Genomic DNA, 466,795 nt, shown 5'->3' with positions numbered 1-466,795 from the left:
TCTGCTAATCATTTGTGCAACAAATATAAAATTTAAAAAAATATTGTAAGCATTGTGTGACAAACATAAATAAGGAATTGATATTATAATCATTTATTCGGCAAGTATGGCATGCATGACATTATATGGTTAATGTATATTTATGTGCATGTTATTATTAACAAATACATTGCAATTGGGAAATATCTCCGTGGCAATGGTCTCTTACAGTTGTGTGATAATAAGACAAATTTAAAACACAATTGAACTATGAATATCATCAGATATGTTCCTCACTATATGAAATTACGTATATACGTTTATAGCGAAGGACTTTCTCCAAAATACAACTGGATTTGTTTTGTTTAAGAGACACAGTAGTTGAAGCCGTAAACTAACTGCTATTATTATCATTATTATATTATTATATATCAATGCTCCCTATTGAAAGTCAAGTGGAACTCTACTGTATTTATCTTGAATGTAAGTTAACAAAACGAACTGTATATTTTTTATTGTAAATAAAGACATCATGGAAATTAAGAGCATTCATTCATATTCTTAAGGCAAGGCCTTGTCAATGCAACCACATTTGTCTCTCCTCTGCTGAACGTTTCAGGTCAACATATTTTTTTTTAAATTTAGCCTGTCCATCACGGAGTCCAGATACTTCTTCTTCGGCCTCTTCCCTTCTTACCCAGAACTTTTCCTTCCAGCAGAGTCGTAAGGAATGTGTTATGTCGAAGTGTGTGGCCAAGGAATTTGGTTTTCCTCTTTGCTATAGTGTTGATCAATTCCCTTGTTTCATCTATTTCCTTAAAGACCGTATTGTTTGACTTTTTCTCTGTCCAACTAATTTTCAGCATCCTCCTCCACATCCACATTTCCATTGTTTCCAGGCGTTTTATATACTGTTTTGCTAAGACCCATTTTTCGCAACCATACAAAAAACATTCCACACAAACATTTTGGAAAATTCTTCCCTAACTTTAATGTTAATGTTCCTGCTTGTCAGAAGCTGTTTCTTGTTACTGAAGGCTTGTTTAGCTAAAGCAACCCTCCTCCTGATTTCTGCGGTGCTCCTGTTGTCTTGAGTGATAATGCTTCCCAAGAAGCAAAATTGACTATCTTGTTGTACATTTTCATCACCTACCTTAATGTTTATTGGTATTTCCTCAGTTGATTTCTTGACAACTAATACTTTTGTTTTCGAGGTGTTCAGTTTCAATTTTGATTCTTGAAGTGTTGATGTTAAAACTCGTAGAATTTTACTTATTTCCCTCTCTGAATCTGCAATTAATGCAATGAAATTAAGAGCACTGACATTTATTTATGAAATTTGAAATCGTGTTCAGCATGTAATGGTCCATATGAAGTGTTTTAAATATATTTCCTTCATTACAATTATTTCAGTATTACCAGTATTTCAGTGTATTCTACAGTAAGTCGTAACTGGGAATTCGTAATTCAGATGTCTCTTAGACAACAGCTATTTCTGGAAAATGTGTTCATTTCTTACGATTAGTAATAGACAATAAAGTGTAGTACTGCCAATATTTCAAACTGTATTCCTGAAAGCGGGCACATTGCTATTTCTGTCCTCCTTACGATAAATCCTTCAATTTGAGGGTAGGATTCATAAGGAGACTTAAGGCAGGTACTGCACAATTCCGACACAATACCGTAGCACACATTACGACACTTATATTTTGATCTTGACTATTTTGGATGAAGATCACATCGTACATTAAACACCAACGCTTTCTGTATATTATTTCAAACCTTAATGCATCGTGTATTCATATTCTTGACTTCATCTTGTTTAACTATGTGGCTTATTCTTTTATTTTACTAGTGATTTAACGTCGCACTAATACATCGAAGGTTTTCGACGCAGCAAGGATGGCAAAGGGGAAGGTAAAGGCCGTGACCTTAATTATGGTAAAATCCCATCATTTGTCTGGTGTGAAAATAGGAAACCACGGAAAATCATCTTCAGGGGTGCCGACGGTGGGATTTGAACCCACCATCTCCCGAATGCAAGCTCACAGCTGCGCGACCCTAACCGCATGGCCAACTCGCTCGATGCGGCTTATTTTGAATTAGGTGTAATTTCACTATGATTTCCTTCCTGATGTATTGGTAGATTCCGATTCTGAAGATCGATGGATAGGGAGGTATCATGAAGAGGGTAGGTAATGGGCTTGATGCTGATTTGAGAACGGAATAAAAGTGTAAAGAAATAATTAGTGCCGTACGTTATGAGACAGGATCATCAACTTGTAAATATGTGCAGTGATATACACATGATCCGGAGGCCCCGGTTCGATTCCCGCCAGTCCAAGAATTTTAATTATGAACGAAGGCTAAAACGGGGTTCATTCAGCCCCATAGGGGCCGATGACCTGAGATGTTAGGCCCCTTAAAACAACAAGCATCATCATCATCATCATCATCATCATCATCATCATCATCATCATCATCATTCAGCCTCGTGAGACCGACTGAGGAACTGTTTGACACGAGAAGCAGAGGACCAGGCCACGAAAGCCAAACAATGCGGCTGAGGAGTTAGTCATTCTGATCACATGACACTTCAGTGTCTACAGGCCCAGGTCTCAGTGGGCTGTTGCGCCATGGGTTCACTTTTATAAATATATGCGAGTCATTTTATATCGAAAGTTTCTCTGTTTACTGGTCTAACACTGCGTAAGCGTGTAGTGGCAGATTTGATCCCGGATATGTTCAGGGATATTTGAAGGTGATCAAATACACAACCCTAGAATCAGTAGATTTACCTGCATGTAAAGAAATGAAGCAAAATATTTCTGACACCTCGACATTTTCGAAAACCGTATAATTACGTAGTGAGACGTCAAACCAATAACATTATTATTATTATTATTATTATTATTATTATTATTATTATTATTATTATTATTATTATTATTATTATTATTATTATTATTATTATTATTATTATTATTATCTCATTCTGAGTACCGAGAACACAATCCTAGAAAAGTTTATTATTATTATTATTATTATTATTAGCTCATTCTGAGTACCGAGAACACAATCCTAGAAAAGTTTCACTGTGATTTGCTCCTGTAGTTGCAGGTGGCTGAAAGTATTTCGCTGTCTTACTAATACTAACGAATGGTAGCTAATAGTTCACAGGATGCGAATATGTCTATAATTTTATTTTATGTTGAGAGCAAGTACTTGACAGTTCCAGGGCGTAAACTATATACCATTCTACTCATCTGTTTTCTCGAATTGCCGATGAGTCTGAAAATCTCCATCACATACACTGGCGGGGGGAGAAACGATCTGTCATTGAGAGAATAGTTAATCCCCATGTCAGGAAAGAAACCCTCTCTTCTCTAAAACTGTTAATACACTATTTGTTTGGAATTTTGAGAAGAAGAAGAGTCTGAGGGAGGTGTTAAGGAAGGGGGTTTCGCTTCTTAAAAACAGACTTTCCACGGGGATTTAATTTAGATTTTTAGTGACTTGGTGTTTTAATTTGGAATATGCCGCGAAATGGGCAGGCAACCAGTTAAAACAGGTCGTAAGTTAGGCAAGGGCTGCAATGTTTGTAACGGGTGATCAGTTTCTTGGTTCTTATGACCCGCTTTAAGAGTAGAATGCCTGGGTCGGTAGATAGGAGTACTCTAGACTTGGTCATCTTGACCATTTTATTTACCTGAGATCTTCTTCTTCTTCGTCTTAATCTGTTCACCATCTAGGATTAGTTTTTCCCTCGGACTCGGCGAGGGATCTCACCTCTACCGCCTCAAGGGCAGTGTCTTGGAGCTTCAGACTTTGGGTCGGGGAATACAACTGGGGAAGAGGACCACTACCTCTCCCAGGTGGCCTCACCTGCTATGCTGAACAGGGGCCTTGTGGGGGATGAGAAGATTGGAAGGGATAGACAAGGAAGAGGGCCTTCGGGGATGACATCTAATCACGCTAACCACTACACCACGGAGGCGGACTACCTGAGATCTAATACGCGGAATATGAAGTTCGGTTCGTATCTTTTTATAATTGAATCAGTCATTGTTAAAGGGATCGAGGGGGGTATCTGTCACTTTATAAAAATGGAGGTGTTTATGGATTCTTAGTCTACAATTAATATGCACATATTTCAGTGAGAAGGTGATGTAATTATTTATCGTATAAATACATTTAGCAGGTCTTGAAAGTATGATTCATTGTTATAAAAGGGATATGCGGTGCACATGCCTCCTTCTAACGCTGAACGCTCCGACAGGTTCGCTGTGCTGAGCGCTGCTGTCCTCTATCGTTCACTGCAACTAACTGACTCAACCCGCATTTACGGATACTGTTAAAGACTTCGTGAATGATCTAATGTAACATACATTCAGTTTAGCAGCTATCAACAGAGTATTTGTCCCTTTACCAACAATGAAAGCTTACCCTCAGGACGAGCTCCAATCAATTGAAAGAAATTTACGATCTAGTAATCATTTATCACCGAGCTTGATAGTTGCAGTCGCTTATGTGCGGCCAGTATCCAGTATGTGAAAGATAGTGGGTTCGAACCCAAGGACACCAAGATTTATATGACGAAAAGGAAACAACTATACATATCCTCTTTGTTGAACAATGTGCGTATATGTATTAAATATATAAACTCGTGCTGTTATACACCCTATGGAAACAGAGACCAGTTAATAAAAACCTCAGAAAAAGGCCACATCCCCCTCCTCCATCTCCGTCATATTTCACACCCACTTACCTCCTTCAACACAACTCTCGCCCAGAGCGAGGGCGCAACCCTCTTGGTGGCCCGCCTCACCACCTTAGGGTAGAGAATGAAAACGAAAAGACGACGACGACAACGATTCCAACCCACACGTCGGTAGATGCAGAGTGGGTCTCGATCCACAAGTGGCCACGGCTGGTCCGTGGTTCAACAGCTCTGCACTCTGACCGGCCAGCCGAGCAGAGGAGAGGTGGCCACGAATTCCCCTTACGTTGTTGGTTACGACTACTACTCCAAGTTGCAACGTTGGGTGAGACCAGATACGAAAGAAGTCTAGGTACAAAGCGAAGACAGTGATTATAAATCTGTTAAAGATCTGGTAAAGAATAAAATGAAAGACACTAACAACGTCCGATGTCATAGAACATATTTTCGAAATGTAGTTTTATTCATGTGGGGGAAAGGTATGCTAATGAAACTGGTAATCAACTGCATTCGTTTCAGTTGTTCTGTATTAAACAATATCATTTGAAGCTATCAACCACGTGTTCTCATACTTTCACATTCCTAGTAATGGTTTACATTAAGCAAGTAATAGTAGAAAAAGCAAATTTTTGTGCAAGTTGTTGTTAAAAGGGGATATGTGCTATTTCTTAAATGGCTGCTATATAAAAATAGAATACTCCCATTCCCATTTCCGGATTGTCAGGAACTGAGGAGAGATTATTCAGTTTATTGGCAATTAGGCATATGCTTATTACAGCCAAAACAAAAACAAACAAAAACATAATTTGAAAGAAATACGCTAGGGAGTATGGCTGCCAAATTAATATTATATCACATACAGTACAGTGGACTGTATGCTTTTGGTGAAGTTACGGATACCGGTATTTCCGAAATGACTTAAGATAATAAAATGAAGAGCTTAAAACAAATGATATAGTTCTTTGTCTTTCCCTCAAAATATTGGTTTTGTAAAATACTGCCTTTTATCAGGACTGAATGCCAGGGATGAGAGAAAATGTGAATAATGCTTTGTCTCGACACCCCGGTACACACCATGTTATCCAGTCACTTGCAAACCCTGACTGGTTATCATCACCGCGAAGTCCGTTCCCATTATCATTAACATCTAATATTGTTACGATCCCACCAAGAATTATCAAGTGACGCTAACAATAACAAGGTACATCTATAGCCTACAAGAAATGCTACTGTTTACATGGAGCATAAAGAGTTAATAATAATAATAATTAATTAAAGTAGCAATTAATTCTGATACACACAACTTGCGAGATGTGTTTACTACATTTTATAGGTGGATGATTAACAACTGCACAAGTTGTTTCACATCAATTTATTTTTGAAGGACTTCCATAAAAGAATTCTGAGATATTGTTCTCATATTTAAAAAATCACATTCAAGTAGAAATGCAAGGATTCCTTCTGAAAGATTTCTGAAATCTCTCATAAAACATCGTTCAAAATTAATCAACAATCCTAATCTTCTGCTTCTTTGTAGGAGGAATATTCTTAGCTAATTCATATCCTTCCTAGAGACTTAATAATCTGTTTAAACAAACTAACTCATTTAGTTATTTGATCTAGTTTAAATGTATTACTTATGTGATCATTATTGTAAGAATTACTTTAGCACGTCATTTTGTTCTCATTTAAACTTGAATGTTAATCGCTAAAGAATTTTATGCTACAAAATTGCATAGGTACTAGTCAAATTAACCACATAACTTATTATTTTTTGTGTCACAAATAGGCTATTACTTTAGTTCATTATTGTTTAATATTGTTTTTCTCCAGTTCTTCAAAGAGTCCTTTGTTGGCATTTAGAGACAGGGTTTCGGCTGCATATAGAACTACTGGCTTCAGAACTGTTTCGTAGTGACGTATCTTGGTGTTTTGGGAAACGCACTTTTTGTTGTAGATTGTGCGGGATGTTTGGTAGGCAGTTTGCAGTTTGCGTACTCGCTCCTGAAGTGCTTCTTTGTCCAGTCCATTTTTCATGATGATCTCACCCAGGTATTTGAATTTGTCTACTCGGGTGATGTCCCCGTATTTTGTATGGAGTTTCGGTGCGGCCTCTTTGATGTTAGTCATTACTTCTGTTTTCTCAAACGATATCTGCAGACCAGTTTGTTCGGTAATTTCCTTTAACATTTCAACTTGGGCTCTAGCGGTTTCTACGTTGTTTGAGAGAACAGCAATATCATCGGCAAATGCTAAACAGTCTGTTGTGATCCCCTTGGATTTGGTTCCTATGATTATTATTATTATTATTATTATTATTATTATTATTATTATTATTATTATTATTATTATTATACGACTCTCCTGTTTTTTTGACATCTCATAGTGAAACTGATGGTATCCAATCAGCTTTAGGGCTAATGCATCAATCAACTAAGAGACAAATGAACAAAGAAGAGACCCTTTTACGTGATGTTCATGCCTGAGGAGCGACTACCTACAGACTCAGTGAACTCAGCTGAGGAAAGTAGTAAATTAATGGGAAGGCTTGGTAATTAACCATCTCAAGATAAGTGGTGTTGACTCAGCTGGGGCAAGTAAGAACCTTCACTCAATCATGCAGCTGGAGGTTTATATTTCCTTGTGGGGGATTTACAGAAGCTTTTTGAGCTCAAAGGCCGCTCCCAGGATCTCCCATGATATATATTTTTGATTTAAAATAAGTATTATTAAAGTGGTTTTATTGGCGGTCACGTTGTAAGTTACACTCTTTCTGCAGCCACAAGAGCTAGGGTGTATCAATTTCTTAGCGTCGATAGATCAGTAGTTAAACATATAACTCATTCTACGTTTGTTGGTTCGATCACGGAGGAGAAAGTAGATTTTTGAAGAGCGTTCATAAATCTTGACATTCCGTGTCGTTGGTGCGTTAAAGATCTCTGATGGTGCACTCAGTTACTCAACAACATTGAATTTACTCATCCAGTAGAATTTGTTTTCTTGATTGAAGGTAGCACAATCGAAATGTCGAAATTGGTAGGCAGACCGCCTAAACTTCATCGCCTCGGAAGGTCTGAATCTCAGAAGTTAAGGTCGTTATTATTATTATTATTATTATTATTATTATTATTATTATTATTATTATTATTATTATTATTATTATTATTGCACAATGTTGGTAGTTACGATCGGCAGTATTCTTTAAGGAGGAAGTCAGCTCCTGTACGAAACTATCCTGCGTTGTAGGCTGTACGAGGGAGATTCACTAGAGTCGCTTCTGTTTTGTAACTTTTTTTGCTAGTAGTTTAACATCGCACGAACACATAGCAGGTTTTAGAAGACGGAGGGATGGAAGAGGGCTAGGCTTTAGTGATGGGATTTTCGATTAATTTTACTGAATCGATTCATTTGATTCCGTTCGCGTTACTGAATCGATACAATGAAACGATTCACGGCACATTAGAGTCACCGTTGCTATTGCATCTGTGTAGTGTGTTTTGTTAAGACAGCAGCAACAACATTCAGTGCCTGCTGCTGCCATCTAGTCTTCATTCTATGAACTTTTCCGTGCGTCATCTACCTTTCAGATTCAGGTTCCTTCTGCAGCCTCCTCTTCACATCCAAGTTTGGATGTTACAAAGCCTTTCGCCCACAGTGACAACTCCATTAAATAAATATATAAAATTAGATGAAAAGCTATATGTACACACAATCATCAATGATCTGCATTTAGAGCTGTGGCCCAGGTGGGAGATTCCCTATCAATTGTTTGCCTAGTCGTCTTTAAATTATTTCAAAGAACATAGCAATGTTATTGCATACAAAACAATTAAGTTCAAAAACTGAAATGCAAGAAAAAATAGGTACTTATGCACTACTGCAGATGCTTAATCGCATACTACAGTACAAAACTTACGTAGTTAATAATAATAATTGTACGAGAGGTACACCTCAACCCCGTGTATTTAAATAAAGCGCCTTCAAGAACGCTATCTAGCACATAAAAATTGAAACAACTAGTGCAAGAACTTGGGACGTTGACCAAAAGATGTCACCTCTAAGGTGATAGAGTAATGTGTTATTTTATAGTTTCCTAAAGTGACCGGATTTCTTTTTTTTCTTTTTTTTTATTGTTTCAAAGTTTACAACAGCGATTTCAAGAAGCTTGGACTTTTCTCCATAGATGTCTCTATTAAAGAACTTATGTCGTGCACGTTGGTGCAAAGTGGAATAACTAGAAATTTAAAGGAATTTTGTGTTTATAGGTTTTCTGAACTGAACTGACTTTCCGTATTTTTGACACTTCAAGGTTTGCAACTCTTCTTACTGATCCCGCCAACTTTGGATTCGGCCCAATCACATATTTTGTGTATTTAATTTTCAGCCAATCATAGGCTTCTTGTAACTTTTCAACTGTCCAATAAAAATGAGAGAGTGTGTCTGGTTTTAGTCCAGAGCCTTCTAGAACCTTCCTCTTGGGTATAAAGCTGATGTCTTTTTGAGCTAACTTGTCTTAATGATCGTCGTGCTATTGAGTTTGTGTGTTAAGAAAGGAGGCGGGGGCCTCAGTCTTCGGCAGGCAGAACATCAGATAAGGTAATAGCCAACAGTTTCTAACTCAGTAGTTATATCCGCAAGCCGACTCGAGAGGAAGGTTCCCATCTTTAACTATGTAACAGTCAATTTCCTAACATGTAAACTTCTCTTTCTTCTCATGTAAAAGTTCAAGGAAATCTATTTTTTTTTTGCTAGGGACTTTACGTCGCACCGACACAGATAGGTCTTATGGCGACGATGGGATAGGAAAGGCCTAGGAGTTGGAAGGAAGCGGCCGTGGCCTTAATTAAGGTACAGCCCCAGCATTTGCCTGGTGTGAAAATGGGAAACCACGGAAAACCATTTTCAGGGCTGCCGATAGTGGGATTCGAACCTACTATCTCCCGGATGCAAGCTCACAGCCGCGCGCCTCTACGCGCACGGCCAACTCGCCCGGTAGGAAATCATAAGTACTCAAACTGAAAACCGGGGATAGAGAGTGCGTTACCCTCTCGAGTTCCCCTTCAATTTATCTTGAGGTGACTATGATTTTGTAACAGTTTCGTTTTAAATTGTAACTTAACTTGTCAATCTAGTCGCCTCAGTAGTGTGGAAATAGCTTCTGCATCGTCGGGCCACTACCCAAAGTAGGGTTTTTATTCCTTGATTTCAAGGAGCACAAGTTTCAGCCTCCATACATTTTTTTGGGGGGGGGCAGTAACTTTAACCTGTACTCTTCCACAAAGGCCCGGTAGAATGGGTTATCAATACCCCTGTAATATTTCCTTCATGTAAACTGAAAAGACTACCAATATGGTTTTGTAAATTGTAGGTTGTGCGTAGAAAGGCCTGAAAGTGTAATTTTATTCAGCAAAGACGCTCTAATCTCTAGTGTAAAAGGTAAAAGTTGCCTTGAGTAGGCGGTTAGGGTTTGGGAGCGCAGTCTCCTTGGTTGAATTATAGAGCACGGAGGCTCTTTTGTAATGCAATAGACATTTGTGTAATATTGAGTGGTGCCTTTGGAAGGCCGTATCTTGTAACCGCTGGAGCAAAGTGCTCTTCAGAATTGTAATTTAGAATTTCGTGTGAAACAAATTAGGAGATTCGTCTCCTTGCCTACCTTCCTAAACGCAACATTAGTGATGTTGGGACCTTTGTAAATTATGAGCTTGAAGCTCAAATAGAAACTTACCTATTTTTGGTTTTTCTGCTTTTCTATTTTGTACAAAACTACCTCCGTACCTGAAATCTTGTTATTTGTTAAAATTTAATACCTGAAAAGAAATATAACCTTTATTTTAAAGTTTTAATTAATCTTTGACTATCGTAGATAGACCCATTCCCACCAGCACCTTCCTTTACCTCTGCGTTTCACAGAACACCCCGGACCAATAATAATAATAATAATAATAATAATAATAATAATAATAATAATAATAATAATAATAATAATAATAATAATAATAATTGCATCGTGGTACACCTCCGTCCCGTTGAACTGCGCGTTTTAAAGAAGGCCATCTGTGCGATGAATCTTGATCTAATGTAATACAAGATACTTCGATCTTCAACCATTAGATGTCTCTACCATCGGTCTATGTGCCCCCTCTGGCGGGATTAAGGACAATTAATTCATAAGGAAATTTCAATTTTTGAACGTGGCAAACCCTAAGTTTGTGAAGATTGTTTTGTTCATGTGTCAAAGTTGTCAACACTCCTACGGCTTCCTTCTTCCTTATTTATTAGACAATCAGGAATTGTGTGTATATGTCTCTAGCCAATTAAAATTGGGGGTGTGTACAGGCTTCCTGCCTATCTGTAAAGAGTTCTGGAAACTTCCCCTCGGAAATGCTATAAAAGCTGGGCGCTATGGGACCGTATCGTCATCTTAATCGCTCCGGTCTAGTGAGTGCGGCGTGTTATTTGGAGGCAGGGGCTGTCTATTGTCGTTCGGAAGGCCCAACTACTCAAGGTAATGGCAGACATTTCTTAATATGTGATAGCTCCAGCAGAGAACTTGAGGGGAAGGTTTCAAACTCCTTTTCATAATGTAAAGTCTAAAGACACAGTTTAAATGTAAATTTTCGGCAAGTTTGAGGACTTCGTTCAAATCCCTGTTGGGAAAATGTAAATTAAGTGAACAAAGAGAGATCTCCCTCTGTTGATTCCCAATCAACTTGGTATGGGGTGACTAAAATTTTCTAAACCTCTCAATTCTTAACACTCCTTCAGCATTTAATATTTCTAGTTTATTCACCCCTCTGTATAAGCCCATTTAGGGTTTTAAGAGTTTTTCTAAAAGGAGTGCAAGTATTCCGCCTCGTAGCCTTTGTTCATGGCCAATCGTGTTAGACCTTTTATTTTTACATGAAGGCCATTTAGTATGGGCACTCATTGCCCACGTTTAAATTGTAGTTATTGATAGACGAATGTGTAAAATACTGTTGAGTAGAAGTGACTGTAAACTCAGTATTTGAAGTCCATCAGGCGTAAATTTGTAAGAAGCTTGTGCCTCTGATAGGCTGGACGGTGGTAACTTCTGGAGCTCAGTCTCCTAGAATGTGAATGAGTGGAGCAATCATGCTCTTGTAAGCGTGAACGTCATCCCTTGTAAATTATTGTGCCGATAATTTTCTCTACTGTACCTGATTATTGGACTTATAGTCCGCTATTGCTATCGGAGCTGACGAGCACGTTCGTTATTCTATTTATGAAACTATTAGGGCTTGACTGTTATTTATTCCAAATCACATTTAAAAATCAAAAAGAAAAGAAGGAAAGAAACAAAAATTTCCAAATGTAGTGCTTTAACTTATGCTCTGGTCATTCCCTTGTCCGCCCATTCACCCCGGCACCTTCTTACACCTCTGTGATCCACGACATTCCCGTAATAATAATAATAATAATAATAATAATAATAATAATAATAATAATAATAATAATAATAATAATAATAAACAGAAATGCAATTGTATACATTCATTGTGGTTTTCCACGGTTCTCAGTATTAGATGTATGTATTCCCAGTAACTATTCTACATATTAATATGAGACAAATAAGTTAAAATAATGAAAAATTACCTATGTGGTTTATCAAAATTATGGTTTCACACAAGTTCTCTCAAAGTCACAACTCTATCATAAATACAGAATTAGATGTAAAAATACCTGTGTTAAATATATATCAAATAAGTTTCTTTACGTCGCACCGTCACAGATAGGTCTTAAGACAACGATGGGCTAGGAAAGGGAAGGAAGTGGCCGTGGCCTTAATTAAGGTACAGCACCTGCATTTGCTCGGTGCGGAAATGGGAAACCACGGAAAACTACCTTAACGGCTGCTATTTCGAGTGGTCATGAACATGACCCGTAGTTATATGGTAGGCTAGAGAGTTGATTTGAATGAATATTGCCGAATGTCATCTAAGTTATAATAGATTCATTAAACTAATAAGTATAATAACCTAGTAGCCGACCCGTAGTTATATGATAGGCTAGAGAGTTGATTTGAATGAATATTGCCGAATGTCATCTAAGTTATAATAGATTCATTAAACTAATAAGTATAATAACCTAGTAGCCTACCCATTTATTAGCTAGGTACTTTGCAATTATGTTTTGACTACCTTTGCAAACAGCTCCATTTATTTAAACCTCCCTGTAAGACGAGGAGAGTAAATGCAAGTGGGTATTATTTTCAAATGAGCTGAGAGTTATAGCGTACGATTTTTTCAGTGTGCCATGGTTCTGTATATCTCGCTGCAGCTGAAGTTCGGCTCCACGCCAATGTCCAGTGTACCGATAATGAACTGTGTGAGTGTTGCGTTTCACTGCATTGTGATTGCGCCACTCAGCACTGTCTGCTGCGAGTCAGCTGAATCGTGTGCCGTGAGCTCACCGTTCCTGTGAATCGATTCACTCGGACACTTGGATGAATCGATACACTACTTCGAATCATACACTCAAAAGCCTACACTACTAGGATTGGGAAGGTAGTGGCTGTAGTCTTAATTAAGGTACAGCCCCAGCATGTGCCTGGTGTGAAAATGGGAATCCACGAAAAATCTGCTTCAGGGCTGCCGACTGTGGGACTCACACCCACCATCTCCCGAATGCAAGCTCACAGCTACGCGACCCTAACCGCATGGCCAACTCGCTCCGGAGTTTTGGAATTAGAAATGATGAAGAAGTTGAAGTTGTTACATTCCTTTATTTGTTCATCGTTCGTTCGTAATCTGTTTACCCTCCAGGGTCGGTTTCTCCCTCGGACTCAGAGAGGGATCCCACCTCTACCGCCTCAAGGGCAGTGTCCTGGAGCTTCAGACTCTGGGTCCGGGGATACAACTGGGGAGGATGACCAGTACCTCGCCCAGGCTGCCTCACCTGCTATGCTGAACAAGGGCCTTGTGGAGGGACGGGAAGTGTGGAAGGGATAGACAAGGAAGAGGGAAGGAAGCGGCCGTGGCCTTAAGTTATCAACATTCTTTAACAATGGTGGATGACATGTGAAGTAAGAGATGTAAGATTTATAATATCGTTTGGTTTGTAATTTATTTTTACAAGAGGCTTGTACTTCAGGATCAAGTTCGCGGAGCTTTCGTAGCCGTCTCATAGGTTCCGCAGGTTACTTTTGGTCTTAGTCGATCTCTTATTGAGTATATAGTTTCCTCACGCATTCATTCTATATAGGTTATTATCCACTTCTTATTTTCTTCTTCTCCTTCTCCTCCTATTCCGTAGCGTTTATCCCGCGTAATTGCAGGGTCCACTTTTCTGCACTTCGCTTTCCGTCGCTCCAGATCCTTGGCGTTAACTGGAGTAACGCCCACCAGCACATGTCTTCCCGTAATGCGTCAAGCTATCTTTTCCTTGGCCGTCCCCGTGGTCGACGGCCCTCGGGGTTCAGATCTAGTGCTACTTGTTACTACTGCTTATTACCACTTTATACGAGTCTTCTGTATCTTACCAGTAATTGCAGCCACTCCAAATGCCCCTCTGAAATTCTGGTTCCTTACGTTGTCCAATTTACGGAATCTCAGAGGCCATCGAAGCATCCTCATTTCCATGACATGGAGATGCTTCTCATATCTTTTTGTGACTGGCCAGCACTCCGCCCCGTATAGAGTAGTGCTACAGGACGAACGACGTTCTATAAATATTTGATTTTAAGTTTTAGGGGATATTCCAGTCGGAAAGGACTCCCGTAACCTGGTGCCACTTCATCCAGGCTGCGTTTATTCTATTCCTTGTATCTGGCAAGGTATCACAATCCAAACAATGAATGATCCCTAATATTTAAACCGATTTGCTTTAGGAAGATCAACACCATCGATGTTGATGGACCCATTTTGTTGCTCTCCACACTCCAATTATTCCGTTTTTCTGACGTTAAGTCGTATTTATCAAGTTACTTCGCCGGTGTTGGACTAGCTGTCGTAGTTCTGGCCGAGATTAGCAGGAGACCATCATAAACCAAAGTCCAAGGATGTGGTGTCTGCAACTCAGCGGTGATGGTGTCGAGGAATAGGCTGAATAAAGCGGAGATAAAGTAGATACTTGGTGTATGCCGTCTTGGATTAAATGGTGCGGACATTCCTGCAACACATCGGAAGTAGTTGGTGACATTCCGATATAGGAGCTGGATCCATCGAACTTAAACTTCTGATAAATTGTGCAATCTGAGTGCGTACCAGATGAAATGATATGGCTCTTTGTCAAATGCCTTTTCAAGATTCAGGAATGCCATGTGGAGTGGTTTCCGTTTCTCTTGGTTGCATTACATTAGAAGGCGTGCAGCACGTATGAAGCCGACCGTTCCTCTACCTAGCACAAAACCACAAAATCAACAATATCGTGTCTGCCTCTGTGGATCAGTGGTACAGTGTCGGCCTCCATATCCCAAGATAGCGGTTTCAAACCCGGCAGCGGTAGTCGGATTTTTGAAGGGCGGAAAAAGTCCATTCGACACTCCATGTCGTACGATGCCGGTATGTAAAAGATCTCTGGTAACACATTTGGTGTTCACCCGACAAAATTAATTAAATCTCAGCCATAGACGCCCAAGAGAGTTTTTGTTTACTCGGTCTGCCATCTAGTGGGCCTAGAGTAAAACGGAACGTCGAAATTGACGAGCAGACAGCCAGATGGCGTCAAATTGAAATGTCTGCACACGGCAGCTGAGACCATACGATTGTTATTTGTTGTTTAACGCGTGCCCAGGACACGTTCGAAAATATTCACTGTGTGGCAAAGCAGGCGGATAGGTCTATAAGGAGCAGTCGCTGACATCACCATTATCTTTCTTAGTTTTATATTAGAATATTTTTGTGAAGTATGCCAATTTACATCAATTTTCAAACACAAAAACTTCAATAGTTTCTTCGTTTATAGTCACATTTTGATTTTTCTACTGTTGTCTGATTGATGTCGTCGAGTTAAATAAAACAATTACAATTCACTTGCCTTTGCACAACATCTACACGTCAAACAACAACTCGCTGTAAGTGACTTTTGACTACGGTGGGGGTGATTATTTTTTAAGAGGAAGTACATCTGCGCAACCATCCTCTATCATCACTAATCAGAGGAAAAAGTGGAAGGGATCCGACACCTCGAAAATGAAGGTATCGGCCAAAGAAAGACAAGGGCCACGAAGAGCGTGAAAATGAAAGAATCCTCAGGCTTCGAATTCTCTAATACCGTCAGGGTTGGAAAAAACAAGTGTCGACCCAGGGAGGTCCGATAGGATAGATGAACTGAGGAGCCTCGCACAAGTAAGCGGAAGCAAGGGACCCGTGGTCGCCAATCCACGCTCCCAAGTTGAGACCCCCTGGGACTCCTTTTAGTCGCCTCATAGCAAAGGTAGGAGATACCGTGGGTGTTAATCTACTGCCCCCACCCACAGGGGGTACTTGCGATTGCGAAAAGCATACTTAAGTTGCACTCATGTTTATAAAAGCCAGAACACCTTGAAAGACTTGAAATAGGTGGTTCACATTCACATTGGTATGTTCTGAAGTCGACCCGCAGGTGCACCACCACCGACTGGTAAAATGTGCCTGCGGTTCTCGTTCTCCCTAAAACCGAAGGTAATGGATCAGTGTATAATAATTTGGTGCGGCTATTTCTAGCCGGGTGCAGCCCTTGTAAGGCAGACCCTCCGATGAGGGTGGGCGACATCTGCCATGTGTAAGTAACTGCGTGTTATTGTGGAGGAGGATAGTGTTATGTGTGGTGTGTGAGTTGCAGGAATGTTGGGGACAGCACAAACACCCAGCCTCGAGCCATTGGAATTAACCAATGAAGGTTAAAATCCCCGACCCGGCCGAGAATCGAACCCGGGACCCTCTGAACCGAAAGTCAGTACGCTGACCATTCAGCCAACGAGTCAGACATGGATCAGTGTGACTTGAGCAGACGTGCAAGATGCCTCACAGACGTATGGGAGAACCGTACCGTCAAATGAGTCAGTTTGATTGAGGGAGCGTTATTGGCTTGAGAGAAAGTGATTAATCCATCCAGAAAATTGCTGTTTGTGTGGGACGAAGTGTGTCGGCAATGCAACGGGTGTGTACAGAATGGTCCACAGAAGACCATAGATCACGACGAGATGGGTCTGGTCGCACCAACCAGACCACCACCCCCCACCCCGAGAAGGTCGCCACCTCATCCGAACGGCATTGCAGGACATATCTGTGTCCTTCTCGGCTCTGGCACAACAGTGGAACAGTGTAACACATCGTACACTATAGAAGTGACAGTCCGCCGCCGTTTATTACGGTCTGGGTTACCGGCGCGTCGTCCACTTCTCCGCCTACCTTTCACTGAAATTGCGGATGGCTTTTAGTGCCGGGATTGTCCGAGGACAAGTTCGGCTCTCCAGATGGAGGTCTAAAACGCTAAAAAGTTACTAAATTTAAGATGGTGGTGATTATTATTTTAAGAGGAAGTATAACTAGGGAACAATTCTCCATATAACACTAATCAGAGAGAAAAAATTGATGGGATCCGACACTTCGAAAAATGAAGGTATCTACCAAAGAAAGAGAAGGGCCACGAATGGCGTGAAAATGAAATATTGTCTAGGCCTCGCAACCTAATACCAACGGGGTCGAAAAAGAACAAGTGTTGACCAAGGGAGGTCGTATAGGATAGATGAAAGTGAGAAGCCTGGCACAAGTAAGTGCCTTGTGATGGTGAATATTGTTTTAAGAGGTAGTACAACTAGGCAACCACCCTCTATTAACACTAATAAGAGAGGAAAAGATGGAAGGAGTCCAACACTTCGAGAAATGAAGGTATCGGCCAAAGGGACAAGGCCACGAAGGATGTGAAAATGAAAGAGCCCCTAGGCGTTGAGAACCTAATACCGTCGGAGTAGGGAAAAACAAGAGTTCACCAAGAAAGGTCGGATAGGATAGATGAAAGTGAGGAAAGTGGAAACAATGCCACGACACAAAAGGGCCCCCTGATCACCAATCTACGCCCCTAAGTGAAGAGCCCCTGGGGATTTCATGTTCTTGTATAACAATAAAATTCATAGGTTCTTCTCGAAGGGAACTGATTAATTTACACCTACTGAATGAGTATCCAAATTAAACATAATAGGCGAGAACTCAAGCCCCTACATATTATGTTAAAATTATGTTAAATTTAACATGTTGTTTATGATTGCTTCTGATATTATTAAGTGAGAGGGAATATTTCATGTACGTGAACTCTCGGGTCGATGAAAGCCTCGATGTCACGAAGGAAGCGCTCTGAATAACAGAAGCTGAGTTTTTGGAAGCTCGATATGTTGGACGTGTATCTAAGGAAACGCACAAACTTATTATTGCCACAAAAATGTATTAATGTATGAGGAAATCGCAGCTTGTAATACATGCGATGTATAGAAATCACTGTTCATTGAGCGTGATGCATCATCTACAGGACTGAAGTAGCAACTCTGCTACAGTATTTGATATCCTTAAATGATCGTGTGTCCAAAATAGAACGCGAGAACAGGACTCACACAGCCAAATAGTAAACAATATAACATACGAGATAAACTCAGTTCTTTATTGTTACGGCCTTATTCCTTAGTTTAACATATTTTCTAAGATCTGGGACGAAATAATGGAACTGGGAGAAATCTTCATCCTGCTCTGTAGCCATATCACATTCGGCGCAGAGTCAACAGCAAGACACGACAGAAACGTACCATTGTTGAACAGGTCGCTTACTGTGCAGTCCGCATGCAGTTAATATAAGAAGGAAGAGAGAGATTTTCGCTATTCCCCGTTCACCCAGCACGCGTCCGCAAGGATTCCGGGGGCAATCAAGCGTGCTGACTCTCTGGATGGTTGCCACGGGTGATGGCGGGGAGGGGCCATCACTACGGGGAAGCCTGCTGCGATCGCAGCTGGTACTACCCCACTGTACTTGTTAATGTCGACGGGGTGACAGCCGAACTCGACACGAGGTCACTGCTCCTCAGAACAGGGTTTTTATCTGTTTGGGGATTCAGTCCCGAGTGTCGGGAACGACTGACACTTCAGGGGTATTAGCAAGTACGCGGGATGAGGTGCGCGTCCGAAAGGATTCCGGAGGCGACAAAGCGCATCGACTTACTGGATGGTCGCCACGGGTGATGGCGGGGAGGGGCCATCACCACTACGAAAGCTTCCTGCTTTAGGTGAAGGAAGCAAGACACCCTCATCGTATTTGGTGATGTCCTCGGGGTGACAGCCGAACTCCAGACGAGGTCAAGGACTGTTGATCTGTTTTGAGGATCAGTTTGCGACCGAGTCGAGGGGACGACTGAAGCCTCGGAGGCATCAGCAAATACGTGCTGGGTACGGTGCGCGTCCGAAAGGAGACAAAGCGCACCCACTCTCTGAATGGGCGTCACCATTGCAACTTTCTTCATTAGTAAATTTAGGACAAGACTGGCAGAAATCTCCTCGGTTGATTTCTTGTGTAAGCCATGTTAAGCGGAGTGGTTCCTTTGGCTGCGAGACCGCTAGTGTCTTCCAGCTCCCTCCTAACTTTCAAACTGGCGTCCAAAAACATTCTGGGGACAAAAAAGATAAAAACTCTGAATCTCTAGATCCACGGGTAAGGGCGTTTTGTAGCCCTCGGTACCTTTACAATGAAGACAGAAATCAGAGTACCTTTTCTTTAACAGCTTCCGGGTAGATCTGCTGGAACGCGTTGTGTGAAATGTTTCTTCACTGATTTTCTCTGCTCTAGGTATTGCTGCTGCTGCTCTTCGTGATTCATCAGATACTACAGATGCCACAGATCGACCGAGGAGAAGTTCTACCCTCTATCTAACAACAGAGAAGAAACGTGCGGTGAATCGACAGGATGAAGCATGTTCAGTTCTTGTGGAGTGCCGAGAGTGTCCGAGGACATGTTCGGTTCGCCAGGTGCAGGCTTTTTGAACTGACGCCCGGCGGCCTGCGCGTCTCGATGAGGATGAGAAGATGATGATGACGACACATACATCCAGTCCCCGTGCCAGCGGAATTAACCAATTATGGTTAAAATTCCTGACCCAACAGGGAATCGAGCCCGGAGTCCTTGGACTCAAGTTGCTTTGAAGAGCATCAATTTTAAATTTTGATATCAATGAATGGTCATAAAATCTGTGTATGGATAATTTTGTCTATGATATTTACTAAATAAAACTCAACGTCACTGTTCTTTAACTGCAGTAATATTCACTCAACTATACTAGGCTAAATGTATATTTGTACTACCCCTAGCCGATGGGTGAGAGAAACTCACAACCATAGATTTATCAGGAGATTTAAGATAAGATCTCTCATAATATCGGAAACCATAGATCCGGGAGAGGGTATTGTTTATTTTAGTCTTAATTTTCGATACATGCAGTTTACAAAACACAATATTCTATAGCATAATTGAAAAACATGCAGTAAAAACACAAATAAAGAATAAGGTGTCCGAAAAACATCATGAGTCAATACTCAACATTTGTAAGTTATTTAGAAATTTGAACAGAGAAAGAATGGCCTGAAAAGTGTGTTAGAGACATTATTGTAAGAAATGAAACTTCTCGGACATGCTTGGAGGTTCCTTAGGTACCCCGGAAATATGACCCCTCACCGAACAGGTCACCACAGAAGTCATCCTCAAGCCCTCCATATCATGTCCAACTCCTGAAATGAATATTGATATTGAGCATCGAAAGAAAAACCAAAAACATGCAGACTAAAAGAACTACGACGATAAATTAATGTTATGCTATAACTATAATCTACGTACCTAACCGATATAGACTTCAACAGGGTTATATTGTCTAGGTTGCCTTAAGCACAATTATGTTACTAACGAGAATGCATCACTTTTTTCCTTTCCCAATTTACTACTCCACATGCCCCTAATAATGATGAATAATTTTGCAGTTTTTCCCGGGTGCGTCCACTCTCTGTTCAATAACTTTACTATCGTATACAGCAGATTTTCACTATCAATTTTTCTCATACCCCCCTCATCTATAAATTACCGAGCTCGATAGCTGCAGTCGCTTAAGTGCGGCCAGTATCCAGTAATCGGGAGATAGTGGGTTCGAACCCAATTGTCGGCAGCCCTGAAAATGGTTTTCCGTGGTTTCCCATTTCCACCCCAGGCAAATGCTGGGGATGTACCTTAATTAAGCTCAAGGCCACGGCCGCTTCCTTCCCATGCCTAGGCCTTTCCTATCCCATCGTCGTCATAAGACATAACTGTGTCGGTGCGACGTAAAGCAAAATGGCAAAAAAAAAAGGCATCTGTAAATTTATCTTTATTTCCCTTGTCTCTAAACAATCTCTTATAAGGTGTGGCCATCCCATTTCTTCGGACCATAGTAAACATTTATTTTCATCTCTATTTTCTCGGTATGCTTTATTTTTGTGTACCCTCATTAATCAGCATATTATGTCCCCATTTCTTTATTTGTTATATTATCTATATTTATCCTCATTCTCCGAATTACATTACAAAATTCTTCTAGTAGCTCTTATTTTTACACTGTGAAGCAATTTGGTGCTTTTCAATATCAGTAACTCTTAGAACTTATTTTTGTTACATATTCCCATTCCTATAGTTTCCAAAATATACCGTACCCCAACCCCCAGTCTCCTTGGTTCTGATAATTCATTTGGTGTAGGTAGGCAATCTGTAACACTTCACCACTTGATCCCAAATTCAGTCTCAGCCAATTGGTTATCTTTTTTAACAATATCTGTCTGCAGACTAACATCATTGCACATCATTCTCACTACACAGTTAGCTGTATAACTGGGTAGTCTCAAAATTATTTTAGGAAATCTACTCGTAATTGCGTCAAGATAAGATAACTCCCCATATCTCTGCTCCATACAACACCCTAGATTTTACTAATGCATTGAAAAAATGAAATGGCGTATGGCTTTTAGTGCCGGGAGTGTCCGAGGACAAGTTTGGCTCGCCAGATGCAGATCTTTTGATTTGACTCCAGTAGGCGACCTGCGCGTCGTGATGAGGAGGAAATGATGATGAAGACGGCACATACACCCAGCCCCCGTGTCAGCGAAATTAACCAATTAAGGTTAAAGTTCCCTCCCTGCCGGGAATCGAACCCGGGACCCCTGTGACCAAAGGCCAGCACGCTAACCGTTTAGCCATGGAGCCGGACTACTAATGCATTATAAACATTTTTATATACTCTGTAATCAGTGCTGGACATCTTTTTATCCAAAATGCTAATTGATGACAGTGCACTCATACCCTTCAGTTAGCTCTTTTTATTTGTTCCCAACATTTTCCATTTCCTCTTAATACCATACCAAAGTCCGGCTCCATGGCTAAATGGTTAGCGTGCTGGCCTTTGATCACAGGGGCCCCGGGTTCGATTCCCGGCATGTGTCGTCTTCATCATCATTTCATCATCATCATCATCATCATCACGACGCGCAGGTCGCCCACGCGGGTCAATTCAAAAGACCTGCATCTGGCGAGCCGAACTTGTCCTCGGACACTCCCGGCACTGAAAGCCATACGCTATTTCATTTCATTATGCCAAAATACTTTTCTCAACAACTTCTAATCTCGTCTCACCCATCCACTACTTTTCACATTTTTGACAATTTATGTCCTTCCTTGCATAACATTACATTGGATTTCTGTACATTAATTTTTAAATTCCACTCTTTACAGTCATTTACCACTTCATTTATACGTTCTTGCATGCTAGGGGGAGTCAATGTGAGCAGGAGCATGTGTCATCCGCAAAAATGAGACCTGGAATATCCTGATCCTCACGACTCGGGTAAACCCCTGAATCGAAGCCTTTCGATTGAAAACTCTCATTCTTCTGTCTGTAATTTCGTTTACTTCGCCAATTTTTTATGTTTAGCATTTCTCTCCATACGAGGAAAAAAAAGGAAAATTAAGCAGTTTCCTCAATTGTGCGCCAACGGCCGTAGCCGTGTTGAAACATCGGATCCCGTGAAATTTCCGAAGCTAAGCAACATTGGGCGTGGTCAAGATTTGGATGGGTTGCCACGCGCTGTTGGTGGGGGTAAGGGAATAGAGGAGCGGAAAGGAACTGGCCACCTTACCGTGCGTAAACTCCGGCTCAGGCACACCTCTGCGGAGGTTCACACCTGCCTTTGGGCAGAATACATCCTTACCTTATCAATAGTGCCGAACTTTGAAGAACTAAAGGGTCCGGAAAAGTTTCAGATAGCTCTACCAAACTGTAAAAAACAAATTTGGAAGATCACTTCCGGCCTAAGTGCAGTTTTGGAAAAACAGCCTACAATCGCTTGTTTCTTTACTCGTTTTCTTTTTTCTTTGCATCCTAGCTAAAGTAACTTATTTTCATAATTATTTCCGTATTGTGTACCACAGTTCAATGCCCTCATGCATCTTTTAAGTCTTGAAAAGTTCACCACCGAATGTAGTTATAAGGGCAACCCTGCATTACAGTGCTCGTAGTGCTAGGAAAGGGCAAACTGCTAATCTGATCGACTGGATAACGATGATTAAGAAATGGATTGTAATTTTAGGAATAAATAAATAATATATTCTCATATTTTATTATATTTTCGCACCGGAGGTACACCCACCCCGCGCATTTAAATTAAGGCCTTGCATAAGGCCATCTGTGATGTAAACCTTGAAACTACTAGTACAAGAAGTTTGGACATTTTCTGACAGATGTCTCTACTATTAACTTATGTTTTACCAACTGGGGTGAAGATGAACCATTAATTTTCAAAGTAATTTTGTATGTGAAGGTTTCCTAAACTGAATTGTTTATTGATTGTTTTTAATGTTCCCGTCATCCTTATTTTTCCACCAATAAGGAATTTTGTACATTTATTTATTCACCAATGAATTTTTTATACTTTTTTGATTGTCCAATGAAAATTGGGGGGTGTCAGGGCCTTGACCCAGAGTTTTCCGGAACCTTCCTTTACGATATAAAAGCTGGCACATTTCAAGCCATGTTGTCTAGAGTGTGTTTGTAACGGAGGCAGGGGCAGCCGCGTCCATCTTCGGAAGCTCCACCAGTTCAAGGTAATGGCAAATTCTATTAACAATGTGGTAGTCTTTGAAAGCTAACTCGAGGGGAAGGTTTCAAATTTTTAGTAATGTTAATTTTTATTTTCTCAAATGTAATTTTCAAACTTTAAATGTACGTGAATTTCAAAGAAGTCGAAAGAACTTAACCGAAATCAGGGAATAAGGAGTGAGGTGCCCTCTTGTATTCCCTCTCAACTTGATCTTGAGGCGACTATGATTTTGTAACCTTTAAAATCTATCTGGAAATTTCTGTAACATAAACCTTTCTCTCCATCTAGTCACCTCCGTGGTATAGGCTTTGCCTCTGTAACGTCGGGCCATAAGCCCAAATAGGGTTTTAAGTATTTCATGTAAATTTCAAGGAGTGCAATGGTTTGCCTTCTTACCATTTTGATTTTGGGCCATTAACTTTAACCTTTTGCTTTTTTCTAAGGCCCTGTAGAATAGGTACTTGTTACCCCTGTTAAACTCTATTTCATTCATGTCATGTTGAAGATATCAGACTGTTCAGCAATTAAGACAGTGAATACTGTTTAATTTTGTTAAATGTAGGTTGTGCCTATGATAGGCCTGGAAAGTGTAAATTGACAGAGCGAAGAAGCTCTTCCACTGATGTAACAATTGGGAGATCGTCTCCTTGACTGCTGATTGAAAGGAGCAGTAGTGCTCAGGTAAAAATTGTTATCAGGGAGCTTCAAGCTCAGGTTGTTAATGTTAATAATGTTATTTGCTTTACGTCCCACGAACTACTTTTACGGTCTTCGGAGACGCCGAGGTGCCGGAATTTAGTCCCGCAGGAGTTATTTTACGTGCCAGTAAATCTACCGACACGAGGCTGTCGTATTTGAGCATCTTCAAATACCATCGGACTGAGCCAGGATCGAACCTGCCAACTTGGGATTAGAAGGCCAGCGCCTTAACCGTCTGAGCCACTCAGCCCGGCAGGTTGTTAATTGGTGATTTGTTGATTATTCTGATTTTTCCAATACTGTACCCAAGCTAATGAGCTAGTTCTGTACCGTACCTGAATTGTTATTTGCTTAGGAAAAGTGTAAAATTTAAAAATTTGTCAAGAAAAAAGGAAGAGAAAGAAATATAGCTCCAATTCTAAAGTTTTAAAATAATCTTCTGACTTGTTTATATCCACCCATTCATGCCCGCACCTTCTTTCACTTCTTCATTCCACAGAGTTCCCGGAACAATTTTATTTACCTAAAATTCGTAGCTCTTATCCCTAGGGTGTTTTCAACGTTGAGATGCTTGCTAAAAGAAATGGCGTACGGCTTTTACTGCCGGGAGTGTCCGAGGACATGTTTGGCTCGCCAGGTGGAGGTCTTTCGATTTGACGTCCGTAGGCGACCTGCGCGTCGTGATGGGGATGAAATGATGATGAAGACGTCATATACACCCAGCCCCCGTGCCAGTGAAATTAACCACTCATGGTTAAAATTCCCGACCCTGCCTGGAATCGAGCCAGGGACCCCTGTGACCAAAGGCCGGCACGCTAACCATTTAGCCATGGAGCCGGACTACCTTTGACTAATGTTCATAAACATGCTAGACTGCAGTGGTACATGGAACGACGTCATTGGGGACAGGAATGGCAGCAGATAGTGTTTACAGACGAATCCAGGTTCTGTTTGTTTGAAAATGGTGGCCGCATTTTGATTCGCCACAGACATGGTGAGAGACATCACATTGACTGCATTCTAACCAGACATACAGCACCAACTCAAGGTCTTACAGTGTGGGATGCTATTGGGTACAACCACAAATCACAGTTAGTGCGTGTCCAGGGCAGGCGTGTCCTACGTCAATGACATCCATCGACCCGTAGCCATACCTTTTCTGCACGACACCCTGGACGTCATATTTCAGCTGGATAATGCGCGACCACATGTTGCTGCACGAACACCTGCCTTCTTCTTGTCACAGGATTTCAGACTGTTCCCTTGGGCCACCCGATCACCGAACTTGTCGCCAAACGAAAATGTGTGGGATATGGTGAAACGACGGGTGCGCCGGGCGCTGTGACCCGTTGCCAACCACCAAAGATGAACTGTGGAATCAGGTGAATGCAGAATGGATGGCTATACCCCAGGACGCCATTCGCGCCTTACTGTATACGCGTCGATTCTATCACGCATGGAACAAGTTATCAGTGCCAGTTTGGAACACGTTTCACGCCACAAACTACAAGCTTTCTTACCTGTTCAGGAGTGGAAATCTTGTTTCCAAACATTCTTGGACCGGGCAAGTTAGACATGCGGATAGAGGCGCGCAGCTGTGAGCTCGCAACCGGGAGACAGTGGGTTCGAACCCCACTGTCGGCAGCCCTGAAGATGGTTTTCCGTGGTCTCCCACTTTCACACCAGGCAAATGCTGGGAGTGTAGCTTATTTATGGCTACAGCCGCTTCCTTTCCACTCCTAGGCCTTTCTTACGCCATCGTCTCCATAAGAGCTATCTGTGTCGGTGCGACGTAAAAAAATAGCAAAAAACTATTCTTGGTTTCCTGACGGGAACATGATCTACAAGGCAACTAAAACCGTTAGTATTACTCTTAAAGAAATAAATAGCAGTATCCTGGCCCGAAGGTCGTAATAACTAACGTAAGGTTTACATGTGCAAATAGTGCTTTTTGCCGTGTTACATTATAACAGAAGGTCAAACTAGCTCCGTGCTTTTAGTATAGAAGACTGGTTTGAACCTCCAAATGTCCTCGAGTGGAGAGTCCATGAACAGCTGAGCTCTTTGAGTGAAACCAGAAGTTCCGAGATTATGATGTCATGTATAAAGACTGTGAGAATATATTATTTGAAATGCAGTGTACGCCTCGTTCTCTGGAGGGTTATTGACTGTGTAGACCATGTGTGCAAAACCTGGTGCACTTTAAATGACATTTAGTGTCCTCATCATACGATTAAAAAAGTGTTCGCGAGCACGAAGGCTCAAGTCTCTTTTCTTATCCGAGCTTCGTTGTACAAACCGTAATAACAGTGTTGCTGTTTATTCATTGTAATATTTTCGTTAACAGTCCTATTCATTGGCTGAATGATCAGCGTTGAAGCCTTCGGTTCAGAGGATCCCGGGTTCGATTCTCGGCTGGGTATCAGTCCTATTCATTGGCTGAATGATCAGCGTTGAAGCCTTCGCTTCAGGGGGTCCCGGGTTCGATTCTCGGCCGGGTCGGGGGTTATATGGCGCATACCTATCTACGAAATGTCATTGTAACATTTGTCCCTAATGGAACATAATAATTCCTTTTACACAAATGAAGTGAAAAAACTGCGGTAAATTAAGAAATACCGTCGTTACTAGAGAAATATGTATACGTACTTACGGACCGTAGACAGGACTCCCCTGTGGTGTATTCCGTTACTCGTGCCGTCCTTTGTTTCTTTCTTGAGGTCCAGCGCTAGCATCAACGAATGGCAGTGCTATGTCTGTGAATTCTCATTATCTTTGTCCACATGACTAGCGCGGGCAGTTCAAACAGCAAAATAGCATGATCCCTGGACCAATAAATATATCTATTCTTGAGGTATATTTTGGGCTTATGCCGTGTAATTTACTGTAAACACACTCAACGCTTCGAAAGGAACCTTGCCTTTCTTCATCAGGAGACAACAGAGAAAAGAAACTACGTATTAATGGTTGCTAGGAGAAAACAACAAGGAACTTGAAATGGTGCCCAAAGATGTAAAAGGGACGCCATTTTAGCCCCATGTTAGAGACAATGAATGGCAACAGCACAGCAGTACTCTCTAATGGTTCTGGCAAATGTGATCCTGGCCCTTTCTTAATAGCCGAAAGCCCTTCCTGACGCCAACCCTGTTTGAAGGAATGTACTCACTATTGCATGTTTCTATAGTGGTTGGTGTGCTATGTTGTGTGCAAGCCAGACAGGACCTGCAAACTGTCCGGAATCCAGCCGGGAATCGAACGTGACCATTCAGCCAAGAAGCCAAAACTCCATTGTAGTATAAAATATCAAGAGGAAATCAAACTCTTGCAAGTTGGAAATTCTACTGAAAGCTAATGTTCTTCCGTGTCCTAATTATATTCATGGGTTAAGTAGGACTGAATAATAATCCTAGTGAACGCATTATGTGTTCATGAGGCAAATATTCTTAACACAAGTATAGGCAAAGAGGTCCGCTAAGGATACCATGATGGCAGCCATATTTGGCAGTCATGCAAATTTTAGTGAAAAATGGAAGGTAGTTTACGCTAGAAACAAGTTACAAGAAGGCCATTCCAGGAATCATTGATGAACAAGGGGAGTGTGTATATGTAGATCTTCAAAAGGCAGAAGAATTCAGTAGGCAGTATGTAAAGATTGTTGGTTAAAAGAATAATGTGCAGATAGAGGAGGTGACTAATGCTAAAGAAGTACTAAAATTTACATATGATAACAGTGCCATTTACAATAAGGTACGGTACAAAATTGAAAACTAGAAAAGCGGCTGGAATTGATAATGTTTCTGGGGATATACTAAAGACAATGGGTTGGGATATAGTACCATATCTGAAGTAATTATCTGATTATTGTTTGGTTGAAGGAGCTATACCAAATGAATGTAGAGTTGCTATAGTAGCCCCCGTGTATAAACGAAAGGGTGATAGACATAAAGCTTAAAATTACAGGCCAATCAGTTTGACATGCATTGCATGTAAGTTTTGGGGAAGTATTATTTCTGATTATATTAGACATGTTTGTGAAATTAATATCTGGTTCGATAGAAGGCAGTTCGGGTTTAGGAAAGGGTATTCCACTGAAGCTCAACTTGTAGGATTCAAGCAAGATATAGCAATTATCTTGGATTCAGGAGGTCAAATGGACTGCACCGCGATTGGCCTGTCTAAGGTATCTGATAGGAAGGATCATGAGAGACTACTGGCAAAAATTAGTGATATTGGACTAGATAAAAGAGTGACTGAATGGGTTGCTATATTTCTAGAAAATGGATCTCAGAGAAATAGAGTAGGCGAAGCTTTATCTGACCCTGTAATAATTAAGAGGGGAAATCCTCAAGGCAGTATTATTGGACCTCTATGCCTTGTTATATATATCAATGATATGTGTAAAGAAGTGGAATCAGATATAAGGCGTTCACGGATGATGTTATTCTGTATATGGTAATAAATAAGTTACAAATATGAGAAACTGAAAAAGGACCTCGATAATGTTGTGAAATGGACAGTAGGCAATGGTACGATGATAAACGGGGATAAAAGTCGGGCTGTGAGTTTCACAAATAGGAAAAATCCTCTCAGTTTTAATTACTGCGTTGATGGTGTGAAAGTTCTTTATGGGGATCACTGCAAGTACCTAGGTGTTAATGTAAGGAAAGATCTTCATTGGGGTAATCACATAAATGGGATTGTGAATAAAGGGTACAGATCTCTGCACATGGTTATGAGGGTCTTTATGGGTTGTAGTAAAGATGTAAAGAAGAGGGCATTAAGTCTCTGGTAAGAACCCGACTAGAGTATGGTTCCAGTGTATGGGACCCACACTAGGATTACTTGATTCAAGAACTGGAAAAATCCGAAGAAAAGCAGATCGATTTGTTCGTGTGACTTAGGCAAAAGAGTAGCGTTACAAAAATGTTGCAAAGTTTGGACTGGTAAGACTTGGGAGAAAGAATACAAACTGCTCGACTAAGTGGTATGTTCCGAGCTGTCAGTGGAGAGATGGCGTGGAATGACAATAGTATACGAATACGTTTGAGTTTAGTCTTTAAAAGTAGGAAAAATCACAACAGGAAGTTAAAGTTGGAATTCAAAAGAAAAAAATTGGGGAAAATATTCGTTTATAGGAAGGGGAGTTAGAGATTGGAATAACTTAGCTAGGGTGATGTTCAATAAATTTCCAATTTCTTTGCAATTTTTTAAGAAAAGGCCAGGAAAACAACCGATAGGGAATCTGCCACCTGGGCGACTGCCCTAAACGCAGATCAGTAGTGATTGATTGATTGTTACAATTCATGTAGCGTAATTAAGAGGTGGAGAGGCGATATGTGTCTAATTGAGGGTGCGATAAACTCATTGCTACGATTTTTGGTCAATGGCATTTATATTTTTTAAAGATTAACTCTGTTGCTAAATGGTCAGTGTCTTGGCCTTCGGGTGTCAGGGCTCCGGGGTAGACTCCTGGCAGGTTCGTAAGATTTTAGTCGTGAACTGTTAATTATTTTGTGATCTCCGAAAACCGTATAAGTAATTAGTGGGTCGTAGAGCAAATTATAATGTTATTTATTTCTGTCAATTCTTTTTCCTCGGTCCTCGGGTAATTGTGCTCTCTCGAAGATTCCTAAAACTTACACACCACACACAACGCAATTATTCATCATACTAACTGCCTAAACACGACAGACGCCACCCACCCTCATTGGATGATTTTTTCTTAGAAGTGCTACATCAGGCCTGAAATAATAATAATAATAATAATAATAATAATAATAATAATAATAATAATAATAAATAATAATAATAATACTTTTTCCCGTTAAGAGACAGGCACACCACAGGGCTTGCTAATAAAGCAAGCATACATGCATGCATACATACATACATACATACATACATACATACATACATACATACATACATACATACATACATACATACATACATTCATACATATTATTATTATTATTATTATTATTATTATTATTATTATTATTATTATTATTATTATTATTATTATTATTATTATTATTATTATTATTATTGTCTCATAGCTTTGTTAGAAATTGTAAATTTCTTCAGTATTTCATGATATGCACGTGTTCCAACTCCCTGTCGACAGCCCTGAAGGTGGCTTGCGTTTCTTGACCGGGTATGCTGCCTGTGGTATCAACAGCTCCTCGCGATGCTGAGTAATCGGCGTTCCAGCCCCCAGTGCAAAGTTATAAACCCCTGGACTGTCCGGGAATCGAAACCGGGGTTTCCCGTTAAGAGACAGGCACACCACAGGGTTTGCTAATAAAGCATGCATGCATTAATACACTGACTGACAGAGCAAATGCAACACCAAGAAGGAGTGGTTCGAAAGGGATGAAAGTTGGGTAAAAAACAGAGACGGCACGGACGAATAATTTGATGTTTATTTCAAACCGATATGCAGGTTACACAATGCGCACGGCATCGACTCAGTAGGATGTAGGACCACCGCGAGCGGCGATGCACGCAGAAACACGTCGAGGTACAGAGTCAATAAGAGTGCGGATGGTGTCCTGAGGGATGGTTCTCCATTCTCTGTCAACCATTTGCCACAGTTGGCCGTCCGTACGAGACTGCGGCAGAGTTTGCAAACGGCGTCTAATAAGATCCCACACGTGTTCGATTGGTGAGAGATCCGGAGAGTACGCTGGCCACGGAAGCATCTGTACACCTCGTAGAGCCTGTTGGGAGATGCGAGCAGTGTGTGGGCGGGCATTATCCTGCTGAAACAGAGCATTGGGCAGCCCCTGAAGGTACGGGAGTGCCACCGGCCGCAGCACATGCAGCACATGCTGCACGTAGCGGTGGGCATTTAACGTGCCTTGAATACGCACTAGAGGTGACGTGGAATCATACGCAATAGCGCCCCAAACCATGATGCCGCGTTGTCTAGCGGTAGGGCGCTCCACAGTTACTGCCGGATTTGACCTGTCTCCACGCCGACGCCACACTCGTCTGCGGTGACTATCACTGACAGAACAGAAGCATGACTCATCGGAGAACACGACGTTCCGCCATTCCCTCATCCAAGTCGCTCTAGCCCGGCACCATGCCAGGCGTGCACGTCTATGCTGTGGAGTCAATGGTAGTCTTCTGAGCGGACGCCGGGAGTGCAGGCCTCCTTCAACCAATCGACGGGAAATTGTTCTGGTCGATATTGGAACAGCCAGGGTGTCTTGCACATGCTGAAGAATAGCAGTTGACGTGGCGTGCGGGGCTGCCACCGCTTGGCGGCGGATGCGCCGATCCTCGCGTGCTGACGTCACTCGGGCTGCGCCTGGACCCCTCGCACGTGCCACATGTCCCTGCGCCAACCATCTTCGCCACAGGCGCTGCACCGTGGACACATCCCTATGGGTATCGGCTGCGATTTGACGAAGCGACCAACCTGCCCTTCTCAGCCCGATCACCATACCCCTCGTAAAGTCGTCTGTCTGCTGGAAATGCCTCCGTTGACGGCGGCCTGGCATTCTTAGCTATACACGTGTCCTGTGGCACACGACAACACGTTCTACAATGACTGTCGGCTGAGAAATCACGGTACGAAGTGGGCCATTCGCCAACGCCGTGTCCCATTTATCGTTCGCTACGTGCGCAGCACAGCGGCGCATTTCACATCATGAGCATACCTCAGTGACGTCAGTCTACCCTGCAATTGGCATAAAGATCTGACCACTCCTTCTTGGTGTTGCATTTGCTCTGTCAGTCAGTGTACATACATACATACATACATACATACATACATACATACATACATACATACATACATACATACATACATACATACATACATACATACATACATACATACATACATACATACATACATACATACATACATACATACATACATACATACATCCCAAATGCACCTTTCACAGGTTTGACAGAGTGCTGAATATAACATTTAATTTCACAAATATACAGTACGTTGGATGGAAATATTCTGGATGATGAACTTCGGGGAGTCAAAGCCGGGCATTGAAGTCCCATCCTCCCTACTTTCAAGATGGCACAACGGCTGCGCTCAAGTGCATACGGGTCAATGGTTCTGTTCGTTAAATAAAGTGAAGACTTATTATAAATATATTAAAAGTAGGGTGCTATAGTAAGAGGTTCATTTATGACTTACTATCAGGAGACAAATTGTGAGATATTGTAACACTAGCACCAATAGGGGTGGGATGGGAAGGGGTGAGATGTAAAAATAATCGAAACTAGTGTCGAATCTATAGTTTTTGTGGTCGCCGAGTTGAATAGCGACACTCCGGACGTCGTTCCCCATCGGCATGGAGATGAGAAGGGGTGGAAAAAATTGTCCAAAATGACCTAATTACGGATGTATGTGTGTTTTTTCCAACATAGCACTCAGACAAAACTGGTATACATATGACTATCTGAAAAAAAAAAGATTGTTGGGCAAAAGTACCCCTAGCACTCCTAGTGGAGGTGGTGAACTATTAAAATAATAATAATGATGTTATTTGCTTTACGTCCTACTAACTACTCTTTTACGGTGTTCGGAGTCGCCGAGGTGCCGGAAATTAGTCCCACAGGAGTTCTTTTACGTGCCAGTAAATCTACCGACACGAGGATGACGTATTTGAGCACCTTCAAATACCACCGGACTGAACCAGGATCGAACCTGCCAAGTTGGGGCCAGAAGGCCAGCGCCTTAACCGTCTGAGCCACTCAGCCCGGCGAAATATTAAAATGAACGAAAATGACTGATATTAATGTCAAATACATCGTTTATGAGGTAGCTGAGTTGAACTGAACTTTATCATATGGGTGATGCCCTTAAGTGTCTTATCAGTCTTGGTCACTTCTTAATTTCATTCCGGCATTCCCAAATCAACTCATTAACACACTGCATGCACACTTCAATTATTAATCACTAGGGATCTGTCCTTCTACCTTAATACTGATACCCGTGGCTCTCCACTATATTATTACATAACAACACAAATTTTATATGAAAAGGATAGCATTCTCTTGAGGAAACAATAAAGTTTTACAATGTAGTCGTTGTATTTTGACGTAACGATATAAGATCATTCCCACATATTTATCGCATCATGAAAATCACGTCGTCGCTTGTCCATAATAAAGTCTGCATTATCAAACTAATTACTCATCACACTATCGAATATACAGATTTCTCCAGGATAATGACTTATTCTAATATATACGTACAAAGCGGACATACGACGTTGGTTAACCTGTAACGCATATTGTGTCACCTACACGTTAAACAAACATCAAAATGCATGCTGATAGATTCTATTTACAAAGTTAAGTTTTATATATTTATACGACACAATTTATTTTCATGGTAAGAAATATCATGGAATGTGCATATCATTGGCTGCGTGTAACCTGTTGCCATCTGAGGATACCCATGTGGACTAAGTTATCCGTAGTTGGCGTCTCGTTAGCAGGAAAACCTGAGTTCATCTCCTTCGGCGGGGTTGAATCCATGGTGTCTTTATCTGCAATCTCCTACTGTTGGAAGTTCTGCGTTGTCTTCAAACAGGAATTTTGCAAGCACACAGGCGCGTTCTTGTATTGTTGAATCCAGGGTTCGACAAGCACTCACATACCTGCGAGCAAATTAACACTTTCAGCCCCACGTGAATCAATTTGATACATGGTAAGTTATGAGCTCAACCCCATGTGTATCAAATTGATACACCGTTAAACCCAGCCAGAAAGTTGGTAAATTCACCCACAGCCCAAGGCTTACTATTGCATGAACTCGTTATTCTGGTGGCCTACGGGTGTTTTAAAACAAATAAAAACATTTTCCCATCTTCAACTCTCCTAAATAAGGCGTGAGTCAATAAGATGCACATGGGCTATGAGTAAGTTATGTATACACTTTTCGTGTGCGTCATTTGGATACATACACAAAAATACGTTTCAAAATATTATTTGCTAATTTCTTGTTATTTCAAACACTTCCATACAGATTTGGGCATTGTTTTATGTTACAAGGGTTAGGTTAATTTATGATGGAATCGGCTTGGTTAGATTAGATGACATGAATTTGAAATTTAGAAAATGGACACATGAATCAGCATTAGGCGTAAATACATACAATACTCAGTAGATTCCTTCAAGTGATTTCTTTTACACTTTATTAAAAGCAACATTTTACTTTGTGCTACTTCATTACATATCTATGTTTCTTGAAAACACAGTCCATAAACATGTACTTGAATTCTTGGCAACCAAAGCACATTGTTCTTACTTGACAGCATTTCTTAGCAGCTAGTTTCCTCCCCTCACGTGCTGATAAAAGTTGGTAGCAAGAAGTGCATCTACCTCTGGGCCTATCTTCAATGGTTTTGAGTTTGTGGTTCTTCAGTAGGTCGTCTTTCTCACTGTTGTGAAGACGTTACAAAAGCAGTTAAGTTACAAGTTCTTCTCAGAATGATACAATGTCCTTTGGTGCAAAAACAGTAGACTAACTTGTAAACTGCATGTGCATTAACAACAGCTGTATTAGTCAAGAGCTCAAACATAATTTTTCTGTACTATTTTACACCTCGACGTACAGATGTACCATAAGATGCTAGCTGATCTGAAACATCAATGAATGATTTTCCTCCATTGTATTGCTAAATTGTGTATGGTTTCTTTGTACACCTTGTTTGGTAGTAGTTTCAGCCAGTTCAGGAACATGTTTTGCTGTTAAGAACATCACATCCCTTTTGTCTTTCCGTTTTCCCATTATTACTCCTATGTTGCTTTCCTTGACAATCATCGGACCTCTGTGAAGTGTACTTTTCTCGTCTACTTTAGAGTTCATTTTTCAGCTTTTACGAAGTGTTCCAACTAGATGTGTCTGTTTATCACGTAACTGATGGGCCAGTGGGACACTCGTATAAAAATTGTCAGTGTACAAAGTACGTCGTTCTTCTAACAGTGGACGCACTAATTCCATAGATGTATTAGCAGAAGCTAACTGACCGCGTGGAATGTTTTCTTTTCCAGCATATACTTTCAAGTGTCAGGTGTATCCACCTTTCAAACATAACTTGTATAACTTCATCCCATACCGATGCCTTTTGTTTGGGATGTATTGGTGAAATTTGACGTTACCACAAAACGGAATCATTGACTTATCAATACATATTTCGTCCTGTGGGTTCATAGCATTTTGAAATTTAACATTTAGTGCACTGACCAGCGGTCTTATTTTTGCCAATTGGTCATTTGGTAGGGCGATCTCGTTGTTGGAAATGTGTAAGTAACTAAGAATCATTTCAAATCTATTACAACTAATAGCTTTGGTTAATGCACTCTTGTAAATTGCATTTTTTGACCAATAGTTCCTTAGTTTTAGTTTTTTATCTAGACCCATCCATAACACTAAACCTAAAAAAAATTAGCATGCCATCCCTTGTAACATCATACCATTTTTCTAAAACAGAACCTTTTTTTATATGGCATCAACAATACTTTGCTCAGCATACCTATTGATCAACAGATCTAAAATGTCATTATCACTATCACTACTGTCGAAATCAAGGTCTGACAAGTGCACTGTCGGATCTTCTGAGTCACTCATATTTCTAAAAATACTAAGTTCACTACCACTACTGTCTGAATACATTTCTATTTCGTCTCTTATCTCATCAGAATCCATATTCATGCAATAAAACACCAGCACTGGAAGTAAACAATATTATTTGGAGGCAAGACTGGCAGACAAGGAAAGGCTATGCAATGCTGCCAACCCTTGACCAATATACGATCCAGCTCTGTCCTGTGGTCCCACAGCCCCAGGGAGATGAAGACGCTATGATATTTCAATGTACGTGTGAATCTGAAAGCCTCACACTTTGAAGAACAAGGCCCTGTCACGTGTATCAATATGATGCACATGGGGCTGAACACGTGTTAATTAAAACATCGTGGGCTCGGAGGGAATGTGCTTTCCATACCCATGGGGCTGAAAGTGTTAAGAATCAGTTACTTAAAGCATTGTTTAGATGTCTTCGAAAAACATGATTTTGGTAGATCCACTCATAGACTCGAATGGACTACCCAAGTAGCGGTTACTGTCCCTGAAGATCGCTACTCGATTCCTGTTCGTTATAGATAAAAATTGTTATTGGTTTTATTTGTTCCTACATGAACGTCACTGTTCGTTTATGGGGCACTTCCAGGCTAATATGACAACGTTTACTGGTTAGGCTGATTGTCTCCTACAACTGCACATAACTTAATCACAGTAAAATAACTACTGGTTCTCTATAGTCAATAATTCACTACGTCGTGACAACTTTGGAAGGTTACCCGTTCTTTCTAAACATATTTGTTTTAGCCTGCACTAACATTGCTTGTCTGTATTCCCTTAATGTATACTGGGATTATAATTTCATATATCCACACACCACAACTATCACTTCACACAAGGAAAATATAACTGCACTATGAATGAGTATCAGACTGACGTCGAGTGTACCTCTGTCTAACATGATATCGAAAATACTGAGTAACTAAGGGTTGTCCTGGTGTCCTTATATAGAAGATACGGGTCGTCAGCTATGGAGAGGGTAAACTCCACCCCCCTGGGAAAGATCGTTCCGCTAATAATAGTCTCATAGAGTCGTATAAATATTCATTTTGTAGATCCTGACGTCCTCTATTTACTGATCTACCTTCGTTTTAATCGCATCGCAGATTTTCTGGTAATCTCTCAACCTTTCTCTTGCATTTTAGAGCGCGAAGATGTGGGATATGGGAACTCCCCTATCCCTGTCAATATTAATGCTAGAAACAGATGGTTTCTATCGCGCACATTTGCCTAATGTGCGTCATTAATATTGCGCTCGTTAGGTAATTCATCTTCTTACATTATCAAATAATGCTGAGTTCATTGAGTTGTTATTTGTAAATTTCTTAGGTTTGTGAGGAATTTTCATCATTATTATTACTTGACGCGCGAAATTTGTGGTTGGCATCCAAGAATATGCAGGGAAGTCACCTCCTGACATAGGCAGTTTTTAAGCGTGGCCTCCTGCTTCTTTCTCGCTTGCACGATAGAGAACGTAGTTCCAAGGCCTCGCTGTACTGAGAGCTCTCCCTCTCGGTATGCGCAACTAGAGCTTCAACCTTCGAGCTCGCGCAGCGCCGCTCGTATCCCGGACCGGGCTTAAAATGCTTGTTACAACCAAATATTTCGCAGAATGTTGTGGAAAACGGCATGTATATCTTTCTGGGCATCAGGATATGTCTATTAGCATGGTATTGAACGGTTACAATACATACACCGTTATTATAACTGTTATGCCTTTCAGCATTAACGAGGCGCTTCAACAATCATCTGTTTGCAACTACTGTAGCCTGTGGACTTGCTTAGTTCCACATATTTTATCACTTACTAGCTATAATAGCCTACCCTGCGCCGCCCGGATCGTTTTAAAAAGGTTTACCTTTAAGGTTTGTATTACCAGTTAGTTACGTGTGAAGTGAAATTTATAGAATTCTTTTCTGAGATGTTGATTTTGGATCTATTACATCTTTTTAGAGTTATTTAGATGTATTTAATTTCAAGTTTTTTATTATTTTATTTTGGAGTAAAACTTTGTTCTTGTGGAAACTCAGATTGACTGGGAAGTATCTGATCTTTTAAAAAAAGTGATAACTATGTATTTATTCATAGCGCTATAGCAATGATGTACACGATTTCAACTGCCATTGAGACTGTCACCAATCAACCTTGCGATTCCAAAGGCAGCGGATTCAACACTAATCTCGGTAATTTGAGACTATTTACTTTTAAGATCCTCTCTACCTCCTCAACCCCTGTCACAATGGAGGCTAAACTTGGTGTTATGCGGTATCCAGAGCGCCACAATTCGTCTCCGCGACACTAAAATAATGGATTTAACATTAATATAGGCTATTTTACATTATTTTTACATTTCATCCTCCCCCATTCCCCACCCCCAGCGGGGGCTGGGATGTTTCATCTCATAATATTATATTTCTGGATAGTAAGTCGTATGTTTCCTTGAGAGATACTCTGGAACATACCCACATACATCCATATTCTCGGTTTCCATTCATTTTACCCCTTGTCTTCTTCTTCTTAAGACGCCGTCTCCGAACGGAGGTTGGAGATCCACGTAACTAGCTCCGATCTTGACAACGCAGAATGGAATGCCACTTCTGAAGTACAGCAGTGCCATCTTCGAAGGTCTTTCAGCCACGAATTCCTTCTTCTCCCAACAGATCTCTTCCTCTCTATCTTTCCTTCGATAATAAGTTGTAATAACTGATACCTCTCATGGTATGTCCTAGGTATTGTGTTTTCCTCTGTTTTATGGTGAGCAGTAGTTCTTTTTGCTTTTTCATCCGACGAAGGACCTCGGCATTGGGGATTTTCAATAACCAGGATATCCGCAGGAGACGGTGATACAGGAACATTTCGAAGGCATCAATACGTTTATATATATAATCGCTAAACACTGTCCGGCTCCACGGCTAAATGTTTAGCGTGCTGGCCTTTGGTCACAGGGGTCCCGGGTTCGATTCCCGGCAGGGTCGGGAATTTTAACCATTATAGGTTATTTTTCCTGGCACGGGGGCTGGGTGTATGTGTTGTCTTCATTACCATTTCATCCTCATCACGACGCGCAGGTCGCCGACGGGAGTCGAATCAAAAGACCTGCACCTGGCGAAGCGAATCCGTCCTGGGATCTTCCGGCACTAAACGCCATACGCCATTTCATTTCATCGTTAAAAACTCTATCTACCCATCGTCTTGGTACATGTGGAATCCGAACCACATAGATGTGACTGTTCATTTGAAAAAGTTCCACATTCTTTGGCCAGGATGGGAACAGCGCTTCTGTTGGCGAGAAACGCGTGATGGTCTCTCAGTTAACACGCTCTGGATAGGCGAGCAGTTACTGCAGTACTAAACTCTTTACGCATCATGAGACGTCATTAAGTAATTTTAGTGAAGTTTAGTAAAGAAAGACAAAGGTGACATTTAGTAGTTCAATGAAACTTGAATGGAATGAGATCTCTTCAAACGACTGATATGTGAAGCAAGGACTTTCTCCTTATCAATGTCTTCTTTAATTCGAACCCTACAAGGAAAACCGCACCTTGTTTCCTTTCTATTCCATATTTATAGCACACTTCTCTGCACAAGTGACCAAACTTTTTCCTGCTTGTCTCCGAGATAGCCATTTGAGAGCGAAATGCTTCCTCAAGAGGAATGAAGTTCGTGTGTGTTTGACGACCATTCTACTGAATGTAGCGAAGTCGGAAATATTAGAATATTCGAAATTATGCAGTGGACATGATCTTTCACACAAACTTGAGGCCAGAGAAAGGAAGGATGTCTGCAATTAGCCTATGTTATTGTAATTCAGATGTTCTATGCCTGGGACGACATCGGTCTTTGTTCGACGAGGCTTCGCTGCTATAAGAAGAAATTAAAACTAATAATAAAGAGTAACACAGCATGCGTAGTGCTCTAAAGTTTCTACGTGACTATATATTTTTAAAGATTAAAAAACTAAAACAACAAAAGTGAACATGCACACCAAAATTTCACCTTCAGTATCTTATCCGAGGAATTTAGTACTGTTATGTAATACTAAACCTTAAAAAGTGAAGAATTGCATAAGCTAATAATGTTCAGTGAATCCTACAACACTGGGCCGGCGAAGTTCCAACATATTATTTAAAAAATAATCATAGAATTAAACCAAACTTCACAATTTCCACTAAATTACACTACGTTTCATAATTAATTTGAATCACGAACGCGTTTCGCCGTTTTTAATTCGTTTTTAGGGCTTTTCTTGCATAAGTTGGATTAAAAGTAAGGACTAGTATTTGTTTGCATCTGCCTTTATTGGCAGATCAAACCCAAACCCAAACCCCATGGCGCAAGAGCCCCGTAGGGTCTTGCCCTACTAAGTGACCACTGCTCAGCCGGAAGACCTGCAGATTACGAGGTGTCGTGTGGTCAGCAACTCCAACTCACCGTCAGGTAGCTCCTCTGATAGGGCTGCCAAGGAGGCAGCCACTTTGTTCCCGGTGCTTTACAAGGATCCAGCCAGTGATATTCGTTCTCGGCTGTGACATTTGGTGATGCACCATTGACAGATGGAGTGGCAGGCTACCTGCAACCTCCAGGTCATTACAGCCCTCTGAAATGTTTTATGGTGTGAAACGCAGAGGTGAAAGAATCTGCGGGCACGAGTGGGTCGAAAGATTAATTTAAAACTTTGAAATTGACAGTTTTATTCCTTTTCTTAACCTGTTTTTGCTGAGCAAGTAGCAATACATTAGGGACAATTCTAGCTCGAGAGGTTGAGTAACAGAATTAGAGAAAACAACAATTCAGAACATTAGCCGGAAGCTTACAAATTTTACATGAACACAACTGCTCCTTTGAATAAACAGTCAAGGAGACAGGTCTTCCAATTTCTTTTACATCAACGGGAAGAGCATTATTGCTCTATCAATTTACACTTAGGAATCTATTTTCAAAAATGTCCAGGCCTATCAATGGCACAACCTACTTTTTACGAAATCAATCAGTGTTCACTGCCTTAAATGCTGAACAATCTGATGTCTTTCACGTGAAAAGAATGAAATAGAGTTTAACAGGGGTAGCGAGCACCCATTCTACAAGGCCTTTGGTAAAAACAAAAGGTTAGTTACTGGCCCGAAAATCAAAATGGCGAGGAGGTGGACATTCGCGCTCCTTGAACATGTAAATGAAGTGCTTAAAACCCTATTTGGGCTTATGACCCAACGTTACAGACGCTAAGCCTAAACTACGGAGGTGACTAGATTGAGAAAAATAGTTAAGTTACAGAAATTACAAGATAGAAAAGGTTATAAAATCATAGTCACCTCAAATAAAATTTGAGGGAGAATACGAGAGGGTACCTCACTCTATATTCCCTGATTTCGGTTAAGTTCTTTCGGCTTGTTTGAAATTTACATTTGGAGTTTGAAATTTACATTTTAGAAAAATAAGGTTATATTACTAAAGATTTGAAACTTTCCCCTCAAGCTAGCTTTGAAATACTATTACATTTTAAACAGGAAATGCCATTACCTTGAGCTGGTGCACCTCCCGAAGATGGATGAGGCGGTCCACCGCCTCCGTTACGAACACACACACTTAGACTGGAGCGATCAAAAACACAACCTAGTCCGAAAATGGGGAAAGTTCCAGAAAACTCTGGGCTAAGGCCCTGACACATCCCCAATTTTCACTGGATAATCAAATAAATACCAGAAGATTTTGATTGGCCGAAAAATAGATATACAATAATTTTCATTGGCCAATATCTTAAGTTGACGGGAAGAGTAGAAGTGTTCTAAACTTTAGCACACCAAAAACAAAGTATAAGCAATTCGGTTTAGGAAACCTTAACATACAAAATTTATCTTGAATTTTAATAGTTCATTTTCACCCCAGAGGGCACGACATAAGTTCATAGTAGCGACATCTGTTGAAAAATGTTCACACTATTTCTGAAATGAGTTTCGGGTATCCTGATCTAGGGGGCCTTCTACAAGGCGCTATTTTTAAATGTACGGACGGGTGTACCTCCGGTACAGATATCATTAATATCATGTTATAGGTGTATATATCTACATATATAGATATATTTATATGCAAGAAGCGGGAAAGCTCTACCTATTAAGAAGAAACTACTAGAATGGATTTGATTGAGGGATTGATTGATGTAGGAGAGAGAGAGTAAACTTCAATATGATTGGAACATGGAATATATCAACGGAGGAGTCCAGTAAGTTGATAAATACGAGAGATTTAGGCCTCTCGGTCTCAGTCGGGTCTCAGTTGGCATTAGTATTTCGAGAGTCTCTCCATGGCTAAATGGTTAGCGTGCTGGCCTTTGGTCACAGGGGTCCCGGGTTCGTTTCTCGGCAGGGTTGGGAATTTTAACCATAATTGGTTAATTTCGCTGGCACGGGGGCTGGGTGTATGTGCCGTCTTCATCATCATTTCATCCTCATCACGACGCGTAGGTCGCCTACGAGCGTCAGATCAAAAGACCTGCATCTGGCGAGCCGAACTTGTCCTCGGACACTCCCGGCACTAAAAGCCATACGCCATTTCACTTGATATTGTAACTTAGGTAGAGCCACATGATATTAGATCAGTGGAGAGACTTACTTCTGAATTGCGGTAGTAATGTCTTATCGCAGTACAGCGGCACTACTTTGATTTCTTGTACTTTGTACATTAACTCAGAGCGAGTTACTTCATTTGACTACTTGTAGTCATACTTTCCAGTCCAGAACGGACAAGAGACCTACTGCTTCTCAGCGAAGCATAGCTATATTTTATATCTAGATGAATTTGGAAAAAATTCGATCTTAAAATTTTCTGCACTGTAAAATACCCATGGTGGTCTGTTTCAGCAGGACTGATATCTGCTTTATAGATATTGGTGCAATAGGGAGTGGTAATGTTAGAGAAGACGTCTTTCATCTCTTGACTGACGCACGCAACAGGCAGACTAATATTAAGTCAACGAGATGAGCAGCCCACATAAAGGAAGGCAACAACCACGTAACCAGCCCAAATCAGAAGGATGCCCAAATGTTTGAGTCTGCAATCGGTGAGCGTTTGATTAAATTGCAGCAAGCATTCGTGGAGTAAATTAAAGTTAATGAGCCACTTTTCAATCAGTAATCTTTCAATTCTTGTTACATTGCCAGCATTTCATTTTCACTCAAATAAATTCTTTGCTTTTTAATTAATTCACATTGCATTCTTTGGAACGGAGATCATTAATGTGCGCGAACTAGCTGAATTTTCATCCGGGAGTAACGTGTAGTTTATTAGATACTCTGAATTTGTTTAATTAAGATCGTAATATATATTTGAAATCACAAAGTTAGACTATAATGAGCGAAGATAGCCAATTTCAGAGTTGTCCAAAATATAGAGTGATGGTAGTGATGACTGATTTATTTTTGAGGGGTACACAAAGCTTCATGGAAATGTCATGATGACATCGTAATTGGTTTACATTGTACAGCGAGTTACTTATGCAGAATTGTTGTGACCTACCTGTCCTGGGAGACGTTCACGTAGGTTGGTCACCAGGCCGTTGGATGTTGAAGTATTACCTGACCTGCCGAGCGGAATGTAGGGAGGTAATTTGTAGGTATGACTCGTCCCGCAACTCACGAAATAAAAGATGATGTTATTTCCCTGTCCTTTATTACTGAGGACAACTAAAACTACTATGTACAGTATATTTACAAGTCTGAAAGTGATGATCTATAGAGAAAGCGAGCTTGTTCCACGCGCCTACTGCTCTACTACACGTCTATCTGAATCTTGCCCTACGGCACTTGGGCTATGCTCGAACTGAATCCCGTTCTGACAAGTACGAACTACTAGCTGGAAGAAGCCCCCGCGCCATCTTGGCCAGGGGTTATATCTCCGCTTCTGAACTCAAAGTTCTATCCCTACCTCCTACCAAGGGGTTGGGTCTTACAGGCATTGCCAAACTGATCATCTTGTCAGTGGCTCCCTCAAGTGGCTATTCTCAATAGTTGTCACAGTAAGTGCTGCTACCTAGGCACTACTGTCTTCTCTCTTACTTTGTCCTCATTTTTCCTTGTTTCCTAAAGTGCATCTGTACTGACCCTGAATGGCTGTGTACTCGGCTTTGTTCCTTTGTCGGTTATCGAGCGGGCCGCCTGGCTCGCTGGCATACTAGCTCTGTTTGTCGATACACAGTAAATAACTTGTTGTGATCAACAAGTCCCCGCTCTTAGTCAACACTTGTGTAAGCGCACTTCGCAAGCTCTCTCCACTTCATGTAACTTCTTGAAATATTTCCCTCTTCTTACAGTAACTAAATCTGTCTATAATTATTATTCAATTTACCTTAATGCTACAAGGTGTCCCCTGTCCTTGATCATCATTCTAACACTAATTAATCTCCTCTGACACCTTGAGCTCAAGACTCGGCTGCGAACCTCGGCTGCCTTCTACCTGGCAGTCCGCCGGTTCGAGTCCGTGGGAGGTCGGTACACGACATCTCCCCCCTTAGGGAAGAAATGGATGCAACCATACGTTACGTCCATTTCTGTCCTACACTATTTATACTCTGATGTTGCCGGTACGTAAGGATCGGCGACCCTGTGGTGAAGGGGAAGGTTGTTCTCTACTCTTGTATCTATTTCTATTGCTTCTATAGATCTCACAGGCGTACTAGGGCGTCCCCTAGCAGGCCTGGAGTGTAATTCCATGATCTCCTCAGACATCTCCGGGCGTCCCCGGATCCGCCTGGGACGTTGGAATATGGTTAAATCCTCATCTGAAGTCTTAACCTTATCTCCCTTCGTGATTACCGTTTGTTTTATACATATATTAGGGCAATGAGCCCGTGCGTCTTCAAACTATCTTTTTGTTGGAAACCCTAGTTTCGGACAACAACAATTACAACAGTAACAAATTAAAATTAAACTTATGATACCAACAACTATCCACACAATATATCTGTACACATTAATATGCTGATAGACCATTTGTCTTTGCAGTTCTTCTTCATTTTGTCTCACCATATCTTCCACTTCTTGTGTCTTATGGGTAGCCCATTGTAAATCGTTAATGTGATTTAGCAAATTATTTAATGACAACTTATTCATTTCGGGTATCTGTTCTAACTTGAGTTCACTGCTTATCTGTTCACAACAGTCATAATCAAGTGTGACTTCTGGTACAAAGTCTTTACTTTGTGTAGTGTTCACTTCACCTACACCTTGTATTTTACTATGTGGCCCATATACTGTGCAACCTGCACTTAAAAGAAGAATACCAGTGCCTGTTAACCTGATATCACTGGTGGTATCCTTACACATACATGTTACTTTAACTTCTTCTGGGGATACGTATATATATCTGTTAGCTCTGATAGGTATCCACATGAGCTGTTGAACGGGAAGCACTCTTTTATCACAATTATCTGGAATTTGACTAACTCCAATAATTAACTGGATCGCGCAACTCTTTTTAGTGTACACTGTATTAATAGGGAATTTAACATGACATAGTCTCCAACTGGGTGTTACTACCTTACATTGATTTACCTGATCTTTGTCTAATTGAACATAAGTTTGTTTCTCTTTGTCCATAAGGATATAGTCCTTGGTCTCTTGAATATAAACAAAATGGTGTGGATTACTCTTCATATATGTGGGGAATGGAATCATGTGATACAATGTATAAGTTACCCTATCTGTAAGGGGTGTCTTGATGACGTACACTAGATAATTTTTGTTAGCGAACACTTCCACTGTGGCTACCTTGTAAATCAAGTAGCCGTAAGCTGATTTTAAATCAAATGGCAAGGACAATCCTTTAGGGAAATCTCCCTGAGCTTTCTTATAACCTTTAATAATATCATCTGGTGAAATTATTTGCACCTGAATGACTCCTACCTGAGCATTCATTATACCTGATAATACAACACTGTAATGCTCATACAGTTGTATGAGAAGGCCTTCAATCTCAATTAAATGCCTATTCACTGAGTTTTCTAATTCTACTTGCTTAATTGCTTCTGTAATCTGAAGCGTGCTATTGGTAAGATAGGATCTAATTTCGGCAATATTTTGAGTTAATCTCTGCTCATTGGCTGTGACATCGTAAATGGTGCTGTTCATAGATTGCAATGTTGATTTTACTACTATCATCTGGTCTTTTGCAATTTTCATAGTTGAAAGCTGTTCCTGCTCTAACTCACTAATTCTTGACTCATATTTATCGGCATCATCTTGACTTAATGTTCCAAATAACGCCTTTGCGATGGAACCTATTGCGTTAATTAGGCCTCGTTTTCGCCTAGTGTTATCCGTTTCCCCTATTGGTTTAGTGATCCTCGTAATTAATTCCTTCGATTCCTTAATTCTATCTAATTGTGCACTTAGCATTTTAACATCCTGTTGACATGTTAGGTTAGTACTTCTTTCTAACTGTGTACATATTAATTGAGTCCAGTGTATGTGTCTCTTGACATTTGAAAATACATCACTTAATTTATTCAGGTTTACATAGGTAACTAGTGTCCATTCCGTATGGTATAACTGTATCTCACCCTGATTGTCGAAGTATGCCCCTGGAGTACCCTCATATGGTGTCACCTTGACATCCAGTACTTCTCCGGCTATTCTGTAGCGGTGTGACGTCACGACTATCACTGCTACTACGATGGACAACAATCCTAGCATTCGCGCCATATCTGCTGTCTACCTGCAAGGTAAAGACAGGATATGTGTTACCCTTTTATCTGTGAATACATTCGCTTCCCAGTTCTCATTTCACTTATCTACAAGTACAATTTCAAACGGTTCTTATGTACTTTAACTCGTTTTCCTTTCTTGTTCATCTGTAGGGTGCAATTCACCCCTGAAACATCTACTATTTCGTACGGACATTCGAATGGTGGGCTTAGCTTTCTGGATTTTCCTCTTCGCAATGCGTCATTGCGCAAGAGAACCTTATCACCTACCTGAAAGGTGACCTCATTTTGCTTTTTGTCGTAGTGTTCTTTCTCTAATTCCTTTCGCTCTATTAAGGTCTTTCTGGCGGGCTCCTGATTTCGCCTAAGCTGTGCCGTCAGTTCTTCCACCACGTTCTGGTGTTCGTTGTAACTCATCTCAGGTGGCTTTTGCAGCACACCTGGGATATTTGCCTTCCTTCCAAAAATTAATTCGTAGGGTGTGAACCCTGTACTTGTGCTCTTCGTGGTGTTATACACAAAGCTAGCTGTAGGCCAATACTTGCCCCAGTCATTCTGCTCCCCTGAGGAGACATAATGCCTTAGGTACTCCGTGAGCACCTTATGGGATCTTTCTATGCTACCGTTCGATTGTGGCCTGAAGGCCGTAGTGTGTGTTTTCCGAATGCGCAGCGTTTTACACAGCGTCTTAAACACATCACTCATGAAATTACTACCCTGGTCAGTGAGAATCTGCTCTGGTAACCCGTAGATACTTATTACGTTATTGATTATCGTCCGTGCCACGGTTTCTGCCTCCTGATTAGGCATGGCACTCGCTACTAGGTACTTTGACAGCTGATCTTGGCATGTCAGTATGTACCTGTTTCCTGCCTCTGTCAACGTAAGAGGTCCAACTACGTCTAGGGATATCTTCTCAAAGACTGTGTTCGGGGTATCCGTGATTCTCATGGGAGCCCTGACGTCTGGTCTGGTCCCTTTATTCTTTTGGCAGGAGGGACATGTGCATACATAGCGCTCAATGTCCCCTTTCATGCCCTTCCACTGAATTCGTTCACGTACCCGGGCGTACGTGCGCGCTATTCCTTTGTGGCCTCCCACCAAAGAATCATGACATTCTTTCAAAATGGCTAGCTTTTCAGCTTCGCCTAATTCGTCCTCTTCCTCAGATAAGCTACCTTCGGGCGAAATCTCCTCTGCGTTAGCGTCCTCGGAAACCTCGCTACCGTCCGCTTCAATTCCCTCTGCCGTAGCGTCCTCGGGTTTTGAAGACAGTACCTCCTCTCTATTCTCGTCTGAGGCCTGAGTTTCTACTGTTGTCTCTGCGTGAGACCTGTGCTGAGCCGAGTTAACCACTCGCGCTTGGCACTTGGGTTCAGTGGGATTCCTACTCAGGGCATCTGCATTGCAGTTCTGTTTGCCCTGCTTATATACGACGTCGAAGTCGTATTCCGCCAGCTTCAGTCTGAACTTTAGCAGGCGTGAAGACGGATCTTGCACGTTGAAGACCCACTTCAACGGCTTATGGTCTGTCACAACAGTGAATTTTCTACCAAACAAATATGGTCTGAAATACTTTACTGCCCACACTATTGCCAACAATTCTTTCTCAGTTACGCTGCAATTCATTTCTGCTTTGTTAAGCGTTCTACTTGCATAGGCTATTGGAAGGTCTTTCCCGATAGGTCCTTGTGACAATACTGCCCCAACCGCTTCGTTGCTCGCATCAGTGGTAACAACGAATGGTTTTTCAAAATCCGGATACTGCAATATAGGTTCCTCAATTAGCTTTTGCTTTAGTGTCTGGAACGCTTGTTCCTGATCGTCTCCCCATACAAAGGGAACGTCCTTCTTCACTAACTGATACAGCGGTTTCGCGATTTTGCTGTAGTTAGGTATGAACTTCCTATAGTACCCACTCAGTCCGCAGAACTGCTTGATCTGGCGGCTAGTGGTCGGCCTCGGAAAGTCCTTAATGGCCTGTACTTTACGTGGGTCTGGTAAGACACCTTCGTCAGTGATTACATGCCCTAGGAACGCTACTTCGGTTCTTAGGAATTCACACTTATCTGGCTGGAGTTTCAGCGTGTTCTCTCTCAGCCTTTGAAATACGTCCCTTAGCTTCGCGTTGTGCTCCTGGATTGAACTCCCGTACACAATGACGTCATCCAGGTAACACAGACATTTTATACCCGTCAGCCCTGTGAGGACGTTGTTCATCAGCCTCGTAAACGTGGCTGGCGCGTCCATCAAACCCATGGGCATTTTCCTGAATTCGTACTTGCGTCCTAGCGCAGAGAATGCTGTCTTTGGCCTGTCTTCAGGCTTCAACAACACCTGGTGATAGCCACTCGCGAGATCTAAAGTTGAAAAGTATCTCGCCTTTCCAAGGACGTCTAACAGTTCTGAAATTAATGGCAAGGGATAACTGGTTCCTATCGTTATCTCGTTCAATTTCCTAAAGTCGATCATGACCCTCCATTTTTGTTTCCCTGAGGCGTCTAATTTCTTCGGAATTAAAAGTAATGGCGCATTCCAGGCTGATGTGCTAGGTGTGATAATTTCATCATTCAGCATCTTATCTATCTGAGCTTGTATCTCCCCCTTCTGTGCTTCGGGAAGTCTATATGGTCGTACATTAATTGGAGGTTGATCTTGGGGTGTAGGGATCTCATGCTGTAGTACATCACTGTGAGTTAGTTTGTCTCCCTCAAGATGGAAGATATCATTGTACTCAGCACAGATGGCGTATATCCCTTCCTTATCTACCTGCGTGAGGTGATCAACTCGCAAACAGTCTATCACCCGCTGTGATTGGGGCTTCTGGGTGGCCGGTTCTCCGTTTGCCACTCTACTGTTCTGCTCTACCTTTCGCACTTGTGCTAGGCAGGTTTTATCTACCTCCTGTATGTGCACTCGTGGACTGTGTAAAGTCACCGCCTTTTCAGTGGTATTCATCATGCTAACCACTGCTTCGTGGCGCTCTGATTTGGTTAGGCACCCTGCGAGGTACACCCCTGGTATCACCTCTTCCTTCTCAATAATTCCTAAAGGTAGATTTCGATCTACTTCTATAACAACGACCTTCTGGGTCCTTGGTTCGAGACGGATCACCTTCGTCTCTCGTGCCCCCATAGGGTATTGTCGCCCTCTTATGGTGACATGACCTTCCTTGTAGTCGATCACGCTATCTGTCAGGATGTCTCGCCCAACTATACCATCCTGTGTTAATTGGAAATCACTCCCTACCACATGAAATGTGTGACTTGTGTTTCCTATGGCAAAACGTACAGTACCCTGGGTGTAAATTATTCCTTTACTTACACCCGCTAATTCAATTGATTTGCTCCCGTCAATCAGGCATTCCTTGGGTACCGATTGCCTCTTAACTAGGCTGACATCGGACCCAGTATCTATCAAAAATCTCAACGGTCTTCCTTGGTTCGCAACCTGGATCAGCACCGTGCCTTCTACGTCAGAATTCTTTGGACCTTCTGGTCTGCGGGCCTCCGTAACTGTCCCCTTGCTACGGGCCCGTTCTAGTTTGCCGCCTGAGCCACGGAGGCTTTTGTGGCGTGCGTACTACCGTTCTTCTTTTTGAACCAACAGTCTTGGGTTCGGTGTGACCATCTATCACAATGTTCGCATTGGGCTCGGTGTCTTACGGTCTTGCCCCCTATGTGCTCACCCTGAGTTTGGCCTTTCACGGCCCTGTTGCCCGTGGACTTGCCTTGGGCTTTTCGACAATTTCTCTGAATGTGGCCCTGTTGGCCACACGAATAGCACCTACGGTTATCCGTACGCATCACCGGAGTGTGTGCACCTTGAGTGCGTGCCTCTTGTGTGCGTGCACCTTGAGTGCGTTCACCTTGTGTGCGTGCACCTTGAGTGTGTGTACCTTGAGTGTGTGCACTTTGTCGACAATTCACCTGTATGTGACCTTTTCGGCCGCAACGATAACAAGTTCTGTTTTCACCTGTCACTTTGTTTGGTTGTGTGCGTACTATGCACACTGTTTCTCGTACCTCTGTTTCCTTGTCCCTCTGTTTCTTTCTACAGTCACGTTCAATGTGCCCTGTCTTCCCACAATAGCGGCATTTTAATTTACTGAAGGTGCCCCCTGTAGCTGTATTGGAACTAGCGGTCTGTGTGGTGTGAGCCCCCTGCGTTCCTGTGTTCTTACAGTTCCTTGCTATGTGGCCTCCCTTGCTACAATTGTAGCAGACCACCCTAACACTAGCATGTGTTGGCTTAGTATGCCACTGTGGTGCTGCACTGCGCTCCTGTTCTGGTTTGCGCTTGCTAAACCCTGAACTATGTTTGTGTTGTAGGCCCTCTCGTGCCTTCTTTGACAATATTACGGTTTCTTCCTGCTGTGCAAGTGCAACGGCCCTCTCAAAAGTGATGCCTTTTTCTGACTGTACCCTAGCTTGTATTCTAGGGTTGGCTAACCCTTGTATGAAACTAGCAACACATATTTTTCTCGTTATTTTCAACTTCGCGTCACGATCCTCCTCTAATTCATCCTCAAGTTTTGCCTCTCTAAAAGAAGCTGACAATGTTTCTATTTTGTGTGCCCAAAGTGCGACTGATTCTCGCGGGTCCTGCGCTGTTTGGAACATTTGACAAATGTACAAATCTAATGTGCCTTGCTGGCCATAATATTCTGTTAATGCCCGCTTGGCTTTCTCCCAATTATGTATATCACGTCTATACAACAACTTATCTCGGGCTCTGCCCGTAACCTTAGTTAAAATGTACTTGAAAAACAACTCTTGATCCTCATCCTTAATCATACGAACAGCAGCATCTACGTTAGCTATGAACTCATGCAATCTATCTGGTTGACTGCCATCAAACTCTCGTCCAATGAGACGATGTCCTTCTACTACTGTAACAAAAGGCCCACTCATACTTACTGATTCCACCTCGTCAAGCATCTCAGTGCCTTGGTCTGCTGGTAGTGAACTATTCTGTCGTGCCATTTGAAATAAATATTCAGCTTACCTTAATCTGCAATGCTGCTTCACTGCTGGGCTGGATGAGTAGTCGGCGGTAGTGATGCTCCTCTTCTGCGATGAGCGGCACACGAACGAAACTACGCGGTAGCGCGGTTCGGACAATCTTCTGCGAAGTCGCGATTTCTCACACGGAAATCTTCTGCGAAGTCGCGATTTCTCTTACGGACAATCTTCTACGAAGTCGCGGTTCTCTCTCGTTATTTCGGTGAGTTGACACTGTTCGAGGATCGAACTCGGAACCCTACACTACCTGACACCAAATTTTTATACGTGCCTGTCGTGAACTACCTGTCCTGAGAGACGTTCACGTAGGTTGGTCACCAGGCCGTTGGATGTTGAAGTATTACCTGACCTGCCGAGCGGAATGTAGGGAGGTAATTTGTAGGTATGACTCGTCCCGCAACTCACGAAATAAAAGATAATGTTATTTCCCTGTCCTTTATTACTGAGGACAACTAAAACTACTATGTACAGTATATTTACAAGTCTGAAAGTGATGATCTATAGAGAGAGCGAGCTTGTTCCACGCGCCTACTGTTCTACTACGCGTCTATCTGAATCTTGCCCTACGGCACTTGGGCTATGCTCGAACTGAATCCCGTTCTGACAAGTACGAACTACTAGCTGGAAGAAGGCCCCGCGCCATCTTGGCCAGGGGTTATATCTCCGCTTCTGAACTCAAAGTTCTATCCCTACCTCCTACCAAGGGGTTGGGTCTTACAGGCATTGCCAAACTGATCATCTTGTCAGTGGCTCCCTCAAGTGGCTATTCTCAATAGTTGTCACAGTAAGTGCTGCTACCTAGGCACTACTGTCTTCTGTCTTACTTTGTCCTCATCTTTCCTTATTTCCTAAAGTGCATCTGTACTGACCCTGAATGGCTGTGTACTCGGCTTTGTTCCTTTGTCGGTTATCGAGCGGGCCGCCTGGCTCGCTGGCATACTAGCTCTGTTTGTCGATACACAGTAAATAACTTGTTGTGATCAACAAGTCCCCGCTCTTAGTCAACACTTGTGTAAGCGCACTTCGCAAGCTCTCTCCACTTCATGTAACTTCTTGAAATATTTCCCTTTTCTTACAGTAACTAAATCTGACTATAATTATTATTCAATTTACCTTAATGCTACAAGGTGTCCCCTGTCCTTGATCATCATTCTAACACTAATTAATCTCCTCTGACACCTTGAGCTCAAGACTCGGCTGCGAACCTCGGCTGCCTTCTACCTGGCAGTCCGCCGGTTCGAGTCCGTGGGAGGTCGGTACACGACAGAATTTGTTTCGTACTTAATTATTAGGGTTATCCAAGTATTAATAATGGCTAATATTAGATTCGATTTAAAGTGTGATGTCATGAAACAGATATAATACTGGAAATAAATTATGTAAATTTTCTTCCAGCTGCACGATTCTAACAACGATAAACAGGATCGAAGTCAGAATTCGAGTAAGGACGTGTGAAAGAAACCATTCGTCCGCGGAGATAGAATTTGCTGCTAATTAAGATTCATTAAATCATTTGAATTTATTAAATTATTAAATTCAGTGGAAACTGTATTTGTGAAATAACTTTAAACCACGTGAATAACTTGAAGATGCATTCTGGAAATCTTAGTTTATTTTTCTGGGAAAGTTCAAATATTAACGTAACGCTTAAGTGGACATATCCGAAGGTAATGGATTTTACTGCCACAAAGTATTGTGAGCGTTGTCGTTGTTGTTGTTGTATTATTTGACTTTGATTGAGCATTGAATATGCTGGGATTAGTAAAGTGGAAATTTGAGTCATCAACCGATGTTACTTAATTGTGTTTAGCCTTCAGCTTAGAAAGTTGGATGGTCATGGGGTCATCAACCTCAGTGACTTAGATTAGGGCCATATGCCACTGTAGCATCATTTTCCTTGCGGTCATCATCCACAATGACTTTAAAGTAACTTAGAAGTTTAGATGTCGGTCCATGACATAGTCGCAGGTCACATCGATTCAATTAAGGGTCCATGTCGTACAACCACTGTGTGGCACACACCGATTGGACTGCCTTAATTATACCCAGAGTCCAGAGTTCGTGTTACGAGGGCTGGACCATCAAGAATGACTATGATGGTACATGAAGTCTTAAATGGAAGCCGAATTTAAGGATTTCCAGACTTTCTTTTTTTCATTTAATATTTGAGACAATGGTTTCTAGTAAGCCATCAGGCAGTTAAGTCAAAGGCTCAAACCAGCGTTCTGCTCCTCGGTGTAAAAATGATTGTGGTGTCAAGTGGACAAGATTGAGTCCAAATAATATTGATTTTAAATATCTCTTTCGTGATTTCATAAATAAAATACAAATACATTTTGAATAGAACTTTCATTTGAGTAGATAGATTAGGATTACTGACCCTACCTTTTACCTCAGCAAGTGACGAAGAACCCATAACGATCCAACAGACAGATCTCATGAAAATTGCTGATAGGTAAGGAAGGTAGGTATCCTTCATAGTTGCCCAAGGGTTCAGTATCGTCATAAAAAATAACTCAACTCTTTTACACTTCCTTTCACCCTCGTTAAGTGTCTTTTCTGGAAACAAAAAGTAAATGTTCCTGCATTTTTAAATGACTTGCCAAATACACAGTTCCCTGTCTGTAACATGTTAAGATTTTGAATAACGGTACTCATTTTAAATTTTCACCCGCCTTTTCAATTCTTTTCAGCCTTTTAAGTGGATTTTTCGAAAACAAAAAATACGTGTTTCTTTATTTTTCAAGGAGATCGCAAATACCAATGTTCATGTCTGTAACATCTTCAGATTTTGAGATATAAGTGTCGTCGTAAAAAGAATTCAAAGATAAACTATCTTAAACATATAACCCCCCCCCCCCACCTTTTCATCCCCTTAGTGACGGAATATCCAAAAATCGTCCTTTAATGAGCACCTACACTCTATTATAAATGTATCTCCAAAATTTAATTTCTTTATGTCCAGTAGTTGGGCTTGGCGATGATGAATCGCTCAGTCAGTCAGGACATGTTATTTTGTATATAGAGATTATTATTACATTCCTTGTAAGCAGTTGCTGTCTCCTTCTCTTGAGTGACGGGTGAACGTGATGTCCCAAAAAAGAAAATGACAGTAAGAGCTTACATCGACTGTCTACATATAAGGTACAGTATGTCCCTCCCTATGGATGGCATAAGCTACTCGTGCAATGAACTCCACCTTCATAGCACTACCATCTTATACTGGGAGCATTTTCCTTGGCCCAGGTTATCCACTGTGCCTCTATTCATTAGATTTCCGTGCGATTATGATCATCTTATTCTACCGCTTTTCCCACACGTACGGGGTCGCAAGCGCGAACTGCGTCGCACATGTAAATTTGGCCCTGTTTTACGGCCGGATGCCCATCTTGACACCAACCCTATCAAGAAAAGGCTAGGAAAACAACAGATAGGGAATCTACCACCTGGGCGACTGCCCTAAAGGCAGATCAGTATTGATTGATGTGGAGTGATGTGCTCACTACTGTGTATTTTCGTGATGTGGTGTGTTGTGTGTGTATGCCGGCCCCGCGGTGTAGGGCACGGTAGGCGATATAGCCGGCGAGGTACCGAAATGCCTCTTTAGGAAATGAATGATACACGATATCTCTTCCTTTCGTCTTTCTGCTGTATGACAGACAGCCAGCTACTGTATATTCAGGCACTGTTGTCAGTTATTTCGACCGGTTATCATCTGCTATAAAACATTTAAGAAACTTTTTTCACACTCAAAGTATCGCAAAAGAAACACGCAAATATATAAACTATAATGATACTGTGAACGCACAGACATTTCGCTTCAGCTATAATATTCATGCAACTAATGAAAAGAAAATAAGTTCACCTCGCTGCTCGAAACACAGAAACGAACTACGATACATACGCTACGCAAAATAGGGTAGGCGACTATTCAAACCAACTGCAATATTCGAAAAGAAATTACATACAGATATTACTTGGAAATCGTTTTGTTATAAGACAGAGAGCGGTAAACAACACGCGTGGTTGTGTGCTGGACAGTCACGGTGCTCCTATGATGACGTCACGAGCAGAACGAGGGAATACTAACATCTACTGCGCAACCAGTCTGGGCCACCTGTGGTATTTCAGAGTCGGAAGAAAACTAAATGTGAAGGCCTAAAATATCGAAAGCGTATAACATTGATCAACAATAATATTACATTGACCATTGTTTGTTGTGATGTTCTTTGTCTTCTATGCTGCCACTTGACTCCAATAGAGGGGATTACTGTTGCGTACCGAGTATAACTGCCTGACTGAATATTGGCGGGAAATAGCTGGGGAGTTAGAAAACTTTCTTCTTTAGCATGTCGTTCCTCTGGTTCATACATTTTCTGACACTGCTGGTACGTAACACACTGGTTCATCATAGTATTCCAGCTATTCGATCTGACACGCTGTTTTGAATGAGCAGTGTGCACACTTAAGGCAGAGGCTCACTTAGTAGTAGAAGTATGACCTGGTCTAGAAGTACAATTTAGGCCTATTTCAAATTATAGCACCACAATTCACTAAATAACTTAAAATTCAACCCTGAAAAGAGCCGTTTCTTAAGAAAAGCTTCTTCCTCTTTACTTTTATTAAATTCTACATTCATTTTATTCCAAATTAGCATTGAAGAGAGAGTTTCTCCTCTGGGTTGGAGGAAAAATTTGCCTCCAAGTCGGATAGCCGCCAGTGTAGTGAATTGAGATTTTCCGACTCATCGGGTACTCCTAGCAAACAGATTAGTAAATCGGCATAGTTTATGCTCTGGGACACTCCACTATTTAACCCCCTCCCCCGCCGAAAAAAGACAAAGAGTGTTAGAGTGTTCACGGATCGCGTCTGTCTGTGGCTTGGCCATTCCAGCTCTGGAACTTTGGACTGTTAGATCGGCACAGTAGTGCTGTTCGCTGAAAGTGAGAAAGTGTGTGGTTTTTCATTTGATCAAGTATTTCATATGAAATCATTGCTGTTATTCGCGACGTTCCTACTGACGTCATTGTAATGACCTGTGTTCACTTCAGTTGGGGAAACTACTAAGTCAGTCTTTCTGAGGATATAAAAAGGCAGGTTGGAGAGTTGGAGAGTGAGTGTCCGCCTTTATAATGAAAACTCCCCCAAACTGATTGTGATTGATGGTAGGTAAGCGGGCCTACCATTTACAATGAAAATTTCCTAACCCAATCTTCGTATGAGAAAGTACGTTTGGTGACTTCCCCGTCGCGTTTCTAGGGCAACGTTAAGAGCTATGCAATTTAATACAATCTTGCTCACAGCATGTACACTACCTGACCTAGAATTCTGTATATAATGTAGAATTCTGTAGCGAAGTACGGGTACATCAGCTATTTTTGCTTAAAATTGAGACTCTTGAAACCAAATCTATATAAGTATTGATCATTCCTCATCGTGCCTTGTGCACCACATTATGGAACCGTCATACGATCTTGTGGTTTCCCTGCAATCACGTGTCCTATGGAAATACTGTTTGAGAATCCAGCTAGCATCCGGGCAGAAGAGTTAACTGACAAGTACATAGGTGACGCAAGTGTGCTTCGAAGTGGCCTTCGGTCCAATAGGCCCCGGGATCAATTCCCGGCTGGGCCGCGGATTTTAACTGCTCGGGGACTAGGATTTTTTGTGTTTGTCTTAATTCACATTTCATCATCTACATACAATTCAACACAATATCAAGCATCCTAAAAAACACAATAGTAAATATGTCCTTCCACATAGCATTGGCGTCAGGAAAGGCATCCGGTGGTAAAACTGAGCAAAACTGAACACGATGTGCCAACCTCAGGAAAAGGCCAAAAAGGCCAAGAAGAAAAAGAGGAAAAATAAGATTCTGCCTGAAGGGAACTTTCGTCTGGTTGCTTCGGATTTTTATGTAAGTTACAAGTTGCTTTACGTCGCAACCGACACAGATAGGAGTTGCGGCGGCGATGGAATAGGAGAAGCCTAGAAGTGGGGAGGAATCGGCTGTAGCCTTAATTAAGGTATAGCCCCAGCATTTGCCTGTTGTGAAAATGGGAAACCACGGAAAACCATGTTCAAGGCTGCCGACAGTCGGGCTCGAACCCACTATCTCCCGGATGCAAGCTCACAGCTGCGCGCTGTAACCGCACGGCCAATTCGCCCGGTGTAGCATTACTTTATGCTGTAAGTGTAGGGAACCGAGCAAATTGGTTATGTGGTTCGCTTCTCGTAGCTGTGAGCTTGCATTCGGAATATAGTGGGTTCGATTCCCACTGCTGCCAGCCATGAAGATTGTTTTCCGTAGTTTCTTATTTTCACAGCAGGCAAATGCTGGTGTACCTTATCAAAGCTACGTCCACTAACTTCCAAAATTCAGTACATTCCCAATCTTACGTCATCGCAAACCTTGGGTATCTTAGTGCGTCATTAAACCACTAGAAAGAAGAAAAGGATAAGATCTTGACAAATAGCTACTACAACTAAAATGTTTTCATTCCTCCCCTGAAGGGGGAGGCGGGCCTCTTAGACGGTGACGCCGTCTCTCAGGGCGGGAGATTTGTTACGGTGAAGGAGATGCTCGGAGAAGGTGAGGTGGTTGACTAGGAACTGTCCCGGCATTCGCCTTTGTACAGGAGAATGAAAAACCACGGAAAACCATTCTCAGGACAGCCGACGGTTGGGGCCAGCCGTGAGGTCCAGCCCTGTCCCGTCTCCAAAATGCAGAGGCGTAGAGCACCAGTAGAGCCGTGGCCACCCCTCCTCTGCTCGATTGGCCGGTCGGAGTGCAGAGCTGTTGGACCACGGACCAGCCGTAGCCACTTGTGGGCCGAGACCCACTCTGCATCTACCGAACCTATTCAGCTCACGGTAATAATGACCAATCCAGTATGCAGAGGCGTAACGTTAGGGCCTGTAGTGCAATCGGGCCCGGGCCATCAAGGGGCTCCCGAGACGCCTCACAAATAATAATTATAATATGTTTGTTTCTTTACAAGTAGAGGAACTGCCCAGCAGCAGTTTCTTGTACTGAGTGCAACACATCACAGCTGTAAACAATGCCTGCCTGTGCCGTCTCTCGCAGCATCGCGACACGTTCCTCACAAAAGACCTGCACCAAATTATTGAAAAATAATTACAACAATGAAAATATTTATACCAACATATATTGTAGTTACAAAATGTTATTTTGTTGATGTATAGTGCACCCGAGATCGTATTGTGCACACATTTTGCTGAACATTTAACTTTTGACACACATTTATTCGACAACAATGTCTAATTGAATGGCTGCTCGCAAAAACGGGCTAACCAACATTTTGTCAGAACAGAGATAAATCAACTTTTGCAAATGTCAAGAAACAAAAATAAAATAATATTTGTTTCATTATTTTATCTTGATGTAGTACCTTTAAATTATCAATACCATATATTGAAACTGTATTAAAAATGAAAAGTGCTTGGAAAAATAGGAATATAAAAATGGAAGAAACTTGACTTCTGCGTTGACCTAGCTATAGTTAATAGTTTACCTTAGATTCGTAACCAAACTTTATTTTATGATCATACAATACAAAAAAAGGTATTTTACACAGCAAACTAGACGTAAAGATGCCGGCCCCAGTGGTGTAAGGATAGCGTGCCTGCCTCTCGTCCGAAGGCCCCGGGTTCGATTTCCGACCAGGTCAGGGATTTTTCTCTCGACCTGAGAGCTGATTCGAGGTCCAATCAGCATACGTGATTAGAATTTAGGAGCTATCTGACGGTGAGATGGGGGCCCCGGTCTCAAAAACCCAGAATAACGGCCGAGAGGATGCGTCGTGCTGACCACACGACCCCTCGTAATCTGCAGGCCTTCGGGCTGAGTAGCGGTCGCTGGGCAGGCCAGAGCCCTTCCAAGGGCATAAGTGCCATGGGTTTTTTTAGACATAAAGATGCTTCAGAGTTAGTTTGAAATATGACGTAACTTTCCCTCATGGGACAATCATCAGTCATATGGATCATATTCTAATGTATTGGGAAATGATTCCTCAGTTACCTCTTGGCCATCGCCAGCTGTCAATTCTCTGTAATACTGGTGATATATTGCAGGGACATATTCAAGTAGCTCAAGCAAGTCCTTAGGTTTGATGGCTTTATTGGACTTGTAACACTGTACTTTGGTGACAGCTGAACACTAGCAATTGATGGCCGACCACCATTACGGTTCCTTTTGTGAAGGTCAACAGAATCATATTCCTCAACAATACTATATAAATATTTTTAAAATACTTAAATGGTACATCTTTCATAAAAAGTATGCCTGAAATTTTACTAACTAGTACTCTTTGCTTATTTACAGATACCATTCTTGGTTAATTTTTCTAGCAAAGGTTGAGTGCTCACAAACTTATCACTTATCATTTTTACTACTTGAAATGGCTTTCTTACTCTAGCTCTTTTTACTAAATCCTTCCATTCATCTAGCACAAAAACACAAACACCCACAGCCTCTAGTAAACATGGGGATAAGGTTTGCTAACCTACATATACAGCAATGCCATCTTTACGGCCTCATTCGTAAACGCCTGTTAACCCGATTTTGCAATAACAAAATTGGCCTAAATAAAATGGCATAAAATTCAAAGCATTGTATCTCATCACACAGGATTGCCTGATGATAGCCCACCTCACAGAAGATACTTTGAACCGTCCGCAATTGATGGCAGCACATAACTCATTTTTTCCAAATTTGTTGGTTAGCCCGTTTTTGCGAGCACCCGTTCAATTCCAATAAGAAGTTGGTGCAGTAACAATCCGTCAACTCTGTTTCGACTGAGCTCTCTCTACGGGAAGTTAATAGTCGACTAGGTTTATTACTTGTGCGGTTTTATGTTTATCAAACTTTATTTGAACCGTTCTTTTTTGTTTGTTTTTAAACGAATAAATTATTGTAACCGATACGTAAGTATCGATTACAGAGTATAGCTCCTGAAATATGAAACCAGCTCATCAACTTAGGAACTTAGCCGTTAAACCACGGAGGCAGTCAAATAAAAATTACACATTGTTTTGTTAATAAGTTGACGATAACGAGTAATCTCTCTGTTTACATAACTTGACAATGTATTACATTACTTCTTTCTTTCTTTATCTGTTTAATCTCCAGGGTCGGTTTTTCCCTCGGACTCAGCGAGGGATCCCACCTTTACCACCTCAAGGGTAGTGTTCTGGAGCTTCAGACTCTGGGTCTGGGGATACAACTGGGAAGGATGACCAGTACCTCGTCCAGGCGGCCTCACCTGCTATGCTGAACAGGGCCTTGGTGGGGGATGGGAAGATTGGAAAGGCCAGGCAAGGAAGAGGGAAGGAAGCGGCATGGCCTTAAGTTAGGTACCATTCCGGTATTTGCCTGCAGGAGAAGTGGGAAACCACGGAAAACCACTTCCAGGATGGCTGAGGAGGGAATCGAACACCCCTCTACTCAGTTCACCTCCCGAGACTGAGTGCACCCCGTTCCAGCCCTCGTACCACTTTTCAAATTTCGTGGCAGAGCCGGGAATCGAACCCGGGCCTCCAGGGGTGGCAGCTAATCACACTAACCACTACACCACAGAGGCGGACTATTACATTAATTCTACCTGTTGTAATTCAATTTATATTAGTCATTCTTAGGTTTTTGCGTTTTATTTTTAGTTTGGTACACGGGCCCGTAGCGCATTTATCACAGTATCAGGAACATCACCCAATCAGCAGCTGTCTGTGGTCACAATTGACTTTCATTTTATACTATGTACGTGCACTTTTCTATTCATCAGAATAGCGTTCTGAAGGTAGGTTTTGGTACAGCTCTCACAATCAACAGGTCGTAACTGCGCTATGCTGTGTTATGCTGAAAAGTTATGGATACCTGTTGTTTGAGTTATCAGTCTATACACATGTTTAATGCAGCCCTCCAATCCACCCTATCCTGTGCTAATCTTTTCATTTCTACGTAACTACTATACCTATTATTTCATATATTCTCTATTTATCCACTCTTATTATCATTATTTATTTAATTTTGTAGTCATTCGCTAAATAGTCAAAGCAAGTACAACTCCGTGTCCAGCTCCGCGGTGTAGAGAGCAGCGTGTTCGCATGTCACCCGACTGCCCCGGGTTCGATTCCTGGCCGAGTCAGAGGTTTTTAATTGTAAAATATTAATATCCCTGAGGTATGGGTGTTTGTGTCGTCCTTAATGTTTCTTTCCTCACATTCAACACACTACACTTCCCGCAATTACAATTACACGCAGGTTCATATCAAATGGTTCATGTAGTGGCAAAAGATCAAGAGAGGTCGACGCGACGAACAGCTAGCATTTTATATAAATACTACTCGAATTCCAGAATTCGGTCTAGACAAATTCTGGAGCTCCAGTTATATCAATAGATTACTGCGGCAGCAAGTTAGGAAGAACGGTTTATCAGAATACTGCAAGGAAAGCAGTCTTGTCACAGCTTCTACTGCAGGATATTATCTCTTATAAAACTATCGATGTCAGTATCTCAGCTTCAGTAACAATTCTCCATGGTTGGCGACTCTGCGCGAAACATGTGCGTATCCATTTCGCTTGCTCGAGGAAGGTTATTGGTTTTTTTTCTTCGGAGGCAAGGCTGGAACAAAAAATACTGGAGCCATATGTCGTTATGACATAAAGTTGTCTCAGCTCAGTGCCAGCTTCCTACTTGAGGATATGTCATAATTTAGACAACGGACTCGTTTACCGCGTGCTGGCACATCCTACGGGTAGTCTTGATAGATGGGAACTGAACATGATAGAGTATTTCTCCTGTATGATGAAGATACAAGATATCTAGCAAGTTCAACACGCTTTTATTACCTACTAGCTGTTGAACCCGCCGTTGACGGGTTAGTTTCTATGCAGTTATGGCGGTAATTCCATCTAGCGCTTACGTTTATTTTGTGGTTTGATGTTGTTGTTGTTGTTGAAAGCGAGTACATGAGAGTCCCTGTACCCGAAAAATGCCGATGAGCTTGAAAATCACCATCACGTACACAGGCGGGGGAAAAGCTATCTGTCATGGAAGGGATTAAACCTCCTCTTCGCTGAACTGTTAAAATTCTAATTTTTAGGATCGGAGTAAAAGAAGAAGAGTTTGGAGAGGGCTAAAGCTTCGCTTCTTAACAAACGGACCTTTTCAGGGGGGATTTTATTTAGATTTTTAGTGATTAAGTGATTTAATTTGGTATAGGCCGAAAAATGGGGAGGTAACCAGTTAAAACAGGTCGTAAGTTAGCCAAGCGATGCGATGTTTGTAACGAGTGTTCGGCTTCTTGGTTCCTACAACCCCATTTAAGAGTAGGATGCCTGGGTCGGTAGATAGAGGATTCTAGACTTGGCCATCTTGACTATTTTATTTACCTCAGATCTAATAAGCGGAATACGAAGTTTGGTTCGTATCTATGTATTAGATCTCAGGACTGGGGCTTTTGTCATTCTCCAGAGAATTTCATTTGGAAAGCCTGTAATTTTGATAGAAGGTTTGTCGGAATCCATCTAGCTGTGATGAGTTACAGCTTAAGACACACACACAGAGAGAGAGTGTCCAGTTTCGATCATTTTATTAATTATCTAGCTGACCATTACGGGCTGATGACACACCTTACAATACAATCAAATAAACAATCATCATCGCCATTTAACTCGTTACCATGGCAATTGAACAACATTTCCATATGACATTCTTTCTTTCTTCTTTCTTAATCTGTTTACCCTCCAGAGTTGGTTTTTCCCTTGGACTCAGCGAGGGATCCCACCTCTACCGCCTCAAGGGAAGTGTCCTGGAGCGTGAGACGTTGGGTCGGGGATACAACTGGGGAGAATGACCAGTACCTCGGGTGGCCTCACCTGCTATGCTGAACAGGGGCCTTGGTGGGGGATGGGAAGATTGGAGGACAGGCAAGGAAGAGGGAAGGAATCTGCAGTGGCCTTAAGTTAGGCACCATCCCGGCATTTGCCTGGAGGAGAAGTGGGAAACCATGCAAAACCACTTCAAGGATGGCTGAGGTGGGAATCGAACCCACCTCTACTCAGTTGACCTCCCGAGCCTGAGTGGACCGCGTTCCAGCCCTCGTACCACTTTTCAAAATTTCGTAGTAGAGCCGGGAATCGAACCCAGACCTCCGGGGGTGGCGGCTAATCACACTAACACTACACCACAGAGGCGGACTCCACATGAGCATTAAAAATCTAAATTCGTGAATATCTGTTATCACAGACCGTGAAGTCAAAATATGTGACATTCGGGAGATGTTGGGTTCAAACCTCACTGTCGCCAGCCCTGAAAATGGTTTTCCGTCGTTTCCCATCTTCACAGTAGGCAAATGCTGGGGCTGTACCGTAATTTAGGCCACGGTTGCTTCCTTCCTTATCTCCGTCGGTGCGACGTAAAGCGAATTATAAAAGTTAAAAAAGTATATAAATGATCGAAAATTGTAATTTGTTTATTTTTGGTAAAGCACAGGTTTTAGACAAAACAAAATATTTCCGTAGATACTTGGACATTTGTGAAAAATGTAATAATTGTGAACATATCCATTATTATTAATATTATTATTATTAACAGTGTCCGACTCGTTGGCTGAATGGTCAGCGTACTTCGCTTCAGAGGGCCCCGGGTTCGATTCCCGGCTGGGTCGGGGATTTTAACCTTCATTGCTTAATTCCAGTGGCCCGGAGGCTGGGTGTTTGTGCCGTCTCCAACATCCCTGCAACTCACACACCACACATAACACTATCCTCCACCACAATAACACGCAGTTACCTTCACATGGCAGATGCCGCCCACCTTCATCGGAAGGTCTGCCTTACAAGGACTGCACTCGGCTAGAAACAGTCACACGAAATTATTATTGTCATTATTATTATTATTATTATTATTATTATTATTTAATAATTTTAATGTTATTTGCTTTACGTCCCACTAACTACTTTTTAAGGTCTTCGGAGACGCCGAGGTGCCGGAATTTAGTACCGCAGGAATTCTTTTACGTGCCAGTAAACCTACCGACACGGGGCTGTCGTATTTGAGCACCTTCAAATACCACCGGACTGAGCCAGGATATTATTATTATTATTATTATTATTATTATTATTATTATTATTATTATTATTATTATTATTATTATTATTATTATTATTATTATTTGTTATTCGCTGGGATCATTGAGGTCCTGTTACATTTGGTAGTGAACTTTGCTTTCGTTTGAGCCCAGAATTCCCTCATTCTTTGTGAGTGGGCCTCCTTGCGTTCTTCTGTCCAAGGAGCTCCGTGTGCTCTATGCAGTAGTGTTGGCTACTGAATGAATGATTCGAAACAGTGTATCGATTCATTCAAGTGTCCGAGTGAATCGATTCACAGGAACGGCGAGCTCACGGCACACGATTCAGCTTACTCCCAGCGGACAGTGCTGAGTGGCGCACTCACTGGGCGTTGACGGGGAGCCGAGCTTCCGCAGCAGCGAGACAGTGAATCATGGCACATCGAAAGAATCGTGAACGAGCGCGGCTCAGTGAGACACATGATACACACGGCTCCTTATCGGCTCACTGGACACTGGCGGGTGGCGGGGAGCCGAGCTTCCGCTGCAGCGAGACATGCAGTGAGCCATGGCACACCGAAAAGGCCCCCATACACGCGCAGACTTAGTCGGAGGTAAGTCTGCGCAAACCAGTCTCTTCTTACATGTCTCTGTGTGTATGGCCGGTAAGTCTGCCGACAAAAAGTCTGCAGGCAAGTCTCTGACATTGTGGCGCTGCTTGAATTCAGCCGGAGACTTTGCGACGAAAGCGCTATATCAGAGTTGCGGCAGAAGATGTAAATGTGGTAACCTACAAATATGGAAACTGAATTTTCTTTTTTTTTTTTTTTTTTTTTTTTTTGCACGTCTTCTTCGTGCAGAGCGCTATACTGTGTCCAAATAACAACTCATCTTCCATACCGACTATCTAATTAATTTCAATCCGTATACATTTTTCAACCATGCGAATCTTAAACAGAAAACAGCTGAGCGCGTCGTATTCAACTTCCTCGGTAAATAATAATTTAGTCTGAGCGTGTGTGGGCAACTGTATACTTCCGACTTACCTCCCGGAGGCAAGTCTGTGCAGGTAAGTATTCCAGAAGTCTGCGCGTGTATGGGGCCCTAAAGAATCGTGAACCGGCACGGCTCAGTGAGACACAAGATACACACGGCTCCTTATCGGTACACTGGACAGTGGACACTGGTGTAGAGCCGGGCTTCCTCTGAAGCAATACATACAGAGTCATGGTACACTGAAAGAATCGTACGCTAAATGGACTCCCGAGCTCAGTTCATTTGAAAATAATACCCACTTGCATTCACTGTCCTTTTCTTACAGGGAGGTTTAAATAAAGGATGGATTTATTTTCAGTGTTAAAAAGGTAGTCAAAACATAATTCTAAAGTAGCCAGTAAGTAGGTAGGCTATTAGGTTATACTATTTATTAGTTTAAGGATCTTAGTATTATAACTTAGTTGACATTTGACAATTAATTAAACTCGACTCTAGCCTGCCCTATGACTATGAGTCATGCTCATGACCACTCAAAGATACCTGTTTTATATTGGGAAGAACGGCTCAGCATTGTCTCAGTTCGTATGTCACATCTTTGCACAAGACTTCAATAATATCCTGACAGTAAGTGAGCCGACTGACGCAGTAACTTAACCAACAGTATGTTGAATCGGAAAACCAGTGGGCTACTGTACATCTCGGGTAGCCTATACAAAATATGACGATTTAAAAAATCCTCTGCTGATAGAAAAATACAGTACATATTTTCAAAAATGAGCGAGCGAAAAGCGAAAACAAGTTATTTCATTCCCTCTCCTCAAACGAGGAGGGGCGGGCCATCAGCTCACCTAAGGAGTTCTTCGGCCGTGTAAAGGAATGAAGTTACCGAAAAAGAGAAAAAGGAGGGGGTGTGTGTCGTACACACCAGAGGGGAAAAAGAGTTAGAGAATCTGGCGTAAAGGCACCGTCACAAGAAGCCGGGACCCAGGGAAGACCCACAAAGCACCCCGCACTGGCAAACCCCCGCAAACACCGGAGGAAGAGGAGACAAGTGATTTATTTAATACCGATGTATCTCGGGCGCGCGTTACAGAAAGTGACAGTAGTTTCAGAGAATTACAAAAATTACATATATTGTGCAGGGAGAAAGTAAGGAGGAGGGTAGAATTGGGACAGAAAGTGGGAAAGGGTGGTGGTTATGTTGGTAAGGGAAGTGGCTAGTAGGCGAAGGAGGTCTAGAGTCTGGAAGGGCGAAATGAGGAAATTCGGTTGTGGAGCGGCCAAGGGGACAGCTTGCGGGGAAGGGGTGGGTGGTGGGCTACGACAAGGGGTGAGAGGAGGGGATCGGTCGGGGCGGGGTGGGGAGCGAGAGGGCTCCACTCGATATGTCCGCCCGCGAAATCGGACGCCGGTGGTGAGTAGATGGTCTACGTCGGCTGGAAAGGAGAGCTGGATGCGGACCATGAAGGTCGGGCCGTTGGCGTTGAAGATACGAAACGCCCGACGAGCGGAGAAGCCTGCCAATTGTAGTTCCTCCAGGATGTCCCGTTCGGCGATGGGGGGTCAAGGCCACGGATGACACAGCTCGGAGAAGAAGACTGCTGGTGAGTGGGCGTTGCTGTAATGGCTTCGGCGCGAGAGAATTGCTGAGCTGGAAGGGCGGCATCCGTGTAGGTGACAGGAGGTGTGTGTGGACTGGAGAGAGTGGTAGAGAGGGAGGTGGTGGGAGTGGACATGATAGGAGTGAGGTGGCTAGTCGTGGTAAGAAGAAGAGAAGTAGACGGGGCAGTAAGGGCAGAGGTGGTGATGGTAGTTGTAGGGGTAGTGGTAGTGATGAGGGTGGTCGGAATGACGGAGGGGGACTCGGGAGACGGTAAGATTGTGTGAGGCTTACGGACATGAACAGTGGAAATGGGATGAGGATGGTGGCGCCGCGCCTCGATGAGTTCCTCCGGAGTAGAGACTACTTCATGGTGCCTGCCGTTGATGGTTGCGCCGTTGGAGATCAGGGCTGTAGGGGCGTCCGAATGGAGGAAGAAGGCCAGAACCTCCGTCGAAAGTTGACCAGTGAAGTCATCCCGGAGCCGCTGGACATCGTAGATGGGGTAACCAGCCTGGCCGATTTCACAGCGAATATACAGGTCGGGGAGAGTGGTGTCCACATCCTGAATAAGACAGGTGTAAAACATGGTGGAGTGGGGAAGGCGACAGCCAACTAGGCGTCTGCCCGTTTAATTATTCTTGGGCCGACTGAGTATGCGCAGAGAAGAGGGCCACCCAGCCGAAAAAAGTGTGGACACGCGAGTGAAATGAGTGAGTTGGACGTGCGGTTAGTATCGCGTAGCTATGCGCTTGCATTCGGGGGATGGTGGGTTCGAATCCCACCGTCGGCAGCCGTTAAGATGGTTTTCCGTAGTTTCCCCATTTTTACATCAGGAAATCCTGGGACTGTACCTTAATTAAGGCCATGGCTGCTACCTTCCTAATTCAGGACCTTTCCCATCGTGCGTCGCCGGAAACCTTCGATGTATTAGAGTGACTAGCATTTTTTTCTAAGAAAGGAGTTCATAGTATGAAGACCAGATGGCAGCAGCAAACAATGAATGCTGTTACTGCTGTCTTACCATTACATAGGCTACTACACAGATGCAGTAAGAGCGGTGACTCTAATGCGCCGAGAATCGGATTACTGTATCGATTCAGTAACGTGAACGGAATCAAATGAATCGATTCAGTAAAATGAATCGAATGTCCCATCACTACTATGCGGATGTTCGTTTTGGTTTAGGCCGTTCGTCACTATTGTTTGTTGGAAGAGATCTCTCTCGAAGGGCTCTTCGGGTTTGATTTGTAGCATTTGGAGGTCTTCCGTGGTCTTTTTAGACCAAGGTTTTGGATTTTCAATTTTTAAGAATATGAAAGATCGTTTTGGCCAACCGTTTCCGTCCATTCGTTTGAGGTGTCCGTAAAATCATGCCCATCTTTTGCGGATTGTCCGCAACTCTCTGTATTTTGCTATAGACTTCTTTTGGTGGCTGTCATTCTTGTAATTGGGTCCCAAGTTTCCACCAAATGATTCTGAGCTCATTTTTCTCCATTTCTTCGGGGAGTCCTGTATTGGCATTTAGGGTTAGTCTGAGGTTTCAGCTGTATACATAACTACTGGCTCCAGAACCGTTCGTTTCATAGTGACGTATCTTACTGTTTTGGGTGCGTAACGTTTGTTAGGCTATTTCAGGTTTGGGTATATGGTACTCTCACCAACGTACTTAAATTTTTCTACTCGGCTGATGTCCCCGTATTTCTTCTGCAGTTTTGGGGTGGCGTCTTCGATGTTAGTTATTACTTCTGTTTCTTCAAACGATATCTGCAAGCCAGATTGTCCGGCGATTTTCCGTAATAGTTCGATTTGAGTCCTAGCGGTTTCTACACCGTTTGACAGATTTGGTTCCCGTTTTCAGTGGGCTATAGTCGGCTCCCATTAATATCGTTAGCCAGGTACTGATGATCTTCTCAAGAACGCAGAGCGGAGAGCCCATCGTATTATTATTATAATTATTCGTAAAATAAGCGTATACAAATCATCACAGATCGGAAATGATATTTTGTACATTTTTTACTATGTACAGTTTTTCGATACAGCTAATATGTAGAAATTTGATCTTTCCTGTTTCGGTTCCCTTACAAAATTGAGGTAATTCGAACAAGGTTTCCTGCTGTTGACCTTGGTACTTCGCTCCAGCTTGAAAGTCTATAAGGTGTAATGATAAAATAATATTTCAGTCATGTATATTGCGCCGTTCCCGCGTCCAGGTAAGGACGCACAAGATCCAGTGGAGCGTTATCAGGAAACGTGCCCATAACGCTGGGAGCATTCCCTCTCTGGATAGAAATTCCTATCCTCTTCCTGAGGAATTTCGTTGAAGAAGAGTCTCCAGTAATTGCAGATAATTGGGTGCTAATATCTCAGACAATACAGTATTTGTAACCTCTTGACGCCACGTCCCCTTCGTTTAGACTGCGAATATTACGAAGATGTAGTTGTCCGTTGCTGCTCTGCATTTCGTCCTTTCATTGCGCACGGCCAATTCCGCAGCAGACCCAGAAGCCTTGCAGATGAGATGGTTGTAAAGTACGGACACACGTGGCATCCCACATGAGATTTCTGCCTTTGTTCCATGGCGTCTGTGCGACTAATGCCACAAGGTTCTAGGACAGAAGGGACATCGATAGATGTAAAAGCTCTTCTGATAATGCCATTAATTGAACAGTGTCTTGAAAATCGACTAGTACTCTTAAGGCCAATTAAAGCATGACGGCCTTTAACGTCGACTTGCGCTTCACATATGAGCTTATGTGACTGGCATATTTTGCAACCAAGACGTAAGCCATTGGGATTTTTAACGACGTGTTATCCATAAGTGCGCCCACATTGGGCAATGGAAAAGCCTTAAGCTACGCCACTGTATGGTAATCAAATAATATATAGCCTAGTACACTCTCTGGATTTCTATGAATATAATGACCGATTTTCAAGAAATCCTGTCAATAAGTTTTACCTTGATGTTCACACAAACAAGTAAATAGACACACATCCAGAGAAACAGGCATACAAATATCGAACTGAACCCACTTTCGACTTTTGTATTCCTAATCCGAGATCAGAACGAAGTGTGAGCGAAAGTTGGAAGTTAACAGATTAGATCGTAATTTGATTTATATAGATACATGTTTAGAAGTTCTAGGGTTGGTTCCGAAGCCAAACTTCTGCAACTCGAGATGGCTCCCATTTATTTTCGATCTTGAATTTAACCTTACTCGAACTGGTTCTCATAATATTTTTGCCTTTAATGATAGTTACATCGAGAACAGGTAACAATTATCATATTTTGTTCTAGTGATATTTCTTCATATTTGTACAGATTTCCCAAGTTCGTGACATTTTCAACAGACATCCCCAAGGAAATTCAGGGGGGCACTTACATCAAAAGGAGTAACGATAATTTTAAAAAACTACAAGAAATTCAAACGGGACTATGTCATGGTAACGGCCACAAGTTCTGATGCAGAATTTGTACCATGTAATAGGTATTGTCGAAATCAAATATCTAGTCACGACGGGTCTTAAATTCTAATGACATTTTATTTCTTAATTTTGAACAAATTTACCAATTAAAAGTATATTTCAGTCATGTATATTGCGCCGTTCCCGCGTCCAGGTAAGGACGCACAAGATCCAGGCTAGCTTAAACTACAATAATACTTGTCGCTATTTTGTTGTTTACGGGCTATGGGTTCCGGTTGAAAAGAAAGAATACCGACTTATGCTTGAGGAAACCTCTAACTCACGTAGAAGGACGTCTCCTACTCGCTCACCAGCTAGAATTCCCTATGGTTTACCAGATTGCCATGAATATAGGTGCTTATGACTAAGTCACTACTCTACAAAGTTATTAAAAGGAAGGTTGATGTTTTAACATACTACATTTTATTACAAGCTCAGTTCATTCCATAGAAAGGATATCATGATTTCATCTTTGGGAATAATAGTAAAGACTAGTGGGCTATACCTTTATTCAAAAGTTCATTTTTGATAAAATTAAATTAATGTTCTCGAAATAAATAAAGTGTCCAGTTAAGATGCTTGAAAAATTACCTAATTACAAGCTTAAAAGATCTCAATCACAAACAACTTGTCTGGAATGTATCCTTTTGGAAAAGAAAGAAACTAAAATGAATGACGGTATCGGACAAAGAAATATTGAGTAATGATAACCTCACGTAATTAACATGCCCGATATTTGAAGTACTAAATGATAAAAATGTTGAACAAGTAAAACATTAGATAATTAAAATATTCGCTGATTGAAATATTGATTAAGTAGAATATTAGATAATGAAAACATTCGATGATTAAAATATTGACTAGGTAAGATATTAGATGCATCTAATGAAGAAAAATAATATTTACAGTACAACATAATATATACAGTGTCGTAGATTGAGGGTGGTTTTAAAATATACAGGACGCTGGTTTGTATCTGGCATTAAACCCTTTTACGAAATTGGAATCACATATTTTCTACATGAAATCTCACAACATTGAAATTAACTATTCTGTTTTTCTGATCTTATTTACGCTGATCTTCAGAAATGAAATAATTTTCCTTCCTTCTAATTCTTTGTGTCTAAATACACAATCATATTAACCTGGAAAATATTCTCGTAGTATTTATAACATTTGATAGGTGTTGTATTGCACGTAATGTTCATATTTCTTGACACATTCTGTTGCATAAACATCGATAAGTCCCTTTTAAATTAATGTATACTCACAAAAAAAAAAAGATCAAACATCACATTTAGAATATTAGGTAAATTACTCTCTTAACTTGAGCTTATCCGTAAATTCAAGTGCGTATCCATGCTATTATGCTATATTACCAAGTGTATATTATCATAGTTCCATCAAAATATACGTTGCTTACATGGTCTACCTTGTGCGAAGACTCTACCTCAAAAATAGTAACTCATATTCCTGCAGTCAGTCATCAGTGATACTAAATAATGCCTTAGAAATAACTTCAAAGTTCACCTAACACATGAGAAGAATCTTATAATTAGAAGATATATATGAGGGTGTCGGCTAGTTCAAATTCATCCTCCTTGTTAGAAATCATTTGGTGATTTTACGCATAAATGTCAACATACGGATGTCATTTCGATCGCACTCTAACCTACTCTGCGCTTACTCATGGGTAAATAATCAAATGAAAATAGAATAAGTCCACTAATCACTTCATAATACTCAACCTGGAATATTATGTCCACAACAACATGACCATTATTATATTCGCGAAGAATAACAACTACTACCAACGTTAATTACCAATCTCACATCATCACTTTCATTAAATACTCATTATTTCACATTTTAAATAAATACCACACTTCAAATTACCATATATATATATCCCCTCATATTCTAAGTCGACGTATCTCTTACCTTTATCAAGGTTCGTGAACTTACTTATTCAATTATAGCTTTGATTCCTTCATAATTCCAAAAATAATACTACCACATTTATTTATATACCAAGCACTTTATATATACGATCTCTATCTTACAATTCTTCAGTCATATAACTTCTCACACATGCCTAACTTCCATTCTGACGTCGTATAAAACTCACCAATACATTAAAAAAGAACTAACCTTCTCTCACACTATATATTGACAGCGTTACGAACGAAGGCTTTCTTATCACTGAATGACTGTTTCCTACATATGGATTTGACGTTTCAGGTCTGAAGATTACCTAACATCCTTTAACCTAACTTGTAATCCACTGATCATATTTGGTCATCGCACTCATGTTAGTTAGTTCAACACTTTAATAAAAGGAAAAATGAATAATTTCTTACTTGTACATTGAATTTAAAACAGACTTATCTTTATTCAGCAACTCCTGTAGTCAACTCATGTCCGGGTGACTGGACATGCAGACATATCTCCTTTCGTTTCCCTTGGTATTTGGGAATGCTCGGGAAAGTCTCATCTGGTTTCTGGTCATCCTGGGGCTGGCAACGTCATCCTACCATGCATTTATCTGGGTAGTCTCGCCTTCCGTCGTCTTAGAACATCTTGATCATGACTTGAGCAATTGGAACAGAATAATATGTGATTTTAGTCAACATCGTCATCATAGGGCTATGTTCTGTCACTGCCTGCTTTTGTAGAATGAACGTCTTTCTTGGGAGAGTTGATGCTAGAGACAATTAACAATCTGGGATAGGTGAAATTGATTATTATACTCAAAATGAGTAAATTGTGTTTTATATATCCCTTCTCAATATTCTTGTCGAAATTCCAATCCTTTAGTTATCTAAAATTAGAAGTATCGGCTAATACGTCGTCTAAGGAATGTCGTGACGTATCACCGTTGCAACTTCTGTATTTATTTTTGGAGTTCTTTAATTTCGCGGAGCGAAATAATATTTCTTGCTAAAATTGTGAAGTGTAGCCGCCAATGAAGCTTTCCTCTTGTCTTTAGTATGAAATACTGATACGCTGATATCTTCCTTTGGCGATCAACTATGTTGCTTCTCTTGTACGCAAGTTAAGTGAATGTAGTTTTTCAAATTTTTTTCTCAATAATAGCTCGTAACAATCTCCTTACTTCGTTTCTTTTTCCACTGCCTTCTATGTTTCGATCCTTTTCCGAGCGCTTGACGAAAATATTACCATCTTGGCTTGTGGTAGTGTCTGACGTTTAAATATTCGTCGTTCTTGACAGTTCAGACTCCATTTTTGTTCCGGTCGTATCTTTAGGTAACAGTGAAATGGCACAATATCTTTGTAACGCTTTCATTACGAGAAGTTCTATCGTCGCTTTACCACTCACATTTTACTTTAAGTTTTATTTTATAGATTAAATCGTTGATTACTAGAAATCCTAATAACATTTATTTAAACGCATAAAATAACCGTATTTACGTAGATAGTAATATTATTAGGCCTCCATGGCTCAGGCGGCAGCGCGTCGGCCTCTCACCGCTGGGTTCCGTGGTTCAAATCCCGGTCGCTCCCTGTGAGATTTAGTGCTGGACAACGCGGAGGCGGGACAGGTTTCTCTCTGGGTACTCCGGTTTTCCCTGTCATATTTCATTCCAGCAACACTCTCCAATATCGTTTCACTTCATCAGTCACTCATAAATCATTGCCCTAGAGGAGGCGCGACAGGCTTCGGCAGCCGGCACAATTCCTATCCTCGCCGCTGGATGGGGGCTTCATTCATTCCATTCCTGACCCGATCGAATGACTGGAAACAGGCTGTGGATTTTCAGTAATGTTATTGGTTTTACGTCCTACCAAAAACTTTTACAGTTTTCGGAGACGGCTATTTACGAATACTGTCGGCCTTATATAGCCTCGTTATTTTATACAAACCTCAAGCGCGAATCTATAACTTCCATGGGAATTGTCGTCTAAATCACTCAGTCCGGCAATTAAATAAGTACCCCTCCTCCATGGTGCAACAGTCCCGAATGGCCATGATATACCAAGTGACTGCTGTTCAGCACAAGGGTCTGCAGATTTACGAGGTGACGCTGGGAATCGAACCCGGGACCACCGACTACCTCAACTAAATAAGTAGATAATTAAATAAGTTAAAAAGTACCGTTATTAAATAACTAAGCGTGTAAATAATGGATAGATTACTAAACTGAAAAGGCTAGAAAGTTAGTGGGTAAGTAAAATAGTAGCTAGATAGTACGTGTGTGAATACTAAGTAAGAAATTCAATAACTAAGAATGAGCGGAAACGTGAGCATATGAGTCAGTATGTCGACTTAGTTACTAAACTACTTATATGACTGATTTATAAAAGTAGACATACAAAACACTGCTATTAATTTATTCTAAAACATATTTTGAATTTTGACAACTTTCATGTCTGTTGTGTCTAACATTATTTTGGACTAAGTAACATTGTTAGAAAACGTGTTACGTACCCACTTGAGCATCCTTGGGAAAACCAAATTCCACGCTTTTTTTTTAAATTTGTCTCTCGGTCCTATCGACCAGGTACAATTTTGTATCTTATTATTAATTATGAATTGACTTGATGAACGCAAACACCCAGCCCCCGACCGGAGAAATTAACCAGACGAAGTTAGAATCCCCGAAACCGGGGCACCTGTGACCAAAGACCAGCACGCCAAGGAGTCGGACCACTGTATAATTTGATATTCATGATAGTACGAACCCATAATGCTCACAAATGTGTAACTGCCAGAGAAAAACCGATTGAAATAACTTGACGTTCCTCGCGAGTATACGATTAGAAAGGCTGTGACAGGTGCCTGCAGCCAGAGTGGATCCCCTCATTAAAGCTGTATCTTTTGTTACATCACGGCGATAATATCGGTCATTTCACGTTAGTGAATGGACGTGCCCATCTCTTACTCACTTTCCTTTTCAGAGCCTTGTTAGTGTCTCATCATGACACAGATTTATAATGATTAGCAATGTAGACGACATCTGACACGGAAAAATACCCTGTTACTCTCTAGATCAAATAGGTAATTAGTTCTGAAGCAATCATTCTTTCAGGGAACCATCATGGTCGACAACATACTTCCACGTGGTTCTCGTAGAGATCTTTAACAAGAAGAAAATACAACCAGTTTTCCAGAACATGCGCGAAGATTTCCAGCACTAAATATGATGGAAGGAGGGAAAATAAAATATATATAATTTTTTTTTCAAGATTCAAGATTCAAGATACCCGTCTCCCTTAATCTCGAAAATCATAGATTAGGGAGAGGGTATTATTTATTGTAATCGTTTCATAATTTCATAATTTGTGATACATGCCGTATACAAAATTAGAAGGAGTAACTATTGTAACTATTGTGAATTGTGTTAATAATTGGTACATACGATGAATGTTCATATAAAGCAGGTGCTTAGAGATTGAACAGAGAAAGAATAATATAAACTGAATGTTGGAGTTCGATTCATATATAGCATTATGGCAGAAAAAACCAAAACATCTATTTATAGTGATATCTTTTCAGATTATCAAAGATAATATTGCCTTTGCAGGCTGTTAAGAGAAGAGAGAAAACGGAAATTATTACTTGACAATACATGAAACTAGTAGAACTACTGTAACGAGGTAGTCCCATGCTATCCCTTAAGCCTATGTACCTAATGGCTCTAGACTTCAACGGAGTTATATTGTCTAGGTTACCTTAGGCACAATTCGGTTCCTGGCTGACATGTATCACATCCTTTCCTTCCTTCAGTTTCCTGCTCCACCTTCCCCTAATAATGTTAAATAATTTTGCAATTCTATCCGGATGCATCCATTCTCTGTTCAATAACTTTACAATTGTAAACAACTGATTTTCGTTCTCAATTTTCTTTACATCCTCATCGTCTATGAATTTTTCTCGTATTTCCTTTGTCATAGGGCAATCTTTTATAAGGTGTGCCCATCCCATCTCTTCAGAGCATATTAAACATTTATTTTCATCCCTGTTCCTTCTATATGCTTTATTTTTATGTATCCCCATTAACCACCATATTATACCCCTCATTCTCTTTTTTGTTATAAACTCTACATTTATTCTCATTCTTCCATTTATATTACAAAATTCTTCTAATGTCCTCTTACTTCTACATTGTGCATCAATGCCTTGTTTTTCAATATCCTTAATTCTTAGAACTATTTTTTTACATATTTTCCACTTCTCTATACATTCTTTTTTCCAGTAACATCCCATTCCAATCGTTTCTAAAATATTCCGTACCCCATCCACCCAGTATCCTTGGTTCTGATGTTTCATTTGGCGTTGATATCTATCTGTAAAATTTCGCCCCCTTCTCGCAACTTCATTCTCAACCAATACTATATTATCCTTTTAATAATGTCCACTCGCAGACATATCTTTGCACATCATTCTCACTCCACAATTAGCTGTACAGCTGGGTAGACCCATAATTATTTTCCCAAATCTACTCGTAATTGTATCAAGTGAAACAACCCTTTCTTCAGCTCCCCAAATTTCCGCTCCGTACAACACTCTAGATTTAACTACTGCATTAAAAACATTTTTATACACTCTGTAGTCTGTGTTGGGCATCTTCTTCTCCAGTATGCTAATGGCTGACAGTGCACTCATGCCTTTTAGCTTTGATCTTTTTATTTGCTCTGACCATTTTCCATTTCCACTTAAAATCATACCCAAGTATTCTACTTTCTTGACAACTTCTAACCTCGTCTCGCCCATCCACCATTTTTCATTCTTTGATAATTTATGTCCTTTTTTGCACACCATTACCTTGGTTTTCTGTACATTGATTTTTAAATTCCATTCTTGATAGTAATTTACCACCACATTTATACTACCTTGCATACTATTGGGTGTCAAAGTGAGCAGAAGGATGTCGTCAGCAAAAATGAGGCCCGGAATATCCTGGTTCTCAAGACTTGGGTAAACCCCTGCCTCGAAGCTTTTCGATTGAAAGATATCACTTATAAAGAGTAGAAACAGTACTGGTGACAATTTACAACCCTGTTTTAATCCTACATTAGAGAATATTTCTCCAAATACTACACCCTCCTTAGTTTTTATTGCGCACCTTACTTCTGAATATATATTTTCAACCGCTGTTATCATCTTCTGGGACACCCCTATTCCTCTCATCTTGGCCACGACCGCCCCTCTGCACACAGAATCAAATGCTTTCTCCAATTCAATAGTAGTAATGTATACTTTTCCTCCTTTCTTTTTTACATACTTATCTATTATTGTTTTCACTACAAAAATATTATCTGTTGTCCTCATCCTTTCTCTAAAACCTGCTTGCAGCCTCTCCAGAATCGATTCCCCCTCTGCCCACTTCATTATCCTTTTTGCTAACACACCTGTATATATTTTACTTAATGTATCTAGCAACGTTATACCCCTGTAGTTGTTAGGGTTATTTTTATCTCCCTTCTTCTTATAGATTGGGCAGATCACTCCCTCTTGCCAAGATTTTGGGAACTCGCCTCCTTCAAATATTTTGTTAAATAATTTCGCCGTACTTTCTAGGATATCCTTATTCTGCGCCAGCTGCTTAGAAAATTCGTTAGTGATACCCGAAATCGCTCCTGATTTGCCTTTCCTGGCTTTCCCTGGTACCTCCCTTATTTCTTCTTTCGATATTTCCTTGCCTAATGCCGGCACAGTACCCCCTAGCCCTACCGATATACCGGTATCGTTTAATCTCGGTCTCCACATATCTTCAGCCTCTAATAATTTATTATAGTGCTCCACCCATATAGCCTGACTTATTACCGTCTGCCGCGGCAGCTTCCGCATTCCACAAATCCCCTTAATTGTACTCCATACTTTTCTACTATCATTCTGTTTTGCATTGCTATTTAATTCGACAACTCTCTGCTCTTGCCATTCGGACTTAGTTACATACAGTAATTCCCTATATTCTCTTCTCAAGTTACAGAATCCCATCCTATGGTTTTCTCGCCCATGCTTTCGAAACTCCTTCAATGCCTTCATAACTTCATACTTTTTATGCCTGCATTCGTCATTGTACCAGCCTTTTCCTATTATATTCTGCCCCTCCTTTATCCTCATCTTCTCCCCTGCCATCTTTACTGAATGTTCAATTATTTTAACTGCTGTACTCGTTTGGTTAATCTCGATCATTGAATCTATTCCAGCTTTCACTATCTGTCCTATTTCTCCATCATAATAATTCATAAACTCGTTTTTTAGCTCCTCTATCCACCTATATTTAGTGACTATCGTTTCTTTGTATTTTATCATATTGCTTGTTGGTGTCTTACCCTCTCTAACTTTTATTGTGACAACAATTTGGAGATGATGTGACTCACCCCATTCCTTAACCTCCATACTTTTTACCACAGGCAACGCATTCCTGAAGCATAACGCCAAGTCTATGCTACTGCCGCCTGTTTCCATTATGTATGTCAGGTTCCCTAATTCGTCGCCATGCCACCATCCATTCAAAATATATAGCTCTATCATACCACATAGCTCTAGCAACTTTTCTCCATTTTTATTACAACCCTTATCCTGGCTCACTCTCTTTTTTTACATAAACAGCTTCTGTCTCCTTGTCGTACACCGGCTTCTGGTCTGCAACCCTCGCATTGAAATCTCCCATTATTAGAATGCCTGTATCCTCAAAAATATTTTGTACTCTATTGATTTCTAATGCCAACTCATCAAAGAAAACCCTTTTCGCAAATGGCGAGGTTTCAGGAGGGTTGTAGACAAAACCAAGTCAGTGGTGAATACGTCCCTTCACTTAGGAATGTCGTCAGGAAGGTCATCTAGCCGCATTAGTGCCGGCCCCAGCTACTTAAGGAACTACCAGGGGAACAAGACAAGAAGGAGTTTTCAGTAACGTGTAGGCTTCATTTCCATCCTTTTGGCCAGTATCATGAATAATTCGATCCGATTTTTGCTTTCTTCAAATGTGAATGTAAATATGCCAGTGAACATCTTAAGCTGCTTCGAATGTATTCTGAGTATTCGTTAAAAGGTTTTCGTGAAATGTCTTCATTAAATGCACATATTGATGTCTGTTGTTCATTATTTAAGTAGTACTATTCCACTTCACCAAACACGGTTGAGCAACTTCGCATCCTTAACCATTCAACTTACGACCTTATGAACAAGAAGGTTAATTTATAATTATTTTTGTGTTACGTACATTTCATAGTATAAATTACGATCTAAAGGTAAAGACGAAAATGACAAGTTTATTGGCAGTTTATTTTATCGTAATTTGATCACACAGAATAGATAAGAATAAAAAACTACACTTAAAGGTGCACATTCTGCAGCCATCTGATAGTATCAGAGCTGAGAATGAATAGTTCGTCAGGGCTTCCAGGAAACAGCACTGGATGAGGCGTTGATTGCCTGCTCCTCCAGACCACAGTCGCTCGCTGCTGAGATACAACCCCACTTGTGCCGGAAGAAGATGCAGCAGCCGTGTTCGTTTGCAGGCCTGGTGAGGAGGTACCAAAGGTTTTATTTTTTTTTCGGGGAGGTCAAAACCCTGTCTTCTTCATAGGATCCAAGGAGTAGTCACGTGATCCCAATGCTTTTGTAGCCCACTCACTCTTCCAGCTTCCATTTAAATCAAACCGATCCACAATGGTGCTGTTGGAAGCGAGACCGGGTATTTGTAGGCACTGTATCTTCTGGTATGGGCTAGAACAAATCTTTTACTTTCATTGACCTGTCTCAGGTATCCAAAATCACTGACTGCCTTGAAATCCTTGAAGCACCCTGTGAGTAAAATTTGAGCTCCTCAATCAATTGCTATTAGATCCATAGATCATAGAACCCTGAGGTACAAAGAGCATCGTTATTGTGATGGATGGAATAATTCTTGGTGAAGTAGCAAGGGAGGTGACGTTCAGATCTTCTTAGCTTCCCTCAACAGCGTTTGAGGAACGCGGCTCAGCACAAGTAGCCAGTCGCATGGAGCCGATGTCACAGTACCAGTGATGCAACGCATTTAACTGTGCATCTACTCTCTGCACGTGAGCGCTTTCCAGTCATATGGTTGCACAGTATATCGCAGTCGAGTACGGTCGGCGGTTGCAGAGAGGGTCTCGGCCCACAAGTGGCCACCGCTGGTCCGTGCTCCAACAGCTCTGCACTCCGACCGACCAACCGAGCAGAGGAGGGGTGGCCGCTCTCGGAAAGGGGCAAGTCCCTACCGCCGCCTGTCGTGAGAATGGTTTTCCGTGGTTTTCCGTTCTCCTGCACTAAGGTGAATGCCGGGGCAGTTCTTAGTATAGGCCACGACCGCCAACCCTCTCACCTTCCCCGAATATCTTCTTCACCGAATCACATCTCCCTGGCCTGAAAGATGGCGTTACCGTCTACTGCTACTAAAACTGTTTTCATTCCTCCCCTGAAGTGGGAAGCGGTCCTCTTAGACGGTAACGCAGTCTTTCAGGAGATTTGTTACGGTGAAGGAGGTGTTCGGAGAAGGTTGGCGGCCGTGGCCTATAGTAGTAACTGTCCCGGCATTCGCCTTTGTGCAAGAGAACGGAAAACCACGGAAAACCAATCTCAGGACAGCCGACGGTTGGAGCCGGCCGTGAGGTCCAGCCCTGTCCCTTCTCCAGAATGCAGTGGCGTAGAGCCACGTAGAGCCGTGGCCACCCCTCCTCTGCTCCGTTGGCCGGTCAGAGTGCAGAGCTGTCGGATCACGGACCAGCCGTGGCCACTTGAGGGCCGAGACCCACTCTGCATCCACCGACAGTTACCCCCAGAAGCTCACCGTACCCTTAATAAACGGAACGAAAACCATTTAGTAGTAGCAACCGATTAGACAAGACTGATACCAGTCAGACGCAGGAGAGGCTTCCTAGGAAGTATCACTAAACGTATGCAGTATGCTGTTTCTTACAACAGCTTAATGAGAGAGCTGGATGAGGTGTTCTTTTTAGTTCAGGGTTCGAAGATCTGTCTGTGGCTGTAATAGCAATTGATCGACGGGTTCAAATCCTACTTACAGGATGCGTAAAGGATTTCAAGGTAGTCAGTGATTTTGGATGTCTGGGTTCAGTCATCAGCGACACGCTCTATAAGATCCTGTTGTATGCTCCAGCCAGTCGTCGGACTTATCTTTACTACTGTACTGGGGAAGTGAGACACATGTTTTGAACACTGACTCTCTAATTGATGATGTGCAGACTCCATAATAACGTGCGAATGTCTCCTGTAACAGTGTTTGGACTCAGGCTGGAATATTCGAAAGATCTATGGTGCAATGTGTATGTCTTGCAGTGAAGCCTATACAGTGCATTTCGATTTTCCTGGCATATATACATCATTCTGTTCTATTACGTTATAGGCTACCATATCACGATTTTTTGCTTGTTCATCGCTCACTTTCTGACATATAGGCCTACCGGGTGTTTCATTTAAGTGTAGTCAGGTGCCTTTTCTCTAGTGTTTCGGAAGATATTTTCAATTTAATTTTTGTAATGTGCAGAGAGAGTTAGCTCAGGCCCCCTTGGATGGGGGAGGTAGAATAACACCCAAGATATCCTCTGCCTGTCGTAAGAGGCGACTAAAAGGGGCCACAGGGGCTTTGAACTTTGGAGTGTGGATTGGCGACCATGGGTCCCTTAGCTGAGTCCTGGCATTACTTCCACTTACTTGTGCCAGGCTCCTCACTTTCACCTATCCTATCCGACCTCCCTTGGTGAACTCTTGTTCTTTCCCGACCCCGACCGTATTACATATGGAGGCCTAGGGAGTCTTTCATTTTCATGCCCTTCGTGGCCCTTGTCTTCCTTTGGGCGATGTCTTCATTTTACGAAGTGTCGGATCCCTTCCAATTTTTTCCTCTGATTAGTGTTATATAGAGGATGGTTGCCCAGTTGTACTTCCTCTTAAAAGAATAATCACCACCACCACCAGTCAGCTCAGGCAAAGGCTGCTCATCAGATACGTCATGCGATATTCAGTGTCAACGCAAAACGTCGAATCTCCAATTCGACTACTGCGATATTCGGTTCAAGGATATTCATTGTCGGTGACAGTACAACAAGAGGAATTGTTAGTATTTCCAGTAACGGCCGAGTGAGACTACTGTGTGAGAGTAGCGTAGGGACAGCACGGCGCACTGAAAGACTAGGGAAGCTGTACTATCACCATCAATAACTATTCTTATACGGAATATCGTACTAGATATAAATCGACTGGGAACATAAAATTACACTTTAAACACCATTTTGTTGGCAGTGAAACCATAAACGACATTTTCCGATGACACTGGATATCCCATGACATACCGGTACCTGATGATCAGTCTTTCTCTAAGCTGACGCTGCATAGACATTACATTAGACGAATTGAAACTGTCTTCCAAAACACAAGAGAAAAAGCACCTGACAGCTCTTAAGTGAAACGCCCGGTATATGCCAGAAAATGAACGTGAAATGAAATGGCGTATGGCTTTTAGTGCCGGGAGTGTCCCAGGACGGGTTCGGCTGGCCAGGTGCAGGTCTTTTGATTTGACTGCCGTAGGCGACCTGCGCGTCGTGATGAGGATGAAATGATGATGAAGATGACACATACATCCAGCCCCCGTGCCAGCGAAATTAACCAATGATGGTTAAAATTCCCGACCCTGCTGGGAAACGAACCCGGGACCCCTGTGACCAAAGGCCAGCACGCTAACCATTTAGCCATAGAGCCGGACGTGATATGGTGTAACATAACAGAACAGAATGATACATAAATACCAGGGATATCGAAATGCACTGGATAGGCTTCACTGCAAGACACCGCACCATAGATAGACCTTTGGAATATTACAACCTGAGCTCAAAGATCGTTACAAGAGGCATTCGCACGTTATTCTGGAGTTTTAACAACATCGATTATAGAGTCAGTGTTCAATACATGTTTCTCACTTCTCCACTACAGTAGTAAAAATAAGTCCCACGACTGAGTGGGGTATACAACAGGATCTTCTAGAGCAGAGGTTTCCAACGGCGGTCCGCGGGCCGCATGCAGCCTACAAAGCCATATTTTACTGCCCGCGAGAACATTTTAAGTACATTTCATAGCTAGTTCAAAAATATATTAACTTTCATACCCCTTACACAACCAAGTCCGAACTAATTCGTTCATTATTATTATTTCCTATTTTTAAGTATTCATTTGATCTAAATAGGCTATTTAAACTATTAAAATACGAATTTTACCCTCTTGCGCAATTGTAAAATAGTGTTTTGAGCAATTAAAATTATCAAACCTTCATTTAAATTGAACTAAGCACACATATTATGCCATACTGGTACCTCTGTGCTATTTGCAGAATTTTTGGAAAATTCTCCTGTTTTTAAAGTGCGACCCGCGACCGTGAATAAGATTTCCAATGTGAACCTCCAGCCCTCACAGATTGGAACTCCTGTTCTAGAGCGAACTCTCTGTCGAGGAACATACTATTCTGGTACTGGCGAACACACATATGTATACGACTATTCTGAAAATACACAACACGCGGAAGAGTCACAATTTTACTGAAATGAAATGGCGGATGGCTCCGGGAAATCGCAGGACGGGTTCGGCTCGCCATGTGCAGGTCTGTTGATATGACTCCCGTAGGCGACCTGCGCGTCCTGTTGAGGATGGAATGATGAAGACAACACATACACCCAGCCCCCGTGCCAGGGAAATTAACCAATGATGGTTAAAATTCCCGGCTCTGCCGAATCCGGGACCCCTGTGACCAAAGGCCAGCGCGCTAACAATTTAGCCAACAATTTTACTGATGTGATTGCTCAGTGATCAGTGCTACAAACCATCTTGTAATAAATGCATTCCCGGATGTCTCCACAACACCAGTTTTTGTTCTTGTCCTAGCAGGATTCACCGGTTGAAGTTTGTCCCCATATTTTCGATTCACTCTGTATATACAGCAGCGCAACTATACTCCAGACTCCAACCTTGCTGGCTGTTCTTTCTGTTAAAACAAGCGAAAGTATTTTTACATATTTACGTGACTTGATATCATCAAAGACTCGAAGTCTCCAGTTTCACGGGCAATTCGAACCGTATGAACGTACCTTCTGATTTCAAAAAGTCTTAGATGAGTTGACCTGGTTTCCAGCAGTGGTCAGCTTGCAGACATTTCGATGACAATGACAGTCACTATTTGTTTCTCTTAACACGACCACCATCGTGCACTACTGTATGCCCTAAAAGATAAATGAAATACCTCAAAAGTGAGTGTTCATTAAACTAAATGTAATAGTTGATAAAGCGTATAGTTTTCTTGTGCCCTGTGTTTTTTAAACCTTACAATCAAAATTATTTACATACTGTACGAATATCATGGTCTATTATACAATACATAGCTACATTTCAACATGCAAGCTTACACAAGCAATTAAGATAGGTATCTTTACAAAACCTGAGGGTTATTCGTATATTGACATTCTCGTAAGCAAAGACTGCTATCTAGCAAGTTTACTCCAATCTTCAACCTCTATTTATATTCAGACTAAAGTGAAACTCGTATTGTCCGAATTAAACTCCAAGCAATTATCTGATAATATTTGAATTAATATTTTGTGCATCGATGATCTGTCCTGATTTATTGTTGTATGCTCTGTTTATCGACAGGATAACCCTAGATCTGCAGTGACAACGTAATGTTAGCTACCACTTGCAGAGGTCTCCAGGGTCAAGTGGACAAACGCTATAATCGACTTCACCAATTTGCTACACGTCCATCCACATTAATGCAGACTTCCTAAGGGAAGTAGACACCTTCCGCTATCTGGCATCACCAAATGAAGAAATTGATCTATTTGGTTACGCGATACGTTGGAGGCTTGCACGTGGGAGAGTGAATTTGTCTAGTAGAATGTTTTCTTTTTTTAGTTTCCCATTTTTACATGAGAAAATGCCGAGGTTGAACCTTATTTAAGACCACGGTTTCTACCTTCCCAGTCCAAGTACTTTTAAAGTCAAGAGTCGCTGAAGACTTATATTGATTGATTTTTTAAAGGATTTATTTAACCTGGCAGGATTAGCAACTTCTGCCTCATTTAGGAAAGCCTCGGGTGGTATCCAACCAGCCTTTTGGGAAAAACCTCAATATATCATACATACATACATACATACATACATACATACATACATACATACATACATACATACATACATGCCTAATAGATAATTAAGATGATACTAACTAAATACTGTATTAGCGAATTGTCTTAACATAAAACAACAATATGTAATACAACCTGTGACAATAAAGTTCGGTGAATGAAGTCAGAACGGTCGATCCGGCAACACTGGCGACAGGCAACGCTGCGCCTGCGTAGCAGCAGGGTTTGACCACCTGCTCCCAACGTTGTTCAGTTGAGCACTGTGTGTGTGCGCCCTGTAAGACCTGTTTGACACACTGCGTGTTTAGTGCGTTGGTTCTGAACTGCTAACAGGAACATGAACGACCAAAAGATCAATGTGCAGTTTTGTTTTAAGCCTGGCAAGACACCGAAAGAAACGCATGCGATGCTGGTACGTGTTTATGGAGATCAAGCACTGTCTTTGAAGTGTGTGTACGAGTAGTTCGCCCGTTTTCGAGGAAGCGGGCAAAGTGTTTCTGACAACCCCTGTCAAACAGTTCATGGCAAAAAGGGGGTGGTGCAACTTGAACATCCCCCATATTCGCCAAATCTCAATCCTACAGACTTCTTCCTATTCCCACGACTCAAACTCGCTTTGGAAGGAAAGAGATTTGACTATATTCCTGACATCCAACGAAACGTGACGAGGCTTTTGAACACCATCCCAAAGGAAGCCTTATCGCCGATCTCAGCAGTGCATAGTTATGAGATGGGACTATTTCGAAGGACAGTAAGGTCACTGTCGTGCATTGTTCATCTATGTTGATAGTACAGGACTACTCACCGAATTTTATTGTCACAGGTTGTATGTATTGGTAATATGTGTAATAGAATGTACAGTATCAAACTGAGTAATTGATCAATGTATATTTATAACTACCTAAGCTAAAAGTATAACACAAAACCTAAGTTTTTGATGTAAAGTAACAAAATAATATTACTTCAGTTTTCCATTTGTTAGTAGGGGATGTATCCACTATTTTCTCTGATGTAAACTTCTATGTCTAATGACCAACAGTACATAGGAAATAACAGTTAAAAGAAACGGGCAGCCCTGTCATTTTTGCTATAGGCCTACGGCATAAACCAATAATAAAATATTGATAATATAACGTTTTTATCGGCTTGCAGTACACTCGACTCCACCCCGCCTGTTTTATTGTTTATTTTACATATTTGTTTATTTATTTATATTATTATATTTGGTACACTACTCGTACACACAAAAAACCTCCACGCAACTGCACAGAACTGCTAGAGCAGGATTAGAGCAGAGAGGAGCAGTAAACTACTGATTTAATTCGCTATAATTTTAGAGCAAATGGAGCCATCCTTCTGCAATACAAATCGAGACAGTAACATACAGCTCAAAACAGCAAAAACAAATACGACAGCCCCGTGTCGGTAGATTTACTGGCACGTAAAAGAACTCCTGCGGGACTAAATTCCGGCACCTCGGCGTCTCCGAAGACCTTAAAAAAGTAGTTAGTGGGACGTAAAGCAAATAACATTATTATTATTATTATTAAAACAGCAAACGCCTACAGCTAGTGGAGCCCTAGCCTTACCGCACTTGGTTACTAGCGCGTGACGGAAATGACTGGAAAGCTGACATAGATGAGAAAAATTATCTAGATACTCTTTCCGGTGAGGATCAAGTAGATAAGATTATGTCGTCTCGAGATCTAACGTAATTTCCTTGGTAAAATGAGAAAATGCATTCTTGTGTCGCGGAAAAGATACAGTAGAGATATCCAAATAATGCAGATATGTATAACGCTGACCACGCTATGTTGTACTCTAACTCTAATATCTGCAGACCACCTGGCTGGACAGCAATTGTGACAAGCTCTTTATGGGTTTCACGACATTTTTTGTTCGGTCAGGGAAAGAATTCCTTGTAAGCACGCGTTAAGATTTGTCTACGAGAGAAAATTCCTGAACTTTAATTTTGTATAAGTACTTCTGTGTCAACCAGGTAGATTTTTCATTTCAATTTTTTATGTTTGATATTCCCACAATAAAAATATCGGACTGAGAGGTATTCTCCTTATTCCGGAGTTTGAATAGCTAACTTCAAGACGAATTTTCCACAAATGTTTCGAGAAAATTATTTCTTTCCACCCCGACGTCTTTTCCCCTTTCTGTACCTGAGTGAGTGAACCACCAATTAACGACATACTAATGTTGCACTTCAGACATCGAGCTCGATAGCTGCAGTCGCTTAAGTGCGCCCAATATCCAGTATTCGGGAGATAGTGGTTCGAACCCCACTGCCGGCAGACCTGAACATGTTTTACAGTGGTTTCCCATTTTCACACCAGGTAAATCCTGGGGCTGTACCTTAATTAATGCCATGGTCGCTTCCTTCCCACTCCAAGCCCTTTCTTCTCTCCTCATCACCATAAGACCTCTCTGTGTCGGTGCGACATAAAGCAACTTGTATTTGAGACAGAACCACAATGACATCTGTAACAAAATTATTTATAGACATTATAAACATTGAAGCATCAGCCAAATCTCCAGTCAGATAAATTTCACATTCTATTAGAATTTTCAAAGATTTTTCATTAATCCATTAAGGGAATCCTGGTAGATCCAAAAGCGCATATCCGGGAGAGGAATTTTGTGAAGAGGAGGCCTGAGATTAGATCAGGTACTCTTAATACTGAAAAGGTGAATGGGAAGAGCAAAGATATTGTGAACGCGATGCAGAGAAGAAAGATGAAAATTCTATGTGTACAAGGGACACAGTGGAATGGTAATAAGGCAAAGCAGTTAGTGGAAGGATTCAAGCTGTTTTGATAAGCCGTATCCTACCGGCCCATAATAATAATTGGAATATTATTTGACCAAACATGTGAAATTTATTCAGAAAAGTTACAGTCTAATATGTGAAAGCATCGTACCCTAAGATAGTTGATACCGGATGTTGTGCAAGACAGTGGTTCGCTGGATGTTGCTTCATATTTCCGTATGACCGTGAGAAAGGATAGCGTACCCAAGCGTTGGCAAGGATCGACACGTGTATTAGATGCTGACCAAGCAAGATATTTCAGCCAATGGGAACTTAAGGATTTGGCAAACCTGGAGGCTACACCGCGCCAAATATTAATTCCAGGATGACCAACGTGCTTTGTGCATAAAGTCAGTTTCTGTAAGAGATCGGTTTTTCCACAGTTTCTGAAATCAGATATATTTGGAAATGTATTATAGAAATTGGTGGAAGAGATTTGCTAGTGTTTGAGCTGTGCTTTGTAAATATATCACAATAAGTATTATGTCATCATACATGACGAACTCTCTGATTGGTGGTTGGTTCAGACACCCGGGAACCCCAACATTATTAGCGTCACCGAAGCCTCCTCAGTAACCCTTAGCTCTGGAGAGCGTCACTCTGTAGTAAAAGTTTGAACAGTGCGGATGCACCAAGTCCGTAGCAAAGATTTGAGCAGTACGGTTGTACTAACTCTGTATTCCGTAGTTGAAGTTTGAACAGTGCGGATGCACTAATTCTGTGATTTCAGTAATAGTAATTGGTTATCATTGATACTGTAAATTGTGCAGTCGCAATAATTTACTGTGCTTGAGTAAATGAAATAGTACAATTTTGGCAGAGTTTACTTTCAAGTGATAAAGACGGTGTTCAGTAACCGCTGAGTAACAAGTGTAGTGGAAACGTGCTATTGTTTCACTATTTCGCGACGGGCGCGTATTCGCGTGGAACTTTCGTACCGAACCGTGGGCTGCTTTAAAAACTGTGTTTTTACCCTTTAAGTGAAGTGTGTTATATATATGTGAATCAGTGTGTTAGCTGATCTGGTAAAAGAAAGGGTATCTCGGCTCGCAGCATTAAGCAGTGAAGAGGTTATCAATAATAGTCTTCTGTGTTCCAGTGAATTGTTTTCCAGCAAGATGATGGATTCACCTGTAGAGGAAGGAAGTGCATTCCCACATGTTAATGCTGTGATTAACATGGAGTAAACACATAAGTAGTGGGGATGTAAGCTGCTATCCTGGTTTCCTGAGAGTCATGTAGAATGTAAAGTAAGACGCATGTATTATTTACAGCATGATATGTAAGTTATGTTAAGGTACTAGGGCAGTGTAGATAGAATTTTTATTTTCATTTAAAGTAAGCCTGACGGCATGTATTTGTTTAATTTTGTTACTATGATAGATTCGGATACGAGAATAATGCATGTTTATTTTATTTTCATTTTGCTTTATGAGTAGATGTTTGGGAAAATGAGGGATTGATAGGATCAGTTATTGTTGTAAATATAGTATTTAGCGTAGGATATTCCGAGTTTTCCTTATATATAGGCTAGAAGGGCTAGATCGACAGGTTCATTTTATATTACGTCAAACACGTATCAATTCATTTTATTTCGGTTATTCAGAGAGACAGGTATAGCTATTTTGCATGATGCATGGTTTTACAGAAGCTGCCAGAAGGAGCTGCAGAACATCGTTTTTAAATTAAGATCTTCGAAGTTAAGTTGGATTCTGTTTGCCTGATGGTCTGCCAAGGACTCGAACTGCGTCTCGTTATGTGGAAAGGCCAGTGGGATTCATGAGGAATAATGAGATAATAATTGCATGCTGAATTATAATGTATTGGTGCAGGCTGATGGTATGCCTGACAAGATAAAGAGTATCGTGCAGATGTGTGTATGCCTGCCTAGTGTCTTCTGAGTATATTGTGATCAGAATGGACAGTGTTAATTCCAGACTATTGAGTCTGATGTTGTTAAATGGCCCAAGCATGTTAAGAAGCAATAAATATACGGGAGTTTCCGTGTAGTTGATGATGGGCGTTATCTTATGGCAAGCTGATTCCTGGCCTGTGTTATCGGAATGTGTGAAAGAGACAGTATTTCCTTGTGGCGGCCTCAGGAGACAAAATCCAAGCTTTAGCGTAGTGGAGTTCTATATTTCTTTACAGCTAGTAATCTACCCGGAAGTATATGACGGATGACCGCGCTGTTGAGCGCTCAAACGCAGCAGAAGGAGGCAATGTTGCCCATTGCTTTCTTCATGATATTAAGGGTTATTTATATGTTTTCTCTTACAGGATGGTTTTTTACATTATTATTTTATGATTGTATACCTTGTCTCCTTGTTTTTTTAAAGGGAACAGCCCGAGTGCTGAAGTATTGTTGGTTTATCTAGTTCTTTCTAGATCTTTTGTAGTGAACCGGGATTCACATTAGAAGCAGTGTAGCATGTAAAACTTTACTCGATATCCGATGTATATATATGTTTAGTCTGATTATTTGAATTGTTGTAATTATAGTGTAGGATTTGTCCCTAGTATTTTGCATACCTTACATAGCGTCCGGTGCGTCTTAATTATTTTTCTTTCCGTCGTAATTTTTCTTATTATGTAACTTTTATTTTACGGAAATAGTTTGACGACTCTCGGGAGTAACTTAGCTTTGAAACCGTATCGTTGGGATGCGATAGTGTGAAACTCCATACGGAAATACTACATGGCAGTGTTTGCGTACACTTGTTGCCATATAACATAAACATTGGACTATCAGAAGAAACTCAATTTTGATTTATATTAATGTTCTTTGTTGAACTTGTTTTCTTTTTAATGTCAAATTTGTACAATTATTCAATTAACGTTTCTGATTTCAAATTATTTTTATACTTTGAGTTCATTTTCCTTTTCAAATTTTTTTATTTTTCTTGATTCAATTTATTTTCGTGTGATTTGATCGGGGATATTTGTTAATAAATCCATCTTACCCCCTATGATTGTTTCTCATTCGTGTTACACCTCCATTTCCTGTCATTGATTGCTATTTTAGAGTAGAACTTCGACTTTTATCCTGACCCAATCGACAACCAACCCACACTCTGCCCAACCCTGAGTTAGTCGGATGTTCATACAGGAATGGAGGCATCGTCCTAGAGGGTATTTACCCCTGGGTACGGTACATTATAGCAGTGCTGATGGACGAGATGTATAAAGTTCTACAGGATGAGATTTTTGAAGTCAATTACCGGATTGTGAGTATCAAGGTGAATACTGGTGGGCATGAGAGTAAAATTTTTAATGTGTATGCATACCAAATTGGATGTTCGCTGGAGGAAGACCATAAATTCTAGAAGGACTTGGATAATCTACATAGGAATACCGGCTATTGAACGGTTACTGATAGGAGGAGATATAAATGGACACTTTCGGCAGAAGAGCAGTGAAACTGGAAGTGTTAATGGAGGCTGGAGTTATGGTGAAAGAAAAGAGTAAAGGAGAAAAATTATTGAACCTACTGTGGTCAATACCTTTTTTTTTCAGAAGAAAGAAGAGCATTATGTGAAATATATGAATGGGGTGAGGAAAGGTCAGATTAACTACATAACATGTAGAAGATAGCATCTGAAGGACAAAAAACGTCAAAGTTATTAATAGCAAAAGTGTGGCAGCTCAGCACAACCTGGCTGTCGCTGATTACACCTGAAAGGAAGAGAAAATATTTTAAAAGGTGAACTAATGTGTCGAATGTGTCTTTTGCTAAGCCTTCGATGTCTCTCTTAGGACATATTGTACCGTACCCAAGGGTAAATACCCTCTAGGACGATGCCTCCATTCCTGTATGAACATCCGACTAACTCAGGGTTGGGCAGAGAGTGGGTTGGTTGTCGGTTGGGTCAGGATAAAAAGTCGAAGTTCTACACTAAAATATCAGTCAATGACAGGAAATGGAGGTATAACACAAATGAGAAACAAACATAGGGGGTAAGATGGATTTATTGATAAATATCCCCGATCATATTGCGAGAAAACAATTAAAATCAAGGAATAATAAAATGTCAAAATTAACTCAAAAATATAGATAATAAATGGAAGTTAAAACGTTACTTGAATGATAAGACAAAATTTTGAAATAAAAAATCAAGTTCAACAACGAACACTTATATACATCAAAACTGAGCTTCTTCTAATAGTCCATTGTTTATATTGTATGGCAACAAGTGTACGCAAACACTGACATGTGGTATTTCCGTATGGAGTTACACACTATCGCATCACCACGATACGGTTTCCAAAATTAAGTTAAAACGAGAGTCCCCGAAATGCTACCGTTAAATAAAAGTTACATTATAAAGAAAAATTACGACGAAAAAGAAAATAATTAAGACGCAATTGGACGCTATGTAAGTTATGCAAAATGCTAGGGACATATCCTATACTATATTTACAACAATTCAAATAATCAAACTAAACACCTCTATATACATCGGATATCGAGTAAAGTCTTAAATGCTACACAGATTCTAATGTGAATCACGGTTCACTGCAAAAGATCTAGACAGAACTAGATAAACCACCAATAATTCAGCACTCGGGCTGTTCCCTTTAAAAACAACGAGACAAGGTATACAACCAGAAATAACAATGTAAAACATCATCCTGTAAGGGAAAAGCATATAAATAACCCTTGATATCATGAAGAAAGCAATGGGCAACATTGCCTCCTTCTGCTGCATTTGAGCGCTCAACAGCGCGGTCATCCGTCATGTACTTCCGGGTAGATTACGAGCTGAAAAGAAATGTTGAACTCAACACTATGCTAAAGTTTGGATTCTGTCTCCCGAGGCTGTCACAAGGAAATGTCGTCTCATTCGCGCCTACTAATAAACACAAGGCCAGTAATCAGCTTGCCATGAGATAACGTCTTTCGCCGGCTACACGGAAACTCACGTATATTCATTCCTTCTTAGCATGCTTGTGCCATTTATCAACATCAGACTCAAAAGTCTGGAATTAATACTGTCCATTTTGATCACAATATACACTCAGAAGACACTTGATAGGCACACACATCTGCACAATATTCTTTCTCTTGTCAGGCATACCATCAGCCTGCACCAATACATTATAATTCAGCATGCAATCTTTATCTCATATTTCTCATAAATCCCACTGGCCTTTCACATTATGAGACTCAGTTCGTGTCCTTTGCAGACCATCAGGGAAAACAGAGTCCAACTTAACTTCAAAGATCTTATTATAACAACGACGTTCTGCAGCTCCTTCAGTCAGCTTCCGTAAAATCATGCATCATGCAGAATAGCTATACCTGTCTCTCTGAATAACCGAAATAAAATGAAATAATACGTATTTAACGTTGTATTAAGATGAACATGTAAATCGAGCCCTTCTAGCATATATATAAGGAAAACTCGGAATACCCTATACTAGGTAACATGCATAAATGAACAACAACTAATCCTATCAATCCCTCACTTTCCCAATCATCTAATCATAAAGCAAAATGAAAACAAAATAAACATCCATTATTCTCGTATCCTAATCTATCATAATAACAAAATTAAACAAACACATGCCGTCAGGCTTACTTTACATGAAATTAAAAATCCTATCTACACTGTCCTAGTACCTTAACATAATTTACATATCATGCCATAAATAACACATGCGTCGTAACTGAATTTCACATGACGACTCTCGGGATACCAGGATAGCAGCTTACATCCCCGCTGATTGAGGGATTTACACCATGTTAATCACAGCATTAACATGTGGGAATGCACTTCCTTCTTCTGCATGCATATCCATCATCTTGCTGGAAAATGATTCACTGGAACACAGAAGACTTTGGTTGACAATATCTTCACTGCTCATTGCTACGAGCCGGAATACCCTTTCTCTTTACAAGATCAGCTAAGCACACTGATACATTTATAATAAACACTTCACTTAAAGGGTGAGAATACAGTTTTATGAGCAGCACACGGTTCGCTACGAAAGTTCCTCTCGAAACGCGCCCGTCGCGGAGTAGTGAAACAATAGCACGTCTCCTCTACACTTGCTACACAGCGGTCACTAAACACCGTCTTTATATATTGAAAGTAAACTCTGCCAAAATATACTCTTCCATTTACTCAGGAACAGTAAAATCTTCCAACTGCACAATTTAAAATATTATTTAGAACCAGTTACTGTTACTGGAATAACACTACGTTAATCACGATCACCAATCAGAGTTTGCGCTTCCGCACTATCCAAGCATTTAACACAGAGTGACGCTCTCCAGAGCTTGGGTTACTGAGGAGGCTTCGGTGACGCCATTTCAATACTGGAGTTCCCGTGTGTCTGAACCAACCACCAATCAGAAAATTCGTCGTATATGATAACACAATACTAATTGTGATATATTTACAAAACACAGCTCAAACACTAGCAAATATTTTCCTCTAATTTTTATATTACATTTCCAAATATATCTGACTTCTGAAACGGTGGAAAAACGATGAACGACAGAAACTGACTTTAGCAACTGAGCACGTTGGTCATTCTGGAATTAAGATTTGGCGCGGTTTAGCCTCCATGTTTGCCAAATCCTGAATTTCCCATTGGCTGAAATATCTTGCTTGGTCAGCATCTAATACACGTGTCGATCCTTGCCAAAGCTTGGTTACGCCACCCTTTCTCACGGTCACACGGAAATATGAAGCAATGTCCAGCGACTTACTGTCTTGCTCAACATCCGGTATCAACTATCTTAGGATACGATACTTTAACATATTAGACTGTAACTTGTATGAATAAAATTTACATATTGGGTCAAATAATATTCTATTATTATGGGCCGGCAGGATACGGCTCAATATCAAGTCGCCCGATGGAATTTCTATCGATCATTCTAGAACACTAGCAATTCGTGACTTCAAACCTCCTAACGACGTTAAAGGAATCTCTAGGTTCATTGGCATGGTGAATTTCTGCAGGAAATTTATTCCTAACTTTGCCAATAACCGATGCCTCTTAATCTGCCGTCCTTCTTCAAGAAAGCGAACTCGGAAGGCGGCCTATTGTCTATGAGCCCAGGACCTTATCGGCTCAAGAAGCCAAGTACTCCATCTATGAATTAGAAGGACTTGCACTCCTGTTTTTCTTCGAGAAATTCCACCTGTATCTGGAGCATGTTAAATTTGAGTTAGAAACTGACAAACAGGCTTTAAGTCGGGTTTTATCTAGGCCTCGTCGTAGAAGACGTACCGCCCGTTGGGCTATCCGTATTTGAGCTTTTCCATTCCGACGTGTGACACATTAGAGGATCGGAAAATGAGTTCGCAGATTATTAAGACGCATGTTTTCTGGTGACGTTGAGTCCATTGAACAGGAGGACAGTTCTTCTCCTTCCAGTTTTGAAACTTCTTGTGTTAGTGCTATTTTGACTGATGCCCCTGTGTTATTTCGTGATATCGAAAAAAATCAACGGGAAGATCCAGTACTAGCTCTGTGTTATTTCGTGATATCGAAAAATATCAACGGGAAGTTCCAGTACTGGCTCCTATCATGGAAACCCTTTCTTCTGGGAAACATGTTGTCCCTTATGTGCTGAGGAATGGGGTTGTATGCTGCACTTCGAGCCACAATCAGAAGATGGAAGTAGCTGTTCCAGCTGTTCTTATGCCCATGATCTTCAAATATTATCATGAGACCCCATTAGGGGGACATTTAGGCATCTTCAAAACCACAGAAAAAATCAGAGAAATGTTCATCTAGAAGAGTATGGGTGGCGAAAAGAGGGAAATGTTTAAAGCTTGCAAATCTTGCTTGCTTAGTAAGCCCACCTTGTCTAATAAGCTAGGGCTATTGTCATCACATCAAGCATCTCGCCCTATGGAGCGTTTGTATATAGATTACGTCGGGCCCTTCCCTCAATCTAAGGGGAGCGGGAATAAATTCATCCTTGTGTGTGTAGATGGTTTCACCAGATTTTCATGGTTATTTCCGACTAAGCTTAATACCAGTTTTGCTTCTTTTGGTCCTTGTCAATATATAGTCTCCGATAATGGTAAGGATTTCACATCTAATTTATTCCGAAAATTCTGTTTTGACTTATCCATTTCCCATGTCTCTACTTCTGCTTATTACCCTCAACATTCTCTGGCTGAGTGCGTTATCAGCTTTGATCGCCTTTCATCATGAAGATCATTTTAGGTGGGATACTTCCTGCATTGGTTATCTTTTGCTGTAAATTCGGCTGCTCATGGGTCACACAAGTTTACCCCTGCCTCTCTCATTTTTAAGTTTATTCCCAACACGCCGTTGTCTAATCTATGGTCCATCAATGAGATATTGCCAGAGACAATAGATTCCGATAATATCAGGGACCTGAGGAAGAAGACTAAAAGTACCCTTAAGCCTCCTCATGATAAGGTTAAAGATAGATATAATCGTGGACGGAGACCCACCAATTTAAAGTTTGGGGATCAGGTCATGGTTAAGAATTTTGTAGCGGCAGGAAAGCCTGTCCCCAGATTTCATGGACAGTGTATTATTTTGGATTTATTAACACCGGTCACTCTTTTGCTGAGCTACCCAGCCACTGAAAGAATATTTAGGTTTCAGTTTTCACAAGTAAAACCCGTTTATCAGTGTAGGCTGTTGAGTAATGGCAGTGATAAAATAGTTATATCTCTTTCTTTAACACCATAGAATTTTTAAATTCACTAGTTAGTTTGTAAGTTAAGAATAGGAGGCCTTCTGTCCCATGAAAATACACCTAGGGTATTACCTTTTATGTTCCACCTGTGTACAAACCTTCACCTCTAGTAAGATTTGCTTTCCTTCTGTTGACCGTCTGCCATTACCTTTCTCCCGCCGCCAAAACCGAACCTGCATTTCACATACTCATCCATGATGCCCCCCTCCAACATAAATTTAAACAATCTCTCTCCATAAAAACAGTCACTGTCATCCAGAAAATTATTGTTTTAGTGCCCTAATTGTCATCTGCGGTCGGGTCATTAAACTGGCGAGTGATGCTGGCGCGGGGTAAGGGCCCACCTCGCTCTGGCCCAGTCTCCTTCATGACGGCGAACTTGAGCACCATCTTTACCGGCAAGGGATGAGGTGCGGTACCACAACCGCCTACTTCATCATGGGACAGTGCTTCAATATCTGGTCCGTGGCGACCATCACCATGGCTACCCCTCTCAAGGTAGCGGGAAAGATGTATCTGAGGGTACTTAGGGAGTGCGGGGGACCCCACCCGGGTAGCGGCAGCGGCGGCCGCTCTTGCCGTCAAACTTGGACTGTACCTTCCGGACTTCTACAGCTTCATAAATACTTCAAGACTTATTTACAGCATAATAACTTGCAAATGAACTCTCCATCTAGACTTTTTTTACTACAAACTTCAACTTGATTTTTTTCTAAAATGTAAAATTTCTAAACTGTTTCACCTGTGTAAGAACTTTAGGGGGCAGAGGTCTCTATCGGAGGTACATCTGCCGCGTGCATTTAAATCGAGTGCCTTTTATAAGGCCATTTGGAACTGGGTCGTCGAACTGTTTGATACAAGAAGCTTGGACATTCCTCGACAGATGTCGTTACTATCAACTTATGTTCCGCCATCTGGGGTGAAGAAGATCTATTAATTTTTAAAGTAATTTTATATGTCAAGGTTTCCTAAACTGAATTGTTTATTGATTGTTTTTGGTGTTCTAATGTTTTCAACACTTCTATCTCTTCCCGCCGACTGAAAACGCTACCCAATTAGAAATTGTGTAGATTTATTTAAGTAACCAATCACAGTTTTTGATATATATTTGATTGTCCAATGAAAATTGTGGGTGTGTCAGGGCTTCGATCCAGAGAAATCTGGAGCCCTCCTCTCCGCTATAAAAGCTGGCATATTTCTTTGTGATCGCTCCAGTCTAGTGTGTGTGTTAGTAACGGAGGCAGGGGGAAAGGGCTCCCTCGTCCTTCTTCGGGAGGTCCACCAGCTCAAGGTAATGGCAGATTCTGCTTAACAACGTCATATTCTTTGAAAGCTAGCTCGAGGAGAAGGTTTCGATTTTCTTTGGCAATGTAACTTTTATTTCTTAGTGTAAATTTCAAACAAGTCTAAAGAACTTACTCGAATTTAGAGAATAAAGAGTGAGGAACCCTCTTGTGTCCCCCTCTCAACTTGATACTGAGGTGAATGTGATTTTGTAACCTTTAAAATCTATCTAGTAATTTCTGTAACTTAAATATTCTTCTCCATCTAGTCACCTCCGTAGTATAGGCTTAGCCTCTGTAACGTCGGACCATAAGCCCAAGTAGGGTTTTAAGTATTCAGTAAATGTCCAGGAGTGTAAGTGTTCGCGTCCTAACATTTTGATGTTCGGCTAGTAACATTAACCTTTTGTTTTTAAATAACGCCAGGTAGAATGCGTACTTGTTAACCCTGTTACAGTTAACCTTATTCGCTTCATTTTAAGGCAAATCAGACAGTTGAACTCTTAAGACAGTGAATATTGTTTTTGTTAAATGTAGGTTGTGCATTTGATAGGACTGGGAAGTGAGAATTTTCGAAAATAGACTCCTAAAGTGTAAATTTGTAGAGCAAAGAAGCTCTTCCACTGAAGTAAACATTGGGAGACCCGTCTCCTTGATTGTTGGTTGAAAGGAGCAGTAGGGCGCATGTAAAATAAATTTGTAATTAGGGAGCTTCAAGCTCAGTTTGTTAATTTGTTATTTGTTTACTTTTCTGATTTTTCTAAGATTGTTACCCCAGCCCACGAGCGAGATTTGGTTCCTGATTTGTTATTACCTTAGCAAAGTGTAAAGTTTAAGATAGAAAAGAAAAAAGAGAAAGAAATATAGGTCCAATTTTAAAACTTTAAAATAATCTTCTGACCTTTCTATATCCACCCATTGATGCCCGCACCTTCTTTCACCTTTGTAAACCACGGTATCTCCGTAATAATAATAATAATAATAATAATAATAATAATAATAATAATAATAATAATAATAATAATACCGAGCGGAGTGGCGACGCGTGTCAACGCGCTACGACTACAGAGCCAAGATCTGCATTCGGGAAACGAGTGGATTCGAACTCCAGAGTCGACTGTCCTGAGAATGGTTTTCTCTGGTTTACCCTTTTCTCTTCCAGGCAAATGCCGGGACAGTTGCTATCCATAGGCTACAGCCGATTACTTTCATCTCCTTAGGCAATTTAATTCATCATCAATCATTTCATCTTCATTGGCTTCTCAACTGAAGTTGTCGACAGCAAGGGCATCCAGCCGTAAACATACGCCTTATAATTTCATCCCACCTCATTCCCGACATCGTACCAAGCAACTGAACTAAGGGGTAGACACACCTACAATAATAATAATAATAATAATAATAATAATAATAATAATAATAATAATAATAATAATAATAATAATAATAATAATAAAATTGCCAACTAACGTGCCCCTTAAAATATATGAAATGACATTTCTTCAGGGTAAATTGAATCACCATGTGAGAAAATGTGATGTTTTCGTGACAAACTTGATTTGTTGACCTCTGCAAGAAAATCACCTTTCACATTAGTTACCATGCTGTTTGCTTTGAGCCTATGTGGATATATCTGAATCTAAAAGGGCTCAATTCAAACGTTATTATTATTATTATTATTATTATTATTATTATTACCGAGCGAGTTGGACGTGCGGTTACGGTAGCGTAGCTGTGAGCTTGCATTCGGGAGACGGTATGTTCGAATCCCAACGTCGGAGGCCCTGAGGATGGTTTACCGCGATTTCTCGTTCTCACACCAGGGGCTGTACGTTAATTAAGGCCACAGATGCTACCTTCCCAATCCTAGCCCTTTACCATTCTTGCATCGCCGAAAACCTTCGATGTGTTAGTGCAACGTTAAATCACTAGGAAAAAAACCTCTATCATTAACAAATACATTACAGATTTGAGGTGTCTAGGTGTCAATGTCTGCTTACAGCAAATAATACGTAAAGAGCAACAGAAAAATGCGAAGAATTACGCAAACTCGGAAAAAAGAAAGTTACATAAAAACAGAACAAAACATGATTTACAAAAATACCTAAAACTATAAAATACCAAGATGATAAGAAAAAATATGGAAGTGATATAAATAATTATATACTATCTCACAGGAATTCATGAGGAATTAACATAATACAAAAATACCTGTCACGAGTAGGATAATACTTGTAATTATCATAAGAAATTTATAATTTAAAACAGTGATTATTTATTCATATTCAAGCAAGTTATAAATGAGGGGATTAGGCTATTTGGTTCAAAAGCATGAACAATAAATTTCAACAACCAAACAATAAGCTGAAGGAGAGATAAGCCCAGACCATTAAGTCAAGTTTACTTGAGTGAAGAGAAACATGTGGAGTGGATAACCGCTGGTCCCCTCTGTCGGATTAGTACACAAGTGGGGGGACCTGTGTTCCTCTTCAACTCTAATGGAATCAAATTGAAAGGTACTTCTGTCGAGGGGCTGGTGGGGGATATCCTTATAAATGATTGTGTGTAATAGCCTTGACTCACGAAGACCACAGGAAGTGGTCATGACTGTGACGCACAATGAAACTCTTTTCCAAAAGATATCAGCCGCTCTACAGTACTGAAGATAATCCACCTCGTTTTGACACTGGAGAGAGGAATGATATGAACGGATAAAAAATTCATAACATTTTTCAATGGTTTCATTTGATACGGAAAGATCGAAAAAATTAAATTTATATAATGCTACAATAAAAACTGGGCGTTTTGTGTTTCAAAAGTAGTCATTTTATCTATTTTAGTGTCGCAAAGTCCAACATCACGACACGACACTCAAAAGAGTGTTGTAATGTCTTACGTTATAGCACCGTCACTTTACGAAACCATGATACCGTAGCTATGGAATGGTGATGGTTTTAGTGCCGGGAGTGGCCGAGGATATGTTCGTCTCGTAGGCGACCTGCGCATCGTGATGAGGATGAGCCGACCCTTCCGGGAATTGAACACGGGACCCCTGTGACCAAAGGCCGGCACGCTAACCATTTAGCCATGGAGTAACTATGAAAAATAACGATTCGAAACAAATACAGCAGTGAATGAATACAAAGCAGCCAATGGCGCAGCCGACACTCAAATCAAATAAAACGTAAATGTTTTAATTTACATTCATTTCCCTTCAAATTACATAATAGTACATTATTCAACAAGCCTATAATGGCTATAATTAAGACACGAGTATGTTTACAAAACGAGCGAAGCGAGTTTCATAATTTCCATACGAGTGTCTTAATCACCATTGTAGGCGAGTTGCATACGACTGTTTATGCTCGACGATATACAGTAACTTTCGTTACAAGATGCCGAACGAAGTTTGGAAAAATGAATTATTTCCTTCTTCATGTCACTAGCATGGTTAATGTTTTATGTGGGAGATCATCAATGACACACAAACCTTTCAGAACCTACATCGAAGAGCTTGGTGCCATGCACACAGATCTTTCGCTCCACAAAAATGTTCGCTGGATCAGCAAAGGAAACGCTCCTTCCAGATTCTTTGAACCAAGAAACGAAATCATAACTTTTCTCAATGGGTGTGAATTTAAAGACTGTAACTAGAAACGTGCATTCATCAACTTCCTCGACGGCGAAGAAACAATGCAGTAGGTTGCTTTCATGAGTGACATACTTTACCACTTAAACGATCTTACTAATATTTTACAGGGACCAGTAAACTTGATACATGAACTGCATGATGCCGTACGACTCTTTCGAACTAACTTAGGTCACGTTATTCCAGACATGAAGAAGGAAAGGATTCATTTTGCCAAACTTCGTTCGGCATCTTGTAACGAACGTTTGTTGCGGAAATATTCATACATTTTGTGCCAAATAATAGAGGATTTGATGAATGATTCATTCAGTTCAACAAATTGAAAGACATTTTTCAGGCTGTAATGAAAACTTTTTCCCAGCGATCCTTGAGGAGAATGGTATAAGAAATCAACTGAAATGTGAAACTTCGACACAGGATAATTACAGGTTGACTTGCTACAGCTCCAGATGACGGGAGAAAGAGCAGAAAAAATTATGAGTAGTTTGGGTCTCTTGCGCAAGTTTTCAAAATACGTACTGACAGTATGATGGTCGACATACATGAATTTTTTTAAAAGAGTGTTTCCGATCCAGAATAACCAACGGACACTTTAGAGGGACTGCCTAACCATTGCTAGAACTTCGTAAAGTCCATACTTTGACAATATTTCACAAAACAACACATGCCACTTCTCTCACTGAAGACGCTGGATGGATGAATTGTGTAATTGTGTATTTCACACGTGCATATTGTCACAGAACTTAAAATATCATTGATTTAAAATTCTGTTTCTATGCGCATGTACTGTATGTAAAAAGTCCACTGGTTGAAATTTTAAAAATGCCTGGAAATACAGTCCTAATTATAGTCCTAATTGATAATAATTTACACTATATTGACATTTTCGGTACTTATTATACGGAGTAACCAATCACTGTAAGCAAGACCGGCACCGGTTTTATTCAGACAAATATTTGGACCCCAGATCTCCCAACAGTCCGGACCCCAGGATAAAATAATTGAAGATCCCTGCTGTAGAGAACTGATTATTTTTTCGTTGTAGTTTCATAGGCGCTGAGTCAGTCTCTTCCTTACGATGCACTGAATCCTACACTTGTCGACTCCAAATTCCATTACAGCTAGCCTATATCTCGAGAACAATTCATTAGGTGCAAATAAATTAATAGTTTTCAATTTTAGTTTACCGGGCGAGTTGGCCGCGCGGTTAGAGTCGCACAGCTGTGAGCTCGCATCCGGGAGATGGGTTCGAATCCCACTGTCGGCAGCCCTGAAGATGGTTTTCCGTGGTTTCCCATTTTCACACCAGACAAATGCTGGGACTGTACCTTAAGTAAGGCCACGGCTGCTTCCTTCCCATTCCTAGGCCGTTCCAGTCCAAGACCTATCGGTTTTGGTGCGACGTAAAGCAAATAACAATTTTAGTTTCATTTATTGAAAAACATATTTATGTTCATTTGATTTTCCCAAAGCGAAATGTGACAGCATTTTTACACTTAACTTCTCCATGACGTGCTACTAACGCCGGAGTAGAGAACTATAGCGACTCCAAGGCAAAATGATCCCTCGGGGCAAAACAATCATCGTCTCGTATCTGCCCAATTGGTCGTACCATCTTGTGGAGAATTCGAAGGCTAAGTTTTCAGTTGAGGTCACATCTATGTTGTGTTAGATTTTCTGTGCTTTATTTTTGAAAACTTTATGCTTGAAAATTTTGTTTCAAGTCATCTTGATCTAAAGAAAGTGATTGTTTTCTTTCTCCAGTGTCAGAACTGAATTAATTCACTACTATGTAAGTGCCTTGAGCATTAGTTGCAGTTGCTCGCTGATGCTTCATTTTGGCCACACTAGATGGCATTTAGACGGTGCGTTGTGTTTACTGTGATAGGAGAAAACGGGGCAAAACGATCGATAAAAGGGGTCATTATACCCCAAGGGTATCATAATGCCTCATTATTATTATTATTATTCTGTCTGTGTCTGTTAGGTCATCAGCCCAGAGGCTGGTTGGATCCTCAAATAGCACCACCAAAGGTTATAAGGAAACCCCAAAACCAATGGCAGCACCAAAATGAGGCGTACTAGGCAAGATGAGGAGTGAGGTAGTTTGCCATTGCTTTCTTCACTGGGTCAGAAAGTACTATTGCAGCACGACTGACCCTATGAGCAGCACCTTTCATAACACTCAGATGCACTAGTCATGCTCTGAATGCCATTACTCAGCACTACCCATACCCCAGCAACTTCCATATTGTCACAGCCATGGATGTTGACTGGGACTTCGGTGGAAGCTACACTTTACTCTGGCCTGTGCCAAGAGATGGATGCAAAAGTACTGTATCCATCAAGAAATGACAGCAGGCAGTTATTATTATTATTATTATTATTATTATTATTATTATTATTATTATTATTATTATTATTATTATTATTATTATTATTATTATTGTTGTTGTTCCTGGGATTAGGTGGAACGCAGAGGTGTAAGAAGGTGTGGGTATGAATGGGTAGATAGAGAAAAGATCAAATTTTAATTTAAAATTCTAAAATTTGAAATGTTATTTCTTTCCTAGGTTCTTTTTATCTTTTCAGATTTAAAACTTTGTTAAACAATAACAAATAACAATAGGACAAAGGTCAGCTCGTAAGCTCGAGAAACAATACTAGAGCAGCCTAGAAGAACCAGACAACAACGAATTAACAAAATGAGCTTGAAGCTCCCAACTTACAAGAGCACCCTTGCTCCCTTCCTCAAGGAGACTGAGCTCCAAAATATACTACATTCAAAAAGGAGCGTCTTTGTTTCACATACAAATTTCTCTCTAGGAGACTACTCTCCAATATTTACAACCTTTCAAGGGCACACTTCAACTATTACATAAGATAAGCAGCAAATAGTTTTCACTGTCTTACTCGCTCGGCAGTCTACATTGCATTACATGGGAAATGGAATAAGAATATTTAACAGGGTCAATAAGCGCCCATTCTATCTGGCCTTAGTGAAAAGAAAAGTTTAAAGTTATTGGCCGGAAATCAAATGTTAGGACGCGAACGCTTGCACTCCTTTGCAATACACTTGAAAAATACCTAAAACCCTATTTGGGCTGATGGCCCTAAGTTACAGATGACTAGATGGAGAGAAAGTTTAAATTACAAAGAAAGAAAAATGTTAAAGTTTACGAAATCATAGTCACCTCGAGACCAAGTTAAAGGGGAATACAAGAGTGCTCTAAGTTAGGTTATGGTCTTAAACTGGATTGAAAATTTACATTGCAAGATTACACTAAGAATCCTTCCCCTCGAGTTAGCTTTCAGAGATAATTACTTGATTACAAGATGTCTGCCATTATCTTGAGCTGGTGGACCTTCCGGCGATGGACGATGCAAGCGCTCCCCTGCCTCCTCTATGAACACACTCTACTGCTGAACTGGAGCGATCGAAAGACAACATGACCCGAAAGGTTCCAGCTTTTATAGCGGAGAGGAAGGTTCCAGAATTTTCTGGGCCGAAGCCCCGGACACACCCCCAATTCCTATTGGATAAAATAAGTATCAAAAATTCCTGATTGGTCGAACATTTAGAAGAAGAAGGAAGGGATAACAGTGCTAATAATCTAAGAACACGAAGAAGAATTCACAATGCTTCAGTGATGAAAACCTCAAAATTACAAATTTCTTAGAAAATTAATTGTTCATCCTCTCACCAGAGGGAACACATAAATCGACAGCAGAGACATCTGACGATAAACGTTCAAACTCCTTCCACTAGAGGTTTCACAGTTCGTATTAGAGATGGCCTTCTAAAAGGCGCTCGGTTTAAATGTGCGGAGTTGGTGAACCTCCGGTACAATTATCATCATTATTATTATTATTATTATTATTATTATTATTATTATTATTATTATTATTATTATTATTATTATTATTATTATTATTGTACCGGGCGGTACACCTCCGCGCCGCTAATTCAAACTTTGCGCCAGTTGAAACTCCTCTACTGGAGGAAGCCTGAACTTTAACTATCGTGTTAATTCTCAAGTTTCTCAGAAGATGTCGCTACTTGTAAATTTTGAAGGGTTCTGAACTATGTCAATTTCGATTCATTGTTGTTTTCTCTGTAGCAAGAAGTGTGAACATTCTCTTCTAGATGACACTACTTACGAACTACTATTGTGCACCCTAGTGCGAAGTGAGGGAACCCTTTTTTGAAGAAATTTAGTATTTATAAGTTTGTTCCTTATTAAATTTCTTTCAGCTTGTGTTTAAGTTGGCAACGTTAACCCTTTCATTCTGCCAGTTTTGAAACTGGCCAATCATAAATTTCTGTAATTAATTTTCCACCAATCCTGGTTTTCTTCTTCAATTCTGACATGTAATCTTTTGGTCGTCCAATAAAAGGCTTGTGGGCGGGTGTTCTCATTCATAAAAGGTCTCGAATGTTCCGCGAGGGTATATAAACTGCTGATTTTCGGGTCTCCGGGCCACTTCAGTAATATCTATCATTGTGTAAATTATGTAGCAGGGGGCGGGAAGCGCCTCTTTCTTCGGGCAGCAGTTCAACCACCAGGTAATGGCCGTCTTATAACTTATTTTCTTGCCAGCTCAGCAGTTTAACCCTCGGGGCGGGTTCGAAACCTTCTACCATGTAACTTTCCTCTAAAATGTAAAAGACTCTTGATTTAAATTCTGCCTCTGTAACTACAAATTGGGATAGATAGTGTCTAACCCTCACGAGCTCCCTTTCATATTGTTTTTGAGGTGACTACGTTTTCTCAACCATTTTTCTTCGTTTCGTTATGTAATAGTTTTCCTATCGTGTCACCTCTTTAGTATGGGATTAGCCCTTGCATATGCGGCCTAATGCCCAGTAGGTTTTAATAAGGCGTATTTGGAGTGCAGTTTCGCCTCCTCTCAAGTTGGTATTTTGAAGGCCATGTAATTGTCCTGTTTCTTTACTTAATAGGCCTCAGTAGGTTGGGTATTTTTACCCCTGTTTTCATGTGTTTGGAGATCAACTTGAAAGTTGAGTTTGGTGTGGCCCTTGATAGGCTGGAACTTTGAGAGCGGGTTGCTCTTTCAAAAAAGGTTTCTGTGTGCCTCGAGGAGGCTTTACTGTGTAATTGGGAGTAAATGCCCCCGGGCATGATAGGGGTTTTCTCCCCCCTTTGTTGAATCTTGTATATTCGAGTAAAGTTGGGCTAATTGCTCAAGAATTGTGTGTCTGGGTCTCAGAGCCCAAATCCTGTAACTACCGTAATTGTACATTCTTGATTGGTTGCTAGGCCACTGTGTACCTGTTATATTTGTTATTTATTGATCTTGAAAAGAAAATATAACCTTGTTAAATTTTAAATTAACTTTAATTTCGTAGATTGAGACCTATTCATCCCAGCACCTTCTTTCACCTCTAACTACCACGGATAACTCCGTAACAATTATTATTATTATTATTATTATTATTATTATTATTATTATTATTATTATTATTATTATTATTATGACAGTACTGTCACGGAACAGGATGATAGCACAGAGCTCAAGCTGCTTCTCATCTCACCAAGACGGACCGGGTTCGATTCCTGATTAATGCATTTGAGATTTTCGAAGTGAAATGTCACGTCTGATGGTTCGGATTGCACGTAAGTAATAGGTCCGGTGGCATATAATGGCCAGATTAACATTCACGTAAAACTAAAAGTTTCCTTCCTTCCTTCCTTCCTTCCTTCCTTCCTTCCTTCCTTCCTTCCTTCCTTCCTTCCTTCCTTCCTTCCTTCCTTCCTTCCTTCCACATAGAGTACTGATACTTGACCTAATGAAGTGACGGCTGTTGAGTTACGAAAAAAACGAGTGTTACGGACTCGGCTTCATTTCATTTCCATGGTCACACTATTTTGTTTCTACGATAAGTTTAACTCAAAGAAATTCGTGCAGGTACTGCATGGTATTCAATTTGTCATTCTGCCCTCGATGGAAAGTCCATGCCATACAGTGTTATGACTGGGTGCAATAGACAGATAGGCAATGCGTGATGCGTAGTTGATGTCAACTGTGCTAGTTTCAAAATATATCCTTCGGCACAAGTAGAAATTTCCCCATACACTTCTTGCGATCTGCGAATGGCGAAGGTTGGATTATGTGTAAAATGTGCAAATAACGGACTCATAAACAATGTGCTGGAGTGGATGATGACAATGATGAGTTCGTTTGTGATAGGCCTAACAGAAGAGGACTTCATCTAAGCCGTAGGAAGTTAAAATGTGTAAAGTGTTTTTTCTGTTTTTATTATTTCATGTGTTCTCGAAAACAGCATTTTTAACATTTTATTTTTTGACTTTGTGGTGAATGAATAAATGGATAAACCAATTTCTGAATTATTTATTTCGTATATTCTGCTATTCCCAGTTACTTAATAAATTGTTCCAAACATATCAAAGAGTACAAATCGTTGTAGTAAATCTTAAGGCAGTACAAAGATACTACACTATCTAAGAAAATTTAAGGCTCATATTGCCCTAGACCTCGGGGCAAAATGATCGTCTGAACTAATTTTGCATGCAGGTATATTTTGTGTTGTATTTACGTTACAACATTCTAAACAAACACCTCAGTAACAGCTAATATGTGCACTTAATTATATATGTAATTTTCTTTAACGTACTGTGAGGTTCAGAGGGATAATTTGGTCTGGTCTCTTCTACTAATAGTGCTAGCTGCGCGGCACAGAGATTTTAGTACCACAGGATGGCGACGCAAAAACATCAATATCACCGAGGTGAGACGCTTGTTGCTAAAGACATTGGTAATATTGAACACTGCCGTCGCGCCTGTTGTCTACCTATTAGTTACTTTCATATTTCTCTAACGCACACTGGCACAAGTACAGTTCCTAAAGTATGGACATGTTCTACGACAAAACAAATCTAGAAGTATTAAGAGAAGTAAATGAGAACAGAGGGGTGTTTAAAGAAACGGAAAGAAGATATCACTGGACACAACGTCTTCATGACTAATATTTTTGAAGGTGGAGTGTTAGAGAAGATAAATATCTCGAAGTCTTTAGAATGAGAATACGATGTGAAAGTTACACGAAGATAAAACGAGCTCCAAAGATAGAGAAGAAAAGCAGTTGTTGTTGCTGTGTATCAACAAGGTGTAGTGTTTGGAATGGTGTTTACGTCCCACTAACTACTTTTACAGTTTTCGAAGACACAGGAGCTCTTTTACGTGCCTCTAAATCTACCGACATGAGGCTGAAGTATTTGAGCACCTTCAAATACCACCGGACTGAGCCAGGATCGAAGCTGCCAACTTGGGGTCAGAAGGCCAGTGCCTCAACCATCTGAGCCACCCAGCCCGGCAGAATGAAATTCTACTCAAGCCTTAAATGAAGGAGCGCCACAGTGAAGAATGTAGGGTCATAAAATGTTATCGACGTTAAGGTCCACAGTCTCAGGTTCCGGTTGTAATAGGTGGGAGTTTAATGAGTTTTGATAAGTACCAATAAGGAATTCAGCATTGATTGCCTTGCCTTCATTTAAGAGTTGAATTGGCTTTAATTTTCGTTCATGGATATTTCGGACTTTTCTCAGTCGTAATTTTTGTTGCTAAGTCCATATGAATGCCTAGCCACGAGAAAATGGGTATACAGAATTTAATTAAAATCGGTATGTAGAGTCTAGAGTCGGGAAATAAGGTGCTACAATATACGCTATAAATAATTTTATTCACCTTGGATGAAATGGTAGTTTAGGGGAAGGTATCTAAAATTTAATTTTTAAATACTTATGTTATTTGTCCTATCAAAAAGAACTACTTAACAAAATAGTTATAGAGAATACAATTTCTGATCATTTATTCAGTTTAATCGTACCGAATATGATAAAAGTACTTTATTTATTTCCTCGGAACTTACAGTAATTAAACCAATCGATCCTTCCAAGGAACACGTTAAAACTCCAACCCAAGTTAAATATTGCATAAACTAACAAGAAGTTAAATTAAATTAAATAAGTCAAATAAAATAAAATAAGCAATCAAACAAACAAAATAAGATAAATTAGAATAAATAATCGTTACCACGGCAAAATGGCCCCCGGCCAACTCCTGCTGGAGATCTGATCGCCATGGCAGTACGTCAAAAAACTAACATAATAAAAACAGTTTTTAAATACTTGTAAACACAAGGTTACATAACAACACAAATTAAGGCAACAGTTAAGCAACGGCAAAACCGAACAGAAATTAAGCTCCTATTCGGAGAACAGTGGCTGGCAACACGGCCTAAAGATATGAATTACCTTTCGGCAAAACAAAACAAACAAAAAATAAGTAGCATAATATTAGCACCTTCCATCTTTTCCAAGTGGATCCAGGCACTAATCTAGTTGGCCAATAAGAAACAAAATATAATAAACATATTAAAACAATATGATTGGCGAAACGGCAAAACGGCAATACGGCACAGGAAGGATAATAACATTCCTTCTCACCTGACTGGACTCGCAAGCCTTTGTACATTCCATACTTCATACCATGCACACTCTCGACCTACCAAAGCTTGCTGATACAGTCACAACATTGCATCACCTGCTGAGTTGTGTACCACATACTTCTCCCGTTTCACCTTTATACTCGTTTTACTTCCATGTCACCTCTCGTCAATACGTAACTGCCGCATCTTATCATTCACTATTATCAGGCTATAGTAACTTACAATTCCCCCATACCCCCTATTTAAATTGCACCACCACATCTTTCTCAGATAATTATCAGCCATAAAGCTTATCGCCTTTCATTAACCTCCATACTTTACATACCTACGAATCAATCTCTTAGTCACTCTTAGGGGCCGATGACCTTCGATGTTAGGCCCCTTAAAACAACAAGCATCATCATCATCTTAGTCACTCTTAGCAACCACCACTCCAATTTCATTTAAACTTAAAACTCTCATACCACCATGTCTTCCCATTCAATTATTTCCAAGCCGAACTCCACACTACAACCACGTCTTACCGTTCCAGTGCTAGCAGTCATACTAGCCATAATCACTCTTAGCATCCACTAATCCACTCTCATTTAAACCTCTCTCTTAGCAACTACCACTCCAATCTCATTACTCCACTATCTCTCTTTCAATCTCCAATTCATTTACAATTCAAATATATTTAACTATTTACCAATCATTCTACTTATTTTCACCCCAATTTCATTCAAAATTACTTGAACACCATTACCAACTTACTTACTAACATTACTTACAAGCAACTATAAACACAAGCAACCATTCATAAACCGAAGCACCTTTCATTATTTCCACTCCCTTATTAACTTAATCACACTCCACATTTAACTTCATCACTCTTCACCGTAACTTTTTATACAAATATACTTAACCTTCATCGCACTACACCTCCCAATCTAATTATTTACAAACCGAACCACCTTTCATTATTTCCATTCTCTTGTTAACTTAATCACACTCCACATTTAACATCACTCTTCACCATAAATTACTATTCAAATATACTTAACTTTAATCACACTATACCTCCCAATCTAATTATACTTGCGCCCATCCTGCGTCCAGGTACGACACACGTAAAATTATCCCGGTAGCTGGTTGTCTTCTCAGGGTAAATCTTCGTAAAATAGTTTAGCTTAACGTGAATTCAGAGAAAAGACTCGGATCACACGCGACATATTTCATGTCTGGATGAACGTCTTCATCCTATCGCATTTTAAAATCACCGCAGGTATCATAGTAAATCGCATGAAATCAACTTAAACTAAGTCAACATACACCTGATATCTACGAATCACTTACTCACATATTTTAAAAAATAATAATAAGAAATTTATTGAGCTAACTGAATTATTAAGAGAAAGTAGCATATTCTGATATTCTTCCAAACATCTCATAAAATCAATTGCTATTTGCATGCTTTTCATTTAAGTTAGCACTGGCTTTCAAAAATTAAATTGGATTTCATTCCTGGCATGAGCTAACTTGTTACATTTAATATGGTATGAAAAATATTCAATCAGTCAATTACATTATTAAAGTGATCATTGAAGTGAAAGAAAATAATCATTCAATGTCTTTGACTATCACAACATTCAATTCGTTTCCAAATGTTTCCTTTAAAATCTTGCAATCTGCACTATTTTATTAATGTCGCTTTTATATCGATGTTTTTGTTGAATGACATGCTAAGGTTGCTACTCCCTATTTCCTTCCAAAATCTCGGCACCTATCTTCCTAGTCTATCATATTTACGTATTAAAAATAATCATGAATCTTCTTTCAAAATGTAAAGTAATCTATATTACATTTCTAACTAAAGTAATTCTTAACTAACCATGTTAATTTCTTCTCGAAATGCCTTTGATCTTTTACGAGGCTTATATTATCATGACAAGTTTATCTAAGTGACTCCTCCAAATTTCAATTATGATATCTCGATATTATCTATCAACGTTATTCATTACGGCCACACACTCATTTCATCTTTCATTACGTGCATTACCACAATATATCATTTGCTATAAGTATTTCCCTACAAAAACAGCTGTATTTAACATAGCAGAAACCATTTATTCTCATCTACACATATGGGTTTGTCATCCCTACCTTGTTTTATGTTATTCCCTCGACGTATCTCTTTCAATGTATTTGCTTCACATATTTGATCCATATCTGAATATATAAACATTTAGCTTCCCTTATTACGTCTTATTGAGACATATCTTACTATTGCTTTACTCCAATCGCTTCATATAAATCCATTCTCAACTATATATATCGCTCAATCAATTCCATTATATTACCAACATAACCACTTTTCATATATCATAACCTCTTCATAAATAAACACATCTATTAAGACGTATAAAACTCCGTTGCAACTATGTTCACTTATTTGTATCATATTTCTTCTCATAGAATAATGTTTAACCTCTGGCACTTCGTAATTCCATCCTATGACGTAATATGACAAGGAATAACTCGTATAAATCATAATTTCTCTCTATATCATCCCATAATGATGCTAACTTAGCATGAATGGCTTCACAAAACCCATTAATGAAATCCAATGCACGCAAATACTCATATCTTGATGATGTATTATCTACATTTCTTTTCACAAATAATAATATTGTCATTTGCTATCACGATCTACTCAACATATGTATGGCCACTTTTTCGAGATATTGATCTTGTTATAACTTAGTAAGGTATAATTCAAATGTATCACTTCACTGAGTCACTTAACTTCTTAAAGATTTCATACCTATTGTAAATTATACTAGATAATTATGTCTAGCTTAATTAAGAACCAATATCTAGCAAACTTAGCTCGTCATTCAGCAAGTACGGCGACTTTTGTAGCTCTCCGCGTCATATCTCTGGTCCTTGGCTGGCTGCGGTCTATGGAACGGCTGGAGTATTTCCCCTCATCAGGTCTGGTCTGCTGGCCGGTTCATATTCATCTCCAGGTCGGTCCACCTCGAAATTAGCACGACATTTGCTTCTTCATTCTTGAGCTAGTGATATAATTCAAGAATTCCAACGAGTAATTGATCATTTTTAAAGCTTCTTAAAATAATAATCTCTTGTCAATGTCCTTATGTCTTTCTTATCAATACGGTAAAACAAATATTTAACATTTGGTTCAGTTTCTTCGATCTTATTTTTTTAAACAATCTATAATTTTTATGTTATAATTCTATTCTCGAAGACTTAATTATTGCTTAATTTGTCTTCTCAGAAAATGATTTCAGAATATTTTCTTCTTCTCTAAGCTCTGTTTTTTATGAGCTTCGACGTGTCTTATTGCTTCTTATCGTTCCAATTGGTGAACGTATTTGAATCCAATTTTCTTATTTCACGCCGTGATTCCACTCTTCAGTGTTGAATGACAAGTATTACGCCGTATTTTATCGTTTATCAAGAGCAATAATTGTGTGATTTCGTTTGTCCCCGCAGTTGATCTTCTTTTCCATCGCAGCTGAATTGCAATACGTCTGTTCTCTTTCTCGTCAATTTGGTAAGTGTGATAATAATATCGTATATTTTACTTGTTTTTCGAAACAATTCATTTCATACTGTTCTGTTCGCCCCTCACAGCCTTTTAAAATTGTATGTTCCCACTTGGTCATGGCCTCCTATGAACTTCTATTTTATGATTCTTTTTCATACAATTCCGGCCTGTGTGGTCCATACCTCCACTTGACGCCATTTTGAAACATGTCAGAAAATCAACGGGCACATTCCTGAACATCATTACCTAACTTACTTACTAATATTACTTGACTGTTTACTTTTCGTTACTATGCCCTCATCACTTTTACCTTTCTTTCCCCACAGTTCCTTTAAACTCAAACTTCTCTCTTAATTACACTATACCTTCCAATAATCCCACTCTCTCCATAACTTCGTCACTTAGGCTATAACAAACCAAACCACCTTTCCTTATTTCTTTATTTACAATCACAATTCCATTATATCACCTTCTCTTCCACTTCATCACTCTTAACTCTTAACCACCTTTCATTCTCCACGTACAAACAACTATACTCCACTACCTCACACTTTTACACTATATCTTCAAGTCTAATTATATTTGCACACTATTCCCTAACTTACTTACTTACTAACATTACTTAACATTTTACTTCTCGTTACTATACCCTCATCACTTTTAGCTTTCTTTCCCCACAAATCCTTTAGACTCCTGCTTCTCCCTTTGTTCAACGCTTCTCTTTTATGAAATTCCTCCCTCAGACCTTCGTATTCACTCTGCATGTGTCTTATACAGTCCTCCAAACCAGTCTCTTTCCTTACTTCCCTGGCTATTTTCCTGGCTGCTTCCCTCCACATTTATATTCTCTCCCTGCTGTCCACTGTCCTTTCCTTTTCACTATGCACGTTCACTCCGGCACTGTATTCTCTTATCTGCCTTTCCTCCGATCTCAACGCCATCAATTCTTCCTGCTCAAGACTATCTTCCAAAGCTTGGAGTTTCTTCACTGTCCAGACACGTGTCCATCTGCCATTGGTTACCAGCAATTGCTGGCCCCTAATGTACCCCCTCAGACATTGCAGTTTAGCCCTCACTACATGTATTTTTTAATTTAGAAATTGTTATTCCCTTCTCTTCCCATATCCCTCTTGATCCAAATTTTTTCACTCTGAAAATTTCCGGCACTTCTTGTCACTTTGTCCGCCATCAATGTGAATAATAGCTTTCCTTTTACAGGCCTGTGCCCTCTCTCCTTACCTACTATTTCAGCATCATCTACATCGACTTCGCTGAAAATAATTTTCAACTCATTCTGGATGACATCCACCACTTTGTAAATTATGTCCACTTTAGCTTCTCCCTTTTCTTCCTTCACCCCATATATAAATATGCATTTCCTCCTACGTTCTTGACTGTTGGCTTCTATTTCTTTCTTCAGATTCGACACCTCCTCTCCCATATGTTTTATTTTCTCTCTTACACAATTTCTCTTTCACTGCTTTCCACTTTATCCTCGGTTTCATTCATGTTTTCCTGAACCCATTGCCTCATATTTTCGTACTCCTTAACTTTTTCCTGTATCATCTATTTTATCTGTTCAAACGGGCAGACTTCTTCCACTATCTCCTTTACCACCTTCCTCCCAGCTCATGTTGTCACTATTGTTCGTGCCTGGATTTACTTCCACGCCCCCGATAGCCAGCAGGACAGTGCCGCTGCCACCAACAGCAGCTCACTCTTTACCTTCCTTTTCTTTTGTTGTTTCCCTTTTTCATTCTTCCCTGCTATCTTCCGATAACGTTCCGATATTCTTCTATACCAACCATCTTCCTCGTCACTCTCAACTTGACCCGTCCACTCCCCACTCTTGCTCACCTCCCCACTACCGACACACTCAACTCAGCACGTCCGTTCCCGTTGCTTGCTTAGGCTAGACTGTGACTATGATAAGAGTGGTATTTCAGAATCGGAAAAAAATCTAAATGTGGAGGCATGCAATATCGAAAGCTCATAAAATTCATCATCAATAACATTACATTGATCATTGTTTGTTGCGATGTTCATTGTCTCTCCTACTGCCACTCATCACCAATAGATGAGATTACTTCTGTGTACCCAGTATAACAGCCTGCCTGAATATTGTCTGGAAATAGCAGGGAAGTTAGATAACTTTCTTCTTTAGCATGCCATTGCTGTGGTTCATATATTTTCTGATACTGCTGCTACGTAATACACTGGTTCATAACAGTACCCCAGCTATTTGATTTCTACTCTGAGACGCTGATTGGAATGAGCAGTGTGCACACTTACCGGAATAATGACAGAGTAGTATTGACGGTTGTCTGCGGCCTGGTCATTCCAGCTCTGGAATTTTAGACTGTTACATCAGCAGCATAGTATTCTTTGTTAAAAGTGAGAAAATGTGTGGTTCTTCATTTGATCGAGTATTTCATATGATAAAATTGCTTTTAATCGCGACATTCCTACTGACGCCATTGTAATGACCTATGTTGATTTCAGTTCGGAAAACAACTAACACAGTCTTTCTGAGGATGTAAAAAGGCAGGTGGAGAGTGAGTGTCTGCCATTATAATGAAAAGTCCCCAGCTTGATTGCGACCAATGGTAAGCAAGAAAGGCCCACCATTATTATGAATATTCCCTAACTCAATCTTCACATGAGAAAGTACGTATGGTGACTTCCCCGTCGCGTTTCTGGGATAACGGCAAGAGCTATGCAATTTAATACAATCTTACTCACAACGTGTACACTATCTAACGTAGAATTCTGTATACAAATTAGAATTCCCTAGCAAAGCACGGGTACATCAGCTAGTCAGTTACATATCTCACATTAATAGTGTGAATTATGCCGCTCTGAGTCACTCAGAGGGTAGAGGGTCTTCTGAACTCACGTTAGCAGGTTAGATTCAATGTTTGAAGGTGTTCAAGTACGCCAGCTTTGTGGTCGATAGATTTACTGGCACGTAAAATAATTTAAAGTTGTGGCACCTAGATGTTCCCAAAGCCCGTAAAACAATTAGTGAAACTTAAAAACTAATAAGATTATTGTTACATTTATGATTGCTTAGCTTCGCATGCACTACAGTATTTGGAGATAAATTCCAAATGGACTGCAATAACTATTTACGTCATGAAACAATGACTCAACCGGTATGAGAATATCAGGAATTTCAACCAATCACATCTGCATATTGTCACAATTTTATTGTATTTATAGCTTCTTTGGCCTAAACATCAGTTGTTTTCAATAATACGTGACCACCCCGCGCAAAATCAACGGGACGTAACTCTATTATTTTGATGTAGCCGACAGTAGGCATACTGGCAGCTGTGGTCCAACGAATTTAAATGGAAAAATAAAACAGTAGGCCTACTTCCTGTTCTCTGAACAAATTACAGCCAGGCTATTGTACTGTTTAACTAAACGAAATACCTGTGATTCACATTATTATATATAACTACTATTTACAACTATTTTATTATCATTAGTTATTTAATTTTGTAGTTATCGAAATGAACAAAGTTGGACCTCTAGATTCTCTCAACATAAATTCTGGAACTCTCCTTATATGACTACAGAAAATGAAATGTCGTATGGCTTTTAGTGCCGGGATATCCCAGGAGGGGTTCGGTTCGCCAGGTGCAGGTCTTTCTATGTGACGCCGGTAGGCGACCTGCGCGTCGTGATGAGAATGAAATGATGATGAAGACAACACATACACCCAGCCCCCGTGCCATTGGAATTAACCAATTAAGGTTAAAATCCCCGACCCGGCCGGGAATCGAACCCGGGACCCTCTGAACCGACGGCCAGTATGCTGACCGTTCAGCCAACGAGTATTACTACAGATAATAACATAATTCAGGAGAAGATGTAAGTGAAATCCTGGAAGGATTAAGGTAAACCTTAGAGGTTAATTTGAAATTTTGTCTTGTGTTCTCCAAGAAAATTACAGTGTAAATAGCCAGGTCGGCTGTTCACAAGCAACTTGATGTGACCCAGAAGTGACGTCAGTGACCGGTAACATTTGAATGTAGTGGATCGACTGTCCAGATTTCCCTTGACAAATTTTCCTCAGTATTTAATTCTCCAAATGGAAAATTTTGGCAATTCATTCACTCATCTCTCCTAAGATAGGATTTATGAAGTTCATAATAAAACTAAAAAATGGCCGAGCGAGTTGGCTCCGAGGTTCGGGCCGCGTAGGATTTAGTTTCTATTCGAGAGATGGTTAGTTCGAACCTAAATACCGGCAGTCCTGAAGGTGGTTTACCGTGGTTTTCCAATTTTTACATCGTGCAAATCCTTCGACTGTACGTCTACCTTAATGAAGGGCATGGTCACTTCCTTGGCAGGCCTTTCTTTTCCCATTATCACCAAACCTGTGGGTGGGGGCGGTAGAATAACACCCACGGTATCCCCTGCCTGTCGTAAGAGGCGACTAAAAGGGGCCCTAGGGGCTCTGAACTTTGGAGCGTGGGTTGGCGACCACAGGGCCCTTAGCTGAGTCCTGGCATTGCTTCCACTTACTTGTGCCAGGCTCCTTACTTTCATCTATCCTATCCGACCTCCCTTGGTCAACTCTTGTTCTTTTCCGACCCCGACGCTATTAGGTTTGCGAGGGCTAGGGAGTCTTATTTTCATGCCCTTCGTGGCCCTTGTCTTCCTTTGGCCGATACCTTCATTTTTCGAAGTGTCGGACCCCTTCCATATTTTCCCTCTGATTAGTGTTATATAGAGGATGGTTGCCTAGTTGTACTTCCTCTTAAAACAATAATCACCACCACCACCACCACCTGAGTTGGTCCGATGTTAACAACACGAGTAAAGAAATGATGCATTGAATACTAAAAAATGTTATTTTCTTTCTGTACAGTATAGTATGAATGTTTCTCCGGCAAAACCCTCACCACAGTGTCCAAAGCGTCTCCTATGTTAGTGATGGTTTATTCTTCTTACAGTTATTCTGGAAGTATTACTCGGTGTATTCTCCTTTTTAAAAAATCAAATTCTCATCAATTATGAATAGTACCTTATTCCTGCTAAACGACCATCTTATTCTGCAAATTTTCTTTCTTGGTTTACTTTTCAATAATCGGAAATTACAGAAAGGAGGCTGAGGTGTCCGACTTCTTGACCGAATGATCAGCGTACTGGTCAGTGGTTCAGAGGACACATAGTTCGATTCCCGGTTGGGTCGGAATTTTAACTGCGTAATATTAATTTCTCTGCTCGCCGACTGGGTATTTGTGTTGATTATAAGACAAATTTTCATCTACACACAACACACCACGCTGCAATATTGAATACATCCCCCATATAGGGATGTCGTCAGAAAGGGCATCCGGCCGTAAATATGGACCTTCACCTCAAGTTATGACCCCATAAAATATCAGGAAGAAAAAATAAGAAGAAAGGAGTAGGCTATTTGATGGACGTTTTGAAAGGTTTTTTTTTTTTTTTTTTTTTTTTTTTTTTTTTTTTTTTTTTTATTGCTGATCTTATTTGGTTTCTTCCTTCTAGTATTAAAACCAATACTCACGTTAATAATCATCATCATCATCATCATCTGTTTACCCTCCAGGTTCGGTTTTTCCCTCGGACTGAGCGAGGGATCCCACCTCTACCGCCTCAAGGGCAGTGTCCTGGAGCTTCAGACTCTTGGTCGGGGGATACAACTGGGGAGTATGACCAGTACCTCGCCCAGGCGGCCTCACCTGCTATGCTGAACAGGGGCCTTGTGGAGGGATGGGAAGATTGGAAGGGATAGGCAAGGAAGAGGGAAGGAAGCGGCCGTGGCCTTAAGTTAGGTACCATCCCGGCATTCGCCTGGAGAAGAAGTGGGAAACCGCGGAAAACCACTTCGAGGATGGCTGAGGTGGGAATCGAACCCACCTCTACTCAGTTGACCTCCCGAGGCTGAGTGAACCCCGTTCCAGCCCTCGTACCACTTTTCAAATTTCGTGGCAGAGCCGGGAATCGAACCCGGGCCTCCGGGGGTGGCAGCTAATCACGCTAACCACTACACCACAGAGGCGGACACGTTAATAATCAAAAAGTACAGAAATATGTACAAAGCCTTAACATTGCCGAGATGATCTCCATAGCAACTGTCCTATAGTTAGTTACCGGTATCACCGGGCGAGTTGGCCGTGCGCGTAGAGGCGCGCGGCTGTGAGCTTGCATCCGGGAGATAGTAGGTTCGAATCCCACTATCGGCAGCCCTGAAGATGGTTTTCCGTGGTTTCCCATTTTCACACCAGGCAAATGCTGGGGCTGTACCTTAATTAAGGCCACGGCCGCTTCCTTCCAACTCCTAGGCCTTTCCTATCCCATTGTCGCCATAAGACCTATCTGTGTCGGTGCGACGTAAAGCCGCTAGCAAAAAAAAAAGTTACCGGTATCGGCTTTTCTACTTTTTTTTGGCAAGTTGCTTTACGTAGTGACGATGGGATAAGAAAGGACTAGGAGTGGCAAAGAATCGACCGTGGCCTTAATGAAGTTACAGACAGCCCGGCATTTGCCTGTCTGAAAATGGGAAACGACGGAAAACCGTCTTCAGGGCTGCCGACAGTGGGATACGAACCCACTATCTCCCGAATGCAAAGCTGATAGCTACGTGACACAAACCCCGCAACAACTTGACCGGTAGTTTTATGATTTAGCCCCCCTCTAAAGCCCCCTCCTGCTGAATTGTTTTGAATGATTTATAGCTAAGATTCTACTCGCCCTTATCGTAAATCTAAAGACCAGAATCATGAAAATGCACCAATCCATTTGTTCATGATGCTGTAATCCTACAAGAAGATAAAATTTAAAACTGAATTCGATATAGGCCATTATTTATCTCATCCGGTATAAAAAACAATTATCAGGTTAATATTAAAAAATTACAGAAATATGACTTACGTACAGGGTTATTCAGATATGATGTCCACTTCAAAATACCTGTAACTCTTGAATTGTTAAAGCTATCGACACTCTGCTTTCATTTTCCGTATCGTTACCAAGGTACTCATAATCGAACTTGCAGCAGTTCATTTCCCAGCGTAAGTCTCCCTGTTCGATTGAATCAAACGGGGCGACTAAAAAGACGCGCTGTTTATGGAACATGAGCTATTGACATTACACAGTTCTTCCTACTAATTCTGAGAGCTACAATTCGCTCTGCTGTGGTCACACATGCTCTACGAAAAATTGTATTATTTAATATTTAATATCGTCAAGGTAAAAGGTAAAGAAAACAGGGCTTTTCTACCGTATCCGACTTCGCTTGGTTAACTCTGGTTCTTTTCCGACCCCGACGGTGTTAGGTTTGCGAGGCCTGGGGAAACTCTCATTTGCACGTCTTCGAGGTCGTTCTCTTTCTTTGTTGCTTTTTCGAAGGGTCGAAAGTCTTCTTTTCCTTTTTGATTAGTGCTGAGAGGGTGCTTGTACTTTGACTTAAATCAGTAATTACTTGCAACACTATCATTACTTTCAAACATCTATATATATAAAATAAGAGTTTTGTCTGTACATTGCTCAGAATTTGAAAAAAAAATGGTGTTTCTGCATCGTTCATGTCTACAGTAACAAGGAAATGCACTTTTTTCTTTTCCGTAATTTCTGTCTGTCTGTCTGTCTGTCTGTCTGTCTGTCTGTCTGTCTGTCTGTCTGTCTGTCTGTCTGTCTGTCTGTCTGTCTGTCTGTCTGTCTGTCTGTCTGCCTGTCTGTACACGCATCACTTGAAAACGGCTGAAGAGAATTTGATGAAAATCGGTATGTAAAGTCGGGGGATGAGCCACTACAATCTAGGCCATAAATCATTTTATTCACGCTGAGTGAAATGGTAGTTTAGGGGAAGGCCAAAAATTCAATCTATATATATATAAAATAACTTGTCCTGACTGACTGATTCATCATCGCCGAGCCAAAACTACTGGACATAAAGAGATGAAATTTTGGGGATATATTCATATTAAGACGTAGGTGCTCGCTAAGAGAGGATTTTGGGATATTCCTTCGCTAAGGGGGTGAAAACGGGGGTGAAATTTTAAAATGAGTTGCTCTATATCTCAAAACTTTAAAAGTTTACAGATGAAAAAATTGGTATTTAGAATCGTCTTTAAAAATAAGGAAACACGTATTTTTTTGTTTTCAGAAAATCCCAATAGGAGGGGTGAAAAAGGGTGAAAATGGGGAAAATGGGTTGAATGCCTTTAATCAGGATACCGGTACCTATATCTCAGAAACTGAAGATATTACAGACCTGAAAATTGGTACGTTTGATCTCTTTTAAAAATAAAGAAACACGTATTTTTTTGTTTTTGGAAAATCCAATTAATGGGAGGGTGAAAAGGGGGTGAATTTTTAAAATGAGTGAATCTATATCTCCAAACTTTTAAAGTTTGCAGCTGTAAAAATTGGTATTTAGAACCTTCCTTAAAAATAAAGGAACACGTATTTTTTTGTTTTCAGAAAATCGCAATAGGAGGGATGAAAAAGGGTGAAAATGTGGGGAAATGGGTTGAATGCCTTTAATCAGGATACCGGTACTTATATCTCAGAAACTGAAGATGTTACAGACCTGAAACTTGGTACTTTTGATCTCTATTAAAAATAAAGAAACACGTATTTTTTTGTTTTTGGAAAATCCAATTAATGGGAGGGTGAAAAGGGGGCGAATTTTTAAAATGAGTGAATTTATATCTCCAAACTTTTAAAGTTTGCAGATGTAAAAATTGATATTTAGAATCTTCATTAAGAATAAAGAAACACGTATTTTTTGGTTTTTTGAAAATCGCAATAGGAATCGTAAAAATGGGTGAAAAAGGGGTTGAATGCCTTTAATGAGGCTACTTATATCTCAGAACCTGAAGATATTACAGACCTGAAAATTGATGTTTGGGATCTCTTTAAAAAATAAAGAATCACGTATTTTTTTGTTTTTCGAAAATCCAATTAATGGGGGAGGGGGGTGAAAAGGGGGTGATTTTTTAAAATGAGTGTATCTATATCTCAAAACTTTTAAAGTGTATGGATGTAAAAATTGGTATTTAGAATCTCCTTTAAAAATAAAGAAACGCGTAATCTTTTGTTCTCGGAAAATCCCAATAGGAAGGGTGTAAAAGGGTGAATAATGGGTTGAATGCCTTTAATGAGGCTTCTTATATTTCAGAACCTGAAGATATTACAGACCTGAAAATTGGTATGTGGTATCTACTTTAAAAGTAAAGAAACACGTATTTTTTCGTTTTTTGAAGATATAAATATTGGGGGTTGAAAGTGGGGGGTGAATTTTTAGAAATGAGTGTGTTTACATCTTAAAACTTAAAAATTTACAGATGTAAAAATTGGTAGTTAGAATCTCCTCTAAAAATAAAGGAACACGTATTTTTTTGTTTCCTGTAAATCCCAATAGGAGGGGTGTAAAAGGGTGAAAAATGGGTTGAATGCCTTTAATGAGGATACTTATATTTCAGAACCTGAAGATATTACAGAACCGAAAATTTGTATATGGGACCTCCTTTAAAAATAAAGAAACACGTATTTTTTAGTTTTTGGAAATCCAATTAATGGCGGTTAAACAGGAGTGACAAATTGGGTGAATTTTTTGAAAGACTATATCTACAGAATATCTTGGAAACGTAAAATGTTACGGACGTAAAAAGTGGGTGTTTGGAATCTCCTGTAAATGTAAAGAAACATAGGTGATTTGTTTTTGGAAATCCACCTAAGGGGAACTCAAAAGTGGTGAAATTTTAAAATGAGAATTTTTACAGTATATCTAAAAAAACTTAACATGTTACAGAAGTGAAAAATGGTATTTTTTATCTCTATTAAACATAACGAATCGTGTATTTTTATTTTTCGGAAATACCACTTGGGTGGTGGGGGGTGGGTAAGAGTGACTGAAAATGGTGTTGAATTCTTTTAATTAGGCTACTGATATCTCAAAAATGAAGATGTTACAGACGTGAAATTCGATATTTGCAATCTGCTTTAAAAGTAAAGAAACACGTATTCTCGGAAAATCCAATGAGGGGGGGGGGGTGAAAGTATTGAAAATTTAATTGACTTAATTGTATGAGAATGCAAACATCTAATAAAAACTAAAGTTGTTACAGACGTGAAAATTCGTATTTAGATCTCCTTTAAAAACAAAGAAAAACGCGTTTCGGTGGGGAAACCATCTTGGAGGGTGGGAGTGTAAAGGAGTTGAATTCCTTTCATGACGACACATAAATCAAAAGCTGAAGAAGTTAGAGTCGTGATAATTGGTATTTAGAAGATCTTTTACTATTAAAGAAGCAAGTATTTTTTGCGGGAAAATTCACTTACGGGTGGGGGGGATTAGTGTGAGATGAAGTGAAAAAAATAAATTATTTTTATGGGGATACTTATATCTCAAAACTGACGGCAATAGACGTGAACATTGGTGTTTGGAATCTCCTTTAAACATAAAGAAACAAGCCTTCTTTTAATTTTTTTTTTGGGGGGGGGGGTTTGCCGGTAAATAAACTTAACGGCGGTGGGGTGTAGAAGGAGGTGAACCCATTGATTTTACTGTTCTTAATGTACTTATAAGTATCCTCCTTTGCTAAGGCGGCAGCGCGCGGGCCTCTCTCACAGCTGGGTTCCGTGGTTCAAATCCCGGTCACTCCATGTGACATTCGTGCTGGAAAAAACGGAGGTGGGACAGGTTTTTCTCCGGATACTCCGGTTTTCCCTGTCATCAGCCTTTCCAGCAACACATAATAGTAATAATAATAATAATAATAATAATAATAATAATAATAATAATAATAATAATAATAATAATGTTCCGGACCGTCGTCAAATGTGCGGATCGCGCTGGAAACGGCTCCTGGACGGGTAATGACTAAGAATGCAGTCCGGCCGCGGGTTCAGTGCCGCCAAAGCACCCAATATGACACCACGCCGGATCTCCTGAAGGATTTTATACATATTAAAATGATTATAGGAAAAGATGGCAAAGATTTACGGAGCCAACTGACCGGGAGGAATACCTGAGCCTAGCCCGGGAAGTACGAAATCGATTGCTGGAAAGGAAGATTGAAAAATGGGAGGAAACGTGCCGTAATCTAATAGAAAACGAGTCAGATCGGGAATTTTGGTGGATTCTCACAGAAAACGAGTCAGATCGCGAATTTCGGCGGATTATATATCTAAAACAATAAGCATTCAATTATAAATTTCAGTACAATACCGTAGCGAAGCACGGGTATCTTGCTAGTTCTCATATATTTATATTTTAAGTGGTCCTGTCGATAAATACTACATAACTAAAGTTATGTAGAATTAAATTTACGATCATTTTTGTCGTATACAATTTTACCGTACCGGCTACGATAACACTGATATTCATAAATTTCGACTGTTGTTGCGAAGTCCACATCAACGCCGAACCACGAGAAAATGGGTGAATAGAATTTAATGAAAATCGGTATATAGAGTCGGGGAAGAAAAAACTGTAGTCTGAGCTATAAACAATTTTACTGAACCTGGGTGAAATGGTAGTTTAGGGGTAGGCGCCTAAAATTTAATTTTTAAATACCTTCGTTATTGCTCCTATAGAAAAGTACTACACAACAAAAGTTATAGAGAATACAATTTCCTATCATTTATGTTTTATTCAGTTTTACCGTACCGACTGTGATAAGAGTAGTATTTCAGAGGCGGAAGAAAACTAAATGCGAAGGCCTACAATATCGAAAGCGCATAACATTGATCAACAATAACATTACATTGACCATTGTTTGTTGTGATGTTCTTTGCCTCTTATCGTGGCCTCAACTCCGATAGATGGGATTACTGTTGCGTACGAAGTACACTGACTGACAGAGCAAATGCAACACCAAGAAGGAGTGGTCAGAACTTTATGCCAATTGCAGGGTACACTGACGTCACTGAGGTATGCTCATGATGTGAAATGCGCCGCTGTGCTGCGCACGTAGCGAACGATAAATGGGACACGGCGTTGGCGAATGGCCCACTTCGTACCGTGATTTCTCAGCCGACAGTCATTGTAGAACGTGTTGTCGTGTGCCACAGGACACGTGTATAGCTAAGAATGCCAGGCCGCCGTCAACGGAGGCATTTCCAGCAGACAGACGACTTTACGAGGGGTATGGTGATCGGGCTGAGAAGGGCAGGTTGGTCGCTTCGTCAAATCGCAGCCGATACCCATAGGGATGTGTCCACGGTGCAGCGCCTGTGGCGAAGATGGTTGGCGCAGGGACATGTGGCACGTGCGAGGGGTCCAGGCGCAGCCCGAGTGACGTCAGCACGCGAGGATCGGCGCATCCGCCGCCAAGCGGTGGCAGCCCCGCACGCCACGTCAACCGCCATTCTTCAGCATGTGCAAGACACCCTGGCTGTTCCAATATCGACCAGAACAATTTCCCGTCGATTGGTTGAAGGAGGCCTGCACTCCCGGCGTCCGCTCAGAAGACTACCATTGACTCCACAGCATAGACGTGCACGCCTGGCATGGTGCCGGGCTAGAGCGACTTGGATGAGGGAATGGCGGAACGTCGTGTTCTCCGATGAGTCACGCTTCTGTTCTGTCAGTGATAGTCACCGCAGACGAGTGTGGCGTCGGCGTGGAGAATGGTCAAATCCGGCAGTAACTGTGGAGCGCCCTACCGCTAGACAACGCGGCATCATGGTTTGGGGCGCTATTGCGTATGATTCCACGTCACCTCTAGTGCGTATTCAAGGCACGTTAAATGCCCACCGCTACGTGCAGCATGTGCTGCGGCCGGTTGCACTCCCGTACCTTCAGGGGCTGCCCAATGCTCTGTTTCAGCAGGATAATGCCCGCCCACACACTGCTCGCATCTCCCAACAGGCTCTACGAGGTGTACAGATGCTTCCGTGGCCAGCGTACTCTCCGGATCTCTCACCAATCGAACACGTGTGGGATCTCATTGGACGCCGTTTGCAAAGTCTGCCCCAGCCTCGTACGGACGACCAACTGTGGCAAATGGTTGACAGAGAATGGAGAACCATCCCTCAGGACACCATCCGCACTCTTATTGACTCTGTACCTCGACGTGTTTCTGCGTGCATCGCCGCTCGCGGTGGTCCTACATCCTACTGAGTCGATGCCGTGCGCATTGTGTAACCTGCATATCGGTTTGAAATAAACATCAATTATTCATCCGTGCCGTCTCTGTTTTTTCCCCAACTTTCATCCCTTTCGAACCACTCCTCCTTGGTGTTGCATTGTCACTGTCAGTCAGTGTATAACAGCCTGACTCAATATTGGCGGGAAAGAGCTGGGGAGTTAGAAAACGTTTTTCTTTAGCATGTCATTCCTCTGGTTCATACATTGTCTGATACTGCTGGTACGTAACACACTGGTTCATCAGTATTCCAGCTATTCGTTCCCTACTCTGATGCGCTGTTTTGAATGTGCAGTGTGCACATTTGGCAGAGGCTTACTTAGTAATAGTAGTATGACCTGGTCTAGAATTACAATTTAGGCCTATTCCAAATTATAGCACTACAATTCACTAAATAATTCAAAATTCAACCCTGAAAAGAGAAGTTACTTAAGAAACGCGTCTTCCTCTTCACTTTTATTAAATTCTACATTCATTTTGTTCCAAATTAGCAGTGAAGAGGGGGGTTTTCTCCTCTGGTTTGGAGGAAAAATTTGCCTCCAAGTCAGTTAGATTTTTCTGCCACCAGTGTAGTGAAATGAGATTTTTCGACTCATCAGGTACTCTTAGGAAAGAGATTGGTGAAAGGGCATAGATTTGTCCTCCTGGGACTCCCCGCTATTCGACACCCCCCCCCCCCCCCCCGACGAAAAAAGACGAGGAGTGTTCACGGAACAAGGCTGTGCGGCTTGGCCATCCCAGCTCTGGAACTTTGGACTGTTAGATCGGCAGCGGAGTACTGTTCGTTAAAAGTGAGAAAATGCGTGTTTTTTCATTTGAGAGAGTATTTCATATTGCTTTTAATTGCGCCATTCCTACTGAAGGCATTGTAATGACCTATTTTCATTTGACTTGGGAAAACCACTAAGGCAGTCTTTCTGAGAATGTAAAAAAGCAGGAGGATAGTGAGTGTCTGCCATTATAATGAAAACTCCCCATCCTGATTGTGACTGATAGTAGGCAAGCAACCGAGCTCGATAGCTGCAGTCGCTGAAGTGCAGCCAGTATCCAGTAATCAGGAGATAGTGGGTTCGAGCCCCACTGTCGGCAGCCCTGAAGATGGTTTTCCGTGGTTTCCCATTTTCACACCAGGCAAATGCCGGGGCTGTACCTTAATTAAGGCCACGGCCGCTTCCTTCCACTTCCTAGGCTTTCCTATCCCATCGTCGCCGTAAGACCTATCTGTGTCGGTGCGACGTAAAACAAATAGCAAAAAGGTAGGCAAGCAGACCTACCATCACAATGAAAATTCCCTAATCCAGTCTTCATATGAGAAAAGACGTTTGGTGACTTCTCCGTCGCGTTCCTAGGGTAACGTTGTTGTACAATATAGTACAATCTTGCTCATAAGGTGTACACTACTTAATATAGAATTCTGTATACAATGTAGAATTCCGTAGCGAAGCACGGGTACATCAGCTAGTTCAGTATAATGTTAACTACTATTCGCCCAATACTAGGTGCATTTTTTCCCCTTTCATTCATGCTTCTTCTTCTTTCTCTGTCAATTTTACCATACCCTGCTGGGAACACGGCTGCAATCTGTGACACACATATGTGCATTTGGCTCGGGTTTGCGGCAGAATGTCGGTCCTAACGCCAACTCTGCGGTTTTTTAAATAGCGTTTAAACATTGCACTAAGTCAGATAGGAAGGAAGTGACTGCAGCAATCAATCAATCAATACTGATCTGCATTTAGAGCAGTCGCCCAGGTGGCAGATTCCCTATTTGTTGTTTTCCTAGCCTTTTCCTAAATGATTTCAAAGAAATTGGAAATTTATTGAACATCGCTCTTGGTAAGTTATTCCAATCCCTATCTCCCCTTCCTATAAATGAATATTTGCCCCAGTTTGTCCTCTTGAATTCCAACTTTATCTTCATATTGTGATCTTTCCTACTTTTATAAACATCGTTCAAACTTATTCGTCTACTAATGTCATTCCACGCCATCTCTCCGCTGACAGCCCGGAACATACCACTTAGTCGAACAGCTCTTCTTCTTTCTCTCAATTCTTCCCAACCCAAACATTGCAACACTTTTGTAACGCTACTCTTTTGTCGGAAATCGCCCAGAACAAATCGAGCTGCTTTTCTTTGGATTTTTTCCAGTTTTTGAATCAGGTAATCCTGGTGAGGGTCCCATACACTGGAACCATACTCTAGTTGGGGTCTTACCAGAGACTTATATGCACTCTCCTTTACATCCTTACTACAACCCCTAAACACCCTCATAACCATGTGTAGAGATCGGTACCCTTTATTTACAATCCCATTTATGTGATTACCCCAATGAAGATCTTTCCTTATATTAACAACTAGATACTTACAATGATCCCCAAAAGGAACTTTCACCCCATCAACGCAGTAATTAAAACTGAGAAGACTTTTCCTACTTGTAAAACTCACAACCTGACTTTTAACCCCGTTTATCAACATACCATTGCCTGCTGTCCATCTCACAATATTTTCGAGGTCACGTTGCAGTTGCTCACAATCTTGTAACTTATTTATCACTCTATAGAGAATAACATCATCCGCAAAAAGCCTTACCTCCGATTCCACTCCTTTACTCATATCATTTATATATATAAGAAAACATAAAGGTCCGATAATACTGCCTTGAGGAATTCCCCTCTTAATTATTACAGGGTCAGATAAAGCTTCACCTACTCTAACTCTCTGAGATCTATTTTCTAGAAATATAGCAACCCATTCAGTCACTCTTTTGTCTAGTCCAATTGCACTCATTTTTGCCAGTAGTCTCCCATGATCCACCCTATCAAATGCTTTAGACAGGTCAATCGCGATACAGTCCATTTGACCTCCTGAATCCAAGATATCTGCTATATCTGCAGCTTTAAGGTAGTCTCAGAATTTTCCAGAAAACAATATGGGAAACCACAGAAAACCCTCTTCCAGTCTGCCGATGATAGGGTTTGAACCCACGATCTCCTGAATGGAAGCTAACAGCTCTGAGGCCCATATAGCGCAGCCATCCCGCTTGGTCCTGTGTGATGTAATGTTACGTCGCATATCGGTTTTTCCTTTGTCCGTTACCTACGAAAAGATGAGAGTGTTAAATCGTGCAAATGACTGATGGGACCAATAGAGCGAAAACCTAGCTTCAGAAGAATGTGCAGGAACTCTGTATGTCCCGCTCAAGTTTCAAACGTAGCGCTCTTCTGGCCGCCTGTTTTCTGATTCAATCGAACAGGGCGGCTCACAGCTGACAAATGAAGCACGTTTGAATTCATTCCGTTTTTGTTGAGAAGTACTTGTCCTATTTTCAAAGTAATCACAACGCTCAATTTGTAAGGTCCGTAAGTTTAAGGCTGCTTATAGAAAACAAAATTACCTAGCTCGATAGCTGCAGTCGCTTAAGTGCGGCCAGTAGGCCTATCCAGTAATCGGGAGATAGTGGGTTCGAGCCCCACTGTCGGCTGCCCTAAAGATGGTCTTCCGTGGTTTCCCATTTTCACACCAGGCAAATGCCGGGGCTATACCTTAATTAAGGCCACGGCCGCTTCCTTCCAATTCCTAGGACTTTCCTGTCCCATCGTCGCCATAAGACCTATCTGTGTCGGCGCGACCTAAAGCAACTAGCAAGAAAACAAAATTAGTACCGTTATCTCGGTAGATACTGATACCCTGGAAATATACTGCAAGTTTATGAGCCCCATTATAATACTGCTGAAAGTAAAAGCAGATTGGTATTTTCTTTAACGGTTCACGAGTAATTTGAGGTGGACATCTTTGCTGAATAGTCCGGTGCATAGAAATTACAGCGGTACTGTCATAGAATAGGTGAAGCATAATTTGATCCTGTAATTATTAAGAAGGGAGTTCCAAGGCAGTAGGGCCTACTTATTGAACCTTCTTTTCTTCTTATATCATCATCATCATCATCTGTTTACCCTCCAGGGTCGGCTTTTCCCTCGGACACAGCGAGGGATCCCACCTCTACCGCCTCAAGGGCAGTGTCCTGGAGCTTCAGACTCTTGGTCGGGGATACAACTGGGGAGAATGACCAGTACCTCGCCCAGGCGGCCTTACCTGCTATGCTGAACAGGGGCCTGGTGGAGGGATGGGAAGATTGGAAGGGATAGGCAAGGAAGAGGGAAGGAAGCAGCCGTGGCCTTATGTTAGGTACCATCCCGGCATTCGCCTGGAGGAGAAGTGGGAAACCACGGAAAACCACTTCCATGATGGCTGAGGTGGGAATCGAACCCACCTCTACTCAGTTGACCTGCCGAGGCTGAGTGGACCCCGTTCCAGCCCTCATACCACTTTTCAAATTTCGTGGCAGAGCCGGGAATCGAACCCGGGCCTCCGGATCGTGGCAGCTAATCACGCTAACCACCACACCACAGAGGCGGACTTCTTCTTATATACTGTATATAAATGATTTGAGCAAAGAACTGTAATCAGAGAAAAGTCTTTAGCGGATGATGATGTACTGTATAGTCCGGCTCCATGGCTAAATGGTTAGTGTTCTGACTTTTGGTCACAGGGGTCCCGGGTTCGATTCCCGGCAGGGTCGGGAATTTTAACCATAATTGGTTAATTCCGCTGGCACGGGGGCTGGGTGTATTTGTGTCGTCTTCATCATCATGTCATCCTCATCACGACGCGCAGGCAGCCTAAAGACGTCAAATCGAAAGACCTGCATTTGGCGAGCCGAACTTGTCCTCCGACACTCCCGGCATTAAAAGCCATACGCCATTCCCATTTTTATGTACTGAATAGGATTGTGATCGAGTACCCATCGACAATATGGTGAGATGAACAGCAGACGACGGGATGGTGATAAACGGGATAAAAAGTCAGGGTTTTTTTTGTGTGTTTTTTGCTAGTGTATTTACGTAGCACCGACCCAGATAGGTCTTATGGCAATGATTGGATAGAAAGGACCTAGGAGTTGGAAGGAAGCGGCCGTGGCCTTAATTAACGTACAGCCCCACCATTTGCCTGGTGTAAAATGGGAAGGCACGGAAAATCATCTTCAGGACTGCCGATAGTGGGATTCGAAGCCACTATCTCCCGGATGCAAGCTCACAGCCGCTTGCTTCTAACCGCACGACTAACTCCCCCGGTGGTTTTGTGTTTCACCATGGGGAATAGTCCCATCATTTTTAATTACAGTATTGATGGGGATCACTGTAAGTACCTAGGTGTTAAAATAAGGAAACATCTTAATTGGGATGATTACATAAACGGGATTGTCAACAGAGGTTACAGAGCACTTTTTTCTTTTTTTCTTTACGTCGCACAGATGCAGATAGGTCTTATGGCGACGATAGGAAAGGGTAAGAAGGGGAAGGAAGTGGTCGTGGCCTTAATTAAGTTACAGCCCCAGCATTTGACCGATGTGAAAATGGGAAACCACGAAAAACCATCTTCAGGGCAGCCGACAGTTGGGTTCGAACCCAGTATCTTCCAAATACAAGTTCACAGCTGCACGACCAGGTCCCTTCATATGGTTATGAGAGTATATAAGGAGAGGGCATAAGTTACTGGTAAGACCAACACTAGGACATGGTTCCAGCATACGAAATAGGATCCGATGACCTAGATGTTAGGCCTCTTCGAACAACAAGCACCATCATCATCATCATCAACATACGCGACCTTCACTAGGATTACTTGATTCGAGAACTGGAAAATTTCGGAAAAGGTAGCACGATTTGTTGTGAGTGATCCGAGACAAAAGAGTAGTGCTTCAAACGTGGGGCTGGGAAGATTTGGGAGTAAGGAGACGTGCTGCTCGACTAAGTGGTATGTTCCAAGTTGTTCGCGGAGTGATGGCGTGGAATAACATTTTATTAGACAAATAAGGCTGAGTGGTGATTTTAATAGTAGTAAATATATGAACACACAGTTGGAATTCACGAGGACAAACTGAGGCAAATATTACTTTTATAGGAAGAGGATTTAGAAATTGAAATCATTTACCAAGGGTGATATTCGATAAATATCCAGTTTAAAAAAAATTAGGAACTGATAGGCAATCTGCCACTTGGGCGACTGCCCTAAATGCAGATCAGCGGATACTGATGAACATAGAGTAAAATTATTGCTGTTAACTGAGGGATATTTTCCTAGCAGTTGGCTGGGCTCAGAGGCCCAGTTCGAGCTCAAGTTAGTGGATTCCATCCAGACTCAGACCGGTGGAATTTGAAGGTGCTCAAATATGGCAGGCTCTTGTCTGCACATTTATAATAGAACTAGCAAGATACCCGTGCTTCGCTACGGTATTATACTGAAACTTATAATTGAATGCTAATTGTTTTAGATATATAATCCGCCTAAATTCGCGATCTGACTGGTTTTCTGCGAGAGTCCACCAACATTCCCGATCTGACTGGTTTTCTATTATTTTACGGCACGTTTCCTCCCATTTTTAAATCTTCCTTTCCAGCAATCGATTTCGTACTTCACGGGCTAGGCTCAGGTATCCCTCCCGCTCAGTTGGGTCGGTAAATCTTTGCCATCTTTTCCTATAATATTTTTAATATGGGTAAAATCCTTCAGGAGATCCGGCGTGCTGTCATATTGGGTGCCTTGGCGGCACTGAACCCGCGGCCGGACTGCATTCTTAGTCATTACCCGTCCAGGAGCCCTTTCCAGCGCGGTCCGCATATTTGACGACGGTCCGGAATATTATTATTATTATTATTATTATTATTATTATTACTATTATGTGTTACTGGAATGGCTGATGACGGGGAAAACCGGAGTATCCGGAGAAAAACCTGTCCTGCCTACGTTTTGTCCAGCAAGAATGCCACATGGAGTGACCGGGATTTGAACCACGGAACCCAGCTGTGAGAGGCCGGCGCGCTGCCGCCTGAGGAACGGAGGATCCTTACAAATACATTAATAACAGTAAAATCAATTGGTCTCACCTCCTTCTACACCCCACCGCCGTTAAGTTTATTTACCGCCACCCCCACAAAAAAAATAAAAGAATGCTTGTTTCTTTATGTTTAACGGAGATTCCAAACACCAATGTTCACGTCTATTAACTTCAGTTTTGAGATATAAGTATCCCCATAAAAATAATTTACTTTTTTTCACTTCATTTCACAATAATCCCCCCCCCCCAAGTGAATTTTCCCGCAAAAAATACTTGTTTCTTTAATAGTAAAGGATCTTCTATATACCAATTATCACGACTCTAACTTCTTCAGTTTTTGATTTATGTGTCAACTCCTTTACACTCCCGCCCTCAAAGATGGTTTCCCCACCAAAACGCTTTTTTCTTTGTTTTTAAAGGAGATCCAAATACGCATTTTCACGACTGTAACAAATTTAGCTTTTATTAGATGTATGTATTCTCATACAATTAAGTCAATTAATTTTTCAATTCCTTCACCCCCCCCCCCTTCATTGGATTTTCCGAGAATACGTGTTTCTTTACTTTTAAAGCAGATTGCAAATATCAAATTTCACGTCTGTAACATCTTCATTTTTGAGATATCAGTAGCCTAATTAAAAGAATTCATCACAATTTTCAGTTACGTTTACCCCCCCCCCCCAAGTGGTATTTCCGAAAACTAAAAGTACACTTTTCTTTATGTTTAATAGAGATAAAAAATACCTTTTTTCACTTCTGTAACATTTTAAGTTTTTTAGATATACTGTAAAAATTCTCATTTTGAAATTTCACCCCTTTTGAGTTCCCCTTAAGTGGAGTTTCCAAAATAATCACCTATATTTCTTTACATTTACAGGAGATTTACACCCACTTTTTACGTCTGTAACATTTTTCGTTTCCAAGATATTCTGTAGATTGAATGCAGCCAATGGCCAAGAAATAAATACAATACCTCATTCACTACAAAATGAGGTGTACGACGTTGTTCTCTCCGTACACCCTCGCAGACGGTACCAATCGCATTGTTTCTTGTACAATTTGCAAATGTCTTGTCGCATATTTTGTGATGGAATCCATGCACAGCGAATCGCGTCATGATATGTCGCAGGTCGTAATTGGACGTTGCAAATCTTGAGTCATCATAGCGTCCGTGGTGTAAAACGTGCTCCATATTTCTTTCTTCTTGTCCTGTAGTTCTTTTAACGCACTGTGATACACAGGTGTAGAATGTACTAGCATCCATTCTCGAAAATCCTCTATAAAGAACCTTTCTCTCACCAACTCATAGGCTATACCAAACGTGAGGGGGTTAATTTAGATACGCTGAGTACTCATTTTAGATAAATTGCCTTGATCTTTTCCAATTTATTGGCACGTAAAAGAGCTACTACGGAACAACATTTCTAACACTTAGCGTCTCTGAAAAGCCATAAACTTATGAAAACGTCGAACCTGTTTCTGGGAGACGAAGCTGGAGGTAGTTTATGAGGCGATGCGTCTGCGGACATGAGCGTGTGTTATCTATGAGTAAAACTGACTGACTAACTGCTCTGTACCATGGTACAAACAGCAATTGGAACTATAGGCACTCACTCCCCTGGCTCTGCAATGCACAGGAGTTCGAAAAGCATAATAGTAGCCTATAAACCCGATAACATTGTTCAGCATACCGCAATTGGCACGGAGAGATCTAATGATTATGAATACCTTTCTCTCAGAGCTCACTGCCCGAAGCATACAGAAGCTTTTGTATTCTCCAGGGAGCTGTAGGGAACAACGACACGAATATCGCGACATACCGACCTTTGGGCTTCACACTAGAAAGTAAGCAATGTGATGTTTATTACTTGTCATTAAAGTCAGTGATAAAAGTTCTGACAAAGATAGGGTAAAGAAAAATATGTTTTAATGTGTTGATTGATTTTAAGTACTGTAATGTAGGACGATGATTGGATTCTATATTCACCAGGGATGTTTCAATGTTACGTTGATGTTATTGCATAGCCTATAATGTGGATCTAAATAATGTTAAATAAACAACTTCATCAATGTAATAAGAACAATCTGATTTGTAGTCTGTTATCACAGATAGGCCACCAGATTATTATTATTATTATTATTATTATTATTATTATTATTATTATTATTATTATTATTCAAGAGTTGTTTTACAATTTTCTGAGTGTCGTAACCTCTTTTAATTACGCTTCTCTATCCCAGATGATTTTCAGCTCTTCTTAAGATCCGCTAAAGAGGTAATCCACCGAGCTTCTTAATTTGGTCTACCATGTCCACGCTGTCCTTCCCCGTGGTGATGTACATTACATCTTCGCTTGCATGATGCATTTTTTTTTCAGATTTTCTCCCTCTCTTCTTATGATGTGCCAGAAGAACTGGAGGATTTTCTGATTAACACGGGGAGAACACACTTCGATGGTGGACACATTCGTTCCTTTATTATTTTCAGTCCACTGTATGCACAGCATTCTGCGCCAACACCATATCTCGAACTCATCGATATCCTGTTTGTCTCTGACACTTTAGAGACCATGTTTTATAACTATATAAAAATACGGAGAAAATAAGGTGGACTTTGTATTGTTTCTCATCGCACTGTTCTTCTAGTTCCTTGTAAGTTTCTTTACGGTAACTTGTCCTAATTTGCTCCGTCGTCTTACTTCTTCTCACAGTTTCCCGTGTTGCTCGATAGTTGACCGAATAGACAAAATAGTGTACCACCACCAGTCCCCTAAATCTGCCTGTGAGCAAGATCTGTGCTCCTCGGTGAATTATCATTACTTTGAACTTACCGGTACTAAGGTTGATGTTTAGTCCCACTCGTTGCTCGTGTTTTTACACTTTCTAGTAAGTCATCAAGTTCGTCTTGGCTGCTGGCTGTGAGAGTGATATCGTCTGCAGATCGATTTAAATGCCTCCTGACCATCCATCAAGAGTTTTGTTGGTGAAAATAGTTAAGAATGTAGGATATATCCCTGTCTAACATTATTATTATTATTATTATTATTATTATTAGTATTATTATTATTATTATTATTATTATTGCTAGTTGTTTTACGTCGCACCGACACAGATAGGTCTTACGGCGACAATGGGACAGGAAAGGGCTAGGAGTGTGAAGGAAGCGGCCGTGGCCTTAATTAAGGTACAGCCCCAGCATTTGCTTGGTGTGAAAATGGGAAACCACAGAAAACCATTTTCAGGGCTGCCGACAGTGGGGTTCGAACCTACTATCTCCCGAATACTGGATACTGGCCGCACTTAAGCGATTGCAGCTATCGAGCTCGGTATTATTATTATTATTATTATTATTATTATTATTATTATTATTATTATTATTATTATTGTTGTTGTTGTTGTTGTTGTTGTTGTTGTTGTTGTTGTTGTTGTTGTTGTTGTTGTTGTTGTTGTAGAATGAAGATACCTTACTCCATGTTCACCTCCACAGTGCACTTGTTAGTGCTATTAGCTGCTGTTCTCCATTGCGGATATGCCCGAAAAGGGTTGCGCTACCTCGGGATGAGAACACGAAATTACATCGTAGGCCATTGATTTGTCATACAGTACTTTCGTGTATATGAACTGTTTTATTATCTGTACTGCTTTAGTATAACAGTCAGTGTGTGTTACTGGAATTATTTAGATGTAGGACTGGGCTCGTATATGCTTCAGTATTAGGAATAAGGCAGTACTGCAGTATTTTCGAGGAATTAATTCATTTTTACTGATGGTTTCACATCACCTAACTTCCTAGTTTCCGGCGAGGGTAGGATGAGAAAGGGTTAAGGCTGTGGAGGTAGCCTGATTTAAGGTATCCTAGGAATGCAGTTGATCTAAAAATGGTTAGAATAGAAAATCACCTTTGGGGTCACCGGCTCTAGGGTTCGAACCCACCGTGTCCAGAACGTAAACTAACAGCTACAAAAAACCGATTGGCATAGCCAACTCGTTTTATGAGTAAAGAAGAACCTGAAGCTCACACTAACTATCCTGTTGTCAGCGTGGAATATGGATCTGGGATTTGAGAAGGTATAGCTTCCACGTTCTAGGAATGAGCGTGAGTAAACGGCTTGACTACAGAGGAGGGAGCTATGGAAGTAAATTAATAGAGATAGTGGTATTGTGTTTCTGCTTCCAACTGGTAGAATGTGAACCCCTATGCATCCATTTGTTGTTTCTTTCCTTTTTTTTTTTTTTTTGTCGTATTCGTTTGTTGATTATTCATCAGCTTAAATGTGAAAATCCTCCGTCGTTTAAAATGATGTACTATGCTGACATAAATATTGTGTTTCTCATGAAATATTGATGGGTTCATTAGCGAACTGAACTGGATAAACCACTTTGAATACAAAATTTATAACGGAATCCGGGTATTTAAAATAACAAAAAGCTCAAATACATCAAAGGAAGTGTAGGTTTTCGGCGACTTGGGATGAGTTGGCTTCGAAAGTAGGTTTCTGTGAGGCGAATGGAGGTGGACTGGTTGCCTGGTAAGATAATGGAGTCAACCATAATAATAATAATAATAATAATAATAATAATAAGCGTGCGGCCTAGTGCAGGTCTTTCGAGTTGACGCTGTGTAGGCCTGCACGTCTGTGAGGATAGGGTCGTACTTAAGATGAAGTCTAATGCTGAGTACGGCACAAACATCCAGCCCCCAGCCAGAGTAATTAACTAATGAAAGTAAAAAAGTAGGAATCGAACCCGTAACCCCTTGGACCGAAGGCCAGCATGGAGCCGGATGACTCAACCATCAAGGGCAAGAAAAGTGGAAGGTCAATGGTTAAGGAACAAAGCTAGTTGCAAACAGACAATTGAGGAGCTGTCTACTGTAGTTCGTTCACAGAGATTAGCAGACTGAAGGCAGAAATGCACAACAGTCTGGTGATCCAGAGTCGAATTGCCATAAACTCACAACTGAGAGAGAGCCGATCCATTCTAGACGCATTACGGTGGCATATTCAGGTGAAAGTCACAGTCTTGTTCTTTGGCTGAATAGTCAGCTTAGTGGTCTGCAGTTCAGAGGCCTGCGGGTCCGATTGCTGATCAGGTCAGCGATTGTAACTGAGTATTGTTAATTCCCTAGCTCCGGGTCTGGGTACTTGAGTTCGCCTAAATACACATCTCTTCATCTGTACCAAACTATCAACCACTCCTATCCTGTCTCTCCACTTAAATCGGCGTCAAGAAGGGTATCTGTCCGTAAAACATTGCCTAATTTACACGACACAGCAACCCCAATAAATTGAGAAAGCAGACAGGAAGAAGAAGATTCATCTGAAAGTTGTAGGTTTATTTAGAAACTAAGGATACCGGTATCAGAAAAGCAAGGAGAGCTTGTTCTTTATGTGGTATTGATATCGCTTCGGGACTTCCAATTTTACGTAGAACCAGAATTTTTCATATCTTTCATTTGCTGGTGATTTAATATCGCACTAACTCAGATACGTTTTTGTAGACAATGGAATAGGACCGGAAAGAAAGTGGCCGTGGCCCTAACAAGGTACAGCTTCAGTATTTGTCAGGTATGAAAATGGGAAACCATGGAAAACCGTCTTCAGTGCTTTCGATTGTAGGGTTTGAATCCACCATCTTACAAATAATGCAAGCTTCGCGACGCGTACCACACAGCCAAATCGTTCGGTACTTTTCAGTAGCAAAACCCCACATGCATTGGCTGGGATTCTAAGCGCGGTACGTTGGTGAGAACCCAGTGATGATATCATTTGGTTATCATGTCGCTCTAAACTGAAGAGCCACTCCTTCATAAACACTGAGTACCGAGCTCGATAGCTGCAGTCGCTTAAGTGCGGCCAGTGTCCAGTATTCGGGAGATAGTGGGTTCGAACCCCACTGGCGGCAGCCCTGAAGATGGTTTTCCGTGGTTTCCCATTTTCACACCAGACAAATGCTGCGGCTGTACCTGAATTAAGGCCACGGCCGCTTCCTTCCCACTCCTAGCCCTTTCCTGTCCCATCGTCGCAATAAGACCTATATGTGTCGGTGCGACGTAAAGCAACTTGCAAAATAATAATAATAATAATAATAATAATAATAATAATAATAATAAACACTGAGTGGGGTGAACGCTGATGTCAAACCCAGGGAGCTCTTAGAACGGCCCTCAGTTCGAGACTGGTACTGAATCGCTTCGCCTGTCTGGAAGTGGAATCTGACGATGTTAAGTAGGTGGTAAAGTGACTGCGATGAAGTCCGCTGGAGATTGACATCTTGTGTCTCAAGTGGGAGGACTAGCGAAGCGTCACATTGCTGGCGAGCAGGGAGGCTCTACTGGGACCCTGCACCAAGAGTCAGTCAGTGTTGATGTGTGCGCGCTAAGTGTGAACTGTGTAGTGTATAGTGGTGTGTGTGCTGAGGATACCGGAACTGGATATAGCGAGAGTGCTAGGATACAACAGCCAGGTATGCTGCACAAGCTTCTAATATACATAATCCTACCAGTGCAAAAACTGAAAATAACTTGAGCCTATCAATCTTCAAAACTGTTCGATTTCGTTGAGCTGTTAAGGAAAATTAATGAATATGAATACGCCTTCCTTTTCCTGTTTTTAATTTATGGATATTTAATATCGCACTAACTCGGATACATTTTTGAAGACAATGGCGTAGGACCGGAAAGGAAGTGGTCGTGGCCCTAGCAAGGTACAGACAGCTTCAGTATTTGTCTGGTATGAAAATGGGAAACCATGGAAAACCAACTTCAGTGCTTTCGATTGTAGGGTTTGAATTCACCATCTTAAACATGCAAGCTTCGCGACGCGTACCGCACAGCCAAATTTTTGGATTAAGGTCATTTTCTACGGTCGCATGACTTTCATGACCCCAACCCTACAGTGTGTGGAGGGATGCATATTTATTTTGGCTATTTGTTTTACTAACGTCGCTCCGACTCAGACAGGTCTTATGGTGACGTCGGAATATGACAGCGCTAGGACAAAGAAGGAAGCGACCATGGCGTTAAGGAACTGCCCCAACATGCACCTGATATGAAAAATCATCTTCAGAACTACGTAAAGTGGGGATCGAACCCACCATCTCCCGAATGCAAGCTCACAATGACGTGGTCCGAAACGCGTAGCCCAGTCGCTCGATGGAGTGATTATTTCTCTGGTGGTTGTAGTGTGATGTGTTGTACAGTATGTAAATGAAGATGTGTATTAAGACGAACACAGACCCGTCAAGTACCCGAACTAAAGGAATTTCATAGGATGCTAAAATCATAGGCCTGGCTAGGAATCGAACCAGGGTCCCTCTGAACTGAAGGCCAGTACGCTGACCACTCAGTTAAATGAATATCTACACACAGGGGTGATACAAATCTTGAATAAAGATCATAGTTAAGCAACGGAGATCAATGCACAAGTCATGAATAAAGACAGGCACAATATAAAGAAAATTGTGCAAAAATATGAAATTTATTTAGGATAAATATTAAACTTTCTTTTCTTAATCAGTTTACCCTCCAGGGTTGGTTTTTGTCCTCGGGCTCAGCGAGGAATCCCACCGCTACCACTTCAGTGTCCTGAGCGTGAGACTTTGGGTTGGGGGGAAAAACTGGAAAGGAAGACCAGTACCTCGCCCAGGCGCCCTCACCTGCTATGCTAAAAAGGGGCCTTGTGGGGGGGATGGAAAGATTGGAAGGGTTAGACAGGGAAGATGGAAGGAAGCAGTCGTGGCCTTAAGTTAGGAGGAGAAGCGGGAAACCATGGAAAACTACTTGGAGGATGGCTAAGGAGGGAATCGAACTCCCTTCTACTCAGTTGACCTTCCGAGGATGAGTAGACCTCGTTCCAGCCCTTGTACCACTTTTCAAATTGCGTGGCAGAGCCGGGAATCGAACCCGGGCCTCCAAGTATGGCAGCAAATCGCACCAACCACTGCACCACAGAGGTGGACAAATATGAAACTATGAAAATATATTTAATAGTATTATGAAATACAATAAATCACAACAATAGTTTTATCATTTTAATGTTTTTATTGGAATTAAATCAACACGTAAAGGGATAATTATTCTACTCTACCTTCCTACTGTATTCAGCTGTTAGAATATGATACAAGCAGCTTTACAATATTTTCTAGCAAACGGCTACAACTTCTCTTGGTAAATATTATTTTGTACAATGAAAAAGATCGCTCCACATCCCATGAAGTAATGGGAACTTACTTGCAACGCTCTATATTTGGTAACTTAATATTTGCTGATATTTCACTGCTCTTATCTTCAAGCGCCTTACTGATTTGAAGGATAATGCTGTATGTTGAATTATTTCCCAGCAGTAAAGGAAGTTTTGGAGTAACTGCTTTACCAGATTCCTCTGGACCTTAAGCCTATTCTTCTGTCAGGCCTCCTACGTATTGGACTTTATGTCAGCAGTGGCAACTTCTCTGTTTTCTACTTCTCCATCACAGAAAGTACTCTGGCCTGTATGGACGCTAGATCTCCTTTCATGTTTTTACTGCGAAATTCCTCCTGTGCAAGTTGCACTCAACTACTTGACTGAGAGCGAAAACAATCAGTCACCTGCACAAAGAATAGCATAAATCACAAAAAAGTAACAAAATATTCATAAAATGTTCCAAGTCTCCATCATTTACTTCTCTATCAATGTAGAAAAAGTGCCAATACAGAAAATTTTCATTGTTAGTGGAAATATTAACGGAGGGAAAAGTTGTAAACCTTACAACATATGAAGCAATATGGAGATTTTCACGAAATTACATTTTTTATAAAACATTATGATCGTCGCCATAAGACCTTTCTGTGTCGGTGCGACGAAAAGCCCCTAGCAAAACAAAAAAAAAAAAACATTATGAAATACGGAAATTCTTGGCGTTTATTGCAATCCAAACTTTATCATTCGTAAATATCCTACTCTCCAGAGCTCTAGCAACCATGGTTTAGAATATGAGATTTCATATTGTACCTCTCCGTAGTCAAAAATATCTAAGACGGTGCACAAGGCATGTTTTACATTGCATCGAGGCTACTCGGCAGTACTGCAGCTCTCGCCTTGTTCCATAACGCAGGTGATAAGACGCTCATTTTATATACTGAAGGGTTCCGATCCAGCATAGTCGGTTGGAATTTAAAATGGCTCGTGTCTAAGGTCAGTAGTACAGACATGTTGAAAAAGCAACTTCCTTTTTTTACTATTTTGCTTTACGTCGCACCGACACAGATAGGTGTTATGGCGACGATGAGAGAGAAAAAACCTGGGAGTGGGATGGAAGCGGCCGTGGCTTAATTAAGGTACAGCCCCAGCATTTACCTGGTGTGAAAATGAGAAACCACGGAAAACCAACTTCAGGGCTCCTGACAGTGGGGTTCGAGCCCACTATCTCCCGAATGCAAGCTCATAGCTGCGCGCCCCTAACCGCACGGCCATCATGCCTAGTAAACCAACTTTGAGGACAAAAATATTGGCTCTCTAGGGGTTCTTAAAGATGATATTGGTTGAAGAACTGTTAAAACACATGGCATTATTATTATTATTATTATTATTATTATTATTATTATTATTATTATTATTATTTCTGGCCTTTTCCCAATTATGTACGGTCGGCACTAATGTGGATTAAGCGTAGTTTTACGCTAGGCCTTTGTGGAGGTATGTATTCACTGTTGCGTGTTTCTTCGCTGGTTAGTAAAGTGATGTGTTGTATGTAAATGAAGATTTATACGGAGACGAATACAAACACCCAACCTCTGTTCTGACGCGGCTAAAATTCCCGGCCCAACGGAGAATCGAACACAGGGTCATCTGAAACGATGTCCAGTACGTTGACCATTCAGACAAGGGGCCGGACTTCTTCCTCTTCTACTACTACTACTACTACTACTACTTATTATTATTATTATTATTATTATTATTATTATTATTATTATTATTATTATTACTATTTCATCATACCTGCCCCTTACCTGTTGGGCCCGGATTGGATTCCCGATGGTATCGAAAATTTTCACCTGCATCTCAGTGCTGGTTCAATGTCTTCTCATTCTACGCGATTACAATTGAGGAGCTATCTGATGGTGAGATGGTGACCCCAGTCTAGAAAATCAAGAATAACGGCCGAGAGAATTCGTCGCACTGACCATGTGTCAGCTCGTAAACTGCAGGTCTTCAGGCTGAGCAGCGGTCGCTTGGTAGGCCAAGGCGCATTAGGGCTGCAGCACCATGTGGTTTCCTTGTTGTGGATAAAAATATTGTACTGTACGTTGCAATGGCGAAAGCGTTTCACGTATTTGTATTGCAATTCTATATTCGAATAACTATTATATGGTTGCATAAATATTAGGAATGCAGAATTTACTGGTACGCTTCTCTCTCTGGATGGCTTAACTTCGATGAAGCGTCAGTTTCATTCAAAAGGCTTTTGAGAGGGAGTGGGTTTCTCGTTGTCTTTCTTTGTTCTGTCTGTTTCCGCACTCTGGAATCTTATGAATGTGCTTCTGAGTGCAGCTTTCAATTTAGTTGCTAAATGTGTTGACAGGAAATATTTATTCCAAATGCTTATGTACTGGAACGTAATGCATATGATATTACCCAAAAGTTGTTTAAAGCTTCAGTACTGCCATTAACGTCCACTAGAGATTGTGATATCGGAACATATCCGATATACGAACATAAACGTTCAATAGCCGGGGTGAGTAGCTCAGTCGGTAGATTAAGCTGAGATTAAGCTGGCGGATTCGATCCCGGCACAGTCCTGTGGTATTTCAAAGTGCTCTAATACGTCAGAACTCCTGCACGACAAAATTGCCGCACATGGGCGTATCAAAACGCTGTAAAATAATAATAACAATCATTATATTACTAGTAGTAGTATTAGTACCGATTAGTATTATTATGAAGGTTCCTGCCGGGCTGAGTGGCTCAGACGATTGAGGCGCTGGCCTTCTGACCCCAACTTAACAGGTTCGATCCTGGTTCAGTCCGGATACGTCAGACTCGTATCGGTAGATTTACTGGCACGTAAAAGAACTCCTGTGTGGCTACATTCCGGCACCCGGCGTCTCCAAAAACCGTAAAAGTAGTTAGTGGGACAAAAACCAATAACATTATTATTATTATTATTATTATTATTATTATTATTATTATTATTATTATTATTATTATTATTATAAAGATTCAATGTGGAACAGAGTGTGTCCGTACTGATCAACATAATCTCTCCAAGTTGAGACGATTGGATTCATTATCTGAATTCTAGGACACCTGGATTTGGCTCTTAAATATCCTTGACACACTAATCTCCCCTCAGTTATCATGGACATTCAATATTGCACGCCCCATCCGATTCTGGAATGATCCAACGTGACAGTTTCCCTCTACTCGTCGTACTTTCCTTTCGTATTTTATATAAACCCACGTCTGCATTCATGAAATGAAAAGGTCATACTTTTGTGGATATACTAAACATTTTAAAAATGATATAAACTTAGTAACATCAATATGCTATGTAGGGAATTTCATTGCGGGGCATGGACATTAGTATTAATATTCCTTATTAACGCCTGTTCTTAGTCTATGAGCATACGTCCCCACACCTTAACGGAAAACATGACCTCTTTATGCAAATTTTTAAAAATATATAAATGAGTGAAATAATAAAATAAAGTAAATAATTGTTCCTAGTGGGGTTCGCTTGGTGTCCTTAATCGGTAAGGCGTCAGGTCTCTATGGTCTGACACGGTGGTTAGACGCATCGAGTCCCATTGGTGGAAAAACATTCTCCATCATAATATTGACCAGCAGGGTAGGGGAAATGGTATACAATGTCTAATCACTAGATTTCGTGCCAGAAGTCTAGGATCCATTCCAAACCTCTTCGCAGTGTGAGTAAGGATTGATGGCATGAAATGACGCTGTTGATGATGATTCGTCCGTTGATGGGGACGTGAATCTTTTAGCAAACCCCTTGGTGTTATTATACAGGAGTAGGTTATGTCCCTGCACCGGTTCAAACTCTCCCTACCTCATCATCTCCTCACACCCAGACGCGCAAGTCACCCATAAGCGTCAAATAGAAATACCTACACCAGATGAGCCGAACATCTCCTCGAACACTCCTGGCACCAAAAGTCATACGTTGAATAACAAAATCGTAGTGGAAAACAGTACAAATTTTACTAACAAAATGTTGAAAATCTTCACAAAAATGGATTGGCTCATAGTCATCATTAATTACGGAATACAACAGGAGAGGAAAGTACTACTACTGCTATAAATAATAATAATAATAATAATAATAATAATAATAATAATAATAATAATAATAACCTCTTCATCCCTTCAGTCGAGTACAGCTCTTGCTCATCCTGTGGATCATATTTCCATTCAGCTCTGTTCTGGTCCGCTTCTTTCAGTTCAGCGATCATCGTGCCAGTTTTCCGAGCATCACATTTATTCCCAGAGAAGTACTTCTCATTATATGCCCAAAGAAAGATAGCCTTTGCCTCACTGTACTTCCTTCCAGTGAATTTTTTGGCTTTACCTGGTCCAGTATTTTTTCATTACCAATTCTGCCTGTCCTCGATATTCTCAGTAGATGACGCCGACATCACAGCTCAATTGCATCCATCCTTCTCCCGTCAGCCTTCTTCATGGTCCACATTTCACAGCCATAAGTAGCTGTAGGGAAAGCGATGGCACTGACTAGACTGCATTTGACTTTATCACTGATGTACCTGCTTTTCGAGATCTTTTTCAAGCTTACCATTACGTTCCATCCAAATTCCAGCAGACGCATGACTGCAGGGGCGCAGTCACCTTTGCGATACGTCGTAAAACCTGGGAATATGATACTCTTAACCACCTCTATTTTTAAATTGTTAATATTCATACCAACTACTCTGCTTCCTGGCGTCATCTTGATCTTGATCTTGTTGGTATTCAAGTATAGCCCAACCTTTTCACCTTTCTGATCAAATATTTAAGGTCCTCCTTGCTTAGTGATAATAATAATCGTTACAACAACCTTGGCTTATTCTCAGTTTTGGCCAGAGATTTGCGGACGGATACCCTCTTGGCATCAGGTGAAACTTGCAGACTAGAAACCATCAAAATCGGAAGCTCGGTCATCCGAGTGAAGTGCCACACTTACTCGCCATTCTCCGGTCTTGTGAGTCTCGAATTTTAAGTTGAAAATAAGGAATAGAAAAGGAAACAACGGACATGGAAATGACATACATACATACATACATACATACATATTCATTATATACTCTTATGCCTTTCAGCGTTCAGTCTGCAAGCCTCTGTGAATTTACTAAACGCGTGTACAAACCTCTATTTGAACTAGCTCTGTGACCACGTTTAGCTCCATACATATTATCTTTAAATCATAAAAACTGAGTCCAACCTTCGTCATATTGGTGTCCCTCTGCTTCTATTCTTTTAGGCAACCTATCCTCTTCCATTCGCCTCACATGAACCTATCACCGGAGCCGATTTATGCGTACATCTTCATTAATTAATCTAGTTCATTCTTAGCCTTTATCTCTTCAGTCCCAGCAATCTCCTTTAACTGTTCGCACCTGTTTGTACCAGCGATCATTCTCGCTACTTTCATGGTCTGTTACTTGTAACGTGCGAATGAGATATCCTGAGTCCACCCAGCTTCACTGCCGAAAAGCAAAGTTGGTCTGAAAACAGACCTGTGTAAAGATAGTAGTTTCGTCCGGATACTGAATTCTTTCTTACAGAATACCGTTGATCGTAACTGCAGCTCACTCCATTGGCTTTGCTGCACCTTCCTGGGGGAATACACATCCTAGATATTTCAAATGATCTACCTGTTCCAGATTTGTATACCCAACCTGACATTCAGTTATCTTAGATTTCTTCCTTACTGACATCAATTTAGTCGTGGAAAGGCTTATTTTCATATCATACTCATTGCACCTATTTTCAAGTTCCAAGATATTAGACTGCAGGCTTTCAGCACAGTCTGCCATTAAGACCAAGTCGTTAGCATAGGTCAAACTATTTACTACATTTCCGCCTAACCTAATCCCTCCCTGCCAATTTATACTTTTCAGTAGATGATCCGTATAAACTGTGAACAACAAAGGTGAAAGATTATAGCCTTGTCTAATATATGTAAGTACCTTGAACCAAGAACTCATTCCACCATCAATTTATTATCACTGCAGTCCAATTGTCAACACAAATGCCTCTGATTGGTTTTAATAATCTACCCTTAATCCAACAGTCCCCCAGTGCGGCTAACATCTTTTCCCTCGGTACTCCGTTTTATGCTTTATCTAGACCCACGAAACATAACTCTCTATTCCTTTCGTAGCATTTTTCAGTTACCTGGCTCATACTGAACATCTGATCCTGACAGCCTCTCTATAGTCTGAAACCACACTCGATTTCATATTTCAACCCTTCCAAAATGCCAGATAGGTACAATTACTTCTTTAGTCCAATCAGGCGGTACCTTAATAACTTTCCATGCTAATCTTATTACTCTGTGAAGACTGTCTTCCCACTATATTTCACTATTTCATGTCTAATTTAATCTTCCTACTGCTTTATGCCAGTAGAGTTTATTTTATCATAATTTCCACTTACTCGAGCTGACATCACTGTCCTCCTCTGTTGAACTCGGTTGTTCGCGACATCAGCAGAATGACTTCCTTTTACGTTGAGAACATTTTCAAAATATTCCTCCAACCTGTCCAGTCGCTTCCATGGGATCTTCTATGAGTTCACCTGATTTACCCAGAACACTATTCATTTCCTTTTCCCTTCACTTTCTAAGGTTCTTTATTACAGTCCGGAAAGGTTTGCCTGACACTTGACCTAGCCTTTCCGGGTTATTACCGACATGTTGCCATGACTTCTTGAACTCTACAATTTGTTTCGCTCTACTTATTTAATCAATTTTGTACAAAGTCCTTGCTCTGAATAATAATTTATGGATCATCTCCTAAATCTGGATCACCCATTTCCATTGTCAACAGAGGTAATCATTTAGTAGGCCAAGTTGTGTTTTGAGAACAGTCAATTTCCTAAATATTGCCTGACGTCTCCATCACATGAAATATGTATCAAATGTTGCTTCCTCCAAAGGGAAGAGTTTCCTTCCTGTGGAGAAAGGAAAACACCACTTTATCAGGCATTATCAGCAGATGCCACTATCCAAACTGCCTGTTTACCACTTCTGTCGCTGACGTCCACTTCATATCTCCGTTCAGTTTATAGAGATGACTTTATCAGTTCGCTGCAGCCGATGCGTACATTGTTATCATCAGATGGTAAGGTTCCTTGTATATCCTGCTAATCAGAACTCGAAGTGATTTATGTGCTTAACTATCCATACAATAATGACGAGACACTACTGTACTCTAAATTTGAGAACATAGCGTTTAAATCTTAATCGGATGCCTGCCTTGTGCTGCTTTTAAGGGCTGGTGCCGAAGTGTTCAGAGAATGGCTAACATACTAATTTGTACTACTGTATGTATATATTTCAATACCTAATTGATAATTGATAATGTGAAAATATGAGTTACATATTTCGAAACCATGCACTCATCTTGAAACCTAGATAAATACATTCCAATACTGGTCGTTAAATTCATCAAATTATTTACGACTATTTGCAGAGTATTTAGGCTATATCGTGCAGATATAAGCACCCTAATTTTCCCATCTAACTTCAAGCCAATTTTCATAAATAAATAAACGAGCATTCTGAATTATACAGCCCCGGCATTTGCCTGGTATGAAAAGAGGAAACCACAGAAAGCCACCTTCAGGAGTGGCGACTGTGGGTTTCAACCCACTATCTCCCGACTGCAGGCTGACAGCTACGTTACCCAAACCGCGTAGCCACTTGCTCAGTTAGTTTCACTTACTACTGCCATCCTGAGAGAATACACACCTTAAATACTTGAAATGGTCCAACTGTTACAGCTATGTATTTCCGACCTGACATTCGATCCCCTTAGTTTTCTTCCCTACTGACATCAATTTAGTGTTGGGAAGTTCAATTTTCGTATCATACCCTCTTTTCATGTTTCAAGATATTGGAATACCGGCTTTCAGGACAGGCTGCCATTAAGACCTACTCGTCGGCATAGGCCAAACTGCTTACCATATTTCCACCTAACTCAATCCTTCCCTGCCATTTTATTCCTTTCAGTAGACGAGCCATGTAAACCACGAGCAGCAAAGGTGAAATATTACAGCCTTGTCTAACGTCTTTAACTTCCATGAACCAAGAAACATCCGCCATCAATTCTCACTGCAACCTAAGTATCAGCATACATGTCTTTTAATTGCCTCCAGTAACGCCCCCCTAATTACGGCGAACATCTTTTCCCTTGCTACCCTGTCGTATACCTTCTTTAGATGCATGAAACATAGACGTCATCCTTATTCGTTGAGGTCATTACTGAGCGTTGTAAACCCATTGATACAGCGACGTCATCCTGTACATCCTCAGCTCTCCTCAAGCCACATTGGAGAAGCAAGCCAAACGCTGGGAGATGGACGGCAGATACTAGTAGGCCTGTGATGGTAAACTGAATGAAATGTCAGGCTGTATAAAGTTCGATAAATCTCCAAGTTCTTTGTAATCATTTAGGAAAGGACTGGATAAACAGCTGATACGCAATCTGCCACCTGGCGACAGTCCTAAGTGTAGAGTGATTTATTTATTTATTTATTTATTTATTTATTTATTTATTTATTTATTTATTTATTTATTTATTTATTTATTTACGTCAGTTGTCCTATCTGTCTGTTGGTAGGCTTTCCCCATGTCCCCCTGTGCGTGGGGGCGGTAGAATAACAACCACGGTATCCCCTGTCTCTCGTATGAGGCGACTAAAAGGGGAGCGTGGGTTGGCCACCACGGGGCTCTTAGCTGAGTCCTTCCATTGCTTCCAATTACCTGTGCCAGGTTCCTCACTTTCATCTATCCTGTCCGACCTCCCTTGGTCAACTCTTGTTCTTTTCCAACACCGACGGTATTACAGCACTCGACGCCTTGGGAGTCTTTCACTTTCACGTCCTTCGAAGCCCTCGTCTTCCTTTGGCCGATACCTTTTTTCTTCGAAGTGTCGGATCCGTTCCAGTTTTTCACTCTGATTAGTGTTATATAGAGGATGGTTGCCTAGCTGTACTTCCTCTTAAAACAGCAATAAACACCACCACTACCGCTTTCCCCATGGTCTTCTGTCTTCTACGTTCCGTTCCATGATGATTTTCTTCTCTTTCCCGCCTCAGAATATGGCCCAAAAACTGGAGAATTCTTAGGTCGACGCGGAAATATAACATTAAACTGATATTGCAGACATAAACGATTAAAGACACAACACAAAATGAGATCCTGGAAGGAAAAGGCTTAGGTCTGTATGAGATAACGTACGGTAAGAAGGATCATGACCGCAGTGTTAATTTTATATATTTCTTCAATCCATCATGTTCTTTTACATTTTACAAAATTTGAAAATGTATTATGTGTTGACCGATCACGGAAGTTGTATTCAAGTACGTTTGATGAATAACGACGTTACTTAACATCTTGTTTTACGTAACACCGACTCAAACAGGTCGTATGGCAAGGATGGGAGACGAAAAAGCTACGCCTGAAAAAGAAGTGACGAAATGGGAAACCACTGAAACCCATCTTCAGGGCTATCAAAAGTGGGGCTCGAACCTCCGGTCTTCAGAATGCTGGAACCCAGCAACACTGAGCTGTCGCATTTAAAGAGCCTCAAATGCCACTGATCTCAGCCGCGATCGAACCTACTCTCTTGCGATCAAGAGCCTAGGTTTTAGTCCCTACTTCTTTATCTGGAGTTCAAAGTCTCGGCGGGAAAGCACAAGAATTCGTTATTGTTGACAATTACAAATAGATTAGATAACCTCGGGTCTTTACTTGACAAATCGCTTTGTTAAAAGTCCCTGTCTGTATCGTGGTCTAGACATTTAAGTTACAAAGGACAGTTACGGAAATGTCTACGAGAATCTCGACAAAAAGTTCAGTTAAGAACGATAGTGATTCCAGGACAGTACGTGTAAGGTATTAAGTTTCACAACTGTGTGTAGTTCCTAATGCAGAGATCGGAGGCTGGGCTGCGGGCGATTATAATGTAAACAACCGACTATGAAATAGGCTATTCAGTCCTTCTTCCGGGTTGAAACGTTTTGTTGTTTTATGTGCCTCTCGCACAATTTGGCGACGTTTCGAATACTGATTCACATCTAAGATACTGAATAGATCCTTTGCAATACCGATTGGGATTGCTTCCACTCACTTTTCCAAGGCTCCTCATTTTATATCTCCCATCCGACCTACCTGGGTCAACTCTTGCTCTTTTCCGACCCCGACGGTATTAGAGCATTCGAGGCCTAAAGAGTCTTTCATTTTCACGCCTTAGTGGCCCTTGTGTTTCTTTGGCCGATACCTTCATTTTTCGAAGTGTCGGATCTATTCCACTTTTTCTGTTTGATTAGTATGATTGTTTATATAGAGGATGATTACCTAGTTGTACTTCCTCTTAAAACAATAATCACCACCACCACTAATACAACTGAAATGGCATATGGCTTTCAGTGCCGGGAGTGTCCGAGGACAGGTTAGGCTCACCGAGTGCAGGTTTGATTTGACTCCCGAAGGCGACCTGCGCGTCATGGTGAGTATGGAATGATGATGACGACACATACACCCAGCCCCCGTGCCAGCGAAATTAGCCTATGATGGTTAAAATTCCAGTCCCCACCAGGAATCGAACCCGGGACCCCTGTGACAAAAGGCCACCACGCTACCCATTTAGCCATGGAGCCGGACACTAATACAACTGAAGCATACCGTTTAATTCTCATACATAATATCAGGTTATTATTATTGTCATAGTGAAAGTGTACATAATATTTAACTCCCATGTACACTGACTTAGCAAATGTCATGGGATAGTCACCTAATAGCGTGTGGGGCCTCCTCTGGCCCTGCGAACTGCAGTGAGATGCCGTGGAAGTGAGTCGACAAGTCCATGGTAGTCCCCTGGACGCAGCTGACACCAAATCGTTCGCAGAGCGGCCGCCAATGCCAGTCTGTTCGTGGGTGCAGGATCCATGGCACGGAGCCTGCGTTCCAGGACATCCCAGATATGCTCGATAGGGTTCATATCGGGGCTTCTGGGTGGCCATGGCAGTCGTTGGACCTCCGCTGCATGTTCCTGGAACCATTCCCGGGCGACGTGGGAGTGATGTGGCGGCGCGTTATCACCTTGAAACACCGCAGAGCCGTCTGGGCGCTGGACGGCCAAAAATGGGTGGAGATGTTCTCCGAGCAGCTCAACATACCGCGTACCATTCAAAGTCTCTTCCAGAACAACTATGGGGCCCAATCCACACCAGGAAAATGCACCCCAGACCATAACAGAGACACCAGCGCCCTGGACCACACCTTCGAGGCAGGCGGGATCCATCGCTTCATGTGGTCTGCGCCATACACGGTGCCTCCCATCGGCATGGTGCAGTTGAAATCGTGATTCGTCCGACCATATCACGTTACGCCATTGTTCCAGTGTCCATCCCTGGTGACTGGCGACAAATGCGCGTTGACGTTGGGTTTTAACAGTGGCACCCGTGCGCGGCGCCGGCTCCCATACGCCACAGAACCCATGTTCCTACGGATTGTCCACTGTGAGACGTGTCTAGCACGGCCTGTGTTGAATTGAGCCGTGATTTGTTGTATGGTTGCCCGTCTGTCACTATTGACAATCCGTCTCAGATGTCGCCGGTCACGGTCATCGAGGGTGACTCTACGGCCGATCGTTCGTCTGTTGTGGACGGTGACACCCGCATTCAACCATTCACGATACACCCTGGACACGGTTGATCGTGTGAAGCCGAATTCCCGCACCACTTCCGAAATCGCACTTCCCTTCCGTCGGGCACCGACCACCATACCCCGTTCGAACGGTGTCAGCTCACGACGACGTTCCATGTTACACCTGTCACATGCACAGCCACTGCTCACAAGGTCTCCTATACAACTGCCGCTGGCACAGGGGGCATGTGGTGCGCAGACAACACACCTGCACATCAGTGCTCCGCTATCCCATGACATTTGCTCAGTCAGTGTACATACAGTTTAAGTAATATCACTGTTGTTATTGACATTATTACTTTCCGTTTACGTTAATATAATAATATTGTATTCTGGTTGTGCATTGGCTTATGTTTTCAGTTTGTATCTTACTTGTTTTTCTTTCGTTTTTACTTTTAGGTTTCAGGTTTTTTGTTCAGCTTTGCTTTCTTTCTTTATATGATCTCGAAATATTTTATTTACCTTACTTTTATTTGATTTTATAATACAACAGTATATTTCTCTTATTATTCCGTAATTTACGGGTTATAAGACAGGGCTACGAGCCCTAACTTCACTACTGTTAAAGAGGCAATAAATAAATAAATAAATAAATAAATAAATAAATAAATAAATAAATAAATAAATAAATAAATAAATAAATAAATAAATAAATAAATAAATAAATAAATAAATAAATAAATAAATAAAATTTTCACGATATTCATTCTGGCGAAAACAATTTGGGTTTCTCAATCGATCAATACGAGATAAATTTTCAAAGTAGGCCTAATAGTGGTTGTGATCAATATCAGTAATGTAAAGGCACATGTTAGGCAGCAACGCATAAAATTAATCACATCAAGTGCTTGATTTTTAGTCTCGAACTGAAATTAAAGTTTGCTATTTGCTTTACGTCGCACCGACACAGATAGGCCTATGTCTTATGGCGACGGCAGGATAGGAAAGAGCTAGGAGTGGGAATTAAGCGGCCGTGGCCTTACAGCCCCAGCATTTTGCCGGGTGTGAAAATGGGAAACCACTGAAAACCGTCTTCAGGGCTGCCGACAGTGGGGTTCGAACCCACTATCTCCCTGAAATTAAAGTCATAGAAAGATGTAAGAAATAAATAATACATAAAATGACAAATGTCTGGAAGAGAAAGACATGCATTAGGTTATATGGGCTACAGTGTAATAATTATTTAGGGAAAGAATGGGATTACGTGATTCGATTCTGATACAATCACCTTCAGAAATTGGGAAATTAATTGTAATGTTATAAAATAACTCATCGAATAACTATTTACAATTATTTATAGTAATAGGAATGGAGATAATATTGTGTAGATTTTAAGTACTCTTTATTTCCGAAATGACTAGGAACGACGGAAAACCACATGAATAACAGTTGATACCGCAGTTATTAATAGTCAGTCTAGAGAACAAACAAGGCTATGGACCTACGACGAGGAGTTACTTCAAGAACGTGCAAAACCTCAAACATAGTGCCATGATAAGGCTTCTGGTAAAATGCAGGGAAATACTTTCGAGATACTTCTGTGACTTTTGCGGGGGCAAGTAGTTTAGCATTTAGGTATACTGATACCTGACGGGCTCCGTTCAAATCCTGAGAAATCACTTGTACAATTTACTCCCATTGGTAGAGTAGGTACAGTCTGTATGTTAAGTCCTCAGGCCTGAGACTGGTTAGATCCTCATACTGCACCATCAAATGCTATATGGTTACGGGAAGCCGCAAAAACCAATGGTGGCTCCAAAATGAGGCGTACTAGGCAGGCTGAGGAGTGAGATAGTTCGCCATTGCTTTCCTCACTGCGCCAGAGAGTTACAGCGCGACTGGCCCTATGAGTAGCGTCTTTCATAACAGCCAGATGCACTGTGGTATTCCGAATGTCATTATTGAATACTACCCATATCTCAGTAGTTTCCATACTGTCACGGCCATGCATGAGACTGAGACTTCCGTGGAAGCTACATTTTACTCTGGCCTGTGTCAGGAGACAGATGCAAAAATTTTGTAACCGTCACGAAATAGCATCAGGCTGTTAAGACTACAGTATGTAAATCATATCGTGAATATTTGTAACTTTAATCCGAAGAAATACTCGTGACACAGTCCATGGTAAGTCATTGGCACGTGGTTAGTGCGACAACGTCCTCACCCGTACTGCTTTCTTTCGTAACCAATGTGATCGTAATTATATTGTTTAATTAAGTGCTTTGATTCTCTCAATCGACCTCTTCTTAATGACAGCTTGGGAAGAAAAAGGAGAGCCCTTCTAATCCGACAGTTTTTAGATTTATTAGAACACACCCAATTGGAGTCAGAAGTGTCGTAGTTTAAGTATTTATTTTGGTTAGTATTAGGTGTCTATGGGTGAGACAGGTGTGTTCAACCGCAGCTTGCTCGTATCGCTAAGTAACAAATAGTGTAGCAGTCTCTTAAGTGGCAGTGGTGGTGATTATTTTTTTAAGAGGGAGTACAACTAGGTAATCATCCTCTATTCAGCACTAATCAGAGGGGAAAATGGAAGGGATCCAACACTTCGAAAAATGAAGGTATCGGCCAAAGGAAGGCAAGGGCCACGAAGGGCGTGAAAATGAAAGACTCCCTAGGCCTTGGAAATCTAATACCGTCGGAAAAAAATTTTTATTGGCTTCAAAGTGTTATTTGTAAAATAAATCTACAGCTTCAAAATAGAAAAACAGAACCTTCTGATACCTGCTGCTTGTTGCTTGTTGCTTGTTGATGCTTGTTGTTTAAAGGGGCCTAACATCTAAGGTCATCGGCTCGATACCTACTGATACATCAAGATATGACATATTCAAATAAAATAGCTAGGGAATTTATGTAGGGGATTATGTAAGATCGGTTAGCAGTCAAAGGGCTAATCCAATCAGTTCGCAACCCGGTAAGTACGTTATAGGGTAAAAATGAAATGGCGTATGGCTGTTAGTGCCGGGAGTGACCGAGGACAGGTTCGGCTCGCCAGGTGCAGGTCTTTTGATTTGACTCCCGTAGGCAACCTGCGCGTTCTGATGAGGACACAATGATTAGGAAGACGACACGTGCACCAAGCCACTGTGCTAGCGAAATTAACCATTGATGGTTAAAATCCCGACCTTGTCGGGAATCGAATAGTGTATTGTGCGATCAGTAGGAAGTCTGAATATTATGTACGTTTCTATGCAGAGTTCTGCTTTTCGAAAGAGTAGATGAACGGGAAAGGCTGTGTAAAGGCGGCTACACACGTTACTGTATAACTGTGCGATTTAACTGAACCAACCGAAATGCGGAGATTTATCTCACGTGTGGATGGTAAATCGTTGCAGTTATTTCTGCTTGCACAGTTTATCGGAGCAAGTTCATTTTTCTAACCAATAAAACTGTGTCGATTGCGTTTGCACAGTTTTATCGCAACGTGTGGACCGAGGCGACTGCCGATCGCTCAGATCAAGTGAGTCACTCGTTAAGATAGGGCGCGCTACAAGTTATCACAAAATGTCTCAGGAAGACCAAAGCGGATATAATGAGCATTTATAAGCTTTTATTGAATGCTATAGAAATGAATCTTGTCTCTGGAAGACGAAGTCTAAAGATTATCACAATCGGAACAGAAAAGACGCCACCTACAGTAAGTTGATTGAAAAATATAAATTAATTGACTGCAAAGCTAACAGAGACGTAGTCGTCAAAAAGGTTTTTTTTTTTTTTTTTTTTTTTTTTGCTATTTGCTTTACGTCGCCCGTATTATAGCGACGATGGGACAGGGAAGAGCTAGGATTGGGAAGGAAGCGGCCGTGACCTTAATTAAGGTACAGCCCCAGCATTTGCCTGGTGTGAAAAAAGTTTAGAATCATACGCTTCTACTTCAAGGACGTTCCGCAAGAAACATATATAGCTACGCAGCTTTGTAAAAACACAGTTGGATCAATTATGCACGGTTCAGAAAATCTTTGTGTTAGATAGTACAAATACAAGTAATGTGAAAGTAGGAACCATAGGACTGCAGAGATTAGATACGGCGCTACGCACGCTAAAATATCTCACTTCGGCTGCCAACCTTCCAGGTGACACACTGTTTGCTTTTGGTTTACATTTTAGCTGCAACAATGAAACTGGACAAACTTACAGTACCTCAGAGAAGATGTACCTACGAAAAGTCACCCTCCAACTTGGCGGCACAATACTGATCGACGCAACAATGATTTGCGTATTCTTTTGAAAATTGCCGACGCTTCTCAGACACGATGTGCGAGAGTGGCGACGGACAGACGGAAGGACACAAGGAAGGTCACGCGGACAGTGCGTCAACAAACACAGTGCGGTTCGGTAACGCTCGTGTGTCTGGGAGGTAGGCAACCTATGGTCCTTATGCTCCCAATACTTGTATTTGTACAATCTAACACTACTTTAACTTACGACACAAAGTTTTTCTGCACACTGTAGAGAAAATGGATTCCAAGAATAAGTTGTAACTGATTAACGAACATACGAATAAGGAAAATGAAGCTCAAGTGTTATTCGCTTCCTCAATCAACATCCCGTTGTATGTGCAAGAAATATTATGTCGGGCCGTATGTTGTTTCAGGTTTCTAAGTGTCCAGTTCACCTTTGGAACACAGGGTCCTGGAGTCGATTCCAGTATGGTTGGGTGTTATGACCGCATCTGGTTAATTTCTCTAACTGGGGGACGAGTATTTGCGAACGTCTTAACACACATCTTCATCTACATTTAACATATCACATTACCAACCACTACAGAAACACGTATTAGTGAATACATCCCTCCACATAAGGTTGACGTCAGGAAGGGCATCCGGCTGTAAAACTCTTGCTAGCGGTTTTACGTCGCACCGACACAGATAGGTCTTATGGCGACGATGGGATAGGAAAGGTCTAGGAGTTGGAAAGAAGCAGCCGTGGTCTTAATTAAGGTACAGCCCCAGCATTTGCCTGGTGTGAAAATGGGAAACCACGGAAAACCATCTTCAGGGCTGCTGACAGTGGGATTCGAACCTACTATCTCCCGTATGCAAGCTCACAGCCGCGCGCCCCTAACCGCACGGCCAACTCGCCCGGTGCTATCAAACTCAGTTTAATTCACACTAGTATAGGGTAAAAGTCCAGGGAAAAGAATATTATGCAATTCTAAATAATGAAAGGCACTAGAACCTAAGTCCGGTTTAACCTTAATACTGTATTGCCAAATAAAGTTCTTAGTAAAATTATACTTCCAAATATCTCCCTTAACTGACTGATAAGTTTCATGAGCAGACGTAATACCCGTTAATACCCGTCATCGTATTCTGTCCTCCCATCATTTCGCACTGTATTTGCCTGCTGTCATCCACTGCCAGTACGACATCATTGGTATCGATGTAAACTTGTAAAGAGATAGCCTGACTCCTGTTAATTGCTTTCGGCCCGACATGAACCTCCCTAAAGAAAATGAACTGTTAAAGCAACGCTGTCAAGTAAAGTGTTGGTTAACATCTTCCGCGTGATGGCGCGCATGTGACGAACATCTGGGCTATGTCTGGAAGAATCCGAGCTCGTATTAATTTACAAGTTACACACGCTGTCTTTCCGTTCATGTTCTCTTGTTCTGATAGCGACTATTGAAGTGGAGAAGCCTCATTCAACTTCAGACTTTAGCTGTACCACACCATGAAATTAAAGAACAGTTGCCACCCCTATTACCACCATCGCTACAGCTGCTGCAGCACTCTGAGAACGTGGAGGGAAGGAAACTGTACTAATAAAATGAAACTTAACTGCCTTTTAACTTCGTGACTGGTTCTATTGTACATTTCTCTAACGGCTTTTGTTCACATTCCATTGTGTTCTTACAAAGAGCATAATCATCGGGGAATGTTCATTCGCTAGTATACATCCACCTCCGAGTCTTCTTATCGTTTATTATTATTACAAAAAATGAAGTTCCCGGAAGGAAACCATAATTTATCTCATCGACTGGGAATATTCAAGTTCTTCAGGCTGTTTCGCCCTAGTCCGGAAGTGGGCTCATAAGTTCGATAACTACGCCTTTCCAATACGCTGACGTCTAGTGCGTCGTAGAGACACCACTACAAGTCTCCTTTGTGGGCAATGACGAAACACTTGCGGAATTTCTGAGAAATAAGTGTCTGACATAAAAGCCAAAGGCAGGAATTTATACAAGTGGAGGTACATACCTCCCCTAGTGCTCTGTCACTGCATTGTCCTACAGAAGAAGCTTGCAATGGCGTCTCAACAGTGCTCTAGCCGCTAGCGTCTTGGAGAGGTGTGGGAATACAACTAACGAGCCCACTGCCACACTAGGACGAAACGCTGGTAATTACACGATTGAAAAATCTCAATTATCTTGAACGATATAGGTGTATCTGCTGGCACTGATGGCTACCGTGTCTTACTTTATCTGCAGTACCACCATCACCACCCCTACCAGCTCCCTCTATGGATATACAGTAGAGTTTTGGCCTCTGGATCCCAAGTTTATGAGTTCAGCTTCAGAAGAGGTAGTCGGATTTTTGAAAGATGGAACTAAATCATTTGGGCGTACCGTGTCGTAGGATGTCGGCATATAAATGATCTTTGATGTCACATTTGGTGCTTACCCGACAAAATTAAAACTCAGCAATAGGTCGCCCTAAACAGTTTTGGTTTCTCTGTTATCTGGTAATGGAAAACGGAACATCAAAATTGGTACGTGGGGATGGCTCTATGGCTAAACGGTTAGCGTGCTCGCCATCGGTCACAGGGGACCCGGGTTCGATTACCGGCAGGGTCAGGAATTGTAATTATCATTGGTTAATTTCTCTGGCACGGGGGCGAGGTGCATGTGTCGTCTTCATCATTTCATCCTCATCACGACACGCAGGTCGCGTACGGGCGTCAAATCAAAAGACCTGCACCTGGCGAGTCGAACCTGTATTCGGACACTCCCGGCAATAAAAGCCATACGCCATTTCATCATCATCATCATCATTATTATTATTATTATTATTATTATTATTATTATTATTATTATTATTATTATTATTATTATTATTATTATTATTATTAAGCCAGTGACTGATAAACTACCCTGTAATATCACAAGTGAAATTTGTGGTTGATAAAGAAGGTTTATCGTTCTGAATAGCAAGCAGACACGTATCACGGGCATGTGTCACAGAAATCCTGGCGCCAGATGTTTGCAATGTGATGACTATGACGAAACCAATCTATTATGACTTCATTATTTGATACCATCACCACAAGTGACTCATTCTGCTCGCGATGACACGCGATTGAACCTCACTTGTCAATACGTACAATGACAATTACTGTGACGTGACGGTGGATTGGGAAGAGATACCGACAAACGTAAGTTACTCATCTTGTGCAGTGATTTCTTTACAAGAAATAATAATAATATGCCTTTGTTGGTGGGATGTAGTGTTTACAGTGCACTATGTCTTCTGGTATGGGCTAAAATAAATTTGTTACTTTCATTGACCTGTCTCAGTCTCGTCCTTGGCTTTGACAATATGAAAGTGACCGAGGTATGAGCGATTCTAGTAATACCGTTCCTTTTGCAGCCAGTCCCTGTTATGAATGGTGTGAAAATATCGCTCGTTGGGTCGGTTGGTGCATGCATTTCAGTGGGATTGGCAGACTGATATGTAACAGCAACTTCTGGCTCAGTGAGCAAAGCAACGGGGAAACTACCTCACTCCTCATTTCCCTAGTATGCCTCTTCAGTGACACCTAGGCTATCTATGACAGCTGTTGGTAGGGCTGTAGAGGATCCAACCAGCCTTTGGGCTGAATACCCAATAATAATAATAATAATAATAATAATAATAATAATAATAATAATAATAATAATAAGTTCGCACCGACGCAGAGACGGAGTAGCGTCAGACGTCGTCCACCTCATTACAAAATTGTGGGACCGAGTCCCCGCGCAGTCAGTAAGAATTTAAATCCTCAGATGAACACAGTGCTCCCATACATTACGGTTTCTTCAGCTACTTTTGATTCATCTGATTTACGAGCTGTTTTGGGAAGAGAGGCATATTCAGTAATCACATCTTCCAAGTAGTTAGATAAAATTATGCAACTTGCTTTACGTCCCACCCAACACAGACAGGTCTTGTGGCGACGATGGGACAGGAAGGAGCTAGGAGTGGGAAGGAAGCGGCCGTGGCCTTAATTAGGTACAGCCCCAGCATTTGCCTGGTGTGAAAATGGGAAACCACGGAAAACCATCTTCAGGGCTGCCGACAGTGGGGTTCGAACCCACTATCTCCCGCTCAAAATTATGAAAGATTACGATGTTCGAAGATAATAATAATAATAATAATAATAATAATAATAATAATAATAATAATAATAATAATAATAATAATAATAATAATAATAATAATAATAATAATGTATGTCTACTCCTTGGTCCCGTTTTTTGATACGGAATCAGGGATGAAGTGAAATGAATTTGTATGCCATGTTATACGGGCGGGTGCCCTTCCAGTCACCAACCTCGGTTGAGGAGCTAATTAAGATGAAATGAATGATAGTGATGAAAGTAGGTAGGGAGGTGGAAATAATCGCCTGTGCCTACGGATAGGAACTGTCCCGGCATTCGTCTGGAAGTGAAAAGGGAAACTAGAGAAAACCATTCTCAGGACAGCCGATGGTGAGACTCGATCCCACGCGTATCCCAAATGCAGAGCTTGGCTCCATAGCCGTAGCGCGTTAATATCGTGACCACTCCGCTCAGTAATGTAATAATAATAATAATAATAATAATAATAATAATAATAATAATAATAATAATAATAATAATAATAATAATAATGTCCGGCTCCATGGCTAAATGGTTAGCGTGCTGGCCTTTGGTCACAGGGGTCGAGGGTTCGATTCCCGGCAGAGTCAGGAATTTTAACCTTAATTGGTTAATTTCGCTGGCACGGAGGCTGGATGTATATGTCCTCTTCATCATCATTTCATCCTCATCACGACGCGCAGCTTGCCTACGGGCGTCAAATCAAAAGACCTGCACCTGGCGAGCCGAACTTGTCCTCGGACACTCCCGGCACTAAAAGCCATACGTCACTCCATTTTTTCAATAATAATAATAATAATAATAATAATAATAATAATAATAATAATAATAATAATAATAATAATCTTTTTCCCGACATCTTCCCAATTTCTTGGGATCAACACTTCGTGTAGATTTAGCCCAGTTTTGCGGTAGGATGCCCTTCCTGGTGCCAACCCTATGTGGAGGAATATGTTCGCTAGTGTGTGCTTCGGTGGTGGTTAGTAGTGTGATGTTCTGTGTATAGATATAAAGATGTGTATTGAGACGAACAAAATCACCCAGTCACCAAGCCAGAAGATGATGATGATGCTTGTTGTTTTAACGGGCCTAACATCGAAGGTCATCGGCCCCTAAGCCAGAAGAAATAACTATATGCAGTTTAATAATAATAGTCTAATAATAATAATAATAATAATAATAATAAATTTGCCCTCTGTTCCATAGATTTTAACAGACACCAATGTGTCGGAAATTTCTCCCCTGGAGCGAAGTTCATTGGCCAAGACAATAGAAGCGCTAACTTTCTGAGCCCAAGTTGGCGGTTTAGATCCCAGCTCAGTCTGGTGGTATTTGAAGGTGCTCAGATAAGCTAGCCTCATGTCGGTAGATTTACCAGCAAATGAAATTACTCCTCCAGGACATAATTCTGACACCTCGGTGTCTCTGAAAACTGTAAAAGCAGTTAGTGGGTCGTAAAACTAATACATTATTATTATTATTATTATTATTATTATTATTATTAGGTTGAAGGGATCGTTCAAAGTGAAAGATTCGTTTGGAGGCCGTCATTGAGTACAGTTCATAAGAAAAATTGCGTGAGCATATTTTATTCGCTGACACGTTGAAACACGTGTAGGCCTACTTTATGTAATACAGACGTATTTGTCACGCTATGCCGTTAAAGTATCGTTACACAACAACAGAATGAACGAACACGGTCCCATTAATATTATATTACATTCACTAGCAGCAATTCCTTCCTTTCTTCTTCGTCACTGGCACTAGCATGAGAGCTGTTCGCAAGTCCTGGCCTTGTTTCTCCTGTCTGATGTGGTGGTCCTCCCGTTCTGAATTCTAAGAGTCCTTGCGAGTAGTTCCCGTGTACATCATCGATCATAGTTTAGTTACAGCCATAATCTTGTTTTTATGTACAAGCCGCATCATCCAATCATCTAATGGAAAGAAACTGAAGCAAAACGCGTTTATTCCGCGCTTATTTTGTTTGAAGTTCGTGATTCTGACAGTGAAGACACGTTGGAGGAAGATGTCGTTTTAGTTGTGTAATTAGAACTGGTAATAATTTCGTGTGGCTATTTCTAGCCGAGTGCAGTCCTTGTAAGACAGGCCCTCCGATGAGGGTGGGCGGCATCTGCCATGTATAGGTAACTGCGTGTTATGTGTGGTGGGGGAGTTGCACGGATGTTGGGAATGGCACAATCACCCAGCCCCCGGGCCATTGGAATTAACCAATGAAGGTTAAAATCTCCAACCCGGCCGGGAATCGAACCCAGGACCCTCTGAACCGAAGGCCAGTACGCTGACCATTCAGCCAACGAGTCGGACATTGGAACTGGTGAAAATGATAGATTGTCCACAAGACAGTTGGGCAGCTTGTAGGAAGTAGTGATATGACTGTCTAAACAAATAATAACAATGTTATTTGCTTTACGTCCCACTAACTACTTTTTAAGGTCTTCGGAGACGGCGAGGTGCCGGAATTTAGTCCCGCAGGAGTTATTTTACGTGCCAGTAAATCTATCGACACGGGGCTGTCGTATTTGAGCACCTTCAAATACCACCAGACTGAGCCAGGATCGAACCTGCCAAGTTGGGGTTAGAAGGCCAGCGCCTTAACCGTCTGAGCCACTCAGCCCGGCTCTAAATAAATGTTAATTCATATCATTATTATTGTTTTCTTATAAGCTTCCGTGGCTCAGGCGGCAGCGCGTCGGCCTCTCACCGCTGGGTCCCGTGGTTCAAATCCCGGTCACTCTATATGAGATTTATGCTGGACAATGCGGAGGCGGGACAGGATTTTCTCCGGGTACTCCGGTTTTCCCTGGCATCCTTCATTCCAGCAACACATTCCATTATCATTTCATCTGTCAGTCATTAATCACTGCCCCCAGAGAAGTGCGGCCGGCACAATTCCTATCCTTGCCGCAAGATGGGGGCTTCATTCATTCCATCCCTGACCCGGTCAATGACTGGGAAACAGGCTGTAGGTTTTCATTTTCATTATTGTTGTCTATCTCTTTCTTTGTTTAGGGCCGATGACCTTCGATGTTAGGCCCCTTTAAACAACAAGCATCATCATCATTTCTTTGTTTACATTATGGTTTACTGTTTCTTATGTGTCATACTTCAACATCAAATCTTCTTCTTCTTCATCCTCGACTTTTCCCATTTACCAAGGGTCGGCACTTCGTATGGATTTAGTCCAGTTTTATGACCGGATGCCCTTCCTGATGACAACCGTATGTGGAGGGATGTATTCACTGTTACGTGTTCTGTGGTTATTTGCAGTGTGAGGTGTTGTATGTAAATGAATATGTGTGTTATTATGAACAAAAATACCCAGCCCTCGAACTGGAGGAATTAACCAGACAAAGTTTCTTTCCAGACCCGGTCGGGAATCGAAGACTAGGCCTACTACGCTAGTCATTCAGCCAAAGAACAAGACGTACACTTCAACTTTAAATATCACTCTCTCTATCGTATTTTTAAAATTTTATTACAATGCGCTTTACGTAGCACCGACACAGATAGGTCTTATGAAGACGATGGGAGAGGAAAAGGCTAGGAGTGGGAAAGAAGCGGCTTTGCCCTTAATTAACGTACAGCCCCAGCATTTTCCTGGTTTGAAAATGGGAAACCACGTAAAACCATCTTCAGGGCTGCCGACACTGGGGTTCGAAACCATTTTCCTAAATGAACAATCAAGTTCGAGTTTAAATTTTAAAATTTACCTTAATATAATTATGCCATATAGACCCTACAAAACATGCAAGGCAGCCGCGAGGGCGTGGTGAGTGGGGCGGTCGACCCGGGCGCCACAACATTTCGGGGGCGTTCCGTAGCGCCTCTCCAATGTATCACTTTGAAAACAAAATTAATTCTTCTGATTACAAGGCCTCCTAACGGATATTTTCAAGGAAACAAGTCTAATCGTGTCCACAAACTTCAGGTGACATTGGTGTAACTAATTATTAAATGCCATTAGCAAATTATGACACGTCATCAATATCGAGGGTAATTTATAATGCATTATACAGGGTTATTCACCTAACATGTTACATGGAAATAACTTCTAAACCATTAAAGATATCGGCATTCTGTTGTTTTCATATTCGTAAATGGTACCCAGGGCCTTGTAAAATAACGTGCTACTTAGTCTCGTGGGGTGATTAATAACCGAGATATTGATACTAACTCCATATTTTTAAAGGGAACGGCACAAATTCATACAACTGGCCTAAAATATCAACTGCGTACAAGTTCAAATATGTACGTATTTTCAAAATCGGACAATTACTTTATGAGATATAAGTAAGATCAGCATGCGCGGTTTTGCTGCCGCATCAGACGGCGTGAAGTCGAGCAAGGACATATCGAGGCGCAAGCTGCTTCCTGGCCTTGATTCCAGCCACAGAACGGATACCAGGCATGTACTTTAAACATAAACCCTGGGTGTGCAACGTTATTGTATGACTGGCGAACACACAACGGGGAAGGGAGATTAAACTTGTATTGTTTTGTTTTGATATGTAATAAGTTGCGCTCAGTTTAGCGTTTTGTCTCACGGATGGGAATAGGAAGGATTTGGAAAGGAAGTCGGGCGTGGCCTATCACAAATGCTCGGTTGTTACACCCCATGAGACTAAATAGCGCGTTATTTCATAAGACCTTGCGTACCATTTACGAATATGAAAACAGAATGCTGATATCATTAATAGTTTAGAAGTTATTTCCGTGTAACATGTTAGGTGAATAACCCTGTATATGTGTTATACTCTAGTGTTGTTTATGTAAAGCCAAAGATAAAGTATGTGACAATTTAAAAATTTACGTAATTTACGTATTTGCCTGGTGTTAAACATGGGACACCATGAAAATCACTTTCAGGTTGGGCGAGGCAGGACTCGAACCTACACTCTCCCGAATGCACGCTACTACAGTCGCACTGGAGCTCTGCGGAGATTAATGCGTGTAAAATAAAACATAAATAATAGTGTTGCTGCCATCTCACCACGATCAGCTCTGACCATTTGCTTTTCTAGAAGGAGGTCTTCCGGTGTTTTGTGTTATGTTTATTTCTCAACTCATAGAGTAGTATGAACTGAACACTAAAACCAGTGACAATTATAGCTTTCGTTATGTTCCTTTCAAGGCAAGGTACTTATTTTATTCGTTTTAAACACATCAACCCTTTCTGTCCTGTCATATGTTCGTCTGTCATACACACTTTGCAAACCCATCACATGTGTATGAGGTCCTTACATGCCTGGTACCCATTCTGTGCTGAACTCACTCCCAGGAAACTGCTTGCGCCTCAGTATGTCCTTGCCCGACTTCACGCCGTCTAATGCGGCATGCAAAACAGCACATGCTGTTCTTACTTATATCTCAAAAAGTAATTGTCCGATTTTGAAAATACGTACATATTTGAACTTGTACGCAGATGAACTTTTAAATCAGCTGTATGAATTTATGCCGTTCCATTTAAAAATATGGAGTTAGTATCAATATCTCGGTTGTTACACCCCATGAGACTAAATAGCGCGTTATTTCATAAGACCTTGCGTACCATTTACGAATATGAAAACAGAATGCTGATATAGTTTAGAAGTTATTTCCGTGTAACATGTTAGGTGAATAACCCTGTATATGTGTTATACTCTAGTTTTGTTTATGTAAAGCCAAAGATAAAGTATGTGACAATTTAAAAATTTACGTAATGACTATCACTTGCATTTGGTAAAAAAAATACAAACCTAATTCAAATTTTAGGCCTCCCGCACAGGCCATTCGGTAAGCGATAAGACATGTAATACATATGCAGTTTTCCTATGTACTGTACTACTTATTTTTTTAGATCTTACCGCTTACCTAATTTTGTACGTGAAGATCTTTTAATAATACGATGTCCTCGTTATAAGTTAATGCAAATATACTCTAAGATGATGATGATTATTATTATTATTATTATTATTATTATTATTATTATTATTATTATTATTATTATTCCGGAGTCAATGTAATTGAAAAATAAACACTTGTTCTTTGTCGAATTATTTTCATAGATATTGTGCAGTAAATAATTATGTTAGAATATATTCAGTATCAATGTGGGCTCGAGAAGTCCGCCTGGCGGTCATGATCGTTAAGGCTTGAAGTCTATGTGGTCTGATACCGGGGTTAGCAGGTTCCAGTCCTGTTGGTCGAAAAAATGTTCTCCATCAGGATGTTGACTGGCAGTGCAGGAGAAGTGGTGGTATACAGTTTCTAGACACTAGATTATTGTACGTGCCAACCTCCCAGGAGTGATAGTATGGAGTGAGGGCTCGCAAAACTGTCGATGTTGATGGAGACGTTAAGTAATGAGCAGACCCCTTGGTGTTATTCGACAGGAGTAGGCTATGTGCCGGCAACGGATTTCACCCTCTCCCTTTCTACTATCATATATCAAGGCATTCATTTCATCTCGTTAATTCCTCTGATTAGGTTGACGTCAGAAAGGACATTTGGTCGTAGAAACTCCAAGATTCATCTCACATCATATCCGATCCCGTAAAGAAGCGGGGCAAGCGTTAGATAAACAATGTGAAGCAATGTAACTTAATTCAGTTAAAACCTCATTTGTAACATAATATCAACCCCATTGACTAGCTTCATCTTAGATGCAATGTGCGTTGAACGAATTGAGAGATTTATTTTATGTTCCCGATAAAACAAATGTTCAAACAGTTCAATATCCATGATCTTTAAATGTTGTTCATTTAACATATACAGGATATCTCAAACCCTTTAAGTTAAATTGATGAAGATGGTTTTCCGTGGTTTCCCATTTTCACACCAGGCAAATGCTGAGGCTGTACCTTAATTAAGGCCACGGCCGCTTCCTTCCAACTCCTAGGCCTTTCCTATCCCATCGTCGCCATAAGACCTATCTGTGTCGGTGCGACGTAAAGCCCCTAGCAAAAAAGTTAAATTGAAACAGGTGATCCACAACCGATTATATTGAGATAGAGAACCAATGGTCGGAATGCATATTTATTGTGTTATGGACATACACAGCGTATACCACATAACAACAACGTAGCTCATAGTAATTGGTCAAAGTGGCGACAGTCTCAATGCATGCATGGCAACGGCGCATGAAGTTCTGCTGCACTCTCTCAAAGATCCCTGGGAGACCGGGAGACAGGCAGCTTGGACCCTAGTTTCTACGGGGGTTTCATACATCAATGACTTGATGTAACCCCAGAAGGAAAAGTCCAGGGTTGTCAGAATCGGTTATCGCGCTGGCTATGGGACAGAATTTCCTGTTCCAATCCAATGATGAGGGTGCATGTTGTTCAGATGCTCGCGGACATTAACGTCGAAATGGGCCGGTGCACCGTCTTGTTGAAACCACATCCTTTCGCGGGCAACAAGGGGTACAGTCTCCAGGAATTGTGACAGCACATCTCGCAGGAACACCAGGTAACGTGGACCAGTCAAACGGGCAGGCAACAAATAAGGTCCTATTAGGAGATCTTGGACAGTGTTCACCCATTCGTTAACAGAGAATCGTTGCAGGTGGCCATCTATGTGGGTGGCGTGAAGATTGTCCTCGCTCCAGACATGGCTGTTGTGGCTGTTGAAAACACCATCACGGGTGAATGAGGCCTCATCCGTGCACAATACAAACTATACAAAGTTCGACACTAGAGCACTGCAATGGATAATCCTTTGACAGAATTGACTCGGGGCTCAAACTCCGTTGGTCCCAGTGCTTGCACACGTTTTTCATGATAGGGGTGTAATACCTGGTCCGCCAGTATTCTCCACACTGTGTCCTTCGAAGTGTGCTTTCACGGGCAAGTTGACAGGTGCTTATTGATGGGTGGTCGACCACACGACCTAACACCATCTCCTCAAGGTCTGGTGTTCGAACATGTCTTTGGCGGGAAGCTTGGCCGGCTATCTGTGGCGTGAACGTCTCTCGCAAGTTGGTATCCACAAGATAAACTTCTTCCAGTTAGGATGAAGCGGTTGAGAAAGCGTTCTCTGTAAATTCGTGCTGCTTCAGGGGCACTACATCATGCCGCACCATACATTAAATGCATGTCTGCCAACTCTCGTGACGAGTAATATTCCATCATTGACTACGCGTCATGCACTGTACACAGTAACACACCTCACCATGGACACATCACAAGCTGTCTGAGTACCGGGCGAGTTGGTCGTGCGCGTAGAGGCGCGCACTGTGAGCTTGCATCCGGGAGATAGTAGGTTCGAATCCCACTATCGGCAGCCCTGAAGATGGTTTTCCGTGGTTTCCGATTTTCACACCAGGCAAATGCTGGGGCTGTGCCTTAATTAAGGCCACGGCCGCTTCCTTCCAACTCCTAGGCCTTTCCTATCCCATCGTCGCCATAAGACCTATCTGTGTCGGTGCGACGTAAAGCCCCTAGCAAAAAAAAAAAAAAGAACTGTCTGATGCATTGGACAACTGACAAGTGGTGTGCGTACTGCACAGATTAATGCGTCGGTGTGATGCATACGGTCGGCACATGAGCTAAGTTGTGTACAGTACGTGTGTTTGGTGGTCAGGGGTGTACGCCGCCTGTTCCAGTGTACAACAGACACCCCAGATCTTTGCAACAGTGCGGCAGAATCAGTAAATGCCCATGGATGCCTTACGTTATGTACCATCCAACTTTCTCTCCTCAGAAGACGTCTCCTCAGCTTCATCGGCATCTGTGTCACTGTATTGAATAGCTTGCCATACAAGTAGGCTACCAGTAGAAGATTTAGCAACTGCCGAGTTGGGACGCTAAAGGCGTGCTCGGTTCACCCGGAGGGAACACTACAAATTTAGGAACGAGATTTCTACTTCTTGAGAGACACACTCCCTGAATATCACTCACCCGAAACCGAAAATGAGTACCAGGTTAATTCCTGGAAGCAAAGGTGGTCAGACACAGAGCTTACCACTCTATCACATGTAGTGTCCAGGTTGCAGATAGCAAAAGCCTTTTACCTTCCACTACTCCAAGGATCTTCATGGCCTGTACGGAGATGGCTGCCTTTACCTTACTCCCTTAAGGGGATGCATGGCCTGTATGGAGATGTCTTTGCATTTAACTGAAACATAAGACTGCTAAGATCAATAGCACTTCATTTTAACACACTGTGGATAAACTGAAAAACGTAACTATCATGAACTATAATGAAATAATAATAATAATAATAATAATAATAATAATAATAATAATAATAATAATAATAATAATAATAATAATAATACATATAAAATGTAATAGTAATAAATTATCATTTTACATTCCATTAACTACTTCTCCGATTTTCGCTGAGATGCTGAGGTGCCGAAATTTTGTCCCGCTGAATTTCTTTAACGTGCCAATAAATCTACCGATACGAGGCTCACGTATTTGAGCACCTTCAAATACCATCCGACTGAGCCAGGATCGAACCTGCCAAGTTTGGCTCAGCAGACCAGCGCCCTACCGTCCAGTTATTCAGACCGATCGTCTAAACCGAGCACATTTGTCTATGCTACTGGTTCAAACGGATGTAGAACATATACTGCAACACGAAGTCTATGAAAATACTTGAAATATTTCTATTCATGTGTTAATTGGTGAAAGATGTTCGTCCTTGTGCGAGCTGGAAGCTGTTCTCACGCAACGCGCAGCCTGGCGGCAGCCGGAGTACGAGGGCACACAAAGCCACCCGCGATCTAACTGGATGATTACACGGCCCTAATTGAGCATAGGGACCACACGTGATCGAGATACAAGATGGCTGGATGATGGACGTACATCCAGAATATAAACAGCAATAAAGAGGTCGATTAGTACATTATATTCTCCTGTCCGTCACTGACAGGTCACAGCCACAGAGTTAGCAAGCAGCAGAAGTCACCACTCTGTTATCGTGAAAGCCTTTGCCATTTGTCCAGATGTTATATTTCTAGTCAAGCAATAATGTCAGATGTTTTCTAAAAACTCCAGAAGTATGCTTAAATGTTGGTACACAAATACTGGTCCACCTCTGTGGTGTAGTGGTTAGTGTGATTAGCTGTTATCCTCCGGAGGCCCGGGTTCGACTCCCGGCTCTTCCACGAAATTTGAAAAGTGGTACGAGGACTAGAACGGGGTCCACTCAGCCTCGGGAGGTCAACTGAATTAAGGGGGGTTCGATTCCCTCCTCAGCCATCCTCGAAGTGGTTTTCCGTGGTTTCCCACTTCTCCAGGCAAATGGCGGGATGGTACCTAACTTAAGGCCACGGCCGCTTCCTTCCCTCTTCCTTGTCTATCCCTTCCAATCTTCCCATCCCCCGACCAGGTCCCTGTTCAACATAGGAGGTGAAGCTGCCTGGGCGAGGTACTGGTCATTCTCCCCAAAGTCTCATGCTTCAGGACACTGTCCTTGAGATGGTAGACGTGGGATCCCGAGGGAAAAACCAAGCCTGGAGGGTAAACAGATTAAGAAGAAGAAGGCACAAATACTGTAGGAGCAAGTTTGTGAAAACGTAATAAACTCAGATATCTCCATTGCCTTTCCTCCTAGGATAAAAACGTACCTAACGTTGCAGACCCATTGTTTATGCGGTAGATCTTCAGTGTAAGCTCTAGCCTAGTACCGTGATAACGCGCTGCAGGGGCACGAAGGACGTGCCCAAACAATGCTACCAACTGTTGACGAAAATGCTGGGCGAGGACAGGCGCGTGTCCTGTTTAGTAATAACCCATTGGTAAAACACGTCAGGGGTGGTTAGCATAGAGTCTCTCGAAGAAAGTGTGTCCCCGCGGAGTGGAGGGGGGCGAGGGGGTGGCTGTTTCGTGGCAGGCCATTGGTCAACCAACACAGAAGACATCGGTTAGGAGATTTTTTTGTTGGTAATTAAATTTATCTCTATCGAATTCCGGGAGTGACGCAATAATGATAAATTTTAGCCTATAGCTAAGGTCGTTCAACGGGCTATTTTGGAAAATGTCGTTCGAAGTAAATACTTCTCATGGCAAACGGTTGGCCTTCTCGAAAAACGAAATGCAAAGTGTGGCCTTGAAATGTTCTGGAAGAAACGTTATTTTCATTTCCTTCGTAACTCTAACGGTTTTTTTTAGAACTTCAGCTTTCTTGTGTGTTTGGCTGTGGTCGCCGTCTTCACTTCGCGGCTAAGTCGTTGTTCGTTTGTTAACAGGCCAGCTGAAGAATGAGCGCGCCATTCTGCGGAAAGCATTTGGATTCTACAGTGTGTTAAGTGACCCATATTTCAGAACTTCTGTGGGCTAAAGATTATTTATTCAGCCATTTTCATTATCATCATCGTATTATATGTGTATTCCGTTTTCTATCTTGTTACTATTGTGTAGTTTAGGATTTATATATAATAGGTTTATAGCTCAGAAGTACCATATAACCTTGTCTGGTATAAGAAAGTACCAAGAAATTGTAAATCAATTTGCTTTACGTCGCACCGACACAGATAGGTCTTATGGCAACGATGGGATGGGAAAGGGCTAGGAATAGGAAGGAAGCGGCCGTGGCCTTAATCAAGATACAGCCTCAGCATTCTCCTGGTGTGAAAATGGGAAACCACGGAAAATCATCTTCAAGGCTGCCGACAGTGGGGTTCGAACCCACTGCCTCCCGAATACTGGATAATGGCCGCACTTAAGCGACTGCAACTACCGAGCCGGTGAAAGTGTAAAGAGATAACGTACAAAATGTATTTTGCACCGATATTGACTTATGCGGCTGAGACCTGGAGAATGACAAGTAGGAGGGACAGAAGAATTCAAGCCAGCGAAATGAAAGACCTAGGAAACACAGATTGAGAAACGAAGATGTGAGAAAGGAGGTCGGAACGGAAAACCTAACTGAGAGAATTGATAGGAGTTGATTTAGGTATGTAAAGAGGATGGGGGAGGAAAGAATAGCGAAACAGATGATGGAAAAGAAGTTAGAAAGAAAGAGAGCGAGAGGGACACCTAGAACCAGGTGGATCGACTCAATAAAGAGGGGTGCAAGAAGAAAAAACCTGGACTGTAACAAAATGGTGGAAGAGGAATGGCGGAAGGAGAGTGGAAGGTGGAGAAGTCCCATAAATGCCTCGACCCGGCAGGAGCTGCATAAGGGGAAAGGATGATGATGATGATGATGATGATGATGATGATGATGATGATGATGATGATAATTTAAAGGGTTTATAATTCACCATTCATTTTGCGTTATTATCTAGAGAACCAGTGCTCCAGTCATGGCCAGCTTTGGGTGACGTGTTCTCCGCTGTCGAGGGGTATAACCTATATTTATGTACCCGATGAAAAGATAGTAAATATTGTCTACAAGAGCGTGTTGTAACACCTATATATACTGTACTTGTGGGCCACCTTAATTTGACCACTTTAATCATTTTTCATAAATCCATGCGAAGAACGGGTACTTTAGTTAGGGATCTGATATGTGATTAAAACGTCTGTGGAACACGAAGTGGACATTGCGAACGTGTTAAAACTCCCACATGAGCTGATCTATACCCATTGCCCCGCGTACGTGTGATAGATTCCGAGTCTTGCGCATGGATGCTATAGTTTTACCGTCTCTCAATTTACGTGAAATATCCTCTTTTAGGAATTTCAGGAAATGTAAGTGCATGCGGTCCTAACGAGGGCCGGGATGTTATCAGGGTCGGACGAAGAATGGTTACGTAGTAGGGAAAACCAAACTGCACTAGCAATGGTTAGTTACGTTAGCAAGTGCTCGAAGTGATAACCTGCTCGGTTAATGCACATCTGGGCACGCCGCTGAATGGATTTTCTACCGCGCTGTGGGATAGCCGGTGTTATAGATCTGCAGGTTTCGGCGATGAGTTGTCGAAAGCGCTCGGAGATTTCGGCTGAAGCAACTTTTAGAGCAGAACTGTTTGTTTCAAATGCCTCCACAGGAAGAAGTCTAATGGCATTGAATGTGGTGACCTGGCAGGCCAAGAAACAGATCCTTCCCTTTTTCCCATTTTCTTGGATGTGTCTCAGTCATATGGTTAAGACGGCTATCGCCCAATATGGTGGAGCTACATCCTGTTGAAAACACAACACTAAACTCTCTCCAAGTGGCATATCCTCCAGCAGAAATGCGAGTTCATAGATTAGAACGTGCAGACGATGCGCCTGTTAAATGCTCCTCAAACAAATACGATCCAGGAGGGTAATCACCCAAGTTTTCACATCATATTTTCACTTCCCATGGCACTTGATAGGCTGCCTGTCTCATCTAGTGGGGCTTGCAGCACTCCAATAATGCATGTTGTGGCGGTTGACTGAACCATTATTGTGGAATCGCAATTCGTCCGAGAACTGCATTTTCGACAGGATTACTGCATCATTTTCCAGATTTCCTAACAGCAACTGACATAATTCATTCGAGCTCCGAAATCCCACCCGTAGAGCTCCTTGTTTATCTGTAAATGGTAGGGGTGATATTTATGCGCATACAGTATTCATAGTACGGAAGCTTGGCTGATGTTCGCATGCTGAGCAATTGTCTGTGTACTCGTGTGTGGGTTATTGCGATCTGTGTCCAGAACAGCCTCCTCATTCTCACCAGACGTTAGGGTTTCCTCTCAAGACAGGTGGTATCGTCTGAAGTACTGATGTTCGTAAAAGTCTTTCAGCATTCCGGAAAGTCTTTGCAGTTGTATGTCTCCTGTCCGAATACTTTTTTCTGATGCAGACGTAATGTTGACAACGAATTTTATCTTTCCACTCCGTAAATAGGGAGCATGTCAATGTATTCTTCCGTGCAATATATGGCGAATGACTGAAGCAACTCCATTCTGATCGTAGTGGTGTAGCACACAGAAACAATAAGAGCGGCGTTTTTCTGTTGGCGTGTGACACACACTGGCCTGTGTTTAATCATTGGAGCATCTTATCAATGTAAAAGTGAAAAGAAGTTGTACGGAGTGGGACTCGAACTATCAATACTACGTTCCGTTCATTGATAGGGTAGCCTTTGACCGCATGCTCTGTGCCACAGCTGTGAATACGACTTCTTTTAATAATGCCTTATTAGAGTACGTTACTCCTACAGTTCGCTGTATCGTACATTCTACCCGTCACTGGTCCGGCTCCACGGCTAAATGGTTAGCGTGCTGGCCTTTGGTCACAGGGGTCCCGGGTTCAATTCCCGGCAGGGAATTTCGCTGGCACGGGGGCTGGGTGTATGTGTTGTCTTCATGATCATTTCATCCTCATCACGACGCGCAGGTCGCCTACGGGAATCAAATCGAAAGACCTGCACCCGGCGAGCCGAACATGTCCTTGGACACTCCCGGCACTAAAAGCCATACCCCTATCTTCATTTTTTTTCCCGTCACTGTTTCAAACGATAATTTCGATTTTCGCTCTATTCGGTCACTAGGCACGACATCTTACTATCGTTACATGGTAAACAATAATAATCTTATGGCCTCAGCTACCGTGTGCAGACATTTCAATCTGACGCCATATGGCTATCTGCTCGTCAATTTCGACGTTCCGTTTTACTCTAGGCCTACTAGATGGCAGACCGAGTAAACCGGATCTCTCTTGGTCGTCTATGGCTGAGTTTTTAATTAATTTTGTCGGGTAAACACCAAATGTGCCATTAGAGATCTTTTATATGCCGACATCGTACGACATGGAGTGTCGACTGGACTTTTTTTCGCCCTTTAAAAATCCGACTACCTCTGCCGGGTTTGAACCCGCTATCTTGGGATCCGGAGGCCGACACTCTACCACTGATCCACAGAGTCAGCTGTTATTTGGTAGAATGACGTACAATAAACGATTGGAAAGATGCTATATATTTTTCAAGCGGCCTATAGACACATGTCAGGAAGGGCAATAGATATATTAACTGGGGTGGAGGACCAGTACCTAGTCCAGGCGGCCTCACCTGCTATGCTGAACAGGGGCCTTGTGGGGGGATGGGAAGATTGGAAGGGATAGAGAAGGAAGAGGTAAGGAAGCGACCATGGCCTTAAGTTAGGTACCATACCGGCATTTGCCTGGAACCGAAGTGGGAAACCATGGAAAACCACTTCGAGGATGGCTGAGGAGGAAATCAAACCCCCCTCTACTCAGTTGACCTCCCGAGACTGAGTGGACACCGTTCCAGCCGTCGTACTACTTTACAAATTTCGTGGGAGAGACGGGAATCGAATCCGGGATTCCAGTCGTGGCAGCTAATCACACTAACCACTACACTACAGAGGCGGACAGATTGCAGATTCGTTTGCAGAATGTGCTTACAGTGCAGGGATGCCAGCAGAGAAATATCGGCCTTACGAACATCTCACACGTCCCTTGGACTGCAGAACAAAATATCGATAGGTGCAGCTGGTTCAACTGTTATAACCCCGTGCACAACCCAACTATCATCAATTTCTGGTGATGTCACAACCAAGAAACAAAGAATCAGACAGACATAAATTGAACTGAACCTTCTTTCGACTTTTGTTTACTTAATCCGATATTTAATAAAAAGTATGAGGCAAACATTTAAAATGCACAGACACAAAACAATTATAATTGTATTTACATAGATACTATCTAGCGGCTGCCTAGGAGCGCTCAGTTCCTTCGGAAGGAAGTGGGTTGTTCTCGAGTTAGAATGTCAAAAATTAGAAACAAGAATTAAACTTCCGGAGATGCACGTGGCTGTACTTTCCACTCCTTCATGGTCTCTACGCAGTTCACTTTTCTTTCTTTATATCTTATGGATGTTCTTTGGTTACACGGAAACCACATTGTAAAAAGCAAATTGTATATTGAATGGATTTTTTTTGCTAGGGGCTTTACGTCGCACCGACACAGATAGGTCTTATGGGGACGATGGTTTAGGGAAGGGCTATGAGTGGGAAGGAAGCGGCCGTGGCCTTAATTAAGGTACAGCCCCAGCATTTGCCTGGTGTGAAAATGGGAAACCACGGAAAACCATCTTCAGGGCTGCCGATAGTGGGATTCGAACCTACTATCTCCCGGATGCAAGCTCACAGCCGCGCGCCTCTACGCGTACGGCCAACTCGCCCGGTGTGTATTGAATGAAGACAGGGTTTGATTAGAAGCAGCAATTTTCAGCATTGCCTGGCTGGGTGTTTTTAGATTTTTCAAAATAGATTAAACAAAGAGACAAGCAATCAAACAAGCAAACGAACTCGCGGTGCAACAGACGACTGAGGGCCCTGGTGCACCAAGACGACTGTTGTCTAGCCAGATGGCATGCAGATACTTTAGTGTGACGTGGTCAGCGTAATAACATCATCAGCCATATTGCTTGACTTTGTTGTTGTGTTCGTTGCTTAAAGGGGCCTAACATCTAGGTCATGGGCCTTGCTTGGCTTTGATGACCAGATCCATTGCCTCTGATATCACAGCTTTTCAATTAGCCTCACGTGGCTGTGTGAACGCAGTTACAGCCCTCAATCCAGAATTAAAATCTTTAGTCTGGAAAGGAATCGAACCCGAGGCCTCTGGATAAGAGGTAGGCACTTTATCCCCATAGCGCAGGATAGTCATTTGAACTGGTTCTTTCTTTCTTAACCCTTTTATCTTTGAGGGTTGGCTTTTCCGTCGGACTCAAGGGCAGTGTCCTGGAGCGTGAGAATACAACTGGGAAGGAGGAGCAGTACCTCGCCTAGGTGGCCTCATCTGCTATGCTGAACAGGGGCCTTGTGGGGGGTTGGATGGGATGATTGGAAGTGATAGCCAAGGAAGAGGGAAGGAAGCGGTCGTAGCCTTACGTTAGGTACTATCACAGCATTTGTCTGGAGGAGAAGTGGGAAACCACGGAAAACCACTTCCAGTATCGGTGAGGATGGAATCGAACCCCCTTCTACTCAGCTGACCTCCCGAGACTGAGTGGACCCCGTTCCAGCCCTCGTACCAGTTTTCAAATTTCGTGGCAGCGCCGGGAATCGAACCCGGGCCTCCGGGGTTGTCAGCTAATCACACTAACCACTACATCACGGAGGTGGACCTTGAATTGGCTACTGTCCAAAATTTATTCGGACATTTTGTTATTGTAAATGAAGTTATAGAACCTGAGAGACATAGCCTATACCATGCGAAATTATGAGCCCCTAGGGCAGAAAATGACTCCACGGCAACTAGCAGCATAGCCCTATATTATATCTTATCAAATATCTTATTGAATATTTTCACTGTGCTTTCGAGGATAAAGTTATTCTTTTACTTCCCAGAGACACAGACAGGATTTATGGTGGCGATGTGAGACGACAGGTCTAGTACTAGGTAGAAAGTGATTGTGGCCTTAGAGTACAGCCGGGTGTGAACATTGGAAAGCACGGAAAAATATCTTCAGGGCTGCTGAAAGTGGGTTTCAAACCCGTCATCTCTCGAATATAAGCTAACAGCTACACGGCGCGAATCGAGTAGCCAACTCGCTCGGTCCTCTATTATTTAAGAAGGTTCATTCGTTAATCTATGTCCCCCAATTCAGCACCTGTTTCATTTAAGATACAGAAAATATCACTCTCCTGTATCAGTCGCAGAGAGAAATTCTCACCTGCTCGACGTGTTCCTTACTAACGAAGTTGGTATGATTTCCAGATTGCAAACAATCGGAGAAAGACGTCACTACAGCTTTTCTTTAATCACAGATTCCAAACATATCACGTAAGTCACCCCAGAACATCCTTGGCTGATATCAGGCAGAAGTCGAATGAAACGACGGGCAACAGGTGGAACTGCACTTACTATTTTCTCCATCACCTTCAGTGTGTGGAAGCTTTCATTGAAGGAAGATTGTCCCTGAAATTTGTTTTACCAATCTATCTGAAGAAAGACTCTCGCGGAAAACTGTATCAACAGGTAATTTTTCACCAGGTTTGTTTTACATTGTCATAAGAAGTTCTCATCTTAGAACATACGAATTATGTAGGCATTACGAAGTATTGAGGTTTTTCCTTGACATGAAAGTACAGTATACACATGAAACTGGAACACACGTTTAAGTTTTTAATGTAGAATAATGATAAATATATTCTGGTACGTCAGTCATACTGATTTATTGGGCAGTTGTATCTGAAATTCAAAATCTGTGTATGTTTTGGCTATCTCGGAGAATGTTTCCAACTTATGCGCATTATTAATATTTTACACAATTTTTAAATTTCAACTTAGTTATAATTCCTTAGAATATATGTGTTAAAGTACTCCGAGGAGTACAGAAACTTAAAATAAACCAACCGTAATTATGCGGCTATAAACTGGAGAGGAGTCTTAAAGGAAGTGTAAGCCATGATATTCAGAACTGCTCAGTTATAATCCATTATGTCTTTATGTAGTTTTTGTTCATGCGTATTCTTTTAGATGCTTTATGTTTCAATTTTATTTCGTTACTATACTTTGGTTAGCAGGAATTTCCATTGAGATATCTCCTAATTGTACTGTATTCGTTACTACTACTACTACTACTACTACTAATAATAATAATAATAATAATAATAATAATCATCATAATCATAATCATAACAAAACCGGGTTGAGTAAACTCAGATAGCAGAGCGATGGTCTGATAGTTTCATCATCGCTCAGACTGGTGGTATTTGAAGGTGCTCAAATACGCCAGCCCCTCGTGGCGGTAGATTTACTGACACGTAAAAGAACTCCTGCGAGACAAAATTGCTCCACCTCGGCGTCACAGAAAACCGTAATAATGTAGTTAGTGGGACGTTAAAAAATAATAGCACCTATTATAAGAATCAGTGCTTAGCCTATTACATGCAATCAAAGGTATCTATGTTGAAATTCAGGAATTGATGGTAGAATGAATCCTTGGTTCACAGCTTATCATCACTTTATTCTCCTCCAAACCAATGTCGCTGCTAGGTATGGCAAATAGTATCACACAAAAAATCACTCTAAATAAATAGTCAGTAAGCAGATTCTAAATATAGATAGAGAATGAGTGGCATACAGGGATGCTATAATAGAAACAGCATGGGAATGCCTAGGAAAAAACTGTGTGTAAAGATAGGAAGATAAAGTGAGGACACTTTATACACGTAAAAGGAAAGCGTATCAGAAGTGGCTCAAAACAAGGACTGATGCAGACAAGGAACTGTACGCGGATAAAAGAAACAGAGTAAAACAAATAATTGTTGAATCCAAGAAGAAGTCAGGGGAAGATTTCGGTAATAACCTGGAAAGTAGCTGGGAAACCTTTCTGGACAGTAAAAAAAAATCTTAGAAAGGTAGCGAAGAAGGAAATGAATAGTGTATTGGGTGAATCAGGTGAACTCATGCAGGAATAACTTGGATAGGTGGAAGGAATATTTTGAAAAAAATTTCAACGTAAAAGGAAATATTTCTGGTGACGTTGCGAACAACTGAGCTTAAGAAGAGGAGGTTAAAGATGCCACTGAAATTACACTTGCGGAAGTGGAAAGGATGCCAAAAAAATTCCATTGTCATAAAGCAACAGGAATAGATTAAATTAGACCTAAAATGGTGAAATATTGTGGGAAGGCAAGGATGAAATCGCTTCATAAAGTAATAAGATTAGCATGGAATATTAGTAAGATACCTTCTGATTGGACGAAAGCAGTAATTGCACTTATCTTTAAACAAGGGAACAGGAAGGATTGCAACAATTATCGAGGCATTTTATTGATCACTATACCAGTTGTGTTCAGTGGCATCTTGGAAGGGAGAGTGCGATCAGTGGCTGAGAGTAAGTTGGATGAAAGCAGTGTGCTTTCAGACCACAGCAGGGCTGTCAGGATCAAATTTTCAGTATGCGCCAGGTACCTGAAAAATGCTACGAGAGGAATAGAAAGTTATGTTTATGTTTCGTAGATTTAGAGGAAGGCATATGACAGAGTACCGAGGGAAAATATCTTCGCTGTAATGGGGGACTGTGGGATTAAGTGGATATTTTTAAAATCAATAAAATATATTTATGTTGATAATTGGGATGCGGTGAGAATTGATGGTAGAATGAGTTCTTAGATCAAGGTACTTACAGGTGTTAGACAAGGCAGTGCTCCTGCACCTTCGTTGTTCATAGTTTGTATGGATCATCTACTGAAAGGTATAAGTGACAGGGTGGAAATGTAGTAAGCAGTTTGGCCTGTGCCGACGACTTGGTCTTAAAGGCAGACTGTACCAAATTTGCTGAACGGGAGTGAAATCTGGGTGGTCTCAGGATATCTTATCAATATGTTAGGAGGTACAGACATGAAAGTAGCAAGAGTGATCGTTGGTAGAAACGGGTGGGAATAATGGAAGGAGGGTTCTCGGAATGAAGAGGTAAAGAAGGATAAGCTGTAGGCATAAAGTAGCTCCGGCGGTTGGAAAATGTGAGGCTAATGGAGGAAGGCAGTTTACCTAGAAGAATAATGGACTCGGTTGGAGAGTAAGAGAAGTAGAGGGAGACAAAGACGACGACAGTTAAACTCATTTTCTAATGATTTAACGATAAGAGGTATGGAAGTGAACGAGACCACGTAGCTAGTAACAAATAGAAGATTGTGGAGGCTTTTAGTAAATTCACAGAGGTTTCCAGACTGAACGCTGGAAGAACAAGAGTCTATAATGAAGATGTATGTTTTTTATTATTATTATTATTATTATTATTATTATTATTATTATTATTATTATTATTATTATTATTATTATTATTATTATTATTATTATCATCCAAGTACAAGCCTTATTTTACACATGGTATATTAGGGCTATTGATAACAAAACTAGAGTAATACATAAAATAAGAGTTAAAACTGGAACGACTTGTAAATGAAAGTGAGAAATTTAGCAAACGCATCACAACAACAACTGTTTGAAATAAAGCATTAAGAGGTGAGACACATACAGTACTCGTATGATTGCAGGTTGCGGTGGAGCTCGCGCCACTGAAAATAAAGTTATTTTTATAAGAATAGTGCAAGAACGTGCACGTACTGGGATATTAGCCATAATGTTCATGAATTCGTCTACACTATGGTACAAAAATGCAGTCAGGAATGTTCGGATACATTTCTATAAGTCAGTGTAAAAGTTGTAAAGTTAGATGTTGATGCACTGTTCACATTACATAATACAAATCTTTGGCGTGCAATGCTAATGAAAATAGTAATTTTTCCATTAACTTAATATGAACTTTCATACCTATAGTTTTGTATTTCTATACTTCAGATATTCACTATCGTCCACCAATACATTTCACTGCTAAAACACAACCAGCAGTAAGTCAGACAGCCTCTTCCAGGAAGGGGAGATAAGAAGACTTGTATTTCTAGCCATATCAGTCCACATGTCGTCACTAGGGTTGAAACTCATTAGCCCTGGTTATCTGTCTACAATTTGAGAAGAAAGAAATGGAGACAAGAATTTTTTTGTTATTTTAAATTTTGGTCCGCTACATTACGACGGTAGGGTTTGGACCACCATCTCCCGAATGCAATCTCACAGCTACGCAACCCGAACCGCAAAAAAAGGGAATAAAGGCTAAGTTAAGAATGAACTCGATGAACGTATCTGTCCGTATAAACCGGCTTTGGTGCAATCGTCACGTGAGGCGAATGGAATAGGATAGGTCACTTAAGAGAATAATGGACTTGGTCGTGGTGATTATTGTTTTAAGAAGTAGTACGACTGAAACTGAAGAAGTACAGCTGAAACTAATCAGAGAGAAAAAATGGAAGGGACCCGACACGTGGATTATGAAGATCTCGGCCAAGGAAAGACAAGGGTCACGAAGGGCGTGAAAATGAACGTCTCCCTAGGCCTCGAATGCTCTAATTCTGTAGGGATCGGAAAATAACAAGAGTTGACAAGGAAGATCAGATAGGATAGATGCAAGTGAGGAGTCTGGCGCAAGTAAGAGGAAGCAGTGCTAGGACCTAGCTAAGGGCCCCGTGGTAAGAGAAAGAGAGAGATCAAGGCGACAATGGTTAGACTTAAATGATTTAAAGGTATAAAGTGTTGAACTAAACAAGACCACGGGACTAGCTGTATGGAGGCGCACGGGGACTCGCTGACTGAATGCTGAAAGGCTAACAGTCTATAATGATGATATACTGCCAGTACTTAAACGTCGCACCAACCAAGTTACGACTTTTCGGGACGATGGGATAGGAAAGGGCTTGAATAAGAAAAAAAAACGTTCGTGGCCTTAATTAAGGTGCAGCCTTGTTGTGAAAAAAGGAAACCACTGAAAATCATTTTCACGTCTGCTGATGGTGCGGATCGAACCCAGCTGACAACAAAGTGACCCAAACCGCCTCGCCACTCGCCCAATTTGAATAATTTAAAGAGAAGAGGTGTGGAATTAAATGAGGCCACAGAGTCAGTCGTGGTGCATAGTTAATTCACAAAGACTCACGGAACAGTCACTGACTTAATCACTGAAATTACTTCCAATGTGAAGACTTCGGTATATTGTGGAGCTACAGGTAAGAAATTTCATAATAATTTAATAGAAAAATAACTATTCTCATCACCATTGCACGCCAAAGGTTTGTATTATGTAATGTGAATAGTGCTTGAACATATAACTTTACAACTTTTACGCAGACTTATAAAAATGTATCCGAACATTCCTGACTGCATTTTTGTACCATAGTGTAGACGAATTCATGAATATTTTGGCTAATATCCCAGTACGTATGAAGACTTAGATCTTAGCAACGATACAGAAATTAATTGCAGTAATCTGTCACCACTGGGGGCTGAAGTAACCATATGGAAGTAACCAGCCGTACGACGCGCTGTCAAACACCAATGAAGTCTGATAAGGCTGAGGAGAGACAGCCACACTTTTTACCAGTCTCTGTCAGTTAATGAACTCTGGCTTGTACACTGCATAGTACAAGAAACACCAGACAACACTCTTTCCAGGGGTGACGCACGTTACATCGTCAGGGATGCCAAACAATTTCTCGACAAAATGAGTTTGTTATTTTTTATTTGTTTAAAATGTTTACAGATGCTTTAACTCGTTGGTCATATCGCGACTTACCTTAAATGTAAAAATATCAACAATTTACAATTCTACAAAAAAAATACATTGAACATACAACCTGTGAAAAAATAATTTTTATATTTGGTTTCGTATAAACAAGAATCTTTACAAAAATATTTGGAGGCATAGTGAAGCAGAGTTTAGTGCCTTCTGGAGGTCATTAGGAATGCTGTGGTCCTTTCGCCGTTGATTGTATAATTGACATTCAGTCATTATATGCTCGATTGTCAATGGTGAGTTACGTACATGTCAGGTGCGATGTTACTTTTTTCTTAGAAAATAGCTGTGGGTAAAGCCTGATCAGCAGACTCATTACCTTGGATTCCACTGACAATGAGTTGACCACGAGGTAACGGTGATGTAGTTGCATTTAGGAGATGGTCGATTGCTAGCTCTGAAGACAGTTTTGCGTGGTTTCTCATTTCACATCAGGTGGAAGCGGCTTGCTAATAAAAAATCGACTGGATCAAATGGAATAGTAGTAGAAATGATAAAAGCAGCAGGGGAACCCAGGATTGATATATTGTTACAGATCTACGAGTACAACAAAATATGAATCACTTACAACAGGCAAAATGAGTGGAAGGAATCAGTATACATCCCATTACACAAAAAGGGATCAAAACATTTTGCGAGTCACAGAACCATCTCGCTAATAAGTCACGCCATCAAGTTTATGTTAAATATTATACAAGAGCGCTTGAATTATTATGTATGTCCATAAATACCGCCAGAGCAAGCAAGCTTCGTACAAGGACGAAGAAGAAGAGAAGACGTAATAAACGTGCGGTGATGAATTATAGTTCAATGTGCCTGCAATATTCTGTTTCCTAATTACTCTAAAGCACTCGATAACGTTAACTGGAGCCTTCGTTGAGGAAATGTCAGTACCAGGTCATCTAATACAACTGATATAATCATTGTATTCCAACAACTGATAGAAGGTATACGTTAGAATTGATGGGAACTTATCAGAGCCGTTTTAAGGTCGAAATAGGCGTCATCAGCTTTTACATGATATAGATCTCAAAGAAGAAGTCTACGTAGGATTTCGCATTTTCAGTAAGGGAAATTGTGAAGGTGAAAATTTTTAAGTATAGGTATGGCTAAAAAAAAAAGCACTGTCTGTTCTAACAAAAATATGGAAATCATCATATTACCAAGGAACAAAGAAACGACTGGTGCAAGCTTTGGTATTTCCTATCGCCACGTATGAGTCCTGGACTATAAATGTTGCATGCCGTAGAAGAAACAAAGTCCGAGATGACGTGTCATCGAGGAATGTTAAGCATATCATATCGTAAGAAGAACGAACTACTTTATCTGAAATAGTTAACGACTGCCTCTAACGCGCGCCTACTTCCAAATACTTAAAGGCAAATATTAAACATTTTCGGCCATGTCATTTGGTGATATGACGTTGAGAAGCGTATCATCCAAGGGAAAAGGTGATGGAGAACGGCTAAGGGAACGTGCCCCGAACAGGTATATAGACCAAACAAAGCTTTGACGAATCCGCCACACAGGAGAAGACCGCGGTGTTTAGCGGAGTGAATTACGTGAAGTGTCACGATGTTCGAAACCACTACGACCAAGGAGTGGAAGACATTATCTTTTACCTCGAGTCAATGCAGACAGAAAGAAGTGGGGCAATTATACCCCCCGTTGAGTTTTTGTCGGGACAATGGGACGGAAACTAAAATAAGGAACAACTACGTTAAAAACGGGACGTCTGGTCGCCGTAATAAAGTAATAAGTTAATATATCATGTTCATTACCAAATTTTCAGGTATACGTAAAATTATAGCCCTAAACCATGGGCGCCCACAGGATCTTTTCCAGGGGGGGGGGGGGGCACATTAACAATTTTCTTGAATATAAAAACCAATATAACGTCAGCAACATTAAATTGTTTACAGAAATTTCCGGTTATAACAGATGCTAGGTGACTGTCAGTAATTGCAGTTTATGAAATAATCTGGTATGATATTAAACAATTGAACATCAACATTTTAGAATTCCAGGGGGGCAAGTGCCCCCCCCCCTGCCGCCCCTTGCGGGCGCCCATGCCCTAAACAACTTACTGCAAATGGTTTATCAATCTGGTTGTAAGAGAAGGCCCCTGGCGTTAATTTCACGAGTATAAATACATCTTTCATCAATCAATCAAACGCAAAGGTAATTTTTTGACCCCTCGCTGAATGGTCAGCGTAGTGGCCTTCAGTTCAGAGGGCCCCGCATTCGATTTCTGACCGAATGGGGGATTTTAACGGCGTCTAGTTCATTCCTCTAGCTCGGGAGCTGAGGTTTCGTGTTCGTCCTAATACACATCTTCAACTGCATACAGCACGTTTCGCTACAACCATCACAGAAACACTCATACTAGTGAATACAACCCTTCAAATGTCAGGAAAGCCATCTGCCGTAAAACTGGCCTTCATTCTCATGTAGTGCCGAACCCAAGTAGTTTGGAAAAAGCGGGAAAGGAGAAGAAGTGTGTGTATCCCTCTTGTTATTGTGACAGTGTAAGAAAAAATTTGTCTGCTTCATATTTATGGCTGCAGACTATTTCAAGACCAATGGCAGAGCCCAATAGACAACTCTTATCTCTCTAACTCGTCCGCGAACTTTGTTATTTACGCACAGGACACTGAACTCTGTAAGACATACTGAAACCGTGTAACTTCAGAAATCTTCATTGCTACCATTATAGGTATGATTTGAACGAGTTAAATATTGTGTTACTAATCAATCAATCACTACTAATATGCTTCTAGGCCTTCCACTAACGTGGAAGATTTTCTACGACTTGTTTACCTACTTTTTCCTTAAATGATTTCAAGGACGTTGAGAATTTAAAGAACCTCCCCCTTGGTAAATTATTCCAATCCCTAATTCCACTTCCTATAAACGAATATTTGTCCCAGTTTTTCTTCTCGAATTGCAACTTGGAATCATCAAATTCCAACTTGGAATTCAAGAGAATATAATAGTACTAGCAAGATACCCGTGCTTCGCTATGGTGTTATAGTGAAATTTATAATTTAATGCTTAACGTTTTATATATAATCCGCCGAACTACGCGATCTGACTCGTTTTCTGAGAGATTATGACAAAGTTCCTCCCAATTTATAATCTTCTTTCCAGCAATCGATTTCGTACTTCCCGGGCTAGCTCGAGGTATTCCGCCCGGTCAGTTGGGAACGTAAATCTTTGCCATCTTTTTTTTTTAAGCATGTTTAATATGGATGAAATCTTTGAGGAGATCCGGCGTGGTGTCGTCTTGGGTGCCTTGGCGGTACTGAACACGCGGCCGGACTGCATTCGTAATCATCACCCGGCCAGGGCCCGTTTCCAGTGCGATCCGCATATTATTATTATTATTATTATTATTGATGCTCTGGACACTGCAGCAAGATGCAAGACCCTACTTAGCGGTAAATTACATTTGCTGCCATTGTCATTGCTGACAATGTGACCAGCACCATTGTTGCGCGTAGGCAAGTGCGCGGGATTTCTGGCGATAGGAATGATATACTTCCGTGCATTATTGACCATATTATAGAGGTGAACAATTGCTCGGTCAATCTCATTCTTATCGTTTATTTCAAATGTGTTTATATTTTTATTTATATGCCAGGAAAATCTACTGTAATCTAACTCTAAGTTCTCCAAACGAAAAGATGGCTTTTGAAACCGAACCCAGGAAAGATTAAAAATGATCGGTTTATGATCAGAATCAAATACATTATGGACAGTAAAATCAATTGGTCTCAACTCCTTTTTCACTCCGCCACCGTTAAGTCGATTTACCCCCCACCCCCGAAAAAGAAGGCATGTTTTAATTTTTAAAGGAGATTCCAAATACCAATGTTCACGTCTGTTACCTTCAGTTTTGAGATATAAGCATCCCCATAAAGAGAATTCACTTTTATTCACTTCCTTTCACACTCCCCCTCTTACGTGAACTTTCCGGGAAGAATACTTGTTTCTTTATAAGTAAAGGATCTTCTAAATACCAATTATCACGACTGTAACATCTTCAGTCTTTGAGATATGTGTCCTCATAAAAGAAAATCAACTCCTTTTCACCCCCCCCCCCAAAGATGATATTTCCCCAAAAATGCGTTTTCCTTTGTTTTTAAAGGAGATCCAAATACCAATTTTCAGTTTGGTTTTTATTAGGTGTAGTATCCTCATACAATTAATTCGATTAATTTTTCAATTTTTTCACCCCCCCCCCCCCCTTTATTGGATTTTCCGATATCAAAGGAATACGCGTTTCTTTACTTTTAAAGCAGATTCCAAATACCAATTTTCACGTCTGCAAAATCTTTTGGTTTTGAGATAATAGTATCTTCATACAAATAATTCAACTAATTATTCAATTCTCCACTCCCCCCCCCCCATTTAAGTGGATTTCCGAAAACAAAAAATACGTATTTCCTTTTAAAGAGATTCCAAATACCAATTTTCACGTCTGTAACATCTTCAGTTTTTGAGATATCAGTATCCCAATAAAAAGAATTCAACCCCATTTTCAGTCATTTTTACTCCCACCCAAGTGGTTTTTCCGAAAACAAAAAATACATGTTTATTTATAATAGAGATAAAAAATACCATTTTTAACGTCTGTAACATGTTCAGTTTTTGAGATATACTGTAGATATGCTCATTTTAAAATTTCACCCCCTTTAGTTCCCTTTGAGTTGAGTTCCCGAAAACAAATCACCTATGTTTCTTTACCTTTACAGGAGATTCCAAATACCAATTTTTACGTTTGTAACATTTTACGTGTCTGAGATATACTGCAGATATAGTCTTTCTAAAAATTCACCCCATTTGTCACTCCTGTTTTACCCCCATTAAATGGATTTTCCAAAACTAAAAAATACGTGTTTATTTATTTTTAAAGGAAATTCCAAATGCCAATTTTCAGGTCTGTAATATCTTCATTTTCTGAGATACAAGTATCCTCATTAAAGACATTCAACCCCCTTTTTAACCCTTTTTCACCCTTTTTCACCCCTCCTACTGGTATTTTCCGAAAACAAAACAATAAGCGTCTCTTTATTTTTAAAGGATATTCTAAATACCAATTTTACATCTGTACAATTTTAAAGTTTTGTTATACATATACACTCATTTTAAAAATTCACCCCCCTTTTCACCCCCTTAGCGACGAAATATCCAAAAATCCTCCCTTAGCGAGCACCTACATTGTAATACAAATGTATACTCAAAATTTCATTTCTTTATGTCCAGTAGTTTCGGCTCGGCGATGACGAATGAGTCAGTCAGTCAGTCAGTCAGTCAGTCAGTCAGTCAGTCAGTCAGTCAGTCAGTCAGTCAGTCAGTCAGTCAGGACATGTTCTTTTACGTATATAGATTATGATCTTTCCTTGTCTGATGTTTAAATATCCACGGCATCCCCATTCAAGCCAACAATTGACTCACACATCTGAAGTTAATATACGCCCGAAGTTACAAATCCGTGTTACTAGGATCCAGCATTATTTATAGAAGTACAGTGGGGTAAAGTCCTGTTACTACACCACCTCTTACTCTTTCAAACAGTTAGAACAATTAGACTGTCACGTGGTCAGCGTAACGACAGTTTCAGCCGTATTTATGGGCTCCTGCAACCGAGAATGCTGCCAGTCGTATCAAAAGCTCCTCACAGAAACATGCAAAAGTGTACACATCCCTCCACATAGCGTTATGTCAGAAAGGGCATCTCGCCGTAAAACTGGATCAAATCCATCTTAAGTACCGATCCAAATATAAAGGGGAAAGAACTAAGAAGTGTAAGAAGAATTCGTGAATAAAAGGCGAAGGCTTTGAACATATTCAGAGAAACATTAGGGAGTATGATTTCTACACAAACCCTTGATGATTTAGTCCATGTTCTTGCAAACTGAACACAGTTTCTCTTGGCATTGTCATTACATTTTTGTTTATATAAATATCCAGTAGAATGCGACCCGCAATACGAAACCTTTGAAAGGAACCGTGTCTCCTTTGAACGCGCGGGACCGCCACACAAGTGACGTAACTCATGTTACGTTATGGTTGAAGGTACCGCGACAACAATAATCCTGTAACTAACTGTCACTGAGAGGGAAATGGGGGCACTACGCCGCGGGGTTTATCGCGTTGTTCTCCGTCGGACGAAAAAATCAATTACTCTACCGCTTTCTACTTCTTAGCAGGTGTTACATTTAGCATCACTCCTTCTTCACGTCGATCCGATACGAAGTCACTCTACACCAGATAAATGGACGATAAGGTATCGGTGGTTGAAGATAAATTACTTCAGTTATTTATGCAGTCGCTAGAGCCACTACTTTTTGACTAGAAGTCAGATGCCTTTCCTCACTTCTCATGGTTTTTCTAGGTGAAAATTTTGCCCAAACATCCATCGGGATTGGCGCCTCAGCCATTTCGGTGGAAAGCCAGCGGATGTATTCATCGTATTGCAAATTTAGATGAATATGTAAATAGTGAACTTAATACCTAAATTAATCACCTTCGGTACCTAGTTATAGTCACGAAGCTGCATCACGCCAATATGTCAGAGGCGCTTGCAATTTTTTTCATGTTCCATCCCTAAAACATAGTCTGTAACACATTTCGATAAATAAATAAATGAATTAAATTCATATTCTTATCGTTTCCTCAATCCTCAGGATTGTGAGAATGTATCCGTTTTCATAATTCATCGCGGTCTTCTGCCAGACAGGTTCCTTGTATGAAGGATATCTTAGTTACATGTTTTATATTGTCCAGAGTGTAGGAGCTCGCCCACGCTCTCTATTCCCGAGCACATTTCCTAAAACTATCTGCTTTTTAAGACTTCCTTCTCTGCCTCGCATGATAAGACCAAATAATTGGAGAATTCTTTGCTGGCACACTGATATCAATGCTCAGTTAATTCAGGATGGACTTGTTGATGCGAAATTCTGCTCAAGGAATGCAAAGCATTCTTCTCCACCACCACATCTCAAATGAGTTGATCTTTTCATAACTGCAGCTCGCAAGGTTCACGATTCAGTGCCGTAGGCTGTAGAGGAAGACAGAGAAAACCAGAGCTTGAACTAGTCTCATCTTTAGCTTGACTGAAATGGAGTGATCCTTCCAAATACGAGACCGTTGAGTCACGACGTTCTTGGCCTTGGCGATCCTTCTCCTGATCTCTGCTTCGTAGCTGTCATTACTAGTTTCTATGCCACCAACAGTTTTCAGTTTCACGGAGGCGTTACTATTGAGACAGGCTAGTTCACAAGGAGGGTTGGACAAGGTCGTGGACACATGACAGCCCCACAAGATGACCAATATCTGACCATCTGTGCGTTGCGGCGTCGTTCAGCATTTGCCAGAGAACTGCAACAAGACCTCAGGAGGGTCACTCAGTAACGGTGTCTGACCAGACAGTAATGAACAGGTTTAGAGAAGTGTCCTTACGACCCAGACGTTCTGTTCGAGTGCCCCATTTAACGCAGCAACATCGCGCAGCTCGCCTTCTGTTTGCCCGTACCCACGTCAAGTGGCAACTCCGTCAATGGGGTGTTGTTCACAGACGAGTCCAGATTTCCCCTGACACAGCGTGATGTACGGAGACGCCGTGGTGAGCAGTACAGGACTAATGTTGTCCAGGAAGGCGACCGATTCGGACAAGGTTCTATGATGGTGTGGGGTGGCATCAGTATTGATGGCCGTGCGGATCTTGTCATCATCCGTGGTAATCTTACCGCTGCGGGGTACATCGAGCAGATACTGCTACAGCTTGTGTTGGTTGCTGCGTACGGTGTTGGCCCTGCATTCGTACTCATGCACGACAATGCCAGGGCTCATGTAGCGCGCATCAGCAGAGCTGTCTTGCGAGAACTGGAGATTCAGGAGATGGAATGGCCAGCAGTGAGTTCCGACCTTAACCCTATCGAGCATGTGTGGGATAGGCTTGACAGAAGTGTTCGTGGGCATCCTGTTCCACAGAGGACATACATCATACTGAAGATAAAAATCCACCCTGGAGGACTGTTATCACTTTGTTTTCACCCCTAATTGGACATTTCCGTTTGTGTTCTGAAAATGAACGCGAATCCATCGATATTCTTTTGTATACTTCAACGGTAAAGAATAAAGGTTTAGTTGCAAATATATCTGGGTGTGAGGTATTGTTTTGTGGAGTATGGCATACGTCCAAAAACATGTTCCCCTAATTTTTTGAACTGTGTACTTATAACGTCAGGCGGAAACAACTGTAGCCAATGAGATGTTGGTCGCCTAAGCCATCATGTAGTGATCAAACGCCACACAAAGTCGAAACAAAAGAAACAATACTATTTCAGTACATTAAAATGAGAACAGTATTGAATTTCAGCGACTATGAGGGTTATTGGACAAGACAAAAGAGTGGTCGAGTGGGTGGCTGAATAGAACTCAGAGAATTGGAGTAAGTGAATTGTTATCTGATCAATGTAATGATTAAGATGGGGGTCCCACAGGGCAGTATTATTGGACCGTTAAGTTTAGAAGTAAAGAACTCGAATCACAGATAAGGCTATTTTCGGATGATGTGTTCTACAGTGTAATAAATATGTTACTGGATTGTGAACGATTACAAAAAGACCTCGATATTGTTATACGATGGTAAACTGGATGAAGAATTAGGTTGTAAGTTTCACCAAGATGAAAATTCCAGTCAGTTTTAATTGCTGTGTTGATGAGGAGATAGTATTTCATGGAAATTACTGTAAGTACCTAGAAGTTAATACATATAAGGGTTGATCTTCATTGGGGTGATCGCATAAGCAGGATTTTAAAGAAAGGATACATATCTCTTCATATGCTTGTGCGAATATTTAATGGTTGTAGTAAAGATGTAAAGGTGAGGGCGTTTAAGTCTCTGGCAAGACCCCAATTAGAGTATGGGACGTACACCAAGATTACTTGATGCGACAACTGGAAAAGATCCAAAGGAAAGCACGATTTTTTTTTGGGTGATTTTCGACAAAAGAGTAGTGTTATCAAATTGTTGCAAACTTAGGGCTTGGAAGATTTGGGAGTAAGGATACGAGCTGTTCGACTAAGCGGTATGTTCCGAGCTGTCAGCGGAGAGATGGTGTGGAATGACATTAGTAGATGAATACGGTTAAATGGACCTTTTAAATGTAGCAATGATTGTAATATGAAGATAAAGTTGGAATTCAAAGGACAAATTGGGGAAATATTCATTTAACAGACAGGGTTTAGGAGAATGGAATATTTTACCAAGGGAAATGTTCGATAATTTTCCAAGTTCTTTGAAAACATTTCAGGAAGGCAAAGTAAACAACTGATAGTAAACAACTGCCACCCGGGCGACAGTCCTAAATGCAGATTGATTGATTGATTGATTGATTGATTGATTGATTGATTGATTGATTGATTGATTGATTGATTGATTGATTGATTGATTGATTGATTGAAATAGTGATGTTTGAGTCCTTGTTTTTGTCAAAAAAGGTTTGTGTATACGTACATGTAGCATGTATGCATTTATTAGTTTATTTTCGAATTATACGAAATTTCGTTAATTCGGATTCCTCCAGTCCCACCTCCAAATGATAAAGGAGATTTTATATACATGCTGTCCTTGAAAAAGGTTCCAATATTTACAGAGGAGGCAGGACGCAACAAAGGGAAAAAGATCCTATAAATATCGGTCGTAAACGCAATATCTTTGGAGTTATGTTCTGGCACCACCATCATCAATGGTCACCATGTCATTGATCTCTTCACAACATGCTCGACTGTAACGGAACCATCCACCCAAAGTCGCATGGAATCACGCATTCTTTAGGACACTCCTAGCTGTAGCTGGATTGCATCACAGGTATTGAACACGCGATATCGTAGTGTATCCACATCATTTATGGGGACCGCATACATGTCCCCAAAGCCGAAAATCTAAAGGGTTAAGGTCAGGCGAATGGGCGAATAGCTCTCCACGACCAATCCATCGCTCGTGGAAAATCCGTGTCAGGTGTTTGTAGCAGTAGCATGTTAGCCAACTGTTAAGATGGTACAGTGAATTTACTACGAATTGTATCACAATCTTACAGAGTTACCTTCGCTATATAAACAATATACAAATCAATATACTGGTAGGGGCTGCCTGGCCGAGGCGGTAAAGGCATGCTCGGTTCGCCCGGAAGGACGTGGGTTCGAATCCCCGTCAGGAAGTCGTAAAATTTAAGAAACGAGATTTCCACTTCCCGAGGTGCATGTGGCCCTGAGGTTCACTCAGCCTACACCAAAAATGAGTACCAGGGGGGCAAAGGCGGCCGGGCGTAGAGCTAACCACACTACCCCATCAAGTGCCGAGGTTAACAATGGTGGAAGTCTTTACCTTCCACTCCTTCAAGGGCCTTCATGGCCTGTACGGAGGTGACTTTGCAATATACTGGTGTGTCTGCTAAGTGAAAACCTCGCTGACGACCTCTCTCCTCCAAATATGACTTTATTTCTTCAGTAGTCGTTGTATAAGTCCGCCTCTGTGGTGTAGTGGTTAGCGTGATTAGCTGCCACCGCCGGAGGCCCGGGTTCGATTCCCGGCACTGCCACGAAATTTGAAAGTGGTACGAGGGCTAGAACGGGGTCCACTTAGCCTCGGAGGTCAACTGAGTATAGGGGGTTCGATTCCCACTTCAACCACCATCGAAGTGGTTTTCCGTGGTTTCCCACTTCTCCTCCAGGCAAATGCCGGGATGGTACCTAACTTAAGGCCACGGCCGCTTCCTTCCCCGTTCCTTGCCCATTCCTCCTAATCTTCCCATCCCCCACAAGGCCCTTGTTCAGCATAGCAGGTGAGGCCGCCTGGGCGAGGTACTGGTCCTCCTCCCCAACGGTATCCCCCCCAACCCAAAGTCTCCAGCTCCAAGACATTGCCCTTGAGCCGGTAGAGGTGGGATCCCTCGCTGAGTCCGAGGATAAAACCAACCCTGGAGGGTAAACAGACTAAGAAGAAAAAGTCGTTGTATAAGCCAATAATAATAACTAACGCATATACACGAACAACTCAAATCAATTTCTGGTGAGCTATTCTGTTTACAGCGCACTGTGTGCCTTGTGGTATTGGCTAGAAGTGAACTAGTTCGTTACCTTCATATACAGTGATTTTTTTCTCATCGGTTGGCCGACAGGCGCGCTGGGCTTATTTGCCTCCCGTTGACTCATCTCTCCCCGCTCCGCGGCGTAGCAACAAGGGCAGCACTTCGCTCACTTTATCTGTGCATGATATGAGATAACACTTAAAATTAAGAACTAAGAAAATTAGTAATTAAGACAATAAACTCGTACCTTGTATGGTTTCAATTTTAACATTTTCGTAGCTCACCATGCTGAGCTCTTCGAAATCCCGGCCTCTTGTTCAAGTCGTCTTAGAGATTTTGTAGGCGTATGTTCTAATCCTTCTGTGATTTCTTTTACTTTCTCCTCGTTAAGTACATGTTTTTAAACACTTCGCTTCTTATCGAGTAAAGAACCGGTTCCTCTCAATTTGTTTACGATTTTCCGCACGATCTCTGTGTGTGGAAGGCGTACACCTGGAAATTGTGTTATAAATCGCCGAACGACTTCCCTGCAATGCTCTATTTTCACATAATTATCGCCATAAATACCCTTTCCTCTACTGTGTGCACGTGTAATTATGAGAATTATACTCCGAAGTAACACTTCACAAGTCGAGAACGAGAGATCAAAACTTCATACACGTTCTAAGCACGGACCTGAACTGTGAAGTGCGGTCATTCCCGTTCTGTCACTGCGCTGTGTAACGGGAAGTGACGAGTAAACGGCAGGCAGACAAGCTGGGCGCGCCTGCCGGCCAACCAATGAGTGAAACTCACTGTACATATCTCAGTCTGACTTTCGGCTTTGATAATATGAAAGCGACTGAGAAATTGGGGACTCTCATAACATCAGAAGCCAGTATAGAAGAGTAGACAAAAACTCATACATGAATTTATTGGTAGTACCGTAGAATGTGGTCGTGAAGTATGGTTCAAACTCGTCCAGCATAATTCCGCTTATAATATATGGGCAGACATCTGAAGTGAATATAATATAATTTATTATTATTATTGTGGACTATTTAGCTAGGTCTATGTCTAGTAGATATCTCCGATATTTTCTTCTACATGTAAGATTATTTAATAAGCCTGTACGCATTTCTTTACAACATGCTCATACACAACACTGATGTAATAGTCTCTCAATCAGTTCCAAAGAAATGTAATGTTGCCATGGCTCGTTAGCTGATGGCCGCAGTCACGCGTAAAGTGGGCAGTCGCCAACTGGTCTGATGCGGGTGGGAATTAATGAGGTCGTTGAATGTAAAGAGAGCACACTTAAGTAGAGGTCACAACACGATCCTCAGCTCGATGATCGACTTACCAGGCCGTGGGTAGTGACCTGCCAAGTCTATGCTGGGTGGTCGCAACTCTGATAAACTACCTCGCTTCATGTCTTAAACATATCTTCCGTGAATTACATTAATGATGGTGATTAAACGTGGTTAACAGGCGCAACACAAAGGTGTGAAGTGTATCATATTCAGCGTCCAATTTCATTATTTTCGTAGAGTACCTTACTTTATGATGAGACATATTGGCCGTATATGTAACAGAGTTTCAAAGCGGACTGAAAAGCACACGTTAACGTGTTCAGAACTTTAGGACCGTTAGAACTTAGACTCAATTCTACCGAGCAAGTGACTAAGCGGTTTGCGTCATGTGCTGTCAGCTTGCATTCAGGAGATAGTGGCTTTGAACCCCATTGTCGGCAGCCCTGAAGATGATTGTCCGTGGGTTCTCATTTTCACACCAGGCAAATGATGGAGCTGTACACTGATTAAGGCTACAGTCGCTTCCTTCCCACTCTTAGCCCTTTCTTATCCCATCGTCGCCGTAAGACCTATCCGTGTCGGTAAAAGAAGTTGTAAAAAAAGACTGAATTATTTAGTCGTTCAAAATCAATAACAATGTCTCTCCTTCACCAATTGAATTCCTAGATCTTAGAATGCGAATGTCAGAATCAGTTTTCCATACAGTAAGTATGTAAGTGTCCGCCTCTATGGTGTAATGGTTATTGTGTTTAACTGCCAACCCCGAGGCCCGGGTTCTATTCCCGGCTCTACCACGAAATTTGAAAAGTGGTACGAGGGCAGAAACGGGGTCCACTCAGGCTGGAACGGGGTCCACTCAGCCTCGGGAGGTCAACTGAGTAGAGGTGGGTTCGATTTCCATCTCAGCCATCCCGGAAGTGGTTTTCCGTGGATTCACAATTCTCCTCCAGGCAAATGCCGGGATGGTACCTAACTTAAGGCCACGGCCGCTTCCTTCCCTCTTCCTTGCCTATCTATTTCAATCTTCCCATCCCCCCGCAAGGCCCCTGTTCAGCGTAGCAGGTGAGGCCGCCTGGAAGAGGTACTGGTCATTCTCCGCAGTTGTATCCCCCGTCCCAGTGTCTGAAGCCCCAGGACACTGCCCTTGAGGCGGTAGAGGTGGGATCCCCCGCTGAGTCAGAGGGAAAAACCGACCCTGGAGGGTAAACATAAAGTGGAAGAAGAAGAAGCTTGTAAGTTGAACCCTACAGCTTCGGACCACCCATCTTTCTTGACGCAACACAGAGTGCGTTTCCAATACGTATTTTTACCTCTAAACTCGGTACGTAGATTCCGGAAGATTCTTGTTCTCGTGTGTTGAAAGTGCGGCTTGTCTGTACGGTAGTCTTACCTCATTTTGACCATTGTGATGTAGTTTACAATAACCTGAATGCCACTCTTTTATGCCTTACACTTTTCAACACTTTGTAATGACTGATTATCATAATCCATCACTTCATTACTATCATAATCTGTATTGATATTCCATTAAGTATACAGTTAATACAGTTACCGAGCGAGTTGGCCATGCGGTAAGGGTCTCGTAGCTGTGAACGTGCATTCGAGAGATAGTGGGTTCGAATCCCGCTGTCGGCAGCCCTGAAAGTCGTGTTCCGTGGTTTTCCATTTTCATACCAGGAAAATGCTTTGGATGTACGTTAATTAAGGCCACGACTGCCACCTTCCCAATCCTACCCCTTTCCCATCCTTCCGTCGCCGAAACATTTCAATGTGTTAGTCCGACTTTAAACAAGAATAAAACCGTATCTAGTTGTAAGTAGGGCCCGGATGGTTATAACCTAAACATGTTAGAGATATACAGGCATTTATGACCTAAAAATGTATTAAAATATGACAATAAATTTGATGTAAAAGTTTTTGATCACATTCTCGAAATCTTCAAAATCTTACCGCTGTTTGAATTAACATTATATTGAAAATATACTTTTAAAATCTGGAACATTCGATGATAATAAAAAATAAGTAATAATATTAATTGTATTCTTCTTCTTCTCCTTCTTCACCTGTTTACCCTCCAGGGTCGGTTTTTCCCTCGGACTCAGCGAGGGATCACACCTCTACCGCCTCAAGGGCAGTGTCCTGGAGCTTCAGACTCTGGGTCTGGGATACAACTGGGGAGGATGACCAGTACCTCGCCCAGGCGGCCTCACCTGCTATACTGAACAGGGGCCTTGCGGGGGATGGGAAGATTTGAAGGGATAGGCAAGGAAGAGCGAAGGAAGCGGCCGTGGCCTTAAGTTAGGTACCATCCCGGCATTTGCCTGGAGGAGAAGTGGGAAACCACGGAAAACCACTTCCAGGATGGCTGAGGTGGGAATCGAACCCACCTCTACTCAGTTGACCTCCCGAGGCTGAGTGGACCCCGTCCCAGCCCTCGTACCACTTTTCAAATTCCGTGGCAGAGCCGGGAATCGAACCCCGGCTTCCGGGGGTGGCAGCTAATCACACTAACCACTACACCACAGAGGCGGACTCAGAAAGAATTACAGTAGAAAATTATATATTTTTAAAAATTTTCAAATAGGAATAATCTATTTTCATGCAACAATGACTTATAACGGGGAAATGACCGCTCAACATCGCGGGATGTTATTGGGACATATTTGAAATATGTCGAATCATTAGCGTTCCATTGAGGCTCACTATACTGTCGCTTTCTACGCATCTGTTTTTTTATATACAGCTTACTCTCCTAATTCATATAAAGATATATTTCTAAGAAGGTCAATTGTAAGAAATTATAGACAACAATTAGTAGATGTGAAAAATTCGTCTTTGAGACGACTGAAAGCAGATATGAGAAAATGGAATACAAAGATAAAAGTATGACCAAAACACGAAAATTCATGGGCAAAAATAACAATAATATGAAACATTACCGAAAAATGACAAGAAAAACGTTCAAAATATGACTGTATATGATCCGTAATAGCATATTTTTAGTCATCATACATAAAATCAAGTTTCACTTGTATTTTCCGTGGCTCAGACGGCAGCGCGTCGGCCTCTCACCGCTGGATACCGTTGTTCAAATCCCGGTCACTCCATGTGAGAATCGTGGTGGACAAAGCGGTGGCGGGACAGGTTTTTCTCAGGCTGCTCCGGTTTTCCCTGTCATCGTTTATTCCAGCAACACTCTCCGTTCTCATTTCATAGCATCCTTCAGTCATTAATAAATCACTTTGGGAGTGGCGACCCCATCGTACTAATAGCATATATATGATTCATTCATTACATCCCTGACCCGGTTGTAGGTTTTCATTCCAAATATGACGTGTGAAGAACATCCGGGCCCTAGTTGTAAGTAATGTCTATTTCTGATTTTATCGTATATATATTGTGTCTCATAATTTGGTTGTGTGGAAGAGAGAGTCTAATGGCCCTAATCTTGCCAGAAAAAATCCAATCCTAATTTCTCGATGGCACGCCGAATGCAACGGCCTGAGTTGATACATGCACTCTGCGTCGTCGGACGCTGCCGGCTTTTTCTTAGTGCCCCATACGTTCTTTATTTGTTGGTGGTGATTATTGTTAAGAGGAAGTACGTCTGGGCAACCATCCTCTTCAACAATAATCAGAGGGAAAACGTAAAAGGGGTTCGACACCTCGAAAAATGAAGGTATCGGTCAAAGGAAGACAAGGGCCACATAGGGCGTGGATTCGCAACCCACAGTAATACCATCGGGGTCGAAAAGAACAAGAGTTGACCAAGGGACGTCGGATAGGATAGACGAAAGAAAGAAACCTGGCACAAGTAAGTGAAAACAGTGGCAGGAATCAGCTAAGGGCCCCATGGTTTCCAACCCATGATTTCAAGTGAAGAGCCCTTCTGGTCAATTTTAATCGCCTCTTACGACATTCAGGGGACACCATGGGTTTATTATACCGACCCTACCCACAGGGTGACGTCCTTTATTTGTTGCTGCTTTTGGTGGTATTGATTATTGTATCTTTTTGGTATGGGAGGCATAATTTCCATGCTTCAGACAATTTTTATGGAATTTTTCCAAAAATTATGAAATGTTTAAGTTTCGACTTTTCCCTAACGCAAGAGAACTTTAATGTAAGCCCTAAATCGTTTCTGCATGTTTCCAACTTTAAAAGTTCTTCAAAGATTCGGAGCAACGATTTTCGTAGTCTAACTTGGCGATGACGTCGCATCTAAATTATTAATTCGGACGAGAAGCATTTATTTCATAAAATTGCTACCTTACTGATGTGTAGAACGCCGGTCGTTCTGTTGGGATGGAATGTATACGAATGGAGTTATAAGCATTTGAACTTACCCCCTGTTTTCATAACACTGCTAGAATCAGTGTATGGGGCCAATGGGTTCATGTTTTAAATGACGTTAACACGTCAATATGACGAAAATATGTTTTTCTGTCTACCTAGATTCTCCCAGTCATGGATGCCAAACAATACCTCTGAGGAATTTCAAACATAAAACATGTGGCACTCCAATATCTGCAGACGATCTGATTGGGCAGCAAAAGTCTTGATATACCAATGCTCCTATTGAGTTATGTGTGCCACGGGTTTATTTTTTGTTCCTGGAGTCTTCTATGTCTGTTACTTACAGTGACTCACATAATTATTCGGACACGTTAGTAATTATACACACTGGCCCCGTATTTCAGAGAAAATATCGTACACGCAAACTAGTTTCTGACAGAACCCAGTTTGACAGATTCAACGCGACGTTCAAGTGAGTACTTTTAGAAAACAGGAGAGAACCAGTGACCACGGAACCTCAGAACGCAGTTAACGTGCTTCAACAAAATTATTCGGACAAAAGTCAGTTGCCGTGCAGAGGTCATATGTAAAAGAGTCACGGGCAGTGTGAACGTAAACATTCAGTGTGTTAGAGTGCTGTGTACAACGTAGGTGAAATGGGCCGCAGAGGAAGAGAGAGCACAATTGAACAGCGGTAGCTAGTAACTTTTCACCACGGTAAAGGTAAAAGTTGTCGTAAAATTGCTGAAATGTTACAAATGAAGAAAAGTACAGTCTCTGATATTATCACAAGATTCCGGGAGGAAGATAGGATTGACATCTACCGCATACGGGACGTCCAAAAACTTTTTTCTGTGAGGGAAGAGTGTTATATCATCAGAAAAATTAAAAAGGTACCCAAGTTAAGTGCTCCAAAACTCGCTACGGAGATTGCTGCAGACACCGGAAAGAAAGTGCATCCGTAAACAATACGGAGAGTGCTCAGAAGAGGTAACTTTCACGGCCATATTGCAAGAAGGAAGCCCTTCATAAATCAAGTAAATCAAAGAAAGAGAATGTTGTTTGCAAAGAGCATGTTAAAGAAGACAATTAATGGTGGAAATACGTTATATTTGCTGATGAGAGTAAATTTAACATATTTCAATCTGATGGGAGGATAACAGTTTGGCGACGTCCTAATACCGAGCTTCACGAGAAAAATCTGAAAGCAACTGTGAAGCATGGTGGTGGACAGGTAATGGTGTGGGGGTGCATGTCGGCGAATGGAGTTGATGAATTGGTTTTTATTGAGGGTAAAATGGACCACTTTCAATGCCTTAAAATACTGAGGGATAATATGAAAAAGAGTGCCGAAAAGATGGGGATTGGTGAACATTTTAAGTTTTATCAAGATAACGACCCAAAGCATATGGCCTGGAATGTAAGGATGTGGTTATTGTTTAATTGCGCAAAGGTGCTTCATCCTCCCCCTCAATCACCAGACTTGAATAGGATTGAGAATCTTTGGGACAAACTGGATAAAGAAATAAGGAAAACAACAATCACATCTAGAGAATAACTGAAAAATGGACTTCAAGAAGAGTGGCAGAAGATATCTCCTCTTAACATCTGGAAATTAGTAGAGAGCATGCCAAGTCGACTCAGGGAAGTAATTAAAATGAAAGGAAAGACCACCAGATACTGAACCTTTAGGACCATAAGTAAAACGGCAAGTGTCCGAATAATTTTATGCAATATACGTTTTGATTTTGATTTTGTTTTTAATGATTATATTTTCATTGAACGTGTTCATTAGAAGAATGATGGATGTTTAGCTTTTATGTTCCATACAGAAACTTGTATCTAATTTATATGAGTGCTTTATTATTACTGAAACCACTAATACAAAGGAAACTATAATAAATCATGTCTGTTCGAATAATTGTGCGAGTCACTGTATATCTTTACAGAGAAAAGGCTATGCTGAGTCGCTCAGATGGTGGAGTGCTGGTTTTCTGAGCCCAAGATGAGAATTTGGAGCCCGGAAGGTGTCCAAATATGCCAGCTCTGTATCGGTTGATTGACAGATATGCAGATGAAGTCCTTTGGGACAAAAATTTCAGTCATTTCGACATCTCCTAAAACCGTTAATGTAGTAGTGGGACGTAAATCCAATATTATTATTATTATTATTATTATTATTACTATTACTATTACTATTACTATTACTATTACTATTACTATTACTATTATTATTAGAAATTACATCTGTGATGGGACAGCTATGCCAACTTCTCATTGTACGCACGGTAATCAGACGTCAGGATTTGGCCCGGGTAGTTCACGTTTTAATAGCTCTATCCGGATGCTTGGAATGGACCTTTTCTGGACGCTTCCTCCACAGGAGTCCAAAGAAGTTGTACTTCGTGGGTAACACCAACGTCAACATGACGAGAGTATGTTTTGCTGTCTCCCTAGATCCTCCCAATCATGAAAGCCAAACAATACCTCGGAGGAATTTCGAACATAAAACATGTGGCACTCCAATATCTGCAGACCACTTGATTGGGCAGCAAACGTCTTGATATACCAATGCTCCAACAGCACACATTTTTTTTGTTGTTGTTGCAAAAGTTAAACACTGACTTGAAAATCGCTTCTCCTTTTGGAAGTGTGTTGCCAACAGTCACAATTTTTCCTACAAGTTACTGGTATTTCTATCACAATATTTTAGGGTGCTTAAAACGTGTTAAGTTGGATAACCTGTGTTTTAGTTTACAGTGTTGCCGAATTTTGTTGGAGCGTCTAGCTACTAAATAAATGAAAATCTGGCAACTTCTTAAGATTACATCATGAAGTACTGTTGGTAAATCACAATGCTGTGACATAGCCATGGCATGATCAAAGCTATTGAGTTGCACCGACTGTCAGAAGAAGCCTTTTACAGGCATTTTCAGGGCTGTATGAACTGTACCGATGACCATAGCCTTAGTCGCCCTGTTGTTCTATCCTCAGTTAACTCTAATGATATAACTACAGTATGCATTTTCAATGTTAAGTAATATAAACAACAATGGCCCTTTCCAAAGCCTCATAGCTACTGAACCACTCTTTCTCTATTGAACTACGCATATCCTGACTAGTGACAAAACCCATTGGTCAAACACGGCAGGGCTGCATAGCACAGAGCTTCTCGAAGGGAGCGTGCACCCGCGTGGCGTCGACGCTGCATCGTGTCAGACCAATAATATAAGTATTGTAAATACAGAGTATCCTTGAAAAAGGCTCCAATATTAACAGAGGAGGCAGAACTACAACAAACGAAAGAGAAAAGTAAACAATGGTCGCAAAACCAAATCTTCGGAGTTATGGTCCGCTACCACAACTATCAGTGAAGTGAACACCATATCGATGTAACCGCCATCCATTGTAATGGAGCCTTCCACCGTACAGCACTACAAAACATACGCCATTTGAGCACTAGCGTACACCTGGCGAAACTAACCTACCTGACTGCGAGAGTAATACGGTCTGTAGTACGCAGTAAAATGAAATGGCGTATGGCTTTTAGTGCCGGGAGGTCCGAGGACATGTTCGGCTCCCCGGGTGCAGGTCTTTTGATTTGACCCCCGTAGGCGACCTGCGCGTCGTGATGAGGATGAAATGATGATGATGAAGACGACTCACACATGCCCAGTCCACGTGCCACAGAAATTAACCAATTAAGGCTAAAATTCCCGACCCTGCCGGGAATCGAACCCGGGACCTCTGTGACCAAAGGCCAGCACGCTAACCATTTAGCCATGGAGCCGGACTGTAGTACGCAGTGGAATACTGTGTTTCGTTCTTGCTTCATACGGTACAAATGCACACACACAATGTACATGCAAGCACAGAAATGGTGTCGCGACGTAAACAATCAACACTGCCCCACTCCAGTACTGAAAGGAGGTGAGGGAGTGAAGGGGTAGTGTCGAAGGCCACTCCAGTACCGAAAAAGAGGGGAGGGAGTGAACGGGTAGTGCTGAAGGCACAGTGTGTGTATTGCTATACATCCACCACTGTGCCTATTTCAGTCTCAGCAGTCTTGTAGCGGGCTCTCTACCTGCAGCAATGCGTTAAGCGTGGAGGTGGGGGTATACCATGCTTTGTTTATACCGGGACACCATTTCTGTGCTCGCATGTACTGCATCAATTGTCTGCGTACAATGGTTTCGCATTTGTTTCGTGAGAAAGTGCTCGGAGTGCAAGATATGCCCTTCCTATACTGTATAATAAGACCACAACAAAACACGCTGGTAGGTTTACGACCAGTGTTCAGGAAGGAAGGTATTTCCGTCTTTTATTGAATACGACCCTCCGTGTCCGCCTCTGTGGTGTAGTTAGCGTGATTAGCTGCCACCCCCGGAGGTCCGGGTTCGATTCCCGGCTCTGCCACGAAATTTGAAAAGTGGTACGAGGGCTGGAACGGGGTCAACTCAGCCTCGGGAGGTCAACTGAGTAGAGGTGGGTTCGATTCCCACCTCAGCTATCCTGGAAGTGGTTTTCCGTGGTTTCCCACTTCTCCTTCAGGTAAATGCCGGGATGGTACCTAACTAAGGCCACGGCCGCTTCCTTCCCTCTTCCTTGCCTGTCCCATCCAATCTTCCCATCCCTCCACAAGGCCCCTGTTCAGCATAGCAGGTGAGGCCACCTGGGCGAGGTATTGGTCATTCTCCCCAGTTGTATCCACGACGGTAGAGGTGGGATCCCTCGCTGAGTCCCAGGGAAAAACCGACCCTGGAGGGTAAACAGATTACGAACGAACGAACGACCCTCCGTAAATTATTGGAACATGGTGATCATTGATAGTGGTGATAGTGGACATAACTCCGAAGATATTGAATTTGCAACCAATATATATATAGGACCTTTTCTCCTTCGTTTGTTGTGTTCTGCCTCCTCTGTAATTATTGGAACGTTTTTCAAGGACACACTGTATATCTTGAATAAAATCTATTCTTCAGATATATTCATTTATATGTACATTGCCTTATTATTACCACGAAAATGATCAGCGGTGAGATTCAGTCACTTTTGTAGTGGAGAGATAATGGACCTTTCTAATTCCTCCGAGCCGGACTGAGTGGCTAAGACGGTGGCCGTCTGACCCCAACTTGTCAGGTTCAATCCTGGCTCAGTCCGGTGGTATTTGAAGGTGCCCAAGTACGTCAGCCTCGTGTCGGTAGATTTACTGGCATATAAAGTAACTCCTTCGGGGCTAAATTCCGGTACCTCGGCGTCTCCGAAAACTGTAGAAGTAGTTAGTGGGACGAAAAGTCAATAACATTATTATTATTATTATTATTATTATATTATTATTATTATTAATAATAATTCCTCGGACGATCGGTGCAACCCAATAGCGGCTTGAGTGTCTACAGATCAGTCCACATCCACTGTGCCAGATGAGTCCTTCCTCTCAGCAATGAGACTAAAAATTTATGAAAATGGAGGTAATTTTCGCGTCGGTTGCTCTACCAATTGAGCTATGCTGGAAGGGAGATAATTTTATTATTGTGGCAACGCAGTATTAGTTTATTAATCATTTAAAGATTACACTTGCATTTCACCAATAACAAGAAAAAAAGTGGGGCTTGCTTATGTGAAATAGGTTGGGCTGTAATGGGTTATATGTAATATTTAACCTGCCAAGGTGGAGGAAATTTTATCCCGCGGAGTTCCTTTCTATCGTGCCGGTAAAATTATCGATACAAAGCTGGCATATTTGAGTATCGTCAAATAAAACCACACTAAGCCTGAATCAGGTCCGGATTTTGGGCACAAAAAGCCAGTGCCCTATTATCTGAGCTATTTAGCCTGGTGTTATTATTCTTTTACTTTTAAACCACTTTTTTTTAAGTCGCACCGACACAGATACGTCTTACGGCAACGATGGGATAGTAAAGACCTAGGAGTCGGAATGGAAGTGGCCGTGGCCTTAATTCAGGTACAGCCCCAGCCGGCGTGGAAACGGGAAACCACGGGAAACCATCTTCAGGACTGCCGACAGTGGGGTTCGTACCCACTATCTCCCGGATGCAAGCTCACAGCTGCGCGCCCCTAACCACACGGCCAACTCGTTCGGTGTTATTATTATTATTATTATTATTATTATTATTATTATTATTATTATTATTATTATTATTATTCCATCCGATATCCGAAGTATTCTTGCCTCTCTAACCCAAACACGTCCTCGGCTAGCAGTAAGGACAGTAACTAGTTTTGTTTATACTGCATTTTAGGAGGCCATCTGAATTGCTGTCTGCCTGGCTGGTACTAACATTAGACAGGAGAAGCGTCAACAAAAAACGACCAGTTTCAGACGAGCATATGGCATCATTTGCTAGTATATACTTGCCGTGATGTAATTTCCAAGAAATTTGGCGGTGTTTTGTTATCCTTTACTAGAACGTTCTAGCACATCCATACACCTACACTTCTACTAGGGTGTGCAGGGGAATGTTGCAACAATAATTTGAATTTGTTTTTTATTAAGGTAATTTATTTATATTTTTATCTAGCTAAAACGCCAGTTTAAAAAGAATTCAATAATGTGTCTCAAAATGATAATTGAAAAATGAGTGTCACCTGTTGCCATGTACCCCACTGGAGGGGTAAGTTGCAACAGTGCATGTAAGATGGTGCAACACTCAATATGAGTCCTCGTCATTGTTAGAACAGTCTATAAAGATATAGTATGGATTGTTTTAGTCAGATGCAGAGTGGGTATCGGCCCACAAGTGGCCACGGTTGGTCCGTGGTCCGACAGCTCTGCACTCCGACCTGCCAGCCGAGCAGAGGAGAGGTGGCCACGGCTCTACCGTGGTTCTACGCCTCTGTATTCGGGACACGGAGAGGAGCTAGGCCCCACCGTCGGCTGTCCTGATAGTGGTTTTTTCGTGTTTTTCTATTCCCCTGCGCTAAGGCGAATGCCGGGACAGTTGCCACGGCCGCCAACGCCGTCACTTTATCCGCACATCTCCTTCATCATAACAAATCTCCCGGCCTGAGAGACGACGTCAACGTCTAGGAAGCTCACCTCCTCATTCAGGAGAGGAATGAAAACATTTTATTAGTAGTAGTTTGTTTAGCACATACCCAATGCGGCCACTGTTTACACCTCACACACTCGAATCATTCCATCTTTTTCTATACATATCTCCGCATTCACACAATAAGTGGTTTTCCCCTGAAGAGGAATCCATAAATTTGATCTTCCTTTTACCGGTACACACCAAACCAAACCAAACCAAACCCCATGGCACTACAGCCCTCGAAGGGCCTTGGCCTACCAAGCGACCGCTGCTCAGCCCGATGGCCTGCAGATTACGAGGTGTCGCGTGGTCAGCACGACGAATCCTCTCGGTCATTATTCTTGCCTTTCTAGACCGGGGCCGCCATCTCACCGTCAGATAGCTCCTCAATTCTAATCACGTAGGCTGAGTGGACCTCGAACCAGCTCTCAGGTCCAGGTAAAAATCCCTGACCTGGCCGGGAATCGAACCCGAGGCCTCTCGGTAAGAGGCAGCCGCGCTACCCCTACACCACGGGGTCGGCACCGTTATACACAGTTTGTCTTTTTCATTGAGCCAGAGTTTGTCACATTATTATTACTTTTCCCCTTGGCATTCCTTTTTCTTTTTCTTTCCTCCTCAAGATACTGTTTTTCTGGAGTGCCCGTAAGTATAACACAATATCTTGGTCTTCGTCCACTGGTGTGGAATAGTGGACAATGAACTTTTGAAAGCTTCCTTATTCTCCTTTATCATTTCCATCACGTTCAACAGCGTCAAACCTTTATTTTTGTTTTCCACTTATATTTTCTCATCTTGCTTGCCTAAAAGTGAACGCATAACTGTAAAAGGAGCTATTGAATTAAGTTAAATATTACCTAGCTAACAAGAAATAAGATTAAGATAAATCTGTCTATTTTTACGCGACTGTCCTTATCGTGATGATAGCCAACAGACCTCCAGTTTTACGTGGAATACGAACCACTGGGACAAGAATTTTCATTTCAAAAATCTCACATACAGTGGCTGAGATTCGAACCGTGCCCACCTTGGTGAGAAGCCAGCAGCTACGCCACTCGCCTATCATGCCCACAAATGCGATTGTAAGAGAGCTATTATTAGAACTATTATTATTTCTGTTAAGCACAATGTAATAGTATAAAGCCGGGGTTAGTTGCTACACCTGTTGCGAAGTGCCCCGTTATGAATTCCTTGACAGAAGTGGCGATCATTCGCAATTAACACAGTGGAGGCTAAACACTTATTGCAGTATCGAACTAAAACAATTTTTCTTTGTCTTCAAATTAAACTAGGATTATAACTCAAAACGTCCGCCTCTTTGGTGTAGTAGTTAGAGTGATTTGGTGCCAACCCCGGAGGTCCGGATTCGATTACCGGCTCAGCTACAACATTTGAAAAATGGTACGAGCACTGGAACGTGGTTCAGTCAGCCTCGGGAGGTCAACTGAGTAGATGGGATTCGATTCGGCCGAAAAGATGATACAAAGGAACTACAGGGTCATACGTTCGGGATGTCAGAAAGTAAAACGCTATACACAAGAAACTATGCACATGTATTGCTTGTTGATGGTACATACATGTTAAGGAGAGTCTGGAGTTTGTGTCACAGCACATTGGCACTTAACATGTCCACCATCGCGCGTGCGGCACAAACAATACCTCGAATCCATGTTGCGCCACGTGGCACGCAGCATATCTGGAGTGATTTGCTGAAAGGCCGCTGTAATCTCCCTCCGTAGGTCAGCCAGATTCTGTGGTCTTCGTGCGTACACTGTCGACTTGACGTAGCCCCATACAAAAAAATCTGGAGAGGTTAGGTCAGGGCTATTAGGAGGCTTTGGGATAGGTCCACCACGGCGTGTTGACTTGGCCACTCACATGGAATGTGGCTTCGTCCGTAAACATCCATCGTTTTAACCATTGATCGTCACCTTCCTGCCGCTCACACATCATCGTAACAAAATTGAGTCGAGCTCCGTAATTCAGCTGTGTCAATGTTTGCACGCGCTGCATACGGTATGGATGCATGTGAAGATAACGCCCAACAATCCTGTGATATGTTGTGTATGGTGTATTCTGCTCTGCTGATAAGCGACTGAGTGACTTTCGTGAACTCTGCGCCGTGTCTTGTGGAATATCTTCCTCCTTGTTGCTATCACGCCGCCTTCCACCTGTGTGAGGCATCTGCAATCCATTTTCCAAAAACATGTTGTACCATTTAACAATGTCCCGATGTGATGAGACATGCCTAACGTTGTCCTGACGTCTGAAAGCTCGCTGGGTCTCCACTACATTCGAAAATTTGGCATCCATACGACACACTGAGCGCGTTGTTGTGGTGTAACGACCATCTTACCTCAACTCTGTACCAACACTCAGCACTGAACGCGCGCGCTAACTTGTACCTCCTCTGTACCTGACATCTGGTGATTGCACTATGAACTACACTGCTGCGTTGACTCACGGAAGTCACCCCCTGTGGGTGGGTTCGGTAGAATAACACCCACGGTATCCCCTGCCTGTCGTAAGAGGCGACTAAAAGGGGTCTCAGGGGCTCTGAACTTTGGAGCGTGGATTGGCGACCACGGGGCCCTCAGCTGAGTCCTGGCATTGCTTCCACTTACTTGTGCCAAGCTCCTCACTTTCATCTATCCTATCCGACCTCCCTTGGTCAACTCTTGTTCTTTTCCGACCCCGACGCTATTAGGTTTGCGAGGGCTAGGGAGTCTTTCATTTTCATGCCCTTCGCGGCCCTTGTCTTCCTTTGGCCGATACCTTCATTTTTCGAAGTGTCGGACCCCTTCCATTTTTCACTCTGATTAGTGTTATATAGAGGATGGTTGCCTAGTTGTACTTCCTCTTAAAACAATAATCACCACCACCACCATAACGGAAGTCATTGTTGCAAAGAGAGTCACTGTTAACTCCCAACATTGTCATGTACATTGCAGAAAATTGCATAGATATATATGCATTAACATAATAGCTATGACGTTATACTTTCTGACATCCCAAACGGATGACCCTGTAGTTTGTTTTGAGTAATGTTTGATATTTTGTGAAACGAACTCTCTTCTTTCTGCATTTGGCATGGAACAAACATTTGAATGATTAGTCTCGAAATGTCACTTTACATTAAATGTGAAGGATACAATTGGGAACATGCATCATTTTCAAAAATATTTTTTTTGAAAAGTACATCAATGAAATAGTACGTAAACGTATTACATTGTGGTATGCTGCCTTGTTTTCTACCATTAAAAAAATATTTAATAGTGCCTTTCCGCAAGGCGAGTGAAACGGCCTCTGACGTAAGCGGCGCGCTGTGACGTCACGATCCAGTACCGCATGGAGCTCTACCAGCCGTTGTGCATCAGCCGTTGCTAAAAGCCGATTGTTTATTATTTATGATCGCGAATAACTTCAAAATGACAAAAGAAAGGTTCAAAACAGCACAATCAGACAATCTGTCATGTGTAAATGTCATCATTCTTGAAAAATAGTGACTTTTGTGGCCGCAGAAATTCGCGGATAACAAGCACGTTTGTAAGTGGCGTCTTTTATATACGTGCAATGTACTGTAACCCATAGTATTAGGATAACAACGAACCTGGATAGAAATCACACCACTTTCAACATTTCCTTCTAGACTGATTCCCCTATTAAAGAATAACATTACATTTTCGGGCTTTCAGCATTAGTAAATTAAGAAATCGGATTTCAGCACTAACATAAACATATAGGTAGAATTATAGTACTAGTCCGCTTCTGTGGTGTAGTGGTTAATGTGTGCCACTCCCGGAGGCCCGGTTTCGATTCCCGGCTCTGCCATGAAAGTTGAAAACAAATAGTACGAGGGCTGGAATGGGGTCTACTCAGCCTCGGGAGGTCAACTGAGTAGAAGGGTTTCGAATCCCACCTCAGCCATCCTCGAAGTGGCTTTTCGTATTTTCCTACTTCTCCTCCAGGCACCTAAGCCCACGGCCGTTTCCTTCCCTCTTCCTTGTCTATCCCTTCCGATCCTCCCATCCTCCAACAAGGCCCCTGTTGAGCATAACAGGTGAGGCCGCCTGGGCGAGGTAATGGCCCTCCTCACCAGTTTCATCACCATACTCAAAGTCTCACGTTCCAGGGCACTGCCCTTGAAGTGGTAGAGGTGAAATCCCTCGCTGAGTCCGAGAGAAAACCAACCCTGAAGGATAAACTGATTAAGAAAGAAAGAAGGAAGGAAAGAAAGAAAGATCATAGTACTATAGGGCTATAATCTATCATCTCAAAAAAAATATATATCTATGGTTGGGACAACTGGCCTACCCACTTCCGGGGCCCATGAAAGAGAATTAAATATCTTTGTGGAGGGAAAAAGTTAAACATGATAAAGATAAATATGACTTCATCTAGTTTTCACAAGTCGGGCTGAGTGGTTCAGACTGTTGAGGTGCTGACCTTCTGACCCCAACTTGGCAGGTTCGATCCTGGTTCAGTCCGGTGGTAGTTGAAGGTGCTCAAATACGTCAGCCTCGTGTCGGTAGATTTACTGGCACGTAAAATAACTCCTGCAGGACTACATTCCTGCACATCGGCGTCTCCGAAAATCGTAGAAGTAGTTGGCGGGGCGTGAAGCCAATAACATTAATTACATTTGGCTTTTAACAAGCTGAGCATATCAGAAAAGAAAAGTGTCCTGGTGACATTTTAGTCGCTCAATACAGGAATGTCTTTGGGTGCTGTGACTTTTACTTTTTTGCTTTACGTCACACCGTCACATATAGGTCTTATGGCGACGATGGGACAGGAAAGGCCTAGGAATTGGAACAAAGCGGCCGTGGCCTTAGGTACAGCCTCAGCATTTGCCTGGTGTGAAAATGGGAAACCACGGAAAACCATCTTCAGGGCTGCCGGCAGTGGGGTTCAAAACGCACTCTCCCGGATGCGAGCTCACAGCTGCGCGCTCCTAACCGCACGGCCAACTCGCGCGGTATTTTTACCCTTCGGTTTATTGACTTGGCTTGTATAACCTAAAACTTAGGCTAAGTTGGATAATATTTTAAACACCTACATCACTATTTTCACCTGTGTGCAATTATGTTATTTATTTCATTAATATTATGATAATTATTATAATTGAGCATTGTTAACTTATAAGACCCCAACAAACAAGCATTGGTTTTGTGTAGAGTTATACATTTGTTAAATTCACGTTGTTTCCTTTCATGATGTACACGCCTATTCTTTGTTATATTATAGAGTATTTAGACATAGCCTAAATTTCTTTACCAATTAAGCTCTTCAATAAAGACATACATAACTGTCCCATGCCAAGATATATTGGTAGAATTAGAGCTGTCAAAATGGTTCATAACCCCTTTGATTTATTATCTTGACATGGATCACCCAAAACATAGGTTAGGTTTGGAGAATACTTTAATAAGCAGCATTATTTAATGCACTGTTTATTACTTTCATATTCCAAGATGTAATTGAAGCATTTAAATAAACCATCATACATTAAAATTTAAAGTTTTACCACTAGAACAGCTGACATGGAAAAGTGATTTGAAAATTCAAACAAATTCATCTTACGTTAAAATCTTCAAAAAAATAAACTGTAGACTTTTCCGATATATCACCAGCATTTCTCCAGCTCGCCAAAATCCATTTCTCCCTAGTTTTAGCGTCTTTGGAACGTATATAAACAATTTGTTTGGTATGGTATGCGATGTGCTATTGCACATCGGAACTCTACACCATTTATAAGTTTTCTGCCTCACTGTCTGCGCAGGATTCATTTTAAGTCTAAAATACACCACTGAGATTATTATCCAATGTATAGACCTCGAAATTAACCATACTAGACACTAACGTAAAGTAGAAATACGCGAAGTGTATCCTGCTTCTCACAGCACACTATGTGTTATTTCGTCTGCTAATTCAGTCAACCTGTACGATGACGTCAGGCCAATGAGATCGCGTACTTGCGTGACGTGACATTTTCGTAGATTTTTATCATGTTTGGAGTTATTATTTGTACATTCTGATCACATTTTTGAATTCTGCATGCAATTTTGAATGAGATTAGCATATTTTTAATTAAAACCCCGGATCATGCATGTTCCCTATTGTGTTCAAACACAGGCAACACATCTGTCTATCAGTCCAAATTCCCTTGCCCACTGTTCTTGAAAAATCCGGTCACTACCTTTGTTAAGTTTCTGTTCTTTCCGGCACCGAAAACATGTTTGCGAGGTCCGTATACAAAACCACCAGAATACGATACTGTTATCTAACTTGACTTTCGGACCTACCAGTGTAGCAGTGTTGGCATATTGTACGTCCAGATGGAACTAGTATTTATATTTTCGATATTTATTTCTTATACGTGTAACACTGTTATCTGTAGTAGTATCATTATGTAGGAGCTGCCTGGCCGAGGCGGTAAAGGCGTGCTCGGTTCGCCCGGAAGGACATAGGTTCGAATCCCCGTCAGGAAGTCGTAACATTTAAGAAACGAGATTTCCACTTCCGGAGGTGCATGTGGCCCTGAGGTTCACTCAGCCTACACCAAAATGAGTACCAGGTTAATTCCTGGAAGCAAAGGCGGCCGGGCATAGAGCTAACCACTCTACCCCATTACGTGCCGAGGTTAACAATGGTGGAAGCCTTTACCTTCCACTCCTCCAAGTGCCTTCATGGCCTGTACGGAGGTGACATTGCTTTGCTAGTATTATGTTCATGTGGCGTGCCACAGAAATAGGTTCGCCATCCCTGGTCTAGCCAATCAGTAGTGGCGATTTTTTTTGGGGGGGGGGGCATAAAAATATATAGACAACAAAAAGTACCCGGATCTGGGGGATATAGTGGGTGGGGGGCGGGGTGAGGAGTGGGTAGACATCAGAACTGAACAAAAATAGCCATAAAATGGGAACTTTCTGATGCTGTCTAAGCAAATTTCGATAGAGACCTAAAGGGTGACGGTCTACCAAATTATGTGCGGGAATAATAGTATACTATACAATAAAACTTTCACCAAAGGAACAACAATTACGCATGTTAATACAATGTACTCAATTAAACAGAAGTACGGCGTGTTATACAGTCTAAAAGTAACTTCGTGTTTGGCTACATACTAACAAAGTAACAGACACTAGATAGAACTGAACAGACACATTGACTGATCGTGAGTGAGCAGTGGCGGCTGTTGCAGAAAATTAGCTGTGTGCTGTAACTCCGCCACCCCCCAACCCCACCCCTCCAAAAAATATTTAGAAACTTATGCGGTGTTCAAGAGGTTCTCCACTGAGTTTTCAATACTGATCAAACACACAAACAACCCCAACACATATACACATTCCTCATACAAAACTAATTAAACACACAATAACACCTGCAATCCTGCAATGACCGAGCTCGATAGCTGCAGTCGCTTAAGTGCGGCCAGTATCCAGTATTCGGGATATAGTAGGTTCGAACCCCACTGTCGGCAGCCCTGAAAATGGTTTTCCGTGGTTTCCCATTTTCACACCAGGCAGATGCTGGGGCTGTACCTTAATTAAGGCCACGGACGTTTCCTTCCCACTCCTAGCCCTTCCCTGTCCCATTGTCGCCATAAGACCTATCTGTGTCGGTGCGACGTAAAGCAACTAGCAAAAAAAAAATCCTGCAATGACAAAACATTCACGAACCACGAACTCAGAAACACTTGGTGTGAGCGCTCAAAACAGAACGTATCAATGTTACCAAAATCATTGAAATAAAACGTCGTAATGCAAAATTACATGCTTAAGTTGTTACCGTATAGTGAAATGTATACACTAGACATTTTGATTAAAGAAATTCACAATATTATGTCCTTATTTTGACAACATAAAAATTCAATTTTTATAGTTCGTCGATTTACAAATGTGGCTATGGAATAGGCAAGTTGGGAGTATTTAAAGACCTGGCGCGAACAGCTGATGGCTTCCTCCACAGCATTTTGTTCTTAAACACTGCCGGCTGAGTCAAGAGGGTGCCACGTGGCACGTTCTCATTTCGGTCGAAGTGCAAATGTGACCAACGCAGCCTCTCTGTGGTCGAACGAAGACTCGCTGTGAAGTGATGTCGTGGATGTTGTTTCCACAGCTCATCGGAAAAGTTGGGCACGCATGCGCAAAAGGCAGAGTTCTTGCTTTCTGGCAAATAGTCCAGAAATTCTCGCTGAGCTGTGCTCTGCGCAGCACCCGGCGTGGAGCGCAAGACTAGTTGTGAAGGGAGTTGAATGATTTGCTATTCTTTGGCTGACGTCTTTCTCAATTCACTGTATTTCATTGTAGATAATATTATGAAAGTAGTTTATTTTTCAAATAGACAATGTGCTGCAGCACTTCAGCACATACGGTACAGCCGTTCCTGTGAGTGAGACAGCCAGACTGACGAATGCGCGCGGCAAGTGGGTGACTTTGGCAAAAATATACCCGAGCCACTCTTCGTTGCAGGACATGTTACACATTGCTCCGCGGATTTCCACTAACTTTTTTTTTTTTTTTTTTTTTTTTTTGCAAGGGGCTTTACGTCGCATCGACACAGATAGGTCTTATGGCGACGAAGGGACAGGAACGGCCTAGGAGTTGGAAGGAAGCGGCCGTGGCCTTAATTAAGGTACAGCCCCAGCATTTGCCTGGTGTGAAAATGGGAAACCACGGAAAACCATTTTCAGGGCTGCCGATAGTGGGATTCGAACCTACTATCTCCCGGATGCAAGCTCACAGCCGCGCGCCTCTACGCGCACGGCCAACTCGCCCGGTTATTTCCACTACTTGCTGTACAATTTAGTTAGCCGCGATGAATGACGTTTTGTGCGTATTTCAGCTAAGTATTTTTCTTAATAATTAAAGAAATTAAAGGAAATAATTAGCTGAAAAGACAACAGGGTCTGCACATTTTTTTAAATAATTCCTGGTTTCAGGCGGCTAAAATGGAATAGGTCTCACTCTCACTCTCCATTTTCTCCACAAAGTGGGGGGCAACTTCCACCCTCCCTCCCTCTCTAATCGCCTCTACTGTATACCGCTTTTCACGAGAGTTTAATCCTGATGTAAACAAATAGGCGGAGCACCTTGCCTTTCCACGTGGACATGGACGTAGTTGATTGGAGAAGCAACCGTCGCACTCACTCGACTGTATGCGAGCTCGAAGAAAAGTAGTACGTCGTATTTATTTCATTTTATTTTAGTTTCTTACATTTAGAGAGTTTTTTTTGCTAGTTGTTTTACGTCGCACCGACACAGATAGGTCTTATGGCGACGATGGGACAGGAAAGGGCTAGGAGTGGGAAGGAAGCGGCCGTGGCCTTAATTAAGGTACAGCCCCAGCATTTGCCTGGTGTGAAAATGGGAAACCACGGAAAACCATTTTCAGGGCTGTCGTTTAGAGAGTTTGGAAGAGTATGTAATCAAATTAAGATATGGTTGTCATACATACCGGTGTATATATATGTGTGTTTTTTAATATAAAATAGTGATTAAATAACGAGAAATTAAGGCACAAGGCGTAGTGTAATACAGGAAGTCTTCTCGTAGGGGGAAAGTCCCAGGCTGTACAGTGTGGAGATAAGGTGTTGCATCTTCCAGCAGTCAGTGAGTGGGTATTCTTAGTGAGAGGAATGGAGCAAGAGGTAGGACCATCGCATGTAGTGAAGCACAAAAGAGGAAAACCGCTCAGAAGCGACCATTGGCAGTGCATGGTGAATGTGTTCAATAAACTAAATGAACAGAATCCAGGTTTAGTCGTTTATTCAGAAGTTCAGATCTTCGCACTGTTGTCGTATGTGATGCGCAGCCCTGTACGTCCGAACACGAGACGTTGACGGGTGGAGGTCGGTACTACACGTTCAGCAAATCACAACTCTTTCTTTGGTGGAGGCGTGGACATACCATGTTTACATCAGGATTTAACTGTCGTGAAAAGACATATAGCCAATTGACCTTGTCGGTGAATGTGCTCTGGTTAGTTTCCAGATATTCAGTCTTCTTAACATTTACAGGATACACCACGTATTGGCTTAGCCTTAGACGGTCAGCCCATCTTTCAACACAGCCCTGGAGTTGTTCTTTAGTGGTGACTGGATGTAGGAGGACATCGACGTAACACTATATACTGTATTTGAGAATAAAACCATATAATGGTCACCTTGCTCAGCAGTCTTGTATGCACATCCTGACTTAAAACTGAAAGGGCGCCTGTATGAAAGAATCTGCTCAGTCTTCCATTTATTAATACAGATATGCTTTATCAAAATCTAACATCACCATAAAAATATAATTTTCTAAAAAATTAAACTTTTACTATTCATTAAAACATACCCTTTCACAGCAAGCGCACTGCTTTGTTCTCACTCTCCATTATTGTTCCCTCAATGCTGGGGATCGTAATTGCCGAGGAATCTTTTGTGTAAATCTCCTATTTCTTACACATTGTTTATGAACTGTTTCTGAGATTCAGTTCTTTAAAATGATAGAGTCTTTGGTGCGAAATGCTGTCCAAAGTCATAATATTTTTCACCAGCGCCACATTTCAAAAGAACCGAACTTCTTCAGGTCTGAAGCACGAAGAGCCCACGTCTCGACTCCATACAGGAAAACTGTAAATGCAAGACTGTAACTTATACTAGACTCCCCATCACTTAAAATGTGATAGAGCCATTCTTCCACACGTGGGAAAAGTATATCATAACACTTGAGAAGCGTACAGGCAAAACCAAACATGTTCGTCAAATGCAGACTCTCAGGAGGAAAAAAACACTTAAATTAGCAACTGAATAGGAGCTATTGAATATGCAAATTTTCAGACATTTTTTGAATTAACACAGAAAAATTCTCTGTAAAAATGTCATATATCAAAAATCAATAGCAACTAAATAACCTCGTGTGCAAAAATAGGCATGCTTTGTTTTGCTCATATCGCACATGATTTGCTTGTTTTTGTCAGACTCTGACTGGATTTGTTCGTTTTGGCCCAGACGCTAGCAGGACTTGTTCATTTCTTCTCATACTATTTAGGAGAATAAAATCGGGGAGGCGGAAAGTTACGTGATAAATACTCGGCCTGTGAATAGTATTTTAGGACATGTTCTCAATTGATCGGGCCCATCTGCTATAGCTCACATCTAGATATTTTTATCTTCAATAATGGCAGGATCAGTTTAGTATTGGTCAGATTTGATTGAGAAACAGATAAATGACACGACTGTATCAAATCCACTGCTTTCTTAAATATTTGATTTCTGAACATGTTCTGTTTTTCCTGGACACTCCTCATTTCCTTGGCCAGAGCAGTACTTCTCTTGTTCTCAGGAGCACAGTTACCTACGCTGAAAATGACTCTCTGGGTAGGGGTGGCAGAATACATCCACGGTATCCCCTACCTGTCGTAAGGAGCAATAAAAAAGCGTAAACTTCAAGGCCTCATATCTTGCTTGTGTGCGTTATCGCCACTAGCTGAGTCTGGCACTGTTTCCACTTACTTACGCCAGGATCTTATCCAACCACACTTGGCCAAGTCTTGTTTTCTTCCAGCCCAACAGTACTAGGTTTGGGAGGCCTAATAAGTCTTTCGTTTTCACGCCCTTCGTAACCCTTTCCCCTCTTTTGACGATGCCTTCATTCTTCAAAGAGTCGGACCCAAATGCACTTCTGAACTGGAAATGAGTGAACCAACGGCTTTTCTCACCGATAAAATAATACGTAGCTTTGTTCATACCCGTGTTGTGCCTTTCCTCTTTAACAATGACGTGCATTGTTTTCAAGACAGTACTCATTGTTTGACGTTTACAGGTTGTGACTTGCCATGGACTACCACTGACATCACTAGTGCTGTAGGACCATGGTGTGGCTCAGTGTCCTGCTGCTAGTCTCCCAGGCCACATGCTGGGTTGGAGCTGTCATGGGGCCCAACACTTGCTCCAGACAAGAAACGTAAGTGCTATTCCCCTGCTAGACTTCTTAAAACGGTATCCACAGCATGATTCCTTAAAAGCGTGCAAGAATTAAAGACTAGGGGATGCTCAACTGAACAGTTTGAGATAGGCAACATACGGTCTGAGAAGCCAGATTAAAAAGATATGTGCTTAAACACGTCTACCTCATTAATATTTTACGGATTATTTACTGCCTATTTTTACATGTATTTATTTATTAGTACGTAAACCTATCTTAAAAGCGGAAATTAATATGTTGGAAATTAATTGGAAATTTGCAATGAACATGTTAATAATGCATCTTATGAATAAAAGTTACAAATGGTCGACAGTCATAATTATTATAGTAGATGATGTTCATGTTGCTACTTGCACCAAAATGGCAATCTCATCTCGCTGAATGACATACATTTTATTGAGATTTGGGAAGTAATTGAGTAAAAGTAATCGAGTTACTGGTAACGATTACATTCTTAGTAATTTTACTTGTAATCGTTACTTTTTACAAAATGTAACTTTTACTTTTAATCGTTACTTTTTACAAAATGTAATTTTTACTTGTAATCGTTACTTTCAACAATAATTTTATACTTGTAATCATTAATGTTTACAAAATGTAATTTTTACTTGCAATCGTTACTTTTAACAAAAAGTCATTTTTACTTGTAATCGTTACTTTTAACAAAAAGTAATTTTTGCTGGTAATCGTTACTTTTAACAAAAAGTAATTTTTACTCGTAATCGTTACACTTTACAAAATGTAAGTTTTACTTGTAATCGTTACTTTTAACAATAAGTAATTTATAGTTGTATTCGTTACACTTTACAAAAGGTAATTTTTACTTGTAATCGTTACACATTACAAAAGGTAATTTTTACTTGTAATCGTTACTTTTAACAAAAAGTAATTTTTACTTGTAATCGTTACACTTTACAAAAGGTAATTTTTACTTGTAATCGTTACTTTTAACAATAATTTTATACTTGTAATCATTACTTTTTACAAAATGTAATTTTTACTTGCAATCGTTACTTTTAACAAGAAGTATTTTTTACTTGTAATCGTTACTTTTGACAAAAGTAATTTTTGCTTGTAATCGTTACTTTTAACAAAACGTATCGTTACTTTTAACAAAAATAATTTTTGCTTGTAATCGTTACTTTTAACAAAAATAATTTTTGCTTGTAATCGTTACTTTTAACAAAAAGTATTTTTTACTTGTTATCGTTACTTTTAACAAAAGTAAATTTTGCTTGTAATCGTTTCTTTTAACAAAATAATTTTTGCTTGTAATCGTTACTTTTAGCAAAAAGTAATTTTTACTTGTGATATACTTCTTGAAATAAAATTATAATCGTCACATTCTATTAAATGACATGTATAGCATGGAAGCAGAAGTGTGAAAAAATACATTATGATGAGTTTTTCAGTCTTGCTACAGCAGTACCAGTAGCTTCAATAGTTCTGAATGAGGTGCTTTCTTACCTCTCCAGTACTTCCAAAGATGTTCTAAACACCGGTATTTCTATAAGTACGGCGGCTATTCAGTAAATGCAAAGGTATACTTCCCCCTGAAGACGTCGAAGATTAGCAATTAGAATTTTAAGAACCAATTAATTTATTTTCAAAGTACTGTAAGTAGAAAATCATTTCAAACACTAAGTCATTAATTCCAAGGTATCATGTTTAGTCTCACCTAGTGATGTCTCTATGCTAACAAAAAAAAAAAGGACTCACAAAATGTAATATACAGTATTACTTTTCCTTGCAAACTTTTGTATTTTTCCAGCACCAAGCGAAAAAGAAAGTCTGTGATTTCCTTGAAACTAACATTCTGTAAAGGAATTGTAATTGTAATTTTACTGATTACTTTTTGAAAAAAGTAAATTTTAACTGTAACTGTAATCGAGCCCAATTACTTTTTTCTTGTACGCTTCCCATCACTGATTTTGTTGAGAGAGAACCAAGCATGCAGAATTCCACTTGCCCCAGTCATATTTCTACCATGAAATACGTGCAACGTAGAATCCAGTATTACAATTTGTAATTGTCACTCTCCAAACTTGCAAATGAAGATAATGCCGATGCATTCTCCGGAATGGTAAAGACGATTAATTCACTTTAGTGATAGGAGGTAATTTTCACTAAACAGTTCAAACATGATGGTCATCATTGAATTGTTCTGGTTAAGGAGCTTTACAGTCGTGTTAAATATTCATTTCCTTGGTGTGTTTTAAAGACTCAGGCCTTTTGGCGACGATGGGATAGGAAAGGACTAGGACTGAGAAGGCCATGGCCTTTCCATCCCGGTATGAAAATGGGAAGCTACGAAAAACCATATTCAAAGCTACCGACGGTGGGGTTAGAATCTAGCATCTCCCGAATGCAAGCATACAGCTACGTGACACGAACCACGCAGCCAACACACTCTGTTTTACATATTCAGTTTTTACGTTCTTATTGTGCAGTACCGTATTACCGACTAACCTGAGTTAACATACCATTTTGTACCTCACAGCAGTTGCTAAGTGACTGCCACCAATTCAAGAACATGACACGGATGTACGAAATTCTGCCGCACTCTTCCTAATATTCCCGACATGTTCAGTAAAGCACCGCACATTTCCCATTACATATTTGCACACTTTTACTGAAACACCCTGTTTAATTACTGGAAATGTGCACTATTCAGAGATCCTAGGTTCATAATCCAATTGTAAAACTACCTATGTCCATTGTTGTTGATCCCTGGATTTTATTACATTCATCATCATCATCATCTGTTTACCCTCCAGGTTCGGTTTTTCCCTCGGACTTAGCGAGGGATCCCACCTCTACCGCCTCAAGGGCAGTGTCCTGGAGCTTCAGACTCTTGGTCGGGGGATACAACTGGGGAGTATGACCAGTACCTCGCCCAGGCGGCCTCACCTGCTATGCTGAACAGGGGCCTTGGGGAGGGATGGGAAGACTGGATGGGATAGGCAAGGAAGAGGGAAGGAAGTGGCCGTGGCCTTAAGTTAGGTACCATCCCGGCATTCGCCTGGAGGAGAAGTGGGAAACCACGGAAAACCACTTCCAGGATGGCTGAAGTGGGAATCGAACCCACCTCTACTCAGTTGACCTCCCGAGGCTGAGTGGACCCCGTTCCAGCCCTCGTACCACTTTTCAAATTTCGTGGCAGAGCCGGGAATCGAACCCGGACCTCCGGGGGTGGCAGCTAATCACGCTAACCACTACACCACAGAGGCGGCTTTATTACATTCAACCTTGCAAAATTCTGCTAATAGACCTACGTTTGTTTTAAATTTTTGAGCATTTACATCTTCTAGAACCAAATCAATACACACCCACACGGCCACTAATGCTTCAATAATAGATTATTTCTCACTTCTGAAGTTATGAGATGACACTAGTCCCTACAACAAACAAGAACAACAGCAACAGTTCTGACGTCCATAAACGAAGACCATAACGAGGCTTGTATTCCTACCACCTGAAACCTCAGGAAATAATCATGCACTTGTGTTCAAAAGAATACCATAATACGACATAAAGTTTTAAAATAGGACACAAAAGAAATGAAATATTATCCAAAAATTGCTTAAGACTTTTTATACAACATTTTACACATTATTTTTGGTGAATATTAATTCCTTGTTAGTGCCCCCAGTGCCCCCGCGCTACGGCTATAGTGCCAAGCTCTGCGTTTGGGAGACGAGTGGGTTCGAACCCCACCGTCGGCTGTCCTGTAAATGTTTTCTGCGCTTTTCGATTTTGACTTCAGGGCAAATACGGCGACACTTTACATTCATAGGCCACAGCCGATTTCTTCCTATTCATTTGGTCTTCATTAGCTCCTCAACTCAGGTGGACGTCAGGAAGGGCATCCAAACACTTAACAAATAAAAATCAACATTGAACGTTATAGCCGATACTTGTATCCGAAAAGTGATAAAAATTCGTTGTTTTATACGATATGTCGTAATTTGCGACGTCGTACCAAGTGATTTTTAAAAATACAATGCTTATATAGGGTTTAGATGGGACCGCTAGATTTAGCCGTTGTATCTAATACGTCGTTAAAAGCGATGTCGCAATAAACGGTTTCCACTGCAGTTTCATACTTCAAAGATAATAAGTATCGATGACATTCAATTTTTAGTATCAATATATTGTTCAGAAGTTACTTGTAAGAAATAATTATTGTGCTGCAGCAAGTGCAGATATAAGGCAAGGTGCTTAAAATTAAAACACGCCTCACGCAAGCTAAACTGACTAATACGTTCTTGGGTATAATGACCGTGGGAGAAGTACAGTAGTGTGTTGGGATTATATAAACATATTTAAACAGTAACCTCGTTAACACGTTTTTAAGCCAATTAAGTGATTTTTAACTTTCTAGTACATGTGTGGAAGAGTGAAAGTGTCACGCGAAATTAGGGGAGTGATTGAAAAGCACAGAATTAACACACCAAGTATTGTTTCATTTAGAAGTTCTGGACATCGTTTTTAACAGTACTATGTACTTCCTGATCGTTTAAATACTAATATTAATGTTACAGTACTCCCCCTATGAGGGACGTATTTGTGTTCGAACACTCCAAATGGCATGAAGATTGATTGGAAAGCTCAAATATTGTCAGTGAAAACGGCTGCAGGATTCTTTTTCCCTGTAAAATTACGTATTTGATCAAACGAGTAACTTCAAGTAGAAGCGGTTAGTATCATTACGTCGCAACTTTGAAGATGATTAAGTGCACTGATGTAGAGTACCCGGCACGTAAGGCTGTACACTAAAAAGCCAATATCGCGCCGGCCTATTCCCATTTTAATGGCTCATCACTGCTGCCAACTTGACTATCATAGTTAGATATTGAAATTACCAGACATACAGTCCGCGAAACTTTTAGTGATACTTGCTTTTACGGGGTGAGGAGTAAGGAAGGAGCAACCCCCGGTTCCGGTAATACTGCTAACTGGATGGAAATGAAATCTGAATTGAATCGATAGTATGATCGATCGATATGAATTTTCTAAACCGTCGTTTGCGTTTAGGAGTTGTAGGTTGTTGCTGTGATGTACCTTGATTTCCCTTACTCATGCTCAAGCTTAACCTATATTTTGACTTTGCTGTGTAAATAACAACAGTATTTAAAATGCTGCAATTATACCGCCAGATGTCCACGGCAATGCATAATGTTTTCATACTTTTCGTGTCAGAGGTTGCCAATACGAATCTCGAAGATAACCGAGGTCTACCGATTCAGCACTAGGGAGCCGAAGAATCACTAAAAGTTTCGCGCACTATGCTTGATAATGATGATGATGATGATGATGATGATGATGCTTGTTGTTTAAAGGGGCCTAACATCGAGGTCATTGGCCCCACACGCACTATAAACATAACAAACTATAGCCTCAGTGTAAGCGCCAATAATGGAGGTTCCCTTACCCAAACAAATGAGAAATAAAGATATTCATAATTAAGTCGGTTTCCAAGCTCAGTGAGGAATTAAGGAAATACACTCACTCTCTCACCCTTACTCCGTTTAATGTCCGACTCGTTGGCTGAACGGTCAGCGTACTGGCCTTTGGTACAGAGGATCCCGGGTTCGATTCCCGGCGGGGTCGGGGATTTTAACCTTAATTGGTTAATTCCATGGCACGGGGGCTGGGTGTATGTGTTGTCTTCATCATCATTTCATCCTCATCACGATGCGCAGGTCGCCTACGGGAGTCAAATAGAAAGACCTGCACCTGGCGAGCGGAACCCGTCCTGGGATATCCCGGCACTAAAAGCCATACGACATTTCATTTCACTCCGTTTAATGTTATATATTTCTGCCTTTATTTTGATATAGTATTACTAGAACCTTATTCTTCCGGTGTTTGCCTGCTGTAAACAATTCAGTTCCCTTCTTGAAATTTGCTATAACTTGTCGGATTGAAGTGAAACCACGCTGTAATAATACACACAAGCAAATATATATTACATGCCAGATATGCCGTAACTCAATAACAATAGGCCTACACAAAGGCTGCGTCTGCAAACCGTACCAAAGTCGAGACAAGACAAGACAAGGTTAGGTTAGGTTAATTTGATAAAGAAATGTCCTTCCATTTCAACTGATTCTTATTATGACAGAAATTTATCATAGAATAGATAACGTTCCTTTCCATTTCGGAGGATTTGTTGCAAAGTTTTCTTGCTTCTTAGTCATCCTAATTGAATTCTATGCATAAGAATTGGAGGAAATAAGACCATATTGATAAAACGCTGTCCGCCTCTGTGGTGTAGTGGTTAGCGTGATTAGCTGCCACCCCCCGGAGGCCCGGGTTCGATTCCCGGCTCTTCCACGATATTTGAGAAGTGGTACGAGGGCTGGAACGGGGTCCACTCAGCCTCGGGAGGTCAACTGAGTAGAGATGGGTTCGATTCCTACCTCAGCCATCCTGGAAGTGGTTTTCCGTGGTTTCCCACTTCTCCTCCAGGCGAATGCCGGGATGGTTCCTAACTTAAGGCCACGGCCGCTTCCTTCCCTCTTCCTTGCCTATCCCTTCCAATCTTCCCATCCATCCACAAGGCCCCTGTTCAGCATAGCAGGTGAGGCCGCCTGGGCGAGGTACTGGCCATACTCCCCAGTTGTATCCCCCGACCAAGAGTCTGAAGCTCCAGGACACTGCCCTTGAGGCGGTAGAGGTGGGATCCCTCGCTAAGTCCGAGGGAAAAACCGAACCTGGAGGGTAAACAGATGATGATGATGATGATAAAACGCTGCGGTCATTTCACACTAACTACGTTTATAAATCCATTATTTGAACATGCCACATTTTTACTTAGTGTACCTGGTACAATCCAAATAGATTTACAGAAAATGAAAATATATTTTACTTACTTTCGCAAATAATGTAACAGTAGAGATTTTCAAAACACGGCAGTGGCAGTGCGTATAATCTCGCAAGTCACGAAACAAATATAGCGCAAACATACGAGATTATTTTCTTACAAGCTGCCTTACATCGTACCGACACAGATAGGTCTTACGGCGACGATGAGACAAGAAAGGCCAGAAGTGGGAAGGAAGCGGCAGTGGCCTTAATTAAGGTACAGCCCCAGCATTTGCATGGTGCGAAAATGGGAAACCACGGAAAACCATCTTCAGAGCTGCCGACAGTGGGTTTCGAACCCACTATCTCCCGGATGCAAGCTCACAACTGCGCGCCCCTAACCGCACGGCCGACTCGCCCGGTAAACATACGAGATTAACGGTAATTGTGAGATGTTGTATCGTCAAGCAGGGTCCTTGAACTGTATGGTTGGCGACACTGAATTGAACCCAACAATGAGAAAATAACTATAAATCACAACCTTCAGTGTCCGGCTCCATGGCTAAACGGTTAGCGTGCTGACCTTTGGTCACAGGGGTCCCGGGTTCGATTCCCGGCAGGGTCTGGAATTTTAACCTTGATTAATTTCGCCGGCACGGGGGCTGGGTTGTGTCGTCTTCATCATCATTTCATCCTCATCACGACACGCAGGTCGCCTCAGGGAGTCAAATCAAAAGACCTGCATCTGGCGAGCCAGACACTCCCGGCACTAAAAGCCATACGCCATTTCATTTCATTTTTTCTACCTTCAGTATTAATAGGGGAGAAAGAGTAAGGTTGTCCCCTTAGTATATTCCCTTACATGCCGAACAGTATAGCTATTCTCAAATGCTGTATTATGCGTCACTAAAAAAAGCCATCTTCATTTTGATATCGGCTGAGGATGTACGGAGACACGTCTCGTCCACATCAACACTTGAGTGTACACTAAGTAAGTAACCGTATTTTATGAATTACTCTTGAGTTGACATTATAATTTATTTCTACAGGATGTTTTCCGGTCATTTTCAATGCTGCGATCAACATCATACCATAATCACTTGAAGTAACTCGTTTGATCAAATGCGTAATTTCTTCACGAAAAACAAAAACAAAAACTTTCCTACCACTTTTCATGCAGTCCGAACTGTTCAGACACAAACACTTGACCACGTTAGCCGGGCCTCTTGACTGACAGGTTAGCATTTTGGCTCTTGGTCTTCAGTGCCCAGGGTTCGATTCCTGACCGGGTCGAGGAATTTCAATCTTAAACGATTAATTTCCCTCGCTTTGGTGTTTCAACACTTTACTTCACCATACTAACATACCGTTTCTCGTACACGGTAGAAGCCGCCCACCCTCGCCATAGGATGTCTTAGAAGTGATGTAGCAGACTAGCAATAGCCAAATGAAATTTTTGTTAATAGTAGTGAGCCCTTCCCGCGTCCAGGTACGTCACAGCTATCACTTCCCGACAGTCAGATGTAATCTCAGGGTATCTCATCAAATAAGAAAAATATTTAATTTTTCTGTAGGTTAGGCTTTGCGTGAATTCCGAGAAAGACGTAGCGACCGTACGCGATAATCACCGATGAACGTCTCCATCTTACCGCATAAAATTGTAAATTCATCACCGATCGCAATTTCTTAACGCAAATTACATGAAAATCACCTTACAAACTAAGTCAATCTACTAACTACTACTATAAATTATCACTCACTGAATTATAAAATAATGAAGATACATATTTATTAACTATGAAAAACTCAAAGAAATGAGAACTAGTATCATTATGAATTTCCACAATTGAAAATCCACAGCCTCTTTCCAGTCATCCGACCGGGTCAGGAATGGAATGAATGAAGCCCCAATCTAGCAGCGAGGATGGGAATTGTGCCGGCTGCCGAAGCCTGTCGCACTCCTCTGGGGCAATGATTAATGAATTATTAATGAAATGAAATATTGGAGAGTGTTGCTGGAATGAAAGATGACAGGGAAAACCGGAGTACCCGGAGGAAAACCTGTCCCGCCTCCGCTTTGTCCAGCACAAATCTCACATGGACTGACCGGGATTCGAACCACGGAAGGCCGGCGCGCTGCCGCCTGAGCCACGGAGGCTCAATTTCCACAATTGTTGTTCAAATTGATAAATCGTGAAATTCAATATTTAAGTCAGCGCTGGCGTATTAATAAAATAACATGATATTATAAATTCAATATTTTTGAAATGAAATCAAATTATCCATAATCATCCTTGAAAAATTAAATTAGTCATTCACATGCATCAATGTGACACAATTACATTAGCATCAGGAAAATTTGGAATTCCTCCTCAAAATTTATACACCTTTAAGTCGTGAAATCTGAATTCGTTAATGTAGAATACCATTATGAAGAACTGTATTATGTCGACTGACGTGCTAAGGTTTCCATCCCTACTGCCTCTTAAAATCACGGCTGCTAATCTACTATATTCTCATTTAAAATTCTAGCATGAATTATAAATCAATACTCAAAATATAATCTATCTCCCTATTCTATCTACATAATTCTTAATTCATTGCAATTTGGCTCGATATGCATTCATTCGTTAAGTTTAACTCAAATATATCGTGTGTGCAAGTAATTCAACAAGTATCTGCGGTATGATATTTCGGTACTATGTTTATACGTCGGCTATATATATCGTCTTGCCTATCTCATATTTCATATGTTTTGAGAATACGTCACAAAGCTCATATATCTATATATTAACAGCTATATTTGTTACTACATCACCTCTCAAATGTCCAACTCGTTGGCTGAACGGTCAGCGTACTGGCCTTCGGTTCAGAGGGTCCCGGGTTCGATTCCCGGCCGGGTCGGGGATTTTAACCTTAATTGGTTAATTTCAATGACACGGGGGCTGGGTGTATGTGTTGTCTTCATCATCATTTCATCCTCATCACGACGCGCAGGTCACCTACGGGTGTCAAATAGAAATACCTGCACCTGGCGAGCCGAACCGTTCCTGGGATATCCCGGCATTAAAAGCCATACGACATTTCATTTTTACCTCTCAAATTTCAACTATATACGAATATTCACCATCTATACCTTATTTCAAGTCACTCCCGCGGTATATTTCTTTTCCAGTACTTGCATCGTTTAACTGATTCAATATCATTCATATTTAACGTCTATCATCCATTTATATGTCTCATAATTACCACGACCCACATTATCATACTCAAATCAACTCATATAACTTCTTACAACCTTATACAACCTTCAATTAATTCCATTTCAACTTTCTCAATATCTATTCTCATCACTCATAACCTTCTTCATATTATTTGCAACTACTGAGACATAACATTCTTCTGTACGTAAATACTCCTTTACATTGATCAATTCTCTTCCAAAATTACGATGCATAACCTTAAATACCGTATTTGTGCATTTAACAATATTACTTTACAAGGAATAACTTGACTCTATCTAATCACTTCTCACACGCGATCCACCTGTGACGTAATCTTTGACTGAATGGTCTCGCGAGATTTCTTCCTACTCGTATTCTCAACTACCTCGTTGAATCACCTGTTCATACATAATCATACTTCACGAGATATCTATCTAATTCTACACTGACTTAATATAGCATTAGCAGCTTAAATGTAACGCACTTCACTTCACTGTTCCACTTGCACACTTAAATATTTCATACTTAGAATATTCTATTCTAACGCATATGCCAAACTAAACTAAGAATTATGTTACTTATTATAAACACTTAGCTCGTCTTTCATCATATCAGCCGTCATTTGCTCTCCTTCTGCTCGTCACATCGCTGGTTCATTGGCCATGGTTCTAGATTCGGCTGGACTCTTCATCTCATCTTAGGTTGGTTCGGCTGGGCGAATTCCTCCTCTCATCTCGGGTAGGTTCAGCTGTTCGGATGATATCTCCCTCCAGGTTGGTCCATATGGATGATTAGCACATCATCTTCTTCTTGGGATAACTGCCAATAAAATCAAATATTTCCGAGAAGTAAATATTCATTTTAGATCCTTGTTAGAATAATATTTCTTTTAAACTATTCTTTTAGTTTTCTTTTGTGTTATAATCGACCCATTTTCTAAGTCCGCATAATATATTTGATCTTGCCTTGCGAAAATCTTCTTATTTAGATTATTTATTTTCTGAAATATTACTCCTTCCTCGACTTTTCTTTTAATGGAGTTTGTGGCTACTCCAACCACTACTCTTATACCTTCATATCTTCCACATAATATAAATAACATTTGTTTGAGCGCCAGTTGCTTTTTTAAGAAAAACAACAAAATTCGGTAGAGCATACCTCTTATATCAATTATCTCAAGGCGTGAGGTGATAAACTCACATATCTGGCAATATACAGGGATATGGATCAGGACAATATTAAATTACTGTTGCATTTCCACAATTGAGGATTGTACATGGAACTGGAATCACTTATTATAATTAAAATAAAACTGAGTTTATGACTATAATTTACGTCACAATGAACAATCATTGACGTCTTTTAATTTAACAAAAGAAATATATCGTGAGATTTGCGGTACTAAGAAAAGGACAATTTAATCTAAACAAAAAAAGCTATTGGCATGAACTTGAAGTGCGATGTGATATCGCCGCTGATTACACTCTTCTTCATGTTATGAATGCATAACATGTCTGATGCTTTAATTACCTGTTGTCTGCATACACCGCTGTTGAACTTGAAATTCTTGGGAAAACCTGTGAGCTGAAGTCGGGAGCCGTCTGTTGTAATCTTCTTATATAACAAGGAGTTGGCCTACATACCATGTACGCGTGTAGGGAGCTCCAATGTAATTACGTCCACTCAATATATTTTAAATAATTGGAATATTATTGAAACATCTTGTGAAGTTCATCCTCACAAGAAGATGATGTTTCTTTATCAGCATAGTACCCGTCTCTGCTCGGATACAAGCACCACTTGTAGACTTCCTCGATGATTACCTCTTCAAACACAACTCTTAGCTCTGACCATCACACTAAGACCACTTCTTCCATTTGATACATCTGACTGTTACATATGATCTGCACGATATCAACTGCTTATGATACTATGAACTGAGTACCTCTCCCTACCGTAGCATCACCTTATATTACCTCGCGATGACGACTCATCTCCCCACTCACTGTTCATCCCTTCCACTTCCACATACAGTAGCTGGCGAATACTGACACTTGGTCGCAATCACGTGTCCACGCACTGATGTCATCAGTCACGCGCTGTCTAAGCGTACCCAAGCGGACCAAGAATGACTATGCCGAATGCGTCACCGGGAAAACTCCTTGTACACAACATTCCCAGTTAAACATAGCCTCGATTGCAAAATACTATGCCAGCTCATCTAGCCAAAGTTACAAGCCACAGCATGACAATATGAAACCAACAAATCTCACTTACTACAATACAGAATAATTACAAACATATTCACTTAACCTATGATTAAATACAATAATATACGCGATACCTAATTATTACAGTCTAAATGATGAGAAACAGAATATATAAAATCTAATTAATCGGGTTAATAATAATAATAATAATAATAATAATAATAATAATAATGATAATAATAATAATAAATACAGAATGGATTCTGTAACCCAGAACGCCTCCCTCATGAAATAATCGATTAAATGAATCGATTGATTCATGAAATATATACATAACATGTCTGAAATCGAGTACACCATAGATACATGTATAAAAAATGCCCTTTACAAATTTGGTACATAGTATCATCCATCTGGATGTTCGTTGTTACACATATAAAACATTTATCAATTATCATTTTCACTTTGATTATACAGTATTATTTACATACAGATTACATTTCTTTCTCACTTCTGTCGTTTCAAACGTTCATTGAGTGTTCAATAGTAATTCTCGAAGACATTTCATTATATACACTGTCTCCAAGCACTGGAGTTTATTGCACTGCCGTGCCTCACTTATTATCACAACACACGCTAATTTCACTGAAGTCCTGTTCGCAATGCCAGCTTCATAAAATATGGTGAATTAACATAATAATGAAAATTAATCAACAAACTCACATGATATATTTCTTAAGATTTCTTATATTGTATGTGCCTACGATATTTCCTTCCTTGTCTTCTAATGAATAAGCACATTTCCCAATCCGTTTCACTACGGTGAAGTATCCCTGATATAACAAGAAAAACTTAGAAAATTGACCAGCTTCTGCTGATGACGGGAGTGGCACTCTGAGTAAAACCTTGTCACCAAGTTCAAATTCATCCAATGTAGTCTTTTTCTGCTGGCGAATCCGTTTATCTCCTGCTTTCTTTAAATTCTCCCTAGCCAGCTGGATATAAAAATCCTTAGTTTTCTCCTCTCCCAAGTCCAAACCTAACATACTCGCAATTTCATCAGTAGGCTTCCTGCCGTGATGAATTTCATAGGGCGTAAATCCAGTGGACTCGTGCAACGTGATGTTACACCAACGTTCGACATTACCCAACTGTGAAAACCACGAGTTGTGTTTGTCATGCACATATGCCCTAAATATACGTCCTATTTCACGCATCGTTCTTTCAACCATATTGCTCTGCGGGCAACGTACCGATGAAAATATAGTTTTGATCCCCAGTTCATTTAGTTTGGTATTCCAGATCTTCGAAATAAACTGGCTGCCATGATCAGATAATATTCTGAGGGGACATCCGAACTCAGGAATATATCTGTCCACGACCTGTTTGAGACAACCCCTCCCAGTAGCTTTCCTCAATGGGTACATCTTGACATATTTGCTGAAGGCATCAATCAAGACAAAAACAAATTGGTAACCATATCTGGATTTAACTAACGGTCCAAACAGATCAACACTAATAAGCTTCCCGGGTCTGTCAACAATAACAGCCTGCCTGGGCCCCTCTAGAAGTCTAGTCGGGTGCTTAGAGCGTTGGCAGAGATCACACGTAGCGAGTATTTTCCTCACGTGCCTTCCCATATTCCTCCACACAAAGTTACCCTGAATAGCATATAAGACCTTATTTGCTCCAAAATGACCCAGCTCCTTATGATAAAACCAAATTATATCCTCTTGCAGGGCTTTAGGTACACATACATTGAACTTCCCAGAATAACATTTCCGAGTGAGAAAACCATTACATAACTTATACGTAAATTTACCGTTCACTAGAACAGTACCTGGTTCCTTATCTCTAAGCGAGGTCAACAGTCCCGCCAACTCTTCTTCTCTTTCCTGCTCGGACAACAGATAACGAAGTCTATCTCTTTCTGCCGTATTATCAGTCATCGAGCCAACACAAATCAAAATACCTTCTTTCACCTCTAAAGAGACAGTATTTTCCTCCTTAGGGAGATACCTGCTGAGAAAGTCAGCCATAACATTATCTTTCCCTTTAATATGACGTATCTTAAAATCATATTCACTTATGGCTAAAATCCAACGAGTCATACGATTACTAGTTAGTTTATAAGTATTTAAGAATACCAAGGCCTGATGGTCAGTCCATATCTCGAATTTATTACCTAAAACATACATTCTAAACTTACTTAATGAATACATGATTGCAAGAAATTCAATCTCAGTGATCGTATATCTCTTTTCTGCCATACTGAGCCCACGACTTGCCAAGGAAACTATGCCTAAATTGCCGTTATCATCTCTCTGACATAAACATCCAGCAACTCCCTTCTCTGAACCATCAGTCATGAGAATAAATTCACGATCTGACATAGGATATCTCAACATAACTGCTTCATTAAAACCATCCTTCAACTTCTGGAAAGCCTCATCATGTTCTTTCCTCCACTTCCACTTCGCACCTCCTTTCAATAGCTCACGAAACGGCTCTAACAGCGCAGAATATTTACCCACAAAACGTCGAAAGTAATTACACATTCCCAGAAAAGATTTCAATTGCTTAACATTACGTGGAGTAGGAGTGTTGTTTATCTTGTCTAATCTCGTCTGTTCCGGTTTAACCCCCTGTTCAGATACAGTGTGTCCCAAAAATGTGATCTGTTGTGAACACAATGTCGATTTACTCAGTTTTAATGTAAATCCCCCTTCCCTGATTTTATGTAGAACAATCTGTAAGTGTTTCATGTGTTCGTCAAACGTGTGGGATGCTATAACAATGTCATCGATGTACATGGTCACAAAACTATCCGTATCTCTCCCTAATACTTTATTCATGGCTCTAACTAATGCTGCAGAAGAAGTACGGGTCCCGAAGGGCACCCTGGCGAACTGATACAAGCAATTCTTGTATGCAAAGGCCGTAAGTGGACGGTCACTTTCTCTAAGTGGAATCTGCCAGAAAGATGACGACAAATCAAAAGTAGAAAACCATTTTCTACCTTCAAAACGTTGAATAAGTTCCTCTACCGTCTCCGCCCTTTGCTGATCGGCTTCTATCCTCATATTCATTAATCTGCCATCAATGCACAGTCTTACCGTGTTATCCTTCTTAGGTATAATAACAAGTGGATTTAAATTAGGACTACATGATGGTTCAATTATATTATAATCTAGCATAATGTCAATCTGCTCTTCAACCGCGCTAGCGTATTTTAACGGAATGGGATATTTCGGTCCTACAAAAGTTGAGTTATCAATAACATTAAATTTGTGTTCGTAAAGATGTGTTCTACCAGGCCGATCGCTAAAAACATCACTATGTGATATCAATAATTCACACAATTCGTCCTTCTGACTTTCCGCTAAATTACATTTCTCCACTGTCTCATACAATTCATCTCTAGAATCTCTCTGTATGGACACATGGCAGACATCAATATTTTTCCTAATATTAGGAATTTCACACGATCCTTCCGTACTAGAACACACTTTATTCGCACTAATTTCTGACAAAACATCATATGGTAAACTGACTTCCCTGCTACTCTTTCCCCAAATAAGATTGACATTACACAGATCAAAATTTAATTTAGCCTTGTGACACGTTAACCAGTCGGTACCTAAAATAACGGCATAAACTAAATTAGGCACAACTAAGCATGGTTGGAAAATACATTCTCCACTTATGTTAATGGGGACAGCTATTTGTTTATTCACTCTTTGAGACTTGTTTCCAACAGCTGTTACGATGAACGTATTCCTCACTGGAATTTCCGCTACCTCATACTTCTCTCTTAAAACTTCCTCATACAGCTTGGAATTTACACATGACTTCTCACTACCAGAGTCCAACAAAATCTTAACTTTTCTGCCCCATATCAGCAGTTCAATCGTCGGTGTAACAGTAACACTACTTAAATTATCCTCATTACATAATATAAGATCACTTAACAAATCTTGCCTTATATCTAAATTTAAATTACACTTATAAAATTTATTGTCTACGATTAAGTCGTCACTTAAAACATTTGAATTATTGCTACTTAGGTCACAATCATGTTCACTTACAACTATAGGCTGTGTAACCGTACAACAGGGTTACAGACTCCATTCTGTATTTATTATTATTATTATTATTATTATTATTATTATTATTATTATTATTATTATTATTATTATTATTATTATTATTATTATTATTATTATTATTATTATTATTATTATTATTAACCTGATTCATTAGATTTTATATATTCTGTTTCTCATTATTTAGACTGTAATAATTAGGTATCGCGTATATTATTGTATTTAATCATAGGTTAAGTGAATATGTTTGTAATTATTCTGTATTGTAGTAAGTGAGATTTGTTGGTTTCATATTGTCATGCTGTGGCTTGTAACTTTGGCTAGATGAGCTGGCATAGTATTTTGCAATCGAGGCTATGTTTAACTGGGAATGTTGTGTACAAGGAGATTTCCCGGTGACGCATTCGGTATAGTCATTCTTGGTCCGCTTGGGTGCGCTTAGACAGCGCGTGACTGATGACATCAGTGCGTGGACACGTGATTGCGACCAAGTGTCAGTATTCGCCAGCTACTGTATGTGGAAGTGGAAGGGATGAACAGGAGTAGGGAGAGGAGTCGTCATCGCGAGGTTATATAAAGTCAAGGCGACGGTGGGGAGAGGGATTCTGTTCTTACTCAGTTCATAAGCAGTTGATATCGTGCAGATCATATGTAACAGTCAGATGTATCAAATGGAAGAAGTGGTCTTAGTGTGATGGTCAGAGCTAAGAGTTGTGTTTGAAGAAGTAATAATCGAGGAGGTCTACAAGTGGTGGTTGTATCCGAGCAGAGACGGGTACTATGCTGATAAAGAAACATCATCTTCTTGTGAGGATGGACTTCACAAGGTGCTTCAAGAATATTTTACAATTTCTTATAATATATTGAGTGGACGTAATTACATTGGAGCTCCCTACACGCGTACATGGTATGTAGGCCAACTCCTTGTGACATAAGAAGATTACAGCAGACGGCTCCCGACTTCAGCTCACAGGTTTTCCCAAGAATTTCAAGTTCAACAGCGGTGTATGCAGACAACAGGTAATTAAAGCATCAGACATGTTATGCATTCATAACATGAAGAAGAGTGTAATCAGCGGCGATATCACATCTCACTTCAAGTTCATGCCAATAGCTTTTTTTGTTTAGATTAAATTTTTCTTTTCTTTGTACCGCAAATCTCACGATATATTTCTTTTGTTAAATTAAAAGACGTAAATGATTGTTCATTGTGACGTAAATTTAGTCATAAACTCAGTTTTATTTTTAATTATAATAAGTGATTCCAGTTCCATGTACAATCCTCAATTGTGGAAATGCAACAGTAATTTAATATTGTCCTGATCCATATCCCTGTATATTGCCAAATATGTGAGTTTATCACCTCACGCCTTGAGATAATTGATATAAGAGGTATGCTCTACCGAATTTTGTTGTTTTTCTTAAAAAAGCAACTGGCGCTCAAACAAATGTTATTTATATTATGTGGAAGATATGAAGGTATAAGAGTAGTGGTTGGAGTAGCCACAACGTGTCGCCAGCAACGTGGGACTCGAAAGGTTCAGAAAAAGTGTTTCTGAATGGCAATATACATGGATCAGTTCTTTTAATGAGTACGCACATGTTAAATTCACCGAGTAATGTTAGGAAGGTAATTTTGTTGAAGTTTGTATTTAAGGGGTAATGTCAGAGGAATTGCAAGGGGAAATAGCTTTGAGATCGCGAAAAATTAGTAGGAAACCGAAGATGGACAAGGATAGCAATATGCAGTCAGGTGATGAGGCTGAGGTTATTGTGTCCAAGGAAATCCAAGGTGGTAACATAAATAGGAAGTTGGTGACTAAGGTGGGACCTGCTGAAAGTCAGAAAATAGTAGAAACTGAGGAAAACGCTGTCACGCAAGATCAAAGTAAAGGGGTGATTGACCTGGGTTTATTTAATTTGCTGATGTCCAAAATGACTGAGCAGAATAATGCTATGAGTGAGAAAATTGAATCTCAGAATAATATTATGAGTGAGAAAATTGAATCTCAGAATAATATTATGAGTGAGAAAATTGAAGCGGTCATTAGTGAAAAAATTGAAGCTCAGAGTAATGCCATAAATAGTATTAATAAGAAGATTGATGATGTTAGTAATAAGATAGATCATAAGGTGTTAGAAATAAGTAAGCAAATTAATAATTTAGAAAGTAAGGTAAATAGGGAGTGTAGTGACATCAGAGCTGAGATGGAATTGGGTCGGAGCAATCTCCATGCGGAAATAGAACAAATTAGTGAGACATGCATCAAACAAATTGATGAATTAGGCGCCAAGATCGAGTCTAATAAAGGAGAAATCAATGAGTTAGTAGAAGAAAGGTTTGAAAAGATAACCAATACAGTGGGGCAAGAAACTAGGAAATGTATTAGTAGGGTAGAACTGGTGGAAAGAAAACTTGGAGAAGTAGGTGATCTAGGGAGTGAGCAGAAATCATTATCACAGAAGGTGAGAGAATCGGAAAAAAAGTTGGAGGAATTAAGAAAAATTCAAGAAAAGACTGAGGAAACAGTGGAAGAAAAATTTCTGAGTTGCCAGAGAGTACTCCAGCAAGAAGTGCGTGATAGTAAGAATGTACGTGAGATAATTGTAAATAATGGTTTAATCACTAGAGATCATGATTTACCTAAGTTTTCTGGGAAAGAATTTAACCCGATGGAATTTATGAGAGTAGTAGAGAAGAAATTTGCTGTTCAATTAAGAGACAATATTATTAGCTGGGAAACTGTATTGGAGATCTTATCTAATGCTTTCGTAGGAGAGACTAAGTCTTGGTTTCAGGTATATAGAAGCTCGATGTCTAGTCTAACTGAATTTAAAGAAAAATTCATAGCTAAATTTTGGAGTGAAGGTGTTCAGAGTAGAGAGAGAGAGAGAGTAATGTTTGGCAGGTATAATTCTAACGAGGGTGTAAGAATGACAGAATATTTTTTAGCTCATATTTTGGTGTGGAGAAATTTAGAATGTATTGGACCTGAGGCTGATATAGTTAGACTTATGGCTAAGCACTATCCCGATAGAATAAGAGAAGCTGTTTGTATGCAAAGAGTGGAGACTATTAAGGAAATGGAGATTTTGTTGGAAAGTTTTGATGCTTTAGGTAGTAGCTTGAATAATAGTAGAACACTAAATAGGAATGTAGAAGGAAGGAGTAACCAATCTAATAATCAGGACAGGACTATGAATAGTCGTAACTACAGAAGAGAATATCAGGAGAGACCTAATAATAATTTCCACAGGGAGAGAAATTATCAAAATAGTTCGGAAAATTTCAGGACTGGGAGGCGTGATTATGGTAATCAACCAGAAGCTGGGAGGCGGGAGAATACAGGCCATAATAATAATAATAATGAAGCTAGAGGAAATAGGCAACAGGGGAGGCCGACTGAGGTGTGTAACCAACAAGTCGTAACCGAACCTAGTACTTTAAACGCGCAACGGACTGTATAAACAGGTCACTGAGACAGTCCGTAAATGGTGAGTTCACGTATAAGGTAGATAAGTATGTTAATGTCGATCAGCCTATAGTTGTATGTGAACATGATTGTGACCTAAGTAGCAATAATTCAAATGTTTTAAGTGACGACTTAATCGTAGACAATAAATTTTATAAGTGTAATTTAAATTTAGATATAAGGCAAGATTTGTTAAGTGATCTTATATTATGTAATGAGGATAATTTAAGTAGTGTTACTGTTACACCGACGATTGAACTGCTGATATGGGGCAGAAAAGTTAAGATTTTGTTGGACTCTGGTAGTGAGAAGTCATGTGTAAATTCCAAGCTGTATGAGGAAGTTTTAAGAGAGAAGTATGAGGTAGCGGAAATTCCAGTGAGGAATACGTTCATCGTAACAGCTGTTGGAAACAAGTCTCAAAGAGTGAATAAACAAATAGCTGTCCCCATTAACATAAGTGGAGAATGTATTTTCCAACCATGCTTAGTTGTGCCTAATTTAGTTTATGCCGTTATTTTAGGTACCGACTGTCACAAGGCTAAATTAAATTTTGATCTGTGTAATGTCAATCTTATTTGGGGAAAGAGTAGCAGGGAAGTCAGTTTACCATATGATGTTTTGTCAGAAATTAGTGCGAATAAAGTGTGTTCTAGTACGGAAGGATCTTGTGAAATTCCTAATATGAGGAAAAATATTGATGTCTGCCATGTGTCTATACAGAGAGATTCTAGAGATGAATTGTATGAGACAGTGGAGAAATGTAATTTAGCGGAAAGTCAGAAGGACGAATTGTGTGAATTATTGATATCACATAGTGATGTTTTTAGCGATCGGCCTGGTAGAACACATCTTTACGAACACAAATTTAATGTTATTGATAACTCAACTTTTGTAGGACCGAAATATCCCATTCCGTTAAAATACGCTAGCGCGGTTGAAGAGCAGATTGACATTATGCTAGATTATAATATAATTGAACCATCATGTAGTCCTAATTTAAATCCACTTGTTATTATACCTAAGAAGGATAACACGGTAAGACTGTGCATTGATGGCAGATTAATGAATATGAGGATAGAAGCCGATCAGCAAAGGGCGGAGACGGTAGAGGAACTTATTCAACGTTTTGAAGGTAGAAAATGGTTTTCTACTTTTGATTTGTCGTCATCGTTCTGGCAGATTCCACTTAGAGAAAGTGACCGTCCACTTACGGCCTTTGCATACAAGAATTGCTTGTATCAGTTCGCCAGGGTGCCCTTCGGGACCCGTACTTCTTCTGCAGCATTAGTTAGAGCCATGAATAAAGTATTAGGGAGAGATACGGATAGTTGTGTGACCATGTACACCGACGACATTGTTATAGCATCCCACACGTTTGACGAACACATGAAACACTTACAGATTGTTCTACAGAAAATCAGGGAAGGGGGATTTACATTAAAACTGAGTAAATCGACATTGTGTTCACAACAGATCACATTTTTGGGACACACTGTATCTGAACAGGGGGTTAAACCGGAACAGACGAGATTAGACAAGATAAACAACACTCCTACTCCACGTAATGTTAAGCAATTGAAATCTTTTCTGGGAATGTGTAATTACTTTCGACGTTTTGTGGGTAAATATTCTGCGCTGTTAGAGCCGTTTCGTGAGCTATTGAAAGGAGGTGCGAAGTGGAAGTGGAGGAAAGAACATGATGAGGCTTTCCAGAAGTTGAAGGATGGATTTAATGAAGCTGTTATGTTGAGATATCCTATGTCAGATCGTGAATTTATTCTCATGACTGATGGTTCAGAGAAGGGAGTTGCTGGATGTTTATGTCAGAGAGATGATAACGGCAATTTAGGCATAGTTTCCTTGGCAAGTCGTGGGCTCAGTATGGCAGAAAAGAGATATACGATCACTGAGATTGAATTTCTTGCAATCATGTATTCATTAAGTAAGTTTAGAATGTATGTTTTAGGTAATAAATTCGAGATATGGACTGACCATCAGGCTTTGGTATTCTTAAATACTTATAAATTAACTAGTAATCGTATGACTCGTTGGATTTTAGCCATAAGTGAATATGATTTTAAGATACGTCATATTAAAGGGAAAGATAATGTTATGGCTGACTTTCTCAGCAGGTATCTCCCTAAGGAGGAAAATACTGTCTCTTTAGAGGTGAAAGAAGGTATTTTGATTTGTGTTGGCTCGATGACTGATAATACTGCAGAAAGAGATAGACTTCGTTATCTGTTGTCCGAGCAGGAAAGAGAAGAAGAGTTGGCGGGACTGTTGACCTCGCTTAGAGATAAGGAACCAGGTACTGTTCTAGTGAACGGTAAATTTACGTATAAGTTATGTAATGGTTTTCTCACTCGGAAATGTTATTCTGGGAAGTTCAATGTATGTGTACCTAAAGCCCTGCAAGAGGATATGATTTGGTTTTATCATAAGGAGCTGGGTCATTTTGGAGCAAATAAGGTCTTATATGCTATTCAAGGTAACTTTGTGTGGAGGAATATGGGAAGGCACGTGAGGAAAATACTCGCTACGTGTGATCTCTGCCAACGCTCTAAGCACCCAACTAGACTTCTAGAGGGGCCCAGGCAGGCTGTTATTGTTGACAGACCCGGGAAGCTTATTAGTGTTGATCTGTTTGGACCGTTAGTTAAATCCAGATATGGTTACCAATTTGTTTTTGTCTTGATTGATGCCTTCAGCAAATATGTCAAGATGTACCCATTGAGGAAAGCTACAGGGAGGGGTTGTCTCAAACAGGTCGTGGACAGATATATTCCTGAGTTCGGATGTCCCCTCAGAATATTATCTGATCATGGCAGCCAGTTTATTTCGAAGATCTGGTATACCAAACTAAATGAACTGGGGATTAAAACTATATTTTCATCGGTACGTTGCCCGCAAAGCAATATGGTTGAAAGAACGATGCGTGAAATAGGACGTATATTTAGGGCATATGTGCATGACAAACACAACTCGTGGTTTTCACAGTTGGGTAATGTCGAACGTTGGTGTAACATCACGTTGCACGAGTCCACTGGATTTACGCCCTATGAAATTCATCACGGCAGCAAGCCTACTGATGAAATTGCGAGTATGTTAGGTTTGGACTTGGGAGAGGAGAAAACTAAGGATTTTTATATCCAGCTGGCTAGGGAGAATTTAAAGAAAGCAGGAGATAAACGTATTCGCCAGCAGAAAAAGACTACATTGGATGAATTTGAACTTGGTGACAAGGTTTTACTCAGAGTGCCACTCCCGTCATCAGCAGAAGCTGGTCAATTTTCTAAGTTTTTCTTGTTATATCAGGGATACTTCACCGTAGTGAAACGGATTGGGAAATGTGCTTATTCATTAGAAGACAAGGAAGGAAATATCGTAGGCACATACAATATAAGAAATCTTAAGAAATATATCATGTGAGTTTGTTGATTAATTTTCATTATTATGTTAATTCACCATATTTTATGAAGCTGGCATTGCGAACAGGACTTCAGTGAAATTAGCGTGTGTTATGATAATAAGTGAGGCACGGCAGTGCAATAAACTCCAGTGCTTGGAGAGAGTGTATATAATGAAATGTCTTCGAGAATTACTTTTGAACACTCAATGAACGTTTGAAACGACAGAAGTGAGAAAGAAATGTAATCTGTATGTAAATAATACTGTATAATCAAAGTGAAAATGATAATTGATAAATGTTTTATATGTGTAACAACGAACATCCAGATGGATGATACTATGTACCAAATTTGTAAAGGGCATTTTTATACATGTATCTATGGTGTACTCGATTTCAGGTGATTGTGTAGATATTTCATGAATCAATCGATTCATTTAATCGATTATTTCATGAGGGAGGCGTTCTGTAACCGTACAACAGGGTTACAGACTCCATTCTGTATTTATTATTATTATTATTATTATTATTATTATTATTATTATTATTATTATTATTATTAACCTGATTCATTAGATTTTATATATTCTGTTTCTCATTATTTAGACTGTAATAATTAGGTATCGCGTATATTATTGTATTTAATCATAGGTTAAGTGAATATGTTTGTAATTATTCTGTATTGTAGTAAGTGAGATTTGTTGGTTTCATATTGTCATGCTGTGGCTTGTAACTTTGGCTAGATGAGCTGGCATAGTATTTTGCAATCGAGGCTATGTTTAACTGGGAATGTTGTGTACAAGGAGATTTCCCGGTGACGCATTCGGTATAGTCATTCTTGGTCCGCTTGGGTACGCTTAGACAGCGCGTGACTGATGACATCAGTGCGTGGACACGTGATTGCGACCAAGTGTCAGTATTCGCCAGCTACTGTATGTGGAAGTGGAAGGGATGAACAGGAGTAGGGAGAGGAGTCGTCATCGCGAGGTTATATAAAGTCAAGGCGACGGTGGGGAGAGGGATTCTGTTCTTACTCAGTTCATAAGCAGTTGATATCGTGCAGATCATATGTAACAGTCAGATGTATCAAATGGAAGAAGTGGTCTTAGTGTGATGGTCAGAGCTAAGAGTTGTGTTTGAAGAAGTAATAATCGAGGAGGTCTACAAGTGGTGGTTGTATCCGAGCAGAGACGGGTACTATGCTGATAAAGAAACATCATCTTCTTGTGAGGATGGACTTCACAAGGTGCTTCAAGAATATTTTACAATTTCTTATAATATATTGAGTGGACGTAATTACATTGGAGCTCCCTACACGCGTACATGGTATGTAGGCCAACTCCTTGTGACATAAGAAGATTACAGCAGACGGCTCCCGACTTCAGCTCACAGGTTTTCCCAAGAATTTCAAGTTCAACAGCGGTGTATGCAGACAACAGGTAATTAAAGCATCAGACATGTTATGCATTCATAACATGAAGAAGAGTGTAATCAGCGGCGATATCACATCTCACTTCAAGTTCATGCCAATAGCTTTTTTTGTTTAGATTAAATTTTTCTTTTCTTTGTACCGCAAATCTCACGATATATTTCTTTTGTTAAATTAAAAGACGTAAATGATTGTTCATTGTGACGTAAATTTAGTCATAAACTCAGTTTTATGTTTAATTATAATAAGTGATTCCAGTTCCATGTACAATCCTCAATTGTGGAAATGCAACAGTAATTTAATATTGTCCTGATCCATATCCCTGTATATTGCCAAATATGTGAGTTTATCACCTCACGCCTTGAGATAATTGATATAAGAGGTATGCTCTACCGAATTTTGTTGTTTTTCTTAAAAAAGCAACTGGCGCTCAAACAAATGTTATTTATATTATGTGGAAGATATGAAGGTATAAGAGTAGTGGTTGGAGTAGCCTCAGCTGGTCGACATTAACATGCTTATCTACCTTATACGTGAACTCACCATTTACGGACTGTCTCAGTGACCTGTTTATACAGTCCGTTGCGCGTTTAAAGTACTTGGTTCGGTTACGACTTGTTGGTTACACACCTCAGTCGGCCTCCCCTGTTGCCTATTTTCTCTAGCGTCATTATTATTATTATTATGGCCTGTATTCTCTCGCCTCCCAGCTTCTGGTTGATTATCATAATCACGCCTCCCAGTCCTGAAATTTTCCGTACTATTTTGATAATTTCTCTCCCTGTGGAAATTATTATTAGGTCTCTCCTGATATTCTCTTCTGTAGTTACGATTATTCATAGGCCTGTCCTGATTATAAGATTGGTTACCCCTTCCTTCTACATTCCTATTTAGTGTCCTACTATTATTCAAGCTACTACCTAAAGCATCAAAACTTTCCAACAAAATCTCCATTTCCTTAATAGTCTCCACTCTTTGCATACAAACAGCTTCTCTTATTCTATTGGGATAGTGCTTAGCCATAAGTCTAACTATATCAGCCTCAGGTCCAATACATTCTAAATTTCTCCACACCAAAACATGAGCCAAAAAGTATTCAGTCATTCTAACACCCTCGTTAGAATTATACCTGCCAAACATTACTCTCTCTCTCTCTCTCTCTCTCTACTCTGAACACCTTCACTCCAAAATTTAGCCATGAATTTCTCCTTAAATTCAGTTAGACTAGACATCGAGCTTTTATATACTTGAAACCAAGACTTAGTCTCTCCTACGAAAGCATTAGATAAGATCTCCAATACAGTTTCCCAGCTAATAATATTGTCTCTTAATTGAACAGCAAATTTCTTCTCTACTACTCTCATAAATTCCGTCGGGTTAAATTCTTTCCCAGAAAACTTAGGTAAGTCATGATCTCTAGTGATTAAACCATTATTTACAATTATCTCACGTACATTTCTACTATCACGCACTTCTTTCTGGAGTACTCTCTGGCAACTCAGAAATTTTTCTTCCAATGTTTCCTCAGCTTTTTCTTCAATTTTTCTTAACTTCTCCTGTAATTTTTCTTCCGATTCTCTCACCTTCTGTGATAATGATTTTTGTTCACTCTCTAGATCACCTACTTCTCCAAGTTTTCTTTCCACCTGTTCTACCCTACTAATACATTTCCTAGTTTCTTGCCCCACTGTATTGGTTATCTTTTCAAACCTTTCTTCTACTAACTCATTGATTTCTCCTTTATTGGACTCGATCTTGGCGCCTAATTCATCAATCTGTTTGATGCATGTCTCACTAATTTGCTCTATTTCCGTATGGAGATTGCTCCGACCCAATTCCATCTCCGCTCTGATGTCACTACACTCCCTATTTACCTTACTTTCTAAATTATTAATTTGCTTACTTATTTCTAACACCTTATGATCTATCTTATTACTAACATCATCAATCTTCTTATTAATACTATTTATGACCTTACTCTGAGCTTCAATTTTACCACTCATAATATTATTCTGAGATTCAATTTTCTCACTAATGACCGCCTCAATTTTCTCACTCATAATATTATTCTGAGATTCAATTTTCTCACTAATGACCGTTTCAATTTTCTCACTCATAATATTATTCTGAGATTCAATTTTCTCACTAATAACCGTTTCAATTTTCTCACTCATAGCATTATTCTGCTCAGTCATTTTGGACATCAGCAAATTAAATAAACCCAGGTCAATCACCCCTTTACTTTGATCTTGCGTGACAGCGTTTTCCTCAGTTTCTACTATTTTCTGACTTTCAGCAGGTCCCACCTTAGTCACCAACTTCCTATTTATGTTACCACCTTGGATTTCCTTGGACACAATAACCTCAGCCTCATCACCTGACTGCATATTGCTATCCTTGTCCATCTTCGGTTTCCTACTTATTTTTCGCGATCTCAAAGCTATTTCCCCTTGCAATTCCTCTGACATTACCCCTTAAATACAAACTTCAACAAAATGACCTTCCTAACATTACTCGGTGAATTTAACATGTGCGTACTCATTAAAAGAACTGATCCATGTATACTGCCATTCAGAAACACTTTTTCTGAACCTTTCGAGTCCCACGTTGCTGGCGACACGTTGTGGCTACTCCAACCACTACTCTTATACCTTCATATCTTCCACATAATATAAATAACATTTGTTTGAGCGCCAGTTGCTTTTTTAAGAAAAACAACAAAATTCGGTAGAGCATACCTCTTATATCAATTATCTCAAGGCGTGAGGTGATAAACTCACATATCTGGCAATATACAGGGATATGGATCAGGACAATATTAAATTACTGTTGCATTTCCACAATTGAGGATTGTACATGGAACTGGAATCACTTATTATAATTAAAATAAAACTGAGTTTATGACTATAATTTACGTCACAATGAACAATCATTGACGTCTTTTAATTTAACAAAAGAAATATCTCGTGAGATTTGCGGTACTAAGAAAAGGACAATTTAATCTAAACAAAAAAAGCTATTGGCATGAACTTGAAGTGCGATGTGATATCGCCGCTGATTACACTCTTCTTCATGTTATGAATGCATAACATGTCTGATGCTTTAATTACCTGTTGTCTGCATACACCGCTGTTGAACTTGAAATTCTTGGGAAAACCTGTGAGCTGAAGTCGGGAGCCGTCTGTTGTAATCTTCTTATATAACAAGGAGTTGGCCTACATACCATGTACGCGTGTAGGGAGCTCCAATGTAATTACGTCCACTCAATATATTTTAAATAATTGGAAAATATTATTGAAACATCTTGTGAAGTTCATCCTCACAAGAAGATGATGTTTCTTTATCAGCATAGTACCCGTCTCTGCTCGGATACAAGCACCACTTGTAGACTTCCTCGATGATTACCTCTTCAAACACAACTCTTAGCTCTGACCATCACACTAAGACCACTTCTTCCATTTGATACATCTGACTGTTACATATGATCTGCACGATATCAACTGCTTATGATACTATGAACTGAGTACCTCTCCCTACCGTAGCATCACCTTATATTACCTCGCGATGACGACTCATCTCCCCACTCACTGTTCATCCCTTCCACTTCCACATACAGTAGCTGGCGAATACTGACACTTGGTCGCAATCACGTGTCCACGCACTGATGTCATCAGTCACGCGCTGTCTAAGCGTACCCAAGCGGACCAAGAATGACTATGCCGAATGCGTCACCGGGAAAACTCCTTGTACACAACATTCCCAGTTAAACATAGCCTCGATTGCAAAATACTATGCCAGCTCATCTAGCCAAAGTTACAAGCCACAGCATGACAATATGAAACCAACAAATCTCACTTACTACAATACAGAATAATTACAAACATATTCACTTAACCTATGATTAAATACAATAATATACGCGATACCTAATTATTACAGTCTAAATGATGAGAAACAGAATATATAAAATCTAATTAATCGGGTTAATAATAATAATAATAATAATGATAATAATAATAATAATAATAATGATAATAATAATAATAATAATAATAATAATAATAAATGCAGAATGGATTCTGTAACCCAGTTGTACGGTTACAAGTTATTCTCTCCTATCCTTTCCTCTTCTTGCGGCTTCCAATTTGTTTTCCGAAGTATCGCTGATCTTGCACCTCGGGTCTATCAGTATACGTATTTAAATAAATTCTCGTATATTTCGCTGTATTTATATCCTCCACGGTATTTCTGCAGGTTGGTTTGCCGTCTTCCTCTAAATTATGATAGTTTTCCTTCAGGATTACTGCCACAATCTTGACAATTTCCTTATTTCTACAGAGCAACAGCAATTCACTTCTTGTCCTCTCGAATTCAGTTTTTCAAGTAAGTTTTCTCAATAATCTATTCTATTTTACTTGTTTTTTTTAAACAATTCGCTTGACCTTGCTCTGTCCTGCACCGCCTTTGAAATGTAGTCGTTCCAAGTAAGTCATAGCCTCCTATTGAATCTAAATGTTAAGACTTCGTTGTATACTCTCCTTAGTTTGAGTGGTCTATACCTTTCCTCTAATTTTAATTTAGCTTCTCAATTTCATACCAGTATCATACCTTAATTAAGACCTCGGCCACTTTCTTTCCAGCCTTAGCCCTTTCGTATCCCTGCAACGCTGAAAATCTATCAGTGTTAGTGCGACGTTAAACAAAATCTTTACCGGGCGAGTTGGCCGTGCTGTTAGGGAGCGCAGCTGTGAGCTTGCATCCGGAAGATAGTGTGTTCGAACTCCACTATCGGCAGCCCTGAAGATGGTTTCCCATGGTTTCCCATTTTCACCCGAGGCTGCACCTTAATTAAGGCCACGGCCGCGTATTTCCATTTCCTAGACCTTTTCTATCCCATCGTCGCCATAAGACCTACGTATCTGTATCGGTGCGACGTAAAGCAAATAGTAAAAAAAAAAATCCCCACGATAAAGGAATTCTCCCAATAAGTTTAATTTGTGGTGGCCAGGTGGGAGAGTGATACACCTAGGTAATGCGGGCGCTTGTCTCTAAGAGTGTACAGGACCAAGTTACTTACTTGGATAAACAGGATACATCAGGCGAGTTGGAAAGAACGTAAAAACGAAGTGGTGGACACACCTGATGATCTCTGTTAGTGGCGATAGGAGAGGACACGTTGATCACTTGATCGGTTACTCCAAGTAGCTCCAGGTCAGGATGCTGGTAGGTCTAATTGTAATTATAAATCCGTACACATGACAGAATAGGAAATGTTAGTCATTATTTGATTACGAGTTCCTCCTCAGTTCTATATTTACTGCCATGATACATGGAAGTTACGAGAAGTGATAAAAGGCTACATCCGTCCGCCGAACAATCCAGTCAGATTGCTCAACGGATGTTGTAGCCGGCAGAAATTGATGTGCAGGAGTACCCAGTAAATAGAAGACATGGGCTTGCAAGTTCATTTCGATTAGCACACTTCATTCAGTTGATTCAAACAGACGATATATGACAGATCTCCATAAATTAGTCAACTCGGACAGAGTCGGTACAAAACCTGATCAAAAACAGAACATGTAGGCTAATGCAGTTCCCTTTGGATCACGGAGAATGAACACATACCTGAAAGAAGTTAAAAAAAATGGTAGTTAATATGGTCAGAGTGCAAAGATTACCTTGTGCATTCAGCAGCGCTTCGATGGTTAAGTTTGCATTGTTAATTGCAGTATATGACTACTCTTTGGACGTATAATTCTGAAACATATTATAAATTATTTTGCAATAGAGTTTACGACGCACCGCCTCACACAGATCTTAGGAGATGATAGAATAAGGCAGGGCTAGGATTGGGAAGGAATCAAATTTAGTCTTAATTAAGGTGTGAAAGGAGGAAATCACGGGAAACCATCTTAGGACTACCGACAGTATCGAACCCATTATCTTCCGAATGCAAGCTCATTTCTTCGTGACCCGAACCGCGTTAACTATATCTTCCGTTGAGAATGTAGTTGTTATAAAAAACGTAAATATAATTCTGACGACTTTATTTCCTCTCCTATTGAGGAGCATTCGGCTAAAACAAAGAGTCGTCATCTTGGCCTTTTCTGCGCCAGGTCTTTATTTTTACTCCAGCTCTTTTCCTTAAGCTTCCACTGTCGGCCTATCGCGTCTCTTCTTCCTTTGAGCTTCCCAGTCGAGTGCCACATCCGGAATGTGTTCATCCGGCTGCCCCAGGGTGTGTCCCAATCATCGCTATTTTCTCTGCATTGCTTTCAATACAAGAGGCTTTTCGTTGTTCACTTCCCAGAGCGTAGTGTTGAATAATTACTCTCGACGACCATCCCATGATGTTCATCAGACATGGTTAATGAATCTCTGTAGCTTTTGGGTCAGATGTTTGGTAGGTTTCCAGGTCTCACGTCCGTAGAATAGGTTCGACTATCCGCAGCCTGGTATTCGTGCTCAGGTTTAGATCTCCAGACTAAGTATAGCGTTGCGAAGTCTCCTTCGGCTTTGTTGACACGATTGTTGATGTCCTCTGCCGTTCTTCCCTATGTGATGATAACGCTGCAGAAGTAACAGAACTTGTCCTCCTTCTCGATGGCATGGCCAGTGTTCGAGTTATTGAACCAATCTACTTCGTTTTCAGGGTGCTGATCTTAGCACATCTTCAGCTTCGCCTGTATGTTCTTGAATCTGTGTGCTAGTAAGCAAAGGTCGTTCGCAAAATTCTGACCCTCCAGACTTTTGTTACTCCACTGAATCCCTCTATGTTCATTCGTCGCTTGAATTATCACCGAGTCCAGTACCATTAGAAAGAGGATTGATAAGAGCAGGCACCCTTATTTCACCCCAGTTGGCACGTCAATCGGACGCGTAATATTCTATCTGGCACGTGTAGTTGTGGCACATGTCCTTGATTAGATTAAGGATCTTCTTTCGGGTGCCAAAAATGTCAAGATCTTTCCACGTTCTGTTTCTAGTTATATTGTGAAGGCTCTTTTCAGAGTCAGCGAATAGTATGTAGAGTGTAGATTGGTATTAATTTTATTGTTCGGCTATTAACTTAGGGCATTTATCTGGTTTTTACCCTATCTTCCTTTCCGAAATCTTGCCTGTTCGTGCCGTAGCTTCACGTCCCCTCGTGCTTAAATCATGTTCAGGATTATTCGCCATAACTCTTACTTTGAACTGACAGTAGCGTACTGCCCTTCTAACTGTTGCAAATCATTAATCATTATCATCAACCAATTATCAATGATTTGTATTTAGGGCAATCGCCCAGGTGGAAGCTTCCCTATGAATTGTTTACCAGCACTTGTCTTAAATGTTTTCAAAGACTTGGAAATTTATCAGACATCTTCGTTGATAAATTATTCCAATCCCTTACTCCTCGTCCTATAAATGAATATTTACTCCAATTTATCCTCCTCAATTCCAATTTTATCTTCATATGATGATCTTTCCTACTTTTAAAAGCTCCACTCAAGCTTATTCGTTTACTAATGTCATTCCACGCTGTCTCTCCACTGACAGCTTAAAACATACCACTTAGTCAAGCATTTCGTCTCCTTACTCCCAAGTCTTCCCACGCAAAAGTTTGCACTATATTCGTAACATTACTCCTTTGTCGGAATTCACCCAGAACAAATGCTGGTTTCCTATGGATATTTTCCGGTTCTCGTATCAAGTAGTCCTGGTGTGGGTCCCATATACTGGGATCTCACTCTAATTGGGATATTAACAGAAACTTATTCATCCTCTCCATCACATCCTTACCACAATCCATAAATACTCTCATAACCATATGAAGAGATCTGTAACCTTTCTTTACGATCTCGTTAATCTGATTACCCCAATGAAGTCCATTCCACGAGTGGTCGCTCGTGAGACTTTCTCTCACATTAAACTTCATTTAAAATAAATGTACCTTCTATAATTTTGCGGGGCGTAAGAGTGAAACGAATTACGGAAATGAGACGTAAAGACTGCATTATGCAGTTTAGATTTTTTTAAACCGATTACCCGTATATTACAGAAACAATGGAAATTTTTCTTTTTTGCTATTGGCTTTACATCGCATCGACACAGATAGGTCTTATGGCGACGATGGGAGAGGAAAGAGCTAGGACTGGGAAGGAAGCGGCCGTGGCCTTAATTTGCCTGGTGTGAAAATGGGAAACCACGGAAAACCATCTTCAGGGCTGCCGACAGTGGGGTTCGAACCCACTATCTCCCGATTACTGGATACTGGCCGCACTTAAGCGAGCTCGGTTTAATAGATTTTTTTTTTTTTTTTTTTTTGCTATTTGCTTTACGTCGCACCGACACAGATAGGTCTTATGGCGACGATGGGATAAGAAAGGCCTGGGAAGTGGAAGGAAGCGGCCGTGGCCTTAATTAAGGTACAGCTCCGGCATTTGCCTGGTGTGAAAATGGGAAACCACGGAAAACTATCTTCAGGGCTGCCGACAGTGGGGCTCGAACCCACTATCTCCCGATTACTGGATACTGGCCGCACTTAAGCGACTACAGCTATCGAGCTCGGTTTAATAGAAATTAGTCATTAGTTCAGTCACATGTCAGTATGTAATACTCACAAGAGTACCGGGCTGAATGGCTCAGACGGTTAAGGCGCTGGCTCTCTGAGGCCAAGTTGGTAAGTTCGATCCTGGCTCAGTCCGGTGGTATTCGAATGTGCTCAGATACGTCAGTCGTAGCTTTACGGGCATATAAAAGAACTCTTGTGTGACAAAATGTCGGCACCTCGGCATCTGCAGAAACCGTAAAAAGTAGTTATTGGTACGTAAAACCAGTAACATTGTTATTAATATTGAACTTTCTGACAGTCGCAGTACAAAAGTAAGAATAAAGCACAATAGGTCTTCTCTCTCTAGCATTTGAGTCAGCTGGAGTTGGTAACAGCGTTTATTTCCCTACATTCTTCCTCGACTCAATAATTTTTGAAGACACTTTTATCAGCAATTGCAAATGGAGAACGTTACGTGCACGACTTAACTCATATACTAACGCCTACAAGAGAAAGTTTCCATCTCGACTTTAACATAACACCAACGTCACTGGTCGCGTGATGAGAAAACTTCTCATATAAAAGAACTCTTGTGTGACAAAATGTCGGCACCTCGGCATCTGCAGAAACGGTCATTGTTCCAACTAGAGCAGGGGATGCTTACCCTTAAAATGTGAATCGCCTTACGACAGTTATAAACTCAGCTAGAAGAGCAAACAGTCACCTACATTGCATCGCTGAGAAGTAAACTCACAATACAAAATAATGTGAGAGAAAATCTCATATAGCGACCACTCGCGGGTTAAAACCCAGGTACTTACAGTGTTCCCAGTTAGGTACTATCCACCCCCCCCCCCCCCCATCAACACAGTAATTAAAACTTAGAGGACTTTTCTTCTCGGTGAAACTTTAAACCTGATTTTTCAACCCGTTTTCCATAATTAGATCGCCTTTCTCCGGGAGTTTAATGAATAGGCCTAATGCTTTGTTCCATTCATTCCTCCAAATGGTGTTAAGAGTGGGTGAAGAATTTTTACTGATCTATAAGTGTCAGCTTTTAGAAACTCTGGGACAACGTTATCTAATCCAAGTGCTTATCCGTCCAGTTGTTTGACTGACTGAACGGTTTTCTGCTTGCTGGGTGATTCTATATTGATTCCGATGTATTCCAGAACTTCAATATTTGCGTCTGCTAAACATGGTCAATCGGTTAGGACATTCTCAAAATTATGACTAGACCTACACTAAAAAGAAAGAGAAAGTCCAAAAATTGGAAGAGAGTCCAAAAATTGGAAGAAATCATATCAAAAATCTGTTTTATAATGGCAGCTTTTAAGGGAGAGGTTATTCCAAACAGTTTCATCGCTGGCCTAAGGCCGACCCCCACGGATCTTGCTAGGATTGTTCCATGCGCTATCAGAAGAGAGCTTTCAGCTAGCATCGAAATGCGGGTTACAGTGACCTCACAACCAGCTCTGAATATCAACCAACTGAACGAAGATTACAATCCGAGAAGAACTCCTTAACGACTGGTCAGCTCGAATCAGCATGTGGAAGGAAACAACCCAACATTAGATTGAACCAAAAGAATCTCTACTTTCTAATTACAGGGAAAAATTGATGATCTCGAAGATCCTGAACGCATTATGGGTTGAAGTTACAAAGTCCATGGAGAACTTCCATAAATGACACTTCCTAGTGACACAGTGTTACGTGATTGTGGTGAATTACAGACAACACAATATCTCTTCAGTAGCGCTTTGTTTCCATCCAGCTGCAAGATGAAGGATTTGATGATGGCTACACCTAATGCCCTTGAAGTGAAAGTTTGGGTAGGAACAATACATCATCGGCAACTGTACATACAATACATCCTACACCACAACTCTCTCCCTTTAAATAAATAGTAAGTTATATTAAGGACCAGTTTCTAATACACAGTGCGTGTCAATGAGAGCGTTTGAGCTAAGAACCACCCGCACAGTGTTTTTGCTATTGGTGAGTGCGACAGTCTTTTCCGTGTGACAGTGGAGCAAAGCGGTGGTAATGCAACCAAACGACAGTGCCCATGAATTATTTGAAGAAACGTGATACTTACCGACGTCATAAAAGGTGATGCTGAAGCTGTCCGCCTTCATTGTCCGCATATTTTTGACACAGGCTGGGTAACTCAGACAGTAGTTCGATTCTGGCTCAGTTCGGTGATATTTGAAGGTACTGAAGTAAGTCAATCTTGTTTCGGTAAATGTACTGGTACGTGAGGGAACTATTGTGGGAAAACATTCCAATAACTACTTTTACGGTTTTTGGGAAAGGCCGATGTGCGGAAATTTCGTCCTGCGGGATTTCTTTACGTCCTGAAAACCGGTTATGAATTAAATCATTTTAATGTGTGCTGATATAGACTGTTTTCAATTTTAGTAAGCAACATCTGTGCCTAATTTCAGCTCTTTAGCTTCATGTGGTGTGAGAATTACTGATGAGTGAGCTTTCGCTTTTATATATTTTATGCCACACAATAAAGAAAAAACATTTAACCTGTCGGTAACACTATTGTTATTAGTTTTACATTCCACTAAGTACTTTTACGGTTTTTCGGAGACACCGATGTGCCCGAATTATGTCTTGTGGATTTCTTTTACGTTACAGCAAATCCACTGATACGAAGCTGACGTATTTGAGCACCTTCAAATACCACCGGTCTGATCCAGGATCGAACCTGCAATTTGGGCTCAGAAAGCCAGTGCCTTAACAGTCTGAGCCACCCAGCCCGGCTAACGTATTAGTCTGAAGACATTATTACACACACCCAACATTTAATGAAGCACTGAGTGGTATTACTTATGCTTGCATTCTGCATCCTAATGTAGTTTTTAAATACCGCTTGGAAGCTAACTGTGGAAATGTCATATAAGCACAATTTATTTTGTACCTGTCTTCCGTAATATTTAATTTGCAACGAACCTTTCATACCAGTGCTAAGTAAATTATTATTATTATTATTATTATTATTATTATTATTATTATTATTATTATTATTATTATTGTTATTATTATTATTATTATTATTATTATTAACTGTCATATTTATTACTGTTGTTGTCATCACTGTTTGACAGTAGGTAAGGTTAGCCTGCCGGCCCCGTGGTGTAGGGATAGCGTACCTGCCTCTTACCCAGAGGCCCTGGGTTCGATTTCCGGTCGGGTCAGGGATTTTTACCTGGACCTGAGGGCTGGTTAGAGGTACACTTAGCCTACGTGATTATAATTGAGGAGCTATCTGACGGTGAGATAGAAGCCCCAATCTAGAAAGCCAAGAATAACGGCCGAGAGGATTCGTCGTGCTGACCACACGATACCTCGTAATCTGCAGGCCTTCGGGCTGAGCAGCGGTCTCTTGGTAGAACAAGGCCCTTCAAGGGCTGTTTGGTTTTCAGGTTAGCCCGCCTGGTGGCCATGATCGTTAAGGCGTGAAGTATTCGATGATGTGACACTGTGATTAGCCTGTTCGAGTCGCCTTCGTGACTGATAACCAGGGAACGGATTTATATGTACTAATAATTATTGAAATATGTACATATATATTTAGTAATTTTTATTGAAATATGGAATTATATATGGACTTAAAATTACACATATAACATTAATTTCTATTTAATATCAAAGTTCGAAGAAGCTAAACAAAGTAGATCTACATGCAACATAATGTTGCATTTCTCATTTTAATATATTTTAAGATCACACAATCCTTTATTCTCAATTACCAAAACAATGGCTTACAAAATGTTATTTTAAGTGCTGGAAAGTGAATCTTCTCCTATTATCTCTAAGGACAGATTTATATTGAGTGAAACTGCGTTCAACATTGGAAGAGGTAATGGGGGCATAATTCACTTTCACAATATCCGCTGGGGTTAAATCCAATGTTAATTTTACATTTAAATCTCCACACAGCATTGCAGAAACCTTTGTCATTTCTTCATATCCAGGGTTGTTTGAAAGTACAGTGGCCATCTTCATGTTTGCTACATCTGCAACTTTACCTGTACCACGATTTAGTTGTTCCACAGTTTTATTCACAATTTCACAACTTTCAGAAAGTGAGAGATGCGAGTTTTGGAGCCTTTTCAGTGTTTTTGAAAAATTATGCTGAATGTAACATAAGTCATTTCTCACACTTGTATCGCAGACAACTGTTTTCGCGGCTTCAAGTGAGGCTACATCATCAGAGTCCATGGCATGCAGAACGTTCTTAATACAGTCTATATATTCAACATAATATTCAACCGCTTGCAACCACGTACCCCACCTAGTTAGAATCGGCTTAGGCGGCAATGAAATCTCTGGATACATTTCTTTCAAAAGATGAACTCTTCTGTGGGCTTTGAGAAAAACATTTTTCACTGAGTAAATCAATAAATCTACTTTGGGGTAACTGCCTCTTATCATTTCTGCCACACGATGAAAGGCATGTGCTACACATGTTAAATGAGTCATCTTAGGATATACAACACATAAAGCTTATCCTGCTTTTATCATATAAGGTGCGGCATCACTAATAAAAAGTAACACTTTATTATACTTAACACCCTCTAGCCAGAGGATACCCATAGCCTCATTGAACAGTTTTGCTATAGTTTTGTTATCGCACTTTTCTAGAACATCACAGTGTAAGAGAATCCGTTTACAATAATCTTCGCTTAACAAACCAATGATTACGTTGCCAATTAGCCTGCCTTCTTTGTCTGTTGTCTCATCAATGGAAACCCAAATTGGACCGTCTTTAATCTCTTGCCTTATCTTCCGAACAGTTTCATCGTATATGGCTGAACAGTACGTTTTTCTGAACGTTGACTCATCCGGGATGGATCGTTTAGTACATTTCTCGAGGAATTCCCTGAAGCACTGATTATTCAGTTTGCGAAGAGGTATGTCAGCAGAGATGAGAGCACGGCAGAGATCGGTGCTGAACTCGGACGTTACACTGGACGTTGCTGGTTGTGTCAGAAACAACTGTCTCTGCTTGGAATCTCGTTGTTTGTTAGCCTGGTGTTTACTGGTTGAAACGTGCTGTTGCACAAGGAACCTCTGAGTAGATGTCACTGTACAATGACACAAATTACAAAATAATATCTTACTGTCAGTTGATAAACCATCTTCTTTAAATTCTGATACGTAACTTTTCAATTTTAAACTGGTTGACTGAGCTACTTTAGGCATATTGTAACAACGTTCATGTCTTCAATGAATATCAATATACAACTGCACACCCTTAACGTACAAGAACACTATGATCCGTCTCACTGCTAATTCAAACTGTGAATGACTGGCAGTGAACTAGATGGAGTTACGAAGCAATCAAAGGGAATGCCAGAATTACAAACTAATCAGGAAACCACTAGCACATCGTCGATGAATGAGATTTCCCTAGTTACGAAATTACGTCACAGACACAGTCGATGTTATGTAACGCAGCTTATCAGGGCTGTAAGTGTGATTCAGGTAGTCACAGTACTGCCCGGCTGATCTCCACCACTTCCGGGCTCAACCCCTCTCTTTCTTCGCACCGCTTATCAGCTTATTTTATCAGCCCAGACGTGGACAGGCGTAATAATGACCTGCACGCCAGTTAAAATATTAATTTTTCGAATATATATTTTTAATTTATTTCTCCATTATTGAGAGCACTACTTTTTAGTCGAAATATGGACTATATTGATTTTAATGACAAAGAATATGGAACATATGTGCTAAACTCCAAAATATGGAAAAATATGGAAAATGAATACTCCATTTTTCAACTCCACACGTTATGCTTCGTAAAGATAATGCAAAATATAATTAATTTTAGCTTCCTAAAGAGATATGTATTTACATATAAATCCGTTCCCTGTTGATAACATTGGTTGGCAAGGTACGAGAGGTAGCGGTATGCTGCTATAGATTGGATGACAAAACCCTCGATTCAATTCCAGACCCCTCCGCAGTGTTCGTATGGAGCGAGAGAATATGGCGCCGTTGATGGAGGATTGTGGCTTAAGCCTTGAGCAGACCACTTGGTATCAATCGACAGAACTAGGTTATATGTAGACACCGGTCTCACCTCTCCCTACCACATTATCATCATCATCGTCATCTCACACCCAGACGCGGAGGTCACCCATGTGAGCCAAGTAGAAAGACCTGCTCTGGACAAACCGAACATGCCCTCGGACTCTCCCGGCACTGAAAGCCACACGCTAACTGAATTACAGATGCAAATTGCTTTACGTCGCACCGACACAGGCAGGTCTTATGGCGACGATGGGAGAGGAAAGGCCTAGGAGTGGGAAGGACGCAGCCGTGGCCTTAATTAAGGTACAGCCCCAGCATTTGCCTGGTATGAAAATGGGAAACCACGGAAAACCATCTTCAGGGCTGCCGACAGTGGGGTTCGAACCCACTATCTCCCGGATGCAAGCTCACAGCTGTGCGCCCCTAACTGCACGGCCAACTCACCCGGTGAATTGCAGGTAAGGTTGTCTCAAAAACGGTAAACCGCAATGAGTAATAACAGTCACGTTTTTTGTTTTACGTCCCAATAACGTAAAACAAAAAAAAACATGACAGTTTTCGCATTTTTCTAACCCTTCGATTTTTCATTTTTAATAGAGGAGCAAGTAGAAAAAGTTCGTCATAGGATACCATTCTCTCTCTCTCTCTACTGACTATTCCCCCGATGTGAAATGAGCAATTATTCACAAGTTGCGCCACTGATCGCCCGCTACCTACTACTCTGGCAACTGGTGGAGCAACTTAGGGCCGCTTCACACTAGGCGACAGGAATCGGCGACCAGAATCGGCTACAGAGTAGCTCAGGTGAATTCCGTGTCGCCGTGCGGTAGCCGGCCGCGCTACTCAGCCGCCTTCCTCGGCCTAATGACTTATAACGAGTTTTCAGGCAGAGGAGTGTCTCTTGCTGCTCTTATTATTGTCGAAAAGAAAGAATGAAAGCTTCGTAGGTTTCATTCACAATCTATGGTGAAAGATCGTTTGGAAAAAGGACTTTTCTATAAACTATCCTATGATTTATGTGATAATGGTACCAAGTGTTTTAATAGTTACCGGTACTTCTCTGTAGACTACTGAGAAGACGGTACTATAGTTGTTCGTACTGCCTCATTTTGAAAATTGTTGATTGATTCCCTTCATTTTAAAAGTAAAATCCAGAACGCTCCCAACAAGGTGCCTTAAATATTGTTCTCTCCACAACTTAATTAATAATAAATTTCCTGTCTGCCATTGTATTGGCCAAATATTCTCCATTATCTTTCTATTCTGCCTAACTTTTTCCCAATCAATTGAGATCGGCATCTGACCCAATTTTACGGAGCAATGTATTTACTATTGCGTGTGGTGTGTATAGACGAAGAAAAGTACCCAGTCCCCGAGGCAGTGGCATTAATCATACGAGATTAAAACGGCGGTTTGTGCCACGGAGCTATTATCTTGCGTTCCACTATAGGCAGTCCTGAAGAAGGTTATCCGTGGTTTCACATTTTCACACCAGGCAAGTGCTAGGGTTGTACTTTAATTCAGGACACAGTCACTTCCTTCCCACTCGTATCCCTTTCCTGTACCCTCGTCGCCATTAGACATACGTGTCGGTGCTACCTAAAGAAAATTGTGAAAAAATCCCCGTCTCTTTCGAGAATTGAACCCAGTACCCTCTGGACCGAAGGTGCTGAGCATACAACCAAACAAGTCGGACAGCAAAATCTCAATTATATTGAACATTTAATAAAAGTGTTGTTGCTTATATTTGTAATATTTAGTTACAAAGCTCGTTCATTTCCTGGGATGTTCTTTCTTTAAAGTCGCTGAAAAACTGTAGCATTACTTCACACCATGTATTTCTCTTCTTAACTTCATTACTATAGCCTATTCGTCACAGTTTAAGTTCCAGATGGACGCTGCTCAGTTTATATAATTAAATCATTCACACTGAATGTAATATATTTACTTAGTACAGTTTGTAATATTCTGAAACGGAATACGCAACAGGAAGGGACTTGAAATTCACAATGACACTGAAGGGTGTTTTCAATGGAACGCAAAGAGGACGAGTAGCTTGGCTACACAGTCGCCTAGTGTGAAGACTCCAATACAAAACAATGGTTCACCAGCTGTCGCCAGCCCGGGTTGCGAAATCTGCCTCAGCGACCGGTAGCGGGAGTGAGCTACTGCAAGTTCGGTCGCCGAGCTTCTTTCTGTAGCTCGGCTACTGAGTAGCCCAGTGTGAAGAGCTCCATTTAAAACAATGTTTCACAAGCACGGGCGGCTGGTCGCCGATTCCAGTCGCCTAGTGTGAAGCGGCCCTAAAGTTGCACCACTAGTCACCCTCGCCTAATAGCGGCCTATGACTTGGGGCGCGCGTGACAGTCTCCTTCCATTATCCTTCGTCGCTCACATCGCTGTTCCGTGTGTCCACACGCAGCGTTCCACCGACACTGTAGCACACTGATCCTATATTCGGCGGTACACATATTGTAACGGTACAAATCCCGTTACAAGGTAATATCTGTATTTTATTATTATTATTATTATTATTATTATTATTATTATTATTGTTGTTGTTGTACCAGGCGGTACACCTCCGCGCCGCTAATTCAAACTTTGCGCCAGTTGAAACTCCTCTACTGGAGGAAGCCTGAACTCTAACAACCATGTTAATTCTAAAGGTTATCAGAAGATGTCATTACTATAAATTTTGAAGTGTTCTGAACTGTGTCTTTTTCGATTTATATTTGTTTTCTCTGTAGCAAGAAGTGTGAACATTCTCTTCTAGATGGCACCACTTAAGAACTACAATTGTGCACCCTAGTGCAAAGTGAAGGAACTTTTCTTTGAAGAAATTTTGTAGTCATAAGTTTGCTCTTTGTTAAATTTCTTTCTGTCATTGTTTGAGTTGGCAATGTTAACCCGTTCGTTCCGCCAGTTTTGAAATTAGCCAATCCCGAATTTCTTAAATTAATTTTCAATCAATTGGGGCTTTCTTCCCCAACCTACTCTGTAACTGTGTTCGGTAACCAATAAATGCTCGTGGGCGAGTGTTATCATTCATGAAAGGTCTCGAATGTTCCACGAGGGTATATAAACTGCTGATTTTCGGGTCTCCGGGCCACTTCAGTAACATCTATCATTGTGTAAATTATGTAGCAGGGGGCGGGAAGCGCCTCTTTCGTCGGGCAGCGGTTCATCAATAAGGTAATGGCCTTTTAATAACTTCTTTTCTTGCTAGCTCAGCAGTTTAAACTCTCGGGGCAGGTTCGATACCTTTTATCATGTAACTTTCCTCTAAAATGTAATAGACTCTTGGTATAAATTCTCTCTTTAAACTACAATTGGGATAGAGAGTGCCTAACCCTCTCGAGCTCCCTTTCATATTGTTTTTGAGGGTGACTACGTTTTCTCTACCATTTTTCTTCGTTTCGTAATGTAATAAGTTTTCCTATCGTGTCACCTCTTTAGTATGGGGATCAGCCCTTGCATAAGCGGCCTAGTGCCAAATAGGTTTTTAAAGAAATGTATTAGAAGTGCAGTTTCGCCTCCTCTCAAGTTGGTATTTTGGAGGCCATGTAATTGACCTGTTTCTTTTCTTAATAGGCCTCAGTAGGTTGGGTATTTGTACCCCTGTTTTCAGGTACTTGGAGGACAGCTTGAAAGTAGAGTTTGGTGTGGCCTTTGATAGGCTTGAACTTTGAGAGCGGGTTGCTCTTTCTTAAATTTGGTTTCTGTGTGCCTCGAGCAGGCTTTACTGAGTAATCGGGAGCGAGTGCTCCTGGGCATGATTGGGGGTTTTTCTGCCCCTTTGTTAAACCTTGGGTATAAGTAAAGTTGGGCTCATTGCTCAGGGATTGTGTTTCTGGAACTCGAAGCCCAATATACATTAATAAACTGTAATTGTACATTCTTATTTTGTTGCTATATAACCAAGTTCCTGTTGTACTTGTTATTTATTGATCTCGAAAGGAAAATATAACCTTCTTAAATTTTAAATTAACTTTAATTTCGTAAGTTGAGACCTGTTCATCCCAGCACCTTCTTTCACCTCTAACTACCACGGAGAACTCTGTAACAATTATTATTATTATGTCCGTATTATTATTATTATTATTATTATTATTTTATCTGTGAGGTTACTATTATTTTGTTATAATTATTATTAAATTCCATTATGCAATGCTTGTCGCTTGCGTATTTGTAATTGAGTGTGTGCATATATACGTATATGTAGATTAACATTAAATACCTGTACAATTAGAGTTTCGATGTATCAGATGTGGATATGGCATCGTTATATTGTGCAATACTGTTGACATTTCTGCCAAGTCATCGCTACGTCATGGCTACGTCATCGTATTTAGTTAGCACTGAGCTCACTTTCTTTGAAAAGCCCAGCGAGCCGGCGGCGGTTTCACAGCTGCATCTAATATTTGCCGCGTTGTGGGAGTATGTCATTGTTATTTCTGGAGATTACGTACCTGTGTCAACCAACGTCTATAAAAGGTGGTTGCATATTGTAGCGTCAGTCATTAGTTAAACGGAAGCTGAAGTGAAGAAGTCTACGAGATGAAGAGGCCTCAGTCGGTCAGTCAACGAGTGTGAACGAGAGATGGAGAAGACTCAGTGGGCCATTAATCATTGGTCATTGAGAGAGTGAGGCCAAAGTTAGTTGGTCACTTAGTTGAAGACACGGACGCAAGGGCTTACCATGTAGTCAGAGAGGGATACCACCTGCCATGAGGTAATACCATATTGACTTACAAAGAAGTCAGATGATTTGGAGAAGAAGCAGTCACAAGGATGTATCAACAAGTTAGGCGTGACACATCTGCAGTAAACACCAGATCAAAGGAATACGTCGTAATTATACTAAAAGTGTTGAAGGTACAGTCAAGTGAATCAGTGAGGGAAATATTTCGTATAAATTGTTAAATGTCCGGTCAAGAAGAATTTAAATTCGTGCCGAGTTTCTTTCAGTTGCTATGTCATAATTTCATATTCTCGTCTGTTTTATCGCAACAAGACTCACTATTTTTATTATTTAAAGAATATATTTTGTTCTATCAAACGAATTCATAGTTTTATTTCAATGACAGTAAAATATCTTAACCTCAAAATTAATGGGGAAACCGAACGCCAATCTCCTTTTTCCAGAACTTATATGGTATGTTGTCAAAAGTAAGCTTATTACCCCACACCCTAGAGATAGTCAAGATTCTCATTCTATTATTGCTGCACTGAGTGGTAGCTGGCGCCCTTCAAATAACGTATGTGTAAGTAAGCAGGTAAGAAGTAAGTGTGAGTCCAGGGTTCGACGATCGTGTATTTTATTTAATGAATATTAATTTTCATAATTTCCATTTTAAATGCAGACATTACATATTTTCAAGTTAAATTCAGATTTATATGTTTCAAAAGTTGGTCAGCGACTTAGAATAGTTACTATTTGGCTTATTACCCCACACCCTGTTAGTTTAGTATTAAATATGTTTACAACATCTCACAGCACTGCACTCGCTTACTGCTCTCCTTGCACTCAATCGCTGTCTAAGACCACCTGGCTTTTTTTCTTTTCTTTCTTTTTTTTTTTACTTCGGCACCCCCCCCCCCCCACAATCTACATTGCCTCCGACATGCTATTAATTTCTAAGAGGAAAAGATATAGCAGGGAAGAGTGTGAAAGGTACTACAGGAGTACCTGCCTGTTTGCACTTTAGACGCGTTACCAGGAAAGGTTTGTGTTGGTAATGTGGTGTTAAGGCGTGGTATTAAGGGTCAGGGAAAACCACAAGGGCATCTGACATCTTTTGTAGCGCATGAAAGGATGTGGGCAGGAAAGTCCAGAGATTGTTAGTTAGGAATTTGCCATGCAGTCATAAACATTTTCCTTGTTTTTGTCAGTTCTAATGGGGATCAGTCCTTTTTGTCACTGCCTGGTGCAGCTCGGGTCTGCTAGCGTCTGGGCTTTGGCCCACTGGCGCTCGTCCATTCGTCTTTTATAGAGAGGCTAACCCTTCGAGCTCCTTCGGACAAGGAAAAACCGCTGGAAGTCTCAGGAGACGGAAAGTTCTGGGTTCAGTTTCTCGTCGTTTCTACACCACTATGCTGGCGGGTGAGGGAGGACGACGACACGGGTTTGTGGCAATGAGGCAGCAGCGGGCTAGCCACTGCGCGCCCGTCTTGAGAGGGTGGAAAACGTAACTCGGCAATTCGCCCGCAGTTCGGGCTACACTGACTGGCCCCACCCAAGTCTCATCACAAAATGGTGTCGCGGAGGCCTTCCGTGCCACAGTATGATTTAATCCCCGTACGAGTTTTGACACTTTCGACGATACGTAAAATGTGCTAGTCGCAACGCTCAATGTACAGAATGAATTGCGGTCTTATTAGAGCATGTAGCTCCAGGATGCTCCTGCATGCAGGCATGGGATGGGTTGAAAAAAAAAAAAAGCACATTACATGTGTTTACTCACCGGCATCATAGATAACGCTACGAATTTCTCAGCATCAGTTCCGGAACCGGTTACTCGATTCCCTAGGCATATCGAATCGATTGCCATTCCGGTCGAAACCCATCACTGTCTGCAGGTATTAGAGCAGTTCTAGAGGCACGCGTGCTCCGTTCGTTCTGCCTTGGCGTTGAGCTTATGGATGAGGGAAAGATTAGCAGTCTAGTCGCGCGGCAGCAGCGCAGTCGCCTTGCCAACCTGGCAGCCGACCGGTTTTCGATGAGATTTCGTGACTTCGAACGGCTCGAGGAGTGTTACCAACTTCAGAGATAGCGCTAAATTTGGGGAATTTGAGAACCTTGTAAGCAACAAAATTCCATTTTTTCGATTAGCGACTTTTCCGTGGATTATTGAAACACCCTAGGGGAAAAATTGGTGAATTATGTAGTTTAATAAAAGTATTAGCCCATCCCTGTGATGTAGTGGTTAGTGTGATTCGCTGCAATCCCTGGATGTCCGCGTTCCACTCCTGACTCTGCCATGAAATTTTAAAAATGGTACGAGGACTTGAACATGCGATTCGAATCGAACTCCCCTCTATTTAGTTGACCTCCCGAGGCTGAGTTGACCCCGTTTCAGCCCTCAAACCACTTTTTGAACTTCGTGGCAGAGCCGGGAATCGAATCCGGACCTACAGGGGTGGCAGCGAATCATGCTAACCAGTACACCATAATGATAATAATAATAATAATAATAATAATAATAATAATAATAATAATAATAATAGGTTCGAATCCCACTATCGGCAGCCCTGAAGATGGTTTTCCGTGGTTTCCCATTTTCACACCAGGCAAATGCTGGGGCTGTACCTTAATTAAGGCCACGGCCGCTTCCTTCCAACTCCTAGGCCTTTCCTATCCCATCGTCGCCATAAGACCTATCTGTGTCGGTGCGACGTAAAGCCCCTAGCAAAAAAAAAATTATTCTTCTCCTTTTCTTAACCTGTTTATCCTCCAGAGTTGGTTTTTCCCCAAGGACTCAGCCAGGGATCCCACCTCTACCACCTCAAGGGCAGTGTCCTGGAGCGTGAGACATTGGGTCGGGGGATACAAATGGGAAAGATGACCAGTACCTCGCCCAGGCGGCCTCACCTGCTATGCTGAACAGGTGCCTTGTAGGGATGGGAAGATTGGATGAGATAGGCAAGGAAGGGGGAAGGAAGCGGCCGTGGCCTTGAGTTAGTTACCATCCTACCATCCCGGCATTTCCCTGGAGGATAAGTGGGAAACCACGGAAAACCACCTCAAGGATGGCTGAGGAACGAATCGAAACCCCTCTACTCAGTTGACCTTCCGAGGCTGAGTGGAGCCCGTTCCAGCCCTTGAACCACTTTTCAAATTTTGTGGCGGTGCTGGGGATCGACCTCGGGCCTCCGGGGTTGACAATAATCACACAAACCACTACACCACAGAGGTGGAAATAATAATAATAATAATAATAATAATAATAATAATAATAATAATAATAATAATAATAATAATAATAATAATAATAATAATTTTATGTCTGCCTGTGTGTTGTAGTGGTTAGTGTGATTAGCTGCCACCCCCAGAGGTCCGGGTTCGATTCCCAACTCTGCCACGAAATTTGAAAAGTGGTCCAAGGGCTGGAACCGGGTCCACTCAGCCTCGGGGGGTCAACTGAGTAGAGGTGGGTTCGATTCCCACCTAAGCCATCCTCGAATTGGTTTTCCGTGGTTTCCCATTTCTCCTTCAGGCAAATGCCGGGATGGTACCTAACTTAAGGCCACGGCCGCTTCTTTCCTCTTCCTTGTCTATCCCTTCCTATCTTCCCATCCTCCCACAAGGTCCCTGTTCAGCATAGCAGGTGAGGCCGCCTGGGCGACGTACTGGTCATCCTCCCCGGTTTCATCCCCCGACCCACAGTCTGAAGCTCCAGGACACTGCCCTTGAGGCGGTAGAGGTGGGATCCCTCGCTGAGTCCGAGGGAAAAACCGACCCTGGAGGATAAACAGATAAAGAAGATTATTATTATTATTATTATTATTATTATTATTATTATTATTATTATTATTATTATTATTATTATTATTATTATTATTATTATTATTACCATTAGTTTAAAACAATAAACTGCAGTTCAGCTCGTGAATATTTATGACTGTTTTTTTTAATTTGGAGGTCGTCGTGTCATTTCATATAATGCTATAACGATCACAATGTGACATCACTCGGTAAATTCCCTTCTTGCCTGCTTGATGACGTTATGCACAATATGAATATAGTGTCAACACAGCACGTTAGTCATTCATGTTTTAGCCTCTCAGCAGGGTTGCCACCGTTAGTACTTTAGTACTAGATCTAGTACTTCGTCGACATTTTTAGTGCGTTAGTTCTTTTTATGGAAATCTAGTACTTTTTACGGAGGTAGAGTATACCTGCAAAACAACACACTAGTAAACAATAGGCTCTATTTATATTGAACTTGTGAGTTCGACAGACTGAACGGCTTTTAAGTTACATTTAACCGAGTCGACACTGGAAGGTGTTGTTTCCTTCTTAACAAACAAGCCCACAAAATCGCTGAAAGAGTACTAAGAGTTTATGGAATTTTGGAACTCTTTTTAATCGAACTGAAAAATCCTGTAGGCGACTACATCTTTTCAAATTTGAAAAACAATTCTGAAGGCATTGCTCTGTTTACCACATTCTCCTGCTGAAACAGAACAGTTTCTTTTTCTGTTAATAAGACCAGACTGAGTAACAAACTACTATTCCGTAGCGTATGCGCTCCTTCTAAAGTACTAGTCTGCCCAAAATGTTCACATTTCAAAAAAGTTTATTGCTTTGGCAATATTTTCCAAGGAATACGAGAAGAGCAAAATGTGAAATGCATGTTAATACACTCTAAAAGACAGCCAAATTTTGGGTAGTGTATGAAGTCAAAATGAATGTGTGTGTGTGTGTGTGTGTGTGTGTGTGTGTGTGTGCGTGTGTGTGTGTGTGTGTGCTATTCATTGTGTTCATATTCTAAACATAAATAAATGACTCTCATCTGGTAGTCAGCTTGGAACTGGAAGTGTTAGGATAGTGGGTATTGAAACTGCAACATTGCTGCTTCCCATCACAGATATGAAAACCGATAACTTCTGATAATTACGATTTTCTTATTTAATAAAGGTGTATTTTTTATAAGTATACTTTTTTCTGTACTGTCTATATGAATAATCCTACTCCATTGTAAAAAAATGATTCAGTACTTTTTTCCATAATCTAGTACCTTTTCACGGGAAAATTTAGTACGTACATTTTTTGCCCGGTGGCAACCCTGCCTCTCAGTGACACGGAACATAGCCAGCGAACGGAGGTGATTCATGTGCTCGCACTAGGAAAATGCAGCGATCTCTTTAAAAATTCACTGATACAACAGTTTCTCTGATTATTTTCAAGCATTTACAGTAGAGACTCAACAGAATGTAGATTACATTTATTGACTTTACATTATTTTTCCCTATGCCAATAAAGAGGTGCGCCTCTGTGGTGTAGTGGTTAGCGTGATTAGCTGCCATCCATAAAAGCCCGGGTTCGATTCTCGGCTCTGCCACGAAATTTGAAAGTGGTACGAGGGCTGAAGCGGAGTCCACTCAGTACGGGAGATCGACTGAGTAGAGGAGAGTTCGATTCCCACCTCAGCCATCCTCGAAGTGGTTTTCCGTGTTTTCCCACTTTTCCTCCAGGAAAATGCCGGTATGGTACTTAACTCAAGGCCACTTCCTTCCTAGCTTCCTATCCCCCACAAAGCCCGTGTTCAGCATAGCAGGTGAGTCCGCCTCGGCGAGGTACTGGTCCTACTTCCCTGTTGTATCCCCCAACCCAAAGTCTCACGCTCCAGGACTGCCCTTGAGCAGGCCCCGATTTACAAATGGGCGGACTGGTCATTTGCTCAGGGCGCCAGTTTTTTTTTTTGAGGGGGGCGGCCGGTGGATCAAGTAATTATGGCGCCAGGCTGAGTGGCTCAGCCGGTTAAGGCGCTGGCCTTCTGACTCCAACTTGGCAGGTTCGATCCTGGCTCAGTCCGGTGTATTTGAAGGTGCTCAAATACGTCTGCCTCGTGTCGGTAGATTTACTGGCACGTAAAAGAACTCCGGCATCTCGGCGTCTCCGAAAACCGTAAAAGAGTAGTTAGTGGGACGTAAAACAAATAACATTATTATTAGTAATTATGGCCTGCGTGAATAACGTCTTACTGTAAATTCATTAAACTCAAATTACTTTTAATTTCCACAAATTATTCCAATTATTTTGTTAGCCTATATAAAACACTTTAAACTGTTCTAACTTTAAAACCTGAATTTAATCTATATATTTAAATTTTATGAAGAAAATTAAATTATTGCAAACAATATAATAATAATTTTGTGTGGCTATTTCTAGCCGAGTGCAGCCCTTGTAATGCAGACCCTCCGATGAGGGTGGGCGGCATCTGCCATGTGTAGGTAACTGCGTGTTAGTGTAGTGGAGGATAGTATTATGTATTGCAAACAATAAGAAAGGTATTATTTAGCTCGTGCGGGTGCTGGGTAGGCAATTGTGTTTGGTGGCTTGTCAACCCTGTTAGTCTAGACAACTACTGCCTTGTCTGTCATTGGCTCGTTACGGTTCGTGTGCGTCCGCTTACCATCAACCTGATAACCTCACCAGCCAACTCATTGTCTCGTGCAATTCTTACATGTTTTTCAGTATTTATAAGAAGTCAAGTGATGAAGTTCTTTACTTTGACTCGTTCAACTCCAACCTCGGAATCGGAATGCCAAGATGACTTAACAAAACCTTCGACTTCGTCATCGGTCCCATTTAACTTTACACAAGAAAACTTACAAGGCCTAGATATACAGACTGATCAGCCCTGAGTTAGTATTAAATTGAACGATGAGCCTGAAGTTGTCCAGCAGCCGTTTTGGAACTACAGTACATCACAATCACAACCTGAGGTAACCTTACCTAATTCATTTTCTATAGTTGATTCTGCAACTTGGAATGTCAAGTTAAATTCAGTAGTTGAGAATGTTATTAAACACTGTCCAAACAAACCATAATGGTAAATTTTTCGAAATCTCTGCAAACTTACAATGATGGTAAAAGAACATTGAAAACATGTTTAAGAGTACTCTTCCTAATGGAGAAGTTGTTTTAAGAGATTGGTTATTGTATTCACAGTCATCTAGGAAAGTATTCTGTATTCAGTGCTGTTTATTTCAACCAGACAATGCAAAAACACATTTTCTACCGGTTTTAATGACTGCAAGCACAGCTACGAACTACTGAAACATCATGGATATTCTCATGACCACAGGCGTAATGTTCTTACGTACAACACCAGACAAAAACAGTTAATGCAGGTTGATAAAATTCTGTTTACACAGTACCGGTATGAAGAAGAGGTAAACTGCTGGCGAAGTATAATCTCAAGAATAGTTTATGTTGTACGACTTTTGGGAGTTAGAGGTTTACCTTTCCAAGGTGACAATGAGGATTTTGGATCAACCTGAAATGGTTTATATTTTGGTTGCCTCGAGTTAATCCGTGAATATGACCCTTTCCTTGCCCAGCACATCGGGAAATATGGTAACAAAGGTCAAGGGCACACCTCATACCTGTCTTCCCAAATATGTAATGAATTGATCGAAGTTATGGGGAATTGTGTGCTTAAAACTGTAGTTGACGAAGTAAAAGAGGCTAGATATTACTCTCTCATTGTAGATTCGACGCCTGATTGCTCTCACACTGTCCAGTTGGCTATTGTTTTACGATATGTACCTCAAACAGAGCCAAAGCCTGTAGAACGACTCATTAGTCTTCTGCTTGGAATATCACATACATCTGCTGGACTATAAAAAGCTGTAGTTGACTGTCTTGATAGTTTCGAAATCGACATCAAGAATTGTAGGGGCCAATATGCTTCCAATATGTCAGGAGCTTACTCAGGTCTTCAGGCCCGAATAAAGCAGCAAAGTCCCCTTGCAGAATACATACCGTGTGCAGCACATTCATTAAACCTTGTTCGTTCAGCTGCCGCAGAATGCTGCACTGTAGAGATGGGCACTATCGACTGATAACTATCGAACTAGTCGATAGTTTAAACTATCGTAACAGTCGACTACTTTAAAAAACAAGTCGACTGAATTCAGTTGCATTCCCGCCACGCATCTCTCCACGTTTCACTGTCCAGTCAGCACAAAACAAGTCGACTGAATTCAGTCGCACTTAAGTCACAGCGACATGGAAGCGAATGGAACTATCGGTTTATGGTCACTTCGGATATGTAATATGTAATTATGTTAACTTCATATGCACCCACGATATATGGTCGATTTTCTCTTGTCGTTTATATGCTCTTTATTTCGTTGCATATTTGTTTATGTTAATTATGTTAAGCCCTATTCATACATAAGGTATAACCATAGCTACGCTATGGTATAACTATAATAATAATAATAATAATAATAATAATAATCTGAATAACTATAATAATAATCTAGAAAATACGGTAGTATTGTGTTTGGCTGTTCTCATCTACAGTATATCTTGATTGTGTACGACAGCCACGCGTTTTACATATTATTATTGTTAACATTGTTCGGGAATAGAGCCTCATTGTCGTCTTTCTACGTTTTACTGTCCTTTTTTTTTTTTTTTTTTTTTTTGCTAGTTGTTTTACGTCGCACCGACACAGATAGGTCTTACGGCGACGATGGGACAGGAAATGGCTAGGAGTGGGAAGGAAGCGGCCGTGGCCTTAATTAAGGTACAGCCCCAGCATTTGCCTGGTGTGAAAATGGAAAACCACGGAAAACCATTTTCAGGGCTGCCGACAGTGGGGTTCGAACCTACTATCTCCCGAATACTGGATACTGGCCGCACTTAAGCGACTGCAGCTATCGAGCTCGGTACTGTCCATTTAGCACCAAGAAAGACCATTCGTATGATGTTGGTTCGTATTAAGGGCATCTCTCTATCTATTAGCCCCATGTACGAATGAGTGCGTAAATCGGATTTTAATGCGTGTCTATACAAGTGATTTCTAATTATTGGTAAATTGCGTTAAAATGAGCCGTATTCGTAAAAGTACGACTCTCCACTTTTGATACGGAGAGTTTCGACTGGAAATGTTTTTCATGGACTGACTACTTGCGTTATATGAATACTTCCATTCGACTTAAATCATTCGACTGTTCAGTCTTCTCGACAGGAAGTAATGAATACTTTTGTTCGACTGAAAACATTCGACTATTTAGTCGATAGTTCGAAGGGACTAGTCGATAGCGGTTTTCAGTCGATAGTGCCCATCTCTACTGCACTGCCACAGTAGTTTCCTTTGTCTTCGTCCAAGAGTTGTATACTTACTTTTCTGTGTCTACGTACAGGTGGAATATTTTGAAACAATTCTTATCAAGAAACGGTACGCCAGGGGTAAAATCTTTATCAGAAACCAGATAGTCTGCAAGAGCAGACTCTGTCAGAGCTTTGGTAAAAGGTTATAAAGAAATACGACAATCGTTGAGGCAGGTAGTTGAAAACTCCAGTGTAAAACCTACTTGTAGGCTTGAGGCACAAAACCTTGAAACTAAATTTCAGAATTTCCAGACCACATTTCTGTTAGTTGTGTGGAATGATATTTTGGAAAGAGTTGACAAGTGTACTAAAAACTTGCAGTATGAACATCTTAATCTTGAGGGAGGAGTAAAACAATTGAAAACCCTGGAAGGATTCATCAAAGCGAAACGGGATGAGTTTGACATATATGAGCAATCTACTTTGAAAATAGGTGGATGTGATGTTCCAAGCTATTCAAGAGTAAGAAAACGGAAAATATTTGTAAATGAAACACGTGGGATTGAACAAGACCTAGATGCAAGAATAAATTTCAAAAATAATGTGTTCCTTAAAATAATGGACACACTTATAGGAAACTTACAAGAAGGAAAGAAGCATATGAAGGCGTAGCTTCCAGATTTCAAGTGTTACCTCTTCTGCTGACTTGATCATCCGAATCATCAGAAGTGAAGAACGCTGCTTTGTAACTTAGTTCGCTGTACCCTGAAGACATCAGTCAAGATTTTGTAAATGAGTGTGTACAGTTTCAAATGTATGTTGAACTCGAGGATTCCAAAACTTGCCTAAAGTGTATTCTTACACTGAGCAAAACAATGCTTGCTATTTGCTTTACGTCGCACCGACACAAGCAAGTCTTATGGCGAGGAAGGGACAGGAAAGGCCTAGGAATGGGAAGGAAGCGGCCGTGGCCTTAATTAATGTACAGCCCCAGCATTTGCCTGGTGTGAAAATGGGAAACCGCGGAAAACCATCTTCAGGGCTGCCGACAGTGGGTTTCGAACCCACTATCTCCCGGATGCAAGCTCACAGCTGCACGGCCAACTCGCTCGGTGCAAAACAATTTGTCAAGTACTTTTCCCAATCTTGACATTTTAATTAGGATGTTTTTGACCTTACCAATAACCAACTGTACTGCAGAAAGGGATTTTTCAGTTTTAAGCAGAGTAAGAAATGCTAAGAGGGCAACTCTTCTTAATGAAAAGTTAAGGTAATTAGTCTTTATGTGCACTGAGAAAGATTTAACTTTGAAAACCAACTCTGATGAAATTGTTTGCTAGGAAAAATCAAGGAAAAACTATTTCATGTAAAGTAGTATAATATACAAGTAGCCTATAAACAAAACTTATTTATAAATGTGATCGAAATAAATTGCAATAAATTAATGATAATTTATGAAAATCCACAGGTTGTTTCCAGTCATTCGACCGGGTCAAGGATAGAATGAATGAAACCCCCATCTAGCTCGGAGGATAGGAATTGTTCCGGCAGCCGAACCCTGTCGCCCTCCTCTGGTACAATGATCAATGAATGATAGATGAAATGAAATGAAATTGGAGAGTGTTGCTGGAATGAAATATGACAGGGGGAAAACCGGAGTACCCGGAGAAAAACCTGTCCCGCCTTCGCTTTGTCCAGCATAAATCTCAAGCAGTGTGACCGGGTTTTGAACCACGGAACCCAGCGGCGAGAGGCCGGCGCGCTGCCGTCTGACCCACGGAGGCTCTATGTGCCTTGTTTATAAAATTATTTACTTACACACAAACTATCAAACTGAACCAACGGCTTTTTAAATAAAAATAAATACAGCCTGATTCTTATTTGGCTGTTACCTTTATTTGGCTTGATAAATTTAATTATGAGAATTAACTTTATTTGGTCCGCCTCTGTAGTGTAGTGGTTAGTGTGATTAGCTTCCACCCCCGGAGGCCCGGGTTCGATTCCCGGCTCTGCCACGAAATTTGAAAAGTGGTACGAGGGCTGGAACGGGGTCCACTCAGCCTCGGGAGGACAACTGAGTAGAGGTGGGTTCGATTCCCACCTCAGCCATCCTGGAAGTGGTTTTCCGTGGTTTCCCACTTCTTCTCCAGGCAAATGCCGGGATGGTACCTAACTTAAGGTCACGGCCGCTTCCTTCCCTCTTCCTTGTCTATCCCTTCCAATCTTCCAATCCCCCTCAAGGCCCCTATTCAGCATAGCAGGTGGGGCCGCCTGGGCGAGGTACTGGTCATCCTCCCCAGTTGTATCCCCGACCCACAGTCTGAAGCTCCAGGACACTGCCATTGAGGCGGTAGAGTTGGGATCCCTTGCTGAGTCCGAGGGAAAAACCGACCCTGGAGGGTAAGCAGATTAAGAAGAAGAAGAACTTTATTTGCATAATGTGCTGTTTCGAAACTCATATTGAAATCTGTAATCTTTAATTTTAAACATTTATTATTTTAGTGTAATAGAAAAACGAGCGGGTGGGGGGGTGGGGGGGGGGAGCGGTTAAATATTTTTTGCCCAGGGCTCTCACTACTTGAAATCGGGGCCTACCCTTGAGGCGGTAGAGGTGCGATTCCTCGCTGAGTCTGAGGGAAAAGCCAACCCTGAAGGGCAAACAGATTAAAACAGAAAGACTAATGAAGAGTCCTGTCATATTTTGGACGGAATGCCAAGTGACGTTCTTGTGTTTGCATTAAATATATGAATACGATTGTGTATTGAAAAGGTTACTTTCTGGAAATGTCCTGGTAGGCATCGGTGGTTCAGTGGTAGAATGCTCGCCTGCCACGCGGGCGGCCCGGGTTCGATTCCCGGCCGATGCAATTTTTTTAATCCTTTCAGGCATATGGTAAGATTCTTTATTTGTTTTGATGTGTTTTTATGAGATATTTCGATGAAAGCTGGTTCTTACTGCTTTAAGTAATTATGTGTTTTCAGAGCTGTATGAATTAAAATAGCGTTTTATTACTCTTTGCGCGTCTTTCATACTACTCCATTCACATTTGGGGGTTACTTGCAGATCTCGTTCGTCCACACTCCCATGATTCGCAGTTTTCACAGTAATAATACGTTCAGTTGTGATCTGTGGTTAGTTTTGTGTGTTTATGCAAATTTATGAGTGTGGTTGCAAATATTCATCATCGTATTTTCATGTTTGTGAATTGTGTTTTTGTAATTTTATTCGCCGCCATAGGTAATGGATAAGCCAAACTATCAAGAAAACTACCATAAAGACTGGGAATATCAGTTTAGTCCGCCTCTGTGGTGTAGTGGTTAGTGTGATTAGTTGCCACCCCCGGAGGCCCGGGTTCGATTCCCGGCTCTGCCACGATATTTGAGAAGTGGTACGAGGGCTGGAACGGGGTCCACTCAGCCTCCGGAGGTCAACTGAGTAGAGGTGGGTTCGATTCCTACCTCAGCCATCCTGGAAGTGGTTTTCCGTGGTTTCCCACTTCTCCTCCAGGCAAATGCCGGGATGGTACCTAACTTAAGGCCACGGTCGCTTCCTTCCCTCTTCCTTGGCTATCCCTTCCAATCTTCCCATCCCTCCACAAGGCCCCCGTTCAGCATAGCAGGTGAGGCGGCCTGGGCGAGGTACTGATCATTCTCCACAGTTGTATCCCCCGATCCGATGTCTGAAGCTCCAGGACACTGCCCTTGAGGCAGCAGAGGTGGGATCCCTCGCTAAGTCCGAGGAAAAAGCCAACCCTGGACAATAAACAGATTAAGAAAGAAAGAAAGAAAGAATATCAGTTTAAGTGGTTTACACCCGTAGATTCCTACTGCGGCTATTGTAAAACAAAAACAAATACCTACAACCTGTTTTCCAGTCATTGACCGGTTCAGGGATGTAACGAACGAATCATATATAGGCTATTAGTACGATGGGGTCGCCACTCCCAAAGTGATTTATGAATGACTGATGGATGCTATGAAATGAGATGGAGAGTGTTGCTGGAATGAAAGATGACAGGAAAAACCGGAGTATCCGGAGGAAAACCTGTCCCGCCTCCGTTTGTCCAGCACAAATCTCACACGGAGTGACGGAATTTGAACCACGATATCCAGCGGTGAGAGGCCGACGCGCTGCCGTCTGAGCCACGGAGGCTACTGTCAAACAAAATTGTATACTAAATAATATAATGAGTTATGATTTAATGAAAAATTGAGAAACGCAATACAGTGTATGAAACACGATCAGGTCCGTTCACCTTTACCGTTTAAAGAAGTAAACCTAAGTACTGCTAGGACTGAAGGAAGTTTGGCATTGTTTATTGCAGAGCATTGATTATTGTTAGCTGTGGATAATTTGTCAGAATTGTGTATAAATAGAATGTCGTTAGTTCTAATTCAGCAGATCTCCATTTATCTTTCTTTCTTCATCTGTTTACCCTCCAGGGTTGGTTTTTTCCCTCGGACTCAGCTATGGATCCCACCTCTACCGCCTCAAGGGCAGTGTCCTGGACCTTGAGACTCTGGGTCGGGGTATACAACTGGGGAGGATGACCAGTACCTCGCCCAGGCGGCCTCACCTGCTAAGCTGAACAGAGGCCTTGGTGGGGGATGGGAAGATTGGAAGGGATAGACAAGGAAGAGGGAAGGAAACGGCCGTGGCCTTAAGTTTGGTACCATGCCGGCATTTGCCTGGAGGAGAACTAGGAAACCACGGAAAACCACTTCCAGGATGGCTGAGGTGGGAATCGAACCCACCTCTATTCAGTTGACCTCCCGAGGCTGAGTGGACCCCGTTGCAGCCCTCGTACAACTTTTCCAATTTCGTGGCAGAGCCGCCGGGGGTGGCAGCTAATCACACTAACCACTACACCACAGAGGCGGCAGATCTCCACGTATACAGAGCAAAATGTACAGACTTAATGTACTAGCACCACATTTTGTTGGGGACACGATCAAGGTTACAGTTTAATAATAGATGAATTGACAGATATATCCTTTACTAAGTTGTTGGGTGTCATAATTCGTTACTTCAGCGACAGTATGAAAGGATAGTATCACGTTTGTTAGGTTTGGTAGAATAACCAAATGGCACAGCACCAACTATTGTTAACCCAATAGAAGTGCTCTTACAGCAATGGAAAAAGAAACCTGCAAATATATGAGGTATTGGTGTTGACACAACGCTTCCGTAATTTTAATGTTATTTGTTTTACGTCCCACTAACTACTCTTTTACGGTTTTCGGAGACGCCGAGGTGCCGGAATTTAGTCCCGCAGGAGTTCTTTTACGTGCCAGTATATCTACCAACGTATTTGAGCACCTTCAAATACCACCGGACTGAGCCAGGATCGAACCTGCCAAGTTGGACTCACAAGGCCAGCGCCTCAACCGTCTGAGCCACTCAGCCCGGCCAAACGCTTCAGTGAACACAGGGCTGAACAATCGTATATATGAACTTACGAAACAAGAGTTTATTATTCCTCATTTGAAAATGATAGCGTGTGTGTGTGTCATTCCATACAGCTGTTTCTCATGTTACGGAAGACACTTTGCCACTTAGAGTATTTGTATTTACCTGTGGCTTGCTCATTCTAACAAAAGACAGGCCATTTACAAGCAAATGCATCGTGGAATAAATAGTTAAGGACCTCTCAAATTCTAAAAGTTTGTAAAACAAACGTGCTGATCGGAAAATTGTTGAACACTGGCATGAGCTCAAACTACACTTCAGTACAGTAGAATCGCAAGAAAAGTGTTCTTATACTCCAGATATCTTATTCCATATCGTCGCTGGAAAGGTAAAAGGTTGTATTCCACAAAGCTCTTCCTATCAATTATTCTCCGTAAGACTGGTCACGCCTCCCAGCCACGTATGGATATGCAGTCCATCAGAACAAATTTTGTTGTGTTCATTTTCCTATGCCCATGTGTAAAGGAAAATGAACCTTACAGTACCGTACTGTAGGAATGTACGTTTGCATTACGTATTTACGCACTCCTCATGTACAATGCATGTAAGGTTCATTTTCGTTTAATCGTCGACATAGGAAAACGAACACAACGGACATTGTTCTGATGGACTGCGTATCCATATGTGGCTGGGAGGCGTGACCAGTCTTAAGGAGAATAATTGATAGGAAGAGCTTTGTGGAATACAACCTTTTACCTTTCCAGCGACGATATGTATTCTGATTCATCAAACAGGTTGTTTAATACTCATCTAAAATGAGACCCTAAAGGCAATTAAAATATCTGAATCTGAAAATGCAGATACCCATTCGTTTACTTGCTGATCTCATGTTTCTTAAGCCTATTACTCACGGTAAAATGTTTCGTAAAATTTGTTGTACAATTACTTTTATAAACATTTGGTGAAAACAAGTTGTGTTGCTCACGGTAAAATTATTTTATAAAATCCGTTGAAGCATCAGGATGGCCATCTATGAACTCACTCCTGAACTAGGATGTGCATGTGCTGCCATCTATCGATAAACTTTTAAACCAAGAATCAGCTGTTTGCTCCAACAAACAAAGCAAAACTTGCTGCTTTAGCTACACTTATATGTTGTTCAGTGGTAAAAAGGAAGAAAAGAAATGCCAGGAAATGCTGGACTCGGGAGTGGATCAAAAGAAGAGAAGAAGGTGGAGGATTGCTGTTCTTGGTCGAAAATTAGTTGAGGTTAGAAGACCTGCATTCATATAAGAATTCGGTGATTGTGTTTTCTGCCCCTCTTCTTGCATTTCTGCTGTGGTAAAGTGGCGTTTTAACTTCGTACAAACAAGGATATTTCTGGTATTCGTCAGTAAAACACTAACAGCTTCCTCAGTCCACCTGGATCCTGTCATTTTAGAAAGAAGTGTTTTTTTACCACCGCCGTCTCGATCCTCCTATACTGCCTGCTCTATTCGAGCCTTTTTGCGACTACGCTGCGACAAAATTTCTCCGCTAGATGGCAGACATGGACGCACAATGGTCTAAACTTATTCTAATGACGACAGCCTACAAAACACTGTGCAGTATGGTCAGATGTTCACTGAAGCTTGTAAATTACATCAGTAATATTAAATATCGGCAATATTACCTGCACGATGTCGCAGTTGGCCTCTTCATGCACAATTTGAAGATTTTCCTGGACGAAGGTTTGAGTGGTACCGTACTTTTTGTGTTCTTGCCAACGCAATATGAAATAATAGAGGTCTTACGAACTTGGCTAGGATAATATCACTAACATTTTGCTGATGTTCTTTGACCTCACACTGTAACAAATCACATTCTGAAATTATTTTTTTTTACGTCGCACCGATACAAATGGGTCTAATGGCGATGATGGGATAGGAAAGGGCTAGGAATAGGAAGGAAGCGGCCGTGGCCTTAATTAAGGTACAGCCCAGAATTTGCCTGGTGTGAAAATGGGAAACCACGGAAAACCAACTTCGGGCTTGCCGACCGTGGGGTTCGAAACCACTATCTCCAGGATGCAAGCTCATAGCTGCGCGCTCCTAACCGCACGGCCAACTCGCCCGGTATTCTGAAAGGGAAGACGTCGCAAGTCTTCGTATTACGCTCATACGCTTGAAGGACTTCGACAATAGGGCACATCAGTTTAAACGAACTCCTGGAGATGCTTCACCAGAGCAACAAAACTAGGTTTTGGGTATCAAACTCCTCCTCTGTCCTGATGCATACCGGTAATCAGTTCTATTTAGAGGTGTCGAAGCTCTAGGCAGTGAGATGTTGCTGACACAAATGTCACACTCCATCCTCTCTTCAACAACACGAACCTAGTACCCGCAAGTTAGGATTTGATTTCCTGTTTCTAGTTTGATTGGAATATTATCGTCTGGATATCTGAGGTTGTCCAAAATGTCTAAACATGAAGGCGTTTTGTGATTGTCCGTCACAATTTTTATCACAAGGAATCCACTATCCTCCACGGCTTTAATCACCTTCTGGAAAAAAATCCGCAGCCTTTTTCCAGTCATTCGACCGGGCCAGGAATGGAATGAATGAAGCCCCCATCTAGCAGGGAGGATAGGAATTGTGCCGGCTGGCGAAGCCTGTCGCACCCCTCCGGGGCAATGATTAATGAATGACAGATGAAATGAAATGATATTCGAGTGTTTTTCTGGAATTAAATATGACAGGGAAAATCGGAGTATCCGGAGAAAAATTTGTCCCGCTTCCGCTTTGTCCAGCACAAATCTCACATGGAGTGACCGGGATTTGAACCACAGAACCCAGCGGTGAGAGGCCGGCGTCTTCCGCCTGAGCCGCGGAGGCTCCATCAAATTCTGAAATAAGGTGTAAAGGCACAGATGCGAGAGTAATCTGAGGATATCCAATTACTTCCTTCATTAGGTCCTTACCTAGATAAAGCCGACAGCCGCTTTTCTCTCAATTCTCTTCTAGACGGTATTTCATGGAGTCGTATATTTTCAGGCTGCGAACAACCTTGCCGAGATTGGCAAAATGGTATACAACAGTTGAATATTTCGGGGAAAGAATCTGAAGTTTCAGTTCTACGAAAAATATACCTTGCACGAACGGAAAGTATCAAGTACCAACACCTTAAAATCACGTTTGAAATATTTATAAACATAACATAATTAATTCATTTCACAGTTCTATTCAAAATACATCTTGTACGAACGAAAGTGACCAGACACGTTTACTCATTGTACAAAATAACTCAGGTTTTCACACACATTCATGCACCAATAATACAGTGCTACACCCACACTGACAGCGAAGATTGTGCGTCTACTGCTGCACTCTTACGGCGATTTGGAGAACTATTGGTAGTCGCGCCTTCCTGTGTTAAACTAGTGGCATAGAGCAGGCAGTATAAGAGGATCGAGACGGCGGTGTTTTTTACAATCGAGCTTCGCAATCTTCTCACGTCGTAGCGCCAGTATCATCGTGATGTCCGCTTCGCTGATTGGTTCGTTTCGTAAAATTAATTTTACGGAATAGAACATGTCCTACTTCACGAAAAGTTGTATAAAAGGTTTTATAAAACTTGAATTTGACCGCGAGCAACAGAAATTTTATAAAATTAAATTATTGTACAATAAATTTGACAGAAAATTTTACCGTGAGCAACAGGCATTATACAGTTCTTACAATGGAAGTATCAGGTAAGACAGGTCGAAACCTAACCGGAATTTTTTGACGCAATCGTTATACTATAAGGGGACACCGTGCGGAAAACCAGCCTCCAGATGTAACTACAAGTCTGCTAAATCATGTGACAAATCTCTCATATACGCAGATCAATGGGTGGTAGCGCGAGTATTATACATGTACATGTTGGTTGGAGTGGACAGCCCAGACGTCCCAGGTACTCAAGGCCAGTGATGAGCGGAGCAACACGCGCTAGTCAACTGTGGGGTGCTTCACTGCAAACAGCAATAACGTAACAGTCTTGATGGTTGTTTTAAAGAAAAGGAAGACAGTGAGAATGAGTTTCTCGAAGGACGACGTTTTAATTCCTGTTAACGTAGTGGAGTCTGCAATGAGTTATTTCCTCGAAAAGGGGCTTTTGCTTTCCGCAGGAATTAGCTCGAAATAAAAGGAATAATCGTAGAGGAGTGCAACGTATTAAGGACGTTTCTATTGATGTACACTGGAGACGGTGAAAGCGACTCAAGTAATTCTGTTTGTAAAAATCTGCCGATCGCAAGTGAAGTTCCACGTCCGAGTTCGAAACTAGAATATGACTCCCCGGAATCTAGTGATGCTACGAGTCCGTCGCCATGCGATTCATCCGGTTCTAGTTATGTTCTTAATCCCGTAAAAAGTATGCGAGAAAATGTCAGAATGGAGTACAAGAGGAGGCCTGTAAACTTCTGGCTTAAAGAAGGTGGTTAAAAACCGATTGTCACTTTCACACGTCCGCAAATACAGTATGTACCTATTCTATTCGTACGGGCTGTTTGCTTTAGTACTTAGTAAACTGAAAAGGATTTTATTCACCCAACATACATTCAACAAAGCCTTCAGAAAACTTATATCTACTGTATCTGTCTGCAATCATGTTTACCAAACATACAGCTTCTAATAAAGAAAAGCGCGCCCATAATCTTGTATCTTTCCTATTCGTACAAGCAAATTGAACACTTGAAATAAACAAAAAATACAGGGTTCCTGGTACATGTTAGTATCTAGTGGAATGTCCCCTAGCCTTTATAACTGCCTGACATCGTCGCCACATAGAATACACTAATTTATTGCAGATGTCCGGGCTGTTTTTCTGCCATTCCTGAAGAATCACACTTTTAAGTTCCTCCTTCGTACGCACACGTTGTCTACGGAGATTCCTCTTCAACGTAGCCCAAAGGTGTTCGACGGGATTTAAATCCGGAGACTGGGGAGGTGTTCTAAATTGCTTAGGAATGTTCCAGATCAACCATGTCTTTTTAATATCAGCAGTGTGTTTTGGTTCATTATTATGCTGGAATATATAAACAGGTGGCATCCCCACATTTTCGGCACTCTGCTTCACGTTTGCCCACGGGATTTTATTATAGCCCTCCTTGTTCATTATTCCGTCGATGAAATGTATGTTACGCGCACCTCTGCCTGACATACAGCCCCGAAGCATTACAGACCCACTACCGTATTTTACAGTTGGGAGTGTATTCGCCACATAATGGTCTGTACCAATTTTTCTCCATATTCTATGTATGCTACCTGACCCAAGAAAGGTTTATTTTTGTCTCATCAGACCAGATAACATCATTCCAGAATTCTTTCTCCTTATTTATACGCTCCTTAGCGAATGTCAGTATAAGCCGTCTGTTTTTTATACTTACATATGGCCTTTTCCGAGTGATTCTTCCATAGTACAGGATCCGAAGGATGGTGGAGTTGCTGACCTTCTTTCCAGTTCGTTCCTCCACCAGTTGCCTCAATACTGCTGCACTTAATTTGGAATCTGACTTTATAAGCCGAACAACAAGCCGTTCTTTCCTTTCAGTTAAACACTTTCTCTTGGATTTCCTTGGCGTGTTCTTAATAGTGCCTTTGTGTTTAAATGTATCAACCACATATTGCACCGCAGAATGTGTTCTATTGACCAGCTGTTCAGTCTTTTGTAAAGAAAGTCCTTTAAGTGCCAGTTTAAGTATGGTGTTGTTGAGCTCCGTACTTAAATCTGAACTCCTACCGATGTCCACCACAGATACACTAGGAAGGAGACTATTGCACTTGATCAGTCGTATGCAGCCACTGAGACTTTTCCGTGCATCGCAACCAAACGGTGGGCATCATCCTGTCCATTTGTACGAATACAACTGATACACCCGTTTGTCGATGCCGGCACATTAATATCAAATCTTCTTGCCTGTATGTAAATTAGTATGGTTTTCACTAACGAATTGTCATTTACAAACCATGATTTTACCCGTAATATAAGTTTTATTTCACTTTTTCAATCGTTGATGTGAATATACGAGACTTTATAAGAAACTGAAGCCTGTACGAATAACAGAGACACAAACTGTACTTTAGTGAAGTCGGAACGATATCTTTACTTGCGGAAGAAGCAGTTGGAAAATACGGGTATGTCGGCAAGTCCGATTGATCATAAAATGTTTGTATAAAAAACTGTATTCCCGTTTCCAGGAGGCAAGAAGGGGAAAGTGAAATGTAAGTAATGAAGATTTACGACTGTGGGCTTTAGAAATTGCACGTTAACTATCTATCGAAAAAGGTAGTTTCTGTGCCTCTCATAGCTTGATCAGCCGTTTCAAGAAACAACACAGAATTGGGAGTAGAAAAATCACAAAATTTGTAGCCCGTTCGCATATTCAGGACGAAAAACAATAGAATGAGGCTGCAGAAGAATTTTTGGAGAGGGCTCGAGGGCGATTTCTCCATTACACCCCGTCCTCTATGTACAACACTGATCAAAATGGTACGAGCACGAAATGCGATCGAAAAGGACTTTTTGTAGATGAGAAACACACACACACGATAGCCCAATCGTTTAGTTCACTAATACACCCTACTGCCAACAATCAGTATGGATGGTTCTTTGTTCCCTAAGTAGCAGACCGAAATCTTCGGTCCTTAGGTTAAAAAAACATGTTTTTACTAGATAACATAGTTGTCACCGCCACAAAATCAGGAAATATGGAGAAAACAGAACTGAAAATATGGTTTAGAGAAGCCTTTTTCCCGTTCTCTGAAGACAACTGTGCCCTGCTTTTTGATTCGTGGACCACATGCAGTGATACAACTTGTTTTGAAGATATCCCTCCACGAAAAACAATAGAACTGCTTCATATTTCTTTAGGTACCACGGGCATAATTCAACCGTTAGACAAATTCTTCTTCCAGCAGTGGAAAGATTTCTACCACCGAGTAACAGCAATTCTTACTTCTCGTAATGATATTAAAGTTGAGGTTCACCAAAGACACAATCCTGAAACTGCAGTCTTTCATACATTTTCAGTTTTCATTTCCACGATTTCGGGATATGATAAAATAATAATGATTTGCAACGAATTACGCAAGAGAGCGTCCTCCCAAGTTCGTAGTGCTCAGTTAATACTGTTTGGATAAGGAGGGAAAAAAAACGTGTAAAGAACAGTGCGACAATGAAGTTCTAATTCATTGTGCTTAGTGTACAAAAAACTTGTGTTATCATCGTGCAATTTATACCAGTCATTTCTGCTATACTTTTGTGAGTGACTGACAAGTGCGTGAAACAATACCGCTTCTGAGCAGTTCGAGAGACTGCGTGCATACGCACCCCACCACACCAAAACTCCGAGCTGGCTCAGGGATGTCTAGCTGTGCCACCCATCATGCTTGCGTACCAGGATTCCAGGTACGATTTCGGAGCTTTACGATTAAATCTGGAGGCGGATTGTCCGCACGCTATCCTCTTACAATACTATGATTGTGCGAAAAAATTCAGGATAGGTTTCGATCTGTCTTACATGTTACTTCCCTTGTTAGGAAGGAAAATCCTAAACCCAACTGCTCGATTTCAGCTGTTTTCGCCATCAACTGAAATTGATAGTTATCTGGATAGGTATCTGGGTTACGGGTTGGAAAATCTGGTGGAAACTGCAGCATCAATAGAAACGGTAGAAGTGGTTAAGGGCTGTTGTATTAACCGCACTAAAAAAAGCTGGGTACAGAACTAAAAATTAGGCTACTGACCAATATTCAAATCCTAAGGAAATGGCTCTCCTTTCTATTAACAACTGTCTGAAAGTTGTCAAAATCCAATATTTGAGTTATCGGAAGGTATAGGCTGTAGTCTCTCGGATATAGGCCACACTGAGAATCAGTGGCGTAATTTGAAGGCAATAAAATTGAGTCAATTTTGAAATACTGCAGTTTTGTGGTAGAGCTGTCACAGTATGGTGATGCGTCAGGACAAAATCCCTTCAAGAAACTGGCTATTCGTACTATTAAAATGTCGGCCTTCCGCGTTCAAACGCCGAAGTAGAAAGGCTCTTTAGTCAACTTGGTATTGTGATGTCTGAACCGAGAAAATGAAAGCCGAAACAGTGGCATCCATCATATATATTGGAACCTTTCCCACCGTCCCCCATGACTCATGGGACCATGTGACAACAAACCAACCCTTTCGGGTCACGAACACATGGGACCATGCTCCACGGAAGTCGATAGTCAAGGGATCTTTTAGGCCTGTGCCGATTTCTCCTCATTGGGATTGTATATTTAATCCACTCACATGAGAGGTTATCGGCCATACGGCTCAGCTAGATCAAAGCTACTCTCCCGTTCCTGAGGTCTGAACACGGACTCCTCAGGGCCGAAGACCGTTCGCGGCATATAGAGGCTATCAAACATAAACTATCTTAAAGGCCTACAATGAACGGAAGAGGATTCTGGATGCATGTTTTTCGGTATAGATAGGCACGAAATCGTTTAGAACAATTTACTATTCACTCGGTGAAATATACAAAATTTACATACACTCTTGATACTTATTACACAATTGATATAAGCAATCACTTATTTCAGCAGCGGAAAAATCCGTGCTGCCACTGACATCAGCTGTTACCTCCACATTCCACAGACAAAATCTATGTGGACGGCAACGTTAGCTGGTACTTTCTCTAATCCAATAAATTTTCCTTTTTGACACAGACGTTAATATCCATATCCCTCTCTACCAGAACAGAGAATAACCGAGAGGTTGTTAATATGATCTCACTTTTTCACATACTATCACTTTGAATTGCCTGTGTCCTACATTGCTTACATAACTACTACATTGGTTTGGATGTATGCTACACAGATTGTTTTGTGTATTATCGAGATTGTTTTGTGCGTGCTATCATCCGGTTTACCATAAACCACTGAGTACGACATACACAATAAAATGACCCTACCATATTCACAAAAACAAACAAGCCATGTTTCCCCCAATGCGAGTATTCCATGGGACTGAATCCCGTATTACACGTTAAAATCTATTTACACAAAAGAAAAATGTCCGCTTTTTGAATGGTCGGCTAACTTAAAGTATCAATAAAGTGAATATTAAACAGGATTAATCCGAACATATCAGAAATCCATCACTAAATCACAGAAAAGAAAAATAAATGGTCTCAAGTCTTCCATAAAATTAAACACAGACTTGAACAACGAACTATCATTTGCAATCACTACCAGTGGATTTTCACGAAGTCTACATTCAAAACGACATCGATTACAAGTAAACAAAAAAAACACATCCTGGAAAAGAAATATCAAACACATGTATCAATAAATACAATGGCTGTAGTTAATCCGTTGTAACCCGCTATCTTAGCGAGCTGTTGATCCCTGCTGTGCTCACACGAGGTTTGAACCTGAGACTCTGGTCGTCTCCATCCAGGGCGCTGGAATGAAAAACCCTAACTAAGCTAATCATGTCTCGTACAGTAGTTACTCTCTACATTGTTTTCCGGATCAAGGCTAATGGACAGTGTGTAGTAGTTACATAAATTTTGTGTCTTATTCCACACAGTAGAACGCAACATTCTACCAGAAACGTTTTCTTAACAAGGCGAGCTCTCTTTCAGCTCTGGCTATAAATCCTGACCCCAGTCCATCCCCCTCTCGCACCACGGCGAGACTAATTCACCACATTCACAGGCGGCCTTCACGGAGTCAATAGCATCATTCAATATAGCTAATGCAGGGTCACCTGCTCAAATTAGCTCAATACGATAATGATTTATCTATTTTTATTACTCAGCCAGATTATATCAAAAACTCCCTCATTATACTAGCAGTTGGGATTTAACCCTTACACTTCCAATCGTATCCTCATTCATACTTCCAATCGCCTTTCCTCGAAAGACAACGTCTCCTAATTCCACCCGTGTGGGTATAGATTGTGTACCTGGCATAATATTAACTTGCCATTTAAAATAGATCGGCATGAAATCATCGATCAAAATATGAAAGGGAAATAATAATAATAATAATAATAATAATAATAATAATAATAATAATAATAATAATAATAATAATAATAATAATAATAATAATAATAATAAAAATCAAAATTAATTTAAATTATTAAATCCTGCCAAACCACTAACAGACCTACTACGTGTAACCTCACTAGTGTAGTGGAGGACAGGGGTTCAAACCTCGGCACTTCATTCCTTGAACCTCATCAGTTACAGCCAAAACTTATATTACCATGCAACAAACTCTATCTTTACGAACATAGTGCTGATTCTAGCCCAAGCCTTTCCTTTTATACGGGCACTTGTTGATGACTCTGTCACCTCGCTACCCCTGCGTAACTTAGGCAATCGCTCAGATGAGATCTACATCATTACTCTACATAGCATTCTACTCCTTTTCCCCCCATTTCCTTCTCAGCACTAAATAAACAAAATATGATAACATGCAAATATAGCCACTAAAAGAGGTCCCATATTCTATACACTAACATAGGATCACTCCCTTCCCATATCTAATTAATTAAAACCAAAATGAATAAAAGGATTCCCGACCATTCTTAGGCGGATTTAGCCTATTTAATCATGTTACTTATAACCCTATACTTCATGACTGTTATTTACAAAGGGAAATACTAGCATTGGAATAGAAACATAACTTTGTACTCAACGGTTGATGTCTTCCGCCCCATCCGGAGGTTCCGGAGGCCTACCCATGTTGGATTACTCCATGGCGCCGGATCCTGGAGTCCTGGAGTTCAGAAGTTCCATATCTTGTCTCGCGTAATCCATTTTAGTAGCACACGGATCACTGAAATTAGATTGTAATTTACACAATTTATCGATTTCTTGCTCACGTGTCACCATTCACTCCTACTACTTCTTCGTCTACCCACTGACAGTTACATGGAGATGGTTATACCGGCTACTTTCAGCTAGTCTACCCCAATTGCACTGTTACGCCGGGCATTCCCAGCATCCGCATGATGCAGAATTTTCTATCCCTATCTTCTGTATGTTTTAATAGTTCAGGAACACTTCTCACTGCCTGTTAATCAGTTAATAATCTGACCTGCGCTTTGTTCAGAAAACCGCGTAGATTTATACAGTTCTTTGCCTCTACCCTACCTATCTCGAAAAGGTCTTCGAATACTGTGATTCTGTCCCTCTCACTAGTTCATTCTTACGGCTAGAGCGTTCTCCTACAGAAGTTCTGCGTACAATCATGTACTCGTTGCTATACAAAATCCTACTTCATATTTCACGAAGTCTTAGTCTACTTTGCAACCGATATCTTAAGTACGTCTCATTACCATAATCTTCTGTTGCCTATCACAAATTATAAGCGAAAGAACTGAAAAATTTCACTCCCGCTTTGTTCACATAGTATAGAAAGGAGCGGTAATTCGATAGCGAACCGGCCGTCGCTTCCCGTCGAAAGCTCCTCACCGAATGCTCCAGCTCCTTAGGAAGTGCAAAAACTTATACTGGACCCGGCAGTAGGGGCGGCTAACGAGATCATCCCTCTCTCTTATTTCGACTGCTCCTGGATAAACCAGCCTGTCGAAATTAGCAATACGCTAGACTGTGTGACTTGGTTATGCACAAGTGCGCTATGTCATGCGGAGTTGAATATGTTCGGCGGATCCGCAGTAATTAATTAATCAGCTTGGAGGGGAAGTAGGGAATCCCCGAAGGCATCTGGCTTTTCACTAGGCGTACGTACGCTAACGCAGTTATATAAGTTGTTTACCAACGCCTTTCGCTTGGAGAGTATTTTCTATCCGAACTCCTGACTTTATAATTCCACCAAAATTCAGCACACTGCTCTGACGGGTGCAGTTTTGTTAATCAAGCCTTATTTACGCCGAAAATACATTAAATTTGGCCCGATCGCTTTGGCATCGCTGTACGCTGGCATTTGTTTTCCAATATGGAGTCGCTAAATAGTGTTCTTCTGCTGCTTCTTCTATGACGTGTTCCTAGTTCGGGGATTCTTTAAGCCACCCGGTGGGCGAGTGAAGGCGTCTCTCTGGCGGGCGTCCTGTTGCACAACCTGAAGCCACTCCCAACATCCACACAAAGAGAGCTTGCTGCCTGCTTCCTCACCAAGCATATCACTTGAAATAAATATTAATTGTGCCGATACGGTCACAATATATATGAAGAATGTCCTTAAGTGTCTATGGAAAACCTACCATTGAAGGTGGTCAGGAATATCGGTAAAAGATGCTTACTCAACAACGGCTGAACTATTACCTGATTCGTCAACAGCTCAGCAACCTTCCACTTCAGAGTCTACATCGTTTGCTGAGGAGGAAATGGAAGACGAAGAGGAAATTTTTTCTGCATAGGTATACTTATTTTAGTTATGTTTACTGGTAATTTTATGTGGAAGAATCCTCATAGTGACTTATATTTAAATTTAACTATGTTTAGAAATTTTCATTAAGGAATTTAGCGATATTTTAGGATGTAGAGTTGGGAACAGTGCAAGACTGACCCATCGGACCATTCTCAGTTTTGACTTGAGAGTGTTTAGAAAAGAATCTAATTCCCTCCATGGGAACTTAGAATTTCCATTGAGAGTGTTTCCCGTTACTTCGAACTTGAGCTGAAAAATCAACAGTGCGTCACAACTCAAGGACACATTTCTGAAATTTAAAGGCAAGCTGCCAAAGTTATTTCAGTTTTAAGTTCAATCCATGTATATGAGCTTATAAATATTTACTTACTCCTGTTACTAAATTGACCAAGTCCAGGTAACGGCGGATTTAGCGGACTTTAACCTGGGCAACTTCGCGCTATTGACAAAATCTCGAATCCTTGTTCCAAATATACAGAACGTTGTCCAATCCAAACGCAAATAAACTAAAACACGTCCCATGTCACGTTAGAGGATTTGCCGAAAAGAGAGAATAAATGTACTATCATTGTAAAACACAATTATTTTTGTCATCATATAATGTTTGATTACGAAGGCTGTGAATGCTAATTCTCCTTCATAAGTCGGATTTCACCACAAGCGCACCTACCATTTTGCTCCGTGTGCCGCGTGGCCGTAACCTGTCAGCATACATACATCTGTCTTTTTCATACACTTTTACTGAATATCGCAGTGGTGGGGAAACAACCGGAGCTCGTACTGGAGTGTCGAATGATCGGCATGACGACATCCTCAGCCGTATAGCCTAGACCAACGCCACTCGAACGCCCAAAATCTCACGCGTGTAAACTGAGGCGCAGAGTTCCTGTGCACAGTGCATCGGTCCCATTCGGCTCGCCTCGGACCAGCGCTACGTCCCTGGGCTACTCCGCTAAGCTCGGCTCAACTCGGCTCGGATTTGGAGCGCTACGGAGCAACTGAAGAAGAGGAAGACATGTGGAGCAAGCGAGACAGGAGTGGGGAAAGAGAGAGGCAGCGCTATTGCTCCAAATCGAGCAGTAGGGTTCTGCACTCTGGTCAACCAAGCGACGTCGTCTTTTGCACCGTGCACAGTTCATGCACCCTGAGAGGCCCTGACCTATACTGATTCCGTTTCCCATTGTACCAGACAGATAGAAACCTCCGTGGCCATTTCATTTCATTGATTGATTGATTGATTGATTGATTGATTGATTGATTGATTGATTGATTGATTGATTGATTGATTGATTGATTGATTGATTGATTGATTGATTGTGTTTCTCTCGGTGGCTGTATTGTTCAGGTACACGGTGACAATGCGGATACTGGAGAAGAAGCCCATCACGATAAAGACATACACATGGTGCTTCAAGATGCCTCCACGGTGTACAAAGTACAAGCAGCAAGTGGTGGATCATTACAGAATACAGGTGAGTGATTTCATTTTATATGTATACTAGAGTGTAATCTAAGTTGGGCGAATTCTTTAATTTGTGGTGATCATTATTGTTTCATGGGAAAGAACAAGTAGACAATCATCCTCTCTTAACCCTTAACAATGGACAGAGATAATGGTAACATAAACATGGATGCAAGGTCTCAGTGACCGCTTAGTTGATGATGAAATATTAGCAAAAGAAGTTAGTCAATTTTTATTTATAAAACCTCACTTTAAAGTATCAAAAACTGCATTAATATTTTTCATTTGACAGTAAATAATAGAGATATATTACGCTTGTAAATTCTAACTTCTGCAAACAAATGTGTTCAAATTGCAAACTCTGAAACATTTTTTTTTTGCTAGGGGCTTTACGTCGCACCGACACAGATAGGTCTTATGGCGACGATGGGATAGGAAAGGCCTAGGAGTTGGAAGGAAGCGGCCGTGGCCTTAATTAAGGTACAGCCCCAGCATTTGCCTGGTGTGAAAATGGGAAACCACGGAAAACCATTTTCAGGGCTGCAGATAGTGGGATTCGAACCTACTATCTCCCGGATGCAAGCTCACAGCCGCGCGCCTCTACGCGCACGGTCAACTCGCCCGGTAACTCTGAAACAAACAGCTGTATTTATCATTCTAATTTGAATATTAAAGTCATTCACCTGTTGTTGCATTTGTACCTATAGAAAAACATTGCGAACTCTCAATCAACATATCAAAACTGTTTGATATAGGTACTATAGAATCAGTCATTATCCTCTATATCCTGTTTTTAGCTGGTACCAGCATAAAACAAAATTACTTATTATCTCACCAACATTGATACTAATGGCAGCTAGTTAATAATAATAGGTAATAATAATAATAATAATAATAATAATAATAATAATAATAATAATAATAATAATGTGATAGTGTCCTCTATCTTAATGCAACGAGCAAGTTAGCTTGGCCACGGCCGCAAGTGACGTCACCGAGTTAGGGCCCCGCCCGCTCGCCGCGCACCAACCAGTCAGGATTGTGCTGGATGCGCAAAGCAAACCCCTCTGCCACCACTCTGTCCTCTGTCATCGCCCTGTCCTCTCACTGGAGGACTCCCGGCGGCGTGAAAAGAACTACACCTTGAACCTAGATCATTTGGAATCGAGGGACTCTAGAGAATTCTCCTTTCGCCAATTATCTGGAAAGGTTCCCTATTTAAGTCGGACCCGACGAGCTCAAGTGGTTCAGTTTGAGTAGTGGAGTCCTTTTGCGAAGTTTATGTTGAAGAGTGCTGCTGTGAGGCAATGTGTTAGTCAGTAGGCAGAGACTGCTGAGTGCTGTCAGTGGTGTGTGTGTATACTGACGACGAGTACAATATGAGTTGAGAGGGTCAGTCTGTCTTTGTCGTTCAGTGCTGTTGTGGAGTTGCGTAACGCAGTGCAACGAGTGCTGTTCTCTCTGTGAAATGAGTGTTCAATCTGTTCTGCCTGTCACCGAAGAGTTGAGTCTTCGTGCCCAGCTGCTGTGAATGAACGTATGTCTCAGGTGCAGCGTAATAGAGGTCGACAAGGCAGTGAACGAAGTGAACGGACAGTATACGACACACAGCATTGTGAGACTACGTTGTTCGCGAGCTGTGAACTAAGTAGCTGTGATAAAGACAGCCAGAATAATTGTGGAACTGACTTACAGTATAAGGGACAGTAGCGGGACAGCGTTAATGTGTTCTGTGTAGCTGGTGTGATTGTGGTAGATTATAAGCGAAATAGTGAACAACCAGTGTGACTGAGTTAGTGAGAGCAGAGAGAGGAGAAACTTATGTAATTATGTGTACTGTGGAGTACCAACAGAACAGTGAGGGCACCCTAGGGTGGCCTTAATTAATTACCAGTACCAGTGCGCTTTATTGCGCTTCTCACCTGCTCTATTTGGGAAATAAGTATAAGAATAATAAATTTATGTGCAATAATAATATATTAATAACAATAATAATAATAATAATAATAATAATAATAATAATAATCGTATGTTATCAACAACAGTGGTGCAGGCCTGAAGTGGTGCTATCTAGGCGTCCTGCCTACTAATTTAGACCTTCCTGTTGTGCTACTATCTAGCAACGAAAGCGGAGTTCTACTAGAATGAATATTATTGCTGAGTAGATAATTTTTTCTAGTGACACTAAGTGCACCACCGGAGATGTTTAACATGCCAACGACTATGACATGGAATGCTAAGATTTTGACCTCCTTCAAAAATCGACCACCTCATGCACTTGGGTAACAGAACTGAATAACCCAGGAAGGTATCATAAAAGAGCAAACCCGGAGCGTTAACTTAGCAAAAGGACTAGTTTATGTTCCTGCCGCGGCCACACACACCACACGTCCGTAGGTGAGGGTTAACACTAATCAGATGTAAAAATTGAAGAGCTCTGACCCTTCGCTATAACAGCATGTCGTTTAGACAAGGAGAAGGACCACGAAGAATGTTTATAAGAGAAGTGGTGAATTCTCTGGAGTTGTTTACAAAAAATGAAAATCCACAGCCTGTTTCCAGTCATTCGACCGAGTCAGGAATGGAATGAATGAACCCCCATCTAGCGGCGAGGATAGGAATTGTGCCGGCTGCCGAAGCCTGTCGCACCCCTCTAGGGCAACGATTAATGAATGAAAGATGAAATGAAATGATATTGGAGAGTGTTGCTGGAATGAATTACGACAGGGAAAACCGGAGAACCCGGAGAAAAACCTGTCCCGCCTCCGCTTTGTCCAGCACAAATCTCAGATGGATTGACTGGGATTTGAACCACGGAACCCAGCGGTGAGAGCCGGCCCGCTGCCGCCTGAGCCACGGAGGCTCTCGAGTTGTTTACAAAAAGAGTGGGGAAAATATTATTTAGAATGGAAAAATTCTCCAAGTTTGTTTTCAAGAAGTGTGGTAAATTCTCTAAGGTCGTGCACACCAAGAATGGGAAACAGTGCAGAGTTCTTTAGAACAAGAGTGAGAAATGCTCCGAGGTCACATGAAGAATAAGAAGGAATTGTTTACTTAAAGGTAGGAAATGGTTCAGAGGTTTATGAAACAATGCTATTTACAACAATATTCTGAAATGCTCCAAAATCATTTACAACAAAAGTAAGAAATGATCCAGAGGTGCATTGAACAAGGTTGTTTTAAACGAAAGTGGAAAATCGTTGAAGGTCGTTTATTAAAAAAGGAACGGTAAATACAGTACTTCAGAATTGTTTATAAATTATCCAGAATAGATACCGTGTTCTTCTACTTGTTTAACGTCCCACTATACTCCGTTCTACATTAATTTACAGCCCCGACATTTGACTGGCGTGAAAGTATGACACTACGGAAAAATCATCGTGAGGCCCGCCGACAGTGAGTTTGAAAGTTCAGTACGGGCGACTCAAGAACCGAAGAAATAAACCAGGGATTGCACAACTTCTAACCATTACAATTCTCCAATAAATAGAGTTCATTCCAATTCCCTAGGTGGCACCCCAAACCAGAGTAGTGGCCTCTGTTAATAGGCTACAGAATTATGTAGTGTCCTTAAAGTTCAGCTTGTCTCTACTTCACCATATTCACATGTTCGAAGTGTTGCCTAACACTGGGAAGAGGCAGTACTGATGTCACAGTATTATTATAATATTCTATTAGCACAAGCAGGGACACTACCGATTTCTGTTCAGACTCAATCACTTTGTCATGCTCTAGACAGCTTATGTAACAACGACAAGCGTGCAGCGATGTTCTGATGTCCTAACTGTTCATCCTCCTAAAGTTTCATTACAATCGATGTCTCCGATACACCACGTTTCATTTAAAATTGCAGCAACAAGTTCGTACCTTTTAAGAATGTCAGAATGACAGAATGGCTGTTACCATTTTGATTATGTATGACTTGATCATCCAATCAAGTTGCATTGCAATAATTGCTTGGCTGACCAGAGTGCAGACCCCCACTCCTCGATTTGGAGCAATAGCGCTGTCTCTCTTTTTCGCCACGCCTGTCTCGCTCGCTCCGCCTGTCTCCCTCTTCCTCTCTTGTTCCGTAGCGCTCCAAATCCGAGCCGAGTTGAGCCGAGTTGAGCCGAGTTGAGCCGAGCTTAGCCGAGTAACCCAGAGACGAAGCATTGGTCCGAGCCGAGCCGAGTGAGACCGATGCACTGTGCACAGGATCTCTGCGCCTCAGTTTGCATGCGTGAGATTTTGGACGTTTGAGGGGCCCTGCTCCAACCCAAAGGCGGGCACAATTCGGCAGGTAAAGGAGCAGAGTATGCGCTCTGACGGAAGGTACAACCTATCAGCTACTTGCACGGCTCTTAGTTAAAACTAGTGAAGGGGCACGCACCTAAACAGTTTTAAACATTTTTTTCTAGTGGCTTTACGTCGCACCGACACAGATAGGTCTTATGGCGACGATGGAAGGAAGCAGCCGTGGCCCCGCATTTGCCTAGTGTGAAAATGGGAAACCACGGAAAACCATCTTCAGGGCTGCCGACAGTGGGATTCGAACCCATTATCTCCCGGATGCATGCGCACAGCCGCGCGCCCCGACCGCACGGCCAACTCGCCCGGTGTTTTTAACAGCTTTATTGTGCCTAATGTTTCGGCGCATATTCTTTTCATTATATTATCCGTAGGAAGCAGAATTAATTATTTTGACGTGTGATAACTATATACTCGTTTGACTACTACCTGTACCGCATAGAAATACTGTAGGCTACCATAATAGCTTGTTTAGAAATACAGCGTAACAATGAACGGCAAACGAACTGCGCGAGTGTATGGCGTAAACATGATATGCACAGCCAGGTACATTGCTGTGGCTTTGCTTGCTCCTTGACTCCACATATCGCCATCTAGTGATTACAGCACGAACTATTAGAGGTCAGCTACTCTCGGCTCTTCCCGCGTTCCTATCCTTAGCTCAAGGAGCGGGGCTCTCTCTGTCTTTGCCTGTCTATGCTCTAACCGATGGATCTCCATATGGCTTTAGTTGTTCTTTTTATTGCTAGTGGTTTAACGTCGCACTAACACATCGAAGGTTTCCGGCGACGAAAGGATGGAAAAGGCTAGAATTCGGAAGGTAGCGGCCGTGGTGTCAACCCTGGTGTGAATATGAGAAACCATGGAAAATCATCTTCAGGACTGCGACGGTGGAATTTCAACCCACCATCTCCCGAATGCAAGCTCACACCTACGCGCCCCTAACCTCGCGCCAACTCATTCGGTGGTTTCGGTTCATGAATATGAAAGTAAGGCATTGGATAACAAAGAAGTGGCATAGAGCCAAGCTCATGTCCACTCCTTCGATCATTTAAAAATTAACATACTTAGAATTCATATGACAAACTGAAACTGAAAGTTTAATTTTCTTCACTTCAGAACCAAAAAAGTAATCTGGCGTAGGCTATAACCCTTTCCAGCTTCCCTCAGAACAATAATTATTGTAATATATATACTATTGTTAATGATCTCTACGTTTTAGACTGAACCCCGCACGCGGTTGGTGACCGAGTGCTGTCCCGGTTACCTGCCCGACGCAGAGGACCTGTACTGCGAGCCTCAATGTCCTCTCGGTTGTGAACACGGGAATTGTACCGCACCACACGAGTGTTCTTGCCATTCAGGATACTTTGGAGTGAGCTGTAACAAGGGTGAGTATCGTTTACGAATAACTCCTACTCTTATAACGTTATGCTCATCTTTGAACACCGTGACGTAAGCACATCACTTTCTACCATATGTCATCGAGTCCAGAATGCATGTGGTAGATTTCTTCACGATGTACCATTCTCTAAGCATATCTCCTCAATGTTCTCCGAACTCGAATGGTTGCATTTAAATGTGAGACGGAATCTTCATTCTATCACCATATTCCATCACATACAGGCCCTCAATACCCCAGCATGCTTTGTCTTTCAGTTTCATTAATATTATCAAAATAAATACTTACCTGGCTCTGTGCTAAGTATAACTATTCATGGATCAGCTCCTACAGTAAGTCATTCGTTGTCTCTGGAGGCCTCACCTGGAATTCCCTACCTGCTGAAATCAGGAGCATATAAAATATGCAGTGCATAAAATGGATCTTCAAAAATACAAAGGCTGTAGTGGAATATATATGTAATAATTACGCAGTAAATTAATATAGAATAGTCTTTAAACCACATAACATATTTAGTTATAAGATCACTATACGTTATAAAAACCTAGTCCGCAAGTTTTCATTGTAAGTAAAATAAGTTAGCATATTTCAAATGCAGGTGAATGTATAATGAGGTAGAACAGCAGACTTCATAGATTAGTACCACCATGTAAAATAAGGTAAGGTAAGGGTGTATTCTGCCCGAAGGCAGGTCCGAACCTCCGCAGAGGTGTGCCTGAACCGGAGTTTACGTACGGTACGGTGGCCAGTTCCTTTCCGCTCCTCCATTCCCTTACACTCCCCCCTCCACCAACAACGCGTGGCACCCCATCCAAATATTGACCACGCTCAATGTTGCTTAACTGCGGAGATCTCACGAGATCCGGTGTTTCAACACAGCTACGGCCGTTGGCATGTAAAATAAGACGTACAGTAAATAAATAAATAAATAAATAAATAAATAAATAAATAAATAAATAAATAAATAAATCATAAACCCGGAAGTACATCCTGCTTAGCAGTGCTTTCATTATTTGTTAAGTGCTCATTTTAACGTGTTATGTGGTAATGCTGTGATTTTTGTTTGTAATGTTTATGGGCTTATGGTGCACGCTATCTGAAAGTGTTGGATTTTATATACAGTGGTTCACAGTTAAGTTTTAAATTTATCTCCCCTGTTATAAATTTAATTGACCTGAACTAGTCCATGACTGAGATGTCATAAAACCCAAGACTTAAAGACACTCAAATATAAGTGGGAACGCACGGATTTACTTGCGCTGTAGCACTGCCTTCGTGATGTACGGGGCGTACTGTACCTCCGATGAAATGGCGTATGGCTTTTAGTGCCGCGAGGTCCCAGGACGGGTTCGGCTCGCCAGGTGCAGGTCTTTTGATTTGGCACCCTTAGGCGACCTGCGCGTCGTGATGAGGATGAAATGATGATGAAGACAACACATACGCCCAGCCCCCGTGCCAGGGAAATTAACCAATGATGGTTAAGATTCCCGACCCTCCCGGGAATCGAACTCGGGGCCCGTGTGACCAAAGGCCAGCACGCTAACCATTTAGCCATAGAGCTGGACTACCTCCGATGACGTCACACAAAGAGGCGAACTGTGTCCTACGTCCGACCCGCGTAATGCAAAAACATGATGCGTCTGTACCTTTTGTAATTCTGAAATATTTACAAATGTTGTATTAATATAACAGGTGAGATCACCAAAACCTGTAATCGCATCATAACTCGTAAGTGAGGTCTATGTAATTTTAGGAGAAGTAGGTTTGAAGCGCGATCTACGGGGTCTAAGCTTCAGTGTTTTAGTCGTCAATGTACCCAACAAATAATTATTATGCATTAATACAAATATGGAGACAACAAACGTGCAATAATAAACTTTATTTCCATACCTGTATATGACCATAAATACAGTAGCTTTCTTGTTTTGTTTTCTTTTTTTTATTGTTTTTTTTTATTGACACTTCTGGCACTATCCTTCGAAGACTTTCTTGAGACCCTTTCTTCAACCCAAACATTTGTATCACTTTTTGTTTAGGAATAGCCCGTGCTTTCCCAAATATTAATGCACTGATCAGCCATATCTATTTCTTACTTCCCACATTCACGGAAACTGCCGAGGGATGGGTTTTACTCGCATTAAGTTTGGGGAGAAAAGGCAGCGCGTACTCAACATTACGAACCCAAGAAATAACCATTTGTAGGTTCCATTGGTTACTGTCCGCTTTTATACTTGTTCTGTATCAACTGCGTAACAAGAAAGTCAAAAGCAGAACTCATCATCAGCTCTGGAAAATGAGTGAAACATGCACCTTTATTCTTCGTAACAGGTATTTTTTCGGTTGGAATTTTCGTTTTTCACAAAGGTAACTGTCCCCATACGAAGAAAATGAAGATATTAATGTCTATTTACTTGTATAGTTGTAGTTTCGCTGTGGTACGCACAAGATCTTAGCATTATGGCAACTACGAACTTTCACACACTGTATTTAAATTTGTAGCACATTATATTTCCACAACAAAGCGGAGGCGGGACAGGTTTTTCTCCGGGTACGCCGGTTTTCCCTGTCATCTTTCATTCCAGCAACACTCTCCATTCTAATTTCATAGCATCTATCCCTTATTAATAAATCACTTTGAGAGTGGCGACCCCATCGTACTAACAGCCTATATCTGCTTCATTCATTTCCATCCCTGACCCGGTCAATGACTGGAAAACAGGTTGTAGTTTTTCATTTTCATATATTTCCACAAGAACGTGTTATACGATAACAATCAAATGAATAAATTACACGAGAAGTATTACGTCCTTAGAATTTACATTAATCACCACGTTAAGATACCAAGCCTAACCTAAACTATGAAGTCTCATTATCTTAATAACAGCTGTTTACGTAAATTCTGATGTGATAAATTTAAAGAAAAACATGTAATATACTTAAATATACATTTTTGTCTCTCAACGGTCACAATTATCCTAAAAATGCCCCCAATCCTTATGGATTACATTCACAAGTACAATTTGTAACATTCGCTTAGCCCGCCTCAATTGATCAGCTGATTGGCTTGGCGCGCTTTCCACAGTACGGCCTGTATGTTACGAAGGCAGTGGCTGTAGCATTAGTGCACGCAAATTGAAACCACACAAATCTGTCTAACACTATCCGACTATAAACATGAAATACAAGACAGTCAAAACCTTCTATGGCCTGCAATCATAATAAAATAAAAAAACAACGATGACTTGAATAAGTAGAGATGAGCACTTAGGACCACTGGCTATTAGATGGGGTTCAATGTGATGGAGCTCTTTACATCTTGTCATGGTCATGGTTACGCAACACTGATAGGAATGCGAATCTCTCTTAGACCCGACAACACATCGACACTGACTTATGACTGACCCTACTAACATCCTAGCTTCACGTAAATCAAATCAAGAAATAGAACTGGCTGAGACAGCAAAGAGGATGCATGTGGATGTGCTAGGAGTAAATGATATTCGGGTAAGTGGAAGATGACGAAGAAGAGATAGATTATAAAGTGTAGTTGACGGGTGGTAAAAAGGGAAGGGCAGAGTGTGGGGTAGGCCTGTTCATTAGGAACAATATTGCACGCTTCATAGTTTCTGTTAGGCACGTAAATGAGCAAATGTTGTGGGTAGATTTGGCAGTTGGAGGAATTAGGACAAGAATTGTCTCAGTGTACTCACCATGTGAGGTTGCAGATGATGGTGAAGTTTTATGAAGCATTGAGTGTCATCGTAGTCAGGGGGAACAGCAAGGATAGAATAGTGCTAATGGGATATTTCAATGCGAGAGTTGGAAATAGAATTGCAGGATACGAAAGGGTGATTGGTAAATGTGGGGAAGATATGAAAGCTAATAAGAAGGGGAAGCGTTTGCTGGAACTCTGTGCTAGTATGGGTTTAGCAGTTACAAATACATTCTTCAAGCACAAAACTATTCGCCGCTACACATGGGAGGGTAGGGGTACCAGATCCATAATAGACTATATCTTAACTGACTTCGAATTCAGCAAATCTGTTAAGAATGTATGGGCTTTTCTGGAATTCTTCGACGATACAGATCACTATATGATCTGTAGTGAACTAAGTATCTCTAGGCCTAGGATAGAGAAAGTGAAATCTGTCTCTATACGAATAAGGGCAGAAAATTTCCAGAACGAGGAAATTGGACAGAAGTACATGGATATGATTAATGAGAAGTTTCGAACAGTGGACAGTAAGCATGTTTAGAATATAGAAAGAGAATGGGTGACATACAATGACGCTGTAGTAGAAACAGCAAGGGAATGGCAAGGAACAACTGTGTATAAAGACGGGGAAAAAGCGAACATCTTGGTGGAATGATGAAGTGAGAGCAGCTTGTAAACATAAAAAGAAGGCTTATCGGAAATGGCTCCCAACAAGGGCAGATGCAGACAGATAATTGTACGTAAATGAAAAAAAAAAACAGAGCGAAAGGAATAGTTGTTGAATCCAAAAAGAATACATGGGAAGATTTGTTAATAACCTGAAAAGGCTAGGTCAAGCATCAGGGAAACTTTTCTGGTCAGTAAAAGAGAATCTTAGGAAGGGAGGCAAAAAGGAAATGAATAGTGTTTTGGGTAAATCAGGTGAACTCATAAGAGATCCCAGGCAATCACTGGACAGGTAGAGAGAATATTTTGAAAATCTTCTCAACGCAAAACGGAAATTTTCCTGGTGGTGTCGCGAACAACCGAGCTCATAGGGAGGAGGAAAATGGTGAAATTACGCTTGAGGAAGTGGAAAGGATGGTAAATATACTCCATTGTCATAAAGCAGCAGGAATAGATGAAATTAGACCTGAAATGGTGAAGTATATTGGGAAGACAGGGATGAAATAGCTTCATAGAGTAATCAGATTAGCATGGAGTGTTGGTACGGTACCTTCAGATTGGACAAAAGCAGTAATTGCACCTATCTATAAGCAAGGGAACAGGAAGGATTGCAACATCTATCGAGGTATCTCATTTATTAGTATTTCAGGCAAAGTATGCACTGGCTTCTTGGAAGTGAGGGTGCGATCGGTGTTTGAGAGGAAGTTGGATGAAAACCAGTGTGTTTTCAGACCACAGACGGGCTGTCAGGATCAGATTTCGGTACCGGTATGCGCCAGGTAACTGAAAAATGCTATGAGAGGAATAGACAGTTCGCATAACGGTCTATAATGATGATGTATGCATGGTATGATACACTTTTCAGATAATAAATGTATTTATCTAATATTCTCTAGTCTAGGAATGCAATACTAACCGTCAGTAATGGTGATTTTGAGAGATCAGCAGATCAGAAATCTCTAATCCTTGTAAATTCAAAGATATGTCCGGAATTTCCAATTCTATCTGAGCCTCTTAATGAACTGGTAAATACTGCATAGTGGCTGACGCTTTCTTTTTCCAAAATTGTATTTTCCTTTCTGAGTCTCTATTCTAAAAAAGTCTGTCTGTCATGGACTATTTTAGGGCCTAATTTTCTGTAAACACGAATTGCCAGTAAATGCCGAGTAGAAATGTACGCAATAAACCGAACATTGAAAAGCAAACTCCATGGTTATGTTAGGGAGTTGAGTGCCGATGTGTTTTAATTTCTTTGCAATTTGTGTTACGTCGCACCGGCACAGGTAGGTCTTACGGCGACGATGGGATAGGGAAGGCCTAGGAGTGAGAAGGAAGTGGCCGTGGCCTTAATTAAGGTACAGCCCCAGCATTTGGCTGCTGTGAAATTGGTTGTTGATGCTTGTTGTTTAAAGGGGCCTAACATCGAAGGTCATCGGCCCTGTGAAATTGGGAAACCACGGAAAACCATCTTCAGGGCTCCGACAGTAGGGTGCGAACCTACTATATCCGGAATGCGATGTAATTTAAATAGAAGGGGCAGTGTTTACTGTGTAAAGTTTGCGAAAAATGAAACAATGAAACACGAAAATAGGGTACTTTTTAACACAACGTAAATGTGTACAGTGTTATATTCTTTAAGTACTGTATATATTGTATTGATATTGTGTTTAGTCTTCTTTTTGTAAATCCGAAGTGCTAATTTGACACATTTTCCCTGCCTATTTTGACAACTTTGAATACCTGAACACCCGTTCTGTAGTGACTTATACAGTATTGGACTTTGAGTACATCACTCGTTTATGTCTTTTTACTTCAACAGAGTGTCCAGATGGTCAATGGGGACCCACCTGTCAGCAGATGTGTTCCTGTCTTAATTCAGCAACGTGTAATTCCGAGACGGGACATTGTTCTTGTAGCCCTGGGTACTGGGGTACGAGGTATGTATTTTCTGCCATTTTTATTTTTGTGTATCTCCGTTAAGATGAAAATTCACAAACTATATATCTCAGAATATGTTCCTTCAAAGATTTATGGCTCAGATATTTGGATACTAGTCTAAAGAAATGCAATTAGTCTCGAAATTTGATTCCAAATGCCATCTTTATTCTCTTAAGTTTTTCCACGCTTACTTCAAGCAAAGTTCGTGGTGATGGTTATTAACTTAATGATATAAATAACCAGATTATTACCCTTCATAACAATTTCAGAAGGAGGGAAAAGAACAGTGCATACCCTCCCAAAAATTAAGATATCGGCTAAAGATAAGAGAAGTTGAAATGAGGAAAAATTAGGGACTCTTTAACCCATTCATTTAGTATCACACAGGGTGTACAAATTCCTTAAAATCCAAAAATTCCTTAAAATCCAATCACCACTAAGAGTTGACAAGTTAGATGGCTCTTACATTGAATACATCTGTTAAAATATAATTCTACATCCCAATGGTGGAAAATAAGCTATTAATGCATAAGTCAAACTTATGAAATGTGAAACTTTCATAACCTTTAGCTAGTAACAATGACAAGTCTATTATTGTAATGGTCTGGCTCCTTGGCTGAATGGTCAGTCTAGTTGCTTTCGGCTCGGGGGTCCCCAGGTTCGATTGCCGGCCGGGTCGGGGACTGAGTATTTGCGTCTCAAATTTATACGTTCAATTCATAACTAAAAATACGAAAAACACAAAATTGTAGGCGGCTGCATGGTTGATGAGAACGAAAGCTAAAATTGTTTAAAAACAAAACATGATTGTAAAGTTATATCTGAAAGCCTCATTTTTGGTAAAACGCAATGAGTCACCAAAGTGTTATCAGATCATTATGGAATCGTCTAGTACTTATTAAATACGCTAGACAAAGTAAACAAGCTCATAGATTTATTGACTATGGATATAGCGGTCATCGTCACAACATATCCACAAGCACCTGACGTTCAAAAATCTCACTTCATAGTGAGAAATCACCGACGACGTCAGTCGGCTATCAAGTGTCCCTCTTATAAAATAACGTTAGCAACATTTCTGTAATCATGTCGCACACCTTTACTGATTTAGTGTAATAGTATACCAATTTCTGAATTACGTCACTGAAATGTTCGTTGATTTACAGTCGAGGGACAAAAATTTCTGTATAGCCTATTCCATTGATAAAAATTAAAGTATAAAAATAATACATTTACATATTTTAGAACATAATTTATGATATTACATATAAAAGTTTGTTTTAACCGATTCATCGGTCTCAAGTTAACCTGTCTGTTTAGTCATCAGCCCAGAGGCTGGTTGAATCCTCAAATAGCACCACCACGGGCTATGCAGTTATAGGTAAAGCACAAAAACCAGTGTCAGAACCAAACTGAGTAGTAGGCCTACTAGGCAAGATGAGAAGTGAGGTAGTTTGCCCTTGTTCTTCTCACTGGGCCAGACAGTGCTATTGCAGCACAACTAACACTCAGACGCACTGGTTGTGCTTCGAATGCTATCTCTCAACACAACCCATACCCCAGCAGCTTCCACATTGTCAAAGCCATGGATGAGACTGGGACTTCGGTGAAAACTGCATTTTGCTCTGGCATATGCCAAGAGATGGATGCAAAAGTACTGCATCCACAAAGACATGCGAGCAGGATATATATTCACGCATGCATACAAGACATTAGGGCAGCTGAAAGATGATAATAAGAACACTAAATTTACTTATTCACTGCCATTAACGTCAGACGTACATTAATTATAAAAACTGAAGTCACCCAAATGTCTTCATTTCTGCAGACATTATCTGGAGTCGAAGGCCAGCAATATCATTTTTTCATCACGTCCCTTCTCTTATAATAATAATAATAATAATAATAATAATAATAATAATAATAATAATAATAATAATAATAATAATAATAATAATAATAATAATAATAATAATAATAATAATAATAATAATAATATGTATTTAACATTCTTTCCATTAATGTTCGTATTTGGAGACACTAGTCGGCTTGGAAAGAGGTTTCATCCACGCCAGTAAATTTACTTTTAAGACTGTTCCTAGATTCTACCCGACAGACGTGAGGATTGATGATGACTGCTTAAAAATTATTACTCACCGGGCGAGTTGGCCGTGCGGTTAGGGGCGCGCAGCTGTGCGCTTGCATCCGGAAGAGAGTGGGTTCGAGCCCCACTGCCGACAGCCCTGACGATGGTTTTCTGTGGTTTCCCATGTTAACACCAGGAAAATGCTGGGGATGTACCTTAATTAAGGCTACGGCCGCTTCTTTCCCACTCTTATCCCATAGTAGCTATAAGACCTATCTGTCTCGGTGCGACGTTACAGAAATAGCAGGAAAGAAAAGATAAACTATTAGTAGAAGTGAGTCCTAGTAATAATATTAGTAATAATATAGGAGGACCATCAACAAAATTACGGGATTCCGAGATCAAACGATCAACCAAGATCACACGAATAGGAAACGACCGCAAGAACGTAAAGAAACCCATTCAGAAATGAAGAAATACCGCGCTGATCGAAAGAAGATGAACCAGAATTGAATGATCCTTGGCGTGGTCCACAGTAGAACCTACCGGAAACAAAATAATAATAATAATCTGTAATAATTACTCTCAGGTGATCAATAAAGTATATTTAGAACAAGCTAAGTGTCGGAAACCGTAATTTAATATGCGTCGAAAGTGAGACTGAATAACATTGTCTTTATTAATAACATTAAATATGCATACATCTTCATTATAAACTTTTATGCCTTTCAGAGTTCAGTCTGCAAGCCTCTGTGAATGTACCAACCGCCACTACAATCCCCTATTTGTAAATAGTTCTGTGGCCTCGTTTAGTTCTATACCCCTTATCTCTAAATCGTTACAAACTGAGTCTAACCGTCGTCGTCTTCGTCTTGCTGAACTTCTCTTACCCTCTATAACTGAGGCCATTGTTCTCCTAGGTAATCTATACTCCTCCATTCGCCTCACATGACCCCACCACCGATGCCGGTTTACGCGTACAGCCTCATCCAACGAATTAATTCCTAACTTATACTTTATCTCCTGAGTCCGAGTATCCTCCTGCTATTGTTCCCACCTGTTTGTACCAGCAATCATTCTCGCTACTTTCATGTCTGTTACTTTTAACGTATGAATAAGAAATCCATAGTACACCCAGCTTTCACTCCCGTAAAACTAAGTTGGTCCAAAAACAGACCGATGAAAAGGTAGTTTCGTCCGAGATCTGACTTCCTTCTTATAGAATACTGTTGATCGCAACTGCGAGCTCACTGCATTACCTTTACTGCATCTTACCTCACTTACTATGCTATCATCCTGGGAGAACACACACCCTAAATACTTGAAGTTATCTACCTGTTTCAGCTTTGTATCCCCAATCAGACATTCATTTCACTTGGATTTCTTACCTACTGACATCAGTTTAGTCTTTGAAAGGCTAATATTCATACCATACTCATTTCACCTGTTACCGAGTACTAAGATATTAGACTGCAGGCTTTCGGCACAATCTGCCAGTAGGACCAAGTCGTCAGCATAGGTCGAACTGCTTATTACATTTCCACCTAACTGATTTACTCCCTGCCACTTAACACCTTTCAGTAGATGATCCATGTAAACTATGAACAACAAAGATGAAAGATTACAACCTTGTCGAACCCCAGTAAATACTTTGAACCAAGAACTCATTCTACCACCAAATCTCACTGCAGCCCAATTATCCACATAAATGCCTTTGATTGTTTTTAATAATCTAACCTTCATCCTATAAATCTCCAGTACGGCGAACATCTTTTCCCTCGGTACTCTGTAATATACCTTTTCTAGATCTACGAAACATAAACATAATTGTCTATTCCTCTCCTAGCATTTTTCTATTATATTGCGCATACTGACAATCTGATTCTGGAAGCCCCTAAGTGGTCTGAAACTCACTGGTTTACATCCAACATCCTCTCAATCACTGATCGCAACCTCCCTTCCTAGATGCCAGTGAACACCTTGTCTGGTATACCGATCAGTGAGCTACCTCGACAGTTGTTGCAGTCCTTCTTGTTGCCTTGCTTATATATAGGTGTAATAACTGCCTTTGTCCAATCAGATGGTACCTTACTAATATTCAATGCTAATCTTATTACTTATGATGCAGTTTCATCCCTGCCTTCCCGCTGTATTTCATCATTTCAGATCTGATTTTATCTGTCGCTGCCGTTTTATAACAATGGAGTTTATTTACCATCCTTTCTACTTCCATAAGCGTAATTTCACCAACATCATTGTCCTCCTCCCCATGACCTCGGTTGTTCGCGATGTTACCAGGATTTTCAAAATATTCCTTCCACCTCTCCAGTGATTCTCTGGGATCTATTACGAGTTCATCTGATTTGCGCAAAACACTATTCATTTCCTTTTTCCCTCTCTTCCTTTCTTTATTACTGTCCAGAAAGGTATCGCTGCTGCTTGACCTAGCCTTTTCAGGTTATTACCAAAATCTTCCCATGACTTGTTCTTGGATTCAATAACTGTGTTTCGCTCTGTTTCATCTACGTACAATTCTCTGTCTGAGTCAGTCTTTGTTGGGAGCCATTCTAATACGCCTTCCTTTTTACGTTTGCAAGCTCTCTCACATTATCATTCCACTAAGAAGTATGCTTTTTCCCATCATTACAAACAGTTGTTCGCAGGCATTCCCTTGCTATTTCTACTACAGCATCCATGTACGCCACCCATTCTCGTTCTATACTGAACCTGCTCACTGTCTATTGTTTGGAACTTTTCACTCACATCCAGGTACTTCGTCCTGGAGATTTTTTACCCCTATTCGTCTGCAGACAGATTTCACTTTCTGTTTCCTTCGCCTATAAATATTTAGTTCACTATAGACCAGTTAGTGGTCTATATAATCGAAAAATACCCGGAAAACCCACAAATTCCTAACATATTTCCTGAATTCAAAGTAATAACATTAACAATAAAATAAAAATTATACTGAGTGAGCACAAAACCGAACCATTTACAATAGTCAGATATAAGTAAAGTTTATGTTAGGCTTGTGATAAACTATCAAAATGTATTCCAATATCTCTCTCCTTGATTTCCCTAGAAGCAGTAACTGGCGTTATACTATGTACTCTTATAGTGATTTGTATTTCTTACAGATGCGAATCAATTTGCCCAAGCGGGACTTACGGTGAACGGTGTGAGATGCGCTGTGTGTGCGCAGGTGCTGTGAACACATGTCATCACATAACTGGAACGTGTGACACTCCTTCAAGTTGCAATGAGTCTTCGCCATGCCAGACAGAGTGGACACCGTCACAACCAGAAGTCATCCAACAACTTCTGAACAATGGTAGACCTGTCCCTGAACCGTTAGTCACTACCAGTGAGGATATTAGGACATCCGACATAGTGTCCAACGAGAGCGTCACAGTTCATCGTGCCCAATCATCGAACACGTCGGCACTAGAAAATTTCACCGACCGTAGTGAGAGTGAGTTAATAAATACAGCAACAGGAAATAAGAACGACGAAACAACAACATCTATTACTAGTACTACTAATAGTACTATTACTACTCCTACTACTACCACTTCTAATACTACTCCTATTGCTACTAATATTACTACTACTACTACGACTACTACTACTACTACGACTATCACCACCACTCCTATTTCTTCTCCTACTACTACTCCTACTACCATTTCTACAATAACAACAACAACACCACTAACAACAAGAGCAACAGAAACATTATCAAGTGCTCTAGACCTTCATCGTAACACTGACATCCCCACAACTTCAACAACTACGTCTAGAGATGATGGTAGAGTAGTGAAAGAAACCAACTCCAGATTCGTAGAGGAAGAATCTCACGAAGATCAACTAGAACATAGGAGACCTAGCTACGAAACGGAACACACTTCTGACGATACTAAAACCACTCAAGACGTTGACGAAGTTTCTGAATCATTTTCTGAGCCACCCGGAAACCAAGGGTCTTCAAGGACAAAAGCATTGCAGGAAGGCGCTACAAACGACACGAATCAAGAAGTGCTGGGACAAGAATCTGATATATTAGAATTAAGTACTGAGGGGCCTTACCAGCAGGTAGAAAAGGTAGAAGAACACACTGACTCCGACTTGATGAATTTAACTAAGAATGATGAACAACGGAAGAAGTTCACAGACCAGAAGAAATATCGAATGAAAGTGCGCCTCAAAGATATTCCAAATCAGAAACCAGGCACATTTAATCAAAAGCCAATTGATACGGACCACGACTGGGTTATTCCTGAACAAGAGCATGAAGAATCGCCAAAGCACTATGAACATGTACAAGAGGGTCCTCACCGAGATCACATGGAGAAGGTAGTTGATACTGGGAAACCAAAGAAAGTCTTAGACCAGAAGCGGGTGAAGGATGTAGCAGATATTGGTCAACTGAAAATAGCTGCCAATCAAGAGCGTCAGCTGGCGGACAACAAGAAAGGTTATAATGATTTCTTATCGAGTTTCAGCATCGCCGCTGGTGTCTCAACGGGTATCATTATGGTAGTGGGACTTATTACACTCATGGCTAGATGTCGCAGAGCCAAGTCCAAGCAGGAGGCTGTGACATCGGTGGAGATGGAGACAGTGAACAATCAACAGGAGAACGCTCGTGTCTCAGTGGCTCCCGAAGAGACCATCGTACCAGGTAATATATTTACTATTTTTCATTATCTCCAAGTGGTCGGCATCACCAACACTTATTGCAATGCTCAATATGATTTCTCCTATTCATTTCCACCCCTTCTATGTTTCGAACCTTCACTGTTGATGCACTTGGACCTGATGAACATAGGCATAGACTTAATTCTAGCAATGGGTTTGATTCTCTGCTCCGTTAACAGTAGACCTTAATCATCCTCTTCACAGCCAAATAATGTTTTGCAATGAGGTACGAAGGGGAGCGGTAAGTAATTCAACTGTTGACCACGGAGAATTTCGGTGAAACTTCTGAGTATGATTTTCGCCAATGTTTTTACACAATCCTCTCGGCAAATGCAGAGATATTAACGATGCACATAACAATGCTGAATCCAGACAATTTTAGTTATATATGAATGCAGAGAATCCAAATTAAATAATCGGTTCACACTATTAAATACATTCAACAAACGACCAAAAATGCCCATATCACACAAAACACATATTTTAACATCGTACCGATCATCGTAAATTAGTTCACAAAAATATCAAAATTAGGGTGTTCATAACACCTACCTGGCCTTTTATTTGTAAAATTAGGCTACAAAAAGAATTCCAAAAAATCCTCTTAAGATGTTTCTGAACTTTTCCTTCCTCAAAATTCAGAAATTTGAGGACAAAATAGTCTACAAAAATAGAAGTTACTAGTACATTTCTGGATTCATTTTTGCTCAGCTAGGCAAGTAAGATACCCGAAAATTACGAATAATCTCGTCTGCAGTAAGTAAGGGATGAAATATCAGAATGTGCGTTTGCTTACATTTTCAAAATACGTTTGCATTTGAACCAGGTGGCGCTAGTGTTTGTTTATCGCAGTTGGTTAAGGAAAGCAGGGCGAGCAACAGGCACGTCAGTGGACCGAGTACAGTCTTAACACGAGTCTCGCATTATCAACACGACATGATGAATTTTAGAGGATAATGTGTGAGTTCTACAAGTGCAAAATCAACGGGGAGAGTTGACAATGAAATGTGTGTTCGTCGTTCAGGGGCTAGCGAAATTAAAGCGAAAGGAACCACTGCCTAACGAAGCAGTCGCAGATTTAGCGCGCTGCTTTACCTGAAAATAGAGCCGGATGACGAAGCATCGGACTAAACAAGCAGTAGTTCCTGGTATGGCAGAATGCAATCGTATTTTGAACACGTAAAACCTACATAGATTTAGTGTCTACGTGCGCTTTTATGGAATAAGATTTATTTGTATATCTGCAAATTTGATAGAATTCGTTTCAAATAAGTCTCCATTTCACCGTCTACTATAGCATGGAACATGATCTTTGGTAAATAATAATTTGTCATTTTCTGTCTCATCTAGTGATGGCCAGAAGATGTTTGTCTACCTCAATGAAATATTCTCAGCCTATTGGTTCATCTTTTCGCCAATATAATTGTTTATGAGCCATGAATTAAACGGACCTTCTTCATCAAAAACACGTACGGCGGAGAGTAACAGACAACGGATATCACATTACCTTGATCATATGTGTTGTTGTTAGAGATATTAGTCGTGGAGATGACTAGGTGGTAAACTAAATTATAACATGCCAAGACTACAATTAAACTTAAGATCTCTTCATACATTTCCTTCAACTGTTCCCGAAGACGTTGGTAGCACTAAGTGGAATACTTTAGAAAGTTTATTCTCATTTTGTGTTCCATGTTTTTGGAAAGCGTGTAACTTTGGACTGAAATAAATAAAACCATTTGATGAATTCTGACAATAATTTTGTGACGTTCCTTCTACCCAATTAGCTGAATAATTATAGGAATAGATTAATAATAATAAAAATAATAATAATAATAATAATAATAATAATAATAATAATAATAATAATCTGGTTTAGTTTTTCAAAATGAAAACGAAGCAACTTCAGCAGTTATGCGTATGTAGTCATTTGGCGGAGAAATGTCCATAATCCTATGTGAAACTGAACAATACTGTACAAATATTTAAAAGAAAAATCTTCTGGTTTAGAAGTTACATTTGTACTCCATTTACATACATACATACATACAACAATATCAGAAGCATTAGCTTACAGACTATCAGGCCGAAGTTGGGAAGAAATTTAGTATATGTAATGGAATTACTTGTAACGATTATACAGTATTTTTTGCCACTTTTACTTGTAACGATTATACAGTATTCTTAGTCACTGTTACTTGTAAATGTTACTTTTCACAAAATATGATTTTGACTTGTAATTTACTCCTTGAAATAAAATTTTAATCCTTACATTCTAGCAATTGATATGCATCGCATGAAAGGTGAAACGACGAAAACTAAATGATGACGAAGAAAACTACTTCAGTTCTACTCTAGCTTTATCAGTTCTGGATGAGATACTTTCTTACATCTCCAGTACTTCCAAAGATAACATAGGCTACTTATCCCAACGACCTTCTTAAAATGAAACACAGGCATTCCTTCAAGCGCTCCTCTAGGGGATCTGTTCAGCGAATGTAAAGATCTACGTCGAGGCTTAGTGATGATAATTTTTAGAACGTATTACTTTGTTTGTAAAGTAAACGGCAAATTATCTGAAATGCGAAAAGTCATGAACTAAAATAAAAATTATGGGAAAAGATCTTTTCGAGAATTCCAAGGTATCATGTTCAAGTCTCACAGTTAGTGATGATAGCCACTTAATGTCTCTATGCTGAAATATCACGCAAAATGAAGTAATATATTTTCCTTGCAAACTTTTGTATTATTCCAGCCCCATGCGAATTCAGTGATTTCCTTAAACTGGCTTTCTGTGAAGTAATTGTACTGATTACTTGTTGAAAAAATAATGGAAAGTCTAAGTTCGGTGGGGGCCAGATCGATTGAACATCCCATTGTCGAAGTTGTGCGGTCATTTAACACACCTCGATCGACGGCGCCACATGTGTATCGGTATAATAATAATTTCGTGTGGCTATTTCTAGCCGAGTGCAGCCCTTGTAACGCAGACCCTCCGATGAGTGTGGACGGCATCTGCCATGTGTAGGTAACTGCGTGTTATTGTGGTGGAGGATAGTGTTATGTGTGGTGTGTGAGTAGCAGGGATGTTGGGGACAGCACAAACACCCAGCCCCCGAGCCACTGGAATTAACCAATGAAGGTTAAAATCCCCGACCCGGCCGGGAATCGAACCCAGGACCCTCTGAACCGAAGGCCAGTACGCTGACCATTCAGCCAACGAGTCGGACTGTGTATCGGTAATACCCCATGGATGGCATCATCACCCACGGCGAAGTAACCGACCACAGATGCTTAATGAACGCGATTAGCGGCATCTGGCTAGAATTGTCCGTGGCAACACTGGCTCAAATCACATCCACATGCAATGCAAGAGGTACCAGTAGATCAGTGCAGCGTTCTTTAATGTCAATAGGACATGGAGGGCAGAAGACCTACAATAGTGTCCTTGTTAACCCTGCGACACCGGGCACAGCGTCTCACCCGGGCACGTGACGTTACTAATTGGATCCTGGAGGACTGACGACTTGTAGCCACCTCGTTCGCCTGATATGACCCTGTCGAGCTTTTATGAGACCTACAAATAGCAGGAATCTGTGGGTAGCTATCCAAACGGCATGGGCCAGAATATCTCCACAGGTGTTTCTTCCACTTGTTGAATGGATGCCACGACGAGATGCTGTCCTTTGCCGAGCAAGAGGAGACCTTACACAATACTAGACCATGACTTTTTTAGCATATCAGTGTATGTACAATAATTACTTCGAGATTTATCTTTTAAAGAAATGAAAAATAAGGTTTCCTATATCTAAATAACGACTTCAAGATGAACACAGTATCTTAATTCTACCCTTTGTCGCCCGATGTGATTATGTGAAATTGCTACAAATAGAACTGACCTCTTTATGCTTCTAACATGAAAAAAAAAGCATCTGCAGAAATCGTACTTCATCCTTTCTATTACTCCATGAATGTTTGCAGTGCATCGGTCTTTAGCATCTACTTCGTTCTACACCTCTCCTGGCCATTGTATTATACGAATGTGTAAATAAGCGCAGCATGAAATAAATTCTTGAACATAACAGTAAGCTCTAAGCGGCTGCGAAAATACCGCAGCGTTAAGTACATTCTTGTATAGAAGGGTAAGCCCTAAACGGTAATTACCACCTATGAACAAACTAAGAAATGTGTTACTTCTCCCCCATCCTTTTATATCTTTCATTTCAATATCATATCAGCAATTAATGCAATTATGTCTATGCTTTACTTCTAACTAACACGTACTTTTATATTTTTTTAAAATGAATTACCCACCCAATTAATTTGAAATGTTATCATATGCTGAAAGACTGGAAATTCCCAGTTATTACATCAACAAACCAAAAAAATATGAATGATATTCGAATCCTCTACCAACAAAACACTACCAAGTAGACTTCCAAATGCATTTCTTCTGTGGTTTATTCAGAGACAAAGGCGATAAAAAGGAAATTATCCGAGATAATATGTATTCTGTGTGCTGTAATGCCTGCCTGTATAGTTATCATCGTGGCTTTCGGTTCAGGAAGGGGTTCCGGGTTTGATTCTCGGTTGGAAATTTTAGCCTCATCTGGTTAATTCCTCCGGGTCGAGGAATGGGTGTCTGCATTTGTCTCAATACTCTCCTATTCACATACGCAAAATACACCACGCAAGAAGCACGCAATAGTGAGTACACCCCTCCGCAAGAAGGCTATCAAGCTGTAAAACAGGGTTAAGTCCTCGTTTCGTACTCATGACCTCACCTGGGTACTGAAAAAAGTGGCAGAGGAAGAATAAAAAGAAGAAGAAATATATACGCTATAATCTATCCCATTCAAAGAGGAATGGCTTTCTTTCTACGACAGGAATTCTGTTAATATAATTAATTTATGACTTTTGAAGTCTAAAAGGCAATGGTTTTGAAAATTATGGTAACTTCAATTGCCTTCGCAACAAGTAAAACTATGAAATAATTGACTCAAATTCAATTTAAGGGTTGAACATAAAGTTGATGGGAAAAATGTTTAAGCACTCCAATAAGTGGACATGAATTTAAAACGTTGTACCGGTAGTAATAAGCCCTAAAAACAACTATTTTATATGTAATCGGAACCATAGGTAGACCCTACACAAGTATACATTCATTAAATCTTTCGTGCTCTGATAGGTACTTAAACTATTGTCGCTTTCATGATAAACTAAAACCAGTGGCGGCTCGTGACAATATTTTTAGGGGGTTCACAACAACACTTTTGTTCGTGTCTCAAATTAGCAAAAAATTAACGTAAGTACATAAATCATTTTACTAAAAGTTCCTTGTACGGTTCCTTTTTCACAAATGATATGGTAGAAACCCTGTAACCGAGGATGCATTTTATACTAGACTAATCTTTTAGTGTAGAACAAAAGTAAAATTCATTATAACTTTACTATACTGCGAACATTGAAGGATGCGAGCACTATTCTTGGTTTTTAAATAGCACGAAGCTCACCTGGGTATAACGAGAAGCATAGAAATTTACCGGTCGATGTTTTTTAAATCATTGTTTCCGGATTGACCTCAATAGTCTCCACATTATCTCGGTTAATCAGGGTTCTACTGTATCACATGTTAATTATTCTCGTATTGGAAATTATAGACAACACTAGCATAGGGAATTCAATACTCGCGTTTGTGTGTGCATGAGAATGTTCATGTTTATTTATTTTTGCACTCAAATGAGCAAGGTCTGTGCACCCAACTGAATTCCATATACTTCTTTCTTTGCTGAACAATGAACAGGGCAAACAAAAAAGCGCATTCCTAGATCTACATCTACAGATCCACTTCCCTCTAAAATCTTACGGCTATACTCGCGTTTGTCAGTTTTTGTAACTTTTTCGATAATCAAATGTGATCTGTCCGGTTCAAGCCTTTTAATTTCTAACTTATACTGATAGGTTAATACTTCGCTGGTTAAAATTACCTGAACTGAATTCATTTCCTCTTACACAAAGAATTGAGCAACTGCAACGTGACCTCGAAAATGTTGTGAGATGGACAGCAGGCAATGGTATGTTAATAAACGGGGTTAAAGGCAGGTTGTGAGTTTCACAAATAGGAAAAGACCTCTCAGTTTTAATTACTGCGTTGATGGGGTGAAAGTTCCTTTTGGGGATCATTGTAGGTATCTAGGTGTTAATATAAGGAAAGATCTTCCTTGGGGTAATCACATAAATGGGATTGTAAATAAAGGGTACAGATATCTGCACATGGTTATGAGGGTGTTTAGGGGTAAAGGATTTAAAGGAGAGGGCATATAAGTCTCTGGTAAGACCCCAACTAGAGTATGGTTCCAGTGTATGGGACCCTCACCAGGATTACCTGATTCAAGAAGTGGAAACAAATCCAAAGAATAGCAGCTCGATTTGTTCTGGGTGATTTCCGACAAAAGAGTAGCATTACAAAAATGTTGCAAAGTTTGGGCTGGGAAGAACTGAGAGAAAGAAGGAGAGCTGCTCGACTAAGTGGTATGTTCCGAGCTGTCAGCGGAGAGATGGCGTGGAATGACATTAGTAGACGAATAAGTTTGAGTGGCGTTTATAAAAGTAGGAAAGATCACAATATGAAGATAAAGTTGGAATTCAAGAGGACAAACTGGGGCAAATATTCATTTATAGGAAGGGGAGTTAGGGATTGGAATAATTTACCAAGGGAGATGTTCAATAAATTTCCAATTTCTTTGAAATAATTTAGGAAAAAGGCTAGGAAAACAACAGATAGGGAATCTGTCACCTGGGCGACTGCCCTAAATGCACATCAGTATTAACTGATTGACCATGGTTACAAACTATACAAACAGAGAAGCAAAACACAACACTCAAATAAAGTTCACTTGAAAAGATTTTCCATTCACAAGGTAAAGCAAACTTCTTCCCGCGATTACGAACAACTGTTCACAACGAACTAGAAAATGCCTATTCAGAATTGCTAGCGAAATCTGCCGGTAATGTAATGCAATAGTAGCTCCTGGGAGGCTGTGGCTAACCGTAATAGGGGAGGTGGCGGACTCTTGTGGTCAACTGTAATACTGCCACTGGGTTGAGGGTGGTCTTACACGGCAAGGCACGTACCTTACCGTGCTCCTCGCTAATGGGAATATCAGTGCATAAACCGTGACGTCATCTGCTTTACGCATGCGTATCGTCTTCAGAACAATAGCACATTATCCAGTGTTCTCGCTGCACTGTCAGTCAAAACGAACAACTGTCGGTGTAACGGAGCTTCGATATAAGTCGAATGCTTTCGATCGATTATCGAAATCAGGTCGAAAGAAAGCTAAGTTTTAAATTATCCATGAATGCATGAAGATGTATTAAATCTGGGTGTTCACCGGGCGAGTTGGCCGTGCGCGTAGAGGCGCGCAGCTGTGAGCTTGCATCCGGGAGATAGTAGGTTCGAATCCCACAATCGGCAGCCCTGAAGATGGTTTTCCGTGGTTTCCCATTTTCACACCAGGCAAATGCTGGGCCTGTACCTTAATTAAGGCCACGTCCGCTTCCTTCCAACTCCTAGGCCATTCCTATCCCATCGTCGCCATAAGACGTAAAGCCCATAGCAAAAAAACAAAAACAAAAATTGGGAGTTCACGTGCTCATGTGCTCCTGAGAGCCCACCGCCACTGACTATAACGATATTCCTTAACTATCTCAACTGCGTACTAATTACACATACTTTCAATCCATTTAATTTATTTGCAAGTAAGCAGTCTGCAGATTCGACGCCATTACACTACACAAAGTTCATAGCGAACTATTCCAGTCCTCTATCCGATCTCAGTGATGCAGTCAAGTAGATGTCATTCTATTCACAAAATAATGGGTTCTTGAATTGTGAAACCTCCGTGTTGTTCCGAGTTGTTGACTTCCTGCAGTAAATTATTTCTGTGGGAGAAAACTTTAGACATCCTAGAGTCTTTAAAAATACTCAAATATCCAGTGATTCTGGAAGCAACAAAACGCCAAGAATGACGACTTGCATAACAGGAACTGATCGAATATTAAGCCCAGAACTTATTCGGTCAATTTCTTGGAGCGGTCTATGGAATTGATATCTACGAAATGCTGCTGCCACATCTTTTAGAGGCGGTGGTAGACACTTTCGTGAAATTATAGTTGTCTTATAATCTTAGTTGGCCGGCCGCACGGTGTAGGGCTAGCGTGTCTGCCTCTTACCCGAAGATCTCAGGTTCGATTCGCAGCCATATCAGGGAATTTTTCCCTCGATCTGAGGGCTGGTTCGAGGTCCACTCAACCTACATGATTACGAATGAGGAGCTGTCTGACGGTGAGATAGCGTCCCGGGTCTAGAAAGCCAAGAATAAAGGCCGAGAGAATTTGTCGTAATCTGCAGGCCTTCGGGCTGAGCAGCTGTCGCTTGGTAGGCCATGGCCCCTTGGAGCTCTTGCGCCATGATTTTTTGTTTGTTTTGTTTTTATGATCTTGATTACAGTGATATATATTCTGATGATAGTATCTGTGACTAAGTGAGACTAGAATTGAGAAGAAAGGTCATGGTCATGGAAGAAATACTATTCCAGAATATTTTATGGAATTGAAACCTCCGGAATATTATTCTAAGTATGGCCAACGGTTAATTCAAATCGAACTAACGTTTCAAGTCAGCGTTAACGAGTTTGTTGCTAGCCATTGCACTGGAATGATTTCATGGAATTAAAGTCTGAAAATAGTCTGAACTAAGTGAAGAAAGGAAACTTAACATATTCGAGCACATTCGTGAAATGGTTGAGGCGCTGGCCTTCTGGCCCCAACTTGGCAGATTCGATCCTGCCTCAGTCCGGTGTGGTCTTTGAAGATGCTCAAATACATCAGCCTCGTGCCGGTAGATTTACTCGCACGTAAAAGAACTCCTGCGGGACACCTTGGCGTCTCTGAAAAACCGAAAAAGTAGTTAATGGGACGTACAGAAAATAACATTATTATTCCTGAAATGTTACCATGTGTGAAATTCATCCTTCGTCCTCATGTTCTACGAACCGCCACCGCCACAGTCGACGACTATCTATCGGGTAATTGAATTGTTCCTACAATATACGCCAAGACCAATAGAGAGCAGAGTTACATCGGTAGGATTATAACAACAATCGAATCCGTTCGAATCGTTCGGGTTCTATCTCAATATGCCAGTTGGTTCTGGCAAACATTGCATCTGAAAATGTCATAATGTCCAGGAACCAAATGACTTGGATGTAGATGGTCGTTCCCACTGCAATACAGATAAAATCTGTTTCTTGAATTCTATTCAAAGCCTCCCATGGTCAATTAGTCAAATCACCTAATCAGCAGTACTCGATATTATAGATGAAGGCATGACGGTCCCACTTTCAACGGATTGGGCAAGAACTTTTTTTTTTTTTTGCTAGGGGCTTTACGTCGCACCGACACAGATAGGTCTTATGGCGACGATGGGATGGGAAAGGCCTAGGAGTTGGAAGGAAGCGGCCGTGGCCTTAATTAAGGTACAGCCCCAGCATTTGCCTGGTGTGAAAATGGGAAACCACGGAAAACCATTTTCAGGGCTGCCGATAGTGGGATTCGAACCTACTATCTCCCGGATGCAAGCTCACAGCCGCGCGCCTCTACGCGCACGGCCAACTCGCCCGGTGGGCAAGAACTTAGCCTAACTGAAAACAGATCGTAATTAGTGGGCGGAACTAGTAATTTTCACTCGTGATATCATGCGGAACTGTCAAGGGGGTCCGGCTCCATGGCTAAATGGTTAGCGTGCTGGCCGTTGGTCACAGGGGTCCTGGATTCGATTCCCGGGAGGGTCGGAAATTTTAACCATCACTGGTTAATTTCGCTGGCACGGGGGCAGGGTGTATATGTCATCTTCATCATCATTTCATCCTCATCACGACGCGCAGGTCGCCTACGGGAGTCAATCTAAAGACCTGCACCTGGCGAGCCGAACATGTCCTCGGACACTATCGGCACTAAAAGCCATACGCCATTTCATTTACTGTCAATGGGTGGATGATTACTATAGAAAAGCTTTGAGTGTTACAGCAAACAAGGACCCCAACTTGTGGTCAAGTTCAAAACCTCTTCCTTTTTTGAAACATGAGTCATCAGATAAAAGTAAATTTGAGGAAATATTTCCTCTGATGGACAAAATAAATTTCCCATTCGAAAGTAGACCAGTGTACTTAATGTAAGTTATTTGTTTGCATTTATTCAAACACTGATAGAATTGACTCAGACCTTTTCCTAACCTTAAATGATAAGTCATACCATAGATCGAATGCAATGACTGTCACAGAGCGAGTTAGTTGCATGGTACGACCCACGTAGCTGTAAAGCTTGCATTTGGGAGATGGCGGGTTCAAATTTCACCATCGGCAGCTATGAAGATGCGTTTTCGTGTTTTCCTATTTTCACAGCAGGCTGTGCCTTAATTAGGACCACGGCTGCTTCCTTCCCAGACCTTATCCTTTCCTAACCCGTCATCACTGACATTCCATCTGAGTTAATGCGACATTAAACACCGATAGAGTAAACAACTAATTATTATTGCATCTAACAATGAAGACAGGTCAACAGTACATAAAGGAATTGGGTCAAAACAAACGACCAAGGGAAATAAATGGTTCTGCATACTGTCCTGATCGCACCGTACTCCTGACCAGGGTTGACAACTCACTTTCCACTGATCTCCCTAAGAAGCGTCTGAACACTTACTATTTCAGATCAAAGTAAGGTAGGTTTCCGAGTACGCAGATGAACATCAATAGTTCGTAAATATTTCCGTATTCATCTCTCGTTTACTCTATACAGTAATAATAATAATAATAATAATAATAATAATAATAATAAATAACTGTTATGGTGGTCCACAGTGGGTGGAGGAAAAGCGGCAGGACCATAGGTTTGGATAAATGAAATAAAGACCCACAAAAGAAAAACTCTAATATATTTAGCATCGTTTTTCCTTGGTTTTCAACAAAGTAAGAATAGCGAGTGGTCAAAACTCTCAATAACAATTGTTGATAGTGTATAATATTTACAAGGTATCAAAATCTTACAACAGGTAGAGTGCTCTCAGAGTCTAATTAATATTAATAATGGACAATTTGAGTTCCCATTTTCCAAAGCTCACATGCCTTAAAGTACTGAAGTAAGCATAGCCAAAAGACTCGCTGTCCTTGTATGAGTAAATGAAGACAACGGAAGGAGAAATATCCCGAAGTCAAACAGCAGCAAAGCTCATGCTACAGATAGGCCAAGACATATCTAAATTACAAACGGAAAGCAGAATGAAATTTTAGGAAATCGACCAGAACAAATTCGAAAAGGGGTGCTGCAACCTACACCGCGATCCCATGACATTATATTAAAACCTAGTTGGGCACGAGGCCCAGTGAAACAAAGGAAAAGGGGAATCTACAACCGATAATAGAAAAGAAAATGTTAAATGTAGAAGTACCAGTTACAAGGGAAAGTATGAAAAAGGGAAGCGACGGTCCACACTCAAGCTTCCTTTTAAAATATTACAGCCATTAGGGCTGCTACATTCATTCTAGAAGAAACCAGGAAAGCTTACATAATTCTGAAATATCCATCGGCCACTCGATGTTTCTAGAGTTTACATGTTGTTTACGATGTAGTAGCCTGCCTTATGGCTGCCCAGCGCGTCCAGCCACCTTAAGCGAGGTCTAAACCTCAGCTGATAATCAGAAGAAGACGGTCTTCGCAGACAACTGCGAACTCCTTTTATTACAGCTGCCTGACCGCTGATTGGACGCAAAGAAAACAGTGGCAACTTTAAGCAGAGAAAGTTAAAGGGTGCCAACTCATAGTCATTAATTTCTTTTCTAAAAATAGTTTCCAACATGAGGTCCTAGGTGGCAACCCCAAACAGCAAAGCGATACCTGTAGGTAGGCTAAGGAACTGATATCTTGAGGGAGTCCAGCGTCTCGCCACTAGATCATACTAATGCCACATGATGCCCTCTTTATGTTACACCTCTCCCCCCAAAACTTGACAACATTTTTCAGACAATTTTCAACAAAAGTCTTGAAGTTCAGTCTATTTATATCGTAAATCCATCGGTGGAAATTCAGTAGATGCAGAAGGCCGTATCCGGAATGTCTGGGCATACTTGTGCACAGCTGACTGCGAATGAGGCTAACGTCGCCGAGGACCAAGCCTACTATGCTTTTTTTTTTTTTTTTTTTTTTTTTTGCTTTACGTCGCACCGACACAGATAGGTCTTATGGCGACGGTGGGACAGGAAAGGGCTGGGAGTGGGAAGGAAGCGGCCGTGGCCTTAATTAAGGTACAGCCCCAGCATTTGCCTGGTGTGAAAATGGGAAACCACGGAAAACCATCTTCAGGGCTGCCGATAGTGGGATTCGAACCTACTATCTCCCGGATGCAAGCTCACAGCCGCGCGCCTCTACGCGCACGGCCAACTCGCCCGGTAGCCTACTATGAGAGATATGGTAGATCCGGGGTGAACTCCAAACCAGTGGTGTAGTATCCACATAGGTGTTTATATAAGTTGACGTACAGTCCTGGAACATCAACTGCGGTACGTGGGAAGTCACAGACTGTCCCCTTATCCATCATCACCAGTACACCTTACGATGTCGGGTACGCGTATACCAACTCCTGCAGAAGATTTTTTTTAAAAAGGGGCTGAAACACAACATTACTCGGCAACAGAAAGTGTTTATGGATACAGACGATTATAAGTTGAGACACAGTTAAAATATTAAGTAGAGTTCGGATAGGGCTTATCTTTACGGTGCTACCCCTTTCAGGTTTACATTAGACGATTCACTGAGTGGCTAGGGTAAGTAGGCATTTAAAACAAACTGAGTGGCTTCAGGAGATTTAAAAATATATTAAAACTATATCATAAAAAGGGAGGAGAAACAAAATAATTACGTTAAAATGGGTGCACCCTTATTTACAGGAAGATATTTTCTGAAAATAACTTCAAATAGAATGCAATTTGATACTCAAAACACCAAAAGATTTACCTCGAAAGATATCAACGATTAGTAAATAGGCACAAGACGCCTCTAGCAATGTAACATATTTTACAATTAGTGCATAATTATACCATGTCATATGACAACAGGCAACAACACTCACATTTCAGTATGTCATGCTAGGCTTGACAAAGGAAACCTTGGATAAATTAACAGTAAGACCAGTCTTCCTAAGGCGCTGGAAAACATCGATATGAAATAGATGTTCTTCGAAAGACTCACTATAAACTACAAGGTACCGGGCGAGTTGGCTGTGTTGTTAGGGGCACGCAGCTGTGAGCTTGCATCCGGGAGATAGTGGGTTCGAATCCCACTGTCGGTAGCCCCGAAGATGGTTTTCCGTGGTTTTCCATTTTCACACCAGGCTAATGCTGGGGTTGTACCTTAATTAAAGCCACGGGCACTTTCCACTCTTAGACCTTTCCTATCCCATCGTCGCCATAAGACCTGTCTGTGACGGTGCGAGGTAAAGTAAATTGAAAAACGACAAGGTCATCAATTTAATTATAGAATAAAATTGTACACATCATTTGATGAAGCAACCTAGTAAGAACAGCAGTGCCGATAGATATAAATGGCACTCGATTGAACTCATGTATGTTCCAATTAGTGGTGAAGGCGGTAAGAGGCTTCAATTCCTCAGCCAACGGGATCCGAAAGTAGGCTTTTTTTTGCTAGGGGCTTTACGTCGCACCGACACAGATAGGTCTTATGGCGACGATGGGATAGGAAAGGCCTAGGAGTTGGAAGGAAGCGGCCGTGGCCTTGATTAAGGTACAGCCCCAGCATTTGCCTGGTGTGAAAATGGGAAACCACGGAAAACCATCTTCAGGGCTGCCGATAGTGGGATTCGAACCTACTATCTCCCGGATGCAAGCTCACAGCCGCGCGCCTCTACGCGCACGGCCAACTCGCCCGGTGAAAGTAAGCTTGGTTGAGTTCCAAACTGGTGAGATATTTAGCCTCACGAAACCATGAAAAGCAGGAGTGTAAATCGGGTAGGGGTACGGATTGCACGATTTTTTATTTCAAGCACAATAGTCAACAACAAGGTGAAAAACACTTTGTGGTTTTGACACAAGAAAAATAGGCGACGAATGGTTTGAAGTTAAAAGTTGAATAATCCCATCATTGAGAATCTGATTGAAAATTTTCATTCTCGGAAAAGAGAGACGGTAAGGAAGAAAAATTACTGGCATAGAACCCGTCACTTCAATTCTGTATTTTATGACATCGGTCACCCCTAACTGTTCCTAATTACATCCGGATAGGCTTTACAGAGGCTGCGAATTCTGTCAGCCTGATCATTAGGTAACTCTGTAAGTCCTAACGACACCTTATCCTGAGCAGGTGACACAACATAAGAAGAAACACAATTTTCTAACAAGAAAAGGGGTAGTTCGATCACTAGAAAATTTGAATGAAAACACACGGTTTAATAGGTCTAAAATTAGACCGGCATGACATATGAAATTAGCACCCAGAATCACATCACAAGATAACTTTCTAGTACGGAAAAGCCTAAATTTATAGGTGAACTTCAAAATCCTGACCTAACACAGGATAGAACCCAATACTTCAAGAGTAGATGACTTAGCTGAAATACATGTTTGAAATGAGGGAGAATAATCAGAAAATTTACAAACGATTTCATACCTAAATTCCAGTCTTCACTAATAAATAAAAGCACATTGCCAGAATCGAGAAGTAAACTACAGGCTCGTTATTAATTTCAACGGGAATGAAGGGGGCAGATACACATATATTTGCTGAAATTTTGAGATATTCCCCTGGACAGTGGAAAGAAATGGAATGACTGACATTCTTAACAGGGGAAAGGTTAGTACCTTTATCCGAGGCTGAGTCCAAAACGACTGATTCAGCCGAAAAATCTAGTCAAATGTACTCAGATCCAAAATACTCATGCTTCACCACGTGAAGACAGACTTTTACAGAACGTGAAATCAAGTATGATAAATCCATAAAAGGCTTTAGTAAATATTATTATGATCGTTTAAACAAGTGGTGCGCCTCTGTGCTGTAGTGGTTAGTGTGATTAGCTGCCAACCCTGGAGGCCCGGATTCGATTCCCGGCTCTGCCACGAAATTTGAAAAGTGGTAGGGGGCTGGAACGGGGTTCACTCAGCCTCGGGAGGTCAAATGAGTAGAGGTGGGTTCGATTCCCACCTCAGCCATCCTGGAAGTGGTTTTCCGTGGTTTCCCACTTCTCTTCCAGGCAAATGCCGGGATGGTACTTAACTTAAGGCCACGGCCGCTTCCTTCCCTCTTCTTTGTCTATCCCTTCCAATCTTCCCATCCCCCTGCAAGACCCATGTTCAGCATAGCAGGTGAGGCCGCCTAGAGGATGGTTGCCTAGTTGTACTTCCTCTTAAAACAACAATCACCACCACCACCACTGAGGCCGCCTAGGTTAGGTACTGGTCATCCTCCCCAGTTGTATCCCCCGACTCAGAGTCTGAAACCCCAAGACACTGCTTTTGAGGCGGTAGAGGTGGCATCCCCCGCTAAGTCCGAGGAAAAGCCGACCCTGGAGGGTAACCATATAAAGAAGAAGAAGAAAAAAGTGACCTTTCTCCTAGATCAGATCTCCTTGGCTTTAGAATCAAAAAGCTACCCTCGTGTAAAATCAACTGTAAGATGCATCGAGTTTTATGTTTTATGCTTTAGACCCCTTTGGAAAGACCCCGTCCGATAGAAAGTTTTCGGACAACTTATAGCTAAGATCCTACTCGGCCTTATTCTAAAGTGAAATTCCAAGTTTCATTATAATCCACCCATCTTCCCGTGATTAAAATCCACTTTCCATTTTCCCGTGATGCTGTAACAGACACAGACAAATTAGCTGAATTAGATATAGGCCATTACAATGACTTCTCTATTTTTGTCAGAACACAATATTAATCGACTCGAATGTCGCGATTGAAAGCAATGCTACCACATGAAACACTCGATCAAATTAAAAGTTAAAATTATCGAAGACGAATGGCAGCAGAGGAGACAAGGCACACCACAATACACTTGATTCACGAACTGGAAAAAATCCTAAGAAAAGCAGCTCAATTTGTTCTGGGTGATTTCCGGCAAAAGAGTAGCGTTACAAAAATGTTGTAAAGTTTGGGCTGGGAAGACTTGGGAGAAAGGAAGACGAGCTGCTCAACTAAGTGGTATGTTCCGAGCTGTCAGTGGAGAGATGGCGTGGAATGACATTAGCAGACGAATAAGTTTGAGTGGTGTCTTTATAAGTAGAAAAGATCACAATATGAAGATAAAGTTGGAATTCAAGAGGACAAATTGGGGCAAATATTCGTTTATAGGAAGGGGAGTTAGTGACTGAAATAACTTACCAAGGGAGATGTTCAATAAATTTCCAATTTCTTTGCAATCATTTAAGGCTTGGAAAACAACAGATAGGGAATCTACCACCTGGGCGACTGCCCTAAATGCAAATCAGTAGTGATTGATTGATTGATTGATTGATTGATTGATTGATTGATTGATTGATTGAACAAACAATATAATCAATGTAATGTTACTGTTAACTTGTTAACCATGTTATGGGCTTTCGATATTGTAGGTCTTCACATTTAGTTTTCTTCCGACTCTGTGATATTACGGCTTTCAATGTAAAGGGAAACCTTTCTTCTTTCGTGGCTCTCCCTCGTCTTATTCTTCAAGCCATCGTTCTTTCACGACGTTTTTCTCATTTGATAGTCGTCTTCACAATTTTCCTTGTCGATATGAGCTGATGACCATGAGGTTCTTCATCCTTAAAACAATCACGATAAAAGCCGCCTTCATCGAAAGTTACACGATTGAACAACCTTTCCATGTTAGCGATGATCGGCTTTCCTATTGACTAAGCAACAAAAGCCTAAATTCACAAATATCTCCGTTATTATGCCCGGTACGGTAAAACTCTATAAGACATAAATAGTCGGAAATTGTAATCTCACGAACTTTTATTACGTAATAATATTTACCGATATGACCAGTAATAATAATAATAATAATAATAATAATAATAATAATAATAATAATAATAATAATAATAATAATAATAATTTCGTGTGGCTATTCTAGCCGGGTACAGCCCTTTGTAAGGCAGGCCCTCCGATGAGGGTGGGCGGCATCTGCCATGTGTAGGTAACTGCGTGTTATTGTGGTGGAGGATAGTGTTATGTGTGGTGTGCGAGTTGCAGGGATGTTGGGGACAGCACAAACACCCAGCCTCCGAGCTACTGGAATTAACCAATGAAGGTTAAAATCCCCGACCAGGCTATGAATCAAACTTGGGATCCTCTGAAACGAAGGCCAGCACGCTGACCATTCAGCCAACGAGGATAGGACCAATAATAACACAGATGTTTGAAAATTAAATTTTAGGCCTTCCCCTAAACTACCATTTCACCCAACGGCAAACCTTTACCGACTAGCATGTCAGTTAAGGTCTTGTTTATTACTTTTTACTCTCCAGTGTGCGAACCATTGTTTTCCTTTAAAATCATCATGAAATCCTCCATTTGACTTCATTTAGGTATTTGATTGCATTTCGACTGAATGTTTCATGATTTTATTTTGCAAACATCACTGAATACATTTTTAATAGCAGGTACATTTTAAGAATAATGTATATTTTCGCTATAACCTAATAAAATTTGCAAAAAATATATGGCCATAGAATTATTAAAACGTAATGTTAAAATATGCTGTGTTGCTAGTTTTTCGACCTATTTATTACATGTTAAAAGCATTAAAATATGTTAGTATGTTGTTTGACGTGCCACAGAAGTCGTGTTCGCGTGTTTCGTATAAATGTGTCCTCTTGAAATCCAACTTTATCTTCCTTATTATGATCTTTCCTACTTTTAAAGACACCATTCAAACTTATTCGTCTACAAATTCCAAGCCATCTCTTCAATGACACATCGAAACACTCCTTCTTGTCGAACAGCTCGTCTCCTCACTCCCAACTAATCCCAGCAAACATTTCGTTACTTGTCGGAAAATCAGTCATCATTTAGGGCTGTCGGCCATCAGCTGATTACCTAGACTTTTCATAAATGTCTTCAAGGAACTTGGAAATTTCTCGAACATTTCTCTTCATAAATTATTCCAATCCGTTACTCCTCTCCCAACACAGTAAATGAATATTTTCCCCGGTTTGAACGAATCGTACTGCTTTCTTTTGGATCCCTTCCAGTTTTCTTCTTTCTTTCTTGCTTAATCTGTTTATCCTCCAGGGTTGGGTTTTTCTCTCGGAGTCACCGAGGGATCCCACCTCTACCGCCTCAAGGACGGAGTATGAGACATTGGGTCGGGGGAGAAAACTGGGTGGGACGACCAGCAGTAGCGGTGATAAAGGGGGGCGAGGGGGTGGCAGTCGCCCCTCACCCCACTTCGTATAGAAAAAATGACATTTTAATTCTATTTTAGCCACCTATAGCAAAGAATGACAAAAGTCAATGGTATGCAAACCCCGTTGTCTCTTACATAATTCATTTTTAATTTCTTTAAATATCAAACAATATTTCTTTCTTTCTTTCTTTCTTTCTTTCTTTCTTTCTTTCTTTCTTTCTTTATCCGTTAAACCTCTAGGGTTGGTTTTTTCCCCTCGGACTCAGCGAGGGATCCCACCTCTACCGCCTCAAGGGCAGTGTCCTGGAGTGTGAGACTTTGGGTTGGGGTATACAAGTGGGCGGCCTCACCTGCTATACTGAACAGGGACCTTATGAGGGGATGAGAAGATTGGAAGGGATAGAAGGGGAAGAGGGAAGATAGCGGCCTTGGCCTTAAATTAAGTATCCTCCCGGCATTTGCCTGGAGGAGAAGTGGGAAACCACGGAAAACCACTTCGAGGATAGTTGAAGTTGGAATCGAATCCAAATTTATAAAATTAGTAGGAATACGCAGATCTTAGACACCTTCGTATCGTTTCCTTCCTTCTGTCCTGATATTTCTCATATACTCGTAACTTAACTTTCCTACTTGTTCTTGTCTGTTTCTGTTCTTGTACTTAAATTTATAGGATTGTACAGCTTTTATTGTGTATATTCGTGTACTTTGTAAATTTTTATATGTATTTCATTTTAGATTAATATCTATTGTACATTCTCGGTTCTTTACAATTCAGCGTTGTGCTGTTGCTGATCCTGAATAAATAAATACATTAAAAATGGCATTCGACGTAGTTTCAATTTTATTTTAGAGGGAATATATTGAAGAATTCGTTTAAAAAATTACATGTAATCCTTAGCATTTTGACATTATATCTAATGCTGGATATAGACATAGCCTATTGTGCTTTTGGAGTTATTTTAATTGAAAAGTCGATCGCTGCTTTATTAAAGGCGTATAGCGGCTTCACCCAGGTAATGGGGTGAAACCGATCAATTTTTAAATTAAAATAGCTCCAAAGGTATGGTAGGCTATGCTTATATTCATTTTTAAAATACTAGAGGGTGTTCCTCAGGGACCTAACATGTATGTAAATGAACAAATATAATATTTTATAGTTAGAACATTGTGTTTTCATTTAAAAAATAGCCACTATGCATAAAAATGATCTTACATCATAAAGAATATTAACTCAATTTTTAAAATGTCAATATCTGGAAAAATATAGCGTCCACGACTGATGCCCTTAGGCTTCACTTTTGTTACAATTTGCGTGAGGACAGTCTTGTCTACACCAGGAACATCTGAAAATACAAAATGAACCTGCTTGGATCCTCTTTTCCTTAAATAGCTGACTTCAGCGTCACTCTCACCCATCTGAATTATTTGACCTATAAAATATCTGTTCCTGCTACCAGTCGGAAATGATACCAATACAAATACACCACTCTTGTAAGAACTACAGTTTTCACCTTCTTCGGTAGTTCCACCATAATCTATGACACTGACATGACCGGTATCATCCTCGACAAATAGCTCTGAATCAGAATGCAATTGGTTGTCGTTTGATGATCCTGATTGCATATCATCACCCGACTCTACGAGATCAAGAACTACTATTCCCTCGCCAGCTGCAACATTGAGACGTTTTTGCCTTGAACGTTTCTCGATACTTCCAATAGTTTCCTTCCTTAGTTCCTTTAGGTGGTCCACCAATGTGTCTCTCCACCGTCTTTCCAATCCTTCATTTTCCCTCGGAGATTTTGGAAGTTTCTTAAGGACAGCTTCTCGATTTAGAGGAACAATGCCACATGCCGCGAATCCTGCCACAACGTAGGATGTTAGGTGAACACTAACTTCCTCGAAGGTCTTCTTTAGCATCTTAGCAAACTCACACTTAGGCAAGATTCCTCTGATTTTCATTTTACATTCTTCTAAGCACTTTCTCCAAGCTCCTTTTAGTGGGTGAAAGAAGGCTACATCAAGTGGTTAGCAAATGTGGATGGTTTTTGGTGGAAATAAAATTAAGTCAGTTTCGTTCTCTTCACACAACTGAATAACATGGAGAGAAAGATGACTTGAGAGGTTGTCTCCAATAAGTACTTTTCTATCGTTCAGCTTACGAACAAACGGGAACAGAATTTTCACAAACGAGTCTTCAAATATCTCAAGGTCAAACCCACCTCTTGTGTTCCTGTTATACCCACTGCCAGGAATGCCATTTTCAATCCATGTTGGGTAGAGATACTTCGCTTTATATACCACATATGGTGGCAAAACAACACCTTCTGCTGTAGCTGCACTCATGACACTAACACTTGTCTTGGTCGAATCCATGATATTCTCTGCATGCTTTACTCCTCTTTTAACCAGTGCTTTACTTTGGTCTGGGTCATCTTTAAAGTTGGTCTCATCAAGGTTTATTATGTTATAGGAGGCATATCTGCAACGTATACATCCAGATTATCAAAATAATCATGAATAACTTCCTCACTAGTTCCAGCACGACTCCTCTTAATATTTTGCACTAATCCTTCGGTAAGCTCCTTGTTTCTTTTTATAAAGCCTAAGAACCAGTTTCTTCCTGGTTTACTGTTCTTAAAACGTTTCTGAACTCGCCCAGAGCGATTCAAATACTATGTACAACATTTCTCACATCATGTCGTTTCATAGGAAAACCCCACTCTCCACACTTGATCAATCCATGTGCTAAACATTCTTCATCTTTTGAATTTAGAACAGGCTGCTCACCATAACTGTTTTAACGTTTGCCCTTCACCCGCTCATTTAGCGTTGTATAAGGCACACCGTAACACTCGGATGCTTTACGAATACTCAACTTTCCTTTCTTCATTTCCCGAACGGCATTTTCCAGATATACTGCACTGTAGTTCCTTTTTATCCCTCCCTGCCCATCTTCTTTACGTACGTTCGCGGCATGATCGACTTCACCCAGCAAAATAAAATAATTCAATTGCTAGATCAGTACTCGTCCTTTGCAATTCGGCGTTATGCTGTTGCTGATCCTGAATAAAGAAATACATTTGAAATAGCATACGACGCTGATGGCACAGAACCTGATGCGCACATTTGTAATCGTTCTTTCGGTGAAAGTTTTACTGCATAGAATTGAATCAAAATGTCACAAAACTATTATTACCGCAGTTAAGATGGTAAATTGTCAGCCTTTATTTCTCTGGGCCGATTCTACCATTTGCTGGTAAAGTGGCTGGCAGCTGTCCGGGAGGTAACTACCTGGGGGTATAAATCAGCTGGTACTTTGCCTTGTGTGCAACCACCTCCGTGCAAGCGCTGGGTAGCTACCCGGAGCTAGATACCGATATACGGAGTTGGCTACACTGATTTATAGCGACTTCCTGCTTTCGAGTGTGGTGCTATCTATCGTCAGATGTATGAAGCTCATTTCGATTGTTCTATTTTCCTGTGCTTGCATCTGCTGATTATCACCCAAAAGCCTAATAAGGGAAGTCTTAAGAATTATGGACAACGATTAATGTCAAGGTTTCGTGATTATAATCTATGAGCTTCAAAATCAATACCTAATTGGGATTAAAATCTCGAGATTACATTTTCTTACGCCAGTTATAACCTGTCATGTGAGGCAGCGTTTTAGGAAAGTATTCTCGTACTAGACTGATCAAGTCGCTCGCTCCGTAATAGGTATGCAGGTTTTCATCGTCTTTCTAATTTACATTTAATAATTTATTTTCGTTCCCTGCCGTTGTTCTTAACTATTTTTTATTTTTTACGTGCTTCCAAATACGTATATACACTCACATCTTCCTTACGGACTTATTGCCTTTGAGCATTCTATCTGCAGGCTTCTGCGAATTGAGTATATCCACAATACTCTATTTGCAACTAGCTCTTTGAACTCGTTTAGTTCCACATACTTCCATTTATTGATAATGCATTTCATTCTAATGTTTAACTTCATGAAGATAAAGTTGGAAGGTACTGTTAAAGAGCTAATCGGCGTAAGTATCCATTCATAGGAAGAGGAATTCTGGAATGTAATAGTTTCCAATTTCTTCGAAATCATTTACAAGAAGACTATGTAAACAAGTGATAGGGAATTGCTACCTGGGCGACAGTCCTATATGCTATAGGACTATATGCTAAGAATGAAAATTAAAAAAGATCCGTCATAACGAAGACTCGAACCTGTATAGATCGTATTTTAAAGTGAGCGCGTTAGCCTTACCGGTACGAGAGAGGTAAGGATAAATGGGATACGTACAGTAACTTAAACTTGGTGTCTGAAAACTGAAAAAGTAGAAAATTAAAGCCAATTTGAAATGATTTCCAAATAGGTTTTGATTTTATATCCTTTTAGAGTTTCTTTGCAAAAGCTTGACGTATAAAATGCGTTCCCTATGCTACCAATGCCAGGGGCTGTTGTGACCGTTGCAACTCAAGGGAAGCATTAATGTTCAAAATCCTGCAATACAATATCGATCACTGTTACAGTATCACGCTTTTTCAGTATACTAAGCTAATTTAAATTGTATGTCACCAGAAATACAGCTAATAATGTTCAGCTCTCAAAACTTGCCCGGCAGCTAAAGTCTTATCGGGCCTTCGAAGTGGCTGATAAATTACGCGCCGGGTAACTACGGTTAATGCTGCCGGTAGAGCTACCTAGGAGTGGTCGAACGGAAACATCCTTTTACGCGGAGGGCAAGTTACGCGCTACTTTACCAGCAGGTGGTAGAACCGGCCCTCTGTCGAAATCCGCTCGGAGAGCACCAAAAACTTGTAGCTATTTTCTTTCAATTTTGATGTCTACCGCGCACTGTATTGCCCAGACCACCGGTACATTTTGCTGTCTATAATATTTTTTGCTCCCCCACCCCCCAGGGTTCTAATTCCCAATCGCCGCTACTGACGACCAGTACCTCGCCCAGGCAGCCTCACCTGCTATGCTGAACACGGGCCTTGCGGGGGGCGGGGGGATGGGAAGATTGGAAGAGATAGGCAAGGAAGACCTAGGTATATACTTGACGGTGGTCCCGTACCATGAGTTAATTTCACCCCATCAACACGGTTATTAAAACTGAGCGAGCAGAAAAGTACAAAAGGAGGAACACCTTCGTTATCGTTTATAAATTTAATTATTGATTTCTTATTCTATTCTAGTCTAGATTACTAAAAATGGTACCGGTATCGTACTGTACTTGGCTCTGTTTCCCTTCTTTTTGTGCCATATCCGGTTAGCGAACGTTGGCGATCATTTCTTTATCGGCTACTGCTCGAAACAGTTGAAAGGTAGAGTTAATGTGATTTTCTCCATTAATCCTTGAGATTCTTTAGTTACAAAGTTATTTTACAACGACCTCGCTTGACATGAATCTCAACTTTTTATACTGAAAACAACTCTTTCCTCATAGCTATGGTGTTCTAAGGAATTAGATTAAGTACAGCTAACAAAGACTCCGTGGCGCAACGGTAGCGCGTCTGACTCCAGATCAGAAGGTTGCGTGTTCAAATCACGTCGGGGTCAAATATTTTTTTCTTTTCTGAGCAATAAATTTTCCTTTTTCTTGTCATTACCTATAGTAATTTCTTGTGAAATTCTTTCCCACAAGCCTCAAGGCACTTGATTTACATCACATTCCATTTTAGGCCTACTTGTACAATTTAAAATAAAATAATACTTATTTGTACTGTCTGTTTCAGTTGTTCGTCCTCTATTCTTCAGCCCTGTATATCTGCCAGGAGACGTTTCTCCTACGGAAGGAAATGGCGGATTAATCCTCACCGCAGTTTTCAGCAGGCCGGGCTCCAACATACATGACCTCTATCGACAACAGGAGCTACTACGAGGTAATACGCTCTACTGGCAGTTAAAGGTACTACGAGATAAGTTAGCTGACCTCTGTTAGTTATTGAATGAATGAGATTGATTCAGCGGCCTCTACTGAGAAATTGAATGCCTAACAAGACAGATGAGATTATTTTAATCCTGTGAAAGTCCGCTAGAGGACAGTGAACTTTTATCTCATCTTCAGTAACAGTTCTCTTGAAAAGAACAGTTGCTAGCGGTACGTTTGATGTGGTTGATAGCCACAGACATATTAGTAAAGAGACTGGCAACGTCAGATAGTTGTGAAGCCGGAAGCGCTGCAGCAGTCCCCATCTTAGCTCACACCACTACACTGTTGCAGTGCGTTAATATAAAATCATAGCAGAAATACGACGGGCTCGATTCCCGGCTCTGCCACGAAATTCAAAAAGATTTACGAAGCTGAAACGGGGTCCACTGAGCCTCGGAATGTCAACTGAGTAGAGGTGGGTTAGAGTCCGATTCCCACCTCAGCCATCCTCGAAGTGGTTTTCCGTGGTTTCAATGCTTCTCCTCCAGGCAAACACCGAGATGGTACCTAACTTAAGGCCAATCTTCCCATCCCCCACCACAAGGCCCCTGTTCAACATAGCGGGTGAGACCCCCTGGACGAGATACTGGTCCTCCTCCCCAGTTTAATTCCCCAACCCTCAGTCTCACGCTCCAGGACACTGCCTTTGAGGCGTTAGAGGGGGGATCCCTTGCTGAGTCCGAGAGAAAAACCAACCCTGGAGGGTAAACGGATTAAAAAAGAAAAAAGTGATGATCCCTTATATGGAACTGATATTAAAGATGCTTTCAATAACTCATGCTAACGATAAATATAAGAAAACATTAATAAAAACCTATTAACTTAGTACTGTAAATTCAGAATTGAATTAAACCACCGTATTTCCATAATAGTCCGCTTCTGTGGTGTAGTGGTGAGTGTGATTAGCTGCCACCACGGAGACCCGGGTTCGATTCCCGGCTCTGTCACGAAGTTTGAAAAGAGGTACGAGGGCTGGAACGGGGTCCACTTAATCTCGGGAGGTCAACTGAGTAGAGGTGGGTTCGATTCCCACCTCAGCCATCCTCGAAGTGGTTTTCCGTGGTTTCCCACTTCTTCTCCAGGCAAATGCCGGGATGGTATCTAACTTAAGGCCACGGCCGCTTCCTTCCCTCCTTCTTGTCTATCCCTTCCAATCTTCCCATCCCCTCACAAGGGCCCTGTTCAACCTAGCAGGTGAGGTCGCCTGGGCGACGCACTGTTCATCCTCCCCACTTGTATCCCCCGACCCAATGATGCACGCTCCACGTCACTGCCCTTGAGGCAGGTGGGATATTATTATTATTATTATTATTATTATTATTATTATTATTATTATTATTATTATTATTATTATTATTATTATTATTATTATTATTATTATTATTATTATTATTAGTTGTATCCCCGACCCAATGTATCATGCAACTTAATTTAACAGTCTATTTTCCAAGAAATAGCCTAATAATATGCACTGAATCATAGTTTTGTAATAATAAAGTAGAAAGTCCCCTTGTGAGATGTATTTTATAGAGAATACTTGGCTTAAGCACAGGCATGAAACACATACCTATTGTTACTAACTATACACTATCTACTAATAAAATTGCACCTCAACTGTATGAAATAGATACCAGTATGCTTTTAAGTTTATGCACTCATGCTTTAGATAGTATCATCAATCAGGTGGCAGATTTCCTGTCAGTTGTTTACCTAGCTTTATCTTAAACATTTTCAAAGAACTTGGAAATTTATTGAACATTTCCCTTGATAATTTATTTCAATCCCTTACTCCACATCCTATAAATGAATGTTTGCCCCAATTTGTTCTCTTGAATTCCTACTTTATCTTCATACCAGCTGATGTACCCGTGCTTCGCTAAGGAATTCTACATTGTATACAGTATTCTAGGTTAGGTAGTGTACACATTTTGAGCAAGATTTTATTAAATTGCGTAGCACTTAACATTACCCTAGAAACACGACGGGGAAGTCACCAAACGTTTTTTCTCATTTGAAGACTGGGTTAGGGAATTTTCATTGTAAGGATAGGCACCCTTGCCTACCATCAGTCACAATCAGGTTGGGGAGTTTGTGACTTCCCCTCTCGGAGAACAATCATCAAACGAGAAATGCAACCAAGCAAGCAAAGGGCGCCAATCTTTAAGTTGAGGACTTAAAGATAAAAATTTATAATCAAGCTTGGACAGACTCTTATCACAGGGGTGGGGTGATAGTACACTAATCATTAAGCAGGAGAATTAAAAATCAAAAGGCTAATTAAGGCAGATTGATTAAAGTGAACTGGAAAAATACTATTTATTATATTTAATATAAATGACGACGGTTTAACGAGAACTGAATTTAAAATATAAAATGAATTTAACAAAAAATTGAATGACTCTACTTCGCGAAAACTTGCAATATCTTTAACTCGTTTGCTCACCATGTAGTCTTGTTCTGCTGGTCCTTGGAAAGCTTCCATCCTTGTAGCTGGAACTTCACCGATCGTCTTTGAGATCTCTTCATCTGCATCTAAGTACCATTCCTGCCTTGCAAATTGCACCCACCACTAATTGGAAGATGACTTCAAAACTAACACTCCCTATTATGCTCTATCCCATATATTGGAGATAAGCCCTAAGTCATAGTTAGAAGAACCACCTTGGGTTATATGGAGAGGATACTCAATTAAGAATCCTTCCAACTTTACTGAAAATATTCTCTGAAGTTTCATTTCTATCTAGATTAAAACTATCTATTGACTTCGACTGGTTCAAACCGGTCTTGTAGCCGTGCTGTACGTAATTCCTGATGAGGGTGGCTATACACCCCTCATTCAGAATTTCTAAGTATCGAGACGAAGAATCAAGTAGATTATCACGTAGAAGATCAATAATAATGCAGAGAGAGTCGTAGAAGATCAGAAGAAGATCATAAGATCATAAGAAGATGAAGCCACGAGCTCCAACACGCCCTTTTATAACCTTCTCTCGCGCTAATTACAGGTCGCTACACGTGGTCCAATCAGATGACACGTCTCTCCCCACTCCAGATATTAGAGTTGACGGGCCATAACCAAGATATCAACTGTTCTTGAACCTTCCTGTCGTCTTTTCACTCAGTATCCATGGCAACATGACGCTCCTTTGAAAATATAGGCGTTGATCAGTTCGAATAATTCTGGTCGAAATACGGTAGCTTACGTTACCACGCTTGAACACGTGCTAGCTTTTCTCAGAACTTGATGTCTAAATTTGTCCTTCCAACTTCCTCGGTGATGTGGCAAGATAGAGGAAATCTACTGCAAGTTAATTTTAACCGACTGTCGCAAGAATCTAAGTGAATATGAGGATATTCAGCCCTCGTTTACAAGTCGTAGTTACAAAGTAATGAAATGATAGTGAGCAAATGATTAAACATGAATTATAATACAATTACATACCAAGATAAATATCATGACGTTAAATTCCTGAATTAATTACACATAATAAAATTAATATAATTACACTGTAACGTCTGGAACGTTACATTCGCCCCCATGAGTTCTTAACAAATATCACATGAGTTGAGAACTCACACACTTACTCCCACATTGACTTGAAATACCTCTATTACCTGCCCATAACGAGCGACATTATTTTCATACAATTAATTATATCTCACTCTTTCCATATCTCTCTTAGACTGCTTACCATTGCGAATGTCTGTTATTTCAGTTCATCTTGAGGTTTAGACACTAAATTATGCCCAACATAAGCAACTTTCCATTTTTGTAAAAAACAAGATTACCCTAGAGAATATAACATAATATATACAATTCAGATTACAAACTCTGTCGAGTGTCTATTTGTCTTTTTTACTTCCCATCTCTCCGACATTCTTCGTTCTCTTCCAATCTTTTACATTAAAACCATGAAAAACAAATGATACACACAATTTACACTTTTATCACTCTTTCGAATGTTTCAACCTTATTTTGAAGCAGGATGCAATACACTTCACACAAATACACACGTGATTTAAGCTCACGGTAAAATTATTGCAAGTTAGAAATGCACATACGGGAAAATTAATGATTTGCCGTCGTCAGCTTTAATTAGCCTTCTGTAACATCTCAGAAAACAAATATATTAAATTTCATGGCCTCACATACAGAAAACAGATGATCTATTGTCAATGAACGAGCGTAAATCTACCGCCACACAAACACCTCCCTATTTTACAAACACAACTAGGAAATACCACCACAATTGAGACGTAAACACATACCGCTCGTAGTCTGACATAACAAGTAGCAACTTCCCCGAGTTACTGACCTATATCTCACAATCCGGTTCAGCCACCTCACACGACAGGTATCTCCGTAAACTACTAATGTTATATGAGCCATTCATTACGCTCTCGCCATCCGCTAACTTGTAAGCACAGGGTCCTAGTTTTCTATGTACTTTATAAGGGCCTTGATATAACAGAAAAAATTTCTTTGTTACCTTATCCTCACTATTTGACAACATGGGAACTCTCACCAAAACCATATCACCTACCTCAAAGTTATCAAGTACCTTACGTTTCTGTTGCCTTTTACGTTTATCTCCAGATTTAATCAGGTTCTCCCGTGCCAGTCGGACGTAAAATTCAGCATTACGAGGTGGTTCCTCAGGCAAACCTAACACTCTCACTACGCTCTCGCATTCAATACACAGACGTATTGATCTATCAGACTTAGGCACGACAATTAAGGGATTAACATATTGACTGTTTGATAATTCAATCACATCGTCTGCTAACATAGCTTGAATTTGATCCTCTACGGCTTTTGCATATTTGTGTGGTATCGGATACCGCGGTCCGCTGAATGGAGTCTTATCCAGCACAGAAAAAGAATGTTCATACAGATGGCTAACACCAGGTTTCTCGGAGAAAATCTCCACGTGTTCACATAACACTTCAAATAACTTGTCCTTCTGGATTTCATTTAACTCATTTCTACTTACGGCTTCTTTCAAGCCACATCTTTTATCCTCATTAATCCACAACTGACACAACTTCAGGCCCTCACTAGCCTCTTCATTAACTTTAGAAACCTCTCTCATTCTCCACACTGTACTAACTTCCGTTTTCCTCTGAATTTCCTCCTCAAACTTGACCTTGATATCCTCATTATTCCACCTCAAATTTAGCACTAGATCATTGTAATTTAACTGAGCCAATTTTAACGTTAACCAGTCAGATCCCAAGATAAGATCAAATATCAAATGCGGAATTACCAAACATATCTGAACGCTAATAGAATTATTAATACAGATCGGGACAGCTACTTGTTTACAAATTTGCTTAGACTTCTTTCCAACAGCCGTAATGATGAAAGTAGACTTAACAGGCATTTCCTCCAACTGAATACCCTGTTTCACTAATGACTCATACCACTGAGAACTAATACATGATATTTGGCTACCAGAATCAATCAAAACTTTAACCCACGCCCCCCAGACTTTCAATTTAACAACGGGATTGACTACTTTATTACTTGAATCTCCATTATTCTGCTCGGGTTCATACAACAAATCGTCTCTAACATTTAGGTCATATGGTAACACTTTCATGGCAAGACACTTCGCTACCTTCGTACTAGGCTGGAATTCTGACCTAACATTACAGCCTCTAGTTAGTTTAAAGGTTCCCTTTGTGTATTGACGTTGGACTCATTAGTACATTGCTCTGGCCTCCGTTGGGGATTTCCTGTCCTATATTCCGGTGCTCCGCTCCTGCTGTTCTGCTGAGGTCTGAACTGATTGCGAGCTTCGTGATTCTGTGTTCTACCGTTATGTCTCATTCCGTTGTGATGACTAAAGTTCTGAATATTCTCCGTTCTACTCCTAAGGTTACCTAACGCATCAAAACTGCCTAGTAGGTTCTCCATCTCCTGAATAGTTCCAACTTTTTGCATGCAGGCCGCTTCTCTCACCCTGTCCGGAAAATGTCTTAAAAGTAGTCTTACTACATCAGACATCTCGGTTATACCATCTAAGTTCTGACAAATCATGACATGTGCCAGGAAGTACTCGGTCATAGTAACTCCTTCATGCTGTTTGTACCTCCCAAATACCACCCTTTCTCTCTCCCGAGCTTGTATCGCTTCATTCCAGAATTTCTCTCTAAACTTATTTCTGAATTCTTTCAGGTTCGTCATCGTTTGCCTATATACCATGAACCAAGACCGAGTTTCTCCTACAAAAGCATGGTCAATATTTTCCATAACGTCTTCCCAGTCCATAGACCCTTCCTCTAGACGCTTTTCAAATCGTTTTTCAATCATCTTAAGGAAATCTAGCGGGTTCATTTGTTTCCCATTAAATTTAGGTAGTTCAATTTCCCTAATGTAGCTATTTCCTAGACATTGCCTTCCCGTGAAAACCTGTTTATCCTTTGCCACCTGTTTTAACTTATTTTCTGCTTTCTCCATCCGGCATTCTACATCTCTGTCTCTCCTATCAATTTCTCTCTCCAAATTAACCTGCTTCTCTTTCAATGTCCTAATTTCAATCTTATTCTCTTCAGCTATCGCAAACCTTTCTTCACTTGTCCGAGTCTCATCTTCTATTCTAAGCTTTACCGTGTCAATCTCTTGTTGGACGTGGTCTTTAAATACCCGTATTTCCCCTCTTTGAGTCTCAACTCTCTTATCAATACTAGTGACCTGCCTCATTACTTCCTCCCTAGTAGAGTTGTTTTCCTTCCCCATTAATTCCAGGAATTCACTTCTCTGCTCTGCCAACTTTTCTTCTACCTTTTTTCCTTGCCGTACATATTCGCTTTTCTGGTCCTCTAATCGCTTATTAAAATGTTCATTTTTTACCACCAGATCGCGTAACTGCCTACTGTGTTCGTCCATTCTCCGATTCGCTTCCTCCTTATTTTCCCTCATCTCCCTACTTAATTCAGCTTTAGTTTGCTCTAACTGTTCTTTAAGTTCATATTCAATACTCTCAATTTTAGTGTTATTTTGTTCTACATCTGTTTTAATTTGTTCCAATTCACTTTTAAGCTCAGATTTAGTTTGTTCTGCATCTGTTTTAATTTGTTCCAATTCATTTTTTATTTCAGATTTACTGTCCTCTATCTTACTTAACATTAACTGCATCATTCCCATTAACTGATCATTATTATTACTTTCATTGTTAGTGTTTACTTCCGCTTCGCCCCCCATCCTACTATCATCTGACTCCATACTGACTTCTTTCTGCTTGCCTTCACTCTCCATACTACTTACACTTCTATCTTCAATTTCCTCTCCTAGACTACACAACTCTTTCTCTGAACTCAATACATTATTGCCTTTTATCGCCCGTCCACTGCGCAACATCCTCTCCTCTTTCGTTTGATCAGCCATGACCCTTCCCACCAGTGGCGAATATAGAATATATTTTTGGGGGGGGCCAAGATTGATGTAAGGTTAGATTAAGTAATTTTTAAGAGGTCAGACGATTTCAAACACTTTAGAAAGGAAAAAGGAAACATTGATTTGGGCTGATACATACATACATACATACATACATACATACATACATACATACATACATACATACATACATACATACATACATACATACATACATACATACATACATACATACATACATGCATGCATACATACATACATACATACATACATACATACATACATACATACATACATACAGTACACCAATGGTTACAAAACGAAGTCCAGGTTTCTTGGTACACTTGCAAACTTATCAAGAACTTCTTCATCACTAACTATAATGTCTCTGTGGATAGAGAGTAAAGCAAGCCTGTTAAGCCTACTTTCAGATGTGCTGTTCCTTAAGTAAGTCTTCAGTCTCCTTAGGCTAGAGAAAGTTCTTCCCACGGTTGCGATAGAAACAGGAAGAACGGCGAGTAATTTGAGAAGGGTATAAATGTTGGGGAAGAAAGTCTTGTCACATTTTTCTAGAGAACTTACAGCCATTTTGGGAAGATTTGAAGGATTTTCCTGACTCCACTTTTCTTTCCACAACATAAACTCACTTTGCACAATCTCTTTATGTGACAGATTTCCTTCGTAGAAACTAAAAGCAGCCTCCAATGAACCGAAATCTGTTACGATACACAATTGTGGAACGATGTTTTGTAAGGATGCAACTATTTCCTTGTGAGATTCAAAGCATTATTTTAGTGAGTTACAAAAATCGTCCAGGTATGGCACATAAACTGCTAACTGTTGGCTCGGAATCTCAACAACGATCGAAAATTCCCATCATTTTGGTCCGGTTCTTCAAGGCTTATACATTTTTTCGGGGGGGGGCCCAGGCCCCCTGGGCCCCCCCCCTTATATACGCCCCTGCTTCCCACAATCAAACACTCTTAATGAAACGTGGATATCCAAATTTTGCCCATAATACGAATTCTGATATCGTTACTGTCATTAACTGCTCCGTACTTAATGATTTTCTCGCCACACGTTGGAGCGGCATTTTTGTGACTTCCCCTCTCGGAGAACAATCATCGAACGAGAAATGCAACCAAGCAAGCAAAGGGCGCCAATCTTTAAGTTGAGGACTTAAAGATAAAAATTTATAATCAAGCTTGGACAGACTCTTATCACAGGGGTGGGGTGATAGTACACTAATCATTAAGCAGGAGAATTAAAAATCAAAAGGCTAATTAAGGCAGATTGATTAAAGTGAACTGGAAAAATACTATTTATTATATTTAATATAAATGACGACGGTTTAACGAGAACTGAATTTAAAATATAAAATGAATTTAACAAAAAATTGAATGACTCTACTTCGCGAAAACTTGCAATATCTTTAACTCGTTTGCTCACCATGTAGTCTTGTTCTGCTGGTCCTTGGAAAGCTTCCATCCTTGTAGCTGGAACTTCACCGATCGTCTTTGAGATCTCTTCATCTGCATCTAAGTACCATTCCTGCCTTGCAAATTGCACCCACCACTAATTGGAAGATGACTTCAAAACTAACACTCCCTATTATGCTCTATCCCATATATTGGAGATAAGCCCTAAGTCATAGTTAGAAGAACCACCTTGGGTTATATGGAGAGGATACTCAATTAAGAATCCTTCCAACTTTACTGAAAATGTTCTCTGAAGTTTCATTTCTATCTAGATTAAAACTATCTATTGACTTCGACTGGTTCAAACCGGTCTTGTAGCCGTGCTGTACGTAATTCCTGATGAGGGTGGCTATACACCCCTCATTCAGAATTTCTAAGTATCGAGACGAAGAATCAAGTAGATTATCACGTAGAAGATCAATAATAATGCAGAGAGAGTCGTAGAAGATCAGAAGAAGATCATAAGATCATAAGAAGATGAAGCCACGAGCTCCAACACGCCCTTTTATAACCTTCTCTCGCGCTAATTACAGGTCGCTACACGTGGTCCAATCAGATGACACGTCTCTCCCCACTCCAGATATTAGAGTTGACGGGCCATAACCAAGATATCAACTGTTCTTGAACCTTCCTGTCGTCTTTTCACTCAGTATCCATGGCAACATGACGCTCCTTTGAAAATATAGGCGTTGATCAGTTCGAATAATTCTGGTCGAAATACGGTAGCTTACGTTACCACGCTTGAACACGTGCTAGCTTTTCTCAGAACTTGATGTCTAAATTTGTCCTTCCAACTTCCTCGGTGATGTGGCAAGATAGAGGAAATCTACTGCAAGTTAATTTTAACCGACTGTCGCAAGAATCTAAGTGAATATGAGGATATTCAGCCCTCGTTTACAAGTCGTAGTTACAAAGTAATGAAATGATAGTGAGCAAATGATTAAACATGAATTATAATACAATTACATACCAAGATAAATATCATGACGTTAAATTCCTGAATTAATTACACATAATAAAATTAATATAATTACACTGTAACGTCTGGAACGTTACAAGTTTTCATTTTAATGACAGACACTCACGCTCCACCTGCCTTTTTACATCCTCAGAAAGACTGTCTTAGTAGTTTCCCGAACTGAAATCAAACATAGGTCATTACAATGACGTCAGTATGAATGGCGTGATTAAAAATACTCTATCAAATGAAAAACCACACATTTTCTATGCTGATCTAACAGCCCAAAGTTCCAGAGCTGGAATGACCAAGCCGCAGAGAGCGGTGATCCGTGAACACACTTCGTCTTATCTTCGGCCGAGTGGGGGTGTCGAATAGTGGAGACTCCCAGGGCAAAAACTATGCCCTCTTACTAATCTGTTTAATAGAAGTACCCGTTGAGTCAGAAAATCTCAGTTCACTACGCAGGCGGCGGAAAAATCTATCTGACTTGGAGACAAATTTTCCCTTCAAGCCAGAGAAGAAACCCCACCTCACTGCTAATTTGGAATAAAATGCATGTAGAATTTAATACAAGTGAAGAAGAAGAAGCTTTCCTTAAGAAATGGCTCTTTTCAGGGTTGAATGTTGAGTTATTTCATGAATTGTGGTGCTATAATTTGGATTAGTTCTAAATTGTAATCCTAGACCAGGTCATACTAATACTAATATTACTAAGTGAGCGTTTGCCTTAAGTGTGCACACTGCTCATTCAAAACAGTGCGTCAGAGTAGGGATTGAATAGCTGGAATACTCTGATGAACCAGTCTGTAATGTACTGGCAGTATCAGAAAATATATGAACCAGAGGAATGGCATGCTAGAGAAGAAAGTTTTCCAACTCCCTAGCTATTTTCCGCCAATATTCAGTCAGGCTGTTATACTCGGAACGCAGCAGTAATCCCATCTATTTGAGTTGAGCAGCAGCATAAGAGACAAAGAACATCACAACAAACAATGGTCAATGTAATGTTATTGTTGATCATTGTTATGCACTTTCAATATTGTAGACCTCCACATTTAGTTTTCCTCCGACTCTGAAATACCACTATCATAGTCGGTACGGTAAAACTGAATAAATCATAAATGATCGGAAATTGTATTCTCTATAACTTATGTTATGTAGTACTTTTCGGTAGGACCAATAACATGGTATTTAAAAATTAAATTTTAAGCGCCTTCCCCTAAACTACAATTTCATCCAGGGTGAATAAAATTGTTTACAACTTAGACTGTAGTTTCTTATTCCCTGACTCCATATACCGATTTTCATTAAATTCTGTTTACCCATTTTCTCGTGGCTCGGCGTTGATGTGGACTTGGCAACAAAAATACAAATTGATGAATATCTGTATTATCGAAGCCGGTGCGGTAACAATGTATGACATAAATGATCGGAAATTTAATTATATATAACTTTTGTTATGTAATATTTATCGATAGGACCACTAATGAAATAAATATTTGAGAATTAAATTTTAGGCCTTCCCCTAAACTACCATTTCACTCAGCGTGAGTAAAATGATTTACAGCCTAGATTGTAGCGGCTGATCCCCAGACTTTACATACCAATTTTCATTAAATTCTCTTCAGCTGTTTTCTAGTGATGCGTGTACAGACAGACAGACAGACAGACAGACAGACAGACAGACAGACAGACAGACAGACAGACAGACAGACAGACAGACAGACAGACAGAAATTACGGAAAAGTAAAAAGTGCATTTTCTTGTTACTACGGACATGACCGATGCAGAAATACCATTCTTTTCAAATTCTGAGCAATGTACACACAAAACTCTTATTTTCCCGTGCTTCGCTACGGGATTCTCAGAAAGACTGGCTTAGTCGTTTTGCTAACTGAATTCAACATAGGTAATTACAAAAACGTCAGTAGGAATGTAGCGATTGAAAGCAATGTTATCATATAAAATACTCGATCAAATGAAAAACCGCACACTTTCTCATTTTCAACAAACAGTACTACGGTGCCGACCTAACAGTCCAAAGTTCCAGAGATGGAATGACCAGGTCGCAGATAGCCGTGAACACTCCTCTGCCATTATTTCGTTAAATTTCCACACTGCTCATTCCAATCAGTGCCTCAGAGAAGGGATTGAATAGCTCGAATGCTATGATGAACCAGTGTGTTACGTACCAGCAGTATCAGAAAATTTATGAACCAGAGGAATGGCATGCTAAAGAAGAAAGTTATCAAACTCCCCAGCTACTTCCCGGCAATATTCAGGCATGTCATAGAAAGAAAGAGATCCACCTTATCAATACTAAATTTAATGTTGTTATTTAAAACAGGACCGGTTTCGACTTATTACAAGTCATCTTCAGCTGTCATTTACATACACATTAGAATACATAATCAAACAGTTGTATCTTACAAATAAACATGTCGTGTTTGATAGACATTTGGTAATATGTCTAGAAGTGAAATTCTGCTTCTTACATCTAGGTTTAAAGGATCAAGAATATTAAAAAGATATCTATCTTTAACACATTAAAAATTTTTAAAAAGTTACAACACATGATAAAATTTGTTGTTTACACCTGACCTTGAATATAGCATTGTCGTTCAAGTTTTACTAATAATAGTTCTTTAAAAGGACTTTTTATATTGCATTGTTTTTAGTCGACTAAATATGCTTAAATGTAGCCGCATGTGCTTATACAGATACTTCTTATTAGGCTTAGACTTTGTCAAAATGAGTAATGTGAATTCAAAGAAGAAATTACAATAACAAAGTGAAGTGCGTTTGATTTAATAGTGATCTAGGTAATTGTAACCTCTGTTGAATAAATCCTAATTATAATATTAATGAAATTACAGAAAAAACCAATATTTTATTTAGTAAAATCATCCCTTATATAAAAAACTATTATTTGAGAACAGTCAATAAACAACACCACGCGCAATCTACAGCGCAGGAGAAAGACACAACTAACTCCACCTCTACACAGTTAGCAACTCCCCTTCCCCACCCCTCCATTCCCCTCACGACAACAGACACTAATACCACAAGTTCACGATATAGTACACGCCAAGCCGCCAAGCGATACACTTCCCAATCATCTCACGACAGTAAGTAATCTCTACAATACACACACACACACAAGTTTAACACTTTAACATTCTAATGCGCCTCTAACTGATTTCATTTACTTTTTACAGATAGTTAACAAGTATCATAGACCGAAAAAGAACCACCTACAACAACAGCTTTCATAACCCCAGCAGCACATTCATCTTCAATCTGTATATTCAACAAGACAATCTAAATTTATAGTGATTGGACTTTAAGCAAATAGTGGCCAATAGTGCCCCATTTGAACTTGGCATGTACACGTGAAGAACAGTACTTCATATGAAGTTTTACAAATTTGCAGGACTGCCTCTTACCTTTTAACTTATATTGAAATGTACCATTGTTTTATGTTGAATTTAATGTATTTACACAGTATATATTTGAAGAGGTCATTCAATACAGGTTTTAATTACCTGGCATTTCATTTCTCAACGCAATCTCAAAATTCATTCTCACATTACTTAATTTGACAAAGTTTATATAAAGTACATTACTCCATTTGAAATTGACACATACGCATGAGGAAAGAACATTACTTCATATGAATTTCAAAAAACGTATATGATTGTTTTATACCTTTCAACTTTTATATATTGAAGTGTGCTAATGTCTTCTTTGCATGAAATGTATTTTAAATAGTATATAATTGCAGGATTTATTCAACAGAGGTTACAATTACCTAGATCACTATTAATTCAAACGCACTTCACTTTGTTATTGTAATTTCTTCTTTGAATTCACATTACTCATTTTGACAAAGTCTAAGCCTAATAAGAAGTATCTGTATAAGCACATGCGGCTACATTTAAGCATATTTAGTCGACTAAAAACAATGCAATATAAAAAGTCCTTTTAAAGAACTATTATTAGTAAAACTTGAACGACAATGCTATATTCAAGGTCAGGTGTAAACAACAAATTTTATCATGTGTTGTAACTTTTTAAAAATTTTTAATGTGTTAAAGATAGATATCTTTTTAATATTCTTGATCCTTTAAACCTAGATGTAAGAAGCAGAATTTCACTTCTAGACATATTACCAAATGTCTATCAAACACGACATGTTTATTTGTAAGATACAACTGTTTGATTATGTATTCTAATGTGTATGTAAATGACAGCTGAAGATGACTTGTAATAAGTCGAAACCGGTCCTGTTTTAAATAACAACATTAAATTTAGTATTGATAAGGTGGATCTCTTTCTTTCTATGACATACTATAGATATCAATACGGAACATCATGAAATTTATTAATCAAAATATTCAGGCAGGCTGTTAAACTCAGTACGACCGGGCGAGTTGGCCGTGTGGTTAGAGGCGCTCAACTGTGAGCTTGCATCCGGGAGATAGTGGATTCGAACCCCTCTGCCGGCAACCCTGAAGATGGTATTCCATCATTTTCCATTTTCCATACTCGGTACGCAGCAGTAATCCTATCTGTCGGAGATGAGTGGAAATAGAAGACACAAATCACATCACAACAAACAATGGTCAATGTAATGTTATTGTTGATTAATTTTATGAGCTTTCTATATTGTAGGCCTTCACATTAGGTCTGTTTTGGCTTTGAGATATTAGGGCGTCTTATACAATTATTTATATCGTAGACAGTAGTTCCTTATTCTCAGACTTTACATGCCAATTTTCATTAAATTCTGTTTACCCATTTTCTTGTGACTCAGCGCTGATATGGACTTAGGAACAAAAATCCAAATTCATGAATATCTCTGTGATTATAGGTGGTACGGTAACAATGTATAAGACATAAGTGATCGGAAATCCAATAACTTACTACGTAACTACTACTAACTTACTACATAACTAAAGTTATGTTTGTTATGTAGTATTTATCGATACGACCACTAATAACATAAATATTTGAGAATTACATTTTAGGCCTTCCCCTAAACTTCCATTTCACTCAGCGTGAATAAAATTATTGATGGCCTAGATTATAGCGACCTATTCCCCGACTTTGCATGCCAATGTTCATTAAGATACGACCAATAATAACGTAAATATTTGAGAATTAAATTTCAGGCCTTCCCCTAAACTACCATTTCACTCAGCGTGAATATAATTTATAGCCTAGATTGTAGCGGTTTATAACCCGACTTTACATACCGATTTTCATTAAATTCGCTTCAGCCGTTTTCTCGTGATGCGTGTACATACATACAGAAAGATAGACAGACAGAAATTACAGAAAATTAAAAAGTGCATTTCCTTGCTACTGTGGACATGACCAATACAGAGATACCATTCTTTTCAAATTCTGAGCAATGTACAGACAAAACTCTTATTTTATATATATAGATTATGATCTATCCTACTTTTCCTACTTTATTATTACAAAACTATGATTCAGTGCATATTATTAGGCTGTTTCTTGGTAAATATACTGTTAAATTAAGTTGCAGACTTTTTCTATGAATAATATAAATATATACAATAACATGAAGAGTTCTATTTCAACTTTAAGTAACTACACTAAAGCAACACTGTTTTACAACCAAATTCACACACATTTTTGTACACAAAATCCATTTTTCTTTCTCCACTGTATTATTTTGATATGAAAATGTGGGTTTAAAAAAAAAGACTCTCTTTGGATAACACTGAAAGGGCACTGAGTCCTTCTTTAAGCATTTAATTTATAATTCTAATTTCACACATATAAGCATTGTAATGATAATTGACAATGACATGACTCCTGATGTATGTCTTGATTCATTCCTAAAATAAATCACTCCCAGTTCTATGCATAGCTTTTTTAAATCCTGGAACAAACTGATTGCTCAATAGCAACAGCACATTTGAAAGTGTTCCTAGCTGCATTTTGTCAAGCCACTATCTTCCAGCCCACCACCCAAAGCAGTCATGCTCCATTCGAACAGTGTTTTGCATGTGTCGAGCAGCATATGTAAATTACAGGGACTATGTACCCACCAACTGCAGAACATCCTGCGATTTATGTGGGAGATTTCAACAGTCATCATAAACTCTGGAAGTATTCTAAAACAGATTTTTGTGTACTTAAATTAATGGACTGGTGCGAAAGTAACAACCTCCATCTAGTATTTGACGCTAAAGATCAAGGAACTTTTCAATCAGTTGCATGGGGTAGAAATTAAAATCCAGATTTATGCTTTGTCAGTTCCAATATAAATTGAAATCCCTTTCACACTACATGCAAAGTGATGGGAGATTTCCCTCATAGCCAGCATAGACCAATAATACTCGAATTTGGTGTCACAATTCCCATTATACGATCAACGCCACGACCCCGATGGAATTCCAGAAAGCTGATTGTTCTGCATTCTCTGCAGTACTGGATAAATGCATTTTTTGGATTCACCCAAATCACCAAAGCTATCAACATCTTGTTGGTGCAGTTATACCTATTGCTAAGAAATGTAAGCCCAGAGGCTATTGGAAAGAATATGTTCCTGGCTGGAATGCCGAGAATGAGGAATTATTTAAGAATTTCCAACAAAATAGGGATGCAGAAACTACTAACAAACTTCTAGCTAGCTTGGATGATTGCCAAAGACAAAAATGGGTTAAAACTGTCGAAAGCTTAGATTTTACTCATTCTAGCAGAAAGGCCTGGGGCCTTCTTAGAAGGATAGGGGAAGGTGCACCAGTAGTGAAGAGTCAACCTCAGGTAACTCCTGACTAAATAGCTTCCCATATTGTAATAAATTCTCGAGCTCCAGCTGATAATAAGCATACAACTTATGTTAGATACCAGATTCGTGCTCTGAAATCAACAGCACCTCGCACATCTAGTTATTCACATCCCTTTACAGCCCTTGATGTTCAAGAGGCTATCAATGAACTAAAACCTGGTAAGGCACCTGGATTCAATGGAATTCATCCAGAATTCCTCACACATATGGGAGAAAATACAAAGAGATGGATGGCACAGTTCTACATGGACATTCTCCAGACTGGACAAATCCCACCTGACTTCAAGAAAGCTAAAATTATTTCCATATTGAAGCCTGGGAAACCTGCAAACAAACCTGAAAGTTACAGATCAATAGCCTTCCTTAAGTGTTGCTACAAACTCTTAAAAGGATTATCTACAACAGAATTGGATCAACTATTTTAGAACTCATTCCTGTGGATCAGGCAGACTTCAGACCTAACAGAGACTGGTGCGATTAAGTACTTTCATTAACATCTTACATTGAGGCCGGATACCAGCAAAAGCTTAAAATATCTACAATCTTTGTTATCTCACTGCTGCCTTTGATACCATATGGAAGGAAGGATTGATTTATAAATTACTCAGAGCTATAACCTGGCAAACAATTGCACAGCCTATCAACAACATGATCAGTGACAGGAAATTCCAGGTCTGTTTAGGTGAAAAGAAAAGCTCAGTGAGAAAACCGCATCATGGTTTGCCCCAAGGATCAGTATTATTGCCACTACTGTTTAATCTGTATATCTCTGATCTTCCAGAAACAATATCCAGAAAGTTATGCTATGCTGATGACTTGACCCTGGCCACACAACACAAGATATTTGAGAAAATTGAAGACATTTTTACTCAGGACTTATCCACATTGGCAGAATATTTCAGGAAATGGAGACTCAGACCCAGTACAGCCAAGATGGAGGTTTCTTGCTTCCATTTGAGCAACTGGCTTGCTAACTTAAAACTAAATATTACCTTCTCCAATCAAGTATTTAATCACAATAGGTATCCAAAATACCTCGGTGTTGCATTGGACTAGACTTCAAGCATCTTTTGAACTTGTCAAGGAATCTGAAAACCCGAAACAATATTATTCAGAAGCTAACTTGTACTACTTGGTGATCTTTGCAAACATCCTGCACTCTTCAGCCTTAACACTGGTTTTCTCTACGGTTGACTATTGTGCTTCAATGTGGATTAATAGCCTGTATACAAAGTATTTTGACCCACAATTGAATACCAGCATGTGTCTTATATCTGGCACCATTAGATCAACTCCAGTTCACTGGCTCCCACTGTTGTCTGGAATAATGCTACCTGACTTACGAAGATCCAGTGCTCTTGTTTGAGAGTACAACAAGATCTGCAAGAATCCTCTACTACCTGTTCTAAATGACATACCAGCTCTTAGTCTCCAAAGACTGAAATCACAATATCCACCTCTTTGTGATGCTTCTCTGAAGACGTCCACCAACTTCAATGCTTTGGAGGAGTGGAAAGGCCGCTGGAATAACTCTCCTGACTTGCCCCTGCATAACATCTTCAGAGGGGAAAAAATTGCAAACGGATCCCAACTGCCACGTGCAACTTAGTCCAGACTGAACAGGATCAGGACAAGTCATCAAGGTGCAGGGATTCTCTCTACAAGTGGAACTTTGTACCATCTCCAGAATGTGACTGTGGAGCCCCTCACCAGACTATTCCCCACATTGTAAGCGAGTGTCAACTACGGGCTTATCCAAGTAAATTGGAAGGCTTCCTATCGCCAACAGCGGAAGCACTACAGTAGATTGAAAAGTTGGACATTCAGATATAACAGACTAGCAAGATACCCATGCTTCGCTATGGTATTATACCACAATTTATAATTGAATGCTTATCGTTTTACTGTATATATAACCCGCCGATATTCGCAATCTGACTCATTTTCTGAGAGATTACGGCAACGTTCCTCCCATTTTTCAATCTTTTTTCCAGCAATCAATTTCATACTTCCCGGGCTAGGTCCAGGTATTCCACCCGGTCAGTTGGGTCACTAAATCTTAGCCATGTTTTCCTATAAGCATTTTTAATGTGGGTCAAATCCTTGAGGAGATCCGGCGTGGTGTCCTCTTGGGTGCCTTGGTGGTACTGAACCGGTGGCCGGACTGTAATCATAGTTATCACCCGTCCAGGACCCGTTTCCAGCACGATCCGCACATTTTGACGACAGTCCAGAACATTATTATTATTATTATTATTATTATTATTATTATTATTATTATTACGGTGGGTGAAATTAGTTGAATTTAGGTATTATTATTATTATTATTATTATTATTATTATTATTATTATTATTATTATTATTATTATTATTGATGTTCTGGACCCCACAGCAAGATGCAAGACCTACTTGGCGGTAAATTACATCTGCTGCCATTGTCATAGATGACAGTATGACCAGCACCATTGACGCCCGTAGGCAAGTGCGCAGGACTTCTGGCGATACGAATGACATACTTCCGTGTATTATTGACCTTATTATAGAAGAGAACAATTGCACGGTCAATCTTATACCTATCGTTTATTTAAAATGTGTTTAAATTTTTATATGCCAGAAGAATCTACTGTAATCTAAGAAGGTTCTCCAAAGGAAAATATGGCTCTTGGAAACGAACCCAGGAAAGATTTAAAATGATCGGTTTATGATCAGAATAAGTACACTGAAAATCCACAGGCTGTTTCCAGTCATTCAACCGGGTCAGGAATGGAATGAATAATCCCCCAGCTAGCGATGAGGATAGGAATTGTGCCGGCTGCCGAAGCCTGTCGCACTCCACTGGGGCAATGATTAATGAATGACAAATGAAATGAAATGATATTGGATAGTGTTGCTGGAATGAATGATGACGGGGAAAACCGGAGTACCCGGAGAAATACCTGTCCCGCCTCCGCTTTGTCCAGCACAAATATCTCATGGAATGACCGCGATTTGAACCACGAAACCCAGCGGTGAGAGGCCAGCGCGCTGCCGCCTGAGAGATGGAGGCTCCTTGTAAGTACATTAGAAACAGTAAAATCAATTCGTCTCACCTCCGTTTTCACCCCACCGCGGTTAAGTTGATTTACCCCCCCCCCCACAAAGAAAAAAGAAGGCGTGTTTCTTTATGACTAAAGGAGATTCCAAATACTAATGTTCACGTGTGTTACCTTCAGTTTTGAGATATAAGTATTCCCATAAAAATAATTCACTTTTTCACTTACTTTCACATCCCCCCCCCCCCCCGGACCCTACGTGAATTTTCCGGCAAAAAATATTTGTTTCCTTAATAATAAAATATCTTCGAAATACCGATTATCTTCAGTTTTTGAGACATGTGTCCTCATGAAAGGAATTCAACTGATTTTCACACCCGCCCCCAAAGATGATTCCCCCCCCACAAAACGCGTCGTTTTATTTTTAAAGAAGATCTAAATATCAATTCACGTCTGTAACAACTTTAGTTTTTATTAGATGTAAGTATCCTCATACAATTAATTCAATTAATTTTTCAATTTTTCACCCCGGCCCCTCATTGGATTTTTCGAGAATACCTGTTTCTTTGCTTTAACAGGAGATTCCAAATACCAGTTTTTACGTCTGTAACATTTTACGTTTCTGAGATATACTGTAGATATAGTCTTTCTAAAAATTCACCCCAATTTGTCACTCCTGTTTAACCCCCAATAATTATATTTTCCAAAAACAACAAAAATAAATGTTTCTATATTTTTAAAGGAGATTCCATATACTAACTGTCTGGTCTGTAATATCTTCAGTTTCTGAGATATAAGTATCCTCATTAAAGACATTCATCCCCTTATTCACACTTATTCACCCCCCCCCCCCTATTGGGTTTTACAGAAACAAAAAAATACGTGTTCTTTTATTTTTAAAGGAGATTCTAAATATCAATTTTTACATCTGCAAACTTTTGAAGTTTTGAAATTAATGATCCTTATTAAAGGCATTCAACCATTTTTCACCCCTTTTCACCCCTCCTATTGGGATATTCCGAAAACAAAAAAATACGTGTTTCTTCATCTTGAAAGTAGATTCTAAGTACCAATTTTTACATCTGTAAAGTTTGAAAGTTTTGAGATATAGATACACTAATTTTAAAAATTCACCCCCCTTTCAACACTCCACTATTTATATTTTCCAAAAACAAAAAGTATATGTTTCTTTATTTTTAAAGGAGATCCCAAATACCTTTTCTCAGGTCTGTAATATCTTCAGTTTCTGAGATATAAGTATCCTCATTAAAGGCATTCAACCCACTTTTCACTCCTTTTCACCCCTCCTATTGGGATTTTCCGAAAACAAAAAACAAACACGTTTCTTTATGTTGAAAGGAGATTCTAAATACCAATTTCTACGTCTGTAAACTTTTACAGTTTCGAGATATAGATACACTCATTTTAAAATTTCACCCCCCTTTCCACCCCCCATTATTTGGATTTTCCAAAAACAAAAAATTATGTGTGCCTGTATTTTTATAGGAGGTTCCAAATTCAAATTTTCATGACTGTAACATCTTCAGTTTCTGAGAATTAAGTATCCTCATTAAAGGCATTCAACCCCTGTTTCACCACTCCTATTGGGATTTTCCAAAAAAAAAATACATTTTTCTTTAGTTTTAAAGGAGATTCTAAATACCAATTTTTACATATGTAAAATTTTAAAGTTTTAAGCTGTAGATACACTCATTTTAAAAATTCACCCCCCTTTTCACCCCCCATTATTTGAATTTTCCAAAAACAAAAAAATACTTTCTTTATTTTTAAAGTAGATCCCAAATACCAATTTTCAGGTCTGTAATGTCTTCAGGTTCTGAAATATAAGTAGCCTCAGTGAAGGCATTCAACACATTTTCACCCTTTTCCACCCTTCCTATTGGGATTTTCCAAAAACAACAAAATACTTGTTTCTTTATTTTTAAAGGAGATTCTAAATACCAATTTTTACATCTATAAACTTTAAAAGTTTTGAGATATACATACACTCATTTTAAAAATTCATCCTTTTTCATTACCCCATTGATTGGAATTTCCAAAAACCAAAAAATATGTGTTTCTTTATTTTTAAAGGAGATCCCAAACACCAATTTTCAGGTCTGTAATATCTTCAGTTTCTGAGATATAAGTATCCTAATTTAAGGCATTCAACCATTTTTTCACCCCTTTTCACCCCTCCTATTGGGATTTTCCAAAAACAAAAAAAATACTTGTTTCTTTATTTTTAATGAAGATTCTAAATACCAAAATTTTACATCTGTAAACTTTCAAATTTTTGAGATATAGATACGCTCATTTTAAAAATTCACCCCCCCCCCCCTTTTCACCCTCCCATTAATTGGATTTTCCAAAAACAAAAAATACGTGTTTCTTTATTTTTAAAAGAGATCAAAAGTACCAATTTTCATGTCTGTAATATAAGTACCCGTATCCTGATTAAAGGCATTCAACCTCTTTTTCACCCCTCCTATTGGGATTTTCTGAAAACAAAAAAATATGTGTTTCCTTATTTTTAAAGAAGATTCTAAATACCATTTTTTACATCTCTAAACTTTTAAAGTTTTGAGATATAGATACACTCATTTTGAAATTTCACCCCCGTTTTCACCCCCTTAGCGACGGAATATCCAAAAATCCTCTCTTAGCGAGCACCTACATCTTAATATGAATGTATCCCCAAAATTTCATTTCTTTATGTCCAGTAGTTTTAGCTCGGCGATGATCAATCAGTCAGTCAGTCAGTCAGGACAAGTTATTTTATATATATAGATAACACTAATCCCTGAAGTGAATCAATTTTTTTGTTACTTTATGTATATTGTTTATTATGTATATAATTTCCTTGTCATACATATAATAGAAAAGTAATATCACTAATTCTGTTCTGTAGAATTTAATATTACTTTGATGAGGTGGTGCATTGCTCCTGTGAACCTTAACACAGATTCACCCTTGACATGCTTGCTTCAGGGGTCCATATCAAGGCACCATGATGAAAGGACTGGGGGGATACAGAGGAAAGTAGTGGTAGGGAACCACTGAACCGCTAGCAGCATCAGTAGCATGTTAAGGAAACACAGGAGGGAAACTTCATCAAAAAGGAAGTCGAGAGCAAACATGAGGGGCATGTACTTGATATATACTGGGGAAAATGTTTGCAAGGATGTTAGAAAGAGATTGAAGACTGAAGGGGAATGGTAAATAGGCATGTTTGATCAGAGTTTAAAATAAATGCCAAATCAGTGGTGCAATCTTCTTCTCTTACTAAGCCTTTTCTGACTTCTATGTCGGGGGGTCAGCATTTCTGTCCTTTATTGTTATCTGCCACACCTCTCTATTCAGGGCTTCCTCTTTCTCAAATCTTTAACTACTGTATTTTATCTACCCACTTTAGCTTGGGTTAAATCAAACCTTCTTCTTCCTTGCACCATCAGTCCATGCAATCTCTTTTGGGTCTTTGTTTAGGATGGCCAAATGACCTACTTTCTTGAATTATTCTATTCAATGGCTGTATCTTTATGGTCCCTCGTGTACACTCATTCCTTCTTCTGTCCACTCTTGAAATATCATTATTCCACCTTAGCATTCACATTCCAGCCATGTCCCGGTTTATTTCCTGAGCCCTTGGTAACTGCCCAAATCTCAGCACCATACATTACTGGTCTTAAAACTTTCTTGTATAACTTTCCTTTCAATCTGCTGCTTACATACCTGTTACATAACTCACCGGTCACTTTCTTCCAATTCATACATTCACATTGGATTCTATGGCAAACCTCAGCATCCAAGCCTGTCCCTTTCTCCAAGATTGATCCTAGGTATTTAACCTCCTTGCTATTTACATTGCTACCCGTTGAAGTCTTACAGAGATGTATATCTGTGCTTTCCACCATACTTCCAGCCTTTGTTTAAGTCTATTTTGGTTGGTATTACACAAATAAATATCATGTATTTCCTTAACTAGCCTCATGTACTTCTCTGGGACTCCCTCCTCGCTCATACATCTCCGGACCTATCTGAGCACTCTACTGTACATCTCTATAGGTCAATAAACAATATGTGCATTTCTGACTGCATCTTCCTATAGTGAATATATATGCATATTCATTAAATCAATTAAGCAATTGCTTCCCCCACTTGAGGGTTGCCTAAAAGACAAAGTATAACACAACAATGATAATATTCAAGGAAGTCCACGAGATTAGGAAGTAATCAACAACTACAAAGAGTCTCAGTGAAGGTAGTTGCATGGGCAGCATCACTTCATTCACCAGTGTGTTGGAAAGTTGAAAAGCATGACAGAATGTAAGAAATTTTGTTCATATTGTGCCCCTGGCTCCAACTAGCAGGCCAATAACTTTGATCTTTTGCAGGCCATAAACTTTCTTGTAAAACAGAATAGTAAGCTAATAAATGTGTTTCTTTTCCTGATCAACATCGTCCAGCTGGTTAGCAGAGGATTCAAAGCGGATTGTTGGGTCTATTATGCAGCCTGTTATGTCCTTGTAGGCGATTATGTCAATCCAAAGACCATGGACTTCTTCATGAACAGTAAAGCCTGTTGCTCTCAAGGCCTGACTATCAAAGATCTTATCTTGTGGTGTCTTGCAATACGAGAGTCCAAGCATGTTCACAGTAGCCAAGAATGTGTTCAAGTGTTGTCTTAGAGCAAAGATTGCATCCTCTTTCAGACATAAAACCAAATTGTTTATCTCCTGAATTTATTTTCTGTCTAATCTTCATTCAGTAATCCTTTCCCAGATCTTCATGGTACCGCATGTGATATTAATTTGATTCCCCTGTAGTTAATTCAATTCCAAATATTGTCTTTTCCATTGAAAATCGGAACTAGTATACTTTTCCACCATTCTTGTGATATTATTTCTTTTATCCATTAGGTCCCATATTGATTCCATCCTCTCCCAAGCATTTGCACAATTCTAATAGGCGTATTTGCCTTATTCAAATGATATCGTTCTGGAATTTCATTTCAATGTTTTGCTTGGGAACACATTAATTCATTTTGTTTTCTCTGTGAACTGTTTTCTTCTTTGGCTAGAGATGTTTGTCCTTGCTGGGTGTAATAAAGTATTTCATTCTGTCTCTAAAATAAGTTTTCAGTATTGAACAGCCTTTCGTGGATCATATAAGATCACCACTACAGGATATTCGAAAATAAAAGTTCAGAAGGTCATGCATGCCCCAAACACTTCATTTGCTTTCAATCAATTTTTCAGTCACTACTGATCTGCATTTAGGGCAGTCACCCAGGTGGAAGATTCCCTATCTGTTGTTTTCCTAGCATTTTCTTAAATGATTGTAAAGAAATTGGAAACTTATTGAACATCTCCTTTGGTAAGTTATTAAAATCCCTAACTCCCCTTCCAATAAATGAATATTTGCCCCAATTTGTCCTCCTGAATTCCAGCTGTATCTTCATATTGTGATCTTTCCTAGTTTTAAAGACACCACTCAAACTTATTTGTCTACTGATGTCATTCCATGCCATCTGTCCACTGACAGCTTGGAACATACCATTTACACGTTATAATTCTCATATTTTGGTCTGTATTGAATTGTACATTGAGGTCAAAGAAATATTAATGTTCATTAAATTCCGTTATGTATTGAATAGGTGGAATTTAATAAACATTAATATTTCTTTGAGATTAACATACCACTTAGTCGAACAGCTCGTCTCGTTTCTCCCAAGTCTTCCTAGCCCAAACTTTGCAACATTTTGGTAACGCTACTCTTTTGTCGGAAATCACCCAGAACAAATCAAGCTGCTTTTCTTTGGATATTTTCCAGTTCTTGAATCAAATAATCCTGGTAAGGATCCTATACACTGGAACCATACTCTAGTTGAGGTCTTACCAGAGACTTATATGCCCTCTCCTTTACATCTTTACTACAACCCCTACCCTCACAACCATGTGCAGAGAACTGTACCCTTTATTTACAATCATATTTATGTGGTTACCCCAATGAAGATCTTTCCTTGTATTAACACCTACTGTAGATACTTACAATGATCCCCATACAGAACTTTCACCCCATCAACACAGTCATTAAAACTGAGAGGACTTTTCCTATTTGTGAAACTCACAGCATGACTTTTAACCCTGTTTATCATCATACCATTTCCTACTGTCCATCTCACAACATTATCAAGGTCATTTTGCAGTTGCTCACAATCTTGTGACTTATTTATTACTCTGTACAGAATAACATAATCGGCAAAAGGCCTTATCTCTGTTTCCACTTCTTTACTCATATCATTAATATATATAAGAAAACATAAAGGTCCAATAATACTGCCTTGAGGAATTCCTCTCTTAATTATTACAGGGTCAGATAAAGATTTGCCTACTCTAATTTCCTGAGTTCTATTTTCAGTCACTCTTTTGTCTAGTCCAATTGTACTCATTTTTGCCAGTAGACTCCCATGATCCACCATATCAAATGCTTTAGACAGGTCAATCATAATACAGTCCATTTGACCTCCTGAATCAAGGATAACTGCTATATCTTGCTGGAATTCTACAAGTTGAGCTTCAGTGGAATAACCTTTCCTAAACCCAAACTGCCTTCTATCGAACCAGTTATTAATTTTGCAAACATGTCTAATATAATCAGAAAGAATGCTTTCCCAAGCTTACATGCAAATTATGTCAAACTGACTGGCCGGTAATTTTCAGCTAGAATTGAGCGTCCCCTCCCCAGGCCTACCTCTTTTACTCTCTCTCTCTTGCTCTTTCTTTTCCCAGCCAATTTTGAAGCTATGCATGACCATGACTTCAGGATTATATTTCTTACATTAATATTGTAAAACAGATATAGGACTAGTTCTAAAGTTTGCTTATAGTTATGAATTTCATTGGGTTCCGTATTGAAGTGGGATTACAGTAAATTAAAATTCATTCAAGGTGATTCAATCACATGTCAAATGGTACTAGTTTCAGCATCTATGTGCCATCATCAGCCTTAAGTACAAATTAAACATATGCCTAAAACATCTAAAACACATTTTAACACATTATAAAATGCATCACTGTAATGATACATGAGATAAGTTAAACTTTTGTTAAAATTATTGCTGTAATATAAAATTCTTAAAATTCTGGCAATTCGTTATATGGTCCAGTCTGTGTACATCCAGGGTAAGTGAATTTTTGCTTTTTTATGCTGTCTGTATGGGTGACACTTATTCACTTCATATTAGGTGGTTCCAGGGAAGTTTAATTTGATCATGTAAGATCGTGATATAAATAGAGATGAATTCCCACTTCAATTTAAACCTTGAACAGCATGTTGAATGTGTTTGTTACACAGACGGAGCCGGACGATATTTGTGTGATAGCTATTATAAATTCACTTACTCTGGATGTACACAGACTGGACTATATAACAAATTGCCAGAATTTTAAGAATTTTATATTGCAGCAATCAATTGTAACATAATTTTAACTTATCTCATGTATCATTACAGTAATATATTTTATAATGTGTTAAAATGTGTTTTAGATGTTTTAGGCATATGTATATAATTGTTTAATTTGTACTTAAGGCTGATGATGGCACATAGATACCAAAACTAGTACCATTTGACATGTGATTGAATCACAATAAAATGTCATTGTATTGAATAGGTGGTGGACCTTGAAAGAATTTTAATTTACTGTAGATCTAAATTTCCCTAAGTTAATGAAGGCATTAAAAATACTTTCACATTTGGTTATTATTTACTTGACAATTTTGTAAACCTTTTCAGTTACAATTTGGATTCATCTATCCAAATCCAGCTTGATTTTTTTGTTAGGATATATTTTTTAACAAACTGAGTGCCGAACTGATTATAGTACACTATTCCACTGGTGCCAAGCATGAATTTTAATGATAATCTTAGAATATATTTATATGATGAATTAAATACACATTATCACATCATACCAGGGTTATGGTGTCTTATTACTTTTTATGAGACATATGAGATTCCATGTGATGTTACAGAATTCTTTTTGCATTGGGAAAGGAACAGAATATACAACAGATATTTGTATAAATTCTTTCTATACCTCTCTTCCCATATCCTACTGGGGTCACAGGTCTGATCTGTGTTGCACAGGTTCTCTGAAAATCTTTAAAATGTAGTTAGTGGGATGTAAAAACCAATAAAATTTATTGTGTTGCACATGTTTTACACTCAGATATGGAGAGATGTATTCATTATTACATGTTTCTGTGGTGGTTGGTAGTGTGACATGTTGTGAGTGCTTATAGAGAGGAGTGGTGGGACAAACACAAATACCCATTCTTTGAGTCAGAGGTATTAACCACATGGGATTAAACCAAAGGCCTCAATGCTGATCATTCAGCCAAGGAATTCTGAAAAATAATTTTATTTGAAAATGCAAACTAACCAACATAAATTCTGTAAGCCAAATAATTATGAAAACTTTTAAAAATGCCAAAAATATGCTCATGTTAAATTTAAATAATGCTACTAGTTTAAAATATTTTCATAATGCTCACACTAATCTATTTAAGCTTTGCATTACAAAATTCTCTGGTAAATCATTTTTATTTTTCCAAATCATGCCAATAATATGTGTCTTATGGTCCAGCAGCTTCTCAGCCAGCTCATTTGATGTGTGATAACTGTCATTGCAAAGAAAGTGACTATTTTTGTTTTTTAGGTGTAGCCTGTGTCATTTCATGGCTTAAATTCCTTGACACTATATCTGTGGTCTTACCAGGAATAAACTGTCAGAACAGTAGACGGCTTCTTAAGGGAAGCATTAGTTTATCATACTGTTTTCTCCTGCTACATCACCTGTGTCTTCTATTTCTTTACATTGTTGCATAAATATACATTTTTGCATAAATATACATTAAAGCATGTTAGACATGAATGAGGAAACCACAATGCTTGGTGTGCTTGTAATTGTGAGGTTCACCATTGGCCAGTCAGTCAATTTAAATGAATTCTGTGTAGTCATTTGCTGCCACTCGATAGAGATACTTAGCTGGAATGGGTCTTGTACTCTGGTCTTCACATAGTACCAATGTAACATGCACAGATGATTCAGCTGACCTTCAACACCATATTGTCTGAAACTGTCTGTGTTACCATATGGTATCACACCAACTCAGATTTTGAGAACTGTGTGTCATCATATGGTGGCATGCCATTTCAAATTTGAAGTTAAATGTGTCACCATATGGTAGCATGTGACCCTCAACATGTTAAATACTAATTTAACTTGTTCCAATCAATTTTTTCAGGAGAGGAGAATTTTTGAAATGGGAAGGGGGCAGGGAGGTGCCAAGAATTCTTGAAGGTTTTCTCGACTATAACTCTATTGTATTTCATTTTTCAGAGACACTGACTCCTCATTACGATGTTCCACCACCTACTGGCACTCGTAACAGCATATGTACAAGTACTGGTACAGCAGAGACTGAACACGTATATGAGGAGCTACCTTGTTGGAGAAACCAGCCAGCATCATCACAGAGTGAATCTCAGTGCTGATGTCTTTCAACGATGTTGAGTGAATGTTATTGACTCTATGTGAGCATGAAGATATTGTGAAACTGTGGAAGCATTGAAACTTCTGGTTAGTTTTTGCTGAACTTCTTTTTTTTTTTTTCATTGTGTAGTAATTCCTCAAGATGTATCAGTGCTTCGGTATAACTGACTTTCTGAAAGAAATTGATCTTCTTCTCAAATATGTAAAATCAAGTACACTACAGGTACAGTTTATCAGATTGAAGTGTACTCCAATCCCTTATGTATACATTCTTGTGATAATTGTGAATAAGTGTAATGTGTCCTCTGTGTAATGAAAAAGACTGATGGTTGTGATAAATTCACCATTTTACACTTTCAATGAAAAATCCTTGAAACCTTCACAAAAGTAGTCTATTGGAAATTATTTAAAACAATATCTCTCAATTTAAAATACGTGAACATCTTAAAGATGAGAACTTAAGCATAAGTACCATACTTTACAAGTAACGAAAATGGTTGATCTACTGAAGGAAGGAAAGGTAAAAGTGGATTAACAGCATGTAACAGGACACTATAAGACAACTAACAGGGTATATATTCTCTTCACTCTTCAACTTCATACTCTTTTCCACTTCTGTCATATTCAGAAATATTGTTTTGCATTCTCCCACATCACTGTTTTCATAGCTTGCCTTTCCTTCTTATTTTTCACTAAAAAATATTTTAATTCATCACCATGTGGTGAAGAACGGAATAAATTGTATCATTCCACTGCTATTATACATGCTGGTGTAGGTAAGATTTAAAAAAAAGAATTAGATCACAACAAGTAAGAGTGTACAAAGAATGTCAGTGATTACGGGATCAGGACAATTAAAATGAGCGTAAGTACAACCATCTAACTCATAATTTACATACAGAGTCACCTGGAAGAAAGCAAGGCAAATGCAGTTTACAAATACAGGAAATGTACATGTCGGAGTCCCTGCGGTCGTTCTACGGATGGACAAACTAATAGTTATTTCATTCTCTCGCTTTTGGGAGCAGACCTTCAGTACACAACAACAGTGCGAGTAGAGGAGTATTGTATTCCTACAAATGTTTGACATCTACAGTGCCATACAAATTAATCAAAATGCGACTATAACATACATAACTTATTTCATATTTTTTCACTTAAACACCTACTGTATAACAACAACAACAACAACAACAACAACAACAACAACAACAACAACAACAACAACAACAACAACAACAACAACAACAACAACAACAACAACAACAACAACAACAACAACAACAACAACAACAACAACAACAACAACAACAACAACAACAACAACAACAACAACAACAACAACAACAATAATAATAATAATAATAATAATAATAATAATAATAATAATAATAATAATAACAATTAGCTGAAACCCGTCAAAACATGACGGTCAATAGGGTAAATATTTAGTGAAAGATTTTCATATATAAGACATTCTTTGTACAATTACATTTTTGGCAGTATTGCAACTTTAAGGACGTCTCAAGTTCACACTCTTTACATTGCAACCATGGCTGAAAACTGGCTGAAGTAAATTGAAATATGTACGTTCCAGTGTTTACCTTTGAGCTTTATTGATCGTGATACAAAATGCTAAGCAAGTAGGAAATTGGTGCCACTTAAAAGAAAATAGAAGTGTTTTATGATGGAATTAAATCATCTTGAGGGATCATAGCTCTACACCTATTCTGAATGTACACTACCGGTCAAAAGTTTTCGATCAGAGACGTAATTTTAAATAATCTATCATAGCCCTGTTCTGATAATAAAACAAGCATAAACATGTAAAGACGGAACGACTTTGTTGTGTATTTGACCGGTTCTCTGCATGGAGGGTCGCTGATGAGTAACCACAACAACACTGACGTGTCTTTACCCAAGACGTGTCCACTCGAATAGGCCTCATTCCTTCAGCTGTCTGTGTAGCAAGCAGTTCACATTAGTTTTCAGTACAGTGTGTGCAGCTAGCAGTGTGTTTGTGAATCTGATCACGTGCATACCATATTACCTCCAAATGGGATGGAAGCAGGAGATTGGAACTGAAAAATGTGCTGTAATTGTAGCTTTGCATCACATATTCTAGTAGGACAATAGCAACAAAAGTTGGCATAGCCCAATCTACAGTGGTGTATACATTGCAGTGGTTCAAGCAAACCGGTGCCAATGCAAATGTTTTGCGATCTGGAAAACCCCGTGTAACATCATACAGGGAAGAACAGTTCATATATGTACAGAGTAAATGTCAGAGGACTCGTACGGCACCTGAAATTCGCAAGGAAGTCAATAATATGCGAGCTGCTCCAATCTCTGTCTCAACAGTGCAACGCCATCTTCGTGAACGAGGTTTAAAGGGGTGCATAGCGGCCAAAAACCTTTATTATGGACACAAAATAAGGTGAAAAGAATGCAATGGGCATAGCAACATAAAAACTGGAGCATGCAGCAATGGTCCAAGGTGTTATTCACAGATGAATCGAAGTTTGAAGTATTTGGGAGCCATCATCGAATGTTGTTCGTCGACTTCATGGAGAACGTATGAAGAGTCAGTGTGTGACACCTACGGTGAAGCATGGTGGAGGGTTGGTTATGGGTGGGGATGTTTTGCAGGTGAGAAAGTCGGTGATCTAATGTGAATTAATGGAACATTGAAGAAGGAAGGATATCACAGGATACTGATCAACAATGCAGTTTCATCTGGCAAGAGACTTATTGGTCATAGGTTTGTTCTGCATCAGGACAATGACCCCAAACATTCTTCTAAATGGTGTAGAGGGTATGTCAATAGAAAAGAGAAATGTGGGAAACTGAAAAATATGATTTGGCCAAGTCAGTCACCAGACTTAAATCCCATTGAACTGTTATGGGATGAACTTGACATGGAGGTCTGAAAACTGAGGTCAACTAATGTTGAAGAGCTATGGAATAATTTACAGAGCTGTTGGACTGCAATATCTACGCAAACACTACAAAATCTTATTTCCAGAATGCCAAGAGTTTGTGCAACTGTTCGAAGGGCAAAGGGTGGATACTTTGAAGAGGCTAAAATATAAACCATATTGTATTCTGCTTAATGATAGAGAGAGAAAATATGTATTTTGTTGGTCTATTTAGTTTTTACGATGTGTTTGTACACTGAAATAAAGTATCTAGTTTTGTGCATAGGTGATCGAAAACTTTTGACCGGTATGTACAGTGCACCGATTGATCATTGGTAAGCAAAATGGTGGCTATTCTTATCCATGCTACTAACATAACCACTGCAAAGCGTGCTAGTATCCACTGTTACCACTGGCAACACTTTGAAAATATAAAAATCAAATATTCTTTAATACCGATATTTAATATTCTTGTTTCTTTGCCTGGACGTGCCGTAAAAACTCTATTGCAGTAGATCGTCACCGTCAAAGCTGAGGGAGAGGGTGTTACCAACTCCATGTAGTGGTTATGCTTTGAATCTGTTCTAACAGCTAAGCGAGTATTACTGCACCTGCGCCAAGCAAGGCCCCTCTACCCTTGACACTGAGATGTATCCTGCTGTGTACTCTTGTCGTGTTACCACAATGGAAAGTGGAAACCTTGCTGTAGCTTATAACATCGGTGCTAAGCTGTTCTATCCATTATTTCTGCCGTACTCAACAGTGCATTGTTATATTATTGCTTTCTATTATAATACAATGTGACTATTCTTGTTAAAGTGTAAATTTATACTTAATTTATGTTAGGTAAGATAGCCTGTAGGACTGCACATCATATTAAACATTAAAATGAGTGCTGTCACTTCCACCTTGCAAATAAGTGAGTTGGCGGGCCCAGAATATTCATGTATAATAGAAAGCTTAATGAATATGCCATTTTCATTAAGAACTTTTGAAGAAAAGAAAAACATAATTGAAAAAGGTAGACCCATGCCTTATTTTAAAAATAGTCAAGGAATTGAAAAGAACAGTATGATATTTTCATGACTCATGATACATAGGTCTGGATTGGTAATGTGGTTGTGCAAAAATCAATGAACTATACTGCTGGCCATGTATTCTATTTTCTTCAGAAAAGAATGCTTGGAATAAAGACGGTGTTGATGATTTAGATAGGTATACTATCAGAAGGAGTGCGGTAACACTTTTCAAAACGTCATGTGTCGCCACTGAATATAATGCAATATTCTTGTCCATGCTGCTAATATAACAAAAACCCCTAAATTGAAACTTTTGTGTTAAGCATTGGTATATACGAGGTGTCTGCGTTAAAGGTATAATAATATAAAATTTAATAACTTGAGAAGTAGTGGAGATATTTACTTGCGGTTTGTTTCTACAAGTAGGGTAATTCAAAATGTTTGTTTACTTATGTAATAAACCTAAATATGCACACTTTAGTGGAGCGACAGATATCTAATTGGTATTCCACTTCTCTCCAAGTGATCTGCAGCATTGTAGGCGTAACATTTACGATAACTGCACGAATGAGATGATGCAGATCTCTATTTTTACATAAAATGAACTTCAAATATTCCACCTAACTTCTCAGCAAGAAATGTCAACATCATGCCAATAAGACGACTTTAACATCCGCTCATCGGATTCCTTACACATCATTTTTATTCTACTGGATTTAACATTGTGCACCACATTATCAAACTTTCACCGACACAACAGAAAATTGTATGTCAACACAGCACCTTCAGAAAGAAGAATTTTAATGCCAAGTTTTACTGAATCATCCCATATGGATAATTTTAATTTTAATGTCAACAATATATTTTCAAGTGTTGTGCTCTGAGCAATCCTGAACACTCTTCACCATTTTAATCGACGTATTTGGCTACCCGAATTATTTTAATGTGTTACTTTGTTCTTGTCCTTGTTGCTTTCTCTTAAAGACTTTTGCGGCTGATGATGTCTAAAAGTTAGACGAAACATGTCCCGTCATATTTTTAAAATGATATGTAAATAATTAGATAATAAAAAATCTTGGTATTGTAAAGGTGGAACATTTGACTCAACCTTCAAAGACGCAGATCTGGTCGATCACAAACTGGTGTCAGGTACACTTGATTCTTAACAAACCTCCACAGGAAAGAATCAAGTGGCGTAATGTCGGGGCTTCTAGGGGGCCAAGCAATTGATGGACTACCTCTCCCAATCTAGCGATCTGGGAACTCACGATTCAAGAAATCCCTCACAACTTCCGCATAATGGCACGTTGCACTATCTTGTTGCAAGATCACGTCACAAGGAAGTTGCGGCACAACATATTGCTCCAACATGTCTAGGTAACGTGTTCCATTAACTGTAGGCTCCGTGAAGAAGAATGGGCCAATAACCCTGTCCTTCAACAATCCATACCACACATTCACTTTCGGAGAGTCCCGTTACAACTCTATCACTATGTGGGAGGGGGGGCGTTTAGATCCCCATATATGGCAATTGTACTTGTTTACCATGCTGGAAATATGGAATGTAGCCTCATCCAAGAAACAGATCGAATCGAGGAATGCCTCGTTTCCATCAATTTTTGTCAGAATTGTCTCTGTGAATGACTTCCATAGAGGCCTGTCCTGAGGTTTGATTTTCTGATGAAGCTGCAGTTTGTACACCTGTAGGCGCAACCTTTTATGGATGACATTGTGTACTGTCGAACGAAGTAACTGTAACTGCCTGCTTGCTTGTCGAATTGACTTACGAGGGTTCCACTTGAAGGACTCACGGATTAAATCAACAGTAGACTCTGAAACTGCATGCTTGGCGGGGTGGCCCGACATTGACAGCAAGGTCCCAGATTCTAGAAGGCGCCTGTCCCATTTCATGATTGTTACGTAAGTGGGAACATCATCAGTTGTTAACAGTCCATACTCACGTCGAAATCTACGTTGTACTAGTGCAACGGATTTTATCTCCACGAGTGAAAGCACACAGAACACCTTCTGCTGTGAAGTCCACATGGTTACTGGCATGCTTCTCGTGAACAATGCAGTTACGCACATGTGCATGTGGTGCCACCACCACTGCAAGAGAACAGAGAAAACATTTTGAGTTACCCTAGTTTTAGAAGCAAACCGCCAATAAATATCTCCATTATTCCTAAAGTTATTAAATTTTATATTATTATACCTTTAACCTGGACACCTTGTATATATGTATGTTTCTCCACGGTGCACGGGACCATCGATAAAAAATGCATTCTTGACGTTTGTGTTGTTAAGTTGGGGAATGTCAAGGATTTCATTAATATAATTATTGAAAGTTGCTCCTGGTTTGTTATGAGCGCAATGTTGGCCAAATGAGAATTGAAAATTGGCACATCAGGAATTTGCCCATAGTAAAAGTACAATCCTTTGGGTTTTCATGACAGTAAATTATGACATACAGAAATGACTCAATGTCCTAACTACTACAGTGGAAGAAATTCACAGCCTTAGTGTTAAAATTACTATGTGGAGAAAAGGACTTTTTCACTTCCCCTACATTACTTCAAGTTAGTAAATTTAGGGAGAGTTACAAAGAGACATCAACATTGCGATGAATAATTTCTTCTTGACTAAGCGACTCTCTGCAACACAACACAGACTGGAACAGCTGACCAAGAAGACGTCTGACTATGCATGCATGCTTGCCCCCTTCCACCTCCTCTCTTGTATAGTATGCCTCCACGCTACCACAGTCCAGGTGACCTTAACACTAGAACAGCTGAGAATCTCACATTCCTGGAACAGCAGTAAGGGGATCATTTTGACACTTCATAAGAAATGCTTGGAAATGTTCAAAACAGAATAGAATAAGAGATGTATTTTCTTCTACAGTGTTTCCACAAATGTATTTTACACACAATGATCTGACATTCGTGTAGGGGTCTTTTATATTACTCATGGATACATGAATAATCACAAACAACTGCACCACGTTTCTGTTTCTCTAAGGAATTTTTCACAAAATTAAACATTTGAACACCTTTTGTTAGTCAGTCCACTTTGTAACAATTATACATTTTCAAAAATACTTTAAGAAAATTAAAAACACCCTAAACACATCTTGCTCACACAACTACTTTTCATGCACATTTTCCGCACACTGCTTTGAGACACTTGCTGCAGTCATCACTAGACTTTTTGCCTTTACACAGACCTACTTGGCAATTCTACTGCTTTTTAGATGACCTCCTCTTGTTGTTGTTGTTGTTGCTCATTTCCCCCACCGCCCCTGTTATTTTACTTGCCAGCTGGAGGATGAACTTCTTCCGCTTTAACTTCCTACCTAATACTTGCTTGTAAATGACCCAAGCATTGACAGCTGGTAGGTCTAGGATATTGTAAAAGGCATGCATTGGCCACCTCCTGCATGCAGCCTTGGTGATATATTTACAAGATATTTTGTCGACCACATCTCCTCGGTCCAGCCCGTGTTCTTCAGTTCTTTCTGAGCGTTTGATTCTGTGTATCGTAACATTAGATGAAGCATCGATACATCTAAGAGGAGATAAAAGACACTGATGACAGAGTCATAAACCATGTGCTAAGCATATGTGGTAGGACCTGCCCGCTCTTTCAGAACATTCATTGCAGCCTGCCTTCCAGATGAAGAGCTCAAATCCAAGGCCTCTCACTTGGTTCCCTCTCGGGCAACCATCTTTGCTGATGAAACACCTAACCAAGATAGATATTTGGGGTGAATTCAGGGGAAGGTTAGCACTTTCAATTTCTCCTGCGGATAATTCATCCTCTGTCTCATTATGATCTTTGCTTGTCTCAAACAAGAAAACACCATCTGAATCGGATAGGTCACTTTCAGACTCAACATCTGAATTTACTAGCATACGGTTTAATAATGAACGAGAAAATAGGGCAGTGGGTAAGCTACTATGACCAGCACAGTGAAAGAATTATTGTCGTCAAGATAGACACCAAACCAATGCCCACCACAATAGTGCAGGTATATGCCTACTAGCTCAGCAGATGATGAGGAAACTGAAAGAAAATTATGAAGAGATAGAAGATTTAATACAATATGTAAAAGGTGATGAGAATCTAATTGTGATGGGAGACTGGAATGCAGTGGTAGGTCAAGGAAGAGAAAGTAATACAGTAGGAGAATTCGGATTGGGACAAAGGAACGTAAGAGGAAGTCGGCTGGTTGAATTCTGTACTGATCATAATTTAGTCCTTTCCAATACTTGGTTCAAATACCACAAACGACGGCTTTATACGTGGACGAGACCTGGAAACACTGGAAGGTATCAAATAGACTTCATTATGATTAAGCAGAGATTCAGAAACCAGGTGTTGGATTGCAAAACTTTCCCAGGAGCAGACGTGGACTCTGACCACAATTTGTTGGTCATGAAATGCCATCTGAAGCTGAAGAAATTGAAGAAAGGAAAGAATGCAAAAAGATGGGATCTAGACAAGTTGAAAGAAAATAGCGTGAGGGATTGTTTCAAGGAACATGTTGCAAAAGAACTAAATGAAAAGGCTGAAGGAAACACAATAGAGGAAGAGTGGATAGTCATGAAAAATGAAGTCAGCAGGGCTGCTGAATAAATGTTAGGAAGGAAGAAAAGATCAACTAAGAATCAGTGGATGACTTAGGAGATACTAGACTTGATTGATGAACGACGAAAATACAAGAATGCTAGAAATTAAGAGGGCAGAAAAGAATACAGGCGATTAAAGAATGAAGTGGACAGAAAGTGCAAGGTAGCTACGGAAGACTGGCTGAAGGAGAAGTGCAAGGATGTCAAAGGTTGTATGGTCCTAGGAAAGGTAGATACTGCATACAGGAAAATTAAGGAAACCTTTGGAGAAAGGCAATCTAGGTGTATGAATATTAAGAGCTCAGATGGAAAGCCACTACTAGGGAAAGAAGACAAAGCAGAAAGATGGCAGGAACATATCCAACAATTTTATCAATGTGAAGATATAGATAATTTGGTTCTGGAACAAGAAGAGGCTGTTGATGCTGATGAAATGGGAGACCCAATTTTGAGGTCAGAGTTTGACAGAGCTGTGAATGACCTAAATATGAACAAGGCACCTGGAATTGATGACATTCCCTCTAAATTACTGACTGCCTTAGGAGAAACCAGCATGGCAAGGTTATTCCATTTAGTGTGTAAGATGTATTAGATAGGAGAAGTCCCATCTGATTTTCGGCAGAATGTTGTTATACCTATTCCCAAGAAAGCCGGTGCTGACAGGTGTGAAGACTATCATACCATTAGTTTAGTATCTCATGCCTGCAAAATTTTAACACGTATTGTTTACAGAAGAATGGAAAAACAAGTTAAAGCTGAATTGGGAGAAGATCAATTTGGCTTCAGAAGAAATGTAGGAACACGTGAAGCAATCCTGACTTTACGTCTGATCTTAGAGGATCGAATCAAGAAGGACAAGCCCATGTACATGGCATTCGTAGATCTAGAAAAGGCATTCGATAATGTTGATTGGACCAAGCTATTTAAGATTCTGAAGGTGATTGGGATCAGATACCGAGAACGAAGAATTATCTACAATCTGTATAAAAATCAGTCTGCATGATAAGAATTGAGGGCTTTGAAAAAGAAGCAGCAATCCAGAAAAGAGTGAGGCAAAGCTGCAGTTTGTCCCTCCTCATTATCAATGTTTACATAGAACGTGGCATTGTATGGAAGTGAAACATGGACGATAACTAGCTCAGAAAGAAAGAGAATAGAAGCTTTTGAAATGTGGTGTTACAGAAAAATGCTGAAGGTAAGATGGATAGATCGAATCACAAATGAAGAAATACTGAATCGAATTGGCGAGAGGAGATCGATTTGGCTAACTTTGATGAGAAGAAGAGATAGAATTATAGGACACATCTTAAGACACCCAGGACTTGTTCAGTTGGTTTTTGAAGGAAGTGTAGGTGGTAAGAACGGTAGGGGTAGACCAAGATATGAATATGACAAGCAGATTAGAGCAGATGTAGGATACATTAGTTACGTAGAAATGAAAAGGTTAGCACAGTATAGGGTGGCATGGAGGGCTGCATCAAGCCCGTCTATGGAATGATGACTCAAAAAACAACAACGAGACACCTGTCAGTAGAAAGGAAATCACAGCACAATGTGCCTGTAAGAAGAACACTTTCTAAATGATTAGATGAATACAATAATCCTGCAAACTGGAACACTCATCTGACCGTAAGAGTTCAACAATACTAATAATCCGGGCTGAATACACACTACTGTCTGACACAATGTAAACTGCTGCATTGTAATAAGGAATTGTACAAGTGTCAAAATGACCTGTACTGCTGTCCAGGGTATGTCATATCAAAAATCTATGAAAATGTAAATATTTTGCTGGGTGTGATACATCACCGTATACGGGATGATAAATGATGAAAAGTCAGGATATTTGAAGAGAAATGATCCAGGAATGCACACATTATTTAAGAGAAATTGAAGGTGAGTGTCATTTTGACCCCTTCCGCTCTTCTGGTGTTAAAGCACTAGTGAGCATTTTGGCCAATCAGAATGCTACATTTTTCTTTAATAATTAAAACAAATACTGCATGAAATGTTTATGCTTCTAAAGACACTCTGCCAAGAAGTTTTGTTGGAATGCTTTACGATTTAGCCATTGTCTTAAATTCACGGTAACAAACATCAGCCTAGCATTTTAAATATATAGATATTAATAATAATAATAATAATAATAATAATAATAATAATAATAATAATAATAATAATTGTTCCAGGGATACCCGTGGAGCAGAAAGAGGTGAAAGAAGGTACCGGGGTGAATGGGTCTATCTACAATATCAAAATTAATTTAAAACTTGAACTGAAGGTTATATTTTTTCAGAAAACAACAACTTAACAATTTTCACTTGGTGAACATAAAAACATATCAGCTACAAAAGCAATCTTGAAACAAGACTAGGAAAGTCCAAGATTAGTAATTTTTACAGATTCTGGGCTTCAAACCCTAGTTTTACAGTTTTATGAATGGAAGTGGTATAGCTTAGTTAGGGGCAGAAATCCCCTAATTCAAGAGCACTTGCTCCCAAAATCACGATATCTAGCCTCCCAGAGGCACACTTTACTGTTACAAATTTTGAAAAGAGCTAACACGCTCTCAGTTTTCCAAGCCTACTAAAGGCAACATCAACTTACAATCACTGGCCTCTCAAGGCACAACTTACAATTTGAAAATGATTTAATACAGGGGTATTTAATACCCAACCTACAGGGCCTTAAGGGAAAAAGAACAGGTTAAATAACTGGCCCAAACACAAAAGGAATGGAGGCATACACAGCGCTCCAAGATAATAAAAACTAAAAAACGTACAGGGCTCTAGGCAGACGAAACAGGCGCTATTCCCAAACTACTGAGGTGACTCGCATAGAAATTACTTTAACACATTACAGAAGGAAAAACAGTTACAAAACGTAGTCACCTCAAGCCAAGATGAACGGGAGCTCGAGAGGGTAACTCACTCTCTATCCCTAATTTACAATTCAGGATGAAGTTAAAAGAGAAGTTACATTTTAGAAAAGTAGGTTACATAGTAAAGATTCAGACCTTCCCCTCGGAATAATTTGCGGAGGTAGCAAGAAAGAATTAAGTTATGTGGCCATTACCTTGTAGATGTTCTAGCTGCCGACGAAAGAGGCCGCTCGCCTCCTGCTTAAACACACACACTCAGAAAGACGACGATCAATTGGCCAGGAAACATGAAAAGCTGCAGTTTATCTCAGGGAAGGTTCGAGATCATTCAAGATTCATCAGGACACACTCTCTTAAATTTTATTGGCTAACACAAAGTGAACAAGAAATGCGGGATTGGTTGAAAATTAATTACACAAATTCCTGATTGGCTATATTCAAAACTGGCGGAAAGAAAAGGAAGTATTGCCAACCCAAAAAAATGAACATAGATCAGTTATGGAAAACCTAGGAATACAAAACTTCTTTAAGTTATAAGTTCTTACACCTTACACCAGCGTGCATGATCATAGTTTTTGGTAGTGTCATCTGTGGAAGAATGTTCAAACTTCTTGATGAATGGCAAACAAAACAAGGAGAAATTCACTCAGTTTAGGAAACTTCACAACAAAACAATTACTTAATTTTTCAGTGGTGACATCTTCTGATTAAATTTCCAGCTTGTTGTGTTATCAGTTTTACTGTTTGACCAACAGAGAAGTTCATTTTTCTCAGGCCTTCTGATATCTTCTCTTTTGCAGTGCTGTCATATGCCTTCTCAATATCATGGAAAACCATGAACAGATCTTCTCCCAGTATTTCTCCATTAACATATGGGCAGTGAAGATTAGGTCTGTTGCAGAAATAATAATAATAATAATAATAATAATAATAATAATAATAATAATAATAATAATTGTACCGGGATGTACACCTCTACGCCGCACGTTCAAAATGAACGCCTGAAAGAACTCCCCTATCTGCCAAATGTGAAACCAATAATACAACAAGTTAGAACTTTACTCTTAAGATGTCACCACAGAAATTTGATGTAATTTTGTTATTGTGAAGTTTCCTGTACTGTGTGAATTTCTACTTGCTTTGTTTGTCCTTCATCAAGAAGCTTGGACATTCTTCCATAAATGTCACTGCTGATAAACTACGATCATGCACCCTGGTGCGAAGTGAAAGTACCTTTGATTTGAAGAAGTTTTGTATTCATAAGTTTTTTTACTAATTGATGTTCATTTATTTTTGGGTTGGCAATATTTATCTTTTATTTTCACCAGTTTTGAATCCAGCCAATCCCAAATTTCTGCAATTAATTTTCAACCTATCACAGCCCTCTTCTTCGATTTGGAGTGTAACCTTTCAAACTGACCAATAAATTGAGAGGATGTGGCTGGTTTATTCGTGAAACGTCTTGAACTTTCCCCGAGGGTTTATAAACTGCAGATTTTATCATCTCTTGGCCAATTGATCATCATCTAACCTAGTGTGTGTGTCAAGGAGGAGGCAGGAGGCGCCTCTTTCATCAGGCAGCAGTACACCGACAAGGTAATGGCCACTTAACATCTTTATTTCTTGCTAGTTCTGCAGTTTAACCCAAGGGAGAGGTCCGAAACTTTAACTATGTAACCTACCTTTCCGTAACTTCGGCCAGCTTATGTAATAACTTCATAATATCTTTAACTGTAAATCGGGGATAGAGAGTGATGTACCCTCTCGATCTCCCCTTCATATTGGTATGAGGTGACTACGCTTTGTAACTGGTTTTCTTCCTTTCCGTAATTTCTTAATTTATTCTTATACGAGTCACCTCCATAGTTTGGGAATAGCCCCTGTTTCATTGGCCTAGTGCCTTTTAGGTTTTAAGAATTCATATCTAGGAGAGCAAGTACGTGCCTCCATCCAATTTGTGTTTTGGGCAAACTTACTTAATCTGTTCTTTTTCGCTACGGACCAATAGGTTGGGTACGAGATACCCCTGTTTAAAATTTTGTAAGTTGTGCCTTAGTGGCGAGTGATGGTAATTTTCTGATATTGCCTTGAATAGGCTTGGAAAACTGAGAGCACGTCAGCTCTTTTCTAGTGTTGTAAAAGTGCCTCTGGGAGGCTTGATATTGAGTTGGGAGCAAGCGCTCGATGTATTGAGGGATTTCTGCCCTTGTGTAAATTTGTGCTTTTGGTAAATTTGAGTTAGGAGCTCAAGAATTGTAAAGTGAGGGGCTTGAAGCCCAGTTTTTTTTAAAAACAGTCACTAAATTTTGGATTTCTTGTCTTGTCTAGAATTCGTCAGTGTACCTGACATTTTATTGTTATGAAAATTTTGTTATTTAAGAAAATATAACCTTTAGTTTGAGTTTTATATTTTTCTTGACATTGTAGTTAGACCCATTCACCCCGGCACCTTCTTTCACCTCTGCTTTCCACGGGTAACCCCGTAATAATAATAATAATAATAATAATAATAATAATAATAATAATAATAATAATAATAATAATAATAATAGAGAGGCCTGGTGCAGGTCCTTCAAGTCAATGCCATATAGATGTTCTGGGCATTTGTGAGGATGGGTACACACACACATACACACCCAGTCCCACAATACCCAGACGGGAATTGAACCTGGGACCCTTTAGACTAAAGGCAAGCACACTAACTATTTAGACATGGAGCCGGACACTTATTTAGATAATACATAACTTTAATCTCCGTTAATGGCTAATATGTCCTCCTTTATATTATAAGTTGCTTTACACCAGAGGTGCCCGCTCGTGCTGGGCATTTCGTCCCTGGGGCGCACAGTACTGTAAGCAGGTGGGCTGGCAGGCAATGAGCGTATGCTGTTCAGCCACAGTGACGTGGTTATGTTACAGACCATGAAGGTTGTGCAAAGTTCTCCCAGCCACGCTCGATCACTGCGGCTATACCAAGGTTAAAATGGAGGCAGAAAATAATGAAAGAAAGAGGGCAGAAATCCACGCCATTTTCTATTTACGCTGTAAGAAATAAGTTATTTATGTTTATAGCAATTTTTATTTTTTGACCAGATACAATAGAGAGTTAGGCTTACAATCTCAAATATTTTTGTACTGTACTTAACGAATTAGAGTTTGCATTATTATATTTTAAGAGGTGCTTTTAGAAACATATAATTTGCATTAAGGTGAAAAAGCTGTGGCTTGTGGTTGCTTGGGTTTAAATAATCTGTTAAACTCACCAACAATCCAATCATACTTAGTTTAATTATTTGAAGGCAAAGTGCATATCTGTTCGGTAGATGCATTTACATTGTTGTTGGATAGTAAATATCACGTCCTCACTCGTAATGAAATTCCCTCGCCATTTATTGTAGAGGCTAGCTATTATCATCAGACTCCTGATAAGTTTCAAATAGTACTTTCAGAAATTTAGTCACATAACACTACAACACTGTGCAAAATCATGCAGTAAACTTGTTGAATTATGTAAATATATGAGGTTTTGATGAATGAATAACAGAAATTTTACTTTTCAAACGGAAATACTGCCATTCCCATTCAAGGAATTGTAAATCATAGCTTGTATGTTTAAACCCTGTAAACTGTAACACAAAAATTATAACGTGTCAGTATTCTTTGAATGTGCCAGGTGTCCACAACTGAAGTTATGGTATTCAGTGCAGTACAGCGGCACAGGCTGTAATGATCATAGGAGTGTGAAATTTCGTAGATATGCTAACGAAGCAATGCACTGGCGAATTATGCCACAAAAATTATTAGTTCCAAGTTATGCCACCAGGTGAAAATATGATGCTGTAAGCAATGGTAAGGGTCAGGGAAAAAAAGGCAAGAAAGATCAAATACATGATAAAGGTGGTTCTTTGAGATTTATTAGCATTCATGGTTACAAACACTGTTCAATATGGCCTCCGAACTCAGCAACATGCTGCATCTGTAACACGGCATCGTCGACAGTTGCCCGCAACCTATCATATGATATCAGAGCGACATGTCGTCGTATGCTAGCCTTTAGATAAGGCAGAGACCGGCCATGCCCCTGATAGACACGATCTTTCTAATATTCCCACAATCAGAAGTCACATGGATTTAGGTCGGGCGATCTCGAAGGCATCACTTCTGGAAAATGCCTAGAGATAATGCGGTCTTTACTGAAGGTTTCTTGAAGCAATTCTTTCATCTGGCGAGTGATACGTAGTGTTGCCACACCTTGCATGGAAATAACGGTGTGATCACACTTGCGTTCCTGCAAAGCTGGATTCACGTATTACACAAGGAGGTCCCTACAACATGCAAATGTCACTGTACACCTAACAAACCCATGAGGGGTCATCTCCTCTAAGAAGCACAGAGCGAGAATGAAGGAGCTTGTAAAACCACACCAAAGAGTCACATAACCTGAATGCAATGGTTGTTCCTGCACAATGTTTGGAGGAGTTAAACCCCATATGTGACAGTTCTGAGCATTCTCTGCACCCTTCAGAGTAAAATGCACCTCATCAGTCCACAGAATGTTCCCCGGCAACATGTTGTCCACTTCCAACGTGTGCTAGAAACCGAAGGGCAAAGTCACGCGGCATTATGCAACATCTTGGGGTTTCAATTTGTGAACAGTATGATGTTTGTAGGGATACCAGTATAAAATGCACTGCAAAATCTTGTGAAATGTTGACTGAGGTAGCAACAATTCACGTGACACAGCTCGAGCACTGGTTACAGAATTGGAAAAATGTGCTGCATGCCCTGCTACAGTCACAGCAACTTCATCGACAACATCCATGGGGATGGGCTGCCATCCTCTCCCTGGTGCACTACCTTGTTTCCTCGAATTTCTTAATAATTTTCTTCAGCCCATTACTTGTCATGGGAACTCTTGTCTGCTGTTTCTGCTGGCGATATTCCCGCAATGCAGCGTTGCTGTTGCTGCCATTCTGATAGAACAACTTTACTAGTACTGCACGGTCTCTCTTCCCAATAGGCATTACGTTTCCCATGGAATAGTTCAAATTTCTTACATTACAATGAAGATTCACTTCACAAAAGGAATCAATATGCATCACCAAGCAACAACCAATGAACTTACACAATGCAGTTCTACTGGAAGAACATTTTGACATCTGAGTTATGGAATATTGCAAGTTCTGACTGCTTACAGCACCATATTTTCGCCTGATGACAAAAGTTGGGAGTAATAATTTTTGTGGCATAATTCACAAGCACATTGCTTAGTTAGCATATCTGCAAAATTTCAGACTCCTACGATCATTACAGCCCATGCTGTACTGTCCTGAATAGCGTAACTTTCATTGTGGACTCTTCTTCTTCTTCACAGTACCATATCAGGTCCGCCTGACGTTGGCAATCACTGTGGCGAATGCAGTACGATCTCACGCTAGGTGGAAAAGTCTTTCAACACTGTGAATTCCAGTCCATTCTTTGATGTTTCCAAGCCATGATGTTTGCCTCCTCACGACACATCTTCGACCCTGTATTTTGCCTTGTATAATCCGCTGTAAGATGAAGTAACGGTCATTTCTAAGGATGTGGCCAAGGTAAGAGATCTTCCAGTGTTTTAATGTTTGAAGTACTTCTTGGATCGTTAGTCGTCCAACCCACGAAATCCTGAGCATCCTACAGTGGATCCACATTTCAAAGGCTTCCAAGCGTTTCAGTGATATGTTCTTGAGAGTCCGTGATTCCACACCAGATAGCAAGGCTGACTGTATATAGCACTTGACCATCCTCTGTCTGAGTTTTAAATTTAAGTAGTCATTGCAAAAGAAAGATTTAATTTTTGTAAACATTCTTTGTGCTATTGCTATCCTCTGTTTCACTTCTTTCTCAGGATCAAGTTGTTCAGTGACAATGGCACCCAGATATTTAAAAGTAGTTACTTTCTCAATCTGTCGGTTGTTTAATTGTAAGATTGCCACAGATTGCTGAAGATCATGAACTTGGTCTTGTTTACATTTATTTTTAGTCCCATGTCCTCACTTACTGCACTAATATTATTGAGCAGGAGTTGGAAACACTTAAAAATTGTCACACAAGATGACTGTATCATCCGCATATCTTATGTTGTTAATCATGCCACCATTTACTTTTATTCCATATTGGTGATTTTCTAAAGCTGTTTTGAAAATTTTATCCGAGTAAAGATTGAATGACAATGGAGATAAAACACCACCTTGTCTAATTCCTCTTTGGATGGCTATCTTGTTTGTGGACACCTGGTATAGATATAAGAAAATAAATCTGGCTGTTTGCATCGAGCAGATTATAAATCAAACTGGAATATCTTGGAAAGGTTGGTTTTCTTGTGATTATAGCATCCTTTTTTTTAAAAAATACTGTACTCTAATCAACATTTCAATGAGTAGTGGAGAGCTTCGTAGTCACAATCGAATGACACTGCTTCACTTCCCTGCCAAGTGTTCATTGTTACTTGTGCTTGCTATGTAAGCTGCCCGCCCACACTGGGTTAGCCTCAATGGGCACCCAGCTGAGCACCTCTACTTTACATGAGTAGTGGAGAGCTTCGTAGTCACAATCGAATGACACTGCTTCACTTCCCTGCCAAGTGTTCAATTTCCTCACTTTCTTTGTTTGTTTGTGGACACCTGGTATAAATATAATACAGTTAACAAGCTTTGAGCACATATTTTTTAAGTTCATCTTTATGAAACCATTTGAGACTCTATTTTGTGTATATTTGTGGAAGAGTCAAGTTTTGTGAGTCTCTTTCTGCAAATAGCCCACATGTTTTCTATTGGATTAATGTCAGGAGAGTTCCCTGGCCACTTTAAGATATGAATATTGTTCTCCCTGAAGAATTTCCTCACTTTCTTTGTTTGTTTGTGGACACCTGGTATAAATATAAGAAAATAAAACTGGCTGCTTGCATCGAGCAGAGTATAAATCAGACTGGAATATCTTGGAAAGGTTGGTTTTCTTGCGATTATAGCAAAAATTATGCTGAAAAATTCCATCACTATCTGGAAACTTCTTCTACAGCTCACCAACAACTCTCCTCTCCAGCATTTGGATATACAGGTCAGATTTCATCATTCCACCAACTGATACTAAGGGTTTCAATCCTTCGTGTGTGAAATACCCCCAAAACATCTTCTTCATGGGGCATTTTATGGTCTGTTGCAAATGCGCTGAAGTTGCTGGCTCATTCTTTGCTTGGTGCATATATTGAACCCTCTGCCTCCGTGCACTTAACTTCCATCAGAGAAAAGAACTACTTTCCCACAAGAGATGTTTCTTTCACATTTCTCCTGTTACAAAGTTTTCCTTTACAGGTTTGTGGGTTTACCTTCCAGCTACCAGAAGTTTACGATGAACATTAGAAATATGTAGATTAATTCCCATTACCCTGGGGTTTGATTTGCTTCTTCTGGAGAGAAATTCTTCATCAGTTGATATTTATAATGCCTACACTGATGCCAAATTTAGTAGTTAATTCTCTTTGTGTTATGAAATTATTCTGAGATAATGCTGCAATCGCACTACACTTCCTGGGAGTCATATCCATTGAAGACATAGGTACTTTAAAACATGGCTCTGATTTAAGGCATCATGGGACCTCTTCTGAAGGCCTGGTTAACAAAGGTGATTTTATCAAAGATGATGTTCAAGGAGCTAAGGTGACTGGGGTTAAGCATTCAGCTATTGTGCTCAGTTTTATATGTTTCTGGCACATTTGTTCATAGCAATAGAAAAAGGAATGTAGTCAGTAAAAGTATGAAAGACAAAATAGATTCTAAACTGCTGTTAGAGAAATAGTTGATCTGCAAAACTTTACCATGTGTAAATGATGTATGTAGGTTTGGTCCTAGTTGTTGAAATGGCAGGATATTTTTTTTTTTCTAAACATCCATGTTCTGATATGTGTAATATGTTTCCAGCAAAAGCATAACAACTCTCATGTTTCCTGCTCACTCCATTTGAGATTTGTGCTGGACAAAGCAGAGGCAGGATAGGTTTCTCTACTCCAGTTTTCCCTGTCATCATTCATTCCAGCAACACTCTTCAACATCATTTCATCTATCAGTCATTAATCATTGCCCCAGAGGAGTGCAACAGGCTTCAGCAGCCGGCACAATTCCTATCTTTGCTGCTAGATAGGGGCTTCATTCAATCCATCCTTGACATGGTCAAATGACTGGAAACAGGCTGTGGATTTTCGTTTTCATTACAAATATGCCATCTGCTATATTTGGGTTTAGCTTTTATTGCTGAAAAGTGGAAATACAATTTAACAAAATTATTGATTACAAATTTGTGCTGAATAAAGCGGAGGTGGGACAGGTTTCTCTCCGGGTACTCCGGTTTTCCCTGTCATCTTTCATTCCAGCAACACTCTTCACTATCATTTCCTCTGTCAGTCATTAATCATTGCCCCAGAGGAGTGTGACAGGCCTCGTTAGCCGGCACAACTCCTATCCTCGCCGAAACTTGAGGCTTCATTCATCCCATCCCTGAACAGGTCATTGACTGGAAAACAGGTTGTAGGTTTTCATTGATGAATTACTTTAAAATTAAAATAATGAAAAATATGCCAAAAAAACCTTTTAAAGAATTACAGAATTAGGCAAAACTTTACACCTCAAACAGGTGCCTCTGCTTATCGCTCAGGGTAGCAACAGATAATCATAATTATTAATGGCGTGTTACCTCCACAGAGGCCTGGTGCAGGTCTTTTGAGTTGATGCCTATAGGTGACCTGCATCTCTGAGAGCAGAGGCCCTAGCTGTAATGAATTCTAATGTTGAAAATGACACATACACCCTGACTCTGAGCCATCAGATCCGACCAGGAATCAAACCCGGGACTCCTTAGACCAAACACCAGCACGCTAACCATTTAGCCATGGAGCCTGTAGATATTTATTATGAGAACAATAGAAGCTAGGTCTTGTTTTGAAATACAGTGTGATCTGAACATTGATTTTTCTTCTTTTTCTTAACATGCATCACACCATGGTTCAGGATTTGCTTGATCTGAACATTGATTATCTTCATGAGAAACATTGACCTACTACAGACATTACATTATTTGAAATTCTATTAACAAGGGATGTACTTGACCTCAGATGTCAGAACCAAACAAAAACACACTTATGTTAGAATATAAATCATTTATTACTAAAACAGTCGATTGCAGTTTTCCCATGCAAAACTGAGCATTTGTTTGTCAGTACCATTTGAAAGTGGCATGTTGTACCTGTATGTATATATACAATCTCTACACCCAGCTGTACAATTCATGTGGATTTATGATAAATGGCATGTTAGCTGTATGTTGTACAGGCTGTTTTTAAGAGGAGCAAGGAACTTCTGGTAGGTTGACCAGAATTTCAGACACAGAAAGCAGGACCTATTCCTGAAAAGTGGTCAAATGAAACGCTCGACAGGATTTCACCATCTGCATTTTCATTATGTATCATAATACCTAAATTACATTAACAAAGCAACTTCTTCTTCTTCTTCTTCCTGAAATTCTATGTGGCAATCATATTGGCTTTATCATCCTTTTGATGGCTGATCTGAAGAGAGCTGTTGAGAACAGGCTGAACCACTGATATAGGTTTCCCAGACACAAGGTCTTCTTCTGTCCAGGCTATGCCTTCCGTATATCTTGATGTAGGTGCAGCAATGTAGTAAAATCGTCACTGATGACACTTATTTATATTTTCACTGAACACAAATACAGTATGATAACATGTCAAAATATATACAATAATTTACAATAGATATTTGAACCATTATCAATATGGAACGACTTATCTACAATAGTTCACCACACCAATAACTGACTGCCTGGACTGATAATTTACTCACTGACTTAATCACATACAAAATACACAATAGTTTACAAATGACCTATCGTTGGAGTCTCAGTACAACAGCAGTGACACACTAACTATCAACACATGACTTTTCTTAACTTCCTCTCACACAGTAAACAATGATTGATCAGCTGCAGCAGTATCAACAACACAACTCCATAACTTTCCTTCAGCTACTAAATAAGAATCTGTAAACACTCTTCATATACCGGTATATACTGGCTATTTTTCTAAACAATTCTGCTTTCTTATGAAATAGTATTACTATACAATAAAGAATACTGAGACATCCTTGGTAAATTTCTGTTCTAGAATTGTGTTCAAAAAGGTTTTCTCACTATGGCATATAACGTAAGAAAATATAGAAGTCCCTAGAACACTATAAACATGTCCTTGGTACAACATGATTCGAGAGCCCACTTTCATTAACACCCACACAACTGGGGTTTTCATAAGCAGTTTTGAACACACAGATGGTTATTTATAAGTGGTAGGCTTGATGTTCCCTTAACCAGAAGTTTCCAGAAAGACCTTTGATCATAAGTTATGAATTTTATTATGATCTGTATTGACAATTGATCACTATCAAATGGTACAGAAGCGTCCACCTATTCAATACCATTACCTTAATATAGTGTCCTATATAATTGGTACCGGTACTACTTTCGACCCTACATACATTAGGTTATCTTCAGCCATGATCTAATTGGAAACATATGTTTACATACAACCAACAATAAAGTATACAGTTTGGTATGTCTTAATTTAAAATCTAAGTCTAAAGCATTGATGCAGTCAAGATTGACACTGTAGTGCAAGGCCTACATTGAATCTACTAATCTTGTTACTGACTGGGTATCTGTTCTCTTCTCAGCATGCTTCCTCTGGATGTCCTACTGCTGGTTGTACTGGCATTCGATGAAGGAGACTGCTGTGTCATCTTGACCAGAATTAGAAGATGATTGAATCTCCCTGTCACCAGTAAAATATAGTTAGTGTTGAAGGAACAGCTCTGCTGGGGAGTATCGGGTGACATGGTTGATATGTTATTGATATGTGAAGAGTGTGGTATTTGATGGTCCAACAGTCTATGCTCTTCATTCACCAGATGAATCTGTAGCATCCACTACAGCTCTTGGTTCCATTATTCTGTTGGATTGGCCACCCCAATCATTCACCACCTGCTGCCACTTCTTTGATATAAACTGGCTTGTGAAGTTTGCACCATGGATAGCAGGAGTGGCTGAATACCACGTCTTGCAGAAGGATGGTGATCTGCCCCATTGTTGCTTCAGGTATATGGAAGGCTTCTACCCATCTAGTGAAGAGGTCAGTGAGTACCAAAAGTCCAGTCTTACTTCTTCGTGTCCTATGATATGGGCCCATCTGGTCATAGGCTATGACCTCCTAAGTGTGCCTGGTGGCTAAAGTCTGCCTTCCAGCTGCTCGCCTTGGTGCAGGCATAAATGTAGCACCTCTGGACAGTATTCATGATGTCCATCTGCATCTTGATCCGAAAGAACGTTTGCAGAGGTTTTAAACCATTTTTTTCCCCCCTGGCAGCCGGCTTCATTGCTGTTCTGGAACTTCTCCAGGATGACCGTTGAGTGTGACCTGGGAACAACTATTACCACAGGTATGTTGGAAAGATTTGATTTGCATACTAAAAGACCTCCTCCAACCTATAAGTTCTTATAGCACATTCTTTGGATCTATGCCAGGGTTTCCAAATCAATGTATTTTTGGATAAGCATAAGGACAGCTTAGTTAGTTACAGTTGCCATTTTTGTAGGAAATTTCTTCGCTACAGTAGTATTTCTTGTTCCTGGTTCCATTGCCAAGTGCTAAGATAAACTAATGGCTCCTTGATTAGAAGATCCAGGAACATGACATATATCAAAATCAAATTCTGTCAGCAACAAGGTCCATCACATTAGTTTAGATTTGGAGCTGGAAAATGAGTTTAACCACTTCAGTGCTGCATTATCAGTGCATTTCTGATACTTTCTTTGGCTTAAGTACCCTATAAATTTTCCTAAGGCCCAAATCACATCCAAGGCTTCTTTCTAGGTAGTGCAGTAATGTACTTCTATGGCACACATTTTTCTGTTGGCATAAACAATGACGCCTCTTCTGCCGTCATTCCTCTCATGGAATAACACTGCTCTTAAACCTAAGTCACTAGCATTGGTCTGCAGACACATCTTCCATTAGGCATCTGGATGAGCTAGGCTGGGAGCTCTACACCTGTCTTGATTTCTTGAAATCTTCCTTGCTAGTCCATCGAAATGGTTTGTCATTGTGTACCTAGTCTGAGAGTTGAGCTACCTCCTCTTCAAAACGAGGGACAAAGCTATGGTACCAGCTATAAAAACCCATGAACTATATAGCACACTTGTCACATGGTTTGTGAATGTCCTGCTTCTTCAAAAGCCCGATTCCTTTCTGGCTGCCTTTTCAAGCACTCTGCTGTGAAAACATGGCCAAGGTACTATATGTGGGACTGTGCGAAGTGACACTTCTCCAGCTTGCAGGTCAACCAATGAAACTTCAGTTGCTTCAACACTTTGGCAAATGTATAAGGTGCTCTTGGAAGTTCTTACTATAAATCAGGCTATCATCCATACAGAGTTACAATGTATACTGATAATATTTTATCCATCAGTCACATACATTGGCAGGAGCATTCTTCAGTCTGAATGCCATGACTGTAAATTGGAATAGACCACTCACAAATGACAGAGTTGTAGCGATGTAGTAAAAATAATAACATCACTATAATGAAATGGCATATGGCTTTTAGTGCCAGGAGTGTCCAAGGACAAGTTCGGTTCGCCAGATGCAGGTCTTTTGATTTGACTCCCGTAGGCGACCTGCGCGTCGTGATGAGGATGAAATGACGATGAAGACGACACATACACCCAGCCCCAGTGCCAGAGAAATTAACCAATTATGGTTAAAATTCCCGACCCTGCCGCGAATCGAACCCGGATACCCTGTGACCAAAGGCCAGCACGCTAACCATTTAGCCATGGAGCCGGACATAACATCACTATTATAACCAACTACACTTATACACATATTTTCACTTCACACAAATACAGTATGAAGACATGTTGAAACGTATACACAATAATTTACAATTGATACACAAAGAACCGGGCGAGTTGGCCGTGCACGTAGAGGCGCGCGGCTGTGAGCTTGCATCCGGGAGATAGTAGGTTCGAATCCCACTATCGGCAGCCCAGAAGATGGTTTTCCGTGGTTTCCCATTTTCACACCAGGCAAATGCTGGGGCTGTACCTTAATTAAGGCCACGGCCGCTTCCTTCCAACTCCTAGGCCTTTCCTATCCCATCGTTGCCATAAGACCTATCTGTGTCGGTGCGACGTAAAGCCCCTAGCAAAAAAAAAAAAAAAAAAAAGATACACAAAGCAGTATCCATATGGTACAACTGAACTACCATAGTGACACCAATAATTGACTGTCTGGACATATAACTCACTCATTGAACTGATCACATACAAAATACACAATAGTTTACGAATGACCCACCATCACAAATTCAGTGCAACAGCGGTAACACACTATGTAGGCCTAACTATCAACACATCACTCCACTTCTCCTCTATACACTAAACCATGATTGATCTGCCACAGCAGGATTGACAATACAACTCTATAACTCTTCTTCAGCTTCTAACAAGGACTCTCTGAACACTCTTCATATATATACTGGCCTGACAAAAAATTGAAGCATCCAGAAGGGCAGGAGGAAACAAAATAAAACTTGACATGCTGGGAAGGTATGTGATGTTATTTCAGTGATTACAAAATCGCGTCAAGTTTACAAAGAACTTGGCAGAACGCACCCTCTATGGCCTGGATGCATACATTGATTCAGTTGGGAAGGGTATCATGAAGGTCTTGTATCCTCTCCTGAATCAAGCTGGCCCTCAACTGTTGTCCTCGATATCCTGGATACTTACATTCAAAATTGTTAGGTATGGGGATTCACCTATTCAGTGCAAGAAATAGTGATCATTATAAAGTCATCACATATTCATTTTATTTGGGACCGGTTTTTGCAATAGGGTATGCCATCATCATCCTAGAAGTAAGACAAAGACACTGGACATAGAGTACATTACTTTACTTAAAATTATTAATACTTTCTAAAATGTATGTGCTTGAACTGAATTACTTTACATATAAACAAGGGTTTTTATCATTGAAATTGAATATAGAAAGGTGTACATCAAAATATTTGTGCAGTTAAAATTACAAAAGTGGAATGAGCTTTTTTCACATTGTAAGAACAATATGGGTCATTAGCTACTTAGTAGTCATAGTGGTATATATGAAATTGAGTTTCTTAATTCAGTAATAACATTTGTAGTCATTATAGATAGGCTGATGCACTATAGTTATAGTTAAATCTCGATTCAATACGGAACCTAAAAATGAAATTTTAGACACTAGATATCCTAGATACTGGCACTGGGACAGAGTTGACATCTGAGCTGGTCCCATACATGTTCTTCTAGGGACAGATCTGAGGATCTGTTGATTTTTTTTTTTTTTTTTTTTTTTTTGCTATTTGCTTTACGTTGCACCAACACAGATAGTCTTATGGCAACAATGGGATAGGAAAGGTCTAGGAATGGGAAGGAAGCGGCCATAGCCTTAATTAAGGTACAGCCCCAGCATCTGCCTGATGTGAAAATGGGAAACCACGTAAAACCATCTTCAGGCAAACATTGCTAATGGGATGTTTCCGCAGGACAAAGCCCGGGTTCACACTGCGCGCATCTTCAGAGAAGCTCTCCACGACATCACAACCTTAGAATGGCCCGCCAGATCCCCGGACCTCAGTCATATTGAGCATGTGTGGGACATGACGGGTCGACAACTGGCCAACCGTCCTCAGCCACCCACAACTCTGGAACAACTGACCCTTGCAGTGCAGCAAGCATGGGCTACAATTCCTCAGGAAGCGATCCAGGGCCTTATTGACCCCATGCCTTGACGAATTCATCTATGTATTGCAGCTTGAGGTGGGCACATCCTGTATTGTTTGTTGTCCAAACTTGCAGTCAGAGGGACCTGAAAGTGTAATCATCGAATCACAACCGAGCACTCGCCCTACATGTTCAATTGCAGCAATGTAGCACCACTCCTTCTGGGTGTTGCAATTTCCATTTTCTTCAGTGTATTTGGAGAAATACATTGTATTGGCTGGGCTTAATGTTGTTATTATTATAATACTTGGAATGGTTTAGAACACATTTTCTTTTTTTATTTAGAATTTGTTTTACGTCGCACCAACACAGATAGGTCTTGTGGCGAGAAACGTTTTTTAAATGAGACTTAATGTAGTCAGCTAATTAAGCTGACAATTTTTTTACCAGGTTTGCAGCCCTTCCAGTCTGATAGCGAGCAGCCATCATTACACAGAACCATGCTTATCATAAGGAATATTATTCTTGGGTATATTACTTCATCATTACAATTCTCCAAAATAAAAATTATAAAATTTGCAGCTCCAGATATGCCCTTTATCAGCATTTCCTAGTGATGGGGAAGAAATTCTGTTGGTGACAGATGAATCTAAATATACTTACAATTTAGATATCTTTATGGCATGATCTTCCTGAGTAGTGTTATAAGGACATATCATTTAGTTTAGTTCTCTGGATACTCAAGTTAGACGTAAGTCCCTGATATGCGCTAAATAATTAGGGTAGATCATGGGAGATTATTAATGAAAATGAGGGTTGTAGGATTAGACAAAAGTGTGATTGAATCGGTGGCAACATTTTTAGAAAACATCTCAATTGCAGTAGGTGAAACATTATCTGATCCTACAGTGATTAAGAGTGGGGTTCCTCAAGGCAGCATTATTGGACCTTTATATTTTGTATAAAAGGTATGAGTAAAGAATGGGAATCAATTTTATTTATTTACTGATTGATTGATTTATTTATTTATTTTGGGAAACCAAAACAGCGAGAAGCCGAATTACAGAGTTCCGCAAAGGAAAAATATATTTACGGTGGAGTAGCATATGTGGCAAACATAAAAAAATAAGTGGAAGAACAATGAGGAAAAACATCTAATGATAAAAATTGAGGAAAAAATTAAAAACTAACAAAATAACAATAGAGACACAACAATTAAGAACAAAACATAAAGACGAAGCTAGGTACAGTAAGATAAATACAGATATAACACATAAGTAATGGTATAGTACGGTAAGAAATAAATAAATAAATAAATGAATATTACATTATGTACAAAGGAGAAGACAGCAATGAGAAAAAAAAAAGGAATATGAAGAAAATGAACTAGGTTAAGTTAAGGAAGAATCGATTAAAGGAGGCATACGAAGAAAAACTTCCAAGTTCCTGTCAGAAGATAAAGAGTTAAGGAGGGTTGGTAAGCGGATAAACGAGTAGAAAACCGAGATAATTTACTGGAGGCTGGAATCGAAGCCGGTGCTACAAGAATGCAAGAGAGGTTTGCAGTCGGCAGTGAAGGAAAATGAAACTCACGAACGGCAGTCAACCAGTTTCCAACCTGAGGTATATTCAATCTTGAGACGGCGAGTTGTATACTCCCGGCAAGGGAGGCTTGGGTACGCCAGCAGCACGTGGAATAAAAACAAAGCCGTTTAAAGTGTACAGAATTATTTCCGAGCACTTCACAACACAGGGAATCACTGGCTGGATCGTCTAGATGAACATCACTATATTCTTTTGCGCACACTACTTGTTTTGACACCAAAACTCCTTAAAGAACGCAGAGGAAAACCGTTGCCTACGCTATAATACAAGGCCTTGAAATGCACTCGTGGAAACGGTTTGCTTCCTAGTTCACCATTCAGCCGCTAGGATCGCGGTCTTGCCCCCCTTGTATTCGCATGGCCGTATATGTCAAATAAGTAAAGTATATCCTAAATAAAAAGAACTGAATGTTTTTGCGAGTATTGACAGTACTTTATTTATAGAGCGGTGCTGCATTGGCTTGGATATGTCATTGAAGTTTCAAAACTTTCCTTCTGAGGGGCTTCTTATCAAGTTTCAAAACTTTCTCTCTTCTACTTGAGTGGCTCAAAGCAATGTTGTCTAACAGAGTTCTCACTTCTCAGAAATTTTCATAGTAGAAAAAGAGGTGGTTTGTCGCCTTTACACTTTCCACACTTAATTTCACTGTTGAACATGTCTTTCGAAAAAATAAATGTACACCTTTTAGTAACTCTCTTCGGGATAAGTACTGCGTAGCGGAAGTGACAAATTCCGTCGTTCACTGCAGAAGTGCCACAGACGATGATTTTCGGTATCTGAGGGCTCCTCGATCTTGAAAACGAATAAGACACAATGTTGGACTTTGAGTAGCTGGACAACAGAGATGTTCTAAACAGCCTTTACAGTCTGTTTTTTCTTTTGCCACACGTCTTAGGTAGCTGAAGAAGAGCTCGATGTCATAGCTCGCTAGGTTCCTCGTCAATGCATAATGCAAATGTATACTTATGAAGTATTTTACGCAGGCCACAATGGACTGGGTAGACAAGATCTATGCCTGATACATTTCTCTCATGATTCTTTTTTACTTTCTTTGAATGCATTTTAAGTTTCCTAATATATGAGAGGAAATCATTAATTAACCAACTGAGGAGTTCATCTTCAGTACTAAAAGATGCTTTTTTTTTTTTTTGCTAGTGACTTTACATCGCACCGACACAGATAGGTATTATGGCGACGATGGGTTACGAAAGGCCTAGGAGTTGGAAGGAAGCGGCCGTGGCCTTAATTAAGGTACAGCCTCAGCATTTGCCTGGTGTCAAAATGGGAAACCACGGAAAACCATCTTCAGGGCTGCCGACAGTGGGATTCGAACCCACTATCTCCCGGATGCAAGCTCACAGCCGCGCGCCCCTAACCGTATGACCAACTCGCCCGATTAAAAGATGATCGTTTGTTCTCGTTCCTGAATATGTACCATGTGAGGTGTTGCAGACGTTATGCGCATTGAACAATTTAATAAAATGCTCCATAAAACAAATGGCTTATTTTAAACTGTATTGTATGCTCTCCGGACAAAACCACCTCCATACTTTTCAAACCAGGGATTGTTTCAGGGGAAAATACAATATTTTTAGCTCTTGCTACATTCATTTTCGTGAAATTTGTTGGGCAAGTTATTTTCCTCGTTGGTTTCCTAATTTAAGATTTCTGAGTTTGAAGATGCCTCTCAAATGATTGCCGGTCACGGTAGCATAGTTTAAAAAAAGTCCAGTGACAAATTTTGGGATCGCCCGATTCTTACGACGTAACTCGTATCAAAACTTAGGAACAGAGGCCTACTTCGATCAGCTTGAAGTCCTATCTCATGCGTAATACTTCCTCTGTATAATGCTTCGAACATTGAACATTCACTGGAAACTTGTGAAACGAAATTCCACTACCTTTAATTTCTCGTGAATAAACCATGACTGGAACTGCGAATGCTTAACATCAGACAAATACATGATACATTCACAACCAACTCAGTTAATGAACACGTTTAAAGGCGCGAGCCTGGTAGCAAGGGGGCAAGAAAGCGATCCTAGCGGCCCGGCATTGAACTTCAGTGTAACCACTTCCATAGCGTTTTACGGGCTCTATTTTCAGGCCTTGTATTATAACGTAGGCAACGGGAAAAACATACAGTTACTCTCACTCACCGCCATCTTTGCGGATGATGTTATTCTGTATAAAGTAATAAATACGTCACAAGGATGTTAGCGACTGCGAAAAGTCCTCGAAGAAGTTGTGAGATGGACGGTATTTTGATAAACGGGGAAAACGTCATACTGTAAGTTTCACCAGGAACAAATGTCCTCGCAGTTTTATTTACTGTGCTGGTGGGGTGATAGTACCTCAAGGGGACTACTGTAAGTAGGCCTACCTAGGTGTTATTATACGAAAACATATTCATTGGGGTAATCACACTAACGAGATTGTTGCAGATCTCTTCATATGGTTATGAGGGTATTTAGTGGTTGTAATAAGAATGTAAAGGATGTAACGGTATAAAGATCGAGGGGAGTGTTAATGCGCTGCCGCTATGAAGCTAAAGTCAGCAAACGCGTTGTTTCGAACCCCAACGTCGGCTATCCTGAGAATAATTTTCTGTGGTTTCTCTTTTTTAATTCCAGGCAAACAGTTCTTGTTCATAGCCCACAACCGATACCTTCAATCTCCTTATCCCATTTTATTCACCACTATTAATTTCATCTTCATTAGTTCCTCATCTGAGGTTGGCGTCAGAAAGAGCATCGGGCAATCAAAATATGCCATATAAATTTATCTCACCTTATCCCCGACCTCGTATCAAGAAACGGGACGAACGGGTAGACTGGCAGTAAGGATGTGCAGAACCAAATTAGAGTATGATTCCAGCATATGGCACCGTTACGAGGATTACTTGATTTGAGAACTGGAAAAGATCCAAAAGAAAGCGGCACGATTTGTTCGGTGATTTCCGACAAAAGAGTAGTGTTCCGAAAATATTGAAAACTAGGAAGGTTTGGGACTAAGGAGACGAGCTGCTCGACTAGGCGGTATGTTTCCAGCTGCCACTGGATTTATTTAAAGTAGGAGTTTGTAATGGGAACCTCCGAACATTCTGTATGGCAGTGCTGGGGATAGGCTGAGGACTCAACATACACACATTATACAATTCATTTTCCTCTGCTGAATTGTCCGTGCACTGAACTCTCTTTCTGATAACCCGTGTACTTGTCATCTGACCCTTAGACCATAATGACAGCTCGAAAGAGTTTGGCACCAGCGAACTCATTCATTAGTATTCTCTGTCTTATGTCGGTTAATCGTGCTGATTTTGCGTTGTTTGTTCCATAGTCAAGGGTAGTTCAATGTAACCTCGAACTATGTTTATGTGTGATATACTTGGCGCCTAAGATCTATTTGTTGGACACAGCAAAGTATAAATGGAAATCACTTACGATATGACGTACTACAAGAAACTTATCGGAATAATATTACTTGTTCTATCCTGTATGACGCGGAGTTATTGTGACGAACGAACTGTGATCAGAGACAATGAAAGAGTTATATTTGAGGACAATGTTATGTTGATAGGTAATGATAGTAAACTATATGGTAATAACAATGCTGCGATCGGTGACAATTGTGATATTTTTGGGGACAATGGACTTATTATTGGCAACAATGGTGCCATTGTCGGTGATAGCGGCAGAATACAAGGAACTGGTGGAAGAATAACGGGCAATAACGCTACTATACACGGACGTAGCGGTGTTATTGAAGGTGACAACGGTATGATAATAGGGAACTCTGGAAATATTATTGGTGCTTCAGGAAGAATTATTGGAGACTACGGAGTGATACAAGGTGATGAAGGATTTATTTTTGGTAAAAGCGGTGTTATAAATGGACGTCAAGTGAATGGTAATGACGTCACTGAAGAAGGACGCGTCATTTTCGTAAATGGCATACCGGTTGGTAGAACTGGCCAAACTTCCGTGCAGTACTCCGGTGCGAACGTCTTCTTGAAAGTGAACAGTGTAACACCTTCCAGATAGTACCTACCATCAATGAAGACAAGTTATCCAGGTAAAATCCAGTGTATTTCATTATCTTGAGTGACCACATGCGTTTTCCAGAGATAAAGGAATGGGTAACAGAAAGGACATATAGACTGACAATCAGTTTAGAAATAACGATGGGGGTTGGACTCAAGTTCAAAACTCATTCGTATTTAATGCCTATTCTTGATGGCGCTGTTAATTTGTTATTCGTGGCCAAGAAAAGGATGTATCTACTGGTTGTGAATTTTGTCTCTGTCAATACGCTGTCTACACTGAACGGGTTGTATGTGTTTGGAAGGGAATCAGCCATAGTCTTGAGAAGCACTGCCCCAGCATTTCGCTGGAGATAAACTGAGGGAGCGAAGAAGACAGCCAGAATTCACAGCAGTAAAGGCACCCATGGTGCTGGTTGGCCTGCTTTCCAGGACCCTCACCTTCATCTTTCGTATCTGATCTCCCTCGGTTAACTTCTGCTCTCTTCTGGGTCCAAAGGTATTGGATTTGAAAGGCCTACATTTAACGTCCTACTCCCTTTCTTTTGCCGGTAACTTACCTTCATTCTTCGAATGATTGGACCTTTTCCTTCTTAAATGACTTAAGAGGGGATGCTTGGCTGCATTTTCATCCGCTTGAAATAATAATCATCACCACTTCTCAATACTAGCTCCCTCAACGGATCAGTAGTAGAGTACTAAACACTGGTACACAAATGGGCGGTCTATAGTGGAATTTTAATTGATTTATTTTCTGGTAAATACCGACTGTGTTACGAGATTGTCGTAATCGTATGCCATGGACTGCCAAATCGACTTAGGTACCCTTCAAAAGTCCTTCGAAATACCTCTTGCGGGTTTGAACCTGCAGTCTTGGGATTTGAAGCTCGATACTCTGACACTGGGAAGGAACTAATTTTCCGATTAGTCACTAATCTTCATCTATTAATTCAACAATTGCTGGGACACCGCCTTGAATTTGTACATCGCGCAAATGCCATAGCTCTCTTTTTAAAATTTAAGGCTATGGTTCTATACATTCCCATTTCTAGTTCTTTCCTGAAGGAATCAGTGCGTTGTTAAACACCTACTACTGGGCGAGTTAGCCGTGCGGTTAGAGGCGCACGTCTGTGAGCTTGCATCCGGGAGATAGTGGGTTCGAGCCCCACTGTTGGCAGCCCTGAAGATGGTTTTCCGTGGTTTCCCGTTTTCACACCAGATAAATGCTGGGGCCGTACCTTAATTAAGGCCACGGCCGCTTCCTTCCAACTCCTAGGCCTTTACTATCCTATCGTCACCATAAGACCTATGTGTCGGTGTGACGTAAAGCCAATAGCAAAAAAAAACAACAAAAAAAAAACAACAACAACCTACTAAAAGAAACTACAGCAGTGTCGGGTATTCAAACGTGCACAAGAATATAAGATCAGTAGACGCAACATGATGAAGGATGTATTTTAGGCTCTGAAAGAGAATTGAAGGAAACTCAAAGTTTGGAAAGTATTTAGTTAGATCATGCTGGTGTTGTGGGTAGCGATTAGGAAAAAAATTGAACAATATGCATGAGAGGCATCCCGGATGATAAAGATCATACAGAAGATAAAGCGAATGGAGGAGGCCTGTACTTGAAAAACGAGAAGCCAGTGTATTGGACATATGAAAAAAATATATATATTCTCTTCTTTCTTAATCAGCTTACCCTCCAGGGTTGGTTTTTCCTTCGGATTCAGCGAGGGATCCCACCTCTACCGCCTCAAGGGCAGTGTCCTGGAGTGGGAGACTTTGGGTCTGGGGATACAACTGGGGATGAAGACCAGTAACTCGCCCAGGCGGCCTCACCTGCTATGGTGAGAAGGGGCATTGTGCGGGGGTGGGAAGATTGGGAGGGATAGACAACGAAGAGGGAAGGAAGCGGCTGTGGCTTTAAGTTAGGTACCATCTCGGAATTTGCCTGGAGGATAAGTGGGAAACCACTTCGAGCATGGCTGACTCAGTTGACCTCCCAAGGATGAGCGGACCCCGTTCCAGCCCTCGTAACTTTTTTCAAATTTCGTGGTAGAGCCGGGAATCGAACCCGGGCCTCCGGGGGCGGGGGATAGCTAATCACGCTAACCACTACACCATACAGGCGACATGGTTAATTTCTCGTTTTATTTATGATGAGAGGTAAGCCTTGAAAATTCCTCCGTATATTCGAGAACGAAGTAGTAGCTTACATTAACCATAACTACAAGTCTCATGGTTCTCATCAAGAGTCATGCTGGCCGGGCTGGGTGGCTCAGACGGCTGAGGAGCTAGCCTTCCCACCCCAACTTGGCAGGTACGATCCTGGCTCAGTCCGGTGGTATTTGAAGGTGCTCAAATACGACAGCCTCGTGTCGGTAGATTTACGTAAAAGAACTCCTGCGTGACATAATTCTGGCACCGTGGCATCTCCGAAAATCGTCAAAAGTAGTTAGTGAGACGTAAAGCAAACAATATTATTATTATCTTTTACATGAGCCCCTTTTAGTTCACATATTTCTCAGAAAGGTATCTGACCATCTGAAGAACTCTCCGAATTGTTAATTTTCCTTCGATGGACAGCTAAAGCTTTACCTTTGGAATTCTAATACTTGAAATGAATCATACACGAATAAATAAGTAAAACTCGCGCTGTGTAAAACCAAACTAAAGAGCACGCAATGATGGGAAAAGTAAAAAGTCAAAGTAATTCGCCTCAATTACAGTTATCTGAGAAGAAATGTGCTCAATTAAAATTACAAATTAGTTTTTCAAAAAGTAACCAGTAAAATTACAATTACTTCACAGAAAGTACATGGGGATGTAATGACAACAAAGTTTGCAGGGGGGCCGATGACCTTCGATGTTAGGCCCTTTAAAACAACAAGCATCATCATCATCATCATCATCATCATCAGTTTGCAGGAAAAAATGCATTACTCCATTGTGTATTTTGGCATAGAGCCATTAAATGGCTATCATCACAAGCAAAATTTGCACGTCACATTCATGTTTTCATTATTTTCAGGATAACTTATTAAATAAGGGAATAGAAATGCCTTAACTCCTTCAGCATCATATGTTTATTCCGGCTCCATTCTCGACCACGTAACCCTTGTGTCTGGCGGCGCTAGAGTAACATCAGAAGTTTCCCTGCCGCCTGGTCATCCCGATATTTGTTTGGAGGAGAAATGGGAAACTACGGAAAACCACTTCGAGGATGGCTGAGGTGGGAATCGAAACACCCCTTACTCAATTGACCTCCCGAGGTTCAGTAAACCCCCTTCCAGCCCTAGTACCATTTTCCATATTTCGTGGCAGAGCTGGCAATCGAACCCGGGCCTACAGGAGCGGCAGTTAATCAAACTAACCACTACACCACAGAGGCGGACCAGAAGTAAATTACGAGTAAAAATTACATTTTGTGAAAAGTAACGATTGCGACTACAAATTACTAAAAAGTAATCGTTACAAGTAATTTAATTCCTTTACTCAATTACTTCCCAACTCTGCAAGCACGCATATGAATGTTAGCACTGAGGCACGTAAGAACCTGCCTGAAATGTGAAATTGCACCTACTTCAGTGATAATAATACCCATCTCATCGCAAGACCATTCAAATTAAAACCTATGTATTGTCGCTCTCTAGGGTTGTGCATTTCCGAAGAGTCCCGATAAGGTTACGTTATTTCACAATTTCCGAACTGAGTACGGAACCTTTTGATGTTTGAGTATGCTCGTTTATTCAGGTACATTGGCTACCCAATGTACGGGAGTACACATTATTATTATTATTATTATTATTATTATTATTATTATTATTATTATTATTATTATTATTATTATTATTATTATTATTATTATTATTATTATTATTATTTACAATTTGTTTTACGTTGCACCGACACAGATAGGTGTTGTGGCGACGATGGGATAGGGAAGGCCTACGAGTGAGAAGGAAGCGGCAGTGGCCATAATTAATGTACAGCCCCAGCATTTTCCTGTTGTGAAAATGGGAAACCACGGAAGACCATCTTCAGGGCTACCGACATTGGGGTTCGAACCCACTATCTCCCGGATGCAAGCTCACAGCCGCGCGCCCCTAACAAATTATTAAATAAGAACGGAGAACATATAAAAATGATTTCAAAGCAAGAATTTAATGTAACGAATTGGTGAAAATGACAAAATAAAGAGGTAAAATTTAGAAAGCCCGCCTCTGTGGTATAGTGGTTAGCGTGATTAGCTGCCATCCCCGGAGGCCCGGGTTCGATTCCCGGCTCTGCCACGAAATTTGAAAAGTGATACGAGGGCTGGACGAGGTTCACTCAGCCTAGGGAGGTCAACTGAGTAGAGATGGGTTCAGTTCCCACCTCAGTCATCCTCGAAGTGGTTTTCCATGGCTTCCTACTTCTCCTCTAGACAAATGCCGGGATGGTACCTAACTTAAGACTACGGCCGCTTCCTTCTCTGTTCCTTGTCTACCCCTTCCAATCTTCCAATCACCCCCACAAGGCCCCTGTTCAGCATAGCAGTTGAGGCTGCTTGGACGAGGTACTGGTCCTCCTCCCCGGTTGTATCCTTCGACCCGATGTCTGACGCTTCAGGACACTGCCCTAGAGGCGGTAGAGGTGGGAACCCTCGTTCAGTCCGAGGGAAAAACGGACCCTGGAGGCTAAACAGATAAAGAAAGAAAAGAAAGAAAGAAAGAAAGAAGGAAAAAAAAAGGAAATTTAGAAAAGGACCTAAAAGTAAAATATGGCTAAAAATTACGAAAACGATTTAACAAATTTCTGTAATCAGGCGGCCACGATTAGGAGTTATATAGCCTAGGTTAACAATGTGTACGATGCATGAAGGAGTAGCGCACCTGCCTTTTACCCGGAGACCCCGGGTTCGATTCCCCGGACTGGCATTGCTTCCACTTACTTGTACCAGTCTCCTTACTTTTATCTTTCCTACCCGACCTCCCTTGGCCAACTCTTGTTCACTCCCGACCTCGATGGTATTAGGTTTCCGAGGCCTGGGGAGTCGTTCTTCATGGCTCTTCCCCTTCTTTTACCGACACCTTCATTTTTCGAAGTGTCGGAACTTCGAGGGCTGGTTCGAAGTCCACTCAGCCTACGTGATTACAGATGAGGAGCTGTGAGAGGGTGGTCGTGGTCTAGAAAGCCAAGAATAACGACTGAGAGGATTTTTCGGGCCGACCACACGACACCTCGTAATCTGCACGCCTTCGGAGTGAACAGCGGTCGTGTGGTAGGCCAAGGCCCTTCGGGATTGTTGTGCCACGGGGTTTGTTTAGTAATGTAAAGGAGAGGGCGCATAAGTCTCTGGAAAGACCCCAATTAGGGTGTGGTCCAATGTATGGTACTCTCACCAGGATTAGGCTTACTTGATACGAGAACTGGAAAAGATTCAAAGGAAAGCAGCACAATTTGTTCTGGGTGATTTCAGACAAAGGAGTAATGTTACGACAATGTTGCAGACTTTGGTCTGGGAAGACTTCGAAGAAAGGAGACGAGATGCTCAACTACGCTGAATGTTTCTACTGTAGCTATTAGTGTAGAGATGGCTAGGAACGATAGTACACAAATAAGCTCGGAATTCAAGAGGACAAACTGGGGCAATTCATTTAAGAACAGACTAGGAAGGGACTGATGGAGAACCTGCCACCTGAGTGACAGCTCTAAATGCAGAGCAGTCGTGATTGGTTGGAACATACCACTGGGCTGAGTTGCTCAGACGGTAAAGCGCACAATTTGAACACAAGTCGGTAGGTTCGGTCCCGTCTTAGCCCGGTGGTATTTGAAGGTGCTCAAATACGCCCGTCTCGTGTCGGCAGATTTGTCGGCACGTGAAAGAACTCATGTGGGACAAAATTACGGCAGCCTGACTCTCCGAAAACCGCAAAAGTAGTTAGTGGGGCGTAAAACTATTATTATTATTAAAAGGGGAAACCGATCTGCTGCCGAATTGGCCGCTAGCTAAAATCAGGACTGGGATTGAGTTGGTGGGAAAGGGGGTCTGGGCTTTTTCCTGGCCTTAACCCCAATTTATTGAAGTCGGCACTTGGTATGGATTTAGCCCCGTTCTACAGCCGAATGCCCTTTTTTACGCCAACTCTATAATTATGTATTCGCTATTGCGTGTTTCTCGGTGTTTGTGTTCTTATTTGCCAATCGCCAGGGAAACACGCATTAGTGAATACATTCCTCCACATAGGACAGGCGTCAGGAAGGGCATAGTCGTAAAACTGGGCCATACCGACGTAAGCTGCCGGCCTCAATAAGTTGGGAATAGACCAGGAGGAAGAAGTTTCAGATCACTCCGGACTATCCTGATTGGCTACCATTTTTGTTTACAACCTGACCGTTGTCTATCTTCATTTTTGTATTGTTTTATTTGTACTGTACTTGAAAGCATACATTCCGTTTAGAAAGCCCTTGAAATAGTTACGAATAAATTAGAAGGGCCGCGTGCGCCATGTCCTGCCTGTTACACGAAGTACTGCAATTTAAGGCTTCCTACCGAACAGTTCCGTACGTCAGCTTCTAGCCCACGATGAACATGCACGAGATGGTTACGTGAGTACGCGCCAGTGAATTAAATTCATGGCAGAATCTTGATTCGAACTAGGGATAATCGAACGAGAACACCAATTGGACGAGAAGCTACCATGTGTCAACCGCAAGACCACGAGAGATGAGAAGCAAGTGGTATTGTGATGAGGGAACTGACCTGAACTACAGTGCAACATGTGTTCGCTGCGGAGCAAAAACGAACCGGTCTTGTTTTGGCGAAGGCCGTGGAATCACGTGCTGAGGTCTATAGTGCTGCACAACTCCTCCAGCGTGATGATGCTTATTCATTCAGTTGTGCATCATGCTGGTCTTCTCACTGGCGGTGCTATTGGCCCTGTCGGGTTTCTCGACATGGGCAGAGGAGATATCTGATACTGTCCTGGGACGAGTCCGCCAATTCTTATCCACTGTCCCCTCAGTTCCTGGGATACCCATAAGATACAATGTGACAGCCGCATGCTGGGACCGAGAGTCGAGAAGTGGCCTCATAGGACTGTGCCGACCAAACGTACCAAAGTGTGTAAGTCCTGCAGGATGTGTCATCAATCCCAATGCTTGGAACTGGCCACTGCCTCAAGATGAGCGAGATTTCGTGGCCACTTTCATGGAGGGTGGAGTGTTCCGAGCCGAACCAGGGGTGTGTGACACGGAAAGCAAGAGGTGAGCTAACTAACAAATACGAATTTATTACTACTTCGTGAAAAAAAGCTGGAGCAATGCTTATCTGGAGCGCACTTTCCTCTTGTTTGGCTGTATTAATGTTTATTAATGTTTCGTCGTAATTTATAGTTGGCATCTTCGTGATGATCCAATCAAGTCCAAACAATTCGATAGCGCGCTTTGGAGATTACTTCGTTGACCGTAAAAATCCTTCACCAGTACACGAAACAACGTTTGTCGGTCCTTTCCATTGGACCATCTGCTTTAATATCAAAATTCCATAAGATACTAATGCTACACTTCAATGGCGTACGCAAGGGAGCGGGAGGGGGGGGGGAGGGAGGGGAGGTTAGCTGGATTAACTCTGTCCCCCTTTTAACATTTTAACCTCTCTTTTTTTTTTCAACATAAAACAATATACGAATAAAGAAATATAAATTGAATATTTTTGTTAGTTTCTCACATTGAAAGTAACACACCTGAAACCAGAAATAACAATAATCTAATAATGAGAGTAGCAATAATCATCATAATAATAATGGTAATGTTAGCAGTAGGACACATTATATTAAAATAACTGTACATTGCATTTGAATAACCGTTCTTAAATACACCCCCCCCCCCTCCTTGCGTACGCCACTGGCAGACTTATTGACCGTCTCTTTTAAAGAAGTTTGGCGATCATTATAGCATGTGTATTTCTGTCCTAACTGTTTCAATAAGCTATTGTTGATTGAGACCTGTCCATTGTATTATGTTACAGAACTCCTTTTCCTCTCTTTCCCTGTATATTCCTTCCCATTATAACTGAGACGATTCACCATAGATACGCTGGTTTTCTTATTTTAATGCTGTGAACCAGCTCTCTCTTAGGTCCTACTTTGCATAAGACCTTGTTTGGTCATCCGTGCTGTCCAAAGTATTTTCAACATACTGTACCCTTCGAGTGTCTTAGGATATGGCTGCAATACGTCGATGTACTCACATCTAAAAAACTTCGAGTTTACGCTCCATAGCTGTTTTAAGTGTTCATGATTCTATTCCATAGGTAGAGCCCTGCGGGGATATGCAAAATACAACCTGTGACAATAAAGTTCGGTGAATGAAGTCAGAACGGTCGATCCGGCAACACTGGCGACACACAACGCTGCATCTGCGTAGCAGCAGGTTTTGATCACCTGCTCCCAACGTTGTTCAGTTGAGCATCGTGTGTGTGCCGTGTAAGACCTGTTTGACAAAGTGCGTGTTTAGTGCGTTGGTTATGAACTGCGAACAGGAACATGAACGACCAAAAGATCAATGTACAGTACAGTTTTGTTTTAAGCCTGGCAAAACACCGAAAGAAACGCATGCGATGCTGGTACGTGTTTAAGAAGACCAAGCACTGTTCTTGAAGGGTGTGCTTGAAGTGTGTGTACGAGTGGTTCGTCCGTTTTCGAGGAGGCCGGGAAAGTGTTTCTGACAACCACTGTAGCGGAAGACCGACGACCGCCGTCAGTGACGAAAACATTGAGAAGGTGAGGACATTAATCACGAACGATCGGCGATTAACTGTGCGCATGATAGCGGATGAACTGCAGATTAACCGTGAATCCGTGCGACAAATCGTTACCCAGAAGTTAGGGAAGAGGGAAACGTGTTCGCGTCTTGTGCCACATAACTTGACTGACGATCAGAAGCAGGCAAGTTTAGAGGCTTCACAGGATTTTGTCAAAACGGCGGATGCCAAACCAAATTTCTTTAACTGTATTGTCACTGAGGATGAAACCTGGTGTCCCAGGAACAATCCTGAAACGAAACGGCAAAGCATGGAATGGCGTTCTCCGGGATCCCATCGTCGGAAAAAGGTCAGAGCCGAAAAGTCACGCATCAAACTCGATTTGAAAGAAAAGAGATTTGACGATATTCCTGACATCCAATGACACGTGACGAGGCTTTTGAATACTATCTGAAAGGAAGCCTTCTTGCAAAGTTCCCAGGACATGTATCGCCGATATCAGCAGTGCATAGTTATGGGAGGGGACTACTTCGAAGGACATTAAGATTACTGTCATGCATTGTTCATCTATGTTGATAGTACAGGACTACTCACCGGACTTTATTGTCACAGGTTGTGTTATCCGCATCCGCATCCGCGAATGGTTATCCGCGGATATTGCCACTATTTAACTATATTACACCCAAGGTATTCAAACGGATTGATCTGTTATGATAATGCAACCCCTCAGTGACAGATTTATGAGAAATTTCCTCTCGCGCAACTACCGACATATTGAGCGGTTCTCTTTCGGAACCTGTTCCTTCCTTCCACTAATTGTGGGCAGGAGCCAGTTAGGCTTACGTGAGATTTACGGCTTTTGAAGGCTCTTTATATATCACCATTCTCCCGTTCAACAAAAATAACTGCATGGCATGTATGAAAGACTGATTTGTTGAAATTTGTAGAGTATGACTGAGTGAAAATCAATAAACATAATTATTTAGAAATTTTCAGCAAAATTATCGCATTGCCACACTGTTTCCATCCACCAAGACTCTAAGTTTGCGGATAATCACAGGGTTCTATCCATAGGACAATACACTCAACATGGTTTTCAACAAATCTCATTCGTAAATTTAAACTGAGCAGAGGGCCAGAAACTAATTGCTCTTCTGTCTGGTTCCTTGGCTGCATGGTCACTGTACTGGTCTTTGGTTCAGAGCACCCAGGGTTCGACTCTCGGCTGGGCCGAGTGTTCTACTGCGTACGGTTAATTCTTCTCGTTCGAGGACTGGGTCCTCAATACTTTTCATTATTATACATACAGGGTGAACCTGAAGAGCCTTTATGAGCGTTAGAGGTTTGGTCATACTGATAAATAACTTAAAAAATCGGTATCTCGCGCCGGAGTAGCCTATCAGCTGCTGAAGTTAGGCCAAAGTTTGTATTCTACGTACCTTGAAGTTAGGCGATCAGATCGCTTCATGGGCGAATTCAAATAGGCCTGGTAAATATGCACGTAGTTTAAGACCGGGTTGCGTGGTGACTAGACTTCCGGTGCAACGAGCCCGTGCCACATGGCTGTTTAACGAATATTTTATTAAATGACTGATCACCGAGCAGCTACCGATGCCGATAAAGCAGCACTGTGCGTTTCAGCCAGTGTCAACGTAGCGTACTTGCGCGATCCTGTCAGCAAGGGTCTCTACTGAAACCCCTCTCCCGGCGACCTTTTTCCCCTCGATTGGTGTTCTCAAGTTCAAGCAGATCAAAGCCCATTTAAATTCGTCCGCGAAGCGATCTGATTGGCTAACTTCAGCAGGTGTAAAACGACAACGGTGCGAGTTATCGAATTATGTGTATTTATCTTTTCTTTGGTAGTGGCTTTACGTCGCACAGACACAGATAGGTCTTATGGCGACGATGAGATAGGAAAGGCCTAGGAGTGGGAAGGAAGCGGCCGTGGCCTTAATTAAGGTACAGCCCCAGCATTTGCCTGGTGTGAAAATGGAAAACCACGAAAAACCATTTTCAGGGCTGCCGACAGTGAGATTCGAACTCACTATCTGCCGGATGCAAGCTCACAGCCGCGTGTCCCTAACCGCACGACCAACTCTCCCGGTGTGTTTATTTATCAGTACGATCAACCCTTTAACGCTCAGATACACGGTTCACGTTCTTTCCGACCACTCTGTATATGCGCATGATTGAAAGTGATTTGATAGAACCTGAGGATATTCTTGTTGAACGAAACATGGCGTGTATCTTTTACAGGTATGTTGTAGCATTGCATGTTCCATTTTGAACTTGTTGGTTCGACAAACTGAAAGCTTTAAGTTACATTAGCTAAGTCGACACTGGAAAGTTTTTTTGTTTTTTTGTTTTTTTGTTTTTGCTTTTCGTCGCACTGACACAGGTAGGTCTTATGGCAACGATGGGATAAAAAAAATGCCTAGGAGTTGGAAGGAAGCGGGCGTGGCCTTAATTAAGGTACAGCCCCAGCATTTGCCTGCAACAGTGGAATTCGAACCCACTATCTCCCGGATGCAAGGTCACAGCCGCGTGCTTCTAACCGCACGGCCAACTCGCCCGGTACTGGAAAGTATGGCTTCCTTCTTAACAAATAAATAACGTTTCTCTTCATACAGACACACCACGCTACTGTCCGGCTCCATGGCTAAATGGTTAGCCTGCTGGCCTTTGGTCACAGGGGTCCCGGGTTCGATTCCCGGCAGGGTCGGGAATTTTAACCTTAATTGGTTAATTTCGCTGACACGGGGGCTGGGTGTATGTGTCATCTTCATCATAATTTCATCATCATCATCACGACGCGCAGGTCGCGTACGGGCGTCAAATCAAAAGACCTGCATCTGGCGAGCCGAACTTGTCCTCGTACACTCACGGCACTAAAAGCCATACGCCATTTCATTTTTACCACACTACTAACCACCCCAGTCGCACGCAATAGCAAATAGCCTACATCCCGCCACACAGGTTGCCATCAGGAAGGGTATCCGGTCGTAAAACAGTGCCAAATCCATGTTAAAATGTCGACCTCTATAATTTGGGATTAAGTCTAGGAAGAAGAAGGAGAAATATTGTAATTCTACTTCTCGAAAAAAATGAATTCAATTTTAATTAGTGGACAGTCCGGCAGCCGAGGTAATTGAATCGCCATTATTTTACCGTTTATTTTAATTGGGACAATAAAATGGCGTGTGGCCTACGAAGAGACCTGGTGCAGGTCTTTCGAGCTGACGCCGTATAGACGATCTACGCGTCTATGAGGATAGGGCCTAACTATGATGAATTCCGCGAGTCATCTGAATTAACCAAAGAATGTTAAAATACCTGACCCGGCTGTGGATCGAACCCGGGACCCTCAGGACCAAAGGCCAGCACGCTAACCATTTAGCCATGAAGCCGGACATTTTAAATTGGTAATAGAACATCATGACTCACAGAAATCGTTAATACTGTAGGCCTATAAGCTACTACTTCGTTACAGAATAAACGGGAAACTTTGCAAGGCTTAGGGGCCATACATTCAATTTCACTACAGGCTGTTTTGCCTTTCAGCGTTCAGTCTGCAAGCCTCCACAATCCTCTATTTGCAGCTAACTCTGGGGCCTTGTTTAGTTCCAGACATCTCATCATTAAATCTCAAAAACCAAGCCTAACCGCCGTCATCTTGCTTTCTCTCTACTTCTCTTACTGTCCTTGGCCGAGTCCATTATTCTCTTACGTAACATAGCCTCCTCCATTCGCCTCACATGCCACCCACCACCGAAGCAATTTCCTATGTACAGCTTCATAGCTTCATCCATGGAGTTTATTACCAACTTCGCCTTTATCTCCTCAACTCGAGCACCCTCCTGTTATTGTTCCCACCCGTTTGTACTAGTAGTCATTCTTGCTACTTTCATGTCTGTTACTTCCAACTTACGAATAGAGTATCCTGAGTTCATAGGGGAGGCCCAAAATGCATTTACTGTTACGGGAACTCTTAGCACATAATTTTAAATAATAAATCATTTTCCCTCTCTTTCTCTCCCTACTGTTTGAGTTTTGTCGTTGCTGTATGAGAGAGCGTAATTTCTCCAACACTATTATTTATTTATTTATTTATTTATTTATTTATTTATTTATTTATTTATTTATTTATTTATTTATTTATTTATTTATTTATTTATTTATTGGTTTTTCACTCGGACTCAGCGAGGGATCCCACCTCTACCATCTCAAGGGCAGTGTCATGGAGGGTGAGACATTGGGTCGGGGGATACAACTGCTATGCTGAACAGGGGCCTTGTGGGGGATGGGAAGATTGGAAGGAAGAGATAAGGAAGAGGGAAGGAAGCGGCCGTGGCCTTAAGTTAGGTACCATCCCGGCATTTGGGTAGAGGAGAAGTGGTAAACCACGGAAAACCACTTCGAGGATGGCTGAGGTGGGAATCGAACCCACCTCTACTCAGTTGACCTCCCGAGGCTGAGTGAACCTCGTTCCAGCCCTCGTACCACTTTTCAAATTTCGTAGCAGAGCCGGGAATTGAACCCGGGCCTCCGGGGGTGGCAGCTAATCACACTAACCAGTACACCACAGAGGCGGACAACTTGTAGTTCTAACAGACGTAAATTTCCTTTGGCTTGGTCCACATTTTCTTTCATTGCTCCGCCTCAGACTTTCTCTCGCACAGTGAAAAAGTGTAACGATTGTTGGACTTGCATCATTAATGGATACAAATAACGATTTTCACCCTTAGCTACCCACCCACACAGCGCCCCCTTTGCCACGATCGAAATGCTTTCTGGCAGGGGCCGGTAACAGATAATTCTGTGATCTACTGAGCATTTCTCGCATTTTAAAATGATCTACCCTTTAAACAATTGCAATTACACCACACTTTCAATTCGCCTCGTGACAGTTCGCGCCGAAAATTTCAAGAACTGAATGGCAGTTATTTCGTATTTGTTCCTAAAATTGTCAAATAATCAGCTCTTTAGGATTTTCCAAAATAAATAAATAAATAAATAAATAAATAAATAAATAAATAAATAAATAAATAAATAAATAAATAAATAAAACAATTATAGTGGTACTCGTGTGAATGCAATACTTTTAATAACATGGTCAGAATGAGGTTGTGACCTATCGTAGGTTCCTTTCGTTTTACGGACTTCCTTCATAAATTCTCATTTATGTCTACGGTTTTTATTGTAATGTTTGCTTAACCACAACAGCCATGTAGAGTAACGCTCGCGTTCCGATGTCATGACCTGTTCGTACCTCACTGTATAACGATTCTCCTTCTATCCTTTTTCGAACTACAGTACTCTACAATATGCTAATCGTTGTGTTGGCCTTGACAATTGGATGAAGTGGCGCTATTCGCACTCTATGAAGCTTAAATAATCAGCTACTTTATGAAATGCTTCTTCAATATTAGTTGCCCATCTTTAAACAGCTAGTTATTTATTTTTGTTAAAACCTTCGAAACTCGGTATAAGCAGTTGTGGCTACTGAACATTTATACCATCTATCGGTTTAGTAAACATCATCTGCTGTATAGAAAAATGACATATTTTTTACTAGTGGTCTAACGTCGTACTTAATACATTGAAGGTTTTCATCGGCACAAGGATAGGAAAGAGTTAGGATTGGGAAGGTAGCGGCCATGGCCTTAATTAAGGTTCAGACCCAGCATGCGCCTGGTGTGAAAATGGGAAACCACGGAAAACCATCTTCAGAACTGCCCACGGTGGGATTCGAACAGAAAATGGATTTTTTTTCAGTTTCTTAATTTTCACTTTCGTCAGTTCTGAGTTCACTAAAAACTCTGCATTTACATTTGAATTTACTGTTTTGAAATGTCTTCCAGAAATTCTCCTATCACCGACTTTTTTTCTCTCGCGATCTACTCAGTCTGTTCTAATGATATAGGTACCGTTAGATCGCGATCTACTCAGTCTGTTCTAATGATATAGGTACCGTTAGGTCGCGATCTACTCAGTCTGTTCTAATGATATAGGTACCGTTAGATCGCGATCTACTCAGTCTGTTCTAACGATATAGGTAACGTTAGATCGCGATCTACTCAGTCTGTTCTAATGATATAGGTACCGTTAGATCGCGATCTACTCAGTCTGTTCTAATGATATAGGTACCGTTAGATCGCGATCGACGTGTTGCTGGCCCCTGATTTCGAGTTACAAAGAAAATAGCTATTTTTTAAATAAGATGTCCACTTTATTTTTATTGGATAAAGCACTCTAGAAAACACAGAGCAGCAAGATTTTCCTGGAAGTCTGTTAGAGCTGGAAAGAAAATACGTATGAACATTTGATGTGATGTCGTCTTACTCCACATGCCTGCACACACGGAAAATTGGCGTTACGAAAATCAGCCTATTTATCACAGACTGTCTCTGGAAAATTAAAAGTGATAGATTCGATATTCCTATCTTGCTAGGTAATTCAAGGCCTTCACTAAATTTAGCGTGATGATGCCACCCCTGTCCACAAGCGCCTTGTTTACGCGCACTCACAAGGGACACTACCCAAAGAGTGCACCGCGATTTTTATGAAACTAGAGTTACTGAAAATACTTTCAAAATGATGGACAATGATACCTTTATTATCAACGATCATCAGTGTTCAATTAAATGAAATGACGTATGGCTTTTATTGCCGGGAGTGTCCGAGGACATTTTCGGTTCGCCAGGTGCAGGTCTTTGATTTGACGCCCGTCGTGATGAGTTTGAAATGATGATGAAGACGACACATACACCCAGCTCCCATGCTAGCGAAATTAACCAATGATGGTTAAAATTCCTGACCCTGCCGTGAATCAAACCCGGGACCCCTGTGACCAAAGGAAAGCACGCTACCATTTAGCCATGAAGCCGGGCAGTGTTCAATAGTGTAAATGTAGAACTTCAGTTGCAAAAAGCAAAGCAGTCATCTCCGTGCAGCCCGTAAAGGCCCTTGGAGGGAAGGAAGGTAGGCTTCGACTTGGCGGAGTAGAGTGCCTTTGCCCACAGGAATTAACCTGGTACTCACTTTTTTTTGTAGGCTGAGTGAACCTCAGGGCCATGTGTACCTCCAGGAGTGAACATCTCATTTCTTAAATTTGTCTACTTCCTGACGGGGAATCGATCCCACGTCCTTCCTGGTGAATCGAGCACGTCTCGTCCCACATCCAGGCGCGCAGGTCGCTCATGGGTGCTAAATAGAAATACCTGCATCGGCCGAGCCGAACATGTCGTCGGACGCTCCCGGCACTAAACGCCATGCGATAAAAAAAGAACGGCACCACTTTGGTAGCCTTAGAACAATTATTAAGGGAGACGTTACATGGTGTACGCAATGTTGATCATTACAATTGTATTGGGTTCGGGCTATGATTACAATGCCTACAAGAAAACAAGATTACCGAGCTCGATAGCTGCAGTCGCTTAAGTGCGGCCAGAATCCAGTATTCCGGAGACAGTAAGGTTCGAACCCCACTGTCGGCAGCCCTGAAAATGGTTTTCCGTGGTTTCCCATTTTCACACCAGGCAAATACTGGGGCTGTACCTTAATTAAGGCCACGGCCGCTTCCTTCCCAGTCCTAGACCTTTCCTGTCCCATCGTCGCCATAAGTGCGACGTACAGCAACTAGCAAAAAAAAAAAAAAAAATGAAAACAAGATTATGTCGCCCAGTCAGACAGTAAAGGCCGTATATTGATACAATTAAATCACAATTTCACCACCTGACGATGGAATGTAGGTTATAGCCTCTGAAATGCACAGTAGATTAAATAACTTTATACCAATTTTGGCTGGTAACAACAGTTAGACAAAAGAAAAGGAATAAAACTAAAGTAATTTATTTTCTCGAGCGGCGAATCAGGAACGCACAATAAACTCTCTTGGAATCCTAGGGTAGTTTTCGTAACACTTCTGTGACGTTTTCGAAACACTGCTAGTCTATCATCAAGGAAGTTCCACTTGGAAGTCACTGTATGCTGGGTTTTGACATACTCCTCGGAATACAGAGGATGACTATTCCCTTATCTTCTACCATCATCCCATTAAGTGACAGAGTCTCTGTTGAAACTACACGTTTTGTCACTGTCAAGGTAATGTATAAGCTGCTTAGGAAATGGTACTCGACTTCCTGTTTGTTGTTGTAAATTTCGAATTCCTGGACTGTACTAACATGATTCAACCAAAGTACCTCAGCTCTCCATCTTCACTTAGTGTTAACGTTAGTTTTGCATAAAGCTATTGAAATGAAATGGCGTATGGCTTTTAGTGCCTTGAGAGTCCGAGTACATGTTCGACTCGCCTTGATGCAGGTCTTTTTATTTGACTCCCATAGGCGACCTGCGCGTCGTGATGAGGATAAAATGATGATGAAGACGACACTACACCCAGCCCCCGTGCCAGCGGAATTAACCAATGATGGTTAAAATTCCCGACCTTGCCGAGAATCGAACCCGGGACTCCTGTGAACAAAGGCCAGCACGCTAACCATTTAGCCATGGAGCTGAACCATAAAGCTATTGAGGAGTAGTAACGCTCAGATTCCAAATGTTATTTCAATTTTCAGGCGTGTAGGGTCTGTTGCACTTCACTTGGTTCAACAAATCTCAAATTTTCTGAAAATGAATTCAGGTAGGCTTACACTCACAGTGCGGTGCAGTAAAATTGAATGACCGGGCGAGTTGGCCGTGCGGTTAGGGGTGCGCAGCTGTGAGATTGCATCCTAGAGATGGTGGGTTCGAACCCCACTGTCGGCAGCCCTGAAGATGGTTTTCCGTAGTTTCCCATTTTCATACCAGGCAAATGCTGAGGCTGTACCTTAATTAAAGCCACGGCCGCTTCCTTCACACTCCTAGGCCTTTCATGTACAATCGTCGCCATAAGACCTGTCTGTGTCGGTGCGACAAGTTCTAAAAAAAAAAAAAGTAAAATTGAATGACCTGGAACAGGATTTTTTTTTTGCTATGGGCTTTACGTCGCACCGACACAGAAAGGTCTTATGGCGACGATGGGATAGGAAAGGCCTAGGAGTTGGAAGGAAGCGGCCGTGGCCTTAATTAAGGTACAGCCCCAGCATTTGCCTGGTGTGAAAATGGGAAACCACGGAAAACCATTTTCAGGGCTGCCGATAGTGGGATTCGAACCTACTATCTCCTGGAACAGGATTAAGGTTCTTCCTGGCCTGTTTCCTACTAGAGAGTGGCAATAATGTTAATCAAGCGAAGTTTTACGGGCGGATGCCCTTCCTGACGTCAACCATGGGTGAAGGGATGTATTCACTATATTGCGTGTTTCTGTGATCTGTTGTATGTACGTGAAGGCGTGTGTTATGGCGATCACAAACACTTAGCCCAAGAGATAGGTGAGTTAACCAGCCGCGGGTAAAATTCCCGCCTCGGCAGCGAATCGAACCCTCGATCATAAAAACCAAAGGCCACTACGTTGACCAGACCTGGAAACGATTAATGTGAACTACAATGTACTACATATACAGGATGGTCTAATTTGATGTAATGCATTTTAACTCAACTTATATTATTATAGCACAATCGGTCTGTTGCCATTTCTTGCTGAATGCAGTACTTTTACATTTGACACTTGGCAAAGGCCGAAGCTGAATAAAGCTTCCATCGAAGCTTCAGTCTCTACTACAGCTGGTGACAGTACGGAAGCTGCTGAGGTAAGGGGAGGTACTGAGTACTGAGGGGTGCGGCTGAGTGTTATGAATGGTGTTGCCCATAGGCTCAGTCATGCTGTAATAGCACTTTCTGTCCCAGTAAGGAAAGCAATGCCTTATCATGCCTAGTACACCTCATTCGGCGCCCCCATTGGTGTTTGCCCTTGGAGGTAATATTTAGGGATCCAACCAGCCTCTGGACTGATGACCAAAGATAAATACCATAAAATACATTCCAGTAGTTAACGAGATAGATGTCCACCTCCATGGCTGAGAGATCAGCGTCTTGACCCCTCTGTCTTCGGAGCACCGGATTCAATTTCATACCTGGTCGAGGGATTTTAATCTTAACCGATTAATTCTCTTGGCTCTGGATGTTTGAGCTGTCCCCAATGTTCCTGTAACTCACACATCATCCACCAGTACAACACGATGTACAGTAGGCTATGTCGCTCATCCTTGTTGGAGGTCTGCCTTACAAGGGCTGCACCAGGTTAACAATAGCCACACGAAATTATTATTACCTCCTCCCAATGGATGAGCACTTCACGCCCCTCCCTCTTCAAGGTCTACTCTCTAGCTCAGCTCTCCGTAATCTCTATACATTGCACATTTCATAAAAGGAGGCTATTTCTCTTTATGTCACACCAGATCATAAGATCGTATATTGATTTGTGTTTGTTTCCTCCGATTTGCTTTAAGCCAGTCATAGAGGAAAGCAGTGAGGGCTGGGTGGAATGATGTGTTACTTAGAGAAGTGTGGAAACCTTACGCAAGAAAGCTAATTTTTGTTAGTGGCTGTACGTCGCACCGACACAGATAAGTCTTATGGCGACGATGGGATAGTAAAGGCCTAGGAGTTGGAAGGAAGCGGCCGTGACCTTAATTAAGGTACAGCCCCAGCATTTGCCTGATGTGACAATGGGAAACCACGGAAAACCGTCTTCAGGGCTGCCGACAGTGGGGTTCGAATTCACTATCTCCAGGATGCAAGCTCACAGCCACGCGCCCCTGACCGCACGGCCAACTCGCTCTGTTACGCAAGAAAGAAAACAGTATTGTGATCGATGTGCCTTTGCTGGCGACCTAGTTAACTATGTCTTCTGGTATGGGCCAAAAATAGTTGTTACTTTCATTGACTTGTCTTAGTCTTAATTAACCTTGATTTTGACCATGTGAAAGTGACTGAAGTATGAGCGATGCTAGTAATTCCATTCCTTATGCAGCCAGTCCCTGCTGCGGATGGTCTGAAAATGTCTCTCATAGGGTCGGTTAGTGCGTGTATTTCAGTGGACTTAGTAGACTGATATGCAATAACAACTTCTGGCTTGGGGAAAAAAGCAACGAAAAACTACCTCCCTGTCCGTTTCCCTAGAATACCTCTTCAGCAACCCCTAGGCCATCTATGACATCTTAAGAAACAGACCAGCCTTCGGGCTGAATTCCCGACATACATTGTGATTAGCAAAGGGCCAGAGTTTCTGCTCGCAGGTGTACGTTGCACAGGGGAAAGTGTTTCACGTCTTCCTTTTGAACTCACACGTCAAACCTCAACTTCGAGCCTTGTGACATAAATACCAGCCAAAGCCCAGCACAGTGACCAGAGAGCTTTGTAAAACAGATAACTTCAGTAGTTACGGGACACACCGAGCAAGTTAGTCGTGCGGTTTGGGTCACGTAACTGTGGCTTGTGTTCGAGTTCGAACCCTGCTGTCGGAAATCTGTGGTTTTCCATCTTTAAACCAGGTAAATTCCGGGGCTGTACCTCAAATAAGGCCACGGCCACTTCCTTCCAGTCCTAGCCCTCTGCTATCTCATCGTCACCATCAGACCTGTCTATGTCGGCGCGACGTAAAACAAATAGCAAAATAGAACGTTAGCTGTAAGACTACACAACGCCACGAGTGAGAGAAAATCCATGGGAAGAAATGAAACATCAAATTCACACTGCAGATTCAGTAGTTTTCTGCCACACATGTGTACAACATTGAGAACAGCTGCAAATATTTGGTGTCCTTAAGTAGATATGCTTATGCGATGTCACTCTATCCGCGTACTGAGAATTCCATCTTTTTCTTCAGTGAAGGTCAAGAAGGACGAATTTTTTGTTTGTTTTTCATCTGTATCACAGAAGTTGAATATTATTTCAATGTTATCTAAGCCACGAATATACAACACATTTTAGAAAGCAAGTTCGTCTCCGTAGAGATCATATACGCTACTTGTGAAAAATTAATGCTTCTATTTTATTCAAATTAGAAACAGAATACAATGGAGTGGTCAGTACTTTGCCAACAGCAATTACCTTGGTCCTCAAATCTGTTTTACCGCACTCTAGATGAAATCTTTGATCGCGTCCCTCTCCTAATTGTGTAATCACTTTTCCGTTGGAGCCAAGGACTCGTTAGGAAATGCAGAACGTATGGCAACTGGGAATGAAAGAATGAATGAATAAATAAATAAATAAATAAATAAATAAATAAATAAATAAATAAATAAATAAATAAATAAATAAATAAATAAATAAATAAATAAATAAATATACCGAGCGAGATGGCTACGCGTTTACGGCCGTGTGGCTATCAGGTTGTATTCTAGCAGATGTTAGCAGCCCTGATTGAAGGTGGTTGTTTGTGGTTTCCCATTTTTACATCAAGATAATGCTGGGGCAGTACCTTGATTAAAGCCACGGACGCTTCCTTACTGATCGTAACCCTTTTCCATCCCACCGCTGCAGAATTGCCGAACGTGGTAGTGAATAATAATAATAATAATAATAATAATAATAATAATAATAATAATAATAATAACAATAATAATAACTTTCGAAACAAATAGCCGAATTCTATGACAACAGGAGTAAAGCTAAAGCAGACACAATGAAATGGATTGGCGAAACCAAAACCGATTAATTTGAAACAGGCAGGAATTACATCAGCAGGTGTCCAAAACAGGGTACTCTTCAGATCCAAAATTCACAAATGGCAAGTTGTCCAAGAGAAAAGGCCAAAGAAGAAGACTGGAACAACCTGGTCTGAAGACAGAAAGGAAGCCTACATTAAAATAATGAAAGAAATATGACTACAAAGGAAGGCAAATCCTCTAAGTTCTTTGCGTAGTCCTAATGGGCTTATTCGCTCATATAATAATAATAATAATAATAATAATAATAATAATAATAATAATAATAATAATAATAATAATAATAATAATAATAATAATAATAATAATAATAATAACAATGTATGTTGGGTATTCAGCCCGAAGGCTGGTTTGATCCTCCACAGTTCCGCCAACAGTTGTCACAGATAGCCTAGGCGTCACTGAAGAGGCATACTAGGGAAATGAGGAGTGAGGTAATTTCCCGTTGCTTTCCTCACTGAGCCAGAAGTTGCTATTACATATCAATCTGCCAAGCCTACTGAAATGCATGCACCACTGACCCTATGGGTGATATTTTCACACTATTATAATAATTTCGTGTGGCTATTTCTACCCGAGTGCAGCCCTTGTAAGGCAGACCCTCCGATGAGGGTGGGCGGCATCTGCCATGTGTAGGTAACTGCGAGTTATTGTGGTGGAGGATAGTGTTATGTATATTTTCACACCATTCATAACAGGGACTGGCTGCATAAGGAATGGTATTACTAGCATCGCTCATACCTCGGTCACATTCATATTGTCAAAGCCAAGGATGAGACTGAGACAGGTCAATGAAAGTAACAAATTTATTCTAGTGCATACCAGAAGACATAGTGCACTTTAAACACTACATCTCGCCAGCAAAGGCATAATAATAATAATAATAATAATAATAATAATAATAATAATAATAATAAAGTACATTTTCAAACCTTTAACTGCGGAGTACAGAAACTTTGCTTTGAATGAGTTCTTAAGGGTGCCGGAAAATATATGGACATATATCTCTCGCAAACATCAGTATCCTAATACAAAGATATACCGAGCTCGATAGCTGCAGTCGCTTAATAGCGGCCGGTATCCAGTATTCGGGAGATAGTGGGTTCGAACCCCACTGTCGCCAGCCCTGAAGATGGTTGTCCGTGGTTGTCCATTTTCCCACCAGGCAAATGCTGTGGCTGCATCTTAATTAAGGCCACGGCTGATTCCTTTCCGCTCCTAGCCCTTTCCTATCCCATCGTCGCCATTAGACCTAAGTACGTCGGTGCGACGTAAAGCAAATTGTAAAAAAATAATAAAAAACAAAGATACCAACGGTGCTGGTTGGCTGCGTAGTTAGGATCATGCAGTTGTGTGCTAGCATTCGGGAGGTAGTGGGTTCGAATCTCTGTACCGTATATAAGGTCATGGTCGATAGTGGTGGTGGTGATGATTTTTGGTTAAGAGGAAGTGCAACTAGGCAACCATCCTGTATTTGCTGTAACAACAACTTTCTCAATACTAGCCCTTTCCCATCCTCGCATTGTCGAAATTCTTCTACGTGTAATTGAGACTTTAAACCACTAACAAACAAAAAACTACCAACTGTGGTCGGATTATCATCATGGAACACTGATCTCAGCGGATAAGCACAAACATCAACAGTGTTAAGTAGACGTAAACGGAGTAATCTTGGACGGAGAAGAACGTAATTCACAAACTCCATGTAATTATTCCTCTAGACAGCTTGAGCAAGTGTTCGTTTTCGGGTCGGATATACATTAAATTTTAATAACTACTGATTAAAGTTGACCTCTAAGGTGAAGTCGGATAGTCATTGGCGTTTTCTTCCTAAGATAACAGGTTCGATGCCTCTTGCAATCAGTGGAATTTGAGAGCATTGTAAAATGTGACAGCTCTGCGTCGTTGGCTTATGACCTATTAAAGAACTCTATTGAGACAAACTTTCACCACCTGATCATTAAATACTATGCGTCTTAACTACTGCACGTTTTCGGAAGCCTTTCTTGCAGCTCCAAATCGCTATATTCATTCTCTAGCACCGTTTATATTTTTCCTCCGTCCAACTGTGGTCCTAATTTTCTTCTTATGGAAGTCCTTCAAATTCTTGAATTATCTTCCCTACTCAATCCAGCCCTTTCAAGATCTTTCTTGGCCCCTTTACATCACTTATTAGAAATTTAAAAATGTTCTTTCGTTTACCTTTTTTTCTTTCCATTCTGAATAGATGTTCGTGGAGATGGAGTCTTCGTTTCCTTTTCGGGTCAAGACCTTTCTGCGCGATTCTATTCTTCAAGGAAGACTTGACTGTGCTAACTGTGCATAAGACGTACATCCCAGCCATACCTCACTTCAATCAGAATCTGATTGGCACATTTTCCCTCCAGAAGAATAAGATATGAACCTGAAAATTCGAGTGCCCTGCTTTACCGAACTGTATTATTATTATTATTATTATTATTATTATTATTATTATTATTATTATTATTATTATTATTATTATTATTATTATTATTATTATTTTAATAATAATATGGCCTCAGCTACGGTGTGCAGACATTTTAATTTGACGCCATCTGGCTGTCTGCTCGTCAATTTCGACGTTCCGTTTTACTCTAGGCCCACTAGATGGCAGACCGAGTAAACCGAAACTCTCTTGGGCGTCTGTGGCTGAGATTTAATGAATTTTGTCTGGTAAACACCAAATGTGTCACCAGAGATCTTTTACATGCCGACATCGTACGACATGGAGTGTCGAATGGACTTTTTTCCGCCCTTCAAAAATCCGACTACCTCTGCCGGGTTTTAACCCGCTATCTTGGGATCTGGAGGCCGACACTCTACCACTGATCCACAGAGGCAGCTATTATTATTATTATTATTATTATTATTATTATTATTATTATTATTATTATTATTATTATCAAGGAAAATTACTTCACTGTGTGTTCAACCCCTGTCTTCGGTCTTCAAACTCACGCTTTGGCCTAGCCTGTTTCAAAATTTACCAACTGCTACTGAGGAAAATATTTCCACTATTTCTCACCTCGGCACTAACAAGTGGGATTGAGTGGTTAGCCCTATGGCCGATCGACTTTGCCCTCACCCCCATTTCTGTTGTAGGCTGAATGAACCTTAGGGCCACGTTTCTCTCCAGAAGTGAAAGTCTCTCTTCTGAATTTCTCGACTAGTTGACTGAGAACTGAACCAACTTCCTTCCGACTTAATCGAGTTCTTTGCTCCCTCGGAGAGGTAGCTCCCAAAAGACGCAAGAATAGGCTATTTTGAAAATCTGCTCAGTGTAAAAGGAAATCTTTCTGATGTTCATTCGAAAGACGACAATGATCATGATATTATGCTGAAGGAAATGAAAAGGATGCTAAATAGCCTACAGTAACATAAAGCAGCAGGAATAGACGAAATTGTACCTGGAATAGTGAAATATACTAGGTAGACAAGGATAGCATAGAGTAATAGGTGATGATAATTGTTTTAAAGGTCAATGGCCCTTGGGTAAGTACCCTCTGATTTGATGAGAGCAGAAATTGAACCTTTCTATAAGTAGGGGAACATCCATTAATCCAACATCTATCGATATGTCGGATGAATATACCAGGGAATGTGTTCATAGACATTTTAGAAAAGGGAAACTGAGCACTTGTGGAGAATAAGTTGGATGAAAAACAGTACGGTCTCACACCACAGGGGGGACCGTAATGACCAGATTTTCAGTATGCGCCGAGTCATTGAAAAAAAAGTTTGCGAGAGGAAAAAACAGCTTCGCCTATGTTTCATAGATGTAGAGAAGGCATTTGACAGAGTATCAAGGGAAAATATGCTGGCCATATTAAAGGATTATGATATTTAAAGTTAGTTATTAAAGATAATCAAAAGCATTTATGTTAAAAATGAGGCTGTATGAAAATAAAAAATGGAATAACTTCTTGGTTCATTGTCATAGGAGTTAGACAAGGGTGTACACTTTCACGCTTATTATTCATCATTTAATGAACACTTTACTGACGATTTGTTCAGTTGAGTGGAAATATTGTAAATGAATTGTTCTTTATGGAAAAAATGAAATTGCGTATGGCTTTCAGTGCCCGGAGTGTCCGAGGACAAGTTCGGCTCGCCAGATGCAGGTCCTTTGATTTGACGACCGTAGGCGACCTGCGCGTCGTGATGAGGATGAAATGATGATGAACACGACACACACACCCAGCCTCCGTGTCAGCGGAATTAACCAATTATGGTTAAAATTCCCGACCTTGCCGGGACCCCTGTGACCAAAGGCCAGCAGGCTAACCATTTAGCCATGGAGACCAGTCACAGAGCTAGTTGCTACAGACAGAGTTGTGGAGACGCTTGAATTATTCAGAGAGAAAGCAAGCTTGTAGTTTTAAGTGACTGTTGATATCGTGATCATAGCCATGGGACCTCCAGTTTTACGTAGAAGCCGAACCGCAAGGACGTGAGATTTCTGTTTAAAAACCCATAGTGCATTGGCCAGGACCAAGGACCAAGGGGGAAGTTTTCATTCCCCTTCCCGAAGGGAAGGGGCGGGCCACCTAGAAGGTTACGCCTTCTCTCTGGCTAGGAGATTTGGCGGGGTTTGGGGATTTGGAGAGGTTTGATGTTAAAGGGAAGAAGCTTTGGATTTAGTGGAGTAGGTGTGTTTGGCCTCTTGGCTAAGGTGCAGTGTCCGTCCTTTTGCTTTTTATTGATTTCTTAGTGTTACATACATTACATGGTTTTTACAATGGTTTACAATCATTAATTGGTTTACATATAGGCTTATCTTCTAATGGTGGTGCGGTTGTTGGGGAGGAATAGTGGGGCGATTTGTTGAGAGAAGGAGGTGATGTTGGCTAAGGCGGTGAGAAGGAGTAGAAGGAGCTGGGAGTTTTGATGTGAGTTAGGAGGGTGGGTGGGGAAGGTATGGTTTTGGGTTGGGTTAGGTTGGGAGCGGGTGGGTTGTTGGGGAGGAGAGCGTGAGGGTTCCACCCGGTGGTGCTTCCCGAAGAGTTGTATCCCTTGTTGAATGAGACGTTGGGTTTCTTCGGGAAGCTGGGGTTGGAGGCGTATCATGAAGGTTTTGGCCAGGATTAGAATCGCGGCCACCTTGGCCACTCGTCGTTCACAGATGCTTGTAGACTGAACACTGATAGGCATATCCCACCTGATGACAGTTACAGTTACGTCACATAATCAGTACGTGGAGAGTGGGGATATTCCGAAATTAGAATATTTCTTAACATATTTCTCTGTCTGTTTTCACGTTAGTTGACTCCAATTACATCTATGACGTTGTTGTTTATAATGTGTAAGTAATAGAGTGCTGTGTAGGTGATGATGCTTATTGTTTTAATGGGAAAAACAACGTGATGAACATTCTCTTCAAGTCGGTTGAGTGGCGCAGATGGGAGAGCGTTGACCTTCTGACATCAATTTGGCCTGTTCGATCCCGGCTGACTACGGTGGTATTTGAAGGAGCTCAAATACACTAACCTCATGTCGGTAGATTTACCAGCACATAAGAGAACTCACGCAGGACACAATTCTTGCACCTCTGCATTTTGAAAACAGTAAAAGTAGTTAGTGGGACGTAAAACCAATAAGCCGGTCTGAGCGGCTCAGATGGTTGAGGCACTGGTCCCAACTTTGCAAGTTCGATCCTGGCTCAGTGCACTAATACTCGGTCAGATTTAATGGCTCGTAAAACAACTCATGCGAGACAAAATTCCGGCACCACGGCGTCTCCGAAAATCAACAAAAGTAGTTAGTGGGACATACAAATAATCACATTATTATTATTTCTATTACGTAATAGAAATAGCCGTGCGGTTAGGGGCGCGCAACTGTGAGCTTGCATCCGGGAGATAGTGGGTTCGAACCCCACTGTCGGCAGTCCTGAAGATGATTTTTCCGTGGTTTCCCATTTTCACACCAGGCAAATGCTGGGGCTGTACCTCAATTAAGGCCACGGCCACTTCCTCCCACTCCTAGGCCTTTCCTGCCCCATCGTCGCCATAAGAACTATCTGTGTCGGTGTGACGTAAAGCAAATTGTAAAAGAATTATTATTATTATTATTATTATTATTATTATTATTATTATTATTATTATTATTATTATTATTGTTGTTGAAATTGAAAATCCACAGCCTGTTTCCAGTCATTCGACCGCGCCAGGAATGGAATGAATTAAGACCCAATCTAGCGGCGAGGATGGGAATTATACCGGCTGTCGAAGTCTGTCGCACTCCTCTGGGGCTATGATTAATGACTGACAGATGAAATGAAATGCTATTGGAGAGTGTTGCTGGAATGAAATATGACGGGGAAAACCGGAGTACCCGGAGAAAACCTGGCCTTTATCCGCTTTGTTCAGCACATATCTCACATGGAGTGACCGGCATTTGAACCACGGAACCCAGCGGTGAGAGTCCGGCGCGCTGCTGCCGGAGACACGGAGGCTCCCATTATTATTATTATTGTAATAAAAAGAAATAACATTAACGCTGTTCATTGTAGAGAGAGAAAGAATGGATGTATCAGCAAAAGAAAAGAAAAGAAAATCGATGGGGAATGGTGAACTTGAATTCCACTATCGACAACCCTGAAGATGCCTTTCTGTAGTTTCCCATTTTCACACTAGCCAAATCCTTGGGCTGTACCTTAATTAAGTCGACGGTTGTTTCCTTGCCTCTGCTAAGCCCAGTCATATCCCCATTGTCGCCATGTCTGAGTCGCGTGACATATAACCAGAAGAAAAAATATATTCTACAACTACATCATGTGCTAACTATTTTTAATAAAATTGTTTGGTTTGCAGCTATCCCATATCCTGGGTCCCGCAGCAGAATGGAGGCGTCCAGCAAGAGGTAAGTTATAGTGTAGCTCAGCTGATATTCTGGGTGGGCCGCGTCTTATTCTCTTACTTGTTTAATTACTGTATGTCCGAAAATACATTTCACTACCTTATCCGTCCCCTCGTGTCTCAAAACTTGAAAGGGGAAAGAGTCCGAGCGGTTAAGATGAAATTGCTTGCTTCATGTGAAGGCCTAGGGACATGTTGGTCAACAGTCCCGTATGCTTAGTTTGTGTGAACTCTATCTGCGAACTGTTATTGGTACTTGCAATCAAATGGAGTCGAGGCTGAGAATCAGGCTCCTTTGGCCCATGTATTTTACATAAAGTCCAGACGCTTTCCTCGTCCCCATATTGGATCACTTTCATGTTTTTCTCCTTGCTGCAGAGACAAGTTTTGATAAAAATGTGTCCAGTCCCCTAATACCTCAGTTCCATTAACAGCAGATGCTCTAACTCTACAGCGAGCATCTCTCAACCAACCAAGAACTTAAGACAGATTTGGTAACAATACATTTGAGAAATTTTAGCGGTGTAGTGCTGCTCCAACAAAGGCTCCTGAAATGGATATTAATATTATTATTATTATTATTATATCATAAACTTATACGGTTACGAAAATATGACTGCCTGTTTTATTGGGCTAATTTAATTTAGGATGACCCAGTTAGTACATACATACAATAATACTTGAAAATGAATTACAACAGTTCACTAATTAGTAGCTATTACCCTCAAAGCGGGTCTTCAGCTGGGGCTGGTATTTACCTGGAACGGGAGGTCCCTCCGTAATCTTGATTGACATGTCTCTACTTTCGCTACGCACGCACTCGAGCAGTTCCCCTTAGTTGGGTTCGAACACAAGTCTGTTGACTATCACGCAGCACGACGATACAATCAATTCACGTGACTGCTCCACGCACTGAACTACTCAACACACATCACTCGACATTAACATAGCACCAATTCAGGTACTCTCCAATACTCCTCACGACGATACTCTCTCAACACTACAATCCAACAACAACGACAACAACGCCAGCACTTCACCATGATGACACTCTCTCCCTCTCTGTGTCAACGATCACAGCTCTGCTCCAAAAACACTACACTCAATGACAGTCTGTTCGCGGCGAACGTGTTTTATATGTCGGGTGATGAAGTTCTGGCATGTTTGGGGAGCGTACAGAATAGAAACCTCCTAGCTTTGCTTTCCAGAAAGTCCACGGAGACACCAGACGAAAAGCACAATACAACTAGAGGCCGTCACATGCCCTCAGGCCGGCTGAGAGGTGGCCGGCCTGACTCACTTATCCCTTCCAGAAAAAACCGACGGGGACTGCATGCAATGAGCACGTAACAACACATACAGATATATTCATTATGCCTTTCAGCGTTCAGTCTGCAAGCATCTGTGAATTAATAGCGCTCCATAATCCTCGTTTTGCTACGAGCTCTTCGGCTTCATTTAGTTCCACACATCTTATCATTATACATATATTACTAAACAGAACGATTTCATTAAATATGGCAATTTACAAATTGAATACTAATCTACTTACTTAAATGTAATTGTCGACTGATGCTGCAGGAAAAACCTCTTTGTATCTCCTGGTGCAAATTTCTAAAACTATTTATAATCATAATTATTTCCTACCATTAACTCTGAAAAATGAAAAATAGTTCTAAGCTGCAATGTTTTCTTTAATCACGCATCCTTTCTCTATTGTCTTTGTAGAAAGTTGGAGAAATTACCTTCCTAATGGCTTTTTTCTGATTTTTCCAGCCATGCCATTTCTTCCAATTTCTTCAAGGTTATGATTTATTTATATATTTATATACTTATTTATTTAATTTCAGTTTTAAATATTCCATCATTTACCACCTTTATATTTAATATATAATTGTCGCTTCATGGTCAATATTTTTATTTCACCTCGAAGCATACTCTACAGAAGAAGGCGAAATACCAGCTGTCCTTGGGAACGCCACCCTGATGAGGTTTTGTGATTTCGGCGGAATACAAGGTCAATTTTAGTTTTGTTAGGGTATTTAAGGCCAGATTCCTTCTTGTTGCAAATGGCTGGTCTTACTGAAAATTTCATCCGAAGTCAATGGGATGGGAATTGGAAGTCGAGTGATTAAACTTCTGTCACCCCCGCTCGCCCCCCTCCCCCGCCACATATCTTTTGCAAGATTAAGTATTATAATAATTCGTAATATAATAATTATATATCTTGAGTGCACAATAATACCACTCTTTTTATGGGCTTGAAGTTTTGGAAATGAACACTGCCTGACACAAAAAGTAATATCTAAAATTGCTATGTCTCCGAGTACAGCACGACACAATCAATCAATCAATCAATCAATCAATCAATCAATCAATCAATCAATCAATCAATCAATCAATCAATCAATCAATCAATCCTGATCGCAGCGAAGGAGCATACTTTTCATGGAGATTCCTTGACTAGTTAACATACGAAGGTTGATTGATACTTTTCCCATAAAAGGATGGAATGCTATACCTTTGAGTGAGTTTAAAGGATAACATTGATTTTAATTGCCTTAAACATTGCTTGACATTTTTCTTATCATAGAAGTTTATTACAAAGTGTGTATCTGAAAAATGCATATTAAAGAGTAAGGTAAGTTACAAGGACCTCTACATGGGATGTGTTGTGCTACTTCTGTGAATCACTGGTACATTGTCGGCCTCTAGATCAGAAGGTCGCAGGTTTAAACTTGGCAGAAGTAGTTGGATTTTTTAAGGTCAGAGAAGGTTCATTCGTTACTCTATGATGTACGATGCCAGTTTATACGAGATATCTGGGATTACATTTCACCTTTATCCGACAATATCAATTAAAATCAGCCGTAGATCGCCCAATTCCAGCCTCTAGTGCAGGAAAATGGAACGTCGGCATTGGCACGGAAGCAGCTTAACTGCTGTCAAATTAAAATAGTAGTGCTATTATTCAGTCCAAATCGTGAAGAATCGTATCTCCCAAGCTTTTTAATGAAACTGCAATTTTAGTGGTCTTGGCAGACTGATATGTAATAGCAAATTCTGGTTCAGAGAGAAAAGCAACTGGAAACTACTTCACTCCTCATTTCCCTATAACGCCTCTTCAGCGATACCTAGGCCAAGACAGCTAATGGTGGAGCTCTTGAGGATCCAACCAGCCTTCGGGCTGAGGACTGAACATACACATATTTAATGAAACCACAAATGTCAAATATACTAACCAATCATTATGTAATCAACTCCTTATACTTATTTTTAAATTTCCCTTGTTTTGCTGTATAGTTTGTACTCAGGGGCAGACTCCAGTTAGGAAGTTAATTATTTATTATTATTATTATTTGTATTATTATTATTATTATTATTATTATTATTATTATTATTATCCGTACTAGAGTCCTCTCAAGGAGATGGTGGGTTTGAACCCTATTGTCAACAGCCCTGAAGATGGTTTTCCACGGTTTAGCTCAGCTACTCAGGGATGGCAAACTAAGCCATGGTTGGCAATGTCCACCGCCGTCGTCAGACTGTTCTGCTGTGGCTGGTTTAAGTCAAGATAACGAGTAGGACATTTTACCTCGGCAAGTGACGACAGTAAAATGTTGCACCAACAGTGGGGCCTAAGTCACGATAGCGAGGAGGATAATTGTACACGTTGTGCATCAGTAAAATGTTGCCAAACGTAAGGGCTTGAGTCACGATAACGATGAGGAAACCTGAGTCACGATAACGATAAGGATATTTCGGAAAATCGTGTACTAGAGAAAATGTGAAATAATGTTGAGGCTATGCCACATTATGGATGATAAAATCGTGCGCCAGAGTTGAGAGTGAACTCGAAGAAATAGATAAACGCCCGATGAGTAAGGCTAGGAGATACCACTATGAGAATAATTTATCTACTGAATGAAAGGTATAATTCAAGTATGTGTTAGAGTAATTTCCCAAAATTTTGAATACTGGTTTGAGTGTTTTGACTGATCACTTTGATCGAGTAAACATTGAATTTCACATTTTTATTAAATAGTTGTTGAGATAATGTTGCATTAACAGTGTGATGTGTTCGATAGGAGGATGTTGTGATGTTTATCGTTTGTATTCTTATCATACGCCGTGGAAGTCGCGGGCTCACCGATGACCAATCGTTTTCAATTAAATACAGTATGTCTATGCAGGAGGGAAAACCGGCCCAAGGGCAGTTTCTCCAAATGGTGAAGGAACTATATGAAAGTATAAAGGAGAGTATGGAGGCGTATAGGAAGGACTTGCGGGAACTAAGTGAAAGTATAAAGGCGGATGGGAAAGACTTGAAGGAGAAGTTAGAAACAGTGAATGTTAAACCGGACAGTATACTTGGACGGACATATAACACTCAGTCTCACAAATCAGCGTCACAAGTAGTTAAGCATGTGGAAAACCAAGTGAATGTCGCAAACCATATCCAAGAGAATAGGCCGGATAGGGATGTTTCGCAGGCAGCCAGACAAGAGAGTAATGGGCAACGGTTTGAAACCATACCAAACCAGGATAGTAATAACTGGGAACAGCCTAGCTACCTGTACGGAAAGTGGAATGGATGCCGTGATCAATGTAGGAGGAACCAGGGTCGATGCCGGGCAAATGCTTACCAAAGACGCAGGCACCATCGTGGAAATGAAGCCGATAGAAGATGGAATAATTACAACTCCATACGTTCTGATCTATGGCATGGGTCTGAAGAGGAAAGGGAAAAATATAAACGAATTGGTGCCAATAAGAAGAAGAGGCCTAAGAAAAGCAGCAGTAACGAGAGTGATGAAAGTTCAGACGAGGATGCCAGTGATGACGATTATAGTCCGTCAAAAGGGGCTAAAGGAAATGCCAAGAAGTGTAAACCAGCTGCTAAAATGAAGAAGATGAGGAGGATGATGATGAAGGGTAAGCCAGCTGCTAAAATGAAGGAGATAAGGAGGATGATGAAGAAGAAGAACGGTAAACCACCTGCAAATATGAAGAAAGGCAGTGGCAACGGTAGTGATAAAGACAGGGATTTGAACCCAGAAGCTTCGCATTTTGATGTGAATGCAAGTTCGTCTAGAAGTTGGAAGGACAAACCAGCTAACTTCCAATAAGTTAACTACAATTCACTGGAGATCTACCCCGCAACCCAGAACTCTCCATGTAACCAAGAACTACCAGGAAGCTGAAGGCATCAACCAACGTCCGTACACCAGGAGATGAGCAACTGCATAAGAGAGAAGAAAGGAATTTATGTTCAAAGGTCATGTTTCATCAGGTGTCGAAATTAGAAATTTCACCATCTGGATGTTTTAAAGGAAATTCCTTGTCACAGTGCGAAAGGAATTCGTGTCTTGGGGGAAATATGAACCCATGACCTTTGTGCCCTAATAATATTATGTATTAAATTGTCAATTGGATAAGAAGTTCGATTCTTGATAGCACGGAATTGACACGTCGCGAGGGGGTGATTACCTTCTGTCCCACGCTCTGGGATACGTGACGTCAGTCGCACGTGTCAACGGCGGAAGAATCTTAAGTCATTTCTGTAAACTATTTCAGAAGAGCGCGTGTATATGGCGTGCCCAGGCCAAGTCGAAAATATAGTGCCTATCAAATGAGGTCATTTATCGCACAAATTGAACATGTATAAATTTAAAATGTCCATGAGCACTACTGCCGGAAATGTAGCAAGTATGTAGTCACCTTCAAAACTCTTGTAATTACAGTTTAGTTAAGTCAGAAAAGTTACAGAAATTTTCTTGGCGGCAAGGGGAGATGCCCGGAGAGAGGGGGTAGCTGCTATAAATAAGAATTGACGCCATGACGAAGCTCACGTCTGTCGAGTTGCAGACCTCGATGTGCGCCCCCCAGGACAGGGAACGCAGTCGAGTGTTAGCACCGACCGACGCCACCGCCGCCGCCAGCCAGGAGAAAGAAGAAGATGGCGACGCAGAGGAGCCGCCAGCTACCCCGGGGTCACCAGGCCGGGAGGAGGGCCACCAGGGCGAGGCCTCTTCCCCAGCCGAGAAGCAACCCTTGGGACCGACCGACGCCGCCGCCAGCCAGGGGAAAGAAGAAGATGGCGACGCAGCGCAGCCACCAACTACCCCGGAGTCACCAGGCCGGGAAGAGGGCCACCAGGACGAGGCCTCTTCCCCCGCCGAGAAGCAACCCCCGGGAAGAAGAAGAAGACGACGCCGCACCAGGAAGCAGAAGGCGACGCTGGCTCACCAGGAGAGGACCGCCAAGCCGCAACCCAGGACTGCTCCCAGGACAGCAGTCAACCGAGGAGCCAATCAGGAGAGGACCTCAGCGGGTAGCGGCAGTCAGGTGAGAGTGAAACGTCCCCCTCAGCAGCTCTTGCAGTGTTTCCGCTGTCTGAGGTGGGGCCACCGTCAGGTCAGCTGTGGGCTCGAGGTGAGGTGCAACCGCTGTGGTGGTGATCACTACTACACGGCCTGCGGAACACTTAGAGACGCGCCGGTGTGCGCCAACTGCGCGGGGGGCCACCCGGCCTCCCATCGCAGTTGCCCAGTCTACCGGGCCATGGCGCGGGCAGAGAGGAAGGAGGCCCGGCGCCATGACCCACCCCCTTCCAGGAGGCCCCCGCCTCGGCGGGCTTGGCCTCATTCTCCGGGATCGGAGACTGGGTACGAGGTACCCCAAGGAGGTGGAGTCGTGCGACAGGCCCTAGTGGTACTCGACGCATGGCTCCGCAGCCGGCAAGGACCGTGCTAGTCACAGCAGTGCCCAGACGGACTGATCCCCAGGTGATGGAATGGCAAGGAATTGGTTTATGTATTGTGCATGTTACCTGTTCCTAACTAACACAACCTCTGGTCTTTTCCAGCCCACATCCTTGCATGTGCTATCACAAGATGTCAGGTTTTACATGTAGGCTCTTTCTTCTTTCTGCCTATGTGGTTTTTCCCTGACCCTTCAATACCATACTTCAACACCATATACCTAATACAATCTCGCCTGGTAGCGTGTCTGACATGGAAACAGGCAGATACTCCTTGTATCACTTCCCACTCTTCCCTGCTATCTCTTTCTTCTTCTTAGAAATAATAGCATGTCGGAGGCCATGTAGATTGAGTCGTTGGTCACGCGGGGGGAGCGGGCTTCGGGGGCCCCCCCGAAAAAAAAAAAATGACGAAGCTCGATCGAGGACGAGTTCGACAGCCGTAGTGGAAGGACGTGTTCCTCTCGCTCGCTCTCTCTCTCCTCGCCAGGCGCTCTGTACTTTCCCAATACTAGTCAGGCAGCTGTACTTGTTAGTACATCTCCGAAAGAGCATTATGTACTGTCTGTACTTTTAAGTACACAGTACGAGCACTGTCAGGAAGCACTTTTTAGTGCTATTCTCTTTCAGGATTTTATTTCAGGAAGCGACAGGGATGATGGAACTTCGAGAAGACCTACCAGAGAACTTCAAGGACGCAGTAGGGGAGATTGTTCTCTGGGTCGACCACAGGACCGTCCCGCTGAACCACGCCGCCCCTGCGCTGCTGGTGCAGTACCGACCTGGGGAGGATACCTACAGGGAGGCCTACCTCATCATTGAGCTCCTCACGAGGCTCGAGGGGGCCACAGGGAAGGAGCTCTCCCCCGACGCCGTCGAGAACATCGAGAACTGGGCGATAATTATTCGCCCCACGGACCCAGGCCAGATCAGCCGCTACGAGAGGAGCTTCTCTGCTTACTTTCAGGTCACCCGAATACCAGGCAAGAGGAACTACACTACCGGCAACGGTAGCCAGGAGACTGCCTCACAGACGGAGCCGAGGAACGAGGACGACGGCGGCGCTCCCGAGCGCCGCGACGGCGCGACCCCAGTTGGAAAGCTGTACCTTACGAAGTACACGCAGACCAACAAGGCCGCCAACCAGGATCGTCGCCAACCTACCAAGGCGAAGTGGTCGCAGACGCAGGCCTACCAGGAGGGGCCTGTAACCCGGGCGCAAACCAGGAGAGCGCCCGCGATGGTGGATGGCAGCACGGCAGTGGAGAAGGACGCCCCTTGGTGTTCTGATGCTGCTGCCCAGGCACAGCCTGCCTGCATGTCTGTCGAGCTGCAGACCTCGATGTGCGCCCCACAGGACAGGGAACGCAGTCGAGTGCTAGCACCGACCGACGCCGCCGCCGCCAGCCTGGAAAAGGAAGAAGACGGCGACGCAGCGGAACCACCAGCTACCCCGGGGTCACCAGGCCGGGAGGAGGGCCACCAGGACGCGGCCTCTTCCCCTGCCGAGAAGACACGCCCGGGAAGAAGAAGAAGAAGAAGACGACGCCGGACCAGGAAGCAGAAGGCGACGCCGGACCAGGAAGCAGAAGGCGACGCCGGCCCATCAGGAGATGGCCGCCCAGCCGCAACCCAAGACTGCTCCCAGGACAGCAGTCAGCCGAGGAGCCAACCAGGAGAGGACCTCAGCAGGTAGCGGCAGTCAGGTGAGAACAGAACGTCCCCCTCAACAGCTCTTGCAGTGTTTCCGCTGTCTGAGGTGGGGCCACCGTCAGGTCAGCTGTGGGCTCGAGGTGAGGTACAACCGCTGTGGTGGTGATCACCACTACACGGCCTGCGCAGCACTTAGGGAGGCGCCGGTGTGCGCCAACTGCTCGGGGGGCCACCCGGCCTCCCATCGCAGTTGCCCTGTCTACCGGGCCATGGCGCGGGCAGAGAGGAAGGAGGCCCGGCGCCATGTCCCACAACCATCCAGCAGGTCCCCGCCTCGGCGGGCTTGGCCTCATTCTCCGGGATTGGAGACTGGGTACGAGGGACCTCAAGGGGGTCGGGCGGTGCGGCAGGCACTAGTGGCTATTGCCGCATGGCTCGGCAACCGGCACGGCCCGCGCTAGTCACAGCAGTGCCCAGAAGGACTGATCCCCTGAATAACTGGAATGGCGAGGAATAGGCTTATGACTGTGCATGATACCTATTCCCAACTAACACAATTACCTGGACCTCTCCAGAACCACATCCTTGCATGTGCTATCTACAAAATGTCAGGTTTTACATGTAGGCACCTTTCTATTTCCGCCTATGTGGTTTTGTCCTGACCCTTACTACCTGATTACACCACTATTTATACCCACCACCACATCTGGCCTGGTAGCATGCTGAGCATGGGGACAGGCAGATACTCCTGTAGTATCACACTTCCACTCCTCCCTGCTATCTTTTTCTTCTTAGAACTAATAGCATGTCGGAGGCCATGTAGATTGAGTCGATGGTCACGCGGGGGAGCGGGCTTCGGAGCCCCCCCCCCCCGAAAAAAAAAACGAAGCTCCTGCATTTTGTATCACGAGGCGGAAGACAGAGGGTTGAGCTGTTCTGTAAAATCGAACGACAAAAGTAGACTACGTCCAACCAACATATTTCAGCCGATGTGGCTGGGGTCTTGACTCCATGTGGAGATAGTTTCTTGAGTGGAAATAATTGTACCAAATAGGACGGTCAAGGGACCGAATAAAATTTGGAGTGGATGAAGAACGTAATTCGTGTGCGGAAATAATTACAGTCTACCGTGTGCGCTCAACGAAAACAAGTGAAGGGTATTTTCTTTTTTTGCTTTATTTCCAGGAAACCGGAAGAATTAAAAATGATCTGTACAGCCAAAAATGTAAAAATGGCTAAATAAAAATGCCAGGGTCGCTGGTGAGCCCAATGACCGATGGCGTAACGTAAGGTATGTGACTTACCATCTTACCACCTATTATATCTTGCTTCATGATGTCTATAATATGTTTATTTGAAAGGGGTATATACGACGCAGTTGGTCGCCCCTATGTGGTTTTTGTAAATGTCAGAATACGACAAAAAAGGCCATTTGTTTTATTTTCCACTTGGATAAAATTTTGAAGTCTTGCGAGTGCCGTATCATGTTGTAAAAAGTTATTAAATAGGGTTTCGAAGTGATATCACGTCCAATGTAGATCGTCATTTCCGTGTGTTTATTGCCTATATTTTGTGATGTCAAATTAAGATGTTGATTCGACGTAAAATTTTTCTGTTTGAAATTTTGACGTAAAAAATGTAAGAAATCCATGGTTACTCATTTTCAGTCGAGTGGGAGCGCGCTGTCGGGTGAGAGTATAGAGTGATGTATTTGGTCACAGAGTGAAACTTTTTTCTAGGCCCATTTAAACTGTGTCTGACTGACAATATAAAAAGATTTAGTAGCATTTTTCAGTCATTTTCGTGAAAATCCAGTTATTAAATACGATGTCATTTTATGCGAAGTTATTCATTATTAAAGCACTGTGCGTTATTAGACGTCGTGGATTCTAGTAAGGATTTTATTCCAGTTCTTTTGTCAGTGATAGTCGTGAGTTTGAAAACAGAGGTTAGTTTTGTCGTGTGAGTCGAGATGAGATTTGTGAATCAGGTTGACGACCTGTCAATGAAGCCGGGATTTGTGGAAGCCCGAGGAAGGTTTTGTATAATGTTTGGGGATGGAAAGTAGAAGTAGGGAATCCGCGCCGGTATTAATTTGCGACGTGTATAATTAGTGTGGGCATTTTGAAGTATAATCTATGTGCATTTTGTTGGTTAGAAATATCGTATTTGTTTAATTATGTCGGCAGATTTTAAAGGTTGCATTCTGCGAGGCCAGTTAGGTAGAACGACAGATGTCTCATATCACTGCCAAGCGGACTTGGGGCGAAATGCCGTCAGCTGATAGGGGTTCACCACTGGGATAACGGGACAGGCCGAGTGTGTTACGCATTGAATTGAGATTGCATTTCTCGGCAGGGGATAACGTTAAATGTTGGATTTAGTTGAAATTTTCATCCGGTAATAACGTGTGTGTTATTAGTAGACCTGGGATTTTAAGGCAAATGCCTATTTCGTTCCTTACGAAATAACATGATCTTTTTAAACATGTTGACGTTTCATGATAAATCCCTTACATTAATAGAGTTTTATAGTGCCCTAAAATGCCTATTTGGACCTTTAGAGCCTATTTTACAACTTTAGTGCCTAAAATGCCTATTTTCTACATTTAAAATAAAATTCAACTTCTGTAATTTTTACATTCACACAATGGACAGCCCTGGAACGAGCGGAACAGCAGAGGGTGGGTTTTTCCACAGACATGTGCTCTTCCCAGACAACTGTCACCAAAGGAATGCTGAGTGAAGGGCGGAGGTGGAGGATTAGCTCAGAAGAACAACGAGCAGGTAGTAAAGGACGTACTGTGTCGAGTGACGAGGTGAGGGGGAGGATTATCTAGGAAGAACAAGGAGCAGGTAGTAAGAAGGGACATACTGTGTCAAGTCGCCAGTGAAAGGATATCTGTTTAAGTAAATATAGTTCATCATGCCTAAAACGAAATCCTCTAAGAGTGCGCTTATACAACAATGGCTTGTACAATTTCCAGGGATGACTTTTCATGGCAGGATTATTTTATGCCAGTACTGCAATAAACAGGTATGTGCATATATCTTAAATTTCATATTAATCTAAAACTAAGGTTTTGATATTGGCTCCTCTTACTAATTGTAGAGACCTAGTCCAGGCGACCTGGTTTCGATTTCCAGTACCGACAGTAATTTAGACATCTATGAGGTCTGGAACGGTGTTGACCCAGCATCGTGAGGACAATTGAGAAGCTACACTGGGTAGGGGTCACGGAGGCAAGGCAATACGGCTGAGGGATGTATCGTGCTGACCACACGCCACCCAATATCTGCAGGCCATGAGCTGGGCAGCAACCGTTATTGAAGCCAAGGCCCTTCGGGGACTGTAGCTTTCTTGTTCTTAATTAACTTCAGAGTAATAATGGCTTAAATAGTTTAAAATTACAAATTTTATTCAGTAGCTCACCTTTTGTATTCCTCATCTAATTGACATCACTTTATTTTTTAGATCTCACATGAGAAAAAATGCCACCTTCAGCAGCGTGCAGATACTGCCAGTCACAAAGCGAAAGCAGCCATGAAAAGTAACATTAGACAGACTCTCCTCACACAAACTATATCTCCTACAACACATAATAGTTTCTATGCTGATTTGTGTAGAGCCCTAGTTGCAGAAAATATCCCCTGGAATGCTGTGCATAATCCGGTTTTCAGAGATTTTTTACAGAAATACACCAAGCAGCACATCCCATCAGCAACTACATTAAAGAAAAACTGCCTACTTGGATATTTGTTACAATGAGGTCATTTTGTCAATCAGGGAGGATATTGGGGAGTCTTCCATATGGTTATGTGTGGACGAAACCACCGACTCTGTGGGCAGGTACATTGCTAACTTTATAGTAGGAAAACTGGAACCCAATCAGACATCTACCGCTCACCTTCTTTGCTCTAAACAGCTTGAGAAAGTCAGTAGTCAAAGCATTTCATACTTCATCAACAAGGGGTTGCAATTGTTGTATCCTGGGAGTGTTGATGATTCTAAAGTCCTTCTTGTCTCCGATGCTGCTTCCTACATAATTGCCACTGCACCTCTCCTCAAAACTTTCTATCCTTCTTTAATTCATGTTACTTGCATGGCCCATGCCTTGCATAGACTCGTAGAAACAGTTAGGGCCGAGTTTCCTGCAGTAATTACTCTCATTTCAACAATGAAGAAAGTGTTCTGTAAGGCTCCATCAAGAATAGCCATATTTCGAGAGAAACTTCCCTCTATTCCCCTTCCACCACAGCCAATCATCACCCGTTGGGGTTACTGGATGGAAGCTGCCCTGTATTATGCAGAACATCTTGAGGAAATCATGACAGTGATATACAATTTGCCTTTAACGGAAAACTCTGCATGTGTGTCGTCTGTCAAAGAGCTGTTACATGATTGTTCCAGTGTTCAGAGAGACATTGCGTATATTCAGGCAAATTTTTCATTTCTTCCAGTCACCATCGAGGAAAAAGGAAACAGTTTCAAACAGCAATTTTCTGTAATTGAGGAGGCTGAGAATAACATATTAAGTGCTAGGGGCAAGTTAGGGGATAAAATAAGAGACAAGTGGTCTAGTGTACTGCTGAAAAGGGTACACCAGGTAATGGATGGAGAAAAGGTAGACTTACCAAGTGAAATTGAATTGAAAAATGTAGGTAAATTTTCCTATGCCCCTCTAACATCTGTGAGTGTGGAACGCTCTTTTTCTGCTTTCAAAATGATATTAATAGACAAAAAGACACAGCCTGACTGTGGAAAATTTGGAGAATATTGTTATGTACTGTAAAGCATACTACGAATGAAACTACTGCAGGAATGTTCCTCACAAATAATAAACACATACTCCATTCGCGTTTACACCGTTATTGGATGCCTACAGTGCTGTAATTGTGTACACTTAAACTGTAACGTGATACTTTTTTTACTTTAACAAACGTGGTATCTCTATTCTTAACCGAAATAACTGAAAAATTAAGACAGAATAAAAAAAGATACTTATCAAAACAATATAAAAAGTCATGGGTCAAAAAAGGTATGGATTATAATATTTATCATTATCAGTACTGATCTAAAACCTTAATACTAATATTTTAAAGTCTATTCCTGCCTATCCACACATTCTTAAAACATATTTTAAATGCCTATTTTCTCTTTTAAAAGCCTATTTACTTGTTTTAAAAGCCTATTTTAAGCGCCTAAAACTAATTTTTTTAGAGCCTAAAATCCCAGGTCTAGTTATTAGATACTGTAAAATTTGTTTAATTGGGAACGTACCACGGACTTAGAATATAATGAACAAGATTAGCCAAATTCAGGGTTGTCCAAAATATAGAGCGATGGTAGTGATGATTGTTTGTCTGTGAGGGGTGCGCAAACTTCATAAAATGTTATGACGAGATATGACATCGTAATTATGTGGCGAGTTGCTTTTGGTTTGTACGTAAATTATTAGGGTTATCCAAGTGTTAATAATGGCTAGGATTAGATTAGACTTAAAGTGTGAGGTCGTGAAACAAGATATAAACTGGACATGAATGATGTAATAGTTCTTTTCCAGCTATCGGAATCAACAGATAAACATCACAGGATTAAAAAATTTACGTCACAACTGCGTAGGAATTTGTAAAGAAACCATTAGTCCGCGGAGATAGAATTTGTTGTTCTTTAAGATTTCATTAAAACATTTAAATTTATTTAATTATTAAATTCAGTGAAACCGCATTTTGAAATAACTTTAAATCAAGCGAATAACTTGGAGATGCATTCTGGAAATCTTAGTTTGTTTTCTGGGGCATGTGTAAATGTTAACGTAACGATTAAGGGGACATATCCGAAGGTAATGGATTTTACTGCCACAAAGTATTGTGAGCATTGCTATTGTTGTATTATTTAACTTTGATTGATTGAGCAGTGAATGTGCTGGGGATAGTAAAGTGGAAACTTTGGTCATCAACCAATGTAACTTAATTGTGTTTAGCCTTCAGCTTAGAAACTTGGATGGTCAGGGGGTCATCAACCTCAGTGACTTAGATTAGGGCCATATGCCACTGTAGCATCATTTTCCTTGCGGTCATCATCCAGAGTGACTTTAAAGTAACTTAGAAGTTTAGATGTCGGTCCATGATATAGTCGCAGGTCACATCGATTCAATTAAGGGTCCATGCCGTATAACCACTGTGTGGCACACACCGATTGGACTGCCTTAATTATACCCAGAGTCCAGAGTTTGTATTACGAGGGCTGGACCATAAAGAATCACTATGATGGTACATGTAGTCTCACATGGAAAACGAATTTAAGGATTTCCAGATTTTCCTTTCTTTAATTAATAATTGAGACAATGGTTTCTAGTAAGAATGCCCATCAGGCAGTTACGTCAAAGGCTCACACCAGCGTTCTGACCCTCTATGTAAAATAATTGTGGTGTCCAGTGGACACAATTGAGTTAAATGATACCGTGGATATAGCAGACATGCTACATTATATTATTGAATAAATAGGATTTTTTTAAAAAACAAACCTTTCATTTGAGTAGATAGATTAGAATTACTGACCTTTACCTCAGCAAGTGACGAAGAACCCGATACGACCCAAGAGACAGATCTCATGAACTTTGCTGATAGGTAAGAAAGGTAGGTATCCTTCAGTATGGACCAAAAGGGTTCAGTAAGACCAACCCTCTAACGATTGTAGAGCCGGTTCCGACCACCCTTTATATTTTAACTGTAACTTACGTATTGCATTTGACTGTGTCTATTGCAACTGTGTGTTGTCTAATGACAATACACTATATTATTATTATTATTATTATTATTATTATTATTATTATTATTATTATGAACATAAACCTTAGCCTGTTGTATCTCTGCATGACGTATTTACGCACTCCTACAGTATAACGTATTTAAGACTATCACTTGTACCCGTTCTTCGCACGGGACTTTGCAGTCGATTACATGTTTCCTTCAGAAATGAAAAATGAAATGGCGTATGGCTTTTAGTGCTGAGTGTCCGAGGACAAGTTCGGCTCGGCACAAGCAGGTCTTTCGATTTGACGTCCGTAGGCGACCTGCGCGTTGTGATGAGGATGAAATGATGATGTAGACGACAAATATGCCCGGCCCCCGTGCCAGCGAAATTAACCAATTAACGTTAAAATTCCCGACCCTGCCGGGAATCGAACCCGGGTCCCCTGTGACCACAGGCCAGCACACTAGCCATTTAGCCACGCAGCCGGACATATTTTAGAAAAAATGAAATGATTAGCTGTTTATTAAAGACACAAATTACTACTTAAAATAACATATGCGGTGCACATAAAAATAACTTCCGTACTGAAGTTGTAAAAAATACAATCGCGCACATGCATTATATCTAGTAATATTTACGTACAAAGCAAGCTTTCTGAACACAATAATATTTTCAAAAACAAGAAGTGCTCAAAATACAAATACTAAAGGCCTCTGCACACGACCCAATCTGCTGGGCCCGATCTGCAGGCTAGTTGGGGCGGTAAATCGGGTGCTGCTCTACACACGACCCAATCTGCTGGGCCCGATCTGCAGGCTAGTTGGCGCGGTAAATCGGGTGCTGCTCTACACACGACCCAATCTGCTGGGCCCGATCTGCAGGCTAATTGGCGCGGTAAATCGGGTGCTGCTCTACACACGACCCAATCTGCTGGGCCCGATCTGCAGGCAGTTGGCGTGGTAAAAGTCGGGTGCTGCTCTCCACACGACCCAATCTGCAGGGCCCGATCTACAGTAGGGACGCTCGCTCTGGCCTGGAAACGCGTGATCATGGCTCCTTCATTTTCTAAATTTCAAAAAAATAGGAATTGCATTGACTTTGTTATCATTGAAGTCGATACAAAAGAGAAAATATTGGGCTAAAAGGTGGTTATTACAGAGAAAGAAATTGTCATACAAATATTATGAAAGAACTAGAATCATTCGATTTTAGAAATTTTCTGCGAATGGATATCGACACTTTCAATGATCTGCTCTACCTGGTGGCGCCTTTAATAAAGAAACAAAACACTATAATGGGGGAAAGTGTGAGTGTTCAAGAGCGATTAATCGTTACTAAAATTTTTAGCTACTTGAGCGAGTTACAGAGATTTGCAATTTAGTGCAGCCGTGTCACCACAGCTTTTGCCCGGCTCCATGGCTAAATGGTTAGCGTGCTGGCCTTTCGTCACAGGGGTTCGATTCGTGGCAGGGACTGGAATTTTAACCATCATTGGTTAATTTCCCTGGCACGGGGGCTGGGTGTATGTGTTGTGTATATCATCATTTCATCCTCATCACGCGCACAGGTCGTCCACGGGAGTCAAATCAAAAGACCTGCACCTGGCGAGCCGAACCCTTCCTGGGATCTCCCGGCACTAAAAGCCATACGCCGTTACATTTGATTTTACCACAGCTTTTGCCTAAAATCATTCCATAAACATTTTGCGCTATTTTCAATAGTCTGAAGGGATACATAAAAGTAAATTATTAAAATATATATTTCTTTAATGTAAGAGTATTTATTTCTGAAATTACGTATGAGTAGAAAATACGGGAAGAAACTAACCTAAAATTATAAACTAAATTAATCTAAACTATATTATTGTCTATAGTGAACTACTAATCTAACTGAATCTGCTCACTGCCCTCTGAAACACGTCACACGTGCTAGGTGGCGACGAGGCAACTGATAGCTTATCGGCCGACTTCCGGAGTGTAAGTTTGGAGATTGTGTGGTCGGCCCGACCAACCACCCAACATGAGTTTTGTCGGCCAATCTGGTCCCAACAAACCTACACACCACCCAATCTGCAGGGACCCTGCAGATCGGGCCCAGCAGATTGGGTCGTGTGTAGCGGCCTTTACGCATACAACAGGAGTAAGTTCCCGCTCCACTTCAACATTACACGTCATTAGTCGTGCGATGAGAGAAACTCTCACGAAGCGCGCACGGATACATAGGAACCTTTAAAGGGTGTTTTCCTTTTAAATGAGAATCGCTCTATTCACGACAGTTATAAACTCAGCTAGAAGGGGAAACTGTCACCTCCCTTTCATCACTGTGAAGTAATATCACAATAAAAAATAATGTGAGAGAAAATATCACATAGCGACCACTCGCGGGTTAATAAGGATCTATCCCGTAATCCACAAAACACAGTGAAAGGTGATACAAGCAGGTCGTAGGTATGTTGTGATGGCAGCGTTTAATAAATCAATATAAAACAAAATAATCAAATAATTGTGAAGTCAAAGCAGTATAAATAAAAGGAGTAAAATCGCAGTTGTCCGCTTCTGTGGTGTAGTGTGATTAGCTGTCACCTCCGGAGGCCCGGGTTCGATTCCCGGATCCGCAACGAAATTTGAAAAGTGGTACGAGGGCTGGAACGGGGTCCACTCAGCCTTGGGAGGTTAACTGAGTAGAGGAAGGTTCGACTCCTTCCTCAGACATCCTCGAAGTGGTTTTCCGTGGTTTCCCACTTCTCCTCTACCAAAATGCCGGGATGGTACCTAACTTAAGGCCACGGCCACTTCCTTCCCTATTCCTTCGAATCTTCCCATCCCTCACAAGGTCCCTGTTCAGTCTAGCTGGTGAGGCCGGCTGGCCGAGGTACGGCCCTTCTTCCCAGTTGTATCCCACGACCCAAAGTCTCACGCTCCAGGACACTGCCCTTGAGGCGGTGGAGTTGGGATCCCTCGATAAGTCCGAGGGAAAAACCAACCCCGGACGGTAAACGGATTAACAAAGAAAGAAAGAAAGAAAGAAAGAAAATCGCAGTTCATGTAGGAGAAAAGTTAGTTTCGTGTTTTTCAACTTTTTCCTTTTACTGTTGGCTTTACGTGGTACCGACACGGATAGGTCTTACGGCAACGATGGGATAGGGCAGTGCTAGGAATGGGAGGAAGTGACTGTGAATTTAATTAGTGTGCAGCCCTATCATCTGCCTGGTGTGATAATGGGAAGCCCATGAGAAACCATTTCAGGACTGCCGGCAGGGGGTTCGAACCCACCATCTCCTGAATGCATCTCAGAGCTACGTCACTAAAACCGCGTAGCCAGCTAGCTCGGTATTTCACAGATATTTACCTATATTCTATTTGACTCTGAACGAAAGTAGGTACTGTTTATTGTGATTACTGGAGGCCGTTTATTGTTTCTTAATAAGACTGCGAATTGTCAAGGTAGTATATTCTTACGAATGTACTTAATATTTGTGTTTTTGGTGTATGATCAATATAATATGTCATTAAACATGCATCTGTTATAGGCTTCACACGTTCCTCTTTCCCCCTCTCTCTTTCCATGAGACATGCAGATTAGTGTACATTCGTGATTACTATGTAACTGAATAATTGTGGAAATTCATCTTTATGTCATAAGGATGTTCATTACCACAGTTTCTCCGTAATGGCATTATGTGAAATCTATTTAAATGTGAAGGAACATACTGTTGTTCATTTTACACACAGTATGAACTGGACCAAAGTATTTTAATTTGTAAGTATCCGAAGGGTATACAGTCTATCGTAGAGGCACAGGGTGAAGTACGCCACCAGTATTGACAGGGATGCTTACAGCAACCCTGTTGTAGTTGCCTGTCTTATTCGGTAGTATAGAGCAGGGCCTCTCAGGGTGCATGCGCGTGGTGCATGCACTGTGCACTAGTGATGGGCGATATTTCACGAACTGTGATTTTTTCACTGATATCAAGAAATCACGAGTAACGACTGTTACTTTCTACGCTATCACTGTGATCAGTCGTGATTTCACTTCAAGAGATCATCGTGCGCCCTCTCCATATACAGAACTAGAATGTTGCTACCAAAACTGTGACTGTGATCGATGTTGTGATCAGTCGTGATATCACGACATGTGCTGCCGCAACGGTATCCATGCGAAGCGATGTGTTCAAGGAAGCAGCATCGCCATGATTACCAACAGTATGGACATTTGTTGATTTAATTTTTTAAGGACGTCAACATATCGTTCAGTATATAATGTATTTGTAGGAATTGAGCACATTCCTCCCGAATATATTAACAACTGAAACACTTATAATCCTCGGCATCGCTTGCAATATCAGTTTCAGGAAATTGTCAGTTGACTCGCAGTGTAGTATTATTTTTAAGCGCGCGTTCAAAAAAATCGTGGTACACGGGACTCTCCTAGAATAGTAACAAACATGTATTTCTCCTGTAGTTTGGAATGCCCGGGGGCATATTGTCACTGAAGCTCAGTATTAGGAGCAAGTTGACTGAAATGGCGTTTTCTAGAAAAAGGAAGAACAGTGACCTGTAGCAGTCCTTTAAAGAAGTGGATGAAAATTTCACAATATGTAATATGAGCAAACAGAAATTGTCTTAAAAAGAAGTACTTCAAACCTGAATAAACATTTGGAATGCCAGCACCTCTCACTTGCTTTGCCAGAAAGCAGTAGTCAACAATCGGCATGTATCTGATGATACAGACCTGGGATTTTAGACTCTAAAAAAATGTTTTAGGCACCTAAAATGGCTTTTTAAACAAGTAAATAGGTTTTTAAAAGAGAATATAGGCACTTCAAATATGCTTTAAAAATAGGCAGAAAATCGACTTTAAAATATGACAATATAGACCTACACTGTAATGTGATACATATATTTTTTTTTTACGCTAAGTACAGTACAGTAATGTGGTATAGGCTACCCTTTCTAAATAGGAATAGTTGCAAAATGAAGGCATAATTAAACAGGCGTTTATTACAAACAGCTATGGATTAGGAAACAAAAAATTTTCATCAGTACTGTACTAAAATTAAATTAAATGCGTAGTACTGGTATGCGTATTTATTTGTGAGGAACATTCCTACTGCACTTTTCAGTCGTAGTTTGCTTTACAGCACATAACAATAATCTTCTCCAAATTTTCCACAGTCAGGCTGCGTCTTTTGTCTGTTAAAACAATTTTTAAAGCAGAAAAAATGTGCTCTACACTCACAGATGTTGGAGGGGCATAGCAAAATTTACCTACATTTTTCAGTTCAATTTCACTAGGTAGGTCTACTTTTCCCCATCCATTACCTGATATATCCTTTCCTGCACTGAATTACCTAGATTCTTCTGCAATACACTAGCCCACCTGTCTTTTATTTTATCCCTTACTTTACCCCTAGTACTTTGTATAATATTCTCAGCTTCCTCAATTACAAAATATATCTGTTTGAGACTCTACTTTTTTTCCTATTTTTGTAATGATTGACTGGAAGAAATGAAAAATTTGCCTGAATATATGCAATGTCTCTCTGAACACTGGAATAATCCTTTAGCAGATCTTTGCCCATACGACACACATGCAGAGTTGTCTGTTAAAGGCATATTGTCTATCACAGATGTTCGATATAATACAGGGCAGCTTCCATTGAGGAACCCCAACGGCTGTGGTGGAAAAGAATAGAGTGGAATTTCTCTCAGAAGATGGCTATTCTTGATGGAAGCTTACAGAACACTCTCTTCGTTGTTGAAATCAGATTATTTACTGCAGGCAACTTGGCCCTAACTATTTCTGTGAGTCTGTGCAAGGCATGAGCCATGCAAGTAACATGGACATTAAAGAAAGGTAGAAAGTTTTAACGAGAGGTAGAGTAGCAATCATGTAGGAAGCAGCATTGGAGACAAGGAGAAGGTCTTTATAATCATCAACACTCCCAGGATACAACAACTGGAACCCCTTGTTGATGATGTACACAATGCTTTGCTCTATTTTCTGAAGCTGCTTAGAACAAAGGAGAGCAGTAAATGCCAATTAGGTTCCAGTTTTCCTACTATAAGATTAGCAATGTACCTGCCCACAGAGTTGCTGGTTTTGTCCACATACAACCCTATGTAAGGACTCCCAAATATCCTCTGTGACTGGCAAAATTACCTCCTATATCTAAGTAGTTTTTCTTTAATGTAGATGTTGAAAGTATGTGTTGTTGGTGTATTTCTGTAAACAAATCTCTGAAAACATGACTATGCACAGAATTCCAGGGGATATTTTCAGCAACTAGGGCTCTAAACATATGAGCATAGAAACTACTGTGGATTGTGGGAGGTACACTTTGTGTGAGCAGAGTCTGTCCAGTGTTACTTTTCATGGTTGATTTTGATTTGTGACTAGCACTATCAGCATGCTCTTGTGAAATCTAAAACACAATAATGTGATGAAAATTAGACTAAGATAAGGAATAGCTAATGAATAAAATTTGTAATTTTGAATTATTTCATTTAAACCACTACTACTCTAAAGTTAATTAAGAACAAGAACACTCCAGGCCTCGAAAGGTCTTGGCTTTCATTTACAGCTGCTGCACAGCTCTAGGCTTGCAGATATTAGATAGCCGTGTGGTCAGTACGTCACATCCCTCAAGTGTATTGCCGTGCCTCTTAGACCGCTCCTCATTGTAGCTTCCCAATTGCCCTCACGCAGCTGGGTCAACGCCTTTCCATACCATATATTTTTCTAAATTACTGCCGGTACTGGTATCTAGGGAAAGGTGCACTGGTATCGTTAACCTTACATTAGGTGGCTGGGAATAGTCATTCATCATTATATTTTTCACTTGTGCCAGATAAATGTGTAGAATTTCATTTCCTAGCACATACCAAATAATCGGTTACAGTATAAAACACGATTGTTACCAATGTTGATCCTATTTTTTTCCTTGACATATTGGTTGAACTTCGGCATGTCTACAAAAAACGAATGTAAATAATAAAATGATTATGTTTGTACGCCTAGAAGTAAATTGGCAACGACCGTGTCTGTAATGCAACCAAAATGTAGGCTGTTTATTAAATGCAAACCCTTAGGTGGCTGATTTTCTTATAAATGTTTACACAGAGATAGCCTAGTCACAATAACAAGGCATTCTCTTGATCACAAGCTACAAATAACAAGCACCAAGCAGCACGGACGATGCGGTGATTGTGATCACGTCACGACTAAAAATCACTGATATCAGAAAATCACGATATCAAATCACGCTGTGACTCACAAATCACGGTATCGCTCATCACTACTGTGCACGGTGCAAAAGACGACTTGGCTTGGTTGACCAGAGTGCAGACCCCCACTCCTCGATTTGGAGCAATAGCGCTTACTCTCTCTTTCCTTACGCCTCTCTCGCTCGCTCCGCCTGTCTCCCTCTTACCCACTTGCGCCGTAGCGCTCCAAATCCGGGCTGAGTTGAGCCGAGTATAGCCGAGTAGAGCCGAGCATAGCCGAGTAGCCCAGAGACGAAGCGTTGATCCGAGCCATACCGAGCGGCACCGATGCACAGTGTACGGAGCTCTTGCGCCTCGCTCTGCACGCGTGAGATTTTGGGCGTTTGAGAGGCCCTGGTATAGAGCGTTCGCTTCCCTTCTTTCTTTGGAGGGTCGGAACACTTACTCCACCTCTTCCCTATTAATGTAACGAAGAACGATAACCGTGTACCGGGCGAGTTGGCCGTGCGGTTAGGGGCGCGCAGCTATGAGATGTCTTTTCCGTGGTTCCCTATTTTAATACCAAGCGAATGCTGGGGCTGTACCTTAATTAAGGCCACGGTTGCTTCGTTCTCACTCCTAGGCCTTTCCTATCCCATCGTCGCCATAAGACCTATCTGTGTAGGTGCGCCGTAAAACAAATTGTAAAAAAAGAAGAAGATAATCTTGTACTTCACACAGTTCTTTATATCTTTAGTTCATTTTTACCTAATGCGCGATCAGAAAACCGTAAAAGTTGTTAGTGGGACGATATAAATAACATTATTTATTCTAACGAGTGTTTTTATACTTGTTAATGTGATCAGCCGCCCAAATTAATATTACGTGCAGACCGACTGAAACATCCTAATTATCAAAAGAGTAAACTGTATTTCTTATTTGTGTTCCTTTCTACCTCTGTTGAAAGAGAAAATAAAGTTATTCTTTGCTAATTTTATTTCTTTATTAAAAGAGGAAAGAAAGGAAAACATATGTTGTGAATTTTGTTCCGTAGGCCTACTTCCGATAATATATCTTTCTTAATCTGTTTACCCTCCAGGGTTGGTTTTTCTCTCGGACTCAGCGAGGGATCCCACCTCTACCGCCCCAAGAGCAGAGTCCTGGAGCTTCAGACTTTGGGTCTGGGGATAAAACTGGGGAGGAGGACCAGTACCTCGCCCAGATAGCCTCACCTGCTCTGCTGAAGAGGATCCTTGTGGGGGATGGAAAGATTGGAAGGGATAGACAAGGAACAGAGAAGAAAGCGGCAGTGGCATTAAGATAGGTACCATCCAGGCATTTGCCTGGAGAAAAAGTGGGAAACCACGGAAAACCACTTCCAGGATGGCTGAGGTGGGGATCAAATCCCCTCTACTCAGTTGACCTCCTGAGGCTAAGTGGACCCCGTTCCAGTCCTCGTACTACTTTTTCAAATTTCGTGGCAGAGCCGGGAATCGAATCCGGGCCTCCAGGAGTGGCAGCTAATCACTCTAACCACTACACCACAGAGGCGGACCCGATATTATATACTCATTAAAAAGAAAAGTAAAATGCGCACCATGAAGGAACCTTGGCAGAGGTATGTAGATGGGTACGGGCATAGAACATCATATTGCGCCACATCAGGTATTTATTGCAGGGTAACAGACACCTGCAGGACGCACTTAGTATGATGTAGGACCACCTGTAGCACGAAGACAGGCGGCAATATGGTCGTGCATTGAGGTATGCAGAAGTCGAGAATTCTCCTGAGGAAGATCTTGCCACAGCTCGCGCCACGTAGTTTCCAAGGTCGAATTTGTCATCTATTCTAGTCCTAAACGTTCTCAATGGGACTTGCTGGCTGAGGAAGCATGACGTTATCACGAAGGCAGGCCAGATATACTCTTGCTGTGTGAGGCCGGGCATTATCCTGTTGCAAATTGGGGTTGTCGAACTGCACCAAGAAAGCAAGCACACATGGTCACAAAATTTTCTTGGGCATATCGCCGCACCATCATAATTCCTTTAGTCACCACCAGTAGGGGACGAGATTCGTAGGAAATTGCACCACATACCATGACACCTCTCGTTGGGGCAGTGATGCCGCTCTGTAATGAAGCGTGGATTACTGCGCTGGCCAAGATGTCTCCAAACTCGAATTCAGTGGTCGTCTGTATCCAGACGGTACCACTCGAACTGGTCGCCAACCCGCAAGCTATCATGCTGTCAGAAGTTCAAACGTACTCGGCGTTGCTCAGATAGTTAAGGTAGATATCGTAAGAGACGCCGTAACGGCAGATCCTGCACTGATAGTCACCTGAATGTATACTAGTGGACACAGGCGTATTCTCAGCTGCCGTGACATGTGTCTACAGAGCATCCAGAGTTAAGAAAAGATCAAGGGTTTCCAACTGGTGGCCCACGAAAGCTTTTTGAAATACGAAGATAATTTACCAAAAAATTTCATAGCTCGTTCGAAATAATTATTAATTTTCATATGCTGCACATTGCAGATCCGAGTGAGAACAGAGCAACAACGGAGCTGGAGGTGGACGTTCGTTCGTTGATAGTTGAGCTGAACGACGATAGCACTACCACTAAATTCTCCTTTATGAAGTTTTGTTTCGACTACATTATTAATTTCAGTTTGTCTTTTTTTTCTTCTCCTTCTTCTCCTTATTCTTTTTCTTGCCATTTGTCGAATGCTAATTGAAATGACATTGTTGAGTGTTCTTCTTCAAAATTCAATAGGGAACATGCGTAATTTTCAAAAAAAAAATTAAAGAAAAAATTGAAGACCAATGAAGTTCGGAAACATATTACATAGTGATAAGTTGCTTTGTTTTCTATCATTAAAATCTATTTTAAAGTGTCCCCCTGCAAGGCGAGTAAAACTTCCTCTGACATAAGCGGCGGGTTGTGATGTCACCGTCCAGTACCGCATGCTGCTCTACCAGCCATTGTGCATCAGCTGTTACTAAAAGCCGAATGTTTGTTATTTGTGATCGCGAATAACTTCAAAATGACAGAAGAAGGGTTCAAAAAAGAAGTCAGACAATCAACCATGTGTGATTGCCATCATGGTAGTATCATTCTTGAAAAATAGTGACGGTTTATTTTTTGACTGTACAGATTCGCGGATCAAAAGTAAATTGGTCAGTGGCATCTTTAAAATACGTGCAATGTACTGCAACTCATAGTATTAGGATAACAAGGAACGTGAAGAGAAATCAATTAAATCACCTTTGCAGTTTATTTCTAGATTGGTTCCCAAATTAGAAAACATATTTCATTTTCGGACTTTCTCCATTACTAAAGAAACTAGTCGGAATTTAGCACTAACGAAAAAAAATATGGCTAGCATGTTAGTACTGTAGTTCTACAACCTATCATTCCTGAAACACATAGATTCATTATCTTTAGCTCATTTCTGTAGTTTTTCATAGCCGAGTATATCAAACAAGAACAGTGTCTTGGTGACATTTTAGTCACTCAATATAGGAATGCCTTTGGGTGCGGAGATTTATACTCTTTGGTTTATTGATTTGACATGCATAACTTAACATCCTATTAGAATTGAGTGTGCTTATTTTATTATTGTAAAATATTTGTGTGGTACTGGTGTAGTAGAGGTATCCGTAGAAACTCTTAATAAAATATTGTTGAAATTAGGATAGGCTTAATTGCAGTTTGGAATTGTGTAGTTCTTGTGTATTACTTTCGATATTCGGTAATTAACAGCAGCTTTTATCCTGTTAGGGGTTGTAGGATAAAAAAATAGAGCACGACTAAGTAGTATTGTAGTGTAGTCGTATATTAATTACCTTATTGTTGTGTACTATCCCAGACAATATATCCCTCCGTTCATTTATTTATTTATTTATTTATTTATTTATTTTTTTGCAAATAAGTTATTTTATTTTTTAATTTAAAATTTTCCCCCCGTAAAGAACGGCTAAGGAGCGCGAGTGTACTTATTGTGGGTGTGGTGAGGCATTGAGGGATATGAGGGAGGAGTTGGAAAGTTTGAGGGAGATAATTAGGATTCTCACAGAAGACAGGAAGGAAGATAGGACTCCCTCAAACAATGTACAGGTTACAGTAGGTGTACAAGAGGGAGGGGAAGGAAAGGGAGGAGTTGTAGAAGACAGGTGGTCTAATGTTCTAAGGGGAAGGAGATTGCAGGCCAAGGGCTCTATTCAGGATCAGAATGCAGGACAGGTGTCTGTGCGAAATCGGTACGAGTCACTCCAGGTAGAACAACAGAGGGAAGATGAGGGACAGGGAACTGTTGCTGAGATGCGTGGAAGTAGGAGGAAGGGAAAAGGTAGGAAAGGGAAATGTAGAGTAGAGGATAGGAAAAGACAGGTGGAACAGGGTCATGGGAAGGAGAAAAGGGAGGAGGAAGTAGCTTCTGCAGCTATCAGGAAAGATAGGGCTGACCAGGAGGGGAGGGGATCAAATGAGGTGGGTAGGGTTGAGGCTCTGGTCATGGGGGATTCCATCGTTAGACACGTGGGGAAAGTGTGTGGAGGAAAGGGAACCAGGGTAGAATGTTATCCAGGAATTAGATTGAGGCAGATGTTGAGGAAGGTAGAAGAGAGGGAGGAGGGGAAGGAGAAGGTGGTAGTGTTTCACGTTGGTACCAACAACGTAAGGCAAGCTGATATAAGTACCAACATAGTTGGAGATGTGTGGGATCTGGTAAATGCAGCACGGGTGAAGTTTAAGAAAGCGGAGATTGTTATTAGTGGAATACTGTGTAGGAGGGATACTGACTGGAGGGTGATTGGGGATTTAAATGAGACTATGGAGTGGGTATGTGGGGAACTGGGAGTGAAATTTCTAGATCCTAATGGGTGGGTAGGAGATAGGGATCTGCGCTCGGATGGCCTTCATTTAAACCGCAGTGGTACGTATAAGTTAGGAAATTTGTTTGGAAGGGTAATAGGGAGGTACATTCAGGGAAACGGGATGGCCTAGGGAGCGGTGATAAGGGAACAGGGAACTGGAAATCAAGTAGGGATGACATAAAATTGTTAGTGTTGAACTGTAGAAGTATTGTAAAGAAAGGAATAGAATTAAGTAATTTAATAGATATATATTTACCAGATATTGTAATAGGAGTTGAATCATGGCTGAGAAATGATATAATGGATGCAGAAATTTTCTCACGGCACTGGAGTGTGTATCGTAGAGATAGGATAGGAAAGGTGGGAGGGGGAGTTTTCATTCTGGTGAAAGAAGAATTTGTAAGCTACGAAAAAGTTAAGATGAGACACATGAAATTCTAGGTGTAAGGCTCATTTCTAAAGATAACAGGCAACTTGATATATTTGGAGTGTACAGATCGGGAAAGGGTAGCACTGATGCGGATTCGGAATTATTTGATAGGATAGTCAGCTATGTGGGAAATGACATGGAAAGAAATGTGATTGTAGCGGGAGATCTGAATTTGCCAGATGTCAATTGGGAAGGAAATGCGAACGATAGGAAGCATGACCAACAAATGGCAAATAAGTTAATATGGGAAGGACAGCTGATTCAGAAAGTGATGGAACCAACCAGAGGGAAAAATATTTTGGATGTGGTGCTGATAAAACCAGATGAGCTCTATAGGGAAACTGAAGTAATAGATGGTATTAGTGATCATGAAGCTGTTTTTGTGGTAGTTAAAAATAAATGTGATAGAAAGGAAGGTCTTAAAAGTAGGACTGTTAGGCAGTACCATATGGCTGATAAAGCAGGTATGAGGCAGTTTCTAAAAAGTAACTATGATCGGTGGAAAACGGTAAATAAGAATGTAAACAGACTCTGGGATGGGTTTAAAGAAATTGTTGAGGAATGCGAAAACAGGTTTGTACCTTTAAGGGTGGTAAGGAATGGTAAAGACCCACCTTATTATAATAGAGAAATAAAGAGACTAAGAAGCAGGTGCAGACTGGAAAGAAATAGAGTTAGAAATGGCTGTGGAAGTAAGGAGAAATTGAAGGAACTTACTAGAAAATTGAATCTAGCAAAGAAGGCAGCTAAGGATAACATGATGGCAAGTATAATTGGCAGTCATACAAATTTTAGTGAAAAATGGAAGGGTATGTATAGGTATTTTAAGGCAGAAACAGGTTCCAAGAAGGACATTCCAGGAATAATTAATGAACAAGGGGAGTGTGTATGTGAGGATCTTCAAAAGGCAGAAGTATTCAGTCAGCAGTATGTAAAGATTGTTGGTTACAAGGATAATGTCGAGATAGAGGAAGAGACTAAGGCCAAAGAAGTAATAAAATTTACATATGATAACAATGACATTTACAATAAGATACAAAAGTTGAAAACTAGAAAAGCGGCCGGAATTGATCAGATTTCTGGGGATATACTAAAGACAATGGGTTGGGATATAGTACCATATCTGAAGTACTTATTTGATTATTGTTTGACCGAAAGAGCTATACCAGATGAATGGAGAGTTACTATAGTAGCTCCTGTGTATAAAGGAAAGGGTGATAGACATAAAGCTGAAAATTACAGGCCAGTAAGTTTGACATGCATTGTATGTAAGCTCTGGGAAGGCATTCTTTCTGATTATATTAGACATGTTTGTGAAATTAATAACTGGTTCGATAGAAGGCAATTCGGTTTTAGGAAAGGTTATTCCACTGAAGCTCAACTTGTAGGATTCCAGCAAGATATAGCAGATATCTTGGATTCTGGAGGTCAAATGGACTGTATCGCGATTGACATGTCTAAAGCATTTGATAGGGTGGATCATGGGAGACTACTGGCAAAAATGAGTGCAATTGGACTAGACAAAAGAGTGACTGAATGGGTTGCTATATTTCTAGAAAATAGATCTCAGAGAGTTAGAGTAGGTGAAGCTTTGTCTGACCCTGTAATAGTTGAGAGGGGAGTTCCTCCGGGCAGTGTTATCGGACCTTTATGTTTTCTTATATATATAAATGATATGAGTAAAGGAGTGGAATCGGAGGTAAGGCTTTTTGCGGATGATGTTATTCTCTATAGAGTGATAAATAAGTTACAAGATTGTGAGCAACTGCAACGTGACCTCGAAAATATTGTGAGATGGACAGCAGACAATGGTATGTTGATAAACGGGGCTAAAAGTCAGGTTGTGAGTTTCACAAATAGGAAAAGTCCTCTCAGTTTTAATTACTGCGTTGATGGGGTGAAAGTTCCTTTTGGGGATCATTGTAAGTATCTAGGTGTTAATATAAGGAAAGATCTTCACTGGGGTAATCACATAAATGGGATTGTAAATAAAGGGTACCGATCTCTGCACATGGTTATGAGGGTGTTTAGGGGTTGTAGTAAGGATGTAAAGGAGAGTGCATATAAGTCTCTGGTAAGACCCCAACTAGAGTATGGTTCCAGTGTATGGGACCCTCACCAGGATTACCTGATTCAAGAACTGGAAAAAATCCAAAGAAAAGCAGCTCGGTTTGTTCTGGGTGATTTCCGACAAAAGAGTAGCGTTACAAAAATGTTGCAATGTTTGGGTTGGGAAGAATTGAGAGAAAGAAGAAGAGCTGCTCGACTAAGTGGTATGTTCCGAGCTGTCAGCGGAGAGATGGCGTGGAATGACATTAGTAGACGAATAGGTTTGAATGGCGTCTATAAAAGTAGGAAAGATCACAATATGAAGATAAAGTTGGAATTCAAGAGGACAAACTGGGGCAAATATTCATTTGTAGGAAGGGGAGTTAGGGATTGGAATAACTTACCAAGGGAGATGTTCAATAAATTTCCAATTTCTTTGAAATCATTTCGGATAAGGCTAGGAAAGCAACAGATAGGGAATCTGCCACCTGGGCGACTGCCCTAAATGCAGATCAGTATTGATTGATGATGATGATTAAAACTTAGGCTAAGTTTGGACAATATTTTAAACACAAACATCACTATTATTTGTAGTGATATATTTTCACTGCAGTGTGCAATTATATTATTTCATTAATATTATAATTATTAATAATGACCATAGTTATAAACCATAAACCAAAGGGTTTAGGAACCAAATCGATTGCTCTAATTATCGTTCGTTCATAATCTGTTAACCCGGGTCGGTTTTTCCCTCGGACTCAGTGAGGGATCCCAGCTCTACCACCTCAAAGGCAGTGTCCTGGAGCTTCAGACGCTGGGTCGGGGGATACAAATGGGGAGGATGACCAGTACCTCGCCCAGGCGGCCTCACCTGCTATGATGCACAGGGATCTTGTGGGGGGATGGGAAGATTGGAAGGGATAGACAAGGAAGCGGCCGTGGCCTTAAGTTAGGTACCATCCCGGTATTTGCCTGGAGAAGAAGTGGGAAACCACGGAAAACCACTTTCAGGATGGCTGAGGAGGGAATCGAACCCCCCTCTACTCAGTTGACCTCCCGAGGCCGAGTGGACCCCGTTCCAGCCCTCGTACCACTTTTCAAATTTCGTGGTAGAGCCGGGAATCGAACCCGGGCCTCTGGGGGGTGGCAGCTAATCACACTAACCACTACGCCACAGAGGCGGACTGCTCTAATTATACCAATTTATATTGGACTGTGACATTATTTATTTATTTATTTATTTATTTATTTATTTATTTATTTATTTATTTATTTATCTATTTATTTATTTGTGACCTTACATTTGTACACATTTAGGCTACAACTAAATACTCCATATTATAACGGAAAGTAAGCATGTACATAATTAAAAAATAACGTGAATTTAGAGAAAACAAATGCATATCTCTACGAAACCAATGCTTGTCGGTTCAGTGATTTTTAAATTATGTGCATATCTAAATCTGCTCATGGATGAGTATGCTCTAAATGTGAAGTTTTGTCGAGATACATCCAGCCGTTTCGCCGTGATGGCGAAACAGCCGGACAGAAAAACAAACACGAAAGCTAGAAACCACTGATACGGTCTTGAGTTGACCTAGACCGGATAAATATCTAAGAAATTGACAATATGAACGAAATCACAGGCATCGGAACCCCCCATAACTTAAAAAAGTATAGATTGAGCCTATTACATTCTGTTTAAACGAGCCATCTTTTCAGCAGTATACAGTCCATTTATTTGCACTGGAAAATGTAGGATTCATGATTCTATAATTACGTATATAGCTAATTTGAACTTAATAATTGTTGCTAGTTTATTAATTAATAAACGTATGTTACTTGTCGTTGATAGTCTTTCTGAAAGCTGAAAAACTCTTTTTTTTTTTTTGGAATAATTTTTACAGACACCCATTGCTAAGTGTGCAAAGGATGTGAAGGAGAGAGCATATAAGTCTCTGGTAAGACCCCATCTAGAGTATGGTTCCAGTGTATGGGACCCTTACCAGGATTACTTGATTCAAGAACTGGAAAAAAAAATCCAAAGAAAAGCAGCTCGATTTGTTCTGAGTGATTTCCGACAAAAGAGTAACGTTATAAAAATGTTGCAAAGTTTGAGCTTGGAAGACTTGGGAAAAAGAAGACGAGCTGCTCGACTAAGTGGTATGTTCCCAGCTGTAAGCGGAGAGATGGCGTGGAATGACATTAGTAGCCGGATAAATTTGAGTGGTGTCTTTAAAAGTAGGAAAGATCACAATATGAAGATAAAGTTGGAATTCAAGAGGACAAATTGGGGCAAATATTCGTTTATAGGAAGGGGAGTTAGGGATTGGAATAACTTAACAAGGGAGATGTTCAATAAATTCCTAATTTCTTTGAAATCATTCAAGAAAAGGCTAGGGAACAACAAATAGGGAATCTGCCACCTGGGGACTGCCCTAAATGCAGATCAGTATTGACTGATTGATTGATTGATTGATTGATTGATTGATTGATTGATTGATTGATTGATTGATTGATTGATTGATTGATTGATTGATTGATTGATTGATTGATTGATTGATTGATTGATTGATTGATTGATTGATTGATTACAAATAGTCTTTTTACAAATGGAACATTCATAATACTGTATATACAACTGTTTAATATTTTCAGATTGTAACCCACAACGTATAAAGCGAGCGTTTACTCGATGCTAGCTATGACGGTAGTTTGCTCTTTTTCAGTATGACGAACACTGGTCTGGTCATGTGCAAAAGAACTTGGTGCACGGATTGGAGTAAAGTTTCCTTTCCGTATCCTTCATGTTATGTGGCGATGCTGCGATACTGTAGTCGCGTGGTTCGTTCATAATGTGCTTGTTTTTCAGTGGGGCGTATCACAGTTCGGACTTAGTTCCTCATGTTATTCTCTTTCTCTACTGGATGAGACATTTGCCCTTCAGAGCTCTTTCCTTTGTATATTTACGTAAGAGGCGGAGTTTTCTTCTTCATTTCATTCGCTAGGTACTTTGAGTTTTTGTATATTTGTATTTTTAAAAATTTAGTTTAGTTTCCAAGCCAGTCTGCTCAGTTGTGTCTTTTTCCAGCAGATCTTCGGTCCGATTTACAGTTAGTTCATGATTGTAATGCTGATCTGAGGCCTGGAACTTGGCGAGTTGACTGGTATGGGCCATGTTACTGTAAAGTTGCATTCGGGATATAATGGGTTCGAATCCAACCATTAGCAACCTTGAAGATGATTTTTTGTGGTTTCCCATTTTCACACCAGAAGAATGCTGAGCCTATACCTTAATTGAGGCCACAGCCACTTCCTTCATATCCTATAGACACCTTAAACCTATCCGAGTTCGTATGGCGTTAAGGAGCTATTAAAAATCAGTCTCGTAAGATCAGCTGATGAGCTATTAATACGAGAGAAGCCAAGAAATATGGCTGAGGATGGCATGACGCTGATCACGTGACACTCAAATAACTGCAGGCCATCTGGCTGGTCAGCAGACATTTTGGCTGGCCAAGAGCCTTAATAGCTTATATGCGTTCTGAGTTTATTTTATTTATTCTGTAGTTACCAAGGGCTACATATTTTAAGAAGATATGAAAACTGGGATTCTTCATTTTCACTAGATGGTAATCTAGCCTAATCAATTTGATATCCCGTATATTGGCATTTTGATACATACCCATCATAATTTAACTTAATAATCCTATGTGAAACTCTGAACCTACTGAGCATCTATGGAGAGCAGTCACCAGATTTTCATTAAATATTATTTTAATATGTTTCAGAGAATCGAGGCGACGATAATGAAGACTATTCCTGTTTGCTGTACAGGCTACGAGCTCACCTCAGACTTGCACTGTATGCCACTGTGCTCCCCCGAGTGTAAGAACGGTCACTGCAGTGCACCCAACACATGCCAGTGCGACGCTGGATTCGCCAATGCAGACGGCAACAACAGTCAGTGTTATCCAGTGTGCCCTCAAGGATGTGCAGATGGCGGGAAGAACAGGAGCATTCCTTGCCCTTCCCCCAGCAACTGCCTGTGTCCCCCGGGGTACGTTCGGGATGGGAACAACTTGCGCTGCTCTCCTGTGTGTCCTGAAGGATGTCGTAAGGTGATTAGCTGCACTACCCCCATGTCATGCAAATGTCTAGAGAAGGAATATGGATCTCCCCCGGATTCACACTGCTCAACACCCATCATATGTATGTGTCCGCTTGGCTTTGTCATGGATGGAGATAATCAGTGTGTACCTATCATGCTCTTGTTTTGTAACAAGATAAATAGCACTAACTGTAGACCAAGCATGAACTGTTGGTGCCCAGAGGGTTACAAGCCTGATGCAGAGCGGAGAAAATGTGAATCAAAGTCTCCAGACATCTGTCTGGACGGCGGAAACTGCTGGCGTAAGGATTGCAAATGTCCAGTTGGCTTTGCTCCGAATGGAGATGAAACTATTTGCCAATCGACATCTCCCACGACATGTGATAAGTTTAAATGCTCGACTCCAGCGAATTGTACTTGTCCTTCCTTAACTGAGCCCGCAGGCAACTATACCAAGTGCGTGCGTGTTGGACAAGCTATAGGACATCCTCGAGAAGTACCTATCACTTGCGAATGTCCCGAGGACTTCTCTCTTCACCCAACAAATGGAAGTCAGTGCATATCATTCTCCAATGTTGCTTGCAATAAGAATAAGATAGTTAAATGCCGGGGACAAAAAGAATGTGTTTGTCCTAAAAGTTATATCCGTACTTTAGACAAAAGACAATGTTTGCCTCCGTGTCCCAAGAAAGGTCCATTTCTATTTTGCAATCCCCCCGACTTTTGTTACTGTCCCCCAGGATTCTATTGCAATAAAGGTAGCTCGGAATGCATTCCTTACTGCTCGAAAGGTTGTCCTAATGGCAAATGTACCAAACCTGAACACTGTACTTGTAATGATGGTTACAAAAAAAATAATAAAGGGGTGTGTGTTGCACATTGCCCAGATGAGTGTAAAAACGCGGACTGTACCTCCCCGGGAGTGTGCACTTGTCATCGTGGTTATAAGAAGCATCCTCACAAAGATCATATCTGTGAGCCTCATTGCACGTCAGGCTGTCCCAACGGCCGCTGTGTAGCTCCGGAAGAGTGTAAATGTAAGGAGGAGTTCTATAAGAACAACCATGGAGACTGCGTACCAATGTGTCCCCTAGGCTGTAACTATGGGAAATGTACGGGGATCAACAAGTGCACTTGTCTGAGCGGGTATGAGCCCGTGCCTGGGGATAGCCGTTCCTGCATTCCAGGATGTCACCCTGAGTGCGCTAATGGGCGATGTGTAGCCCCTAACAGGTGCGAGTGCAACCCAGGTTACTCTCTGAACAAAAACAAGCGATGTTCTCCGCACTGCGAACCACACTGCACCAACGGTGTGTGTACAGCCCCCAACACTTGCTCGTGCTATGACGGCTACCACATGGACCCATACCGTCGAAATGTGTGTGTATCCAACTGTGATCGACCCTGTGTGAATGGCGTCTGTCGCAGCATGAATGAATGCACTTGCAATGTTGGTTTCAGGAAAGACCCGTACGATCCTTACAATTGTATACCCACTCACGGGTATTCTTGCAGCCCTAGCTGCATCAACGGCAACTGTACAGCCACTAACGTGTGCACATGTCGCAGCGGTTTCCAGAATGTACCACATGAGCCTCATAAGTGTGTTGCTTTCTGCAGTGGGGACTGCATTAACGGTGACTGTGTAGGGCCCGACAAGTGCGTATGCAGGAGCGGCTACACACAAGACTACTCCCATCCCAATGGTGTTAAGTGTGATGCAATGTGCGATCCTCCCTGTTATAACGCCATCTGTTCCAGTCCCAACAGGTGCATCTGTCAACAAGGTTACGTTAAGGACCTGAGTGTGCCAGAGCGTAATGTATGCAAACCCCGATGAGGGATACGTAAGGGATGCGAAGTTGCTTAGCGAGTAGGGTTCCTAGTTCTTCTTCGCAAATATCTACTCCGCCCAACTGAAAGGTACCTGGACGAAGCCTGCATGTTTTAAGGCCCAATTTGTATGTTCAAAACACTCCTTGTTCCAAGACTCCCAAACATTGCTCATCTTTTAACATCAACTAGAGCAAAATGCGCGCATAACACCAACTGTCTCTCTCTCCCTAATACATAAAACAGGGATACAAAGATCAAGAAATTGCATTTATCAATACGAATTTCTGGCACAACTTGAAGTACAATTTTCAGTAACGTACAGTTTTCTTTTTGTACAAGTTAATACCTCTAGTATCTTACAAAGTCTTACAAGTGTATCCAAAAAGTATTTTACCCTGCTTTTCTTTCCTTTCTTGTTACGTATGGCCTCCGGATGGGAGCGGTGCAGTTCTTTTGATGGTCTTGGACATCCTGTACGTCTGTGGGGATGAGGCCTACCTATGTTGAAGTCTAATGTTGAAAATGGTACATACACCCAGTCCCGAGACATAGGAATTATGAAGGTTAAAATCCGCGACCTGGCCGGCAATCAAAAGAGGGAGTCTTTGCATCATGCTAACCAGTTAGCTAAGGACCAATTATCCTACTAAATAGGATTTGAAATATATTCGTATTTTTCCCTAAAATATTTGGAGGTGTTGAGTGCCATACTACTTACACATGAAGGGAAGAGTTTTCCTTACAGATTTTTGACATATATAGAAGTGTACTGAGTTCATTTGCTTTAGCTCACGGTTCCTGAGAAAAGTGTACATAAAGACTTAAAAATACTGTACCACTTTCGGAAATGTAATGTTAGCCGACAGCTGAGGGGGAGTGGAAATGGTGCAACCATGTTTAAATAGCCACTGAAAATACTCACTTGTAGCAGGAACATACAGTTAGCATATTAGATAGTTTTGGATTCAGAAAAGCTTACTCTATACAAGGAAGTAAAAATCCAAAATGTGAATTTTTAATGACTTTCACGTCCAAGCGTTGCAAATATTCTACTGTGAAAAACTATGCTATGTGTATTCTAGGCTTATTCGCAGATTTTTATGAAATATGAAATAAGTGTTGGAAGTGGGTATGGAAGTAAAGGTTTCATAAAATTCTCAACCTAATTAATTGCCATTCAGAATAGCAATTAAGTTTGTATTATGTACACATGCATTATGTTATCTGCAAACTGATTTCCAGGGACTAATTTTATATGAAATTCACTTTACTAATGTCACTTGTACAAATATAGATCACTACAGTCCCAGCTTATATAAATAAATGAAATGGACGTGTTATACATTATCATTTTTTTACTACAATTACATTTCCATGTCATATAAAGACCTTAGTGACCACCAGATAAATTTATGTGTGAAGGCCTATGTATGTTTGTGTGCTCAGGTATCACGTGAAAACAGCTGGACATACTTCCATTAAACAATATTGTGTTTCTGCGCTAAATGGGAAGCATTAATCAGAAAGGAACCAACCATCACGGAGTACATTCTGAAGAAAAAAAAAACCTGTAAAGTTAAATGAATGCTTCTTTGTACTGAAAATAAATGGATAAAGGTAGTGCATATAAAGGAACTACTGGCCAATTGCCAAATATAAAAGTGTTCGTTTTCTAGAGAACTAAAGTGGTGACTAATTGATTCCTTTCTCCTGGAATGGAAATGCTCTATGTCATATAGACAGATTTTCTAACAAGAATATTACCGTATGCAGTAATGAATGGATTTAAAACTGAAACCATTCGCAAGAATTCCACTAACTCTTTAGGAAATATTTTTGAGTACTGGGTCTTTCTGCTTATTACAATCTAATTAGCAGCACGATATTCAAAGGAAAATATGTGGGAGTGGTGGAGGGAGGGGGAGGGGGATAGAGGGCTGTGAAGGAGGTGAAATGATTTCTTGCTGATAGTTTGAAAACGGTCAACATTATTTAGAATTTCAAACAAAAGTTACTTTCAATTTAATTTTAAAATGTTTATGTCATTACAGCAGTGGTGGCGCGTTCCATACCTTCAGTGGTTCAGTGAACCCCTAGAAATAGGTAAGTCTTAGTAAAATGGTTTATCAAGGACCTATTCCTTTAATTAGCTCAGCATAATGGCGCATGCAGCGATAATGTTCACATCAACACTCGTTGCTTTCCGGAAGCAGAGAAGAGGTTCAATTTCCGATCGAGGGCTCTGGGCTGTTGGACGTAAGGACTGTGCGGAAGGTGAGGGGTTATGAAGAGCAAGGAACCCCCGCGTATGTGTATTGGTTCAGTTTGGTATTGAGGGGGATGGGATTGTTGCTTGGTGACCTATTTTGAGGTTGTTTCGAATGGATTACTTTAGTTTGTTGGTATTAATGCCGTTATTGAAAAGGTTCAGAGACTGTTGCTTGGGTTCGGTAACTGTGAGGATGTCCTTGGGTTTGGACACATCCACTAAACTGATGCGCATGTGTATTGGTAAGTAGATTTTCCTGTGCTCTGGTGACTGGGTTCAAGTTGGCTTGTTGTTGGTTTTTCTGGAGACGTGAAGAAGAGGATTGGTAACCTTTTTGATATTCTTCGGAGCGCATTTTAAGTCCCCAAGTGTTCTTGTTGGTGATTTGCTTTTTTCAGGTGTACTATTGTTTAAGCATATTGTAGATTAAGGATGGCTAGCAAACTCCCGCCGGGAGGTGGGGGAGATAGTTATTCGTCATGAGGTTAAACGGGTAGTTCCGAAATGAGTGGATCCCCCACATCGTGGCCACCGGCTTTCAAGGCTGTCTCTTCCATTAATATTATGCCGACCAAAACGTCTGACATGATGGACGAATACGCCAGGACTGGCAAGATACCAGCCAGCCAGCCTTGCCGCTCTTTTTCCACCGTGGCATCCCGCAGTGAAAGGAAAGCGGTAGGTAGTTGAAGAAATGATTCTTGAAAGGAAACAGGCAAAAATCCAGTAAATGCCTGTTACCACTAGGAATACTTTTAGTGTGCTGACTTCCCTGCCTACCGAAGTCAATTTAACTAAAGAAGACCTTGTGCCTCAGAAACAACCCAGGAAAGAGACTGAGCCACAACCGTTTACAAGTTCTGCCCCCTCTCAGCCTTCTAGGCCGACTACTGAGACCACCTCTTAAGCAGAGACGGGACAGAATGCCCTTCCGAGGGCGGGGGGACGAGTCCATGGATACGACTCCCGTTAGGAAAGTCTTTGTGCCCCCCATAGTGGTAGCTGATAAGTCGGAGTATCAGCGCCACTATAATTATTTGATATCACGCTGCACTGGCGCTATTGGAGTCATTCCCGGGAGGGGGGGGGGGGGGAGGGGTGGACGAGTCCATGGATATGACTCCCGTTAGGAAAGTCTCTGTGTCCCCCATAGTGGTAGCAGGTAAGTCGGAGTATCAGTGCCACTATAATTATTTGAAATCACGCTGTACTGGCGATATTGGAATCATTAATACCAGGGAAGCGTTCGAATTTCACGCCGCTAATGAGCAGGACCACTAGCTCATTAAGCAGTATTTCGATGATAGCAATAAGGGCTACTATACGCACCAGCTCGCAAGTCAGAGGCTCCTTAAGGTTATCATTAGAAATAGTGTCTCTACAGTCTGAGTAGACTGGGTTAGAGAGGAACGCTTGGCGCTTGGGTACCAACCGCATGATGTGTACCAGTTCTCCAGACAACTAAAAAGCTGATAATCCTAAGCGTCATGAGCATCACCCTCCAGAAAGAAAATTTTCTCTGTTGAATACCTTTGCGGGCCACATTGCCTCCTTTAGTTGTTCCAGGGTGAGGGAGGTGTCTGTTTTAATGGTGTCTAACCAACGAGTCTTATGGCGACCTGGTCTTCTTGTGCCGCTGATCATTCCTAGCATGATTGCTTTTTCCAATGCATCTGATCGCTGGTTCACTTTCCTCCACACACTTTCCCTACATGTCTAACAATGGAATCCCTCATGACCAGAGCCTCAACCCTACCCACCTGAATTGATCTCCTCCCCTCTTGATCAGCACTATCTTTCCTGAACCACCTGTATTTCCTATCCTTTACTCTACATTTCCATTTCCTACCTTTTCCCTTCCTCCTACTTCCACACTTCTAAGCAACAGTTCCCTGTGCCTCATCTTCCTTCTGTTGTTCTACCTGCAGTGACTCGTACCGGTTTCTCACAGACACATGTCCTGAATTCTGATCCTGAATAGAGCCCTTAGCCTGCAATCTCCTTCCCCTTAGAACACTACTCGACCACCTGTCTACTGCAATTCCTCCCTTTCTCTCCCATCCCTCTTTTATGCCTACTGTATCCTGTACATTGTTTGAGGGAGGCCTACCTCCCTTCCTGTCTTCTGAGAGAATCCTAATTATCTTCATCAAACTTTCCAACTCCTCCCCCATACTCCTTAATGCCTGGCCACACCCACAGTTCCTGCACTTGCACTCCTTAGCAATTCTTTACGGAAACATGAGAA

General features: G+C 40.9%; 2 protein-coding genes and 2 non-coding genes across 7 annotated transcripts; all 4 read left to right on the top strand.

The window, feature by feature from the left end:
* Positions 1 to 140,957: 140,957 nt before the first annotated feature.
* LOC136878715 (uncharacterized) lies at positions 140,958 to 366,798 on the top strand. The gene is made up of 8 exons (XM_067152163.2): positions 140,958 to 141,115; positions 221,492 to 221,632; positions 293,854 to 293,980; positions 299,483 to 299,651; positions 305,860 to 305,980; positions 311,205 to 312,748; positions 336,961 to 337,107; positions 366,259 to 366,798. The coding sequence occupies exons 2-8, from the start codon at positions 221,541 to 221,543 to the stop codon at positions 366,411 to 366,413; spliced, it is 2,355 nt and encodes a 784-aa protein (XP_067008264.2). The 5' UTR covers positions 140,958 to 141,115; positions 221,492 to 221,540; the 3' UTR covers positions 366,414 to 366,798.
* TRNAG-GCC (transfer RNA glycine (anticodon GCC)) lies at positions 277,493 to 277,563 on the top strand. Its single transcript has one exon. It is a non-coding gene; the product is annotated as a tRNA-Gly (tRNA).
* On the top strand, positions 336,713 to 336,784 carry TRNAW-CCA (transfer RNA tryptophan (anticodon CCA)). The gene has a single exon. It is a non-coding gene; the product is annotated as a tRNA-Trp (tRNA).
* A 31,480-nt stretch (positions 366,799 to 398,278) lies between the features above and the next one.
* Positions 398,279 to 463,924, top strand: LOC136858320 (multiple epidermal growth factor-like domains protein 10). 4 transcript variants are annotated; one of them, XM_068225488.1, is made up of 4 exons: positions 405,167 to 405,614; positions 426,554 to 426,602; positions 460,123 to 460,452; positions 463,725 to 463,924. In XM_068225488.1, exons 1-4 carry the CDS (start codon positions 405,256 to 405,258, stop codon positions 463,758 to 463,760), a joined length of 774 nt encoding a protein of 257 aa, XP_068081589.1. In that variant the 5' UTR covers positions 405,167 to 405,255; the 3' UTR covers positions 463,761 to 463,924. The 4 variants fall into 4 exon arrangements, with proteins under 4 accessions (XP_068081588.1, XP_068081589.1, XP_066993868.2 ...); XM_067137767.2 differs by having other exon boundaries at positions 405,189 to 405,614; positions 460,123 to 463,924; XM_068225487.1 differs by lacking the exons at positions 405,167 to 405,614; positions 426,554 to 426,602 and adding an exon at positions 398,279 to 398,398 and having other exon boundaries at positions 460,123 to 463,924.
* The last annotated feature ends 2,871 nt before the right edge of the window (positions 463,925 to 466,795 follow it).

Source organism: Anabrus simplex, chromosome 1 (assembly GCF_040414725.1).
Source record: "Anabrus simplex isolate iqAnaSimp1 chromosome 1, ASM4041472v1, whole genome shotgun sequence".
Lineage (NCBI taxonomy): Eukaryota > Metazoa > Arthropoda > Insecta > Orthoptera > Tettigoniidae > Anabrus > Anabrus simplex.
This window is presented reverse-complemented; position numbering and strand designations above follow the sequence as displayed.

What these genes read in the sequence shown, in the direction of transcription:
- LOC136858320 (XM_067137767.2), top strand. Translation starts at nt 405,256, where the DNA reads ATGCTGGTCTTCTCACTGGCGGTGCTATTGGCCCTGTCGGGTTTCTCG. An exon ending in TGTGACACGGAAAGCAAGAG is followed by an intron (nt 405,615 to 426,553) that starts GTGAGCTAACTA and finishes TTTGGTTTGCAG; the next exon opens with CTATCCCATATCCTGGGTCC. An exon ending in ATGGAGGCGTCCAGCAAGAG is followed by an intron (nt 426,603 to 460,122) that starts GTAAGTTATAGT and finishes AATATGTTTCAG; the next exon opens with AGAATCGAGGCGACGATAAT.
- LOC136878715 (XM_067152163.2), top strand. Translation starts at nt 221,541, where the DNA reads ATGGTGTGGCTCAGTGTCCTGCTGCTAGTCTCCCAGGCCACATGCTGG. An exon ending in TGGAGTGAGCTGTAACAAGG is followed by an intron (nt 299,652 to 305,859) that starts GTGAGTATCGTT and finishes TTTTTACTTCAA; the next exon opens with CAGAGTGTCCAGATGGTCAA. An exon ending in CGAAGAGACCATCGTACCAG is followed by an intron (nt 312,749 to 336,960) that starts GTAATATATTTA and finishes TGTCTGTTTCAG; the next exon opens with TTGTTCGTCCTCTATTCTTC.